This window comes from Nasonia vitripennis, chromosome 4 (assembly GCF_009193385.2).
Source record: "Nasonia vitripennis strain AsymCx chromosome 4, Nvit_psr_1.1, whole genome shotgun sequence".
NCBI classification, from domain to species: Eukaryota; Metazoa; Arthropoda; class Insecta; order Hymenoptera; family Pteromalidae; genus Nasonia; species Nasonia vitripennis.
Window position 1 is genome coordinate 16877918 of NC_045760.1, and position 540480 is coordinate 17418397.

Sequence of the window (540480 nt, forward strand, 5' to 3'; positions counted from 1 at the left end):
CAGTGGCCAACGGAAGCATTCCTATATAATTTCGCTGCCTACATTGTTTAGCACCTACACTGCTGCTGGCAGGATATTAGTTTGAAAAATAATAAAAATAAAAATAAACGAGACGCGGACTTGCGTAATTTACCATGCCCTTTTATCTCACAACGGGACATAGTACTTATAGGGAGAGGACGAAAGTCGAGTGTTATCGCGCGCCGGTCCCAATGTTTCTTTATCTCTGTACAGTGAGCCGCCCTATCGAGCCGAGCGATCAATACGCATTTGTCTTCGCAGGACGCAAACACGGGAAATTCTAAAGGAACGAGACGGCGAGATTCGAAAGTCGGGCGGAAAAAGAATGCGTGTCCATACTCCCACAGTTATTAAGGGACAGGTCCGGCCGTCGCTTTTCCAAGGCGTTTGCGGTCACCTGTCAATTATATTATCTCTGTTTGGGCTTGTCGTGTCCCGATGGGCTCGCGCTAACAGATCGTTATTCCTCCCTGCAGCCGCATCGGGACACTAGGGGCCCGTATTAATTTAAACGCGTATCTCGTTCGCCGACACGAATCTTGTGCTTCAGCGAAGAAGTATTCCGACGGTGGCTCACACGAGCTGGGGGTTGGCACGTATATTACGGCTTAACGGCCGACTTTTTTCGCCGTAAAACCGTCTGCGCGGCTGGAACCGCGCCGAGTCAGCGAGTATGTCGCGAGGCCAGCGAATTCCTGCTCCGCGCAGTGCATGCCAAGACGCCACGAATCGGAGGAAAGCCCGGTTTAATTTGATCCACGCCCGGATAAGGACGGGTATGATTGCTTTCGGCTCGAAGAAACGATCGCGAGCTTCGTTAAATGTAATTGCTGACGCGGCGGTATACGCTTCCAAATCGCATCTCAGCGCTCTATGGTATTAGTGTAAGCTTAATCGGTATATGTAAATACTGGAGTTATAGAACGTGGAACTCGGTGATTATCGCTCACTTTCACGGTACTGTAAACGGGCAACGACAAAAACTTAATCAATAGTCTGCGTCGCTTATTCGCGCCATTTACGGCGAGAGCGAAACCGGACAGCGAAACCGGTCGGCTTAACTCATTGTTAGGAAAAAAATCGACAAATCGCACTGCATTAATCAAGCCCTGATTTTCGAATGACTCCCGAGACTAATTGTAACTTCGGCAATGAAAATTCCGGGGGGGGGGGGGGGGCAAAGAAGCTCCGAATTCCATCGCATCCGTCGATTACCGTTCTTCTTCGATTTGCTGGCCCGCGACGCATAAACGCCTCTCGCGTCACACGTGACTGCGTTGCCCAAAACTCGCGCTCCCGGGAAGAAAGGAATCTTTGCATTCGGCCTCTGTCGCGCTGTACAGAGTCCGTATTTTTCGAATTTCGTTGTACCATATACTAGGATGATATTAGGATTGCCTATACTCGGAGTCGAAAACACGATTGCATATAAACGTCGCCCGTCGGAACATGCGCTCGTGTGTTCGAATAACCACGAAGCACAGAGCGCAGCAGCTGAAGATAGTTGAATGGACGGGAGGAGGTCCGGTCTCGCGATCCCGAGTGCAACTACTGCCGGCGTCGCGACAATCCGCCGCGCTAGCGGAAAAAGTTCGCGGACGAACGCCGTCATAAACAATGTCCCGGCAGTACAGCAACAGCAACGGCAGCTCGTTTCTGCAGCGTCGCTCCGACGGCGGCGGTCGAGATGCCCATATTACGATACTGCTGTAGCGCGCCTTCTCTTTCTGGCTCTGATTTACGGCTTTGGCGGGAAAACGTATGTACGAGCGGGCGAGTCGCAAAAAAAGGAGGGAATAGGGAGACGCGATACATCGAGTATTTTTCGAGCCGAGCGCGCGGAAGGAAATTAATTGCTTATTTTGAGAGGTTAAGCTGCGCGGCGAGATGCGGGGAAAAAACGAGAAGCCAGGAGAACACATTACGAAAATGTTGCGCCGCGCTGCCGCGGAACAGCGCGGGACAAATATTTCTGTATTTATATGCGTGTTATTAATGGTCGCTGTTTACGGCAAGATTATGCACAGCGCGCGCGGTATACATGATTCAAATTAAAAAGCCTTATACGTTTCTCCGCTTTTTTTCACCAGCTTATTACTTTTCAGTCGCATAGATTCCTCGTCGCGAAAAACGATGATCGCCCTCGTCGTCGTCGCCGTTGGGAGAGGGGCAAGGACGCGATTATTTTTAATGAAATATGAGGAGAGAGAAAAGAGATCGATACGAGGAAACAGTATACGCGAGATAACGCGCACAGGCAATAAGAAGCAGTCGGTTGGGTTCGCAAGAAATTCCTGCAATTTAATGACATTCTCTGATTGGTACTTGATGCCAGTCACCTCTCCCGCTCCCTATATCGGTATTCGATACACGCGCTAGCTGCACCGACGACGCTTATGCGAAGAGGCATACCCATGCTTTTCGAAGCGCTTTCAACAATCGCAACAAAATTCGATTCCGGAATTAAATTCAAATTTTTACGCTCCAGCGAAGAGAGGGAGAGAGAGCAGAAGAGCAGAGTGTGCGCGGAGTCGCCGAAGAAAAAACGGCCTTTCATTACAAGCGGATCGCATTTCTAACTCGACAAGCGCAAAAATCAGGATGCGTCGCAAGAAAAAGCTTCTCCCGACTACATTATACGCGCGCACGCGGCTCGCCGGCAAAAAGTAAATCGCGGATAATCGAGGAACGAGCGTAAAATGAATATCCTCCGCGTGCGATCTCCCGTGCAGTCTGCTGCCCCTTAAAAGCCTTTTTCGAGCTTTCTGCGCTTGCTTTTGCTTTTTCCTCCCTCCGTTCCGCATAATATGACGTGACGATCCGGGATTAAAGCGGCCAACGGAGAAGAATAAAAGTCTCTCGCATCGTCGATGCAGCCACACCGCTGTACATTCCGAGGCGCAGCGTCATGCTCGGGTCGCGAAAAACCGCGATCGACTTGCTCGGACACCCCACGGCGTTAAATGCTTTGCAGCCCCGCGATGAAGATTGCGCGGCACAATAGGCTGTAATTTGACCGTTCGTCAGGCCCTTTTAATGTATTAATCCGCGTGTATCGGGTTCGCGTAGGCCGACAAGTGGATCATGACTTTCGTGAATTTCGACCGATGCCGCTACTGTCACCAACGCCCCCGCGCTGCCGAACGCCTTGAAACACAGTAGAGGAGCCAAAACAAAAAGAGCCGCAGATTGCTCCAGGTTATGCCGCCCGGGGCCCGAGAGCTAATCGGCGTACGAAGCCGCGAGCACGCCTCCTTCTCCTCCTCCTCCCTCCCCTCTGTCTGTCTCTCGGCTGACCGTGAAGCGCGCGCGTCGGCTGTAATTTAAAAAATTATGATTTAGGGGAAAACGCCGCAGACGCGTGCAGCCCGCTGCAGGGCTGCGCGAAAACCTTATTAAGGGCGAGAGCGCGCGCGGTCGTAAAATTGCGGGAATGCCAAGTGCGCGCCGGGCTTTCTCTCTTTCTCCCGCGGCTCGATGTTAATAACGGCGTTTATGCGCGTTGAGGACCGAGAGATAATGCCTGCCGATGTCAATGGTCGCGTGACGACGGCACATTATTATATCGACATAATATTATACACTGCGGCGTCGTCGTTTCATTACGCGCCGTCTGCCGAGCTGCTTGTTTGTTTTGCCGAGTTCGCGGGACTTTTGCGAATCGAGACCTCGGCTCGCTTTGAGCATCTGCTCGTGCATCATCCGTTCATCTGGCTTGATTGCGCTGAGCGCGAAGAGAACCGTTTGGGGTCGAGATTGAGTCGGCACAGAACTGCTTACAACACCTGTGATGCGCCTAAACTGCGGCGATTTTCGTGTGCAGAGTACGCACCTGACGCCGTTCGCGCACGAGCGCATCGAATCGCAACAAAGCTTTATAATAGTCCGCGAGCGGTTCGCAATTCAGAAGTGAGAAACTCGAAAGCAATAATTGGCCGCTAACGGCACTGATGTCGTTACACAGCCGAGTCCCCGAGTCGCTATTAATCTCGCATTCACGCGAGCTTAAAAGCGATTATTACCATCCATCCGCAGCGGCCGTGTTGTGCAATAATGAGAGCTAAGCAGTTATATGGTCTGGAAATGATCATCACTCGGCTCTGTCAAGGATCTCAATCACGATTACGTTTTTCGCGAGGATCGGCGCGAGGCCTGCCACGCTCCTCCGTGGCGGTGGCGTCGATCGCGGCCGCAAGAAAGAGTTGGAAAAACGCCGTGCGCGACGAATCGCTTCATTAGGGGGGCGGGCGGCAGAAAGAAGCGGCAGCTCGCTAACTCGACGAATAAGAAAGGCGGTTCTGGGTCTCCGCGCGCCGCAATTATACGCGACTATAGAACGAAGCTATATAGCTGCCGTCTGCATCGCGGTAGGAACGGGGGCGTGAGACGACGCTAACTGAGCCGTTATGATATTACGTATCATTTTCTTTGTCCGCGCGTGGATTTCGTACGCTCGGCGCTTTTTGCGCTGCGCCCGTCTTGCGCGGATTCACCTGGATGCACCTGTTTCGCGTCGCAGACCCTCGGCTTTTTGCGGTCCCTCTATACTAGTGCGCTTTTTTCTGCTGCTGCCGGCGCGACTACGACGTAAGTGCCGCCGCACAAGATTTCAGGGAGCTGGAATCGCTTTCGTATTTCGAGATTACGATACTTGTCAGGTCATTACCTAATGACCGGCTGAATGGGTGTAATGTCCAGGGGCGAATAATCAGAGCTGAAAGACACGAGATTAATTTGACGGAAAGCAGCAAAAAACAAACAGAATGATAGCCGGCTATTTAAATCGTCGAGCGAGCGCTTGAACCGACGACATGAAATCATATTAGTCAACGCCTAATGAAAATTATATGGCTCGAGTATATGATTTTCTAGAAAAAAAGTGTTTGCTTCGGCCATTAGGCATAGAAAAAAACCGAGAGCGGTGCGCAGTCACGTGGCAATTAACTTCTCTAAAGACTCGTCTCGCCCGTCTCGTGTAGGCTGTTTCAAAATGACGGCCGGAGCATTCATCGGTCGCGCGACTTATTTCCGCGGTTATCGTGAAAAGAAATTTTACGAATACAGGCATGAAAATGTATGATAGTCTCGTGTTTCAGAAACGGCCTGGATAGAGGAAACGAGACCAGAGAGTAATGGCTTTTTCTCGACTAATGAAAAAGTCGCGGCGGAAAAAACGGCGTCGCTACCATTACGGCAGCCGTGTTCTCACCGCACCTAATCCTCGGCAAAAAGCAGGCGCGGATATACGGCGCAGCCAATATAGGCAAGCCGAGAAAAATCCGATTCATTACAAGAAACGCCCCGGCAGAAGTATCAATCAAGGCGAAATCGTCCGCGCAATGTGGCGTATCGCGCTCTGACAATGTGCTCATTTTGCCCGCTACACTCGCCGTGAGTATTATACAGCGTGTACCACGTGCAGGTATACATGTCGCGCGTTTGCACGGCACGGACTCGTTTTCATGCTAATGGCGCGTAGTTAAAAATGATTTTACCTGCGCAAGAAGCCGGGGAACAGCGCGGCGGCTGGCAATTGTTCTGTCAATTAATATTTCGTCACGCTAAAGAGGAGAGTCCGCTGCGCTATGAGGGCCGAAACCTGCGCTTGATGACGCGAAACTGCGAAACGCGACGAATGACGGGAAAATCAGTCTCATCGCTCCCCCGCCCTTCTGATGTACGTAGAAAGCCATTTCATTGCACGCATTCTTTGCAAATGAACGGGGAAAGGAGGCCGCGCCAACTAAATTGTGTATCCGATCGGACCACACAAGAGGAAACGAGAGATGATGGGGTATCTGGCTCCCAGAAAAATGCAAGCTTGCGCCCAAGGTAGCACTCTTGAGAAAAATCAGTCGTTACGGCACTTGAGAAACACACGAAGCAGTACACATCAGAGCGGTTAGTAGTCATCAGGCACTGAGCAGCAGGCTGGCAAACAGAACGATCGGAAAAAAGAATCCGTGAGATGCTTAGAGAGGGCTTAGGCTTAAGAAGCGTGCATAGAAATTGACAGTTGCCGCGGCGTGATACAGTTTCATTTTGCAACGACTGCATGACTTCAAGGTGAGAGGTAAACGTATCCATGAATGCAAGTACATGCGCACAGTGGTTAAGTATTTTATATACGCGGTAATTCTAACATTTACGTTGACCATTATAGGTGAAGGACAATGCGTGCGATTCTCACGGTAGGCACATGGAAGTTGATTTTCCGCCGGTAATCGAAGGTCGATCGTACCTTCTAATCCTTGTACGAGAATGCGGCGATTAAACGAGTGCTCGGCCGAGGCGCTTCTGCGTTATGTGTGTTTGTGCTCGTCGGGATGAATATATGATAAAAATGACGGAGCAGCGAGAAGAATTTTCAGTGCCGGCAGTGTGCGTTTATTTTCGTTTCTCAACTGCTGTGAAAGGAAGCGATGCGTCAAGTGGGAGCGCGGGGCCACTTGCATACTGAGTTATCCGACAACGGCGCGCCGAGTGAAATTTAGCTCTTCAGCGGGTTAAAGGTAACTTGGTTTGTCGGGCTTCTTCAAAATTTCTTTGTGTTTGTGCTTTTAAAATGGTTGATGATTGCCCGACCCCCTCAGCCCGATATCTACGCGCATAGGCTTCTAATCGCGCAAGGCAATTTGCGAGCTATTTTGAATGATTGCTTCAAATCCGCGGAGATAGCGTACAACTGATAACGTTGGCTATTTACAGCAAATCACGGCTGATGGATACGGATTTACGATTCAACTTGCACATACGTAAATGTCGTTTCAATTATCCGCCGGTGTAATTGCGCGCGTATATCTCAACTTTACATTGAAGAAAAAGAGTCGCTGCATTAGCCAAGCTTTCGAAATAGAAAAATAGTCTCGGAATCGGGTGAAAAAGGAGAAAAAAGCACGGGCGAAATGAAATTCCCCTGCGTACGCGTATCATCCTGCATCCTCCGCGGAGGGGTCGAGTTATCACTTACGAACGCATATATAATATGCTTTTAATTACAAGCAGAGACACGCGCACAGAGACAGGGCGCGCATACATGCACGATCTTATGGCTTAGTCAGTGGCACACGTACACATCCGCGTATACTCCTACGACCTATACGGGTTTACGTCCGCGTTCACGTCGACGGTTTCTCAATTACGGCAGCAGACACTCAAGGCCACCTTCGGCTGCTACTATACATATCCACTGCTGCGGGTAATATAGCTGCAGCCGCCGCGAAGATACTTTATTCGCCGACTCTAATTCCCATTCCTCCGCCTCAATCTGGCATGCGCGCGCGCGTATGCACACGCACACGGCGCACACACCGACAGTCGACACGTACGGACGCAGGGGCGCCTATCCAAGTCTCCATCGCATCAGGGCTCCCTTGCCTTCTCTCTCGCGCTCGCGCTCTCTCTCTTCGCTGCTTTGTGCTCGAGAGCCATACCTGCAGAAAATGTGCACACGCACGAAGCCAATAAACGCCAAGAGAGTATAGCTGCAGCAACCGTCGCGGCCTTTCGAAATTACCGAGGATTTTCGAATATATGCGAACGGCAGCGGCAGCAGCGCAGCTCTGTGGTTAGAATAATTGTGCGCTTGGCCCCGGTAGCGCAGTAGCAGTGCAGCAGTAGCGGCGCAACTCGCTGATGCTCGGATGTATACACAATCGTTATTTGTTCCGCGAGAAGAGAAAATCTTATCGTTTCGCGGCCGGCCGGGGCTCTCAGCCTCGCTCTATCCCTCCGGAGTAGCTTCTTCGCTCTCGCGCTAGCGCGGCCGAGCCTAATATCACGTATGCCGCGGGAGCAACCGACGAGGATCGCGTGAACTTTGCGCGAGTTTCCGTAATTACTCGCGCGCGTGCGCATGGAAAAATATCCGCGAGACTTCGAGCTACTGCGATGACTTGAATTTCGAGCTTGTTTTCCCTCGGCTTTTTTCTCCCCTCCCCAGTTACATAAGGATCGACAATTATGCTCTCCGCTGCTCACATACTCCCGTGCTAATGAAAACTGATTTTCTTTCCCGGCGGTTCAGTCAGCCACGGCAATCGCCGAGAGGCTGATTTCGCAATACTCTTATCTGTTATTCTAAAACGCGCGCGCTTTATTAGTTTAAGAGATCTTGCACAAATACGCGCACGCACGCACCTGTGTCGCAACCGCTCGGACGCGAAAATTTCCATATCCGATCATCGAGCTGCAGACGAAGAGGCCGTTAAATCATCGCAATCCCAGCATCCCAAAGAAAGCGACGTATCCGCACCCTTCGCGCGCGTCATGAAAGCCCCATAAAAGCGCCTCAAAATACGACCTAAATGAACCTGAAAAAGGAAAGAGCAGAGCACGCGAGCGGGACTACTATGCTGGTAGATGTACCAACCGAAGCCCCCTTCATCACGAGAGCCTCGCGCGTTCGCTCTCTCCCTGGAGGCTCGAGGATAAAAAGGGCGAGTAAGCGCGGTAGCAGCTACTTGTTCAGATCTCGCCCCGGGCTAGCCTACATCGTATACGTATAGGAACGGTATAGCTGAGCGCCGCTTTTCTGGCGCGACGGCGTCGTCTTCGTCGCGCGGCGGTGTTCCACTCCTGAATCAAAGAGCCAACGGAGGTCTCAACGACAGCGACGACTGCTGCACTGCCACGGGCGTCGTGTGAGAGAACGTGATAGACGGACGCCTGCGCTAGCGCGGGAAAGTGCGTATACGGCGAGTGAGAGAGAGCCCCTTCCCAGGCCGGCGTGCACTGTAAGCTTTTATGAATGCAGTGCGCGCGACGCGTTTTATGCGTTATGTGTGCTACAGCTGTTATTGCTGCTGCTGCTGCTACTACTGCGGAGGTTCGCCCGAGGCGCTTATAAATATATAAAGGACAGGGAGAGAGATTTCGATTCGATTTATTCACCGTTGTTTCATGTCGCATGCGTGAGTGCGGTCCGTGCGTCACTGTTCATTGTTACATGGAAAGTAATCGCTGTCATTTTTACGATGGCGCGCCATCGCAGAATCCTATACTCATATAATTCGCCGGCAAAATTTATTTAATTTATGAAAATGGCCCGCGTCTGAATTTGATCGGAGGTAGAAACGCGATATCTCTGCAAAAAGGCGCGGACGCGGGAATCGATGATTGTTGCTATGCGTTGCATCGGAGCTCGAGGATCGGCTGTGTGTATAATGCAGCACTGAAAGTGTATCATCGATGAATCGAATAATATAATAACCGGCGAGACGCGTTTGCATAAATTATATGCAGCTTTTGATCAAAACTGCGAGATAACACGTTCGCGGTTTAAAGCCTGGCAAACTAGAAAGGTAAGTTTGATCCGCATTTCAGTCTCACGAGAATGGAGGAATTCGACGATTTTCCCATGCGTCTGAAATAAGATAACGTACGAGAATGTCGTTTTTGTAAATTAACATTTTCCAACGCTTAATTCACCCACCGCCGATTCGAAGCAGATCGCAGGACCTTTTACCTATAGCGGACTAATTCATTGAAAAGTCCGGCGAGAAGAACAATTATTCAGATAGAGAAGACTGATTGAAAGAAACGCGTGCGGGGAGGTGTGAAAGAATGCAACATGCCAGATATAAATCCCTGCGCTACTGCGCATAATATTCAAAGAAGGAGAGGCTGGACTCGAGAGAGAGAGAGAGAGAGAGAGAGAGAGAGAGAGAGAGAGAGAGAGAGGGAAAGAGAGAGAGAGAGAGAGAGAGAGAGAGAGAGAGAAGGCATGTGTGTACGAGCGCGAATTCAATTATTCTACGTTTACAGACCTACTGTAGTGCGCTCTCTGGTCAACGAACAATCCTAGGCGCCGTTTCTCCTTCCCTTCTCCCCCTGGAGCTGCAGCGCTGCACAGTATAGTGCGTGCGTAGGTGTTTACGCGCCGCTTCTAGATTTTATTATGCCATTCGATTTCCCCTCTTCTACGTGCTGTTTGGCTTACTCTTTGCCTCGACTACGTAGGTGCAGTTTGACTCTTTTTTTTCTAATTTAGAGCAGCCTCGAAAACTGCGAGAATGTCACAATGGACTGCAGTGCAATATGGAAAGTGCGAGAAAAAGTCGTATTCCCACGGATAGCTGGCACCTAAAATTCGAGCTGAAACGCGTCGAACTCTCTCCGCCGCGGGGACGCTTTTAGTGGCACTGACTCGTTTACGGCGTAAACCTACGCCCATCTCGCTGGAGATCGTCGACGCCTGCGAGTGAGTTGCCGCGGCTCTATCCGAGGTGTCCGTTTCGTCGATAAATTCACCGAAGACCATGCATTTACGATCCCGCAGGAATAATATTATCAGCGTTTGACGTCGTCTCCGTTAATTCGCGGGGGCCCGAGTGCAGTCGCGCGCTGCGCGGAAGCGAGTAGAAAGAAGAAGAGTCGAAATCCTGCGTCCCGACTACAGGTCGGAATGCACCGCGCGAGCGCGCATTAGAGTGCCAGGGGCGTCGCGTCTCATCCGCGCCAGCGTCACCGGGACACGCGCGCGTCTCTTTTTGCGCGTCGCATTTCTATTCTATTCTATTCTATTCTATTCTATTCTCTCTTTCTCAGCAGCCGGGAGCGATAAGAGGACGCGCGGATGCATCCGATTAGCTGCGCGACGGTGCAGCGCGCGCTCAGCCGCGCTCCCACGCCTACGCGACGACCGAGTATAGCGAGCGGCAAAGTTCGCCTCTGTGTGTGCAGTATATGTATACGTATAGCTCGGCGAAAGTTCCTCTCGAGGAGAGCAGTCGAGTCGCGCGAGCGCGCTTTTACTTTTCAGAGAGCCGCGCGCGCGCGTGTGTGTGCGAGTCTACGCTGCGCACAAAGCGTACGTGTGCGCGCAGCTCTCGAAAGTGTGAGCATGGGAATTTTTGCAATAATGGGCTGGATAAGCGGGCGCTTTTTGTTCGCATTAAGGCATCGTGTTTTGCGTGGCTACCTCTGCCACTGCGCTTTCTTGGGTCAACCGCGCTGCGCGCGCGCGTTTTAGGGACTTTTAATAAACGAATTATTTTCTCATTTATCGGTTACGAGTTTTTTTTGCAGCGATGCATGCATTTACCGGCGGACTTAAAGGCTTGGGAAAGTTTGTTTTTATAGATCGTACACGCGATCACGGTTATTATTCGTCATTATTGCTATTACGTGGATGCAACATCGGTCGTCTCGCGCTAATACCGCGGCGACAATGTTCAAACGTCGGGCCCAAAATCGTTCCCGTGGACTCGTCAAAGCTAGCTCAACTCGGGCCTCGGAATTGAAAAGTCAAGAGTCGTCCGAATCCGGCTCTCACTTTCGAGCGCGCGCAGGTATGAACGCGAGAGCGCGTTTATGCCGCCTCTCTCGCTCTCTCGAAGCGCTTAATCTATGACGAATCGATCGGTCGCGAGATAATGCATCCTTCGCGACGCGCGCGCGCGCGCTCTCTCCCTCTGTCTCTCCACGAACTAATCTGCGGGCACTCGCGAAACGAAGTCAGGTTCCGGGCCTATTTTCGAGGGAGATCGAGAGACCCGCAGACGGCGCGCGCGCATGTGTGTGAGAACTTGTCCGTGTATGTAGGAGCCGGCGCGCATAGGGGGGAAAAGGAACCCGCAGGCGTAATTTGCTATTTCCACCTTGCGTAATAGGTATTATAGCGTGGTGCTCGGCCGTGCGATTTGGAGAGAAAGTTTAAGATGATGCTATAGCCGATGCACTACACGACGAAGCGAAAATTCCCCGGCGATGCGGCCGGTAGATACATGCATAATAAAATAAATATTTGATCAATCCTCGTGGTCGCCGCTGCTGCTGGATGTCGAGGAGAAATCCGCGAGATTACCAATTGGAAACATCTCCATGCGAGCGCGATCTTTCGTTGATGAAAGTGAAGGTGAGCGCGAGCGAGTAGGTGAACGCCGTGCATGCGAGGGTTCGCAACGGGTTCTTTTTACTAGCGTTTTTCCGGCGGTCCTTTGTCGTCCAACGCGTTCATCAGTTGCCGATTCGGCGAAACAATCGATCGATTCGCGCTTCTCCCAATCGTGTATAGACTGTAACTCGCGTACGCGATGTTTTGATGCCTAACGCGTAAACTAATAAAGATGTGGAGATAATCATTGTGATTATAGGACGATTGAATGCGCGTAATTCACAGCAGTCGAGGGTAGAGTTAAGAGCAGAAATTGACTGCCATTATTTCCTACGAGAAAGCGCGCGGGGTCAGCGCGAGGCGAAAAAGAAGCAGGGAGAGATGCAAGTTCGTGCAGCGCGAAATAATGTAATGCAGTTCTCGGTAACACTTACAACTTCAGGGATACTTTCGAGTATGTAACGAACGTTTATCAAGAGATAATCCAAGCGCGCCGGCGTGTACAGAGCGCGCGAGAGCTCCTCTCTTCGTGCATGGCTGCCCCCCCCCCCCCTTTCTCTACCTTTCCTTGCATTTCTCCCGCCGATGCGCTTAATCTCGTATACCTTATACTCTGCCTCTCATATCTTCCTTTCCGCTTTCGTTTTATCTCTGCTGCTTTGCCCGCGAGCTGGGCCACCCTTTGCTCGACGTCGCCGTCGCCGCTCCCCGGGTTAATACGAAATCTGCTCGAAAGCGATTCCTCTGCAGCGCGCGACCGTAAAAGGAATCAGTCATTCCGCATTTTTCGCTTATCTCTGTCGTTGCCACGCAGCTTCTTTTTCATTCGCCTCGGACTTTTTCGCTGCGCACGTATTATACTCGTATCGCATTTCCTTTTAGCTTCATCGGTTTCCGAAATCAATTCGCTACTCGGTCGCATTTGGGAGGACGGGAAACTTCCTACAATTTGCCTGTCAAGGGTAGGCTTAAGAAGGCTATACTTTGAAAATCGTTTCCGAGAATCAGCAAAACGCAAAAACAGATGAGCTGCTTGTTCGGGCGCACCACTGTTCCCAACGGCAGCGTTGTACGGACAGTGACGAGCCTGCTTAACTCCTTTATCTCCCGGCGCGCGAATTATCCGCTTTGCTTAACATCTCCGCGCGGCTCGTCCTATTTTTCCCGACCGGCCGCCGCTGCAATCTTTCCGCGTCGATCTTCCTGCCGGCCAAGCCCGAAGGTCAGCCTCGCGGAACTCGGAGCCGCGGCTCAAAGGGCATTGCTGCTGCTGCTGCTGCTGCAACTTTGGAACGGAGAAAGCGAGTGGAGACCGCCATTACGCGCGAGAATAAGGCTGATCGACAAAGAAACGAATCATCGACGAGTCACGAATCCTTATACTCGAGGCCCGAAGAATGTAAGGTGACGACTGCCCCCTTATTTTGGCGAAGTATATAGAGGAAGAACGGAAGGACAGGCGAATTTGCGTGAAACTATTAGCGCTGCGAGAGAAACGGAGCGACAGAGAGTGACCGACGGATTTCTTTGAGGCCGATGCAGTCAAAAGACCTTGCGCGAAGCAAGAATGAGTTGGCGGTGCAACGTTTAACGCGTGGGAGCTTTTTAATCCGGCCCGAGATGCTTATAAAGAGCAGCGCGCCATCGTTTCGTTTTGCTTTTACGGCCGCTGAATGAAATGTATCGGAGCGCGGCATTGTGTCCTATCCCGCGCGCAGCTTAATTACAAATTTCCGCGGCAGCGCTTTGGCCGGCTCTTTTCGACTGATAATGACGCTGCGGATCGTGGGATTCGCGTCAGAGGGAGTGCGAGAGAGCGCGCGCAAGTGCAACGAGCGGCGAGTTATTCGCAAAAATAACGTCGGCTGATTGCGAGGTTCGCTACCGGACGATGATTTTCGTGAGAGCCGAGTCACTGAAAATACGTTCAAAGCCCGAGATCGGAAATCCTAATTTTCTCCGCATATAAAAACATTGTTTACCTTCTCCTCGGCTTTACTGCCGCGCTCTGCGTGGTAAACAACGCGGCGGGCGCTCGAAATAACGGCGGCTCTCCAAAAAAAGGGGTGTTCCACGGGAGGATTCGAAATAAAGGTGTACATAATGCTGCAGCGCGCGAGCGCACAGAAAAAAAGAGAGAGAGAGAGAGAGAGAGAGAGAGAGAGAGAGAGAAGAGAGGCGCGAGCTGGCGGCAAGGTAACTTCTGGAGGCGCGGGCTCGGGGCCCCTCCTGAGGGGGCAGCCTTGAGCCAGTGAGACTGGTTTCTGTTTTTGCCTCCATGGTTCCATCCTTCGAGACTCTTCGGTAGTACATCCTTCTCTCTTGCTCGCGGCTCCTTATCCCTCGTTCTTGCTCGTCTGTTTCCCCTCCCTCCCCCTCCCACCGCCCTTCCCCTCTCCTGCCCCTCTCCCGGGCCTGCGAGCGCTTCTATCTTACTTCCACCAAAGCGAAAACCATATCTCAACATCGCTGCTTCGCTGCAGCGCCTGTCTCTCTTCGTCCGCCTCTCTTCTTTCTCCTTTTCGCCTATCTCTTAACTCCTGCAGCCCTCCGCGCGAATCTTCTTATTTTTAGACCGCCGCGCTCTTGTTCTATATATCCCTCGTCTTGTCCTCTTCAAATCCTTCTCTATTGTCCTTGGCGTCGTGTTCGTTTTAATTTCTCACGAAATCATCGCGACAATTTTACGCTCTTTCACGAGAAAGTCGACGCGCGCAGGTGTTTTGACGGTATACGGTATACGGCAGCTTCACAGCTCCGCGCGCGCCCGGCTATACGACTCACGCGTTCGGGCTTAATATTTTTTACGACGCTTTTTGCACAAAACCGATCCCTCCTCGACCGCAGCAGCCCTCACGGTCGTACATTACCGATGAGCCGAAGCCAGAAGCACGGCGGAGTTGCGGACCGGCAAAAAATATTTCAATGTACCGATTTGCTTGTACGTAGTTTCGGAGCAACGAGCCCGGATCATCCGGCCATTAGGCTTCACGCTCGTCTCGAATTTTATTAACTTGTGAGCACCCGAGGCTCTAGGCGAAATTTCGCGCGCGCACTCTTGCTTCACCCCCGGGTGCTGGCTGGAAGCCAGCGCATATACACGTCACGGCAGTAGAGTCGCGCATTATAGCGCTAAACAGTTCGCGAGCTCATTTTGCCGGCTGGGAAAAATGAAAATCGCGCGATTCGAACGAGCCACATGAGCGAGTGAAAGTGGCTTTTCCTACGGCATCCGCTGCATCAGCTCCGCCGGATGATTTCACACGCGCCAGCGGGCAGCGCAGGGGGCAGACACACACGCGGGAGAACCGGAATCGAGCAAGGCGCATACATATACATATACACGGGTAGCTACATCTGTATGCAGTCGCGGGCTTGTAACACTGTTGCTTTTAATACTGTTAGACCTGTTATACCGGGAACGCCGGTCAATTAACAAATGCTCTAATTGAATAAGCATTCTATCTTAATTAGTTCTGTGTACTGCGACGAAAGGTGCGTAGTAATGAGCTCGACTTTTTCCCCGGACAAATTAAAACTTTTATCCTTCCCCCCGTGTTTACATCGTACTTTTATTTAGAAATCCATTCTTTTTGCTGCTGCGCGATACAGTCCATAACGATCTTGATAGATGTGCTTAGTACGAAATGGGAGTCGCAACGTGGCCGAAGGATGCAGACGAAGGAGGCAGACTCGCGATGGTAACAGGTCCGAATGCATGCAGCACATGCATACAAACACATCGTCTATGCACGTATAACGCGCGGCATCGGCATCAGCCGTCGGTCCTGAGTTGACTCTCGCGGCCGAGCCTCGAGAGCTCCTCGCTGCTGCTTCAGTCCCTCGAGATAACGGAAATGCCTCGAGCGAGTCAACGAAATCCCTCTCTCTCTCTCTCTCTCTCTCTCTCTCTCTCTCTCTCTCTCTCTCTCTCTCCTCTCTCGCTCTCCCTCTGCCTCGTTTAATTAAGGCTCAGCAAAGGAGCTCTCTCGCAAGAAACAAAGCGACGCGAAGGGGAGATATGGGACGACGGACGACGAGTGCGACGAGGAGTTGAGAGGAGGAGGAGGAGGCGCACACGCGAGCTGCAAAGCGAATCTCGCAAGAAGAGCCAGAGAAAGGAAGACGCTGGTGAAAGAGGACCGAGGCGAAAATAAATTCCGCCTGCATATAATGAACGAGGACGTGATATTCCCTTAATTATGTACTAATGCATAGTAATGAGCTTATCGCGCCGCGAGATTCAACGTTCTGTTGCTGCTGCTGCTGCTCGGCTTCTTTGTGTCCTTTTTTCGGAGTGCATATGTGCTGAGCAGGGCTGCGTTTCTCCGTCTGCGGCGGCGCCCACGGACCCGCAGAGAGATGCCTCGCGGCCTCGGCGCGTGAAATATTTATCACGCGAGCGAGTAAGTATGCGCGTGCAACGCGCGAGAGAGAGGGAACATCAGGTTGGGCGGTTTTTCAAGTGCGATTTAATGCGTGTACTCTCGCAGCCCGAGAGCAGAGGATCGCTATGCGAATTAAGTCACTCCGCCAGCGCGTAATTTGCTTGATAAACTTTCGAGGATTTGTTGACAACGACGCTGGAATTCATGGTGATTAGCTTCGCCCTTGATGTGCACGCGGTTGAATTTTTGATACCACGACCGATAAACCGAGATGTTTCTATACCTGCTGTGTGGCTCCACATAATTGAATGGCAATTAGATCTGCAGGTACACTTCCGGAGTGTAAAAATGTATGATTGGCTCCTCCATTCGACTGCCCGCTGCAGATGGATTTAGCTGTAATTTGTAAGGTCGAAGATTCCTATCGAATCCTAAATCCGTCGATGCACTTTCCGAGCAAAACAAAACGAAAAGGATTCACCTTGTGCCGTCGTCGAGCGGAGGACATTAAAGCAATGCGCCGCGTAAGTTTGGTGATTAATCGCCGCGGCATATAGGACCGCCGCCGGAGCGGAGCGGAAACAGCGTTGCTACTTTCGTTAATTTTAATTGTATTAGGCTGTTATGCGGCAGAGTCGAAAATCGAGCTAAAAAAGCGCCAGCCGCCCATACATAAAAATACCTGAGCGAAGAAATACTCCCTCTTCTCCCGAGAAAACCGCCCCGAAAAGACGCATCGGCTGGGCAGAATGCAAAAAAGCAAGTCGCCAGGAGGCCAGGGGGAAGGGTCTCCGCACTAACTAAGGAGACTGAAATCGCATCGGCCGAGAGTCGTCGGAAGGATTGACTCCGAAAATTCCAGGCGTTCTCGCGGCCGCCGCTGAACGCTCGTGGGTATATGGTTTCGGACCCCATAAAAATCTCTTCGGCCGCGAACGGCCAAGACTGTCCCCGCCGCGTAAGTCATTCCGCCGTCTCTAGTTCTCTCTCTCATCGCATTATACTCTCAGTGTGCTATATACCCTTTTCTCCGCGTGTGTGTAACAGAGTTACGGCAACGCGGATCAAATTAATTTTTATGGTTGCGTCGCAGCTCACACGAGTAGTTACTCATACCTATATTATGTACTTATACCGACGCGCGCGTATAAGAGTGCGCGACGACGCGGGGAAAAGCCAAAGAAGAGGAGTAGACCGTTTATGCCTGCGCCCCGACTGCGCTGGTAATTGTCCGAGCGACCTTCGGGAGAGCACCAGCAGCAGCAGCAGCACAGAGGCACTTTCTACTAGTCGAAAACGGCCTCCGACACACGTCGTCGCGAGAGCTCTCGTTAATTGGTCGGGCAGGAGCCAAAATAACTGCCGCTCGCGCAAACTCACCGGCAGTGGACCGACTAGTCAGTAGTAAATAATTGCTCACCGCGAGATGCTCTAATCCGAAATTTCGAAAGAGACGCCGCTGGTACGCGCGTGCGTAATCTCACACGAGATCACGTCTGACTGCGACTGTCTCTCTTTCTTAATAACCGTTAAAAAATTCTTCTTTACGCGTGCATGGATTGTACTCGCTGCATAGAAATTACCACTTACTTTCGAGAAAATAATGCTCGCGTAACTCGCCTGCAAAGCAGTTATCGGTAAATGGAAATTAAAAAAGTCGCATCTTCTTTCCCATCATCGGGTTCAAAGCTATTCGTCGTCGCGCGAAAACAAGCCCGTTCAGCTTTGGCTTCAGTTCGCTTTCTCGCGCCACCAGTCAATTTGCATGAGAAAACACGCCATTATAGGTACACACACACGTGTGCAATGTATATCCGTTTGACGGATGTCGCGAAAAAACGATGGTGCGCGGCCGTCGCATATTCAAATTACATTTTCTGCAGAAACCACCTTTCTTCTCGTTAATGTTCATCCGGTTCCGAGCAGATGAGCTAAAAGCTCGTTTTCTCGCAAGAGGCACACCCAGAAGCAACAAAGTGCTATATCCCCACGCGCATGTCTGTGCTCGCGCGTTACAACAGCTTGCGAGTCTCAAAGTTTTCCCAAACATAAAAGACGAAGTAGTTGGATTTCATTCGCGGCGGGTCACGGTACTAACGCCGCGAGTAGTTGCGCGCACAGATGAATTAAAGTAAAAGCGAGTTTTACGACCCTGAAATTGGAGAAAATTTCTTTCGCCGCTGCTCTTGCTGCTACTTGCTCCGCTCTCGGTGTGCTGTTAATCCTCGGCGAATATTTATATTTAAGCATTTACCTTGCTGCTCATTTGAAAAATAAAGGAAAAAAAAGAAAGGGAAAGAAAAACTAGTTTCGAGCATTTCGTAACGCCGAGCGTTTCTCAAGATCGCGGTGTAGCAGCTTAGGCCGCGAGCTAACCGGAGAGAACAATCCTTAATCTTTTTAGTTACAGAGCGTGGAACTGCTAACACGAGAAAAAAGTTTTTGATTACGGTTAGCGAATAACTCGACGATAGGAATGTTGCGAAACGAAACTTTGCATTATTATTTCTCGTGTATAACTATATACCTGTACACAGCGGCTTTCTATCCCAAGAAAGGTCAACCAGAGGAAAGACAATCGATTCGATCACCCGCCCGGCTTAACTCCAAATAATTTAGGCGTGTCCACGACACGATACGTCAGAATGATTCGCGTGATTCGCTAATAAGTCAGAGACTAGCATCCGACTTTTTTCGCATTTCACATTCAGCTCCGTAAAGCAAGCCAATGCAGCCACGGCATAACGTCTTGTATATGCATACACTTACCTACTTGCAGCTTACGTATGTACGTGCTCGCCTCCGTAATAAACCGCTAAAACTGCGAGGATGCTTCGTTATTGCCCTTTTGCAGAAGTACAGCCAATAAAAATTCACGCACATAAAGAAGCAGAGGCGGCGGAGGCTCACTGCATAACAGCGCAACGAATGACGGTCATTTATAACGTAAACCTCAATTAATTAGGATTCCTCGAGATTTTTGTTCTCGGGTAACTCAGGCGCGACTTTAAGGAGATTCTTGAAATTAGCGAGGACTTATCGTGAGACTTGGTACCGAGGCGAGCGTGATCTCGGAGGGGAATAGTGCTCCGCGGATACCTCGGAAAAAGTCTCCAGGGAAGTCGAGATTTGCCGAGGCACACACACATACACTAATACGCTCACTCGTGCTAACGACTTCATTTCTCTCGTAGAACACGCGTAAGTTAACGCTTTCGTCTGCGAGATTTACGGGTGCACCGATACGATAGTACGAATATAGTAATATAATAATATGCGCAGGTAAACTTGTCGTTTTAAAGAAATAACAAAGAAATTGAACATGTTTAAAGAGCTAGTAAATTATAGCGCAAGTTTAAAATACACGCTATGCGAATCATATGCTGAATTTATGAGCTTCTCAAATGAATCTGAGCCCCCCAAAAATTCATTACCGCACTCATGGGTATACGTATGTGCCAAATAAATTGGATTGACACCATTACTCTTGCAGCGCTCATGGGAATACCTGCAGTTTATTGGTATCACTATTTGTTTTTTTATTACTGTTGTGAGCTTAAAAGATGTACGGTGGGAATCATTTGCCAAATGTATGGGTTTCCTAATGAAACTGGGCCCCCCAAAATGCGTTGCCATGTATGGTAAACAGGATTGGTAAAATCTCTTACAATGCCTGGCTTCGCGTTTCCTAAGCGGGTATTTATTGTTCATTAGTTTAGCAATCGGGTTTGGGCTTCCTGAAACATTATAGTCACGTGTAGTTCACTTATCAAGACAACAAGGTTCTCTAAGAGATCTCTTAGTTTATTTGGTATGGTATAAAAATTAGGTTCGGGCCCTCCCAAAACATTTTTATCGATATCGTTGACCTATAGATCGTTTCCAAAAACTATTGAGCAACAGCTCTCACAAAATAATTAAGTTTGGGACCCTCTATCTGAATTCATAAGTTTCGGAGGCCCTTGGTTCGCTGTACAAATATTGTATGGCCCCCCTTCTCCCAAATTTTCTATCACCCTGTCCTTGAAATTATGTGTTTGTTTGTACAATATATTGTAAGGTGCTGAAATTTATGAATACATTTCAGATTATTTAATGATTATTCTTGACTAATTCAGATTGCTGTTGCTATACGTTAAAATTATAAATAATGTTATTTTCATACCTTCGTCTTCCAGATAAACAAAAGTTAAAAACATAAAACCGACATTAAACCCGGGCACATGTAATGTACAATGAAAGAGTAAAAAAATTGCGGAACGCCAAGATTTAAAGCAAGAAATTTATAACAAGGAGAGGGGGAGACAGAAGTTGCCGTGTGTATGCTGCGAGTCGGTATATACATGTCGGACAGGTTGCTGCGGAGCTCCTATACGTGCGCTAGATCGGTCTGACATTCCACTTGGCTTCCTCGTGTGAGCCAACAGGAAACACAAAGAAGATGAGGAGAACGAAGCAGGGAGAAGAAGGAGTCTAAGAAGAAGAAGAAGAAGAAGTAAAAGAAGGGATCTTCGTATGTGTGTGTGTGTGTGTGTGTGTGTTGAGCACAGGATTCAGGTGAACGTGATGATGAGCAAAGAAGAAAATGAGGTATAACGTGGAGATGAGGGGGAGAGGGAAAATTGACCGCAAATTGTTACAAGAAATGTTATACATGGCAAAATAATTGGGTAATCATTTCAGGGACAATAAATCGGTGCCCAACCCATAACCGATCATTGTACTGGCTATGATTTTCATTATATTCATTCAATAAAGACGTTTAATTGTTTGCTTCGTCACCGCGTAAGGAAGGCTTGCAAAAAATGAGTAGAATTCGTGATTTTTTTTTAAAGCAGCTGGTTTTAACATCATTTTGGGAGTTTCAAGCGACAATTAAAAACAAAAACAACAAAATCAGAACGTGAAGAATTAATGCATAATGTTGCAGACAAATTATTGACCAAATATCCCCGAACGCGATCACATAAAATTAGATCAATAGGCTCCGCGGCATTAACATTAATATAACACTTCTCAGCTCCGTACTATCACAGCCGCATTATCACTCCAGGCAAGCTTTCAACCGGTCGCGGCGCGCTTCACCTGTTTATATACGCGATTGCGCGCTCATAATCTAATGCACCGTATATGAGCGCGTTCCTCCTCACTCTGTCTCTGTCTCTGTCTCTGTCTCTCTCTCTCTCTGTCTCTCTCTCTCTCTCTCTCTCTCTCTCTCTCTCTCTCTCTCTTCCATTCTCTCCCGCGATGCATGTATACTATGCGCACGTACTACTACTACTGATGCCGCTGCCGTATAGGCTCTCGAACGTGTATAGACCGCAGTTCGTACACACCCGTCGCGTGCTCTTTATAAATCGAGCGCGCGGGAGACAGGTGAAACGCCCGGAGAAGGGATAGGAAGAGAGGAAGCAAACATCCTCCCCGCGAGAGACAGAGATTTCGTGTGGCCGAGCAATGAAAGCTAGAGAGAATGAGGAGGCCGTGTTGTGAATATACGCGGTTCGTGCGGCGCATACTGCATATTGTGCGCGCACGCTATATACCTATACATCCTTTCGGAGCGAGACTATGTATACGGGGATTGCCCACGCTGATACAATGGTTATTTACTGGCCGAATATTGCCCGAGCAGTAGAACTCTTCGGACGAGCCTGCGCACGCGAGTGCAATGTACAATAGCCTCGATAATTGCTCAATCATTATTTTCGGAAATTCCGTACTACTTGGCGACGGCGTTTCGGGTTGAAAGGAGAGTACGCGAGTCCAACCGGAAGGAAAATCAATAAAACTATCCGCGCTGTACATTACACGAGAGCCGTGCATCGCAGGGAAGAAGAAGCGCATGCGCATGCACGGGAGAGAAACGCGAACTCGAACGCGATCGAGTGATTAATGCTCGAGAAGGGGTTGGAAGTTCCGCCTTTTCCTCTCCCGCGAAAGGATTCCGGCCGATGCGACCTTTGATTAACTTCCCAAGGGCCGAGAGGATTGTTAATGAAGCCACCATTCTTTTTTTCCCTTCATTTGCTGCATAACGATTGTTCCTTTCTCTTTCGCTCCGCGCGCCGCTCTAACCGATCTAATTGATTCGCCGCAGAGCTGGACGCTTCTTCCTTTTGATATGTGATCGAGTGCGAGCACTGGCTCTCTGTCCCACGAATTGCATTCGAGATATGCGCGCTCTATGACTCCAGCATGATAGCCAGCTAACTAGTACCAAGAGCGCAGATGAATCTCTTTTATCCCCGACGACTTGCAACATCGCGGCATTGAAGCGCGCCAAGTAAATAATCGCACGAGTTCCGAGTGGAGTACCTCAACTTTTTTCCAACTCTCAAATAATTTTACTGCGTACTTGGAGGCAAGAAGCTAACAATTGCTAAAAGCAGGCCTTTCTCCTCCCGAGTGCCGCATAGCGCGAAGTCACTTACGCACGAGTCTGATGCAGGAAGTCGAAAGGCGTACGATAAATTGAAAAGGCAGAAGTAAACGTGTTGTTGGAGAAAAAAACAATGAAAAGAATAGGCCTTCGAGACTACACAACTGGCAGAACTCAATAGGCGCGGACAAAAGTGCGTATGTTACTGTATCCTCGCGGAGCGAATCGGCGAAATAAGGCGAGACAAAAAACTGTGTATACGCGCGTCCATACACGTCTGCCCGAAAACCCGACTCGGCGCCCGGCGAGAGTTCGGCTATTGAAAAAGACGCCGTACGCGAAGCGTATTGTTGCCGCGCGTAGACGTATATACATACACGCGGCATTCGAGAGAGAGAGAGAGAGAGAGAGGGAGAGAAAAAATCCGGTCGCCGCCGACGGGAGCTCATTTCTTATGCGAGTAGGCGCTGACACATCCCACAGTGCTCGACGACAAAAGAGCGTCTCAATCGAAAATTTACATGTGAACGCTCCCGCTGATGCCGATGTTCCTCTTTCTCATTCTCCCGCTCTCTCTCTCTCTCTCTCTCTCTCTCTCTCTCTCTCTCTCTCTCTCTCTCTCTCTCTCTCTCTCTCTCTCTCGTGTCAACGACTGTATCCCACAGTAGCGCAAGAGACGCAAACATGGTTTCTTGATCCCGACCTTGGGATATAAGGAAATAAAGGAGGAGAGAACGAGCGCGTTTGAATATTAATGCGCGAACGTGCCTCCTTCGATTCATATGCAGAGAGAGCGGGGGACGAGTTTACGGGGAGAAAATGGAGGGGGGATCTCGTCATCCGAGATGCATTTCGTGCACGGCTGTGGCTAATCGAGGCTGCAGTCATGAATTTGATATAGGCTTCGGGTAATTTCGCTTGGCAAAAAATGACGAATTAGTCCTAGCTAAACACTTGCGGATGATACGCGTAATTTACGAGCCTACTGGGGATAAATAACTATTTAGGAGGTAATTAAAAAGCCATCTTTATGTTATGACACAATTTAGAACCTCATTCATCGATGATAATAAATTCGTAATGCCCCATACTGTGTGCCATTAATTTTTCCCAACAAATGTGTGGCTCCATCATAATAATGAGGGGATCCGTACGATGAATCGTCGTTTGAAAGGTAAACACTATCTTTCGGAGTCCGACACCGGCAGTCGGTTTTCAAACCAGGATACGACGGCCTAGCAGTGCGTTTCTATGCAAAATTAAAAAGCGCCGTTCCCAGAGAATCGAACTGTGAAACTTCCAATGCGTGCAGCTTATGACAAAAACGCATACCAATCGGGCGATCCTCGGAAATCCCGGATAATTTTTCTAGGAGAAGTTAACGAGGTGTCGACCAAATGAATGGCTTTTTTGTTAGCGCCGACGCGAGCGCGGAACGATGACTTTTTCCCGACTGGACACGTTCGAGAGAAGAAGATACAACGTAATTATGTACGGATGTATAAATAAAAACGAGAATATTAAACGCAAATATATCTTACGGTACTGCGCTCCCGACTCCGCTGAGAAGGACCGTAGAACTCATTTTTTCTTTTTGGTCGAGCCGCCGCACTTTTCTTTATAAGCCGATGCGGCTTTTTTTTATGTGGTGAGTATCATTCCACATATCGTTTGATATGTGTCTGTGAACCCGAGACTGGATTCGGACACGAGCGTCTCTAATGCGTGAACCGTACAAATCAATCTCTTTTAATGTTTTTAATGTCGTGAAATATCATCCTCGGAGCGGTTTTGGAACCGAATTTGGAAAACCACATTTTTCTTGTAGCTGTATAAATGTTTAGCCGACTCGGAGCGTGTTGACTACGTTAACTTTTTTAACAGATTCATGCCGATGATTCAGACTTTATGGATAAATCGATGTGTACAGATGATGGATTCGCAAGAATATCAGCGCCTAAGCCATCAATAATGCTGCTGATGGAAGGAATGCATGTACCAGTGGCATTTGCGAGAGCAAGAAATCCGAGGCTTAAAGAGCATTACACACTGCTTAAATCAATATACCAGACACATGTAGGAATTGCCGTAAAAATCTAAAAGTCAAAAGGATTCGCAAACACGCGCATCGCATATGCAGCGACGCGACGCTCTCGAGACCCGAGCGTCAAAGTTCGCGGAAATCAAATCGAGCGTTAAAGAAATATCGACGCGCTTATAGAATATACGTGTCCGACGTGTATGATCGGGAGGCGAAAAAAGCTGCAGCGGTAGCAGGAGCCAAGCTTATACGAGCACTTGCACGCAGACTTGGCAGCACGCGAAAACACACTCGAGAAAGGACGACGCCGCCGAGTCCCGAAGGCTGCTGCTCTTTTACGACGACGCGAGCGCCCGTAAAAAAGGGACAAACTCGTTTCGAGCCCGCATGCATCATCGAGAGGAAGAGAGAAAGAGAGGAAGAGAGAGAGAGAGAGAGAGAGAGAGAGAGAGAGAGAGAGAGAGAGAGAGAAGGGCAACGACGTTCCTCTTCGTGCGCCACGAGCAGATATATTCAATGGCCTTTTCATTGCGCGCCTATTCGCTCTCCTCGTATACCTAAGTATACACGTACATTCATACCTATGTAGGCGCATGTCCCCCTTGACGCTGCACCGTTGCACCGGACACGCACATGCCGATCGCGAGAAAATTTGCGCTTTGTTATTGTTTGAGTGGGAGAGAAAGAGAGGCCGCCGCGCGACGACGTCAGGCCTGCACGCTCAGATCCGTACGCGAGATAAGGAGTTGCATCGGACTGCCGGCGCGCAGGACTGAAAATTGTGAGAACGAAAACGTCGATTTATCGCGACGGCTCGATTTATTGGGATAAGTAACGCGTGGTTCGAGCTCTCGATTTACAAATGCTCCAACTTTTCGCCAAAGTTCTCACAGCGAGGCAAAGAAGTGTGTGTGTGTGTCTCTATATATATATATATATATATATATATATATATATAACGGCACTGCTCGGCGAGGCGGTGCGCAAAATAACAGGATCAATACGCTCTCGGCTGTACCGGCACACGCAGCAGCGATCCGAGAGATGCGAAAGTATACCTCTCCACAGCAGCGGGAGCTGTATACACACGGAGCGGAAAGAATCGCGAGCCGGCTTGCGAAAGCAGCGCGTCTGATATCGCGCTGCACCTTGCGATACAGGCGGCGGATGGTGAAGAAAGAAATCGCTCGACACCGCTTGCGCGGTAGATGCTCGCGGGGAAGTAAACGCCGGCTACACAACAGCCGGGCGAGATTTCGTCTGCTCGCAGGACGAGTTGTGCAACTGCAGGGCACCTCCCATTTTTCGCGGCGCGTGCATTTGGGCGATGTGTTTGATTCGCGTCGGATAGCGTGCGGGATTTTTCATGCAAATGAGCCGCAGGATGCAGCAATATGAGGGCTGCGAGCTGAATTAGTCTGCGATTGCGAGACTGCGACGTCGTTACGCAAGGGGCTCGGGATGCGAAAATTTCACTCTCATTTTTACTCTCGTACGTCTACCAGACGTGATCAATGGTAATAATCGCATTAACGAATGATTAGAGACTTTTTCATGCACTGTTTTACTCTATGGCTGCGACGCATAATGGTAGCCGATTCGTTCTAACGATGTTTGCGCTTTCGCTGTGTGAGTGTGCGCGAGCTTGGCCTAACGAGTGTGACTCGCAAACTATAACGAGGTCGGCTCGTCGATTATTGGCTTTTCACATTATACAAGAAATACCCTCCGGTATTTAATGGCCGGTGCTATTATCGGGCCATTCGAGGCCCGTCTACGCGGAGAGAAAATCCGCTAACGCAGATGTGTAGGACGCCTCGACTACTGCCGCGCGACGGTACGTGGCTGAGCAGCATTTTTGCGACAAAGTACACGAGACACTCATAGAACTGGAATCGAGGAAAATGCCAACCGTGACGTCGTTCTACGCGCAGCAGTTCTAGTTAATTAAGTCGTTTGCTTACGTGAAACCGCTTCATCAACTTTGTTGTTTATACACATCTTAGAGCGTGTACTACCTACGCGGCGGCGTGGAGAGAAATGATCGTTTTTTAGAGTGAAAGCTACGATTTCATGGGGAGGCCATTACAATGTCTGCACTGGATAGAGAATTTCGGAAAAAGCCAAGGCCGGTACGCGCGCACACACTAGCTGGCACGCACGCGCGCTTCTTCGAAAATGGCGTTTTTATCAGAATACAAAAAAATCCGGCAGTCGAAGAAAGCGGCCAAAAAGAAGCAGTTAGCCGTTCCTCGGCAGCTCCCTTACAATCGAAAATCCGAGCCATCTACCGCGGGCTTCGGGAGTCCATCCGTTCGTGGAATCCCTTTTCACCGTCTAATTAGACGGCCAAGATAATCGCGCGCCGTGTCGGCAGCAGACTGCTGGATTTCGTCTCTCTTTTTCTCTCTGCGCCTCTCTTTTCACAGCATTAATTAAGTTATTTTTACTGATCGCTCGGTCGGCTCCGAGCGGGAAAAAGGACAAAACGCGCGCGGATGACGCGCGTCTCGCGGCGCACGCAATTAGCGCTTGTGGGAGCTGCTCCGCGTAATCTCCGTGGTAATGCGAGACTCGGAGCATCCTTATATTCTCCGTGGCAATGTTTGAAACTCGCCGATTGGCCGGGACCGACGCGTTGAGATAAGCCCGCGAGAGCGAGCGAGGAAATAAAAGAGGACTCGGGCGCGCGCGCAAATGCGAGATAGCGCCCGCACTTGCGAGGAAGGCAGCAGCGGCAGAAGGCCTACTTAAACTAAGTATTTTATAGCCGGTCAGAAGCAGCAGCAGCGGCGGCATTTCTCGTCCTTTCGGCCAACACGCGCTGATCGAATCTTTGTGTCGAGCCGATTTCGCCCGGTCGTCTGCATCGGCTGCCGAATGATATGATAATTATACCGTTATTTGCATAAAAAGAACGAGGAGCGAGGCTTCTTCGCGGCACGGTGGCTTTAACGATTTCTCGAATACGCTTTGGCCGGGATCTGTACAAAATTTTTATGAATGGAGCTATGACGAGGGTACGCTCGTTCTCCTTTTGTCAGGGAAATGGACTCCGCGAAGCACTTTGTGCTCCCAGCTATTTTGGAGCTTACGACACTACCGCGAAAATCGTTAAAATTTTACGAAAAATCCCCCAATACGCGTGAGAGTCTCATCCGATTCAGGAGCTGATCGCTACTATCGACTGATCTGCGAACAGTAAGCCCGATAAGCATTCAGCGGCGAGCTCGGTATCGCGCGAGAGACGAGGCGTACTAATCAGCGCAGCGCAGTTGTAAGTAATGCGGCTCTCTGGGTATCGATAAAGCACCGCGAGAACCCGTTCGGCACTCGGGAACAACGATTAATTAACCGGGGAGCTCGATATGCCGAAAACGAAGCAGAGAGCGAATCGGGCCAGCGCGAGAGTAGGCTACAATCTAATCACGCCAACGTGTCGCGGAGTGCTTTTCCTCATCAGCGGATACAAGTGCAGCGCAGAGGAGTGATAGCGAGTGCGGGCCCGATAACCGCGACACGTCCGAGGGTGCATGCGCGAGAGCGAAGCAGCCAGCCGGCTCATTAGGAAAGACGCGCGAGATCCGCCTTCGTGTTAAGCTGTTAATTTTCTCGACACCTGCTGCGAGCGCGCGTTGCTGCTCCTGCATGCTCCTCGACGGATGGACAGCGAGAGATATGCCCCCGGAAGGGAAGCTGCTGCTCTTGCGCTGAGAAAGCAGCGAGTCGCGAAAACCGAGCTGGCCGACTTGTAACGCCTGGAAAAGGTCGGAGTCTGTAACGGAAAAGACGCTGGAAGCTGGGGGCGAGTTCGGAAAGGAAAACGAGCTAGTCGACCGGTCACGTTCCCTAATTGCCGGGCAGTAACGATAATTCCAAGTCGTCCCCTCTTCCCTGCGCAAGCGTGTACCCGGCACACACACACACACACACGTATGCTCGGGTGAAATATCGTTCGGCTCGCGCAATTAGATTGAATTATATCCACCCTTTTGTGACCTGTGCGCCTCGTTGCTCAACGCTGGCTAATACAGTGAAGTACCGATCTCGGCGCGCGCGTTCTTTTTCACGTCTCACGCTGGAATTTTTCTCCTCCGCTGGACAAGCGCGGCTCTGATACGGCCCGCTGCTGACTCACAATATCATTTCGATGCGCGCGCGCTCGACTATTTTTTAAAGACCTTTTTATCCGTGTCCTTTCTACCGAGAGCGACGACGAAGGACTCTCTCTCTCTCTCTCTCTCTCTCTCTCTCTCTCTCTCTCTCTCTCTCTCTCTCTATTGCTCGCGGCTTCGTTATAGGTACACACGCGTACCCTTTCTCTCGTCGCGAGAGCGCGCGCGCGCTCTTAATTATGCTTTTTATCGCGCGCTGTCATCCGCTAGCGCACGGCTGACATACTTTTTTGGATATTTATGACCTGGCCCTTGCGTTACGATACCAAAGTATCTTCGTGAGAAAGATTTTCCAGAGTTAAACTCGATAAGCGTGCTCGCGCGGTGTAGTAGGAAAAACGTACTGACCTCTTGCGGATAAGAGCCGAGTGATCTAAAGAGCGACTAATCGATCATGAAAGTCGTAAAACAGTTTTCATATTAAGGATGCAATAATAATTCCATTTTCAACCAATTTAAGATGAACACGAGAGTACAATTTTCGACCGGATTTTCCACGCATGAGAAGCTTTATCCGCCGCATGTACCGGGAGACAAACCATGGACTCGCGTTTACTATTATATATACAAATCATTCCTCCCGGTGGAACACTATCATCGTCCACTCATTCGAGTCTACTCTCAATCCGCCTCCAATCTCTGCGCACTGATATTTCTCGCTCTCCGTCTTTGTCCCGCACATACTTGTGCGCGTCTCTTTGTCTCTGTCGTGAAACGTGGAATTCTAGCAGAGCGAATACCTACCTGCAGCTCTTCTGTGCGCAGTTTAGTCACGCTCGGCAATGAGCCGCTATAAGCAAGTAGTCTCTCTCCCTCGCTGCCCCACTCCCGCCTCGGCCACTTGTTTCACTCTTTATTTCTCGCGCGCCTCGAAGAAGAAAGAGCGCGAGCGAGTTCGCTATTACGTGTCGTTATTGGGCCTTAATAGGGCTCAGTCGAGAGAGAAAGGGGGAGACTCCTCCTTGGACATACCGATTATCGGGTTACCTGTGCGCGCTGCTGCTGCTGCTCTTTCTCTCTGGCACGTTATTGCAGTTGTGTCTGTGTGCATGTGCAACACCGTACTCGCGGCCGTGGAGACTGGCTCGCTCTTGTGTTTACTCGGATTACCTACGTATACGTATACTAGTGCAGATACCCGCTTTCGAGGTGCTCGCGCGAAAACACGCAGAACCGTTGTGCGCGCGCGAGAGAGAGAGAGAGAGAGAGAGAGATCCTTCGGCTATAGGCGCGCAGATTCTAGATTGCGCCGAGACAATAAATTACAATTAGACGGAATTTGCTTTTGCTAATGTATACACGTGCTTCGACTGTTACAATGCCACTACCCTAAGCGGGTTTTGGGCGTTGTCGTCCAGATCGGACGGGTGGGTGCCTATCACCACTACACAGCGCGTCCTTAGGTTGCGGATAGAGGAACAGCCCCTGAGAAAGAGGTTAGCTGCGAATAAATTGAATAAGCAGCCGCGGACAGCCGATAGGAACAGGCGTGGGTGTGATGAGCCCACACTGTCGAACGCATTCATCTAGAAACACTACGCAAGCACCACAACAACAAAAATACTTCACATTATCTCTTATCTCTCAATCTATCTCTTTCATCACACATTACAAAAATGGGCAAAAATCCTGCTGCCGAGGAGAATGCGGGAGCGATGACAACTGCCCCGAAAGGGGATGTGTAGAATGATTCGTCACCTGTTCTTACGCGGTAACGATGCCAGCGAAGGCGCGCTGCCTTGCAGGGGGGCGTTAGGATGCGAGAATGAAACCGTAGTGTGTCTGACGACGAATTGACACTGTCCTCGTCAAAGTCGGAAAGCTCTCATACTTAGTTCTAGAGAGGTATGGGGGTTATCACCTCTAGAACGGTGGACTCACCTGCGATCGGAACAGGATCCGAAGCGCGCGGGTTTAACATAACATCATGGCTCAAAAAAATCAAATCCGAACCAAAAGGGACTTAAGGGTCGGAACTTGGAATGTTCGCAGTCTATACAGAGCAGGTGCGTTTAAAGAACTCGTAAAGGAAGCTCTTATAATCAAAACTACGTGTTTTAAGCACAAGAACATACACAAGGCAACGTGGACATCGCCAGACGGGGCCACACAGAACCAAATTGATCATTTCCTCATTGAAAAAAGACGTCATACTAATGTTCTTGACGTAAGCGCTTACAGAGGAGCAGATAGCGACTAGGACCACTTCCTAGTAGTAGCAAAATTAAGAGCTAGACTAGTAGCGAATCAAAATAGTAAGCGAGCAAACAAGGTAGAAAGCTTCGATATTGAGAAACTACGAGATAGAACAGAGCGAATTAGGTACCAGATAGAAATTAATAACAGGTTTCAGGCACTTGAAGAAGCAAACACATCGCCGGAGGGGAATGACGAACCGAATAGCTTGGGGGGGGGGGGGGGGGGGGGGACATCGAAAAAACGGTAAGTGCTCCCCGCCATTTGCATGGACATGAGTTTTTTAATGGCAAACGCGCAAAATCGCGAAGGCCTCCGGACAAAGAAGTGTGCGCAAAGAAGAACGCGTCAAATCACGAATGGATGCTTCCCCGCGCTCCGACCGTTCAAATTCCCAAAAATCCATCGTTGTACGACGTTTACGCAAGCGCATTGCTGATTAAACAAAAATGGAAACATTACGATTTCAGTGGATACAGCCGAGCACGGCGAGACTCGCCACGTCAAGAGCATTAGCATTTTCAGATGCACGCTGCGAACGTGTTCCGTTTCCACGAGTGCACTCGGGGCCTCGGCGTGCTCCGATGACGTCACTCACGTGCTGCAAACCGCCGGGTTGTTGCGCACAGATTAAAGCGCGCGCATGCGAGACTCGCTTGCGAATGTCATGAAAAAACTCGCGGCGAAGGCGAATCGGAAGGCCCCACCATATTTGGCGCTTAGTGCTCGGGGCCGCGGTCCGCGACGCGGGGTTGCCGACGTGTAGGTCCCGTGTGTAAGTCGCGCGCGGGAGCGCCGTGTTCGATCGAGTTGAACTCGCGGCCGTAACGAGCGCTTGTAGATCCCGAGGAGACAAATTCTGCGCTTTCGGCGGAAAATCGCTGCCGGATTTATGGCTCGCCGCGACGGTTCTCCGCCGATAAAATGCAAATGAGGCATACCCCGCAAAGAGCGCGCGCAGCTTTCGCGTTGCAAATGACATAAAATAAAACCACTAAACTTCGCGATGCGTATCGCGCACAAAGGGTGGGAGGCGGCCGTAAAAAACTAAGGTCATCAGCAACAACAAACGGCAAGAACGAGGAAGACGAACCGCCGCGACGTCGGGTTCAGCCGGCCAAGCTCGGATTATTTCCGCCTCGTAGTCGTCGTCGTCCTCAACATCCGCGTACAGCTTGTACACATTCGTTTCCGTCCGGGCGCACAATGTAGTCGCTGCGGCATTCAATTCATACATAGCCGGTCTTCCTCGTCGCGGGCGCTCCCTTTTAGCGCTGGCGAGTGTACACGGCGCGGCGGTCACATTAAAATTAGACTCGCGCCTCCGAGAGAGGGACGGAGTCGCGGTGAGATCCTCGCGGGCCGATAATAGCCGCAGCCGGCCTATGTGTGTGTGCGCGCAGTTAGCGAGTCTGTGGGTGCAGCGCGAGAGATGCAAACACACGCGCCGAACGCAGTGAGAGAGAGAGAGGGAGGATTACCAGAGAGAAAGAGCCAAAGAGAAAGATCGCCGCGATAAAATTGCTCTGTCGCCGCCGCCGCCGCCGCCGCCGCCGGGAGAGAGGGAGAGAGAGAGAGACAACTACCGCGTGCTCTTTGCGACACAGAGTGCACGTGTATGCGCGCGATGCGTGCATAGATAATGCGAACGAGAGGAAACGAAAGCCAGCAGAGACGAGGGAAGAGTTACGGAGATCGCCGGCTTGTATACGTTGCGGTATTTGGATTAATTACGGACTTTTTCCGCGTCGCCGCATTGAAATTTATGAAACGCGATGAATCTCTAATATGCTGCTCTGGCTTTGAGAAATGGACGCATTTACGTGGTTGTTGGCGCTGCGCGTCGGATTCATCATCTCGCGCGAGATCGCAGTCTATGTGCACGATGAAAAAACGGGCTCCGTAAGCATCGCCGAAAGAACAAAGCTACTGCTGAAAAAATAAGGAGCGAGAGAGCGAGATCTCGCGCGCAGATGCGTGCCGTGAATTGGTGACTGTGCAACAGAGCCTGAGCCCCTCGGGGGGCGAGCACCTGTGCTGCTCGTAGCGTGAATGGATATGCCGCGTGGGGGCGTGATGCGCCGCGGGGGTTATTGCTGCTACTCCTGCTAAACGCTTTAAAGGGTACTTCACGCGGGCGCAACTGTCGCGAGCCCAGTCAGCAGCAGCCTTTCAGAGCGAATTGCCCCCTCGAATGTAGGAATGAAATTAAATAGCTCCGCCGGCTGTTCCGGAGTGCTTGATTTCCCTTATCGCTGGCTGGATAGTTTACGCTCGCATTAGACGGGGGCTTATTAAATTATACCACGAGATCGAGAACACCGTTAGTCGCCGAGCCTTTGACACGTTTGTACACGAGAAAACAGGGTGGTGAAAATGATTTTTATCGTTTAAATTAAAAGTTAAGAAACACGATGAAGTTGTATCGGGAGTTGCCTGACGATTTAAAACGTTGCTCCCAATGGTTGTAAATATTAATTGGTTTCCACAAAAATAAAAAGTTTGTACGCAGATTTGTTCCTTTGGCAGTTTCACAAATAAATATCCCTATACGCTCAGTTTGAAATCTCTCATCGGATACTAACACGTTAACCTTTCAAGTCCCCGCCTTTGGGATGCCAAACGTCACGCCGCCTCATTCGAAATTCGACCGTCATCTCGACCACGCATCTGCATAGGGCCCTATCATTACTCTCTAGTTTATTGCACCCTCTCATCGCGCGAGCCGCTTTTCGTAAAAGCAAATTCATCACGCGCCCATTGTACGCATTTAACGCATCATGTGTGTATAACTGGATACGGCTGCACACGTTCGCAACCTTTCGAAAAACGCCGGCGCTGTGCCAGAAGAAGGGCATATCCAGCGCACCACGTGGCCAAGGTTTTCGAGGGGGATCATTCGCACACTCGGAGCTCCGTCTCTCGTAATCCGAGCCGGGCCGGTGCATACCTTTTTGTCTCCAGGCCTCCGATCCTCCCCTTTCGGCCGGCGGGGCTGCGCCCCGCGCACAGTCTCGAATTTCCCTCGGTAAACGATACACGTCACGCGAGCGGGCGCGCGCCGCTCCTTCGGCCCTTTCGACGCGTAAATCGCAGCGGAAGTCACTTTCGACACGGTACCTGCTGATGTCTTTCGATTTTTATTCCTTTCGCTGCCGCTGCTTCCTTCTGCTGCCCGGATTCTTTTATTGCTTGAATGGGGTTCCTCGCGCGTTGGTTTTGAGAAGCGAAACCCCGTATACGGTGATCCCCTCCCCCTCCCCCAAGGAGATTTTATTGCGCTTTCTCTACGCGCGTAGAACGGAAAATTATACGCGGGAAAAGGAGCTATTTTTGCTTTTAACTTGATTGGGATCCTTGTCGCGTCGAATAAAGATTACGATTTAGGTGAAATAACAAGGCGTTGAGTACATCGTTGCAAAAGAGGGAGGCGAAAAAAAAACAATCCACGAATGGATAGTACTGGACTGGAGCCAGACAAGAGGAAGCTAAACCAAACAACAGATGGAAATCTAAAATTGTTGGGGGCGACGGCGAACCCCCGTTTTTTATACCCCCGAATGGCTTACGGTGCTTTTCCAGATGATACACGTAGATTGCGCGAGTAGCAGCGGGCTCTTTCACGCTACACCGAGTGCGCAATAGAGAACATTGTATACGCGAGCACACTTGTCTTCTCGCGTGTCACGGACGGGATTCTTTAAAGGCCTCGCTTTACCATAACAACGGCGCGATACCCCTCGAGTATCATCATCCGAGAGGGCAGATTGCGATCGATAATCGACCACTCGACGAAAAAATGCACATCCGCGTCGCTCGTAAAAGTATCGGGTTGTCGCTTTTTTCTGTCGCGTGTCCGCGTTCGGCCGTGCAAAAGCGAGCGAATAGAATCCACGTACACGAAGAAGAACAGTTGCATTACATCAAATATGTGCAGAGTCTATCATGAATCGCACGCGGCTACTACAAGAGCAAGTTATGGGGGTAATAATGGATCTTGTCCGAGGATAGAACAGTGTATCTCGACGAACACTGGCGGAGCAGAAGAAATATCCGATCGAGCGCGCAGACTTAGCTCTGTGTTTATTATTTCCGCGCGTTGCTGCACGCGCTCCTCCATACACATCGCAGCACTCGCGATGTAGATTTCGAAAAACAAGATGTTTCTCACAAATCAACAGCGTACAGACCTGAAACAAAGAGCACCGAGAGCAGGCGGGATAGAGCGAGCCAGAAGACGCGAGAGCTTCCGCAGTTCTGCAGCCCGCGAAGCGTGACACCGTGGAATCGACGCGGTATAGTCGGACGTCGGCGAGCAGCCGCTGGCGGAAAATCGAAGGAGGATCGATGGCTCCGCGGAGCCTTGAGTGTAGACTCGATCGTGGCCGGTTGTACGTAACGACGCGTGAACCCGGAAAGCGCGCGGATCGCCGTAACGGATGATTCCGGAGCGAGCCGATCGCGGCGGAGCGCGGGCACAATCGTTAATTCTTCGGGCCGTGCTCCCGGGCGCTGGCACGTGTGCCTCTGAATTTTCCAGGAGGGTCTCATTTTCCGTGGCCTGATAAGCAGCTCCCTCTCCGCGAAAACGCTCACTTGATGGATTTGTTTATTCGGATTTTCACACCACTCAGGCCTGTCACTGAGAAATGTTTTGCAACTTCGAGAGATTAATATCCTCTAATCTGGCCGTAATACGAGCGCCGATGCCGGCAGATTTTCGCGGCGCGCAAGCTCAATTTGTCCGTTTCTTATATAAATGCACGTTTTATTACTTAATTTGCCACGCGTTATATTTCATCAGAAGTAAGTGCGCGAACGTAATCCACGCGCATCCCATACACCCTCGGACGTTTTCAAAATCGAGCAATCTCGAATACCGTACAACGAAATAATCGCGGAGGCATCTCCGCAGGACACGCGGACGGATAAAACAAAGCACACGGCAGACATTTCGATGTTCAGCTACACGGCACTAGCGCCCACCGCACTTTTACGGGAACGGCTGCACTATTAATACTGGCCGCGCTATCGGGCTCGCATCGACACGTGGGAACGAGCGCTGCAAAAGGAAGCTTGAAAACGCATCTTTTCGCGTAATGTACCCGCGCAAAAAGAAGCAGTCCGAAAAAAGCGGCAAGATAACCAGCGAAGCGTAGAATTACGCGTTCCACTCGCGCGCGCGCCTGTCAAAAGCGCCGGGATGCGGCGCGCGTAATCGCTCTCCCTCTCTCCTTCGGCGAGAAATGCCGGCACGGGAGGCTACACGGACGCACAGCGCAGGAAATATGATCGCGGCGGCGTCGATATCGAGACCGCGGCAATAATTAATTGTTGTTATCTCATCGCGCGCAGAGCACACACGATGCACACAGGGCTATTACTCGCGCCTCTTCCTGCCGCCGCCAAGCCTCTGCCTGCGCACAAGTACGCGTCGGGAGAGCTAACCGCACAAAGAGCCGAAAGTGTATAGGTGCCTCTTATTAAAGATTAATGGAAAGGAGCTGCGCCGCTCGTATATCGAAAGCTGTGTGCCTTTTTAAGCATTCACCTCGTCCGAGTCCCGAGGGCACGCGATGGCTACCGCTGCAGCAGCTTTGCGATCACGCTCCGCGCCGACTTCCTGTTTCGAGTCCGCTGCGGCGTACACGCGCGGATCATAGGAGCAGAAAAGCATCATGCACGGCTGGATTTTTTTCCTCATTTTCGCGGGGGGCTGTCTCTTTCTTCTGCCGCGCGGCCGCCAAGTCCGAGTCAGCCGCGCGCGCGATTGATTTACGGTAGCTCGAGCTACTGCGGCCGTGCGCGCACGGTTATTGCCCCCCCCTCCCCCACCTTCTATTCCGCGTGATGCGGCTCCAACGTCGATACATCACTCGGCACTTTATTTTGTAATAAGCTCTGCGCGCCGTACGAGCTCGCGGACTCTATTTTCTTTCGAATCAAGGATAATTGATACGTACGCGCGAGCGGCCGGTTGCTGGGGGACTTATCTCGGTTTGTGTAGGCTTAATCGTCGCCGACGGATGGATGATGATGAGCGATGTTTATCGGGGAGAAGAGCGATGCGCGTGGAACGACGCTCGGAAAAATGTGAGGCGGATGGAAATAGTGCGTTTTATTGGGGATGACAGCGCCGAGCCATTGAAAACAAAATTCTAATTGTGCGTATAAAAGCTCACGTTAATTAGCACGCAAGTAAGCTAGGCCGACTCGATGGCTGCGGCCCATTCGTTTATACAATGCCGTGTCACCCGGTCACATTAAAAAGCTCGAAAAACCTACACTATAGTGATAAAAGATCCGCGCGCTCGCGGCGTTTACGCCCCGGCATAACTCGGCAGCAGTGCAGCGCGTCAAACGCCGAAGATGAGCCGCTCGTAGTAAAATGTCTTTTTATTCCCTATTCTCTCTTCTGGCCCACGTCGCATAACGTTAAAATCGCTCACTTCATTCGAATGTTATTTTCGCCGAGCAGTGAGGAGAGAATTTTATTGCCACGACCGCCATAAACGCCCCGTATCTTTATTCGGACTCCAAGGCGAGTAAGTGAGTCCGCGAGATGCGGAGGCGGAAAAAGGACAGAAGACGGAATAAGGACTCTGACATGTCCTGGGGAATAATAATGAGCATTTGATGCTCGGCAATGAGAGGGCGGATGAGCATCGAATCGCAGCAATTCTCGCGGTTCTTCATTAACGCTAAAAGCACATCAATTACGAACGACTTTTTTATAGTCATCTTTTTGGTTTTAGATAAAGGTGGGAATGTAAAAGATGTAGGTGAAACAGTAATAGTAGACGTGGCGAAATTATTTCTAAATGATGAATCTACGAGAGACTATACTTTTGTTGAACAAGAAGAAAGAATTGGGAGCAGATTTCTTGGAGGATTTTCAAGACAAAATTTATTAAAGTCTCGTAGATATAGTACGTGCTTATTACGTTTACGGAACAAAACGAGCTCTTTGCCCAGGGAAAATGCAGTGAGATAATCGAGAATAGAGAGTGCTTCGATTTGACTGAATTGGTAAATAACCAAAGTAGTTCAGTAAAAATAAAACTGTTTCTCTTCGATACCACTTTTCAAAACCTACTCAAGATCCCCTTTTAAAGCTATGTGGGCATGATTGTACCAAGGACTATATTATAGTTAATTTATAGAGAATCGCGGAATTGACCCGAAAATGCTTGTTAGGGGAGACACGGCAAGAACCAGCTTTTTAAGCGCGTTATTGAGGATTTTGTCGTGTCCGCGTTGTTTTTTTGCCCACTCGAAACCGAGATTCTGCTCTTGGAGTTTTGTTTTTAGACGAGCCGAGAAGCTGTGATTGGCATTGAGTTATAAATCTTCATTAAATCCTACGATTCCGCCAAAGCTAATATTGGTAGGTTTTTGAAGTCGAGGTGAGCATTTTTAATGCCGTTAATTAGACAGGTTTTGAATGCGAGAGACGACTCGTATAGGCGCAGAGTTCATTAAGGTTTTTAGCGAAAGGCTTACGCTCGTCGTCGTCGTTTTCCTTTTTTTTTGGATCGAACGCACATATATAGCGCTTAATTGAATGCCATTTCCAATATTAGATTATCCGGATTTGATTTGAGAAATGCGGCAATCAATTACGCTTGTCGGCAGATGTAATCAGTCGATGAGCCCAATAAATCGAGAGCAGCTCTCGCCGGATTTGAATGAAAAGATTTGCAGCGCGACTTGGCCAGCAAAAAGGCGGTTGTAAAAAACAATCATCGTCAGGATCGGTCATTTGAGGAAGCCAGCCGCGGCGATGGCAGACGCCTTGAGAAAAATTCAAATTCGATCCTTGAGTATCGTAAAACAATTAAAATTCGAAGGCAAATAATTAATTTGACATTGCGACGACGAAGTCGAAAACCTGCCCGGTTCCTCTTTGTTCAGGGGGAGCAGCAGCAGCATCGCGCAGTGTGCCGAAAAAAAGAGCGAGAGAAAACATTGGACTCGAGTCCATTTGCCCTCGTGTGCGCGCTCGCGAGAGAGAGAGAGAAAGAGAGAGAGAGAGAGAGAGAGAGAGAGAGAGAGAGAGAGGGAGAGAGAGAGAGCTGACCCACGTCAGCACGCGCGACAGAGGACCGTCGTCAAGCTGAAAGACACAGAAGAGCTGAGAGAGCGCGCGGCTCTCGCGAAATAATCAGTTCACAGAAGACTCGAGGGACGAGAAGAGAGGGGGGTGGGGTGGAAGACGCGGATACAGAGACACAAATACTCGCTCACACACACGGCCGAGCGCGTCCAGTTAAGCACGCGCTGTGAATCGCGCGGAGATATTAATCGGCATCGACATTTAGAAGTCGTTAAATTAGCGACGGAGCCAGCAGCGGCCAAGCGGAGCAGCTCCTCTTCCGAGGAAGGGTTTTGTCTCTCGGGATGCCTTACGAGGGAGCAATTAAGCTCCTGCGCCTCCCGCCGCGAGGCTCATGCTGCTCCTGCTCGCTGCGGTTCACCGCATGTCCAACACGCCAGGACCGAGCCCCGCCAGCCGTCATTACTCGCAGCCGCCACCGCCAGGCTTTTCTCGATCAGCCGTGACGCGCGCAAGCTGCAACGCAAACATAACGTTGCGAGAGAAATTTCCGGCTGCCCATCGCGCTTTTTATCCTCCCCCGGGATGCGTGCCACGAATAAGGATTGCGCCGTCGTACATCCGCAGGAGCGGTTGGGCCACTTTCGAGAGTTTAGCTGCAATAATTGCGTTTTCGATTTCGCGAAAAATCCCGCAGCTGTGCACGAGGCTCTCAGGCCCATTATGCAGCGGAGGCTATTTTTTTACTCGTTAACTACATCATTTTTCGCGTACTCTACTTACGCGTAATGACCTTCGTACATGAAGCCGGAGCACAGAGCAGCAAGATCTTTAGCCCCTTGCCACAAGTTCTTTTTACGCGTCGAACAGGACTAAGCCGGCAAGTATACAACTAGACGTTATTACACAGAGTGTGCATGGCGCGGAGTAAAAAGCAGAGTGTGTGTTTACTCACACGCTTTCCGTAATTAGCCCCGCGGAGTGTCTCGATTTTTCATCAGGCTATAAAAGAGTAAAAAATTGGAAATGCACGAGTCGATCGAGCGACTGCATATCTCGATAGCCATCGCGATCCCTGCAAAACCGTTTCGCGTATTCGCGCCCCGCATATGCGTTAACCGCGCTCCCCTTCTCTGATGCGCAATTTGCTCGACGTATGCAAATACCGCCCGAAGCTCATACGGCCGGCGATATCATATCATCATATCATCATCGAATGGGAGTATCCGGCATGCTAAATCGCGTGCATAAGCGCAGGAGGCTCGAAGAACCGAGCGATCTAAATTGATTCCTTCCTGACCGCGAGAGAGCCCGCGGTACACGCACATACATACTTCATTAGCCCGGGCATGTTGAAATACCTTGCTCGCATGCCAAAAGGAGGCCCGAGCTAATTATCAGCAGCGCTGCCGACGACGCGCACGGAAGACGAGTAAAAAGTTCCCTCTCTCTTTCTCTCCGTGTGTACGAGTAATAGCAGCCGTTACGCGTAACACATGCTATTGATTACAGAGGCGGACTGTATTAAGTGGCAGTAAAGTTATAAAGTAACATTAAAGTAATGGCGCACACGGCCGGTCGCGCAAAAGCGCCAATCGTTTTTGTAACGGGCCGCTGTTTATCGATTATTTATAGCGTTTTGTCCACCGACTCCCGTGTGCGCGGCGTCCCGCGCGCTTACTATTCATTCATAAAGGTAACAATTTTTCCGGGCCATAACATTCGCGTACGAGCCAACTTTATGTCGTTAATGAAGTATACGCGGCCTTTAACGAGCTGCCCCGCTGCTACACGCTTCCATCGCTTCGTTTTTGCCGATAACTACTTCTGAATCGTTAAAACGCTATTTGCCTTTGCATCAGTAAAAAAGTTACCGGTCGCACGGCGAATTATTAAACGAGCCGTAAAAAATGCTGAATTATGTTTACATGGACCGGCTGAACTTTCAATCGTAAGCGTCCTCACTTTTGCTCTCGAGACGAAGTAAATATTTACAAACCGAGGTGGCTCACGGTTAAATTTTTACTTGAAAGAAGTAATCGCCGCATTAGACACGCTCCTCGTACAGATACGCGCGAGAATGACGGAAAGCGAGGAAGAGTATGGAGATGATTCAACAGTCCATTGAGCGCATAAACACAGTGAGAATGCGTCATTCATAGGATTAACCGCTTCTTTCTTTTCAATAATTTTCTTTGATGCCTGTTGGAGCACCGAGAGAAAGAGAGAGAGAGAGAGAGAGAGAGAGAGAGAGAGAGAGAGGCAGCTAGAGCTTCCATTCTAGCTATTGAATTTTTTCAACGCTGGTCTCGCCTTACATAAGGCTACCTTCGCTAGGAGTCTCACGTCTCACACCCGCCGTAAGTGGTGTGCCTCTTTGTTATCGCGACGCCCGCGCGCGCGCGCGTCAAAGGCATAACTATAGAAAGTAGCTATCTGCCGGGTCATACGGCGCGTTAACTAAATCTGATCGCACGCCAACTGATTTTGATGATTTGACTTACATTAACAATAAATTAATCGCCGGAGTGGCGCAAATCTAATAGAGCACACGCGGGTTGTTTCCGTTAATCGCATTTAACGCCTCGGCAATGCCAGAGAAATACTAGGTATCCCGCACCAAATTTTTTGCAGTGACGCGAGGTCGTTACACTTGAAATTCCCGTGTGTATGCTATAGATTCTTTCTTCCAAGCCTTCCATACGAACTCTGTTCTTTCGCCGCGTGTAAGTTCGCTTTGATTTTATTGCTATCCCAGAATCAAAGAGTTCATTGTTGAATACCTCGGTTCGTCGCGCAAAAAGAAACTGCCGACGTGCAACAACAGGACAGCATAAACACAATGTGCCGTCAACGACGACGAAGCGAGTAGCGGACGCCGGCGGCCGTACTCGCAAAAAAAAGATCGACTGGGTGAGGCGTCGATTCGAACGACGCGACTCCTTATACGATCTGGCTCGCACTCGTTTCTTTTCCGCTTTTTTACAAGCACCGCTTGATTTCATCAGTTAATCTGATTTATTGGCCTTTTGACAACCTCTCATTGTGTCGAACAATGACAGTTGCGGTTGCCTTCCGAACTTTACCACAAATCGTTTTCAACTTTCATGGGGACCGTTAAGGAAGGGGGGGGGGGCATTTGATATAAAATATTAAATTATAAAAGTGTAAAAAAATACAACATAAATATCATGAATCATAAATATATAGACAAGCATAAAAATATCAAACAAATAAAAGTAAATATAAAAAAATGAAATATAAATCATGAATATATAGAAGAAAATAGAAATATTAAATAAATAACAAAATATTTGTTTCGCACTTACTTTTGAAGTAAATAAGTTTTCTTTATGCTATGTGAAAATAAAATAAAGCTTTCTTCCTTACTTTAATGTATAATCTCTACAAGGGCAAGCTGAAAACCGGATATCACGAGGATTTCTACGCCAGACCGATTTTTAAAAGCATTCTCGTTCTTAGAATTTTCAAATCGTTTAAAGGGTGATGCATATTCTCCATAAGGGTAAGCTGAAAACCGAAAACCACGAAGATTCCTATGCCAAATCGATTTTTTAAGCCATTATAGTTCTCGAAATGTTTAAATAGTTTAAACGGCGCGGTAGAAATGTAAACATAGCCACGTTAATAGCGTTTGAAGTGCAGGCAGCCTTGGCCATCAGTACCGATCGGTGCTCACCTAATTGGGATACATCGACGACGAGTGTCTGAGCTCTAGGGTCCCAGCGTAACCCCGCGTTCGCGCCGCTTTGTACTGCTGCGCGTGACAGCCGCGGGCCGTGGCATCGGGAGAGTTACGAGCTGACAAGTGACAACTGCGTCGTCGCATGAGTTCCTCCTGTGTCATTCTAACTGTGCTTGGTTCTCAGCCTCTGCTCGAGCCGCAAGAATCTCGACTCGGCGGCCTTAATACACCGAGGAAGAGCTTAATATGCTTTTTTCAGAGGCTTACTATATAGTTGAGGAACGCCTATTTTACGGTCGGTTAATTTTGTTTTCGTTCTGATTATGAGCGTTCGACAGGATTTTTAAATTTATAATGATTTTACTATTTTACTATTCCGAGACTCCGCGAGTCAAGAAAAATGATGAACGTTTTTTGTAAGAAATTATGAAAAAAAAAAGAAAGAAAAAAAACTTACATGTGTCAACATGATGATGACATTTGATCAAAGTTTAGACTTTCTTCAATACGTACGTATTTGAAGAGCCTGCAGTAAAAATCATTAGTTAGTTTTCTATGTAATTTAAATTTGCTATATACTTTAACCCGACAAGAACAATTAAAAGCAATCAGTTTTGTCGTGTTTCAATATACATAACATGAAATAAAAAATTAACGACCATAATATGGCACAATATACAATAACAATAGTGAGTATTCTATTGAATCAGTTCCTCTCGTGTTATACAATACACGTGTGAGTCGAGTACGATATTTTCTTGCAGTTTCAATTCATACGGTGCAAATGTTACATTATGTTCTGTAATTGTTAAGTTTTACAATATTTTAATCATTCTATTTAAAGTGACCGTAAAAAGCAGAGGTTTAGGAAACAAAAAATTTCTGATGCTTTATATGAATATGATTTGTAAATTACATTATTGCATTATGACATTTTTCATATTTTTAAAAATATATTACTGCCACGTAAGTTGGAATTGTGAAAATATTAATAATGATATGTATAAGTATATCTCCACCAAAACTTTTAGACTTATCTGAATGCAAGAGTTGAAGACATAATGATTGACTTTGTAAACTATACTTATTTCGATGAAGATACTTTTGATATTGCCATGAATTATCAGAGTGAATCACAAAATGTTGTGTCTATGAGAATAGATATTATTCAAGATTTACCACAAAATATACACGTAAGTATAAAGATTTGTATTTTAGCAGTCCGAATCATAATTAGTTAACAATTCATTCAATTGTGTTTCGCGGCTTTTTGATGCGCAGTTGAAATGCGTTCTCTGGGGATACGCTTCAGGTCAGTATAATGTTCCAACCGGAATAGAGATGGATTTGGATGTATGCGACAATCAATTTAAAGATTATTTTTTCAATGTTATATTAACAAAAATGAATTTGGACAAAGAGTGCCCGGCCAAAAAGGTAATAGACTACCAGTGTGTTCATTACTTTCTTTTGATCCAAGTATAATTTTGTTTACTTTTCTACGTATCATTGCACAGGGAACATACGAGAATGAAGGTTTTGATCCCGAGATTAGTGGCTTTCCGATGTACCTGCCATCAGGCTTTCGTTTACTTCTCCAAGCTAGTATATATTCTGGAAATATAAGTTTGATAAAAACCAAAGCTTATTTGGTAGTGGTTTAGGCCATTTGTTCAAATCTGCGTAAACTTTGTAACTTAATACATTTTAATGATTAACGTAGTATAATACATGGTTGAATTTCGTAAATAAGTTGCATCACTCGTTATGCCATTTTACTATTATTGTCCTGTCCATAATGATAGTTGATTAAACAACGTATTGTAACAGTTTTACGATACCCATTAAAAGCAGACAAGAGCTGATAGTAAATTCAAAATCAAATATTCCTTTCTTTGCGAATTCGTGCAATACCCGACTACCGCCTAAACAGATCCATCGTAAAGAGGAATATTTTGAAAAATTTTAAAAACGTCAAGTTGCTAGCGACAAATTAATTATTCCTTAATTATAAATATGACCCTTTTGACACATGTTTCTATTGTATTGTTTTTAATTTGCTTTGAAAAGTGTCAGTGTGACGTAAGTAAAATAAATTTGATTCAGTTATTTTATTTAAAAATAGCAGCATGACACACCATGTTTATGTTTATACTGTTATAAGGATTATCTTAAAGTCAAAATAGAAGATATTGAGGTGGATTTCGTTAACTTACTATGATGCGAACACATTCGACATGTCAGTGATATACATGCCCGATTCGAAGAATCACCTGCGAGTGTACATCGACGTGATAGGAGATTTACCGAGTGAATTATACGTAGGATCCTCTCTTAAAAAAATGATGGCCTTTGTTGTGAAGCATTTAATACGTGATTCTGATTGGTTGCCTAGGCAACGAGATCAGAACCGCGCTTTAAATTCATAACCCTCAAAACAGTCATAACTCATAACCCTGGTAGAAATGATTAAGGTGTTTAAAATGAAATATGAAAACCTTGATAACAGATAAAATATATGTAATATAACAGCAAGAAATTTTAGTAAAAATTAATCATTACCAAGAGTGTGTAGTATTATCCCTAACCCTATTTGAAGTAGTAATAAAGTGTGTGAATATTATTTTGTTTTTTTTTAATGTCAGTGAGAAGTTCAATTAAAAGAATAAAGAGTTTGAAGATATACTGTGTCTCTGTGCCCAAAGTCGTCCCGGTGAGGTTTGAGAGGTGAATTTAAAGAAAAGTTCAGTATCCGAGTCAGTAAGTTTAAGTCTATCATTATACAATTCTCTTTGAATTTTAAAAAGGCTACTAGACAACTAAAATATGACACTGCCACTTCCTACGTTACCTAGAAATATGTAACCTAGATGATTCTGATTTTTAAACTGTTTTTGTTGATATTTTCACATCCAGGCTCATGCGAATTTTTTAATTGAGCAGGTCAAATTTTACTTATAGCCAGTTACGCAGAAACTACTATCTCTAGCACATTGTATTTCTGGTTTCTACCATATTTTTACATAGAGAAAGTGATAAATGTTTTGGCTTTTTAGTCAAGGTTTTAGGTCATTAGAATTTTGACTTTTAATAGTTGTGAGAGATTTTGAGACCGATATCTGTTTTTTCATTTTTGCATTTATTCTTATTCAAAAACTAACAGGTCTAGAGAGCTCATATTTTGCATATAGATTACTTTTGTGATTGTGGAAAGATATTTAAAGTTGAATCAACGTTAACTGAAATACTTTTGTGTTCGACTACAGCACCCATGATAATTATTTAGTCGTATAGCATGAGTTTTCCATTCATATCAGTGTTGTAGTCGAACACAAAAGTATTTCAGTTAACGTTGATTCAACTTTAAATATCTTTCCACAATCACAAAAGAAATCTACATGCAAAATATGAGCTTTCTAGACCTGTTAGTTTTCGAATGAGAAAAAATGCAAAAATGGAGTAACAGGTATCGGTCTCAAAATCTCTCACAACTGTTAAAAGTCAAAATTCTAATTAATGCCTTGACAAAAAAGCTAAACTACTTATCACTTTTTTCATGTAAAAATACTGGAAATCAGAAATACAATGTGCTAGAGATGATAGTTTATGTGTAACTGTCTACAAGAAAAATTTGATACGCTAAATTAAAAAATTCATATGGGCCTCGATGTGAAAATATGAATGAAAACAGTTAAATCATAATCATGTAGGTTACATGTTTTCTAGGTAGCATAGTAAGTATCTGTGTAAAATTTCAGTTGTATAGCTTTTTTATAATGCAAATAAATGGCATTGTAACGATAGACAAACCCACTGACTCTTATACTGAACTTTTCTTCAAATTCACTTTTCTAACCAATGATGACGACATTGAGCATTATTAATATATTTATTGAAAAATAGTTTTGAGAGATTTATTAACATGTTACATGCTTATAAAATATTAGCAGACGTTAGTGTGCCGCACAACACTTATAATAGATTTTCTACCAGTGTTATTAGACAGAGATAGAATCAAGAGCGCGCGAAGCGCGCCTTCATTCCTAGTATGAATAATAATACCCACTTTGAGCAAAAATGAAACTGTTACTCGCACACATCACTTAATCTGTAATTTGTAGGTCAAGGTGAAATTATGGGGTCGTAGCTTTGGACAATACAACATTCCAACTGGTGTTTCCATCGACATGAATATATGTAACAACAAATTAAACTATCTTTTCAACGTGGTATTTTCCAAGATGAATTGGAATACAGAATGCCCACCTAAAAAGATATGATATAGATTATTATGTACGCCAAGTTTCAGTTGCACTAACGCCTATGTTTTTAGGGCACGTATGCGAACGAAGATTTTGACCCTGAACTTGGCGGATTCCCAGTGCACTTTCTACCAGGTTTAATACGTGGCCAAATAATTCAGCTTGATGACAAGAGATTTGTTCACAAAACAGTAAATTACATGTTTTCACGCTTGATCCTCTCACGCGCGCATACCCTCGTACATACGCACCTAATCCGCGGAATGCGCGTACAAAGTATACAAAAAGAAAATAATCCGTGGTAAATGAAGATGTAAACGAAAATCCGCGCGGTCTGCGTGTAAGCCCGTTAATTTATCAAGATTTCAAGCATCAGCAGTTCGAACTCCTTGCGCGCACATATTTATATCCGCGGCGTGAGGCGTATTTAAATGCGCGGTATTCCAGTTGAATAGCGCGGCGTAAAAGTATAATGTTTTACAGTTACGGTTAGCCGCGGCGTAAAATAAAGTTCTATTAGGCGTTGCCCAGAGTCAGGTCCCGATGCTTTTATATCCCCCCTCTGCGTATTGCTCCGTCGGCGTCGGCTTCTCTGTCAATTAATTCGCCGCGTAACGGTCATTAGCACATTTGGGAAAACGGGTTTTACGACTCACGCCAGCGGCGGCTTCTCCTCTCGCCGACGAGACGATCGGTCGCCTACATTGGACTCGTGTACGAGTGTGTGCGCGAGTACGCACACACACACGTACAGCGCGCTCTCGGTGCCGGCATGCTCCGCTGGTATTTTTATCTTCGGCTTTATTCATCCGAAGTCCGGGGGATCCTGTTAGAGATCCTGCGAGTATGAGAAATCGTGACCAGCAGCCGCAGTCGACGAACGGGAGGCGCTTCTGTGCTCGTTCCCTGGGGACCCGAGGACGAAAGGATGAAATAGAAAGGTATGCGGGAGGTCGAATCGCATCTAGTTATGGGGAGCGTATTTTTGTCGGCTCGGATAGTCGATACTTTGAATTAGAAATCCGCGAAGGATGATGGATGCAACTCGCGAAAAGAATAGAGAAAGAGAGAGAGAGCAAAGGTTCACGGACAACGAATGATTCATGATGACTATGGACGCGCTTCTCGAACGTTATCTAGAAAAACCGGACATCAGATATTCCGAGCATCAGAGGAAGGGAAACTATAGTGGCGTGTTTTGCGGAAGCAAAGTTGCGCTTTAGAGTGCCCGGAGATATTGCTAATTGGCTTTGTTGTTCCCTATCTACAGCGATAAAACGAGTCTATTGCTGGCTAGCAAACATTTTATTCAGCAAGACTAAGGTCATAAGAACAGATGCGCGATTCAGTCGGATACATTTGTTTATCGCGTGAAAACGACAAGAGGAATGCTGTGCACTCTCGGGAATACGAGCCTAATTGAATGTAAATGAAAGTCAATAAGAGCAATTAAAAAGATAAAAACTCCGAGGGATGCATGGCCGGATAATTTTTTCGTTCGGGCCTTTTATTGTGCTTAATTAAAAAAAGGTAAGAAGAGGGGCGATGCAAATGAGCCAACTTAATCAAGGATTGTAATGATTAAGAAAGAACGATAAGGAGCGGAAACTCAATTTACTTAATTGCTTCAAAGAGAAAAGCAGCAGCGAAGAGGACTCGAGGCATTACGCAACTATAACTTTTAGCTACAATCTGCCGGAGGGATTGCGTTAGCGCGAACCGAAGCCCCCAAATACAACAGTCAGGCTGCCGGAAACGGCGCCGTGTTTTCTCGAAAAGAAAAAAGGCGCGCGCGGAGCCAGGCAGGAAAAGAAGAAGAAGGAGAAGGAGAGCCAATAGCACAGCAGCAGCAGCAACAGCAAAGAAGAGCAATCTGCGGGAGCAGTATAGGCTCGTTACAAACGACCTTCTCACGAACCCAACGGTACAGTAACGAGCGATCTTTAAGTACCTGACAAAAATCAGGCATCGCGCGCAGCGGCCAGCGCCAGGTGGATATAATGCGCTCCGCACGCGCGTTAGCAACTCGATCATAGCTGGCTGCGCGCGGCCATTTCGACTCGCTCGCATCCTTGCTCTCTCCCGTGTACTCGTCCGGACGCGCGAGTGCACTATCGCCTCTCTATCACGTGGCTCGATCGCCGCGCGGCTTTTAATTGCGTCGATTTCGCAATCTCGTATATCAATCGCCAAATTGCTATTTCGCCTGGCTGATCGCTTCTGTTGCGTACACGACGTTTCCGAGCATTCTGCGATGCAAAACGCCGACTCCTATTACGAGAGCAATGGATCCTAGCTGTTAGTTAGTGCAACTCGATTCGCGATGACTCGGACGGAGAAATTTCAGCACTACCCTCGCACGCGTATCTGTATGAACCCCTATCGCCCGCAGATGATCGGCCGATTGCATATGCACGCCCGCGGCCCTCAGAGGCTTATCGGCAGTGTGGCAGGGCACGTTATCGCCGGCGCGCGAGGTGTGCTACCGGCCACCGGGGCTGGATCTAGATAATCCGTGATTAATTAGATATTATAAGCGTTATTGATGAGAAGCAGCAGCGGCCGAAGGGTGGGGGGGAGTTGTAGCTAAGCATCACGGACGAACGGACGGACGGACGGTCGAAGGATGGAGCCGAGCGACGGACGGACACGCTCGCGCGCGTTGCCAGAGATCTGATCGAGCGAACCGTAGGTGGTCCATCGGATGCCCCCTCGCTTGCTCTCGGGGCGAGATAGGAAGGAGCGACAAGGAGGCAGCTCCAGCATCTCCTCGGCTCCTGCGCTTCCCTGTCACTCTCTCTCTCTCTCTCTCTCTCTCTCTCTCTCTCTCTCTCTCTCTCTCTCTCTCTCTCTCTCTCTCTCTCTCTCTCTCTCTCTCTCTCTCTCTCTCGCTCATTTTCTTTCGCTCGGCCCTTGCTAACACTGCGCAGCCTTCTTTCAGTTTCGTTACCCACGCCAGGTCGATGCGCAGCAGCGGTCCGATTCTCGCCCGATGTTTCATAAAGTCGAGGGGGGCAGATCGGCGCGCGGAGCTGCGGGAGACGCAGTTAACCCTGCATATCGGACGCGGGGACGAGCTTTCTTTCGAAACGGCCCCGCGAGAGAGCCTCGTCGAAGAGAAATACGGCCGCGCAGCCTCCTCGTTGCGAAATGACAGTCGGCGCAATTGCTGCCGCTGCTGCTGTTGCTGCTTCGCGAGAATGCACCTCGTTAATTTGGGACGCGCGCATTGTTTCCTGCGCTCGGATTGAAATATCGGCGTCGCTGGAATTTTTCGGGATTTTACGATCAGCGCCGCCTGCTCTAGACAACAATGAGCCTGCTTTCGGTAACGCTGTACTCATCCCGCGGCCTCGCTTCGCGTCGTCTTCTTTGTTTTGCCACTAAAGACGGAGCGTCGAATATTTGCATTCGCGCGGCCTTGCAATAATTTGCCCTTAATCCCCTCCCCCCCCTTTCCCGGGGATAAGTACGCAAATTAAAGCGCGCTCTCCTGGCGTGGGTGCGGTGATTTTACATGCCTTCCTATTTAAAAAAAAATATAATATAATCGAGCATCTGAATGCAAAAATAAAAGAAAAAACAATCATATTTCATTGCAAAGCAAATAAAGACCGCGCTCTCCCACGGTCGAGGCAAGGAAAAAATCAATATTGTCGCAGAGCGTTTAGCGTAATTGCAATCAACGGAGCAGAATAACCGAGAGTAATTACGTGATTTCGTGCGGCGGAACAGGCTGAGTCGCAGTCTCGCAATGCGCCAAGCGTTTACTGCACTTTGGAACGGAGCGAGCCGAGCGCGACGCAGATACGCCGACGCTGTTATACAGTCAGGAAAAGGAAAAAAGTCGCTAAGAAAACGAAGACGAGTCGGCGTCTATCGCGATCACGGAGCAAAAATATCGCCGGTTGTTGCCGTCGTTACCGCGCAAGAAAAATAGATCGTCAATTTTCCCGCAGCGTTACCTCGACCTGCTTCACACTTTGCGTTTCTTCGACTCTGTAACAACGTCTTTCTTCTATCCTTACACCAGAGATAATTTTGTGCTACGTTTAAATCTATCTGGCGATGCAACTTGCAATACGATTTAATCGGTTTTAGTTGATTCTTTCCACTTGTTGTGAATACCAATTATGAGACAAGCATTAATGACGTAATTTAAATGATCCATACAAATAAGCAGATCCGATAAACAAATCATTTCATCAACTCACTTTCATACTCTAGTCAGCTTCGTAAAGTCGGTTAGATATTATCCACTTATGTACTGATATACTTGCACTGATTAAAGTGGTTTCCTCCACTTGGCAAAATTCAAATTTGGAAGGGGGACGAAGACCAGATGAGACCGAAAAAATATAGTTACACCCCCATAAACTTCATTGTGAGAAAGAAAACGAGATTTTCAACAGTGCACTACAGCCAATCCAAGTCATCTTCCAGAAAACGCAAGTGAAAGTCTTTCTCGACAAATTCAGTTGGATAGAGAATTGGGCAAGAGTGGAGAGCTTGTTCAATAAAAAACAGAATCTAATACACATGAAAGCCGCGCGTGTGTAAGTTTCCCGCACGCATTGGTCTGTACATGAAAAGGCCGCTTCATAAAGGTATCCTAAAATTCCCAAATTAGTCGTAAAAGCTGTCGAGCACCAGAGATTTTTATTCGTGGTTTACTGCTTCTGAATAAGTTTCTTACAATAGTCTTCGACGGCCCACGTAGACCACAGTGAAAATTCAAGTCGCGCATGCGCTCGGAATTGTTTTTGCGCAACATCTCTAATCAATCAGGGAATTTGAAGACGAGGAAAAATTTATCATGCTCCCGTTATCTCGTTAGGCAGCCGGCGATACGTACACACGCGTACATCTCTCTACAAATATGATAAATAAAGTGTTTGAAAATTCTTTTGCGAGGCGAGAGCCGACTCGCGCACGCTTCACACACGACAGTCCCGTTATCTTTCGTCCTCCCTCTTTCTCGTTCGCAGTGCGCGCTGTGCCCGAGTCTCTCTCTCTCTCTCTCTCACTCTCCTGCTCGCGAGACAGGTGCGACAGGAATTATCATAAATGCCCGTATGAACGTTCACCTTTAAAGCTACGGGCTGCTTCCGATGCGTATAAGAAGCACAAAGAGCCTTCATAAAGAGTAATGGCTTAGAATAATATTTACGTATACGCGCGAGCGAGCGATGGACGAAAAATAATGACGCGAGCATTTTTCACATGAAATTTATCACGAGTGTCAATATTGACAAACATAAGGAGGGAGCAGGCGCATGAAATATTCTTCCAATTAAAATTCATCAATTTCGAAAATGTTTTTCAAGCCTCGTTCGCGTCAGGCCGTTGAAGCTCGGTAAATGGCATCGTATGCGCTTATGATATAGTTATTCAGAAAATGCTCGGGACCGTTAGATGCAAAATCATCCCACGGGATACTCTTGTCGCTGTTTGTTTTCCGAGAAGAGCGCGTCGCGTGGCGACTTTTTTGCATTTCGACTTTTCGTGCGTCAAAGCAAAGCTCGTGAATTATTTATGAGCGATCGTCTCGCATATTCGCGCGTGTCCATCGATAAAAGCTCGCGGCGCGTTAAATTGGTACGTCAAAGCGAAAGAAGAACACGCGGTCGTGGCGCTGATCATTAAAGCAGATGAAATTAAAAATACTCGGTAATCCCGTAATCGGCGACCCTTCGAGCCGACTTCCAAAACAAAGCCCCCCGAAGACACAGAGACAAAGTGACAAAGCAAGAAGCTCGAATAATGTGCATCGCGCTCTTAATAAGTATCAACGTCAACGAGCCACGCGGTCAGCGCGCTCCCCTCTTTAGCGTTTTTTGTGCGCGTAGGAAATTCCACGACGTCTACGCATTCGCCGCAGTCGCATCATGCCGGCTCTCTCACACAGTCTCACACACACACATGGGCGCGAGCCAAGGTGTCAGGGTGGCTCCACAATGCACGCACCCGCGCTCACACAGACGCGACCGCCAGACACGTGAGAATCATAATTACGAAATTACACACGCGAGTTCCACGCGCGCGCAACAGTCATTGTTCGTGGGACCGCGTCGCTCGATTCCTAATGATCGTTTCTACGTGATCGCCACAATAGATCGGCCACGTCGTCCGTCTTACATCCCCCGAGCCTTATAATTTCGTTCTAACGATATTATAGGCGATATAAGATAGGCGCGCGAGTAATGCCGGCCGCGGCTGGGAATGAAGTGGAGAGAGAAAGAGAGGGAGGCGGACAAAGAGATCGAAGCCTGAATTCTATATTATTTTATTCATTACGAAAGCAGTGAATCACGCTCTCCGCCGCGCTGCAAGCACATACTGCCCAACTACAAGCGGGAAGGATAATTCTCGTTTTTTAATTTTGCTCTCGTTAGGGCGACATCAAAGATCCCGAGCGAGCTGCAGATGAGAAACTCATATTCACGTGCGTCCGACGCGTTCGCAGGACTCCGGGAGTAACATTCAATTTCGAATGTTTAACGTGTCAAACAATTTAATCAGACAAGTTTTCGGGGTATTTTAATTAAAGCGAAAACGAACGTCGAGACGTCGGGCTGAGACCGCAGTGTCGAGGCCACAACATTATTAAAAAGCCTCTAGAATAAATAAAAAGCTTCGCGTTTAAATTCGAGGGCATAATTGCGAGTTGACAGTTAAAAGTCCCGAAAAACTAAAGCCCCGTGTCATTACCGTCTGGCAAGCTGCCGCTGCCGCGCGAGAGAGAAGATATCACTATAATCAGGAGAGTCGAGCTCAGGACCGGAATTAATAATCCCGGCCGGCCGGGGCGAGAGGGCGCAAAATTAAAAGCGATCTTTTACTCCGTCCCACAGCGTCGTCGCAGAATTACGAGGACGACACGGCGGTCGAGAGCTGGCTGCGGGAAGGGGGGTATCTCCGCGGTAGGTGTTACGGTTAGTGCTTAAGGAGCGGAATCGGAGGACACGAGAGGGATATCGCTCGTCAGAGTAGTCGAGGCAAAAAAGAGGAACGCGGTGATGAGAGAGGGACAGAGTAGGGACAAAAAGGAGGTCAGCGGCGGAGAGGAGGAAAACAGTGGTCGCGAGAGCCGGAGCCAGCCTGTGTAACAAAGTGGAGGTGTGGGGTCACGCCTGTTGGCGCTCGAGCCTCGGTCACAGCTTCTTCACGCAGGATTTGTGATTATCCGCCGTGCCGATCGTCGGGCGACTCGTGCGCGCTCTTTTTTTCCTCCTCCGCGCCCGCGTCACTTCTTCCATCTCCGTGGAATTCTTTATCTTCGATTTATAGCTTCCATCGTTCGCCTTTGTTTCTCGCTCCGCTCTGTAGTTTTTGCCAGTCGATTTCCGAACGGCCGCTGAAAACGAGCTGCGAGCGCACTTCGTCAACGATCGATTAGTTTAAATAGTTTTTTTTTCAACGTAACGCTGGCTACCACACCGCGTACCAGTGTTGCGTTTCTGATGAAAACATTAATTATGGTCAAAGCGCCGGCCATTCCGAATAATGGCCCAATAAATTCCGCATCGCCGTGCATCGCGCTCCTCGCGTAATACGCTCTTTTCGCCAGGCGGTTTTGCGCGAGCAATCCCACCACTCATTTTCTCGCCTCCGTCCGAACGCTTTTTCCGCGTGCGGCTGCCGAGATTTCCCCCTCATTCTTCCGCGCAATGCGGCCGCGGCGACAATTCCGAATAGCGCGCGCGTCGGCTTTTCTTTTCGTCGCGAGCGGACCGTGTCGCGCGCGCGCTCCCGAGTTTCTTCTTTCCTCCCGGTCCCGGCGTTTTTCCCGCACAAGAGCGAGCGCGAGCTCTATTATGTGCACGACGAGTGCGTTGAACTTGGAGCGCAGCCCCGAAAGAAGATCTTATACAGCCGCGGCGCGAGTTATGAGTTCTGCGAGGCTCGTCTATCCTATACGCGGAGCCGGTGCGGCGCAGCTGCGGGGCGAAACCTACTGCACGCGACGGCTTTTCATTTCCCTGCGCGCTGCTGGGAAACTTTTCTTAACGCCGCAATATATGGGTGCTGTATAGGTGACACTCGATCAATACGCAGCGCGCACTTCTTGACTCCGATAAGATGCAGCAACTCATATGTATGTATATTCATGCTAATGAGACGATGTCGAACGCGAAATGTTTCCGGAATTTTTCGAGTTCGGGGAACGAGAAGATAGGCGCAAAGAATATATTTGAATATTCCGTCAAATCCGCTAACGTCCGATCGCTGTATTTCGTGATTTAATTAGAATTTAACGCGAAATTTATATCGCAACACAAGCGCGGCAGCGTCTTTTTTCGGCTCGTATAATGAATATGTATAGCCCTCCGCACACGTCGACGCAGCGACGTCTATGTCATCTGCTGAAATCCACTCTGTCAGGCCGAAAACTCCGCTGAGTGATAACGATCGAATTTCGTGGCTTTGAGAGAGAAAAAAGCAAGAGAGGAAAGGATCCTGCGTTAACGCAACTACCCGGCGCGCGGGGAGAGCCGAGCGCCCACCCAAAACTCGTTTTAATTAAATAGCCGTTCCGAGTGAAGGAAACGAATCGGTAGTCGCGCGCGAACCTCGGAACTTGTTATTATTATTCCGGCCGATCGGAAAGGAAGCGATACGTCGCAATCGTCGCTTTCGATCGCGAGCCGGAATAGCTGAAGAATACGTCAGCTTGTGTATGCCTATGCTATGTCGCGGGGATCGGATCTCACCGCGCATAAATATTCCCGCCGCCGACGATAATTAGGGAGTCACCGGCTCTACGGAAGTTCTGTCGAATACCGCGCGACATCCGGAAATCCCGCGTGCGCCGAGCGAGCGAGGGAGAACCACTGCGGGATTTCGCGTTCCGAAAGTCGAGGGGACGGGAACTCGCGCGTCCGCCGCGTCGGACGGACATATTATATCGTTAATGAGGCGCGGAGGTCAGATCGGCTAGATCCGAAGGATATATACGTGTGCCTGCTTCAACATCGGACGGATCTCACTCCCCCCATCTGCAGCGGCAGCAGCAGCTCGAGTGAGCGAGAGAACGAACTACTCAGCGCAGGAGAATTCGAGACGAACTGCTGCTCCCGCCGCTCCGCACACCGACACACGGACACTCGCGCGACGATCGTTAATCAGCCAAAGATTAGATCAGTGAGATCCGCAGGGCTTCGGCTGCCACACCAGCAGCAGCAGCGTCGAGGCTTATTCGAAGAGCTGCTCTCACTTTGGTGGGAGAAAGACAGAGCGAATTCGTTTTTGCGATCCTTTCGAATTCGAAGATACACCGCGCGCGCTGCAGCGTTGGGGAACCACACGGCCGAAACGGAAAACCAGTTTTGGTGCAGCCGCAGTGCACTCGTGCGCGATACACACATGCACGCAGCCTCTCAAACGAACGTATTTATTTCGCAATCACTCGACGTCAACTTATCGCCGATTTTTCGGCTCGCAGGGCCGGGCGTCGATTAATACAACTGCCGGATATACGTTAAACTTTTTATCGTAGGAATGAGTTCAGCGGACGCTGATTGCGCGCGCCCGAGAGCGACGAGTGTTATTCGGGGAGAATTAAAGGTCCTACTCGCGACGGACGGCCAGCTTGCCTCTGATCGGCTGCGGCGAAAGAGAGAAATGGTCCTTAAAGAAAGATTTGAAGAGTCCCCACTCGCCTCTTGGCTCTTAATTAGTGTAACGGGAACGAGCGGGACAAGAATGCACCGCAGGTGAGCAGCCCGCGGGAAGAGAGTGCGTATATTACTCGTCGGGCCGCCGGGGATAAATTTAAATTGGTAATTAAAAATAATTGTGCGGATAAACGAAATTCCGCCCTGCTCGCGCGGCGATTACAATTAGGCAGCGGCGGCGGCTATAACTCCGATGAAATTCAATCGCGCGAGTTATTCCCAATGCACGCACGAGCGCCGTTTGCGATTATTGGTGATAATTTCGAAATTCGGTCCTTAATGAAGCAACGTTTCGCGATAATTGTTTTATTTTAAATTTACCGATCAAGACGCAGCGAGCCTCGCGTTCGAATTACGCAAATGTGCCTGTATCGCGATGATGAGAGTCTCGAATTTCCGTATAAAACGACGCCGATCTCTGCGTACTGATACGGGGAAAATCTGATGGGCTCGAGGCCATCATCTTTATTACGAAACGTCGTAATTAGTTCGGTAATAAATTGCTTACTTTTTACTAAATTGTTCTTCAAGCCGCGATGACGTGCACGCTGATAGAAAAATTCCTCTCAAACGAAGATATTTCTTTCTTAACAAGGCAAAGTTCCAATCGATCCTCATTAGGGACGAGAGACAACTACATATACACAGCTCGACGTGTATATCTACGTTGTTTTGTCTGAATAATTCATCCGCGCCGGAAGTGCCGTGACCGCTGCGCAATACACAACACGTGTTAATTGATAAGCTCACTTGTTCAACAACAACAAAAAATACTGGATAGATTTCCTTAATGGCATACACTATATAATTATCTTCAAACAAAATTACCTAATCTTTTCAGCTCATGCGATACAACTGACGCTCCGGGTCGGCAAGATAAAATCAAAGGTTAAACGGATTCCGAGTAACACTTACAAGTTTGAAGTTAATTCATTTCCGCGAAACGATTTTGCTTATCTTCAAACCGCGCATGCGTTCAATTTTAGCCAACTTCAGCGCATTTCAAAGATGTATCAAAAAATAATCTGTTTGTGCGTTACTTTAAAAGCTCAACCACACTGTGCCCGCAGTAATAATTGCTTTTTGCACGTTGTAATTTCATTGTGCGCGATAATGAAACCGCCACTTACGCACGTGCTCCGGCAGTAATAAGCCCTTCGACATCCTCATCTTGACAACTTTTTTCACCGTAAAATTCAATACCGTTTCATTGGCGCCCTTCCTTTCGATACCGCGCGCGCGCGTGCGCGATGGAAACCGGTGCACAAGGCGCACCGAAAGCTCTCTGCCTGTCAACGCCGCAAGGTCAGCTGAATTTCTGGCGTTCTCCGCGTTCACAGCCCTCGAGACTGCATATATAGTTTCGAGAGTCTGGCTTTTACGAGTCGCGCGCGCGCGAGAGTTGCAGATCAGCCCCCAATTATCGAGAGGTCCGACAAGGCACTGCTTGCTCTTGGCTTTATGGCGGGCCGTATTCCATTCGAGCCTCCGTTGGCTCAACTGGCGCCAACACAGGTGCGCGCGCGCTTTGCCCCGTGAGTATACAACTTTTACAAAACACACTCGCCGACTCTAGAGATAAGAAGGAGGCGCTGCAGAAGAAGCGCGGGGAATGAGTCGTAAACTACGGCTTTATCTCGGCGCTGGCTTCGTCAACAGTTACACACGATACTTTTCGGATGTGCGCACGCGGGAAATAGCCTCGTAAAGCGGCCGTTTCGGAGATTGGAAATCGATTATCGCCGGGACGAGGAGGGCTGCGCGGAAGCCGCCAGCGGGAAATCAAAGGCTCTGGATTCGCGCGCGCGCCTCTCGATCGAGGAATTCTACTGTGTTGCATGCATTTTTCATCGACGGCGGTGGTGCGTTATCACCTCCTCGACGATGTGGTCATTTAAATACTCGGCCAAAGAGAGAGAGAGAGAGAGAGAGAGAGAGAGAGAGAGAGAGAGAGAGAGAGAACACTGGTTTTAGTTTTTTCTCGAACTGCGCGCATCCGTGTGTGCGTTCCGTTATTGACTACATTGTATACGCCGAAACGGAGCCTCCATGTAATGTTCCCGTGGCTTATCGAGGCTTTCGAAGATGACTTTATACGTGCTCATTGAGGAATTCTTTACAGTCTCGTATTTAGAGAAAACGAGTTTTCGACGTAGTAAAGGAGCCGACTTACTTTTTGACCATGAGTTCCTGCGCGTTCCGTGCATTCCGTTGAAGGTGGCACAACAAGTGAGCTTGCACAGTTGCATACTACGAATAGAAGATACGAATTTATCTCCTCTGTGCCCTGAACCCGCTTGAGATAAGTATTCTGCTCGGTGCTTTGCCTTCGGCTAATGTATAAAAACCAGGCTGTATGAGAACGCTGAATCGCGCGTCTGCCCAGTGCGAGCACTAACTACTGACGATTCACCGCTCTCTATACGCATACTTACATAGATACTTTGCAGCATTAACTAGATAGACCTTGTGAAAACAAGCAATAAGCTAAGAATTTTCCCGGCTCGGAGGTAATTGATGCAACAAACTGGCGAGTCAATCACGGGGAGGAAAAAACACGAGAAATCACTCGCTCTAATCAGCAGCTTATCTGAATACAATTAGTCAGCGGCGACAACGATCTGGCGCTTGCGCAACGCTTCCCCGCAGGCGCGCGGACTCGATTTATCTCGAAGCCTCGTGAAAGAAAAATTGATCCTGTAATAAAGCGCGTAGAGAGAAAGAAGGCAACGGGAGAAGAAGAGAGCGCTCGTCAATTTGCCATAGGATGTAACCCCTCCCTGCGGTTTATCCGCGATCTCGGTGACTCAGAAGCCGCTATTTATTATGACGCCGACGATGCAATCGCGCCTCTCGGCTATTATACTCCGGTCCAATTGGAGATCCTCCGCCGCCGCCTATGCGAGACTATAGAGAAAGAAAAGCGCGCGGGAAAACGCTCGCGTTTCGCCGAGGAGCTCATATACCTTCTTTCTCGAGGCTAACGGCAGGTTTCCCAGCCTTCGGGCACGGAGCATCATCTCTGCAGGCGTAGAGACGCGAGCGTGCGCGCGAGGACGCTGCTGGCGCGCCGGCGCTCTTGCGCATCGCCGCGAGGGTAATTGGTGTATCGTAAAAGACGTGCAAAGTGCTGTAAAGCTGCTTACGAAACGAGAGAGAGAGAGAGAGGGAGAGAGAGAGAGAGAGAGAGACGCACGTGATTCCTCGTAAGTGAATCTCGCAAGTTGCTCATATATGAGAGAGAAAGAGAGTCGGTTCCCAAGCGCACATTCCGTACGCCTCTGCGTTAAGCTCGTCCATATTACCCACCCTTCTCCCTGGCTCGCCTAACGAAGATACGTCGCTCGCTCTCGCGCGCACCGCGTGTGCGTACGACGCAGGCGTTTAGTTAAGTGCAGCGCGTTATCTCGGCCGATCTACAGCGCGCTAGCAGGTACTTTTATTAGTCGCCAGTCGTGTTAGGTATTTCGAATTTTCGAGTCATTCGTTTTTGCGAGCGAGTTTTAGAGGAGGGTGATTAATTGACCGCCGTTCTCGAACCTTCCGCCTGGTGCGGATCGTTCTTTTTGTACTTTTGGTAACGCAGATTTATTGGGTTACATAATTGTGCGTAATCGCTTAATTGCGTAAACAAAAATAACGGCAAGACCATTTACAAGCCACGCAAGCAGGCTGAGAGTAATAACAATTCTTCTCTTTATATTTTTAGTGCACAAGGATTTGCAGCCATATTAGTTGCTGTTTTTCCCGCCGCATGTCAAACGGTCAGCGCGAGGCGAGGTATAAAAATAGAGTCGACAAGGGCGACGCTACCTTATAAATATTGAGAAAGTAAAGCGGTAAATTATTAGAGCGCGAGAGCAATAAACCTCCTTTTATCAGCCATACCATCTTTACACAACAGAGTTTTATACCGTCGTCGCTCGCTCTTTATCCGAAGCTCTTTTATGACCTCCGCTCATCCGACTTCATCGCTCATTTGCCGTATTTCTCGTTCTCTCTCTCTCTCTCTCTCTCTCTCTCTCGTGCGCGCTCTCCGCTAATTAAAAAATATGCGCTAGCTTATTTTCATACGACGCCCGTTGCCCGAAAAAAAACACGCACGCACGCTTTGCCGCGTTGAACCGCCGCTGCCGGCTTCCAAATGAAAAAAGAGAGAAGCGCGTAATAAAGACCGAGCGCGAGAGAAAGAGAGAGAGAGAGCGAGGCTAATGCGCGCCGTCGTCACACGTGCGGCAAAGGAGTAGGCCTTTTATTACACAGCCGGAGCAGTCGAAAACGCGAGATCTCTGACCCTGGCCGAATCCCGAGACCAGGAGTCCCCGAGATCCGGATAATTAAGAGCTAACTCTCGGCCCGTTGGCGACATCATCGCGTAACGAGCATGCTCTCGCGAGATGGAACCGGTAAAAGAAGGGGATCTCCGCGCCGACCACGTCGTCACTGAACGCCGAAGATGCAGCAATAGGTTTACGTTAGTTGAAAGCAGCAGCGAGTCACGATCAAAGGGTAGGGAAGCTGTCGAATGGTTATAATACCGATGCATAATAGTAGGCCGGGAGAGGTGATAGACGCGACGCAACAATGGGGAGATAAAAACAAGTAGAAACAAAGATGCTGGCAGATAGCGGCAGGCGATGACGCGGCGGGATTTTGTGCGTCGTCTGCTACGAAGAGTAAAGAGGCATCGGAGTTACAAGAGAGAAATCATGGGTGCGCATCGCTTCCGACTGCCGTGAGCTCTGCTGCGCGGCGAAAGAATTAATTCTTATAAACTCTCTCTATCGACAGACGTGATTGAGGATCTATCATAGTTCACTTGAAGGATGCGCGCTGCTCACAACGTTACAGGCCTTATTTATGAATCCCACGGTGGTTGAGAAAAAATTTTTCTTTCAGACGAGGAATAAAGCGCCTTGACGGTCGTCGAATTACAACGTCTTGCGAAAGGCGAAGCCGAAAATACAAGCAATTAGTCAAATTATCGTATAACGTTGATTTGTATCGCCCATGAATTTGTGTATCGCGTTTAAAAATCTTTGAGATAAAATGCCCACTTGATGCGTTTAAAAAAGGACATTTAATTAAACAAAGTACCAACTTGTAACGTTTGAAGTAATATAATACTGGTTATAAAATAAGACTTTACGAGCAGAGTAATTGGCGAACCGTATGCATATGAATCCGCGAAAAATCATCTAATAAAAGACTGCCAACTAAATTTGGCAAGCGGGGATATGATACTTGACAATTTTATAAATCGCACGCAGCGAGCAGTCGACAAATTAAAACGAGCCTCGATGGTCCGATGCGATTCCGATACTGAGTAGTGTATCGACAAGTGAAAGGAAGGAAGAAGGGAAAGGGATCATTTTTGTCTCTCGCTTCCTGCCTCATTGCTCACCCTACAGAAATTCCGCTGCAGTCTATTTCTTGTTTCCTCCTTCATATCTTGCCCTCGACCTCGCGTTCATTCGCTTCTATTTCTTTTTCTCCGCAGTCACTCCTCCTCTAGCGCTATTCTCTCGAATTCTCCGCGTGCGCTATATTTAGAGGATACCCCGTGTGTGTGTACTACCTGTCTGTCCCTGAAGTCGATGCTGCACACTCGGCTGCAGTCGTTTCTATCTATACTAGTATCGTAAAGGCAGATTTTACGAGCAGTCCCGAGAAATTAATACACGTGTCTCTCGAATTCGGCCTCTCCGCGCTTCTCGAGCTTTGAGTCCTCAATTTACCTCGCTTATAATGCACGAATGTCGACGTCGCGGCTCGAGCTCTGCTAATTGATCGGTGTAATTCGAAATACGAGCTGCGCTCATTACCGTAATAACGAACAATAAAATGTGCTCCTGCAGCAGCAGCGGCGACAGCGACGTAATGAACCCGCGTATTACGAGCTCTCAGGAGGACTTAATGCGCCACGTGGTGTGTCTGCTGATTTCGAGCTTGTCGTCTTTTTCTCGCAGCCGCTCTTTCTCTCCGGTCCTTTCTCTCGGAATTCTGCTGCGCCGAGGGGAAACGCGAGGTAATGTATACAACGCACGAGTGAATTATTTTTATAGGGCTTCTGACGCGACGCATCTGTTAATCTTTTCCTGTCTTTTAAGACTTTCTTCATTACTTGAAATTTGGCGGGTTTGTTTTTTTATTTACGCCGCAACGTGGCCTTATCTCTCCGTAACAACGCTATTCAGCTGTATTTTTCGGATTAACCGGAATGAACGCTAATTAGTGTGTTAATTCTACTCTAAAAGACGTGTACTTGATCATTGATTTTATGCTTTTATTGGCTGTACGTTTTCGCTCTCGATCTGTATGGATTGCTCAATTCCTAACCTAAGCTAAAATGGTAAAAATTGATGAATTATGATAACCAAGGAAGTATCTCGTTATTGCTGCGATATTCACGAACTTGAAATAAATGTTATCGCGACATATCAAAACCAAGTACTTGCTGACTATCTCTTCCTTGTGTTCCTCCATCCCACCGCTTGAACTTAAACAAAAGCTTGCGACATTATATTTAATCGAATACTATTCAGGGCAATCAAATTAATCATACGACCAATTTTGTAGCAATGAGCCGCTAAGCAGCCCAGAAGAAAAAGATTCCTATTGCGATATCTACAGCGGCAGATTAAAAGGTATACGAAACTTTTTTACCAAAAAACCAAAAGAGTAAGACCTCGATAGTAGCTCAGATCTGAGAATGTCGCAACTGACGAAATTTCCTCGCCTCGTAAACAATGGAATAACGAAGCACCGTTGAAATGAGAAGAAGCGGAGGATAGTTCGAGGAGAAGATTATACGAGTGATTTCGCAAAAATGATTGCATTTTGTTAAAACGCGAAGACGTAATAAACGGATACGAATTCGTGCGTTGTAAATAACTGTCAAAGTTTTCGCCGACCTAGCTTAGCGCACTTGTTGGACTGATCTTAACAGGATCACGATTTCGTTACTTCGAATTTCTTCACGACGAACAAAACGCAGCAATTCAACATTCTTATTTTACTGATACTAGACGTGGCGCAGTGCGCTGCGCGCACTGTAGTAGACTATAATTTCATTAATTTATTAAATGGAATATAAATACTTGATTGATATTTTTAATATTTGTTTTCTATCACGGAAATATATCAAACTTTACAATATATGATTCATTTCGCGCTCATATAAATTTCAAAATAGCCGCGGTTTCGTCGCCAACTTCCTTTTAAAATTTTAAAGTTATGTCTCGAGAGTAGAATATTATAAATACACAAATTATAATTTGATATGTATTATAGTATTATATTACATTTTTAATATTAGAATCAATTTTAGAAATCAAAAACAAATCAAAAAATTCTAACGATACTTTTGACGCATGCGCACTACATGAGCCAATCATATATTAACGCATTCTTGGCTTCACTTCATCCGGTCATGACTTTTTTATATAGGGAAAAAAACGTTAACGCTTTAGAAAGATATAAAAATATTGCGGTAACTTTGGAGTATGGCATAATCATATAAAATTCACAAACATGATATTTACGTATTCAAAATGAACAAAAATAAAAACTTTTAAATATTTTGTTGGATTTATTTTTGTGTATAATTTTTTTTTCTATCATAAAACAACGCGTTTTCTTAACAAATAACGAAGCCCCTCTTCAATGAATTCAAATTTACGAATAAGAGGCGTTAGTGGCCACCGCGATCGGGACAGAATCCGAAGCTCGATTAGCGCGCTGGCTCTGATGCGCGCGAGGCCCTTATCTACCCCCCGCAAGGAACAGAGCCGGGCCCGCAAACGGTACGACTGTCAGAGAGCGACGGGACCCCAGGATGAAAAATGCGCGCGAACGCGGCTCTGCGTGATTGCAGTCACGCGAGATTCGACGGCCACGCGTTGGCCCCGGGACAAGTGGAGTTTCGCCCGCGCGGAAGTGGAGAAAGAGCGAGAGAAAGAGGGAAATATGGCCGCAAGCGGTATATACGTGCGTGTACACATGTGCGTAGCATTATGATGCATCGCTATTGAATGGGCAATTCATCGATGTTATTATGGGAGATTGAATCGCGAAGGCAGAGTTGCGGTCGGGATCGGAGACGACGCATTATTCCGATTCGCGTATCCCCCTATGGGCGCCCGTCTTCGTGTGCGGGAGCAAAAAAGAGTTATGTACTGTTAGCTCGTAAACGCCAGAGCTCGCTGTACTGAGTATTCGGGGGAAACAATATCGCAGGTTGGGTCTTCATTATCTTCGATTGATTACGCCTTTTTTGGATTTGTAATCAAACGGTGGTTGACATGGTTCTGTGAAAAAGAAAACGATCGCTAACGCGTTCTAAAGAAGCTCGGAGAAAATCACCGAGCGGGAGCTTATCCTCGGATCGTTAAAGAATCATGGTCGAATGAATATATTCAAGAAGTTTAATTTTCATGTGTAGCACTGCGCGCGCAGCTTATTCGCTCAATGATAAATTAGCGAAGCGAGCGCGCGCTCTCAGCGGGCCCTTATCAACTCGCGCAAAACATTTGCCTGCATTATAAAGCAATTCGGGCTCGCAGTCGAGCTTAAAATTAAATTCCGATCGTAAAAAATGAGCATAAAAATAACAGGCCCTTATCTGCCCCCTCCGCATCGGCTCCGAGACCGGAGAGCAAACGCACCGCGCGCGAGGCCACGAGCAAAGAAAAACAAAAGCCGCGGCGAAGGAGAAATAACAGCTGCACACGCTCGCACACATACACACGCGCGCGCACGAACGAAGAAATCTCGCGTGTAAAAGCCATTAACAGACTGCGCGCCGGATTTTCGGCTCTGCGCACACACACACACGTGTACGTACAATCGCGTCGTCGTCGTCCGGTGCATCGAGTCGAGGGAATCGCGAACGCGCGATACCAATAAGTAGACGCGGCCTCGTAATGACGAGCCGGTCCTGCGGCTGCGATCTCAGCTCTGCTGTACATCCTTACGCGTACGCGTATACACACGTGCATTCGGCGCGGGGAGATATACACAGCCGGAGATTATTATCTCGGCTGCGGGGCCTCCCGCAGTTTCGCATGATGCATCGTTCCTCGGCCGCTGTATGCAGGAGGGATAGAGGAGAGAAAGAGCAGTCGCGGGCCAATAAGTCCAGCGCGAGGCCGCCGAGAGAGCAGCCGTCAAAAGCCACGCCACGCGGTTACGGTTGATCGATCTCCAGCGAGCCTGTATAGTCAAGAAGCCGAGCGGGAATCCTTCCGTGGAGCTCAGACCGCCGGACGTGATGTCTAACACAAGGAAGACCAGAGGCGCCCGAATCGCAATTTTTCGATTGAGAGTTCCTCGTCCCGTCCGCCTGATCGGATTGCGCCATGTATGAGGATTAGAAGAGCCTAAACGATCGCTCGGTATACCCGCCAAGGCTTTCATGTCACTCTTTTGGTTTGATGCTATCTGCGCGAGACTCGAATAGTATAGCCGCACGACGGCTGTGTAACGAAATAATTTCGGCTGTCATGTTGGACGGCTTTTATTAATTTCCTCGGCACCTCCGCTATTATTCGACCGATAATTGGGAAATTGAACGGCGAGATCACCTTTTTACTCGTTCCTTTTCTCCTAGCGCGCATTTTAATTTATGAATGCTCGTAGCCGGCCGCGGCATTCGAGAGCTCGTGACCGAGAAAATCTCTGCGTAGTACAAGCAGTTGTGAAAATTGGCAATTAATTGTTCAAGCTTGATCGCTTAAAGCCAGAAAAGCTCGGTCTGAATACTAGCACGGTGGATTTACATGCATAACGATTGGTCTCGCTCGTAATTTGACAAAGATAAACTCAGCTTTGTACGAATGCCCCGTAACTTTCGCAGCGAAGCATCGGCATCAACTTATCCTTTATCTACTTATAAGCCGAGTTAGCATCTCCCGGGAGCTTCCCATGTTCAGCGAAGCAAAACACGCAATATTTCAATGAAAAAATCTTTCCCTCCTCCGTAACAATTTCCGGCCAGCAGTCCCTGTGTGTGTATACACGCGTAAGTGCATTGCAACAACGAGTCCGTGGCCGGCACCGCAACGGTTCGCGCGAAACACCGAAAAAACGAGGGAGCGGCGGCTCGGCGCGCGGTAGTCGATATTCCCACAGGTCGAATTCGAAAAAGCAAAGCAAAAAGCTGATGATCCGAATTGTTCGTCTATATAACAGCGGCGCGCTGTATACCTGTATGTGTGTGTGTGTGTGTGTGTGCGCGCGTGGTGCACTGCAGAGCTGCGCGTGAAACTGGAGAGCGATCGGTTGCCCGACTCGATACTTCACGCACGGTCGGGCCCGTTAATGGGCCGCTAATAGCCTCGTTTCTCCTAGTTTTAATTTATTGCCAGACGAAGCGTCGCAGGCAGCGAAGGCTCCGATTATTACGTCGCGCGCACTCGCTCACTTGCTTACAATATAATACGCCTCCGAGTCTTTATCGTCCTCCCGGGCGGCGGGCAATATAGGTTCGACATAGGAGTCGCAAGATTGCGAGGGAGAAAAGTATTTGCGAGCTGGTATTATATTGTCACCGCAAAGAAATAAATTGAAAGGGCGACGACAAAAATAATGTAAAATTCACAACTCATGTACACAACTAAAATGTTTGAATCAATAATAAAAATAGCTCTTACTGTTACTCGTCGTCTCGGAGAATCGGCGGAAGCTGGATGAGTAGGAGTGGCAGAGTCGATGGTGAGAATGACGATGAAAGATGTTGCGGGTAGTAGTGGTTCATACGATGGCACTACAACAGTAGCAGCAGATCATGCCTCTTTTCAGCACGTTTATACTATTTCAGAGATCCCTTCGAACCCACTCAAAGAGCGAGTGATAACCGAAGACTGATATAGCCAAAACGTACGGGAAAAATCAGAACCTCTTTCATCCTTTAATCTCTATCTGCTTGGTTTGTCGTTACGAGGTCAAAACAAACAGATAAAGATACCAGGACTATTACCGTCATTCGTGCGAATAGGTACCAGAGGACCTTCATCTGTAAAAAAAAATAGCGATGAGATAAAAATTGTATTGACATTTTCTGTATCGCGCATATGTATATGTATGCATGCATTAAACATGAGTACTACTATAAATAGTCGCGGCTATTAGAAGAAACGCTTAAATCAAAAACATGGCTGCACAATTATGGAAGGAACAAAACGAATGGACCGTCTTTCACGGCAACATCTAAATGCGTAATGGAAAAGTCCAGCGCGCTTTTAAACACAAAAGAAAAACGTTCAGGACCTCGCGTGAATATACTGCGTGCATGCGACGTGTCAACGTCCAATACCCTTTTCCACCCACTGCACGGCTATATGGGCGCGCGCCTGACGGCCGGTGGTCGAATGCACGTGACTCGGCGTGATTCGATGAATTTGTCACGCGCCCGAGTCACGCCGATCGTTTCTGGACCCGCGTGCAAGAGTAGCCTCCAAACAATCTTTTATCTCTTTTCTTTCATTTTACTCGCCCCTCATGCCTCCAATGCAGCCTGTCCCTTTCCACATCGCAATGTCGCTATGTAGCGGTAATAAATTCTCGAAATGAAAAGCCGGCTGAAGCGCTTAGGCGCATAGTCTCGGCCGTTCGCACAGAGGGGAAATAAAGGGAGGAAGAGAGACGGAGGCTGCGCCTCGAGAATCGGTCTATTGTGTTGTACAATCACGTCGCCGAGACTCGATGCGAATCTGACGTTCCCCAACCATGCGCATGTACAAGAAGCCAAAAGGTGAACATGAGAGAAAGGAAGAGAAGAGAGGGCGAAAGGATTTTAAGGAAGCCGGAATTGCACTTGCAGGGTTTTACTTTCGCATTGGTCGCACGGCGACCCAAATGCTGTTCTCTCGCGTGAAGTATTGATTGTGCCCAGATTTTTTTTCGACCAAATTATCAGCAATAAACAACGTTAGTCATAATATGGCTACAACCACATTAATTGTTAATAAACAGAAAAACATGGTTCAAATCGGAATCGTACATACTAAAGTTTTCTAGAGTTAAGTCTTTATTACAAACGCGTTGATATATTGCTTTGTAAGAAGAGGAGAGCCAGTCCTAGCCTTTAGTAAGTGTAGGTAGTATTGAGGTGTCCGGATTCCCGACAACGTCGACCTTCTATTGATCTACACTTAAGGAATGCAAACCAGGCGCGTTATCAGTAAGCTTGTAATTAAATTACAGAAATAACATCCGTACCAGATACTCTAACCTATAACAGTTAAAAAATTTGCAGAAAAGAGAAACCTCAATTTACGTAAAACAGTAACAACAATAATAAAGAGCCAGTAGAGAAATAAGATACAGTAACGCCGGATCGATCGACAGGTCGATGGGTTATTGGCAATTTATTGGATGAAACGATTGAATCCCGTGATCGCTGTGACAATTAGAAACAGTAATTCAAGATAATAGAGCTATTGAGCTATGACCAATCAGGCCGACAAGTGAATCCGCGGCGAAGCGTGTATACACGCGAAAGAGAGGGACAGAGAGAAAGAGGCGAGAATAGCAGCTGGAGTCAAGAAGCGCGGCGACGGGGAAACAGCCGTCTTCAGCATTGTTGCGGGGACCCGAGCACAATCGGCTGTACGCGATCGAGGAGACTATAGTCCGCGAAAGGGACGCAGGAGATGAGGAATCGTCGACAACAAAAGCAGAATCATCAGTCGCGCGGGCGCGCGCGGCGAACACACGCTCATACACACAGACGGAGGCATCAGAGGCATGCGCGAAGCCGCGTCTAATCACTAGTTTTACGCTTTTTATTTCGGCGACTAGTCGACTCTTTTTTCGCCACTCTACTCATCTCTTCGTTCCCCTTTCCTCTCCTTCTGTTGCATGATGCTTCTCTCGGGCTCTTCTCGCTCGCTCGCTACTCACTCTCCTTCGCTCGTCTTTTTTTCGACGTCCGCGGCTGGATCATTTTCCCACAGCCGCCAGCAATGCGCCGCGCGCCGGGCCTCTCGTGCACGCCTCTCTCTTTCTCTCTCTCTCTCTCTCTCTCTCTCTCTCTCTCTCTCTCTCACTCTCTCACTCTCTCACTCTCTCCCTCTCCCTCTGCCTCTCTCGCTTTCGTGCACAGCCTCCTTCGATCCTTGCCGTCCGTCTCGTCCTCGCCTCTCAGCTCGCACTCGAGGCTCCAAGCGCCTCGGAGCCATGGCCTGGGGAGATCTTGTTCCACTTTTCGCGATTTCGCACGAAATCGACGGAGTAAGAGAGGAGAAGGGAGGCGGCGAGCGAGAGAGATGCAAGACCGCGCCTGCAATACGGTAACTTCACCTTTGCGCGTTTGCTCCCCCCCCCCCTCCCCTCTCTTTCTCTCTCGACAATTACTGATTATCGACGATTCCTATCGTACGCCCAGTAGATCGAATTTACTGCACGCAGCCCCGTGCGCTCTTGGCGGTCATGAGACCGCGCGCGGCTCGGTTCAAGTACTGTTTGGCCGTTTTTCTGCGCTCTTTTTATCTTTTCGCGTGCCTCTTTTTTTCCGCCTCTGCCTGCTCGCGCTACTAGCTGGAACCGGGCACAAGGTCGGCCAACTGCGTACGGTCAATTTCACGAAAAAGCCATAATAATGCACTGGTATAACAGATTCGCATGAATCGTCATTTTCGCGAAATTGTACAGCATCAGCAACGTAAACAGTGTTGCCCCCATTCCGAAGATCACGATCGTGGATTTCATGAGAACTTTTTTTAGATTCACGGTCTCGCGCGACGAATAGGCTATCGTTCTATCTCGGGGGGAAAACTTTTGTTACAGCCGGGAGATTTTATGTAATAGAGTGTCGACGGAGTGCATCTCGATGCTGGGACTGTACTTCTGATGCGAAGTGTCGCGTAATGCTTGTTCGCACAGAGCGTTGATACCGCGATTTCCTGTATCGATTGCCTGCTTCGTGAAAAAGAAGCATTATTCGTTTTCGCGCAGGAATACATTCGCGAGAGAAACATCCAGCCACTCTTTTTCACGGTGTAGGACGTGCAGTAATATCGGATACTTTCCCGCATTATCTCGCCTTTCCTTTCCAAATACTGCAGCTAATCGTAAAATCAGAGGAGCCAAATAAATACAGAAGAGCAGTTATGCTCAGAAAAGTTAATAATAGAAAGTTCGAGCAATTTGAAATAATAGTTGAATGTTATTAGAAATTCCAATTATTATTCGTCAGAATAAGTAGAAACACAAATTGTAGTGCGGCCGCGGCGCTTGTGCGACTTTTTTCAATTTGTACTTTCACGTTACATCGCGAGGCGTATGGAAATTTCTACAGCGGACATACCGCGCCAGATGATGTAAAACCGAACGAATCTCGCCGATAGCTTTGGAGTCTTGCCATATCACACACAGACGAGTGCAGTTAATTCAAAATTCCTCGATAGACGTTTCCCTTCGCGAAGCTCATGAGCTGCATATTCACGGCGGTGCGCAAGCGCCGAAAGCTCGTTAAATCTAAAAAAGCTTCGCCGCGTCTCATTACGAACAAACGAGTTTTCGCTTGTGAAATATGCGCAGGAAAGTTGGGACTGTGTGCGCGCGGGCGCGCACTCACGGGGCGATATTGAAACAGCGCTGAATTACGCACGGCTCGTAGCATAAACCAAAAACCGCAAGGATCCTGCGGCGCGCGCCCGCGTGCACCGCGGCAGCTCGCGCGATTAGGCCTCCCCCCGCGCGCTGCACTCCGTCTTCCTTACTCATGTGAAAATCAAACAAAAACCCGCGCGCGCGGGCTTGCTCGATTCCGCAGTTCCCGCCTCCGTGCAAATTTATACGTTATTAGGGCCGCCGCGGATCGTACGATGCTGCAGCGTATAGCGCCGCCGCTCTTGTATCGCGCGCGCCTGTGCGAAAGTCGTCGCGGGCCACCGAGTCGGTAAATACGTTATAGGAGCTGCCTATACATGCCTCTCTTTCTCTCTCCCGCACTGGCTTGCGCGCTTCCTTCCTTCCTTTTTATTTTCCATCTCTCCGCCGCAGCCTCTCGCTTTTTGCGACGACTGCGCCGGCAGCAGCAGTGCAAGGGTTGCGCGCGCACATAAAACGGGCGCATAAACGCGATGCTATCACAGGGTTGGAGCAGGTTCCGCGTAATCTATCCAATTATCGTTTCGATCGAGAGGGCCCCGGTGGGCTCTCTCTCTCTCTCTCTCTCTCTCTCTCTCTCTCTCTCTCTCTCTCGCCAGCGGGGGTTACGCTTACGCCCGACTAGCAAACGCCCCGCGCTCCGAGTCACACGTATACGCAGCGCCGATGAATTATCCTCGCGCGCGTTTATTTTCCGAATTTTAATGCCGGCTCTTCCTCGTTCTTCCAGCGCCTCTTCAGCTTTTATAGTTCAATTATTTGCTCGAGCGAATTTATTATTATTCGAAACGCGACGCTCCTAATTGAACTGTTAAGCTTTTTCGCGGTAGAAGTCTGCGCAGCTTTAATTAATTTCGCGCGCATGTTTACTCGCGGGTCAAATTTAATTTGTAAACGCGCGTAAAAAGAAAGGCAGAAATAAAGGACGATCACTGTATACGAGTCTCTCCGAGAAATTTCAGTAAAACGTCTATCGAAGCGGTGTAACCCAGAGCCAGGAGCACCAAAACACGAGGAGCATCGCGGGTGAAGGATCCCTCTCGCGTGCCATGAAGATCGCTCCAGGGCCCGTAGACCATTTCGCGGGGCCCTTCGCCTGCTCGGGGTGGGGTCGCACGCCTCTTTGCAGCCGGTATAATCGTAGCCCTCGCGGGCAGCAACGGCACTGGCTGCTGCGTACCTCGAGGCGAGGCGCAGTGTACTGAACTTTTAATGGAACCTAATGGGAAGGGAAGAGCTCGCTTACGTCGCTGCTTTTACAATGTAGTATTTGCGGAGTTCCGATTTGTTAAAAGTTCCGAAGCTTCGTATCCGCGACAAACAAATTACCCATATGAGCAGCGCAAAAAGAGCTGCGTGTATCCTGAAAGTTCACCGCGGTCGCCGAGGGCATACGGCCGGTAGGCAATTATCGTCTCATTCAAATTACACTTCCGAAAAAAAAGACGCGGTAGCCTTCAGAAGCGAGTCAAAGCGTTCAACGCCGACAAAGAGAGAGGGAGAGAAAAAAGGAGACGAGCCTCGACTGCACGCGACCTCGCGTCAGGCCGTGGCGCTCATCAACCTGTCGAACGCTCTCTCCCTCGAATATAACCTGTGTGCGCGGATCGTGCGCGCGAGTCGCTCGCGAGGGGGCAGAAGCGAGCAGCCTCTGGCCAGAGCGCACAAGCGGCAATATCCGCGGATGTAGCCGGCGGACCTTTCACTGCGGCTCACGTAGGTACCCATACATACACATACAGCACATCGGGCTGGCTGCGGGCTGCGGGTCGCGACCTCGCCGCCGGAGAGCGGCTCCTCCTCGCCTGCAACCCGCGTCCACTCCCTCTTATGCGCGAGAGCCACCTTCCACCTCTTCCTTCTTCTTCATATCGCGTGTTCCTCTTCTCTTCTTCTGTGCTCGCTTCTGGATTTTTCTACGCCGCGGACGAGAAGAGGCTTCTCGGCTCTCCTCTGCACTGATGATGATGATGATGATGATGACGATGATGATGATGATGATGATTCTTCTTTGCTCTGTTTTCTTCTTCTCGTGCGCTTGATGATCTTTTGCGGGCCTTCTCAATCTACACCGGCGCTCGCGTGCGTTCCCTTCTACACTGCAGCACATGGGTTATTCGTGGTTGTCGGATCGTTATTGCCTCGCTTCGATTGGCGAGCTCGCGTGCACTTTTCTTTTGTCCGCTGCTCGGACTCGCGATATAAATTAGAGCGCTCCCCAAGTATATCAAGTGACAAACAGACTTGGTCTAACGAGGGTCATTGCTGATCCTTGTTTTCGTAGAAAACTCCCGCGCGGAGTAATCCGCGGTCGCTACAATGCGAACACCCATACTTTTGCTATCGAATGATACATCTCTGATAGCAATTTGAACAATTATATCTTTCCCGATATGCGGTCTCGGCGAGTCCGAACTCCTGGGAGCCGAGCAGCAGATTCTACCGTTGCCGCGATACTTATTTTCACTCAATCTACTTTGCAGAACTCACGATCCTCGTTATATACGAGCATATCGCTTTACTTTCTCCTGAAGCCTCGCTCTCTTTTCACATCAAACGAGCGGCAAACTCAATTCAGACATCAAAATAAACTAGAAATTCCTATATAACGCGAATTTTTCCCCTATGCCTCCATGACTGCAAGAAGTAGCAGCTTTGGGCGTGAAGCGAACTAAAGCCAATTGTCTTCTCTCCCTCGGCAATCGACTCGAGGATCATCAGGAAAACGAAGAAAAAGAATTCACATTCATCTATGTGTGCGGAGCACGAGAGGAAACAACGCGTTTCCTATAAGTAGTAATCAACAAAACGATGTAGCGTTGCTCGACCGCATGATTCAGATACGCGCAGCATCTGAATCAGGCGTAATGCACGAAGCAATCAGGCCTTTGCGCACGCTCTTCGCACAGCCCTCTCTCATATTCCGCACGGCGCGAGTTGCGTATTTGTCGGGAGACCGCGACACGAGATACGTTCCCGTGAGTTTGCAGGCGTATCGCAGTTATACGTATGCACAGTATGGATTTCCATATGAGCTGACATACCGTGGCGCGGCGCGGCGCCGCTTCCGTGAACCGATTGGAAATACCCGGTACGAAATAAAGAGCGGCGTCGACGGGGACGGACGCCGGAGCGTCATTACCTCGTTAAACGGAGCTCGCGAGCTCTATCCTCTACGTAGATCGACGGGGGACCCGATTTCGCTCTCACTCTCCTGCTCCGAGGATATCTCTTTTTATCTCGTGGGCATTGTTAGCTTCGAAGATTTTATCGGGCGTATAATAAAACCGTTGAGGGACTATCTTCAGAGCTCTTTATTGGAAGGCACGGGAGAGAGCGTCTCAATTTTATGACAACTGTTAGCGTAAATTATTGGCCGAACCTGATGAGATCTTTTTTTATTGAAGAGCTGCACGCGAGTCCGTGCGATTTTAGAGCGCATGACTGAAATTTCGTGACTTCAATAGTAGCACTTGGATTTGGTCTGTCAACTGCTCGAGAGACGGCCGAGAACAATCCAACACGTTTCGCTCTATACCGACTCTCACGATGAAAAATCGAAGACGCGCGAACAAAAGGAAATCCAGATCACTTACAGTGAATAAACGATCGAATGCAACGAGCGACCGCGCCATGAAAGGCTACGCCGAAATTCGATCAATGTCCTTCCGTGTAGTTTCATTAATTAATATCAACCAACAAACAAAAATCATTCATTCGGCTGTCTGCGTGTATGCAGCAGCGAAAGCGACACGTCGCCGTTGTCGGACGAGCGCGAGTAGCAATTATAACGCACGCAGAACGTTTTCTGCCGCGGCTCTCGGCGCATCGAACCCGAGAGCTGCAGACGCGCTCTCGGCAGCCTCAGAAGCGTGTGACGTATAAATTTTAACAAGCGATTCACCGCGCGGCTCGCCGCAAAGTGCGTCAATATCGAGATCACGCGCGCCTCAGGAGGGCGCAGTTTACAAATCGACGCGCACGTGGGCAGTCCATTTGTGATGCGCACGTCAAGAACAGCTCGCCCTCCCTGCGGCCCAACAAATTGGGACTGCACACTCGGTGATGTTTTACAAATTTCGGCTATCGCTGCGGGAGGCCACGGATACGCTTTAATTACATCCAAGCTGCAAAAGAGCAGAGTGCGTGCGAGCAGAGAAGTTGATCTGCCTTGCTTTCTTGCAATGGTACGCTCGCTTTACTTTCCTCATTGTGTCTGGAATGACTAATTATTTGTTGCTTTTCGTTCTCAGTGTGGAGTAACTAACATCTGACTCCTCTTTGATCTACACAACATTTGATTCTTGATTTAATTTCTGATAATCTTCTTGATAATAATTTAGTTCTTTCTCGAAACCATACATACACAAGTAAATCGAGTTTTTATAAACACTTTTTCTAGAGCAAAGTACCCGGACAGCGTTTAATATTGCTACAGTAGAATTCTTCCATAGCAAAAGCTGCTGGAGAATAAACACGATTCTCAACATCTGAGAAAGTAACTTAAGAGAACCTTGTATTAAATGCTACCTAGACACGTCGCGCCTTTTATTCCAACTTCTTACAACTTTCACAAGTACCTACTTTTCTACTTCTATGCAAAAGTTATGACCACACTGACAATTATTTCTTCTCATATTTCAAGCACGATAAACATCTCTGTTTTTATAGCTGCATTAATTTTTTTATTAATGTTTTAACCCATATAGGGCGTACTGCGATAAATTAACATTTTTTTGACGTGCAATTGACGCTATTAGTGCAGACGGATTCGTTGATTTCGATGTTAATTCAGTATTCTTGCGCGTACGTAGATAACAAATCGGCTTTATGTTAATCGTGTTGCGCGAGCATTTCTTAGGCTGCATCTCATTCATTATAGCCAGTGATCTTAGCCACTCAAAACGGTGTGTACGTATAGAAAAAGTTGAACAGTCTCCAAGAAAACTAACACCGGGGATCCCAATTGATTGGTTTCTAATCCTATATCCTTTGGTCCTCCAAGTCTTTCTTACTCTTCCTCCTCTTTTTCTTTTTAAATGTAAAATAACGAGTTCCAAAGTATTTCAGCGATCCCTCTTTAACTACCACAAGCAGGTGTTCCTCTCATTCTTGAGTCTGCATTCATTTCTCTCCTCGCCGAGGCACAGGTCTATTGCCGCTTCATATCCACAGATATTCGCGTAAGCGGCTCCGCAAGGCCCCCTCATGATAGAAAGCACTGCAGCTGCGACACACGCTCCTACCGCAGGCTTCTTCTCGAGGCAAAAGTACACAAGAAGAAGTGTGATCAACTGAAACAGATAGTAAAAATACATTACGGCCAGAAAATTTGAATACATATGGCAAGAATACGCTGAAGGTTGCATGCCAAAGTAATTTGTAATTGTTTGAAAATTATAATAGGTACTTAGAGAAAAAATGTCGATCAAGACAAAGTATTCTTCATTCCAAACACATGTGACATTTGCCGTAGAAGTCATCTGAAAATCTCTCGACATACTTTCCGTATAACAGAAATCACGTGCACATGCAAGCAAACATCCAAGTCACTCGAACAATTTCCGAGAGGAAATCAGCGTCGAGGCCGGTGCAGAACAGCATTTTCCAATGCGCCCGCAGGCGTAAAGAGCGAGCGAGAAGCGAATAGATTCTCCGACATCAGGCTCGCGCGGCCGGCAACAGAAGAAGAGTACCGCTAGCGCCCTTTGACCCGGCTCTTGCCGAGCGAGAGAGCCACGGTGTGCAGTCGTATATAGCCTCGAGGAGAGGCCTCCTTCCTAGCGGCTGTGCAGCAGACTGCCTCAGGGCACCGGTAATTTTGCCCGCAGCTTCCTGGTGCAGCGCCGGCTATTCCAGATCTAGATCATCGCTTTATAGACCATCGACTTTGCCATCCCCCCTTTTGTCTTTATGCCTCACTTATATATAGCTAGACCACTGGCTATATACACCGGCGTTTCTCCTCCGCTGCAGTTACGTGCGACCGTGTATATCTGCGCATCGTTACGGATTTGCTCGTCCGCTTTCGTTTTCGCGCGATGACTCTCTTGCGCCCGCGAGCGACCCATGCATCAGCGGCAAACGGTAAAACCATGACAGGACCGTATTCAAATTCGCAATTTTTCCATCACGTCGATACATAATTCATCAAGCAGTAAACCGCGACATTTCTCGCTAAAACCTATCCTCTTCGTCTGAGAATCGGGTGAGTTGTCAGCTAGACTAATACACGGGTGCACGAGAGTCTTGCCTCCCTTCACAAGAATAGAAAATCAACAAACGCGGCTTATCTGAATCTGTGCAGCTTTCCAAAACCTGCTATCTTCGAAATCCAGCCAAAGCAGCTTATCGGCACCCAAAACAGTCTCTGCGCTTTAGTGATTCACCAGAAAACGTCAGGATAAAATCGAGCTCTATCTGTTTTTATACACCTATTAAAAAAAAACGACAATTTTCTGCGATAGAGCCGCAAATCGATCGTCACGTACAGGGGCCAAAGTTCGGCTCTTTCTCGCAGCCAATAAGCGCGCTTCGGAAAATCAACAGGCCGCAGTCGTTCGTCAGTTCGCGCCTGACGTATTGCGCAATAAATAATGCCGAGGGCAGCTAGTTCGCTGCTTCTCGAGAGGGGCTCTTCACGCGTTTTCAATATCGCGCAGTAAGTCGAGATTTTCCTTTTGCAGTATTGTATCGCTATGCACTCGCAAAGGGAAAACGCCGAGACAACCGTTAGCGGGAACATGGCCGAAATGAAAATGAAGCGCGCGCACAATTAGGCAAAATTGTCTTTGACCGTAATGATTCTAGGCCGGGGGTCAAGGGCTCTTGAATGAAAAGCATATTACACATTCCACCTTGCCCTGTGTTCCCTTGGCAATTCGCCCACTCTTTTTCTCGCTCGGCTCGTCCCTTTCTCGAGTGTTTCGCGGGCGCGCGGGGAGACGTTTAGGATCGGGGCTGTTAAAGGCCCCCTCTGCTCGTGCGCGAGCCCAGCGCATAGCGATGCATATCTGCGCCGGCGTAATACGAGCCGGCTTTCGTAAAACGGCCGATGGCTATTTATCTTCTGAGAGGAGCTGCTTGCGAGGAGCGGGAGAAAGAGAGGGAGAGAGAGAGAGAGAGAGAGAGTACGGAGGCGCGAGCGAGAGCATACACATGCACACACCACCAGTTGAGCAGGGATTTTCTAGGTTGCGCGCACACACAAGCCTCTCTCTCTCTCTCTCTCTCTCTCTCTCTCCTTAATGGCGAGCGAGTCTCGTTAGCGCCTTGGACGTATAATATGTGCGCGCCGCGGGATGTTATTGTTGCATCAAGTGCGTCAACGGCAGATAAAGGAAAGTGATAAGGAAGCGGGAGGAGGAGCAGCGCAGCGCAGCAGCGGGAGCCTATTCCGAGTCGGGGAATGGGACACTGTAAATTACGATTTTACGAGAAAGAAAGAGAGAGAAGGACTATTCGGCTCTGCACCGAATACACACGTACAATAATTCGTCGCCGCTCGCGAGCTAGTGCTGGGAAAGAGGTGAGCTTGATGGGCGGCGGAGATTGATGAGCAAGAGCCGTTGTTTATGAGTCTAGAGTGCGCGACTTCAAATGGCCGATTAGATTTCGAAAACTCTGATATTAGCTGTTATACAAAATTCCCGTATGAACGTTTCTAAGTACTGTGTAGCAGTCTCGTTAGTTTCTTTTTGGAAACTCGATCAGACATGGACCTGGATTAATTCATCTTGTCGCTCAAAAAATCCCGACAATGCGGCCCCACAACGAAAAGTATTCGCGTGAAAACCAAACCAGAATGCATATGCCTCTGCGGTGTATAAGGATGTACCGTTAGGGGAAAAAATAATTTATGGACGTGATATCAATGGAACAATGGCATCAGCAAAACCGATCGTTTCGCGAAAACAAACATTACGGAGGTAAGCATTTTGACACAGTCCTCTGTATTTTGGAAACGATTTCCTGGTGCGCGGTGCACCATAAAGCGCAACACGTGTAATTGCGGCAAAATCCGTGAAAATTGCGGTTAATAAGAGATCGCATCCGCCGCATTAATCTGAATCACCGATGCACACACCGCGCGGGCGCGCTTTAATGTCTGGTGCTGAACGCAGACACGTCGGAGACCCGCAAAAATCGCGTCAAAGAGCGATCGTTAATAATTATTCGGTGCATAACAGCGGGGATCATAATGCGCAACGGCAACACAACGCCGAGATGGCTCTCACTGTACAGACGCAGAACCCGGCCGAGCGCATGCCTATAAATCTGCCGAAATCCTTTCACTCGCTTCTTGCGATCCTTTCGCCGAATTTATTTGCGATTCGCGTGGATGCTTGCGCACCAACACTCGTGCAAGACGCTTTTCGTCTTGAGAATTCAATCCGGCGATTTATTCGTATTTTAATTTCGAAATGACTTGAAAAAGTGTAGCAGATTATGAAATTGCAGATTTCGACTAACGAAAAGAGCGACTCATTTTTTTATTCTCTCTCTACCTCTCTTTTTCAACTCGGTAATTCCGAATAATTATAATGAGCGTACGCGGAAAAAAACATTGGTAAGGCGCAGACATTAATAATTTATGAATTTGTTTACGTGTACGGTTATCGTTATTGGGACATCCGCTGATTTTTCGCAGCTTAATTTTCTAATCCACGTACGACAGTTCGAGTGAGCGAAAAGTGACAATTAAAAGTTGTTATCAAGAAATGATCCGATCTGTTTGCTTGCATACTTGAGTGAATGCCCACATATTACAATATTACATCGATTTATTTGACGAGCGTACAAAAACCTTGGACATATTTTGTTTTACTCTAGAAAGATTTTTACTCCTGCACATCACCTTACTTTTCAATAGAAAAACGCTCTGAACAATCCTTCTTCCACGACTGCGTAACGCTATTCCGAAACAGGAAATCGCAAATTCTGCGGCGCAAAAAATCTGCATGCTGTTATACTCACTTGCACTCGCTCATTCTGCCCTAGAGTCTCTATGAAAATTTTTCGCTATACATATAGTTATATACAGGCGCGTACATCGACTCTTGCATAATGCCTAGAAAATTTCGTTAAAATTCCAGATTCCACGCTCGGAAGCAGCTCAGCGTAACGAGTTACCGCAGTCCCTTCTGCAGCGAGCAGAGCGAGACGCACGCGGATTCTTCCTATGCACACCGAGGAGAATTATTCAAATTGACGATGGACGAGCCGTAGTTGAGAGAAGAAAACGGCTCACTTGCACCGTATAGCAGAAGAAAGAGAAAGAGCCAGAGGAACTTCATGGCACAAATGCCACAAATCAAGTGTCGTTTTACCTTGCAAATTTTCCCATACTGCCAATGCCTGCGCATCTCTAGCTGCTTCGCAAGGCTCGACTGCCACAGCGAATTTTACGGCAATTCAATTTGCAATAAAGAAAACGAGTTTTTCCGCCCTGACACTGGCTTTGTTGTTATTAGAGGCTAGAACGACGGAATGTTTACGGAAATTCTTCAATAGCTGCTGAGGAACGTTTCTACTAAGAATGAAGCCATTACCGTACAAATTTTTAAAAAATGTTCGCTTGTCCATTTTAACGCAATCAGATCAAGTAACTTTCTCATAATTTGATAACTTCTGAATTTATTATAAATTATCAAGTTTATAATTAAATTACTTGTTCTACACGATGACGTAATGAATACTGCACGATCGTCAGATAAATGCATTCGGTAAGACTGGTATATGCACGGTGATTAAGTATCAAATATTTGGCATGTGCACATTCTTGTATTTTAATCGTATTTAAAAAGAAAACCTTTAACAATTTAGATGTTTGGCGTGACTTTTTTGAAAGGAGGAAGTGAAGTAAGAAGATGGAACGATCGCCAACAAAACGCACTGGCTAATTTGCTACCTTGGTGTTATTTTAATTACTTCAGACTGTTACTAGCCGCAGATATTCGTAATGCGCGACCAGACGAACGGTCGGGTGGATACAGAACCTAAATGGGAATTATCATACATCGTGGACAAATGAAATCGTTACCGGAGACTATGTAAACTTTTACATGATATAAGAACTCACATGTCGGCTGGCTATCTGCAGACATCAAAAAGATCTTAATTTCTCTGGCCGAGACTGCAGCGCCGGCGTCTCTTTCGAAGTATACGCGTAATTGAATCCAGCCACAGCAACCAATCTCCAGGCGCAGCGCTCGCTCGCGCGCTCTCTTCGTTAATACAAATTTCGTTCTTACGTGAAGAAATATTCTCCGAATAGCGTAGCGGTGCCGCATTCCAGGTGCAAGGGAGTCGCTGATGCTACTAAGCAGACAACTGTGGAAGAAAGTGAGAATAAGAAATTTGATGAATTAACGAGCGTCAAACGGAAAACACAGTTGTGAGAATATACTGTATTGAGAAGCAGGGATTTCTCTTGAGGAAGTGAGTTTAGTCCACCTGGGGTTCACAGATGAACCGAGATTGAAAATGAGTGTGCGACATGCGCACGGAACATTTTCATTTAGGTCAAGACTCAAGAGTATTTAATTGTCGCTAACAAAATATATATAGAGAAAATTACACGCTGTATGCTCAGTTTTCTATGATAAATCTTTCTCCACGTGAATAAATATTAGTGTATTGCGATATTGAAGTTTTTCGGATGGAATTTATACGTCGAATCTATCACGAAATGAAGAAAAAAGATGAATTGAATTGGTAAGAAAATAATGGAGAAAACTATCAAGCTAATTTAAGTTGTGATAGTTGAGTGTAATTGAATCTTTTTGACGACGATCAAAAAATTAACCAGTTTGTTAAAATTTAATGTCATACTTCGATGATCAGTATATCACTTAATATTGCAATGCCTACAACATCTTTCACCTATAACAGTTGCGGAAACACCTACCTATTAAATCAATTAAAACTAGTTGTAAAGAACCATGCAAGACAAATCATTTATTTATACAAGATTGTAAATTAGACAAACGACGTTCGAAGAGGCCGAAGAGAAGGTAGTGACTGGGTACTTTATCCGCTAGATGAAGCCTTACACGATCCTAACGGTTATTCATATCCTACAATAATAAAGAAATAATCTAACAAGACATAGAGATCAGGCAAGATTGCTCTGGTCTTTGGCGAAACTATATGGGAAAGCCAAGAAGCAAACCGTGTGGGCAACGTTCTATGCAACGCGTACATAATATATCATCGAGAGATGAGTCTTGGCGGCGGTACTGCCGCGTGAGTGTATGTACCTACCGGAAATAGCTTCCGCAGATAAAGCTGCTTTCGCTAGAAATTCACAAGAGAAGCACACGCTCTGCCCAAGATGCAATCTCTTAAGATTGAGCTTAATTACTTGGCGATTGGCTTGCGCTCTCTACTCGAGTCACGCGCGATTATACTGCCAACGTCAAGATGCACAGCCGAAGCTAATGCATGTATATGCATCGATACTCGATCATCATACGCGCTATCTATTTTTCGCTCGCCTTTTCATCCTCAGTAATTATTATTTCCCTTAAAAAGATACCGCTATATTTGACTTTGTTATCTGATATTATTTTTTGTTTGATTAACTAACACAAGCTAATGAATTATTGCTCTTTAATAACTATCGTATAAATGCGGTCGATTTCTATAGATTTTTTTAAATTAATTTATCTTGTAGCTTGATATAATCTCCTGTCACCTGACATCAATAGATAATTATCTAGATTAATTCATTTATCTATTTATTGTATACAATAGAGATAGCTTTATGTAAATAACGTATACATTTGATAATTGAAGATTTCATAATAATAATGTACGTTTTTCATTCATAAAACAAACTGAATTTCGAATCAAGCTAAATATTTAATTTTGTTGCACTAACCTATACATAATCACGAAAAAGTTGGATAGTAAAATTAAATCATCTATAAAGCTCTCAATTCGCCTGCCAGCTTTGATTCGGAATATCCCACCTCAAGAAGATCTCGCAGATAAGCGCTTCGTTTTCTAAATTTAGTGATTGGACAGCTCACTTGATCACTCACCAATTGACAACTTTTTATCTTTTCTCGTTGCAGTAAATATTCAAATCGTGAAACCGGATAAACTTTTCAAAATTATTTCGCGTGAATCAATTAGCAATTATAACGCAACTCGAAGTTTTTTATCTGCTAATGAACTGCTATTTACGAATTAAGAATAGAACGATAGAGAGAGAGAGAGAGATTAGATTAGATTAATTGCTCTTTATTTTTGTACATTTTGTTGTACATATAACAAATATAGTGTATTATGATAAAGGAATAAATAAAATTTGTGTAAGGGTATATAGTATAAGGTGTGTGTGATGTTGAGAGATGACATGAGATGAAAGAGAATGTATGTATGTTTGTGCGATGTTTATGTATTTTCCAAATTAAAGAAATAATTTTTGGCTGCTTGTTTGAAGTGTGATATGGATAGTGTGTCGCGAAGTTGAGATGGAAGGCTGTTCCAGAGGTAGGAGGCACTGATGAAAAATGAATTCCTCAGCGTCTCCGTCTTGAAGGACGGGATGTCCAGTGGAGTCACCTCGCCCCTGACAGGCCTGAGTGCAACGTGGAAGTCAAAATAGGCTAGTAGATAAGCTGGTATTGAGGTGTTGAAAATTTTTCTAAGAAAACAGGCCATGAAGTACTTCCTACGTCCGGCGGTGGTGAGCCATTGCAACTCACGCCTGTAAGGGGAGATGTGCTCGTCCCTCTTTACACCATAGATGTATCGGATTCCCGTATTGACAAGCCTCTGCAGTTTTAAGTCAAGCTCTTGAGTCAGGTCGCAGTAAACAAGTGAGCAGTAGTCGATGAGGGGAAATAGGAGTGCTTGCACCAAATGTTGGCGCAACCTGAGGCTAGTGCTCTTCCGAAAGAAATATAGCCGATACATTAAAGAGTGAGCACGTTTACAAGTTTGTGTAACGTGCTCTTTCCACGTAAGTTTTGAGTCAAGCACCAGCCCCAGGTTGCGCACAGATGATTCAAAGTTGACCTGGGCCCCCCCTATATTTATATAGGTGTTAGCAGTAGAAGGTAGAGCATTGATATAGTAGGGTGAGCCCAGGACGATCGCCTTAGTCATACTAACATTCAGCTTAAGTCTGTTTAGTGCTGCCCAGCCCATTATCCTCTCGGCGTTAGCACTCATCTTGTCAGAACAGGAATCGAGCTCCTCAAGGGGGCATTGACAGTAGATTTGCAGATCATCCGCGTAGACTAGATGGGATACATCTGAGTCAAGGCAGAGGCCAATGTCATTGATGTATAACGCGAACAATAAGGGGCCCAAGACTGACCCCTGTGGGACACCGGTGTTTAGTGGTAGGAATGTAGAGAGTTCGTTGTTGTCACCAATGACGGCCTGTTCTCTACCAGAAAGGTAAGATGCAAGCCAGCGGATAACCTGCTTGGAGAAGCCGAAGGAGGGTAGCTTTCTGAGTAGCCTGACGTGACACACTGTATCAAACGCCTTGCTAAAATCAAAAAGAAGCAGAAGGGTGACCTTCTTCCTGTCCATTCCAAGCCTGACATCATCAGTCAGCTTAATCAAGCCGGACTGCGTGCTGTGGCCAGTGCGAAAACCAGTTTGGAAACTATCAAGATAGAGTCTAGTTTCAAGGTATTCAGAGATTTGATTGTGCACCAGCCACTCCAGCGCCTTGGATAGAAAGCAAAGTAGGGAAATCGGTCGGTAGTCAGTTACAGCTGTAGGAGAGTTGATCTTGTTTAATGCTCTTACGAGCGATGATTTCCAGGCAGAGGGAAAGCATGCCTCACTCAAAGACAGAGAGAGAGAGAGAGAGAGAGAGAGAGAGAGAGAGAGAGAGAGAGAGAGAGAGAGAGAGAGAGAGAGAGAGAGAGAGAGAGAGAGAGAGAGAGAGAGAGAGAGAGAGAGAGAGAGAGAGAGAGAGTTAAAAATAAAGAGCCGGCAAACAAAATAAATGTTCGAAATTTTGAAACTCAGGCTCTTGGGACATCCTATAGTTTGACGATAATGTGTTATGGGAGCGCGTTACATACTGTTTATCCTGTGCATACTTTGCTTGTAGCGTCGGAAGACGTCTCTTCTTTCGCATACGAACGCAAACACAACACACAGAGAAGCAGTGAAAGAGCGACCGAAAAGCAGCGAGAAGGCAAGGGGAGGCGGGTACAGGGAGTCCCAATGTAGGGATCGTTTCGTTTTAATCGCTAATCACCAATTAACCACAGAGACCTTGCGTCCGAAACCTCCAGAAGCATTTTAACGAGCCGCCGTGTCGCTTGCCTCGGAATTTTACTTTGGTCGCCTTGGTTACTGCTACTCCTGCCCCTGCTGTTGATGCTGATACTACTCCTGCAGACTTCCCCCTCTTCAGCTCTTCAGCATCGTCTTCTACTCGTTGTTATTTCTTTGTCTGTTGCTTCTCATCTTCAATTCCATCGCTATCTCTTTCTCTTTCCCTCCTTTCCATTTCAGACTGTCCATTTCGAGCATACCCGTCTCCTTCTCTTTCTTTCTCTGTCTCCCTGTCTTCCAGCGATGTATGCGTGTGCGCCCGCACCAATTAGTGCATACTTCAGCGCGGTGTTGGAAGAGCTAAGGCGGAACCACCCGGAGAGCCACGGACGAGGTGAGCGCGTCTCGATTTGCAGGAAGTTCATACTTTCCATACAGAGATACAGAGGGAAAAATATTATTTTATGGAATATTAATTAAAATAGTTGATACTTAAGTATTGAAGAACGAAATACATCAATTGCTACTTACAATAAATGGAAAAAAGTAGATCTAAAGAGTCGTGAATCTAGATATTCAAGTCGCCGTTATGCGACTCAAAGCAGATAATGCTATGCTATTTATCAACAATTTTAACTTTATCAACTACAATATTGTCAATTATAAGTATTTTAATATAATAGGTAATATTTTTGCAGGATTGAAATCACCATAATCCGATTTAGGTAGTCCCACATTTAAAGACCATGGTTTGGCTTACGCGATACCGAAATTCACACCTTCTTATACTCTTTCTATAAGGCTGAGGCAAAGAACGAGAGAAGGAAGAAGCTTCGGAGAAAGAGGAGCCGATTTTCGCGTGCGCGTTATATACGTAACGGTACAAAAATCAATACGGTTTTACAGAAGCGAAGGAGACTCACAGCAAAACCAGTACGGGAATAAACAGACATGAAAAACGTGGAATCGATGTTTTCGTTGCAGATACTTGCCGGGCTGACAGTATTTTTACTAAATAAATAAACAAAATGGATATCACCCCTCCCCTGTCACTCTATTTTTCTATATTGTTTTTTGACAGATGAGATGAAGAGATCAAACGGTATCTAGGCTAATTGACATAAATAATACTAAGTACTAGTGAAAAATTCCAGCTTTTTTAAATTACAATATTATAATTATAAAATTCTTTTCTAAATAAGCTAAGTACTTTAACGTAAAATTTAATATAATATTAATATATTAATAAACACATTAAAAAAAATGAGTTAATTATGCTGTGTATATACGTACGTGGGCTGTCGATAAGCCGAGGCGATGAACGAAGGCGCATACGATCGATAGGATCTTTGTTACGGTCGTCAGAGTCAGGGTTGAGTCGCTGCAGTTAGAATCTCAGCGAGCGCTCTTCTTTCCTCTCTGGACATGCTCGTGATCGATCTTCAGGCGGAATATACGAACACCGGACAACAGCCGACGCTTCTATTTCGATCTCCACAGGACATGACACATCTTTACCTGAAAGAGTTACAACCTTATCTCAATCTAACGAAAGCTATAATTTCGTCGGCTGCAAGACGAGGACGATTCGAGGATCGGGTCATTCGAATATTTCTCGCATTACTTACACTGTCGCAGTGCGTTCCGCTATATATGTTGTACGTTCGTAGGTGGAATTCTTCGAGTCGGAAAGCGCTATTTCAGGATCATTGACGATAGCGTTGCTCTCATGCCTTGTGTCACGTGGGAGAAAATAATAAAGAGAGCATCTCGACTGACGCGCGAGAAAAAACACGAATTCCAGTATCTCAGCAATGAACTTGGCCGCGATTCTTCTAATTATGGCTGCCACATAATCGCGCAAATCGTCATCGAGCTGTCGACACACCTTTTTGGCATTGTGATCACTCGAATAAATTATGTAGCTAGAAAGCAAAATTCCAAATTAATGAAGCGTTATATACCTAAGAAATTCTAATGGGAAATTTCTCAATGTCAAAGATTTCTGTAAGTCATTAATTAACCTCTAATTTTTTAAAGTGACTATTTCAACTTTTTAATGTATTTTGCATCAAGTAAGAAAAAACTATATAAATATTGTACTTTACTTATGCTAATCACGATTTTCTTAATTTTACGCGATAATGATAAAAGCAAGGTTAAAAAAACAGAAAGTGAACAATAGACGCAGACCGATCGTGATGACATGTCGTGCTTCGGTGGCAGAGACGAACAGATCTACCTGGTCGAGCTAACCGTGGAGCGCCTGAGGCTCACGGCGAACAAGTACCGCGAGGACTTTGCCGATTGTCCGCCGGTGGTCAAGCTCAAGTTCATCGACTTTCCGGTCTTCGTGATATCCCGTCGCGACCAAGATTCCAGCTCCTCCTCGACGGAGCCGCCAGCGTCTGTGCCACCGTACGACGAGGCCGAGGGTCTGCTCTACGCCTGCGGAAAATCCTGTCTGTTCGTAAGGAAACCGAGGGATCTCGTGGTAGCGATGCAGTCACAGCCACTAAGGATTGGCATTTTTCGGGCTGATGAGACTTACCCGATCGCGGAAGCATCAGTGCCACTCTCAGGATGTCTCTGTGATCAGATGGCGATGGCCGGCAATGATTCAGATCATAGGCCTAAACCTTACGAGCTTGCCGGGAATTACAACGTTGCTGATCCTGGAAAAAATCATGCAGGTTTATCTTTTTTTTTCTATATTGCTATACTTTCACTATAATTAAGATGAATCGATATATTTTATCCAAAAATTATTTTTTATTTCAGGATCTATCAAAATCTGTTTTCGTTTAACATTTTTCGGCACCTATATTATATCTCATTATCAACTGTATGAGGACAGTTTTATTTTTAATAATGATTACGATGGCGAATTACGAGTAACAAAAGTCAATACTCAAGAAAATACGGAAGAAAATAGAGACACGTTAAAAATCGACGAAGGTACAGTGTTAGCAGCAATACGAAGTGAAAGAACCATCAGCAATAAAGATGAAAATACAAATTAACAAATAATCTCTGAGGATAATGAATAATATAAAAATAAAATTACCTTTATTCTACTTTTGTATTTGTTTACTATTGTATTTGCATTAAAAATTTGAGAACCTACTTTTGCATTTCATCAACATTACTATAGCAACATAAATAACAAACAATGTCGGTAGTTTGAAATTAAAAATTGTCGAGTAAGAGCTTCTTAGCTTACCCTCCATTTCTTTTATAAATTTTTAATGAATTAGTTGCATAATAAGTTTTAAGACCACAGAAGATCAAAATTTACAAGCAATCAAATGAACAAAATTAACGAAAACAATTTCGCTAATGAAAAAAAGGAAAAACTGAAACAGTCTCAAAAAACTAGGTTATCGCGCAACCAGCCATCAACGCATTCCGAACAGTTTTCCATAATTTTGAAAGCTCCTACAAGGCTCCCTAGAATTGCCATGGCTTCGTCGGACTTTGAGCGCCAGCTTACGAGCGCGCAAAAGCTCAACGATCACAATTATCGAGGCCTAGTCTATCGTGCCTATCCGAATGAACCGACTTGCGCGTGTCCACAGATTGCATCTGGCAAGAAGACTACGAAGAAGAAGCAGCAGCAGCAGCACTCAAGCTTCTCGGGCTGTCGTTCCGGCTGCACGAGCCGCTGCTGCTCGAGCGTGCGGCAACGAAAAGACGCTAACGACTCCGGGACGAGCCCCGCGCACTTTATGCCCATCCATTGTGCGCCGAGCACGAAAAATGACGAGGTTTACAGCGGAGTAGCCTGCAACAGCAAAGAGCAAAGAATCAGAATGAGGGGTGGCGGAAGCGGCGAGCAGCTTGGCTTTTTCAACGGCGGCTCGGACTTTACGTGGTACAACGGCGGATTCATGCCTGCGCTACGTCTTGAAGGCGGAGGCGGAGGAGAAACTTACCCAGCTGCAGGCTGTGGGAAAGCCAAGGTCAGGGTAAATGCTTTTCATTTGATGTGATTAGAAAAACTATGAGTTATATGCTCAAACTTCATTTCTTCTCGTCTATTAACGAACTCAAGTACCTTCGAATTTGCTTTCTATAATGTATCATTTTTCATAATATATATAGTAATACAGATAATAACAAATGAGATCAGTGTGATAAATCTATTTGACTTTTTTTTCATTTATTAAGTTTAACTTTTATTTATCATAGGGTATGCAAAGATTCAACACTTTTGAAAACAACCAAGATTTCTTCCAATGGGACCGCATAAATCCAGGATTTATGGCAGCAAATAAATGTCAACTCAGAAATAATGAAGATAAATCTAATAAACCTTTGTGCTCTTGTCCTGACAAAAGTCACTTAGAAGCAGTGTTGAAAAAGAAAGGTCACGGAGTTTGCATTAAAAAACCTTGCCTAGGAACAGATTGTCTAATCAAGGCTTTTCAAGATGCACAAGACTTTGTGGACTCCATAGGAAAAGTACCTGGATTAGCTGGTCTAGGTATAATTGAAAGTCCTTATTTTGGCCAATCTAAGGAAGTAAAGGAAGTGAAAAAAGCAGAATCTAAATTAGGACCTACCAACAAACATGCTGAAACGACAAGCAATCTATGCAACACTCAAAATCTTGAAAATTTGAAAATGCTAAATTACAATAAATCATTAGCAGCGCATACCCCTAATCTACCAAAAAAATCTGGGGTTGTTCAAGAAGGAATTGTTGCTATTCCAGATCCATTAGTTCATGCATCGCTGAAACCTAAAAAGAAAGATGAAAAAATTGAAAAGCCAAAAGAAACAGAAAGTAGCACCTCTCCTATTCAAAATTTTGAAGATACGCCTTGTGGGGAACCAAAATGTAAGTCAAAGCCAAAAAAAGTTGTTGCCGAAGAAGCAAATTCAGATTCTGCTGAAAAAATTGACGCTATACGAGACAAAGTTTCTGCTCCACAAAAAGCAGATAAAAAGCATTCACCAAAAATGAGATCACATTCAGGTCTGAGTGGTGATCGCACTAGGAACTCTAAATCTACTCCACGATTATCCAAATCAGCCAAGGCAAATCAGTTTATTTATTCATTTGGCAACTCTTACCCAACTTCTGTATATGGACATAAAAACTGCAGTCTTCTTCGAACTCGAGTTCCAGCACACATGGGTTGGATGTGGAATCAAACTGATACAGTAGGCAAACTCAAGCTTCGGGCTGGATGGAGACCTGGTGCAATCAGTGTACATCTTCGTGATATTTTGAGGGAGGCTAAAGAAGGTTTCTTAAAAGAAACACGAAGACCAAGATCAGCACCATCTAAAAGCAGAAAAGGAAAAGCTCAGAAAACTATGAGTTATACTTCCATAAAAAAAACTCTTATTGCTAATGAGGAGGAAACTGAAGAAGAAGACAATTTTCCACCAACACTACATATACATAGAAAAGATGGCGTGTATTATGTTACTATGTATCCGATCCGACCAGAAGCTTCGGAAGTGCCACGAATAGATGAGCCTGTCAATCCTCTTCAATTCAAAATTGTCAAGAGTAAAGATTCTCTTGCATCCAGCTCCACCGCATCAGATATGGAGATAGAATTTACTCCTCCAGCTGCTGTTAATCGCCTAAAGAAAAAACCAAACGTTATCCACATAGAAACGCAAGTAAAACAACAAGAAATTTTAGATGCCTTTAAAAAGACTGCGGATTTCAAAAAGAAAAATAAAGATAGCAAAACTAAAAAGGATAAAGTAAAAAAGAAATAGATCATAATAATTGTAAGGCGAATATTGGTGTAAATGCAATTATGTGAAACGATTGAATTAATTGTAAAACTAGCATATATTTGCATAGATTGCTGTGTAAAAAATTCTTCTACATTTGCATTAGGTATTAAATTAATATGTATCGATCAATTGAATTTTAAAAGACTAATAAATATTTCTTAACAAATTACATCACCCTAAAAAAATGTCTAGCACTTGTTTTATTTCAGCAAAGTACTTAATATATATGATAAAGCCCTACGCCCCGCTTTTCAGCAACCTTCAAAGCTACACAAACAAAGCAATAGGAAATTCATCCTTCCTTCAAAAAGTTCACGAAGTTATAATTATGTATGCACATACTAAATTAATGTCGTCCACGGCACTATGAACAAAAAAACTATGCTTTTATTACCGATAGCAGCTCAAAATTATTACCTACCTTGCAGATGCTTCGCGTATACTCATATTCGCGGATTCCGATCGATTCGTTTTTTTCGTTTCGACCGTTACAAGAAACGAGTTTTCAGCGATCAGAATGCAACGTAAAAAATATTCGTTGATCTCCTAACTCAGTTATGCGTAATAATTATGTTAGTTATTCAAACAAAAGACTAACAATAGATGCACTGTTTGAGAAAAAAGCCATTAAAGTATGCGAACGCGCGTTTTGAGTATGCGGCAGCCGGCAGGGGAGAAGAACCGGAACTATATCGGAGACGGGAGAAGCCGGCGAAAATGACGGAAGCCTTCGCCTATATATAGCCATACCCCACTATAGGTGGCGCTAGTGTCGCTCTGTGTAAAAATCCTCGCGCCGGATTTCTTGGAATCGGAAGTGAACTGGTGGAGGGGAGAGAGGGGTAGATGAAAAGCGCCAAAACGTAGAAAATGACTAAGGGAAGGATTTTTTCCCGGTTTTTCGTAATGTATGATTAATGATATAGGTATGAGAGGATGATATGACACCTCGCGCATCGATCACCTTCTTCAAGGAGAGGATGGTGTGAGTGGCGGGATACAAATCGACGAGCTACTTTGACTTTCTGTCATTAGTTTGGACCAGATCCCCCCCCCACCCCTCCTCCCACTTCACTTGCATAAAAGCTAACAATTATTATTGCATACCTACCTGTCAACATTCGGAAGAAGCATCGCGAGTCGAGAAATCCAAAAAATTCGTTGAGTCCGAGGGGCGGGGCCGATTCGTCGCTATGTCGTTTAGAGGGCGCCAAAGTAGCATTCTAGAAGATTCTCGCGCCCTTCGAGCTCGCGCGTGTTTTTCTCATTCGGAAAAAACGCATTCACTTGTCAAGGTCTGAATGAACGAGCTGGTGTTCGGCACGGGAGACATCCGAGCACGGATGGATATCAGTCCAAGAAATTCTACCGGAAAACCGCAAATCTCCTCTGAGAAGTCTCCACGACGTTGGCGCGCAAAACTACTTGGGTTTTTTCTCACGGCCCACCTAGCCGCCGCGTCACTACTCGCCCGCCGATCGACGAGGATGACTAACTACGCTGCCGTCCTGAGAACTCTACTGATGGGCACATCTGAGATCATTGCTAAAATGTGAGAGGTAAGAGCTAACCGTGATCATTAAATTTTTGACATTTTGCTTGCCTTTACCGCGCTCTCCCGTGTCTCGTAAAATCACTTCGATGAAATGTAACGGTTTTTTTGTTCGATCGTTGACGTTGAACGCGTTTTCTCCTTGCAAAAGTGCATAGCGTTTAGTATGCATTTATTTGGCTTTTGCATATCGACGCTTGAGCGGATCTAATGGAAATGACAGTGAACGCGTTTTCTCGTTCAAAATTTAACGGTCCTCTGTTCGACGCCATTTTGGATTCCGAATTTCGTTTGACTTACGTATGTTTTGATAAGTAGGACTTATACAATATAACATGTTTGATGATTAATATTACTTTTTTGCAATGGATATTGTGGATTCGCATTATACGTTTTATATACGTATAACATGTATACTATGGAATTCGAAAAGTTTAACGGTCTTCATGTTCGATAATTCGCATTTGCAGCGGGAATAACCATCATCAGAAAAAAAGTAGACTCATGATTCAGTGTTAACAGGTATACTCGAAAACTTGAAGTCCTGGAAAACGCCTGAAAATATGCAGCCATCACGCCAGCACCGATGGTTTTACTCTCGCGCAGCTCCATAGTCCCGCCACTTTATAGCGCTGATGCTCCGCTACCCGATGCCTGTGATATATAGATAACTTCTCACTTTGGAAGGTTCCTTTGTAAAAAGTACAAAGGAAAGGTAAACAAATTTCTGAAAATCTTAATTTTTTGAGAATATAATAATGAGTGTGTCTCCGCGGCCGATATCGCGTACGCGAAATGTAATTTAGCGTCCGCGAAAACTTTGTAGCGTGTGCGAAATCAACTAACAAATTTTCCGGGAAAATTTCGCGTGCGCTAAATCTGTCGCGCACGCTAGATCTTTCGCGCACGCTAGATATAAACTTTTCGGGCACGTTAGTATTTTTAAGAGCAATTCTTTCGCGTACGCTAAAGTGCTCCAAATTTTCTTATAAGAAGCAAACGGAGTACTTATACATAGAGATGTTCCATTCATCCTTCATAAGTCACTCCTGTTGCTTCTTTTATATATAGGAAATGTAGAGCACTTTAGCGTACGCGAAAGAATTGCCTAAACAAGAAAAACTCTAGCGTATGCGAAAATCTCTCGCTCCATCTCTCATACAAGTACTCCGTTCGCTTCTTACAAGAAAATTTGGAGCACTTTAGCGCACGCGAAAGAATTGCTAAAAAAAAAAAAAGTTCATTTATACCACTCTAACCTCAAAATATGCTAACTTTAATTGGAATTTTCGGCTCCCGTGATATAATATATACTATTCTAGCGTACGCGAAAAGTTGATTTTCTAGCGTGCGCGACAGATTTAGAGCACGCGAAATGTTGATTAGTAGCGTGCGCGAAACATTTTCCGGAAAATTGTCTATGGTTTTCGCGTACACTACATTTTCTTTCGCTTACGCGATATCGGCCGCGGAGACACACTCTATAATAATTTTCATACCATCCATTATATTCTTTATATTACTATATATCGATATATACTATATACCCACGCTCTTAATATTAATATATATCAATTTTACGTATATTGGACATTTCAATCAAAATTATGTCTACATGTTTTTAAGTATGCGAACCCTGTCAAATTTTGATGCGTTCATCTCTTAAACTCTACTCGTATAAAAAAGCTAGATCATGATTTGTTAATTAATTCAACATTTTTCCATGTGTTCAAGAATATACCTATAAGTAAAATAATAATACCATTTCACAAAATCATTAGCATCTAAAGTACTGCATACATGCGCAAACATGAATTTAAAAATCTTAAGCAAATAACGCCTTTTTTAAATTTTCGCGGCAATTCGCGCATCGTCTCATTTATAACCTCCAAACGTTAATAACGAATTGACGTTTGTCAACCGTATAAGATCAAATCATTACAATCTGTCGGCAAGTCTATTTAGGAAAAACATAATTCAATCTCCAACATGTGAATGTGGCTATGAATCTGAAAACATTGACCATATACTATGGGATTGTCCCAGATTTTCAAATCAAAGATACTCACTTATCAACAAACTCAACCACTACCACTCAAAAAAAAAGAAGAATACACCAAAAGATACAACATCACTGCTAAAAAATCCAAATGAAAAACCAGCAAGAATAATTACTGAATACTTGAAACGCTGCAATCTACAAATTTGAACTCTAACTTGAATTTAAATTCAAACCAATAAGTTTATGCAAGACAATCCAAACCTACATTACCATCAGTCAAACATGCAAGGTGGCACATCGGAGTCGCAGTCCGCTCTTGGACAGCAATCCACAGCCAATAACAAGAAGAAGAAGAAGAGTTGACGTTTGAGATTTGATAAGTGCGATAGCGTTCATAGCGTTCATTCTGAACACGTGAATAGTAATAGTTTTTTTGTGTCTTTGACATTGATCAAAGTTAACTAGTCGATATAGTATTATTCTTTGCAAAATGTCAAATGCAGCACTTGAGGAGAAAAATAAAAAGATTCGTGAGCGTATGCTCAATTTGAGTGAAGTTGTTATCGGTCCTTTTCCTCTTGATTCACCATGGCTTCGACCAGTGCGAATGAATTTTATACAAGATGGGAAACCAAAAGCTTGGGATTTGATGAGAGCACATGAAAGTGTAAGCATAATTATATTCAACATCAGTCGGAAAAAGCTTGTTTTTGTCCGACAATTCCGACCAGCTGCATATTTTGCTTGCCTACCAGAGAAAGAGGCAGTGATCGATTTAGAAAAATATCCCCCAACACTTGGTCTTACAATTGAACTTTGTGCTGGTATCGTTGACAAAGATAAACCTTTAGTTGAAATTGCTCAGGATGAACTTAGAGAAGAATGTGGGTATGAAGCACCTGTTTCAGCTTTTCAGAAAATTATAACTTATAGGTAGCTATATTTTGAGAATACAACTATTAACACAGTCATGTGTACTTGAATCATTGGTTTATTGAAAATATTTCAGATTTGTTTCATCTTCAGCGACCAAGCAAACGTTGTTTTATGTTGAAGTAACGGACGAGATGAACATACATCCAGGTACAAAGTGAACTCTCTTTTATCATTAGTCTCTGTATAATGTGATTTATTATAAAGATGATGTCTCTATGCAGGAGGAGGAGCTGAGCATGAAGGAGAATTAATTGAAATTATAGAAATGAGTATTGATGAAGTTAAAAATTATGTCAATTCTGAAGAAGTTTCCAGTCCTCCATGCTTTCTCAATGGTGTTGCATGGTTTTTGAACAATAAGAAAGATAGATACGCATAATCAAAATTGATAATTTGATTAAAAGTGTATAAGTTTTGGACAATCTATCGTTAGTGAATTTCAAAATAATTTATCATTAGTTTAAATTTATTTACAAAGAGTATATGTACATTGTATAGCCGTCTTGGCAGAGTCATGATAACACATTCGTGGTAGTTGGCTTGAGATCAGTTTGATTTAATGTTGAACATTGTTCAGCCTCATCTTTTGTAAACTGAGAGCTGACCCATGCAAGTCCCCACTTTAAGTTTGTCAGCAGAAATTTTAAGGCCTTGGTCCACTGTTCCTCGGAATTAAATTGGATTCTGAAACATTGTAAATATTTCTGTCATACTTGTACTTATTTTTAAATGCTGTAATTATAGCAATCAAATATTCCAAACATATTTTCATAAGGTAATAAACGTATTTAGAATAAAGATTTCATTTGTCTTACAAAATTAGCCAAAATATATAAAACAAACACCAATATCTTACTTGATTGAATATGAGTTTCCAGTTGCAGAATCTTCAATTTTTCCTCGTTCCATTCTGTATGGAAGGCAAAATCCACTGTCACCTTTTTCTACCTGTTCCTTAAATTGTTGTAAACAGTCAAGAAAGGCAACCATAGCAGCATCAAATTTTGTATCCCATAAAAACTTGAATCCACCACTGCCGTATAAAGGCAGCTCTTTGTGTTGATCAAGGACTTCAATGTAACTGTGATTACCAAATGGTACTAATCGAAATCTTTGAAATGTTAAATTCATTTTCCGAGCCAAAGCAGTTAAAAGTAAAGTTGTTTGTCCCCATGCTGCATTAATTTCGCTCCAGTCAACAGGTGCACTTGGTAACCTGCCTAATCTGAAGGAATTTATAGTGCCAAAATGACCAGAGTGCCAGATGTGGAAGGTGGCATTAAAAACATTGGTCTTTTTCAGTCTTTCAAGTTGTGATGCTGCATAGGCCAGCTGACATTCCAAACTGAAAATATTTTACACATTAGTACAACTTTTTAATGTACAAAAATATTTTAGTGATAGATACAGCAAAAAGAAATTTTTGATAATCAACTTGTAAATTTGATTTATATCCAGAGTAATTATTTTGTAGTAGTTTTATACTCTGATGGTAATCACAATGCTATTTTCAATCTATATAATGTATATGGTGTATACAATTATGAGACATTAAATAATGTTACCTGCGACATTCATCTTCTGCTAAAATAAGATCTCTCCTATGACGTGAAAATTCTCTCCAATATCTTTCTTCCTCGCTTTGCAGCCTTTCTCTCTCTCTTTCTTGTTCAGCGATGGCATTTTTCGTAGCTGCCTCTTCTTTCCTCAATGCTTCTAGCTCCCTAATCATTCTTTCTTCTTCTGCTTTGACATCTTGCAGTTCTTTTTCCAAAGCCTCTATTTCAGTTTCTTCATTGCCTTGTTGTAACTGCTCGGCTTCTAATTTTTTGAGGTATTCGTTGTAATCAGACCATTCACCTTCTGTAAGCCTAAGTTGTTGATCCATTAGCATCAATAGGCTATCAGTACATTCATCACATAATGGATGATCAGCCGAACTACTACTACTGAGCACATCGAACAACGTTGCTCGCACCTATGCATGAACCAATATTTGTATTAGCTAGTGTCAATAAATTATTTCTTAATTATATATTTATTTAAAGTATTGTTCATTATTTTATACCCTCAAATGATGACTTAGGCCTTCTGTTTCTCCTGAGTCACCCACTAACATAAAGCCATTTGTTCCATTTGCAGATTCTGTGAGGCGAAATGGTGGTACTAAATGCTCTAAGCTGCCACTTTGTTGTTCTACCTCTCTGACAACATGATGTTGAATAGGTACTGAACATATATCCAAAAAATTGATTTAGTTACTTTGTTTTTTAATGAAAAAGATATTTGAGTATGCTCGCTCATTAACATTTTAATTTTGCATTGATATCTGTTTTAAAATTATTTAGTATCAAATAAAGGATGTAAATATAGTTAAGAAAAAAAAAATTACAAATAATAAACAGATTAAGGTGGTTATAATATACTCTTAAGGCAGGCAAAGCAAGGCTCAACATTTTAAATCAAAATAACTATGACAGGTCAATGTTTTGGTGAGAAAAATAACAATTTACCGACATGATAGTTCAGCTATTGTATGTTCTCCTAGATGATTGAAACTTGGATCTAATCTTAAAGGTTGTAGACATCGCTGACACGCGAAATTCACATTAGATTTCATGTCCACCATTCTTGTCGTTTATCTGTCAAACGACAAGACGCTACGACGCAACGATGCAACACAACCTGCAGGATAAAACTCTTATTTATATATACGCAATCGAACTAACGCCTCAGAAACAGAAACACTAAACAGGGTCAGCTGACAATTGTTCGTAACCGCGCCGCAAGAGGCGCTGACAGACTCAAAACATTTTGCTATCGCGGTATAAAACATTTAATTTATCTAAGTTAAAACTGAATTACAAGATTTTTTAATTTGTAATAACAAATTATATCGCGATTGCAAATAATGGATGAAATATGTCTGGAGTATAACAAATGATACCTACTCCATTTATTCAGAAAAATTAATTTGTTAAATGCTTATATCCAAGTAATATTTTTTACGCTTTAATATATGCCAGAGCTCGTAAGAATAACAGTCAGGTATTCAATATTCATGTATTGTTCAAGAACTATCTTCGCCCTGTTTAAAAACAACTAACGACATCTATACATAAACCGAAAAACTGAAGTTATCCCACTGTCATATTGTATTATCATTTGTCGATAAAATACTAATATATTTTCATAAAAATTTTTCGCAATTACTTACAAAGTTGTTGAATATCTAAAAATTTAGTTGCTTGATTAGTTTTTTAACGTACAAAATTCATTTTGCATTTTTTTAATACGGCTTTTATGTTTCAGGTCTATGACGCTTAGAGAGGTAGATTCTACTTTACCAGCCGTGAAACTTGTGGACTACATACTTATCACTTATGAAACTACATAGTACGACTTTCAAAGAAAGCCACTAGGTGATCTCGCGAGTCAAAAACGCATAAGGAAGTGCTGCTATCTGCTGTAAGTTGCTTCACATGCTTTACACATTAAAATATGTTTTATCTTATATTATTTCCGTACATTTTAATCATTAGAAGTTTGAATTCTCATTATAACTTATATTGTTGATTAGAATTTCTACGTATCTACGTACAAGCCAAAAGCAAGCAAATGTTTATTTTAATCAATTTATCGATTGTGGTGAATTAAAGACCAATCGTATTATATTCAAAAATTTATAACGTTTCGAGCAGAAGTAGAAAGTTAACGCCCCTATAGTTAATTCGAATTCTTTAAAGTACTCATGTATGCACAATCGCGCTTCCCTAAAAACGTTAGTTTCTAAATTAAATCGAAGCTGAAAGAATCCCACTTAGAATTCGTCAAAAACGTGCGACCAATATGTACGATACACTTTTTCCCCGAGCTTTAGTCGAATACATTACCGCGAAATTTGTGGGCTGAAAATAGGTTGGATCATCGGAAGCCCCCATAACTCCGGGTAGGCTGTCCGCGCTGGCGAGTCCTGACTAACTCGCTTTTCCTTCCTCCCCCCCCCCCAACCCCCATGTAAAACAGCGAGCTGTAGTCGAAAAGCCCCCGAGGGTGATTGATACGATTCTCACAGCCATGTCCCCTCTCTCCTTTCTCCTTCATCGCATTAGGAATTAGCTTCGGCGAGATTCATGGGAGCTGCATTTGACGAACGCGTTAGTTTGTGGGTATCTTTAGCACAGTTCCGTATCAGGCAGAGAAACGGTCTTGAAAAGCGCTTTCAAAATTTCTCTTTTTGACTGGAGGAAAAGGGCTTCTTAAAACGAATCGACATTATCTTACAGCTTTTATGGTATTTTTTTTATTTCCATGCAAACTATACATAATTGTCTATAAGTATTTCTGTTAGATAATCAAAAAAAAATATGAGAAACTAGCTTGTGGTTTACCGGAATCTAAAAAATAAAATTTCTAACGAATGAGATTACTGACACGACGCGGAGAAGAGAGAAATCGAACTTTTCTTGCCTGAAGAGATGAGACAGATAGGTTTATAGTCGGCCGTGTTGAATTTATGCTAATTTTGCTCCCAGCATATTTGAGGAATATCTTACAGCTTACGTAAGACGTTCGACTGCCTATTCAACAGGTGGCGCTCAGCTTCTTCGCAGATTTTGTGCATACCTACTTAAGTGTAATATCTGAGAATTTTCATCAACTATCTCACCATATGACTCCGAGATTAACAGTTCTTGAAAGTTGCACAGATGTAAAATAAACTAAAAGAGATACCGCGGACACGTAGCTCGTCAAGATGAAATTTTAATTTTGACACAATAGATGACCTATCACTTGTAGAAGCTATAGAATAAACGTTAAATGAGGAAAGTTGTTCGTATAATGAAGGACGTCTTTAACAAAATAATGGTATCAATGATGGGTGTCAGTAAGTTGAAATGCGATATTCAGTATGAGAACTTGATAAGTACATTACTTTCAGAGAGCTAATGTTTAAAAAACATTTCACTTTTGTTTCTATCATCCACATGGAGATCTCATACTATGCATATAGCTATAGAACGTGCGCGCCTTCGAATTGTATGATTACCCATGTACCGAAATACAAGGAAAGTTTAGCAGATGTCAAATGTCCGCATAACGATCAAAGGGGGGCAGGGGCATGCATTTTGACACTCAAATGCTATTCCACTTGTCAGAGCGCCGGCGGAAAACCAGTTTGGCGACGCCTTTCGTCTGCACATAATACAGAAAGATAAGTGAGTAAAGTATATTCAAATTCGCGCTTGCACATCACTCTCAAATGCATAGAAAATCGTACGCTTATAGGAGACGCATCATGCACTCCCATTGTACGAAGGTTTCGCATTATATGTTAGGCGTAAATATACGAAACTAAACAGTATCGCTCGTGCGTTTTCGGGAAGCGAAAAGTCTGTGCATATAGGAGATACAACATTTTCAATCGAATTCGACATGTAAACTGAACGTATATAGATATCCGTTATGAATACGTCGCGCGTGATTTTAGTTATGCATGCATAATGTTGAACGGACGTATATAGATAGAAGTTGGAATGGTAGAAAATGAAAACGCCACCCAGAATAGACAAATCGCTCTTGCTATAGTAAATCCAACTTATTTTTTAAGATTGCCAGCTGTCATTTATACGCATGTTTTGGGTACAGGTCTAAATTTATCTGTATGAAGAAAGAACGCTTCACCGAATTGAGAGACTGCTGAGCTCTTTTTTCGCCAACATCAGAAAAAAAGTCAAAGTCAGTTTAAGATTCCGATACAGTTTATTCTTGAAAGACTATACGTATATTACCGCCGAAATCATGCATACATAAAACTCCGGGACCTCTATCCCCCCTAGAACAAAAGAGAGAGAGAGAGAGAGAGAGAGAGAGAGAGAGAGAGAGAGAGAGAGAGAGAGAGGGAGCAAGATTCTATGAAACGCAAGCGCAGCCTCGATAAGCATCTCGCATCGTTCGAAATCGACTCTCACCCCCCCCCCTCTCTCTCTGCCTTCAGGTCCGTGCCGCAGAAACAGAAATCGGCAAAGCCAGTCGCGATCGTGCTGTAGAAGCCTGCAACGTTGACTCACACACTAAGACAGTCTGGCTTTTGGCTTCTGTGAAGAGTTTCGATGAAAGTTGAGTTCACATGTGTGGGTGTGGGCGGCGACGACGGGAGTGACGGAAGGAGGGCCGGCATGCCGCTATAGCACGTAAGAGAAAGAGCGAGAGAGAGAGAGAGAGAGAGAGAGAGAGAGAGAGAGAGAGAGAGAGTGAACGCGAAACGTTCTTCTGCCGTTGCACCGTGAGTGAAGCGCGGGCGTCACACGCGAGGACGTCGTCGCGGCTCTCCGCCAATCCGTCCCTCAGCGGCCATGTTTGCTCTCTCTCGTGGGGCGGAGCGCTCACCTCTCTATAGTTGTGCTCTTCTTCTTCTACCTCTTCTTCGTCGTCGTTCTCTGTCCCTTTTCCGTCTTCGCTGTGTCTTGGCGCGAACTGCTGCTTGTCTCTATACACCTGCAGACCAGCGAGGCCAGTGACGTAAGGCGCCAAGCTGAACGTCGTTGTTTTCGATCTGCAGCATGCACATGTGCATATTCAAAGGTTCCAGGCGACAGATGTATAATTTGATGCGTTCTGACACTGCTGCTATAGCATTGGGCCGCAGTAGAGATGAGTAATCTATCTATACTCATCTCTGGCCGTAGTAAAGTTGATTTCCGCTTGTGCATTTGCATTCAGCTAAAAGTTTCGAAGAACACGATACAGATCTCGAGGTTTGGCAGTAGTCGAGCCGCTTGGATCGAAAAATATCGTTTAGCGTTGTGCAGCTGCGTCTAGCGATGCGATTGTTTTTAATTTCATCTTCTTCGAATAAGCGTTAAACATCTTGAATTGCATTTGGATTTTAAAAAAGAGCAGGTTATTATTCCACTGGAGTTTAAATGAAGTAGAAGTTTTATGATAACTCAAGCCAGTTTGAGTTATTATAAGCAACATTGTAGTTTGTCCGCAGTAGTTACTTGACATGATAATAATGTAGCTTACAATTTGCACTTTCTTGCATTAAAATTTATACTTCCGGACATTTGACAGTTGTGTTTCTTACATTTAAATTTATGTTTCCATACGTGAAATTGAGTATCGCAGAAAATACTTCAGCCTTTCGCGTGTATGAAAATTGATTTTTTCAAAACGTCATTCAACTAGTGTCCCAGAGAATAATTATTTTTTAAAATCCACCTTCAGTTGCCATGGGTTTATTTGAAACAGAATAAAAATGCAACATTAAACATGTACCAAGAGGTTCAAACACACTTTAAAGGCTGCAATTTCATACCAAGAAATGTGTACTTGGAAAGCAGTAAACAAGTAACGTTCGCTGTTAACTCCACAAGGTGTAATTTTCACCGATCGCAATAAAAAGTCAAAGTAATCCTTAGCTTACGCAACAGCGCGTGCGCATACGCATGATTTACGCATTTTAAAATATCATACGCAAGAACGGCTTGCATTTTTCAGAATCGACAGCAAGAAAAGTCCCAGGCTAAGAATGAGCCAGGAGAGAAAAATGAAGACGAGATATTCGCAGCTAAAAGCGAAGACGAAAATCGGCATGCGCGCCTGTATACCGAAATATCAATTGCAGTTCTCCTCTCGCTTGGTCGGCTAGCGCATTTACGGGCATCCGTTCTGTGTCCCGGGGCGCTTGATTTACGACGAGTTACTGCCGCCGCGACCGACGAAGAGAACCTAGAAGACTTGAAACGCCTCGCGGTTAACTTTGAGTTTTACGATTACGGGAATCGCGCGTAATTGCAGCTTGTCCTGATTTGCGAGCGTATTTCATTATGTAACCCAGGAACGGTCGCGCACGACCGCGTCAATTGTACGCTTCTTCGCCGCCGCCACCCTGCGATCTTTTTGCGCGTGCCACACGTTTAACCATATGTTCGATGATCGCGCGTAGAGCCTCTTGTAATTATAATACTCGACCTGACGGTGGCGAAATTACACGCGTGGAGGGACCAGCCATTCTTTTTTTTTATGCATGCGGCGCAAGTTCGAATTTGTGACGAGCCGCAGTAAGTGGCCTTAAATTCACCAATAAGGATTAAAATATAAATGTATAAATTCATAGCGTGATACGAAAACATAAATTATTCATCGTTGTGATTTCGTATGTAACTTTTAGTGAATGGGTGCCTTTGAAACTTCTTATTTTCCGGTTACGCGTATAGCAAAAATAAAATATTCCGCGATAATTCACGTCAACTTCCTCTTGCACGTGTGCTGTTCGTTTATTTATTTGTTGAAAGCCGAATAAAATCAATTTGTTAAGTGATTTGTCCCGATGACAAGAGCGATAAAAGTATGTTAAAAAAGGTGTCGTTCGCAGACTTTGCAAAAAGGTGCTTACACGGTATACGAGAACGTGCGAACGTGGAGCTGCGAAAGAGGCTATGGGAGTAGCCGCAGCGCGGCCGCCTAATTAGTCTTCCGGCTAATTTGTCAGTCGGGCGCGAACTGTACAGCTAGGTTTACCTTCAGCGGATTCGTTCGACGCGGTCGTGCGAGTGGAGAAATAAATCTGGTGCCTCGATCCCGCGACTCCGGCTCGTAGCGCAGGCTGCGTGTTACACTAATGTAACCGCTATTTCAGCAAATAGGTACACGCATATATCTTCCATCGTAACTGCAGCGTGAGCGCCGGATGATTTATCTGTATGCAAGCCACGCCGGCGCAGCTTGTCCTCGGAATTAAGATTTCTAGATAATTTTAGCTCTTTTGCTCGCTTTTCCCTTGTTATCTGCGCAGTTCGCATTTTCGTATAATGTTCTTGCGCGTGTTTCCTTCTTAATGCGATGATATAGTTTTTCAGCTCGTGCAGGCAATGAGTTGAGCCGGTTGGCACGTACGCGATGCCGTTCCCGCAACTTGTTTATTTTTTTTTTTTTTATTCTCTGGGAATTAATCGCGTTTTTGAAGGGATAAAATGTCTGCGCAAGCATGAGTTATTTAACGTCAAGTGTATTAAAATTCCAGAGCTTGATTTGCGTTTGATAGGCATGTCTAAATATTATATCCATACATCAGTCTCCTCAAATTTTTAACAAAAATACGACGGCGATATTAACAAGATATTCATTCGTTCACATAGCTGTTAGAACTCGATTTCAGCGAGAGATAGAAAACATTGTTACCAATGAATTCTTATTCTCATCATACAGCAGAAGGAGATACAATCAAAAGTAGAATCCTTATGCACCAAAGCTCAGTTTTTCCGAGTACACCTCGTTAAACACAAAGAACTTTGTGTTCGTATCTTATCTCTGTTCAAACTCGGATGTTAAAAATTAGATATAAATTATAACGTAAGTGCATACAATCGCTTCTTTGTTAGTTGCTCGCTGACTTACCTGCGATGTGCGCAATGCATTTCAAACATTCGTATGGAAAAACATTAATCTTAAGACACTAAAGATGGGCGCCTTATGAAATGCTTCTCACGATGATAAGTTCTTGGAAAATCAAATAGTTAAAAGTGGTCGAGTTTCGGAAGTAGGAATGCACGCTTGGAATCTAAATACAGCGTGGCACCACCCAAGCGAGACAAAAATAACCGAATGGCCATATTCGCGAACACATATAGAGGTAATGAAAATTTTCGCGTTGTACACAGAAGCGAATCGCCACGTGCTCTATGAATGTAAGCAAGTCGAGTTTATTTTTCGAAATGGATTTACAGCAGAAACGAACCAATCTGGGCCGTGGGTCTTCTCGCATACATACACATAGCGAACTCAGAACTCACATTCGTTCATCTCTCTCTCTCTCTCTCTCTCTCTCTCTCTCTCTCTCTCTCTCTCTCTCTCTCTCTCTCTCTCTCTCTCTCTCTATCTATCTATCTATCTATCTATCTCGCGCTATTCCACGCGCATTCGCGTTCCGTCTGTCCGTATGTTTACTCCAAAGCTATATTTACGGATCGCGATCCGCCCACGGGACTCAGATCGTTCGCATGCACCGTTCTGGATTCGCTGAAATTCTCTCCTGCCCACCTTGGCCATAACGCACATTATGCCGCGCGTGCATCGTATAGCTTTTCTAGTTTTCGCGCAAGCCCCACAGATGAGGTGAGGTTTATCATAATATTCAGAGGCGCGTGAGAGGGCCCGGATCGCATTCGCATGACGCCATTAGCGACCTTGAATCCAAACCTCCGCGTTTCGCGTTTCTCTTTTTCGCTCTTTTCGTCCGGCTCGCTCTCATTCGTTCGTCGAAAATGAAAGGCATCATCGATGGGGGATTTATGTCGCGCTGGTTCGAGAGGTTACCCTCCTCCTCGAGAGTGAGAAAGAGAACCGAGTGAGCTCTCGGCGATGATGGAATTTTCGAAGATGCTCTCAAAATTGTCTGTGTCGTAAATCAACTGTCTATGCAAACCATTATATAGTTTCGTTTTCAATGTGTTTTCTTATGTCGACCTCTTGGATGGTCAGTTTTTTTATAGGAAGCTGATAATTTTACAGCTTATTAAAAATCTTGATGTAAAATGTATGTAAAATCGAGAGCAATTTCAGAGTAAAATTCCAGTATATTTGTTCTGCTAAAACAGTTTGCGTCAGAGCGTGTTTAATCGTTTACAAAATTTTCACGTCTACAATTATCGTTGATATTTTCCGCTCGCAATAAGGCGATTTGGCAAAATAAGGCTGCTTATCAAACAGAAAGAGGCTAATGGATATAATTACGAACGTCATGAGTGTCAGAGCAAATATGACATTAATAACTTGTACTATTTTTCAAAATAAATGCGGGGAGCTATGTAGGATAATACAGATATAAATTCATAGAAGCTTCTAACGCTTTATAAACTGCGACATTCAAAATACTTGTTTAGGTTTACACAATACAGGATGTTTACCGGCAGGGTTTTCTTATTTAAATAATTCATTGGTTCGAAATCTTTCGTTTTCATTATAATTATACGTTAAATATAATCAGTCTTGCGTTCAACCCACGCTTGCACGCTCGAGCTCACGCTTCACGGGTTCTTTATTTTTTATCTGCAGAGTAAAAGTCGAAAAGCAACAAGTTACAAATAAAAGTAGAAAAAAATCCATCCTCGGCAACTCCAGACACCATTAAGGATGCACGCGTGATGGGCGACTGGTGCGCGCAGTTTAACGATATTATACGTAAAAGAGCTCGCCCGTTGGCTCGTCGACGGGCACCTATATACAATATACATATACGAGCTGCTTCGACTCCGCGGGGGTCTCCACATATATAACTATGTATATAGCTGCGCCGGATAGTTATTTATGATCGAAAAAAATCTTCTATCATAATAAGCGCCAAGATACGATATGTGCTGGCACCAGAAGCGAGCGAGCGAGCGAGCTATGGAGTCCTAGCAAATGAGCCTACCAGATGTATCTTCCCCTGTAGGTTCAACACACGGGTCACGATTATCCATTTCGTTAATGTCGTCTACTCGACGCTGCTGTATATTGCGAGTACGACTGCATGCAAGTGGTTAATACTAAACTTTCTGTGCTATAATTGGCTACTATGGTATTTTTTTTATTCCTTGTGAGATAAGATGAGAAAATGGTGTGATTCCTCAGACCGTTGATTGAATGATGAGGATTTGACATCTTCTTTGGAGGAAATCCTGGAATACAAATTAGAGGTGTAACTTAATTTGAATAAATGAATATAAATTTGGAATCGGATTGCAAAAAAATGAACGATTCTATTTCGGTTTTCGATGTTATATCCTGCGCGTTGAGTACTTTGAAACTTTACATAAACAATAACGACAGTTTAACAACTAAAAAATAAAAGCAATCAAACGTAGAAAATACTTTGATTATAAGATTTTGATTCGTTTTGGAGTTTTTAAAACTTGTGAATAATTGTATTTGTAATCGTACAATTGTATGGATTTAAATTGTTAATTAATCTCAAATGTTTTCATTTCAGATAAGCTGCAAACTCTAAGTTCAATAGTGATGTGCATTGATCCTATAACAGCGACAATCCTGATTCTTGTCTGCCTGCTTTGTATATTTCAGTCTTCGATTACGATTCACTTACTTCGGTGGGTGGGTTCGAAGGGATCTCTGAAGTATTAAATCAGGTAGAAAAAAAAGAAGGCTAGTAATTATGATGACTGAATTTTTTTGAGTACTGAAGTTTTCAAGTGTTCAAAAAAAAAATACAGAAATCATTGCGCTGTCTTTCAACGGCGGATCAGAATTTTAATAACATGTAAGTAGATCCATAAACTCTTTATTTTCTGTATGCGCATATAAGACGTAAAATACTTATAACGAACGAAGCAATGTAACCTATTTTGTTAATCTATCTTTATCTCCTTTACGTGTGTACATTATACGATTGCGCTTCTCTTAAAAATTATTCCCAAAGGTTGCCCGTCTTTTTCAAGTCGTTAATTATCTCGATGCACTGCCGCGATCTCATGATTTATAAAGACTTCACTATGCCGTAACTTTTCTTAAAGGGGGTTGTCCACGCAATTATAATACATTAGAGCTGATGTTTTTGGGTCATTCTATATTTAGAAAGTTTCGAATATTTATAATTTATATCACATTATACTAGTTTTCGTATATGCTTATCATCTACCGTAAATGTGGAGATTTAATAAGCTTAAAACTGTGCGTGTTAACGCATTCGTTTAAATTGATATTTTGATTTATACCGGTGTGATAGTTCGTCTTTTCTAATAACAGTTTGGATTCAGTTGGATGATTACTTAAGATATATGTATACACTTTCAGGACATTTTACAACTGACCATAACTTTAGCTAGACCGCTTTTTAGTTTAAAAATAATTTAACAGTTATTATCTGAAAACTAACTTGTTCTGACCATTGTAAATAATATATTATCCTCATTAATATCGTATAACAATCAACTAGTGAACCATAGTTTATCTCTGCGTATAAACGGTTTGTACTTGTCAATGTCAATGTGATACTGTAAGCTCTAGTGCATTAATTTTCACATAAGTCGAAATTATTACTTATTCGTGTCTTGTTATTCATAAAGAAATAATGATCAATTATATCTCTCCAGAAAGATTCAAAATTTTGTCGCCTGATGCTGAGCACTAAGTATGATGCGTTTTCAGGTTTTGTAATAAAATTTGTGTTTCTGATTCGCGTTTCTAAATTCTTGTGCCAAGCGACCAATCATCAATTAAATGCTTCACAACAAAGCCCATCACTTTTTTAAGAGAGGATTCGAAATGTGCCTATCATAAAAAACTATCCAAACTATGTTTCGGATTCTTTTCGATTTTTAATTCGAAATAGAGCCGTCTTTGAGTAAGTGCTGCTGTGGAGAAACGCACAGAATACGATGACATGGCCCTTTGAACTGATCGCCGGCAACCGTGTATCGATCATTAATCATCGATGAGCGTGTAAGCGATTCCCTTGTCCGACGCCACTTACCGTTTTTCGACATCGACACGCGCGTTGTTTGGTCCGCTGTCAATTCGATTTTGTGACAGCATGCTCGTCATCTTTGAATGCTGTAATTTTTAATGAGATACAAATGTTTGAAGTGCCATTTTTACTTGTTTCTGCGATTCTACATTGGCGTTCGTGGGATTTAAGATTGATAATATTTTTTACAACTGATTTACAGTTGCTTTAATTAATTATATACGTTAAGTTTAACTAATAACAGAAGTTTATTCCGTCTCCTTGAATTTATTCCAAGTTGATTGAAGTAATCAACACGCTTCTGGTGACATAAATATCAATGAAAAAAATCCATTTATTTATCCCGCCTTAATACTCAACAGACGGAAAAGCGTTGAAATTCGCCATTATTTTGTGAGAAATGCCAAAACATTTTGGAGGGTACACAATTTTATTTTGTTGCTCTTTGGTCTTTACAAAGTCTTTTACAAAAGCGGATTGAAAGAACAATAGGGCCGCAACTAGCGACTCTCGGCTGCGCGATCGGTCGAATCCCTCTCGAATTAGTGGAAAAACTTGGTTAAGAGAGCAGCGCCGGCAGCCTGCAGGTGAAGCGCGTGCGTCTTCTCCGCCCATATTTGACGGCTGCGGGTTTGGCTTTGGCCACCTTTAGAAGCGAAAAGCGCATGGGCACTGACCTCCATCTAGACTCTCGCTCTTTTTCAGCCGCCTCCCGTCACTTTCTTTTCTTCAGCCAGCTGACAGCTCAAAAAGTGAGTAGCAGCGTGCACTCGGCAAGGGATGGACTAGCGTTTTGCCGGTGCATTGTTCGGGTCCGCGGGTGTTCCCTACGGACAAACACAACCCCCTGAGTCGGCGGCCCACGAAGAGCTTTCTCTTGCTTTCTGCGCGCACTTTTCCTCTCCCTCTCTGTCGTTTCGCTCGATTTTTCGCATTTCCAAATCCGCAGAACCTACCGACTCTTTTCGGAAATCTCTAGATCTAGATCCTCTATTCCGTACGCATGGTGGCGCCGGTACAAGATTGGCCTATTAACAGACTGTATACGATTACGTTGCATTATTCAACGCCTTTTTTGACTGCTTGATCAGCGTAAGTAATAATCGCCCTTCGGTCATACTTTAGACTTGCGAATCTCTCGCAGGAATTCCGTGTCTGCCAATGTTCGTTCTCTTTCGAAGTATGTCTAAATTTTATAGTCGACAAAGTGTCGGAGAGCCTTGGGCAAGGTGGATGATGAAAAAATAAGACACGGCTAGATTCGTAAATCAAGACATGCATATAGGTATCGCGCGGAGGTCTCTGGGCCGCGTTCCGCCGATATTAATTTGAATTTAAATGGAACTAGCCCGAAAAATTAAGAGACACACATGCTGGAATCTCAATTGAATAATGGCTCTTTTCTCTTCTCCCGCGCGCTATATACACATATACGGAGTTGCTGCGTGAGTGTGCGTATAGCTATAACGAGCCGAAGAAGAGCTAAAAATCTGTGCGCAAGCGGACGAAACGAGTTCCCGTCACGCCTTTTGTGTAATGGGATAAATCCGAGGATCCTCGGCCTCCTTGACCCTAAAATTTTCCTGTGGTTCTTCGAGAAGAAGAAAGAAAAAAATATGAAAGAGGCGAAGAACTGCCCTGTATAATTATCGATTATCGCGCGCGAGTACCAAAGAAACTTTATAATTTTTCCGACGTGCGGGGGTCGCTGCACCGCTCGCAGGACACCTGTTGAAGATGTTGCCCGGATAAATCTTAAAGGCGTATCTTGACTAGCGTGATCAACGCGCCTTTCCTCTTTTTGTTCTCCGTGACGAATTACATCTGTGCGTTGGGAAATTGGGAATTAAGAAATTATTTGAATCCTCGGGAGACTAATCTTTGGCCGCAAGTAAATATTATAATACTTTTATCAACCAATCTCTGGAGATCAATGTTTGGAACAACTATACTTCATTTAGTCACACTTAAGAATCGTTAAGGACTCCAACCCAATCAATAAACGTTCTAATATATTATCGGAACTTATGCGATAATTAATTCAAATATCGTCACGCTGCACAAAATTGCTGAACGCATAATGCACTCTCTTTAAAATCCTGAATTCAAACAATTTCACGCCCCGCACGCAGCCTCTCTTCCCGAGATGATTTAGCACAGGCTGTTGACAAACAGCAAAAATCCATTCATCGAACGGGTGCGCAGATGTGATCTATACCGTTGGCGCGACAAAACGCGCACATAATTTCAACTCCGAAATGACAAATATTATTCAACAGATGCATTACGTCAACGAGATAGGGACACGTTATATACCCCGCGCCTGTAAAGCAGTCCCGCACACGCGGTTTACCGGCGGCGGCGGCGGGCGGCCCGGAATAGGCTGATCCGCGCGTGATTAATGAAAGTGCCCGCCGCGCGGGGAAATGCGTTATCGCACGAGTCGCAGGCGCTAGCTGCTCTCTCTCGGAAATATGCGAACGCGCGCATCGCGCGACGCTTCTCTTTTTCCGCGCCGCGCGCAAACAAAACGCCGTGTAGGCTGCGCGCGTCTATGAATAATCGACGTTTCCCCTTTGCGCAGACGCGTCTCTCGGCTTTTTTGCTCTATTAGCGCTCTGTTGTAGGCTACCACCCACCCTTTTTATACATTCACTGGATCCGATGCTTTTTTTCGATGAGTCGCTGCCGGCCTTGTCTCCGCCTTTTTCTTCGTTCGCCGCCGTGTTTAATCCCGCATGAATATGTATATAGAGAGCTGGTCCGTACGGAATAGCCTGCGTTTCGCCAGATATCGCCAATCGTTTTTAAACTTCGCCCACGTTCTTCTTCGAATGCGCGCGCGTACGTTCCATTATCGTTTATGGATTTTTCTGACTTTATGTCATTGATTCCTGTCATATTTAAATGCGATTTCCGAGAAGATCGCCGATCTGCAGCGCCTCCCTGTTTCGCTCTTCCAAAAACGAGAAATGAGGATGAATAAAGGAAGAAAATGCTTATACCAGCGCGTTAAGATACTTCATTGCTTGCAAGCTAAATTGAATTTTCGCCTTCGGTATAACGCCTTGTGGATTTTCTTTTAGCAATTCGAAAACAGTAGTATACACGTACAATGACACGGGCTTATAACAGGTTAAATCGATCTAAACACCGATGTTTTCTTTGTATACGAGGTAAAAAATGAACGACGCGATTCACGTCATCAAATCCCCGCTCAAACGTATAAAGCGTTTCTCGAACGCGTCTTATAAACTTCTCCGCTGTACCAACATCCAAATATTTATGCAGCTATAAATTTTGAATATCCTCTTTCTTTCGCCCCACTCGCGGAGCTCCTGAAAAGGCTCGTGCCCTCTAGCATTTCCATCATAAAAAATACTCGGCGGAGAGCCTGTGTCACGCGCGAGCGGCACGGCCCATTAACGTGCAGGAAAATCCTGGAAAGGCTCGTAGATTACGGGCTTGAACTCAAGTTTGCGCGGCACAAAAGAGAGGAGAAGAGCGGCTCTGCATGAGTGCGGTTGTAAGAATCGTCGTTCGGCTTCCTAAAAGTCCTCGTAATATTCGCACCCGTAACCGCTGTGTACGACCACGGCGGAAAAACAAGGAAGCTCTCGCTCTACTCGTCCCGTTAAGCGTTTAGCTCGGACGCGCAAAACTGTTCGTCGCCGGGGTCCGTCGACTCCGCCGGAGAGCTAAAATAAGAAAGAGATATAAAATGAGTAGAAACGAGCGGAGCGACTCGTCATAAAAGGGCCGTATTTTACTCTGAAACGAGGAAATGACGCTGCGCTGCTCACATTCGGTAAAAGAGTTAACTCGCTTGCACGGCGGGCTCTGTGCAGCGTTGCAGGTGTAACTTTGTATATAACGGCCCTATAACAATTAGCCTCGAACTCGGAACAAGGAGGTTTCTAATCTCCCGCTTTTTTCACCTACTTATATAGATGGTTTCTTGCTTTCGCCGCTACCGCAGCGTCATAAACGTCGGGAAATTCGTGTGAAGAACGAAACGAAACAAAAGATGTCTATCATTGTGTATTGTACTTGAAGTGGGACACGAGAACAGAAGTGTATCTTCCACTCGAAGACAGCTGATTTTATTGTCGAGGGACTTTGTAGGATTACGTCTCAACTCGGCCTTTACGATACACGTCCCATCAGGCAAACGAAACGGCCGGTTTTCGGTTCATCGAGGGCCCGGCGCCGACTTTTAGCGCCTGTAGAACGATACTCTGTACATAACACCAACCGTGAAAGAGGAAGAAAATAGACAAGCGGAATGGTACGGAGAGAGAAAGGGATGCTCCGAGTGAGACTGGAGAATGCGAGTGGAGGCCGAGCTGAGGTAGTTAAGTTTTATTACGCTTACCTACACGCAGCTCAAGAGGGGAGAGAGGAAGAAAGAATATCTTCGTGGGGTCGCTCGCAATCCTGCCAATAACGACGACGACGAGGAGGAGGACGAGGACGAGGACGAGCGAGAGTCAGGTACCGTTTTTACCGAATCGCTCAAGCTCCTACAATGTTTGCATACACGATTTGTCACGAACGTTACGACGTCATAAATTATCGCGCGAGCTGCGCGCCTTATATTATACGCGCTGCGCGCAGCCAGCTCGGTCCACTCGAGGCAGAATGAATGAGAGAAAGAAGGAGAGGCTCCTCGACCTACAAATCACATTAAAACCTCGTTACACGGAATTGGAGAACACGAAAGAGAGCAAAAAGAGAAGCGGACGCATCACGCGGCGCAAGCTCGTCGTCGGATATTTATCGCGGCGAGTCTCTGCGATCGCATACAAGCTGCTGCGTTTTGCGCGGTCGCACGAGTTTGACGATTTTTTCATTCGCTCTTTTACCTTTAGTACCTGTCCTTTAGCAGAAAAAGTGACTCGAAAATCGTATGGATAATTCGTAATATTGTGGAAGGAATTCTGGTGGAAGAAACAATCATCGTCATCCCTCGAAACGAAGCTCCCCCAAGACTCCAATAACATCCAGAGACTTGCGTGGCTCGCGCATTATAGCGCTCACAACAATGTGTCTCTGCTGCGTAGAAATATTCGAGCCGGTGCTGGGACGAATCGCGCAGTCAAGAGAGCAAGCATTCCGAAGTCGAGGACGACAGCCTAGCTGCGAGCTCAACCGAGTCGCATGCTGCAGAGGTACTGATTTCGGGCCCCCGAAGTCTACATACCGGCCCCTCTCTCGCGCATTCCGCAGCCTCGGCTGCGAGGGGATGGTGTTCCAACTCGCTGTCTCTCTTCCCTGCGCGTCATCAGGGGGTCACTTTTTTGTGTGTGTGTGCGTGTGTGTGTTGTGTGTGTCTGCAGAACGTTGGGGGGAGAGTCGCGTATACCGTACATACACGAGCTCCGCTCTGTGGATGTATTTTTTTTTCCTCGATGCCGAGGCTGCATTTTGGGGTTGCGCGTGGTCCTTGAGCGTGGCTCTCTGGAATTCCGGTGATGCGAGAGACGGCAGAAAAAATATTTAGATGAGATGGAGTAGCCCTGCGATGCCGAAGGGAGAATCTATGGGTCGAGCCATGCGTGTTTGCTTTCGAGGATTTTGATTAAGGGGCTGATGATGCCGAGAGTTGGCGGAATCACGTTTCTCAAGAGGTGACAGTAATGCGGCGAAACCGATACATTATTCAATTCCCGAATTGAATTGCACACAAGTCGTGTGCGGCAACCTGCCGGGACGAGTTTGTCAAAACGATACGGTCATGTTATAGAGAACAGACGTATCATTTGTAAAACGGGTGTTGGGCTGATTGTCTTCGCCGGTTGTAGCTGACGTGAGAAATCAAAAATCTGACGGGCCGACTTTTTTCTCCCCAACAGATGCATGCATCCTGGCGTGAAATAGGTCAAAAGCTAAACACGGAATACTTATGCCCGAAAATCCTGGTATTCGTGTTTTGACGAGAGGCAAGAGGGAGAGCGAAAGTGAAGCTGCGCTGAGATAGAAAGAAGGAGCGTGGAGAAAGTCGAAAGAGGGCGGCCTGATGGCATCTGCACCGTCCAAAGCGCTGCGCGCGTATGCACGGATCATGGATCGCTGCATATAGAAGTTTCGGATGCCACTGGGATACTGTGGGATCGCTATACACGCATGAGTCGAGCCCAGCGGGTGGCGGATACACACGCGCGCGCTTCGCCTTTTGTACCTTTTTTCGTCTCTCTCTCTCTCTCTCTCTCTCTCTCTCTCTCTCTCTCTCTCTCTCTCTCTCTCTCTCTCTCTCTCTCTCTCTCCCTCTCACTCCTGGAAAGTTGAATTTGTCGGGCATATTCCGGCGTTCCACTTCATTCCCGTGAATCCTGTACACAACTATTATCGAGTAAATAAGAAAAGAGCGGCGATCGCTCGATTGATCGGCCAAGATCCGCGCGTGTCGATGGGTATCTGCAAGAGAGACGCGCGAGAAAGAGGAGAGCTGGTGGGGACAAAAATCGAGGAGCAAAGACGGGGAAAAAAGTCGGTGCGGACACGCGTGACAAAGGCGGGCAGGCGCGATGCGACGCGACGCAAAGGTGGCAGGGGAAGACGACGAGGACAAACATAATTCAGAATTATCCGGCTCTCTCTCTCTCTCTCTCTCTCTCTCTCATATATCACTCCGTGAAGGGGGTTGTCCGTAGGGTAGGAACGAAAAAGCTAAAGCGCTCTCTGCGTTTCATTCTTCTTTCGCTTTTTTCATCCGCGTGACTGTGTACATATCCAGCAGGCACTTGCACAAATAACAGTCGAGCTCGATCGAGACCCGTGGAGCTGCAGTCACGGAGTCGATGTGTGAAACGGTCCTCCACCCTCGCACACACACACACACACTCTCAGCGGTGGAGAGCCGCCGAGAGTGGGTGTGGATTGTAAATCCTAGCAGGTGTCACCTGCACCTGTCATCTCGGCGCGATCCTTATCCATGTGTGTCTATGATACTCGACGATGCCTCCTGCGCTCTCTTATTCTCAGCCGCTCGATCCTGCGTATATGTACACGATACACGGGGCTCGTTCATTTTCGACTCGGTTAATTTTGTCGCCACGCTATGCACATCCGTTTTGACATTCCTGGATGACTCGCGCTTACTGCGATCGTTAGCCATTGAACGGATCGCCGCTTTATTAATCATCGGCCGCGACAACTTTCACGTTGCGCTTTGTGCAACGCTCGAAATTTTCAACTTTACGACTGGGTGAAAGTAGAAATCGTCAATTCGATGCACGTTGCGCTTTGTATCTTATCGCCCGCGAACAATGCATAAATAAAGCCTAGTCTCGTCGGCGGGTATGTGAAGTAACGCAGCTTGCCAACTTTCAGAACGAGAATAGATTTATTATCGAGACATTGATGAAGACGTTATGCAAATGCCGCACAGCATTGATCAGAGTACACTTGACATTATTAGCCGTGCAGCTTTCAATGAGCAACGCGCGTACGAAGTGTGTGTGTATATATATATATATATATATATATATATATATATATATATATATATATATATATATCGCCGGCGACTTGGCGAGGCAGATACAATAATTTCCTCCTCGGCGCATCGATCAGTATTCGCTCGCGGCAAGAAACAAAATGATAACATCAATGGGAGGCAGGAATCTAGGTATACGCGCGTACCGCAAGTCGAGTGCGCCCACGCCTGGAAAAACGCAGCTGCGCGCGTTATATCGTATGCGCGCTCGCGCAGGCATAAACCGCGCACCTACATAATGTACAATATAACAAGGAGCCGCTCGGCGCTGCGCGAGCAAACGCGATACCTGCGCGTATACTCGGCTGTATCTCGAACGGCTTAATTATGCTTTTACGGGCGAACGGCTCGTATTATCATATTATCACGAGGCGTAACGAAGACGAGATCCGCCCGTGCGCGCAGCCCGTAAGTCGATGCGCCGGCTTATAAAACATTCCGCTCGCCTTGCTGCAGTGTTTGCGCGCAGGCTCGACGCGGCTTTAAATACGCCGGGGCTTCACGCGACAGTTTTACCGCGCGCTGTAAAACAAACCTAATCTCCCGGCGTCGCTACCGTTGCCGCCGAGCCAGCGCTATCTGCGTATGCGCGCCGCCACCGCGTGAGCTTATTTGCACGTAGGTGGATGCGCGCGCGCGAGCAAGCGAAGGCTTTGCAGAGAGAAAGAGAGAGAGAGAGAGAGAGAGAGAGAGAAGTCGAGTAATTATTTTTCTTTGCCTTTATTTTTCGGCCTTTTTCCCAGCCCTGCGCGGTCCGCGTGTGTCCCTTGCGAGCCGGCTATACACTCGCTTATTCTTGTTTGTCCCTTTCGGGCTGTATACTCTATACACATACCTACGTGTACACGCTGCGCGCCTTCTTTTCGCGCGAGCCGGCCGTAAGCCGCGTATCTCGGTACTTAACGTGGCTGGCTGCGCTTCAAATGGATGGCGCGGGCTATAAATGCGGAGGGCGTCGAGGGAATTTTTCTTTTGTAATTGTATAGCTGTTTAAGAGAATTCGAGCGGCACTTTTTCTGTCGCCGGCTCTTGAGCTTCGTTGCATACACAGAGGATCCGTTTCACGAAGTAGCACAGAGAGAGAGAGAGAGAGAGAGAGAGAGAGAGAGAGAGAGAGAGGGGGGGAGACGTCCGAGCGAAACGCCGTCTCGTTAACATCATTTGCGCATTATATATCGAACGTGAAATTTTGCAAATGATATTCATTATTGCGAGAACTCGAATTGTTTCGCCGCCGCGCCGACTGCGCGCTCTCTCGAGGACTTTCAATTTCACGGCAATCTCCCTGAGCCGCCGCCGCTTCGCGAATCTCCCCTAATACATTCATACGTCACTCCATTTTCCATCTCTCGGCAATTTCTCTCTCTCTCTCTCTCTCTCTCTCTCTCTCTCTCTCTCTCTCTTCCTCTTTCTCCGGCGTATGGCTTTCCGTAAATCCTGCCCTCTCGCTGCGCCGCGCCGCTGCCGCGTTCTCATGATAGGGCCACTCCCATTGTTTTCGCAGCCTGGCCTAATGGAAATTTATGCGGTGGCAATCGCATCGCGAGAAGCAAGATGGAGGCATTTAACGAGTGACGTGCCGTGAAAGGGCACTGCTCACGCTTGAGAAGGACCGAGGACGTACACGGAGGAAGCCGAACAAAAAATCTCGGCGATGGATAAAGTGAAGCGAGCTCGCCATTGGCAGAGCTGCCGACGGTGCGGTTTCCCGCGTGCGAGTATCCGCGAACGTTCGGATTCAGTATTATAACGGCTGAAACCTTGCGATTTTAATATCATACGAGCGACGGAGCCAATGCGCCGGTTCCGTCAAAAACTCATTCCGATAATAACGATTCGAATTTCGCTTCTATTCATCCCGAAGCATATCGATGAAAAATGGCCTCCTCCTCTCTCGAAATCCAACGGAGTATATCGAATCGCATTAAGACTCTCGCAGTTATCGTGAAATAATGATATTGCGTTTGAGGAAAAAAGCCGAAGAGACGTCGGTATACGATGCATAAAGCAGACGAACGAGCCCCTAATAGTAGCCGTCGAAAATCCGCGATGTTTATTAGCCGCAGAATATAAACAGTCGACACTGCGGAGCGAGTGAGAGAGAAAGAGAGAGAGGGAGAGAGAGAGAGAGAGAGAGAGAGAGAAAGAGAGAGAGAGGGAGAGAGAGAGAGAGAGAGAGAGAGAAAAGGTAAAGAAAAAAGCAGCTCCGCGAGGAAGCGAATAGCAAGGATATTACAAGCTTCTGCGTATCGTCGTAAATCGCGACCTTCGTGCCACTCCTCCTCGTCGTTTTTTTTTCTCCTTCATCTTTTAATTCGAATTCAATTCGGTCGGCTTTGATCCTTTGTCACAGCGCCGCCGACTTCTCATTGCGCCGCAAACAGTGGCTGCGAGCATACGCTCCCTCTCATTGTTTGTTTTCAGTCTCGAGTGCCGCGCAGGCAGCCTGCGTTGCATATACCTTTCCCGAGCAATCCGAGCACGTCGACAATAAATAAACGCAATAAACATATCGGCCTTAAACCCGCTCGCGTGGTCCCTCCCTCCTTTTGTCGACCCAATATGCTCGCGCACGGGCCAAATGCCTTTATGTAATTAGTCCATCTTTATCCATCTTGAGTATCTTAATCAGGGATGCTGCGTAAGCCTTTTCAATTCGTAGCTGCGCATCACGATCAATTGGCCAACTGAAAGGCTGTAATACCGCCGCTCGAATCATCGCGTTTACGACGGATATTTTAAACTTTATAGAGTCGCCAAACCGATTCCGCGCGGCCGCGAGCGTTGCACAATAATTTCAGTAGCGCGGCTTCGTCTGGTTAACAACATTTTTTAACGTTCGCAGGTTTCCAGGCCCGATCACGTTGATTTTCGTATGCTGAAAACGAAGCTTCGGAAAAATAAAAGGAGAAGCAGGAATATTATATAGACATGAACATTAATAGACTGATAACCTTCGACGACGCTGCGAGTCCGCCGCCGCTGCGCAGCACGCGCGATTAGCATTCGCATTTGCATATTGACGGGTTTTTCTAAAAGTTATGAATATTTTACGCCCCTCGTATAACCTCCAGGTCTCTATTTCTATCTCACTCTCGCGGCTAGAAATGAAAGACCCATTTGTCTATTTATACCAATGTGCTCAATGAGCACGCAACGTCATAACGAATTCGAGATTGAAATTTTGCTCTTTTTCGTTCCATCGCTGGTCATGGATTGAGTCTGCGCGATTAGCGCGTCCATCATAATTAGAGAATCGTTCCTAGCTCGGATGAAAATATCGACGTGCTAATTCCGCAATCCTATAAATTTATTAAAATGTCACTTTACAGTTTACTTTACGCTTCGATAATTATTAATTAACCGGCGAGCTCCTATATATTATATGCATGCATAATTACCGTTAGCACATGTAATTATGAAACAGGAATGCTTATGAAATTACCGCAGACGTGTTCCTAACTTTAACGTGTCTCTTTCAATGTTAATATACATACTGGCGTTATAAATCATCGATCGGAATAGTGCCATTTATTATGCTCAATAACATATAACGCGGAATTTATTTACCCGTTCGAACAGTTTAACCAAAAGTTGTGACTAGCGTGATTTATCATCGCGAGTTCCAATTTTGTCATCGAAATTGTGAAACGTTATCGATACATCGCTTCGATAAGTAGTTTACTTGTCAAACAAAGGTTCTCGCATTCAAAGTACTCGGTCAATTTGTTTAAATGCGATCAATACTAAATCCGTCTTCCGAAGCTCAAGTACCTGTCGAGTCCTTTCCTCGACTCTCTGGCTCGCTCACAGATGGCGACACCGGAAACTTTTCAGTGCCTTGCAATGTTTGCAAGCCGAAACACTGACTGCGCGTATCAATTTGTTACTGTGAATAGGTACCGACCTCTTTGCAGTCAACCCCCATTACACAATCGTCGTTAATTATGCAGAATTAATTAAAAGCTCGTGCCGATCGCATTCGCCGGGAGATAAGTGACATCAGATCAGATTGAATAAAAAAGTAATTCGTGTCAGCGCGCGTATCGCATAAGGCAAAAAAAAAATTATGTTGAAATTACCCGCGGTCGTAAAGAAAAGCGGAGAGCGAGTGCGTTGCCATCGCTTGGGCGGCGTGAAATAAACGCAAGGCGGGCATACGCGTACGGGCAATTAAACGCGTGTACATTATTGTTATCGCTCGTAACTCGCGACGCTGTAATAGCCACGTACGTTCACAACAAAGTCTCCGCAATATTCCGCGCTTTTCTCTCGTTGTGAAACGTTTTACCCTCGCGGTATAATAATAGGTCATTTTATTTATTTTCCATCATTATGCGCGTAAATCTTTTCCGCCGCAAAAATCCAGCTTTTGCTACCGCTCGTACGATCGATCCTGATTCATGCCGTATAGACACTAACCTCGTGATGATTGTTTCAGGCTACATCGACCCCGCTGTCTGCGAAAGGGGCGAAATTCAAAGTCATCCCGGCGTCAGCGGGGACTGTGCACCAGCTCGTCAAAAGTGAGTATTCTCAATCGATATCTATAGCTACTAGTATAGGACCCACCTTGCAAGGTCAGGTGTCCCGCGCGCACATAAATCTGATGTTCTTTCGGGCAAGCTTTATCTGCTATTAAAAGTCATTCAATTTTCCCCGGCGACGGCCATAATTCTTGCGATCCATTTTTTCCTCTCTCGCTCGGCGACTCCTCCGCCGCCGAGACACACTTTATTTCCGCGTCTCAGCACCTTCTTAAAACGCGAGAGCGGTTCGCCGGGGAGCGATTTGGGCCAGTTCAAAACAAGCGATTTATCTTTTCTGCGCCGCTGGCTGAATTGGCATTGGAGCAAGCAGCTGAAAAAGAAAAGCGCCCGAGAAGATATAGCCGCGGCTGTCGGGGCTCCGACCAGAAAATAGAGAAAAGGGGGTGTGACGCCTCACCGAAAGGGAGAATAAGAGAAAGCGCCGCGCGAGGGACACGGAGAGGAAGAGAGGGAAATCGCGGCCGACGCCAGCGCGGAAGAAATGCAGCCGTGCACTGCTGCCAACTGCCGGTGGCTTTGCTCACTAATGCACGCCACTTATGCTCTTCTTTTTACCCTCCTCCCGCGACTCGATGCCGGGGTATCGAAAAAGTTTAAGCGCCCTCGCACGGTTTTGTGCGTTGCGCGCGTGAATCTCAATAACCCGCTGGAGCATTCCATTCGTCTCCGCATCAGTGTGCAACAAATTGACTTAGCGGTTTGCGTTGTAAATAAAACGGCTGTGTAAATCGGAAATTACAACGACGATGTACGCGATATAAATGCGAAATTTCACATCGCAGCAGCGAATGCACGCGCGAGAGGAAGGTTTTATCGAACCGGAGAGAAAGGAAAAAAGCCAATCCCTTCACGCTGAATTTCGTATCATTAGTCCTTTTTCTCTCTCTCTCTCTCTCTCTCTCTCTCTCTCTCTCTCTCGTACGTAGCGGCTCGTCCTTTTGCTTTCTCTCCGGCTCTCCGCAGCGCTGATATGCGGCTCCGCAGGCCTTTTATTCCCATGTGCGCGTGTGCACGGGCTCGCTGCGGAATTGCGTACATGAATCGCCAGTCCTCGACCTTTGACGGCGCGTTTCTTGCACTCTGCTTCTCTTTCTGCGCGCGCGGAACGACGACGTAGAAACAGACGTTAATCCGACGCGATGCAAATCGCGTCTCGAAGACATAACCGGTCGCGTGACGAACCAGAAAAATCGCCGCGCGCCGGCTCTCGCTTCGGCTTCGGCGAAGACGAGAAGGGCAGCGCGACGCACACACGCGCAGCTTCTCGCGGATGGAATTTCTGATTTGCGTGCGCGCGCAAGCGAGGGCAACGAAGAATGCATACGCAGGCTGCCAGGCAAGTGAGAGAGAGAGAGAGAGAGAGAGAGAGAGAGAGAGAGAAAGAGAGAGAATTGAAAACGTTGCGGACGCACACTCCTGGGAGCTTATAAATATTATCCCGAATCCGTATCTCATAACCCTAAACCTCTGAATCTCGCGGCCGCAGCGGTGTATGATTTAGGGCGAGTATGCGCCAGCTTCTTTCGCGCTGTTTTACAAGTGTAAACGAAAAAGTTCGTCGCCTCTCTCGGCTCTGAGGAAAGGGCAACTCTTTCTACCGCAGTATGAATAATGCGCGAGGCGGAGGATCCAGCCCGCTGCAGTTATGATGCCGCTGCGCACGTGGATTTTCGAATTCTTAATGAGCTTCGTTCGCCTCTCGTTGCAGCGTTCGTTATTTGTTGCGCCTCTTCCTTCTCAAGGCGCATCGATCGATGTGCGAGAGCCGTCGCAGAGATTCGGCATTAATTCGCGATAAAATACAAGGATACACAAGTCGTAAATTCGTCGGGGGGAGATGCCAGAATCCAGGGTGAGACGCGGGCCACAACACACTGAGCTCTCTTTCTGCCCCCTTCTCTCTGACTTGCGACAGACGTCGACGAGTCTCGATTATATTCACGGCCCGGGAATCTCTCCGCGCGCAGGTATACGCATCTATAGAAAAAAGAAAGAGCAGAGAAAAAGAAACGAAAGGGAGATACGCGCGCGCGCACACACACACATACGAGCATATAGAGAAAGAGATCGACTGCTGCCGCTGCATCTCTCCGGCTCCCTTTTCCATTCTTCCTCTCTTTCGGTAAGGTCCTCCCCCACCCGGCCGGCCGATGCGGCGAATGCGAGGCGGAGCAGTGTCCATCTACCTGAGCGCGTAGAGTGTAGTCCGCAGAGGCGCATTCTAATAATAATCTATGGGAACCGCGCGCTGCTCCGCCGCCCGATGTCCGTCTCCCTCTCCGGCTCTCTCCTTTCTCTCCTGCTTGGCGAGAGACGCAGCCCGACCAAAGAGCGGGAGGCAGAAAAATAGAGGGTCGAGGAATTAGAGGCTTAGCTCGCTGAAGCCTATTATGGGCGCAGCGGGTGTAGAGAGAGGGTGTAGAGGCTCCGTGCGTATATACGTATGCTACACGGATTCGAGGGAATTCCGATTTCCGAGCAGTGCAGCGCAGCGCCCTCGGCGACGCTGCAGCGGCCGCCGTTGAAAGGCGGCCGCCTGTCGATATTTAATGCGATAATGTCGAACCGCGTGTGACCGCGCGTCCCGGGCGATTGACTGACTGACTGACGAGGACGAGCTGACGCGCGGCGTGCTGCTCAGCTACCGGAGCCTGCGTCCCGCGTTTTTTGTGCAGCCTGTGTGTTTGCAGGTACGACGACTCTGTTTCCGCTCTGCTTTCTTCGGACGTTTGAATCCTCATTTGAGCGCGACCTCGGAGGGGGCGTGCTGCTCTGTTAACGCGGATGTAAACTAGCGAGATCCGTATACTCTTTTGAAGCGTCCGATGTCCAAGCGAGCGCATCCACCTGATGCGTGCGGGCTTAACGACAATGTTTCCTAGAGCTATATAATTGCTTTAGTGCGGCAGTAAAGGCTGAAACGAATGCGCAACTCCGAACTCTTGAGCGTGTGTACACACGCGCGTTAAAGCCGAAATTGCTCGTCGCGCATATTCTATTCAGCCAGGCTGCGCAATTAATCTACTTTTCTCATGGCCCCCGTGCCTTCGCTACGCATTAAAACGTATCCAAAAGCTAGCCTCGACCGACAGCGCCGTAGACGCGTGCGCGCATAAAAAGAAACATCTCCGCGCTCGCACTTAAAGCCAAAAAAGCAAATTTATAACCCTAAAGCCTACGCAGGCTTGCATATACAAATAATCTTGACCCGGCCATCGGCTGAAAATCGAATCCCGATGATTAATCATCTCATAAAAAGCGAGAAGCTCGGAGGAGGGGTATAGGCTCGCACGCCGTAAAAGACAATAGCCATAAAGCCGCGAAAAAACTTTGTTACTCGGGCCCGAACGACGATACAGACCTATGGCAGCGCGTTAATATACACAAGCCGCAGCGGAACGTCCTCTCTAGCAACACCGGCGGCTGCGGCTGCAAAAATAGCGGCGGCGGCAGCCCTGCATACGCAGCGCCATAATTCACCATCCGCATAATTACGGGGTGTATATGTATAGAGAGAGAGAGAGAGAGAGAGAGAGAGAGAGAGAGAGAGAGAGAGAGAGAGAGAGAGAGAGACTCGGTGCGCATATCGGATCGCGCACTCTCGGCACTCTCTCCCGAGCCGCCCCTGGCGTTTATAGCTACGAAGCGCTGCGGTCGTTTAGGAGGCGCTTGTCACCTGTCTCGAGACATCTCGTAAATAACCGAAATAACATCTCAAGTCCCCTGGCCACGCGCGAGCTAAATGCCGATATTGCCGATGCGTTTATGCATTATGCGGATGTAATGAGACCATCGAACATTGTCACCGACACTTTTATATTTTAATTCGAACGATCTCGTAATCATCCTCGCGGGACGTTCTTCGAGGCACAGATGTTTTCCCTCTATACGGCACATGACTGTACGCGGATCGGTGGCATCAATCTCGTCACACACCGTCGGAGACTCGCGCGAAACAGCAGCGTCACTCCTTGGGATTCCTCCCGTGGCCGCAGTTGCTTGAAAACCTTGAAAACGAGCCCTTTTTATTCTCGTTGGCTCCGCCTCGCGTGCGCGCGCGCGCGTTTGCGTTGATCGCGAATTCCTGGCGTGAATTCGGGATATTTCGCTCCGTCGACGTCCCTCTCCAGTCTCCGTATACCTATGTATAACCTACACCCATACATATATAGCGCTCTCGGTTTGGAGCGAGCGCGCGCTATAAGCCGTTAGCTCGCGGCCTGGTAATTTTTACGTTCCGGATGAGTTATGCCTCGGCTCGAACGATCTATTAGCGGCTAGCGTTATACACAGAGAGATAATATGGAGAAGAAACACCGAAGCGATGAAGAATTAAAATAGTTCGGACTGCGCGCTTTATATGCTTCTGCAATTATCCTCTTCATTGTCTCGGCTCGCGGGGCTTTGAGATCGCGTGGAGAATTTTTTCTCCTCGATACCAATCTCGCTCGCATTCCGGCAGATCGTTAAGCCCGCCGCGGAAACTCGCGCAGTGGAATAAAGTTGTCTGCGCAGGAGATCGAATCGTCGTGTCGTTATTAATGACCTTATTCGGCGCTAGGTTTCACACAAGCCGATTGATTAAGCAACCTCACGGAACAGCTAACCAAACAGATAAATGGAGCCGTAGAGAATTTCACCGACCATGAGCGTTCATTTTTCATTCACCTGCGCTCGAGAGGCAAGAGTCGGTCGCGCTGCATGCGGAGATACAGCCCGAAGGTGTGCGACCATTGTCAAGAAGGAGCACGCATTAAAGGCCCGCGCAATGCCGAGGAACATAATCAATAACCTCGCATAACGAGCCGATCGTTTAGGCCTGCGAGATATCGAATCGGGGAGCGGGAAAAAGAAGAGGAATGACCGAGCGGAGAAAGCCACAGCGCGAGCAAACGAGGAAACGAAGACAAAAAGAGCTCTATGGGAGAGGGGAGGTGCGCTGCACATCTTGCGCCTCTTCACCTACGGCAACGAGGGCCACTATAAGGATGATTCCGCATCTTCTGTGGAGCTCGCGCGAAGCGTTAGCGCTAAGTGGCGGCCAAGAGCTGGAGAATCGCCCATCGCTAAAAGGTACATCTCCGCGCGCGAACGATCGGATTACCGCGGAGGAGAAAACCGATCGACGCGAAGAGCTGCAGTCGGGCGCGCTCGCTTCTCCTTTCTTCTCGAAAAGCCCTCGATTAGGCGACTCGTATTCGTTCACGCATACGCGCTCGTGAGTTTGCTGCCGGTAACGAGGTCGCGAGCGAGGAGTCTCAAATTCCTCCGTAATGATGCGCCCGTATGATCTTCATGGGGCAATCCTTTAATTATATAGGAGACTGGAGGTGGACGTTGCGCTGACGTCCGACGTCGTACGTGTGTCGCGCGCGCGAGCTCTGATACCTATCTCTTTCCCGATTCTCTCAGCCGAGTGGGTTACTCAAGCTGTTTTTTGTAAGCGAGACAGGGACGAAGACACATTTTTTACGCTCGCCGAGTTAATGGGGATCATGAATACGTAATGTATCGAAGTGTCGCCATATATGACGTTATGTTTTAATGAAAGATGTACCGCTCGTTTTATGAAAAATGTGTTTACTAGGAAATACGGGATTCCGTTACGTAGGCATGATTTTCTTGTGGAAACTTGATAATTCAAGAGAAAACAGTGAAGTATGATGGATGGGGGAATTCATAAACCGCGATCAGAACTTTTTCGGAAAATTGAATCGACAACGTTGCAGTATATAATTGCTAATGTCATTTATCATCGTCAATGGGCACCTCGTACTTATCGCAAATAATTAATCCATCGATAATTCATACCTGTTTACGCGGACTTTCTGCAGCGTGATTGCACATGTTCAATTCATTCGGTGTTTTCAACAAATTTTAATAATGCAGCGAGATCATCGGCTAGCCTTGGTCGTCCAAAGCTTCCGCGCGTACATTTTCATGGATATATTAGTGTCTAATGGGTGATCTTAAAAACACGCCACGCGCATTATTTACTAATTACATGAATATTTATAACACGCTCGTTCGTTCGGCCCGCCGAGAGAGGCGAGAGAAAAAGAGAGGGGACACTGCTCATGTGCAAATTCGCGCGCGGCCGCGTAATTAAAAGAGCTCCACGCTAAAGCAAAGCACGTGCCAACGCGAAATTTGCTATGATAATTGCATCAAGCAGTCGCGAGCGCAATAACTAGGCTAACCGTATCTTTAGAAGTAGTTGCGGGGATCACGTGGGAGATCCTATCAGCCCCTTTCCTCGTATACTTCATGTAACGTAAGGTTCGAAAGAATGTTCCGTCAGGCTCGTGCGAAAAATCCTGCCACGAGTCTCGCGATGTAAGACGCGTCGAGCGTTTAGAGACGCGCATACCTGACACGCGGCGTAATTCAATCAGCGCCACGCGACAGTAATTTCCAGCAACTTTTGAAATCAGCGGAGTGTGTTTATATCGGGCTTCCCCTGTTTTCTTTCCCAGGCGTAATTCTCGCAAGGTTCATAAGAAAGGGCGATGGAGAGAGTGCAAGAAAGAATGAGGAAAACGCGCGGCGGAGAGCAGTCAAGTGGGCAGGTAATTCGGGCGTTTTGGAGAATGTATGGCTCGATCTTACACGAAATGCATCTAAGCAGGCCTGGAGGCTCGACTCCTGGAGAGATAAAGTAGCTCGGGGTTACTTTTTTCCCCTGCTCTTTGCCGCTGCGCCTCTCCTTCGCCCACTGTTCCCGTCTTCTCCGCAAGGAAATAAAAACACACTTTAGTGCATTCATTAGGAACAAATAGTCGTAAGTTGTCGAACGTTATGATGAATATATGATAACGTTGAATTTTATTCGCAGCGTTGCCGAGCCGGGGAACGTTTCGAAATCCCGATAAATTCGAGGAAAAAGAGCGAAGAAAAAACGGAGCAAAGTAGATGGCGAGATAGAATACGGAATTAGGAGCCTACCAAAAGTTTCTCAAGATAAATCCAACGGCGAAGTGTGTTGAACACGGTCAGTGGCTGTTAATACTTTTAAGAGGGCACCGCTTCTCGATGCATCATCTCTCTCGGACTTTAAGTCTCATCGCGATCAAGGATAAGGCGCGAGAGAAGGATTGAGAGAGAGAGAGAGAGAGAGAGAGAGAGAGAGAGAGAGAGAGAGAGAGAGAGAGAGAGAGAGAGAGAGAGAGATGGAGTGAGATCTCAGCGATACCCTCGCGACCCGAGCCATCGTTTTCATCCCATGTGTAAGCGGCCTGTCAGTCACTAAAAAGTTTAGTCACTGGAATTTCTTCGGGGACTTGTCTAACTGAGCGAGCGCGCGATTACCAACGAGATGAATTTTAAGCAAGTGAAAAAGATTCGCACAAATATTTCTTACCGCGCGCGCTCGCGCGAGGAATTTTGGGCCACTACTTTTTTCTTACCGCCGACGGAAATTGGGTGAATTCTGACAGCCGGGCAAAAAATATTTTTTTCGGAATTTGATACATTTCTATTTAAGCTCTTGGATCGCACCAGCAAATGCTTCTTCTAGTTATCGGCCCAGCAGCTGACTTTTTCCACTAATCCTTGTGCACATCGAATAATGCATTTTTTCTATACTGATCGCATTAACGGTTCTAGAATCTCTTGCTACTGTTGTATCGTATATGGATGGGCGTTTTTCATTGTTGCCTGGATTTGGGCATTAGTTCGCTTCTGTTCTTTGGGGGGTGAGCGCGAACGTATATTGCTGCAACGAGCGAGGGATACGCCTTGTATTCGTCATCGAAAATGATGATCGATTACGGGTTATCCCGAGCCAGTCTGCTTTCACGCAACTCCTGACTTCAGGCCTCGCGTTAATGCTCGCGCATACGTAACTTTCCTGTGAGCATTCGTGTTGACGTGAGTTTTCTAGCATCGTGTAACACAAGCGTATACGCTCCGAATGTCCTCGATTAGAAAACTGTAAACTGCGGAGAAATGAATATGCAAACGATCGAGTGTACAGTTAGTGAAATATAATCGGCTTATTATCCGCATCGTTGGTCAGCATCCTCAACGTAAACGCGCGAAGTGTTGTCCGATTTACATAAAACTCGATTTGCCGCTATCAATGACAAAACTCCTTACTCCTCGACCACATCCACATTACGCACTCGCTGGTGTGCAGGCAAATCAAACAAAGTTCCGCATTGTGTTCCGGCGTGTAGAAAAGAAAGAGTCGAAGACGATTCATCATTCGCGGCCCTCTCTCTCTCTTTCGTGAAGCCTTAATAATATTTTCGTAACATCTATTATGAGTATCGACATGTCTAACGGGCCATGCCCACCTTTGATCGGCCAATGTTTTGATTATTAATCAACCGCGAGGAGAGACAGCAGCGGCCTTTTCTACCGCCATTGCCCGACACTCGCGCGCCTTGTACTCGGCCTTCGTGTGCGAGTGTATCCCTGAGCGCGCGGCTGTGTATATTGGAGAAGTGAGAAAGAGTCCTCGCAGACTGAATTCATAAACAGCAGGCCTTCGCGCGCGGGAGGAAGCTAACGACGAGACTCCCAGCGCCGCAGACGGGGACAGTATACACATGTCTGGCATACAGAGATTATCTTTGTTGCAAAAATTTACGTCGGTGTTATTGTTTAGAAGTTGTGCGAGGATCTAATACGAGCGTCTCAATGAACTTTTCTTTGCACACAAGAAGCGAATCGAGCGACGGTTTTTGTATCCATCTGCATTCCTGAAATAAAGAACAGCATACAGCCGGCGCGCTCGGTAAAGTTTGTACTCGACTGCCGCGGACTACGACACGAGGACACGCGGAGCTGGACAGGAAAAGGAGCCTAGCGCGAGCCCCGAGTATTCGCCGGGTAATTTGACTCGCCTAATCGGATCGGTGTTGCGTTTCAGCGTGCATGCAGCGCGCCCGCAGGACTATGTGTAATAGCTTATGTGTATAGCCGGTCGTTGGCGTGCTGTGTGTGCATGTACATGCACGCAGGCTCGCGCGCAGGCGTTGTATGCGCTCGCGAAATCGGAAAGGATCGGAATCGGAACCGCTCTCATGTCTGGCTCGAATAAAACGTGAGAAAATGCGCGCGCTTTCTTTTTTCCTTATTTTGTCATCGGTCTGCGGCGCTCGCTGCCGTACATGAATATGCATTAGATTTCGTCTGATTATCGAAATCGGAAGGCCCGATAAGCTGCGGGAATGTATGTACGTCGCCTGACTCTTTTTGCGGGCTTGTGTGTTCAGCGTGTTATCGACGAAGATTCAGCGATAATTGAGATACTGTCGGGCGTGTAATGCGATATAAAATATTGCATGCTTTATTCGCAGCGACACGATGCCATGTAGAGCGACTCTTTATCGAAAATGTATGCAAATTTCTCGATAAGTTTTCGCCGCTGTATTTTAATAATTAGAGAGGTTCCGAGAAATTTGATATTTTCGCATAGCAAGTTCTTCTGAAATGGTATATTCAAAGTGTACGTGGAAATTATAGATTTTTTTTTAACGGTGCTGAACGCTCACTTTCACGTATAATCATCCGTTCCAATGTATGACAGCCAAAAAATTATTCCGAGCTAATCGAGTTTTCTAGTAGCGATTGGCTAATGCATGCGTGTATCACGATTGTAAAGGGGTTGACAACGAGAGACGTTTCGGGAAAGCACAAGGCGAGAATGAAATTCACCTCCTGCAGGGCTATAGGCTTAACGATATGTTAGTCGGCATTGTTAAACCGTCTTTGTAATAACGGATAAATCAGTTGGGGCGTTTCATAGAATTGTGTCCAAAGTGGGAGAACGGGTTAGGTCCTCAGCACAATACGCGCATCATGTAGCGGTCTCTCGTATACGCGTGTATACACTGTACATTCATACAAGTGCGCGGTCTGTTATTTTTTCTCTAACCCTTTGCCATGATTTGCATCGTCAAAAAGGCCAGGTATCACTCGCCATATCTTATTAAGAGAATACAAGTCGATTTATAAATTCGTCATTCAATAAATAATGCGTCAGTGTTCGAGTATATGAATCCAACTATTGTCAGTGCGCTCGTGCAACGAATTCGTTTGACAACTGCTAATTCATAAACAACTACTTGGTAATGAACATGAATCATGAGAGTGATGGCTGATTCAAAGAGTGGAAAAAAACTTTCAGCATATTTAAAAAATCAGTCCGCAAAGAATGCAGACCGTTTCCGGCTGTCTCTTTGGCTTGGCGGCCGAGAAAAAAGAGGAGATCCACGCTGTGCGTAGCGAAAGCTTGCGCAACTGTCCGTCGGCCACAGCTATACGCTTATACTTCGGCATTATGTTTTCCCCGTGTTCTATAGGCTCTAAAAGTCAAGCCGAGTGTGCACTGTCGGTTGGTGCAGTGTTATGACAAACTCAGAAGAGTGCAGAACACTTTTTCCCTACAGTCAGGGGGGTGCAGTGAAATCTTGCTCCCCTATGCGAGTCCATGAGAGCATCAATGGTCACGAGAGAGGAGAGTGAGAGAGAGAGAAAAGCCGACGGCTCGTTGCAACGCCGGCGGAGCTCTCGGTGATTTATTGCGAAACAACTGGGTTAGAATACCGGGCTTTAAGGTAAGGCTCGTGCTAAGTGGACGACAATGCACCGCGGACACTTACGAATTAACTCTCACAGTGCAGTGCAGCCAACGAGAGCGACTAACGCTAAGAGCTAATTTTTGAGTACTGTTAAATTTAATGGAATTAGTTTTTATGGACGCGCGCCGCTCTCTTTACCTGTCGCAACTTCGCCTCTACTGTTATCATACGCATGGCTCGAATGTGTGCAAGGATTTGCGACCGGACCCGCAGTCGGTTCCCTTCCCCAACTTTGATTGCCCTGCTACACTGAGAGAACGATAACATTGCCGTACATATGTACACACGTTAGGAGCAATGATTGCTAATATATTCGTGTACATCTTACAAATATTCTATACAAAACAAAAACAGTTTGTATGTATACTATAGATTCCTATAGTATACATACAAAATATTGCGGGAAATATCTGTATGTTAATAGTTAACATATGAATTTCATGGCTATCGCGCGTAGTGTTGCGTGCAGATGGCGTTTCTCTCGTACCGCCTAACCTCAAAATCCGTTATCCTCTTTCAAACAAAAAATATTCTTGAGGGTTTATTTATCATGAATAATCGATAAATCATTAATAATAGAACGAAAGCAACTGTATATACCTAAGCATGCAAAGTGCCTTTGGAATGATGTAATGTCAAAATTCAAAATTTTGTCTTTCATCTGCCTTTTGGATCTAAATACCAGATCTGAGATTGTAGAGATAAAATAATGAGTGTGGTTCCAACTGATTCAGCAGCCTCTGGCATTTCCAAAATGGTATATATCAACTAGTTTATCACTATTAGTTCAAAAGTTATTGGAAAAATTCAGTAGTGTGTTAAACATCATATCGTAATCATTCATTTTTCAGATTTGAATTTTTCCATTAATTTTTAATAGTGATAAACTAGTTGATATATGCCATTTTGGAAATGCCAGAGGCTGCTGAATCAGTTGGAACCACACTCATTATTTTATCTCTAGAACTCTCAGATCTGGTATTTTAGACCCAAAAAGCCGATGAAAGACATTATATCACTGTAAAGTTACTCAGCATTAATAAAATTCATACAAGTGTGTTTTCTAATAATTTTATCGGATTACTTCATAAAGTCTATGAAAAATCGTAAAGGGCAGCCATATGTTAACTATTAACACACAGCTATTTGACATACAACATAGCTACATTAACTATTACCATACGTATTATTGGCTCAAATCGAACATGCCTATGTTAACAGTTAACACATATGTTTGTTGCAATGTTATTTTTCTCTCAGTGTATATATAACTGTCTCGATACGACTTGAGCTCCGATTAATGTGCGTCACATTTTCAGTGCAATCATGCCGAGGCGTCTCTCCAAGCAAATGAATTTCGCAGAACCATTTGATTTTTTCGGCGATTTTCCCTACCGAATTCCGAATATTAATTCATACTCCGGAGCAGCAAGGCCACGTCGACCTTGAGCCCAAGTTTCCTTGCCAAAACTCTCGAGCTGCCGGGCGTTATGTACGGAAGCGACGGCAGCTCGTTTTCCCTTTTCTCGAGAGCGGCATCGAGGTTTCGGACGCGAGTCATAAAATCAGGCGCGAGCTCGAGAGCTAAGTGATGTCGGTGACAGCCGCCGCTGCCTCCCCCGTGCCGGTCCGTCGGCTCGGGCGCGCGGCTATTACTCACCCAGAGCAGCCAACCCCCCGCGCTGAATACCATTCAAAGTTCGAAGCCGCGCGCGCGCTCGCGACCTAATTCCTCTGCGATGCCGAGAGCAGAGCGTGCACGCACACGTACACTCAGACACGTACACCACACAGGCTGCGGACCTTCGGGCTTCGACCAGTTGTTCGCCCGCGTATACCTTCGTCACTCTTATTGTTTACAGTCCTCTGTTTCTTTCTCGCTTTCTGCGCGAGTGCCGTTTGGCCGTCGCTGCTTTTTTCTTGAGCTGTGCGAGCCGCTCGCACATACCACTAATTACTGTACATACATATATGTACTTAGAATTTCAAAGCTCGAAAATGTTCAACCAAAATGTACTAAAGTAAAGTATTTTCATTCGCAGATAAGTTTGCCGTCGCACGACACAGCGCAGCCTGCAGAGTAGACTCGATGCTTCGAAACTCGCGCAGCCCAGGAGCGCAGAGGACGAGCGATATAGCGAGCGAGAAAGAGAGAGACGACGGTTGCAGGCAGGAGGAAAACACGTGTGTGCCTCGGCGAGCAGCGCGGAGCATCGAGCCACGGATACGTTGCCGCCGCCGCCGCCGCAGCTCCAGAATAATGCGGCTCTGCCCCGCGCGACGGAGAGGGAGAAGCCGAGAGGAAGCGAGACGAAGCTACTTCGAGGGAGTAGGCGATATCAGCCGATGCACGAGAGAAACAGAGACGAGAGAACGCCCCGGCAGAGCGAGAGCGCAAGCTTTCCGACAGCACCGATAGACGGCCCCAGCTGTACCTCCTTCGCCTCTAGCTGCGCATGCTGCATCTCTCTCGGCCAACACGGACAGCCAGGAAGAGCAAGAGAGACACAGCGCCCCTGGCGTCGTGCCTAGCGATGGCGGAGCACATTGATTCGTCGCACGGCCACCGCGGCGCCAGAGTCGGAAGGCGGGTCGTGACGGCATTGGCCGGAGCCACCGAGGCGTGGCGGGCGCGCCTCCCACTCCCGAGCGCTGTAGCTCGCGCTGATTGACAGTTAGCGAACGACTGCGGACGGCGCAGGATCTTTAAACCGCTCGCTCGCAAAGAGAAAACGCACGGCCCGCTCGTGTGTGCCTGTGCGATTGCTTCTTGTATAGTCTTTTCTTGTATACTATCTATCCGGTCTCTTATCGTCGTCGCAGTCGTCGCCGCCGTGAGCTTCTTTTGCCGTCACAAGGAAAAGTCAAGCCAGTCTATTTCCTGGCTTCTCCTCAGCTCAACGACTAGTGTTGTCTCTGACTGACTGCGGCCGCATCACGTGTCTAACCCAAGTCAGAAAGTGAGTGAGAGAGAGAGAGAGAGAGAGAGAGAGAGAGAGAGAGAGAGAGAGAGAGAGAGAGAGAGAGAGAGGTTTGTAAGGCACGCCACGGGGTTACTCGGCAGGTTTGTGCAGTCAGTATCCGCCCTCTCTCTCTCGTGCGCGTGTGTCCTTCGGAGCATCAGGACGCCATCGGAGTTACTGTGAATTTGCAGCTGCAGTGGCGTCGAGTACAAACTACGTATACGATCGTCAAACAAGTCGAGCCAGAGATTACCCGTGTGGACGGAAATGATAAGTAGAACCGGCTGATTCTTCGTCTTCGTGAAAAGCTTAAGAAGAGGACAAGTTCGTCGCGTGTCCTTGTATATAGCAAAGGCTTTATTCAAGAAGAAGAACAAGAAGGCACGTGGGCGCTGTTGATATGCAAGTCGACTACTGAGCACAAGAGCGTGACAGATTCGCGCTCTTTTTTCACTCTCAACCAGCCTCCGCTAGTGTTTCATCGTCGAGGTTCATCCTCGAGCAGAAAAAGGATGACGAGGAGACAAGAGTCATCGTCGTGGTCTTGGCGAGCAGCTGCTTCTCTTTACTGACGCCGATTGGACAACTCTAAGCAGTTAGCCCAGCTCAAGGAATACCCACTAATCAATCTCTGATTTTCAACGAATTAGACCTAGAGTGCTGTAGTTGTCCGTCGGAATCATAGACGTTGCGACTATCTGCCGACGAGAGATAGCTTGTATCACCGATACAAGCATTATCGAGCGCGTTTTTGAACCGAGTTTACCGACGGTACGCGGATAACGCGAGTGTTGACAGTGACATAAAATAATCGAAAATAGCTAAATTGGTGAATTGAAGCAAGAAGAGGAGTGCGAGAAAGGAGTGTTTTTAAGTGAGAAGAGAAGAGGCTCTTGTCATTTTTCCCGGGGAAAATATAGCCGCTACGGTGGCTCAGCACGCAGAGTATCCGGGCGCAGCCAGGGCATTCATGGCGCAGCCGCCCAGGGGGGTAGGTGTCTTTTTATATCATACTTACAACTCGAGCTTCTTATCTCTGCTTTGTCTCGGTCATTATAAAACACACTTCCTGGGTTTCATTTATGGCCAAATGCAATCGAAATTCTGTAGAAAGCGTCAGTATTTTAAGAAGCCAAGCGACGGTCGTTTGCCGTCGGATCGATGAGACATAGGGAGTGCACATTTCTGTCCATTATTTTCTTATTACTATAAACTTTATGTGTTTGTCATTATTTTAGTGCGTCAAAGCAACTTTTTATGAGTTTGTCTATACCCGGTTCGTTCAGTGTTCATAAGTGAGGTCTATATTGAAAAAAATTTTGAGGTTATTCCTTACTAGTGGATTGAGTAAAGCTGTTTTACTTACTTAATTTCGACAATAATAATTGATTTTAGTAAATTTCTACATCCGCCAAAACTATTTTCATTTGCATCATCTGTACTTTAGAATATACTTTTTAGACCCTCATAAAGTTAGTAATTGTTGTTTAAAGTATAAGGTTAGTTGTGCAGAAACACAATTAAAGCTTCTGTTATACTTACGTTCTCGAAAAACTTTACTAATTCAAAATTCTGCATTCGTACGAAAAAGTTCACTCGATTTCTAATTTTCTTCTAATCAATTCTTTTCGAGCGAATTCGCAAGTTTCATTGAACTCTATACTCTCGAGTGTCAGGAGATAAACGCTATCGTAGGACGGCTGATTCTACGCACGAGTCCAGAGTCTCGCCATGTGTTTACGTCGGGCTGACGATTGGCTACAGAGTATGTTGAAAAAAAAAACAACAAAAACAAAACTTTCTTCGTGTATAATACAAACACTTCAGGTCACAGAATCGTCGTTCTTCAGCAAACCGCAACCATGAAAGGTCCTCTCGACATGTATATTACGCGTTTCTCTGCTACTCGACTTAGTCATGAACTTATCAGTGGAATTCAATGCCCCGATTAGCCTTCGTCAAAGTGTCGTCGACCTTGCCAACTGGTGCTCGTGAAGCTATAGCGTCAAAAATATTAATTTCCTCTTTAAGAAAGTCGCGCGCGAGTTAGGCGAGAAGAGCAAACAAACGATCTTTCAGAATAATGCAGAATGCATTATAACCGCATTGCTGAAACGCGAAAATCACGACAAAAGAACGAGAGCGTGAAATTGCAGGGCCTTACGGGAGTCTGGTGTGAATTTTAATGGGCGCTTTTGCCTCTCATTCTGGAAAAAAAGCGTCCATCTAAATAAATCCTTCCTTTCGGAAATGCAGGCAGCAATGGCGGCACTACATGCGGCGACCGAGATAAATGTTCGAAAGAGAAAGAGAGACGACCGTTCGTGGAACTGATCCCGATGTCTCACGCGATGTGCGAGTGACAAGAATTTCAAGAATCATTTAAGGTTGCCGCGCGGCCGCTTCGACTGGGGCCGCGCAAAACTAGTCATTTCTCTGGCTTCGGTGCGCGTATCCGAGGAGGTATAAGGAGCGAGACGTCCCGGGATAAACGGCTGCTCGACGCGCGGGAAGACCGAGAGCCGAGAAGTGGCGATTCGTGATTTGTTCCGCGACGTGGAATGCCTCGTTCCGCGAACGAGCGGAATTAACGATTTGAAATCTTTTTCGAGTGCTGCGAGGCGCACGGCGCGTCGCGGAAAAAGAAAGAACGTGTACGCAGCCACGTTCCTTACAAGTCGTTTACCGAGAATCTGCTTCTGCCGCTGTTCCTGCCTACCGGTGCAGAGCGCCTGACGATTCTATTTTTGATGTGTAGCCGTCGTTGTCGCGAGAGAGAGAGAGAGAGAGAGAGAGAGAGAGAAACGGCTCTCCTTCCTTCTGTGTTTTTTCTCTCCACACGGCTCGTTGCAAGCGTAATTGACGGGAATTCAGTTTCTTTAAATTGAGTCCTTCGACGCCTGCTTGTCGCGTGTGCGCTCACGCTCGCGAGACTTTCGTTAGAAATTATTAAGGACGAGGAAGACCCCGCAACTCTTTTACCTGTCAGAAGTTCGTTTTCTTTGCGTTCCCCCTGTAGGTCAGGTCGGAGTTTGTTGCTTCCTATCTTGCTAATTTCGAATTAAATCTTAAAGAATCAGCTAAACCTTTTGGTAGTAAAATGTCAATCAGAAGTGGTTTAATAAAACTCTTTCTACTCTACTCAAAGCAATCTGTAGAAGGTATACAAAGTTGGTGACTGTATTTTATGTACGAAGGAAATTCTTTATTGGCCAATAAATTATGGCCACTGGAACTCAATAATTCATATCCGATAAATAAGAATTCTCTTTCTTTTTCTCTCTGTCTCATTCTTTCATGTGTACAAATCATGAAATTGATAGGTTGAATATTAAGGTGCGAATTACCAACCAGTGAACGTGACGTTTTTAAGGTGCTTGTAAAAAATCTCTTGATGATGTTACTGTGCGCGTGTAAATTGTTGAAACTAAAACCAATAACCAAAAAACCAATTATACGTATATTAAATACGTTCGTTTCCAGTATTGCGATCGAACCACGTTTTGGTTCGAATATAAACGAATGAAAAAGTGCTATGAGATGTCGATGTGTCGCGAGTGTAATGAGCCGTCACCGATAAAAAGGAATTTAAAAACTTAACTTATTGTGATCGATGATAAAATCACCAGGGCTTTTTTTCCTGTTAAAAATGCTAGTTTTGATCCTGCATACATCTAACTGCTATTTTTGAACATTTGTTCGTATTTGACTTTTTAAGAAACTATATGTTGAACGCAAGTGTCAAAAAAGCTAATATTTAAATTGGTTATCTTTCGATTACGAGTATTCCAAGAAAAAATTTATGTTTAAAAATATCTTTTATCGAAGCCTATAAAATCATGCAATTGGAATAAGATAACTCAATTATCTGAAAACAATTATTATCTTAAAGGGCATCTTAAGAAAGCATCCCTCAAATACCATAGTGTCTCAATTCGAAAGCACATTTCACCTCGTCGTGACACATACATACATCCGGCTTGACCTTTCAATTGCGCTGAGTAGACTTTCCGATGTGTTCAATTTTTCTTTTTTTTTCTCTCTCGAAATTGTCGAATAACCGCATAACCGTACGTGCGTGCACTGCTTTTGAGAAATTCACGATATGCCCGAGTTCGCGTGCCGCCGGCTGCAGTGACTGCCCCTGCTCTCTCTCTCTTTCTCTCTCTCTCTCTCTCTCTCTCTCTCTCTCTCTATCTCTCTCTCTCGCTCGACGTCGCTATACTGCCGCCATCGACGTGCATCGACTGGAGAGAGCAGCGGGAACTCGAACCGGGCGACTACATAATATTCACTCGCTCTTTCTTTCTCGCTGGCCCCGTGTGCGGAGTGCGTCTCTCGATAACTCGCCCCGTCGCATCGCGGAGCAGTACAGCGACGAGGCAAGGTCGACGATCTCCCGCGCGCGCGTGCGGTTACCACTACAGGGCTGGCACTGTCGATTGCTCTTTTCCAAGCCCAGCTGCCCGTGTCAAAACGAGAGCGGCTTTATATACGTATTTCTAAAGTCGCATCTCTTTCGCTTGACACCGATTTTTTTTTCAAACTGAATTGTAATTTGGCATCGATAAGAACGGCACCGGAGTATTCTGGTTTAATTATGAATGAACAAATACGACACGACTCGACCAATGACCTGATATTGATTCCTTAATAATATCAGTATGGTATCAGCTGAAATTTTTGATAAAAATCTATTAGCATGTTCGTAAATTTACACGTATTTAAATGTACTTCTGACAAAGAAATTAAAAAATAAGTCTGTTACTGCCCGAAATATTTTTTGCATAAAATTTAGATATTTAAATTATCGCAGATAAGGGTTGCTCAAGCAGAATATTCTCAGTATTCCCGAAATATTGTTTACCATGAGAAATAAGTTCTCTTGATTTGGCAGACAAACTATCTTTATTCAACTGGAAGACTGTCAAACGTGTGCGCTCTCATTTACTTAAATTTCATATTAGTTACACTGCGAACAAACATCGGCCTGATATCGCGTGTGGCGTCTTTTATTGTTTCATCTGGCTTTTTCCTTCGTGCATTCGCGAAAAAATAGGACGCGAGCTCGGAAAAATCCGATCGTTACCTACTTTTTACGTTCTTTATTCATTTTTCTGGCAAATCGGAAAAGTTTTCTCTCAGCTATTATCTAAAGATATATATATAATGCAGAACAATTCTAATCGTTTCAATTTTTCGATTCGAGTAAAAAAAAAGAGAGAAACAGGAGACCTCACCGTCGCAGTAGTGTAAAATAATTATAGCAACAGGCGCTTTCTGCTTGTATCTGTCGAAGTGTATACACAGCTTTGGCATATATCTTTGTCATCTGCTTAATCAATTATACAAGCCTGTTAAATTATTCGAACGGTCGTGGGTGATTTCGATTACAATACGGTCGCTCTTTATTCTGGCACTCTTCGTTTCCAGATACTCCGAAAACATTTGAAATCCCAAATATCACGCATAAATCACGCAGTGAAAATACAGTCATTCGCATCTAAGTAGCTTAATGATCGATAAAATGATCATTTATATCGCCGTTGCAAGAATTCCTTGGACACACAGCTGCTGCCGTCGCACTGCGCAAATGAGAAAAAGATCGAACGACGTTTATTGCACCGATAAATTCAATGTGCGCGACTCTTTTTGCAACAATTTTCTAACTAACGCGATCTGAGATTGTGGCATCAGAGTAAATCACCAGTTGCTCTGCCCCCCCCCCTCCATTCTTTATCTTTCCGATCATTCTTTCACTATATGCGAAATTGAAAACGCAACTCTTGTTAAAATCGACCAATGAAGGTACAGTTTTTTTTATCCCCCAGAGTGATCCTAGAGAAAAGCTGAGAGTAAAAGGTTCACGCGCGCACTCGTATACGACGATAAATCGAGATAGTCGATGCTTCCCCACAAATTAGCCGCTCGCTGTAATTAGCGATTGTAAGTAGGTGCTCGAGTATCTCTGGCTCCTCGTAGTAGCTGGGAGTGATATCTTCATAATATAGAGAGAGGAAAGTGGGTGCGTGCGACTACAACAGCAAAGTAGCACCAACATCTCGTGATTCGTTATATGTATCGCGCAGCAGCTTTTTCAGTTGCCCGCGCGCGCATGTATTCGCGAAAGGAAGAAGCAAGAGAGCGCGATCGATCACAGGGGCCCTCGGTTATACGCAGACACGAATGTGTGTCTGCACGTGTGCGTACGTACGTATGGATGGGCGGCGCGACGGGTTCATCAACATCCGCGACACGCCGCCGATGCCCGGAGAAATGGGTTATGTGAGAATCGCGACATATAGATGCCTTTGCAGAGGGAAGAACGGTCTAGCCTTTAATTTGTTTTTCTTATAAAGACTCTCTTCTGTATGGGCCGCCGTTTAATGAGTGGCTTTTCTACAAACTCGCGCGACCTGTTTAGAATTCAGCGTTCCATCGTAGAGGACGGGCCTCTTTTCCTCTTTCTTCTGATCTCGAGTGCCGTCGCCGCCGCCGCGTAACGATTTAGAAGAGACTGCATCGCGGTTTTTGTCGGGGCATGTGTGACGAACGGCCGTTTAATTGGATATAAGTACTCCGAAGATCATCATAATCACTCTTGGGCGAGATTCTCGCATCTAAAGTATTGCTTACTTTAGTGAGATAAAATGTTCAACGTTTCGCGCGATACACAACTTCTCGTAATGGGAGAAATTAAAATTGTCGTAATAACAGGTTGTACCTGAAAGAACATCATTTTTGTATAGCTGTCCATTTGTATTACGAAATCACCTGTCGACCGTAAAAATTAGCTCTAGCCGAGCTGCCAGACAAGCCGATTAAAAATGTTTGCTACAGTATTGCCGCGTACACTCGTCATTGTTGCGTCTACCTGCGTATTTATGCGGTAACCACCGCGTGTATGTACCCTATAACTATTACAGATAGTCGCTCGACGAAGCAATGAATAATTTTATCGCGCGCGCGCGTACTTGTTTTCACAATATAATTATCGGTCGAAAGCCCACGAGGCACATGTGTTGCAGGTTCCTCTTCTTGTTCATTCGCATTCACTGCCGTGCATTCAGCATGAATAATCAAAAGTGACTTGCCAAGTACGCGAATTTCGCCCAGCTTTTTAAAGAGGACTTCGAGCAATGCGCGCGGTCATTTTCATGCGTATAATACTTGCAATTTTCTTTTCGTCCTCGCAGCGTTGCTTGCCGCGCAAAGCCGCGATAAACGAAAACGAGGTAGACTTTGAAGTACCTTTACTGTCACAAAAAATTAGCGTAAACACTCGCGAAAGCACAGAGTATTATATTTTACCTTCGTTTTTATTCAAAATAAATGTTATGGGTCCGACGCGAAATGATTGCCAGGTGAAAAGCGTAATATGCACGACGAGCACATGTAAGAAGGATCGGGGGAGCCGCCAAGTCCGAAGTTGGCTGGCTCGTCTGGCAAGTTGGCGGAGGCGTTCGCGAACGAGCGTTGTCTGGACGGCATAAACTTGAACTCTCCCGCTCTCGGCGCGCACGAGGCAATAAGGATATCGACTGCAGCGCTATAGCGTTCTAGAGCATCCGGCAATTCCTGGTGTCATTACCATCACCAGCTGTGGCTTCGCGCGCTCGCCCAGCCGAACTTTGCCCCCGGTCTCGCCCACTCTTCCTCTCCGTATACATGCGTAAACGCTGCTTGAATGGCCGCGTTAGCTCTGTATATGCTGTATGGTTGTATACGTATAGCCTCGATGTACTTTGGTCGAAACTGTCGTGTAATAAGGACGGTATCGTCTATGCATATGCGCATTGCGCACTTCACGGATTTTGCTCCGCATTTTTTTTAACTCTCAAAAGCTTGTTACTCGTTTTATCGTTTCCAGCCATTCCAGTGTATTTTCCCTCGCAATTTTCACTTATCTTTGTTGCCTCGTTAAAACAATTTTCTGCTTGCGAAAATATTATTTCGGATGTAAAAACGCTCGGGACGGTATACTGGCTAATAAATTATCTTTTTTATTGGCGGTACTTGAAATTTCCTCGTGTGTTTGAGATAGCGACGCGCATGTGTGGATTACGCTACGTCGTTACGCATTTAATACATATACTAATATTTTTTTTCTATTTGCAGTACGAAGATGGCATGCACGGGGGCTACCTCGAAGGCGGCGGTGGTGCCGGCATGTACGATCCACACGGGAGCGCCCGCAGTGTGCCGGGTCTCCACCACAGTCCGCACCTGGGAGCCATGGGCCCAGGACACCCTCAGTACCCGCCGCCCCCGCCACAGCCACAGCATGTACTAGCAGCGGCAGCAGCCGCGGCAGCCGTACCCGAAGCCCACGTGAAACGTGACAAAGACGCCATTTACGGGTAAGTGCATCATACATGACTAAAGCGTATCCAAAAAGTATACGAGCCTACTGCATTCAGCCTGCAAAGATATACAATTACCGAAAGTTCGCACGCGGAAATTCTCTCTCAAAGACATTTCAATTATGCCGGATACGCGCGTTCACGCTTGATTTAGGCTTGCTCGCGCGAAATCGCCGTGAATGGGTGCTTTTAGTGTGCGCGCGCAGTGCGTATAGCAGCAGCAGCAGCTCTACGCGACCGGTCAACGCTTCGGTGATTTATCGTCGCGAATGCGCACGAGATGCCTCGATTTCTGGTATCCCGGGAACAGGAGCTTATTATTTCGCGGCCTACCCTGTAATTTGTCCACTCGTCGTGTGGCCGGGCGGAGACTCGGAACTTTCCTGGAACGCCCGGATATTTAGGCGGTCCTTGTTTCTACCTCCGCTCTGTCGCGTGGTCGCTTGCAGCTATCGTCCTTGCGCGAGCTTTACTGTTGCGATCGGCCGTGCATTTTGCACATCTCCCTCAGCATCAATCGGTTCAGGCCGAGACGCCGTTTCGTAATCTCGAGAAATACAAATTGTTGACAATTTATGGCTTCTACTCTTTTCTCAATTATGCTTGATTCGCGAACAATGCTTTTTTACTATTCGACTCGTGTGCACCTGCATGCGCAAGGGACTGACAATTTTACGATCATCCTTTGCCGGCGCGTAGCAGAGAACCATTTTACGTAAGACGCGGCGTTGGGACGCGACGATGTGCACGCTGCTTACGCAAGCGAGCCGCGGCCATTGCAAATCACTGTCATATGCCACCGTCGCCGCCAGAGATACGAGGAATAATCCTTATACGGGGACCTTGAGCAGAGGGACTCCTATTGCCATTTGAAAACAAACGCGCGCTCGCGCGTTTCCTTTTGGTTCTGGATTTCCACACTCCTATAAGGATGCAAATGGCAATCGCAGCTCGTCGATCTATACGAAAGCAGGCGATGACGTGAGCGGACGGCGAGTATGTCACGCGCTTTTTTATTTTTCACTTTTAATTGATTGTCTCCTACATTGAAAATATTTGTAATCAATCGTGTAATTTTACGGCAGAATTTTTCGTCGTTGTCGTCAGAGCTGAAGCGAGATAAAAATAATGCTTATATGCAGCAGTAGTGGTAGTCCGAAAGCAAAAGTGAAATGAAATCGAGTTTTCCACTCTCCCCTGGCGTCACACGTATCATTCGGCGCCTGATGCGGCTGCTGTTGCTGTGCCCAAGCTGGTTCTTTCTAGAGATAACTGATAAGCGTCGGGACTGCCGCCGCGGCGGTTGCACTACTGCCACTAGCCGCGACGTCGTCGGTTAATCTATGCCCGTGGCGCCAAGATTGGACCGGCTTACCTTTCTTTTTACTTTTACCTTCTCCCCGGGAGGAAAGAGCTCTTTCTTGTCTTTTGCCCGCGTGCTTTTCGACGCCGAGAGATTTCTTAAAAAACCATACATAGTCTCGTGCCGATTAAAACTTTTCACTGCATAGATGGCGCAGCGGGAGCGCAATTCGACACTGCAGCAAAGATAACGTTGTTTCAATACTATTATTTTACTTCTGAAGAAGTTGACTTGAAAAAGTTTCAAATACCTATACGCAGCGATAGGCTAGCAACGGCGGTAGTGTCGGCGGTCGGATGGAAACCGCAAAACCGCAGATCGCCCGAACAATGTTGAACGGGTACGGGGCAATCGTATATCATATCATTACCTTTAGCAGTCGCGCCCGACACGCCCGACACCTAGGTCGTTCACCACTCATTTGTCAACCTCTCGCGGCGCTCTCCGTCTTCCACGTCGTATACACTTTCCGCGTGCCTCTGTGTATAGAAATACCGGTATGGAATTCGCGGTATCTGTCCAGACGGAGATCGCGTGTAAGGGAATCGGTCCAAAGCTCGTCGCGCGTATTAATTTTCGTCGTGCTAGCAGTAATGGCCTAAGGAGATCCGATCAGAGCGCGAGAGAGAGAAAAGGTGGAGTGAGGAGCGCATTGAAAGGAAGCGCTGTCTTCTTGAATTTCTGGTTTTGGGTTGTTTGGACCACTGGGCTGGCTCTCCTAATGGAGCGAGATTTGTGGACGGGCGGCGGCGGAGTGATATTTCTCGTTTGCGTCTTTTATTGTACCTTCTTGCTTTTTGTGCGCCCGGTTTTTCTCTACTCGTTCGGAATCAATTTTACACACGCTGAGACATACGAGCACAGACGTGAAAGTCGAATATTTGATTACCATCTGTCAGGCGTGCAAAGTGCCATTCGTTCTTAAGGTAACGAGGGAACATCGTCATTTTTTTGCAATAAAAAGACCAGAGCAATAAAGGCATTCAAATTGATTGATTCGTTGATTAGGTTGTGACGGATGAGTTTACGACGAGCTGTTTAGCAGTTGAATGTAGGGCCTGTAAAATCACGTCGTTATAATGTCATAGGTATTAAAATCATCGCCGCTAACTTCCGCGCTTCGTTTTGCATTTTTGTTCAATTTTTATTCTCAACACTTGTAACTTTGAACATAAAATGCCATTGGCAAAGGCAAAAGAAGTATCAAGTCAACCTGCTGCTTTGGAATAGCGTATACACTATGTATAGTCTCGCAGAGAAGAGAGGAATGGCTCTGGCTGCTACGAAGCGAAGATAGCGCGAGAATCAACTTAACGCGTAAATAAGCTCGAAGCGACGGCAACAACAGCAGCGAGGAGAAAATAAAGCATAAAAACAGAAAAGAGAAGCGCAGCTTCTCTGCGGTGTGCGAGAGAAGGGGGATCGTGTCCGGGCCTAAGGTGCCGCTGAGCGCAAACGTAAAGAGATCGAGAGGAGCTTTTTTGCGCGGCACAAGAGTGAGAGAGACAACGCTGCTGCTGCTGCAGCTACGTCAATTTGTCCAAATTCGTTCCGAATCGTTTTATGTCCGGCACGCTGCGAGCCTCCGTGCGCACACACAGGGCTTTCAAATAACAACAATGGCAGCGGCCGAGAGTCCCTTCATCAGCTCTCGGTTCATACGTACTACTATACACCATGCGAACACCTTCGACCTCCGTTTCTTCTTCGGCTACCGGGCGAACTCGTTCGACCTCCTACTACTCTCTCTCTCTCACTCTTTCTCTCTCTCTCTCTCTCTCTCTCTCTCTCTCTCTCTCTCTCTCTCTTCACTGCTGCTCGCGTGATGAGTCTCTCATTTGCGAAGCAGGCTATATACACGCTCGGTCGCCGTTCCGTGTTGGCCGCGGCTCTGCTGCTGTATATATAGAGGCAAATCTGCCTGACCCTTCCGAATTTTTGACGAAAATTTATGTGCCGTTATACGTGCAATGCCCCGTCCACAGACTCTGCATACGTTGTATAGCCCGGCTTTTTCGTCGCTCGTGAAATTTCATATACGCGCTAGCGGCGGCAGCAGTCGCCGTGATTTATGCACGTATTTGATAAGTGCTCCGAGTAATATCTGGAAGCTCGGAATTCCCAAAATGCGTGCATGGCAGCCTTCCTTTTTTCAACGGCATCTGCAAACTTTTACGATTTATTGTTCAATAACAGCGCCTAATATTTCTTCTTGGATAGTCAGCGTTCGCGAATGCAATTTTTATTCGATATTATTTCGTTGTCATTGCTATAATACCTCTATTTTGTATGTGACAACATTAAAAGTTACATAAGAGTGAGAATGCCACAGAAGAGGTTGCATCGCTGCGGGCTAATCCTATCTTATCCCTTGACCCTTTTAATACTCTCCATTGCCATAGTTATAACTGTATAGAAGCGTTAGGCACAGCATTACAAGTTTCCAGCCTGCATTCTCTTAAATTAAATATGCCTCATTAAATTACACCTAACTGTATACTATTACAAAAAGTCTATTAGTTTCTTCAGCATATTCCGAATAATGATTCCTAAAATATTCATCAGATTCTGACGGTGTTTTTATAAAGAACTGCATGTACTCGAAATTCCGAATTTGGATCTAGGCAGCTGGAAAGAGCGGGAACGTGGCAGTCAGTCAGGTAGGTTGGGTCTGGGGGCTGCCGGTCAGCAGCAGCAGCAGGCTCAACGACCTATCGCCAGCCGTCGGATCGAGCCGCTCCTCTTCCCAGTCCTTTCGCGAGCTCACGGTGTAAGAACCCTTTTTCGCCGTTCGAGCCGCTACTGCCGCTCTGCTGCTTTTCGTTTCGACGCTACACGCCGATTTACGTTTTTGCTGCCTTTGCAGTTGTCTTCTTCCCTAATTGCGTTCTCGTACGCACTAAATGGGGGCGCGGTAAACGAAAAAATCAGTCGACAGGGTCCTTAAAATGCAAATTCTCGCGCTCGGCCATGTAAAGTAAAAAGTTTATGTCAGATGCTCGGACACGCCCACACGTAGAAAAGTTCACTGTATTTATATAATGTAAAATAATGTCGAAAATTCATGAAAACTAGCATTAATACAAACATTCTTTTTTCAGACATCCCTTGTTCCCGCTGCTCGCGCTAATTTTCGAAAAGTGCGAGCTGGCAACGTGCACACCTCGCGAGCCTGGCGTCGCAGGTGGCGACGTTTGCTCGTCCGAAAGTTTCAACGAGGACATCGCCGTCTTCTCCAAACAGGTGAGGATGCAAAAGCAAGCATTTTTATCGGGCTCCTACTGAGATCGTGCCTAACCCGTACTTGGTGTATTTTTTTTGGAATATTTTATTAACTGTCACCGGGCAGAATTGCGTCAAAAGCTGAAATAATAGACAACGATTCGTCACGAGTAGCGTGCTGCACATTCAGCTTAGGCATTTGGACGTAATGCGCACTATAGCAAACACCTTATCGTTGCGCTGCAATGCGCATGCATAAAATACGACGGCTTAACAATGCGCCGAGTGTATTCCTGGTGTGCTTGAAATACGGAGAGAACGCGCGTTTTTTCAGGCCCATTCGCGTGCTGCGCAACAAAACTCGCGCGGCAATCTCAACGAGCCGGCAATATAAAATCAATATAGTATACACAGTGAGGCTGTGGCGAGACTCCAGTCTTAAAAATGCACATTTACGTAAGTCCAAAATTATAGAGAAGACCGGAATGTGATACAAACAGGTTACTTCGTCGTTGAGAAAATCTTCAATTCTCGCTCGTTCTTGAGAAATAGATTGTATAAATAGAATACTCGACAATGAAGTAACGATAATACTATCTCTTCTAACTGCTTCGATCGCGTATCGGTCGCTATACCATCCGAACTTGACTCTTAATTTCGTTAGACAACCGCATTAAATCCGCGATTCACTATTTGGCCAGCGCATTCCTAGTCTCCTGTCATGCGCCGCTTCTGTCTGCCTTCCGTGCAAGAATGCGTCAGCGCAGATCTCTTCTGGAATTTGACGCCAGTATGCGGCGTGATTATGACGCGCTCGTGAAAGTCTTGTATTAATTTTCTACGAGATACGCGTTCGTTACGAAATTGGAAAAACTGTATCCTTTTTTACGCAGTTCATTTTGTGGCTTGGAGTCGACGTTTTACCGAGCCATTGAGCAAATGCGGCCGTGCGGGCTGATTATAATTGAGGCGACGTGCACTCTGTGGGAATGAGGGGACAAAAAAGAAACATAAAATGACTGGGTATATAAGTTGTAAAATCGTAAACGTCGCTTTAATGATACTCCGGGAATCACAATCTAATAAAACTTAAATGGTCATTCCAAAGACTGCTATCCTTCTTTTTAGTGTTGTTTTGTACAAGAAAACGAACGGGCATTAAATGTCATATACATATATGATTCGCATGGTATTTAATCAAAATCTAAAATCAAATATCGTCGTCGACAGGATAACGAGAGATGCAAAACACACATCTATATAAATAATCAATATTTCCTCAATGTTGACGACCACAATTTTTGTTATGATTCGAAGAAAAACAAACTTGACGAAAGGTATGCCAGATTTTGAATGATCGAAAGAGCGAAAAAAGAGAAAACGCTATCTTGGGTAAATTTCAGAAGTGTATTAAGCGACCGCGTGAGCGAGCAAAGAAAGTCCGTAAAGAATCGGCTCTGCGAGAGAGCCGCTGCTGCGGCCTTGTGTGCCCAACGAGGCAGAAGACTCGTGCGCAGCCGTGCTGTTCTCGTTTTCGGATCCCGGACCCAAGCTGAGAGCTGACCAAGGGTATACAACACGGTTTTGCGCGCGATTCGCCGAGTAGAGGTCCCAAGGACACGAAGGTAACTTGAGAGCCGGCGTGCCCCCATGCCGCGCGCAAAACGATTTGGGACCTTTTAAAAACGCACCATTTCGCCGCGTCGTCATCCTGGGCGCATTTCTACGGGTTTGCATGTGCACGCACGCCGCCGCCATGTGAGCTGCATATGTCTAAAGCGGTCCCGAAAGAAAGCTTTCCGATATACACGCGGGGCGAAAGTAAATACGCGCTCGGATGACGAGAACGTGACTTTTACAGCCGTATCGCTAATCGATCTTTCCTCACTTCTTGTTGCCCACTACATAGGCTTTTTGAAAAAGGCAAGCTCTTTTATACGTTTACGCCCTTGTATATGGTTACAGTTTCCTTTGTAAAAGTAATCTTCCTAAGATGACATGTTCAAAAACGGTCTCGCAATCGCGGCTAATATTTTTTTCGCTAATCTGCCTTGGGTTTTACCTGATCGAAGTTAAGCAAACGAATTAGAAGGCGTGTACAGCGTGTAAGTACAACACCTTGATATTTATATTTAATTTTTTGTTTCGCATGCGCGCGCGCTTCAGCAGCTCCATGTATGATATTTAATCTAAAAAGATAATAGTGTTAATAAAGCGCACTTTTTACGACTTGTCTGCCACGGGTGCTGCTGTTGGCTGCTGCCGCGCAGGTTTTAGTATAGAATTTTAAGAGGCACGGCGATAAAGTGTCTAAATTTCTTCTCCTCGCAGGAATTGTGAAAGCCGGTCTTTAAAATAAGCTCTAGTTTACTTCTTTGCAACATGAAAACGGTTCCTCCGACTTGTTATAATATGCAGGGAAAGTTGAGAAACGCAGGATCTGAATATGAAAAAAGGGAAAGAAATACGATTCATGAAAATTTTACCGGCTGCGGCTACACATTTCTTTCAACCGATCCAAGTAATGACGAGCGCGATTTTTCCTATTTTAATATTCCTTTATACCCGTGAAAGTTTTCATTGCTGTATTATTTTTTTATTCCCCGTTACTTGTCCGATTCAGTAGACAGAAGAAGAAAAACATCTGTACACATTTCTGTCGGTGATGTCAGTTGGCAGTATCGCGAATTCGATAACGTGAAAGCGCAAAACTGGAATAACCCTGCATTCCATTTTGCTATTTCGTTAAGCTTGGTGATGGTATATCGCAAGTATCCTCTCTGCTCCATGCATATTCATTTCTCTATTGTCGAGCCTCGGTTGTAGGAAAAGAAAACTTTCTAATTTTCCGATCGCTAACAGCAAGCGCAAATAAAATTATACTGAAAATTGTCTCTGAAAATTGCCGTACAGCACTCAGATAAATGTCGTTCACGAAAAAAATATAGGTTGAGCCAGAAGCCAAACATTTCTGTGTAAATTTATTCTATGCCACGCCGATAACTTAATTACGCACGTGCGCGCACTACTGCATGGACAAGACAAACAGATAGCGAGACTTTTAACGCATCTTCCTATCGTCTATTAATCGGGTGAGGAATTTGCCCATGTCTGCGCGTAACACGCGTGTCCTTATCCCGCGCTCGTCTGCTCTCGTGTTAGCGCTTGCATATATACGCGCACACGCCCCTGGTAGAAAATTAACGAGTGAAAACCGTTAAAAAGTTAAGTTTAATAATTGACCATTATTATCAAATTTGAAAGTGAAAAAATAAAGCAACGTGTTGCTAATATTTTAGTGATGCGTGTCTATTATACCAACACAGTATTATTTTTAAGTTAAAAATTGTTTTTTCCTTTTTTTCTTGCATTAAAACGTTTGCATGTTTTATTACAAATATTTGGATTTTTCACGATTGCAAGATAGTTTTCTATAATTTCTGGATTGTAACAGTCATTTGACAAATTTTAAGCAAATGTTCTGTTTTATCTTGAGTTAATGTGTATATCTATGCATTTATAATGTTTAAACTCTTATTTATTTAAATTGTTAACCACAACTTAGCTAAGTGGCCCAAAACTTAACTTATTAACGGTTAACGTTTCTACCAGGGACGTAGCTCTCGCTCGGGAGACGATTGCGAGATGCAATCAAGTCGCGCGGGTACACAAAATCTCGCTGCTGCTGCGGGGCCTCTATCGCATTATAAACAGACGACGACGTCGGCGACGGTGGCGCGGAGCCTCGGAAAAATTTTTTACGCTGCAAGTCAAACACAATTACAGTGAGGAATGCCGTACAGAGGTATACGAGAACGCGAGAGGTAACACGGGTAGCAGTGCACGAGTAGCGCTACCTCGAAGATAGCGATAAGAGTTAAGCCCTTGCCGCGTTGAGAATTGGATAAGACGAGCATTCGCCTCTTGGCTCTGTGTATGTTAACTTATACCTCGCGTTGGACTTGGTAGGCAAATCAAAATTTCTTACTAATTCTGACGGAGATCTAAGAATTAACCAGTCTCCGAAACATAAGACGATGATAGCGCTAATAGAGAGATAAAAGTATGAGGAAGTCTAATTTCGATAACAAATTTATAAATCGACAGAGATAACGTGATTAACGGTTCCGCGGGCAAGAACAATACCAATTCATCGCAACAATGTAGCAAATTGTATTGTAGCACCGACTTTCTGAAGTATATTCACAAGTTGCAAATAAGTCAGCAAAGTACTTAATAATTGCAGGTTTTTAAAATTAACATATAGCTCTTGAGTCATTAAATAATACTTAATCGTTGTAACGAGCGCGAAGAGAAAAAAGAATGTAATTTCAACATTTTTTAAATTTAAATCATATTTTGTTGATTCTCACGTTAGATTCATTTAGTCAAAGCTGCTGAATTAAGAGCAGCGAGTTATCAGCGCGCTTCATGTATGAACAATGAGCCTGTTTCGTGATTTAAGTACATAGCTGTATAAACATCAGAAATTTTTAGCCTCGCAAAATACTATGTGTATACGCTCTCCGCGTTTTTGGCATTATCGGCGATTTTGCAGTCGCGCGACGTACTGTTTACCTTGCAGATGGGTACGATAAGTCTCGGTCGCAGAGATCAGTCTGTTTTGTCGCGGATTCACCTGCCGGCTCCAAGTCGGATGCATATCGAAATAATACACGCATAATATTCCAGTGTACGGAGCGGGTTATGTCATCGATGCTACTTTTTACACCATCGTGTCCCGCGAATGAGATCTGCTGTTTCGCTCGAATTCACTTTTTATCGTCACTTTTGATTGATTAGGTGCGGCTGTTTCAACGAGCAAAATGCAAATGTTTTCCGGCGTATCGGCAAGTGTCTTCGGCAAGTTTCTTAAAAAGGCAATATCATCCTTGATCGAATTTGTTATTATACCGAGAAGCCGAAAGCATCGTCATTACGCTCTTTTCCTCGGCAGCCACACTCGGAAGAGAACCGACGAGCTATGCATAAAGGGTGCTGTGTTAGAATTTGGTTAAGCAGGTGACAATCCTCTTGCGGACGTTTTAGAGGCGCTAAGCTGCTCGATAGCGGCGGCGAGATAGGGCCCCCAGCGCAACAAAGGGGGCCTCACGCTGGGCGCAGCTCCGTGCCGGATTATTCCACATTATTTCGCATTGTATGACTGCGCATGCGTGCTCGCGCGCGCGCGCGTTTCCATTGAGCATGCACGAGCATCATGTGCACTTACAGCCCGTGCCTGTGCGCACTTACACGCGGCGACAAAACAAAAAGCCCGCGTTTTCGTCGGGACAATGCTCCCTCGATCGACTGTTGCATCAGTATTTTGGCAGTTTATCATTCTTTTTTTAAAAGTCTCTATATTTTTTCATCAGAGCAGTCTATTGGAGCACCGGTCGATTCATCATCGAAGACGCAACACGCCGGAGAGCGTTAATATAGATTCTTCGCGAGTACTACGAGCGCGGCGTGGAGTGGAACACACACGTGGATGTTGGACAAAAAGGAGTCGGATGCTGCGAGAAGGAAAAGGCTCAACTATTATATCTATCTGGCGCGCAGCCTCGTGTACCGATGAGCAGCGTGCGTGCTTCTCTCGACTCGGTCTCACTCGCCTATATAGCGCGGCGTGCGAGCCGAGCAAAAACGACTGCTCATTTCTACCCATTGTAAATTGATCTATTCAGCGGGTCAACCATATTATCCCCGGCGCTCTCCTCTCGACTATAAACGCGCGCACGTATGCCAGTGTTCCGCAGTGTGTGCGTGCGCAGACATCAGCGGGAGAGCAGCAGCAGCAGCGAGTTTACGGGAGGGAGAGAGAGAGAAAGAGAGGAGGCAGCGACCGCTACACGGCGGCACACACGTGGTGCCCCGCTGCGCGTACTCTGGTGCTGGGCGCGCATTGTTGCGCCCTTTTTTACCCACACATACCTACCTTTCTCTCTCACTCGCACAGCGCGCTCCCTTCCCTGGGCCCCGAATATACAAGTAAGAGGCCGAGGCGAACTCGCCCCACTTACGTACTCTCCTTCCCGCTGCGAGAGAGCACAGCCACGACGTCGACGGCGCAACGGTGCAATCGAACAATGACGGCCTTCAACTGGCAAAAGAGCGCTGTCGAAAAAAGAGCGAGCGCAGGGGCCACGCGTTTCGTATTCACGCCGTGCACACGCTGCTTTTTTCGGCGCGCGGAGATCTCGCGATGCTTGTGTGCGCTAATACGTCGCGATGAAAATTCAAACGACTTGGTCGAATCAATCTGCTCGGGCGCACTCATAAAATCCATCCTCACATAAATTCGCAAAACGAGACAAAGCCGTTTATCCTCGTGGCAAAATTGCTGCTCCAAAAACGAGCCAATAGACTCATCAATAAAGCATCTCCCCCCGAGCGCGAGCGAAACGCTCACTTATCGCTCCGCGCCCGAATCGAGATAATCCTTATCAGGCGTGCATCGCTTTCGCTAAACTCGCTTATCTGCAGTGTGCGATCTGACTTGTGCGCGCGTAGGTAGCTTTGAAATTCTGCAAATGCGCGCGGGCGGCGCACGCGATCCATCAGAGATAAAGCGGCGTCAGGAAAAAAGGGCCTCCGCGCGCTCTAGCGAGAGGGATAGAGGGTAAGAGAGAGAGAGAGAGAGAGAGAGAGAGAGAGAGAGAGAAAGAGAGAGAGAGAGTGAGAGAGAGAGAGAAAGAGAGAGAGAGAGAGAGAGAGAGAGAGAGAGAGAGAGAGAGAGAGAGTGAGAGAGAGAGAGAGAGAGAGAGAGAGAGAGCTAACTTTCTGACGGATGAAGTGTCCGCTGCGACGGGGTAACTTTAGCGCTTGATTATTCCGGAAACGTCGTGGGTGTGTGTGAAGCAGCGCTGCATATTTCCGTCGCCTCGGTCTGTCCCGACAGCAGTAGAGCATCTCCCGCCTCGCTCTCAGTCTCTCTTTCTCTCTAGTACAGTTCACGATGGCCCGTTGGGATTTATTGGCGCAATTAGAATGCACCTCGGGGGCATTAAACCCTCGTAAAACGTTGGACCGCACTGACGGCCTGACTAATGTTCACGACAGCGACCAGCCGAGCGAGAGGGAGAGAGTAGGTATACACATATATGTGCGCGCGTGCTACCTGCTCTTTCTCTGCGGCCTCCGATGCTCAGCTCGAGAGCCCCGGTGCGCATAACGTGCTTCTATATACTCCACCTCGCGGCCGCAGTCGTTTCTAACCCGCCTTTACTCGCCTTTCCCCGATTATAGAGTCCCGGGATGCTCGCCGGCCCTTTTTCTTCTCTCTTCTTGCTCCGTTGCGGCCGCCGCAGCCTCTTCGCCGAGGTTACGACTGCGCTCTCCGGAGCGTCGATTTATTATCTCGCGCAAATAAAGCCCTGTTGCAGCCGCAGGAGCTGTACGCGCCTTCGACGCATTGATAAATCGATAAGTCACGAGCCGCGAAAAAAGTCGGCGTTTCATTAATCAAAATATCGTTCCAGTTCGGCCAAGCAACGTATCTCGCTGAGTACACACGCATAAACAGCATAATTATTCCAAACGAGCCACGAATTCCGCGAGGAAAACGAAGCGATTAATTAACGTCATAAAGTAGCTCCATTATGCTTCATTTGAATATTTCCCTCGCCTCGACTCGCTGTTCCGGAATTTTTTCTCCTCTTTTTTTCGAGAAGAAAAAATTCTCGCGGCCAAAGAAAAGGAAGCAAAGAGGTTCTTAGCGGGGCCACTATGTGTGTGTACTTTTTGGACGATCCGACCGGCCGATAAGCGGCAGGATTTACAAAGCAAGTGGAAGGATAAAGAGCGCGCGGCTCACGGCTGGCGCGGAGAGGAGAAAGACGCACCCGAATGGGAACGAGCGTCGAGCGTAAACAAGCGCAAAGCCGGATTATTATAATCGAGATAACGCGTTCGTGAGTCGAGAATGTCGCTTTTGTCGGTTCGATCGGCGTCGTACGTGCTCGTCGTCTTATCTATTTATTGCCCGTGAATGAAAGTCGATAGAGAGCTGTAAAAATATTCGATACTCCGTCGCCATAATCTTACGCAACGGAAGAGGAATCTTTTCGTGCGTCATAGCGGCTCGTCGTCGTGCCTCTCGATGCCACTTTTTGAGGAAATCGCGCATGTAACGAGGTCAGCGAGAATATTCGAGAAATCGCCGCATACGGTAAAGAAATCGAGCGATTAGGGCACGCCCTCCTGGCAATTATACCGCATGCGCTCCGTAGTCCAATGCTCCAATTAAATTGCGCCTCGCCGCTGAGAATTCAGCCCGTGAACCCACATAGTCAGCTCACGGAAGCGACACCTCCTCGACTAGACGTCGGCAGCACCGGATGCATCGAGGGCCTCCCTTCCTCCTCCAATTACGATTCAAAGTCGATTAGCAGTCGAATCGCGTAGGCGAGCGCGTCCGAGAGGGGGTCAGCGGCAGCTCGACAAAGCTCCGCGCGATAGACGGACACTGAGAGCCGAAGGTTTAATCGCGATGCGGAAACTTATAATGCGATTCTAGACCGGTTCCGTCTGTCGAGCCAAGGCTGACCGCGCGTCAGTGTCATCCCGGCCACGCTGAGATGTCTCGGCTATATGCTGCGCGAGAGAGCGACGATGCTCGGCCAGCGCTCCATGCACGGCGACTGCAAATAGAAGATTACGACGTGCGATGTACGCGAATCGCGCGGCAATCAGCTGGCTCCTTTCCCTTTCCTCTCTATCCGCATCTTATGCTGCATACGGTCGAAGCTAAACAAAGCGCGCATGCCGCGCAAGTAGTTTGCGTACGAGTTTTTCTTTTCGATCGGTTGTCATTTCGCCAGACTGATTGATTTAATCAGCCATTGACGCTCGATTTAGCAGCATAGGCTTCACCTCGACAGCCAAAAAAGTGCGCGGTCTCGGCTGACTGAATGTCTCTCGCTGGCTGCAAAAAGTCTCGGCGAACAGAAAATACTTCACCGAAAATAATTCACTGACGCCGACCGACCAACGATATTTTCCTCGCGTGATGTGTCTTCAGGTATATTAGGGGGAAATGGGTACGCAGTCTGTAAATCACGAAACATGCGATGGAAATCTGCGAGACTGTCCTCCGCCGCTGCCAGGCCACTCTGTGATTTTTCAGTCGAGGACGGTCGAGGAGGCGCGAACTGACCCATCGCCTTCGGCCGAGTGGGGAAAGTCAAGCTGCTGCCGGTTTATGACGCCTCGGGAATATCGCTCTCTGCAGCCGGCCGATAAAGGTATTGTTTTACAGCCCGAGTCGCACAATGCTCGGGGAAAGCGTCCCTCGCACTTTTGCATCGAGCCTTTGGAGAGAGGAGGCGCTAGGCAGGACCGTATAGTTATGGGCACTTTACGAGTGCAATAATTTTAATTTTCTCAAGCCTAATAGCTGCCGGGGATTTTGGGTAAATATTGCTGCGCTCAGCATCATTAGGGCGGCGCAGTAAAAGACCGGCGCGGCGTGGCGTTGACAGTCTGAGGGATTTCCCTCGAAAGAGTTGAAGATCAGAAGAACCATCGACCGGCATCTACAGTGCAGAGCGCGGGATCTCAAAGATCTCGGCTCCGCTTTTTTTCGCTCTCCAGGCGGAGACATCTACGTGAGAGCTTTACGATCGGGCGCTCGCTCCCAGTGTAAACAAGCAGAAAAAACGCGACAAAGCTTCCTTGTCCTCGGCCGTAGCACCTCTGTCCCGAAAACCTCCACAAAAGACGCAGGCTCGAGCACGAGAGCGGCGGGCAGCGACAAAAAATCGATCTCGCCGAGAGACACGCGCGGTGGGAGTACGATTCTTACAAATTGTAATCCGCTCTGCCCGCGAGCGCGCGTATGCCATCTGATAGAGGAGGATCGGAAAAGAGAGGAAACGACGAAAGGGGAGAAAAAAGACCGGCAAAGGCGCACGAGAAGTGCGCGACGCGCGCAAGAAACTAGCCTGACAGTATTTTTGTTAGGGCCGTCTTAGCCGAGACACCTTCATTACTATACGCTCATGGCGATGTGCCGGCAGCACACCGGGAACAGGAACTCCCATTCAGAATTCTGCAGGCTCATGAATAACGCACGCAGCGCGCGCAGTCCGTCTTGGGCTCGCGCACGTCGACATTCCGCGGCGAAAAGACTCTTTTCCAGATATCCGCTGCTCCTCTTCTTCGTCTGCGCAGTATAGTGTGTAGCGGCCGGCGCGCACATGCGAGGTGGATATAGCGGGCCACGAGGAGTTAACGTTCCGCGAACGCCGCGAGAGAAATAAAGTCTGATGCGCTCGAGGGATAAAACGAAAGACGGAAATTAATTAGCGGCGGAAGCCGAGTGCTCGCATTCTTGCGGGAGTCGAAAACGAGAGTCATAATTTTGATTGCGGCCTCCACACTCGCAATTACGCCGCGTGAGATTTCCTTTTCTCCTTTTGCAAATGAGAGAAATTTTCGATACCGCGCTGTAAGTTGTGCAGCGCATGCGTTTGTGTGTGTGTCTGTGTGTTTGTGTGCGCGCGTGAATAAGTAGTATATAGAGTAGGCAACGCTCCGCCAATTAAGGAAGCGGCGGACTAATCGCTTAGGAAGAGCCTCGCGAGAGATACGGATCGCCTTCTCGTATAGGCAGCGGCGGCTCACCTATATTCTTGCGTGCATGCGCGACTGAACCGTCTTTAATACTCGCTCAATTACCTATGTGCCAGGCTCTAATTATTAAAGTACTTCTCGTTTCTCTCTGTTGCAGATCAGACAAGAGAAGCCTTACTACATCGCCGACCCGGAGGTGGACTCGCTGGTGAGTATATTTCCTTATTTGTGTGTTCAAAGTGGCCGGCCAGCCGGCGGGCGCAGGTTACGTACATAATACTGCAGCGCAACGCTATACGTACACATGTATACATTGTACACACGAGGCCTTGCCGATCCTCTAACGAGTGTCCAGGCACGATTAAGCATGAGCGCGCGCACCGACAGCGCATAATGGGACCGTGAGAGCTGTGGCCCCGAAAATACGAAGAGTACGGGGGCCCGCAAAGTCGGTAGGGAACTTCTTTAGAAGCGCGCGAGCCGTTGCTATTTCGAAACTCTTTTTTCTTGTAGAACAATTTTGCATTCGATGCGCGCGCCACTGGCCTTCGTAATTAGAGTCGGCAAATATTTTTCCTACTGACGCGCAAACGTTTGAATGGTGACTAGAAAATGTAGGTAACGATCGTCGCGTTAGCAGCGTTGTTGTGTTAGCATGCGCGCATTTTCCCCCAGTTACTCCACATTGCCACACTCGCAAGTGGCGCGTGTTTTAACAACTGCATTCTGGAAAATAATTTCAATTTTTCACGCATCTACGTACGCATACTGCTCGTACAAGGTTTTCAGTTATCGCGAATAATAAAAAAAAGTATCTCTCAACGCTTTAACGACCTCGCGTAGGCGGTAGAAGAAGAGGTTAGATCGCGTGATGTCTTTAAAATTATTCCAGACTGCGTTCTCTATTCGAAATGTAAAAAATACTTTTTAAAAATTTCTCGCCGTTAAAGCCGTCGCTCTCGCATAAATCAAGCCCCTAGTCGCTTATACAGCCTTCCCACGTGGAGTTTTCGTATCCCACAATCCGCGCCGCTAATTTCAAACGCGTCTCATTACACGCATAGACACCGATTCCCGTGGCATTCATTCACTCCTGTGAGGGAAAAGTCGCGTTTGGCATAATTTTAGCCGTCGAAAAAAACGTAATTGAATTGTATTCTTTAAAGACTTTTGCGATTGTGTATTAAAAAGCCATTCAGGCGTCGACGAAGAAGAAGAAAGCACTTACATGTGCGAGCGAAACTTCCGGTGCGCAAACGCAAGGTAGCTGCGCGGCAATAAGCCAAGGCAAGTGCGAGACAAACGTCGAGAGAACAAGAGAGAAAGAAAGGTAGTAGCAGCAGCAGCAGCAGCAGCAGCACCGCTGCACCGTAGCTTCATTAAGTCCGTGGCTAATCGCAATCTACGAGCATTGAGCTTCTATCGTAAAGGAGACGGGGCACGTAACGCGTTTGCAGTTTTTGCCGCGTCTTGTGTCTCCTTCTCCGCCGCACATGGCTCTTCTCTCAGGCTCTCTCCGCGCGCGGAGAAAAAGAGTGAGTTGGTCATCCCTCTGGCCGCTCCTTTGTTCCCGCGTGCCGGTCGGTTGCTGCTCTCTTCCCCTGCTACTGCAGCGCGCACGACCGATCGGCCCTCGGCTTTTTGTCGACAATTTTTCAGAACGGAAAAGTCCTCGGAGCGGAATTGCCTCGGCGCGATGTACATGGACGCGTGTGTACCTATACAGTAGAAGCCACGGCGCGGAAGAGGATGAGCCTAAAAACAGCTGGATGCCTTTATGATATGTTACTTCATTTGCCGTCCCGCGTTTCTTCTCCCTTCGAATGAAAAGCATTTGTTTCTAGCCGAGCTTACTCACTATAGCCTGGGAAGAATCCTCAATCTCGATGTAATGAGCGACGGCTCGGTCTAATCGTTGCACTCTCGTACACGACGACGGCTTTGGAATGGAGAAAATAATAAATCGACGATGCGAGTGTTCGCGTGATCGCCCCTGAAAAAGACTCGAAACGGTCGGCTCTCTGCGCAACGACTCGAGATCGTTCGATCAAAACCTCGAGAACTTTTGTACGTCGACATCTGCCTTTTGATTTTTCCAGCACTGCATAGTAGTTGTAAGCTGCGGTGCACCGGATTTCGCTCGATTTGGAATTTCACAACTGCGGCGCTTTCATCAGGGTAGCTTTCGTCACGCTCGACTGATTCGTACAGTACATAGAGCGCTAGAAAATACCGCGGCCGCATCAGCTGCGCCCCATTCGAGTCTCATTGCATCGAGGACCCCCTCCGTCGGGAATTCGTATAACGAACCCTCTGCTTGATTTCCTGTTCCTAGAAAAATCATAGCTTGCAGACATTTGTCTAAAATAACCGGCGGTGTTTGCCAAACCGGTGGCAGGTTTGCTCAATAAAGAAGCGACTGCGTAGAGTCTCCAGCGCACTGCAAATAAAAAGGTGTGCCTTCGCGCGTGTGTGCGCGGGGGGCACTTGACGGTGAAGGGCACTCGAGACGACACTAGGTGGGCGGATATTCGAGGAGCAGCCTCACTGCTGCTGCCGCTGCTGCTTCTGCCTCTGCTGTCGAAGAGAGCAAAGCAAGTACAGGCGAGCCGTGAAAAGTCCTCGAGTGCGTACGCGCGGGGTATACAGTATATAATAATATAAGAAAGGAGGGCAGGTCGCGCGGCAGCCGGCCGTTTTAAATAATATTCGCATTAGCATACGGGCGAAATGAGCCAATGAGGTGGTAATTGATGAGCTCGCGTTCCGCGGTATGACGCGACTTCAAAGAGCTTAGCACGAGCCGGCCCGTTCGCTGCGTGCTTTCTTGAGGCCACTGCCGCTCTTGTCTCTTATTTCTGTGTGCACGCGCTCGGTCTTCTTCTTTTTAGCTTCTTATTACCGCGAGGGAACTGCGCGGACAGAGGAGAGGCCTGTTCTACATTTCTTTGCGGCCCCGCGGCGAGTAAAGGGTGATGAGATTTCCGTATGTGCCAGTAACTTGGCCCTATTTTTCCGCATTATCGTCGACGAATTTCACGCTTCGGAATCATAATTACGTCCGTTCTGTAATATGATATGTCTGCGAGTATGAATATAAGCAACGCATCTCGCCAGTCGATGTTCGCGTCAGTAACGGTATATCCTGAGAGAGCAAGGATACTCGGCGCATAGGCGTGCGCGCAGTAGAAAAAGACGCATAAGGATCGGATGAAGCTGCTGCGACCCTGCAGCAATGCGGAGGCTCGCGTGGAAGCGCGTGTCATCCGTCTCCGTTCGCACGCGATCCCTGGCCGTTGACTTGCGGCGCAGCAGCAGCCGAGCTGTTATATGTAAAACAGTCGTCGGCTTCGACTTGTACTCGTCGGGTATACTCCGCTACTCGAAAGATTGACATTTGACTCGAAACTCGCGTCAGACAGGACGAGCTCCTCTCGCAGAGCCTGAAATGCAGCAGCGTCGGGAATGCGCGGTTAAAATAGGATATTCAAAAAAACCACTGCGGGTCGAACACTTTTTTCGAAGCGATCCCCGCGCGGTAACGCTATATTCCCGCATCTTTCTCTCTCGGCGTTTATTTTTATACCTCGGTTTTGCCGAATTAGAAAGCAGAAGCGGAGAGCCAGGGGGAGAGATAGGACCGCGTAATAAAAGCACGGGCAAATGCACGACTGCTCGGGTGGTCCCCGATTTGCAAGCGCAGAGAGGGCACAGACGCGAGACGAGGTATGAAATTGCGTTATTAGCAAGCTGACACGACGGAACAAATTTCTTTTCTTGCGCGCGGTATATTTACCTCGAATTTCGCGTTTTACGTTCCTCGCTTTGTCAATTTTATACGAGACCGGCGCACTACAAAGTTTTAACGAATTGCAATTTTGGCCCGACTAAACGCGAATCTCGAATCAGCTGATCAGGTTATGTGCAGGCTATCACGCGCATCTCGCTGGCTGTGTATGCTGTAATTTCACCCCAAAAGAACGAGGCAAGACCAGAAGCTGGAAGCATAGGTTTTTTCAGTATAGGGCGCGCGTGCATACGCTGAAAGTTTATGTCTCCGCGAGGCGGGGAGTGGGTAAAAAATTGAAAAAGAAGGAGGCTCGCCGTCGCTCCTCCTTTTGGGCTTGTTACGGAGGCTCGTTAAAGACGTTAATGCCCCCCGAAATATTCGCAAAAATGCAGGTGCGCGCAGTAAAGACGGCGGCCGCGACCACACACCCTTTCTCCTCTTCCTTTATTACTATTTTTATTGCTTTCCTTGTTTACACTTTACTGCCGTCGTCATCGTCGCGGCTCCTCGTCCCTCGCTTTATAACAATGAGCTGGATTTCTCTCCGTATGCTTTAGTGCACTGACATGCAGTACAGCAGGGCCGTAAAAAATGCGCAATTTCACAGGGCTGATATAGTTAACGCCGCGGAGACGCACGAACGAGGACAGCTTCATGCGCGCGACGTCACGGCTGCGGGTCGAATAAATGACACAGCCAACGAACAAATGAAGGATCGCGTGCCCGACCCTATAAAAATAGCGCTGCTCTGGCACCTCGCTCTGTCTTTCTTTCTCGGGCCATTATACTCGCCGTCGCCGCCGCTGCTTCAAAGGCTTCTCGCGCGACTCCTTGTATACGTTTACAGCAAGCTTTGGAGTACATGCTTTCAGAGATACACGCGTACGGGGGCTTCCCGTCCACCATAAATCTCGGGCCATTAAGGCGCCGGACCGCGAGGGCGAGGTTTGATGGCCCGTGTCGCAGAGTGCGCTATCGCGTCTTAATATTGCACGCTTCTTCCTCGACTCGCGCAAATGTGCGTGATTGTATTCCGAAGACGAGAATCTCCCGAATTAAATGTTAATAAGGCGAGGCGCAGGAGCTCGGCGTGGAAAAGTATCGGGGGGAGTACGGCGCGCTTAACAATATTTAAATATTGTCGTCGGCGTGTCGATGGGCTCGAGGCGCCGGAGGGTCCAAAATAAACCGCCAGCCCGCTCGCTACAGCTCACACAGCCCTTTCAGCGTGCGCGAGCGGATTTCGAGAGTTAAATCCCTATTTCCACTTCACTCTCTCTCTCTCTCTCTCTCTCTCTCTCTCTCTCTCTCTCTTTCTCTCTTCGTCGGCAGTCGCGCGACACTGCAGGGGCGCTGCTCGGAGATAAAGAAATTTTCACGATACCATCTGATTTATCGCCGTGCATGAGCCCGTAACTCTTCGGGCTGTCGTTTTTTTCAGCCCCGGTGTTTAGGAGGCGGGCTGGTTTGTTTATTCAGATCCGCGCGGGATTTATGAATTTCGTATCGCACAGCTGACGAACGGAACGTGCGCGTGTAATTATCATTGTTTCGGGAGCGCGGCTTTGATCGGAATCTACACACACACACACACACACAGCTCATTTGCACTTTGATTGCTATTGTAGTACAAGCAGAGTAGTGTGCTCGCTCCAAGAGCGAGTTCCCGTAAAAAAGGCCGACTTCAGCATCCTTCCGGGTCGCGGGCACCGTCGGACAGATGTGCCTTGTGTTTTACTGCCGCGGCGGCGCAACGGGAAAAGGCTCTCGAGTCGAGGAATATTATCCGCGATGCGACACTCCAAAGTGGAGTATCATAATACCATACGATTTTCGCGGGGAGAAAGAGTGCTCGGCTATATATACGACGTCGTAAATCACGCAGGACTCTCCGCCGCATGCTGCGGCTGCGGCGCTAAATAGAAATAAGGATAATGCCCCGCGGAAGAGTTTCAGGGAGTGAAGAATAGGAGTCCGGAGTCCCGCTATATTCATACGCGTGCAGGTGCGAGTCGCGATTTATCATCCGAGCGGTGGACAAAAAAAATAGGTCGATTCGAAAATTAGAATATCCGTGTAATAACGATCGCTCGCGCTGATAAGCGTATCGCAATTTGGCCGATACGCGCGATGACTCCATTATATCCGGCCGGCGGCTCGCGACGCACAGCTCGCTCGTTAGTTATGCATTGCACGCGCCTTTGTCATTGATGAGCCATGCGAAAGAAGTGCCGATTAGCGGGCTTCGCACGGGAGCGCGCGTTTTCAAAAATCGCCCTCAGCATTGCGGCGATTAATAGGAAAGGAATTTACATTTCAATTATCGGCGAGCCGCAACCGGCGGGTCGAAGAAAGCGCGTCGGCCGCGGCCAAGTGCAAAAACGCGCAGATGACAGAAGCCGACGATCGAGAAGAAGCGGCGGCGTCGATAGCGAAAACGCCCGCAGACGATGTTAATCTCGTTCGACGTGAGGTCCCTCGTGTTAAATGCAATCTCGCACATGCATCGCATATAAGTCGCGCCGCCTTATAAACACAACACCATCTCCACGCTTTCTTCCGCGCTTTTTCCCTCGTTCTGGCCCTCCCCGTGCGGTGTCGACCTCTTTTTCTCGCGGGCTCCTTCCGCGGCGCGGCGCACTTGTTCCCTTTTGTAGCCTCGCTCGCTCGCACTCTCTGATGCCGACGACGCGCTTAATTAATATCACGCGCGCTCGTATGAACGGACGCGCGAAAAGTATGAGAGCTGCTTTACACACGCGCGCTCGTAGGCGCGCCGCGCTCTGACTGATGTAGAGCAGCCCGAGTGTGAAGAGAGCGCTGGACTGCCGCCGCACAGAGAAGACATTGTGCTGGCCCTCTCCGCTGATCCGTGTGTGTGTGCGAGCAGGGCCTCTTCTCCGCTGCGCGGCTCGCACCCGATCTGCCACGGATAAGCGCCTTCCTTTTTTCGGTGCCCTATTTCTCGCGGGTGTTCCTGCACGCCGCGCGCGTCGGTTCTGCATTTCACGCTCTCGTCTACTTCCGAGCTTCTTTTTTTCTCCAGCCAAGAGAGTCCCGCGTATTTTGATACTCGTGCGCACTTTAATTAAGTCGCTTCATTCTCAGCGTTTTTTTCCGCGCGCCGTCGCCTTCTTGCGAGCGAGCGACCGATAGGATCTTTGTCGGATTTGGATCCTTCGTCGCTCAGCATAATGTGATCGACTGTTCGGCTGGCCACTTGATGCGAAAGCCGCGAGCCACTTGAAACGAACTGATGCTTGCGGACTCTCCTCTCTCGCTTTCACCTTTCCCCGAACGCGCTGGCGCTCGTATCGAGTATTAACCCCGCCGAATCGTAGTGGAAACGCAGTAGGGTTAATTGCCGCAATTAAGATTGCCGTTCCGCGGCTAATTGAATCGGCACTCCGCGTCGGGGGCGAGTAGAGAGAGAGAGAGAGAGAGAGAGAGAGAGAGAGAGAGAGAGAGAGAGAGAGAGAGAGAGAGAGAGAGCTACGCCGAGGAATCGCAAAAATATGCGTTGATATCGCGCGCCGCATTAAAAACGTCCTGCGATAATTATTGTAATTGCCCGGCTCGTCTGGCCCCGGCGCGGAATCATTCTCCGGCGAATTAAGATTGCCGACTTATCTGCCGGACTCGAAACACTTTGTAATTATATGCACGTCGCTCGTTCATGTACGGATAATGCGCTAATGCGAGAGAGCCAATTAATGGATCTCCATCGTGATGACTCGCTGCGCGTCGGAAAAATCAGGTAACGTACACGGAAAAAAATGATTGGTAATAGTAAAAAACCGCTTGGCAAAATACGCACCAACTATTTTTTTGGTTAATCTTATCGAGTACTTGATAAGTGTAATAAATAATTGGTAAGTTACCTGCTTTTTTGGTAACATTTGTCAAGTTATTGGTGAGGTTAACCAAAAAAATAGTTGGTGCGTATTTTGCCAAGCGGTTTGTTACTATTACCAACCATTTTTTTTCGTGTAGACTACGAGCGCGGAAATAAACGACGCCGCGTCCGCGTGGAGCAGGATACACTGATCAAAGGCGGGGATTGTTTGGCGTAAAAGAGTTGTCGCGGCCGGCTCTTTCCCGGCTTTTTCTCGCTTAATTAATCGCGCGCGCGACAGACGTGGATGCGCATTAAACGGCGTCGATGTGTCACTTGACACACGCGGAAGAAACTCGCGCGCTCGCGTCAGTTTGCCTCATTAATTAAAATAATGACGATCCTCGTTTACGGCGCTCGCCACGCGGAGCACAGTACACGCGCGTCCTGTGTACGCGAGTGTCGGCGGCGACTTTGTGAAAGCTTGGTCGGCGCGAAATGACGAGTGCCGATGTCACGCGAGATTTATGCGACACTTGCCGCGCGATAGCGAGCCGCGCGCGTTTTACTTTATCTCGTAATAATGCTCCTTTCGACCAGAGAGTCGCTCGCTCGTGACCGCGCGCAAAACTCTCCTGCACAATCTGCGCCTTTATGACTTTTTTATACCCATAACGCAATGTGACTAATCCAAATTTTCTCTCTTCGTGTTTCAGATGGTTCAAGCGATCCAAGTACTCCGGTTTCACCTCCTAGAGCTTGAAAAGGTGAGAACCATCGCAGCAGTCGCATGTGTGCGACGACGGAGAAACTCCTTCCTCGTCGCTGCATACTCGCCGATAATCGCGCGAGCCGACTGCAGAGTAATTCACGCGTTCGCTGGGGGATGGATGAGGGAATTTTACACCTGGAAAACAACTGTTATGACTGAGGAGCAATTTTCCGTAATTGTAGTGAAAGCTCGGCTGGCTCTGTGTCCCCTTCTTTTTGAGAGCCGAGCCTGTAATAGTTGGTCCGCGCTCGCGCCTTCTAAGTGGAGTGATTTAGCTGTCCGATGGGCGGTAAAGAAGCACGGAAATTGCCTCGCGTTTTCTATAGCGTTTGTGACTCGTCGCGCTCTTTCTCTTTCTCGGATTTTTCTCATCCGGCTCTACGCACGCGCCGGCGTCGAGAAATGAAAGTTGCAAACGTCCGCGGGTGTCTTTGTTGTTTTTTTCTCTTCTTCGCCGAGTGAAATCGCCCGGCCGACTACTTTGGCTCAGCTCTTTTTTTATCGAAAGCGTTTTTCTCTGGCGTATTAAAAAAATTATTCCAAAGATTGCGCGCGAGGCAGACTAAAGGAGCGGATGAATTTGGTATGTATAGCCCTGGGGCTGGCGTTTTTGCCGTGATATTTCATCGTGCAAAATAGCGGACATCCATCGCATTTCCATCGAAATGGCAGCTGACGTGGCGGCCAATGGCGAAGCGCGAGCCGAAGAAGCCTCTCGGCCTCAACGTCTTTTTCCTCCTTCCGTCGCTGATGCGCATGTATGTTCGCTGCACCGTTCCGCCCGGTTTATCGCGCGCAATTTTATAGCAATTTTCCTCATTTATGGGCGATTACCGCTCGATATTCGCTCGGGAGATTCCCGGGCTAGAATTCAACTATTTACAACTGCCCCGCGGTCGGCTCCTCCGAAGCAGCGCACGACTATTCGGGACGATATTTCGAGTAGCGCGGCCATCTTTTCTATTCCCGACTCTGTGACCGAGTCGATAATAGAAGCAGCACGAGCTCCACTGACCCTAAAATGCGCCGCGTTCCACCTCGCGGAGAGTTATGCTGATTCGTCATCGAGACTGAGACGCAAGTAGCAGACGCGCACGCAGTCGTGTATAGCATCTAGCTGCCCAGTTCGATTCGCAGCTCTCGGGGCACGATTTATCGCTCAAATTCATCTACCTATACCGTCTCGCGCATTTTCGTGCGGGTATCAATTCCGCTTTAAACGCCGAGCCCGCGATCGAACGCATGGATTTTTGCAAAGAGGAACGTCGGAGTAGCAGTCCCCATTTTTCCTCGTTACCGGCCAAATTGATGACGGCGTGTATGCAAAGTGCGCCCGAGCGGCTGAGAAAGACTTTCTCGTGCACGAGCGCGCGGTATAATAACAGCGGAGCTCGATCGGCGCGGTAATGAAGATGAAAAGCGCGGCTCGTCCGAGGAAGATTCCGTGGAATCCCGCAGGCCAGCAGCCATTGGCCGCAGCGCCAAACGTACGCGATGTAGCTGCAGGCGGTGGTTGCGCCGATCGCGCTCGCGCGCATTAGCATAATTACGCGCTGCAGCTCTCGGCGAAACTCGGCGTCGTCCTCTCGGTCGCCCCGTCGCTGTTTTATAGGGAAGGGTGAGTTCGGCTGGTTGGTCGGGAGATGCTGCGCGTCACTAGCTGCCGAGCGGTAAATTTCTTGCCGCGTGTTATGGCGGCATAGCCAAGCGCATGCCAACGCGCTGCGCTGCGATCTATATGCCCTCTTTTCTTCACTGCAACAAACTGGTTCCCTCGCGGTCTAAGCGCTCGGGCCAATCTCCTCGTTTTTCTCTCGCTCGAGTTCCCGGCTCTGGCTCTTTTTCCGCGCCGATCTGGTTGTTGTTGCATCCACTTCTCGCGCGCGCTTTTGCAAAACGCGCACGCGCTCTGCTCTCTCTTTCTCTCTCTCTCTCTCTCTCTCTTCCTCGATGCCGGACACAGTCCTTTTACGATTGGCGCGACGTGATGTCTTGATCGCGCCCGGTTAATTGTGCAGCGCATACAATGCAGCTGGATACGAACAAATTCAATTACGGGCCCCAATATTCCGGAGCGCAAACGCTTTCCATTGGATCGACAGCCGGCGTGGCTTTGCGGGAATCGTTTTGAAAGGAGAGCGTAAGCGAATAACGCAATAGGGGAAAATCGCTTAGGTGCGCGCGCGCGAGTCTTACACACGGATACCCTCATTACTTCTGGCTTGAAAAGAGAGGCCCATTGTCCCGTGTACGAAATGGGGTGTCCTGTTCTTTTTTTCTTCCTCGAATTCCCGAGGAACGCGGCCGGCATCAACTCGAAAAGTTCTCGTGCTGCAAGCGGCGGGAAGGGAGAGCCGAGAGACTGGGAGTAGGGAACGTTTACCGGCTCTCTGCTCCTGCGAAAATGTTGGGTCAATTTCGGGGATCCCGCGCACAATGTCTTCGCTCGCTGCGGTGCAAGTGGAAAACTTCCCTTCCCGATTCTCGCCGGTGTGAAAGGACGAAATTGCCGCCGCGAAGGCGTCCTTTTCAAAAGCGAAACTCCTCCTCGCGTCGTCTGCTCTGCTAAACTGCGTGCCATTCTCGGAACCCCCGCAGATGACGCGAACTTTTCTGTCGGGCGGTAGGTGGAGGAATCCGATAGGCATTTCGGGATTTTCTTTTTGGAATTTTCTCCCGTTATACGTGTGAGCAAGCACTTGGCCCGGCTTTCAAGGACGTTATACGTCGCGCGTACCCCTCTTGCTTGTTAAATCGGCTATAAAATGGAAATAATCTCGAGTTACACGCGCGACACACTGCGCAACTCAGGAAGTGTGTGTCCCAGCGCCCCTTTCTTTTTAATCTCCTGGAAAGCGTCTTTTCATGCCGGCGAATTCAAAGAAGTGCTCCGGCGTTTAACGAGCCGCAGCCCGGCAGCGCCATGCGCGCACTCGCGCGTTCGCGGAATTTCTTCTTTTATTCAGGGGACACAATCTCCCGAATTGCTTCCACAAAATTGCAGAAGTAAAGCGAGTTTATGCCCCGATAAATTCCGACGAGTGCGTCACATCGATCGCTCGATTTTCATTTATTAATTGCGTCCCTGCAGGTGCACACGCCGCCACTGCGTTTGTCTCCCGAGCACATCGTGAGCATCGATGCTCGCCCAACAAAAGTCAATCCGGCGAGTCTTGCGCATGCAGCCATTGAGATTCGGCGTCGGCCTCGCGACCTTGAAGGATTTTCGCTCGTCCTCGCCCGATATCCAGTGACACGCCCGGCGATGCTTCCGATCCTTCTTTTTCGTTCATCCTGTGTACGGTATGTCTCGAAGCGCACAAAGCGACGCGATCATAAATCCCCCTTTCTTCCGATCGGCAGCGCGTTTTTTGCCGCTCTTCTCTCGCCCCGCATCCACTTCCTCGCACGCGCATCGCGCGATCCAGGTCAACGAGGCATGGCCGCGAGGGTCACGACGGCGGCTGCACGCGCTCGTCGCCGAGCATACATACGGCGATCCGGATCACGTGTCGGAGAGGATGAGGCTGCGCGAGGGAGGAGATGCGAAGGAGGTGTTGAATGACGCGCCGTATAAATTCGGAGCTCCGTCATGCGGGTCTATGATCCTTCGGCTCGCTCCTCTCCCTCCGACGTGAAGTCTTCATTTCTCCACTCTCTCTTTCTCTTCTGCGATTTGCCGTAAAATGATTTTTGAGGGGGTCGCCGCCATTTTCTGCAACGCGAGCTTGCTCAGCGGAACGTGATACGGCTCCGGGCTAAAAAGTCGATCGAATTCCCGGAAGCGAAACCGATCCCCCGGGATCCTGCGCGCGCTTTTGATCAATGACTTCCTCCCGCGCGCGCTCGGGTTCGTGGATAATATTCAACCCCTCTCCGCGACGCGTGTTCCCTGCGCAGAGCCGCTGATTTGTTCTCCTCCTCGGTGAGTCTACTTACTTTCCAATTCCTGCTGTTTAGAGATCACTGGCTGATCGAAGAAAAAAAATCGGTCAGCTAGGGATCGATCGTCGAATCGATGTCCTGTTGCTCTCGGAGCTCTCGGCTCTCTTGTTTTGCATCGCTCGGCTCGGATCAGATTCTAACCAGTCGTCCTTCGGCTCTCCTATTGCTCGCTCCTTCGACGACGCACAAGAGTCTAGATATTCTCGCTGCATTGTGTTACCGCGCGTCGGCGGCGACGGGGAAATCTCTCGCGGTTCCTTTCTGCTGCTGCCCGCCGCGGCTAAAGGCCGCCCGGAAAAAAGGCACAAAAAGACTGCTCGCACGCTCGAGCGGAGGTAACGAGCGTGTCCAATCGGAGGGACATTTAAATGTCGCCGAATTCCTCTCCTCGCCGCGACTAACGACATCGCGATTGCACCTCACTCGTAAATTCCGTTATCAGCGGACCGCTGCGGCGCAGGTATTCTAACTCGCTTGCATTCTTAATTCCCCTCGCTTTCTTTTCTGCGCGCAGAGCTTCGTCAATCTTTGAGTTTGCATTCGTCGCTGCGTGATTGTCTTCCGAGGCCGTTAGATGGATACTTCATTGCAGGTGAAATGAGCGCGCGCAAAAAGCCGCGCACAATGCAAGGCAGCGAGAGCGCGTGAGATGTTTATCCGCGGAGAGAGAGGGACTCGGCGTCCCTCCCGTATACTGCAGACACGCGCGGTGAGGCAAGTGCGGACTCTGAATTCTTCTCGGGCGATGCGAGCGCATGATCTGGTCCTGCGACAAGCGCAATTATTCTCCCTCGCGGCGCTGTGCAATATTTTTCGAAGGGGACAACAGAAGACGGGGCAAGATCGACGTTATTGGCTCGCGAGCGAGACGGCTCGGTTTCCCTATTGCATGTAAATATCTAATGGGGATAGGCGCACAAAGCCGGGTTCGCGGTCATAATAACATTTACATATAACAAGATAACGATTTTTGTTTGCTCTCGCGCGCGATATATTTTTCTAAACCGATCGCGCGTGTGAGCGAGAAAGTCAAGAGCGAAGCGTCGGGAAGAGAGAAGAGAGAGGCAGCGAAGGAAAGAACTGGTCTATAAGGGAAGGGCGCGGGCCATCCTATAGGCCTGTCAGCCCTCATTTGCATACATAACATTCTGGTCGGCCGGACACCGGTCAGACCTCCTCTCCTCTCTTCTCTCTCGGCTCCTCGCGGCAGCTACAGCTACAGCAGCAGCTCTCCGCTTCTTTTTTCCGGCTCTCTCGCTCCTCCGGATTTTTTGTGTCGAATCGCTCGCAGCAGCCGACTCGTCCTACCGTATCGATGGACGACTACGCCCCGGTCTAAAAAGCGAACGACAATCGCGAGAGCGCAGGAACAAGAAGTCAGCGGCCGGGGGGAGGAGGCGGCAAAAAGCGTCCCTCGCTCGTAAAAATTCCGCAGGCTGTATGCGTGTACCTGCGCGCGATAAAAGAAACGTAGCCGCTGCGGCGACGATTCGATCCGACTTATATGCGTATACGCGGACACGCCGGAATATACTCGTTACAAGTCGAGCGTCGCGCTCGAATAAAAAAATCCTGGCAATTCATTCGCACTGCGCGCGACTAGCTGACTGTGGAGTAACGAATGGCCCCATAAATATTGATCCTCGTTGCGCGCGGCTCATAAAACTTTCATGCGCCGGCCGCGAAACGTCTCTTTTTCGGACGGCTTTTTAATATGTCTCGCGTTTGCGCATTTCAGGTTCACGAGCTCTGCGACAACTTCTGCCACCGGTACATCAGCTGCCTGAAGGGCAAGATGCCGATCGACCTGGTGATCGACGACCGGGAGAGCACGAAGCCCCCGGAACTTGGCAACGGCCTCGACGGCGGCGGTCCCCGCAGCACCGCCGACAGCGCCAGTCACACCGATGGAGCCAGCACGCCGGACGTCGTGAGTACCTCGCCCACCTCATCGTCTTATTATCCGCACGACGCGATAACTCCCCACCACCACCACCACCACAACCACCACCACCAAAATCACCATCACGCCGCTCTCGGCAGTACCGCAAGCCCCTTGCAACTGAACAACCAAAGCCAAAGTCAAACGCCCAGCCAGGCGCAGGCAGCACAACAGCAACAGACCAGCAATGGCCAGAGCAACAATAATAATAATAACAACACCACCACCACCGTTACGACCCCGAGTAGCGCCGCCACAACTCCCAACTCCCTAAAGCGTACGCACCAGCAGATGATGATGGCAGCCGCGATGGCGAGCACGCCGCACGCGGTCGCCGCGTCCGCGCCCCCTGCGCACGCGCACGCCGCCCTCGCCGCCTATCACTCGGCCATCTATCCGTGCTCGTAATCGCGTTCACTCGCCGACTCTTACTGCCGTGTCGCCGATCTTGGCAGCGCGCATCTTCCTTCTTCTACTTCTTCTTCTTCTTTCTATCTAACTACTACCACTACTTCTTCTTCTTCTTCTTCTTCTCCTCCTTCTTCATCTTCATCGACGCGGATCGAGAGAAAGAGAGCGCATCAAGACGACAACATTTTCTAGTCTCTGTTTCCTTTCATACACTGTACTCTACTCGATTCAGTGGCACACGCGACGCGAACCGATTCGTGCGGCATTTTGTTTTTCATTCCTGTTACTGTAAATTTTTGTATACTGCTCGATGTGTTGCACTTTTGCCGCAGAACCTCCAGACTGACACTACTTGTCGCTGTTTACTCTCTAATACTTAACCTTTTTACTTGTACAACATTTCCACTGCTTCATGTCTCTTTTATCTCAATTATATCTTATTGTTGACGTCTTATCGCTCTCCTCTATCCCTGTCTGCACGCTTTTCTCTACATAGACGATCCTTCTTCGTTCACCCGAACGCGCATGCGTGTGATACCTGACGCTTTTTAGCTACTTCTCAAGGTCACGCGCTCAAGATCTATACATAGATTCATTTTTTTTCTTTTTTGTTTTCTAGAGAAAAATCTGCAAATTTTTCCTGTGAAATTAGAGTAAACGAACAGAGGCCCAAAACTTCATGATATCAAGCTGGCCTCGTTATCGATTTTGCATGAATTTTCTGTTTTATTATTTTTTTTTCTTGAGAGAAGATGTTTCTGTCGCGTGACCTTGGAGAAAAAGGAAGAGTAAAGCAAATGCAACGGAAACGAAGAAGGAAGAGAACGTCTGTCGTGGATCGGTATCGAACTTTTTATTTCATTTTTATCTTTCTCATGAAGAGGGCATTACGTGGGCGTGCGTTTGTATTCTATTAATTTAGGGAATTCAGTATAGGACAGAGTTTAGGCAGGATTAGGCCGTTCTTCTTACGTTTTCCGGAGGCAACTTTTACAGCTGCTTGTCGAGCTATTCGTTTGTACAATGTACAAAGTAGCTAATGAGTGAGTTTCATTCTATACGCTACACTGCCAAGTTTTAGTATTAGCGACGAAAGCTGCCTCTGGAAGACGCAAGATTATCGTGGAAGTATCGAGTATACGTCGGATCTCAACGTTCCTCACGTTTGTTTTTTGTTCGATTCCCGCATGGAACCGTTATTTTGGGCGCAAGAGTCTTGATCGATTATTTTTCGTTCTCGAAACTCTTAACGACAATTCTACAGAGTCGCGACGCGATTTCAAGTCTCGCTCCTTCGAGACGATCGCATACGCGCACTCGCGAACGCTACGCACCCGTGCGTTTGTGACATCTTAATCGTGATCAAAAATATACGTAATTAATTGATAAGTCTAACGTCACAAATAAATTTGTGTCTATTTTTAAATGGATATATATTATATATGCAAGAAAAAAGGCGTGATAAGAATTTTCGTGCGAGAATCAGAGGTGATCGCGTGCGCGAGATACTTTAGACTTTTGTAGTTTTTAAATTATTAGTGATTAGGTTACCATAATCGTAAATAAATAAAATTGAGAGAAGATATGTTATAGATACGCAGCCGCATCGTGAGTACTAGATGCGTTGTTGTTTTTTTTTATTTTCATGTATAACGATGTACGTGTTCGTGTGTTTCGTCTAAATACTCTAATGCAGGTCGGTTCGACGCGCGATTAGCTAGAGAAGAAAGAGCGAGCATATGTTATCTAAGGGAATTGTGTGCGGTCTGCCGCGTATTACGCTTGTATTCTTCATTGAACACACGCTAGGGTAACACGAGTTTCAATTCTCAAAGTGATGAAAAGAGTTCTAGAGAAAAGTATAACGTGCTGGTATGCGCGACATGCGTTCTGTATCGAAATCGTTTTAAATCAAATTGCGTACAATGAGAGAAATGACTAACATGTATAAGAGAGAGAGAGAACTGCCAAATTACATAAGTAAATCCCATTATTTTCTTTGTAAAATTGTACAAAAAATTGCTGAAAATAAAAAAACCTTAATTCAGACTAGGTTTCGGTACTCGTAACTAGGGAGTTGTGTGAGGTACAAAGTCCTGGCCGGCAGGGCGCGCGAGGTCCACCCCCAAATCCCCGTACTTACCCCATTTAATATAAAAAAAAGCATCAATAAATCAATACTGGTTGCTTCCGAATGAAAGTAAGAACCGAAACAGGCTACATTATGTTTCATGACGAAGCAACAAACTCGGATGCCAAGCAAAGTGCTCTGCCTCCTTTGGGGCGCTCGCCTGCGTGCTGATCCAGTGTGAAAGTCAGCCAGACTTCCCCTCTTTCGCCAGAGACTCCGATGTGTACACGTACATACGCATCACACACCCTTCCCGATAAATCAAAACGCACCTTGACGCAACACACGCACACACGCACACGACACTATACTGACACGTACACAGACGCAAAGCTACGCGCAGGCAGATCGCAATCGTCGATTCCAGGGCGAATCGTCGATGTGGGAACTGCGTGTGCTGAGCCACACATCGCCAAAGGGTGAGAGGCCGTGTCGAAAAAAGAGAGCCTCGCAGTGAGCCCGATCGCGCTGGAGCCCGTACAACAGGTACAGGCGAGACAAAGTAGTACGTTTTGATGAAAATAAAAAAGAGGAGCGAGATTCGGAGCGGTGAAAAAGGGGTGTCTGCGCTGGCAAGCACTCGCAGGACACGCACACCAAAGGAGGCTGTGCAAGACTGCACGGCCGATAGAACGGTGGCATCCGAGCTATAGAGCAAAGGCGTTTTTCGCCTTGGCATTTAATGAACTTTCAAGACTTGAATGTGGATAAGTACGGAATTTGGTGGGTGGATACTCGGCACCTGCTGGTCGGAACCCTAGTTACGAGTGCCGAACCTAGGGCCGAGAGACCTCGAGTCTCTCGGCTTCACGTTGTACACTAGACAGCTTGACCCTGAAATAAAACACGTCTGGCGGTACGAGTCAGATTAACAAGGCTGCGGTTGAACATGAAAAAGCGATGCGGAAATTAGTGATGTGCATTGTTTTGACTCGAAGCGAGTGGCGCTTAAGCATACTTTTTTATTACCTATTTTATTAAGGAAAATTGTTTGTTCAGATGAGATGATCGAGGTGTTTGGTTAAGAGTTATAGAACGAGACTTATTGCATACGTGGATATTTTTGTTTTCTTTTTCTTTCTCCTTTTTTTTTAATGCGAGATAAAAAAAGTCGAGCGCGATCGATTGGTTTTTTTGCATATGTAGATTTCAATGGTTAAGTTTGAATTTGCGAGAAGTTTCTTTTATAAATGTAGCGCGGCGAGTCTCGAAGGACGCGTGTATGTGTGGGAGGAAAACGGTCCTCTAGGTTTATTTTTCGAGGACTCGTGCGAGTTGCATTCCCCGATGCGGCGACGCGGCTGTAGGCCCGAACGAGACTCATTCATTTTTTCATTCTTCTTTTTTGCGCACGTAACTTCTTCTTTTCCTTTTCGTACGTAATATGCATAAATAAATGCTCTCCACGTTTTCGAGCCGCGAGATGGACGAATATATTAGTGTAATCACGTGAATACTTAGTGCCATAGCGTTTGCAGCGGGCGCATCGGCGCGCAAAGACTGTACTTAATTAATTAAAAGTTGTAAATCGAGGTTAGTTTAAATTGACACGCCATGCTCAGCATCCGAGGAGTCGATTGTGCTTCTTTTTTACGTTATATATATAGAAATATATTATTTGTCCTGTTTGTCCGTTCGTTCGTCTCGTCGCGCGCACTGTGCTTACACTTTTATTCTTCATTTGACTTTTGTAATACCGGACGAACGAGTTGGTTCGCGTACATAGATATACGCGTGTGTGTATATATATATATATATATATATATATATATATATATATATATATATATATATATATATATATATATATATATATATATATATATATATATATATATATATAATATATATATATATATATATATATATATATATATATATATATATATATATATATATATATATATATATATATTATATATATATATATATATATATATATATATATATATATATATATATATATATATATATATATATATATATATATATATATATATATATATATATAGATTACAAGGAGAACATCGCGTATACGAGAACTATAAATATTAAATATATTATATACACGTCGAATCGCGAGATTATTATACATGTATTTCGATAATCGAGTAGAGTTAAGCAGAACCCCGTCGGATGATGCATTTGTTGATGTCGTGTTGAATTTATTATTATAAAGCATTAGGTAATTCCTTGAATATGTTTCCTTGTTTATAATCTCTAGTAATTGTTTGTTTGCATTTGTTAAAACTTGGTGCACATACACAGACACACGAGCAGGAGACGCCGACTCTGCTTCTCTCCTTGTCGCGATTCTTATAATTACACACAATTTTTAATTATTGCTGTACAGTGATCAGGTCGACGGATTTTACATATATTGTATATATGTGTATGTACATAATAGCAGACGCGGGCGAACGAGGCGCGAGCACTCGCGGGTTAGCGTTTTTCATTGTTTTTTTTCGTTTTTTATTCCAATCTCTCCGCACTCACGTTAGTGCGAGTGTTAGGTACATAGTATAATAGAGCAATCGAAATGATATCGATTCGCGCGAGTACTCACGCCTGTTCAGCCGGGGTCTGCCGCTGCAGCGAACATTTTATTGCGAAAGTTCAGGACATTCGGTGTACGTATAAGATGCGTGTATATGTACACTCTATATAAAATGATAAACGAGTCTTCTTACCGACAAGCATCGTTAATGTATGTGTGTTAATATACATCAAAAGATTAAAAAAGAAAAAAGAGGAGAAAAATGTGGATATTGATAGACGAGAAGAAAAAAGATTAATTAAATTTTTTCGACGTAGACTTAAGGCTGGAGATCGGAGGATAATAAGAAAAAAAACAACACACCCGCACATTGTATACGACTAGCATTATAGCGATATAATATATTACCGATAATGAATACTGTTCAAACTATTGTCTCAATCAACGTATTTTCATTATAAATAAATGTTAGCCTTGTTGAGTTAAAACGAAATTGACTGACTACTTATTTATTTGATGCGTTCTCACTCTCTTATACATACCGTTTTATGAAATTTACATCCTTCAATCCCGTTTACACAAAAAAGCACGTTATCCTTTTCTCGAATCTCTTGAAACTCATGGCGAGTATATTGAAATGGCATAAGGCGAGGTGGTGGATCATCGTGAATCATCGGAGGAATCATTATGCAGCGGTTGCAGCAGCAGCAGAGACAGGAGCACGCAGCGTGGTTGTTTGGTTTGACGGTAAAGTGGGTCCCCCCTTTGTCTCTCGATTTTCCTCATACATGCGCGTGTGTTTGTCGATGTCATCGAGATATAAAGAGTCGAGCGACGTATACACGAGGTTTGTATGTATACAATAACACTAGCCGCGCTGGCCGCTCGCGCGTACGCCAAGTTTTCGCAAAGACGAAAAGCACGCGAGAGAGTTGGCGAACGTCGGAGAGAAGAGAGCGAAAGAGAGAGAGAGAGAGAGAGAGAGCGCCGGGAGAGGGGAAAGAGAAGGTAAGTCGCGGTTGTTGCCATAAATCTCGGTTAACCCCTCCGCTAATAAATATTTAACCCTTTAAATTTGCAACAGTCCTTAACGTGTAGCCATTTGCATAAGGCTTCTATTTCATTTACACATCGCATAATTGAATATTTAAATTCAATTGCGCGCTCCCCCCTTCTTTCTCTCTCTTACTCCGTCTGCTCTCGCAGCAGCGGCGAGCGAGCCAGTCCCGCGAGCCGCAAAACTGCAGTAAAACTTGTAACGGGGCCACTTTCCTTCCACGAATAAGCCACCCTCGTTTTCGCAGTCGGCGTACACTATACACAGAGACACTCTCCGACATCTTTCACCCCTCGTGCGGAGCTTTCGCCGCACGTCGATGCTCGCTCGAAGATGTCGGCTAGCGTTGCTTACATAGTCGCAAGAGCGCGCAAGTATAAATAATTCTAATACCAAAATATTGCCCGCTCCGAGAGTTCCTCGGTGACCGACGAGCAAATTCCGCACATCGTTCGGCTATACAAATAGACGAGCGCGTGGAAAACAGATTAATTAGTTACTTCGAGCCGTCAATCGCAAACAACAAGTTTATATAAATACAGTTTATATACGGCGCACGAGAATAACTCACGGTGGCTAATTATAAATTCCCTCGCGTGAAAAAGAAGCGGCCGTAGCGATGCGATCCAAGAGAGAGGCGCGCTTCCAATTCGATTCGTCTCGCACAGCTTCTCGAGGCGTTTTCAGAATTCGTCGAAAAGTATCCCACGCAGAATCAAAGCGACAGCTCTCGGGGGCGAGGCACTCGCTCCTCTCGCTCGTTCCGCGCCTTTGCTCTCGAGCGTGTCGCTGGTTGTGCGTCGCAAAATATTTTTAGAAACATCCGCGGCTCGCATCTTCCCGCTCATCGCCTACGCGCACACTCGCGCGATTCCGACCGCTCTCGCCTCTTGCTTTCAAAACTGTACCGGATCGTGTATAGGACAGCAAGAGGCGAACAATGAAAAAGACACGAGAGTCGCGTTATAGCCTCTCGAAATGAAGCAAAATTAACTGAAAGTGGCGATCCGGCGTCTCGGAGCGCATACTCGCGCGCACGCACACAAGCGCACGAGTACTGCGATAAGTGTAACGACACCCTCGGCCAATTGGAGCCGAGTGCGGTATTCCTCGGCCGACGGTATACCCGCCCATTTGTGTATCGAAGTCCTCTTTCTCTCTCGCTCGCGTCACGCTCTGTACACACCGGCGCGGCGGCGATTATTACCGCGCGCTTCTCGCTCTCTTACTTATACTCTTTCGCCGCCTGTTCGTGTGTTTGCCGGCGCGAGCGCGTGTCGGTGCGCTGCGCGTGTTGTCGAGGTAACCCGCGAGTCCGTGACGTGGCAGGCGTAGTAGGAACACACAGAGTCTACTCGGAAAAATTATTTCGTTGTGGAAAATTACGCGTCTTTTTATTTCTGCACTCTTTGTCTCTCTCGCTCGCTGTGGCGCGCCGTCGCTCCGCACACCGAAATAGACGTCGCGTATACCCCGCTCTTCATCCGAAATCTCTCTCTCTCTCTCTCTCTCTCTCTCTCTCTCTCTCTCTCTCTCTCTCTCTCTCTCTCTCTCTCTCTGCTCGAGGACGAATATAGCGCTTATAAATACAATGTCTTCGGTAGACGCATCAGCGCGCTTTTCTTTTTTCTCTCCTTCACGCTTCCAGCTGCGTAAAATACGCTCGCAAACGTAAGGCCGGCCGTCGGCGCACGCGAGGTGGAAAAACTGAATATTTCATCCGCCGAGTCCATCTGCCGGATAATTAAAATTAATCTTCTGGATTTGCAAATCGCGCATTAGTCATTCGGGCTCGGCGAAACAGCCGTGCAGCACGTGCCAGGAATCATCTAAGTGGCGCTCTTCCTCGCGCCGCTCGGGAAAAAAACAAATAACAATAATCCAGCGCGGAGAGCGTTTACTTAATAAATAGTCGGGGCCGATCGCCGGCGTATTGACATTGCGGCGGCGACTGCAAGCGAGGAGGATGAGCCGCCTGCGGTACGAGAGACAGAGCGATCAAGTGCGGGGAGGCGCAAGCGAGATTACTACCTGCAGCGCGCGATAACTTCCTCCGCTGTTATTACCGCGGGAGCGTCAGCTGGCCCGGCGATGCACGCCCCATATTATCAATGCATTATTACGGAAACTCGTGCGCGCGGCGTTCTCTGAATCGGCTATACTGCTTTTTTCCCCTCGTCATCGCGAGCGCTTCCTTTTCGCGACGGCGGTGTTGTGGAAAAGGCCGATGGAAATGAGTTTTCCGCTATGGTGCAGCGGCAGTAATCGACGCTAGGTCCGGGGAAAAGAATCGGCGCAGCTCGCGTGCAAGCGACGAAACAACAACAACAACAACACGTCGCCTGCGGTAGAGATACGGGAAATCATTGACGGAGCATCTTTTGTTTCACCCCGCACACACGGAGACACGCGGAACACGAGAGCGAGAAGAAGAAGCGTGAAGAGAGTCGGCTGAAGGGCAGCAGAAGCGTGGAGGGTGTTTTGCTGATAATTGGTGCCAATTTAATCCTGCCCTTCGCTCTCTCCGAGACTTCTCTCGCTCTTGCGTTCTGTCGCGCGGGGGAAGACAGTGCAACACGCGTCTGCAGTGTGTGTGTCGCGAGGGGCGAGCGCGTGTGCGTGTGCGACCCTTCCCACGCGCGCGCTCTCTCGTGTATACAGGCGTCTGCGGCCGCACGTGTGTACCTATGCAACCCCTCGAGAGAGAGAGAGAGAGAGAGAAACGGCCTCGCGCTCTCGCTGCGAAAATATAATTAACGGTAATAGCTCGCGTATATGGCTCGGATTAACTCTAGGGAGCCGCCGCCGCCGGTAGCCCATCCCGTCAAATTCTTCGAGGTCACTCGTCCATCGATGCCTGCGGAGAGGGAGAAGGGATAAGTGCGTGCCGAGTTTCGCCCTACTGCTCCTCGCATTGATCGGCCCGCGGTCCCTATTCCATAGGTTTAGTGGGCGTTCCCCGATTGTCTTTTTAATTTACCCCGGTCGGGCCGCTAAGTAGATGGACGCTCGATTATGATTTAGGAAGTGCCTGCCAATGGAAAAAGTTAATTATATCGGAAATCAATTGCGCGCCCTGATCGATTCTGCTCGCACTCCTCCAGTCCGAATCACGCTCCGGCAGTTGGACAAACTTTCGGCTGATCGTTCGAAATCAATGCGGGGATACGTAGCTGTCGCGAGGGCTCCCGAGGGTCCTCTTTGCGTATGCGAATTTTCGAGTTTCACTCTCAGGCCGCGGGCCCTTATTCGCTTTAAGAGCCTCGACTTCTGCGCGCTGCCATTGTTCCTGGGGGAGAGGAGAGCGCTTCTCGCTTTGTTCCTCCCGCGTAGGAAACACCTCTGAGACTCGAATTGTTGGCGTTTCTAAAAAAGTTGAGAGAGACAGGAAAGGAATGACGATAAGACGCATTAAGACATGGGCGCGCAGGTCGATAATGGTGAAGTGCACGGCATTATGCGCATGCAGAAAGCTGGCGAAAGAGGAACAGCGAACGAGACGAAGACGAGGGGGAGGAGCGCGAGCGAGCGAGATGCCGGGAGATCTTGTATGCAAATTCTCTGGGTGCACCTCCGTGGGATCCTGCCGAGATCCGCGGAGGATTAACGGGCCGGCTCGCATGAAAGGCACACACACACGCGCGCGCGTTCGGGAGAAGGAGAGTCGCTTTTCAGGAGTACCCCGCAGCCCTCGGAGGGACGGACTATGCGAGTCCTCCTCCTTTTTTCCTCTTTCGCTCTCGCGGTCGCAGCTTCCTTTTTTTCGCATCCAAGTCTCGCTGGTTTCGAGAGAGTCGAGCCAAGTGTCGATGCTGCTTGTTTATTTTTCCCTCTCGACTCCTCCGCGTGTGTGCGACGAGGCATTCCGCGACAATCGAACTATCGCATTTTTGCGCCGATGAAAAAAAGCACTAGTCCGTTCGAAACTTCAAGTAGGGTATTTCTTGTCGAGCGGGCGGGAAGAAAGATCATTCGCACTCAGCAGCGCGAGGTGTGAAGAGGACTATTCGACGGGCATTTTTGCGAGGCTCCCACAGTATACATACCTCTCTGACGGCGGACCGCTCAGATGTGCGATCGCGTAAAAAGTGACGCTACGTGAGTCGCCTGCAGAGATGAATCTCGAGCCTCGCGACTTTATCGTTACTGCCGTAACAAGTATGCCGCGCTTGGGGGGCCGGAAAAAAGTTCTTCCGTATATGCTCCCCGTTGTTGGGCTAGATTCGGCGCTGTTCATAAAATACCGAATTCAGAGCACTGTTTTTAGCCGGCCAACTCGCAGTCGCTCTCTCATTTTCTCGGGGTAAATATCGCAACTGTCTCTGGTGGTTCCCGCGCAATAATCGCTAATCCGCCGCTGCTTAATATCCGCAAGCAAGGGAGCGGAAATTGCCGCCGGTGTGTATAAATGGCCGGGGCGCGTCGGTGCGCGCGTTACTTGACTGAAGGTAATTGAGCCAGCGCTTATAAATCCCATTAGAGGATTACACGGGGCCATGGCTGATGCCGTTTTTGCGAGCTCCGCGGAGCCAGCCTCTGTGTGTGCACGCGCGAACGCGCCGATCCTTAGCAACTCGTGTGTGAATACGCGATCCGGAATGCGCATTGCGCGCGTCTCGATACACCGGATTGTAATGCATATTCGAGGAGACGGAGAACGCGAAAATCGCGGCCGCCTCAACTGCCTATCTACGGCCGAATGAATGAATTTCGGCGAACCGAACGGGAACCCGAAATTTCTACGACTTCCGGGACTGCTGCGTCGGGGATCTCTAGTGCTCGATTTCCGGGTGTAGTAAAACGCGCGACAACTTTCTTCCCCGGCACTTTCTCCCGACCGTATCTCGGGTAGTAAAGCGACGCTGCATCGTTCGCAATTTGCGCAAATCGTCCTCTCAATTTTTCAGTTTGAAAATAGAAAATTTGTTTCCAGCGCGTTTATTTCTTATTAGCGGGGAGCGCCGTCTCGGATTGGACTTGTGAGATTTTACGAGGCACCCCGAGAGAGAACTGCGCCGTCTTTTTTTGCGTCTCTCACTTTCTCGTTCCTTCCCGTTCGCGCGTCGTGTCTCTCTTTCTCTCTCTTGCGCCCGCGTGTGCACGAGAACGAGCGAGCGCACCTTTTCCAAGCGCGGCCATCTAAATTTAACGACCGCTGCGAACGTACGCGGGCTAACCCGTTAATTTCGGACAGCCTTTACGTCGAGCGATGTGTCTCATAAGAGCGCCGAGAGCGCGACGGAGGCGTCGTCGAAAACAATCGGCGGCGGCCGTTGCACTCCTGGCGAGAGATTCAATTTCCGAGCGTGTTTTGAAAAAGACGCGATGCAGCCGCGCGAAATCTCGGCGTCGCTCGCTTGCTCGCTGCGAAGCGCCAGCGCTCCGCTCTAATTATAACCGGGCGCATTATCTCCGGAGCCCTCTTAGCTCGGCGGCCGAAGTAAAAGGTAGATTGTCGACGCGAAATTAGCGCTGATCAGCGCGCGCGGTGACGCAACGAGTTTGCAGGCGTGACAAGGTGTACGCTCCCGCGCTGACGACGCCGAGCCTTGGAAAGAAGAGTTTTCTTCGTTCGTCGTCTGCAAGGCGCGGCGACGATGACGCAGGCTCTCAACACCCGCTGCCGGCGGCGAGGAGAGACCGATAGCGAAAAAAGACGGCGCCGCGCAGCAGCAGTTGAAAGGTAGACGGATCCTGCGCGACTGGGCCTGTCTGCGGCGGGAGATGAGCTCTCTCTCTCTCTCTCTCTCTCTCTCTCTCTCTCTCTCTCTCGGTGTGTGCCGGGGAGCTGCATTTGTCATGCGGAGATAGCGCCTGGGTGGTCATCGTCGTGCGCCTTCTCTTCCTCTCTTATCTGCGCGATGACAATGCCGGGATCTGCCGCTCGCGAGAGACGCGACGAAATCTTACCGCTCTCCGCACTTTGCTCCATTAGACGAGACCCGCCACGCCATATACAGAGCTGCTGATTCTATCCAATGATCGCAACCGATGCCCGTCGATCGACTCCGATTTTCCACGATTACGGATTAGCACGACCGACCGACTGTATTACAGTATAGCTGCAGCGGTGAAAAACCAGATCCGCGGATACCCTCACCTCCTCGTGCCATTTACTCGTAGATATAGCCAGGTTGGCAGGTGTGCCAACCCGCGCAGAGCGCCCGAGTAACGACACGTCCCTGTCTCCGGTCTCTCGGCGCCTCTCGCCTCGTCATATATATTGCTGCGCCGCAGCCGATCACAGCGCGCGAGAGAGAGACAGACGGGGAATGCGAAATAAAAAGAGAAAACGAGCAACGCACGAACCTCGTGTTCGCGACAACGTGATTCAGCGGTATCGCTGTCTCCTTTTTCCATCCTATGTTTCTCTCTCGGGCACGTCTTGTTCCCGCTCACTCTCCGCAGTGCTAGCAGCTAGTGCAAAGGGCGACTCTGCGTCGCCCGAGGTGAACGTTTCTATAGTTGTAAATTTGACTTATCCCTCTCCTCTGGCTGTTGCGTCGCCAGCGGGGCATTTACATGCAAACGTCTTTTTCTCTGCGCGGGATTTAATTGTTTGGCAGGTCTGGCCCGATTCACACGCTAGCCTCGATTCAACGACAACCGGTCCGGCTGGCTCGAAAAATTACGGGTCCATTAGGTCACACGTTGTCCGTCTAAACAATTCAAATGTGCCTCCGTTAGAGGCGACGCGCGTGGAATACAAAAAGGTCCGCACTTCTTTTCACTCGAGTGTACCTCGAAGGATATGGAAAACGTCGCGACGGCGGCGACGGCCGGTGTAGCCCGGTCGCACGTGAACCTGTTCCTTATCGCGTCGATCTTGAATATTTTCCGCATCGGCCATTCTTGGCGTCTCCGGTGCGTACGGAGACGACCGCGACGACGACTGCACGGAGTTATTGATTTTGCATGTCGACGGCTATACGGCACGACGGCTACAGGACGTCTCATTGTGCGCATTTAAATTATCGCGGTGGCATACTACTACTCCTTATTCGCTCGCTTCTGACTATGATAATGACCCCGATTCGCCGCTGGCTCTCTCTCTCTCTCTCTCTCTCTCTCTCTCTCTCTCTCGCTGGGACAAAATTTATGAAGTGCACGTTTCGTCGCCCACGTGCTTCTGTGACAAACATACTGCTGCGATGTAATTTCTTGAAATTTTCTAACCCACATCGGACGCATTGAATCTCACCGTCACTGGCTCATAGAGAATCGATGCTCGCAAGTCTGACCCTGGACTCGTCTCTGTTGAGACAAACAGCATCGCCGGTGATGCTGTATTGTAAGCTAGGTTTAAACCGGCGCACACACGCGCAGAGTCGCAACAACGCGCGGCTTTGGCAATTAGCTCGAGTCCTGTATACGTATACGCGATGTTCCATCGCGTCAATGTGACAAAATTGTCTTTTGATACGCTCTCGTTTTTCGACGCCGCCGCGATACAGACTCTTGGCTCGGTCGACGCTTCTTGATTATATATACAGCGGGCTCTCTTTTATTCGCGGCGTCTTTTCGCATTCTGCTCTCTCTCTCTCTCTCTCTCTCTCTCTCTCTCTCTCTCTCTCTCTCTCTCTCTCTCTTACACACACACACTTGGGTGACGAATAGTTGGACTCTGTTAGCGGCATTTTTCATCTCGCGAACACGTGTCAAAAAGCAGTTGGCAAGGAGAAAAAAAAGTAACGCAGAACTCGGTGCAATTTGCCAGTTCTGTCGATGCTCCGGCTTTTGGACAGGTTATCGGTTAGTGGAAGCCAAGCACGAGGTCTATATGGAAAGTGTGACATCTTGACGGTTATTCCTGGCCTGGGCTCTCGCTCGGAAAGCTCTCGCTCTTTGCGAAAGGGGCAAGTGCGAGCGCAGACCATGACGACGACGACGAAGAAGAAGAAGAAGAAGAAGAAGAAGAACCGACTCCACGCTCGTCAGAAATAGTGGCACTTCCCTGTCTCCGCGCCAGCCAGCGCCGATATCTATTCCGGCACTGCAAAACAACATCTATTCCACCTCGTAAGCCGACTCTCGGCAGAGGCTTCGCTTCTTTTGCTCCGACTCGATTCTCCGCTCCGAGCCGTTCATTCATGAAAATCCGGACTTGGAAATTTTAATTCCCCACTTAATATTAACGAGATCGTGTGCGAGCGGCTCTCTGTATAGACGTGGTCGCGCAAAAGTCGCGTCGGGTGGCCGCGGCGTTACGAGGCTCGGGGTTTTACTGGCGTAGCGAACGATTCGCACATGATGCGAGACGAGAGAAAGAGAGAGAGGTACGCTGTTACGGTTGTGTGTACAGGCATCGTCGCTCCACTTTGACGTAAAAATATCTCCCGGCCCTCTCTCGGCTCTCTCGACGAGTGTCATCATCCTCCGTTCACCAAGCGGCGTTATATACCGGGTGACGCGAGAGTGAGACATCAGGACATCAATCGTAGGCTCGGCCGTTCGAAATCTTCGAAATCAGAATCGCGGATAGGTTTCGAGCCGGTCTAGCGCTACCAAGGTCGAGGTCCCGCAGATCCGCGCAGAGCAATAGAGAGTAATGTGGCTCGCGCGCTGTCTGGCCTCTGCACAGATATAGAAGGCGAGAGAGAGAGAGAGAGAGAGAGAACCGCGCGAAACAATGTCGAAGGAGGCTGCTGTGGGCGACCGGCCGAAGGTTAGGAGCGCTGTAAATCACGGCGAACGAGCATCGATGCGCCGTAAAGTCATCGGGACGCGCGAGCAGAGCACACGATCATTCCTACTACACGCCGAGCGGGAGATCTCGCTTTAAAATCCGGAGCGCGACGCCGCGTACATTGTGTCTGCTCGCTCTGCAGAGGAGAGCCACTCTTAATTTGGCTCATTTGCCGGCGCTCTCTATCTCTTTCTCGCGCTCCGCGCCACCGCCGCTCTCTATCTGATTTATTGGGGGAGATTCCGTTTAGTGTCCGATTAATCGAGTTGCTGACATTTATTTGCCGCTCGGAATCGCTCATACGCTTCGCGTCCGTCACTTGTGTACATGCGTACGCAGTTCCGTCCCGATTACCCAAATTTCACGTCCACTGATATCACGGTAGCTTAATTAAAATTCCGACTTTGAAAATAAAGTGTGCTTTCTGACGCGAGTCGTTCGAAGAGATCCGTTTAATTTTATCGCGAACTCGACCAGATCCGCCGCGAGAATCGCATAGAGCAGAGTAGAGAGAGAGAGAGAGAGAGAGAGAGAGAGAGAGAGAGAGAGAGAGAGATTTTAGATTTATTAGATTTATTTGACGTACAATATGTTGTACGATAAATTGTATACAGCAGCAATAGTAGTACAGCAAAAATGTGTATTGTGATAGTATGATAATGTGAAGATGGGTCAAGCGAGGGTGTGTGAGTGTGTGCGTTTGCGTGAATGTGTACAAGCGTGTGTGTGTGTGTGAGAGAGAGAGAGAGAGAGAGAGAGAGAGAGAGAGGAAGAGAGTTCGCACAAGATTTGGTATGTTAATGACTCTTAGGTGACGAGCCTTAGATCTAGACGTCTCAAAAGACGAAAGTCGCTCGAGAGAGCTCGGCACCGTTGGATGTTCGCGGGAGCGCGCTTTCGAGCTTCTTGCCAGCAAATAGTTTAGCATCAATCCCCGACGTCTTATTATAACGTTATTAAAATAACCGCGCGCCGACTGGGCCCTTCCTTTCTCTCTCAGCATCTCTCGCTCGCTCTCGCTCTTTCGCCGTTCACGCGCATGAGACGACCGATCCGAAAACGTTTACGGCCACGCGCTAGCAGCGAGTTTATTATCTTTGCCAACAATTTTAGGCCGATATACGAATATGTTAGAGTCGCCTCCCGCTCGCGTGACTCACGATCTTTCTGGAGCACGCCGCGACTTTGTCGTCTCTTTTATTGCTCCGGGCGTTATTTCGGTGCCGCGCGGCTATTATTATTATTATCACTTCGAAAGTCGAAAATCATCGCAGCGAGATGCACGCAGCGAAACTTTAATTCAATACGACGCGCGGACGTTGATTCGATTATCGAATCTATACTGCAGCCTGCGGAGCCTTCGAAAAACAAAGAAATAAAAATCCGATCGCTCTTAATGAAGATACGTTATCGGCCACGGGCCGAGAACTCGCGCGCGCGCGTCCAGCTCCTCTCCATCCCGCGACTGCGCGTCGACGAGGAGCCGATCGGCGCAAATCAATTCAATCTGCTCATGCAGTATTAAAAGGCGCGGCTATCTCACTCTCGTGTACACGATGCGAGTCGCTACCCGACCGATATATGCGCGCAGCTCGGCCAAAGCCGTCGCGGCGACATAATCCGACGCATCACTGCCGATAAAGAATGTATTTTCATTTCAAAACACACACACACTTTGCGCGCCAGCGAGCGAGAGAGTTTGTCTGGAAGCCGGCGGCGGCGGGACAACGAAAATATTTTATTAGGCGTCTGAATATTTAAGGCGGGCTTGTCGCTCGGAGGGTTCGGGAATTCGGCGCTTACTCCTTATTCTTCTTCTTCTCCTTCTGTCCCCAAGGCCTCGCAATGTATCTTTCTCGCGAAGAGAGGCAGAGAGAGAGAGAGAGAGAGAGAGAGAGAGAGAGAGAGAGAGAGAGAGAGAGAGAGAGAGGGAGAGAGTGAGCTTTCCTTATAACTTTTAAAGCGGGAGCGATTTATACTTCTCAGACTCTCGCACTGCGAGTATGGAATTATTTTTTAACGCGCGTTTCGCATCCCGAATTTTGTATTCATCCTGCGTGTCATGTTTATTAAAACTTTGGGAAAATAATGAAACGTTTCGAGAGCCGATCGCCCGTACACGAAGTAAGAATCGTGTAAGACGGAGTAAAAGTGGCAACGTCGCAGCGAGTCCCAACACAACGACAGTCCGAAAAAGGTCGGGGCATTTGTCGGTGCGGCATTGTGAAGTCGAGGGATGCAGAGAAAGAGAGCGAGACAGCGAGAGAAAGAACGAGGCTGCTCCAGTTGTACCTGCGCGCGCCGCCGGCACATCCCTTTCCACGCGAGAGCAGAAGCGATATTGCTGCGCGGGGAGGGAGAGGAACATTCGAATTATACCGGCCGATTTTATTTTCGAATTTCCCTTTGATGTGTTCTGCTTTTCTCGCTCTCGCCTCGGGCTGCGGGTCGCCGCGAGAGGCGGCAACGATGATTATCTCGAGGCAGCCGGAGTCGATTATCTTGATTTAGAAGGGTCTAGCGCCGCGCGCATTCTTGGATAATTAGGCCCCGACCTATAGAGTTTTCCGGAAAATATGCTGTTTTTTCTGAAAGCCGTTTCCCTCTGCCCACCCTCGAGTGCAAGCTAGACCGCTATTAGGAACCGGGTGGAACAACGGTATGGAATCGAGCGAGAATTTTTTTTCTCACTTTCATACACAAACGCCTGCGACGGAACTGGAAGTGATGCCCGTAAACGTCATTTCCGTGAAAACAAATCTGTTGGCGGCCGTAAAGCAGGCCCTGTAAAAAGTACAATCGCTCGATAACGGGCCCCGAGCCTACCCGGGATAAACATCCTCGGAGCCTCGAGATAGAGAAATTCCCCCAGACAATCGCGTGGCCCACGTAGTACACTTTCCGAGTACCTGTACAGTGTACACTCCCTTTCCGCGGGCTGGGAGTATGCACCGCCACGTCTTATCGGCCGGACATGCCGCGAATGCTGTGTTGCGCAACGACGAACGCCGGCATCGTCCCGCTCGCAGGGATGTTTTTATTATTTATTGGGAGCGAGAACTAAAGTCCCGAGTTTCATCCGATCGAACAGTAGCTTTTCCGAGGCCTGAATAATCCTGTTAGGCTCGACAATAAACAGCTGAAAATGAAACTGGCTGCCCGGCGCACACGTACACAATGCACATCAGATCGGGTTATAATCGGAACATAAGGATGCGGAATAGCCGTAATAATAAGGCCGCAGGCTGAAAAACTCGAATGAAATCGAGCGCGGCGTTTGTCCTTGTCTGCGTAGTGCACGCAGCGCTCGAGCCGTTGTGCGCGCCCTTCTCCCCCTCACGCTCGCATTGAAATCATAACCGCCCCCGCCCGGGAAAGATTGGCATAAGGCAACTCGAACGGACCGCTCCCTCATTGTCGTGGCCTCGTCGCATTATAATACAATTTTCAGCGGCGGAGAGTCCACAGGTAGAGAGTAAGAGCGCTGCTGTTGCTGCGATGCTTCGAAAGAGACCGAGAGAGCCGAGCAGAAGTATAAAGTGAACCGGTGGCTGCGAGCACAATGCGAGGTATCAAACAAAGCTGCTCTCTCTCTCTCTCTCTCTCTCTCTTTCTCTCTCTCTCTCTCTCTCTCTCTCTCTCTCTCTCTCTGTCTCTCTCGCTCGCAGCCGCGCTTCATAGAAGTGTGTGTGGGTGGGTGTACGCGAGGTGTAGTATTACTCATTCAAATGATTCTCTCTCTCTCTCTCTCTCTCTCTCTCTCTCTCTCTCTCTCTCTCTGCCTTTCCCCTCATTTTTTCCTCTATACCACTCGCGATCCCCCTTTCGCTTTCTGCCGTTGCGCGCGCTTTTAATCCGTCTCCCGGCATTCAGATCTTCTCTTTCTCTCAGCGCGCGGATACTCCAGTTTAAATAAAGAATCGACCGCTCCGCTCTGCGGTTTCCTCTCCCGGGGCCATCCGCGCCCTGCGCGCTGTCCCATACAGCAGCCCTCGGCGCACTTTAGCGCCCTGTGTGCGCACTGTAGGATCCATAATGAAACGTTGAAATTTCTCGCTACGATTCCGTTTTTTTTTCATCCCCTGCAAAGGTCAAACGCGCCTCTCGAGAGGGCGAACGATCGATTCGGTGTAATTAAATCCTCGAGCGGATCTTTCGGGCGCTATAAATCAGAGCGACTCTCGGAGCTCGAGCGCGTCCTGTTTGTGTGTGATGCCAGTGGGCCTTTGAGTCGCAGTGTCACAACATGCATTTTCCAAAGTCTGCAGCGACCTACTGCACCAGTCCCGTTTCTCTCTTTTCCGGCCTCTTTCACCGTGCTCCCTCCTTCAACTTTTGACTGTGTGCGCTGCATCCCGACGAGGCTGAGCTCCGGCATTTCTCCCTCTTTCTCCCGGCTCTAAAGCGATTTTCGAAAACGCTAATGCCCGGCTGAATGGGAGAGAGCCGCTCGGGCCCGAGCCGCTCTCGAAGTCGCATGGCTTTCTTGTGCGCTGGCCCTCCCCCGGCATTGTGCGCCGCATGCGAGAGAGCGCGGGAAAAGGAAAATTCCTGGAAGGATTTTCCAGAAACGGCGCGACCCCCGCTGTTCGCGCCATTGTCGTAATCCGCATACTCTCAGCGGGCATATCCCCACACCCATCGACGGGGCTCGGTTTTCTGCCGATTTTTCACGACCATGTGCAGCGGCTCGTATACCGAGAAGAACGAGTGCAGCCTCGAGGCGAAGCCGCGTTCTCATGTGTGCGCGATACACTTGCGCGTTTAATTAATTGGATTATTTAGCTCACTTGTGCTTTCAGGGGAGGATTGGATTTGCGCGCCGTTTATTCCGAACCGATGATTGTAGTGCGCGGTTAGGGCGGTATGAATATGGAGATTTCCATTCACGTGCGGGATTTGAATTTGAGGAAGAGCCTGTTGTTTTTTTTTTATTTTGCGGCCAAACGAGTTAACGCGCCCTTGTGGCTTTATTTGCATGCAACACGGACTCGCTTTCACAGCGGATGGATTCGAACTTTCGGACGATGAGCTGCGGAATCGGAGTGCACGAAGAGAACCACTCCATCTGCGTTAAAAAGCAATCTTCCCGCGGAGCATTACGAATTTCGGAAAGCAATTAGAAACAGAGTTCGATCAATCACCCCTCAGATACACGGTGCGTAATGGAAAGCGGTACAGCAACTGTGTACACTTTTCACGCGCGTCGGCAGCGCTCCCGCTAGACACTGCACGCGGCGGGCAATAGTTGCCGGGAAAGCGTGTGAAAGTGGAGTAGCGTTCGCACTCCACTCCGCACAATTTCTATTATTGACCCTGAGCGCGGGCGGCGGGCGCGCAGAGAGCGATTAAGCCGCTGCATGCGCAGGGGGCGGGGGTATGTAAGCATTGTCGAGCCAGAAATTACGGAAACGCAAATTGGCCGGTGTGAGCGTGACGGGTCCAGACATTCGCCACGTGCTGCCGTACACTGCTGCATGAAGCCGCGCCGTCGACTACTGTACTGCGTCCTCTCTCTCTCTCTCTCTCTCTCTCTCTCTCTCTCTCTCTCTCTCTCTCTCTCTCTCTCTCTCTGCGGTTGTGTAATCAGTATTACCAGTATTTAGAGGGTTGAAAGAGCCCGGGAGAGATGGAAAGGGGTGGCGACGCGGCCATTGAAAGATCGCTCTATGCGAGCACCCAACAAGCAGCGCGCTCGTGTGTGCGTGTGTATCGCTCGGGGCGATCGTCGCCGATTATTTGTTGTTTTTTCCCGCTGGGTAAATTTGATTTCTTTATTTTTATTCAAACGGCTGCACGCGGCTGACCGGATTTCGTCGAACCGGCTTTGTTCGATTATGCGCGAGAGAGCCCGATGGGTTTAATAGCCTTTCAAAGGCTCTTCATGCGTTCCTCCCTCGCGATGCGCTCTCTGCGATCTAGATCCGCGATGACGGGCTCGTCAATTGCTAGTCCAGCGTTTCGTTTCCAGCGTCGCATCAAAATTCAACTGGCTGCTCGAACGAAGCAAATTGATAATCTCCTCCCGAGCTGGAATTGCGTGAAAACGGATGCGAATGACCGAATACAAAGTCCCCCTCTCTCTCGCGCGCGTGCGCATCGTTTATAACGCAATCTTCGAGGCAGCACTCTCCGAGTTCCAGCCTGTCCAAACAATATTTACAAAAGTCACCACCAGATGACGAAGCAGTAGCAGCAGCGAGGCCAGGAACGCGCGCGCTGCTCGCATTCTCACAGGGTGGTTTTTCCATTGTGCAGCGCCGCGCGATCTTCTCCCCCCCCCCCCCCGGCACTTTGCGACCCCAAAATCCGAACCCAGAGCCGAGCGAGAGGGAGAGAGAGAGAGAGAGAGAGAGAGAGAGAGAGAGAGAGAGAGAGAGAGAGAGAGAGAGAGAAATGCAGCTTCTCTCCCCCCGAACGTACAAGTATAACACAGCGAGAAAGAGAGAGCCGAAGCGACGCCGAGAGAAGAGAGACCCTCCTGTGTTTGCCGAGCCACCGGTAATGGCTGTCGTAGATCGCATTAGCCGAAACACGCTATGAATTCGAAAACAGCCGCTCTCCGTATTGCCACCAGGATCGAAAACTATACACGCTACCGTGGGTGCGCATGCAGCCGATGCGTTATGAGAGGTCCTCTCTCGCGAGACGCGACGACAAATTCATTTCGCGTCTTTGAATCATCCTTCCTTCGCCGGAATTTATGGCAAAACGAGCAGTGCAGCAGCAGCCTCATTCCTTCCTCTCGCACTATCAGCTTTCGAAACACGTAAACAAACGCCCGTCTTCGTTGCGTCTGTTCCGTTTCGTGATTTACAGACGGCGTTGCCTAGCCGGACTCTTAATTTTCTCATTTTTCGAACAAAGCGCGGAACGGCGTAGCCGTCGTTATCGTTTCGAAGAATTACACGATTGCGGAGATTAGAGGAGCTCACACACGCGGATGTTTACGTGCAATTGTCGATCTCGAAATAGCGTTCGATCTTCGATCGTTATCCGCGGCTCCGGCGACAAGCTTAAACACGTGTGTTTCATCAATGATAAGAGCTCCAGTAGGCTTTGGTTCCTGAGCGATGCATATTCTTAACTCGGCTCTTACTCGACGTTCGTCTTTTGTCTGCGCTGCAGGCACGAGTACACCGCACCACGGCGCGATAGTTGGAAAATGTTGTAACAATCGCAGAAAAAAAGATTCCCGCGAACAAAGCCCATCAATATCGTTCGCGATAAAGCGAACGCGGTGAATTAATAGTTGGCTCGACTGCTGCTGCTGCTATCAGCTCGTATAACGTTACGAAACAGCTCGTCGAATCGGCTCGTAAAAAAGGCAGAGCGTACAGCGAACGGAAAAAATCTGCGGGAGATATGGCTCGCCCGTCTCATTAATGCGCGGCTAATGACCACGCTCTCTCTCTCTCTCTCTCTCTCTCTCTCTCTCTCTCCTCATATATTCGCAAATTGCCTCCGCGACAATGTTTTCCCATAATGCGATTGTGCGCCGCATCGTGACTTTCGATCTTGAGTACGTTATAATAGCAATCTGCATGCACACTGACGTTCGCATTATGTTCGATCGTCGCGAGTATAGAGTGCCGCACGCGCGTTACGCGAAGGACCGAGAGCAAGGGACAGCGGGAGAAGGAGAGCAAGAGAGAGAGAGAGAGAGAGAGAGAGAGAGAGAGAGAGAGAGAGAGAGAGAGAGAGAGAGAAGCATGCGCGCGTGTGTGTCGGCAACATGAAAGCCCGTCCGTGAAATGCGCGCGGCGATTGTATTCCCTCTCTCCTCTCTTCGCTTTTGCTCGGCCAACGGGGTGAGGGGGAGGCTGCTGCTGCCGCTGCCGTTTTGCGCATGTGTGCATTTCTCCGCTGCTCTATCTCGCGCTCTCTCTCTCTCTCTCTCTCTCTCTCTCTCTCTCTCTCTCTCTCTCTCTCTCTCTCTCTCTCTCTCTCTTTCGCTTGCTTTCGCTACCGCGTGCCAATAAACGCCGACCGACAGCCTATACTCGAGCCCTACTTGCATAAAGTGTGTGGCTGCAGCGCGGGCCTCTATTGTGTCCGGCTTGATATTTCGCGTTTAGAAATATACATATATTCAATAGGTGCTGGAATAAATTAGCCCCGCGCACTTTCGCTCTTTCTCTCGCTCGATTCCCTCGCCTGCGTGCGCAACAATCGCTTTCATTGTTTCTCGATACACCGACCGAAAAACAAATAAGCCGTGGCGGTTGCCGCGGCGACGAGGCGGCAGAGGAAGCCGGCGACTGTTATGACGCGTAATCTTTGTACCTTGATTTTTAATTAAAGAATATAATATCGTATAGCTGAGCGCCGAAGCAAGATTTATCACTTGTATTTGCGCCGCCGGCACGCCGCCAGGCCATAAAGACGGGAATTTCGCCGGGTACACACAGCACACACACACGCTTTCTGCACTGCCACCGCTCTCGCGCGCAGGCTCTCATCAGTGCTCTTCAAGCGAGAAATTAATTTTTTCGTAATTAGCCACTCTCGGCAGCTCGCTCTCTTTTTATTATCGGCCAGCTCCTCTGCTGCCCCTTCGTTTACGTCTTTGTCATTTCGTTCGCTCGCTCGCTGTACACAAGCCGGACAGATTATGCCAACGCGTACTTATCTTTATTGAATATTAATTATACTTTTATCGCGCTGGATTCGATAAGGAGCTGGAGAGCAATTCATTGAATTCAAGCCATTGGGCCTTTTCCGCTCGTTCGCGCGCGCGTGTGTGCGTGTATCTTTTGATTTTTTCTCAATTCTAAATCGGTGCGCCGCAGATGAACAAATGTGTGTCGCGTCGCTCGGCCAGCCGAGTTAGCGGCTTGTAACTGTATCAAGTTGGCCGAGACACGAGCGCGCATAAATCACTCGGGCGGCCCCGCCGCGACCTGCTGCGACTGCAGCGCGCTAAGGTGCAACATCAAAGTGTAGCTCGGCCTGCGATCACGAAACACTCCTTCGCCGCGACCGATAGCCATCATCGTCGTCGGCCCGATAAGCCGGACTTTGATTCGATGCTGCCTTCCTTTTATCGTGCCGATTGCTTCCGCGATAAGGGGATGGCGCGTTTGCCGGATTCTTGCACGATTAGAACAATAATAAAAAATATACCGTCTGCTGCCGAGACGACACCGTATACGCGCGGAGGAGTAATACAATTTCATTAGACTATTAGATCGATCGGTCCGTTCCTGTAACCCGGAGCATCGGGTGATCAATCAGCGGCTCGCAGTGGCAGAGAGCAGCGTGGGAGAGAAAGAGAGGGAAAAAAGTTCGGAGGAGAGAAAATGCGCCGCCGCGCGATCGAATTACCGTCGCCCGCGGAAGAGAATCGCCGCATTGTATCCTACTGCGAGCGAGGAGGTAAAAAACGAAATTTCCGAGGGCGGGCATGTAAGTGGATGACGAGCGCAGCTGATTCAATCATGATAATTCGCTGGAATGAAATTTACCGCGAGCTTCGGGGGCGGCTGCCAGACAGACGCAAGGGCTCTCCGTTCGTGTGTGTCCTCCTTTTTCTCGGGGGTGCGAATCTAATAATATCAATTGACTCCGAATGCTCGATTTGCGGTTCGGCAGCGCCAGGATTTCACTCTCGTCGTTTCGATAAGGCCGATCGATAAAATTTCCCGACGGCCCGCCGTTTCAATTGCCCGTTAGTCGAATCACACTGTGAGGAGTCGTTTGTAAACTCGCCGCGGGAAAGCATCGTGCTCTGAAGACGTGGTTCGTGAATTAGGCAAATTTATCGACTGGAGCAGAGAGGCCGGCACGAGTTATCGCGACAACTATGAAATTTATGAAGCTCGATTTGTTAACAAAGGAGATCCATCTCGGCTGCGGTGATGAAATTTATTCCCGACTCGAGCTCATCGATCATAACTAATTACTCGAAGACGCCGTATACCAGAGACGCGCGATAATTTTGTCGACCGAATGAGAAAAAAGCAGCCGATTCTAATATACTCGCGGCGATTCATCATTCTAATTGCGTAACGCGCGCAATAAATTCAGCGCGCCGATCGCGTCCAGCTCTTCTTCCGGACTGGCTGAATAATTCAGCGCCGTCACGACGATCGGCAGTTGCGTTTACTTCGCTGCTCTCGTCGGAAAAATTTCGACTCCGCGACCTTGCATCGAGCGGCGATAAATCTCGCCACTAACTCGCAAGCCGTGCATCTTTGGACCCGGGCTTGTCGCTCTCGAAAATTCCCGCGTCGCTCGCGCTTCTGCGTGCGAAATTTACGAGGCCGAAACATAGCCAGAGCGCGTGTGCCACACTGAATCACCGCGCCGAGTCGTGGTGGTTCCTCCTTTTTTCCCCGCGCTGACGACGTCTCTCACAGCTCGCGCAAGTTGATCGCGGTCCAAGTAAAATATCTCCGACTTGATCGCGCCGGCCGCGAGCTTTCCCACGTATACGCGCTCGTTAACAAAGCTACGGGTCCGCGAGGGAGGCGGGCTTTCTGATGACTGATCGCCGCGAGGCAGGACCACGCGCTACACGGGCTTCTTGTCATTAGCGTTATTCACGCCTGTCCTTTGAGCGGCTCGCTTTAAACGCGCCGATTCGACGCGCTAATGAATGCATCGGATTTTTGATAGCCCCGCGCGCGCGTGCCGTGATTGATCGCCGCGCGGCTAACTTTCGGGGCGTGGTTCTATGAATTTATCGAGGATAATACTCGATCGGATTTTCAATTTGCTTTTCGAGTTACTGGCCCGATGATGCGTTGCATTTTCCCGGGCATCAAAAGTCGCTTATAACGACGCCGGCGTCCCACAGGCCCGGGAGCGCCATTCGAATCCAATTAAAACAGCGCGAATTCGCACTCTCCTCTGATTAATAAAATCTGCGCCGGTCCCCCGGGAGATTCCCCCGAGGAGACCGCGCCGGAGCACTCTTAACACCAGACGCATCACTCGGTCCGCCCCGGCAAACGATTCGTTTACTGTACGTGTGTGTATGTGTGTGTGTGTGTGACTGCAGCGTGTCCCCGACTACGGACGGTATACATATAGCGGCCACGGCGGCAGGGATTTGAAAGTTAATTTTCAGGGGAAGCCCGTCAGTCATCTCTCGCGCGCTTTTCTCACCCCAGGCTCCGCAGCGACGCGCACACACCCCTGCTGGCTTCTGCGCCTCGACATGTTGCGCGCATTGTCGAGGACAGTGGGAGAAAGAGAAAGAGAGCGCGAGGACGTTGTAACGCGCCACGCATGGTCGGATCGACCGAGTGCCAGATGGGTGACTGATGCGACCGGCAGCAATTCTCTTATGCGTGTGCGACGATACCTTATTCCGTCGAGTCTGTTTTTGTACGCGTCTACGTACCCGCCCATGCTGTCGCCACCGCTTCGGATATCTCGTCTACCCGATAGGCATACGTAGTACTAGCCTAGCTGTGTTTGCGCCGCTCATTGACTCTCTTCATCGCTTCTGATGCTCCAAAGTCACGGCCATAACGGCTCCATTTGAATCCAATAAAGTCGGTTACCGGCAACTTTATCCTCCTGTACAAGCGATTCCTTCTCGAGAGACTGCGCGAAACACGAATGAAGCGATTCGTTGCGAGTCTCCGCAGAGAGCACGAGAGCGGAACAACAGGGGAAGCATCCGAGCGTCGCTGAAAAAAAGGCGAATCGAACCCCCGGCTCGACGACACCTTGGCCCCGTGCTCTCGAGCACCACAAAGACGCGCATAGGTACCCCGGGGCGTACGCGAATAATGACGTAACAATGGCCGAGCGAAAGCACAGCAGCAGCAGCAGCTGATTGTGGGGTGTTTCGGGTACGCGTACACTGTACTGTCCGTATATAGGGCCTAATGTGATTACACGCGCGGCAGCGGCAAACATCCGCTCGGCTGACAGTCATCTGCGGTAACGATGTTTTCAAAAACAATATCCACGTGCTGCTGCCAAGGGGGTACGGACGACGATTGCCGCCGCCCGCGGTTTATTGTGAGCACTTGCCGCTGCTGGCCGCGCACACCCCAGCGCGCACTCGATGCGCACTTTTGTTTTCGTTCGCGCCCGCTTTGCCGCCTCTGCCAGCGCGGCTTGATTAGATCGTTGCCCGCCGCCGCCGCTGATAAGAAGATTACCAGTGAGTTAATTAGGAGATTTCGTGGAAATTCGCGCGGCGGTTGACACACAAAGACGGGCGGGTATATCGTATTTAACGGATTAGTCCCCGTCAGTCGGCGGGCCAATTAGCGGGAGGCTGAAAAAACAGCAGCGGGGACCCTTTAAAAAAGAGCGGCTTCTCTCTCATATTAGCGCGCGAAATTCGATTCTCTGTTCCGACCACGACGACGAGTCTTCCTCTGCATTACGAATGGACCGCCCGACTATAAATTCCAGGGCACTCGACTGCGCGAGGAGCTGCGCGCAGCAGCTCAGAAAATCTCGCTTCATTCCCGTCCCCCGAGCTCTCTCTCTCTCTCTCTCTCTCTCTCTCTCTCTCTCTCTCTCTCTCTCTCTCTCTCTCTGCATATGCATGCGTGCCATGCCTTATTGGTATTTACGAACGATTATATTCACGAGAGTCGCGTGTGTGCGTTTCTCTCGGGCGATAGCGAACAGGTACCCGAGCGCGGTCTCCGAGGAGCCTGTGAGCGCATTGTGTGCGTGAGCGCTCACAGAGCTCGAGAGAGAAGAACCGCACAAGCACTTGTTTCACGCCCTATCTAATCGCGCTCGCCAGCCAAACTCTCGTACACACGCGTATACACGCGGGGATAATCAAACAATCAGCGCGCCGACCGAAGTACTTCCGGCCATTGTCGTTGAGAGGGCTCGCTCCTCAGAAGGCGGCCTCGCAGCGCACAGCCGAAAATCGCTGCGTCGAGATTTTTTTCTGGGAAGCGCGCAATAACGTCAGTGCGCGAACCAAGCTCGTATTATTCGATATACGCAAGGCCCGCTCTCCGGCTGCCGTGCGCTACTACGCGAGCGGCGAGTCTTCGCCAGTTAATTTTAAACGGAGACGTCTAATCGATTTGGCTCCGGTGCCTTCAGCCGTATGGGAGCTCTAATAATATCCGCGCGCTCGCTCGCGGCAGCTCACGCGGCCGCAGCTGATAGAAGGATGAGAGCCGAGGGAAGCGAGGTGCAGGCCAGAAGCAGAGCCCTTTTCGCTCGGCTCTCGCCGCCACACACGACGCGAGACCCGCGTGTCGCCCGGCGAGCAGCACTCGAGCTCGCTGACGGACTGCAGACGTGCAGAGATCGCTAGGAATTTCCCTCGGACGTAGCCGTTGAGTTTCAGCGAAAAATGAGCGAGGAGAGTTGCAGAACAAACAAATTTCTCGTCGGTCCATAAAGGTGAATCCATGTCCTATTTTCCGGTTCTCAAGCCGTGGGGAGATGATTCGCGCGATCGTACGCAACAATAGACACAGCCGAGTCTGTAGAATGCATACTATCGTCGAATTTCTTTATCGGGCTATAATAATGCCGGCTTAATTCGGCGAAGGCAGCACACGCGGCTCGCATAATCCTCGGGGAGACTCCCCGCGGGGGTCATCGCGGCTTGAATTTCACTTTCCGGCCGCCCGTTTTATTCGCTCGCTCACCCATGCGCGCGTGTACGCGTCCAACCTCTCGCGGGGATAAAAGAAACGCTATACCCGTACTTTTCAATTAGCATTGCATTCATACTCGGCCGCAGTGTGCGTGTAGCTGGCATTTAATCGAAGCCGCGCAGGCGGTTGGCCGTGTCCTTTGTGATACAAAGTCGCGTGGCTCTCGCCTCTCGCGGCGTATGAATAATCGGCCCCGAAAATCCCATATTCTCGCGCAGCCCGCGATGGGATATCGGCGTGCGAGCGCACGAATCTGTCACCGGGCAGTCGCGGCAGCGGATCAACCGCCACCGCGTTTACACGGCCAATTTGTTTCGCTGCGGCCTGGCCGCGTCCCCGCGGCGAACTTTGAGGTCGGGCGTTAAAAAATCGGCCCTTGGGCGAATTTATTGCCGCTGCGGCGACAGACATCGAATCGCCAACGCTTTTAATTTCGACGAGGAATCGTACGAGCTTCGCTCGCTTTTTTACAAACGGAGCCGATCCTTTGTGCGAGATGATCTCGAGTCAGCTGCGGAAAAAGCCGGTAAGAAAAGGAGCGCACGGTCCCGCGTGAGTCTACAGCAGTTCGAATCGATTCAGCTCTCCCTTGCACTTCTTTCCATCTCGTCGCGATCATGCGCGTTTACACTCGGCACGGCCGGGCGAATGTTTACTCGCGCTAGGAAACGCGTGTGTGTACATCGAGCGAGTGCGCGCTGCGTCGATCTAAAGTTGGCGGCGCTCGAGTGCCGCTTTTTCAAACAAAAAGCCGCGAAGCGAAAGAGAGGGATAATAACTGTGTATAGGCATGTATTTCGGGGCGAGGGGCTGCCGCTTGCGCAAACAGCGCGCGCGCGAGATCCGTCCTTCTGGTTACTCTCCTCCATCGGCTAACGCCACTATCGCCAAAGATGTTTAATGTTTGAGCATAATATTTACTCGAGAGCGCGGCGCAGTCGGCCGTGGCTGCGCTGATGCAGCTTCCGAGCCCCGCGAGAGCGAGAGAGAATGAGAGTGTGTGTGTGTGAGAGAGAGAGAGAGAGAGAGAGAGAGAGAGAGAGAGAGAGAGAGACTGATGCAGAAGCCGTACCAACGTCTTCGCCGAGTGGCGTGTTTAACGGAACTCGTTTTATATTTTAATCGTTTTTTTTATCCCGCAGTGTATACGGCCTCTTTATTCCCGCCAGCAGCTCTTTACGCACACTTGCCGCACTCGGCGTTTACGACACGACGACTTGTACGCCGACGAGTTGCCGAATCGGTGCTTTGCCTCCAAGCTGGCCAGTCATTTATTTTTTCCTATCGTGCACGAGGCCTACGCTGTTTCGTAACGCGAGACGTGATATTTCGCGCTCTCTTCGAATTCGTCGAAGCAAACGAAAAAAAGAAAGACTTTTCACGAGCGCGGCGGTACTCTTAGGCAAGATTCTATCGCTCGATATTGCGTTTAATGAAATGCATTAGGCAGTAGATCGGAACGGAGTATAAGGTGCTCGCGCCTCGATAAGAGCGCTTCACTCGATTCCAGGCCGCTCTGGTAAAAGCAAACACGCGTGCAGCGCGGTGTAGACCAGGTGGGGTCGCCGCCGGCCAACCCGTCGAAATTGTGACATCATCCTACGGCTCCTCTCTCGCCATAGGAACACCAATTTTTTCCCTCCCCGCTGCACGTGTGTGTAGGCAAAAGGACAATTACTCGGCATGACTTGCAGGGCACACCCCATAGGCAGCTCCCTTCCGCAGCCTTTCTTCCATGAATATACGCGCGCGGTATGCTTATTTCTCGTTTTTTATCGTCGATTTTTCGGCCTCGAAGCTCGCGCCGCTCTTTTTTCCGCTTATCAGTCGGAATCGTTTGCGCGTTGCAGATACACGCGCCCGATCTTCCGGTCAATAGTTCCAACGAGCTCATCGATCGGCGCGATGTGCTGCCGGTTAAAAATACGCACCGCGGCCGGTCCAATATCTTATGGTCGAGTGAATCGAGTGCATACACTATGAGAGGTTATGCCGCTTCTGAGAAACGCACCACGAGCTTACAAAGTACATCGGCAAACGGTCAGCGATAATTGTCCTGTTAAATCTATCCGGACGATAAAACGCGGTGTTATACGCTCAGCCTTATATAAGTGTAATTTTAATCGCGGCAATTTGTCTGACTAAATATAGCTGGAAGAATCCAATCTCTCGGCCGACTTGTGAAATATTTAACAGTCGACCGCGGCATTAAAAGATACACAATTAATAATTTGTCCCTGCAGCGCTCGGGCGCGCAAGTGTAAACAATCGATACTCGGATCTCGAGATCGCGGAAACGAGCCGAATAACGCGTTGAAAAAGGAGCGGCAGGCGAGAGAGATGCCTCGCGCTCGGATCGAGAAAACGAGCCATCGTAAAGTTTATCGCTGACGCGAGAGCCTCTCCGCGCTCTCCGCTCTCTCTCTCTCTCTCTCTCTCTCTCTCTCTCTCTCTCTCTCTCTCTCTCTCTCGGACTCGCGCGAGAGCGGACTGTCAGGGATTGTCAAAATAGCAGATCTTTATGTCGCTTTTATAGCCGAGCAAACTCGTTGCACGCGGCCGCCTGCATTATATTACGAGCTCGGCCCTCTCTCGATGCTTTTTTTCTTCTCTCTCTCTCTCTCTCTCTCTCTCTCTCTCTCTCTCTCTCTCTCCCGTGTTTCCGAGCTTTACTCTTTTGCTCCGCTCCCCTCTCCCTACTACCTCCCCGCGCAGGATCGGAGGACCTTGTTTTTTCCGGCCCAAGGCGCGCGTAGCATCTGTCGAGCCGATAGACGAGCGGGGAAAGTATTTCGAAAATTCTTTTCCGGCATGACACACACATGGCGCGCAAATGCTCGGACGCGGAGAAAGACTTTTACCCTCCGGCTCGCAGGAAGCGGTCCGAGAGGCCACGTGCGCGCTTGTTACGTGTCGAGTTACGCGAAAGATTTTCACCGGCGAACCGAAATAATCGCCACGCGCGCTAACGACCCACACGAGACGGGCATATAGGAGTGAAGATCGCTCGATAGCCTCGGCAAATGTGCGCTCGCACGTGTATGCACAGCAGTCCGCGGAGACAAAATGTAAGTCGCTCGTTAAACTTAGATCGAAATCAAAGCCGCTGCGGCAGAACGGGAATAGCCGCGCGACGAGGCTCGGCCAGCTATATTATATACCTCTCGTCATTAATGGGCCCACACGTGACTTCGCTCTTCTTTTTCTACGGGGGAGAAGCACCTCAAGCGCCGCGCAAACTGCACGCTGACGCGCGATTCAAAGTGAATTCCCGGCCCGCGGAAACCCGATTAGAGAGACAGAGATTCGTCGTAAAGGGGATTAGCGGCGGTCCGCGGTAAAGTTAATTAGCCCCTCGGTTCGCCCGCTCGAGTCTCGAGCGATTGCGCCCGAGGAATGCGTACACACGCGTGCGTACAAACGCCCGTTGTTTGTCTGCGGCGGATTATTTAATGCACTTTATCCGCTCGATTAAGCCAGCCTTAATTCCACGCGTGCGCAAGTCGCGGCGGGATTATGCTCGAATTATTACGTATTATTTCTGCTTATTCGCGGGCGTGTGTACCGATGCGAAAAGGAGCGCCAGCTATAGGTGCCGCGGGGCAGCACCAGCAGTGAAGTGTATGGACGTTTGCAGCTTTATGCCGCGTGCAGGCCATATTTTTAGCTTAGAATATGAATCAGTGGGGTGAAATCAGGTCGGATTCGCGGAAAACACCTGCGTTATTGCTCGCGGCTTTCCCGAAGGAGCCGCGCGCGAGTTTGTTACGTCGATCGCGCTATCTCGCGGGCAGGTGGTCGAGACTTTCATTAAAATCTCGTTAAGCGATCCTTCTCCGTAATGCCGGCGGTGCAGTTGCTACCGACGCGTATAACTGTATAACGTCTCTCTTAACTCTGTCGACGCGTTTACCCCCTTTTTAACGGTTAAACCCATCGAGAGAAATGTGACGGTAAGGTCTCTCTCTCTCTCTCTCTCTCTCTCTCTCTCTCTCTCTCTCTCTCTCTGCTCGCGGCTAATTCCAGCGATGAATTTGTCGATCGATGCGAGAGTGTACATAAGTAACGAGTTTCGCGATCTGGCTTTAACTGCCTGGCTGAGGGCACTCGCGCCCGCTTGCGCACTCATCCATTGCTTCTTTCGCAGTAAAGTTTAAGTTGCGCGCGAGCGATAGACGCTGCGGCTATATATTTTCCTGCTGCTTTTAACGAAGATTATCTGCGGGCCGTAAAAAAACACGGACGCGACGTTACTTCGACAAATTCCTCGGAGTAAAAAAATCGTGTATTAATTCTTCAACGAGACGAGAGTTATGGCTGTGCGAACGAAGGAAGCAGTAGAGGTATTTACACTGGTCGAGCAACGACGGCTCCTTCATCCTCTCAAACGAAAGCAGAGTTTTGACAAGAGCGAGAATGGCGCTGTACAATGCATCGTCGTCGTAAAAAAGTTTCGGAAAAAAGCGCCAGGCGGGAATCCAAGTTGCGGTCTCCGAGCGCTCTCATGCTAATGCGACAAATCAATTTGAGTTTACAGCGCGCTGTAAACGTTTACAAGCCGGACAGGTGTATGAGGGATTTCGTGCACGTGCCACTCGTAAACGTGGACGGCGAGCCCCGGCTCCTCGTTCTCTCTTTTATATACAACCCGAGCTACCAGTGCGGATCGCTGCTGTTACTGCTTCTGCGAGGAATGTGGTTTTTTCGGCTTTCGCTGCTGCTGCCGCTGTGCATGTGTACAATCTTACTCGTTTGCTCTATTGTTCAGTTTTCTTCTCATCCTCGCGACGACGCCGGTGAATCATTGGGTCGGAATCGAAGCCGCGATGTTTTTTCAGAGTAGGGGATTAGAGGAGCTGCCTCGATGACGCGCGCTGTTTAAGAAGCGACGCCGTGTCTCGATAACGTCGCTCTAGGTTTTCAACGTTAATTGCGAGCCGGCGCGCGCGTGTATACGCGTATCATGCGAGGTGCCGGGGACGAGACGAGCAAGATCCCGCGCGTATTTTTCTCCAGATAAATAAGTTGCTGTTTAATGCCTCTTCTAGCGCGCAGCCATTAACTGTTTGCACGCCGGAGCGCACATATTGTTTTGTGTGTGTGTGTGTGTGTGTGTGTGTGTGTCCGTGGATTACGAGCTGTTGCAACCGTATTTACGGCGAGGATTGCTCTCTGCGCCGTCCCCTCTCTTCGTACACACGTCGCGGGCGAAAGATAAGGAGCATTATGTTGCGCAAGGCGGACTCGAGCCGTTGCTTCAGCCGACGCAGTAGCTCGCGTGAGGTGAACCGGTGATCATGCACAATTCGCTGGGGAGTCGTCTCGATTTTTAAAACTCGACAGCAGCGTTGCGAGTGCAGTTTGCCGATTTTCAGATCTCGAGGGTGCGTTGCAACGGGAACTCAAACATCCTGCCGCGCGAGATATAAAAATGTGCAAATAAGCCGCGCGCGGCGGTAGGAAGTTTATAAAGCACGCAGAATCCGCTCGTACACGCGGGGACGAGGAGGAAAAATAGAAATCTCGCGCGTGGAAGCAGTCTTTTATTTCGCAGGGATTGTTAGCGTCTGCGCGCGGTGGACTCGATATTCAGCGAAAAAGCGAGTCAGGCCGTAAACGTTATGTAAATTCGAGGAGATCGTGACGGCGTTAATTGATTTTCGATATCGATCGCGCGCTCGTGCCTGCGTGATTAGTTGCGCATAAATCCCGATGACATCAGTGATTTAAGCTCGTGGAAAAACACGATGCCTATGCAGATAGGAAAAAGAAAGAACACTGCGCGCGAAAGTATCATTGGAGCGACTTTAAAAATAAACTCGTACGTTATGCAATACCGGAGAGTACGCTTTTTCCGCATAAGCTCTATTGATAGACGGCGGACAAAGTCGGCGCTGGAACTAGCTAATACGTCCATAATTCACAGAGCGACTGCGGAGAGAAGCGCGTGTACAAACGCGTGGAAGCGCGAAGTGCGGTAATGGGAAAATAGTACGTTGCCTCGCAGAAGTATTAAGTGGCAATGAGCAACGGTTCGTTAGGTCCTGAAAAGTTTGTCGGCGGGGTTCGGCCTGAATGAAGGGAGAGAGCCGCACGAAAAAAAGGAGGAGAGCTTTTTCGACGTAGCGGCAGCTGCGCGGAGCAGCCATTGCGGAGAGGGAGAATCCAAAGACGCGCTCGCGCACAAAGCGAAGTTCTCCGGAAATGTGGAATCGCTGCACGAGGCCTTCTCGCGTACGCAGGCTGCCGACACCGGAAAAAACTTTCCGAAAGCACCTCGAGATTCGCTAGCCAGCTCATTAAACAAACGAGCCTCCGATGCCTACGTACAACGCGAACGCACGCGCCCTTTGCATAACGCACTTTATACGTGCTCGGAAACCTTGCCGATGTTGTTGTTTAATGGCGCCGCGATTAGCCTCGTGGAAGTAGATGCGCCGCGTATGCTAATGGCTATACCTGATGGCGATGCTGCTGTCGCGCGCTTTTTGCGCCGCGTCTGAGCAGCTGAGAAATTACATAGATGCCTCCGTTTTGCCTGGACTACCGCAGCTCGGAACCTTCGCGCGTACTCAGCGTAAAGGTTGTGAACACAATTGACCCGAGTGTATAATGCTATATGCATGAATTTTAATCGAGCTGCAAAAAGCTGGACAAATTAGGAAGCTTTATCGAAGGAAAGGCGCTTCCGCGTCTCTCTCGCTGCGTTGCGTGCGCGCACCTCACATCGGGCTCGTTTTCCACGAGCGGTTTTACACGCGCGGCAATTACAATAATAACAGGCTCCCGGTTAAAGCGGTGGCGCTCCGTCCTTCCCTCCCGATACTGCCTGCTGCCTATATAATACAACCAACCCACTCGCGCGCTGCTGCTTCTTCCGAGGCGTTTTCTGAAATTGATTTAACATATTCATTAGACTATGCAAATCGCCAGCTCTCGGCTGCAGTCGATATGCAACTGCAACACGCTCGTCTCTCTCTTTCTCTCTCTCTCTCTCTCTCTCTCTCTCTCTCTCTCTCGCTCTTGCGCGCGTGGGAGTCGAAAGGAGGCCCGCATATCTCGAGTGTTCAATTGGCTCGCTATCTGTAATGCTCGTGCTCGAAGAGTAATAAATGCTTTTACGCCGGCTGCATGCGGAATCAATCGGCGTCGCCCCCCTTGCGCCCGTCTTCGTTTATTACGTGCCGGGAAAAAATCTTCTCTGGTTAGTTTTTGCGTTAACATTGCGCGTAAACAGGCGGTATATTTTGTACGATAGTTAAAAGCCCCAATAAACGCCAGTTGTCAGCGAGGCAGCGTTGAAAACGCATTGTCCAATTGCGGGGTAGAAAAGCGGCACACGCGAGTCCGCGTATACCGGAAGTGAGCTGTTACGGTTTGATAGAAACGCAAACAACGCGGAATAAAGAGTCGAGGGCAAGGGGAGAGAGCGGAGTAATGATCGTGCGGTGGAGCGCCGTATGCCTGCCCCCGCGTGTCACTCGCGACGCGGCATAGGAAGAAACCAACTATACCTGCTCGGAGCAACCCTTGTACTTCCGCCGCTCCACCATTCGGCAGTCAATATATTTTCGATATAGTAATTTGTTCAAAATTGTTTTGAACAAACCACAGAGATGACTAGCGAAAACTCGAGTATGCAGATCGCGCGAATATTTGCTCCCGATACGGTTGTGCTCTTTCGCGCGCCGTCTGCGGCGAATTACACGTACTTGCGCAACTCACGCGCGAGAGAGCTCGTCGCGTTCGTACGGTCTAACACGATTTTAAATTGAACGACATCGCCGTATCGACGTGAGACGAATCCGTATAAATAAAGGCGATGCCTCCTGCGTGGGCGACTCTATACGCCGTTCAGCGCTCGTGTTTTCATTGTAGCTTCGCACTCACTTACTTGCTCGCTTTCACGCGAAATCGAGGCGTATCAAAGTCGAGTATGCAGCTCGTTTTTCTTGCTCCGGCTGAGATTGATTTATGTGCGCAAGCGCGATGAAAATTCATAAGGTACCGGGAGAGCGCGCGAAAATTCTCCTCTACTTTTGCCCGCGTTAGCTGTCTCGGGGGCAATAGTGTGATCAGGAGCAGTTCGTCTCTAATTAAATTAACAGCAACTATGCAAGCAACGCTAAGTGCGCCCCTCGAAGCGGTTCAAGAGCGACTCGCGAGCCCGTAGCGGAGCCTTTTTTGCGAGCCGTCTGGTTCCGTGCGTGCCCTCGAGCTCTCCGAGAAACTATCCAGTTATTCGAGAGAGAATCCGGCGTATATATATGCTATATACTCCTTCGCACACGCGCATTTCCGCGGAAGGAAACAATGTTTGCGTTCGCGTACAAAAATACCGCGAGCGGCGCCGCGATTATCGCGCGCCGTATCTGTACGATGCCGGCAATTATAAAACCATTGAGCGGCTGAGCCGTGCGTGCCGCGAAACAGTTAGAAGCGCGTGGCACTATGTACGTAAACTCGAGCGAGTCGCACCGCGACGTCTCTCGCTCTTGAGGAATTTTGTTTGGCGAGCATCAACGTTTAATTATGCTTAATCCGGGCTGAGAATACCAGCAGCTGATAATCGATATACGACACTTTTAGCCGCTTCTTCCAGTAGCAGTTCGGTGAAAGTGATCGAGGCGGTGTGGAAAGGTATAAGATTCTTTCTTCAAATACAGTTTCTCTGGTTCTACCTCGTTACTCACCTGAGCTGTGCGCACACTATCTGGGCCCTCTCTCCCTCTCCGACTGCGCGGACGTAATCATAATATTGGCGTAACACGCGAGTGCGCCCCCGAGCTGGCGTCTGTGAACGTGCTTTCTAAAAACGGGCGTTGGGGATGAGAGGTTGCGGTCATCGGCGTGGGTATATAAGTAGTGTTGATGTCGGTGGCGTGTTGGGGGCCTAATGCTTTTAATTAGATCCTCACACGCGCTCGGACACGCACGTTGTATTTCGTTCGGCTCGTCATTTTTCGTGGGCTGTACGTAGGTGTTGGCGGCCTGGAAGCTCGATCAATAACTCGGGCTCTGTTTTTCGGATTCCGAGAGACAGAGAAGACGCTGCTGTATATTCAAATGTCCGTCCGGCGTCAGGCGAGTCGAGGCCGAGAGTTCAGCGCATGGAGTTGCGGCGGAGCAGATGTCGCGAGCGCTGCTCGCAGCCTTATTTAATCAGGATCTCCGAAAAGCGTCAAGGCTACGATCGCCTGCTCTCCCCGAGTCCCAGGTGCCGGCGCGCCTCGGGACTTCGTTCTGCGGCGCAGTTCCTCCGCCGATGCTGCATTATCCGTCAATGTGTGCGCAGTGCATCGGTGTGCGAGCGCTGGCCTCGCGCTATACTGCGTAGCCTTCAGACGCGACGTTCAATAACCGGAAGCGCTATCACTCGACACATCCGCCCAACCGTCTGCAGCCTCGCGTCCCCTAATATTCCGTCTCGCTCATTGGCGCGCGCTCTCGTTTCGTATAAGTATGCATGTATGTGCGACGCAAGCTGCGGAGAGACTGCGGCTCGCTGCTGACATCGGGTCACTGGGTTATTCTTGGATATCGTCGGAAAAAGCTCGTCCCATCCTTTTCGTTTCGAAATCGAATGCGAGATAGTCGAGCGATACAGTAAAAGGCGAGGCGTTTCGCTGCATCGTAAAACGGCGAGAACGAGATTCAAACGAAATCTGCAAACAGCTCGGATAAAGCTCACGCGCGGCCGGAGTCCGTTAAAGCGTCGATGTCCCCGTCGTCTCTATAAAATCCGCATCTGTTCTAGCTCCGCGGAAACGAACTCCGATACTTGCAGTCACTCAATTTACGGCGCAATTTTAAGGCCTCAGCCTCGTAAAGCCTCCTCCGCTCTTGCTTTTCAGTTCTGTATCGCATCTTTGCGAGAGAGGAATCAATTTCCTGTGTACGCGAGCGCTCCTCGCTCTTATCGGGGCGATTTTCAGCAGTAGATTTTCGCGAAGGAAAGGTCGACGTCTCTTCGAGTACCGACGGAGCGATTCGGACTCCAGTTTCGTTACGTACGTACGTGGAAGTCTATCGCCGGTGACGATCTCGCTGATATTGTCCCAATATTATCTTATTTGCCGTAGTGACAGCCGAGAACGCTTCTGGGAATTCGCGTGCTTTCGTACTTACGCGCCGAGATTTCCTCGACACTTTTGACGGAAGAAACTCGTCGGCTCTGTACATTCCAATTAACACGAGTGCGTCCGAGGCGGCGAGCAAATGGCGTTGATAATAAAAGAATGATAATGCCGGAGCTCGTGCTCGGGTTAATGGTGAAAACGAACTGGCTCGACGATGAATCTCGCTCTAATTGGAGTATAAAATTTACACGAGCCGTGCGCGCGCGAGAAGCAGCCTTTCCACTTGGCGAAATTCAAGGCTCGATAAAAATGGCTTTAGTGCGCGCGCTGCACTCCAAATCTCTCGAATCCCGCAAACCGAAATCGCGCAACTGTACTTCCCGCGTTCGCCGCACAGTCTCGTGCGGTTCTAATTGGGTCCGCCGCGCGGCGCTATAAACATAATCGCCGCATGACAATTACGCATCTGCGGCTGTGCCGTGCGCCGCGCAAAACTGCAGTTGGAGTCGTAGAGTTCGGTTTGGAAAAACTGGATCGCAAAGTTTTCGAGCAGTACGATGATGATGCGGTCGCGCGCGGCGGGGATAATATTAGCGCGCGGCATGCGAGCCTCGCAGCGCGTTGCGTGTTTAGAATGACAGACGCGCGTGGACAGGAGGCAAGCGGGCGAACACGGCCGCCTCCTTCTTACCTGTTTTATTTTCACCCTCTGCCTGCCCCTCGGCCGCTCATCGCGCGACGTAACATCGTTGTATTTCTGCCAAGACCTCCACTCTCTCTCTCCCTATCGATTTTTCGAGCCGCGCTCCTGCTGCTCGCCTTGCCTTCATTTTTCTCCGCCGACGCCGCTGCGCGAAAATTAATTGAGCGTCTCGCGGGGCGCAAAGCGCGCGTTAAGCAGTTAATTTGAAGGCTCTCGAGTTTCGCGCTGCAGCCTGCGCAGCAGCGATGATTCCGTGTTTCGGGCTTCGTCTCCGCGCGCGGACCGGGGAGCGCCATCGTTAATCATCGCGGCCGCCGCCGCCGCCGCCGCCGCCGCCGCCGCTGCACATGGCAAATGACGAAAATAGTTGTTGCATCGGTGCAGCTCGAGCTGCTCGCGGTGCTCGCGAGTCGGCGATAATACGTGACCATTCATTCAGAAGGTAGGGAGACGAGGTAACTCGTGTGCAAATGAGACCGGAAGAGGAAAGGCAACGAGTGAAATGTTGAAGAAAAATGAGAGGAGGGCTCAGCGAGACGCGAGCGTAACTGCGCTGCGGAGACGACGACGCTTCCGAGAATCGAGGAGCATTTGTATTCACTTAAGAAATTTCGCGGCTTTTGTGCCTCGGGCTCTTACGAAAATGATACACGAGCCGTCCGTCTATGAGGCCGCGCGCGAGCTTGCGAAATCGCCGATTGTATTCGCTAGTTCTACGGAAAAGTTCATCGTGCTGTTTTACCGAGAAGTAAGTGTCGGTTGCGCAACGATTCGCCAGAATTTTAACGATTATCCTTATCAATGATCGAAGGCTCGAGCAAATTTTAATTTCCTTTGGATTTCGAATCAAATTCTTTCATAATCTAATCTCCCCTCTGCGCGGCTTGATTTCCTCGAAAACAGATTAATAGCGACGCGCACGACCGCGTCTCCGCTGCGAGTGTGTGCAGAGCCGATAGAAAAATAGCACGCATAGCGAGAAAGCAAAGATAAACCGCCTGCTGAGAAACAGTCAAAATGAAGAACGCGGAAAAATGGGAGCGAGAAGGGGAGAACGGTCGCGAGATAGCGCGGCGTACACTCGCACAGCCGTTCCCCGAAGTTGAAGGGGATGAGCGGAAAAGGGGGATCGGATCGGGTGTTGGGCCGCCGCGAGAAGCACTCGATTATACGTGTTATTATTAGCGGCCGATGCCCAGTCCATTTCCATACCTCATTACGCGTTTCGCGCGGGTGATAAGGAGCAGCAGCAGCGAGTGTCAGTCGATATCTCGAGACACGGCGTACCCGCGCTAATTACGACGTATTCGCGTATCTCGCGGTGCCTGACGCCCGAGAACGAGAGGGAGAGAGAGATCGAGAAAACGAATCTTTCTATGACGTCAGAGCTCAGTCGCCTCGTCTAGACAATCGGCTCGAAAACGGGGGCAAAGTCGCGAGGTTAACTTTTCATCTTGTCGTTTGCTATTCTTATTTTTCTCTCTGCTGTTAAAAGTTTGTATCCATAATTGTTTTCTCGATTTAAATATGCTAACGCTAAGATAGCGAAACAGTTTTGTTTCTAGCCTGCTCATGTTTAACAATAAAGTTGCAGTTGAACTACATACCCGACGGAAAGACGCGAAGAAGTCGAAATAACTTTCCTTGAGAGTCTAAGAACCCCAAAACTGGTTCTCTCTCAATTTTCCATTGTAGTTTCTGCTTACCGTTTTCATGTATATAGGTATATATTCTATTCACTCGGCTGTTATCGAAGGTCGTCGAAGAGCAACCAATTCCTGATGAATTACTCATGTGTATGCATTTGCCCATGGACTTCAGACGCGAGACGTCAACAACATTTACGGAACTTCAATCTGCTGATTCTCGAGGAAACTTTACTGTCGGACTACATAATACATTTACCTGCATAGAAGCGAAACGCGCGGAGAAACTCTCTAATTTAATTAAAATTTCCCGACAGTCAGGCTGTTACACGGGGAAGGCGAGCCAGAGGCGCTGAAGAGTGTGGCGTAGTAGCACTTACCGAAAATTGTTTATCGCGCCCTCGCGACACGTCTCCGCATAGACGCAAGATAGAAGGAGAATCGGCAAAGAGAAGAAGGCGCCGCGGACGGGGGCGCGCGGAAGAGTAGGGTCGAGACTGCCACGCGAATTTCCCCGAGCTTATATGCATAGAGCGCGTAGCGAAAAAAGTGGTATATTTTTTATCACGCGTGGGACGTCGCACGCGCATATTCCCATATCGCGCCCGCGCTACTAGCTACGATGGTGGCACACACGACTAAGCTTTCATAACAATTTGCATCGAGGCCGCGGCTCTCGCCCATTAAATATGAATGTCGCGGCGCGGCGCACCCTCTCTGTGCCCTCGAAAAAGCGGGAGAAAAAACGTGGAAGCTAGTGCGCTAGCTATCTCGCGAAAGGGGATTCCCCGAGGACTCCGCCAAGGTGATGATCCTCGATCGAGCCCGCGCGCGACTCGCGCGCTGCGTTACACCGCCGAGCTTTTATTCTTAAAGCTGATGTACGCGGTTAGCTGCGTATAGGGAAATCAATTTTACGACACGCGGAGAAATAAATGATATATTCCTAATTAAGGGGTCCCGAACGGTCCCGTATGCAGGATCATCGAACCAGGCCTATACTTATAGACCCGGTCTCGTATACATGGGGAATCTCGTATAATGCATTAGGTGCATGCCGTTGAACAATGGCTATTTTTCGACGAATTTGAAGGGCCTAGAAAACAGTGTCACAAGGCACTTTTTCGATGTTGGAACGTGGTTTTGCATGGTTCTAAACATGTACAATAAGAAAAAAAAAGTTGCGGGAGTGTGCCCCAACATTTGTTTTTTTCGGTTTTCCAACCAGAAAATGGCATTTTTCCCGTAGAATTCCCCACATATACAGGTATGCTCGATCTACCAGGGCGACGAGAAACGACGAGTTACATAAACTCGGCCGTGCGCGTCGCCTATATGCTCTCCTAACGATTCCGTCAACGTCGGGGACCTTATAACTAGGCAGCCGAGAGGAGCAGAGGTAAGGCAGCTGCCCCTCTCTCTGCGACTGTTGTTTTAACGACTGGCGTTTCCATCCTTATTTTTATTCTCCTTCCTTTCGTCGGCGTTCGTCTGTAATGGTGAGCAGCAGCAGCATCGGGCATCGCTCTCTCTCTCTCTCTCTCTCTCTCTCTCTCTCTCTCGCATATAACGACCGAACCTTCCACGAAGGCCTCGATTATTTTTTCGCTAATGAAACCACGCGGCGCTGGGGCGTCACTGTCCGCTAATGCGATTGCAGTTCACGATAAGATGTTGCCTCTTGGCAATCGTTAGCGTCGTTTTACCGCGCGCGCGCGAGCCTTTTCTCTCTCTCTCCTCCTGCTCCCGTATAATGGCCTAACACTCCACGTACGCGCGCGGCTGGCTCTAAAACGCACACATGCACGTCGCAGACTCGCAATATCGGCTGTATTAAAAGGTCGACCGGTTGTGTCGCCGTTATTATTATATTGCGCTGTTCGACACGTAAAAAAGAAACCAGCTTGGCCAGATTACACATCGCTCGATTTTTATCTGCGAGCCATAAATTCAGCGCGCCGATAGAAGAGTCGTAAAACTCGCTGTTTTCGGCGCATTATTGTCTCGTATTCGTATGATCCGCTGGCGATTCGTGAATTCGTCAAAAGCCAGCAAAAATAAGGCTCGAATCACGCCGCTCGCGGACGTGTCATCGCACGCGGATGTATGATGATGCGGCCGTAATGGACACGCGGCGGGCGACTGCGAGAATCTCGGGGTAGGCGCCTTATCCCGAGGGAGCGAGCGAGCCAACATGGGAAACCAATTAGCCGGAGAACGCCGCGCCACCGTGCCAGCCGCAGATATGAGTCCTTCGCGCAGCGGCGCATATACGCTCTTATCGCCGCCGCCGCCGCTGCTGCTGCAAAAAAGCTCACGTGGGTGTGTGTGTATATGCGCCAATATGCAAGCGGGGTACTATCTACTCTTCGTCGCCGAGCCGGCGCGGGGAGGCACACGCAATATCGACTCCGAGCGGGCTAATACTCCTGAACTTTTTTTGGATACGTGCACGGGGAGGCTGAATCGAAGGCGGTAATAATCGTTTATTCATAACGCGGAGATAGGGCGCGGGTCGGGCTTTCTGCTCGGCGAGGATTTCTTTCGAAGCACGAGTCATAATTAGCTTTCAAAGTCATAATTATTTCTCTTTAATTAACTCCCGATAGCGCCTAAAAGCGTGTCGACGTATTTATGCGCGCGGTAGCCGCGCGGCCGCCGACTAGGACTCTCGCGTTGTATACGTTTTAGAATCAAGGGGCTCTCTCGTAAATCAATTACTGCAAACTCTCGAGACGAAAGTTGACCGCGTTCAATTTGACGCGGAGAATGAATCGAGCGAAGTTGCATACGTGAGCATACAGGGCGATCGCTAATGCACCGCTACATTTATGCAGGCTCGCGCAGAGGCGCGCTCTTACAGGTGATAACGAGAGAGAGAGAGAGAGAGAGAGAGAGAGAGAGAGAGAGAGAGAGAGAGAGAGAGAGAGAGGGAGAGAGAGGGACGTTAATGCGGGTGGCGAGGCGCGATAGGTAATTCATCATTTTTTTTCGTGCTCGGCTCCGATATGCGCGCTATCGCATCACGTGTGAAAGCCTCCGACGACGAGGACGAGCCTGCTCTCTCCGCATCGATATTTGCAAGCGGCCGCGTGGCAGCTTAGTTTCGAATTTCCGTTTGGCCTCAGACTTCCAACGCATTTGGGAGTCTGATTCGCAATGTACCGACCGCAAGTATTCGGCGCAAGAAGCTCGAGAAGCCGCAGGGGGAAATCAAGATGGAAAGTGCGCGTATGAAAAAGGTGAGCAAAAAGGCTAGGCGAAGAGAAGAGACGAGACGCGGGGTGATTAGGGAGGAATGTTGATTAGATCCATCAGCTGGCCCGAACCTTCTCCGCTGCTCGTCCGCTCTTTCTCTTTCGAGCCGAGGCCCTCTCCTCCTCCTCCGCCTTCTCCTCTTCTTTCTGCTGCTCTGAAAATCCACTCGGGCCTCTGACCTTCGAGTCAATTCTCGACCTACTCACATGCTGCTGCTCTCTCTCGCTCTCCTCTGTACTGATGGGGAGAGCGTGACTGCGTCACACTCATACATGCTTTCTCCCCGAGACGCCCGCAGCATCTCGCGCGTATTTTTTCGAGAACTCGTCGAAATAGATTAGTCGAATTTTCGTTCAAACGTCCCGACGCGTTATTGCAGCGGGAAACGCGACTCGTTGTTTTTCCGCGGCAGAGGAGAACAAGAAGAGTAATCATTCCCGAAATTAAGAAGAATGGCTGTGGACGGAAAGCAGCACATTCGATGCCGCAAGCAATAGCTCACTCGGTTCCGCTGCGCCGGACGCCCGCGCGCGGGAAAATATGAAAAATAACGCGTCCGCGCTGCACTGAAAAAAGGCGCGGAAATAACACGCAGCAAGAGTCGGGAATCACGCACATAGTGCGTCGACTGTCAATACGTAATTGCCCGGCATTTATCACCCGGCCGCGGTATGCTTTTGTCCCGCGCGCGCGCAATGCCGTGCGGCTCTGCCGCTAATATCGGCGAGCACGCGCGCATTTCGCGGCGGCAGCATCTCACGCGTCGTCGAATCTTTCGGAAAACGCGCGATTCGCATTCTCCAAATTGGTCGTTTATAATTCCCGCGGCCGGGCGGCGCTTTGATTTATGTCGCTCGCTGGTTTTAACGCAGCTCTCGCTTCCTGCGCACCGGCTCCCTCCCATCCCCGTGATTTGTTTTTGTTTATCAGCGCTTTCGTGCTCTCACGGAGCCCCTTTTTATCGCAAGCGAGGATGTTTTCCGCATTATATTTCGAAATGCGCGCTCCGCATTGACAAAAATATTGGCCGGTGTGATTAATCGGTCTAGACAGAGCGCGAGCGCGCGCGCGAGAGAGAGAGAGAGAGAGAGAGAGAGAGAGAGAGAGAGAGAGAGAGAGAGAGAGAGAGAGAGAGAGAGAGAGAGCAATTGTTATGACTCTTTTCGCGCTTGTTTTCCTATACACCGCGATGATCTCGCCTGCCTGCGAAAATTTTTTCCATCGCTGAATCATTAATGCCACTTGCCCGAGAGATCGATCACTTGAATTCGTGTTTCGCTGGAAATGATCGTCGGATCGCGTAAATAAATTATGCCTAGGGAAGAGTGTCGGCAGCCGCCGCAACGGCATAGCTCTTAACGAGCGGATTCCTTTTTTTCCCTCGCTCGGCACAAAATGATGAATGGTGCGAAGTAATATACGCGCATTAACGTCGAATCAAAACGGAGTCAACAATTAAATGCTAGACGCTGCAGATATCGTTGTCATCGCGTTGTAATAATTGCCGGCGACTGCTGCTGCTGTTATTTATTACGGTCTCGCGTTTCAGGTTCTCGAACCGGAGTCGCTCGCGCGAATCCCAAATGGACAGAGCGACAGAAGGCGATCGCGACCGATCGGGGGATTCTCCGGATCGCGCGAAGAAAATGCTAATGCAATGCCGCCGAGCTGATATAACGGTGAGATATAATCCGTCTGGAGCGGAGCTGTATACGCGATTCTCGCGCGGCGAGAGCCCAGTCGCTGCTCGCGTGCATCAGCGATTCAAGGCCGCGCGCAGCCTTTCCCCATTCCGGCCTTTCTTCTATTCTCGCTCTCCGCGCGATATTTGCGTGTTAGATCTCATCTCTAAAAATAGATCGACTCGTAGCGCGTCTCGGAAAAAAGCCAACCGATTTTCAGAGTGCAACTTGAAAGACCAAAATTCGTTGTTCGTTTATCTTCCATATCGTCGCGGCGTGTCACTCGCCCTTGTTCCTCTTGTTTTCCTCTCGCATTCCTCGCGCGATACCCGCACTCGTGTCCTTGTCTCTTTTCCCGCTTATCGCATCTCGGTGATACACCTCCTTCTCGACGATCAGTGAAGAAGCGAGAACCGACAAGACGAGCGCGCAAAAAGCGGAGCAATGGAAACGGGCGAGTCCGAGCGGTGGTATAAGAAAACGCGGATAGCCTCTCCCTCGTGATGGAACCGCGGACGTGTTTACAATGTAATTATCTCTCTCTCTCTCTCTCTCTCTCTCTCTCTCTCTCTCTCTCTCTCTCTCTCTCTTTCTCTCTCCCGGCACCTTTTCGCGCGACTGGCGTGCCGAGTCACGCGCCTCGTCGTGCGCTCATGTGCCGCAGCGACGGCAAGGCCGCGGAGACTCGTCGAACCAATAAATTAATTGCAGAGATTTACGTATCTCAGCCATAAACCAGTCAGCGACGCGCTAATGTCCGACCGCTAATTACGTAATTATATGGCATTATGTTACGAGAGGCAGCTGGTTAATAAATACACGACTGCGTGACGACGCGCGTTTCCATACGCGAGGCGTTTTTCGCGGGTTGATGCACGTTTTCATTTTCTTTCTCTCTATCTCTCTCACGCGAGTTCAGCGGAGGAGGTTCGTTTGCGCCATTGGGTCATTCGAAATGATATTGTTACTCCGAGCGATGGGATCGCGCGCTCGAGGAAGCTGCGCGCATCGACGTTCCTTAATTAATTCTTCGCCAAGAACAAAATCATTCTGCAGCCCGAGCTGGCCTCCTTCGACGGCGGATTTTCGCTTCATCATACCCCTCAAGAACTCCTTTTTTGCCGCCTCTCATATTCCGCGGTTACTCGCGCGCTCTCGCACACACACGCACACACTCACAGCGCGTTCCCATTCAGCAGCGATCTTTGCATCTGAGGCGCGGCTGGCGGAGCGCGATCCGTTTTATCCGATCGTTATACTCTCAGCAGCGAGCGAACAGAGAGCCACGACGGCGCTCGTAGGCGATCTCGAGAGATTTATAAATTATTGTTCTCCTTGGCCGCGCCGACAGCGAGCGCGCGCCAGTGCTTCCATCTTTCCTCATCGCTCCGTGCGTTGATGAACAGGAGAAACTTTGACACCGAAAGTGAATCCGTTATCGCAGGCGTGGGAGGAGGGGGGGGGGGGTCGACTGGAGATATCGACTCATTCCGTCACTTTTTAATTACTCGCGAACATATAGCTCGCGAGTTCGTTCTCCTGCTGCAGCCGCAGATAAGCCGTATGTTTGTTCAATCGGCGCTCGGCTCTGTTTATTTTTTCTCCGCTGGAAAGAGAAAGAGAGCGAGCGGGCAGTAGTATGAAGGCGCGGCGTCGAGCGAGTGCGAAAAAAGAGAATTAGCCGCTCACTCTCTCGTCGGGCCGACTTTTAGGGGGGAAAGCGAAACACGAGATGCGGGCACTGATTTGTTTAAGGAGCGAGCCAGACATCCGCTTTGTCAAATTGCGTTCGCTCGGGGCGCGAGCAGCACACATTGCCCGACCAATTTGGCGTTATGATAATTTTCGAGCCTGTCACATTTTCGTCACTTGCCGCCGAGTAAATAAAAAGCCTTTTACTCCAATCAGGCCTAATATCCTCATAACGCCTGCCTCCATCTCGTGCCCACGACTATCGCGTTCGCACTTTTGGCATTCCTCCTCGCCGTGATTCATCCGTGCAACACTTGCGGCCGAATTTGTCAACGCTCGCGCTGATGCAACTTATCGTGTTTTCGACCACTTGAAAAAAGAGATCGCCAATAAATACCGGCGAAATTCTTCCATCTCGGCGGCGGCGGTCATGCCCACTCTCGGCTCTATAAAAAAAGGAGAGACAGGCTTGCCAGGCCTCGTTTAGTAGGAAGTGACGTCAGTGCAGGCCGTCTGTAAACAGGGTTCGCGCGTCTATCTTTCTCTCTTCGCGTGGGACACCTAAGCTGCTGCTGCTCCCTCCGCGCGGAGAGAGGGACGGGGAAAGAGAAAACGTCCAAGGCGGCGCGGCTGCGGTTAGAGCAATCGCGGCGATAGGAAGCCACTCGCCGGGATGCATTATTGATGGCCAGCCGCCGCGTCCAGTGCGTTGCGGCATCATCCGCGAGTAGTTCTCTCAGATCTGCGCGCCGATTGCGTGACTCGCAAAAAGCGCGAGAGCTATTTGTTTTGCCGTGTGCGGTCAAATCATTATGGGAGCATCCCCGCAGTGTAGAACCAGCGGTGAGACCGTTGCCCCTTTTATTTCGCGACTCCGCGGCGAAAGCGATTAGTCGCCGGTTGAGCCGCTTTGGCAGATTTGGCAGATTCAGCAAGTATGCAGGACGAGCATCCGCGGCTCGTGCAGAGAGCTATGATTAAGAAATTAAGATCACTCCGGGCGATGTTTATCGCCTGCTTATTTCTACGAGGCCGGGCGGGACCGAATGAATGGAATAAAAATAACAGTAAAGAGTAAAGAGTGTATAATAGAGGCGCAGGAGGCGGAGAGAAGGCACATGAGCTCTTTAACGAATCTCTAATCTCAATCGCGTAACGATTTCAAGTGGATAGGCGAGAATGAGACGAAACAATTGCCGGCTGACAGTTCTCATGACAGCGTGTGGGAGTCGCTGTCAGTCATTGTTGCCCGGCGCTGCTTGGTCGCGCGCGCGCGTTGCTCTACACTCGTCCCTCTCTCACACCACGTAGCCCGTATACGCAGCTGTCTGCGCTGCATCAGCGCTGAAAGTGCCCGCGCGTGCACGATGCGTTCCTCCGCCGCCGCCGTCTGCGATACGCTCCGGCGGAATTCGTTATCGTCGGTTCAGAGGTCGCACGCTCGCACCTTCCTTATCTCTCTCTCTCTCTCTCTCTCTCTCTCTCTCTCTCTCTCTCTCTCTCTCTCTCTCTCTCTCTAGCTGATACGACTGCTGCGGCCGAGGCTCTTTCGTATCTGCGTGAAAAAAATTTCGCTCTCATTTGCGAGAGCAGTTAATTGAATAAGCGATATTTCTGGCGATGTCGTCTACTACGATACTATACTGTACCCCCCGATCGCGTCGTGCCTGGATAAATGCGGAAAGCTCTGATATCGGTTTGCGCGATTTTTCGCAGATGACTAATGTTGTATTTCATCGATTTTCTTTTTACAGAGGCCACCCTCCTCGTCACTCTCGTACCCCGGACCTGGCGGTAACGACGACGCACGCAGCCCCGGCAGCGGGGGCACACCTGGACCCCTCAGTCAACAAGCCCCCTCAAGTCTGGACTCATCGGATCCTGGTAAGTAGCAACTGATGTGCAAAAGCTCAGTTTGTTGGAAATTCACGCTGATCGAGCGGCGGATAGTTTCTTATAAATATCGACCCGGCGGCCGATCAATCGCTTCTTTATTAGAATGCAGAGTGCGCGCGAGGTCGAGCGGCGACAGCAGGCCATTTTTTACACTCTCTCGTTTAGCGATCATTGCAAGTATACGTGCGGGCCAATGCCCCGGCCCACACGATATGCGCACAGAGAGCAGCGCGAGATTCAAGCTGGGGGAGGGGAATTTAAAAAGCGACGGCCTTGGCCGGATCGATGGAGCTCGCAGCGACGAGACAATGAGTGCGTGTCGAACCGACTCGCGCTAATGACAATATCACGCGACGATCAGCCGGCGATGACGATCAAGATGCGCGCCGGACTCGTAGTGGACCTTCAACACACCCTTCAAATTTAACGCGCGCGTGTGTGCACGCTCACATATGCACGGACGCCGAGGCAGCCAGCCCCTTTGCCGATGTCCCGCATAATGAGCGAACTGCTCCACATTGGCGTAGAGAGAGAGAGAGAGAGAGAGAGAGAGAGAGAGAGAGAGAGAGAGAGAGAGAGAGAGAAATACGCTCAAACGGAAAGTGTTGATAGCAAAAAATAAATTGAGCGCAATCGATGCACTGCCCAGAGCCCAAACATCCATTCAACTTCGGATCTAGAAATAATGGTAATGTAAAAGCCGAGCTGAAAGTAGGCGAAGCGAAATGTTTAGATAAAAACTGCGCCGAATGAAAGTAGTGGCGTGCCAAGAGCGCGGAGAGCGAAAATGGAAGCGCGCCAATGGGTATACGGCAGTGGACGGGCTCGCAGTCAGTCACCGGAGGGAATACAAGTTCACGACACCATCCCATAAAGATTCATTAAGGTCCGCCGTCTATATTCGCTGTGTCGTGCCAACATTATAAAAACGTTGGGCGTCGCGCTCCCCCCTCGCTCTCTCTCTTTCTCTGTCTCTCTCTCTCTCTCTCTCTCTCTCTCTCTCTCTCTCTCTCTCTCTCTCTCTCTCACTCGCTCTATCTCCCTCGCGCGCGCACGCTCACGGACATGTGCGCAGCGACAGACAAAATGCCTGATCAATAACAATCAGGGCTCGCGCGCGGCGTTGCTCCGCCGGGAGACAAATGAGCCTGATGCGCTCCAAAGCAGAAAATCGTTTGCATCTCTCGAGATTCGCGAGATTATCCTAGAAATAAAATATACGCGCGCACCGTCATGAGCATTTCCGTTGCGTTTGTCGTTACGAGTCACGCTGGATTATTATTATTGTCGAAGAGGATCTTCTCCCGCGAATAAATCGACTGCATTACGGGTAAGAAAAGAACGCATTGAAATACGCGGATCAAATTATCCGTGTTCTAGAGCTCTCTGCATAATTAACGCCGTCATAGCTGAATAATAAATGCAGTTACTTCCTCTCTGCAGCGCGAGCTAGGAGTTCTGTTTTCATACGCTCATCGATCTAACAGCCATCGACACTCGCCCTAACTGATTTATTTACTTTATTATTTACTTTATTATACAAATCGCTTTCAATTATTCCGACGACAGCGTTTTTTGCATCGGCTCCCGCTCGCTGGCTGCGTACTTTTCACTTCCTCGGCTAATTGACTCGCTCAATTGGAGTGTCTTCATAAGCTGTCACAGCAGCTCTCGCGCGGCATTTATTGCGAAGGCAATGAATAATTATGCGCAGCTCTTTCGAAACGTCAGGAATAGAATTACCAGCTGATACTGCGCGTGTACGGGAAATCCGAAAACTATTTCATTAGCGACCGGATAAGCACCGTCCGGTAAGTGTGATTAACGTTCTAGCTTCCCCGAGCTAAAAACGTCGAGCGCTGAACCGGCTAAAGAGCCCTAAACATTATCGGGCTCTCGGCGTCGTGCCGAGTCGAAAATCAGTACAGCGCATCGATTGGCGCGCGCGCGCGAGTACTCGCGTCAACATGCCATCCTCTCGTCAATTCTCAATTACGCCGCGCTGTTATTTGTATTTTAAACGACGTCGGCGCTCCGTCCCGCGCGGTCTCTCCTCCACCTCCTCCTCTGCACCTGCTCCCGAGCTCGTGCCGTGCGTCAACGCGTCGTATAGTCGCAGGTTGTGCTTACCCTAATGTCGAGCGATGCTATCTCCGCCCGCCGCAGCCGCTGTCACTCGCCAACGAGCCATTTGCTACTCGTTTCATTATGCTCGCGCCTTGCCTTTATTTTTCTTCGTTTTTTAGCGCTTTTGTGCAGCTCTCTTTCGCCTCTCCGCTCCTCCGTCCTCTCCGCTCCTTTCACTCTCCTCGCGTTCGCTTCCTTCGCTCCGATCAGACCGAATTGCCCTATATTTCCATGCAATTATATCAATAATCCGTTTTCCAACTCGGAAGCTGAATAATCGATCACGCTCGCGCCTCTCCCTCTCGCTCTCTCTCTCTCTCTCTCTCTCTCTCTCTCTCTTTCTTTCTTTCTCTCTCTCTCTCTCTCTCTCTCTCTCTCTCTCTCTCTTTCTCTCTCTCTCTCGCGTCGGCAAAATGTATTCAGGGAAGAAAAATCCACCTGTTATATTTAACATTTATAACAGTAAACGTACACTCGACTTCCGCTCAAGCGGGGGACACGCGGCCCGTATCCGAGCGCAGCCGATCCCCGATCCTGCGACGATAGCATCGGAAAACGGCTTTTCCCGCGCGCACTCGACCCAGTTCCATACGATTGTCCACGCGCGCCGGAAATTTATCGGGCGGACCTCGTAAACCGTCGCCGGCGATCTCATCGGAGATATCGCGGAGCAGATTTTAATTATGCGTTCTCCTTTTCGAGCTCTCCGGACTCTTTTCATTACGAATATTTTATGAGCCTTGATGGCTCTCGTTAATGCCGCACGACGCCTCCTGCAAGCTGTGTACTCTTGTATATAATTACGGGCCTTTGTTCCAATGAATTGTTCGTTCAACGCGCGACACGTGATCGGGCCGACAGGTGCGCATCGTTGTCACGTATAGGCATACGTATATACTGGTGGGTATATCAATTGCAGGTCAAGCCAACCAGCTCTCTCGCGTGTATAATACACACACACACACGCACACACACAGAGCGAGTAACATTAACAGATTAGTCGGCGTCGTAAGAAACGCGTAAAGATAAGTTACATGGCGGCCGCAAGTACCATGTAAAAAGGCCGTTTCTCGCAAGCCGCGTACGGGAGAACTAGCTCTTCTCTCTCCGCACATTGATTGTAATCGCTCGGCTGTAAGGGCCGCGTAAAAGTTTCATACCGGCAGTAGTATAGCGGAGCAGCGCGTCTCGGCAGATCGACACGCAATCATCATTGAAATATAAAATCGCGCGCCGGTAAAGACTCGTCAAACATTCAATAGGTCTCGGCAGCGGTCCTAAAAGAAGCCGAAGAGCCTCATCTCATTTCGCGGCTCTACGACGGCAATTCGTCGTGGGGGCGCGAGTTTCCTTTTTATCGGGGGCATATAAGGAAAGGCCGTTCGTCGACTTTTACCATCCTCCCGGCGATGTCTTCGTGAGGTTTCCTGGAAATCGTGGGAGTGCGACTCAAAAGCTGCGACTTTTTTTTTCTCGCGCGGCGAGAAAGAGATACGAGTAATGAGGCTGATTCCGTGTTTTCAGTGTTTTTCAGACGCGACGCTATCGGCCGGTTATCGACCGTCTTTTCTCAAATCGGCCGTCTCGGCTCGTGCAGCCGAGCATAATGAGGCCTTCATGTCGTGAACCCCCGGCACCCACTGCTTCTTTTTCTACTGCTCTGCTCCCGGCTCTCCTTTTATTCCGTTCATCTTTCGTCGCGGCTCCTTTATTGCCAATTTGGAAGAGGAGGAATTCCCGCTCTCGTTCCGCATATTTAGGGACACACCGCGGGCTGATGTTTGTAACGAGCTGCTTATCGCCGAGTTCTTATCTCTTACACAGGCCGAAGGAAATCTGCGGCCCGCTCCTTTCGGCCCGGCGATATCTGCCCCCCGACTTTCTCGCTCTCTTGTCTTCCTTTTTTCGCTCTCCCTCTCTCTCTCTTTGCACGCACTTTGCTCGGCCGCTCGCGAGAAGAGTCTACACGCGCTATTATTAACTTATCGAGTTTGCGCGCGCGAGCTAGGTTCGATGAACTGCACGACTGCGGCGCGGATAGGAGCGGATTTGCGTAATGCACGAGGCTTTTTTCTTCTCTCGCGGCGATCGAGCGCGGGTGTCAATGGCTTCTTCCTCCAGGGGGGTGTTGCATCCACCGCCGGGGCACTGGCTCTTCTACGAAACTGTTATAATTTTTCACGATGATTTATTGCCGCGCGGAGCGCGATTGCGACTAATCTCGGCTCGTTCAATTGATCGGCTAATTCGAGCGAATTTTCGAAACGCGGAGCCGAGCTGCGCGCGTTGCTCGTTATTATTAGACCATTAAGATTAAATTTTTAAGAGTCTCGCGCTGCCGGGATTGATTACCCGCGCTCGGACGAGACATCGAAGTTAATTGACGTGTTAATGGATAATAAATTTGTATCTCTGTCGCACGTCGATCTCGTTAATAAACCCCCGAGTGTTTACTACGTGTCTCCTATCTGAGAGCCAGCATTTTTTCGCGCCCACCTCTCGTCTTCCAGATAGTACTATTTCCGCATTTCATTGATGATATCCGAATGCCTCAGACTCATTGTGAGCCGCGTTCGTCGATCGATTCGTGGAAGCGGCGAGCGCGATTAATCACGCGTTTCGATAATGCCCCCTAGTTATCGTCGCTGATGCAGTGGCAGTATGCGTTGAAGTATCTTCTACTTGGCTATGCTCTTTTGTGTGCAGCGGAGCCGTCGATTAATGCGAACGTGCGAACGCGAGTGCGGCCTGCGAATCGAGGAAAAAATCAACGATCCTGCGTCGGCGCGTGAATTACTGACGCAATTACGGGCACTATTGCGAAACCTATAGTTCGGATATCGTTAACTGCATTATATCGCCGGTATCGTCGGCCCACGCGCCGGCTGTATCACTCTGCGACTACGCGATTTAATTGCAATACTAATCGGGTCGCGCATAGATGCCGGCCGCGCGATTAACCGGCGCCGATTAAAACGCGTCCCGGTCGACGCTGTGTAACTCGGTCGTTCGACGCCGATTCTTCCGCGATCGCGCCTGCTGCGTGGAGGGATCCGATATTCATATAACGGCCAAGCGTGCCCGAGTACCGGGAGGCGTAAATTGAATCGCGTAAAACAGGATTCCCGCGGCAGAGAGGCTGAAAATTTGAATTCACGAAAAAAGAACGGTCAGGCCATTTGCATGCGGGACTTTTTATGTGGAAGCTAAAGGGCTCGATTTCGTATGGTTTCACGCATCTCGGATGTTTATGTTGATTGCGAACACGGCGTTTTCTCTCTCCCCAGCGCCGGCAATTCCGATAAATTTTTCGCACACAAATTTCGAATATCGACGCCGAGGAGTCGCGCGGCGCTGCACACGAGTCGGGAGGCAAAAAAGTAGCGAGAAATCTTCTTCGCGGGGCCGACGCGCTCCTCTCTCTCTCTCTCTCCCTCGTATGCATACAATTATGAACGCGCGAAGAGGCATCGCAGCGCATCGCCGATCGCCCTTGCTCGCTTCTTCTTTCTTCATGTCTCCCCGACGCACCCGATGCCCCTTCGCGCGAATGACGCGCGCGCGCGCTCTTTCTCCTCGCTCGTGCGTCGATACAAGTGCCCATATCGGCATGCACACTCCGCAACGACCATATCCCTCTCCGCGAGCTCTTCGGTTACGTGACCCTTGACCGACCGCGAGTCTGTCATTGCACCGTTCTTAGAGACAAAAGTAACCGCGGTTACGGTTATCAATATTGTTTGAAAAAGAGAGTTGAACAAATTTCCGTTGCAGACGCGCGCTCGATAGAGAGCCCCGTGTTATTGCATGCAGATAAAAAACATCGCGAGAGCGAGCGCACAGCAGAGCTAGGGACAAGGAAGCGGCAGAGCACGACGACGTCTTGGGCTCGGCTCATCGCATGCAGTAAATTTCCCCCGGCGCGGCCGAGGTTTTAGCAGTGCAGCGCGCAGAGCCGATCACGCGATCCGGATTCCTGGCCGAGGTGAAGCGTGAACCTGACCGAGAGAGAAGGAGACGCGAGCCCAGGGAAAATGCTAATGCGGCGACGGGGAAAAAGAGGAGCGGATAGCTGTCTATAGTACGCGTCGAAAATAAAAACGGGAGCGAAGAACGCGTGTAAGGCCGTGGACGCGTGTGTTTGTGTGCTTAGAGCGCGGAAAGAATCATATGCCTTACATTATTCAGCGACTTATTATTTATCCATTTTTTATCCGCCGCTGAGTCGTTTCGTCACGCGAGACTCGACCTCCCGCGCACTGTGTACAATGCCCTTCGATCCGTCGTCTTCCGTTTACTCATAAATATGACGAATAACGCAGCGATACCTACGTTGATTCTACTCTCGAGTCAGCGTCGCCGATGCCGGGATGAGAACCGCTGATCGACAGCTGCTCGAAAGACGCGAAATAACCTAAACGTCGATGTGTAACGTGTCGTGTGTGTGCGTGCTGTATCGCGAGAGGAGCTCGTTTACGCTGGTTTTTTTCGTCCCTCTCGTCGCTCCCTTGTGCGCGCGTGCGCGCGACCATATGCACAAATAGTCTGCTGCTCCGCTGCCTTTGATTGTCTTCTCGGAAACACTGGGATTTTTCTCCGCTCCGTCCGGCGCAGCGCGGCCTGTAAGTAGACAAATAGAGAATTACCGCGAAGCCTGCGCGCCGCCTCGATCTCGGAATAATAAAGCGCACGCAGGCGCGCGCGCGAGGCTATCTTCTTCCGTCACTCCGAGGCTCTCTTCGCGGAGCTATACGCTTCGAATTGATAACGGAAAGCACTGCACAGTCCGCCGTCGCACGCGCGGGCTGAATTCCCCGCGGAGCGTGAAATTTTCAAGCCGTATTAATCATCCGCGAGAGTTTGAAGCTGATAAGTTAATCAAAGAGTGCTCGCTCCATCCTACCCTAGCCTCTCGCGCGAACGTCGGAGTTTCTGGGAATTAACTCGAATAAGCGAATAGCTCGCGTCAAATCTCGCAACATTATTCAAATCGTTCACGGCTCGGCTGCCTCTCGTTTCTTCCCGCAAGGTTCGCGCGACGAATTACGGCGCTCCGTCTCTCGAGCCAAAGAACAACCCCTTTTCGCGCTCGCGCGAGGGGGTTGCGAGTCTACTTGCTGCCGGCCTATCTATCCTTCCATCTTCTCTCCTTCTCGCATTCCTTGGGGTATTGCTTGGAGTGGCTCGCCAGTCCTCATCTCGCTTCCTATTTCTTCGAGTCGGCGCCTAGTGTATGCGCGCACTATTGCGTTAACGTAGGGAACCAGAATCATGCTTGAAAATGCCGCAGCCAATCGCGGACGCGAAAACTGTGCTTTCAAGCGTCAGAGAGAAAATATCGAAAATACGGAGAAGCCAGAGAGCATGCGTATATCTATAGACGGGTCGAGAGTGGAAGGCGAAATCCCGTTGCGCCAACGGGAACAGCGCAAACCCATTACGGATTCATCCTGCACCATTAGCTAATTCTTCCCTCGCAGGAGCGACGTCTTCTTCTTGCTCTTCTCTGCCCACTCTCTACGCTCTCGCCGCAGCGAGCGAGCGAGCGAGCGAGAGAGAGAGAGAGAGAGAGAGAGAGAGAGAGAGAGAGAGAGAGAAATCGTCTTCTCGCGAAGAGAGCTTAGGGAGCGCCTCTTACAGAAGGCCTATTTTCTGGAAGAGTTGCTTCACTGAGTACACTCGGTGATTTTAGTCGCAGCAGTGGTAGTGTGTAGCGACGTTGCCGCCCCCCGCCTACATGCTCTTTGCCGGATCCCAATTTCCCCTTGAATTATTATACACGTTTCCTTGGAGTTTTTCGCATTTTTGTTTCCTCATACGTCGTCGCGCCGTCTGAGTCACGTTGCTCGGAATAGAAAAAACACATTTGCAATGCCATCAACGTGGAGCTGTTCTTTCGTTACGAGCTTTCAGCGCGCCGATCTTCACGGCGATTATTTCGCCGAGTGACTCGTCAATTTGTCATCGAAGTGCATTATACGCGATGTCGTGTAGTCGTGTCTCCTACACGATTTTGCCACTGGTTTCTCTCGAAACTTTCGCGTTGAGTCACACGGGCGCATTTTAGCATGGCGTTTTTTTTTATATCACCGGGTGTAAAAAATCATCGCAGGAGACAACGCTGTTCAAAATTCAGCTCGGCAGCAGTTTCTGAAGCGCGAAAACTCGTCTCTCGTTCGCACATCCCGGATCTCCGATTCCCGCGCTGTAAATCCCCCGGAACGCGACGCGTCGGCCGGCTATAGACGAATTCGATGTTCCTGCCGAGGAATCCGTTCGATTCGAGGCTCTGCGCGGCGAAGTGGCTGGGAAATAAGGGAAAATGAGATAAGAGAAAAAGAGTCGGCGCGGAGGGGACAGCCAGCGAAATTGCTCCGCGGTCTGCCGCGGCTGTTGCGAGGGGGGCGGAAAGTGCAGTCAGCCGGAATAAACGAGGAGGAGGGCCAAAGTTGCTGGTTGAAGTTCAGGGCCTGAGCCGAGTTGAGCCCGAGAACGCGCGGCGGAGGGGGCGGAATGAGTTTGCGTCGCGCCGCTGATGAAACTTTTCCGTGACGAGAGCAAGAGTGATGAAACGGGGCTGGGCTTGTCACACGCCGTTTCGCCCTCGCGTTTCTCTTTCTCGCTCGTCTTGGATACGCGGGGTTTTCCCGCTGGCGGTATAGCGAGTGTTTTTCGCTTCTCGATTCGCGCAGCCTTTATGGCCGGAAAATGCCGCGACCCGTACAGCGTAGAGACTCCCGTAAAAATAGGAAAAGGGGCTCCGGTGCGGACCACACAGTTCGCCACGTGGACGCTCGGGAGGCTCGCGTGCGCGTCATCTTCTGCTCCTTGTCGTGCTCGTCTCGCTGCTGTTATTTTCGCGTTCGCTCGCGCGCGCGCGATGTATAAAAGACGGATGCGCGATGTATTTTTACGTGCCCGCCTCTATTAATAGTGCCTGCCTCATGTGGATATTCGACTGGCTCTCGTCGCTCGCTCAGCCTGTACGCGTTCGCGCGTATGTACGGATACGCGCACGCGCGGGGAAGGGCCGAAATATACACGCCGTAAAGTGGAAGGATCGACACCACTCTTCCTCTCCGATATTTTTATTTTCCTCCGCATGGAGTGTCGGATTTCTCAATCCGCGCATTAATCCGAGGCGCGGAATTTTTTCCTTCGCTTTTCGCGGCGCGCTCTCTCGCTCTCCGATCCGGCTATTTTCGTCCATAATTGTTTTTTTCTCTCACTCCGCGCGCGCGGCGTCTCCCGCCGGCGAAAATTATGATCGCTCGAATATTAAATTCCACGTCGCTAATGATATTTACTGCCTCGTATAAACATGCGATTATGGATCGAGAGTCGTCGTAAAAAAGAATCATCCTCGCCCGACGAATTCGAATCTGCGGGATGATGCTACGCGGGAACCGGTTCGCCATGCCGAAAAAAACCTCTCAATCGCTCTCTCGCGAAGAATAACGAGGAACAAACGAGAGAAGAGGAGACGCGCGAGCGTAAAATCGAGACTTTCGTATATATTCCGCCGTTCCTCTGCTGCCAATGCGAGCAGACTTCATTCTTGGTTTACAAGCATGCGGTCTACAAAGAGCTTGCCACGCTGTTAAAATAACCGTGCACGCGCCGACGCACGTGTCTGCCGCTGCGTCCCCTTTTGTACATAATCGCGTGCTGGCTTTATATACCAACACGCGGACGCGCGCGCTTCTGCTGCTGTCCATTTTTCCAGCGGTACGAGCAGGCGTTCCTTCACCGCGAATGGACGCCAAAAACAAGTGCGTACGGCACAAAACGCTGGACGAGGTAATAGAGCCGATCGATTCCCATCGGCGGTCTCTATTTCCGAGAGCGAAGATCGGGGAGCGGCGCAAGAAACTTTTCCAAAACCGCAAACTACCGCTCGTAATATATATAATATAATAGCCGTGTGCGGCGGCATCGGCTCTCGCGCGCATGTGTATACGCCAGGCGCTAAGTCTGCTCGCTCTCAGCTCAAGGATTTTTTTCTTCTTCAGCTGCGCGCGGCTGTGCGTGCCGTGGCGCGCACATGCAGCGACTTGACTTTTATTGCGTGTATCGCGTAAATGCGCCCTTAAACTTTATCGCCGTGGCCGTAGAGCCAAGTACCCTAATGATCGCGGGCAGCCGCGATCTAATAAAAAATTCACTACGTAACGTCGCTCTCGTGTAACGAGCAAATAGTGGCACTTTGTATGCGCACCGCCGCGCGTGTTTGTATATCGAGATCGATGCTAATATTTGGACATAGGGGCGTGCATTATGTAGTCGAGTCAATAATTGATGCGAATATAGCCGCGATGCAGTGATCGCGCTCGTGCAAATCGGCATAATGCATACATTGCCATCGAGTTTTAAGCTCGAAAAGTAAAAGACGACGCAGTCGATCGCGAAAATATATACATACGCATACGCGTACACTATATATCTTGCGTGCAGCGCAAATAAGCGAGATGACTCGCGATAGGAGACCAAGCACAAAAAATCCTCGGCACGAAAATAGCTCTACGATTTAATATCCAGGGTGCAGAGAGCGAAAGAGCGAGCGGACGCGAGGGAGATCGAGCGGCCTGATAAACCGCGAGGAAAATCAATGGACGCTAATGCAGGGTGACGCGCGCGCGATTCAGAATTTTTTTCTCCGCAGTAGTGTACGTAAGGTACACACCGGTTCACATTTTGTCGTCGTCGCTGACAAGCCACTCGACGCTGCTGTTGCTGCTGAAAAAAGCGGCATCCACCTCGTGTTTCTCGCTCGAGTGTTATTATCGCGTTTAAATATACGTATACGCATCATCGGCTGTATATCGGCACGTGTTGTATACCGACACGAAAGACCCGAGAGATCCTTGACCTCGAATATTCGGCCGCGCGGCCTTCCGGAAATATCCCTTCGTATTTTCGTTTTTCACGTTGCACGCGATAAATTGAAAGCTTCGGCGCTGATGTAATCTCTCGCTCTCATACCGGGAATTATGGATTTAACGAAACGCTGTCGATGCCGATGAAATTGAGATTTGAAATCTGCAGAAGCAGCTCCGCACCGGCGTCCTGATCGAGCGGGAGAATCAATAAAACTGACGTTAAGCGTCGCACACGCGCGTACGTTAAGGTATGTTTAATTGCTTTTTATATAGCTTTAAACTCGCAAAGTGAGAAACGACTTTTTTTACCGACTTCGTCGTCACAAAGTAGTATCTTATCGGGCCTCCGAGGCGCAGATGAAATCGCCTTTAAATTCGGTAATAACGAAATCCGGCGACGTGTATGATCGAAAACGCGGCGACGGCGGCGGAATGCGTAACCGGGCACAGCAGGCCTGCGGTTCCAGCAGCGGCGCGCGGGATCCCGTGTTGAAACTACGCGGCCGGCATATCATTACCCGGAAATTTGACTGGGCCGTAAAAGGACATGCGAGCGCAGCGCAATACATACTAATTAATTTCGGGCTGCGATTCGACGGCTCGCGACGAATATCAAAATCCTCACAGCTCTCCGAGCTGCCGAGAGACGAGTAGTCCCCGCGAGACGTTATCTTGAGAAATCGCCAATTTAGCCGATTACTCGGCTTAATCGCCTCGGAAACAACTTTGTCGCGACGACTGACTGATCGACTCACTGCTTTGATATATATACATATATGGAAAAGGCTGTCGACTGACGCGAAAGGTGAATAATTTATGGGAATTTTTTTATCCGTACCAGCGCAGTCGATATAGTGCGCCCTGCATTTCCGCGGCATCAGCATCGGATGCACGTTTAATAACGCCGTGTGCGAACTCGTAGTACTGCAGCGCCGGATAATGTGACGTAAGGCGTCTAATTGCACGTGGTGGCAGCGGCTCGCGCCGTATACGAAGCTGTTAGAGGTTATGTAACGATCTGGGCGCGATAAGTAATTGCCAATTGGACCACGTAAGAGGCTTATCTGCCTGTGCCGATCAGCCTGCCCGAGAGATAGAGCTCTCTCCTCTCCTCGCTTCGGCCCCTGCACGTGTACGCTTGCTCGTCTCTCTCCTCGACCCGCTCGGCCTCGAACAATCCGAGATAACCGAATGTTTAATTGAAAATCTACCGTCTCCACCCCGACTTGCTGGAGCCTCTGCGGCGGCCTTCGGTGCGACGTGTTTTTGCACTGCGTCTCTATCGACGACGCGTATGAATATTCATCTCTTGCTCGGGCTTTCCGTTCGAGTTAACAACGCATCTGAAGCGAATCTTCCGATAGTTTGTTTTCGGCGTCACGTGAAATTTATTCGTGTTCCCCCGACGTCATTCGTTCCAGCGCGTGTACGGGTCGAATAAGAGGCACCCCTGCGCCCGTGCAACCGAAAAGTCAGAGGCCAATAATGAAACGAGCGCAAGATCCCCGCGGCGCGGCGGCGACAATTGATTCAGCGCGCAAAGAAAGAGAAACCGACTCTTGACGGAAGTGTCCGCGTCCAGGCTCGCTCGTCCTCGATTCGGCTCATGCAAATATCCATTTCCACGCGGGTCCATAGAAATGCGGCTCCGCACACACACACATGGGCTCCGCAAGCGGGAAGGGAGGCCGCATCACGCATCAGTGCGCCTTTTAAAGCGAGCCGTTCTCGTCTCTTTTTCAGCCCCTGTGTATGCGCGCGTGGGTATACACGGCGAGGCATCGGTCTCGCGTCCGTCAATGGAGCAGCCGAAGGAAGAGGCCAGCAAGGGGGATGATCAGCGAGCTAGGGTGTGTGTGCGCGCATTGTGTCACTTCTTCATTCAAACGCTGATTTTGCGGTCGGCTTGCGTAGCGAATGCGTACAAAGCGTACGCACATACACAGAGAGAGAGAGAGAGCCCGCTTTCTCTTTCTCTCTTCCTACTTCGAGAGTACGCGGCGTGCTTTTGTGACGCTATTCTCATTTTCGCGCTCTCTTTCACCGCGGGACGAGGCTGCGTGGCTTTTCCTTGGAAAAATGAAATCGCCGCGCGCACCGAGCATAAACACGAACAATACGCGAGAGTGACAGCAGCAGCCACTCGGTGCGCGGAGAGGCCGATAACGACCGTAACTCGCCGAGTTACGACCAATTAACGGGAGTGCGGGAATTCCGAGGTGAGCCTACATAGGTAATTAAAATAATCGCGCCCGATGAGAATTATTGAGGCACGAACAAATCACCCGGCAGCTGTCTCCCTCTCCTTTTTTGCGCAACGTGGAATTAAGCCTCGATTTACGGCTCCCGGGGCTGCATCTTAATTAACGTTGCTGGCTTTGCATTTCGCGAGCCGAGACGGGAGCGTTTTTCGCCGATTCCGCCGGGAGGAAAAATTCCTCTCGTCGAATTTATGTCTCTCGGCGCATGGAAGAAGCGCACTTCAATGAAACAAATTCACGAGGGGTAGAGCCAACAGTTCAATTCGACAAAACGAGCGCGACCCAATTCACATGCAGTTGAATTTCGAAAGCGTATGCGTATAACACACGCGGCGCGCAGGGCATCGACACAATAAATATACGAATCCTTAAGAGCAATTTAGCCGGTCGCCGCGTGCGCATATTGACACAATGACACGAGTCGCGTCCACAATGCTGGCAAATGTTTTCATCCGAGCCGTAAAATTTCCATTCATACGTTCGCGTGCACACGAGCGAATCACGATGCCCCTCGTATATGCTGGAGAGCGACGGAGAGGATTTACTACGAATCGCCGCGCGGCGCGATAAAATCTGCCCGTCGTCGTCGCGGCGGCATCGCCCATTATGCAATGATCGCGCGACTCTGCATCTATCCGATCCGCCGCTCTCGTTGTGTGTGCACAGTGGCTTCCACACATACCTTCTCATCTCCCCCTATGGGTCCGGTTGCATGCATGAGTGTTTGTTGTCACGCCGGAGCCTCGAGTGCCGGGTATTCGCTCTCGGTGACTTTGAAAAAACAAACCGAATCCCGGGACCTGCAGCGGAGGAAAGAAAGCAAAGGGGACACGGTATACCGGGTCGTCCTCCTCCTCGACGCGAGCGAGCGAGAGAGAGAGAGAGACCCTTGCCGCCGCTTCTTCTTGCTCGTGTGTGATTGCTTTCTATTGAGCCTCTCGAAAGCGAGACGGAGAGAGGAGGCGAGCGCGATTCAGATCGTGGGAGAGAATCCCCGGAACTCTCTCTCTCTCTCTCTCTCTCTCTCTCTCTCTCTCTCCCTTCTCTTCCAATCCTCTCGACGAGATTTTTCGAAAGAAGGGCCACGACGATCTCGCTGCTGCTGCGATCCTGTAGCATGGCGGGAGCCAACTCCGATGCCTTTTCTTAACCGCGCACGGCTCTATATGTAGACTGATCGATTGAAAGGCTCCAGCAAACTGGACTCCTTCCGAAGTATCTCCTTTCAACTTTTTCGAATCTTGTCCTAACGCTCGTCTCTCTTTGTTCTAGGTAAGTCGAACTTTTATCAGCCGCCGTCGACCCGCTCGCTGCGGCTTCCACGTGAGTAGCATCGAACAAAAACACTCAGCTGTAATACTAATTTTCCGTTGCGCGTCAACAGGGGTGGGAGAGCTATCTCCCTCTCTGCCGCGCACTTCCGGGCAAATTGCGGGCGAATTCGAGGACTTTCCCTCGATTTCGCCTCGCGCAGCGCGCTACAAGACGACCCCGTTCCAGCCCTTATTTCTCCTCATTGCGTAGATAAGAATGAAAACGGCCGAGCGCACAATGAAGGCGTCGTTGCAGGAAATTATACAGCAGTTAGAAGGAGCTTCGTCGCTCCGCGGCTGGGCTGAGCAATTGTCTCTCGGCTCGGCATTGTCTTTCCGTTTCTCCCGCACCCTTATCTCTCCTTCCAGCCGCGCGTCTCCGCTCTTCTTCTGGCTTTTATTTTCAGTTTAACCCGCTCGCTCGTCGCTATCTGGCCCCGTGTACACGGGGATTTTTCTTGCATCTACCGCTACTACATCTATCTGGCAATTTTTTCTCGATCGCGCTCCCTCGCTCTTTCCTTGATTTCGATGGGAATCGTCGTGCAAATTGCGACGCAGCTTCTGTCGCTATCGCGGAAAGGAGCGAGTTGCGCAACTAATCGCCGTCTATTATTTTCCTATCGCTTGCCACGGGCCTTGGAGCATACGAGTGTGTATAGATCTCCGTGTCCCTCTGGATCCCCTCCCCTGCGCGCGACGAAGAGCGCTTGTCTGACACCGGCGCGGCACAATGAGAGAGATCTAATCGCGGGTAAAGTACTTAATATCTTAAGGTCGAGCGAGGCGTAATAGGAAGGCCTTGTAGACTCGCTCGCTCCTCGCGGACTCGACGAGAGAGAGAGAAAGAGAGAGAGAGAGAGAGAGAGAGAGAGAGAGAGAGAGAGAGAGAGAGAGAGAAGGAAAGAGGGTGGAAGGGCAAGGGTGCGCGCAGCGAGCGAAGCCAGCAGCGGATCCCGAGCGTCTCGGTATCTGATGAAGAGGCGCCCCCGGTGACAGCTACTAGCGTCAAGGACTTAGGAGCTTTGAATATACATAAATGTATGACAGAGAGCAGGCATTTAGCCGAGGCGATGACAGAAGACGACGACGCCGCGGAATTTGCGTTAAATGCGTGGGTCGCGAGTCTCGCCGGAGAATCTGCCGGCCCGGCTGACGGCTGATGAACAAGTTTCGTAATTGGACCCTACCTTTCGCGGCTTTGTTTTCGCTTTACGCCGGATTACTGCGGCTCCTCCCTCGGCAGCGAAGCTTTGCATATTAATTCGTCGCGATCAATTGCCTGAAAAAAAGATTTGCTCGTGTTTGGATAGATTTCCATTGTGCGAATTCAACTCGAGGAGTTGTATCGACTCGTTGATTCATTGTGCGCCACGCGATCACCTTGTGCATCGCTATTCGCTTTCCAAATTCTGCAAATGAAATTTTTCAATCAAAACACGTTAACCGCTTTTCGCGTTCCTCAAAAGTCCACTGCAGTACGTCGAGTCAAGAGGGAGAAGCGCGCGCGGAGGAGAAAAGAGGCACGAACGACGAGCTGCAGCCCACATGCGCGACAGCGAAGCATCGGCGGCCGGCGGTGGTTGGACGTGAGCGCTCGTCCTCGTATGCGAAATTCTGACTGGTTTTTGGCTGTCTCTCTCTCCATCCTCTCCCCGCCATTTGCAATTCAACGCGTATGCAAAGAGGCAGCGCGAGAGCATACATGCCTTCATAATATAAGTCTGCACATAAATATATGCGCGCCGCACGCGCTGCACGTATTATACGAGCTCGGGCCGAACGTATTTATACGGGCACACGCACGCCCGTCGCCGCGACGTACGTGTGCGCGCTGCTGGAGTAATCACGTACGTTGAACTTTGCAAATTGATACATACTTGGCTTGTAGATGAGGTATCTGTTCTCTTGATTTTGGAAAATTCGAAAACGCCGTCGCTCGAGAGCTGGATCCTTCTGGCCCGCCGGGGGAAGACTCGCCGACGAAAATAGCGAGAGAAGCCGCATAATGAATAATAATCGCGTGCAATGCGCGAGCGGGCCCTCTTGAAAAAGCCGGCGAAGGCGGAATACCGGGAGAGAGAGAGAGAGAGAGAGAGAGAGAGAGAGAGAGAGAGAGAGAGAGAGCGAGAAAAAACACCCAATCTCGAGCGGGCGCCGTCGTCGTTCCATTATGCGTCGAATATCGGGGCAGCCCCGCGCGCTTCCTAGTAATTCCTTTCACCTACCCCCCATCGGCTCCCTTTTTAATATGGTGCTTTCCTTCGCGGAAGATGACGACGCGTCGCGACGATATGAAATTGAGGCTTGAATATTCCATGCTCCGACGACGAGGTGAGGCGTAGTTGTTGAATGTTGCCTCGCGCGCGCATGTAATATTTCTCCTAGAGACTTTGTTGCAGTGTCCGCCGTGCGAACGTGGGAAAACTTGGCCAACTGGTAGCTCTTTAACATAAATGAAGCATCAATACTTGTCTTGGAAATTACACTGAATGTTTAATATCCAGAGAAATTGAGCGGTCGATAACGTATTATTTTGTGCTACTTGCCGATGCCGAGTTTGCATACCTAATGAAGATTAATATCGCGCTGATGAAAGATATATAGAACGAATGTGTGCGCTACAGCGTGTTTACTGCTTCGTCTGCCTCGCGGTGAAAATTGCTCGCGTAGGTGTAAGTACACGATGTCGCGCGATAAGCTCGGCGTCGAATGATTGATATTTAAAAGTAACAATGGTCAATGCATACTGATCCTTCCGAGGCTCGAATAATAATGGGCCGCGCTTTGAAAAATCGCCGGTACACCGCCGATGTGTCGCGCGATCAACATCGATATTGATTTTCGATTTTCATTCGGCGACAATGGCTCATCATTGCGAATCGAATTTTAATGCCTACTCTGTTGTGTACCGGAGAGACCGTCTCGTCGATGTTTAATTTTATGCATTGTCTGACTGGCACGGACCGAATCTACTCGGCAAAAACATCCGGCGCGTAATGAAGTATACACGAAACAAAAGCTTCGGAGGGAAAAAGGAGCACAGAAGTAGTAGCAGTAAGTGCAGGAGGAGGAGGAGGAGGAGGAGAAAAGGCCGCGGATAAAGGAATTATTTCGCGCTCTCCTTGGGAATTCATTGAGTCTGTTTACACGCCGGCGTCCTTAGTAATTTCTTTATTTTTCCTCTCACGGGAGATCCCGACTCTCTCGCTCTCTTATATACGTTTCTCGCGGTGCCATTTGTTTTTATCAGCGTGTCACAAGGGGACGACGACGCAGACGACAACGTCGCGCGCCGCGAAGCTTTCGGGCTTCTATATCCGTGGCACACACAGCGGCGGAGCATCAGCAGCGACGATGATCCTCCGGGACTGGAGAAAAAAGCCGTGGGAGGAGGTTCGCGGGCGGGAGAGCCCTATGATTGCGTTACTTTGCGCCGCCGCACGACTCGCATTTATTATTTAGGCGCGCGGCGCGAGAAAATGCTTTACGGGATGTGAAATTTCGAAATTTCCACTCTGCGGGCTCGGATGGAGCATTTTCATCAATACGCGATGAGACGCACAGTTGTTTCGGAGCGCGCTCAGATCGGTATTCGTGAGAGCAATATAAATCGAATTACGCGCAGAGCGCAAAGTGTAGCATCACGCGCGAACAATCGCAGTCGAGTAGCCGGCGTTTACTTTTCCGCTCTTGTATATCCTTCGCGAGGCTCCTCCTCTGAAATTACGATATTCAAAGAGTAGCCGATTCATTCGCGTCTCTGTGCACGTATTTAGCGCGCGCTTCTTTTTACAACAACTCCGCTCCCCCCTATAGGATCCGGCGTTCAATATACATCGCAGCATAAAACAGCTCGTTCTCGCAGCGTCACGCAGATAAGCGACAAAGCGGCGGCGACGATGACTTTCCCTTTCGGCCGGCGGGCTCCGTTCGAAATCCCTCCTCGCAATCCCCGTATAACGAAGCTTTTTCATGTAATGCTCGCCGCCGCCGCCACGTTAATAAGAGCGGCTCGTGTGCTCCCGCATTGTTCGGCGCCGTCTGCTTCGCGTGTTGCCGCGCTGCACCACGTGGACTCGCCGCACACGCGTGTAATCCAGCCTGGCTTTTCCATTCTCGCCGCCTTTTTTCTCCCCGACGCGAGGCCTGCTGTGTGTTTTTAAAGTTTTTTAAAACGCTCGCGCTATTACGAGAGGAAGCCAAAGAGGTGAGTTTTTTCGTCGCCATCAGAGAACCTGGAATGCATAACCGCGAACGCAACAGCTGTCTTCGCTCCGACGATTCAATTCTGCCGTGCGTGATACACAGGAGTGTACATTGTTTGACCGCGGCGGTGGCTCGTTTAATTTGAAGGATGCACGCGTTCGCCATATGGATTCCGAGGTGGTTGCAGCCGAAAAGTAGGCATTTATACCTACGCGCGCCGCAGCTGTTTTTCAGCCTTTTTCGATGCGGCCACCCTCTCACGGGCGAATTAGAGAACGATTTCACTGTGTCGGCGTTTTATCTTTAATTCCATTCAATTCGCACCCTTCTTTATTCACGGGCTATATCGAAATTAGGCGAGCAGAGGGGCCGGGAGATAACGCGCGAAAAAATCGAAGCCCTCGTCAAGCTCGTCCGAGTAAGAAGCTGGGGCTGATTTGCCGAAGCTTCATCGGGGCGTAATTGACTTTTCCTCGATTTTAAAGCACTCGTGCGCGCGGCAGCGGCTTTCCCAAACGCCGGGATGCCGAGACGCAGGCTAAATTGTTTCTGACGCCCGAGCAATTTATTTTTCGCGAGAGCTTCCCAAGAATTTTTCAAGAGTAAGCCAAACCGCCGAGGCCGTCGCCGTAGTCGCCTGCTGCCAGGGACCCTTATCGGCAGAGAAGTCGAATTATCCCCGAGACCGTTGGCTGGAAATTAAAATCTCTCGAAGTCGCTCTCGCCGAGGGAGGATGGGGGCCAGGGCAAGGGATGCACGCGCGCCCGCTGGAGGGAGCGCTGCCAGAAGAAGCCAAGTCCATTAGGAGGCCCCGAGGGTCTTTCTCTCTCTCTCTCTCTCTCTCGGGCTCTGCCACCGACGACGAGAGCCAGAGAAAGAGAGAAGAGGAAGGGAAATGAGAGCTCTCTCTATCTCGAAAAATGTCACCGATGATGAATAGTTGGCATGAACAAAAAGAAACGCTAACCGACCTCCAGCCCCGCGAGCGCCGGCTCCGATTCCGCCTGTTTCTTATTCAGGCTTAACCTTCTCGGCGGCGCGCGAGGAGCTTTTCCTATCGAAAATGAGAGTCTCAATTTATGAAATCGATCGAGCTGCGAGCGCTGCCAAGCGCCTTCCATTATAATGGCCTATTACTCCATTTTTATTTCGAAATCCTGCGCCCGGCATCCGTCATCGTCTTTTTTTAAATGCGATTCTTCCCTTCTAACGAGCTGGTCGAACATACACACGTTATAATGTCCGACAGCATCTTAATTAAAACTTGCCGATTCATTTCATGCCAAGCTTCTGCCCTCAACCCCCGCGCGGCTTACTCCCTTTTGTCTTAGGACGTGGCGTGGCTGGAAAAAGATAGCGCCGGCAGACGCGCAAACGTCCGAGATAATAAAAAGTTTGTGTCACCGAGGAAATTAAGGGCGCGCCATAGCTATGGGCTGGTGGAGGGAGCGAGATATCCGTCTCGGCGACGAGTGTGTTTTTAAACGAGGGGGACGTGCTGCTGCTGGCGCTGCTCGCTAAAAAATCATCTCGTTATGGAAATGACGACGCGGAATTGCTTCGTTATACGCCGCGCGGGGCTGCGCATCGGCCAATTTATTTGTCCTTCTTTTTTACGCTCCGCGAGCGCGTTATTCTTCTCCGCGTTCTGAATTATTCAATTTTATCGCGAATTTCTCTCTTGATATCCGCTGCTCGCTCCTTCCCGGAAAACCTGCGCCGATGACGACTGCTCGTTCGTGGCGTTCTTCCTGCTTAATGAGACACGACTAATGCGTTCAGCGCTGAACGCTAATTACTCTGCTGATTGCCGAATGTAATGCTCGATCGAGCAGCCGATCGAACATAATCCGGCATTAAAATGTAGACTAGGCAGTTTTTTCCAGTCGACGTGTTCACGAGATTTCTCAATCGCGAACGACTCCATTCGCGTACACCTAAGCTCATTCCAGAGGGGATCACGATAAGTGCGCGTACAGTTATCATTGCCATTATTTGGTAAGCGTAAATCCTGGGCCGGAAAAATGTTTCCAAATGGAAATGGTAATCGAACGGCGTGCCTCGAGCCACATTCTAGCCGAGCTCCGTTGCAGTAAATTATCCCCGCGGCGGGCATTTTCCCGCGCGCGCAGGTTCCGCTCGATTTTCTTGCGAGCCCCTCCTCCCACGACTCGTGTCCTTGCTCAGCCCTTTGCTTCCTGCAGTTATACCTGGTCCAATTACGAATTTTTAACGGAGCGGCGGTAGCGGCGTTGGTGCGCCGCCGTGGGCAACCTTGCGCCAGCCAGCGTCGTAATTTACTTCCCAATTTGTATAAAATATCTCGCGGCTAATGAAGCAATTTAAGGCTGTCTCCGCCGGTAATGTATGGAGTCGGTGCAGTGTGTTCGCGGCGGAAAAGCCCCCACCGACGCTTGTAATAGCGCCAGACTTTGCTGCTAGCTGCAGCGCCGGAAACTATACGACTACGCCGCATTATTACAGCGAGAGGGCGATGAAAATCGCCCGTGCGGTTAAGAGCCGCCGGGATGCTGGGCCGCTACGCTAATACGCGACTAACTTCCTGCGCGCAAGTTTTTCGACGCGTTGCGCTGGTGGCCTCTTGGCCCCGAGTTCTCGCTTCGGGGGTGCGCGCACGGTTCGTTACGATTTTTAAGTACACACTCGAGTGGCTTATATTGTTACATTTACATAGTACGGTGAGAACGACAGGTGTATAATAACGCTGCTCGCTGAAACGAATTTTTTTCTGCATGCGTCATTTTTAAAAAGTGAATTATATTTAATCATCAGTTCGCACGTCCAGAAAGAGGAAATTACGGAAGTGTCAAAGCGTCCGAGCGTTAATGCCACGCGCAAAAGTGAGCTTTCGATATAATAGTCGACTCTTTATGCGAAAAACAAACGCGAAGCGACGTATAATATGAACTGCGAGCGAGCGGCGACGGCATCGGAAATAAATTTTAATTGAAACGTCAGCGCAAGGGCCTCATAACGGCCGCAGCCGTAATTACGCTTCTCTCTCTCTCTCTCTCTCTCTCTCTCTCTCTCTCTCTCTCTCTCTCTCTCCGTCGAATCGATTGCGCGCTTTTCGCGTATTTACTGCAGGCGGGCGTCGCGCCAGGTGCGGTGATACAAATTTTTATTTATACTTCCTCGCGTTAGCGTCTCGCGCGAGTAAGAGCCTCTTCTCCCCAGGTGCGTCGAAGGGCGCTTCGTAAGCCAGTAATTCACGGAGGGAATATGCAGATAGCCGCGCGCGCTGCGGTGCACCGAGCTGTGTACTGCCAGACGCTGCTTATTGGCGATATATGCGCGGGCCAGTTAATTGAGCAAGCGGATATCGGAGCTGCTGCGAATTAATTTATGCCGAGGACGGTTCTCATGATCCTTGGCACTTCCGCGTTGAATTTGTACTTCACCCGCGCCCGACAAGACGGCGCAGCGTTCCGTTTACTGCGTGACCGCGTTAAGTCTGCCAACATAATGTGTTTGTTCTGCGAGACCCGCGGACGATCGAGTCGGGGAAGAAGCGCGTGAAAGAAAGAAGCCAAGAAGAGCCTGTACGCCGATGCTGCATCAGCCTCGAGATACAGTACCAGGACGTCAGCACGCGGCCGCTCGTAAAAGCTGATCCCTGTATAATTTTCAATCGCCCTCGGATTTGACGACCTCGTCACGGGCTCTTGCCCTCGTTCCTCTTCCTTCCTTCCTTCCTTCCTCGCGCGCGGGCGCTGTACAGGCTATAGGTGCGCAGTGCGAGAGCGGCTGCTCGAAGATAAGGCTGGAATGACGAGGTCGCAACGAGCGGTGAAAAGACGATTCCTGACCGGATAAACGGACGCGCGAGAGGATAGACAAATAGAAAAGCGTCAGGAGGGAGAGGACTGAGACGGAAAATGAGCGAGGGATCGAAGGAGGCAGGGAGATAAGGGGGAGCCGCGGGAGAAGTGTGTCTGCGCGAGCCGTAAAAAGACAATGTGGCCCGTTTTCATACCGCCAAGTGCGCACTCCTTATACACAGCACGTGGAGGAGCGCGCACCCTTTTTCGTATTTCTGTCTCCCCTTCAACGCTCGCGCGCCTGCTTATTTCTTTCTTTCTTCTTTCCTTCGGCAGTCACGGGAAACCGCGACGTATACACGATGGCTTTTCTTCTGCAGCTGGGATCTCTCCCCCCTGGTTCCGCCGTGCGAATCGAATTGAATTTTACAGCCGCTGGAGGTTACGCCTTCTATTAGCTTCTTTAATGGATTGTCTGATGTGCTCGGGCGATAGTTATTTGATTTTATTCGACGTTTTTTAGGCGCGACGGCGATACGGGAGGGGTAGGATACCTCGTCGCGCGATTTTCCACGTCGTTCTATTTCTAATCCAATGCATCTTTTTTCAAATTGTTTTTCTATTCACTGTTTAAGGTAAGTTTTCCTGCGAGCTAGTCGAATGTACCGCAAGATCCACTGGTAAAATTCGTGAGTATTAAATACACAGACACAGTCGAAAATACTGCCTCGAATCGAGTGTGAAAGTAAATTAGAGGGGGTTCAAGGCCTGTTTGATCGCAGCCTATACTGATTTCATTAGGCGATATCCCAAATCTCGGCCTGCAGAGGCTCGAGCTCAAAGTTCAGCTAGAGAGGGTGTGTTAAATTACACGCGCTCAGCGCGGGGGGTCTTTATATATACACTGTCGTGCGGCTGCGGCAGAAAAGTCAGGGCTGACGGCAAGAATGAGAGAAACGCGCAAGATGCGTTTGCATTAACGACGACGAGACGCTCGCGTAATGACGCCGAGCCAGATAAAAAAGACATTACTCACCCGGGCCGCACCGCTGCTGCCGGGCGATAATTACATCGGAGACAAGCGGTGTGAGATTACACTGTTCTCCGGCGAAGCCGCCCCCGAGAGTCGATACGGATGACGCGGGAAAGTGAGGGGGAGCGGCGAGCGCGCGAGGTGTTTCGATTACTCGAGTCATTACCCTCGCGAATGCCAATTTATGGATTCATCGCATCGACATGCAGATCGGGATGTATCAATGATGAGACGAAGACCGCGGCACATATCGAATTTAGGTACACAGCTGCTTCGACACGTTCGTTCGTTAAAAGGAGCAGCTCGACCTGCTGCGTGAAAAGTTGATGAGCCGCTCGCGCTGCATCCGGCGCCGAAACAGCCGCTCGAATTAAAGCAAGGAACGCCGGCTGGGAGCAACAAGTCGCGATTCTCCTGAATTCGCAATGGCCAGCACGCGCTCAAGAATATTTCCGCGTTTGGCGGCCAGAGTCAACGGCCATCGCTGCCGGTGTCCCTTTGCCGCGCGCCGCCGCTCATTATCGTCGCGATCCGCCGTTTAATTAGGTTAAAATATATCGGGAAGGCTAATTAATCGGAGTGTCGTATACGCGGGCCACTGCACGAGGAAGGAAGTTCATTTGGTGGCTGCGCGGCCCGATAATCAGCTAATTATCCTTCGCTTTTTATTCGTCTCTATGCCCCGCGCTCGTCGATGCACCGATTTCGCCGATTTCAGCTCCGATTGTCCGGCCTTGCTCTTTAGATGCCCTCTGTTCTCGTTATAACAGTGGAAAATCGCCTCTGATGCAGGTTACAGCGCTAACTGCGTGTCAGAGAATCCGCGTATATCTCATTAGTCGCTCTTGACTCCGCGAGCGCAAAACGAATTTCACCTCCGTCGTCAGTAGCGCGGCTAAGCCGAGCAGTTACTTAACGTCGGATCGATCTTAATCCGAGAACAGTGCTGTTACTCCGGTATCGGGGATTAGATATACTCTCGGCGTATAGCGCCTGCGCGGCCGCGAGATCGGCACAATAACGGCCATCAGCTGGAGAAAAGAAAGGCGCACACGCACTCGGGGGTGCGGAGCAGCACTTGGCGGAGGCACATACATCAGGCTGTGCGGCTAATCTGATTCCCCTAACAATGCGCACGCGTCGGAATCTTCTTACACGCTCTGGACCTCGCGCCAGCGCACCGCCGCGCACACACCACACACAGTCCGTCTTGCCGGTCGCGATTGTATGGATTTTGGATTTGCCGAGAACCCACGCGTAATCTCTCGCTAATAACCGCGATTTATCGTTCGCCCCTCTAGTCTTTTTCCCCGGTGCTTTATGAGGGGGAGACGCGGACGCTGCTGGTTATATGGCTTCCTTGCAGCGATCCAGTTTCGCGATTAGGAGTGTTTGCGCGGCCTCGCTCCTGGCTCTCGTTAAGAGAGGACATTTTTTAGTTTCGCGATAGCGAGAGATACAAAAATCGTGATTCATTAATTCTCTCCTGCGCCCTCCCGATGAGACGAATGGGAAAGCGTGGCTGTGTCCATCGCGCGAGCTCGAAGCTGCCCCCCCCCCCCTCCCCCCCGAAAGACTGATAGAGCGTCTTGTGCACTCAAGAGTCAAACAGCTATAGTCGCTCAGATTAGACTGTATTCGAGGAGGCGAAGGAGAGACACGCACTGCCACGGTCTCCCGCACACAGCGAGATAAGCCGAGGATTTTTCGTGAAAGAGCGCCTTTCATTGCGCTGGACGTCGACACTCGAGGCGAGCGGTGAATCAACCTGCCCGGGCAAGTGCAGCCCGATCGTCAAACATTGCGTCAGGCGGCGAGCGAGCTGGATATTACAAACGGATACTGTACTCGCCTTTCTCACGCTTGTGCGTGCATGGCTTAATTTCGTTTTTTGGGAAACTCCGCTTTACATTTTTGAGCTGATACGGGAGAGCCGAGCTCTGGATTCGTGTTATCGCGAGCGCGCGCTCGCTGCCTGGAATGTGGCCGGAGATTCGAGGTGTACAGGAAGTGGATAATACTTCCTCCGCGCGTCGTTCTCGCTTATCGCGCCTCGGCGCCGTGGGAACATTTACTCAATGGAGAATAAGTCGTATGAAATTAGTCTGGAAATTCCTCTACGGAAGCTGGCTCTGTTTACAATGTAAACTCGCCTGCGGAGCGAGCGAGGGAGGTTGTGCAATAAATTTCGAGTGGCGACGACGCTCCGCGACCTTTTGAAATGCTCTCATTCATTTGTTATTAGAGAAACAAACACATTCTTACAACAAAGATAATCCCCCGCTCGCCCCGCTGGATTTACGATACTCGCCGCTGCGGCAGGTTCAGGCTTATCTATCCGCGCGGTGATGTGTGTAACATGCGCGCTGCCCAGCTTCCAGCACCGCAAGCGGGCGATTAAGGAAAAACGGAATATCCCCCGCGGATGTTTGCTCAGGCTCGCGGCTCTACCGTTAGGCGTTTGTGTTCCCCCGAAACGGCAGCGAGCGAAAACGACGCGGTCGTTATCGGTGAGCGCGACGCGCAGGTTCATGCCGACCGACAGTTAAGGACTGCTCTACTCGCGGGGCTGCGGCCGGCGCAATAAATTCGGTAAAGAGAGAAGCGAGCGCGCGAGAAAAGCGAGAACGATCTAATCGGTTAACAGGGAGGTGTGCCGGAACCGGCCCACCTTTTAACGCTTCCACTCCGAAGGATCTCGCGAGAGAGCTCTCGCACGCATGCGGCGGTCATTATACAGCTTTTCTCCGGTCGCCCGATAATCGCTTTCACAGCTTCGTGCCTTGCGGGCGCGATCGACGCCGAGCGATCATTGCCGCTCGTCACGCCAACCCGAGGTCGTCGTCATCCCCCAGACTCCGACGCGTATATTTATGCGTGCGCGTTATATAGTCTTGTTTCGTTGCTTGCTCGGCGGTGGCCGCGCGCGCAAAAATACGAGCGCTGATGAACGTTCGAAGATTCCGATCGATTAGATGCGCTTGCGTGCGTATTTAAAGCGCTCTCTGTCCCTCTCTCTCTCTCTCCCGATCCGATCGATTCATGAATAAATATTAGCGAATTTCTCATTCCGAAAAAAAAACGCGCCAGACTCGAACGCATGACACTCGCGTGCAAAAAGCGGATTATCGGCGCTGATTTAGTTAACGCCGCTGCGAGATAATCGCGCGAGATTTTTGGTCGCTCGTTTTTCTTCAATCCCGCGCAGTTCGCACACGTGCGGCTTATCAGAGATCTTATCGTGAGGCCGCCACGATGCGCATATAGCAAGGAGGAAGAAAAGAGTCTCGAAGGTGTGTGCAACCGCGGCAGCAGCAGAGGCCACGCCCCAATTAGGTCGAACGACTCATTCCCGTTGTCTGGCTCAGGCCAGCCGCTCTCGGGCTGTTTTACGATGAGAATGTCCGCACCTGCGCTGACACCGCGGTGCAACTTACACCCCCTCGCACTGCTCAACGCTCGGGTGTTTTATGGCGGCCAGATAGTCTAGCACGCACGAGCTCGCGGCCTCGGAGCCGTGATGTACGAGTGAGAGTAGTCGCCGCGAGTGCACCGCAGCATCGAGGGTTTGCTGAACGAGGTGCCGCTCTTAACGGCGAGGCTTTCCGCGTTTTCGATTCTCGCTTTCTCGCGCGTGCAGCCAATTTATGATTTCGCACCCGAGCCTGAAAGCGCGAGATAAACGAGCCCGATATACGCACAATGCGCTGTTATCGAATGTGCGATTCAGTGTTTCTTCCTCCTTCTCGCCGCGCGCGAGGAAATAAATCAGAAGTATCCACGGACTCGACGATAGAGGCGCCTGCGATTCCGCACTGCCTCCGGAATTTCCGAGTTTTCACAAGACAGTCATTATTGGCCCTCGTGTAGACACAGGTTTGAGCGCAGGTGGGTCGCGGTTAATGTATCGCTATTGCCGCGAAGACAAAGTACAAGAAGTTTCCCACTGTCGAACGAAGGCGGCTGTCTGTCGCGCCTGTCAGCCGACGCGTCAGCAGAAGACGCCTACTTATGAAACCGACTTGACAAGGTGTTGCTTTGAGAATATACATTAGAGAGCTTAGGCTTTCGACAGTTACCTTTCACGCGATGCAAGCGCCATCGAGCGAACTCTCGGTTTCACGGATTTCGGAGAAGCGCTTTCACACCTTTCCGCGCATGCAAGTATTGTCGATTGTTCATCCGATGGACTGCGAGAAACACAACTCGCACATGAGTCAACTCTGCAGTACACATGCATTTTAATAATCGTACACGCCTACTTTGCGCGATTAGCTCGAACAGCCGTCACGCGATGCGCGCAATATACAATAATCGATCGATTGGAGGCCGCCTGACTTATCGATGATCTAAGGAGCAAGGATCTCGCCGTGACGCACTCGCGTATGGGTCGTGTTCGCTGATATAGCTTTCGGAAAATTTCCCACGTCGCGTGCGAATCGCTCTCTCTCGCTCTCGCGCTGTCTCTGCGCTGTTTTATGTATCATTTTGCTCCTCGAGCGGCGCGCCAACTCATTTGCATTGAAATGTTTCCTTGCGGCGAAGCGTGCAGCGCTGCTCTTGTTGTCACAGCGCACGGCCTGACCGCCGCGCTGGCACGATATACGCGCGTATACCTGCAAAATATTGCCACAATAACTTAATACCACTGTGCATTATTGTGCGCGCGAACCTTGGGAATTCGCACTGTTTGCACTGTCGGCTACATTCTTCTCTTTCCGCGGAGTAACGTGTATATTGTTTTCTTTATTGTGTCTTGGATCAGCGCGTTCGTGTGACGGCCATCCGACCAGAGCCCGGCGTTTTCCACTTGAGCTATGAATCGTAAAGTTGCGTCGCACCTTCAAGTTGTCGTCGAGAAAACCAAAGGGCGGAGAGAGCTTTCGCTAGTTTTCCCCTCGAAGCTCGCGGCTCGATTCGAGAGCGCACATCAGGAGCAGGCGGAAGATTCCCCCCACGCCCAGGCTGTCTCTCCATTTCCGCTATAGCTGTGCGGTGGTGTCGTTCGCGCTTTAATCGCGTTCGGATGCAATGTTGCAGAAAATTTCATTTGAGCGAGACGCGCGCTGTACAGAGAGAGAGAGAGAGAGAGAGAGAGAGAGAGAGAGAGAGAGAGAGAGAGAGAGAGAGAGAGGGAGAGAGAGAGAGAGAGAGAGCTGAGGGCCAAAGCGAGGGCGTCCCGCTGCGACTTTGTCTCCGAGCGAGCGAGCGAGCGAGCGAAAGAACGAACCCCCCGCCGACGAGTCGACTCGACATTTGCATATCCATTCGGCGCGTTTGCGCTCGCCCGCGAATTTATGCGCGCGCGTGCAGCCTGACTCGCACTTATGCGGGACCTTAATGCACTGCGCGCACGCCGCGGGAATTGCTCTTTAACGAATTCGCTCTTGCTCTCCGCAGGCGTTATGAGCTCTCTCCTCGAGTGCGGCCCTCGACGCAGCTGATTTTAACGATGCCGGAATTAATTAACAACAATTTTAATCGCCCGATTGGCAAATTATTTACCCTTGTAATTGTCGCGGTACTTGTCGACGGAGTGAGAGGGAGAGAGAAAATTGGATACCCATTTTTCGCGTAAAAAATTGCCCCGCACTCGAGTGTAAATTTTACTCCGCGTGCACAACGGCGTCGCTTTACGCGCGAGGAAAGCACCAGTGAAGAGAAGCCGATTTCTTGCTAGGTTTTATCGCTACTGTTAGCTGCTAGGTTTTACAGCGCGATTTCTCGCGAGGTTTCAGCGCGCTATCGCATAATGCAAGAGCTGCTCAGCTGATTTGCGAACTGTTCAATTATTGTTGCGACTTGCTTCATTGGAATTCGTAAACTAGCCGTTTCATTCCCCCCCCCCCTCGCAATGCAGCCAATCGATGCACATAGCGTCTCGCGTTAAAAGTTTCTATGCAACTGCACAGAAGCTGTAAAATTCGCGGGCATCGTACATTCGCTACTTTATCGAGCGTGCAGCGCATTACAATACTCGCAGCATTGCGTCTGCTTGCGGATGTGCTTCGAAATCCAGTGTTTCGTATTCGAAAGAATTAATCAGCATCCCCCTAACCTCGTGAAGATTGTTGCCGTTCTGGTATTCTTTGTACCAGTTTGGGCCACGAAACCAACGATCTTCCACCAATCTTCTAATTGCCGCAATTCATGCCGCTTATAAGCCGAGTGTTTGCTCAGCCTGGAAACTTACAGCCTACAGTGTACTCGCGCGCACGTGCTCGAACGCCAGGCAATTTGCAGGGCGTGGCAGCAGCAGCAGCAGATCGGCGACCGCGCAATATACCTGTCTAACTCCGTGTAAATTAAGCCGCCGGCGAGCTAAGCGTCGTTCGACTCGCCTCGTTCGCGCCCGGTATGCAGGCTTTTCCGCGCACTACGCGATGCTGCCCTCGTGTCGCTGACGATCTTTACGAGCCTACGTGAACGCGACACTCTTGGGCGCCGATCGACAACGACGCTCGTTTCTCGATTCAGGTTGTTTCCAGAGCGATTCCGTCGGGCCGATGATTTATTCATCGGCTCCCGAAGCTGCCCGGCTATTTTTAAACCGCGATGCCATTCGAAATTATCACCGAGTGTACACGAGCTTGCGATCGCTGGCCGCGGCGAGAAATTTAACGAAGATCTAGATACAGTCGTCGAGGCGTTAGCGACCGCGCGCGCGCATACTGCATACGTATACACACACGGGGAGATGCGCGCCGCGGGAGAAATAACAAACGACGTGCTATCCTAATTAACTGTCCGCTCGGCTAATTACCCCCGCGAGCGGTTCGCATAGTTGTGTATGATTATCTTTTTGACCTTCGCACATCGCCTCAATGAGGTCAGCCCTTCTCGCAGGAGATCAAAGGTGCTCGCTTGTTAACCCTCCGCGCGCGGGTTTATAAGGATCGGTACCTCGTCACGACTCAAGTGCTGCAGCGCACGCGAGGCGCGGCAGTGCAGTGTGCATGTGCACGTATGATTGGCCGGCAGATGTCACTCGTTATGTAAATGCCCGAGTGTTTACGAGGAGACACCTCCCGGGTAACTAGCCTTGAGAGAGCGAGAACGGGAGAAAGAGAGCGGCGGATGCGACACCGTATAATGATACGCTAGAAATATTCCTCCGGTCCCGAGCCTTCCTCCTTCCCGCTTATTTCTCCAGTTCTTCTTCGCTTTTTGTGCGAGCGATCCTGCATTTATTCCCGATGCAGGCTATTTTCGTTCCCTCGCTCGAGAAAGTCGATTTTTACGTTGTCATTCGACGTTACTTTGTGCGAGTTATGGCTCGCGACGGGTCCCATAAAACTCGAACGTCTTGTTTAATTCAAAAGCGCCGGGACGGCGAATAATTAATTTCATAACCGCGATAACATTGGCGGACGGCATTTTTCAGGCCGAAGCAGCTACACGCGCGAAATAAACTCGTCACGACGCCGTTATAGCTGCGCAAAAGAAAGCAGGGAGTGTCGATGGATCTTATCCAGAGGACGAACGAGCCCATTCCGCCGACAAATTACGCGGCGAGTCGCATCCGCCGAGTATACACATAAGATCGCTTTGTCACTCTCTCTCTCTCTCTCTCTCACGAGCAAAAGCTGCTGCGCGGCTATCTCGTCCACGTACGCCGGCGCTCGCGGAGCCCAGCCTCTAATTGCGTTAGATAGCGCCTGGCTTATTAATAACCCCAGCAGCACGCCACTTTCGATCTCCTTTTGCCTTTTTGATTCTCCATTGGCTTCGATTTTTTTGCATTCCCGCCTCGCTCCTTGTTTTCTCTCATACCGCGCGCGGGCAAGCGGTCACAGGATCGCGTGCGCGCGCGCGATATCTTCTTTACTTTATATCGGCACAAGCTGCGACCTGCCGCGCGAGCCTTGCCTTTTTCTGCAATTTGCTCCGAGAACGAGAGAGGAGGGAAGAGCGAGGGCTTATTTCGTCGGATTGTAAAGAAGCTAGTTTTACGAGTTCGTTTTAGGGCGTTATCGGGAGAGCGCAGATATAGGCTCGGGCGAATATACGCGCTTGTTTGTCAATATTTTCTCCCGCGACTCCTCGAACCAAGTGGTTCTGTTATTACGTCAGAGATACACACGCGCTTATTTATAAACCTCGCGGTAAAAAAAGTTGGCCGCCGCCGCCGCGAGAGAGAAAGAGAGAGCGAGAGAGAGAGAGAGAGAGAGAGAGAGCGAACGGAAAGCAATGAGAGCTACTCCTTGGATTATCCTTGTTCCATATGCCGTATCGCAGCCGCGGTCCCACATCCTCGGGCCTCGGCTGATGCAGGGACGAAGAGAGGAGTGAGTGCAGGGGGATAGCGGACAAGGCATTTCACTTAATGATAACCTGACTTCTCAGGACGTTATCGTTCTCGTCTCTTTCTCTCTCTCTACACTCGTCGTTGTCGTCGTCCTCTCATATGTGCGCTCCTCTTCTTTTTGCTCGGCGGCTTATCGGCCGGACCAATCTCTCCCTCTCGCGCGGCTGAGGCATCGAGAGCTCCGATTCCTGATGCGGCGCACTGCCAGCTTGTTTCGCGAAAACTCGTCGCGCGCGCAAGATGCAGATAAAGGGGCAGCACTGTGCTTTGAATGAAGTCCGGAGAGCCTGCTCGGCTCTTATCACCGCTGATCCTCGGCCTTGGGGCGCCAACCAATTGTCCTTGGCGACGCTCGGCGCGACACGTTCTCTTCTCTGTGGGAAAAAATTTCGACGAGATTATTGAGCGCTCTCGATCTCCTCTCCTAATCCTGCGTCTCCTCCTTATCTCGCTCCCATGGCTATCGAGAGGAGTATGGGCCCTTTTTCACCCTGTATAGCCTCTCGCCGTCCATTTATTCCTCTCGTCCACTCTCGATCGTCGGCTAATAAATAAATCATGAGAGCGCGAATAAATTAACCTCCTTCCTCACCTTCGCCGCGCATGCAAGAGAAACTCGTTCCAGCCGCCTTTCGGCTGAATTTCCTGAATTTCATCGCGGAAAAAGGAGCTTTTCCAGAGAACTGCGCTTCCAATCGTCCTCGATCAGAGCCGCGATTTTTCCCACTTTCGACGTAGTGCGAGAAGAGCCGCGCGCGAACTTATGCCTGCGCACGAGCAGCCTTGCAAAAACTGCCACCGCTTCTGCGTACGCAAGAGCCGCGCGGCTCGCTTTTCACCCGCTCGCACTCGGTAACGTCTTTTGCCTGTTACGATAGCCCTCAGCTCTTCTCTGAAATATCGCCGTATGCCAATGTCAGCCGTGTAGCACGAGCTGAAAAATAATCAGGACAAACGTGCATTTTTTACGCGAGAAATATTCGTTTCCGCTTGTAATTAAGTCGTCAGGAGTAAATAGTCGTCGTCGATGGCTCTTTAATTTAACGCACTCGCATTCCTATAAACATTTAGCTAAATGACGTCAATTTATTTTTCGGCACATCTTGCAGCTGTGCGCGCGCTCAGCTCTCAAGCGAGAAGCATCGCCGCAAAGCAAGCTAAATCCCCTTCTCTCTCACGCGGACATTCAATTATCATATTTTCCATTTACAAGCTCCGTCTCTCTGGCTCTCTCCCTTTTCATTACCGACGTCCTAATTTTTCCATCCTCGCTCGGTTTGGCCGGCTCGGCGCGTTTCGATCTCTCCGCGCGCAGCCGTCGATGCAACATTGACAAAGTAGCTATGCAAATGTCGGCCGCGTGTACTCGCGGGACTTAACGACCGGCGATCAAAACTCATGTAATGACGCAGTGGGGGGACAAGGGGTTTACTCTCTCTTTCTCTCTCACTCTCTCTCTCTCTCTCTCTCTCTCTCTCTCTCTCTCTCTCGCTGTGTAGTCGTGCTGCATGTGGCGGTCCGAGCGAGTGTACAGCGCCCAAGAGAGGACATTATAATCTCGATGAGGACGACGATATAACGGGCCAGTTGCCTATTGAAAGAATGATTCATCCTTCCCCCTTGATTTTGAATTTCAAGTAAACGTGCAATGACAGCCTTGACTGGCAAAAAGGTCTTCGCTGGCGGCACCTGTGTACTCTATGCTCGGCTCTTCTTCAAGCAGCGCCGATAGAATGTCAGGGACTTTTTCCCGCTCCCGAGATAATAGTCACACCTGTACGTATTTAAGCTTTCCGCGAACAATCAAGCAGTAAGTTTTCCCCGCGCCGCTGCGAAAACCGGCAAAAAGCATCCGGCAGCTCGCGCACGTGCCCACCGCTGCGTCGGTGATAAATGCCGTCAAAGGCCGTTCTCTTATGCTTCTCCGGCTTTGGGCCTTAATCGTTGTTTACCTGCGAAGGTGCGAGGAGAAGAGAGACGAAAGCTCTCGCGGGGATGCCGTCGCGCGTGTGGCATTCCGCCGACACTCTGTCGACTGCTTTTCGCGAGCGATTTTACACTCGCTGCTAGTTTTCTTGGACGCGCGCGCGCAAGAACCATTAAGGCGTCGCAGCTGACTGTATATGGCGTTGCTCGGACAAGCCCCAGTGTAAGCGATCTTTTTGCCGCGGAATTTGTAAAACTGCGCTTTAAACCGCTGGTTCAACAATGCTCTCCCGAGATCATTATACCGCGGTAAAAGAGCGGAGATTTTCATTTTCTTCGCTTTTGCGCAAATTCGCGCAAAAGTCTGTTGGTATTGCCGCTCGAGTTCGGGATCAGCTGCCCTACCGCCTTACACCTCTCGGCCCGCGCCATTCGACAGGTGTAATTATAAAGCAGCCATATAATACATAAGTCGAGGGGATCGTAAAGGGCCCTCTCGATGAAAGATATGGAATTATCTAAATTTGATTAAGCACCGCTCGGCGTCATCGCCGAGTTAATGCGCCCGTAATAATAATCGTTGGGAAAAATAATTATACGAGTTCTCCCCTCCCCTCTCACTCTCTCTTTCTCTTCCGAGTTTTAATTTCATAATTGAAAGTTATCATGCTGTATTTCACATTAAATTGACGTTAATTCAGTTAGAGCGGCAGCGATCGATGCCGCCGCATCGCTTCGGTGCCCGCAATGGAATGTGTCAAAGCCTCCTCGGACCTGCTGAATAATCAAGGCGTCATTAGCTCTTACAAATAATCCGACCGGTACTTTTTCCCGCGAGCGTTAAGGCCATCTTTGTTTTCGTCGGCGCCCCGCTGCCTGCACACGCGCACGCGCAGCGAGTTGCATATTTTAAATTCTGCTGACGTTCGCGCGCGCGTGACAGCGTCGCGGCAAAAAAACGTCGGCGGCAGCGGCATCGGCGGGTCACATAGTCGTCCTGCGCAGCGTTTTTGCCCGCGAGCAATTCGCTGTCGGCCATGCCGGTATGTGTATAACGACGCGAGAGCCGTGCGGAGACGCCGCCGAGGGCGCGACAACTTTTCGGCTCCTAGCGCTAGAAATTAGTTCTAGCCTTTTTGCGGCTGTGCGCTCTAGACGCTGCTCCAATTTTTGACGATTTTTTGTCGGATGAAAGGAGCTTCTTTGTTTTCTCTATACGTAACATGTTCGGTTGCGCCGTGAAACGCAATTGCTGTTGCTCGGTGCAGAAGGAGAATTAAAAGCACCAATCTGCATTGCAAACGAGCGAAGCTCTGAATGAACTGACAAAGTGCGATTTCGGAGTTTGTCATCCGACACCTGGAGAGTGACGGCCGAGAAGTGGACAGCAGGTGTTCGCAATAAACGCGTATACCACTTGCGAAGCGGCTATTGTTGCAGTGCCTTTTATATAAGAAACGCAGCAGAATATTCTGGAATATTGCAGAGAGTTATTAAATGAAAAACTCGCGCGGAGAATTTTGCATTCCGCGTGTATTCTTTTGTCTCCGGTGACTGCAGCATTCGCTATCTCGCCTCGACGCTTTTGCATATTTTATTTAATATCAGAGAAAAGGAACGCATCTGGAATATTGAACATGCGACGCGCCTCTCTGACAGCCATGTTCCACCTTCGTGCCAAACGACTCGCTCTTATTGCATCTCTGCGCGTTCGGCGGTTCTCAACCCGTTTCTATGTTTATCACTGGACAATATGCCGGTGCGCGTGTGCGAAATTGAAAAATTCGCCGACTGAATCATACCTAATTAACTCGCGTTTTAATCCCAAGGTCTCGCTTCCGAGACGCGAATTATACAGAATTATGATTTGGAGTAGCGCGCAGTCCGTGAATGATCCCGCGCGGCGACTCGCGAATGACGTGCAAGCAAACCAGATGCAAGAACTCGTTGTGCAGGATCGCTCGCGCGCTGCAGCTCTCGCACAGTCGACGAGCAACGCGATTGTACTTTTGATTGTAACATGCGCTTACAACAACGGCGCGGAGCGAGCGATAATTCAGAAGTCGCGTTAAGACGTTTTCTCTTCTGTTGCGCTAAATCCATCGACTGACGCGCCGCTAATCTCTTTAGGAGCGAAATCGTCGCCGCGCGTACACGTGTTTGGAGAAAACGGGCAAAAAAGGCGGATATCGACAATGCGACTTGTAAATTCCATTAATCCGGCTATAATGCGGGGAGAAAAAAGCAGCGCTTCACAGTCCATTGGCTCGCGTCGCGTCTACGCGTCTCTCTGTTCTTTCTTCTTGTTTTACATATAAATTTTCGAGTCGAGAAACCGGTATGCGTCTGTGTGTGTGCGTGCGTGCGTCTGCGTCGGTATCTCGAGGAGATGCTCGTCCGCTTCGTCAGTTAAAAACATGTAAAATTCATTCACAGCTAAGTGCATTTAAATGTCGAAACCGCGGCTCCATAATTGTAGCACACGGCTGGAGACGAAGAAAAGAAGCGACGAGGAACCGACTCGTAAAAACGGATTAATCAATCGTGACTCGCGTGCGAATTTCCAAAATCCCCTATGACGAGAGCAGCGAACACATACGAGTATATATAGAGAGCCACTGTCGAAGACGTGTCGTACACGCGCGCAGACAGCGGCGGCGGCGTTCCTGTGTGAGAAAGACGAGCCGGGGACAGTGTCGCCACGGGCAAAAACACTATTGAGTTAATCAACTAATTTATAATTAAAATTCCTCGATGACCATACAGCAGCGGCGAGTGCGTCTCTTCTTCTGGTTCACCGTTCGTTCCCCCATCGAGTCCCCCCTTCTTTTCTCGGCGAGCGCGCCGGTCGTCTGTCTGTCTGATGACCGCGGCGCAAGAAGCGCAGGCTGGCAGGCGTGCGCGCGCGCCGCTGTCTGGCCCCGATTCCTTTTCGCGGTAAGCCCTGTCAAATTCATAGAACGCCAATTAACCGGCTCATCGACGCGCCGATCTTCCCCTCTCCGCGCGCTTTTTCCCTCGTGCGTTCTCTCTTAATAGCGCGCGCCACTTTCTTAATGGGGAACCCGTTACGTCCTCTGTTCCCGCGCGATATACCGATGCTCTATTTCGGGTGTACGCACCTGGATTTGGAATGTCGCTCGTTATATAACTGGAATAACAAATTTTCCGCGCCTCAAATAAATATGCATATCCCGATGTTTGTGCGTGCAGTGTACACTGCACGGAGCGAGAGCCGCGCGTCGTCGGCAAAGTGCATGCATTTCAATATCAAAGGAGAGCTACTTGGCAAACTGCCCCGTTTCTTTTTACGGCTGCGCAGCAGGCGTGGATCATATTTATCCGCGGTGTGCATTAACAATTATAATATATATTGTACACGTGTAATTGCGAGCCCTTAAAGGATGAATCATTTATCCGAATGTGCCCGTTTATCAGTATGCAGCCCTGCGCGCAACATCTGCGTGCCGACGTCATAACTGTTTTCACTTTCAATTGAATTCGCAGGTGACGCCGTAATTAAATTAGCGAGAAAAAGTCGGCATTCGCAAGGAATTTCAATGGGCTCGAGTTCTTTCTTTTTGCGTCGGGCCCAGCCGCGCGAATAAAAAGCCTATAAACGGGATGATTCGCATAAATATTGTAAATATTGCACTCGTATGTATGAATGCCTAGATCTAGATCTAAATAAATCGTTCGTTCCCGTTACGCTTCGCGCCGAATGCATAAGGGTAGAGAAAAGCCCAACGATGGGGGAAAGACGGAACACGTACACTGGCTCAAAAATACTGTTCCGATCGTTGATAAATCGCTCGCAATAAATGCTTCGACTGGCCATTGAGCCTCTCGCGCGCGAATTTCAACACGATGCGCTAGAGAGCTGCTGCAGTCTATTTGGCGTGTCCGTTTGGGCACGACCTCCCCCCCCCCCCCCCGCCCCTCTACCTCGGAATTCGCGATCGCTGTTTATTTTCGAAGATTACGAGGCGCGACAGTTTATTTTGGACGTATAGGCGCGCTTGCGAGAGAGTGAACAGAGCGCAGCCAACACGAAATTCTCCAGCCCCGTGCGAGGCGCCGATGCGTTAGGCATGAGTGAAGCCTTAGTCCGTCCAACTTCGCTTGCTCTCGCGTTGAAGTTAGCGAAGTATAAACACTCGTCTTGCTCGGTGCTCTCTATTAATAGATACCAGCTTGGCTGGCTCTAGCTCGAGGAATGTGCAAAAATTAAGACGCGATCGAAGTCTGAAGATCCGAGCGTAATTGTCTTCGCTGAAGTAGGCGCAGCAGCGATGCTGCGAAAATGCTTGAATGCGAAAATTCTTTATTATTAGGAATTGCACACCGAACCGGGTATTAGGATAAAAACACGCACGACGTGTGGCTAGACGAAAGTGGGAACTACACTGCGAATACGACAAATAAGTAGAAAGAGTCCAACACACGTCTGACGTGAGCGAGATGACTAGATAGATAGAAGGAGCATTCACGTGCAGGGGCCGTGCTTGGATCGCATTAATTACGCGTGTTAGACTCGCACACTTCCAGCATGGATCATCGCACCACCCACACGTATGCGCAACGTCTTTTTCCGTGCGCAGCCGACGTAACGGGCAGACAGCTGACAGACGGACGACAGGAAGGAGGCACGCGATTTTTCCGCGGATAAGAATCTCTCTGGCGCGACGTTTCTCCGGAATCGTGCATCAGCGATGACGATAAAACGTCCATATCCTCCTGCGGCCCACGCGGCTTTATTACAAGAGACGGCGGGCGGATCGTCGGAGATCGATGAGAATTTCACGCTGGTTGTGATTGCATATGATGAGGTTTACGCGACGCCAATTTAGCGGACATGAGAAAATTTGTTTTCTATCGATTCTGACTCATGCGGTTTTAATAGCTATAAATGTCGACACCAGCAAAGATAATTGAAAACGTTTGTTTAACTCGAAAATTGATGCTTGAAAAATTTGTCGGCGTACCTGATCGTCATTCTCGAACTGTTTGTAACAAATAACGCAGTTTGGCAGTAGATGGTTTTTTCTCTCTCCCTAGACCTCATTTGCTAATTTCGCCTCAATTATGGTAATTTATTAGCCTGAACTTCTTGTCCGAAAATTTCTAAATAACTGAATAGCAGCATGAAGCGGGCGCGCACAGCGAGAGGCCAAAGTAGAGCAGCAAAGTATAATAAATATCTGCCGAAAGTAATTAGTTTTTGTGCAACGGCGCGCGAAATGCAGCAAAAATTATCAATGCATCGAGTCATCGCGACGGGGTACCTCTCTCCTTCGCCTCGTCTTTGCAGCGTTCTAATGCCGAGGCGTTGGAGCCCATGGCAACTTTTTGTCCCCGCGTCGAAATTTGTTAAGCGGAATGCAGAGGGATTCGTACGTTTTATCGGGCCTCACTCCTCTTCCTCTTTCTTCTCTCTCTCTCTCTCTCTCTCTCTCTCTCTCTCTCTCTCTCTCTCTCTCTCGCTCTGTCTGTCTCTTGCTCTCTCTCTTTCTGCGCCTCCACTTGGGAGCGAAAGACGAGACGCAATCGCGCTTATACGCGCCACGTCAAATTCCCGAAACGCGCGAGTCTAATTTAGCGCTTCTTAAATGGTAATCCAAGGGCGATGCCTTTTTTGCGCGACAATCGCGACTGCTATGCCGGCTATTCAGTCTGCACAGCTCCGCGCGTTTTTGTAGAGGTCGGCAGCTGGATTTTTGAATGAAGGTATCATTCCCGCTCTGAATGGTACCCATATACTTTGAGTAAACTTTGCGATAGATTACAATAGTCGAATAGCTTGGACCGGAGTGCGAGCGAATTTTCGGGATGACTCGGTCCGAGATCCTCCTTTAATTTGTAGCACTTTCTTGCCTCGCTCGAGCCCCCCGACGCGCCTTGCTTTCTTGCGGGCCATTTTTGTCACTAAAACACGCTCCCTGATTAATCTCGAGCACACACTGCGCGCTCCGCGAGACCGACGACGACGACGACGACGACGACGAACCGAGAGAGGGAAAGGGAGAGACGGCATCGGTGACGACGACGCGGGGCCCCGGAATCCGGGGAATCGGCGGCGGCCGACCGGCTCGCAAAAAAAGGATCCGCGTGGGTATATAACACCAGAGCTCGCTCTCGCCTGGTTTATAAGCCGAGCACCGAGCCCAAGACCTAATGGGGATTTGTGTCGATTATCGTCGACGAAGAGCCGCTCGACTTTTGCTTATTTAGATGAAACCGTCGCCCACTTAACGTCTCACTTGTAATATGTACATGTTTCGCGGACTCGAGGCTCGCTGAGAACTGAGAGAGCGAGCGGCTACAGGCGGCGGAGGAGTTTATCGTGCGGACGGCTCTCAGCTGTCAGGTTGACATTCCGTGTATAGATTCTGGGATTATCTCTCGATGAGCATATTAGCGCTATCAAAGGATTAGAACGGCCCGCTAGAGAAAGAAGGACACTAGCCTCGGATCATTTACATGCGCATAATCAGCTCATAACGAGATGCAGGCCGAGTTGATAATCCGAGAATAATTCGTATCTCAGTCATGCCTCATCAGTTTTTTCTGCTCAGATCTTTCGTAAGTTTCGTCCAGCTTTTGATCCGACCTCCCGATTGCTCCAGTTGCGTTGCAGTCTATGCAACATACTTACGCGCATACATCTCGAGCGAGTAACGAACCCAAATATTTTCTCTCTCTCTCTCGTCGAAGAGAGCCAACCTCATATCCCACGTGCGAGCGGGACGTAAATTTTCCACTTTTCTACGAGGATATAAATTTAAATTTGACCATTCGTCGTACATCCGGCTGAATAATTTATCGCGCGTGCGATTCGAATTCCTTGAAATCGTACGGCAATCAATTATGCCCGCCGTCATTCTTCTTTCGTCAAGGCGCGATACCGCGATCGGTAGCGATATCGATATTCATCTCTCTCTCTCTCTCTCTCTCTCTCTCTCTCTCTCTCTCTCTCTCTCTCTCTCTCTCTCTCTCTCTCTTTCTCTCTCGCGCGCGCGCACTCGGCGATTCTCCGAAAGCAAATTCATTAAGCTCCCGAGATATATAATCCCGTCCGCCAGTGCTCCACCCCGGCGTTTCTGGGCGAAAGTCGGCGCAGCTGCGAGTACGTGATTTCGCGCTAATCCGCGCAGAGTCTGCCTTAACAATCCGGACAAAAAAGGCGCTCTGGCTGTACTGGAACATTCTATCCGCGGAATCCTAGCGCAGGCCAATAAATTCCAGACGTCAATCGGCTTCCAAGCAGCAGTTCTCTAATGGCCGATGGACTCCCTGCCTCTTGTCAGCTCTCCGCAAAGAGCGAAAAAGTCAACACGCGTCTGCACACCGAGCGTACAAGCGTTCGAGCGCCGGGAATAATAAATAGAGATAGACGAGCCGAGATATCCGAGCGAAAGAAAGAGTCTCGAGACAGCGCGCACTGTCGCGGATTATCGCGCGCGGAATTACACGCTTGATTCGCTAGTCAACGCGAGCGAGCTTCGTTATTTCTCCTCCAGCTCGAATTCGCCGAAGCGTTTTTTCCTCCCTTTACATGTTCGCAACGCATGCAGAGTTTCCGGGCCCCTCGACGCCAGGTTAAAGCCTGTTGAGGGCCGAGCTGAGTTGACTGCATCGAAAAGGGGCGAATAGAGACATAAATTTGCGGCAATAATACGCGATTTACGCCCGAGTCCAGCAGCGAATTGAACGATGAGTCAATCGTCGGGCTTTTCCGCGAAAGCGGCTTTGCGTAAATTCACGCAAATATGCGCATCAGGCTCAATCTAACCGATCTCCCGTTTCCCTTCTGTTTCAGATGCCATGGGTAAGTGGAATAATCGGCCTTACTCCGGCTCGCCGGCAGCAGCAGCATCAGCAGCAGCGGCGGCGGCGGCGGCGGCGGCTATGTACTCGCCAAGTGAGGGTAAGCGCCAATCGCGATCGTTTTCATGAGCTGCAGAGAGCTGCAGCAGCGACGAGAGGAAATCAGCGCAGGATCGCGGGCACGGCCTAGCGCGAGGACGTTAATGATCGCAATTAACCGAGCCGATCGTTGCGCCGCGTCTCGCTCGTTGTACGTCTGCTCCCTCCCTTTCTCTTGCCGGCTCTATCTCTCGCGTAATAAAGACTCGAGACAGCTTTTGCCGCTCGGCGGCTCCCATATCGGCGACGATTTAATCGAGCGAGCCGCGCGCGGTGCTTAATAGCTTACACGCGACGCGCGACATTCGTTTTGACGCTTTGTCCTCCTCTCTTCTGCCGCCTCTCGATGCTCTCGTTTACTACTTTTACTTTTACTTTTCTCTGGCCTCGTATGCGCCGAACATCGAGGCCGCTTGACATGCTCCTTTTGCGGCGCTCCTTGCGAAATGTTCCTCGAGATCGTTGCTTTGAACGGTTTCCGGCCAGCTGCTTCGCGCGCAGGGATTGATGCTTCCTTCTCATCCGAGGGCTATTAGAATTTACATTTTACAAGTTTATCCGATTTGACAGAGTAATTGATACCGGCGGACCGTCCGGCTAGCCGCACGAATTTTTGTGCCCAGGCCGAAAAACAACCGAGATCGCCAATTACAAAACTTATCAAACAATTTCCCCGTGACTTGGCAAAAGTGTCACGACCGTACACGGCACACTCATACGGTCTTGCACACAAGCATGCGCGCGATCGTTAACGCGCGTCGGTAATTAATATATAAGCGGCAGCAGGAGAGAACTCCAGGCAGCGTCCTCCCCATAAATATGTATGCACTGTGTTACCCGCTCGGCTGCTGCAGTGTGTGGGTAGACGTATACGTGTATATAGGCTCGTATCCGTGCGCGAATCACGGTAGCCTATAGAGCGCGCGGCCACGACTTAAGGATTTTTTCCACACGAGCGAACCGGTCCCCGCCGCTGTGCATACACGTGTACATCGAAAGCATTAAATTTCGCGTTGATTATCCCGGGCATTCTTCGCAGCTGATTTCGAGGTCCATCATCGCAGACGTATGAGGTGTATATCGAATTGGGACGAGGAAAAAATCGACTGCTGCGCCCGCACACCTAATCTCGAGATAGTTTCGCTCCGCACAATTGAATATGCATTCGTTCGGAGCAATGCAATTACGCTCCCTCTGTACTCTCGTAAGCATTAAACGCCACCGCAGAGACGACCCTCAGACTCGCTCGCGCGCTCATCTCCGAGTGCGCGCAACTACTACAACCCCCCGTTGAATTTGGCGCCGCGGTCGTCCGACAAATAGATTACGTGCCGCTATAGGGTTTCCTCTCTCCTGTTTCTTTCTCTTTCTGTCATTCTCCCCGTGCGACGCCTACTCTCTGCGGCCGCTCGCACATGCCACTCACGTAGTCGCATCTCGCTCGCGCGCGCGCGCGCGCGCGCGCGAGAGAGAGAGAGACAGAGAGGGAAAGCACCCTTCCTTGTGCTCCTGCCGGCGCTACCGCCTCTCGAGGAAAAATTGTAACGCGTTAGTAGTCCCGAATCCACTAACCATTCCATTATTAAATCGACGCCGGCTCCGAGGCTGCGGGTACATTGTGTATGCGGGCCTCGTGTGTGCCTCTGCGTGCGCTATGACGAGTCGGCGTCAAAACGGGATGGACCGCGCGACGATTGGATTGCCCTTGCCCCCCGAATTTCCCGATTATTACACGCGCGTCCAGTAAAAAGAGCGAAGCGATCGAATTGCGGATGCAAATTTTATCGGCCAACGCGCGGAAAAACGACGCTGCGCGATCTCGTCTCGGCGGCACTCGGATTTAACTTTTAAATGCGCGCGCATACGTGCAAGATTTTAATTCGCGATGCCGAGCTGGCAAGAGCCGGGCTCCTCTAATTCGCGGCCGTGGGCTTTAATGATTCTGCGCGGGGAATAATCAGAGAGACGCGAGGATGAGGTCGCCCGCCCAATTATCATTTCAGCTCTGGGAAAATCCTGCTCTTACAATCGCGTCTGCACCGTACCCGCGGTTTTTTACCGGCCGAGCTGCACCAACGGGCTCATTTCGAACTTTGAACGAAGAAAAAGTGGGATAGTCGGCGTGGAATGAAGCGATGCATCAGCAGCTGGAGACAAGGAGGAAGACCGCGCTGATGGAAAGAAGCGGACTATCGCGCGAAAAAGCAGCCGCGGGATGCGCGAGGGGGAGCAACTCGCGGCGCGCGCGATACATACTTCCGAAAAGTCGAATGGCACAGAAGTGACGATCGTCCGCGAAAGTTATGCGCCGAGAGATAGAGCCGAGATGAAAGATAAGGCGAGGAGAGCGCGCGGCGAAGAAAAGCGTGAGAGAATCGGCGCGTGCAAAAAGGATCGACTCGCAAATACGTGCGACTATGCTCTCTCCCCTCAAATATGCCCAATTAGCCCGGGCTGACATAATAAGTAGATAAACAACCTCAAAATCCCGGCTCGCCGCGGTGAGATCAGAGGCGCGAACTTTTTCTGCCGCCCGAGACCGGCGCAAGAAGCGGCCGCGAGCCGCCAGACGAGGGGGGCATATTATATAGAGCACGAGAGACAGAGTGAGTGAGAGAGAGAGAGAGAGAGAGAGAGAGAGAGAGAGAGAGAACTGAGGGACACGGTGAGCGATCGCATTTTAAGGACAATTTAGTCACTCGTCCGTCACGACTCCGCGCGCTGCCGACGAGCGAGCGCATCTTTTCGTCGCCAGCGCGAGCAAGAAGCAACGCGCGCTCGCTTTGCGTCAGGAGCGATTAAAACGACGCGAGACGATAGCGGCCAGTGCGCGTGACAAAGGCCCAACTCGACTCGGCGCGTTGTAATCTTAAAATATCCATTTTCGGGCGATCGAATCGGTCATTTTGGCGAAATGCAAAGGGGACTATCCTACGCATTATGTCGCGCAGAGGGAGAGAGCCCGGCGGGCAAAAACGAGAAGCGGCCGGAAAAGGCCGGGATACATATATGAAGCCCGCGTGTGCGTGTGCATATGCATGTCGTGCATTCTCGAGGCGGTGCTGTTTATTAGCGTGATTTATGGAGACGCCATCCCCCCGTTCCGTCCGTCGTCTCTCTCTTATACTTCGCCACTCGGCTCCTATGTGTTCCGCGCTTGCGTTCATACGAGTCCTTTTCGTTTCGTACATTCTCGGATTTCTTTTTTGCCTCAACCCTCGGCTCAGCTCTGTCCCACATTTCTCCGTCCGTTTGCCGCTCTTTTCCCGGCCCACCGTCGGCTTATGACGATCTGACGATGCTAATCTTGGCTGGCGATTCGATTCGCAGTCGATCGCGAGTGGATCGATCGAATAAAACGAATGGATTTTAGTGCGTTTTACGCGCTCCTCGTTGCCTACCTCTACTCGCAGGTGCCCCCGGCACGGTCTCTCCCTCCTCCTCCAAGGGCTCAGCCCGTCAATCTCGCGGCAGCACTCCACTCGCGTATACACACAGGCGCGTGCGAAGGAGAAGGTTTGTTGGTGTATGTAGCGCCTACACGTCTCTCTCTCTCTCTCTCTCTCTCTCTCCCTGTACGTAGGCGCGCATTGAACGAGGCCGCGGTCTTTGATAGTGCATAAAACGAAACGGACTTTGATTCGGCGCCCTTTGTAATCCAACGCGCCGTCTTATTGGGTTACTGCTCGCCGCCGCGCGCAGGAAACGCCGCTTCGTCTTGAGTGCGTATGTAAACGTGCGCCGCCGTCGCAGACGGCTTGGAGGACTTTGAGGGCCTCCGGAGTGAGCGATATGCGCGGTTCCCGTTCGCGGGATTCGCTTCCTACTCTTCGCGTATACCTTATAGTTCTGAAGTTGACGTGTGCGGGGGTGAGAGAGGCTACATTTCCGGTTCCGCTCGCAGTGTGCGCGATTCCCGTATTGGAGGTCCCGTAACAATTACGTCTGGAATGTAGTCTCCCGATAATCTGCATACATTGCACGAAGCGCGATTCTCGCTTGTCTAATCTCCCGCCCGCTCGTGCGCACTTATTAAGTCCTACCGTGAGCTGAGAGCGCCACCGATCTACAGCTGTGCCGATAGGCCGGCGAAAAATCGTCCGGATAAGTCGCGAATTCCCGATACACCGCGGGAGATGCAATAAATACGCGTCGCCGCGATTACGCTCGCCGTGGAAGTTAAAAACCGGTCGCGCGTCAGGCCTCGCTAATTGTGCGATAAATCCTCCTTTGGCCAGCGCTCGTGTGTATGATGCATGTGTGTGCGGCTGCGGCTCTGTCGCGACTGTATCTAACCTTTTTTCCGCAAACTATATCGGGCGACTTTTTCCGCTTTATTGCCGGCCGGTACGTGTCGCGCGAGCGGCAATTTTATTCATTAGAGATGTTACCCGCGCGTTACCTTCTTTGATGCTTCCATTAGGAGGAAATTTTATTTATGTGACTTTTATTGGGTGTGATCAATTATATCGCGCACTATTACACTCTCCTATAAGTATAGTCCGTCGTGCGGATAGAGCTCGGCGTTGTGACGTACCGACAAGTTAAAATGCACTAACGCGTCGCGAACACAACTTCTAGTGTCACGTAGTGCCGGGCGGCTTGCACTAGTGACGGATTGGGCGTGGCTGTGAGTAGGTAAGGCGGTCGGATTCGTGGTCGAGCACCTATGCAGGTGTATGAGAAAAGTATATTAATAAATAATAATTAAATGGCTTACCTTTAGAAGTGTGATTCCTTGGATATTTAATATATTTGATTATAGTGGTTGGGTAGAACAGCGATAAATAACTGCTTGTAAGATATTGTATACTGCACTTTAAATATTTATTGATTATATTTCACACTTAAGATACATTCTTAGAATTACTATGACTACGATGTTAAAAAATAGTGTTTCGCCTTTGGTTAATTATACTTATGCGCGTGTATTAGGCACAGCGCTACTTAATATATATTTAATACTTAGATGTCGTTAGTGCAACTGAAACTGACGAACTGCGAGTCGTCCGGCTAAATGGTTCTCCGCGCAGGACACCGATCCCTTTTTATGATTTTAGCCGGTTCCATATTCAGAATATCAAACAATAAACTAGATAATGTTTTTGGCAGTTCGAGGAATATGTCTAGAGATCGTTCGACGGCTCAGGTCATAAACTCGATAACGCTGCCGCGGAGCTGGCGATCGGTCGCGCAACGCCTTATCCTAAACTATTAAAAGGTCAAAGTTCTCTAACCGAAAATTGAATTTGTACGAGTGACGTAGTGTATGTAGGACACACGTGTCGGTAATTTCTGTACGCGTTTGTAGGGGGGATCGGCGCGAACGGCATAATTAAGGAGTAGTGATTTTATGCATACAGGTGTTGTATGTAATTGTTACAAGTAGAATTTTTTTTTTAAATTTCGCGGGATATTACAGCGTGTTGCGCAACGACTTTTGAAAGGTCGCGCGAGCGAGCTGCCCAGCTACGGTCTTATCTCCGTGAGGCGGAATTTCTTTTCATAAATATGCAAGCGCGCGATAAAAAGGCACAAAGGACAATTTGCCGCGTTCTCGTATTCCCGCGCAGCCGTAAACTGCTCTTCTCGGATGCGTGCGTGTAAGTATATCCGCAAAGTGAGTGCCGGACGCGCGCACGTCTCGGGGTCAGAGGCTCCTTGCGCGCGAAAGTGCCGAGCGGTCAGTGCCGAATACGAAATGATGCGCTCTCCACTGCCCCTTTTCGAGCACTGATGCTGCTGTGCGGCGTGCCATACATAAGGTATGACCGCGGGCCAAATAAAGGAATACGCGCCGTTTTCGGACGTTTGCCGCATCGCAGCTCCCTGTGTGCCCCACGCAAATATAAGTATCAATTTCGCTCGTCCATTCGCGCCTCCGAAGATTTTTAATCGTCGGCAAATATTGGCCCTGCTCAAAGTATCCCCTCGCGAAAGCGATTAGCCGCTGAATTTTCAACCGCGTTTCCGACGATTACAGCTCGCGAGGCCCGTATCTTCCTTTTTTCATGCAAGCTCTCCACGATGTACATCACGTACGCGCGCGTGGGCTAAGCTCTGGCGAGCGAGCTCCGCCTAAGGGTGTAGGCGCGAGGGTGCGGTATTAAATCAATATATAGCAACGCTCCGCAAGCCCTCGCGGGACCGGGATGGACGATTTTCTCCGGGGCTGATCAAAGGGAGCGAGCGTCCGCGCTAATATTTCATGAGCAGGGATATCGGCGGCTAAACTGGCAACGGTTTAGACCAACACCTCGCGCTCGTCGGCTTTCCAATTTCCCGAGATGTACAATCGTATACGACGAGAAATTTTAATCAGAGAGGGCATTTATTATTTAGCCGGACTAAGTGGTCGCGGCGCGATAAATTATGCAGCGAAAAGTTTTTTTTCTCCCCGAGATTGACAGAAAAATTGTTGCGTTTAACAAGTCCCATAGGCGGCGGGGGAGGCAAGTCGGTGTGTACGAAGATGACGAGATAAGTGGAAAAATTATATTGATCACCGCTATTGCTCGAGATAATACGGTGAGCTCGTTATTGCTACGGGCAGCTAACGTCGATCATACCTTTTTTCCTTATTTTGCAGAGAGCTAGGGCAACGCAACATTACGATTCCGACGGGCAAAGTCGCTCGACGCGCAAGATACCGCGAGCGAGATAAGTTGATCGGGCGCATTGTCAACTCGATTTGAATGTAAATCTTGCGTTTCCCCGGCGGACAGGGACACACGACGTCAAAGAGAAAAAACCGGTGCTAGCTAAATTGAATTAATTGCCGCGTATGCTGCACGAGGAGTTGCATTATGCATCGGAGTGCATTGTGGCTTTTTTAAGCGAAACGCCAAAAAAACGAGGAGTAGCCTGGGCGTGGAATTATAATCCGAGAAAGAGAGAGCGGTTCGGCGCGGCGGAGCAAGTGCGCGCAGCGTACAGGGGTATAGACCAAGCCCCGTAATTAATTCCGATTGCTCCGCGATCTCTAGTCGATGTAATCGAACGGCCGCTTTAATGTAAATGTTCGCTGCCAACCTGTCGTACATACAATGGCCAATACTTTAACTCGCGCGCACTGTGTACACAAGTGCCCGCCTTTGAAGCCTGCTCTCTCCCTGCACATATAGGTTGTTGACGCGCGGAGCAGCAGGTACTGCGACCGTTTTGTGCGATGTTTTGCGCGCAATGTAGCTCAATGAAAACGCCGTTAATCGTCGGAAAAATTCCTTCACCCTCGTTACCGACTTCGCGCGGCAAAAGGTATCGCTGAGCTCTCCGTTTGCGTATTCCGCGAGTGGATCCCCTGTGTTGTACACGCATTCCGACCATGCCAGGCGACGGAGTTCTGAAAAAACTTGAATTTTTGGTACACGAGCTGCCCGCGCAGGGAGACGAGTCGTTGGGCCTTTTTGCGTTCTCGCGGATTATCATACTAATTTGAATCCAGAGTCGAGTACTTTAATTTAGCGCCGATTTTCATGAATTTTAACAAGTTCATTCTTCCACGCGAAAGTATCGGAGCGATTCTGAATCATCAAATCAACAAACAAAAATAATCTGTGTCACAGACGCACACGTCTGCAACGCGAGCAGCGAAGACGAGTCAGCGATAAGAGTCCGCCGAGCCGTACTACGATGCATAGCGTCCGAATGCATCGTAGACGTTAGCTTAGTGGTTAGAGCACAGGCCTCTGGCTCTCGGGTCCGCGAGTTCGAGTCCCGTCGTCTACTTTTTCGCTTTCGACTCTGTCTCCTCTCCGTTTGTAACATCTGCAAACGCCAACGCGCTTCGTTGATAAAATTAGGACGAAGACGAGCCGCCGCGCTCCTCTGAATTTAAAGCACACGCCGAATTTCCGCCGAGTACGGCACACATACACGAAATTGTAATTAAAATTACGAAACGAGTCCGGGGCTTTAGATTGGCTCGACGCACGCACACAGGCACACGCGGCTACCGCCGCCGCCGGGCGCTGGCTCAATTATTACTTTTTCTGGGCGCAGGGGTGGGGACTTCATTAAAATTCATGAATCTCGTCTGGAAGTTAGGCCGCGGCCGCGCGCATGCACACGCGCGCTATATGCATGCATTGTATCCTCGGGAAATGCTGGAGAGAGAGATTTTGCCCGAACGCTTTAGAATTCACGTAGCGGCATGCGCCTGACCGGCGCGGCTCCTTCTTCCTCTCCACTCGCCTATCGGTCGCGTATCTCTCTCTCTCTCTCTCTCTCTCTCTCTCTCTCTCTCTCTCTCTCTCTCTCCTCGTCTTTTTTCCTTCCCCGGGTCAGGCATCTTCCTCGCGAGCTACCGCCCGGACATTTCGAGCCATCCGTGCTCCGAATCCGCGAATGCGCGCGACTCGCGACTCGCATGCGCAGTTTCACTGACGGACGCGTATTTGTATACGCGCGCGGTACCTTTGTTCCTCTCGAGCTTCATCGAGTTTTATCGACACTTTTAGCAGTTCTTTTCATAATGAGAAATGCCCCTCGGCTCTATTCGCGCAGCGAATTTCACTTTCCTCATCGCGCGCGCGTCATTATAAGACACGGGCTGCGGGAATCCGGGCGAGATTTATTGAATATGTATTAAGTAAGCACACACGTCAAAGGTACGCAGCCGAGTAGGCGTTACGAAAGCAGCGATATTTCCGAGAATCGTCGGCAGACCGGAGCAAGTCTTTTGACGCTCTCGCGCCTGTCTGCGGGATTTTGATATTATTATAAACCGCTCGATCGGGACGCGCGTCGGCGCAGGTATACAAGACGCGCGCGTACGTGAGAGCAAGAGTTCGTAAATCCAACACCGTCGGAGGCATAGTTCGCATAATTCTTCAAGGCCTACCAGTTTTGACAGAGCAGCCAGCCGAGCGCGCGAACCGAGCGCTCGCGGATGGAGACCGAGAGTCCGGACCGTATCTTGGCACAATCTGACTTCCATTCTATCTTTCAATATGTGTGCTAGCTTTAGCTTTTATTACGCCGGCTCGTTCCGCCGGAGATTTACAGCGCAAGCGGCATTATATTTCGGTAATTTGGACGGGCTGAGCGAGTAAACGACGGAGTTTACCGGAAAAATAGGAGCTCGTGTTTCGCCTACGAATGACCCTTCTATGAGCATTGACTGATGGACGGGCGTCTATGCAAATCGCGGCGACATAGTTTTTCATTCCTTCTGAATTGTGGGAATATTTTTGACGACGTGTTTTTTGATCATTCTCTCTCTCTCTCTCTCTCTCTCTCTCTCTCTCTCTCTCTCTCTCTCTTGGGCCTTATTCCATATGCTTCTCGTGAGGCGTCCACAGCCCGCTGGTTAGCCCATTCCCTGCGTATACAAAACAACGCTGTACAGCCTCTAGACGCTGCGGCGCATTCGATATCAAGGAATTAACGAGAAAGAGAGAGAGGGAGACACGTCGTTATCTCTTTCCCTGGCACTGTAGTCCGCTTCTTTTCTCACACCTCGAGGAATCGGACTCAAATGACGAGAATAAAGTAACGGTCGTGCCTGCGCCCGCCGTCTGCATTTTACTTTCACCGCGCGACTGCGGTGCAAGCCAGTTCTTCTGATGTACACATTCGCCGTGCACATGTTCTCGCCGTCGCTGCTGCTTTTGCCGTTGTCGACGACGCTGCCATGCTGCATCTCCGCACGCCATTATACCTCGAAATCGAAAAATTACGCTGCTGGGGTGTAGGTGTTTTTTGGTGCAATATATGACATTTCATCGGGATCTTCTGCGCCTTTATGGAGAGTAAACTGCCGAGTATCACAACGTTTACACGATTCCTCCGGTACTTGTGCATTGTGCGAACAACTGAATATCGGCGCATTCAGTGAAGAGAAAAACAACGGCGTGCATCTAGTGAGTAAGAGAGAGAAAAACGCGGCAAAAATGTCAAGGAGCAATTTGTAAAAGTTGTCTCTCTTACTCTCTCGCTCTCCGTCGATGCGGGCTTTGATTTACTGTATTAGAACCAGTTATTATTTAATATCTTGCATCAGGATTCGCGCGCGACACAATAAAAAAGCGAGAGGAAGAAAAAAGCCGGACTGCGCCGCGGAGATGCCGGGCGAGACATAATTTTCACGCGCGCGGCTGTGCCGGCGACGGCTAATTGATAATTTATTGAGCATCAGCGCGCAGGCGCGTGCGTTCGCCCGTAGGTGTTATTATAAAATATTTTACAGCTCTCATTAGAAAGATTAACGATAGGCGCGTGAGTCGCTGTCCGACTCAATAAACTTTACTGTCGGCTGACACTTAACACATTTTACGCGTGCGAAAACGCGGGAATATCGTTTTGCAATATCTTTACAAGCGTATAAAATCCAGCGTGCCGCGGCGCTGCTCCCCGCCCCCTTTCGGCGCACACGCACGTCTGATCAACGCGACCGCGCGTGTACGAGTCTGCGAGATGCGTACGTAGCACGACGGCGTAAATCATCGCTCGCTCGCGGGAAAAAGATCGGCCCGTGACCGACCGAGCAGTGCGCGCGAGAACTCGACTGACGTCACCCGCATGCGCGAGAGCGTAGTGCCCATATGGGCGCTGTGTGGCAAGCGAATTCCTGCAGGATTTTGATAGCGTCATTTTTCCAAGAAACGTTGAAGCTCTGCGCCCTTCGATCAACTGCTCCGTCTAGTCGCCGCCAACAAGTTCCATTCGCCGGCGTATAAAGTCTGTCGATTGATTTATCAGTCCGAGTCGCTATCTGTTTGCGAATAATCCGCGAGCGCGCTCATGCATATAAGCAATGGCGCTACTTGTAATCATTGTTGCGCGCAATGCTCATCCGCGCTCGCGGCTGAATGCATATGTAACACGGCGGATTGAAGCTCTCCCGCGTAACGCACAAAGACGTCGAATCCTGCTGATGCGCGAGCGAGAACAAGCGGCGCTCGGCTAGATATGTACTGTTGTACATGTGTGCCAAAGATCGAAGGTCAGTACGATTCCGCTGATGGCTGTGCGTGTGTATCCAGCAGTACAGCTGTTATTCGCCTTACCCGAAGCGAGGAAGATCATTCACGCGGCGGGAGGAAGAAAAAGAGCCGGACAAGTGGCATGACGCAGCGCATGCAGCGACTCTCGGCACACGCTCACATAATGAATGCACAATTAAAGATCGAGCCGCATCGGCCTGCTGCTCGCTTATCGCGAGGTGAGATATGCAAAGCAGCGCTGACGGCGAATGCCAGCGGAAAAAATAGGACGTTGAGAAATAACGCGACCCTCTTTGGGATCTCCTTCCTTTTACTTCAGCCACGCGGCTCTCTCTAGCTGCGAAAATGCAAAGGCGAGTCGTCGAGAGCTAAGTGCGCGTAGCTTAATATAGCAGCGCGCGCACACGAGTTGCGTAAATTAGGAGCGCCTTTTCAGAAATCTAGGACTCGTTTGCAATTCGCCGCGCCGCTCGCGCGTTTATTATAGAAAGACGAAGTTAAGCGCTAAGTTCTCCCGCTGCGAGATAAGTCGAAAGTTATTATAAAGCCCGAGTGGAGCAGGATGTATATTTAATGCGAGTTAAAAGGCGATAGCTGGTTTATTATCATCTTTCGTTCTTTCCGTCCAGGATCCGTGGATTAGCTAATGAGCTGAAGGGACTCGCGCGCGAGTGTACCGTTGCGTTTTTCGAATCGAACAGTTTTCAACCGATTCGATTATTCCCATTGTGCAAAGCTTTCCAAACTATAACGCGCGCGCACAGCGCCGGAGAGTGCAGCGCGTGCGGCTGGGCTATAATTAATTTCCGCGTAATTAGCAGACGCTTTCTCGGTGTTGGCTATCTCAAGTGGACGACCGTACTTAACTCAGCTGGCGCTGCAGAGTCCGCGGAACCGAGGCTGCTCTAGCTGTTATTGCGGTCAATTAATTAGTAATTGCAATCTTAGCGCACGAGCGCTCTGCCGCCCGCTGCGACGTTAAAAATGCATTGAAATCTTGGCCGTTCGCAGTGGTGTTATTGAAAGTACAGTGCTAGGCCAATAGTGCCGCGCGACTCGCTCCTCGATTCCCACGGATTGAATTTTTCAATGCAAACCTGCGGATCCTAATTTAGTGCGCTCCGCGCCGTTAAAATACAAGCTGTTCGTTTTCGTATTTAGCTGCGACATAAAATGCATGGAATCGCAAAACGGGAGACGGTTTTTTCTCTGCGAGTCATCCGAAGAAATGCCGCGTTTAATAGAGTCGGCTCTCTCGAGCGAAGTGCGCACACGAGTTTTCGTATTACAGCCAATTAATAAAATTCTCACGCAATCACTGATAATTCAATCAATCGCAAAGACATAAACACCGAACGCCATCGAGGAGACTCTTGCAAATCTCGGCTCCGCATCGTTTTTTTGAACACGCCGCTCGCGTAAGACCTCGTAAATTGCGAGCCTTCAATGACGATGCGTCGCACTTGTGTCTCGGGACGGTGAACGATAGCATCGCGACTGTTGTTGCGTAAAAAATGCCGACAAGTGTTTAGTTCTTTACGTTCCTCGTGCAAGATTTAGAAGCGATATTAACGCGAGCTGTAAAACTACAGAAGTTTGTAAGAGCTACCAGTGCGCGGTGAATTATCATACTGATGCGCGATTTGAATCCGAGTATAACGTTAACGAGACTTTCGAATGCTGTTCACAGTCCGGGAGCAATCGCCTTTAAGGCTCGTGTTTTACGATTGCGAGCAAGGTGTAATTCATACGCGGGCTCATTATGAGACTACCGTTTCGTGGCGCAGCGTCTCGAAAGTTTTCGTCGATATCCTTACGCAACGATGCGCGGACGAGATCACGGCACGAATGAAGTTAAAAATCAGATAGGCCGAAAACGAGGCGATCTCCATCTCCCGCCCTCTGCAGCCTGCTCGCATCATCGTCGTATAAAAAGCCATCTCGAATGGCGTCGCATTTTGCACTTCCTTTTTTCCTCGCCCCATAATGAAGAAGAAGAAGGAACAGCAGCAACAGCAGCCTCCACCCATTACATAGCCTACCGTGTGCATACCAGCAGCGCAACGTGTGCCAAGGTCCACGCGGAGGCGCATACAACGCGGGCTCTTTTTCTCGAGGAGCGATCCTTGCGGATAACAGTTATTAGAGGAGAGGGGGACGCTCTTGCCTTTTTTTCATAATATGCGCGTGTTTCGCGCGCCCCTTGCAAGCCGATACGCTCTGTATGTGTGTGTGTGTGTGTGTGTGTGTGTATGCGCGCGCGGGACACTCCCCGAGACACTTGATTATATATAATTATCGGCATTTTAATAACTAATCATTTTGGGACCGCTGCTGCTGCCGTTACCGCTTCCGAGATGCGATACGAGCGCTACCGTATGCAGAGAGAGAGAGAGAGAGAGAGAGAGAGAGAGAGAGAGAGAGAGAGAGAGAGAGCCTGTCGTGCCTCGTTCTTCTTTTCGGCATTCCGCACGGAAATTCTTTCGCATCGTTCGTCTTTTTTTGCGCTGCTTGTCGTAAGAGGAGGCGTGTTTATTATTAAGATTGATAGATTTTGATATTTTCATACGGGGCCCTCTCATTTTTTACTCTCGCCGAGTCTGATGCTTTAACTCTCGAGCGATCCAGGCGAGGAAAAGCGTAAAAGGTCCATGAAATAGGGAGCCGCAATGAAAATCGCCGAGGGAAAAGAGGAAAAGAAGGACGGGAGGAGTTGAAATAACGATCGCGACCCGGCCCTCGGCTCGCTCGGCTAGCGTATATAGGGGCGGCAAAGTTCGGAAAAAGAAGGAATTCCGAGTCGGCCGCCGTAAATTCCGCGACGCAATTAAAGACCATCGATTTGTCGTAAGCTGCGTAATTGCAAGAGTTACTACGCGCTTAGAATAAGCGCTCGTCGCCTTGCCGCCGTACCGGCAATTTCTATGGCTTTAAGCCAGTGGTGCGCGAGCGCGGGGGAACTTTTACATCGCTCGCGTACGATTCAGTGCGCGCGTGATATTAAAAAAAGTAACTCGTAGCTCATAACTATTCCGCGATTTTTTACGAATCGTTTTTAATTAAACTTTTTCCCGCCTCGACTCGGTTTTTATCGACCGAGCGCGATCGCGTGGCCGTATATTTATCGCTCTCGCGCACACTATCGCGCGCTGCAGCTTTTCTAGGAAAGTTTTTCATTGCTTTTTATAGATTGTTGCCGCCGGCCGACGCGCCGATGAGTCATGGGCTTCGCCGCGGCGCGTAATAATAATTGTGCAAATATTCAGTGACTTTGTTAAACGCATTAATGTCATCGGTGCCGCCGAAGCGTGGGGAGTATATAAGGTATTCATAGATAACAGAATATTTACATATTATCGCCGGCGAGTGCGCGGGGCGTCCCTTCTGCAAATCCAAGGAGGGGAGATTCGAAGAGGCGTTTCACCGAAACGGCAAAGCCGCTTTAATGCTGAAAAGAACGATGTTATAATTCCTCTATTTCAACAGATTTATATTACGCGCGTCTGGATTTACACCCGCGCCGTGATCACCGAATAATCGCCAGGATAGCGTGTCCAATTAGCTGATTATACTGCGTACATTGTATACGAGTAAGAGTATCAGACATTGTGTACGCAAGCGTTGCTCATTGTGTTTGTTGTATCGCCGTTTAATTATAACGCTACAAGGGAAAAAAATTCATCCGCGGTGCATTTTTCCGCAGGCGCCTTACCCGAAGAGAAATATAAACGTGAATTATGGCGCGGTGTATCATACTCGTGGCACGTCCGATGAAATCGTTCTTGCTCTCACATGCGTTTTTGTCCGTTCACGCCTCGGAAAGTGCAGCATTAAACTGTTTGAGATATTTCGCGCCGATTAGACGCGAGCGAGGGTAGAAAAACCGCGCAGTCGTACAATCCGCGCACACGCGAATGGTTTTATACCCGCAGCTCGAGGAACGAAAAGAATATCAAACGCAGAAGATACATCCCGCCGAGTTGGCGAAAGTGTGAAACGACGGCATAATAACGCACGCGATAGTGGTGAAGTATCTGTTTCTCAATCTAATTATTTCCACATCCGCTTTAAGCTTGACGCGTTCTAGACTCACTCTCTAACACCCATCAGGCCGGCTCGAATATATTCATATAGGAGATTATTTTCACCAATTACGCCGAATTATACGCCGGTCTCGTTAATGGAGTCCAAGCTCCTACTCGTGGCCGTTGACAAACGTTGACCTCGTTTCCCTGCGTGCGATATTTACCTTTCGGCCGATGCGGCGACGATGACCCCTTAAACGGCTGACGAGCAGAACGATAACAGGCTCAATTGCTCGCGTTGCGCGAAAGAAGTGAGAGAGAAGCAAAAGTCGAGTGTAAACGAGCAATTACGTGCTTGCGCTCGCGCAGCTCGCATGGCCGAGTGAGAGACAAATGCCGAGGTCATCCTAAAACGCTGGAAGAAAATAAATGAGTCACATCCCCGCGCGCATAGGCCGATTAAACTCACCTCCTTCCTCCACCCGGTACGTCGTCTTTTATTGTCCCCGCTCGTGTTTTCGTGCCTCGTATACCTATTACACACTGCCGAAAGCGAGAGCGGCTCGCTCCGACGCGCGAGATAAATTTTTAATAAATCGCTAAAACAGTCCTTACGGGAATTGATGTCGGCGTTTGCTCGGATAAGAACTTAAGAAGTGCCAAAAAGAAGGACTGCGCTGTAAATAAGATAGGAGCTGCCTCGATACTGTGCTCGAAACTCGTGGTTCTCTTTCATTCCCGGAAAAAAGAAAGATTGAAATTCCTCGCGCAACGGCGGCTGAAATTGAAACTTTGCAAATCAGCGGTTGGAGTGAGGGAGAGAGCAAAGCTAAAATATGCTAATATCGCTGTAAGTATTTGCGCGGCGGGTAATCTTTGGAGGACAGCAATTGCAAATCGGCGCATCGCTACAGTTTCGCGGAGTTGCGCGGGGAGCGCGTGTATTTGTCAATTCGGTAATTTCTGCATTGCAAAAGGCCGGCGGCCGGCAATAAATTACGGGCTAAAAATTATCGCCGCTGCCGCCGCCGTGCTCCACCGATTGTTTACATTATCCCGCTATAGGCGAGAGAGCCATGCACATGCAGCAGCGGCAGCAACGAACACTGCCGCTTTGATATTCAAATTCGCTAAATATTCCGCGAGTCCAGTAGGCAGTGGCTTTTAGGGACAAGGCCGGCTCTCGGGCCGCGTACCTACACACGTACACGTACACGTACACGGGCTCGCGGGCGGAAACTACCCACGAGCTAGTCAGGTCCCTCGTTGTTTTTGCACAAACACAGGCTTGCGCGTACACACTCTGCATAATGAGGGACGCGGCCGCACCGTCGCGGTGAATTTCAGCTGTATACCGTATGCTGCGGCAGCCGGGAAAAATAGCCCGCTCGCGTGACGCCGGCCAATCATGCGCGCGCGAGAGAGAGAGAGAGAGAGAGAGAGAGAGAGAGAGAGAGAGAGAGCAAGAGCGAAAGATTTCCGAGCTCCGGATAAGAAAAAAGAGAGCGTTGCTCTCTCTCTCACTGTGTATTGTGGCGGCATTTTTGCATATAATACGCAAGCGCGCGCTATCTTGGCCGGGCGTCTGCGCGCGGCGAGCTTGGCTTTTCGAGAGTAAACGTTGGCAATTAGGCGCTGCTGGCGTATGTTTTTTTACTTCGCCCGCTGCGTTCGGCTGGCTACAGCTCGCGTGACACGAGCGTTAATTGCCCCCCACCTCCGAAAACGTTAATAGACCGCTCAACACACGCTCGGGCGAGAAAGAGAGGAGGATGCGGCTATTGTTGCTGCTGTTATTTGTTTCCAGTCAGCCCTCGCCGTCGCGTTCCGTGGAACGTACGTTCGCGAATGACAGCAGTTTTCGATTGACGTCTGAATCGAAAGTTTCCTGGGCTCTGCGAATTATTTATTTTTTCTGCGTTCGATGCATTATGCATAATCTCGAGAGTTACATTGTAGCACGAACGTATGCTAATCTTCCCAAATTCGGAATAACGCGCTCGTTTTGTTTTTAGAGCGGAATGATCGAGAGGCAATAATAAATAGCCAGCGGCTCGAGAAATGAAGCGCCGCACTTCTCCACGCTCCGGTTATTTTTCTCGAACCGGCAGAAAAGGGGCAATTTCGAGGGCAGAAGATTCGGGCGGTCGAGTTTTATGAAGCAGCACGCAGTAAGCGATCGTCTCTCGGAAGCACGCTCCGAGCTTTAACGGTGGCCCAATCTCTACACGACGACGGCTGCGACGACGACGAGGGTGGCTCTCGCTCTTCGAAACTTCCTGCGGGAATATAGGAACGCCAATACCCCGCACTTCCTCCATCGCCAAGGATGCATAAATCCTGGATCCGGCAGGGCGCGAGACTCCGCGGGACGTCCCCGTCGAGACTCGGATATTACCTAATGGCTCGGCTATTCGTCCGCTATCTCCGCATCTCGCTATTCCGTATCAGCCGCGAATTCGACGCATCTCGACTTTTGAAACGCGATCGCGGATCGACCGTCGGCTGCTGAAGAACCGTACAAGCAGTCAATCGATAGGCACACGAATGCCAGCTCGCAAGATGGATCGCGTTAGAGGCGATTACCATTTCCCCTCCTCGCCGCAGCAGCCAAGCTCGGGGGCTAATGTCTGATAATCTGACGAAATGTAATCAGGACAGCTGCATCGAGGAGGCGATTTACCGGCGAGAGTCGCACGAAGCCCGCAGCCGCTCACCTGAGGGTCGAGGGTGGCTTCTTCTGTTGCGTGGGTCGGTCGGTAAAGCAGGGATTACCCCCGGGGCTTCGCGCCTCATCGTCTGGAAAATGGCTTACTGCTTACATTTGCCTTGGTCGTCGTCGTCGAAACCCCGCGGATGAATTCCTCCCTCCTCTGTTATACCTATACTCGCTCTATCCTATATCTACTCCGAGTACGTGAGACGACACGAGCGCAAGCACGCTTTGCATATGTATGTATCGGGGAAGGAGTGGAGCGAGCTGTCGCCGCCGCCGCCGCCGAGGCCGATGGTGCATGGGCGTGTGGCCGAGTCGACGAAAAACAGGCATAAACAGCCACTTAACTCGCGTAGCCGCTTCTTATTCTTCTTTGTCAGGTTTTTTTCTAGTGGCTTGTTTTGTCGACGTGTACGCTGAATACGCAAAGATACCTGATGGACGAAATTCCCGAAATGTTTGCGGGCCGTCGCTTATTTTTTTGCTTTGCTCGAGAAATACTGCATCGCAGCCGCGGCTGAATTATGCACGCGCTGATACGCGCAACTTTGTGAAGCGAATTGTCTTCTTTCTGGATTATGTGTATTATTCAGAGCAAACTTTAGCTCGATAAATTCTTCATTACGTATATTCAATTTTTATGTGCTTTCCCCGTTGCGCTCGAAAAGTCTACGACGTGGGAGTTTACGCGCACATCTTCTCGCCGCATTTAATGTAAATAAATGTTTTATTCACGCTCGCACCAAAGCTATAGTCTTCGCAATAATAAAGTTATTTTCTATAGACCATATAGAAAACACTTGGCACACGTGTGCCGTGTGAAATATTAAAAGCCGAATGATATAGATGTCGACTTTGCAAACAGAGTCTAGCCACGTCGTCCGTCGCCACTTGTCTCACACTCCGTATAGTGCGCGTGTATTACATTTCTTTGGATATAATACAATCCAGATGCGCTGCGCTGGCTCGGCGCGACAACGACGAGCCTTTGGCCATTAGTCTAATTTAAACAGGCGTTATATTCAGCCATCGAGAGAGCATTGCCATGTAATTAGCGCAGCCGTAATCCAGCGCGTGACGGCGCAACGCGCTGCTATTAGCACCGCAGACGGCGACGACGACGACGGTGACCGGGCCGTAGCGGTCGCGAGGGCCCGATTTCGCCATCCTACTCGGCACTGCTCACGCCTACGTCATGCCGGTGTACACGGCTCTGCAGCGACTGCAGCCGGGAGATAAAGCTGACGGGGCCTGCGAGCGCGCGGTCCGATTGTCACCGACTGCGGACCGACTCTGCGCAGGCCATTGTTTTTGAGGAGGGCTTTCTTGATTTCTTTGTTATTGATTTACCCCGACACTTGTTTCTACTTCTTTGTCTCTTTCGCTGCAAAATCGCTCGGCGCGCAGGAAAATGACCTAGGAGTGAAGCACCGCTCTCCGCGGGCGATAAAATCAGAACAGCTGATAATTTTACGATGGAAATTCAAACGACTGAGGGGTCAGCCTCTGCGTGTTTCTCAACGCGCAGCCAGTATTGGCTGTGCAGAGCAAAACTCCCACGCGTCTCGTGGGATTTCGCGGCTCGCGGCGAAGACCCTGCAGGCTGTTTTTCATGAGGGCTGTGTGCCTATTATTCGCGCTCGCACGCGCCAGCTAAACAGATTTTAATGAGTGGAGGGCCGTTTAAACTGCGCGTTATGACGCGAAATTTCGAGGGCGCCCCTCTTTTTTCTGCCTGCTGCGAGCTTTTATTCGGCGAGAGGGCGCTCGGGATTTCGGCGCGGGAGTACAGTAGTTGCCAGAGTTTAATCGGGACGGAAGCGCGAAATGTTTTTCGCTGCAGAAGATTAGGCCGGGGCATGCTGAATTCGAATCGGGGGTGAGCGATAAACTTATGACAATAACTAGCTTAATTGATTACCTATTCAACTTGTATAACTAATGTCCGTTTCTCCTTTGTATGTTTCAGGTAAGTCCAGCTCGATTGCTCTCGAGACACGATTCGTACGACAGCAAGCTCGGCGTCTCGTAAGTCAGAGAAATGCATTGATCAATTAATAAAATGGCCTATAAAGTAGTTCGTACGTCATCCCTGCTGCTCTATGCAACGATAAGTTCGCAACAATATTGCACGGCTAGTAGATAAATCGAGCCGGCAAAGTGGGTCGTCGACCAGATGTCGTGCTAGACAATCGTCGAGGAGCGGTCAGTGCGTCTCGCGAACTATTTTTTCGTCTGGATCGCGACTACACAAAAACGCACGCGTCTCGCGATCAAATCCCACTTCGCGAATGTATTGTACGTTTCGCTTGGGTCATTAATTAAGGATTTTGAGCAAAAAGTATTGCGGAGGTGACCACTCTGCTCTCATTTCATCGAAAGAGGGGAGAAGGTGCTCGAGTTGCTTCGCCATTACACGCTGCTTAACCGGCACAGGTCCGCATGCACGAGGTTTCATTATTTTTACGACTCCGCCAAAGCCAAGTGCTCGAGAGCCCTTCGAACCGATTCCCCCGGCTTCTCGAATTGCTGTTCGCTATTCGCATCGCTTCCATCGCGCACGCTACTTACGATATTACGCTCCCTAATTGACAGTTTCGAAATAACCTACGGAGCCGGGACACGCCGTCAGACGCGCGATTGATATTTACAGGAGAAATCACAATGATTCCCGTTTCTCCGCCCGCAATGACTGCCGGAAGACCAAGTCACGCGACGCCGTATTCCCCGCGCACGACAATGATCGCACAAAAAGCGTCGTCGTCATTGCAGCGTAAAATTCGATGTAGACGAACGTGTCATTCGTCATTATACGCAGCCAGCAGAGACAGTGGAGCACAGTGCGCGCAACCCCCGAGACATTCATGACTGTAATTAATCAAGTGAAAGGGGGCTGCGATTCGTCAGTGTCTCGTCGGGCCGCGCCGATATGCAGCCGGATGCATTTTTCGTGCGATGCGCTCGCGCGAGGGGAACGCACGCACCCGCGCAGAGAAGTGCCGCGAAACGTTGAGCCGGAAGGAAGATCGTCGCGAGGGGTGACGCCTCGGCAGACGAATGCGATTCGAACGAGCCCGAGAGCTCCGCCGCGAAAGTCACCCGAGTTTGCGCGCGAGGGCATTAGCATCGGGAAGTGCCAGAAGTTAACGCAGCGTGTCATTTCAATGTCTCTTTAAGCGCTTCGGCTAATTCGAGTGCGAGGCAAACCGCGCGGAAACTCCGACGGGTATCTGCTCTCGAAGACAGCGCGCTTCATGCTCCGCGCCTAAGCTGGACCGACCGAACGAGCTTTTTTCACTCGAGCCGCAAGCCAGCGCGCCGGCTCACAGCGCCGCGTGCATAACTTCCCGCCCAAGTTGAACAGTAGCAGCGGCGGGAGTGCGGCTACGCGGGCAACCCCCTCCAGCGAATATTGCGATTATACCTCGGCAATTAGAGCATAAATCAGAAAGTCTTGGCGTCGTCAGCGCGCGGTTCACCTCCCTCTCCGCACAGCGCGGCTCTCCCAAGGAGGCAATTCCAGAGAGCGAAACTTATCCCCGGCGCGCGCATAGGTATACAGGCGGGACCGCGAAAGTGCACATCGTGGGGATGAGGGGGAGGCTGCCGCTCGCGTCTGGCTCCATATAGGTGAATCGCGGCGGTGGCGGAATTCCGAAATGGCAGTGAGCGTGCGGGTGTACGTAGTGTGCCGCCGCCGGCTGCAATGACGTAGAGAGGAGAGAGAGAGAGGCGTTGGTGGCGCTGGCGCTGGCGTGTATCGATTCCCGAGAGCAAGCCGAGAGAGCCAAGGCGAAAGGCGAAGCAACCCTCTCCTCCGGCCGCTTCCGCGGCTGCAGAAACGCCCCCGCTGTCTCTCTCTCTCTCTCTCTCTCTCTCTCTCTCTCTCTCTCTCTCTCTCTCTCCATATCTGTCCCTCTCACTCTCGCTTTCTCTCCCCTCGCGCAGTCTTTCTCGCTCGCGCTCTTCCCTCCCGGCCGCCCTCTGCCCACATCGTCAGGCCAACTTTCCAGATATGAATTAACAGAGTTACGGAGCCCTCCTGCTGCCGCTGCAGCCGCGAGTTATGCAGCTTACCAACTTGAAAATGTTTCGGAGTTGTTGCCTGTCTACGCGTGCATCCCCCGTCTCGCGTCTCTCTTTTCATCCGTTGATTGGTCGGTTTCGACGCCGACACTGAGGGAGCTAGAAGAAAAGCTTCTGGGGGTGGTTCTCTTGTCGGAGCTTCTCTTCTCTATACGACTATTAAAATGCACCGATTACGCAAACGCCGCTATTGTTTCGCGCGGTCAGAGGTTCGTGTTACATGCAGGCTGAATTGATATCGCTTCGAGTTCCGCTGTGTGTACAGTATACACCTCGCATAGTTTGTTATTACGGGCATTGGTTATTCATCGGGGCTCTACGTTCTTCGCCGGTGTACAAGGCCGGGGGCAATCAGAGCCTACAGCGTGCACTCTACGGAGAATCAGCTCTAGACGGCGTCGTTTTACGCTTTGAACGTCTAATCGCGCATCGATTACCGCGCGATTCCACGATTCTTCAGACAGACACTCCGTTTTCGCCGCTGTGCATAGGGAGTCCGGAGTGTTATAGCTCCGCTGTGCAAGAGAGCGCGAGTTCAGGGTCGAGGCATACAGGTGGTCCATAACATAACAGTCACTGCGTTTTATCCGGTAGTAAACCGGCGGCGGCAGCGGCGGTGGCGCTCGGCTCTATGATTTAATACCCCATGCCCTTCCCTCTCGCGAGCGTCAGCCCCATTTCCCTCCCCCGCTCGTTTCCTCTCTTACGCCGCGCAGCGGTAGTTGTCCGCCTCCCCTCCCGCCGCCCGTGCGGCCGCGGTAGACACACAACGCGACGATGCACCCAGACGCGTGCCTGCACTAACCTACTGAGAGCGCGAGTCGTCATTGCCTTTTGTTTATGGGGCGGTTGCTACTACTGCGGAAATTCTTGGAGCTGCCACGTTATGGGGCGCCGAGTTTATGGCAAGACTATCGGATGCTACAGGGAGCAGATTTCCGGTTTATCATCCGGCGGGATGAAATTGGCTCCGAATGATTCCTCGCGCTTTAACACTCGCACTCGTGAATAATTTGCAGTAATGTTCGGCTGACATTTTTCAAGCAATGTGCTTTGAACACACGTGCGCATCTTCATTGCCGCATTGAGTATGCGGCAATGAAGATCCTCTCTTCCTCCACCTTCTCCTGCCGCCGCATTCGCCGTGAGCGCCATATAATGCAGCTGCAGCGCTCTCGCTCTCAGTTTGGCTAGGAGGCGCCTTATCTTATCCAGCAGTCCATTCGAAACGTTAATACAATAAAGACATCCGCGCTGCGAATTCGTTCGAAACGGACCGACAAATGCGCCTTGGATGGAGATGCAGCTTTATCCGCGATCGCGGGTTGCTCGTATACGTAAGTGCACACCTGCATACGCTTTGCTCCCACGATCTTATGCGGTAAATTCAAGTACACCGTCGATGCGCAGAATGTTTTCTCGTCCAAGCCGCAGCTTAAACGGCATTTCGTGTCAGCGCGGCATCGAGCTCGGCTGCAGCCATAATTTTGACGGGTAAGAAGTTGCGGAGGCTCAACAGTAATTGCAAGCCGCGGCCGGCTCAGCTCGTGCGCTTGCGCGCTTATCACGCGGCGGCCCAATGGAGGCACGTAAAGCCGCACTAGTCGCCACCGCGATTATTATTCATCTTATCTCGCTGCGCGATTTGCATTATATTTAAATTTAAACACTGCACGCCGCTGCGATTCCCCTCTGGTCGCGCCCCCTCCTCGACTGGCGAGCTGACCTGCGCGCGCAGCTCCTCCTCGTCTCGTCGGCGGTAAAAACTTTATCGACTCCGACTCGAAGAGTGTTTTTTCAATTTTCGCGCGCCGTATCGATGCGTTTACTGAAATCATGTTAACGAGCGTGGACGCCGGATGACGAACCGTCGCACGAGAGAGACGAAGACGAGTCGGTGGTAGGGCGCCATTGATGAGCCTCTCAGCGGTTGATCGACGGAGTGTTAAGGGGTTGCCTCGCAGCAGCGATACTTCCCCGAAAGCGTAAAAGGGTCACGCGCACACTCGAGGAGTTATTTACGAGGCGGCTTTGCTCTCGGGCTTCGGCGCTGTGTGTATACATTGAGGCAGGTCGTCGCAATAAGGAGGTCCTTGGCCTAGTGCTTTTATATACATCTCCACGTGCAGCCCGGACATGTTTATGACGGGCCCGGCGCTCGAGTCGCGCAGCCAGCCGTGTAGCCTGCAGTCGAGAAGTGGGCTTGATGTTGATAAAGGCGCCTGCCGACGGATCGGAAAACGAGAGCTGCTCCCCCTCCCGGAGGCTCTTCCGGAAATGGGGAGCTTTACAGCGTTTATTTTTATATCTCGCGATAAACCGTACTGCCGCTCTTATGCTCGTTTCGTCCTTTACGATCTTTTTTTACAATATCGTATTTTTTCCTCACGCTGGCCTACAGCCGTTGACGTCGCTAATCACGCTCGTCCATCCGCCAGTTGAATGGCGTTTGCTTTCGAGGAATAGAACTCGGCGTGAAAAAGCCTTGGAAGAAAGTGGTCGGCTCGGCGGGTCTCGCTTTCTCTTGCTCCTCTCCCGCGCCGGAGTCGTCGATCGAGCCCGGCTCGGAGGGCGTCGGGCGGCGATATAAAGGTGACGTAGGGCGTCGCGACGTCCGTCAAGCCGGTTGGTCGCCGGCGGCGGCGACGGCGCGCAGCCTCCAGTCCTGAAGCGCCGAGATCCAGGGTCAAGGAACCGCGCAGACGCGGCGGCGGCGGCAAGAGCTGCTGCGTCGTCCCTCTGACGCAGATTCCCTGCAACAGCCAAGAGAGAGAGAGAGAGAGAGAGAGAGAGAGAGAGAGAAGGAGAGAGCGAGAGAGAGAGAGAGAGAGAACGAGCGAGCGAGAGAACAACCCCTCTGTGTAAATGGCGACCCGTACAAACCAATCGTATTCCCGTTTCCATCCCTCTTTCCTGCTCTGCTCGCGCACTCCTCGCTATACGTCCAGTACCTCTCCTCTGCCGCCGCCGCCGCCGCCGCTGGCTTCTTCCTCCTTTCTTTCCATCCCCTGTCGCTGCTTTTTGTCTTTTATTTTTGCAGCGATTCTCTTTCTCTCGTTCTCTCGAGCTTTTTGCTCGTTTTGCCCAGCTCTATCGCGCGGGCTTTCCTTCTTCGCGTTTCTCTTTCTTCTTTTTTCCTGCATGTACTTTTTTGATCCTCCTGCCTTTGTCGTAATTTTCTCTTTATTAAATTTTTTGAACGCCCCAGCTTTTCATCAGATTTTATTGTTAAACTCCGTCATTGTCGGTTCGAGATTTTTCAGAATACAGACCAATGCTACACTGGCAACAGCTCGTCGACTAAATTAAAGCTGAGGGACCACTTGCTCCGAGTTTCCAAACTTGCTTTTGTCGTTGATTTTCAATGTGAGATACTACTTACTACACAGTGTATCGACGAGCTGTGCTCTCGCAACGCTTATCGTCGCAGCGTATAGCCTATAACGGTTGCATTGCCTATAGAACGCGCATAGGAAACTTCTAAATGACATGCTAATGCATAGTTTATGCCGGTAATCATGGTACGCCTTTGTACTCGCCCGCGGCAAAGGAAACATATTGGAAAACAGAGTCACACACGCGAGTGCGATTTTCCCAGATGAGTGCCACGCCGACGCGCGCAGCTGTACGGCAACGACAAGACGACGAAGCCTTGTCGATCCTAGTCTCGCACCGTTAGCATAATAATATTATCGGCCAAGACATTTGCGCTTTTTCCTCGCCCTCGATTCCTCGCGCCTACTGCAGGTTATTTCCATAAGTGCTGTGCCTGTATAAATCACCCGTCTCGCGCTGCTCGAGCGCGAAGCAGAGACTGGCTGGCACTTCGAGCTCAGGCTTTCCGTCATACCTGACCGCAATGAAATCATTTCAATTGTTCCGCTGCGATGTTTATGTACTCTGCACTTCTACTTCAGCAATAAACAATGCACTCCCGTCACTCGCAAGTTTTTTTACGGCTGCGGATCACGCGATCAACCTCGATTGTTTACCGGAGTCGCGAAATGAAATGTTGCGTTTGCTTTCGGAAATTTCGTACTCGAAAGTTGGTTCTGATCTCGATATTTTGATCGTACATCACGCGGAGCGCTTCCAAGCATTTTGAGAATTCAAAAGAGAGATAATTCACCGAGAGCCAGATAAAATCGATAGAGAGTTCTCTGTGCACCAGTCCGAGGAAATTGAAGTCTCGCGAGATGAAGCCTTTAAAATCGAGGCTTTTAGGGGAAAATTCCGATTTTTCAAAGTGCTTTTAAATTTGGAAAAACATTTTCGCTGCTTAGGCTTTGAAGCCTGTCAAAATCGCATTGCTTCTCGCTGGCAACGCGCGCTCGATAAAAAAGGACGTGACTTTATTTTATTACTTTGCGAGACTCTCACACTCGCGAACCATTTACTGCATGCAATTTCAATCGATATTTTCTACGCCGCAATAATCGTAAGATACGCGTATTATCGATCTTTTTTTTGTCAACTGGCAGCAATAATTTTATCGTTTTTACGATTTCGTCAAACACTCGCGTTTAATAACTTACAGGGTAAAGTAGTTTATTGAAACACGCTATTAAGTCGCCACAAAAACGGCAAACAAAAACTGTAACCAGAAAAAAAAAACTGAAAAAACTTAGTGGAATTGCAATATTCAAGATTTCATTGAGAACATAAAATCATCGTAAAGTTTAATTTTTTACCCTCTCCAGCATTGATTTTCCATAAGCGACACTCGAGTTATGCTTCTTTTTCTAAACCGCGCGCGCGCGCGCGCAGGGGCTTTAATTAATTCTGACCGTTTAGCGATTCCGTGAAACAGGCGTGTAAAAATAAGTTACGAGAGCAAAACTTTGAAAAAGGCCAGCGTAGAATCATAAGGACGCATGAGAGCAAAGAAAACGCCTCGGTGGTAGTGCGCGCGACAGACAGGCCCGAGTCGCGCATGCGCCAGACGATTCGCGGAGGTCAGCCAGATTAGTCGATTTATGGTGGCTCGACGACGAGCAGAGTATAAATATAGAGCGAAAGAGCGAGGGGAAAAGAGGCCATTTCGAAGATTGCGCTGTGTTTCTTTTGTTTTTCTAGACGATGAAAAAACTCGCTTAAAAAGCACACTGAGACCTAAATTCGCAATGAGAGAAAAAAAATGCGCACTTTATAGATCGGTATTGAGCGTCGCTATCGAGTCAACGGCGGCAGCAGCCACAATGCGTAACGAATCCGTGCTTGGTGGTGGTCATGACGACGTTAGTCGCGTGTGTGATTGCGAGTCGGTCGGCGGGCCTTTGAGTGTCGCGTTTTAACAGCCTTCGTTGCATAAATTAATCCAGAAGCCCGATATCGTTTGATTCGCCGCCGTGCGGCCGAGACTGTGTATGTATGCATGCTTTCCTACTCGCTCTCTCCCTCATCTCCGCTTCTCTCGGCTTCTCCTTCTTTTCTTCCCACGTCATTAGACACGCTCCCCCCCCCCTCCAGCAGCACCACCGCTTCTCTCTTTTTCTCGTATCATGCACTTTAAACGCATTTTATAGGCGCAGCGCAGTGAGCGAACGAGAGGGCCCGGCTCCGATGGTATGGCGCACTTTTCACGGCTCGATAGCTGCTGCTAATTTCTTCTGACGAGCTGACGGACGCGCGCCGGGACTCGATAAGAAGTATAAGCAATTTTTAACCCTGCGCTGTTCGAGCAACGGTTGATCTCTATTTATGCTCGACGATTCTCGTGCGATTCAAAGCAGCTGACTCTGTATAATACTTTCGCGAGAGCCGGCATAAAAAGCCGTGAGTCAACGCTTGCCCTCCGCACAGAGAAACTTCATTTTTCCCAAAGTCGAGAAAATCTTTTAATTTCGCCCCTGTATTTTGCGCCCGTTCGTTCTCGTTTCTCTCGCTTCAGCCCTATCTCATCCCTCCGACCCTCCCTCCCATATATCTAGCGCGCGTTCTTTTCCTCCCTCTGTCGACTCTTTCTTTTCCTCTTCTTTTTGCCTTTGTCCTCGGTCTGCAAGAGGTAGCGCGCGCGGCGTGGCTTCGCTCTCCTTTTCCCATCCCATCGCATCGCGGATCAATACGCGCCGCTTACGGGCACCAGCAGCAGAAGCAGCGACAGCGGCACACGGCATACAGCCGAAGCAACGACGCGGCCCGTAAATGTGATTGTTGTTCGATTTCTTGCGTCTTAATTGCTCTCGCGGCGCTTAACGACGTAATTACCGAATAAAAACCGGCGCCGCGCCGCCACTTTCTTTCTTCTTTCCTCCCTCTCGTCCTCCCTCCTCTCACTCTCGCTCTCTCCTCTTCGTTCCGCGCCGCTGCCGCTGCTGTAGTCCTCTGCACCTTCCACCTCCACCTCTTCTTCCCTTATGCCATGGCGGGACTTTCGCGCTGGTGTGTGCGCACCGTGTATATGTGTATCGCATGCGCATCGCTGTACGTGTCCGCAGAGAAAGAGAGAGAGAGAGAGAGAGAGAGAGAGAGAGAGAGAGAGAGAGAGACGGAGAATCGCGTGTTGCGCTCGGGAGGAGCGAAAGGGGAGCTGCAGCCGTATGCGTTGTGTATATACATGTGTGCACCTTCACGCGTGTAAGTGCGCGCGAGGAGGGAAGGGCCGGTTTTGCTGCACACTGTAGAGCTGTGAGAGAGTGAGATGGAGAGAATTGCCGACGTAGTTCGAGCGTAGCTCGCGGCGCGTCGCTACAGAGAGGCGCCCGATACTCCCGTTTTTGCCGACAGTTGGCAGCACTGGCAGGGCTAGATGGCTCGTTAGCACTTTCACGCTGGACCTCGGTATTACGCAAATTGTTCACTCGTTTATTCTGGACGTGTTGCGTATATAATTCACCGTGCATAAATTTAATTGTTCTGTTTTTGTGGAACGCATGAATGAAATCCGCACAGCCTCCACGCGTCGTCGAGTTGTGTAGCGTTTGTTTACATTGATCTACGAGTTCTCCCGCGGGGGGGGGGGGAGAACTCGTAGGTTAAGCCGATCGAAAGCCAGCAATCGAATAACAAAAGCGCAGCAGAAAAAGAAAGAGCCAGCAGCGCCGGTTCCAAATCGAATTCAATATCGACGACTATACGGTATAGGATTGAATCTGCGGCGGCTCTCGGATCCCCTGCGCTCCCGCCGCGCCGCATGCACACAAAAATCTAATTAACGAAGCGCGAGCTCGCTTTATACATTTTTATGACCAATTTGTAATCGAATCTCCCGAAGCACGGCTCGCAGTCCGAACTTGTCTGCCTCTCCCCCTCTCTCTCTCTTACCGTCGAACGCGCGCGTTTTATCTGCGCGGCAGCGGTGCGACTCGCCGATTGGTCGACGCTGCAGCTCGCCCTCGGGGAATATATAAACACCGGGCATTTGCATGTTTTCCCGATTTAATTAGTTCCAATGCGATTATTAATTGCCGCTGGTGAGAGCTCGAGCCGGATAAAGATGCAGTTTTAGCAGATAAGGGACGTCAAAAATTTATTGCGTTTGATGAATTTTGAAAAGGTTTCGAACTGATATATTCCGCGCAGCCGTCGTCTCACGAACAGTTTTCGAAATTTCATAATTGTCCCGCGGGGCCAAGAATGCTCGGAATGCTAGGCTTCGAAGCCGCTCGCCGTTGACCTTTTTTCTCCCTCTCGTGTTCGAAAGAATATAATTCAAAGCGCCCGTGGGTCAGTCTACGCGCGGCCGTCGCCCATGGGGCCGTCGAGATAGTTTATCATCATTTAGTCCCCCGCCCGACCTGCCGCAACCTTTTAAATCTCCCTCTGGCCGCAGCTCTTCGCGCGCGCTCGCTTATAACACATGGTTAGCCCAGCACTCTCTCTCTCTTTCTCTCTCTCTCTCTCTCTCTCTCTCTCTCTCTCTCTCTCTCTGTCTCTCTCTCTCTCTCTTTCTATCCTGATGGCATAAACGCGCTCGTCAGTCGCCCTCCCCGAGAGAAAATACTTTCGTAACAATTACAGAAATAGTCTATTATTAAGTTCATTAATAATTAATACCTGCTGGGATGCGAGAGCTCGTAAATAAAAGTCTAAATAGGCATGTTGTTTTGCAACTTCTTTTTCGAGCCGACATCAAGATGAGCACGATGCACGGCGGATACGGTACACTTAAAAATGTAAAAAGTAGACGAAATCTTTTTCTTCGCCCCGGGTGTCGCGGTGAGGATATTTCAGAAGGTGTCGCGCGAGAATATATCGCCCAAGCGTTTCATCCGGGGGGCTCAAGCGACTTAAGAGATTCAAAAGATTTGAAGGATAAAAGGCCTCGTCTCGCGCTGCATCGAAAACTTGGGATTCGCCCAACCTCCTTGAATGTCACAGTTGAATCTCTGATATCGCGCTGCATGCACATATATTACGCAGTCGCGCGGCGCACAAAATTAAGTCGCGTAACCTAGAAAGCGAGCGATCAATTGCGGCGAGTCGCGAAGTGGATGGCGAAGGAGAAGCGTCGCGGAGGCAAAAGGCCGAATCGAGCGCTCTAAAACGACGTGCCGGCGCTCCTGATGCGGTGAAAGCGTCGGAGGAAGAATCGGCCTGCGCTCGCGAAATTTCTCCCTTCCCCGCCGCGGCCGTCGGTGATTCGGGGACGCATTGTATGACTAATTAAACCGTGAACGCTCTCGTCACGAGAGTCACGACACATTGACGTCACTTTCGTAATTTCTAGTCGCAATGGAGTCTATTTTGTACACGCTGATGCATTTCGTAACCTGTGTTCGATCCGATCCGACTTGTGTCGTCGCGGCGCACGAAATTTCGCGTGTCTGCGATGCATATTCAGCGGCGCACACAAACTCGAGCGTTCTTTCTTTGCAGCGCGTTAAAAATACTCTGCAGTGGCGGCGGTCAATTGACGATAGACGGACTCGATAAACAAACGTTAACAAACGAAGGCGCGAATTTGAATTTTAATCAAGCTGCCGCGGAGGATAGCTTCTCTCCCGGCTCGCGCGCATACGCGTCAGAAATTAATGCCGCGCGCAGAGCAAACAGCCAGGGGGTTTCGCGAGTACGCGAAGCACGCGAGCGTTGAAATTTGTAATTCTATGAGGTGTTTGTAAAGTGTTGATCGTTGAATTTGCCTTTTATGCCGGAAGTTCGGTTTCTCTCTTTCTCAGCTGTCGCGCGGAGAGCAGCGACTCGCGTAAAATCGCACGGGCCGATCCTTATCCGTGCGAGGCGGCTTCTTCGTTTCCGTTCAGCGGAAGCAGCAGCAGCCAATGTGTGCGCGCGAAGTCTAATCTAATCCAAGCGGCGCTCGTAACGTGCCGGCCGCGCTTTGTAGCGACTCAATGAATACAAAGGTGTTCTCACACGCGAATGAAGTGGGACTTTGTTTTCCAGGATACTGCGCGCGAATTTTTAGCGTTCTCGCCTACGTTCTCGGAGCGATCTTATCCCATTGTACACTTTGATGATTAGCGAGAGAGAAAAATGCACGATGATATAAGCGTGGTCAACAGTGTGTCATGTCCGTCCATATTTGTCTTTTGTATTAGGTAGTCGTCGTGGCTGTGCGCTGACTCGAAGCTATAGAACACGCGCTGCGTTATAGGCAAAGGCCGGTGGCGTGCCCTCAACTATAATACAACGATACAGAGCGGTGGCGGCAGCATGTGTAAGACGAGAATATCGCGCATCCCCGCTGCTCATAATTAATTACTATGCCACGCTCAGTGAGTCGTCCGTCTGGCCGACAGGTAGGCAGTTGCTGCTACCAGCGCCAGTAGTGTGCGCTCGTACAAACTACATCACGTGTTCGCATCAAAATCTCGAGCATAATCTAGACGTGCCGTATTACTAATTACAATCGAACATATTCGCTCTCTCTCTCTCTCTCTCTCTCTCTCTCTCTCTCTCTCTCTCTATTTTGCTCAGTGGCACTGGCATCGCCCCTACTACCGTACGCACGCAGTCAGGTTCATGGTTTATTGCTGGTTCCGACAGAATTAAACTGACAGAGGTCATATCGCGCAGTGTGTGCGTTGTTGCTGCGTGTATGAGCCATTCGCGCGCTTGTGTGTGACCGAGGACGCCGATCGCGTGAATCGGAGCTGGCGAATAGTTATGGAGAGCTCCGTAAACAGAGTCGAAAACTATTAAGCTCCGCGACTAAGCTCGCTGGGAGAAGTTTGATACAAAGACTTTTACGCAGTGAAAATCTTGAACGAATGTCTCCATTATCATCGCATCCATCCTCGTTTCCGCCGCGCATGTACGATTTCGCAAGGGACCGTCGTGAATTGCGCAATCAAGAAAATCGGCCTGCATGGCGCACGTGGGAGCAAGAGGGAGAGGGACGCGGACAGGGGAGAAGGATCGGCCAACAACAGGACGCATCATCGCTCGCCACGCCGCCGCCAGTCGCACACTCGCCTCGCCGGGTCAAAAAGTGGAACCGAGCCGCCGCGGAGAGAATCATATCCGCATCAGCCCGCGCAGCTTCGAGAGAAAGAGAGCCGGTGCACGGTATAGCTCCGATCCGAGGATTATCATCGCGTCGGGGAAAGCAAAGGGGGAAGCAGCCTAGAGAAGATAAGTAGAGCGAGTGGGGCCTGCGGAAGGAGAGCAGGTGCAAACTTGGCCTGTCAGGAAGTCGCTTACAGCTCGAGGACAAAAGCCTCCCCTGGGAGTCGTGTGTGTGTGCGCGCGGGCGCCGAGAAGCGTGAGATAGATATAGATAGCGAACGATGGAAGATGAGTGCGCCGGAGGAGGATGAGCACGAGGACGAGGGGTGGAACGAGCCTAACTGTAAAATAACAGGGTAGTCTGTGTATAGCCGCCTTTCCGAGAGATGAGCCTCATACGTCACTGCGCGCGCCGAGAGAGGGCTGTGTACAGCTTCTGCAAGAGTAGGGTGCCGGGCTATATATTGATTTATTTATACCGGAGCGAGGGAAGAGCGAGAGAGGCACTCTCTGATGGGGTTATTGGGAAAATAAGCGCTCTGCTGCGTCGCCCACTTTGTCTCTTCGGCGGAGGTGGCACATGCTAGCGAGCAGCTGCCTATTTCCTCCTTCACGCTGCTCTTTTCGAGACGGGGAAAACACCCGCGGAAGATGCTGCGTTGCTCGCGAGCAAAGTGCTGAGTCTCGGGGAATTTCCCACTCTTGCCGAGAGATGAATCCGCGCGGAAATAAGAGCCAGCCGAGTGCGAACGGTTTCGCTATCGCTGCAATCATGATCATCTCGCGCCGCTTCCTAATCAACGACGCCGCACGAAAATAAAATTCCTGAGTCGATGAAAATACACGCCGCGGGGACGCGCTCTCATCGGCAGCTCTTCCGCGGCTCGGCGGAACTAAGTTTGGCGTACGCGCACGCGTGGGCTCGCTCGCTCTCGCGTGCCGTGCGACCATCGAATCACGTTTCAATTTATAACTGTCACGCGGGCATCGCCGCGGGCGTAAAAATAAACTACTGCGAGGAGCCCTGGCGGCGCTACGCGCCAACGATCGTGACGTGTGCCGCCCCGTTGCGCGGCTCTCCTCGACGCCGCCCGCTGTATCTTTTGCTCGCGTGTATTATACGACGTACTCTGCCGCGCAGCCTCCCGTCATCCTCGGCATGACTCGTCGCTCGCTCGCGGAGAATCAACTTAAGCGACGTTACGCTCGGGAGCTGATTCTCCCGTGTTCGCGTCACCCGATCTTTTGGGCTCGCCGTCCGCCTGTGCGTATATGGTGTCACTCTCCGCTCCGCTCGTCGCCGGCTTTCCCGGAAGGCTACTTGAACGCTCTGGTTTCGGAGGCGCGATTAGCTGAAAAGCCGATTTTTGACATTCCCACGGTAAATCAGAGTTACAGGGTTGATCGGGTGATGCGTAGGATTGCCCAGTGTCTCCGAGCGGCCATAAATCTCTCGTTCTCGATCCTCCTCCTGCCGCGAAAACGGCGCGTCAGGTATAGAGCTCGGAGCTATCGTCTTCGTCCGCGTTATACGTATGCCCATTTCGGCGCAGCGGACAACATAACTATAACGTTAAATTCGCAATGCGCTGCTAAGCGGAATCCCGCGACGCGGCTGGCAGCGCATATAATTAATTCAAGCCGAGCGCAGAACTTTCCGTTTCTGTTCCTTTGGAACTGCAGCAGCGTAGAGTTGAATTTTAAAACACGCACGCTTCTGCGGAGTTCTACACAGTCCGGCTCGCTCATTATTCATGCGGGAAACTCGTGTCGTCGTTGATTGCACAGTGCGGGGCGAGCGTGTCGCACAACAGTGGAATAACGTCGTAATAATGCGGCGGCCTCGACGTAATAATACACGTATAAGACGGAAGGGCGAGCCAGGTGTGCTGGAGGCAATTACGTGCGCAGTGAGCCTCGCACCGGAATCACGGCAATCGTTTAATAAAACCTAAACTGGCCGATAAACGCGGCAGTGAATTTTGGGGAAAGAAGAGACTGTGTGCGGCCGGCCCGGAATTGACCAGTCATTCGCTGCTGGGTGCGCGCGATTTCGGTCGATACCCCTGCATTAAAGCACTCGTCACCGCTCGGGGCCCGGCAGCCTGCGCCCACTCTCTCTTTCACTCGCGCTTGACTGCTACAAACTATTGCCATTAGTATAATTACGGTGATCCCCGCGGAGTTGGAGGTATACTATATCGGGAGGGAGAGCGAGTCCGGGCTCCTTTCATTATTTCCGAATTGCTGAGTATAACGCCGAGCGCACGCGAGCACGCTTGTCTTTTGAGCTTTGGGGGCTACCAAATTGCCGGTCCGAACGAAGGTGTGGCCGGCCTCCGCTCCTCCTCGCTAATCGCTCTTTGGTAAACGCTAAACGCGACAGAGATGCTTTACCTTTTTTACCTTGTTTCAAGCCGACTCCTATAAGCGAGAGATTATCGCCCGAATCGTTTGATTAAATTCGTCGCTGAACGACGAAGCGGTACAAGTCGTGGAGTCGAGAAACGCTCGACTACGAGAGAGAGAGAGAGAGAGAGAGAGAGAGAGAGAGAGAGGAGAGAGAGAGAGAGAGAATTAAAAATGAATGAGAAAGGCCGAATAACGCGCGCGGCAGGAGGGGGAGTGTAGGCAGTCTGTATATATAGAGACCGAGAGAGACGGCGGCGCGGAAGTGTAATTTCGCGGCTGATTTTTACGGTCCTCGATAGGGCGCGAAATTCCCGAATTCGTCGAAGGGAAGCAATTTTCTGCTTTTCGAGAATATAATTTTCGCGTCGGAGGGGCATCTCCCGCTCGCGCGCGCTCTCACTCTCCGCGCTCTCTTCGCATTCCCCGAGATAAGACTGCGCCGCGGTCCTGGGCTGCCTCCCTCGTCGCTGCAGCTCTCGCACGTATACACACAGTCGGCATCCCGTGTGAAATTACTTCGCCGCGCGGCTTACCCCCGCCCGCCCGTTCTACCGTGTATTCTCATTCAGCCGGGATCTGCCTGGAAATAAAGTAGATACCTCTCCTATTTTCACATCTGGGAAATTGCTGCGCAGGCTCTATAGGTATACGGCCGTCTTCGATTGCTTTTCGACTGGGACGCGTGTTTTTCCTCTGCGTGTGTCTCGTCGTCGAATTCTGCGATTATACCTGTGTTTTCCGTCGGCCCACCATCTTGGCCGTTACTACTCGCCCCGGTCACGCAATGATAGTTCCGAAGTAGTCGCCCAATCACGACCGGCTTGCACGAGGAGTACATGTTTGGGAAAGATATTATATATACAACTATACTCGAGGTTAGGTGTATCGAAAATGCCGAGCCTATTTTTAGTATGACACAGCGCGTAATAGCGAGCACGATTCCTCTACTTATTGGATCGCGCACATAATTAATGATTCAATTCGTTGCCCGAGCCGCGGCTTGAAACAGCTACAGTCCAGAAATACACAGTTGGCGAATCGGATTAAGCGATTATTCTCCGAGTATCGTTGGAAAAATTCGCGATACATAGCAGCTTATCTTTATCGGATTCTTCCGCGCATAAGCTACTCGTATCTGTGTGCGTGCATTTATATATGTGACGCACGCCGGGTGATCGGATAGCGTACCCCGAAGTATACAGCTGCCGCACGGCACTCATCCAATTAATGTAATTGCGCGATTTAATTGTCTGGCGAGATTGCACGCGTTGCAATCCGCAAAGAAATGTAGCAAGAGGGAGAACGTCACGCGATAAAATCACCCATGTCGCGCTGACAATTAAGAACTTATTTGCTTCACGCTTATTTTCGCTCTCCTTCTCGCCATGCAGCGAGTCTCGTCTTCCTCGTGCGCGAGATCGGCGCGGCTTTTTTGCCGAAACTGCAGTCGCTTCCACTTTCAAAGGTCGCTCATTTTATCGAGCAAACGTGTAATTTGACGACGAGTGCGCGCCGGCTCGTCGTCGTTTTTGTTGTTGTTCGCGAGATCTGTTTCGATCGGCCGCTGTGGATAATCGCTCGTGATCACGCTTTTGTCTCGCACGAGTCCTGGCTTGATCGGCACTTTATTAGCCGGCGTGGAATTTTCGATCGCCGCTGTACGTCGTACGAAAAGGGAGCGGGTATGAAAGCAAATTAAAGCAATCACTCGAGGCTGAATCCTGTTAGCCGCACTACGCCGAGATAATCCAGCGCGGAAAAACTAGAGTGGACGTAAAGTAAAAACGACGGCTGCATCAAAGTGTCCTGTGTAAATAAACATAATTCATCTACCACGCGGCCGGTATAACGGCGAATAAAATTCTAGATGCTCCGCGTACTCCGGCCTGCGCCTTATACACATCTCGTTTGCGCCGCGCAGGAGAAGTTTCCAGCCGACGCTGCTGCCGTAGGCCGGAAAAACATAACGCGTGTCATAACTTCCGTTATAGGTTTTTAAGCGCGGCCCGACTTTCTGTATCTCGCTATACACTCACACTCGCGCACACGCACGGCCGGTTCATGGGAATTTGATTTACTGGCTGGCACCTTTACGATCGAGCCGCTGCACATATTCGCGGTTAGTGTGCCTCGGCGACGGCGGCGCCTCTGTACAGGCTCTCGACGTGTTTGTGTGTGTGTGTGTGTGTGTGTGTCCGCGCGTGTGTATACCCTACACGTGACCGGCCTAACCAAAGGACCTGACTTTATCTTTCTCGCCGGCTCCCCGTTACACACTTCGATACAACATTATTTCTACATTAAACACATAAAAAATCGCGATAAATCTTTTTTATTATTTTCCGTATACCGTGACCTTTTCTCCGCTCGAGCGCAGCCGCGGTATTGGGAAGTCGCTGCAATTTTATTGCGCGAAGGAAATTGTCAGTATCCGCGTTTCTTTTTGTTTGCTTGATTTTTTTTCATCGCGAGAACGCAGGGAGAAAGATTGATGCATTCTCCGACGTTTTCAATGAAGCACCCGCGAGCAGCGACAAGAAGAAGCTGCTTTGTGGTCGAGGGCTCGCTGTATAAAAGGCATTTTTTTTTGCAGGTAAATGGTGTCAACGTCCAAGAGACTGGAGCTCGCCGCCAGACGCGCAAAGAGCGGCGAGCGATGCCGCGCGACGCGGCGTCCTCTACTCCTCCGTCTTCCTCGGCAGTCCCGGTAAGTCAATCTTCATTTCTGCAAAAATGCCTTCCTGGAAAATCATTAATACCAGTTTCTTGCCTCAAATTATATCATTTCGCTCGCACGAGCACGTTCAACGTGCCACGAGCGATCGCTCGTATCTGCAGCGAGAGAAAATACAATGAAATATCACCGTTAATTGCGATAAGAGTGCAATCCCCGAGATAAAGAGCACAGAAGAAGCGAGAAAGATAATCAGACGTGGTTAGAACAGTGTATGCAGCCGTGCCGCGGCAATCACTCGCGCCTAGCGTGCGTATTTGCACTCGCTGCTGCCGTTCGGCCGCAGAGAGGCGGTGGGTGGAGCGAGAACCGCGGTTTTACGGCATAAACACGCGCGCACGTATATCTCCGTGAGCCAACACAGCCGCGTGCGCGAGCATTAGCCGCATTGAATAAATATTGATGCCCGCCAGCGCGTGGTGCGCGACGACCAATCGCGGCTCCTGATACGTATACGTCGCGCACCTCTGCTCTCGTCGACGATGACGTCGTTTATTTTAGTGCTTTTCGAAGGTTGCACTATTCGCGCGTGTCGAATGGCAAAAGCTACCGCGGAATATCGGTTGGAGTCTAACATGTAACACAACGCGATGGGACCTGAAACTAACAGCATTTTATATGAATTTTGCATTACTGGCAAGAAGTTTTCTGTACAGCCGATCGAGAGCGTATCACGTCGAATCAACTGGTTATTTTCAGTTGTTGTTGCGCGCGTCTTACTACTTACGAATGCGTAGCTACTCGCAGCACTTGCACATCGGACGCTTGCAGCAAGTAGTTCGCGTTCGCTCGCTCCTTTCCTCCTCTCCGCTCCACAGCCCGCTCCCTCTCTTTCGGACGACGGCGGGGCGCTGCTGCGAAAGGTTAGCGCGACTGCGGTTTCCATGGCAACGAAGCGAGGCGGGAATGCGACGGTAACCATGGCAGCCGGCCGCCGCGCGTCGCTCCGTCCTTGTCTCGCGCTCGCTCGCTCGGTCGAGCGCGCTCAACTTGTCTATCCTCTTTTTCGGTCTCGTTCTCTGCTCCTCGCATTTGCTGGACCTCTTCCTTCCGCCCAGCCTCGCTCTCTGGCAGACGAGGCCCTGCTGCAGCGGTGCTGCATGCCGAGAGGGTGGCGAGGATGATGCCTTCGACGTCGGGCAGCTCGACCTTGAGATCCGAGCCAATCGATAAGCGACTCGCCTTTTTCCTCCGGCTAAGAGATGACTGATTGCCCCCCGACGTTTTTCATGCGCGGTCGGTGCGACGATAGCGATTCCTCGTGCGTATCGCTCGTTATAAGCATGGGCGTGCGGGTCGTCTCCGACGATTCGAGATCGACTCGGAGTCTTTTTCAACTGGCGCCTAATTGTGTACTCGCGTGATCGATGGCGCCGATTTCGCTCGGAAGTCAGACGGGGTAAATAAGCAAGGACCGAGAGGCCCGCTCGGCCAAATATAACCGGCGCCGCCTGGTGAAACTGTAAAAGCCAATATTATTTATTGACGCGGTAATGGCATTCCCTATCACGCAACGGAGAGAGACACGTACACAAGCTAGCTACTAACCGAGTTATTTTTATGAATTTTTCATGCAGCGCCGGCAGGAATTCTCGGCGGCCAGCGAAGTGGCGTCTCGAGCGCGTCGCGTTCTATTATTTATCTCGGACTGCGCGAGCGCGCTTTCATTTCTGCCGAAAATTACGAAAAGCTAGAAACAATTTGCGGTCCGGCCTCGGACACGCGTCGACCCTCGCCTGCACACGGTACTTTTGAATGTTTGATACGGAAAAAGATGAGAGCCGGCCTTCCGCGCATGTTGTGTGCGTATGCGCCGCCGGCAGCCCTGCTCTCTCTCTCTCTCTCTCTCTCTCTCTCTCTCTCTCTCTCTCTCTCTGTATGTCTGTCTGTCTCTCTCTCTCTCTCTCTCTCTCTCTGTATGTCTGTCTGTCTGTCTCTCTCTCTCTCTCTCTCTCTCTCTCTCTCTCTCTCTCTCTCTCTCTCTCTCTCTCTCTCTCTCTCTTTGTGAGTAGGGTTGCGAAACGAATTACGACGTGACCGCATACAAATTCACGGAAATTTCGACGAAAAGCTGCAGCAGTTGTGCTTCGAGAGGGGGGGAGGGGGGTTGTGTGCCATATCGCGCGCGAATGGCCCGCGGAAAATCCGCTGGGGTTAAAATCGCCTTAAGAGTGTATCGCGCGGGCAAACCGCACACGGGGACATGCCACCCCATTGGCTCGTATAATTAACGTCAAACGGTGAAAATTGCGAGTAGATTCGAATTTTAACTTTGCAAACGCTGTCTTCACCTATCGCTCCAACCCCCGCAGGTCGACATTGAGGTCTGCCTTTAATGTAAGGGTTGCTCGGTTTCGGCGTAGGGGCGAAAGAGTTTACGTGTATGCGCGTTCGTCTGTATACTATACACTCTGTATATAGGCGCGGTAGACGACGATCAGAGCGAGAGAGAGAGAGAGAGTGGGTTTAAAACCCCACGGGGCTTGAGGTCTGGGCCGGTTAGATTTATTGGATGTTTTGGTTGGCGGCCATTGTTAGTTATTCCCTTTCGTCTCTCTCTCTCTCTCTCTCTCTCTCTCTCTCTCTATATATATATATATATATATATATATATATATATATATATATATATATATATATCTTTCCCCGCGTATTCGCGTCGGCTGCTCTGCGCGCTTCGTTTTCCGCCGCATGTCTTTCGCTTTTCCCTCTGAAGTGCGGCAGCGCTCGCTTTCAAAACAGCGCGGCGCAGCTCACTTGCCAAAGAATTATGTGGCAGGAGCGGCAAAAATCTACCGTGTATGTATAGGGCTTTTCAACACCGGCAAACCGACGGCTCTTTCTGCGTTCTTAATCGCTCGAGTTGATCTCGGGCCAGTAGATGCAGCCGAGTGCGGCGAGACGAGGAAAAATCATCGGGGAATTCCGAGCAGCTCCGGCGGGCGAAACTCGGCTAACGAAGTCAAGTCCTCGTCGTCCGGTCGACGCCGGGGGCTAGAATATCGGCGATCAATCAATCGCCGAGTTTTCCGTTCGTCGATGCAGATTTGGCCGGCGGTAACGGCGGAAAACGGAAGTTTGGCGTCGAACCGCCGGCTCTGCCGCCGCGCCACCGCAGCAGCACGGCCGCGGCCTCCCGATAGATTTATTAGCATTGTTTGGGAAGGACTCTTTCCCTGCGAGCGACCGAGAGATCTCACTCGCTCTCGCTCCCTCCTGCAGCCGCTTTGAGAGATGTTCTCCCCGTCCTCCTCCGGACCGAAACCGCAAGTTTCGCGGGCTCAAAGTTATACCTGAGCTGCGGAGGCAGAGAGATACTACCGCGGTTTCGGCCCTGTCTCTGCCGATTTCGCAGCCCGACGCTGTGGCTGCCTTTTACTACGATTGCTTGCGCTCTCGCGTATATCCAAGATGTTTTCCGAGCTTGCAGTCTATAGCTTGTCGATTCGGACCTCGCAGCATACGCAGTCTCTTTTATGCAAAGCGATTTTTTCGCGGTCGCTTAAGCGACGGAAAAAAAGTTCGACGAGCATAGTAGGATTCTTTAATACCGTACGTAAAAGGCCATCATAGGTCTTCATTGATCGAGGCTCGAACGATCAACTGCCAGCTGCCTGTACGCTAATTGCATGAATAATTAATAAGTATTATAATCGCGCGCGTTTACCGGCACTTTTTCTCTCACGCCCAAAGCAACGCGTCATCGCAATCATCCCATCGCGCAGCAGTTTTCCTGAGTGCCCGCGCACACCTGTTATGCGTGTGTAATGGCAGCGCTCCAAGCGGAATAATTGCGCCGATCTGTCCGAGATAATATCGATTCTCAGTGGCGAGCGGCGAAAAAACAGGCGAATAACAGCCGGTGGCAGTGATTCGATGCGCGTGTACATGTACGAGCCTCTCGCGTCCACCGAAATCCCCGAGGCCACGGGCTCGTTACGAGAAGCGAGCACCAGCGAGCTCGCGAGCTTTTATCGGCATTAGCGTGACGGCTGCGTTGATGACTGAAGCAAAAAATGCGCGCGCCGAGTTACGCAAGAGACGCCAGAGAATCTCTCGCGCATGTTAATACGCGGCAGAGTCGCGCTTGCGTTGTTCGATTAGCGGAGAGGAGCGATCCGACCATGACCTCTTCTCCCTCTCTCTCTCTCTCTTTCTCCTCTCCTCGCTCTTTATCTGTGCCGCGGAGTCTAAGGTAGGCACAGCACACGCACACGCCGGCTCGTTCTCTCCGTGCTCCATCTTGCGGCACTGATTGGACGATCCATCACCGCGGGCCTCTACTCTCTCGCTCGCACGGCCTCTCTTCTCCTCCTCGTCGTCGTCTTCGCTTCTTCTCCTTCCGCTGCAGCTTCTTTGACCGCGCGGCTGCGCTGTGCACGCGAGAGGTGGACACACGCGTGCTTCTCACGCGTCCAGCTGCGATTTTTTCCGTATTCCTCCAAATGCCGCTCGCGTCCGCGATTTTATCGGGCCTCGAACACTGTCGTCGAGAGAAATAGAGAGAGAGGGATGCTTTCATTATCTGCGCTCAAAGAAAATCGACGAGGTATACGCATATGCGAGAGAGCCGATTCCTCGCGCGAAATAAAGCCGTCATTCTCGCTGCGCGCGGAGAGAAGAGGAAGCGAATGCGCCATGAGCGAGAGCAGCAGCAGAGGGGAGGGGCGAGGAGAAAGAGAAGCGTTGTCGCGCGCGGTCCAGGGATATTCATTAGTTCCTTATTCAAAGGCCGGGGGAATAGTTCCGGAATCGCCGCGCTCGCACAAAGCACAAAGCTCTACTCCGTCGTAGAACAATGAAAGCCGCAGATTTCATGAAGCCCGCGAGATAGGCACAATGCTTTGGCCAATGTACGCCGCACACGTGAGCCGCGCGGCAATTCCCCTTCTTCTCTCCTTTTTCCATTCTCTCTTTTCCTCTCGCGCGCGCACACGCACGCGCACACGTACACGCTGCACGCGGCGTAATATTCATACGCGTTGAATATATTAATGCGCCGAGAGATATGTAAAGCGTACACGCGACTAGGAGAGTGAATATGAGTCTCTTTGTCTCACTCGCTCTTTCCCCCTTTCTCGCGCACTTCTGCTGTAATATTAGTGAAATGTGTCTCCGAGCTGTACCCACGTGCGGCTCTGATATTAAACAGCCAGCAGCCGTCGACGGTGCATCTGCGTTTCGAATTCTACTGCCTCTCGCTCTCTACTCGCTCCATTCTTTTCCATATAACCTTTCTCGTGTATGCGCTGTTGTTTTACTCGCTGCTGTAATTTACGCTCCTACCTGAAATTGAAAACGCCTCGCCGCTGAAAAGTCCGACCGTAATTACGTGCATTATCGTGCAATATCACTCGCGATATGAGATTCTCACCGGCGCGTAGTCCGTCATGCTGCATGCGTCCCGCGCGTGTGTGGCAGCTGCGCGTAATGGCGTTGCGAAGATACAGCGAGTCATTTCTTCTCCCGTAAAATTCAATCGCGATAATAAAGTCGAAAGCGCGGAAGCTCACAGTGGAATAGCGAGGCGAGTTCAAATTTCGCTCAGTCTTCAATCGGCGCTGCTGCAGGGGGGGGGGGGTGAATTCGCGGACGTAACGCCCGGCGACGCTCTTCAATTTTTATGGGACTACAGGCGCGCATTGTTCCGTCGCGTTTCATCGTCCGCCGTCCCTCTTTGTATCTCCTCCCTCGCTTACAATCATAGAGAGCCGGCAGCCGCGTGGAAACGGCGAACGCGCACAGGGCTGCTGGCGAACGGAAAAAAGCGAGCGCCTCTGTGGAATAATTAAAATGTGGTATTTACGAAGGGGTTGTCTGTGGGTGGCTGTGCGTCTGTGTCTGCCGTCCTCCCGCCGAGTGCATTTATACGAACGATAGTATTGGGAGAGAAAAAGCGCGCGGGCGAATAGGAGAAAAAGGAATAACACGACAAAAAGTGGACGCGGAGGGAGCTAGCTCTGGATGTGTGTACAGTGTACACGCTATACGACTGCATCGGTCGCAGATTTTTTTCAAGCAATGCTTAATCTGAAATTATTTCGGTACACGGAATAATTTAATCGCGCACACGCAGCGAGACGAGGCGCTTCTGCATTATCAATTCCATTTTCAATCTCGTTCTCATTTTCTCCCTCATCGAGCAATAAGAGCGTAATCAAATGCTCGCCGAGCGGATCCCGGCGGCGGCAGGCGCAAAGAATAAAAAAGGACGAAAATAATTGCATCCGCGAGCGGAGCGATTAAAGCCGAGGGTGGTATCCTCGGCCACCCCTTCCCGCTCGTGTACCAGAAGAAAGGGAAAGGAGAGATCGCGGATGAAGCTCTCCTTTCGCTCGCGGAACTTCAGTCACGGATATACCAGAGCAGCCGAAAACGCGCGCGCACGCACTCGCATAGCAAGAGAGAGAGAGAGAGAGAGAGAGAGAGAGAGAGAGAGAGAGAGAGAGAGAGAGAGAGAGAGAGAGAGAGAGAGAGAGAGAGAAAGAGAAAGCGAGGATACGCCAGGGCAGCGGCAGCGGCATTCTCTTCATTTCCAGGCTGTCACGAGCAGAAGAAGATTCTGGCTGCGTTTGACAGCTGCAGGGTCTGGGTTGTTGGGCGAGAAAGAGCGAGCGAGTAGGTTTCGAAACTCCGTGGAGAGAGAGAGAGAGAGAAAAGCGAGGCGTAGAGGGTGGCATTCGCCACCGCCGCTCCGCGTGACTGCCCTATATATGCTATTTACGGACTGGTGTACATGCGCGCATGCTCTCTCTCTCTCTCTCTCTCTCTCTTTCTCTCTCTCTCTCTCTCTCTCTCTCTCTCTCCACCAGTCGAGAAAACTACCCTTCGCCTCGCCACTCGACTCTTCTCCCTTTTTTCGACTAACGCGTTCGAGCCACGCCGCTTGTTTTTTCCGTTTTGTTTCGGCCGCCTCTCGTTTGTTTGTTTTTCTGGGGGTGTGCGACTCGACTTGGTTTTTTTTTTCGGGGTTTTTTTAAGCGCCGGCTTTGATGTCCAAGCTATTCGGTCCGAATTTTTCCCCGTCGCTCGCTCGCGCGCTCTGTATCTTTCAGTTGCGGCGTCGCGGAAAAATGTTCCACCTGTACTCTCGTACTCATCTGCTGGAGAAGGGTTTTTTCTTAACACGTGCATGAAAAAGACCCATTTCCATGCCTCTAAAGTGAATGACAAGCTGCTCATGTCAAGCGTGCAGGAGGGAATCATTCCCTCCCGCTGCAGCGGGAGAGAATGGCTATTCCCTCTCGCTACTCATAAACACTCAAAAACACTCAAAAATAATCAAATTTTTGAAAAATATTTTTTGAAAGAGAGTGGTTTACAACTCAAAATGCACAACTTACCATTCACTCTATAAGCATGAAAACGGGTCTTTACAGGCACTTGTCACAAAAAGTACAGTATGCAACAAGGGGGGAGGGAAATTTCTACCTTGGGTGAAATTTGAGCACTCGTCTCCGTCTCGTGCGCTTTCGATGCCCTCGACTCCAACTCGTGCGCAAATCTCACCCTCGTTAGAAATCGCCCTTCCCCCCCTAGTTGCACAATATACTATTTCATCAAATCGCGGAATCGTGTATTTCATAGCCGAAGGTTGTGACGCAAAGTTAAAGGCCGAAGTAATTTTCAAAATAAGATAGACTCGCGCGATGAGCCGGAGAATAAGAAAGAATCTCGCCGGCGCGGCTTAATCGCATTCGCCGGCGTTGTTCGCATGGCCTTCGCGAGCCTCAACATACGGCCGTGCACCTCTCGGAGAAAAAGAAAAAGAGAAAAAGCGGCGGGCAAAGGCAGAGAGCGCCGAGCGCTGCATGCATTGTACGTGTCCACACGTACGTACACTCGTACGCGCGCCAACGGTGAGAGAGAGAGACAGAGAGAGAGAGAGAGAGAGAGAGAGAGAGAGAGAGAGAGAGAGCCGCGTCGTTAAGGATGCATTTAAATATATGTGTGTATGCGCCGGCGCAGGGCGATTACGAGGCATTTTTGCTCGGCGCACGCGATCATTAGAGCAATTATTATTGTGTCGGTGTACAATGAGGGCCCCGGCTCGGACAACAGCGAGAAAGACCGCGGCGGCTTCGAGGGTTGAAGAGAGAGAGAGGCGCGCTTCGAGAAAGGAAAACACTATATAGCGCGGCGCCCGCTTGACATTCAACGTGCGCTGTAATTGCGCTCGCGAGCGGCGACTTTCGAAAAGCTCTGTCTCTTTTCTCCCGAACCGTCGGTGTAGGCGTACGCCGGGTTTCGATTATTGTCGCGCATAAATAGATATGTTGGATTCGAGTTTCATTATGCTCGTCGCGGTGGCTCGCCGGGATAACTTTGCATGACAATTGAATGCAGTCTTTGTGTCGTCGAGTAATGTTACTCTGCGCAGATAAAAATTTCCAGCGGATTTTTATCCTCCGCTCTCCATTCAATTCAATTAATAGAGACTGTCAGTCGCCGCGGGTACCATGCGATTTTCCTTCTCACGACGCGAATGGAAGTAAAATTTAATGACTGCACGAAAACACACTGACGCTCACGGAAAATCCATAAAGCCCGTCCCAGGTGCCCAATATACTTTTCCTGACGCAGACTTTCGGTCGAGCCGCGGCAGTATTTGCATTTTCTCGCATATATCAGAGTCACGCAGGCTTTATTCTTATTACAGCGTTGTACATACGCGAATTCTCGAGGTGCGCCCTTTCCGACTCTTGTGCGAGAGCGACTCCCACGACGGATTCGCAGCTCTCGTGTCCACTGTTCGGCCTTGCTGGAAGCCTCCTCGTTTTTCATCTGCAGGCCCACGCAGGAGCGGGCCTGCTGCAGCGGGAGAGAAAGAGCGACCTCGCGCGGTTTATAAACGGCGCGAATCTCTCCCGCGGCTCGTTAAAATTAAAAGTTATGCGAGGACTCTCAGCCGTTTTATACAGTCGTGACATTACTAGAGAACGACCGCAGTTTAGCGATATCGACCGTCATTTTTCTGCTAGCACGCGTACAATGTTTGAATACTCGATCTTCGGCCTCATAATAGAGACGTCGCGCTGCAGGTGAAAGAATCGGAGAGAAGAGGCCCGGCGCGCATCCGAAACAAATTATCGCGCGTCGGGGCCCGAGCTCTCGCTTATCTGGCGGTCGGCTTGTTTCTCGCTCCGCTTATTAGTTCCAGTGTGTCCCGAGCGGTGACATCCTCTCTCCTCCTCGCGCGCGCGAGAGAGCGCACATCCTTTTTCCAGGCCTGAAAGACCGATGAGAGAGCGGCCGCCGCTATGCCGCGTGAAATACTGCGACTTGATTTCAACACCTTCGTGCTCGTTAATTAGCGGCAACACGAGCCACGCTTTTATGCCCGCCTCTCTCTTTCCCTCTTTTTCTGGGCTGCTGCTGCTGCTGCCGTTGCCGCTTCATGATCAGCGCAGCACACGATGCGTCGGCAGAAAATGCAGTGAAACGGAGATTTTTTAAAGGTCGGAGGAGCGCTTATCTCCGCGAGTTTCGCTCGTTACTCCGATTGGCCGGGGTCGTTTAATTGTCGCGCGAATGTTTTAATAACCCCTCGCGTCTCGTCTCTTTTTCCGGGAACATAACTGTACGCACGAGAGTTTAACGGGGTCATCAAAGGCGCGATATGACAAGCGACAAGAGCCGGTTAAACCGCTGCTTCCGGCCGGGCCCGAGAACAAAGCGAGCGAGCGGAGCAATTTTTCCGCCTGGTTGAAAATCGCACTCACAGCCGGGCGCTGTCTAGGTCAATAGGCGACTAATTGACGAAGCCATCCGCACAAGAGAGCCGCAAGCGCGTGCGCCGGCGAAGAAAAGAATCGAGAGGGTGGTCGACGAGGAGACCGAGCTCCGGTGCTCGAGATGCGTACATATAGGCGAGGGTTAGCTGCGACGCAGGAGAGAGCGAGAGAGAGAGAGAGAAGCACTCGACTCGAGGGCCCACAACAGATTGCCGAGATCGGAGAGAAAACAATGCCGGATCTGCGGAATGCACCGCACGCAATAAGCGACGCCCCGCGCGCTGCTCCCCAGCGCGTGTACTCTCTTTCTCTCTCTCTCCGCTCGGCTCGAGTAGATCTCCCCCGAGATGCAGCTTGCGTGTTTGACGACAAACACAGTCTCAAAAGTCGGCCCTTCAACGCATTCCTCGCTCGCCATTGTGTGTCGCGTGCTCGTCTGTTTGTTGTGTGTGGAGTTAATGGCTCGTAATTTTTCGAGTCGGAAGCGTCGTCGTTTTTTTCGAATTTCTAATTGATTCCTCGCCGGCTTATTTAGAACGGCAGTCGACTGCATCGATCACGGTTATCAATTATTCGAGTTCGCTCGCTGAATATTGCTCTCGCGCGCATCCATACGCGCGCTCCAAGATGCATCGTTAATTGGCGCAGCCGGCTTGAAATATACGCCCTGCCTCCGCGCGCCTCTGCACATCGCGGGCGAGCCGGGTAATATGCGAAGAGCATCGATATTACGTATTTATTACACTGCCGAATAGTGCTCGGCTCTCGCCGTCGTCGGCGTCGCCGTTGCAGGATTCGCGGATCGGCCGAGGCGTAAGAGGCTTGGCTGCGGCCCCTGAGACTCCGCTACGCGCGTGCAGCCCGAGTGAGAAAGTGGATACAAGGTGGGAAGGGCTAATCAATTTATCACTGCAGGTGCCCCGGAACATTTACATACTCAATGACGCTACCGTGGGCGTGTATCCTGTGCATGCGTATAGCAAATTACGACGGCTGCTCTCGACTCGCATTGTTGTTGTCGGCGCTGGCACAGACGAGCCAATTACTTGCTCCTTCGTACCACTATTGTTTATTGTTTTTGACTCGAACTAAACACCGAATAGTCCTTCTTTAATTGCTCGCCTTGTGGCGGCGTCAATTTTTAGCAGCCACAGCGTGACCCTCGAGAAAACAGGCTCGTTCGACGCTGCCTGCCTGTTGCCTGTCTCGTATCTCGCTAAGTGCATCGTAAAACGGGTGCTAATATGGCGCAATCTAAGCGGCCGTGATTTACGAGGTCATCACCTCGTCCACGCGCCGCAGCCGCCGCCGTCACCACTTCGGTGGTCCTGCAGCAGCAGCAGCAGCAGCGCGATATCCACTCTCATTCCTCCATACGCACAACGCAGTGCAGTCTTACTTCCGGCCGGTCGCCGAGCACGCGGAAAAACAGATGCTTCGTACCGCGCGCGGAGAGAACGGTCCTCGGGGACTCGTAAAATTTCTTCGCGAGACCGGGAGAAAGAGAGAAGAAGTTAATCGTTTTTTAGCCTGCCGCCGCGCGCGCTACTGCTCGAGAGAAAGAGAGAGAGAGAGAGAGAGAGAGATTCGAGTGATTTACGGTGTTCCGCGTCGCGCGCGTTATACGCATGTACGCACTCGTTTATGTTTATATACAGGGTTGTCGCGTGCAGTCAAAGATTTTCACTGCTGACGGCTGAGGCTCGTCTGTTTATTCCTCTTCTCTTTATGACCGCGATGTTTTCGTAGTACACTTTTCGCGCCTGAGTTTGCATATTAGAGTTCGCCTAAACCGAATCGCAGCGATTCGCCTATAGAACAGTGTGTGTGTGTGTAGAGCTATACGATGAAAAACGAAGAGCGCGAAAGCGAGACACACGACGTCGACAACACGGCCACGTAAAGTGCATGAGTGGAATTGAAACGTTGAAGGAGAGACGGCCTCGCGACAACGACGACGAAGAGGAGAAAATTCGTCGTCTCGGTCTTGGCGACGCGGTTGTCGTCGTCGAAGCGCAGCTGCTGCCGGTGCTGTTTTGTCTGCGCAGCCTGAACTTCTCCGCGGCGCGAAGCGTATGTTTTTTTTTCTTCGAGGCCTCGAGGGACGAGTTTTTCTTTTTCCCCTCGTGGGCCTCGAGAGCAGCACGCTATTTTCGTTGCGTTAAAAATGCATCCATCGAGCTGCCTTACGTGTGTGTATGTGTGTGAGCGTCGCGGCGGTGGCCCTTCGCTGCTGTGGCTGCTGCACGCGTCGTCGACCTTAACCGCTTCATCCCATTCTTTTCTGACGCGCACGTACGTCGACGTGCTAGTCGCGCTAGCCCCTTTAATAATAAAAGGCGCGAGGACAATACATATACGAGGATCTTATGCTCTACCCGCAGACAAGGGAACGGCCCGGCGACTATTTTAAATCTTCATTCGACGCGCGAGACGTGACTTTTCTGAATTCGAGAGGAGCTCTCGAGTGGGCTATTTCGGTGAGTGTTTTGTTGCAATGTTGACGTAACGGCGCCTGTGAAACTGCTTCGATCGTATCATCCTCGATAAAAGGCCGAATCGGAGCGGCGCTGCGGAGGGAAAATTTCCTGTAGAGCCGCGGAGAATTTAGATTATTCGTTCTCGCCTCGTGCGTCCCGATTTCGTCCGCTGTGTGTGTGTGTGTGTGCGTGTGTGTGTATATTAAAAAGAGGCAAAAAGAAGCACCAGCGAGCGAGAGAGAGAGAGAGAGAGAGAGAGAGAGAGAGAGAGAGAGAGAGAAAACGAAGGAGCCGAGAGCGCAGAGAAAAAATGAGCGCGCGCGAGAGAGAATCAAAGCGAAGAGAGGCATAGCCGGGGGATAGGCGCATATATATATATATATATATATATATATATATATATATATATATATATATATATATATATATATATATATATATATGCAAGATGAAGGCTGGTTTGATGGAATGTTGCCTTCAGAGAGGAGCCCATCGGATCCCTTGCCGCCGCGGCTGCTGCTGCTGGCGCTCTTTTTCTCTCTGCTGCAGAGCTCATACGCCGCCGCTGCATACCGGTATACATAAGTATCGACGCGCTCCAAGCGCTGTGTGTAGCGTAGATATTATACACAGACGGAGATATATATATATATATATATATATATATATATATATATATATATATATATATATATATATATATATATATAGAGAGAGAGAGAGAGAGAGAGAGAGAGAGAGGAGCCGTGCGGTGAGCGGGACACGTGCGCGCCATGTAAGACACCCCGGCTACTCTTTGTGTCTGCATATCTTTTTCTCTCCGCCCGACTCTTCTATAAACTTATGCTTTCGATGGATGCCGCCATATTTGGCGAACAGCGTCGTCGCTCTTCCCACAGGGAGATAATAATCGTCCTCTCTTTCTCTCTCTTGAGAAGAAGAAGAAGGAAAAGAGGAGAACGGGGCGATTAGGCGAGCTCCGTTCTTTATTCTATGCAGAGAGACGAAGCATCGCAGGCGCGCGAAACGTTTGTCGGCAAGAGATACCCGCTGTGGATGTTTATTGTATGCGCGGTGCCGTTTGTATCCACGCGTGCAGGCGAGGGACATATTTTTCCGCGCTGAATATTTATCGCGTTTTAAAGACTGTAATAAATCGCGGCGTCGCCTATTCCTTTGCACATTCGCGAAGATGGCCCGACACAGTTTTCGACGCCGACGTAAAACGCGAGAGGAATGCAATACAAAATAATATTCCCGACACCAGGCGTTGGCAGCGCGAGCTCGATATATGAAATTTCATCTGGTGTCCGCATGATGAGATCGGGAAGCGGAAGCATCCTTGTCCCTCGCCGTTCGGCATATCTGCCATGGAAGACCGCAGGCCGGGCCACGGCAATGTGTATTATAGCACGCGCGAAACCACACGCACAGAGAGAGAGAGAGAGAGAGAGAGAGAGAGAGAGCGCTGTTCTCCACACGCAGACGGCTGGTTGGTTTTGATCGTGATTGCCGGCGCGCCGAATTTGTCGCCACGTGTTTTATTGTGCAGTCTCGGAAAATCGCGCGAGGGTCGCGCGACTATATCGGTATGGCACACATCGCAATATAAAACGATCGCGTTAAGCTTGTCACTCAACGCCACCCATCAGAGTTGCGGCTGTTTGCACCGGGAGCCGCAACTTTTCTTTCTTCCCTGGATTATTCGCCCGCGTTAGATTTTTTTAGCTGCAGAGCCTTCTATTTATCGATACGCGTCGCGGGTGGACAAAGAGAGCTGGAAAATGTAACGCTGTCGAAAGCCACGAACTGCAGTGTGTTTTACGTCCGTCAGCCAAAACAATCCCAGAGCGATCGTCTCGAAGCAGTCGCTATCGAGGTTAGAACCGATGTTCTCGAGCGCTTGCGTTGCACCGCCGCGGCGCGGGATGATTCAACGCTACGCTGACGCGGGGGATGCGGGCCGCATGACTAATGGCGACTCATTATTCTTCGGCTCGGATTTATCAGCTCTCGGAGCCGCGCGGCAGTGCGCGATAACGCGCGCTTTTCGTTCCCTTCGCCCGCGCGCGCGCGCGGGAGATGCGCCACCCAGATAGCGGCCGGGCGCGCTTTCTTGCGTGCGGTTTGCCGGGCTTTTGTGTTTACCAACGCGAGATGACGGTGCCGATGGATGACTGGGAATTTAGATGGCCGAAGAGCTATACGGTCTTCATTCGCAATCGATCTCGCTTTCGTAACTCTGATGGGGTCCAGCGAGCGAGAGGGCTCGGGGAATCTTAATGTCGACTCGAGCCGCTCGGGTCGACGCTAACAAGACTGCGCTCTCCCGAAAGAAGGGCCCCGCGCTCTCTGCGTGAATTATGGGACCGCGTGGACAAACTGCACGCGCGCGCGCGAGCCGCATGTGCGAGTCGAAGAAGAAACAGCCGGGCCATCTCATAGCTCCGAGCACAGCGAGCTGTCGGCAGTTTTCTGGCTCATTACTGGCTGCCGGCGCCATTCCTCTTTCCTCCGACTCCGCCGCTCCCCCTCTCGGTGGCGATTATGCGTACTTTTCGCTTTTCCGAATTTTTTTACAGCTCGACTCGGCCGCGTGCACTGTGTCATCGCGGAGAGAGAGAGAGAGAGAGAGAGAGAGAGAGAGAGAGAGAGAGAGAGCTGCTTTGACGAGTCGTAATTGCAATCGTATATTTACGAGGCCGTTTCTAAGACTCGTCTTGAAGCAGGGGAGATAATTATAGGAAATGTAGAGAGAGAGGGTGCAAGAGAGGGATTCACGTTCCGTGACAGGCTTTTCTTGTTTCATCTCCTACTCTGCCGCTTGATAAATCGTGGACATTAAGCCGCGCGTGCGAGCTTATACTATAACGGCTAGTGCACGACGACAACGACGACGGGACTGACTCGACTTGCCTCCGCTGCAAGTGTATATATATACGCATGACCATTAACCTCGAATCATGCGCGGCGGCGCTTTGGCTGATTCGATGCTGCTGCTGTGAATTAGGATTATTCTCGCCGGCTGCGCGGGAATCCGCGATTTTCTATTTCGCTGCGCGCAGCTACACTATTGTCTTGATTTATGCGCCCGGTTATTTACGAGCGCGTGAATTTTTGCCTCGTCCCGATACCGCCGCCGTCAGTGTGTATTTTGGAAATTCTGTCTCGGTAATGTGCCGAGGCGCGTAATTAAGAGCGTAAAAAGTCTCTGTTATGAAGTTGTCGTTTTAACGGCGACATTTTTCATCTCGCTCAAACGATCGCGTCTGAGCTGTGCTGTGGGAGAGAGAGAGAGAGAGAGAGGGAGAGAAAGAGCCTCGATATAAACTACACAGCGCGTCCGCGAGATTTATGAGAAAGCGATAATCGATAGCATTAAGAGAATTAAAGTAATTTTCACGCTCGCGTGGAGTTGTGATTCGGAGACGCATCCGGTAATCCAAACAGACCCATGCGTCACTTGCCTAACCGCGGCACAAGAGTCTCTGGAAGCATACACGCCTCTCTCTAACGAAGACCGCGACACGTGCTCGTCACATGTCCTCGCATTTGCTTCCTATCATCTCATCTCGGGCTTTTCATCTTTCTCTTCTCGCGTATTTTTATCCCTCCCTACTCTCTTGGCCATCTATTTTTTCTCTTTACCCCCGCCCCCTTTCTCCTAAATTTATTCCTTGTTTTCAAATCTGATTCACTCTTTTTTTCCTCCTCGTGTCGCTTACCCCTCGGTTCCCGCGCCCTGGTAAAATAACATAGCGTCGCGACGCCCGGCGATTCCATTAACGCTTTTATTTCGACACTTACGACTTGGCGTAGCCGCGGCGCGCAGGTCGAACGAGCAATTTTACTGGCGGCGTTAGCGTCCCGCCGAAGGAGCTCTTGAGTTTATACAAATACGTTCCACGAGAGCGAGAGAGGGAATGCCAGCGAATCATCCCGCGGTCGACGCGCTCCACCGAAGGCGACACCTACACGACTTATACGACTCTCGCGCGTCGCGAGCCTCGAATTATTTATCGTTCGCTGATTGAAAGGCCGCCGCGTTCGAGATATTTCTCTCGTTTCATTTTTTCGAGAACTGAATGCGATTATATATCTAAGGGTATCCGAGGGCAATAACGATCAATCGACCCTCGAAATCGAATTTCCCGCGTGCGTTCAATCGCGGCAATTGAAATACTAATCCAATCGGCGAATAAAGCCCGAGCCCCGCCGAGGAATCCTCGAGAGCTCGACTTACGGATTATCTGGGCCGTGCCGAAGATATCGCGCGCGCCTCGCTCCGGCACGTAGCGGGAGATTGCGCTAATTAATGCGCCCGATATCCCGAGCGAGCGGGAGAGAGCTGATGTGTCGCGCCGTTTCTATGATAATTACCGAGAGCCGGGCCGGCGCGTGAGACTCCGTCTTAATTAGCGCTGTGCACTGTTTTGCCGGGAGAGCAGCGTTTTCTCGCAGGTAATCGACGAGTTTCATCCGCGTGGCTCAAAGCCCCCTTGCTTTTTTTTTATTCATTCGAAAAACTTTTCAAGTGCATCCGAGCGATGCGAGAGCAATTTGTGCGGCGGTGAAATAGAGCAGTAGCTATGCGCGCGCACGAGTGTCAGCGAGCGAGCCTAGGCAAATAATAGCGCAGACCTTCCGCGCGGATAAAGCGGCCATTTATCACGCACAGGCGAGTGGCGCATCCTCGCGGAACGACGCGTTTTCGCGCATGTGTCGTCGTCGGCCTCCGTCGCGTCGGATGCGATGCGCAGTACACCACTCGGCGAGAGAAATGGATAGCCGCTTTTAAAAAGTGCGCGAGCCTCGCGAGGACCCGTCCGAGTCCATATGCAGCCGATAATGGCCCGAAGAGCCGAGATATACGAGGCTTTTCCATTTCCCGCCGCGAGCCGTATTTTCGCGCGAGATTCAGAAGTGATAGTCGCAAGAAAGCGCAAGGAGAGCCGCGAAAAAATGCGCAAACCCCCGTTGATTTGTCTTTCTGATCATCGCGGGGCAGAACGTATGCGAACACAGGCCGCGCGTGTAATTGATACACAAGTACCCAGAACCGCGGTGCGCGTGCGCCTATGATCCCCGCGATGCCTCTTCTCGGGGGCCGGTCGCCTACTCCTCCCGGTTTCTCTCTGTCTCGGCTGGTTCTCCGCGTGTGCTGCCGGCACTCGGCAGTGGCGATCGATCTGTATTCATAGGTCGTACGGCATAAAATACACTCGGCATGTCCATGAATCAGATAACTGTCAGGGCCGCTCGCAAGAGCGATGTCTCAATCGTCGGGGGCTTTAACCCTGGTAGAAATCGCAACCAATTTATCCCAAAAATAAGCTTATAAGTGTGTCGAATTAGTTTATCTAAGCCAAGAATATTGGGTTATAATTGGCTAACAGCGACATCGTTTTAACGCAAGAATAAGGTTATTTTTGCCCATATTGTTTTTAAAGAAGAGATACGTAACCTCAAATGTAAATAATAATGCAGCAAAGCAAAAAACGCGGTAAATATTGATGAGAGAAAGTACAGTTTTGTTACTAGGGGGTTTTTGGGGTCCCTGAACACGAATATCGCGCCGGCAATACTCTCAGAAGTACCTGCTGCCCAGGGTAGACAGTATTAATGTCGTCTCCTAGAGTTTTGTTAGAATTTGAAACATAATTAGTCGCAACTCGTTACTCGGGGGTTTTCGAGGTCGCTGAACACGGATATAGTGACGGCAACGCTCCTTGAGGTACCCGGTGCCCAGGGTTGGCAGTATCAACGTCGTCTCCTGGAGTTTCACGGAAAATAACGACATATTTCGTCGAGACTCATTGATTTGGGGGTTTTGAGGTCACTGAATACGAGTAAAATGACAATAATGGCTTTCTAGGTACCTGGTGTCCAGGGTAGACAGTATCAACATCGTCTCCTGGGATTATCTTAAGTATAGCACCATATCCATGCTTAGTGGCCCCAGAAATCCGTGAGTAACGTATTTCACTTAATTACTATTAAATTCCCACAAAACTCCTGAAGATGACGTTCATACTATTCACCTTGGGCACTAGATACCTCAAGGAGCATTGATGTCACGATATTCGTGTTCTGCGATCGCAAAAACTCCCGAGTAACAAGTTTTGGCTGATTATGTTTCAATATCTCTCAAAACTCCAGAAGATGACGTGATACTGTCCACCCTGGGCACCAGGTACCTCAGGGAGCGTTGCCATCGCGATATTCCTGTTCTGCGACCGCAAAAACCCCCGAGTAGCAAAACTGGACTTATTTCCATAAATATTTATGGAGTTCTTATTTATTGTCTCTTTCGCTGCACTTTATATAGGTTATGATCGCATTCAACGCACATATTAACTCATTATAAGCTTCAAATTGGTTAAAAATTGGGTTATTTGTAACGAAAGAAATAAGGTTATTCTTACTAAGCAAGCCAACGTCCAGGCTAATTCTTCTACCAGGGAAGCTCTTTCTCTTTCTCTCCTTGTACTACTCGCTACTTACGGCCAGCTATATACAGTCGACGAGACGGGCTTCTTCGCTTCGCTCTCTCGCAGACTAATACTCGCGCGTGCGCGATTATATTATATATACCTCGTCAGCGTATATTGCAAATGACTTTACTCCTCGCCGTCGCTTTTTTCTCTCCCGAGAATGCCTCACCCGGAATAAATCGTTGGCGCTACCGCTTCTTCGCTCCTCTGACTGAGCGAGGCAAAAATGCGCCGTTTGGGAATAATATGATTTCTTGCTCTTGCCGTGCTTTTCGACGGGTTCAACCGCATGAATTATGCAGTGCCACTCGATAGCGTTATGCTATCTTGATGGCGTTGACAAAAAACCGAGATTGTGCTATTTTACGCGTGCATCGCTAATCCTAGCCTCGAAGAAACGGGTTACCGTTTGTTTCGCTATATCGCGAGACGCGTCCACCAATTTCTTCGCAGCTCCTCTCCGCCCAGATTATCCCAATCGAAATTTTTCAGTGGAGATATTTACACCAACGAATCGTCAGCGGTCACTAACCTGTACTCGCATGCACAGCAGGCTCTCGAGAAACTCGTTCTTTCGACGCGCTCAGAGTTGTATTTTCATCGTTCACGCGCAAAGATGTTATTCAAATCACAAAGCGGCTTCTGTAAATACACGAATCTATTTATATAGACGCGAGCTGACTGCTCTTGCGCGGCCCGTTCGCCCGATGATCGAGCATGGGCTGCCACGTAACGGTTCGATCGACGATGCATTCCTGAAAATCTCCTCCGCTCTTTCTCCCGCCATAACAATGGTGAAAGCTCGGGCCCCGCGGCAGATAAAGCAAGATGGAACGGCTACATGTCGTACGGAGTATGTGTATAGCTGCTCCGGTGGGGTATAGGATTCCCTCCGCTAATCCGCATAACTTTCATGGCTCGGAGTTTCGTCGTCCCTTCGGATATTCTCTCGCTGTGCTCCTTGTCCGCCGGAATTAGAAATTTCCGACTCCTTCGTGGTCGCAGCGCGCGTCATCGGGATTAGGATAATTCACCGTCTGCTCTTCTCCGCGGCTCACTCGCTACACAATTTTCTTTGATATCTACTGCTTTATTGAAGCGAGTGTGACGTTACAGATTAATCGAGCTCTTAAAGCGTACGGGCATATAAATCGCACTGGATATTTAACCAGTCGCTAATTCGCGGCTCGTAAAGCATTCATTACTCCGCTGCGCCGTACTCCGGCAGCCAATATCTCCGACGAGTCTATTTATACAAAGAAATCGAGGATGATGGATATAATCATCGGAGAGCGCCTTGCGCGAAATTCCTCGTCAAACTATCCATCACGACACACTCGTATGGCGCGGCGTCGGTCCAGTATTACTATAACTGCCCCGTACGATATCATCGCTTCAAAGCCTCGTCGCTCTCGAGCTCTTTACCTACACTGTATCAACAAAGCCATTAAACGCGATTTTTCAGAGCGCGCCGACTACTGCACACCTTTTGATGTTCGGGAACAAGTGCAGCAACGCGCCAATCGATATTTGTCGTCGCGGACACTCCGCCGCGGCCGAGCGTGTACGCCGTGTAGAGAGCGCATAAACGACTGGCTGCCGATATTTACTATCCATCGAGTGCAGCTCTCTCACTCGCCGAGCTAATAACTAAAGCGTAACTAGCCACCCACGCTCCGTCATCCGCCGCAGCGCGCCGTCGTGTACACTAAATCATTCGCGTCGCGCGGCTCATTTGTAAGACAAACTTTGCGCTCTCTGCAACTCGCTCTCGTACACGCGCGTCTGTGTGCGCAGCTCTCGCCGTGGCACCATCTATGATCATCTCTTGTTCTCTCGCTCGTTATCTTCTTCTTGCTTTCTTTTGGGACGACTTTTTCTCCCTTTTGGAGTTTCGCCTGTGTCGAGCAGGGTAAACATTGTCGTCGACGCACGGGCGCAACAAAAATTTCAAACTGCGCGCGCGAAATATAAATCTGCTGCGGGCGCGAGTCACACAGACAGCTACGCTATAAATCAGTCTTCTTTTCTCTTTTATTCGAGTGTCATCCAGCTTTTCCGTCTCTATTTTCTGTCTCGTTCGCCGCGCAAGCATTTAGTATACGGCGCAGTGGAGAGCGGCCACGCGGCTAGCGAGTGTAAAAACCAACTTTGCGGCCCATCTCCCGCGACTACAATCTTCGATTAATCTTGTGCCTAAGTGACGCTCGCGCTCCTTTGACTGCTCTGCTCGAGTTCGCCTGAGAAAGTCACTCGTACTGCGGGCCGCGTCATTATGCTTTCCACGACGAGGAAAAAATTCTTAGCTCCGATTCGGAAAATTTGTTCTCTCTTTTTTGTTCGATAGTCCCGTCAGCTTTCGGCAAAAAATGTGCCTGCAGCTTCGAGTTTTATATTTAGTGGCGCGTTCGACAACTTGTTGACCTTTGGGAGAAAATTCAGAGCCGCTATCGCACACCGCCGTCTGGGCGCGGCTGAGCGAGAGTGTTTTGGTGCAATGACCCTCTCTCGATTTGGAGTATGCGAAAACATTACAGCTCTCTCTCTCTCTCTCTCTCTCTCTCTCTCTCTCTCTCTCTCTCTCTCTCTCTGTCTCTGAAGGCGCAGTGCGTATTCGTATTGCCAGTGCATTTGCGCCCCGGCACACCGCTGTGCCACTCGCACTTAATTCCGACGGGTGCGCTTAGCTGCTGCTGCAGCTAGAGGAATGCGGACGGCCTCTTTCTTCCGGATCTCCGCGAGCTCTGGATTCTCTTCTCTATATTTTCCTCCTCACGCCAGAGTTGCTCGCAAAAATTGCCGCCTCTCTGTTTTCCGCTGGCGCGAGCGTAGCCTTGAAAAGCAAATCCACAAGAGAGTGCAGTGTTTTTCAAAGAAATTTTTCGCGCGCTTTCGAGCTGCACATCGGACTCCGGCTGCCATCAGTTGCAGCAGCTTCGCTGGCTCCCCGGGAAAACTCTTGCATTTCAGCTCTCGTAACAGCTGCAGCCCCAAATCTTCGGAATATCGCAAGCATAGCTGCGCAGAAAAGGTCTCGGGGTCTGGCACCTCGACGCGAGCGGCGGGACTCGATCTTTGGGCGGCGATCTTTCGCGCGGCGCCATTCCCGTGAAAATAGCCGAGAAAGTAGCGCGGCTGCGGGAATATGTCCCGCCGCCGCGTCTAACCCCAAAAAAAGAGCATGTGCATATTTTCGCCCGAGGGGTTTGCGCAGGAGGGCAAAGAACGAATCGGCCAGGGTATTAAGGCGAGCTCCGCAGAAAACCAGGCGCGTCGCGCACCCGCGGCAATATCCATAAAGATTCTGCAGCGCGCATATACATATATATACCAACTCGCTTTCGGTCGTCGATTTTTTCCGCCTCTCGTTTTTGCCTGAATTTCGCCGCGAGCGCGCGCGCTAGATGTGAAATACGCGTCGTCTCTCTCCTTTCTCGGACGGAATTCAATGCCGTCACAAAGTAACGAGGCTTTATTGCGCGAGCGCGGGAACGAAAAATTTCGCGTAGCGCAGGATTTGCCGAGCACTTGCGTACCACCGAAGTCGAATTCAATGCGCCACGGCTCGATTCGATATTTAAATTCACCCCGAGCAACGGTATGACTGAATCGCGACGCCGCACGGTTCGTTGCTTATTTTCTCTAGGTGTCATTGCCCAGCCTCCCGCCGATCGAGTATTAATTCCCCGGGTTTATTCTTCGAAGAGTTTTGTGTAGCGGCGGCTCAAATTGAATCGAGTTATTTTATATGCAAAGTGGAATAATGCAGAGCTGCGAAGTATTGCTCGCGATTCAATTAGTATGCTTTAATTAAATGTTGCCCTTTACATGGCTTTGATTAAAATTTTAAGGGAAGGCAATCACGAGCTCTCGCTGCATTTTTATCCACGGACGCGAGACGACGGATGGAAAAAGAAAAGCGAGTTTAATAAATATTGCGGCGAGGGAGGCCGGCGGGACGAGGGGAGGGGGTATCCACGAGCGGCAGAAAGAACGTGTGGCCATGAAACGCGATATCCAAAGAGGCGTAGATATTTCTGCTGTTCTTCTTCCCCTTTGCTGCTTCTTCTTCTTCTCTTCGTCTTCTTTTCTCGTATTTTTCTTGACTCTCGTCTTTTTGCTCCTCGTTTTTATCCCTTGCTCGTTCGCATGGCGCAGCGTATAGCGTGGCAGCGAATAAATGTCTCGGTATCCGGTGTATACGCAGCTCGCTCCCCCAAATATCTCACTCTTTTTACTCCTTTTCGCATTCTATAAGTACTTTTTTCCATTCCATTTCCGTAGCTAATCTGCAGCTTTCCGATTCTTCGCCCCGCAAACTTTTCGTGCGTTTGCTCTACACTACTGAAGTTTGAGTGTTTTTTTTTAATACTTTTTCGTGGCTCGGAGAACGCGTTATCGCAAAAGCCGAACGTCGCTATTCGTCAGGATCGCATAGGATTTCGGGAGCCAACAATGAAAAATGACATATCGTCGGGAATCCAGCTCAGGGCTGCAACGCTGTACACTTCCCGTGCGCGCGCACGAGAGAGAGAGAGAGAGAGAGAGAGAGAGAGCTTATTTAAAACTCTCAGCTCGAGCGTCGGCGTGTAATCGGAAAGTCGAAGCGAAGCGAGGGGCAATAAATTCAGTCGATGATTTTTTAACTACGGAAATAAATCCTCTCGAGGCAAACAAAGAATTAACTGACGAAGATATTACACTCAATCTCTCGACGGGCGATTCGTCAAGTATCCGGTATAAATCTTGACGTCGTAGCCGAGAGAGAGAGAGAGAGAGAGCGAGAGAGAGAGAGAGAGCGAGAGAGAGAGAGAGAGCGAGAGAGAGAGAGAGAGATATAGAGAGAGAGAGAGAGAGAGAGAGCGAGAGAGAGAGAGGGAGATATATATATATATATAGAGAGAGAGAGGGGGGGGGAGAGAGAGAGAGAGAGAGAGAGAGAGAGAGTGGAGCCCGTTAACACCGGGGTGGCTTCCTGCATCAGCTCTCCAGCTCTCTATTTCTCTTTCTCGCTCCGCGGTGTCTCGCGGGTGTACCGAAGCGAAGTAGTGCTGTAGGGCTACAGCGGCTTCGACGAGATGGGAATTAGGTGGTTTATTTTCGTCGACCATATGCGAGGTTATTTCGACAGCGGTGGCGGCAGCAGCAACGCATACGAGTGAAAAAGAGGGCAAGAGTTTCGAAGTTAGGACCGTAAATAGAGCCTAGAAGCAGCGCTATCTCTCTTGCTCTATCCGAAGGAAGATGTCTCGCTCGCGCTGCGCGTGCTGGCGAGACGAAACAACCCACGAGCTCTTTTCGGCTTCGGGCGTTTCTCTCTCCTTTCTTTTCGTCGCTTTTCCAATCCGAGAACGGTTGCTGCAGTCGCGACCGCGCGAATTTACGATATTTACTCTTCGCTCCTCGCGGCCGCTGACGCGAGGGAGATGAGAGGGAGATGAGCCGTGCGGCGGAGAGATGACACACCGCATTGCGGTATCGTAAAGTTCCGAGGCCAATTGTAAATTGTACTCCGGCGAGTGTTACGCGCGCGCGCGCGTCTCTAAATTTAGGTGGCAGAGGGAAAGGAGGCTGCTCTTGATACACACGTGTAGGCATTTTCTCCTGGTGGGAAAGCTTGGGCGCAGAAGGAGCGAGCAAAAGAGAGAGAAATATGCGAAAGAATGGGAGAGAGAGAGAGAGAGAGAGAGAGAGAGAGAGAGAGAGAAGACGGGAAGAGAAAAACGCCTCGGCCGCTCGAGCGCAACCTATAGAGGGACGCATAAACGTGTAATTGACTGCACTTAAATCTCTATAACGCAGCAGTAAAAATGCACGAGCCGCTGCGTAAATCAACACGAGGACGATGTGGCGCTCTCTCGCGCGACCACCCCGCCAACTCTCTTTTCACCCTCTTTCGGTTTTTATTCCTCACCAGGGCTATATCGCGATACAGCTCCTTTTTCTCGAACGCATTGCGCGCGTCGTTAATTCATCGTCCGAATATTCCAATCAAGCCCGCGCTGGGTTATGGATTTTAATTATTCATCGACTACTCACGTTCCAAACGCTTCGATATTCTTTTTGTCCGTTGCTCGTCGCGAAAAAATAAAGGAATCCGGTGAGGGCAACTGCAAATCGGCAGAAGCACCGCATCTCGGACGGAGTCTCATCTGATAGAGAGCGGGATTATAAATGACCGAATCTTATCGTACGGTCCGCTTCCCAAGGTTCTATATCGCGCCGGAGAAATCGCCAAGAGAGAAGGAGCGAGTTCCTTTGTCTCTTTCTCTACTCCCTCTTCTCTCTCTCTCTCTCTCTCTACAGCATGTTTTCTTCGCTGTTCCTCACATTCACTCTGCCGATCCCGCTCCCTCTCTATCGCTCTCTCTCTCTCTCTCTCTCTCTCTCTCTCTCTCTCCGGATATTCACGATGACAACACCCTTCCTTCACATGCCAAGCAGTCTCGCATTCGAGATTAACTTTGAACTCGACGACGCGGGAGAAAAATACTACGGCCGAGATCGCGCCCGAAAATATTCGGATTATTCCTCTCGATTCTTTTTTCCTTTATTCGATCTCACGCGCGCGCGTGCTGTCGTCGTCTCCCGTCGCTGGAATTTCTTCTTTTATATCAAGAGAACAACTTTTTCGCGGAAAATAAACAGATCGTTAAAAGATTTCTCGAGTCTTCGTTTACTTTCGAAATATTTTCTCTGCAATGCGAACGCGAATTCCCGGAATTCGAATACAAAGCTCGAATCTAAATATGCAGTTGAACAAATGTTTAGCCTCGCTAAACCAATAGCGCCGCGTTCCAGTTCCTGTGGCAAATTCAAATCGCTGAAGCGTGAGCTCCGCTCCGTTCCCGTCCTAGCTTCGTAATTCTCAGTTTTTATCGAATGAAGGAAGCGAGAGAGAGAGAGAGAGAGAGAGAGAGAGAGAGAGAGGGGTATACTTCGGAGCTGGCTCCTCGACCAAGCGCAAGACCGTTATGGAGGTGAGAGTGCGCCTCGCGCATCTTGGACATTGGACAAAAAACTGCCCAAGACGGGAGAGAGAGAGCACACCTCGCGCTTTATCCTCGGAGAGACGCTAGACGAGCTCCTCGGTAATGGCGCTCGGAGTCGGAGAATGAACGGATAGAGCAGTCGGCCGCAATATACGCTCGACGGCAAAATGGTCACAAAGACCGGGTGCGGGCGGGAGAGGAAGAAATAGAGCTCTCGCTCTTTCTCGCTCTCGCCGATTGCGGTTAATTTGCTGGGCGAATCGGGTTAATGTAGCGAGCGGAGGACTATGGTCGCCGCGCAGTACTGCGACGCGCCGATGCCCAATCTTGATGCGACTTTCACGTTATTACGTCGATTTGCATCGTCACGCTGATAGAACAGACCCTCGGTGGCTTTTTTGCTGCACGGTCGCGCTTTAATCGCGCTTCTTGTTCGATTGTTGCGACTTGACTTCCGGTGCTGATTGCACGACGACGGCAATGCGAGAAGGGTGGTTTTTGAATTTGAAAATTATCTGAATAAAATGCACATTCGCATCGTCTAACGTCAAACCTCACTCTTACTGTTTCAGGCGACGCGAGTAACGCGAGTATCGGCAGCGGCGAAGGAACGGGCGAGGAAGACGACGATTCGTCGGGTAAGAAGAACCAAAAGAAGAGGGGCATCTTTCCCAAGGTCGCGACCAACATCCTCAGGGCGTGGCTCTTTCAACACCTCACGGTAAGCGAGCTTCTCTCTCTTCCTCTTTTATTAATAATCTAGCTCTCGATTCTCCAAAACAACGTCCCCCTACACTGTGTTATGCGTATCTGCTGGACTTTTTCTGTCGACGCTTCCTGTCCCCTCTCTCTCTCTCTCTCTCCCTCCGGTACATTCGACGATTTTCAAGTTCGCGCGTGCGTAGTACACACCGAGAGACAGACACCCGGAGGAGGACGGAACGAGAAAAAGAACTAGCACGACCGAGAGGGACGCACTTCGTGGAAGTGGTTTTTATATACGGCGAAGACGACGGCGACGCTATGCGTTTCGCAAAGGCTGCGCTGCTCGCGACGCGCAAAATAAAACGAAACGCGAATAAGAGCGAAATGATGTACAAAAAGAAAAGGGGCCATCAGCCGGGGGGGGGGGGGGGGGGGGGGCGACGCGAGAGAGTCGACGACGCGCCGATGGCTTGTTCGAAATCAGCGTTCCGCGAAGCGTCGCGTTCTCGTCGAAAGCTGCTGCTGCACGTTCCCTTCGGCCGTGTGAAATTCCAGCGTTCAGCTGGTAAAAAAGCGCGATAGCAGCGCGTGAAATTGTTGCTTCTTGTTTGAAATCGCGCGTCTCTCTCCCTCTCTTTTCTCGCGCGCGCTTTAATTAAACGGCCTCTCACTTCTCTTTGAATTAAGAGGAATGCCCTGGAGTACTGAGAAACACTCGACGGACGATTCGATAATTGGCGTTTAATTAGCCTCGAATACTTTCGACTTTGAGAAAATTACATTATATATCACACTGTACTGGTTGAGCAAACTATCGACAAAGATCGAGTGCGCAGCCAGCAGTCGCCGGCTGACGTCCCGTCGGATAATCTCCCAATCTTCTAATGCAGAGATAAGGAAAGTTACCCCTGCGCGCGGTCCTCGCTCGCAACCCCCGGCTCCACATTCACCAGTAGTAATCCGAGCCGCAAAAAGCACAACGCGATTTAACAGGCGCGCCGTATTAACTTGCCCTGTGTGTGTGCGTCTGGTACATCAGGGCCGTGCTACTAGCGCGAAATTTCATTACAACGGCCCACATGTCAGCGGTCTCTCCTGCCAAGTGAAACAAAGAGAAGTTGTGCGCGGCGAGAGAATTTAGTTTCGATGTAAAGATAAATATGGATTTTAATTAATCTGGCGCGTATTATGCGATGCGCGCAGAATGACGGACAAAGCCTGGAGCTGTGCGCGCAGAGAGAAAGCGAACCGCCTCGTGGATTTCGGCTACGATCGGTTACCTTGGTGAGCTGTAGAGGGTATAGATTGTAGAGTATATAGCGAGGGATATGCAGCGGAGGGGCGTGCGCGCGTGAACGCGGGTAATCATATTGCAGCGTCGGTTAATGCCATTATTGCCCAATCGGGGGTGGCGCTGAGGGCTTCGAGAGACTCTGCCTCCCTCAATCTCCCGCTCGCAGACTGGGCTGCTCCGGCGCAAGCCGCCGCTGGCTGTATTGGATATGACGTCGGCAACATGGTTGGGTTCTTGGCTTTAATGCATGTGCAGCGCGCACGCGTTCACGGCTCTGGGTTAACTATCGGGGATCGATCGGCGGCGGCGGCGGTGGCGCAAAGAGCGGGAGAGACGGAGCCTGTCCGCCGGTAATCGAATCGGGCTTACGTACTGGGCTGGGGGGTCGACCACGAGGAGAAAGAGAGACTCCGAGAACGGCGTTGGCTCATGGTCCTCATAATAATGATGATAATTCCGAAATTTGAGAATACACTATTGCGTTGTACTGTACAGCCACACTGCTGTGGATTAAATCGATGTGTCTTGATAAATATTTTATGCAATGTACACACGCTCGTGACTCGCCCCCGAACCTCTGCATGCAGTGTTGAAATGACCAGGGAACCGCGGGGTGAAAACTTCCGGACGAGGCGCTACGGTGGGGGACGCGGTGTCGGGGTTCGCATCTGTGCAACGAGGAGAATCATGAAAAAATCCTGATCTTTGATGACAAAAATTTTGTCAACGCAAATGCCTCAAGGTACAATGCCGTTTATATGGAGCGAGCGAGAGAACGAAGGCAGCCTTGGACAGCTAGATGTATGAATTAAATTAATTCGATGCATCTGGAACCCCGGCTTCCTCTTTCTCTTCCCTCTTTTCGCTCCCGCTCGTCGGCGCGCATTTGCACTGACCGCGTGCTCACGTATGCGTCTCGTTTCTAGCTGGTTTGATTAAATTTCGTTCCTGTTACTCGGATTGCGCGCGCGGCCAGCGAAATATGCGCGTTATACCATTCTGCGCAGGCGCGGAAATTTCTACGCGAGTTTTTCGCCCTCATTCCCATATACGTCTCGTTACAATGCGCCAATAAAAAGGGACGATTGCTCAAGCGATAAATTGATGAAACGCGGCGCGCGGGCGCTCGCTCACGACAACCGCGATGACGAATGATTTTGGAAAATTAAAAATTTTCCCGCCAAGAGCAGCCCGCTGCCGCGGATTATTTACGGCTTTGTTTTCCATACTCTGTTAAATTTGATCGCCTCGTCCGCGAATCGTGCACACTCTCTCGTTATACTCCAGATCGGCTTTTCCAATTTCACGGGAGTTTCGAGTTTTGCGGGAGCGTGCAGGGTTGGAAACGTTCGCCTAAAATTAGCAGCCGCACAATGGAGTATCCAGCTACGTAGATTTTTCAAGTGCCCCGCGCGAACAAAGAGCTCGCTGCAGAGTGCATTGAAAGTTTCGCGCACTTTTCGACGGCAGGCGCGAAGCGCTTTCAAAATTAGAAGAAAGAAGCGTTCATTCTGGAGCGAGGTCAGGCGTTGCGTCAGGCTTGTCATTTTGAGAGCTCGCAGCAACGCGCATCATATAGCACAGCAGCAGCAGCAGCTCCGACAACTCGTTCCGCGGAGTTTAATTAGACAGAAGAGCGCGCTCGTCTGTGTGTACGTACACATCACGCGGGCGGCTTGTATCTCCCATATACTGGCACCTTCTTCTCTTTCTCTCTCGCTCTCGGGCCAAGTTCATATTTTCCACCTATGTGCCTTAATTTCAGCGGCCCGTCACTCTTCTGTCCCCCGTTTAGTGTAACTCTCGAGAGCCGCTGAAAAGTTCCGCCGGCCCGACGAGTTTAATGGAAAAGTTTAATTATCAGGCGCGATTCTTCTCCACTTCACTCTGGAAATGCTAATATCAGCTTCGCATTTAATCTCGACTTGTTTATTCTCGTTGAGTCTCTAAAATCCTGATGGTTTTCACTTATTCGAAAAATCCACTTTTGTCCATCTCCAAGCGTCGCACGGAACAGCCGAGATATATACTCCCGGAGCAGCACGATTCTTCAGCGGCTAAGTGAAAGATTCAATTTCTGGGCGTCCGTGCTTTTACAACGCGCCGCGCGCGGAAACGTAACGATCGCAATGATTTATTCGGTGCGCGCGAATTTCGGCGATTCTTGAAATTGCCTGCGATCGCCTCGCTCTCTCCACAATCGCGACCACATATCGCGGGATTAGCTTGCCAGCGGGGGAGCTGGAAGATTTCTCTCTGAGGAAATTTATAATCCATTTTAATTTACTCGCCGCGCGCAGCTACAGCGATCGAGAGATATATCCGTTTTGGCTTGCAGCGAAGAGACCATCCCTTTATCATAGCTCTTCCGCTTTTCTTAAATCAATGAAAATGCTCCTAGGAATTACAGTCGGTGCATCGACGGCTGTGCTGCGTGTGTATGGCTTTCGATTATGTACGAACTTGACATTCCGAAAATTGGAATGCCTGTATCGCCGGAACAAGCCCATGGTAATTTAAAATCTACGCCGCGCGCACTACTTTCTCTATGCGCTCGCGGGATCGGGAGGAGTCGCGACGGCGGCGGCGGCAGCGCATGGATAATGTAATACGAGATATTGCGCGACGAATTCGCAGGGATGAAATCGATCAACTATGCTGATTGTAAGAAGATCCGGGGGAGAATTTAAAGTGCAGCAACCGCGCTACGAGTTTATAGACATGAAGAGCAACGGGAGCTCGTGCGCCGGATATCTTAAACAATTTGCATGAGCAATCATAGCGGCAGTTTTTTCGTCCATAAAGGGGCTGCTATACCGCTGCCGTCGTCTTTCCTCTCGCGTCTCCCGACTGGCGCGCACGCCGAGCGTTTTATGCCGCCATAACCGTAGCCCGGCATGGCCTACTTAGATCTCGTATCGCGAGGCGCGCTGCCGGTGCGCGGCCCGGAAACCTGACATCTATTGTCCCCGCGAGAGCTCCGAACTCGCTCGAAATACGAAGTTGCGCACGGACGGGGACAATACTTGCGCGGCTCTCGCGCGACACGCTCGTTGTCACCCTATCGGCACTAAAGGACGTTGAGGAGACGTTTGCATACATCGACCGGCAGTTTTCCGCCCGAACAAATCCTCGAGGGCTCCGCGCAAAGTCAATGCACCCCGGACTGGCTTTCTTTCCGCGCTCGTGTTTACGCGGGCTGCTTTTCCCCGCTCTCTCTCTCTCTCTCTCTCTCTCTCTCTCTCTCTCTCTCTCTCTCTCTCTCTCTCTCAGATTTTTCTCGCGCTTCGCCTATTCTCTGCCGGAATCCACGACGGTATTCGAAACGTCCGCGCCCACGCGCGAGGGAGTTATTTTTCTCGTAGCTGCAGCCACCGCTGCTGTACCTTAAATGCACTGTCTACCGCGGGGTCGTCGCGAATGAAATTTTCTGCGCCCTCAGAAACGAATTTGACTTACGTCCCTGCGTCTTGTTGAAATTTTACGTTTCCCTGATGAAATTCACAATAGCGAAAAAATCGCTCCGCGTGGTGCGGCGCATCAACAGAATAGAGCACAGACAATGCAGTCGTTGAAAATAAAATCGACGCGTCGCGTATAAATCAGGCTCGAATAAGACAAGCGCGCTGAGGGCTAAAAATCGGCGCGCGTCCAAGGCCCGCCGTCAGGCCGACACACGCACGCGGCTCCGTAGAAGGGTATACGTGCGTACGCGTTTTTTCGCGCGACGTGGGCCGGCACGCGGAGCTGTGCAGCGGCCGTTGTTGTTCCCCCGCGGGCATCGAGGCCGGCGCACAACAATGGTTGTACGCATCAACATAATTACAGTCTCGCGCTCTATCCGAATGAGTCAGAGGGGAGGGTGCAGCGCTCGCGCGGCCAAGAGGAACGTGTGCGTGACGACGGCCCAGCGCTTGCATTATATTCAAATGTAAGGCGGCGCCAGCGCGCAGGAGAGACCGGGAGAGAGAGAGATAGAAAGCGAGGAGGCCTATACTCCTCACCCGCGGCCGCCCGGGGGCTGGACGAACCTTCCGTCACTGCCGCTATAGCTCCCGATACTATGATGACGGAGAGTTGAACGGCCAGACAAAAACTGCGGCAGCACACGCGTACAACGGTGAAAATACGCCGAGCACAAGTTCGGCAATCTCACTGCGGAATTTTACTTCTCTTACGAAATAATCGCGTAATCCGTAGCTCGGAGCCATGGCGCGACTGGCTCCCGGGATAAAAGAGGGAAAGAAAGAGCATCAGCTACTAGCTCGCAGTGTCCCGCGCGAGTTGCTCGCAGATAATTGCAAAAAACTGTACTTCCTGAAAACGATCCTGGTACCACCATCATCCCGCGCGCTGCCGAGGACTTCTTTCTTTTCAGCGGCAGCAACGACGACGACAGTGCGCGCTAGCTCGGATTAGAGCGTTTTCCTCCCGCGACAGCTTAAGCCTCCATTTTTGCGAAATTTATCGCCTTTAATCCCTCAAGCTCTCCTGCCAACGAGCTTTTTATCTTTCTTTTTCTCTTTCCGTATACCCCCAACCCTGACCCTTCGCTCTTAGCTCAGGTCAGCTCGCCAGCTATATATTCGCCTGCTTCTTCTCTATCGGTTTGTCACTGAGAACTTCGATAATTTGAGGGCCCTCCCATTATCTCGAATGTCCATTCGTGGAAATTTCGCGAAAACAGACTTCGCCATGATAAAAGCCGGATCTTTACTCGATTCTTTCTCTAATCTGCCTTGTAATCTTCGAGCAATACGCATATGCAGTTTTGCGTACAAACACATTGTGGCGGTCTATTAGCTCTAATGATCGAAGAGCCTCTCTATTTTCAAACGATTCAAGTGAAACTTATTCACGCGTCGCTGACGATTCTCATTCCAGGAATCGGAATGACTAAGTGCGCTGTCGCATTATTCCCGCAGGAAGCCGTGGGCAGACTCATTTCTCTTCGAGCTGTCAGGAACCCGTTTATACGTTCGTAATTCTCAGTGCCGGCGCTTCGCGCGTGAGAAGCGGCGGCAGAAAGAATGGCAGGGCGCGAAAGGGGCAGCAACGCTACTGCCTGGCAATATCCTTTAAATTAATCCAATTATGCATGCCGAATACGTATGCGCGCGCGCGGGACTACATTAGCACCCTGCTCGGACCTCGCAGCAGCGACCTTGGGTAATGGACGCGAAACACACTTGCAGCCACGACCAGAGTCCATCCATATGCAAAGGCTCGTGCGCTCCGAGGATTAGTTGCCGCGATTTCGTGGACCTCGATCGTTTGGAAAATGCCGCGACGCTTATAAAGCCGTTGCCTCGGCACTAAAGCCTTCGTCCAGTCGCGTTGACTTTACTGACTTAACTGCGGCAGTCGTTTCACGTCGAAATACTAAGAGGCTGACGAAAAATCATCCTCGTTCCGCATAAACACCCTTGAAGGGCTTTAATGCACTTGGCGATGACCTTTCTTGGCATCGAATCCGACCGAAAGGGTAAAAGGAAGTCCAACGCGCGATCTCGCGGTTCGCGATAGCATCGTTACTCCCTCAACTTTTTTTCTTTGCTCTAATGCACACGCGACAGCTGCAACACTTGTGCGATCACATAGTCCGTGTATGCAGCGGTGCATACCTGCTCTCAATGTTACATGTATACACTTGACGCAAGACTGTCACCAGCATGGGACGGCTTAGCTATTTTCTCTGTCTCCCCCACCCGGCGCGTCGCTCGATAATGCGAAGTCCACCGCGCGGCCTCGAACCCCGGTCGCCGCGTCGTGGGGTGACTCGCGGATTATATTATTCACAATACATTAAGCACTTTCACGCAGCGGCCCTGGGAAACAGACTCTCTCCTCTGGGGTGGACTTTTGGCCGGCCTCCCTGCATGCCCGATAACCCATGCGCCCATCGAGTCATCGGCTGCCCTTGCTGATGGGATTCGGAGAGAAAGACAGATCGGGCGCAGCTCCTCGGCTCTCCAGCGTAATCGATAGCGCGCTACTGCAGCGCAAATGGCTCGCGCGATGGCTTTTATGAAGTTTTAATGACTCGTACACGCGGTATACAGGAGACGGAAACATCCGATAATTTCGAAGGGCAGAGCGCGCGAGCACTCGTTTTTGCTGTTAATCTTCCGCTGAGCCACTGTATTCGCGGAGTACAACCCGCGAGCGAGATGGTATCGTCCGAGTGTAAATTGCGTTCGCGAAGAAGCCTATTTGATTTGCGAACAGATTGAGGAAATGCGCGCGTTACTCGCGACTGGCTGACTGGCCGTCGATCGATACATTGCGAGCAAATGCATTTCGCGATCCCTTTGTTGTTCCCTCGGCCTTCTCTCCCTTCGCGCCGAATGCCCTCCATATCAGCGAGGCTCTGCGGGCGTTAACATATACACTTCCCGCTTCCTTCGCTGCGCTAGCAATGCTTTGGAATATTAGAAGAATATCACTTTCCTGAAGTGCATTAGGAGAGAGTGTCTATACTTCGTTGACGATGACAAATTCAAGGGGAAAAGCCGAAGGGTCTGAATAATGAAGGCGGCCGAGCTTATCGCCGCAGTATCCGCCGTTGAAAATTCCATGTGATCCTGTACGTCCGAGAGAATATGATATAAAATTCAGGCAGCAAACGCGTCGCCGGGAGCCCAAGGAAAGCTGCAGCGGCGGCAGATTCGAGCCGGCCACATGTGTGTATAGAGTCTGCGGCATTCGTATCTTCTCGCCCAGGATTACTTGACCAGCGAATCTCCGGTGAACGTTTAATGGTCCCATGGGGGGTAGCGTCCCTCGTAAATACTGATACCAGTCTTATAGAAAGCTCGCCTGCTCTCCGGGACTCTTATGTGGGATAGCCGACACGTCGATGGCCGCACGAACACTAATTCGCCGCCTCGTCGATGTCCGCGCGGAGCATTAATACTGCGCTTCTCCCGTATGGGTATACACGTATACATCAGGTGCTCGCTTGCGACTCGCGCTGAATAATTCATGCCGCGAACGGCTAGATGTTTCAAATCGTGTGCCCCTTCGCTGGTCATGTCTTTTTTAAAAACGCGCATTTATATTTCACGTTGTGCGAATGACTCCTTTTCCGTAGGTGCACTTTTGATGCGTTGGATCTATGATTCAGCGGCCGTACATGACAGCGTACCTTATCATTGAGTCATGTGCGAACGTCGAAAACTCATTTTTCCGTATCCGAGTGTAGTCCGAGTGCGGCGCTTATTTCTCGCTTTTAATTCGCCTCGCACAAATCGAAATAAACGCACGATTATCTAATAACTTCAGAAGCACGATCCGAATAAACAGGCGGCTGCAGCAGTAGTCGCCCCGGCGCACGGCTTTATCCTGCATAATAAAATCCAGAGTTCATTCGCGTTGGGAAAATCAGCTCTGTCTCGATTAAACCGTGCGCGAGCGATCGAACTCGCGCATTGCAGAACGCGCTCGCGTTGTACAAACGCTGCAGACAGGGGGGCAGCTGAATTTTCATAGAACTTATCCGGCTGACATAAATCGCGCTCGGCCGCGAAACGAGCGCCGGCGAAAGAGAGCCGACGAAAGAGAGGGAGGAGGCTACGCGCGTGCCCGTCCGATTGGTCCGTGCCGATTGTTTTTAAGCGGCCGATCGAATTTATGGAACGGCCTCCACGCGCACTGCACGGGAATCGCGCCGTTAATTATTTCGCTCGATAAAAATACCCGCAACGGATTTCGCGTTCTCTCGCCGCGGCGAAATATGAACGCTATGCTCTCTCGCGTGCCCCGGCCATTTTAATTCTGAATTAACGCGCCGCGAGGATGTGTCTGTGTGCGTGTTTGTGCGTGTCTCTGTGGTAGCGGCTCGGGGCTGTGGAAGTAGCTGCTGCGAGCACGCATGTCACGAGCTCTACTTTGTGATTAATGTATTATTAATTATAATTATGAATGCACACTCGCTCGTTAATTGATCACATCGCGCTGCCAAGTTTGAATTCTATGAATTATAAAATACTTGACTGGCGCAATATCAGTGGCGATCGCGTCAGCGATGGTATGATCACGTTCACTGCTCTCGCTTTGTTCAAACTGCGTGAGTATTTTTAAAGCCTTATTCGCGCGTTATGTATGCCGTTATCGTTGCAATAGGTATATCTGATGCAGTATTACAACTGGGATCAGTCGAGTTTTATAATAAGTCCTTTGAATTCAACGTCATCGGCTTGATTCGAATTCCCGCCGATATAACGCGATGCGTTTTTATTTTTACGAGAGCTTCGCGGCCATCGAGACCGATCGAGATTCCACCCGATAAAAAAAGGCGCAGCATGGAATATCGGAGCGTACGTTTTAATCCTCGCCGGCGATTATTTATGCACCGGAGGTGGAATTTCAATCCGCTAAGAGTCCGCCGCCGGTGCAGAAAAGAGAGCAGCCGCGGATCATCGGCTCGCGACGTCCGTGTCGAAAGGCCGCGAGACGAGTTGATACAGGGAGGGAGGGAGGGAGGGAGAGAGTAAGCCCCGTTAAGTAGCGCAAAAATCGAACCCGACGCGTTCGCGGCATTCGCGACGGCTGCTTGCGCGAGAAGAAACGTTGGATCAAAGGCGTGCAGAAGCGATTAGGTGACTGGCTACGCGCGGGAGCGGCGAGACAAAGAACTCCGGAATGCTGCTTATTTTCGACCATCGGGCTCCTAACGATGTTAATGGATTCGGGATGCAATTTTCTTTTCAAAGTCTATCAGCGCCGTTTCGATGCCTCCGACTCGACTTTTTCTCCTTAATCACGCGATGCTTTTCTCGCAGCTCGCTCGACGATAAATAAATAACGCGGCAATATCTCGCTCGGCTAATTTTCTCGAGCGATCGAAACCTTGACGAATCCTCCGACAAACATTTTCCCTCTTTTTCTCTCACTGTTCACAGAGCATTGCCTTTCCGCCGTATCTAGCTCGACTCTCTCGCTAACTATACACATCTCACTGGTGGGGCGACCCGACCATCCTTTAATTCAGCCTGACAGGTGAACCTCCTCCCCCGCCCCCAAGCTGCTAGCTATCCCTCGGGGTAAGATAGATCCGTTCTCGGGATTTCCTACGGGATCCGCCGGATCTTATATCACGAGCGGCCATCTCTATATAAGGAATCCCATCTCTCACTTCCCGGCTGCCGCTTCTGCTGCTGCTGCTGCTCTCCTACTGCTGCCACGGCTCGCGACTTCCGATGCGCTGATCAGACCTTATGGTCCTCGGGAACGTTCACTGGAATGCGACGTACTTCGGCTCGATCGACTTCGCTGCTGCTGTTTACTCCAATTTCCCCCGCACATTTTTATTCCCAGCGAGTCGCTGCTGCCTTGCTGCGCCAATACGTCGAGATTTATCCTCGAAGCATATCGAGAATTAGAAAAAAGAACGATATTGTCGTCGGATTAGGTAGGTATACACATCAGAGCCAGTTATAACACAGTAATAGTTCGGCCGCGGAGAGGACAAATGAACGATGCACATTATACATACGAATGTATTAAAGTGCATTATCTGGCGCCAGACCCGATTTTGCGCGGCGTCGCTCGTCGCGCGGGTGCATTCTGGATTTGTCTTGACAGTTAAACTCGTGGACGAGCGCGAGATGCGCGCATGAATTATGCGCAAGCGCCTTCCATTCATTAAGAGCTTTTGCGGCAACGGGCATCTCGAGCTTTATGGAATTAATGATTCGCCGCAAGCTACGAATAAATTAAGAGGCCGACGTCAATGGCCACGTGTATAACACACTGACTTTTCATTTATACGGAATTGCCGATACGCCGAGTTTTTAAATTTGCGCCGATGTCGATTCGAGATTTGCCTGCACTGCATTACATTCATTGTAGACAAACATCGACTCCAACTGGCTTCCAGCACCGCGACGTGTTTCGCCCGTATTCCAGGCCGCCGCTGTTAACTAAATTTACCAACTGTTATCGAATCCCTCTCGTATGCTGCTGGACTAGAAGCAATGTTCCACGTGAGCGTACTGCGACACCATCGTTGCATGGCAAGTTTCGACGTCGCATTACGACGAGCGCAGCGTGTCGGCTTACCGCGTAGTTTTGAGCCCCTAATGCTTACACGGCCTCGCCTGGCAGTAAGCTTCGGCAGAACAACAACTATCTCCTCTCCCGGGGCCATCTCGCCTCGCGCTCCGTCTTCAGCATATAGTTACGTATAACTATACACTCGGAGGGCGAGAGCGAGTTTTTGCGGGCGCATAGTGATAGGCCGCATTCCGCGAGCGTCCAGTAGAGGGGGGGGGGGAGCAGGTGAGAATGAGCTCGCCCCGGCTGCATGTGCCTCCGAGGCTTCTGCGGGAGCAGCGCGCAGCAGCGGCGTATGCGAGCAGAACTCGTGGCGCCCCATCGAAATTCCGATCTGCGCGAAAAATCCTGAGACCGCCCGACGAGCGAGCCGCCGCGGCGTTTTCTTGCTGCGAGATTCCTCCAGATTGCCTCGGAACATAACGACGACGAAAGAATGATTTATGGGGAGGCCGTTATATTTGGGGGATCGCCGGCGTGCGCTTCTTCTGTATTGTATTCTCGAGATTCGAGCTCGCAGTAGAATCAACATTCCGCAAGCGTGTTTGCATTACTAAAATCTCGCCGGGGGAATTTCGTCTAATTATATCAAGAGCTGCTTTTACGTTAAGCGCGCTGAATTAAGGATCCGGAAGTGCAGCTCTCGGTGTAAATCCTCGCGAATCAAATGGAATCAGCACAACGAGATCGGCTCGCGTATCTAAACGAGCGCAGTTTTACTCTGCACGGAGATAGCAGGAAAAAGCCGGCTTAAAGCATTGAGAAAAAGCAGTAGCTAAAGCGGTCATGCATCTCCGGGCGAGCGCGTGCGCGTAGATAACGCATAAAACGCCGCGACGCGAATTAAAGTCTCTTTCTCTGGGTAGTTTCGCGCTGATGCTGTACACGCGAAGGCGATGCGCTCGCACAGCTGGTAAAGGTAATTGCGCCACGTGACTCCGTGTGCACGTACAGCCTCTGCTCTTTCGTTCTCTCTCGCTCTCTCTCTCTCTCTCTCTCTCTCTCTCTCTCTCTCTCTCTCTCTCTCTCTCTCTCTCTCTCTCTCTCTCTCTCTCTCTCTCTCTCTCTCTCTCTCTCTCTCTCTCTCTCTGTCCCTGCCGCGCGCTTTTCTCCGGCGAGCTGCGCCCGGCGCGGTTCCCACCCCCGCCGCCGCCTTCCTCCCGTGGAAACGAGCAACGAGCAATTTCATTACTGCTTAACGCCTGTCATAAATCTCCGCGGGCGCCCTCTTGCCCCTCTGCCTCAGCTGCGTACATTCTCTTTTGCCGTCTCTCTTTCTCTCGACCTTTTCCGCAGCTGCGGCTGCTGCTGCCGCCGCCGCCGTAGTCTCTGGAACTTCTTTTACTCGCTTGTTTGATGTTTTCACCTTTCTCTCTTGTTCTCCTCATTGTTTCATTTCGCTCCAAAAAGCGTATTTATTCAGCCGGCTGTCACTGATGCGCGTCTAATCTCACCCGTACCCCTACTACTCGCGTCACTCGTTTACTACTGGATCAATTACGTGGCAGGTTGGAGGTACTTTGGCCCTCGACAAACACCGCATTTTTCCGCAATCACGAACAAGGGATCCGAGGAACAAAACAGCTACAGTCAAAGACCGTGGCGGTCGTATATGCGGGGGACAAGAAAACCCTCTTGCGAACAGCTACCCTCCGGATATCGAAGACTAGCTGCGGACCGGCAGCGGGTATAAGGAAACGCGGGGATCGGGGACTGGACGCGGAGCGCGGAAAAAATTCACCGAGCCAAACGAAATATCAGTATACGTATCCGCATCCGACCGCAAGCTTCCATTTCCGGTCGCATGACCACGAGCAAGACGACGGGGGGCTCGCTATATTTCCGGAACATTTATCCCGGTTTATCCCGACGGCGCGGAGCGACTTGCTCGCAAGAAATGAGGCGAGCTACCCAGCGTTCCAAGATCTATGGGAACAGAGGAAAAAAAGCTGAATGTAATAAGAGACATGAACGCTGGATTTGACAATGCAGAATAAACTTGTTATATTGCATCGGTGCACTTCGCGAATAGTTTATTTCGAGATCTTAACTTATTTCCAATTTTCGGCGAACGACTGCGAACTCCGAGTAAATAGAAAGAAGATCTCTCTAGAAGGCGTATAAGAGCGCAGTTCGGCAAGCGGCCAATCAAATCGGATCGTCCCAAAGTCCTCGCCGCGGATGTAGGGATGACGTCGATCGACAGTCGCGGGCTGATAGCCTTCGCTCTATATATCTCTCACTCTCGATATTTTGTCCTCCTCCTCATAATTATTCAAGATGGTGCGCCTTTAATGGCCGCGCATAAATGAAATTATAATCGCCATTCTGGAACTCGTCAAAGAAAATTACCCTCTCCGAGACTAGCGCGAGCAAAAAACGAGACCGAAGGACTGACGCGCGCGCCCAGAAAAAGTCCATTATTCGCTATATATTTTTAATAAACAGCTCCAATCAATCGAAATGGAGTTTTGCATAAATTAGCAGGCCATTAATATGCTAATGAGCCTATGATAGCCTCGGCGACTATTGATCGTTATGTAACGGTTCGAGAGCGATCTTTTTGCCATTGGCGTTAATTTATGTAGCCAAGACGGGTATCGTTGCATAAAAGGAGTACAAAAAGTATTAGGTGCAGGATACAAATTCAGAAAACAGCATTTTTTTACGGATGCAAAATACTCACAAAGATATGCCGAGGCTCGCCGACGGTCGGGTAACGCGTGCTAATCTGTCCCAGCCTCGGCGTCTGGCGTGGAAAAAGCGGGAATGGTAGAAATGCTATATCCGCGCGATTTTAAAGCGCTTAACGAGAAGCACAGCAGCAGCGGCGGCGGCAGCAGTCCTCTCGGTCTTTTTCTTTTCATAAGTCTCGCCTCTGCCCGCCTTCCCCTTTTCGCATGTATGCCGCCTCTGTAGAGTTGCAGAAAAAAGACGAAGGGTATACGCGCTTCTTTTTTTGACGTCTACTGTCTGCGCTTAATCTCTAATTAAAACTCGTTAAGGGAAAGCTAAAAAGCTCCGCGAGCTTTCAACGCGCGAGTCGTATCTCAACAAACACTCGTGACCGCCTTTTTTACGCTGTGAAACGAAATGAAAATTATAAAGAAACTTGCTGGCAGGGACAATTCATGCATCTCGGCGGCTTTTTAACTTGTCTCCTGAAATCGTCGACCATTAGATACTAATCCGCCGCTGCGTCTCCCAGATCGATCCGAGAGATAGCATAGAAATCTCGGAGAAGAATCGACCACCGCACTTGTCTCTCTGTGAAGGTGCGACAATTACGGGACGTCTGAAAGATGTATCAGAAAAAGCGAGCGCGTCGCTAAGAGGAACAAAAGGCTCGCAGGAGGCGAAGTTTCGAAGAGTCTCCCGGACGCTCGTGAATAAATTAGAATTCGAGTATCCGCGTGATGTATAATGTAATGGATACCCCGAGGCGCTCTCTCGCGCGCGCAGCGAAGAAAAGGAGAGCCGCGGAGCGAGAGCGAAAGATAGAAGAAGCCAGCGGCGACTGTGAGATCGGGGCTTGATTAATTATTTCACTAACAACCGTCGCGCTGGACCGCGTGGACGACACTTCTCGGAACAGAAGGACTCTTTCGATATTTGACGCTCTGATCAGACAGTGCCCGATAGAGCGCCTTCGTCTTTTCGTCTATTCATCCGTCTCGACTCTTCTCGCGCCCCTCTCTCTCTCTCTCTCTCTCTCTCTCTCTCTCTCTCTCTCTCTCTCCTCCTTTTTCTCTTTTCAGCCTTCTCCCGCGTGCGTCTGATTCCTATCTTATCTCTTCGTCTCACCGGTCTCGAAGTCGAGTGTCAATGGGAGAGGACGTTAAATCAATCTGCTGACAATACCTCAAACGCCGTGATTAGCTCGTTGTGATGGCGCTGGGCCTCTTAATGACGTTTGCTCAGCCGTGGGAGAGAACATGTGATTCTCTCGCTGACTTGTCGGTATTTTTCAGAGCCGTAATGCTTTGAAAGTTCGTTCGCACCCAGTCATCGCCGCGGTCGAGCGTTGCTGCGTGTAGCTCTGCCGAAAGGATTTTCCGCACACGCTCTATGGTGGCGCTCGATGGACGCGTTGACGAGATTACGGATCCTCTCTTTACCGCACAGGCCCGTGTCTCCGAGTGACGATAAAAATCGGAGATTTCTGTCGTACACGCAAACAAGAGTCTGCTCCCACCACCCTTTCTTCCACTCGCTCTTTCTCTCTCGGAAATTTCGTCTCCCCATGCATAGCCCTGCTGGCGGATTTTTCTCTCTTTTTCCCCCGAAAGAAAGAGCGGCGGCTCCTCTCTTCCCCGGGCTTTCTCAAGGGATCCTACACCGGCTTCTCTATATACCGGGCCTTCCGATATTTATGGCAACTCGATCAAGTTTAGGATATCCCTGTGCGCGAGCTCTGACGCTGTCCTGTCGCCCGTATGGACCTCTGCAGCCGTTTTCTTCTCTCTCTTTGCTCGTTCGTTTCTCTTCCTATTTTTTACTCGTGTGTGAATGCGATGCTTCTTCCACGCTGTTTTTTTTCTTTCGTTGTTTCTCGGTCTTCTTTTAATTCGACTTCCTTCGGCCCGGGTTTCATTTGTGCTGCTCGGGGTCTTTTGAGAAGAATTCCGCTCGATAAGAAAGGGACGTGTTCTGCTCTTTGTGATTGAATAAAAAACTTTTGACTTTCGAGAAATCGCGCGACCGCTGATTTAGCGTAAACGATATCGCGGACCTTTAGAGAAACCACGAAATGACTTCAGGCTCGTTCCTCGAACCACTGACAATTCGTTTGTCCCGAGAACCTTGAAATTTGCAGTAGCAATAAAATTGAAGAAAAGCGAAAATGAAATAATTTGAAAATCACACGCGCAGCTCGTCCGATGAACCCGTCTCACCGCCGCGCGTTCGAGAACGTTTGAGAATCAGACATCTCATATCTCACCGCTGCTGTACGGCGTGAATCCGAAAGGATTTTTCGCTCGCGCGCATAACACACGGCGTGCGTGTGGGTATTACAGGTATAAAGCCCGTTTCGATTCCGCGCATCGATTCTCACGGATAGAGAGGTGTAATGCCAGTTCTCCTGAGAGACATATGGCGAACACCCGTTGAAAGAATAAGACGCGTGGAAGCGTGACGCCTTTCCTCCCTGCGGGCTCTCGCTCTCTTCCTCGGCGCGCGGCGAGCCAAGCTCCCGGCGAGGAATTTATTCGTCTCGGAAGTGCGACTGCGCCGCAAGGAAATAAATCGTGCGAGCCTTAGCTCGCTAGAGGTAGATCAGTCGAGAGAGAGAGAGAGAGAGAGAGAGAGAGAGAGCCGAGAAAGAGAAGGACGACGAGATGGATCGCGTCGATATACGCGCTGGTCGAAGCGGCCGGCCGCCATGTGGTCAGCGGACGAAATATGAAAACTCGCGGCTGTCGGCGTTCATTCGGAATTTCAATGTCGGCCGTTCTCCGCTTGTACACTTTCACCTTATATTCTAGGATCGCTGATATAGCTACTGCTGCTGCTACCGCCGCGGAGTTCGGGGCTTTCTTTTTTAATATGGGCGCAGTCGCAGTGCGGTAGCGCGCGACACGTATATCCTGTACGGCGATGGCTGCGCATAATCGTTGCATTAGAATTTCATGCTTTTCCGCGGGGCAGTGATGCATTGTTTGTCGAAAGGCGTGCTGGAAATATCGCGAAATTATACGGCGCTTATACGCATCAGCTGGAAACGGAATTATTTCGCTTTGGTTTGCTTCGTTCGAAACAGCTTCGACAAAGGGAATACCAAACGGATATGGTTATTGGCCTGCATATCCGCGGAGAAGATGTAAAAATCTGATAAAATACATATTTCGCGGCCGCGCTCGAATGGCTTTTTCTGCGCTCGACACGACTTAAAGAAGCGGGATCGCAAGCGAGAGCGCGCAGGCAATCCAAAAGACGAACCGAAATAAAAGGGCTAAAGAAGACGCGGGCAAGAGACTCCGCCGAGGAGAATGAGATAGAAAACGAGCCGCGAGCGCGCGCGCGGAGATCATCTGCCGCTATAACAGGCTGTCAGCTGGCAAAAAAGTCAAACGCAAGAAAAGAGAGAGAGAGAGAGAGAGAGAGAGAGAGAGAGAGAGAGAGAGAGAGAGAGAGAGGCTCCCTCGCTCCTCTTTCCCGGCCACGGTGATGCTATGTTGATGGTGTGTCGCTGCTTATTTTCAACCCGGTGTGCCTGCATACCTGCAGTTAGATCCGAGAGAGGGATCTCTTCCTCTCCCGCTCTCTCGCACTTTCATGCCGCTATCTCTCTGTCTCGTTCTGGAACGCTCTTGGCCCCGATCCGAAATCATATAATACGTTCCTTCGCGCATTCACGAGTCTCAACTCTTCTCTCTCACCCCTTCTTACCTTTGTCCGTGTCTTGGACTCGGTCCGTCCTCGGCCACGGCCGGGAAGCACGTGTATTGCAATCAACGAATTTTCGTGAAGATTATACAATAATAAACAAAAAAGATCTTCTACTACCAAATTCCGACTCATTATACCAGTCGCGAGTCGGCACTAGCAGTGCAAAAGGGCTGCGCGCGCGCAATTTCATGCCTCGAAATTCTAACTCGCCCGGCCGTAGCCGTATAGTCTTATCGCGCTCCGAGCTCTCTACTCTTCTTCGTCTTCCTCCTCCTCCTCCTCCCCGAGGCTCTCCTATATAGCGCGCCGCTCCCGGTCTCGAGAAGAAAAAGTAGCGAAAGCAATAGCAAAACGCGCCCGCGAGGAGGACGAACTTTCGTGTGCAGCCAACGAAAACCCCGGCCCTCTCAGCCGGCCTCTAGCCCCGCGTCCCCGTGCTCTCGTGTGTACGCGCAGTATATACATACACCGGAGAGCGGCACGAGAGAGAGAGAGAGAGAGAGAGAGAGAGAGAGAGAGAGAGAGAGAGAGAGAGAGAGAGAAGGGGTGTCGCGATAACGTCACGCTCTGACAGAGTGCCGCTGCTATCGCACGGCCACACGCCGGCAGAGAAACAAAATGGAACCGACCCGACGCGCGACCCCCTGCTCGGCAGCCGCCCCGATGTGGCCGTACACACCGCCACCACCTCTTCCTCCGGCTTTGCTGCTTGGCCCTCCGTCTGCGTGTGTATGTGTGTATGCGGGGGCCATACCGTGGCTCTCAGCACTGCGCTCGCTCGCGATGACTGCTGATCGCGAATACCGGCTATGCTCGCCTGCCGAAAGCTCTGCTCCGAGTATGCGATCGCTGTACACGAGGCCGCCGAAATTTCGGCAGAAATAAAACGTTTATCAAGAGTCGCATGATCGCCAGGTAAACTGACCGAGGGCATAAGCCATCGCGGTGGAGTAAAATACGCCGGCCAGATGCCGCAACGCCAAATCATCGGCTGCACTTTTTCGCGACAGTCCGAAAACGCATCTCTGTGCAGCGGCGTCTGACACACGTATACATGCATTATGTCCGAGCTTAAAAACGTGCGAAATGCGCGGAAAATGTGCCACACGCACGGATCCCTCCGCGCAATAAAAGCTCTCTCTCCGGCCAGTGCGCGCAATATTTTCGATTCATGAAAAAAATATACACGCGCGAGCTTACACAAAAAGCGCGTCGCGCGCACAGCGTTTATTTAAAACAGAAATGAACGAACGCGAGTGAAAAAAAGCTCGGCCGCGCGCTGTACCCGGAGTCTCATTTTTTGTTCGGTGTGTGTTATATGCGCGCGCGGCGCGCGATAACGCGAATGGCGTGTATATTGGACATGACGCGCGAGGCGTTACGACGTAACGGCGTGTTTCGGGCTTCGAGCCCCCCCCCCCCCCCCCCCTCCTGCTCCTCTCCGCATCGCACGCTCCGAAATGACCGACGAGCGTGTGCGTGCGTCGATGTTTGGCAAAGTCAACGAGGTGTGGAGAGAGAAAGAGAGAGAGAGAGAGAGAGAGAGAGAGAGAGAGAGAGAGTCGGTGCGACGAGGGGGAGTGCAGGTCGATATGATCGTCGGCGATGCATACGCGCTGCAGCCCAGCGCACGTCCTGCTCAAATGTGCACTTGCTGCACACACAAGGTCACACGGCTGCGCGCACACGCGGATGTCCGAACGGGATGCGCGGCTCGCGGCTCCCAGTCGTTCGCCAAACGCCCAAATTTCCCGGTCCTCTGAACTCCCGTCGCTCGCTGCGCATATAGCTCGAATTTCGCTCGCCAGGATTTTTCCGTGTTGATTTTCTGCACCGCCGATGACAGTCGTGATTTTTTCTTTTTTCCCGCCAATTCATACTTACGTCGTCGCGAGATGAATTATCGCGTGAAAAACTGCTGGCTCTGGGTGCGTGCGTGCGCAAATACCGTGTACGAGGTCGGCGCGTGAAACACGCAGTATACGCTGTGGCGATAAGATAAAAACGCAATTGCCAACGCTCGAGCTGCAGCGGCTCACGCACTCGTCCTCCTCTCGCAATCAGATTTTCCCCGCGTGCACACATCAAGACGCCATTACTCGCCCCGTGGGCGCATTCTCCTCTTGATTTTCCGCGCGCACTCCACTCTCATTTTTCAAAATTATCATCGATGAGTTCTGAGGGGGCAACGCCGCGCTTGGATCAACTCTCGATATCGATTTTTTCCGCGTCCCGTATTATGTGATTGTCGCTTATCTGCTGAGACTGTAGGTGTATTTCATAATATATATTCATACTATTAAGTATCATGCGCATACCATTGGCTCTCTTGACGACTCGATGCGGGTATTTTTACACGCCGCGCAATAGACGCATAAAACCGCGCACACTCGTAAAATGAATCTCATACTTTTTATCACAGCGCGAGTGTGCATTTATGCGCGCCCTCCGCAAATAAGCGCAAAAAGACAAAGTATGCTCGCGTCATTAATTCTCGGCCAAATCCGCGCGCGGGACGACGACTGTAGGAAAAAATGGAGCAGAAGAAGAACGTATCTTTCATAAGCCACACGGAAATAGCGACACAGCGCCGCGCACACGGATCTCCGAAAAGTTTACGTTCCGATCCGGCCGCGCAGCTATATAGTATAAGGCGCGTTGTGAAATCGCGACCGCTCGCGCAGGATCGTTTCGCGTTTTGTAGTTCCGTGAATTTCAATGTCTCGGTCCTTCTTTTTTCCCCGCGCGTGCAGCTCGCTCGTAAAAGTACAACTTTGTCCCGTCGTTAAAAAAGTTAGTTTCGCGGCCGTTAAATACAAAGAAGTCGTGCGAAAAAGACGAGGCGCGGGCAGACACGAGATAATCGCGTAGAGCGCGAGAGAGGCGAAATAAGACAGACAAGCCGCGCGCGAGCGTGTGTGTGTGTAATGTACACACACGTATGACGCGGCAGACCCCGTTCGAACGCTCGTAAATACGGGCCCGCGGGATTTGAGGGACTAAAATGATTTATAGAAAGCCAAGCTTGTGTGCCTTTTTTTCGAACTGCTGCCGCTTCGGGGTCCCCTCTGGCTCCATTCTTATGTTTCCCCGCACATTCCTTCGTTTTCGCCTCTTTTGTGCCCGCAACTCTTTTCTCTATCTCGTCTCTAATACTGTGTATTACTTTTTTGCTGCGCTCGAGACTGCTTCCTTCTTCTTCTTCTTCTGCTGCTGCTTCCTCCTCCTCCGCTCTGCAGAAGAGTCCGTTTAGTCGCGGAGTTATTAGGGTCTCGGCCACGGGATCCGTGCAAAATACTTTTTTCTTCAGGATTTCCTGCTATACGAGCTCGAGCCACAAAGAAAGGCTTTGCGAAATATTTATACTGTCCCTCGCCAGTTTCAAAACTATGTTGCATAAATTCGGCCCGGACATAAATCTTGTTTTAAAGCCCGGCCGATACTCGCTTATTCATATGCCTCCTAATTAGTCAACGTGATTTTTGCCAACTGGAACGAATCGACTGATATTTCTTTTAGCTGCTACTCGTGCCCTAATACATCCGCGGCATTATACCCAATTCGTATTCTTAAAAATACTTCTTAATCTCTTTTAAGCTCCGTGAGAAAGTTTATCTGACTAGTAATTTCAAGTTTAAATTTACAGCCATTTCAAACCATCTCAATCAGATACGAATCTAGAATGCTTCACTTTTCGAGTGCATCACTTTTTTAAAGAAAGAGAATCGATAAAATCAGGACAGCTAACCTTTTTCCTCTTGCCTTCATTTCCTAGCCATGTGCACCCGCGGAGTTTCCCTTCCTCCTTCTCCGAAGCGGGAGGAATCGTGGATCCATGTAATTGCCGACTCCCCATCTCTTTTTCTCTCGCAGCCGCGGAGCAATTATGAAGCGCGAGGTAAGCACAGTGTGCGCGTGGCTGCACAAGCCTCTCCTTTTGGAGAGGTTATATTGCCTATACCGAGGCTTGTAATTAAATACCCCCATTGAAAAAAGTCCTACAGCCAATTGCACGTGATAGTCCTTATTTATTTCAAACTTTGATCACATTCAAATATGTATTCAGAACTAAAAGCATGGAAGTTGCTTGCACTGCGGGTCCACGAAGGAAAAGGGTATAGTAGGAAAAGGCTATAGTACGGCCATGTTTGCGAGGTGGCCAATGGCGGGTTGAGCACCTGCCGCCTCTCCGAGTCGCCGTGCAGATCGCGTGTTAGCAGTCGTCGACTATACGTGTGCGACCGTGTATGCCTGTGTGCAGGAGCGCCTCCACCCGTGGGCGTACGTTTTCATCGCGGTCTCTCAGGGCTGTGCACTATGGCAAGTCGAAATGCCAAGACAAAAGCTACCGTCTCCTCTGATTGATTTCGCAAAAGTATCGTCATCTAGCAAAGCGGTCGAAACAACACTATGCGAGAGGTTAGTTTGCGTTGTCATTTGGAGCTCGAAAAATTAGCACTCGTCCTTTCATCTCGCTCGCGTGGTTGCTGCCGCGAAATGAAAACGTGGCCTCGATAAATTTTCGAAGTAAAAGAAAAAGAAAAAATGGAAAAGGTGGAGAGAAGCAACGGAAAAAGCTACTGCTGCTACATTCTGAACGAAATGAAAGACAGAGCGTAGAAGCATAACAGCGGCGGCGACGGCGGCAGAAGAAGAAGACGACGAAGAAAGTAAAAAGGACTCGCGCGGCTGGAGCAACGTGGGTACCAGTTAAAATCTTCATTGCGGTCGGCCATTCTTCTCCGCGCGGTTCTCTCTCTCTCTCTCTCTCTCTCTCTCTCTCTCTCTCTCTCTCTCTCTCTCTCTCTCTCCCTCTTAGCATCATCGGCGTTCCTCTCGATGGTTAGCCTCCTCTCTTCGTTACCACCTAAGGGCAGCGATGCGTGCACGTGAAGGTCGAGCATCTTTCTCTATCTCTCTCTCTCTTGCTTTCAAGTGCGTTCCTGCTCGAGGAGCGAGAGAGCGCAGCGAACGAAAGAACGGCCGGGCAATGCAGCGTCGGCGTGAGTCCGCGCGCAGAAATGCGCTCAAGTCCCGGGCATAAGCATATAAGTGCGCCAAGCGAGTACTTAAGTACATGCGGACGATAATAGTGAGGCCGCCGCCGCTGCAGTAACGCGCGCGCGCGCCTCGCTTCTTCCTCGCGAATTTCCCACGTTGGCGAAATTGCCCCCCTAGACCCGCTCCATTCGAATCGGCGATTTATGAAGAGAAAAATTGCTTCGCGTGCTTTCCTTCCGCTAGCTTTCGGTTATTATTTTAATAATTATAATTAATGCTCAGACGACAAATGATAATTGCTATACGTTCAAATTTTCTCATGATTTGTTTCATTTTTGTTGCAGGTAAGTTTCCACTGTCTCGACCGGATGGCTCCTTGATGTTGTTACTGCGTGAGTAAGACGGCGGTTATCGACTTTTTTTCTACCTTAAAGGATTGATCAGAATGCACGTTGCGCATACGTATAACAGTATGAGAGCCATTCCGAGTCATCAGGCCTGTCGCGCTATACTTTAGCTCGCAGATATACGATTTTTACGATACCGCAAACGTTATTTGCATTCTATCGCGGAGAAAAATTGAACGTATCAAAGCGGCTTTCTTCAGAGGGGCACCGCGCGCCGCGACGAGTTTTACGGCGCAATTACACGGCGTACAATCAAACGTTCATAAACTATTTATTGAGATCTTCACGCTCGTCACTTCCTCGCGGTACAACGACTTTATTTAATGCCTTTGGATAATGAAAATTCCCGCAGACTCCCTCCTCCGGCGGCACATGAATATATCTTCCGTTGCATTGAGGGGGGCAGCTTCTCTTTTCTGCCCTGGCGCGCGTTTCCGTCCGCCATAATAATTCCAGCGAGCCGGAGTGAGAGAGAGAGAGAGAGAGAGAGAGAGAGAGAGAGAAAACGAGAGATGGATTTTTGTTTGGTCTCGTTTCATTGCCGTGGATGGCCTATGGGCAGCCGGCATGCTCTGTTATTAGCGTCTGCTGCTCGACGTTATTGCCGGGGCTATATGTGGATCTCTTTCTTGCCATCTCGTTCTCTCTTTTGCACGCGAGTGGCTCTCGTCGTCTCTCTCTCTCTCTCTCTCTCTCTCTCTCTCTCTCTCACGGCTCTGCAGTGCTGCAGCGCCGCAGAGGGAAGAAGAGACGGCCGCAAGAAGAGAGATTGGCCGAATGAGAGAGACGGCTGACGCGAAACGAGTCCCTCTCTCTCTCTCTCTCTCTCTCTCTCTCTCTCGCGAGCAAAAGGAACGCGCGCCATGCTCGCAGCTCTTCTTCCTCTTTCTCTCCGCGGCGAACGATCTTTCATCGAAAAGTTTCCGAAGAATTTTTCGCCGAAGTGTTTTCCCCCGGATTTTTCGATCCTCACTTTTGAACTTTTTGCGACGCTTTTAATCGGCGAGTTTTTGCGCGCGAGAGTAAACTCTTGGTCGCGCTTGCAGACGTTGAAAAAAGAACGAGGACATTTAAAACGTCGACTCGACATAAGCGCACTTCACAGACTTCCCGACAGCGTGCTTCATTTAATTCCATGCTAACGATCGCTCGCACGGCTTTATCGGTCGAAAAAAAGCAAAATGCGCGCAGACACGCGCGACTATCGTGTAGACACGGATAATTTAGTCGCCGGACATTTACGTTGGCAAAACGCGAAAAAAAAGCAGCGCGACAGCAGCGGGGCTTCCCTCCGCTGCGCGCGAGCATTTCCCAATATCAGCAAGGAACGCGATACGCGCGCGCACGCGGCCCGCTCTCAAGAGTGACAGATCGGCTTTTGTTTTACGGCGCCGTTAAATCGCGATTTAGGTTTTAATTAAAGTCTTATAAACCGTACAGGCTGCTGCTGCGGCTGTTGAGGGCGAGGAGGAGGAGGAGGAGGCGGCTGAGGGCTGTGTTCTCGCGAGAGATACTGCCTCGAGCGCGACGATAAAACACGGCCGTGCGCTGGGCGCATTGACGGAGAGCGAAATGGCGTCGACTGGCCATCATGGGGAAGCCCGAGAGAGGAAGGGAGAGACATATGCATAAAAAGGATCGAGACTGGGTAAACAAGGCCCGGGCAGCTCGTAAAAGACGCGCGGCGTGGGCCGACGGGAGAGTTACGGCCCTCGCGAGGGGGAGGAGGGACGCGCTGATTGATGTCGGCGAATTGAGCGATCATTCGTCGTCAATATGTCGCGTCGCGCCTCCGAGTCACGTTTCTTCATTCGGAGTCGGCTGTGAGAAGAGGCTAAATGGCGATTGTCCGCAAGCAGCTCCGGAAATGCTTTCAATTAACCGGCGCGCGGAGAAGAAGTTGGTTTAATCTTGCCGGGCAATAAAGTATGAATGCAATCCCGCGAGAGAGAACCGCAAGCTCCTCTCAGCGCTCTCTCTCTCTCTCTCTCTCTCTCTCTCTCTCATTCGGCTCCAAAACTTTTAATTACGATCGTGCACGAGCGGCGTTGCAGAAAAATGCAAACCTCCTCCAGCGCCCTGCGAGTCAGCCTTGCACGCTGCGCACACCAACCGCAATCCGCAGCCAAGATTTCGTCCATCGCCACTTGGTCCGAAAGTCATGAGTGCAGCGCGTCGTGCAGTAGTCTCCCTCTCCATTAGAGAGGCGAGTATTAGGGCTAGCGCGGCATATGACGTGTGCGGATAATTGCGGCAGTCGTACAGCGCTCGCTCGCCGGCAGCAGCCGCGATGACTGCCGCACGACTGGTTGCCACGCTCTTGGGGTTGCGGTGCAGCGCGCGTACACTGCTGCAAGCCCAGCCAAAGGGTGTCACCGCCGCCTACCACTAATCAAATTCAAATGCATATACCTACGTGTGTACCACTCGCCGAGGAGGAAGAGGGAGGCGAGGGCAGCGCCAGTGGCGGCGGCGCTGCGGCCGAGCCGTCGTTAATGAAATTATGGCCGAGCCTCGATCTATCTCGCTCTGGGTATGTGTTCGCCCGACCGTCGGTGCGGAGTCGCGCGATGACGCTACGCAGTGGGACGGGCACAACTACGTGACTGTGTGCTTTGACTTGTCGCGCATTTCTGCCCTTATGACTTAATCGTCTTATGTAGCGCCGACTGGCAATCGTCGCTCGACGTTGTGAACGCCGATTATCCCGTCGGTCCAAGGCCGACGCACAACGATCATTGTCGCTCTGCAGCGTTTATTCGAATCAATCGTCGACGCGGAGACTGATAACTTTTGCTTGCCCAATACCCTCTGTATACAAAGCAGCGTTCTGCGGACAAAGAGTCACGCAGCGGCATAAGATAGTTCCTTATATAGATTTCAGGTCTAGAGCGACCTTCTCCGGCCGCGAAAGTCGATTGGATCGGCAGATTCGAGGCTCGTTCCGCCACGATGCAGTGATGCACATAATGGGCGGGATGTGCACTTGCCGCAGGCAGGAGCCAATTATTCGATACGCCGTCCGCTCTCGCTACGTGCCGCCACTATCTCGGCTGCGCATCTGCTGTATACGTGTGTCTACGTGTACGCGCGCGAGGGGCTGGCAGAGCGCCGCCAGAGAGGAGTATAGAGAACCCTTTCCTCGTTTCGTCTCCTCCGCAGCTCGCTCCGAGATCGTTCGCGCTGCTCTCGTCTCTCTGCTCTTGTCTTGTAGTTCCTTCTCTTCTGCGCTTCCGAAAAAACCGCCGCTGAAATAGTGCGCTATGAAGAATTTTCAAGTCGTTTCCTGCAGAATTCATCTCAAATTTAATTTCGATGTATACTGCGTGGCATATAGTAGCGGCAAAACGATCAACAAAGGATAATAACATCGATTGATTCTCGCTCGACGCGCGCTGCACTACCGTTAATTATTAACAACAAAAAGTTATTTCCGACAGAATCGAAATGGAATTTACAATAAAATTACTGCAGCGCGCGATCTGTTTAAAATAATCCAAATTCAGGAATACGAGAATTATTGGATCCAGAGGTTACCGCGCTGTCCCTCTCTCTCTCTCTCTCTCTCTCTCTCTCTCTCTCTCTCTCTCTCTTTGGCATCCATGTAAAATTTGCATTTATTTCGAATGAGTTCGCGCGGCAACGGGGCGAACGGGTTGCCGTATTAATTCCGAATGCGCTGCAAAATAATACAGTATAAATGATTTTAAGAATTTATTTGCGGCCGATCCGCTCGGTTGAATAAATTCATTTCCCGCTTCGATACATTCCGCGCGATACATCGTTTTAATGTTACGTTATTACCGCGCCCGAGCTCGCGCCGCGAAACGAGCTCGAATGCATTTATAAATCTATAAAAATACAACGCTTCGACCGCTCTTGCATTATTACTTGGAAATTGCGAAAACATTGATTTTCCACGACAATTCCATTATTATCGCGTTACACACGCAAACAAAGGCCTGCGCAAAATTTCGTAAATGTTGCGAGCGTATGCGAGCGTCGAATTTATTGCGCATACCCTTTTTACGCACGTGTTCATTCGGTTCTTAAAATTCATTACTGGACAACTATATATTTTTATTTCGAACATGCAGGCGCTTTGTTGAACAAAATCGACTTTCACGTCTCTCTTTCATGATATAGGTATACATATATAAGTTAGATACAAATAAGGGAATAAAGTTATTTGCGAGTGATCGTCGCGTGCGGCAGGACAGCTGAGCCGAGAAGGGGGTCCGCGGCGTCCATTTCTCCGCGACTTGTTTTTCAAAAATGCATGGTCCGTAATTGTCCCGATGTGTCCTGCAGGAGCCGGCCTCACCTCCCTCGGGATGCCGCGGGACTCTTGCGCCGATCGTTTTCTAAGAGCCGGTTATGCAATTTTTATGCTCTCGCTGCTCCCGCAATTCCCGATTCGCCTCGCTCCCTATAGATGCGTCCTTTCTCTCGGTTTCGACGTCCCGGAAAAGTTCGACAATTTTTCTCGCGGTGTACCTTTTTTTGTTGTTGTTGATTACGTAACGATTAATCGAGAAACGCCCTCCGGTCGTAATTTATATCTCTAATCGTCGATGAAAATCCTCGATAAAAAGTATGAGGGAATATAAGGTAATATGCGAAGCGGACGGGATAAATTTTCATAAGTCCTCGAAAAATTGTGTATGCATGAGTTTCAGAGATGCATTAGATACGTATACGCGCATATATGACAGCGCGTAAACATCATTATGCATAATTGCATGTACATAGACGAGGCATTTGTATATTTTAATCCTCAAGATTACGATCGTTCGCATTTCCGAGAGATACGAAAGTGTACACAGGGTACATACAAGCCGGCGGGCATTACCCTGCACTGTAATATGTAGACTACTCGTAAGTACAGCAGCAGCAGTCCCTGATTATATGTACATTTCGTGTATACGTCCCGGAAGCGAACGCGTGCTCTGTCGCGTATAATGCATGCAGCGTACAGGCGCACGCGCACGTCGGGCAATCCATACACCTACGTGTAGCTTATGTATACGTAATACGCACATACACGGGAGAGGACAACGACGACGACGAATCAAAAGGTCCTTACACAGCCAAGGGTAATGCCAGCGCACATATGTGTGCGAGCATCTGCAGCAGCAGGAATGGGCGCGACGTGCGTGAAAATGCGCTCGTATCTATTCGCGGCATTTCCAATCATTGTAAAACCCCAACAGAAATATAAAACCATAAACCGATCGGGCGAACGATATGAATTCATATATAATGCAGCGGCGGTGGAGCGGAGCGCTACTGGCTGCTGCCGAGAGAGAGGGAGAAAGAGTCGTGCCGCCTCCTCGCTCGCACACACGCGCTGTACATTATTATTATTATGCGCGTATGTGTATGCGTGCGGCTGCGTATAGAGAGATGCGTTATCTGAAAATGATTTTACAAGGGCGACATCCCTTGGTGTAACATAAACTTAGCATAGCGGAACATCGGCACACGCGAAAGAGAAAGCGGAGAGAAGCGACAGTAGCAGCAACGCGGCTGTGCGAGATGAGACGCTCGAGATAGAGAGAGAGAGAGAGAGAGAGAGAGAGAGAAGGATACGGGATAGCGAGGACAAAAGGGAAAAGGGGCTGGGCCACTGCGCCGGTAATAATGCAAAATCCTGAAATAACCTTTTCCTCGTATTTCTCTCTTGTCTCTATCTCGCCCCTTCTCGCCTTCGGTGTATACACACTGCGGGTCCGCATGCGCGCGTCTGGTGAGTCTAGGCGCTTTCTACTTGCTCCGCGCTTCGGGGAGCTCCGCCTGTAATCCACGGAGCGGACAATCGGTCCTCGAGGACGCGTAAAACTCGCGCGGATCGTTCTACGCGGACGGAGAAATCGCTTATAGCGCGCGAATTTCGATTACGGATGCACCGAAAATTGCCGCAGAAATTTACTGGCGCTCCGCTGTGCTTCCTTGCCAACGTGTGTTTTATGATTTTTCATTACAATGCAAATCTTTTCGCCGCCGCGAGTCGGAGATCGTCCGTCTTCGATATGACTTTTGCTCGAAGAGTGGATTACACCAATCGTAGCGGCACATCTACGGGATACGAAAGCAGCAGAATGATCTCTGCGCGTCGCGTCGCAGTCATCCGCTTCCTTCGTTTCGCTTCCTGCGAATGAATAAGCCGGGGTCACACCCTCCGGCTGCGCGAGACACCCTTTGCAAAAGCGAGTACACAGAGCCGGCGGCTGCGGAGTCGTTGACTGTTTCTCTCTCTCACTCTCTTTTTTACTCTCGTGGGCGTCGTCTCTGCTGCGAGCTGCGCAGCACCGGAAAGCCCGACGAAGTCTCCGGAATACTGGATGTCTGCGTGCGCGCCAGCGCTTTCTCGCGCTCGCTTGATTTACGGAGCGAAAAGGAGGGAAAAAAGCGAGCGCCCGCCCGCGGCCTCTTGTTTGCCTTTTTTGCGCAAAAATAAATAGTGTACACGAGTGTAGCTACACGAGACTCTTGTCATAAAGATATATGCTGCTGCTTCCCTTGTATGAGTTTGAGCGTCGCGCCGTAAGAATAGATGAGGGATGTCGCGCGCGGCGCAGCGGAAAAGCGAGCTCGAAGATCATACTCGCTTCCAAATCGTAATTGTGCACGATTGACAATTTTCATTTTTCTGTGTTACAGGTAAGTCAGTCAACCGAGCATCGAGGCTTATCCTGCGTACGGGAGATTTGTGAGTACACCGCGTGGCGTAATAAAACTCGCGGATCGATTTTTTTGCGTTTCGCACCCTTCAAACGACGGGAAAAGAAAAAGTATGGTCATAAAACTCGCGGAGGAATCTCAACTTGATTTTGCGAGCCTACGCCACAGCGACTTGCAATCCAAAAGGCATTTCTGCGGTGTGTCCTGCACGCTCCCTCGCGGAGGCGCGCATTATGGAATAAAATGGAGGAAAAAACGGGACGCGAAGCAGGCGGAAAAGAGTAGGCCTGGGAGGCCCATAACCCCATCAGGGCTGGTCCCGCGGGTCGCATTAGACGCGCGCGAAAGAGGCCTTTTTTCCCGTCTCCCTTCCCGTCGTTTTCCTCGCAGTTGCGGTCTCGCTATGCTCTGAAAAGGCCTCTTCTTTTGCCTTATTCTGTTGAGAATCGACGTCTCTCTCGCCTCGCGCGGGGCGGGAGAGCTGTGTACGGCGACGGGGGATTGAAAAAGGGGCCGAGAGCTGTAGTTACCCGCTTGGGAACTGGCGCGGCGTTGGCCCAGTGCATAAAATGAAATTATCTTGTCGTGACAGCACGCGAACGTTCGTTATTAACTCGTTTGCGCGATTTCGGCGGCCGGCTGCACTTATGTGCGCGATTTTTCTCGCGTTTTATTGCCGGGCAACGCGGGATAGTTGTTTATGTTATTTGAAAATGATTTTGCCGCGTTATCCTAATAAAAATTGAGCCTCTCTCTTTCTCGATACGAGCTCAGGTATTGCGCACATCCGCGAATTATTGGTCCGCGAATCGTTTAAATTAGTAGCGGACCAAATTGCAACGCGTTCGCTTTTGATACGAATTCGGATTTACAGGGTTTCAAGGCAGCTCGTGTAAATAGCTGCCATAATAGCGCGTAAATTTCACGATTCTTTGTCCCCGGCATGCGCGGCAGAATAACGCAGGATCGTAAACAATACCCGAGACGCAGCGGCCGCAGCCTCTGATTAAAGCTAAAAATCAGGGGAGAAAGTTCGTTCGCGATAAAGTCTCGCGCGTAATTCAGAAAATTCCTGCAACACGCGCGCTCGCGGGATTCACTCGCTCGGCTCTCCGGGTCTTAATTTTGCCCGTGCAAGAGTCGGCGGATTCTTGTTTCCGCGCTCGCGCGCCTGCGAGGCTTTATCTCGAAATCCCATCGCTGGAAAATGATACCGACTCCGAGAGACGTATACGAAGGGAATTAAAATAATTTCATAAAGTGTAAAGTTTAAATGGCTCGTGTTATTGGCTCGTAAGGCCTTTAGAGTCGGTTTTATCGGCTCGGCGCGCTGCGCCCGGCGACGACGTTACTTTTTCACCATCTTTATGTATGCGCGCGAAAGAGAAAAGAAGCGGGTGGGGGCACCGGGACAGGCAGGAGTCCAAGGCGAGCATAATCTCTAGAAACGAGCGCACGGCAATCCCGGAAGTACGGGAGGAGAGTGAGAGAGATAACTTCGACCGCCGCAGATAAAGACGCCAGAGGAGTACCTGACCTCCACTTTTCTCTCATAATATCCACCATATGCCTGCTTTTTATGCCGGCGGATCTCTTTTCTCTCTTTTCCGTTTCATATATCTCTTCGTTAAGTCTCTCGCATTATATGTGGAGTCCGGTTATTGCACGAAGGCTCGCGGCTGCGTTGGATAAGCTGTGCGCGCACTGAAATAAAAGCGAAAAAAAGAAGGAGTTTTCTCTTTTAGCGTTTTTCCAAGTCTTCCTCTATCTCTATTTTTTGTTTCCCCCGACATTTTTATTCGTCTCCTCACGGGCTCCTCGTCGGGCAAGCGCCGCAGCCGAACCTCGCCGATAATGGAGGCTGCTAATAAATTCACCCGTTAATATAAAATAATCGTTAAATGCACTTAGGACACACTTACGGAGCCGCTTGGCACCGCGGCGCGCCATCATTTTTTATTGGAACCACTTCTCCCCGTCTCGATGTTCTCTCCCGCTCTCTCTCTCTCTCTCTCTCTCTCTCTCTCTCTCTCTCTCTCTCTCTCTCTCTCTCTCTCTCCTCTGTCTCTTTCTCCGCACATCGTTTCGTCGCGGGCGTCTGGAGGATTTAGCTCGCCTCCGAATCGCTAATATAAAAGTTGTAAATTTTTAAGGAAACCTCTTTATTGATGCTCGAGCAGTATTTGTTGACGATTCCGCCGACACGTTCGCTGCTTCAGCTCGCCGTCTTATCGCCGCTTACGATTATTGACCCGTAACAGACAGCGTTTAAGTCGTCGCTTGTTTTTACTGCTCTCACGCATCGCACTGGCTTATATTTTGATTTTCAAGTTTCCGTTATTAGCCGATTTTTAAGAGCGCGACTGAAGCGCCGCCAGCTCTCGCTCCGATCGCGGAAGACTCAATTAGCGACGGGAGTTGGAATTCCTACTGGCCAAGCCGCACAAAAGGAGCTAGCGTGTCCCTCTCTAGAGCGATAACCCTCGTTTACCGAGAAAACTCGCACAGCCCGGGAAAGAATCGCGCGTCGCCGACATGATTAGCGGCCGTGTAAACTGAAATGTTAAAACATGACACGAGGGGCGGCCGCGAGAGTGACTCCAGTCGCAATGTATCAAGTCGCGTTACACGCGCGAAACGTAAGCCCCGTCGTTTCCGCTTTTCGGCCTGCCTCTCTGCCTGGGCTTCTATTTACCTTGGAGCGCGCACACAGCGGCGTCTTTTTGCTCGAGGACGAGCTTTTCGCGTCGGAGAGATGTGGAGAGAGATCCCCCGCCTCCTCGTCGTTTTCGCGTACGAGAGCGCGCTTTCCCCGGGCCGCCTCGTAAATTTATGGCAATTACGGGGGATTTTTGTCGGAAGAGATTTTAATTACCCGCTGGGCGGAAAGAGGGACTGGCGGCTGTCATTTTCGCGGCCGGGAATCGCCCCCTCCGGCGCTCCTTTCCGTGCAGCGGCGGCGCACAGCTCTCCTCCGTCTTCGCTCGCTAATTTCGCGATGCGTGCTCTCCACGCAGCCGCGCCTCGAAATACTTTGCTTTTTGAAATTTCTCGAGCGGCCGAAGGCCAAGAATTTTAATATAATTTAACTCACCTTTGACTCTCTCGCTCTCTGTTTCTACCTGCGGATCTCGATCGCGAAGCGAAGCTCGGCGATAAGAGCAACAGCGACAACAACAACAACAACGAGCTGACATAAGGCCGCGATAAATCGCGTATGAATGCAAGTCGCGAGCTTTCCGAAATTAGAATACGCGCCGCGTGTGCGCATTTCTAAAGATATCCAGCTCGATCCGGCCTGTCATCTGTAATCTCAGTCGGAGCCATTGAAACCTTAGCATGAATGGGGAAGAACAATATCGCAACTATTTCAGCTCTCGGCTCTCGCTGCGCGGCGAACAAACGCGCAGCGGCGCAGACATAAATCAATCGCGTCGTCGCGTCGCTGCGCTTAAACGTACGCGAACGAGAGAGAGAGAGAGAGAGAGAGAGAGAGAGAGAGAGAGAGAGAGAGAGAGAGAGACCAAATCCGCATCGGGATCCGATTTTCCTCTGCGAGGGAGAGAGAGAGAGAGAGAGAGAGAGAGAGAGAGAGAGAGAGAGAGAGCTCCGAACGCGCGCTAGAGCTAGTGAGCGAGAGAATGTAAGCGCCCGGTCTGACTTATCGCACATACGAGCTTTCGACGCTCTCTCGCCATTCACACAGGCGCGCTGCGGTTCTGCTCGTTCTCCGCCGGTGCGCGCTGTGTGCGCCGCTCTCGACTCACAATGTTATCCGGCGCCTGCTCGCCGCGCGAATCCGGCTTTCAACGCCCTTCCTCCCGACGCCCGCCGCCGCGACTCGTCATGCTCCTGCGGATAACGTCGAACGCTCCTACATTGTGCTTATCTGCGCGAGCCGACTGGACGACTGCATGTCGGATCTGAAGTTTATCTGGGGACATGTAGACCGACTGCCTGCCTACCTCTGCGAGAGCTCGGAGAAAGAGCTGTTTAGCCCCCTTACACGCCCCCTTACAAGCGTATTCCGAGCGCTACTAACTCTCTCTCTCTCTCTCTCTCTCTCTCTCTCTCTCTCTCTCTCGAACAAGAAAGAAGTGCTAAGGCACTTCGATTCATCCGCGCCCTTCATGCGGCGAGTCCATTAACTAATGCGAGGGAAATATCAGGCGCTTGGCCTCGCGGTATATTGCCTAATGAATCGATTATACCGTGCGCCGCGGAATGCGTTACATTTACATTCATACGCGCGCGGGCATTCGGATTAATCTCGGATCTCCGCAGGCTCCTTTTACCCATCAGAGCCGCGCTCGCGGATCCGTACAATGGCCGCCGCCTCGCTCTCACGAGGGAGATATGGAAGCCCGAACCGAACAATTTCCCGAGGAGGCTGACGTCGGATAATGCCGCCGAGGACCTGTCGATATACCTGCCGCTGCTGCTCGTGTAATGCCCATGCCCAATGAGCGAGGGGAGTAGTGGGACGAGCTGAAAGCGGCCTTCGTTTGCGCTGGAATATATATGCTTCCTTGCCACGGGGGCTGCGCTCGCACTCGATCTTCTTCTCTCCCTCTCTCTCGCGCACGCTTTCTCGTTCGGGAGAGGCTCTCCGCGCGCGCATAATAATTTAGAGCAACTTTGTTCGCTCGTCGTTCAATAACGCCGCGAGCAGCGACGGCGTGCGCGCGAGCGAGCAATTTCCTCGGCGCGAAAAAGCCGCAGCCAGTCAAGTTCGCTGCGCGGCGAACAAGAAGAAAAGTCCATTCTCCGCCGCTGCTGCAGCTCGCGCGGAGGAACGGATAGAGAGGCGGAGGCCGCGCGGACCTTCTTTATTCCCCGAGTCGTAAACTTATAGACTACAGCCAATTATCCGGCTGACTTGAAAATCTTCTTTAAGCGTGAAGCACATCGAATGTGTCGCGTCGGCCCGAGGGATGAGTTATCGGTCGCCGCTGACTCTCCGTATGAATAGCCAGCCTGCTCTTTTTGCAGTCGGGCTCCGATGGGAAAAAAAATTAAGCCTCCGATCGATTTCGCACGCCGTCAAGCGCGCGAATTTCACACTGCGACGCGAATTCGCGCGGGAGTCGAAATTCGGAACATAACTCTTGGCATAATGCAAGCGCGCACTCGGCTACGCTCGCCGCGCTAAATATCACCTCGGCAAAAATGCATCTGTAAATTTCAGCGATTACACTTTTTCGAAGCTCGGCGATAAGAACTCAAAAGCGCGCACTCTCGCGCGGATTCATAAAGCAGTCGCCGCGCGAGCGAGCAAAAAGAGAACCGTGCCGCGCGCGTCATATTTCCAAGGCTCGTATCGTAGTCTTGTACTCGGCGGGATATTCTCGCGGGCACGCCTAACGAAGCCGACGTCCACTTAGGACCGCGGCTCTCTCAGGATATCCCCGTAACGAGTATCCTCTGGCTCGCTGCTTTTTTCTCTTTCTCTCTCGCTCTCTCTGGCCGGCCTCTTCCTCGGAGCTATAATGCACGTGCATAAGCCCGATATATATTACGGGTGACCCAATATTTTAACAAAGCGTGACCACCACTGCTATAGTATGCGTAACTAACCGGGTGTATGTGTATGCATGTGTAGTCGACAACGACGACGACTGGAAAAGAGAGAGGTAGGGGGCTGCGGCGTCGCCATAGCTTGATGTACGGGCAATCAGCCGCATTAATGCACAGCGTGTTGCACGAGCCGCTGCTGTCCCCATATAAACCGTATTTATAACACTTCGTCCCCGGGTTATGCATGGCGGGGACCAAAAGCTGGACTCCTCGCGAATCCGTCAAAATCCATGCTATCTTCATTCTAACGATCGTGAGAAAAACGTGAACGATCGGTTGATTTTTCAAATATTTACGCAGAAGCGCTGCTCCTCTACAATCCACCGCAAAAGTGGGGAGAAAGTTCACAAAATTTATAAACGCAATTACGCGTACGAGCCCTCGGCAAAATTCAAAAATCTCCCTCTCCCAGCTTGCGCGCGGTACACACGACGCGAATCGCGTGATCGAGAAACCGCTGGCGGCCGTCGAAAGCGGCCGATCATCGGCGGTATCAAAAATCCCAAATAAAAAAGCGGCCAACAACGCGCGCGACCGCAGCGAAAAGAGCCGGAGGACAGCCGGCCGAGTTAAAACTCTGGCTCCCGCGAGGGATCGGCCGCGATTATGGCGAGATTATGCCTATACGTGCGCGCGCTGGGTGGGGGCAGCAGCGGCAGCAGCAGCAACCTATCGTTACAGATAGCGCTAATCAGAGCGAATCGCGGCTCGGCCGTGTATCGCGCACCTCGCCATTACATCACCGGGCGCGCTCTCATAACGCGTCGGCGGTGACGGTGGTTTGCGGCCCTGGTGGCGATGAGCCTGCGCTGCTGCGGCGGCCAGGCGATACCGCTCGCACCGGCCATTATTATTCATATATTCCGTATCACGTCTGTTCGCGTAGCTATAGCCGCTGCAGCAGCGGAGGGGGAGGCCCCGAGCCGCGACACCCCACGTGTGCGCGCGGTCCTGTAACCACTGCTGCAAGCTCGTCGGGCCGAGGCTGCTGCAGCGACGGCTATTGTAAATATCTGCGGTCGGCGCACCGACCGAGCCGTTGCACACCCGGCGATCTTCGCGCAGTGCGCCGAGTAATTTTTTAGCTCGCATGCCTATCTTGACTGCTGACTCGAATCTCGCGAGTAACGATTTTGTTCTCTACATGCTCTTCGATGTACCTGCGCCGCGCAGCTCGTTGTCGGCGGAAGCCAATTTTAAAAAGTACAATCTAGCGAAGCGATATCCCTGCCCGGCGAGCGCTGCAAGTCCGAATCGAGTGGCTGCCGGAGAGCCAGAGGGTAATGGAACGAGCGAAATGCATTTGTCGTCCGGGTGCTGTGGAGAGAGTAGCCAGTGCGGGGCTATCGGTAATTGCCGCGCGGAGAGACTGTAGTCGGTCTCCCTCTCGCTTTCCACTGCCGGCTTGTTCTCCGTAGACTCCACCTAATTACGGCTCGTCCGGCCTGGATGACTTCGAAATGCTGTCAAAATTACGCTTCGACGAGCTTGCACATGTATTATCTCCGACGTACTCACACTCTTGGCAGTCATTGGCCAGTATCAGGGCTTTTCGTTATTGCGATTTTAATCGCGCGTGTAAAAACGAAAAATCGGAACACGCTCCACTGATTCACAGCGAATGTAGAAGAACGCGATCCATCGCAGCAATGAAAAAAGCTCGCAATTAAAGCATAAATAAAGCACGATCCAACAGCTCGTAGGCATTCCGCGCTCGGATTTTCCAAAAAAAGCTCGTATACCTCGCGCCCGTCGGCCGAAACTACGCGCGAATTCAAAAATGCATAAGTCACTCGCGCGTCCTAATGCATTTACAAACAGCCGCGCCAACGCGGCCGGGGCGCAGTGTACGTACGCGCTCTCGCGTACGTTCATCGACAAACACGCGCATGTCATTCCGTCCGTCGAGCATCTGTAAACGAATATGCAGATTTTCGTTAAAATCCTCGCTAGCACGCGCGGGCCTGGGGTACACAGAGTGAGCGAGAGGCGGCGGCGCAATTTATAGCGCTGCTCGCTCGGTACACAGAGCGCGGAACTCGCGAGCGAGCGAGCGAGAAAGAGAGAGAGAGAGAGTAGCTTGCTCTACATAGAAGGGGTAGCATGTGAAATTCATATTCCGCGCGGCGCGTGACGTCAGCGTGGGCGCCGCAGCCATAAAACAGCGAACGGATTATCGGACGCGGGGCTTCGCACAAAAATATCCGCCTGTCAATCTGCTTCTGCTGCTGCTGCCGCTGCAGCGCCGCCTCGGCACAGTGGCGGTGCCCGCTATTGATATTGCCTTCTTGTTTTCTCGCTGCGCTTTTTTTACTTTATTCCGTTATATTTTTTTCGTCCGACTGCTGCAGCGCATTAGTTTTTTGCCCGTACAGTCTCGAGTGTAAAGTGATCGTCGGGACAATCTTGATAAGGGCTCGGAGATTTCTGGAATTCTTGGACGCAGGCACATCGAGGGTCAGCTCATTTTCTTATTCTATCTGTCAAGGGCTGCGCTGCGGTTCATCTCGTGCGACCGATGGAGACGTGCGCGCGTTTCATCGTTACTAAAAACCTGCACGGTTCTCCGCAAAAAATCAATTCTATCTTCTGTGATACGCAACATTTGTTTTATCAGTCTCGCGTTGCGGTCGCGGCGCTTTTCTCACGTTTTTCAAGCGTCTAATTATGACTTCTCCCGTCCGCCCCTGCATAGCGGTGCTAAATGAAGCCGATAAAGAAGGCGAGAGAGGCGACTCGCGCGGAGCGAAGAATGAGAAGAAGCCGCATACCGGTAGTCAATAACTTTTGTTCCGCGCCTTTGCAGCAGCTCTCGCTCGGCGCGGCCTATTAGTATCTGGGCGAGACGCGGCGCGACGCGAGGACTCGCGATCCGGCACGATGATAATTAACCCATTCCATTCGCCTGCGTGAACGATCGTGTCGCGCGCTCCCACTCGTGCGTGTGTATATATAAACCCGCGAGCGCGCACACGCGTTAACGTTGCTGAAGAAGCGTGTGCACGCGCGAATAGAGTGAGGAAACATAAATATTCTAGTAGAAGCCTGCACGCAGCTACTTGAAATTGTAATTGTCTCTGCAGCGCTCCCTGTCTTATTCGGATAATTTCGTAACGAACGACGTACCTCTGACTATACTTCATGTGGATGTGGTTGTCAATAAATGTGCGTCCACGAATTGATTTCCCTCTATTTTCGATGCACTTTTCGATTTTGAGTGGCACCATTTATGCTGCGAAATTAAATATAAGTATGTATGCGGCTTATATTATTCATTCGCCAACCTGTCAAACGTCATGCTGCGATCGCTGTCGATTAAATCTTAGTTCGAACTTTTCAAACGCTTCTACAGAATTCTGCGCTTGCTAAATATGAAAGCGTGTAAACGATTTTGAGCGCAGGTCATAATTCTCTGTGTAGGTAATAATTAATGAACTGCGATTTTCGCATAGCGTCAATGCTACTCCATTTCCAAGGGAATAATCGCAAGAAGCTCGCTTGGACAGCATCCACCCCGATGTGGAGAATAACAGAATAACAGCACGGCATAAACAAGACTCTCGAGTCGGCACTAGAGCGCGCTAATGACGGGATATTAAACAACGATAACGATCCGGCCGAAGTCGTTTTTTGCCGCTATCGAGTAGCCGTAAAGCAGGCCGTCTTATATTATACGTATAACCGTTGAATTACACTGACTTAATTGACCGAGACAACGGACTCGGCGGCAAAAGCCGCTGTATATACACACACGAAGGAGAGCTGGATCACCGCCACAATCGGGACTTCCTTTCGCGGTGAATGAGAATTCCACTTCTTGCGCTGCACGCACACGTCGGCACGACTTGCTCGCGGCATCTCTCTCTCTTGTTGCTGCGCCGCCGACAATGCACTTGCAGCTCGCTCGAGCGGCGCCTATAAACACTCGCTCGCGCACACGTGAGCTGACCGGAGGGAGAGTCGCGAAAAACAACGATTCCAAGCGCGCGCCGCTCGACTTGTAATTTATATTGTTTAGCGTGTAGAGCGGATATTCGCGGATCTTCGACTTTGCCTTTCGTTTTTCTTCGTTCAGGCCTCCCTGCGCTGCTGAGAAAATTTCTTCAGCTCCAACGATGCACCTCGCAATCATGATCTCGAGGAGCGTGTAGTCTTGTTGTCCGTCGTTGACGAGGGATCAAGTGTGCATGATGGAGAAAATTCGTATGATTTCATGCTAGTACCAGATATAAGCTGAATGTCCATTTGCGAAAAAGGAAAAATAGAAAAAATAGCAGCGAAGCCTTCCCTGGCGATAAAAATAGAATAGTTGCACTTTATTGAGCGGTCCGCTGATCCGCAGCCAGGCGCGTATATTAATCACGCTTTTATTATTTTCCTGAGCGCGGGAAAGCACGGCGCGCCAGATACAGCGAATTAAGTTCATTAGTCAAAAAATATTTATTGGCACGTAAACGGCGCATAAATCGGAAAAGTGCATTTGTAATCTCCCAGTGCGCGCTGCTGCTGAGCGGCGGCGTTGGCTCTGTGCACCGCGCGAAATTGCTATGATAAAAGCGTGCATCCCCCCGTCCACTCGGGTCACGCCGGGGGCCTCCGATACGCCGTGCATGTGAAACGTGTGCGCGCGTATCCCGGCATCGGAAACATCGATAGGCAGCGCATTATTACAGCGATGAAAATCACGGAGCGTCGGGCAGCGTTTCCCCGGGCTTTTAAAATCCGATGACGCGTCATTTTTTCGGATGCGCGAAATCGATTTAACGCGGCATTATCTGCCGAGGCAGCAGCAACGGCGTTTAACCGATAGCGACGTGCGGGTGAGCAGATACTTTTTACACGCGCACGAATGTGCTCCGCGAGAAGCTTTTTTATTTCATTTCGACATTATTCGTGTAGCGACTCGTGGGCGCTTTAATTTCGGATGAATTTTTCAAGAGAGCGCTGCGCGTAAAGGGTTGAGCATATCGGCAATTCCTGGGCAAACATTTCAGTAATGCCTCATAAATGGTCTCCGAAGCGGTGGTCGTCCGACTCATAGGGCGCCGCACGAGTACTAGGCCGTAGGCACTGACAGTCACCTGTCCGCCTGTCTAGCAGTTATATTCCGGCGCTAACCCGGAGATCGCGCGTGCGGATGAACAGGTGCGCTCCTGGCGCGCTCTACGCTCGCCGGTCTGACAGATCAATTGTTCGGAGCAGAGGCCCACGGGGATCGCGCCGCAGGAATATAACAGGCGTTGGATAACCATAGACTATTGCCCGTATCTCTTTGACTACTCAGAAGTGCTAAATTTTCCAGGAAAAAATAGTGGTCGTCGACGAGTCTTGGGATGTTCGAAATTTCAATTACAGCTGTTCCGTAACGGATGTAGAGCAATGACTCCGGTGCGGCGAACCAATATGATTCCGGCGACTGGAGCAGCAGCTGTTGCATTCTATGCAGGCGCTCGCGCTCGCGCTTGCGTCAATCACTCAAACTCTTTCGCATACAATAACGCTCAGGCCGGATATCGGCATCCCGCGACTCAGCTGATTGACGTGCTCATTACGAATATTGTATTTTATTATCGCTATCCGCTGATACCACGCCCGTTCAACGCGCAGTTATATTGCCTGCGGCGACTCCACCGCGCGCCGCCACTGATTTTTTTGCCATGTCCCCATCTCCCTCGTTTCTTCATTACAGTCAGCGTGATACTCGTTGTTCGAACATCAGGAGTTGAAGCTTTCGCGAGAATTGTTACGATCGCGAGCTTTTATTATCCGGAGGATGTTTTCACGCGTGCGGTCATAATAATTCTCAGCTGTTCGAGGAAAAGTTCGGCTGATTTTGAAAAATTGGCAGCGGCTGCGCGCTTATCGGCGGAAACGGGAAATAGACTCGGAGATAAGATTGCGCATTAGCTTAAAAGTCGCCTCGTGTACACGCTTGTCTCAACGCAGACACAATATTGATACAGCAGGAATCTTAATGGATCGTTTCAGTAATTTCTCGCCTAATAAATCAAGTTTAGCCGATCGATAATTAAAGGCTCTTTTACAAACTATTAATTCCGTGGCTGCGCGGCTATTATTGATTCGGTCCAAAATATTCAGAGCAAGAGATTTACATTATTCATTCGCGATTGAAATGTGTCGCGCACAACACGAGCGACGTATAAATCAGTAGTAGCAGACAGTTATATGCAATATTTAAGTGGAAAAATCCAAGCAAATTTGTGAAAAAATAAAAATCACTTGGAACGAAGGAACTTGGGGAGCAAAAAGCAAGAAGCAGAAAGAGGAAAGAAAGTTTGCCTGCTCTCGACCAGGCTCGCTCGCGCTTACGTCCAATAACGTGCCGGATCCAAATTGCTCGTCGCAAACGGGCACGCCTCGCTCTCGGGATATCCCCCTTGTAACTCGCGCATATAGAGCCCATTTCGGGCCGGCAGCGGCAGCGGCTTATGACCGCGCCACCTAAAGCCTCTCTTCTCTCTCTCTCTCTCTCTCTCTCTCTCTCTCTCTCTCTCTCTCTCTCTCTTTCTCTTTCTCTCTGTCTCGCTCTGCCCCCGGGCCGCGCACCGAGAGGAAAGCGCCGCCGAGTGGGTTACAAGACGAAATAAATACAATATTATGCAAACGGCCGGGAGAGAGAGAGAGAGAGAGAGAGAGAGAGAGAGAGTGGGCTGATCGCGCAAAGCCACGGGAATCTCGGGAATCCCGAATAAATTGACACTAAACGGGTTTTCGTATATGGGGGACCGCTACAGTCTCCCGGGCACGCATGATTGCGGAGAAAAGGGGGGAAAAATTGGCTGACTGCAAGGGAAGAGCCCGACACGCCGTAGCCAATATCCGACTAACAGCCATCTCCTACGTATATGAAGCTCGCGGCCCAGTTTGAAGCGCCTGATTTCAAAAATCTGTATGCATAAGACGGAGCCGTCGCGATCGTCTCCCCATTTTCGGAAACGAATTTGCGGCAGCCGGCCTCGACACTCCCACGCTTTCGCACATTTTGGTGTCTTGGGCCCGGGACCAGTGTGCAGCGCGAACGGGATAGAGAAATAAAGAGCGCCGCAACCCGCGGCGAAAGTTAGAGGCGGTCAAGCAGCGATCGGCGCAGAAAATTATACGCTTTAAATGGATAATTAAATAGCAACAGGAACTGACTGAAAGACTGACTGGGGATGATTGCCGGGTTCCGGCGCGTGAGAGCACGTGAGCGGCCCGCGCTGGAAGGGGGGCCTCAGCCATCGGGCAGAACGGCGAATCGACGCTCGGCGAGCAGCGTGCAGCTCGAGGCTGCTATGCACCGAGAAAGAGAGCCGGCGCGCGTGCACGAGCCGGGGAGGTGGAAGCGGAGGGGGTTTGCCCATCCGCCCCGTATCTAAATGCACGAACGTTATAATTATCCCCGCTGTGTGTGCCGAGTAGAGTGGCTGTTTCCCTCGGGCTCTCGTGCGGCAGCCCCGAATTTCAGCGAGAGATGCTGCGCAGCCGCGGCCGACGATCACGGAAAATCGTGACGATGCTCGATGATTACTCGCCGTGCATGATGCGCGCGCGGCCATCTTTAACGAGCGAGGCTCTCTCGCGGGAGATGGTGTTTTATCAGCTGCTTCAATTTTCGAAAGTGGACGCGCCGGGTTGTTGTACTCTGTTTTTAAAATTTATACTCGCATCGGCCTTTAACTCCGACGTAGGATTGCGAGCAAAGACGAATTCGCGCGATATTGCGGTGGAACGGCCAGCCTCGGCGGCGGGAGGTGCGGCCTCGAGAACTAATCAAAGCCTTCGTTCTACTGCTCGTCGCGTCCAGCGCGCACGAACGAGCGAACGAGCGTTTTATCTTGTCGTCGTCGTCGTCGTCGTCCTTCTGCGCAGCAGCGATGCTCTCCAATTTCTATCTCGTACACAGAAGTGGCCGAGGATTAGGCTCGCGCGCGTAACCTTTAGTCGTTTCATTAGTGCGGCGCACAATCAGTCGCGTGCGCATCGGGAGGGAAGGGGTTCTCTTTCTGGCCCCGATAAGCCCGAGCTAGTGATCTAATCAATGAAATTGGCAGACAAAGGCAGATCCAAGCCGAGGATAGAGGGTACGCGAAACAGATGGAAAGAGATAGGCGAGCAGACAAAGCGAGCCAGCACGTAAGTGCACGACTCCGCGCGCGCGCGCGAGCGCCCGAGGTCAGCGCTCGTGCAAGTCCGACGGAGACAGAGGCAGCAGCGAGTCCGAGGTGTAGATTGAACCTTGGCATTATTGGACGAAGGGAGAGACGGTGTATAGAGGATGAGGTCGAGTGGATTGGTCTCTCCAGGACGTTGTCCTCGGCCGTGTCCGGAAACAATGAGGGAGGTGTGGCTCTCACACGGCTGCTCTCGTCGCCGGGGCGCGCGAGAAATGTGACGAGGAGATGTCCTCGTGTAACGCTCCCGCGCTGCTGGTTGCGCCGACGACGCCGGCGCCGACCAGGCAATTCGGCTATTTACGAGCCCGGCCGTAGGCGCTCGCGTGATAATGACAGGCCTTCGCGCCGAGACGTGATCGAGGTGCCGCTATACGTGCACGCCGGCTCGTGTCACCGTAGGACCGGCCACGCCCGCTCGCAGCGCCCTTAGAATTGCCGATATTCTCCGATAGTCCTTGCGGGTGTTATCGCGTCGGCCCCCGCTCAATTTTCGACGGCCAAGTTGCGCGCCACCAGTGGGGCGCTCTAACGAGGCTTGTGACTTCGCCGCCCCGAAGATTCGTGCGGCGATTAATTCCCGACGTCATATTAGGATCATCGGCGCGTTCCGAATTGAATCGTCGGAATCGTCGAAAAGCGCGCGGCTTCGTCGTATAATATCGATCGGATACGCCTCTCCTCCCGCATTGAAAAATGTCCGTTATGCTCTCTCGTCGCTTCAATGGAACGCGCATAACCAAACAGTCCGTCATTCACGAGCCGCCGCGCTATCTGCCTTGGGAATAAAGCGATCTCTCTTGTTTATCCCGAGTACATTGCGCCCGCAAGATCTGCATCTCGCCAGTCAAGTGCGTCAGGGGGGTGAGAGAGGCACATGGATTCCGGAGGAACCGGGGCCGCGTTTGGCTGGCCCGCGATGATGACTGGGCAAAACCCGCGAGATGATGCGTAATCTCGACGTATAGTCCGAGGTTCCTCGGACGACTCAGCATACCTCGCCGTGAACTATCGGCTTATCGCGGGCTATCTCTTGTGTATCGAAAGAGCTCTCGCGAGGCGCTCACGTACATATAATCTGCGCTGGGCGCGCGTGCCTCCAGGCATTCCATTGTGCTTTTCCGCGTAATTACACGGGCCGCGCGCGCGCGTCTTTTTTTAATCCTCTCTCCGGGCCAACCGTGAGAAACAAGCGCGCGAGAGTTTAGCTATTGATTTGTCTCTTGCGCAAAGCGTATCTCCATATGACGAGATGGAATTTATTACACGTTCACACAGTCGCGTCGGGGAGCACAAGCGCCGCCGCTATATTGTCTTATCGTGGAAGGCTCGATACGCCGAAAAATTTTTACGATGTAAATAAATGGCTTCTAGTCGAGCGGGCTTCGCGCGGCCGTTAATATTTCCCCGTCGGTGACGCTGCTGCTTTCTTTAAAGATCAAGTGCTGCCAGCTGAAAGAAGGAGTTTTCAACAGTAGCGGCCATTATCGTCCCGACGACGACGACGACGCGTTGGCGTCTGGCAATAACGGCACATTAGAGGATTTTAACGCCGAAATTGAATAACCCCCGAGGCGGAGAGAGGTAACGAGTTTATGCCCTCTTCGCGAAAATACCTGCACCTAATATCCCGCAAAGGGGGCGAGAGTAGCGGCAGACGAAATGAAGACATTGAGTCTAACTGACGCGCCGACGTTTCTGGTTATATATAATCTCTCTCTCTCTCTCTCTCTCTCTCTCTCTCTCTCTCTCTCTCTCTCTCTCTCTCTCTTTTATAGCTCCCCAGCTGCTATAAAAATATTCAACCAAGCGTATCATAAGCGGCTAACACCGCAAAGTTTTTACTCCTATTAGATTAACGATGCCCATTAGCAGCATCGGGTTCAGTTTCATCCATCGAAGCATCAAAAATAAATCGAATCCGGCACGTAGTGGTAGCAGCAAAACTGTCCGCGTTAGCGTTAACTCGTTCTCCCCGACGTCCAAAGCGTCACGCAGCGGCGGCGACGGCTGCGGCGCTCCTCCACCTCCGAGAATCCCGGTGATGACGAGGCGCGATCTCCGCTCGATCCCACGCCTCGCTCGTTAGCCGGAGTCAGCAGTCAGGTCGTCATCGACGTGTCATTCGGGAAGAGCACATGCAGTCGGAGAAAGACAGAGAGCGAGATAGAGCGAGCGAGTCGCCTTCGAAAATGGCAGGATCACGTCTGGGGAGACACTGGCACCACCACGCCCCCGTCAAAGTACACAGAGAGAGAGAGAGAGAGAGAGAGAGAGAGAGAGAGAGAGAGAGAGAGAGAGGCGGTCCCGCGGCTCGACCTGACGCAGCAGCCGCGGCACACGCGACGCAAATTGTCGCCCGAGGTCGATGTAATGACATAGCGTTCGCTTTTCTCGATGTCGAATCCCATTTGAATGGAAATGCTTATTTCCGCGAGATTGACGCGCGGGGGCGGGAACAGCTCGATCTTCCTAATGGAGTCTTTTTCGAGATTTCGCTGAGAGCGCTTATGAACGATTGCCTTTTTCCTTCTCGACCGATTGTTGAGTCGACGATCGGTCGTCGAACCTGGAATTTTTCACATGCGGCGGCTGGGTGTTACGTTGTGAAAACAATTACAGCTCGTTTCCGAGCCGCTCTTCGTCCCCCCTCGCCTCATCCCACTATCTCGAAGCTCGGCGAAGAAAGGCAAAAGGCCCAAATGGTTTTCATATTGTCTTTTAGTGTTCATTCTCATTTTATCGCTTGTTTGGCCGAGAACGAGTGAGTGAGAGAGAGAGAGAGAGAGAGAGAGAGAGAGAGAGAGAGAGAGAGAGAGAGAGAGAGAGCGTATAGAGATCCCGATCCCGATCCCGACCCTTCGAATGGGTTAATTCAGTTACGGCGAAGGCAACCCTCGAGTCTTTCTCTAACCGAGTCATCTGCCGGGAACGACGTCGATCCATAAAGAACGAATAAAGTTTGGTCGGAATTGAATCTTACTCTGCCTAACGCACGCCGAACCGAATGTGAAACTTCGTTAGAGCTTCTACCCGGGTAATCGTTTCCCGGAAAACATTGAATCAGTATATAGGATGCTTTATTTATATCCTCGCCTACTTAGCTGCAAGCGGTTCGTTGAAACGAAATTTCTCTGTATACTGTTAGCCGAAGTAGCGCGTTGGAAAACGAAAAAGAATAGGTTACTCTGCTTTATTAGTATCACCTGGAGCCGCAGCGCTGTCCTCTAATCGCAATCCCCAAGCAAGCACTACCCTGCGCGACTGAACAAAGAGCGAAGCAACTCGTGCGCGATGATTTTGCGCACTTCCAGCACATCGGCGTGGTCCACTGTCGGAAGAGCAAGAGAGTCAGAGAGAGGGAGGGAGAAGTAGAGGACAGTCGTCGCGCGAGCCGAGTCCCACCCTCCGCGGAAAACCATCAGCGAGAAAGTCTAGGGCGGCCGGGCGCGAGGGTAGTCCAGAGCGGGCCGCCGTCGCCGCTGGCAGCACTTAAGACTATTGTTTTCAATGTAATTGGATAGCTCGTGCTACTGCTGCTCTCGCCCTTCGTCTTGCACGTGCGGGGCGAGAGCCTCGGATGCAGTGGAAGGGTGGCCTGCTCGAGTCCCCAGGAAGCTTCGACAATTATCTTGATTGTTTTATGCATATACCAACGCTCGGCGGCCTGGAGAAGCGCCGAGGAGCTTCGAGAGAATGATAGACGATATTCTCCGTTCTGTAATTCACTGCGTTCCTCTCTTGTACAGCTGGTGAGCCTGGGACAACCAACTCTGCTATCTCCGCTAATTCGGCCGCATTGCGTCTGCGTTGTTTCGCGCACCTGCTGCTTCTGATTTATATACCGTCTTCCTCGCCTGCTTATTTTCAATCATCCGTTCTAGACGTTCGATTTTCAAAAACGGGCGAGACCGAGCGGCTCCTTCTTCCGTCGCGTAAACGAGAGGTGTATCGCTGACGCCGTCGTCGTCGGTTTGATAAGGATAAGAATTTCCTATCCACCGGTCCTGTGTACACACCTACGCGACACAGGTATACGCACACAACACCGCGCGTAAAAGCCCAATGACGCTCGGTGCTTTTTCCCTCCTTTCCCGCGCGCATCTCTCTCTCCCCGTCGTGGCTCGCCTCCAAGAAACATGATATACCGATCGAGGGGAGGAGAAGCGCGAGAGTCGCGGTTTCCGAAAATACCGCACGAGCCTACTCTCTCAACTTGCACACACTGCGCGCTGCACAAAAAGTTTTCGCGGCAACGTAATACCGCGATCGCCGCGTGCTAATTATGCAAAAATATGACGCGGTTCGAGCATACACGCAGCAGCGGCGGGGCTTTTATGTACGAGCCGAGAGTAGGTGCATATAGGTAGCTAGCATACAGCCACTGCAGTGCGTCCGCCAGCGAGGCTCGTTTTTTGTACACTTTATTTACGCTCGGTGCCGCCGCGTTGCCATTGTGCGCGCGAAATTCTTTCTTTCTCCTGCAACTACCGCGCATTTTTCAAAAGCTGCGCCGCGTATTTTTTCGCCGCCGCTTTTGTCGCTGATGCGTTGCTTTTTTTCATTTTTAATAATAAACAGAAGGCATGCGCGCCGCCGTTGCGTTACTTTGTCGTCGGCAGACGTTTTCTCTTGTTTCGTTATGTGCCGTAAGCCGAAGGAATTTCCGTTCTGAAATTCCAATGCGGCCTTTGTTGGGCTCGAGGGGCCGAATCACGGTGTATCGAATCAGTTCTCAATGCGGGGAATTGTTCTAGGAAAAAGGCGAAAACCCGAATTTTTCGTCGTGCAAGAGGCACGCCGTATCATTGACGAACAGGATGAAAAGTCTGACCCCGAAAGGAGTCCATACAGCGGGTTGCTCGAACCGCTGTATAGCGCACTGCCAAGGACTCGCGCAGCAGCGCATTTGCGCAGATGCGAACGCTGATAAAACGCGGCGTCGCGCACCCGCCGAACACACATCCAACCTATCTCGCCTGCCTCCTCTTCTTTTTTCCGCCCGCTCCAGCGTATACGGCTCCCTCCCCTTTTTTTCTGCACTCGAGCAATAAATAATATTTCGCAGGTGCGCTCGGGCTACGCGTAATGCTCTCTTCGCCAAAGAGGAGAACTAGCTGCGGCACGCGGCGCATAGTGCGCCGCCGTCGCTGCTATATACACACGGCAGCGCATATCGAATTATTCGCGCGCGGCGCAAAATAACGAGAGAGCTCTGCCGTTATTATTTTCAACTACAGTTACGCGAATTTATGAGGCTGCGTTTTAATTGTCGTATTCTCTGCTTTTTTCCAGCATCCGTACCCATCGGAAGACCAGAAGAAACAGTTGGCGCAGGACACGGGGTTAACGATTCTTCAAGTCAACAACTGGTGAGTTTCCCCTCGCATGCCCACGTTATTACCTTGTTCTCCCGTGAAAAATTGCCATCCCATATTACGCGCGCGATCGGCCCTGCAATATAGCGGGGAGAAGTAATAACAATACTAAGCATGCGGAGTATTGAAAAAGTACGTCATGCGAGGTGTCAGCAGTATAAATAAGAAGTTGGTCGACCGGTGGGTGGGCGTATGTACGCGAGGCCAGACGGCTCGAGAGACGATACCGTACTGCGTATAGGTATATCCGTACGCGTGTAGGCTCGACAGCGTGTAAACGTAACCATTGCGTTTTACGCACCTAATCTCGGCGAGGATAAGTGCCTCTCGGATTCTGGCTCTCGGGAGCGAGCGCGCCGCGGTAGCCGTTACGTCTGCGGTTTTACGATTTTCGTATCTGGGCCGACGACTTTGTCGACAGCCGCTCCCTAGTTTCTCTCCCGGTCGATTGCTTTACGAACCGAAAAACGCGTGTTATCGTTACTTTGTCGCTGTAAATCCGAGGAACACGCCACTGCTGCCCGCGGCGAGCGAGCTGCGCACGACGGGAGACGCGAATACCCTTGATAAACTCACCTTTGCGCAAGCTTCCGCTGCGCGGCGGCTGCTTTTCTTCTCCACAGTTTCGCTGAAAGTACATACGCGATTCGTTCGAGATTTTGAAACGAGAACGCGTATCGATTATTCGCGTTTACCGAATGTTACGCACGAAATGATTAAACTTTTAATTGAAATCACGATTATGCTAAATGACGGTTTTATTCCAATCGTAAATATTCGAGTATTTTCACGACGATGACGGTCATTTGGTCAATACATATATTTTGCGGACCGGCGATTGCCAATTAAACGCGAAAAACATTTCATCCGTGACATGTTAATTACGTTTGCGTTTTCGTTGTACGAGGTGAGTCGACTTGATGCGAAGTTTAAAATTAATCCTGGTCACGCGTTCGGCTTTTTCGACCGCCGAGGAATCAACGGAGTTTTAAGAGCCTTGTTAGGCAGTCTTTTTTCTTCTCCGAAGCTCGAACGTGTCAAGAGCGTTGTTCGGGCCACTTGGTAATCCGGAACCCATACCCCGTCGTTAATCCTCTCCTGATCGAGAAAGGGTTAAGACCGTGGAAAGCGTCTTTGCGAGGTTAATCCCCTCTCGGTGTCGAGGGTCGAAATTCTCCTCTCTCCCTCCCTGCGTCTGTTCCTCGCCTCAAAGCCGATCCTACAATCTTATCTCATCTTGATGAATGTTTTCTCGTAACACCTGCGCCCGGTACACCCGAATTTCCCCCATCTCTTGCGTTTTTCCTCCATTGCATACTTAATCTCCCCCGTCGATTCCGACTCGAATCTCTCATCGTAAAATTTCCTCGCGCTCTCGATGAGGCCGCCAGCACATCGCGAGGTTTGCCCTACTAAACAAACCGAGATTTCGCATTCGAAAGCACGCGTAATCCTCCGCCGGCTAACTTTAAGCTGCGCGCATCGGAGAGATCGAAATAATCCGCAACGCCTGAATCAGCGACGGATGCGTGCACCGCGCAGAGACGGAAAGAATATAATGCCAGCGCCACGCTCGCGCCGGGTTATAAAACGCCGAATGAATTGCCGGATCCACCTCTTGCCTTTCTCTCCTTGTCGTTCTCTTCTTTTCGCTCGGACGCGCCACGAGAGAAGAAGCCCGAAACCTCTCGAGAGTCCCCCTGCGCATACGAGCTTTAACGACGGCGACTACTCGCGAAACGCGGGTGGCGGAGAGCCGCGTGTATAAATAAAATCGTCGCGACGCCGCCGTCGACGACGAATAGGGAGAGAGAGAGGGGGGACGGCTTTAAAATAAAGAGAGCGCGAGGGTAGGAAGCGAGAGCGAACTGACGCACGGTAATTGAGCACAAATCAACTTTAAGGAGGACCGGAGTCAACATCCTCCTTCTATGCCTCTCTCTCTCTCTCTCTTATCTCCTTCTCCGCGGGCTGCATGGGCAGCCGCTGCGGATTTGCGTTCCGCTCGCGCCTTTATCTCTTTAACATCGTGTCGCTTTGTGCCAAGATCGTGTTTGAGCGTAGGACGTGTATTTTCTCCTTCATCTCCCTTTTTCGAGCGCGCGTGCGAGTCTCTATCTCGAAGATGCGATCAAAGCTGTGTATATATTTTTTCGACTTGTTTATGGTGTATATACGTTTACTCGTGCTCACCTCTTTATACATATACGTTTTCATTTTTTTCCCGACGAGCTCCGCGCAAACACACAACGTCGCTTGATGTATATACAGGCTTGTTATGTGCCCGCGTTTTCGTGTCGGCAAAGAAGTACATCTCGTCTTTTTCTTGATCACACCGTAACGCCGGGCCTTTGATCCAAATCCGTCGTCATTGTTTTCGAAAAGTTATTCAAACGTGTTGTGACTTCCGAGTTCTCCGCCCGCTCGAAATACTCCCGATCAAAAGAAACCTCGCGTGGCGGTTCATTATATACGCGAGCATGTAAATTTCCCCGTAGATCGTGCCGGTACCCCGCACGCGCGCAAAAAAAAAACAGCATGCTGCACCTTACGCTCGCGCGTTCCCGGCGCTGCGCTAGGAGCCACTCTAGAGTAAATCATGCATAAACGCGCGAACTTTCGAAATTTTTCCGAGCGTAATAACAAAGGCGCTGACGCAATGAAAGCGGCTTAAAGGCGCGCGCGTACAGTGTACACGCGTATGCACAGAATGTGTGCAGAGAGGAGAGGCGCGGGAAGGCACTAAAAAGAGCTTAATGCTGTTGTCCGCTGGAATCGTTTACGCGCCGGCATACTCGGGCGCAATTTTCGTCCGTGTACGTATTTCTCGTGCGTAACGTATCCCTTACCCGCCAGCGCGCACCGAGCGGCGAGCAAGAGAGAAGAGAAAGAGAGAATAGAACTCATGTTTCCGTAATGCAATTAGATCTGTCTCTCCCTCTCTATCTATCCCGGCGGTTGCTCTTGCTCGTTTTCGCTTCTCTTCTCGTTGTCTCTTTGTCCACGCGTCCTTTGGCCCACGCTCGACTAAGCGCCGAGACGGCTTAGAAATAGCCGCTCTAATTAGAATACCGCGCGCGCACTGCGCTGCTGTCGCCGATGCCCTCGCACAGGTCTGCAGCAGCCGAACGCTTAGAGCGAAGACAAATGAAATAATTCGCGAATAAACAAGGCTCGAAGCTCCCGCGCCGCCGTCGCTAATGCTTTGAATAATAAACGTGCGACGAAGGTGGGCCGGCGTTCTAATTTTACATTGCTGCCTTTGAAAGCACGCGTCGGGCAGGTTTTTCGACTTAGTTGCAAGCTCGCTGTCTGTACGCGATCTCGCGGAACCCTCAGTCGTAATTTTCCGTCGCATACATCTCAGGGGAGGGCCCGGGACACTAGTTAGAATTGCTGCCAGCTTGTTAACGCAAGTAGATAGGGCTGCATCGCGGAAAATCGCCGACGAGCTCGCAGCAGCAGCGCGCGATCTGCATGTGAGATATGCTTCGCGGCGGCCCTTGTCGCAGTCTCTCTCCCGCAGTGTTATACTTTGTCCGCTGCGTCGAGCGTCGCTTTCTTCGATTTCTCCGCGGCGCTATAGCTCGTTTGGTTCCTTGAAAAATCGTCGATGCTTATCGCGCGAGCAGACCTCGCTGAGGCATGCGTTGTCGTCGTCTGGGCGAAATTTGTGTTGCCAATTTTCTCGCGGACTTTGCATACGCGCTCTGCGACAATTTGAGCGAAGGAAACAAGGGATACTCCTACGAGCGTTTGAAGCTGGGATCGACGCGACAATGCATTAGGAGCGCTTACAGAACTGGACGCACTTATACCCTCGCTAATTTAACCACTTTCGCTCTTCTGCAGCGCTTCTGCCTTGTCCCGCATACCGCGCTAATAAACCAGAGGTTATTTATCGACTCCGCGACTCGCTCTCGCTTTTTAGCCCTCTCGCGCGCAGCACTCGGCGCCGTTTATTTCGGCGAGTGCTCCCGGCGCACGACGAAGAGTCATGCGCGCTCAGTGGACTCTTCCTCCCCCTTCCCCTCCTCCTCCTCCTCGCTTATCTCGCTCACTTCATCTTCGTATCTCTTTATCTCCACTCGCGGGCAAACCGCCGCTGAAACTTTGGAATAGACGAAGCCGCTTAGTGGGACTAGTGGACGCGTTTATCGTTTAAAGAGAGAGAGAGAGAGAGAGAGAGAGAGAGAGAGAGAGAGAGAGAGAGAAAGAGAGAGAGAGATAAACAGATTTATTAACGCCGTGACCAAAAGGCCGTAGGGCGAGGTGCAAATAATACAGCATAGCAGGAATAGAAATACAAATAAAGATGGCAACTTATAACAAATTTTTCGATGGCACAGCAGTGGCTAATATTTGGCATACAATAATAGACTTAAGCTAATGTATTACAAAATAAAGAGTTGCAAATCGTAAACAAAATAATGGAAAAACAAAATAATAATATCTCTCTTAACCAGTAGTAAACAGCTCATCAATTAAAGGCAGCAAAGAAAACTGAGTAGTAAGCTCGCAGTAACATCTTATAACCTAATCAAATATTAATAATGCACATAACATTGCTGTAGACTTAATAAATAGACATATAGGCGCTGTTTGAATGCGCCCAAGGATTTGCTTAGCCTAATAGTTGTAGAGATAGAATCCCAGAAATGCAAACCTTTCACGGTAAATGAATTGCGAAACATCTCGGTCCTAGCAGTCGGTATCACAAACGCAAACGGATTATTTCTGACCGAGCGTCGTAAGTCCTCATTAGGTAGCGCAAATAAATCAGCAAGATAAACAGGCCGCTTATGAACGAAAATCTTATACAACGTAATACCTAAATAATAATTGCGCCGATGGTTAAGTGATAGCCAGCCCAATTTGGCATAGTAGGGGCCAAGCTCAGCGTCTTTCCTAAGGAAAAAGATAAAGCGTACCGCAGAATTACACAGCCTTTGTAATTTGATCGCAAGGTAATCCGGAAGGTCCATATAAACAAGACAAGCGTAGTCAATATACGGTAGAACTAGAGCGTTGACTAGTTGAGTTTTTAAGCTAGTAGGAAGACAATAACCCTTAAACCTAAGGCGATAAAGAGCAAAATGCGCATTAGAGTAGGTGCGAGATACATGAGCATTCCAAGAGAGAGTTTTAGAAAGGATTACGCCCAGGTTTTTCACGGAATCGTCAAAAGGAATCGGTACTCCGTCCACGACAATGGGTTCAATTTGCTGCAGATCAAGACGCATGTGGTGCTGGGTTGATCCAACAATTATAGCCTTCGTTTTGGCAACCTTCAAGAGGAGACCATTATTCTGAGACCATTTAAGTATACAGCTGGCATCCTCATTAAGGAATGCAACAGCTCGGCCAATATCGCCAGGCGCGCACTGTATATATATATATATATATATATATATATATATATATATATATATATATACATAAACAGCATACACGACTTACTACAGTGTCGAAGTATTGAGACAATCTCATTAATATAGATGAGAAAGATCACAGGTCCTGGAGAGGATCCTTGAGGTACACCTGACGTATTAGGAAGAAAATCAGAAAGGGTGCCATCGAGGCCAACAACTGCCTGTGAACGCCCAGTCAGATACGAGTGGAACTATAGTATTGCGTCAAGCAAAGTAGCATGGTCAATTGAGTCGAAAGCACGCCTGAAATCAAATAAAAGAAGCAGGGTCAACAGACCCATATCCGCACCTCGCCTGATATCTTCCGTGAGATTCAGAAGCGCTGTTTGCGTGCTGTAGTTACTACGAAACCCAGATTGGTACGACGAAATAAGATTATTATCTTCGAGGTATGCGATAACTTGGTCAGTAATTATTTTATCGAAAACCTTGACAAAGTGCGGAATATTCGCAACTGGACGAGTATCGCCCGGGGAGCTGGGTGTCGAGCATTTACTAAGCGGCACAATGACCGACTTTTTCCAGATAGATGGATAGACACCGCTTGAAATCGACAGGTTAAAAACTTCCGTGAAAAATGGGGCAATCTGAGGTATAACTTGCTCAAAATATGATAGGGATAACTCATCGCAACTCCGACCTTTGGCCTTGGAAAGGCAATCTCGCATAAACTGCGCAACCTCAACGCAATCCAAATTTCTAAACCTAAATTCAAACGCGGAACCTAAACTATTATACTGCCCATCAAGGATAGCACGTAAAGAATCGGACGAGCATACTAGATGGGCACAAGTGACAGAAGAATAATACTTCGCAAGGGTATCTTTATCGAAAAAATGAAGAGGTGATTTACTTTTGGCTGAAACTAAGCCATTACGACGTAGAAAGCCCCAGCACTTCGTTCTCACGGAGCAGCCATGTAGTAAATACTCCTCGCGTGCACTTCGAATGGCACGTTTTACCTCAATGCGAGCTGTTTTGTAGCGAATAATAGCAGTCCGCTTTCTAGAAAGCTTTGCTGCACTATACAGCCGATCGCGGGCTTTACATCGGCGTTTAAGGTCCGGTGTAAACCACGGGGTAGCGTTACGATTAGGCTTTCTAGCGGTAAACGGTGCATGGATGTCTAGAGTCCTGCACGCAACTTGCTGAAAACCAACCAGCTTATCGTTAACAGAAGCCAACGGATCAGAGAAAGCCGGCAAGGAGAGATCGGGCAGAAGGTCAGCCAGAAAAGCAGCTGACGAGAACCTTCGAAAATCACGCGATATTATCAGCAACTCTTAGAGAGAGAGAGAGAGAGAGAGAGAGAGAGAGAGAGAGAGAGAGAGAGAGAGAGAGAGAGAGAGAGAGAGAGAGAGAGAGACAGTGCAGATCTTGATGCGGACAGCGGAGAGTTATTTCGCGTAAGCTGGGAGAGCGCGCCGGTTAATCAAGGATAAAATTTATCGATCCTCAAGATGGGAGGAGACACGCGTACTTCCGGCTTTACAGCGCCGTGATGCAGAGGCGTGAAATATTTCGGCGTTAATTCGCGTCTGACAGATACACTGCTTGCATTATATTATGCCATTGCTCCGCGGCGTAACGAGCTTCGCCGATGATGATGCCCAATCTTCAGCTGCGCCTAACGCGTGTCACGGGTGTTTGGTCGAGGGTGAAATAATCGTTCGGGTGATTCAGTGGCCAGCGCGGGCTAAGTGACTTTCGCAATTAAAATGCCTTTTCTATTCGGCGGGAGCTGCGCGCGGCGGCCGATATTTACGAGCAGCCCGAGTTATTAGTTTGAAATTCAAACCAGTAAATCCACGTTTATCCGCTCGAACAACTTTATACGCAAAACAGCGTTTCCTCATTAGGCTCGCAAAACATTTACCGCCGCTGAGAACGCGGCTTATAAGGCAAGGAAAAGTTCGCTCCTCTCTCGGTGCGCTGCAGCTACACGTACTCGAGACTCATACACGGCGCACAAAGAGAGCAGCACGAGATCCGGATGAGAGCGTGTACAGCGCGAGAGCCGAGAAAAACACTCCTTAATGACGGCTTGTTTTTGCAATTAGCCGGCAAAAAGAAGCCCCGAGATAATAAAAATTATGATTCGTATAAAGGCGTCGCGCATACGAGAGAACGAGAGGGAGAGCCCCGCGGGAGAGAGGCAAATGGAAATACCGATTCCTCATAACGCGTCTACATCGGCCGTATCTGTGCCGTACGTATTATACGCAGTGTATACGGCGCATTGATTCTGCGACTCGTCGCGAGAGTAGCTGAGCGTCGTAATTCTTCTGCCCTCCTCTCATTTTGCGCAGGCTGATCCCGAGGATACAGCGTCTCCGTCTCGACGACTACCGTGTGTGTCCGGGCTCGTTGAAACGTCGAGCGTTACAAGATCGTTAAGATCCGCGGCTGCCGCGCGCAGCGTCGCGCGGACGTAATTTAGACCGTTGTAAAGCGCTAACGAGACATTTCGTTTTACAAAATCGGCCCGCCGCTCGACGCGCGTATATTCGCGGCCGTAAATTCTCGAGCGGCGCTGCCGGCAGCGACCGGATGTTAATACTCCCCCCGCGTATACGCGCGCGTTTTGTGCAGCCGATGTCGCGCGTGTATAGGGAGTACTGGCGAGAGCGAGAGTATATAGCGTTCGGTAGTCGTTACACATGTGTCACGCGTGTATATACGAGAGCGTATAACACTCGCGGAAGATCACACGCTCGCGCATGCTGAATTTTACGCGAGCGCGCGAGTGTTAAAATTATTTATGGAATCTCGGAAACGCAGCCGCTCGCGAGGGCCTCGTTTTTGACGAAAAATACAGCGGGCAGCCGCGCGCGTTGTTCCTCGTGCCAAGTTCCTATTTACTCGCGCGCATGCAGTTGACTCCGCGAGCGAGCGAGCGAGCAGCGCTGGCACAAGCGATCGGCCGATTTTTCCCTCGTAAAGTTCGCAAGATATACGGCAGGCGCGCGGTGGCCGAAATTTTTATCTCTCGAAATTTAGGGTCGCGGAGCCGGGCTGCCGAACGATTTATCGCTATTAAAAGATTATCGCGCGGTCCGTCACGGGCGTAGACAGTGACGGAGCGCCGGTGCGGCCGGCCGGCTGGCTCGCGAGCGTAACCGAATATCTTCGCGGACTCATCTAAAATCGTAAATCGCGCGCGCGCAGCAGCCACGTAAGTCTCTGACGTAACGAGGTGAGAGGCCATTCGTGATCTCAGCTCGGCCGTTCGGACTCCGTCTTAATTTAAATCCACTCCACCGGACTAGTTCTTCGTACCTGCGGGAAGACGCAATCGCAGGGAGTATAAATCGGCCGCGGAGAATAATTTTTCTCATCGCCGAGTCACGCTATAGTAGATTCGGACGTTTCAGCTCTGCTCGTTGGTGATGACCAACTCCATCGTATGTTCCTGTGTGTCCTGTGGGCGAAACAGCTGATTTTCAATAACGGAAAACGGGCAGCGATAAATCGGGTCCGCCGCAACACGAGTCCTCTCCCCTCGGCCAACTAAATCAAAACCGTCATTACTTCCTTATGAGTAGCGGGATTGCGTTAACGAGCCCGCTGCAAGCGTGTGTGCGTGCAGGTGCGTGGCAGGCCGTATCGAAGAAGAAACACAGGCGAGAGAGAGGTACTAATATTGGATAGCCCCGTCAAACAATCTCATTTAGCGAACTGCGCTTTTGCCCTTAGCACCACTTGCACCCGTACTCCCGCTCATTCATTTGTGCGCGCTCTCCTGCAAAGCCCTATTCTCAAAGTCCCAGCGGCAAGAGAGCGAATGAGAACTTCTGGGGCCGAGACGCTGCGAGTCGGATATCTAATTAGCGGGGGCTGATCGGTAATTACTACGATTAATCAATCCGTTTTCCATTTGTGCGCCGAGCGAGAGCGAATGAGAGCACAGCTTCAGACTCGGAGCGGGAGCGAGAGAGACGCGCAGACTCCTGTAAGTTGCGGAGTAATATCGAGAAGGAGCTGTGTATAGTATATAGAGAGAAAGGGCCGTGGCGCCCAGGAGCGTTATTGCGCAAAAGGCGCAGGCAGCGCCATTGTTGCTCATCTCCGGGCTATATTGCTCCTCATTTCGTCCACGGGATCGAGGTGTTCGCGATGGATCGTTCTCGTTATTTCGAAATTCACGAGCCGAGAGAAAAAGAACAGCGGTCCAAGGCCTGCCTCATAAGAGCCGAGCAATACGAATTGAATTTCGCGCGTTATAAAATCGAATTAAGCTCGTTCCGGCTTCAGCACGCGCCGATGCCTCTCCTACGTGTGTGGGTGCGGGAGAAGCGAGAATAAGCTCGTGTCGGCGGCGTATAGTGGCATTACAAGATTGACAGGGTCAATATGCATAAGTTTGCCAACCCACTCGAGAACAAAACTCTTATTACATTGGGCTCGTGTGCACACGTGCATCTGTCTCTCCGAGCGCGAGCGTACATTGGGCTTGACTCACTTTAAGCTCGTTATCTCGTCGGCATCGCTCTTCATTGGCGCGCGCACGCGCGATGGCTTGAATCATGCAGAAGTTCCCTCTTGAATTCCCATCATGCTCGGAAATTATCATTCGAAACGATTCATTTTTTCGCGATCGCGAACGGTAATAATCCGGCTGCGGCTCGAGTCTGAAGAGTACACACGCAGCGAGAGCAGCTGAGGGGGTAGCAAGCTGATGCCGAAATCTCTTGATGCCATTAGCCTCGACTTTGTAAATAGTTTTCGCCCGAAGAATAACAATCGGCTTGCTCGACACGCCGTGCCGAGGGGTTCAAGTCCCCCCTTTTCTCCTCATTTTCATCCGTCCTCCTCCCGCGTTTCCGTGTCGCTCTCTGCAACGAGATATCGCCGATCGATCATTCCGGGGCGCGAGCCGCTGCGGGAAAGGGTTTGTTTTCCGAGAGAGAGAGAGAGAGAGAGAGAGAGAGAGAGAGAGAGAGAGAGTCTCGTTTGCTCAGCGGCGACGGCGGCGGCGGCAGGGAGAAAGCTGGATTAGCACGCGTTATTGCGCGAGTCAAGGGTCGTGGAGCAGGGCTCGTCGGGAAGGCGGTCAAGGGTCCAGCAGCGAAAGGGTTGGCCACTCTCGCTTGCTCCGACGTATTATGTGTGCGCGCGCGCGTGTAAGCCAGACGCTCGAATGACGCGACGAGGGAAAAGGGACGCGCTGGAGAGATCCTTGGAATTACGATAGCGCGATTGGTTTGCCCACTCGCGCACATGTGTACTCACACGCCCCTTTCGCGCTAGACAGCAAGATAATGACGAAGAGCTGTTCTTACGCTTCCACTTTGCTGCATAGAGTCTGCGCGCTCCGTTTGCTTGATTTGCGATCCGAATCGGAGCTCCTCTCCGCTGTCGAAGGCTCTCGGTATCGTGTTCCGATGATAAAGACGCAGCCCCTGCGGAGATTTCGCAGTTTCAAACAAAACCGCTGCTGATCAGCGTCTCCCTCTCTCCGAAATTCTCTCGGTAAAGCGACGAGCCAAAGGATTCGATGCGCAGGATAGAATCCCGAAAGTCAAACACTCTTTTCTTTCTTGTTTTTCATAAAATCTCTTTCTGCGAGGCAGCGCGTTCTTTCATCCCGCGCGGAAATTGCGCCCATCCCTCGCTACGTTTTTCATTTTCACTTCCGACAAAGCGCGCGCCGCTCTGCTCTCCCAGTCTCCCGTGATCTTGGACTCGGCGCTGCGGCGCACTAACAACGCACAGAGGAGCCGCGCACAGATGCAGGGAGGAAGAAATTGAACCCGCAAAAGAGACCGGGAAGCGGGAAGAAGCAGCTAGCAGCGGTAGCAGCGAGGACGAAAAATAAGTAAGAGTCACGAAGGGGAGAGAAAAAGGCCGTACACACGGGAGAGAGGAAGAGGGAAAGAGGGAAGGGGCTCGCTTGAACGGGGACAATGTTTTCATCATTGCCGCGTGCTCTTTCTTTTATTCTGCCCCTGCGGAGCTGGACCGCCCGATTCTCCTTTCTTTTATGCTTTTTAGCCGCAAAGGATCCATTGTCGACGGCTGTACGTGCGAGCGTGCCGTTGGCTATCACTGTCTCTCCTACTGGGCTGCCGTGCGCGAAAAAGAAGCCCGCGTTGCTCTTCTCCTTCGCTCTTTTTTGAGGGCTCGAAATTTTGATTGCCCCACCGCGTCTCGAAAGAGGGAGAAAACAAGCTTCTTCTGATTAAGCAATTCTAGTTCTCGCAAATAATAATAACAACAACAACAACGGCGACCACCAACAAATCTTTATCTCCCAGGTAAGCATCTCGAAACACGTCGCGCTCGTATAACGAAAATCCCAGGGCTTTCTCGAGTCACGTCCCTCCCGCCATACACGCGCACGCTTGCTCCCGGATGAAGATATCACGGAAATATTACCGGGCGATCGCCGGATGATTGTCGCGCGCGGCAAGCCCCGCGGGAGCTGGGCAGATGTTTCGCGGCGACCTAATCAGCCGGGAGAAAGAGACTGGAGAGCCGCTGCGCCCCACGCGCGAAAATCAAGCATCAAACAATCCGCGCGAGGCCACCCCCCACAAAGCGCTGCTCTTTCATCGTGTGAGCGCGTGTGTGCACGTCGGGCGAGCATATGCCTTCGTGGGCGGATTGATTACGGTGAGCGCAATGAAAACAAGCTCGAGGGCTTTCTTTGTAAGCCGCCTGTACTCTGACGTAGAGAGTTGTTTCCTCTCGAGTTATACGTATAATTACATTCTCATTTCTCGCGTTGTAATTCCTTCTTCGTTGGACTCGATAAAGTTGACAAAAAAATGCCAGTTTTCGGACCCGCGCGCATTAGCCATTAAAGCTCGCAAGCTCGCCGCGCTAGTTCGAATACGCTTTCGAGTCAAAACAGCGTTTTATGCTCAAAGTTTTCATTGTCCCCGGTGGCTCATTCCTTCTGGCAACTCCCGCCTACACTTCTTATCAGGCACTTCATAATTAAATCACAAAATAATTCCAGCGTGACTCTCGAACTTCCCTTGAGAAACTCGCGTACACTTGCCGCCGGAACCATCCCTCTCTCGCTCTCGGCCCGAGACTACGCGGAGGAGAAAAGCGGGCGCTGGAGGTATATCTCCGGTATCTCTCTCGCGCTACGAGCAGTTGTAGCAATGTAGTCGCCAGCGCCATACACAAAGGAAGGAAGGAAGGAAAGCGAGCGAGAGGTAGAGCTCTGTGTTGTACGGGAAGTCCAAAGTCCTCGCGGTATACGCCATTCGGAAGCTCGTTTGATAGCCCGTGGATCCATTATTGTCTCACTCTCCATCTATGCAGAGCAAAGGGAGAGGGAAGCTCCTTCGGACTCTTGACCGCGCGGAGATCCGGAAACGAGGCGGACACGGGCTGGTGGGAAAATTGTTAAAACCCGAATCTTCCGAATCGCCTTTTACGGCCTTGTAGCTTTCTTTTATTTCGCGCTGCCATAAGGCTTAAGGCTGTGCGAGGGTATAGTTCAGCTTCAACGAGTTGCAGCAGTGGGCAAGAGAGAGAAGGCAGTAACTAAGTTTTTATTGAGCAGTATATTAAGCGCGCCGTGGCAGCGGCGATGGCTTCCGTCTCGGCGGCGTCTAAGTCGAGCGGATAACCATATATTTTCGCGGCGGGATCAACTTGGTCCGCCGCACCTGCACCTTTAATACACCGGGGAGGTGGAAAACTTTTCTTGCTCGTCCCTTTTATACCGCCCCGAGGCTCGTCTGCGCTTTCAAACTTACTTCGCTCGGATGAATATGAATGATGATTATTGAATGGGGAGAAATCAATGTACACTGCGCACGCGTTTGCAAAAAGCGACAAAAAGTTTTAGCTGCTTCCATGGGTCTTCTATATCACACGTGCGCTGAAAACCAAGAATGATCGCGGCGAAATCGTAGCAATTTTTTTTTTGAACGATCAGACAGTTTACTCTGCTCATTACGACGGGCGGCTTAATTGCGCGCTCCGCTCACCCCTTCTAAATTTCCAGTATCCCTCGCGTCAAGCCCTCGAAAGCGCACTGCGGACGCGCTCGAGTAGGCATTTATAATTCACGAGCTCCGGGAGTTGGACGACCAGAAAGAGATTGCTCGGTGCGCGGGCTTACTCCCTCTGCTCGCGAAGTAAGGTATCTTGCGCGACCGTCACACCATTGAACTTTGCACGTAATACCGCTGCGACACACTCGACCGACTTTCCGAAAAGTCAAAGCCCGGCTTTCAAAATTCAAGCGGATTCTTCTTCTTTTCATGCGAGAATTTGAGAAAAGGAACCAAAGCGTACAATCCCTTTAACGCGTTAATGACGCTCGCGCGTATTTTATTCGGGATATATTTATGCAAAGTAGATTGGAGCGCTCGGGCTACACGTTTCTGTTTTCGCCAGATGTTCCCACGGGAGCGCATGGGAAGGAATTCTCGAATCTGAAAATATTCATATGCAAAGTCGCTCCGCGAAAATATAAGAGATGAGAAAATGGGAAGCGAGCGCGCCGCGCTGCCTCTAGAGCGGAAGCCCGTTTATAATAAAACACAATATCCGAGGATTTTCTTAAGTTGCATATTCAATGATTTCCTCGGAGACTTCGAGAGTAAGTGCTTGCCTCGCTTGCGGAAAAAGGAGTCTACGCGCTGCGCGAGCAAGGGGCGCTCCACAGCTCCGCCGCACCCCGCCGAGAAAGAAAGAAAAAGACGCGCGCGAGGATGCGCCCTGCGCCGAAAATTGAATTACCTAAGCTTTTCGATTATTGCTCCGCGGGAAATTCATTTCTCCAAACTCGATGCTCGTAATTGCGTCTGAAAGCGTGTGATGTGTTCACGAGTAGCGGGGCATGTAATTGGAATCGCGCGAACATTTAATACGAGCGTATGAATGATTCATATTTTTATATTCAATTTATTTCTCGAAGATTGTATCGTTGCGCTGCTCTTCGCGCCACTCCCCCGATTCATTAAAAAATAATCATTATCAGACTGCGAGAAAGCTGCAACGTTGTTTAACGCATTTATTTCGTTTTCTTTTTCAGGTGAGTACGCTACAGAGCCTCATGAGCGCGCCAATTAAAGCCGTGACACGGGTGAGTATATAATACTGCGAACTGCACGCTCCCTGGCCCCTATCTTCCTGCTTAATAAAAGGAAATATAAAAAAGTCAGCTAATCCCTGCGATAAGATGGAGAGAGGGAGTGCGCAGCAAAAGGAACAATGAAGCTTATGAGCTGCCGACCGCCCGCTACAAACTCTCCAGTCGTAAACAACAAAGTTCCGCATTAATCTGCCTCTCGAATCTTTGTCGCGCGTGCGCTATACTGTATGACATCCGCACCGAGTCGAGCAAGTGTTATAGCAGCTTGCACCACCGCAGCGCCGCAACGTTTTGGATACTGTTTGGCCGAGTGGCCAAGGCTGCCTTCCGAGTGATGTCTGTCTTGCGACTCGCGTCATCTCCCGCTCGTCAACTCGACGACTGATGCGACGACGACGTTCGCAGCGCTGTGGGCGACACATCCGAATATTCGCTCGACTCTTCGTCTTCCTCGCCGTAATCGTCGCGGGTGTTAGCGGGCGGCGCTATTCTCGACGTGGCTGCAGCGCGATGACGAGACGACGACAAACGCGGAGCTGCACAAAGGGGGACTAGACGGAGGTGCGCTGAATCGTCTCGCGCGTATTGTCTTTTTTTGCGCGCGGTGAGATTCAAGGAAGTACGTACGACCGCGAGCGTAAAGAGCCGCGCGACAACGACGGACGCTGGCTGGCTGCGAGATTTGTTCGCTTTGATAGGCGTTGATGTGGCGAAAGCCTTTGTTTTCGGTTCACCCCTTCTTGCAGTTATCGTTTGGTATAGTCGCAGTTAATTTGTTCTGTTTCCGCAATGCTTATTCGTGAAAATTCATAACGCGAAGCGATAACTTATGAATTATTCAAAGTGTTTCCAGCAGCTTTATCAAATTTTCAACACATTTTCGAAGCGGGCCATTATAGCTCCACGTCGTAATACGATACTATCCGAGACTCAATATTCTCAAATCTAAACTCGCGGCAAAGTAGAATTCGATAAGGTTCACGGATGATTTAAGGGTTCACCCGTTGACTGAAAATGGGAAAACAGTTGCCGGGCGCCAATGTACACACCCGCCTCTATACATACACATCCGCAGCCATCGAAGGGAGCTATTGCGAAAAAAACCTTTCCCCTCCATTATCTGGAGCGAACGCGCGCGCAGGGGATATACACGGCGCCGCCAGTGGAAAGTGGAAGACCTATGAAAAATGATGACGAGGCTCGCTCGGGAGAGGAATGAAATCGGCTCGCTTGGAAAAATGCTGCTGCGAGGGGTCGACGCCGTTATACTTGCGCGCCCTGAAAATTGGGAGGTTGTATAGGTAAAAGAGGGTTCGAATCCTGTGTAGAGGCCCCCGCTAATTTTGGGGAAGCGAGGAACCACTACGCGTGCATGCCCGGGCTTTCTCCCGAGAATAAAGACAATTAATCAAAACGTGCCGCTACTGCCACGCATAGTCCGTTTTTTTGCCGTTTCGTCTCGCTTTCCTTGTGTTTTTTTTCTCCGCCTCAAGATCGCACGATAGAGTCTTTGAGGCGCGCGACGAATTTTCATATCTGTTCGTTTGGCAGTTCCCAAAGGGACGATGAGCCTCTTATCCGCTCGCCTCCTATTTTCTCCCGTAAATGCAAGCATCTGTTTATGAGTTGGACTGTATAATTTCATCGTTACCATACTGCCTGGAGATACGAGAAAATCCTTTTCATGTACGAGATACATTTGAAAATGATAATGCTCGCCGTTTGAACGTAACCGTTAATTTCGATCGATAGCGATCTCTGCAGGCAATTTTTGAAACAGTCTCGAATCACTTTGCATCTGAATTTAAAAGCGCAATTTCTTGCAACGAATACCGCACGTGTTAGCCTCGTCTTTAATGTATAGCCAAGCCAAAGATAGGAGAGAGGGGAAAGGGGGATAGAGAAAGATGTGTACGGCGGTGCCGACCTTGGGAGAAAGAGAAGTCATGCACCAGCGAACAGTAAGCGGCCTTTGCGGACTCGTAAACACCGCGGGTTACAGCCATAATCCCGCTCACCCCCGTGCTACAGCTGACCAGAAACTAGAAAGCGAAGACGCAGCTCGTCGCGTCCCTTAATGGGTCAGGCGAAGATAGCGCGCGGCTTTCGATTCTCACGAGGGTAGTTTCGACTCCTTCGTCGCTTCCTTACTGCTGTGTGCTGCGGCGGCTCTCGACGACGAGGTTGCTGCCTTCGTAATGGCACCGGGAGACTCGCTAAATTTTCTTTCGGCCTTTCCGTCGGATTAAAAATGTTCCTTCCTTTTCCCATACGGAAGAATCGGCGAATTGATTCCTCGCCAATAACTCGGTGGAAAAAACTTTTGCGCACGCTGGTTGCGAACATTCGAAATCACAATGCACTCTTGATTCCACCTTTTTAGAAATGGACCGGGGAAGTAAGCCTCTAAAGTGCAGAACTCGCAAAATTCCTCTTCCTCTCTCCGCGCTTTCACTCGTAATCGCACTTAGCATAACAATGTGCTAGAAGGCGAAGATAGCGCGCGCAAAGACGGGAGAGAGATAGAGAGGCGCGCGACGATGAGTTTTGACAAATCGCCCCGTACCTCCTACTCTCGCTGCCGTTGTGCTTCTTTCGGGGCGCGCGTGCGCCTCCTGTTTTTCGCCTTGCCGTTCCCCTCGTGTACGGGCTGCAAAACGCAGTTCCTCCTCCGTCTAATTCCCCGGAATGTTTTCGGATGGTGTCTCGCTGGGATCGCGCAGCTTGCCTCCTTCCTCATTGGTCTTGCATGCCGCTCGTCTCGTATTATCTCGCTGCTGCCTTGTTTTTTTCTCGTGTACTTTTTCGCTCTTCCCGAGTACACGAGAGAGCAAGCACGAATATATGGCCAAAAAAAATTGCAACTTTTTCTGGTCGGATTCGTTGTTGTTGTGACAGCGACGGTCGTCGAAAGCGCGCGTCGTTTTTTCCGCAAATTCCGAAAACTGGGATAGGTCTGCGATTATCTGAAGCAGCGAAAACCCGGAGAAGGAAGTCGTTCGCGCGCAGTGCGAGAAAAGCGATTCGTCTTGTTGAGCGCGTATCTTAACTGGCTGTAAGAAGAAGACGTCGGATAGAGAGTCCGTGATGTCGCCCGGTGCCGGGCGGGCTACAGTCCACCATCCCATTTTCATTTCCCGCGGCAATAGTTCATTAAAAAGGTGTTTCGGAGGCAATTCCGTGAGCTATTAGATGGCCTCTATCACCCCTTCGGGGGCCATTTCCCGCGAGCCCCCAGCCTCCCGCTCTCCCTCGCACCCCTCGGTCCATTCCTTTTTCCCCCTCGCGCCTCCCCCTCTCTCTCTCTCTCTCTCTCTCTCTCTCTCTCTGTCTTACCTCGCGCGCTCCAGTCGGATTTGCCCCGGATAGCGGGTCGCAGGGGCGGCGATCGTCGATAAAATGCGACGCTTCTTCTCCGGCTCTCTTTTTTCGCCCTCTCTCTCTCTCTCTCTCTCTCTCTCCCGGCGATGACAAAAAAGAGAGCGTAATTTTTCATTAGGGCGGGAGCGAGCCAGAGGCGCGTCGGGGAAAACCGAGCTGCTGCTGCTGCTGCCGCCGCTGGAAGCGCACGAAAAAGCGCACTCCAAGTAGTAAAAATGATTGAATCTTAAATAAAGAGCATTACGCGAGAGCGGGGAGAGAAGGTCGATGGAGTGGTATCTTTTTTCCGGGCTGAGATAGCGCGCGACGGGCATACTTGCGTGCGGGGATCTATCTGTCAAAGCAGATATTTCAGGGTGGAACGCTGAGCATTTGGTCCGAGACTCGTTCGGAATAGTAAAATATACTTGTCATGCCTCTGATGATTTGTTTTATTGATATAGCTGTTTTTTTCTAGCGCGCGGACGGGAGGGATAAGTAGACATAAGCGGGCACTTGCAAACGAGGACCTATGCGCCCGCGTGACGGCTATTACGACCAACGATTTCGCTCGCGATAACAACATCTGTATCGTCGTAAAAATAGCTCACATTTTAATAAAATCAGGAAGACGTACGAGCTCTTAGGAGATTCCGAGAAATTAGGTATTCAGGAAAGGCGACATAAGCTGCTCAAGAATTGCGGGAATAAAACTGCCGAAACGCCACTGTAGGACAAAAAAAGCAGAGAAACCATTCGCAGCCAAACGAAAAGAAAAAAAAACAGGCTCTTGATCCTTAATGCTCGAGACACGCAGCAGGAGAGGGAAAGCGGGAGTCGGCCTATATAACACGAGACCCGAGGCTCGAGTTGATAAGGGCTTTCCTCGTACATGTGTGGGCTGAGAGAGCGAGGGATGAAACAGAGCGATTTATCAAAGCGCCGCGCATAGCCGCTCCTGGGCAGCAGGTGGAGAAAAATCCGCGACTGAGAAACGATGAAGCTGCCGCGCGTGCACGGATGGGGGCGGCCGGGAAAAAACGCTTCGAGCTCCATTTGCCCCTGTCGAAGTGAATCGTTCGCGGGGCCGACTCCTCACGTGAGCGCAGAACAACTCAATTATAGACGAGGCGAGCAGAAGCGTCCCGAGGAGTGGGAGGCGTCTGTTTGTAAAATCAGCAACTTCTCCGCCGATCGCTCGGCCAATAACAGTGCGCAATTAAAAAAGGTATATATTCAATCGCCTAAATAAGTATGACATAAGGCACACGTACGCTCGTAAAAGCCGGCAAAAATGCTCGGAGCGCAAAGCGGAGAAAAAGTGGGCTTAATATTGCTTTAATGCGACGTCTTTCACGACACTTTTGAAATACGATCGGGCGCGCGTTCATCAGGTGTTTCCTCGAAACCGAGGCCCGGAAGCTGGTTTTACGAGAGGCCTAAAAAAAGAGGAGCCCGTAAAAGACGTGAGCGCGCGCGCGTGCGAGAGTGAGGGAACGAGGTAATGAAGTATTATATTTACGGAATTCAGGCGTTTTAGGGTCAAAAATAGGGAGCCCGCGGAATCGCTGGCGTCGCTAACCGCTAGCCGCCACCGGAGGCCCGAAACGCGCGCAGGCGTAATTATACGGTAGCTCGCGCGCGGCCATCCTCATCTTTGGAACCGTAAACTTGTCGAGAGCGAGCGAACCGCGCTACTGGTCTTCCATTTATAATAACGTGGCCTTATCCTGCGTCGTAACGTAATAATGGAACGAGCGAAGCCCCGTCGGTCTGAACGAGCTGCCATAACCGAGACCTGCCGCTGTTGCTGCTGCTGCTTTGCCGAACGGGCAATTAGCCAAACGTTACACGCACGTGTATGACGAACTTTCGGACGTCGACCTCCTCGTGCTTATTCTCGGTTCATCAGCTCTCTATGTGTGTCGTCAGAAGGATAAATTGAACATTTGCTTATTTTTCCTCTCGCGCTCGACGACAATGATTTCACTGTTTACTCGTGCTTTTAAGTTTCACCTTTCTATCCGCGAGTGCTCGCATGAAAAGGAACGAGAAGCGGTTTCCAAACATGCAGCCAGCTTGTCGGCTATAATTTAGGGCTTTCAGCTTTCATGACCTTTTACTCAATTTTTCCAAGGCGAGTTGCCAAGATGACTCCCGCTTGGTCACGCGTGTCAATCGGTTCCTCGGCGAAAGGGCTCGAATTGCAGCCATACGTTTTCTAGCTGCATTGTTACGTGCACTATTTTAAGAGCTTTGCGCAGTAACAGCAGCTGCGCGATCCATCACCGACAATGATTTAGTGATAGCTGAAAGAACGGTACTCATTTCAGAATAGTTGCCGCTCTTCTGATCTCTGAAGTCGAATTCAATGTCGCCAGCTCTTGCGTAGATTTTTTGAGTCTGCAAGAGTCCCAGCGCGCGCAGCAACACCTCTTCGAAATCCAGGTCTCAAAGGAGCAAAAATACCCACGTAGTTTTTTCTGGCATTTTATTGTGGTACGATTTCGATAGAATCGATATTATCCATACCTATATATCCTCGAATGTATTCGAAACGTATGTAGACAATAGATTCGACAGCCGCAAGCTATACTCCGACACAATGTTTTAAGGTCATAGTTTTATCGGTCACTGATTCGTTTATGATCAGAAGCAGGATCCGTCCGCGTATTATTATTATCCATCTCTCTATACGGCTTGGGTGCCATATAAGCCAGATAGTACAGCTTATATCTCTTGGTCAAATGTCGCACGCGTCTATTTCGTCTTTACGACTCTTTTACGATTCGAGGTAGAAGCGCGAAAGAGACTTACAAGTTTACGCGTACATTCGAGACTAGGCTATATATGCGATTTTACAAATGGAATAAAATCCTCTGGAAAATAGTAAATACCTCTGTAAAACACAAAATTAGCGCTAATTACAAGTGCCGTAAATCATTCACGTACAGACTTGAACAAAAACTCGAAGATTCATTTAAAAACGGCTGTTTTAAAACTTTTCCGCGAATTCCTCTTTCGTTGGTCCAGTCGTCGCATCGGTGGCCGCGGTTGAACAAGAACGGAGCGGTTTGCTCTCCCGCGGCTTCTGACTGTATTAGTTTTTACGAGAATAATACACAACGTTTAAAGGGATATGGGATTAAACGCGGGGCGAGCACCTGGACGCCGGCACCGCCACCCTCACCTTGTACATCTTCGGGGGTTAGGTGCTCGCATGTGGAAGGGTCGGGGACGGTAAATAACACCCACGGCTAGAGCTAAGAGACGCAGATGAACGCGAGCTTTTTTCTCGTTTTGCGCGAGGGCTGCACACCCCCGACGCGCGTTACTCTTGCGGCTGCAAATATTTAGTCGACTTTTAACGCGCGCGCACGCGTCTCTCTATTCCGTCGCTGATCCCTCATTGCGCATTTTTCGCACGATCTTCGACGTCGATTCTCACTGTTGATTATCATTCATTTGCGCAAGATGGAGTAAGGTGACGAAAGTGTAAATCATCCATTCATCGTAAAAAAGAAAAGTAAAAAGTCAAGAGGTGTGGGGTGGCCTACTATAACCTTTCCATACGACGCGATCAAGTTCGTCGAAAGCCGCAGGGTCGCTCTGGGATTGCGAGAGCATCATAAATAACAACGCCTCTCCGTCTCGCGCGGATATCAACTCAACCTTTACGCGAATTCTGCTCTCTCTCTCTCTCTCTCTCTCTCTCTCTCTCTCTCTCTTTCTCTCCTTCTTTCCGTCTCTTTCTCTCGAATTCTCATTCTCTCCGCTCCCCAAATCCTCCAGCGGATATCTCTGTATACACACTGCAGGCGCGCGTAGCCTGGCGTCGCGAAATATGAGTAAAAACTGCGAATATAAGAGGGTTGGCCGACGCGGCCATAAATAACGACGCGCGTGCGCTCTGTATATACAGTACGTACGTATGTGCAGGCGCGTTTGTGTGCTCAGCGCGCGGCATTGCGTTTTTTCGAAAAACCGATGTCGCGTACAGCTATATGCGACACACTAGTCTCGCGAGAGGAAAAGCGATGGGCGCGCCGGCCGCGAGCGTTTATACAGTTCACGGGCGTTCTTGCTGCAAGCGCTGATTAATTTTGATCGAGATCTCCGTCTCTATATTCAGCACGAGCGTTATAATATTGAATCAGGAAATTAGAAAATCAATGTCAATTGAGCTCAACGCGGGGACGTTTCATTTCGTCAAAAGCCTTTTCGACTAGAGTTAGGACTGGGCGAGCGATTCGAGTGGCAAATTCGATACCCGCGTAAAGTCGGAAACGCTGTAAATTCCCCGAGCGAGCTCGCCCTCCGCAAACACTGCACAGCCGGAGCATATATTTCACCGAGAAAATAATATATGCAGCTGGCGCTAATGCACAGACGTATACGTGCACACAGGCAAGGTGGATGGGGCTCGGTATACCTCGTGTCTCTGCGCTGAGTGCATACTGCAATATTTACCCCTGCGCGCGTACGAAACAACATCCGCCCCCTGCAACCCCCAGTCTGAACGAAGACCAAACGTCACGTACGCGCCAGTAGCGTTGGGATATCTCAAAAGCGCTTCGCCCGTTAAAGTCTCGCAATGATATAGTGGCCGTTGATGTCTTCATGCAAGTTGCGGCCATTCGGAAGAATCTCCATACAAAACTAGGAAAATTTCGAGGCGCGTTGCAGTAACAATCTTCATTAGAGACTCCATACCGGCAGCCGATCGCTGCAGCCAAGAATGTAAATGGGCATCGCCGCATACTCAGCTCGGTGTACTGCCCTGTAAGACAATGGATGATTATCTATCCGACGCTACCTTTTAAGGGACCCCGGGGCCTTGTACGAGTGCCGCTTAAAGACGGTGGTGGCGGTGCAGTACTTATACCCGGATATTTTCCGAATCGTGTGCACCGACTGCAACAGCGCTCGTTGACGTTCGTAACTTAGTGCTTGTCATAATGACCCTTCACGCGAGGCTAGTTCGATGCTCGGCTGCAAAGTTTTCGACTTCTCGATCACGTTTCACGCGAAAAACGTCCAAATTATCAATGAACTACGCCTGTCCCCACTTTTATCCTCATCAAATCAGCTTTCTATACAATCCCTCGAAGTTCTTCGACCTACTTGTAACACGTCCTCGCTTTAATTCGATTGTCCGCCGACAGGAGACACATTGTAAATGTTCAACGAGCCAATCTGTCATCGAGCCCGGAGGCCTGAAAGTCGCTTGAACCGAATTCGTACAGTCGATTCGAAAAAGCGAAACAAAGGAAAGCTGCTCGATAGGAACGGGGTGCGCGCGAATAGAAGTGTGCGTGCGTATACTCGCATACGCCCTGCAGTGGCAACAGCAGCTTCTACTCGGCTGGCTTTCTTTGTCGGCCTTTTGTCATTCCGTGAATTAGATCGCGTAATCTTGTTTGTATTCGAAATGACACCGTCGCCTCGGAGTTGACATTTAGGCGGCGGCGGCTCGCGAGCTGTGTGTATACCGGCCCATTGTGAGTCGGTAATTGACTCTGATTGGATGATTGGATTTGGATCGCGAGCTTCGTCGAGTTCGTTTCCGCGAAGTACCGAGGGCCTCGAGACACTTCGTTGGCTCAATTACTTCGTGTCTCGCACTTTCGAATGCCGACTACCCATTAGACATCCGTTCGCGCGAATGGATTTATTTCTTATATACTAAGCATAGCAAAGCCGAATTAAGTCTTTCAAATATATGAAGAAAAAAAAAATCATCGAGCAAAATTTTAAAGTTGTCTCGACTCTCGGCACGTCGGGCTAATTAAAATCCCTGGGCAGCTTCATCCTATTTCAATTAATTTGTCGTCTCGCTGCGCAGCGGCAGAATAAGAGAGCACTGCGCGGATAACGAGGACGCAACGCGGCCTCTCGACTATCCGCCGACGCTCAAGTTGCAGATTTTTCGCGAGGATCCTCGTGTCCTCTCGTCTCTCTCTCTCTCTCTCTCTCTCTCTCTCTCTCTCTCTCTCTCTCTCTCTCTCTCTCTCTCTCTCTCGTCTTTATGACTCGGCGCAAGCTCGGCTTTCCGGCGTGATTACAGCACGCGACGAGAGCCATAATAATCTTCGGTTAGTCCTCGACTGTTTAACAACACCTGTAACGCGAGACAGCCAGCTTCCTTGTCTCTTTGTCGCGCGTACAGCGACTATCGGCGCGTTATTCGCCGTTGCGGTCGCACTTAACGAAGGCTAATAAAGTGCCTTGTTGCCGGAGACGAACCGCATGCATTTTCCTCGTCTCTTTGTTGCGCTAGTACTTTTTTCTTCCTCGATTATGACTCGCGCGTTTTGCGGGGACAGCGCGAAAGACGATAGACGAACGCAGTCGAGACAGGGGGCCCAACTCGCCGGGCTGCAACCGCAAGCGAGCCGCCTGTGTATACGTCGCGCACTAGCGTAATGACGGCGTTTACGACCTTACGAAACGCGCGATTGTGGCGGCGTCTATGTGTTCTCCGCGCGCAAACACTGAGGCAGGTAGTAAGGCCGAGATCGTTCCAGCTCACAATCATTGTCTAATGTTAATCGCGCTTTCGCAATAAAAACAGAATTTTTTTCTGTCCAAGTGTGACGAATCCACCATACACCAAAGGGTCGCCGTAATCTCGGACTATTAGCCGTCATCGTTCATCGGCCCATTCCGCATAACATCTTGAAATCCCTCTTCCTCTATAGCCACCCGATAAAACAGAAAGATAAAAAAAGTTCATCCGTAAAAGATGAGCTCCCATTCAAATTCAAATAAATATGGGCGAGATCCTACCTCTCTCTCTCTCTCTCACACTCGGACCGCACTGGTCTTTCCATTTGGGGTCGGCGTAAAAGTATGCAAAAACGGGCGATGATCATCGCGGCGGCGGCGGATTAAAATAACAGACATGTAAATGGCTGTTTCGCGCTAGTCTGCCTGTGCCCCCATGGTGAATCAAATATATTATATCTGTACGCGTATACGACGGGGGGCCACGTAGCTATATATCGCCTTATACACTCGCGAAGCCTCGCTTTCCCAAAGCGGGTACACACGGATGAGTCGAAAGTGAAAGGCCGACTTAGTGTACGGGGGCGCGAGAGTAAGGAGACTCATCAATAACCATTAGGTGCGCGTGCAATTATAACCGCATTCGTTAGCGGCTTCTCGCGTTGAAGGCAAGCGACAACGAAAATAGTCATAAGTGAGCGCTGCAGTAAGAGCAATCGGCGAGTAAATAATAAGGGGACGGGAGGCGGAGCGTTTACTTCTCCGACAACACCACTGAGCGAAGAGAAATAAGCCGTGGAAACGATTTGCACGTGTCTTCTTGCGGCTCTCTGCACGCGCTTCTGTTATATATTCGCTCGATTTCCGCTCCTCGTTTCGTATCGGTGCGAGAACAGCGAACCACGTCGACTTTAATTATTGTCTCGCGTTAATCCTCGGTGCGTATGAAAAATTGCAGAAACGCGAAATTCGGAAAAAGAAGCGCTTCCACAATTTACCGCTTAATTAACGCAGCGTCGGGAACTTGACTGCGCATACGAGTATAATACGCCGCGCGATAAATAACCCATAAACACGATCTTAACGAGCGACGAGGAAAAAGGAAAGTTTCTTTTTAATAAACAGCCATAATCCAACATACCGATATGGATCAAAGGTGAAATAAAAACACGAATGGCCGTATTAACTTTCGATTTTAATATAAGTAGCCTCAGGGGCTACACACAAATTGTGGTAGCTTATCGGCTCGAGTCTATCGCGCAATCTAAACGTGCATTTTACACACACGAAAATATAACAGTCGCTGCTCGCAGCTACGTTATTTTCCCTGCCATACGGGAATTAACGTTGTGCAGCATGCAACGCTTTGCGAATACAATGCTAGTGCCTTTATCGCCTGGTATACCCGCTTTTTTCTCTGCTAACATACATTCGAGATTTTCCCGCCTCGGAGAATTTTATCGTTTCACGCAAACTTTAGAATATTCGTCAAAACTTTTGATGATGTAGTCGTAAGGGCCACCACTACCACGCGGTTTAATACAGAGGCAAACGAAAATATCTTTGACTCTGTCGATAGATTTGAATTCTAGGAAAAACAGCACGCTCTCCCATCGTTGTCGGCCCGTGAAACCCGAGATTCTTATCGCGTGAGTATCATGAGATTGTAACAAGTACTATATTACAGTCGCGTGTTTCTTCTTTTTTTTTTGGCGCGCAAAACTCCGTTGCAGCAAGAGCTCCGGCAAGAAATGTGCTCTCCACCGTAGCCGCGACAGCTCCTCGTTATTCGATATTAATAACAAGAGTCAGCCTCAGAGATTCTGCGGCGAATGTCTGGATAAATAGAGAAAGAGACGGAGAATATAACGCGGAATTAAAAAAAAAGCGCGACTGGTAATGGAGGTAGATAAAGATCGGCATTATTTCGACAAAAATGTACCGTTATTTTTAGCGCTCGTTCGATCGCGCGCTTGATACTACCTTTCGATGTAGACTTAGATTTGATTCGTTCTGCGCGCATTGGGCAATCAATTCGAGAGAAATAATGCATCGATTGCGCTACATAGCGTATGCATATTTCGCAACACGAAAAGCCGCTCGCGTAGAATGAAAAATTCAATAGTTTGTTTCTCGATGTGATTCAAAATGATATCGCGTGTTCCCAGCGAATTGACGTTGCACATACATGTTAATTTTTAACACATCGGCCTGAGTCAATAAAAAGCCAATAGCGGCATCAATTTTTTGCCTCATAAAGACATTGTAGATGCGGGATACCGAGCCAGCCGCGCATTCCTCATGCTCTCTGATGGCCATCTCTCTCCCATTTCGTATACTTCTAATCAAGCCCTCCCCCTCCTCCTCCTCTCTTTCTCTCCGCCGTCTTTCCTCCTCTCTCGTTTCGAGTTATAAATGACCCCGCGCTCGTCCTCACTCTTATTCTGCGCTCTCAACAAGGGCGCAGAGTGGCTGCTGTCGTCTATCAATTTTTTCCGGTAATAACAACAACGACGAGTCGGCGACAACGAGAGGGCAATAACGCTAATAACGATATACGTCGAGAATGAGCAATCGCGGGCCCACCTGAAAAAGCGGGAGAGGAAGCGTCGCCGCGGCCAACTGGAGTATCGCCTTGTGTATACACGTTACACGCGCGGCCGGTCGGACCCTTGGTGGAACGAGATTTCTCTCTTCCTCTCCCCCCCCCCCCCGCACCCTTCCTATCATCACCATTTGATTGGAAATGAGGTATGCAGTCCAACGTTTATAACCAGTTTTCTTTTCCGCGCTGAAAGGATTGACGAACTCTATGTGATTGTGCGTGTACGCATGCGCGAGTATGTACGCGGCGTCGTCGTCTCGCGTTGCGCCTAATTGGGGTCGGCTGGCTTTTGTGTCGATCTTCTCGCGTCGCGACTTTTTGCCTGCGGCCCTCTGGAGACTTTATTTGCTTCTCCGCCGTCTTCTTCAGCCTCGCGCGTACACACACCACGGACCCGAAAAAAGCGCGCGGCAACGAAAGCTAGAGGTGCAGCAGCTGTTATGCTCTTTTCCGATTTAATTTTATCGCTCGGCATTGGTCAGTTTGCGCGAATAGGCACATTCATCCGCCGGGAATTACGCCGCTTTAATTTACGAGCTGCCTGTCGGTTTTTCGCTTTTTCCTCGACTGCGAATGCTGCGCGGCGTTGCAGTGTAATTGTACGGGAACTTGATTACAAAAATTGCAATTACAGTTTCGCGATTGCGAATGACGCCGAATTTGGTAAGTTTTGGTAAACGGCAACTGACCTCTGCAGGGCGCGACGAGATATTCAATTCGGCGATTCAGCCACATCCCGGCCACGAAGAAGGATGATCGGCAATCGGTTCCTCGCCCCAAGCAGACGCGCATTCGACGCCATCGGAGTAAAAAATGCGTATTTCCAGATGGCACACTATAACGAGACCAGCGCCACGGGGCCTTTTCCACGATCTTTCGTGAATCACCGTTCGGCTCTCGCGCTTATCCTCGCGCGACGGTGAAGCGGAATGATGCAGCCCTTCTCTCCTCGCCGCCTCGAGAGCGTGTCGATCCACACGCGTGCATAACGCGCGCGCGCGAGGGGGGCGGTGCACGGGTCACATTCCAGCGAGCATTATTTCCTTGCTCACTTCGCGGGGTCCAACAAAAGAGCAGCCAGCTTCTCTCGAAAGAAGAGAGAACGCAACAACTCTTGCCTTTCTTCTTCTCTTCGTCCCCCTCTCCCGCTCACTCTCCGTATGTTTCGCGCTTATTCTCGTCTCGGGGCTCTCACTCCCTTTCTCCTGGACGAGTCTCATTAATGGTATTCAAAGATTCCTCGGCTTGATCGTGTCCAGCAGTAGACCGCGGACTGTTGGCTTCCTTTTTGTGTGCCCTCTTCTTTTTTCTCCTTCTCTCTTCCTCCCGTATACACCGATCTTTGGCTCTTGGCCTTCCTTTTCTTCTTCGGAGCGCGCGAGCGTGTTCTCGGGCGTCCCGCTATATAGAGAAGTGCTTAGCTGGACGATATGTAGATTCTCGCGGGGATTAACGCTACGAACGATGTCTTCTCTTATTCGGTATCTTTGATGCGCTCTGAGGCTTATACGCCGAACCCTCCGACCGATGATTCATACGACTTTTTTCTATGCGCATCGGAAATTCCTTCTCCGTATGGTTATGACTATAATGACTTCGGCTGCGACAGCGAGACATCATTGATCAGCTGGCTTTGGTGCAGCACGGCCTGCGCATTTTTGCTGCAGTTTTCGCGCGTACACTTCCGCCCCAGTTCGTCCGTAGGATGGCCTCCTCGCGGGCATTCGATGCACGCATAAAGGTACACCCACATCGGGCACCTCTGGTTTCTTCTTCTGCTGAGTTGCTGCCGGTGCCGATGCTGCTGCTGCCGCGACGGCGGCGTCGATGGCGGCGGGTATTCGCAGAGCGAGCGACGGGTGGTCGCGTGATTTGTGGCTGCCCCGAGAAGTCACACAGCACAGAGCGGCTGATATATTTTATGGGCGGTCTTCGTCTCGCTCGTGCTCTCTCTCTCTCTCTCTCTCTCTCTCTCTCTCTCTCTCTCTCTTTCTCTCTCCTGCACCTTCGCGAAGGAGCGAGCGAGAGAGGCACCACCTCCGCGCGCCTCTCCAGCGTCCTCCTCCACCTCTTCGGCTCTGTTATCCGCCATACGTCGACTTTAAAGATACGTCCTATGAGAGACGGCGGCGTGGCCGCGCTCTGGGTGGGGGATCGCCGCCGCCGCTCTCGGCTCTGTGTAAACATTGTGCTCCTTCGCCCCCGTGCGCCTGTATAGCTATGTGCGTGTATGCGCGAGCGACTAGAGCCGGTCAGCCGCGCGCTTTACACGCGGCTACATCGTATTTACATGAGAAAGGAGTCGCACCGCCGCGTGTCTCCCTCTTGCTCGCACTCCTATTCTGCGATCCCGTCGACCTCCGCCTGGTACTTTTCGTGCACGAGGATGAGAGTGAGAGAGGAGAGGAGGAGAGGCGCTCCTGGAAGGATCAGCCTCAGTGTAAACACGCTTCATCATTATCATAGGGGGATCCTATAATTCAACCGAGTGATCTCACTCCCTCTCCCTTGCGCGAGCCGAGAGGATCCTTTATACTTCTCGTCTCATCCTGCTGTTCCTCCTCTGCTCCGTCTTCTGACTGCTGTTGCGTTCTTGCGTGTATGCAGCCGAGAGTCATTGTCGCGAGCAGTGTGCGAATACGCGCGGATCCGCAAGAGAGGAGGACAATTTTTGCTTGATTAGACAACAATGATGCCCGTGCGTGACTAAGTCCTCTACGGATGGCTTATGCTCCGTGAAAGCATGCAGCCATTCTCCGCGTGGAGAATGAAGAATTATGCCTGAATTGTTCGCGTATGAATCAAAATACACCGAGAACTGATCTTTGACCCCTACGGTATCCGGGGTTACCGCTAGAAAAAAGAACTCATGTCTATAGACGCCAAAAGCTTTGGTCTACGAGCGTGCATTGCCGCGGCTGGGTTATCGTTATCGGGGGGCAGGAGACCCGGCTCGTCGTCGGCACGTAGAAAAATTTAAGCGCCCCCGAGAGGATTATCGGGTATTCCTATCCGCGTCCGCAGATAGCGCGCGCGGACGACGGTGTCGGAAAGACAAGTTGGTCGCCGCAGGGGTCTAACGCGGGCTCGCGCGGTGCACACAGTGTGCATGTGTCCTCCCATGCGGCGGGGACGCGACGGAGAGGAGAATATAACGAGACTGCGCCGATAGAAAATATTTTCGAGAGCGGGATGCGAGTTTCTGTTTTCGTTTCGGAAATCGGGTTAATTTCAGCGTTTCGGGAACTTATTCTTTACGAGTCGGCATCGTTTATAGTCGCTCTTTAACATACCCTACTTATGATTGTGCGCATAATGACTGCGGTGCAAGCGTCTCTTTGGTTTATTAATATTGAAGCAGCCGATAAAAGTGGAAATAAAAAGCCGATATTTCAAAGTAATATCTTAATGCACGCCGCGATTTCCTGCCAAAGCCATTAAAGCAAATTAATTATAATCTACGGCGAGTAGAAGTCCCGCAACGCGTGCGCACCGCTCGCTCATATAATACCTTCGTGCAAGGACACGTCGGGCAATATCGGCGATACAGCGCGAGAAAATAATCTCCTGCCAAGCACAATAAGTAATAACGGCTAAGATACCGTGCCGCCGCGTGTAAAAGCCTTCGCTGAAGAAGAGCGCGCGCGTCCTTGATTTCGTTATTAAGTCTGTACCGAGTATATCCAGATTTTCAGCCCGAGCTTTACTCGGGACACATAAAGAGCCGTGCAGGAACGCGCACTAAATAATGACATACACAAACGAACGCCACGAGCAAAAAAAAAGAAAAAAACGGCACGAAAGAACCGCACGAACGAAATCTCGGCAACTTGCGCTGCGGGGTTTCGTTTACCAATACCAGCTGCTTTTAGCCCGGTGCACGCGCTGTGTACAGCGCGTATAACCTAACTAAAGTTTCGAGAGGGGGGAGAAGGAGTTGCCTCCTTTTTTTCCTCGAGCGAGCGCAGCGACGCGTTGCATTTTTATTTTCCCTCCGCCGTTTTTTCCGCCTCTTTGCCGCCGCAGCGAGCCGATGCTTTCATGCCCACCGCGAGGAGCTATCGGGGATCTCGCGTCGTAAGTCTGGAACTTTATGTTCGCGCGGCTAAAACCCTCTCTCGCTTTCGCTCCCTAACTTACGATTGCCTCGCATGTTCCCTCTCTCGCTCTCTCTGCCTTCTCCTCTACTCTTTATATACACTCTTTCTCGGCCGCTCTTGCTTGAGACGTCCACGTCTGCTCGGCGCGAGCTCCATTCCGAAGCGGATATATCTGCGCGCGTCTCTATGTGCGGCTCTCGCACACGGCGCACATAAAGAGCGAGTGACCCGCAGCTCTCGTGCACTGCTTATCAACAGCCGTCGGTCAGTTTTCAGGGCTCGAAATTTCCTGAGCGCACGCCGCCTAGAGTATAAATTCAGCAGCAGTGCGAGCGTGTACGCGAATAAAGTTCGGATCTTATGAATTTCCTCGTGTCCGAGCGATTGTAGATTCCGGCGAGCCGACTCACGTCTCTTTCCTCCTGAATCATTGCGGCTTCATTTTTCGTTTGCTCTTTATTTCTTTTTTTGTTTACTTCCCTTGCGATCTCTCGCCGGGCACATGTATGCGCCGGTCGCTTGCCGGGATCTCGTCCGCATCGCAGCTACTTTTTTGGGGGCCTTTTTGCTCGTCCGCTGCTCGTTCGGAAGGAAAATAATGAGAGGTACATTTCTGCGTTATCAGGGAGAATTAATTGGGACGAGTGGGTCGAGCGGGCTGAGTTATTCGGAATCTCGGCCGCAGCGCGCGAATACTTGCAGCTTGCGCGGGAAAAATGAAATCGTCAAGCTGCCCGCAAGCAACGGAGTAATTTCGCTACCGCGGCGCACGGAGGGAAAAAATTTCTGCGAAATATACACGTTTTGTGATAAAAGATCCAGAGCGTTTTCGAATAAAGCCCCCGATGCACTGCACAGGCAAAGAAAGGAGCCGAGATAAAACGCATGGACGCGCGATTCGCGATACATCATAAGCATTCGGGCCGTGCGGGGAGCGTGAAAAATTGTCGCGCCTTTGTGCGACGCTATATAACGTGCCCCGCTTCGCTCTCGATTCCTTCCTCTCTCGCTGTCTGCCTGTGTGTATTATATTCTCGAGGATCGGCCGGTAGAGTAAGAGGCGCGCGAGAGATACACGATACCCAAGAGCTAATGCATCGCACAATAGATCAATTACATGCATTAGCGGCCTCGGAAATCATCCGTGCGTCGCCGCGATTCTCTTTCTCTCCCGCCTGGAAAGATATTGATATCGCCGCCGCCGCTGCCGAGGGAAGAAGCATTGAGAAGGAGAGAAGAAGAAGCGCTGGCGTGCGTGTCTGTGTATAAATGCATGCGTGCTATAACCGGGCGAGCGAGTTCTCTCTCTCTCTCTCTCTCTCTCTCTCTCTCTCTCTCCGATGAATGGGGAATCCTATAAATTATTGCCGCGATCGCTCTTCTCGAGCAGAAGGAGCGAGAGAATGAGAGAAGCCGAAAGTCTTGACCTAGGCACGCCGAGCTAAGCTGCCAGGCCCATATATTCACGCGCGAACGTATCTGAGGCATTGGGACAAACGTTAGAACTTCTGCGCGCGCCGTATAACTTCTCCAACGATTTCCCGCCGGAATCGAAGCTATTTTCACTCGATTCAAATTCACGCGTATGCTTATTTATCCATGGGTTGTGTGATGTTCAATTAGTCATACGTAGATAAACAGCTGTTTTTATTCGATAATTAATCAAGCCCGCCGTTTTCTGTAAAAATGCACTGAGCATAAATAATAGATTAGAAGGCATCGTGCAGTCAGTCGTTTGATATCGCGTTGCGTAACGCACAAGGCCACGCAGTGCGCACAACGACTTCTCGCGCAGTGCGCACAATGACTTCTCGCGCTGCGCGCAGTCATATCGCAAGGCCCTTACTTGCAAATCCTGAAAAAACGATTATCCCTAATACCCTCGATGTATGCGGCTCTCTTTCTCTTCGTTGCGTTATTCCCACAAGTGATAACTTAGCATCATAATAAAGAAGCGAACAAATGCTACACATATAATATAACCGCGCGATAAATAACGTATTAACATTTTGCGCAATCAGACTAACTCCTTCTTTGTCCTCTGAATCATCACCTTAATCTCTCGACTAAGTGTATTTATAAATACATTATATACGAACATCTCTCGAAAGCGATTTCTACCTATGCGCGCAGGGCACGAACACGATATCGTTTTCCAGAACAAGTGCAAGCGAGCCACTACTTATACAGCCGCGGCCTCTTTCCTTTTCGGCCGTTTAAACCTGGCGCGTCGCATTACGTTGCCGCCTTGTCGACACGTCAGCTCGCATGACTCGGAGCAACCCTTCGTCGCAGGCAAAGAGAAGGAACGGAAAAAATAACGACCCGTGGAATTGTCCAGCGGTTTACCGCAGAGTCGGCCATCGACACACTTATAGGCTGCATGTGTATTCCGTTTCGTTGGTTCTCTGCGGTTTCGGTGCTCCGACGATTATTTGCGGTGCAAAGGACTGTGTGTGCTTAAAGCCGAGCTTTAACAATCGAACGTGATGAATTATTTCGCGAGCGATTAGTATAGATATTACTGAAATTAGTCAACCGCATAAACCTTCTAAGACGTTTAAGTAGTAAAAGTTCTTCTAGACGGACGCGTTCTTCCATAACATGTTTGTTTTTGGTCGAACCGTCTATCTCTTCGATAATTCAACTCACCAGTCCGCGAAGCTTGAACCGTGAAGGTTCGCTCGCAGCGTTCAACAATGGGAAGATCGGAAATTTCCGGAGAGCTCGCGTGTAATTGCACCCAACCAAAAGAATGTAAAATAAAGCAACCGGTTCGAAAAACCGCAAAGGACGCGTTTCCGTCGAAAATCACTCGATTCGCAGCCGAGCTGCGCAATGCTGGCGATATCCCGATAATCCGCCGGTAAATTGCGCTCGGCGGCGACGGCGCAGGAAACGCGCCTCGGCGAATCCGCGCCGGCTTTCACGGAAACACACGAGCAGAGGGAAGAAGAGAGGAGGCCCCGGCGGGTCGGGGGCCGCAGCGTATACCCCGCCGTGTGACTAATTGACCTCGTGCTGGGGGCCCCGAGAATTTCCTAATTATTCCCCCGATCTCTCTCTCTCTCTCTCTCTCTCTCTCTCTCTCTCTTCTCTCTCTCTCTGTCTCTCTCCCTCTCTCTGCAGCGAGTTCTCCGCACTCTTTCTCCGAGAGCGCTATCGAAACTGATTTTCGCCGCGATTGCTTGCACGTGAATTTCGCCGGGCCGCGTTCGTATTTTTGGCCGGTGAATATATCCGCATCTATTATTCGGCAGCTCGTGTTGATTCGCCAGTCTACTTCGGTCGGTTTGGTTAAAAAAACGCGGGCGAAGAAAACACATACACGGGCTCGTCAATGATGCAGTATACGAAATCGCACAGCCGTTCCCCTCCGCTTATCTAACTCGGCGATGCAGATGCACGCGGATTCGACATCGCAGCGCATGCAGAGGCACTCTCCCGCGCTGATTATGATTGCATGTCTGCGAAATTGCACCTTGCTCGCGCACGGAAGCGCGCGCGCGCATTTTCTCGATGCAGAGCTCGCATGACTTGGCGAGTTTCCGAACAATCGTAACTAGCTTTTGGTATAGATCGACTCGGTTTCCTGTGCTGCAGCGCGCTGCCGCGTGGATCCACGTGTACAGTAGCGCCAGCAGTGTGTCTTCCCACGTCAGAGTGACAGACAGGCCGAGGCAGCTGGACGGACAGCCAGACGAGACGAGTTGAGACTCTCTCTCTCTCTCTCTCTCTCTCTCTCTATATATATATATATATATATATATATATATATATATATATATATATATATATATATATATATATATATATATATTTCCCTGTCTCTCTCTCGCTCGCGCCCGCGCGCTCCGGTAGCTTCGTATTTTATTCAGATACGACGACCGAGCAATTACCGACGAAGCTAACCTAACCCCCGTGCTCTGTTTCTCCGGTTCTCTCTCTTTTTTTCACCGGCCAACGAAACTGCCATACATACGTGCGCAGCGCCGCATCAGGATGTTCTAGAGGTCGGAGATAATTCGATCGTAATGGATAATTACCCTCCAATTGGCTTGGTTATACCCATACACAGTGCACACGCATACACACTCCGATGACGGCCGCAGGAGGGAAGGAACGGATTGCGCGAGCAGCGGTGCGTATCCGACTTGACTTCCGCAATCTTATTTCAATCTGCGCGCACAGCTACGCGCTCGATGCTCGCCGCTTCTCTTTTTTCCTCTACCTCAACGTCACCCACTCGACGTCTTCGCGTAATTATTTATCGCGCTAATAGCACTCGTGCGCGCTGGACTTGAGTTCGTTTTTTTCCGCTACAGCTCGGAGCGTGTAACGATTGCGGTGGGAAAAAAGTTTCGACGATTCGCGCGGGAAATTCATTAGCAGCGCGCGCGGAGAAACCGCGGGAAGTATCGTTTATAATTTTGTTTCCTCGACTCGCGCGAACGCCCCTTATCTCGTTGCTACTTTGTAAGTAGAAATTTCCTCGAATAAACTTTTTTCACGCTAATCCTTTTGCAAAGATAGCACGCAGGCGCGCTTTGAGTTACGTCACGCAATGTTTTCTTTTCTTAATGGAAGAAACTTGTAAAAACATGGGAAAATAATAATTATTGCCTCTCGATATCGCATAGTATCAGTAGATGCAGCCGAGAGGAACAGACGGCCGCGCTAGTGCAAGAATATGCGAAGAACTGCAAACGCTATTGCCGAGTGATGCACAACGTTGAATTTGTTGTAAATAATCCACTCTCACACTCGCTCTTGTACTTTCGAACGCTAGTCTTCGAGCAAGCGCCTCCTGCAGCAGAATGCCTCGACGACAGCCGCCCTCGCAGAGAATAATCGAACAATGGCTGCCTTTCATTACTTTTCGGCAGCACGTGAGAAATTAATTCCAGCGACACGTCGTGTCGGCTAGTTTTCGTTATGCACATAATGACACCGATAGGCACGATAAGCTCACGCACGAAAAACGTCCCCTCTCTTCTCTATTACCTTTGTAATTCCCCCTCTCACTAGTCGAGGCCGCGCGGTAGTGCAAGCCATCTCGCGAGCACGCCGGTTCACCGCTCGTTGCCGCATCGCATCGCCGCATTCTTCTATTTCATTGTCGAGAAAACCAATTTCCTGGTACCTAAATTACGCGCGCTCGCCGACGAAAAAGCTCCGGCGCTGCCGCCGGTAATATCACAAGTTTGCTCACTGCCTCTACCCGACGGAAAAACACCGGAGCCGGAACGAGAGGGAGAGGGGGATGAGAGAAAGAGAGAGAGAGAGAGAGAGAGAGAGAGAGAGAGAGAGAAAGAGAGAGAGACGAGAAAAGCTATGCGAGGAAACGCGTTGCAGCTCGACGAGTCGAAGCGACGTCGAAAGCGAGAGAGGGCAAAAACGTTAATTTGAAAGCGTCACAGTTTAATTTAAAATTACGTAAGTAGGGGTTGCACTCGGGGCTCTCTTATATACTCTGTCGTTTTTTTCATCAATTTTTCATTCCTTTTTTCTCTACGTGTTTAACCTGATACACGCGCGCGCGGTTATCGGCATCGTGTTCGACTAATCTAGTCGAGCGCAGCTGGGTGTATTTTTTAACGAAGCACGCGGGGTTAGAATAAATAATTCTGAATGCACCAGATAATTGCAAAGGACGATGGTCCTTGACCCGTGGATCTCTCTCGAATATGTTTATGCGCAGCGCTCGGCGAGATGGACCGATTACACTGGCTGCTCGTATCGCGCGAGATACGGGCACGCGGCGGTACGCACGCACATGCTATTCATTTATCATACAAGTTTATTTTATTTAATCTTCAAAATACACCTTTAAATTCTGCTCTATCTGATCAAGCCCACGCGAATGTCTCGCCCGTATAGGTGTATACCGCAGTCTCGGCGGAAAATTAATTAAACCAGCATTTACTCGCTGTAATATTATTATAAGCGTTCGATAGTCTCCGCGAATGCGAAGCTCTGACCTCCAAAGTAAACAACTTCTCGCTAATAAAAGCAAAAGCCTTCCACCCTCGCCTCCGCCATAAACATAAATAAGTGCGCGCGCACGCACCTTGAAGCGCGAGATCATACTCCGCGCGTCCTCAGCATGTGTGTACAGGTATACACGCCCATGCAGGACGGCCCGGAGCAGCGGGGGGAGCATAGAACTCGAGAAGATCTCATCTCTCTCTCTCTCTCTCTCTCTCTCTCTCTCGCTGGAACCGGCAAACCAGTTTTCATATTTTTCACGAGCCGCGATAAATTTGCAACGAAATATGCGAAAGGTACACGAGAGAAAGAACCGGGCGATGGCGCGAAAAAGCAGTATCGTATAAGCTCGCGCAAATAGCGAAGCTGCGAGGATGATGCGGATAGATTACGGAGAGGCGATTCGAACCCGCGGAGACAATAAACAAGCTGCAGCTTCCGTTGCCTCCAGCGGGGGCAATTTTCTTTTTTAATGGCTAATTATAAGTTTAAGACAAAATCCTATGTTTTCTTTGTTTGCCAAACTAATTCTTTATGTTTCTTTCTGTTACAGGTGAGTGATGTGACGATACGACAATAATCTATATTCGTAGACGACTTGGCGGTGAGTTTGTTCCAATTTCTTGCGCAGAGATATAGCGAGATGAAAGATCGTAGCGAAAAAGCTCCGCGAGAAACGATGGTGTTTTCGAGCGAGAAGCGCAAACAACGTTAGCTCTGAAGAAAAATATCATAACACGTGTAAGATCATTCGCCGAGTGTGTTATAGCTGTATACGCATACCCAGTTTTGGGCAAACATGTGAATAGATATGAGAGAGAGAGAGAGAGAGAGAGAGAGAGAGCACAATGAAAATACAAGAGGGGGCGCTCGGGCATTCTTGTTCAATCGGGGGCGGTTTTCCGTCGGAAGCGAAAGCTCCGTCGACGAGCAGTAGCAACGACGTCTGCGGCGGTAGCGACCCTCGCTCTGTATTTCGTCACGCTGGGGAGAGTTTCGTAACGATAGCGCGTCGTTCTCCGAGCCGCTGTTCCTTCCTTCCGAAAATGAAACGCTTGGTAATTACGCTATGACGAAAAACATTTTCTTCCTTCGACTCATTCGCCATTCATTGTTATGACGTGGCACTACAAAACTCTGCAACCTTCTCTTAATTCTTCTGATGGATCTCTCTCGGAGATGAATCGTGAAAAAAAATCGCTCGGGCACTTTTGACCCATCGGGGATCCAACAGCGATTTTCAAAGCTGCGTTTATCTTGTCAGCTGGGGAAAAGCCAGAACTGTCGAGTGAACAAAGCGAGGGAAGCTGGCCGCATGCGCGTCCTTGATCAAACCTGGCAGATTTTTAATTCGATTTTACGGATGCGTCGCATTTACTTCGGAAATCGCAGGTAGCAGGAGGTCAACAATACGCCTGCGTAGGCACGCATTCCGATGCTGCTATCTCTCGAAATCGCGCGGCTGCGGCGATCATTTAATCAGTCGTGCATCAAACAATCGTTGCGCGCTCGCCTCTCTAGCTTGCTCTCGCCTCCGATGTGTGCGCAGTATACGAGCGCAACGAAATATCGGCCCGCGACCAACGTCCGCTCGTCTTCCGTAGAGACAAATAGCGCGCCACGGCCCGATGAGCATTTGATTGTCCGTGCTATTATAAGTGACGTTTTCGCAATGCCCGCGCTCGTGAGTCTTTCTCTCTCTCTCTCGCTCCCACGTCTGCCTTTTCTCTCCACCTCTCTGCCCCTCTATTGCTTTGTCCCTCTCGCTCGCTCTATGCGTTCCCATTCCTTTTGTTGGTCATTCGACCATCGGAATTCGGCGACATCTAACTCTCTCTCTCTCTCTCTCTCTCTCTCTCTCTCTCTCTCTCTCGCTCTGTCCCGCTATTCTAATAGGAATTCCGCTTGCGTTATCAAAGGTTATAGTCATTTTTGTTTCTATGGCAAAGTGTTTCCATTTCGATTGAATATCGGATTTCGATCGAAAGCCTTTTCGAATTTGAATTTCTGCCGTCGCTCTGATTGATTGCTTCGCCGTGATGAGCTTGCTCTTTAATCCTTGCTCAATGAAAACCATCCAAATAATTTTCTCTGCGGAATTCCGCGACATGAAACATCTCGGGATCCGCGTAGAATCGTTCTTTCTGCGTGGATGTCCAAAGGTGACCTCACGAGGCTCGACGATAAGTTACGAGGAAGAATGCCCCATATACGCGAGGGCACAGCGAATACACTCACGATGATTCAGAGATATTTACGGGGCGCAGTGAAGTCGCAGTGCCAGCAAAGTCGAGTAGAATTACACGATGTCGGTGGCGATATGACGTGTTGTGTTTCCCCCTCTTTTTCGCCGGCTGCTGTTGCGTATTAGCGAAAGATAACGAGCAACAGTTCCGCTTGCAAGCAAGCTAATCGTTCCGCGATTTCGCACTCGAGAATTCTTCCCAGAATCGACGAGAACCGAACGTGTTCAATTAATTTCCTGCTTATTCTACCGGGATTTTCTCGGGTCCGCGTTCGTATAAACCATTACCAACAAAATTATGAAAATTGCGTTTACCCCGCGTATAAATTCAATATTCCGCGTCTCAAGCCTCCGCCGCCTCTCCCGAGCCATTAGCGGCTTCCTTTCCTTCTTCATCTTCTGCGTTCTTGGGCTGAGCGGGAGGAAGAGAGACGCTCTCTCGAGCCGACTACGACGATGAGCGAATGAGCGATCGCGCAAAGGGAGAGTGCGCGCGGGTGAGATAGGACTTCCTTTATCGACATTTTGATACAAAATGGCTGCTCGCGACAGGGAGTCCCGCGTAATCTCTCCCGATTCAAATTAACACACGCAGCGCCCGGCGGGGGGCTCCCTTGCCTTGCGCACGGCTGTATCAAGCAACGTGTTACACATACACATACACGTACAGGCGCGAGCGTGATTGTGCGCACGCGTGTGCGGATATCGATGTGTGTATACGCGCACACGACTTATAAGAGATAATATCGCCCGTATACCTGTTTACCCTTTTTCCTCTTTTGTCTCGCGCGCTGTCTCTCTTTCAGCTGATCCTCGTCCACCCCGCTTCGTTTTTCTCGCGTAGAACTCGCGCGCGCGAGCTTTCTTTTTGGCGCTATACTCGCTCGTCCGTTTTCTCGTATCATGGAAATCGATGCGCGAGCGCGAGTTCGAAAGCCGCTCTCCGATACAAATTGACAGTGTACACTCGAGACTCTTTTTGCTGCGTTCGGTTGCTTCATTAGTCTCTTCGCAGCAGAGTCGCATTTGGAATATTCAGCATTGCGTCGACTATGCCGAGTAGACAGAAAACGAGTTTTAATTATCGCGATAAATCTTCTTGGCTGCTTTCGTTTTGAACCCTATTCGCGGAAACGTCCAGCGTTCGATGCAAAGTTTCAGCGTTTTCCTCACACGTACGCGTGGATACAAGCCGAGATAAAAAATAGAGCGATCACTCTTGACAAGGACACGTGTACGGCAAGGGTCGAAACACACACGGCCTGCTCTCGCGCACATCCGGCCAAGCTGCTGCGAAGCGCAGGATAAAGACTCGCGCTCTCAAGAATGACTCGGCTCATTTATGCATCCCGCGCGCTCGCCCTTGACGCTCGCTCGAAAGATGGACAAATTGATATTGCGCAGCGCGTGGAGCTCCGGCCGCCTCCGCGATCGAGTTATCAGAGCGCAAGACGTTATCGCCCAGAGACATCCGAGGCTACGTTACTCACTCGCCCGTACACACGTATACGCAGCGCCGCCGAGCGCATGGCATGTTCAATTTGATTCTGTTTGAAAATAGAAAATAGAGACGTATAATCTAACCTCGTTCCTTCGACGGATGCGGAACATATGCCTCTCTCGTATATACATTACAGTATGTAGGAAAAGGGAAACAGACGGAGAGCCTCTCGGGTAGAGCAGTAGTAGTGGAAAAGGCGAATCTCTGTTTCGCATTAGCGGCCGGAGACGCGATATCTGTTTAATTATCTAAATTGTATTGTTTCGCGTGCGGCGCTGTTGCATAGCGTATAACACAGAACTCGTAGCGGCGATAGCGCGAGCGGTGCGCGTGCGCGACGAGGCCGCGGTGTACACAAGGTGCCGCTCTTGCAGCAACAGCGGCAGCATCCGACCCGATTGGCCCGCGGCTCCTCGCAAAAGGTGCAGAAGGAGCAACACGCGAGCGCAGAAAGAGATGGAGAGAGTAACCAGACTTTGCGCGCTATGTCGCCTTCGAATCTCATCTTTCTCGTGGGCTTTTATCTCTTTTCTTCTCTCTCTCTCTCTCTCTCTCTCTCTCTCTCTCTCTCTCTCTCTCTCTCTCTCTCTCTCTCTCTCTCTCTCTCTGCCTCTTGTGCCTCGCTCTTTTTCCCTCTGCTCCTTTTCTTACTCTCGGCTAGACGCTCTTATCTGCTTTCTTTACGTCTGTTTTTCCGCTACTCTTTCTTTTTCCGCCGTTTATTGTGCGCGCGTTCTCGATATATCCTTAAATTGCGCTCGTCGCGTCCCCCGATTTTCGCTTATTTCGCGTTTCTTGCTCGCTCGTGTCTCTCAGCGCCAGTAGCGCGCCGGTCTCTCCGCGCGATTTCTCTCGCCTCCGCGCCAGATTCTATTCCCGAGCATTTCCTATATACCTTCTCGCGTGCAGTGCGCCGCGGAGACAGACGCAAAAAATGAAAAAGAGCGAGAGGAGCCGCGGCGAGAACGAAGGAAGCACGAACGGATATAGCGCGGCGACGCGACGACGATGATACGGGAGCGAACCGGGCGCTATGTCTGCCAGCGGGGAATGAGAGGAATTTGCAATAACATCGAGCGTGTATAAAGCTGTCAATAAGCTCGCTGACCCCAAACGTTATTTCAGCTCTCTCTTACTCGGCGGGGTGGGCACGCGCTCGAGAGATATATAGACGAGCGAAGCGGGGAGGGAGAGAGGTGCGGGAAAACTAAGGCATGTGGATATGAGGCTTATAGCAAGGTGGATGCCTGTGTATACATACGCGTACGTGTGAGCGCGCCGGGCGCTCGCAGTGATTCAGCGGAGTCGGCTGCAGAGAGAGAAAAAAAGGAAGCGGAGATATCCCGGACTGACGTGTCGGACGAGTTAACCATGTAAATGTTTGTCTAACCGTGGGGAGCGTGCGAACGCTCTGTTGATCTAGGCTTTAATTAGCGATTACGCGTCGATACTTGAATCAATCATATAAGCCGCGCAGCTTGTTGGCGGATTCACGAGTGCATAAACGTCAGCTCACTTCATATGCGCATCACGCCTGCGCGATGAAAGCGCCCAACGAGCCGAATCGGTATGATTGGTTGTAATCTTGGCGAGCGCCAACAAAAAAACTCGCATCATAATTCTCGCTTGTATTTTCAGGCTCTTTCACTAGTATTTCGCACTGTTTCGAGGAGCAGTTCGTCATCCACGCGTGCTTTTTAGGAATATGGCGCTGGTAAAATAGAGGAGAAAGCCGCTATAGGCGAGTGCGCGGACGCGACTGTGACGGTATAGCACGGCGGTGTTTGCAGATCCTCTATGGGCCCTCCTTCCCCCGCCGCTTTTCCTTCCAGCCGATCCAGCCCACCCCCCGCGCACACTTCGCCCTCGGAGTCTGTGTGTGCGTGCGCCGGGACAGGGATGGGGTTCGCTACGAGAGAGGCAGGCGGCGCGAGGCAGATAAGAGAATTGCACTGTCAAGCCGGAATGATATATTTGACCAACATTTCCATACAGCCCCCGCTACGGGCGCTAGCTCTTTGCGCATCACTCGCCGGGGCGCGTTCTCGCTCTCCACTAACCCCCTGCTCGCAGGAATAAGGAATCTTCGGAGGAAGACTTTTTCGCCTCTTCCTCCAGAATATGAGCTTTTCCTCTCTCTTTCCACGCGCTGTGTCGCTCTTATGCGCTGTATATTTCCGCGGAGTTTTTTGTTGTACTACTTATGGTGTTTTTCTTTTGCACCATAATAGTTATCATGTTCGCGCGTGAAACCGATGCCGTTGCTTTTACTTTGATGAGAACGTCAAATCAAGTGTTAACACGCGCTAACTGATTCTACTTGCTCGGTCGAAGAATGACAAGGGCAACGGGCTCATCGGAATAAACATGAAATACGACTGATTCATCCACGACGGCAGCTGTATACATACATACAGAGACTTTCCTCCTGTCTGTCTCCGCTCACTTCGACATTCATTATTCCGACAATTTGTACGGATCTTCATTCATCACCGGACAACGCGTGCGGGATCGCTTATTTCGTTCCCCCGGATTCCTCCTCAATGACTATTTATCATTAGTACGCGCAGCCAGCAAAAATCGAAAAAAAAACACGCATATAAAAATTCATTGGCTCTATACACTATGGAGAAACACCAGCGCGTTTACCCGTGAATTCACACGTGCTCGCGTCAGCCTGCGCTCTCCTTTATCGCCCCTGGATGGCATTTCCAATAAGCGTGTCGTCTTGCAGCCAGCATATCCTGTAGCCCTAAAAAAGCAGCCTGATGCCGCCGCGCGGGGTGGCAATGACGACGACTACGACGTAATCCCTCATACTGCGAAAGCCGCTCAGCGGCTCTCCCATTTTCCGGGAGTTTCGGGGGTGAGCGCTTCTCCCCCGCTCCGACTATGCGACGCGATGGGGGGAGAGAGGGAAGCAATTGAGAAGGCGCCCGTACATCCATCAAGCGAGCCTAGGTCGAATCTGCTATAACGGCGATTGGCCGAGGGTCGCGTTGCCTACTCGCTCTGTACACATACAGCCTAGCCCGTATTATATCCACGCGCGCGCGCGGCGGCGGCGGCGGCGGACTTGCGTCGATAATTGATCCCGGGGAATTTTCAGTGGCGAGCGACGTCGCCACCGCTGCTTCGAAATCACGTTTGGGAAATCTTGTAGCAAGCTTTCGTGCTCGGGGTAGATCGAGCCGTATGTAAATATACGAATTTCCGTCCAAAAGCTTCATAGACGCGCGTGAACGTTCTCAAGATTTCTTCAGCCACGCGTCTACCAGTGAATAGTATATAATGTTCGAGAGAACTCTTGAAAAGAAGAGTACGTTATTTACAATTCGATTCGCCGATAAATCAGAAAAGCAATCGCGAGCCTGGCTCGCGTAAGACTTGCCTTTTCAATTTGCGCAATTTTTTCTCGGCAATACAACGCAGACAACCTTCGAAATAGACTATGGCAGCCTCGTTACCTTCACTCTGCTGCATAGTGCTAATAAATGTGCCTGTTATTGCTGAGACGAACCCAGCTACGCCACCTGACTCAACCGGCAGCGAGAACAGACGCGAAATTCGAGCCAAGAATAGAAAACGAGTCGAGTTGCCGCCGCGAGAGTTGGCAAAACTTTTCATCGACATGACTCATTGATTTTTCCGCTCTCTCGCCGTGTTTTACGCCCAGAAATATGGCTGTCGATAAAACTCTTCATGCTCCTCGTTAAAATAAAATTTCCCTGTAATAATTAAAATCGTGCATCATTTATTATTTTCGCTGCCCTGCGCGCAACGTTTCAGAAGGATTTCAGCTTTACGATACAGTAAAAATTTTACCGGATAACCCGGCGGAATTAATTATTACTTTTCATCGCAACGGTGTTTAACGTAATCACCACGCGTTTTTGCGTTTGATGTCGTTCGGTAAATTATCGCTTCTGCAGCGTGGAATATAAAAGAGAAAATTCTAGCATTGTATGTTTAACAAATTCCGCTCTCTTCGCTTCCTTATTTTTCCTCTTCCGGCCAAGCGAAACTTTCGCCTCCTCTACAAACGAAGGCAAGAAACAAGAAGACACTGTGGAAGGCGATCAGTTTCCCTTATCGTCCGTCTCGTATCTTCCTGCTTGCACGGACTGCTCTATAATTGCTTCTTTTAACTAAGATTCCAGGATTTAGCTCGCGCCTGCGTTTTTGCCTCTCTTTCTTTGTGCGCCCTCTCTTATTTCTGTATATACAATTATACATCGAGGCGCGAAGAATTTACTCTCCGCTCACCGCGAGGGCGCCCCGTTCTCTTACTGCTATTTTTTAAATTGGTTCTTATAACTTTAAACGTGAGCTCGCGGCGCGCCGTCGTCCCCTCGCACTTGCCGGCGTCTCCTTCTTCTCTCCGTTTCTCCCTTAATTTCTTTGTTTATCAGTCGCTACGCGCGAATTTCTTTCATTTATTCTTCGCGCAAATCTCCCATCTCCGAGACTCCTCCTTTCTCTCTTTGTCTCCCACCCTCTATCTTATTTATTTCTTTAATCCTACTTTTTTCGCCGACGCTCTCGTTCGCCGTGGCGGCTTTACTTTCAGGAAACCAGATCAGAGCAGTTTAAAAATTTCTCGGCGTTCCCTCATCTTCCCTCTGCTCTATACAGCCCGTTTTCACGCTCGGTCGAAACGTTCTCGTCCGGCGGATACTGATTTTCTTCTGTCCCTTTGCTCCGTCTCTTTTCTTTTGCCGGCGACGACGACGACGACAACGCCGCCAAAGTCGACTCTTTTTGTCCCCAGGATCCTTAAATTCTTTGCCGGGTGGCAGCGGCGTCCCGATCGTTGAGCCGCTCGCTCAGAACTCGCCCCAAGGTATGCGAACGTGGACGGCCAAGACTATTTCTTTCCTTGCTTAATACCGGTCAGGGAAGAAAAGCCATTTTTCATTTTTATTGGCCCCAGGGAGCACTTTATTGTAGTTTCTATAAGCTACAACAGCGGAAACCTTGGATTTCTCATCTCTGCATTCCTTCATTGTTGACTCTGCTGAATCTCGGCGACCGTCTCTCTGATTCATATTGAAATTTGTAAAAAGTGCGCCAAAGTTCGCAAAGCTGAATCTTTCACACCGTGCTCGCGACTACATCGAAACTAAGTCAACAACCACATCAAGCACTGCCGAATCGACGCTGCACGGCAACTTTAACGCGATGGATTTGGAATCGCACGCGGCGAACTCGCTCCTCTGCAGCTGCCGCGCGGAGATCCTCTGGAGCGAGTTGCTCGGGAAATTAGATCGTTCGAAATTGCCTGGCAGCAGAGAACAGCGAAAGGCAATTCCAGCATAAGTTTGGCTGGTTGGTCGTCGCTATCGAGACGAATCGCTCTCGCTATACCGGCCTCGTGTGCAATTAAAAGGTTGCATCAGCCGGTATACCGGAGGCATGGTAATTTCGCGTTTGCAGAGAGAAAGCGAAAGAGAGAGAGAGAGAGAGAGAGAGAGAGAGAGAGAGAGAGAGAGAGAGAGAGAGAGAGAGAAACCGAGCGAAGCGTGACGAAGCCTTGCAGAGCTGTGCAGCAGAGACGAGCCCGACGCGCGCCGAGGCAATTATTTTGCATCGAGTATATTTTAACGTAAAACCCTCGTCTCGGATTCCTGGAGCCGTCCTATCGATTTCGGCCCCTCTGTGTGTGCGCGCTTGCACGGGCGAAGCGAGCTTCCAGCGCGGCGGAGCTTTTTCTGGCCGATGCAATCTTTGAAAGGAGAGCCGCGTCATTACGCCGTGGCGGTGGTTCACGGGCCATTGCCTCAGCCTCTCTCCCATAGCAAGATCCTACTAGCGCTGCTGCTTTCTCCACCGGCGGCGTCCCCCGTAAGCGCGCAGTAGTCGGGCTGTGCGCTACGTCAGGCAGCGACGGGGACACGCTAGCCGCGTGCGCAGGCAGTAGCGTATAGCACTCCGGATTGAGAGCGAGCCAATGACACATGACTCGACGCGCGACAAGCCCATGCATCACTTTTCGCTGCCTTGAGCAGCAGCAGCAGCAGCAAGGGAGAAAGTAGAGTCGACTCTGATCCGCTGCAGATCCGCGAGGGGGGACGAGGCATTCCCTTTTAAATACCCCGCGTTTGGGCTTTACGAGATTCGGCAGAAATATGAGCTCGTGATTGCGTTTGAAAACAGGCATTGTTGTCATGCGCGTGTCGAGGACTAGATTTGCAAACCGTTGCTTGCGAAGCATAGACCACCTGTAAACAGGAATTTGACGACTATCATCAAAGTCAAATGAACAAGAGTAATAGTAATTCAGCGAGCAACGCGCGCGCGAAGCCCGATCGAAATCAGCCCCGACAGAGATGAAACGCGTTCTAAAATCGTCACTGGAGCACGCACACGCGCGCGCGTGCCCATACATATAGTGCTGCACGCACTAGGTCAAGGTCAGAGTCGTAAAAGTCTCAAGCGTACGGCCAACGAGCCATAGAGCGAGTGATCGGCGCGTTTCGCGGTGTTCGCTCGAGCTGGAGGATCGATGAGGCCGCGGGGGTATGCAGAGGCCGCTGCGTCAATGGGGCCGCCCTAAACTCCGCGAGCTCGTAAACGCCGGCGTCGCTGCTGCCAGTGCTGCACGGGGCTGCGAGCAGAGAGCCAGCCGGGCTTTATTATCAGGGCCAGGCTCCCAATTAAGCGGCAGCAGCTGTGAAAATTAATGGAGCACGCTTTTAAGATGTAATTGGGCACATTCATAACTGAGTGGGTGAGAATGGGGCGGCATCGCGCCACAGACTACGTATATACCTCGAGCCGGCTGCGCTCGCATTTTTCCTTCGTAGGCAAGTTTACCAACTGATTTGACTGAAAAGTTTGGGTAACGAACTTTTCGCGATATCCTTTCCTTTAATACTCTCAGTGAAAAAGAGCTACAGATATCACATTAGTGTTAGTCAATTTAAGATGCGCGACCACGAGCGTCTACCCAAGCCGCGTCCTCGACCTTTACCAGGCGGCGGTGTCTTCATCGCCCCGGAGTAATAACGACGAAGAACGACGAGGCAGTGGCATTGTGCAGGCGGAGGGTGCTTCGGAGAGACATCGACTACTGCGGCAGTAGGAGGCCGAGCGCGGCGTAGTCGTGGCCCGCGTATAGACGGCGATCGTAAACATTTCGTAAATTTGCTCCACAGGTGTGCCATCCGCACGCTAGCCTATTTACTCCGTATACGCCTCGAGCCGACAACGTCTTGTGTAACGCGTATACACGCGGCGCAGAGAGACAACGACGACGACGAGACTTGCAGATACGAGGCGAATTCGTGCTTCCGGGATTTTAGGATCACCGCTTCGCCGGAGCTCCGAGTACCTAGTTGAGCCGTAGTGTTAGCTCGGGGGGTAATCTTTAATGACCGCGACTGAGGGTCTTTGGGTTTTTACTCGGGATGACTTTAGACTTCGGTCTACGTGGCTGTTACGAGAGCTTCGCTCACCGTTAGACTCGGCTTTTACGCAGTTTCTATTGGCCGTTCCGCTCCTGGTTGTAAAGCAATTCTGATGTTGAAGACGCATATATAGGCTTTCTTCGATCAAGAAGAGTAATTCGAGGGGTCGAAATCAGAGTTAATATAAATTAATTATAAATAAACAAGGGCCACTACGCTGATTGCGCGGAAGGCTCGAGCAAAGAGAAAACGAGTACAGAGAGAGGGCAAAGCGGTGAGGTAGCGTCTATGCCAATAAAGGGCGTCGACGGCAGAATGAATCGCCGGCTTCCCATCTCCGGGGCTGCGCTGTAATTGTCCGGGTAATCATTAACTGGGATTATCTCACCCCGGTACCGCGCTTTGCTACTCACTAGTCTCTCTCTCTCTCTCTCTCTCTCTCTCTCTCTCTCGCTCGCTTCTCTCCTCGCTCCTTCCCTCGCCGGGGATTGGCTACAAAGTCCGCAAGCTCGGGAGCTCTGGGAAAGCTTTTGGCCGTGCGGAGAGAAAGCTGCTCTCGCTGTTCTCTTTCCGCTGCTGCACGAGAAAAAAACAAAGCGGTAAATAATGGCATGGGGGATACAGAGGGATTCCTTAAAAAGAATTCTGGAAAAATACAGGCTTTGGCTTTCGTGTTGTTGAAATTGCAGAGCGCGTTCGTTAGCTGTAAATAGTGTACGTCTGTTTTGTTCGGTTAGTGATCGTAATTTGTTGTGCGCTGACGTTCATTGTCAGTGCGTATTCGACGTTTGCTTTTGAAACGTTAAAAGTACACTGTCATTCATGATGTATTATTTTACAATGATCGAATAGCGATGATGAATAAAAAGAGGTGAAAAATTGGACCACGTACGCAACTGGAGGTACAAGCTGGAGCGAACAGTAGCACGTAGCTTGGCGCAAGACAAGTGATGAAGGAGCCTCGGTGTAGCTTCCAAGCGAGCCCGGACCCCACACTGCTTTCCGGTTTGCTTCTTCCACAATAATCTCCCGATCGGGCGTTCCACCTGCGTCACTCGCTTTCAGAGTGCCGGCGCACCGAGGAGAAATGTGTCGGCACAGACTCGTGCATGCATTCGCCAAGGGCTCGCACATGTGCCGCCCAAATTACAATCAATATTTCATCAAGAGTTCTCCGCCCCCCCCCCCCCCCCCTCGGCAAGCCTTTTTCATCTCCGCGCGAGTACGAGCAACGACGTACACAGTCGCTCCGAATCCTGCAGTACGACGCGTGTTGGTAGTAGAAGATTAATTTGTTTGCAGAAAGTTAAAGCAAAAAGCGAGGGCTTTAAAATCCATCGTCATGAGAAAATAATGCAGTCGGGTCGGACGAATTGGCCCCCCTCGTCCACGCGAGAGATCGCGAAAGAAGAGCCCGGGCGAAATAGTCGCGCGTCATCCGTATGTTATTGCAACATTTCGGCCATTACCCGACCCTAAGCGCGTCACAGTATCGCGCAACAGCGTTTATACCACATAAAGCCGTAGCTCGCAAGCCCATCCGGCCGCGCTTTCTCCGCGTTCCCTCTCGCTTCGGCTCTATTAGCAAAGTGTGATGGAGTTTTGCGAGCGCGATTACACCCGAATGAGTATTACCCCCTCGCACTCTCTGGAGAGCGAGGGAGGGAGCGAGCGCGGATCAACCCTTTCGCTCCCCCTTTTTGTAGCGGCGTCGAGAGCTCGGAAAGACTGCACGCGTCACGCGTGTCTATGTCTACTACTCTGTATAATGTGTGTGTATCCCTAAACGACCGCTTTCGCACAATAGAAATATTACGTGTGTATTAATTCGTCGTCTTTCTTGTTTGTCATCGTGACTGGGCGACGACATGCAAGCTGACGTCATATGCGCGCGGACGTGTCGCACGCGCGCTTTTCCCCGCTTAATGTGGGCCATTGTTTTGTTGTTGCGATTTGCTCCGCTTTCGTTGCCGCGCGCGTGCAGCGGCCTGTCGTGCGCTGTATTATGCGCACCGAAGAGGCGCCAGGAATTGTTGTAACAATGCAATAATGGTGAAGCTTGCGGAAGGTATCAATTGACACGGGGATCGCGCTCGCTAATTAATGAATTTCGCAGACGTTGCGTAATTGGTGGCTGTCATTTACTTCGTTTTTATAACAAGCCGCGAGCTTTCATAATTGGCTGCAGTATATAAAGCCGCAGTATAGATATAACTGCGCAGCTGACTTCCCGCTGCATGCGGCCGAGTCGGAGAGCAGAAAGCGATTTACGCGTCGCGCACAAATTATTCACTGTCCGGTCTCGGTGAGCGTGACAAGCAGGCCTCCCCGCGCAATCACCATAATCTCATCGAACATTTAGGCAGCGCGAAAGAGCAACAATTTCGCTCTCCGAGCTTGTCCCTCCGCATCTCTGGAGCTTCGCAGGCAGAGCGCTCTCTATCCGAAATAAATCCGTAGCAATTTTATAGACGGCTCTCGGACATTACCATTATAATTATCATTGTTAGTATTGCCCACGGAGAAAGCGCTCGTAAATCTCGGGGGACGCTAGAGTCGCCCGAGTCTCCAAGGCTCATCCACCGCGGTGTGCTTTCCTCGGGAGGCCGCTCAACCTATAAATTCTTGCTCTCTCAGAAGTATTCGAGCGCGTGGACACGCCGGCTCGCGCCTACGGCGCCTTATTTAAACGACAGTGTGTCGCGCATAGAAACTGTCCTAAAGTAGCCAATGAACGCCGCCGTTAAGAGGCGTGCGCGCGTGGACCCTCGCTCGTGCGCAGCTGTATAGAGCCTGGCCAATTTCGTCAGATTTCGGGAAACGCCAGTGCGTTATGGCTGTGCCGCTCCCGTTTGTGCGCCTGATATACTGTAACGTATAATATGAGAAAGGACGTATTATCGACAGGGATCGAAAGTGGAGTTGGCAAGCGACTCGGCCTCTTCAACTTTTTCTTCTTCTTTTCCTTCTTCGGCTTCTTGTTCGGCCGCTTTGGAACACGCATACATTTTTTCGGCTAATATTATTTTTCCCGAAACTCATAGGCGAAGTTTCTTCGGAAGTTTGCTAGAAGTGTATAGCCAAGAGTTTTTTCCACCGAACTGTTGCTATGGAATCGAGTAGAGTATTGTAACTGTCGAAATGGAGGCTTATGTAGGGCAAATTGCCCCGATCCGCAATATCGCGCTACAAATGCTCATACGGCCATTTGGATGCTACCTGAAGCGAAGATTGACCCTCCGAAAATGGGATGGAGATCCAGAGACTATATAGCGGCAGTCTCTCTCTCTCTCCCTTGACTTTCGACGTGCGATGGCACCCCCCATACTGGAGCTCCCACTATACGTGCGCCGGCAGTTAAATGTCTTTATTAACGTCGAGATAATGAAAATTACAAATAGCCGAACGTGCGCCTCACCTTATTTTTTCTCCAATATTGGCGAGCAATACTGCGGTGACGAGACTGAAGGCAATCCCAAGGAGATTGCGAACATTAGTCGCCGATACGAACGGATCGCAACGGGCGATAACTTGATCCCGAAGTTCTCGATTTATTGCCACAGACGTCCGATGAGTTCGATTGTATACGGCGTGTGATTGGAATATTAGTCGATGCATTCACCGTTTTCGCTATAGTTTTGGTGTGCGCAACGATTAATTTTATTCGAGCTTGTGTTCGCGCTCTGAAAAGCCATAACTTGAATTTTCAACACACGCGTAGACTGCAGGTAGTGCATCACGGGAATATTTTCAATTAAAACTCATCAGCAAAGCCCGACCGCGAGGGAATCGGGTCAATTTTTAATTAAAAGCACTTGAACAAGAACATCGAAATCCAATATATAATTCTGGAAGCCCGGCTAAATCTGCAGCCTTTTCTTCTCGGTGCGGCTCTTTCTCTCTTCTCTCCTATCTATCCGCGTGCATCCTCCCGTTCGATGCGGGCGGCGGTGGCGGCCGACACAATGCTCTTTCATTTCCCCTATTTAAAGCCTCCGGCAAGAGCCACGACTACAACGGCAACAACAACAACAACAACAACACAACAACGACGACTACGACGAAGAGCAGAAGCAGCAGCAGCGTGGCGCCAGCTCTCGCGAAATTAGTTTTCCAGATAATCATCTCACGGTATTGTGTTGTTCTACCTCATTGGGTGCGCGCGCGCGTTCGGGCTCTTTCTCTCGCTCTCGCGCGCTCAAAGGGTCGTACACAATCGCGCGCGGGGCTATATCTGCGTGAGCGCGAGAGCTGCTCTCGCTGTTTCAAGCTTTAAAGTATGTATGAGCACAGATTAATCCGGAGCTGCGAGGAACTACCCGCTGCTGGCTTGATAAGGAAGGTAATTTTCGCTCTCTCGCGCGCTCTCTCTCCTACCGATGATGGACGAGCCTCTCGATGCGACGCCATCTCTCGCCCTCCCGAGTCTGATCTCTATACTGTGCGGATCCTTCCACGGAACTGGAAATTTCCGTTCCTCCCCTTCCATATCCAAGCACTAAATAACGCCAACTCTGGCCTTTTCGATCTTTATTTTCGTTACTGCAAACCTTGGCTACGATACAGCGTTTAGCATACGCTCCTTTTATTGCATTCGATTTATGACTAAATAATATCCAATCGTCGCTCAATTTGTACGGCCATCGCGACGGTACATAATTCAAAGGGATTCTTTTGATCGGCAGTAAAAGAGCCACATAGCTGCCCGCCGCAGTGGCAGCGAACCCCAAGAAAACGTCAATTATTGAAGCCTACAGCCAGCATCCACGGATTTCTCCATCTCGGTCTCAGCCGTCAAAGGGAATAAATTTAAAAAATGGCCAGCAGCAGCAGAAGCGCCGGCGCGCGACAGCGTGTCTGCGTGCACGTCCGTCCCCGGCTACGCGCAGTGGCGGTGATTAATGTTGCCGAACAAATTGTCTAGAAAAACATGTCGTGCATGGTGTACAACCCCTACGGCTTCCCCCGCTCCCCTTTCTCCCTCTGCACCCTTTATCTCTCTTCCAGGCCTTCTTCTGCACACACACACACACACAAACACACACGCGCACACCGTCTCCCCCGCCGCCACGGGGTGGCTTCGCCGTCGAAAATCCCCTTCTGATGCCCGTGTACGGGATCCAAGCGCGCTTTGCGGGAGTACGCGCGACTGAGCGAGTACATACATTACGCAGATGATATCCGCGTAATCGGATTTACTTCGACTTCGCTATCAACGTTCGAGCCTCGCGCAGCCGGAGTCGGGGGTAATTAGAGGAGAGCCACCCCACGAGAGCTAGCTCAGCACACTGCGAGGTGTCGCCGCTCTCGCATGACTTTCGCTGGCTTTTGAGCGACTGTGCCGCCCGCGTCCGATGATTAGGCGACTCGTCCTTGATCGGGGACGCGCGCGCTGCGGAAAGTCGATGTCGGCACTTTCCAAGCCGCTTTGTTTTCTTCATGCCGATCGCCCGCGTGAGATTTATGACTTAATTTTCTCTTGGCTCGCGCGTCAGGAAAAGAATGTATGACGCACGGTGCAACGGCTTAAGAATCTAAACCTAATTGACAAGATATTCCCAAGACTAGCAGTGGGTGCGCTTAAAAGAAATTCGAGTTCCCATGATCGCAGATGCCCGAGCAGAAAACGAAGGCGCGAAGAGGCGTCGGCAGAACACACCGCGATCGTCGCATTCCTCCGGTACTTGTACTTCCTTTCGGGACAGGCGCATACTTGCTAATGCGCGCGAGAAGCGTCGCACAAAGCCGGCATTTTATTGCAGGCGGATTCAAATTCCGCGGACGGCGTTGCAGCGCAGGAAAAAAGGAGCGCAAACAAAGCAAAACGAAGGGTCGGAGGAAACTGGCGAAAAAAGAGAACGGGAGGAGCGAGCCACGGAGTGGACGGGAAAAAAGCGAGCCACTGCAGACGAAACAAAAGAGGCGAGGGACTTAGCGCCGCTCTCGCGCAAATATAAAAAGACATGCGCGCGCGTTTTAGTTCATAAACCAATGTGTATTCTATTTCGCCAGCTAGTTCGCATGAAAATCTCGATTTTTTTCTTCCATGCTCCATAGTCGACCTTAAATCTTCCGCAGCGGCAACGACGACGACGAGGCAAAAGGAAAAGGCTGTCGCGAGCTTTCCGCGGCTTTATTGCAAAAGAGAGAGATGGCCGGAGGGGAGTGCGGGCCAGAAGAAAGGCAAAATGAAAAAGACGTCTCTCTCCGCTGCTTTCTGCCTGAACGGCTTGCGCGACTCGCGTGGAAGAATAATCGCGCGTATGTGGAGGAAAAAGTTCAGCGTTCGTGCTTCGGGAATCGCCTTTTGTTTGTAAGTTGTATAATACGATAATTGTCTTAGTAATCGGCTGTTTTACAGTCATAGAAGATGGTATCGCCCGCAGCCGAGGAAGATGCAAGTGAAAGCAAAGGACTCGTTCTGGTATAGCAGCAGTGCTAGAAACACGAACAGCCTCTCGAGATGCCAGTAAAAGATTCGAGCGAATCACCGCGAGATGGTAAACGATGCCCTTTATGGCCATCCAGGTCGGCTTCCTACACACTCGACTCTCCGGCAATGGTCAATCTAAACGACCTCTTATCTCACGCCACGTGTCCCTAACGCGCTTTTCCGCTCACAGACCTAAATAAAAAGCGGAGCAGGAGAGAGAGGGAGGGAGGGCACCTCTGGAATTCGGAATCTGCTGTTTGACGAATTACCGGGCTGCGCGGGGAAAAAGATGAAATTGTCGGTGAGGATTAAGGAGGCCGTATAATGGCCGTTAGGCGGCAGCGCGAAACGCGATTTTCGAGAAAGCGGCGATTGTCGGGCCGGATTATCACGTGTGCATGGGGGACTATTTTCGAAAGTGGGAAGGGTGGAGAGTGCAGGGAGTGTTCTTTTCCGCCTCGAAACGGGCTTTTCGAGAGTCATTGCGTCTCGTGAGAATTGCGTTCCAGCGTTGTTATAGGGGGGATCTTATATGGATGCTCATGTCTCTATTTCCTCAAACAAACGGAACGCTGCGATGCATAAAACACAACAATTTTCTCAACAATGACGCAGTAGTGCGTAAGAGAGCGCAGCTCCAGTGTCATAATTCACGACCGAGCCAACAGTTACTCCATAAAACTATAGCGAGGATAACAACAGCTGCAGGAGCGGGTCGCTATTTGACGCTCTCGCTCTCGCTCTCCCCGAGCACGGCAACAGCTCGTATACAGCCAGTGCAGTTCGGAGCCGCCCCGTCCACTATACGACGTAGTGTCGTCATCGGCCCCGTCGACGTCATAGTCGCGTGGAGAACGGCTGTACACAATGCGTCTCTATCCGCGCCAGAAGCAGCAACAGCAGCCAGCGTAGGTCCTGCGAAGGGGCAAGCGAGTATAGTGGGGCATATACAGGGCGATGGCTACGACGACGACGACGGCAGCAGTTTATAACTGCGTCAGCAGTTGCTACACATAGAGTCCGCTGGAGCCCCCGAGAGTGAGAGAGAGCCCGAAGTTTAAGAGACTGTTGCAAGCTGACGCTATCCAGGCTATCGCCGTCCCAACACCGTCGAGATGAGCCCCGAGCCGAGAAACGCCGTGACAATCGACTTAGTCGAGAGTGAGAGAGAGTGTTTGGCGACAGCTGCGAGGCCAATAACTTGCTCGAAACGAAGCAGCCTGCAGACCCTGCCGCCGCGCGCGCGTGACGACGTCCTTTAGCGCCGCCGAGAGGTGTATTATATACGCGGGCAAGCGGTGCCTGGCCTTAACCTGTCCGCCGAAGCCGGCTGCAGGGTGTGTGCTGCCCGGATATCTATGACGCCGGTCGGTGCTGCCGGCTAGTGCCCGCGCTCGCGCTTTGCAGCCCTGGCGATAATACCTACCTCCCCAACTTGCCGGGGATAGTTCGGTTTATTAGATTTGCCGGGCTACCGTCGCTAGAGGAGGCGAGCGAGATGTATCGAGGTCATGCGGGACGCGCGGATATTGTCGTCCGTATACAGAATCGCGACGACGGCGCCGGCACTCGATCAATCATTTCGGCTTAATTGTCCGCATGCAAATGGTAATTGATGATCCGAGGGAGGATCGGACGGAATCGTTGTCGCGCATTTGATTGTCTCTTGCCGTAAGAAAAAGAGAGACGATGATAATTAAAAAGAAGGGAGCTCTTTTATCGCGTTTACACAATGAGGCGCAGGCGGGAAGTTTATTAATAACCAGCGACGTCGGCGGCGACTGCGCGCGTTGATTAAAACAGATGACACGAGTCGGGATGGTGCGCGTTAACAGAAATGTTATACCTACGCATGAGCTTCAACGGCGAAATCCATCATCATACGCGTAATAAGAAAGATTTCATCGAGCACGTAACTCGTCGCCCGAAATTGGCCCAATCTCTATAATTCACTGCTACAGTAACAGCTCGCTCGCTGCTCATCTGGCGAGCGATAGGAGCGATGTTATGACTTCACGGATTGCGTTTATACGATCGGTTTTGGGGGTAAGAGGGCATGTGTGCGCGGCAGCATCAGCGACGCCGCTGCCGAGAAGGTCGATACGCGCAGATGCGCGATGCATGAAGTATATATTCGCGCAGCGCGGCTCGGAGAGAGAGAGAGAGAGAGAGAGAGAGAGAGAGAGAGAGAGAGAGAGAGAGAGAGGGGCGGCTGCTGCAGCAGCAGAGCAGTGTCCACCGATCACAATTTCGCCGGGGCAGCCATTCATCACGTGACATGTGCTCCGCTGCCTGGTTATGCACGTGTTATCCTAATTGCACTGATTAACCAGCGCGAGCTGGCTGCACGGCGAGGCGGCGGCGGCGCAACACGAGGAACCCCGAGAGTGTGCGTGTGCGCGATGACGAAAACGAACCATTCTGCAGCTTGTATATTACCGCGCGCATACGCCTGCACAGCTTCGCAAAGTCGACGTTAATTGTGATTAGGGGCTCGGCTGCATGGAGGCTCTGCCGCCGCCGCTGTTGCCCTCGGAGAGCTTTTAACTGACTGTTTGGAAAAACATTCCCGAATATGTTTACACGAGCGATTCGATCCGTTCTTTTTCTCGTCGCGCTCTGCAAAATAACCGGTGAAATTGCTAAGCCACTGTACGACCAGCGAGCGCACGAAAACAGCGCGACGGACGCGGCAATATCGATCCTGGATTTTTGTTTCCGACAGCCCTTCTCCCGCGACTCATGTCGTTTTATTGGCGGATTCGACGAAGTGCGCCCATCAACATCAACGCTCCCTCTCGCTTCCTCTTTTTCCTCCTCTCTCTTTCGAGGCTGGCAGACCCGCGGAAAATTTACTGGCGACCCCGGCAAAACAATTATATAAATTCCGGGGCGAATTTTCCGAAAAAGCGTTTGCCAGCCATAGATTAAATGCAGAGTCACCGAGTTGACGCGCTGGCTGCTCTCGGTTAGCCGCCGACGCAACGTTTGGCCGGGAAAGCCAGTGAGCTTTTCCCGCGAACGCCGTCGAGGAAGCGATATATACGTATGAGATAGGAGAAGCAGAATTTATTAAAAGAACGGAAAAATTCGTGCCAAGGACTCGAGGAAGAAAAGACTAACTTGTTACGCGCGTATAACGCAGGGCTTTTGCTTTGATTATACATTCTATATTACAAACTTCTGATGCTCCCTCAAACGTGTCGATATTTTTTTATTTGAAAATACGAAGCTTCAATATGCATCGACTGTGTGACAAGGGATTTTCAGTTCGAATGAAAAAAGACAATTGTATAACACGAGTGCGCGAACGTGAACTTTCAGGATGGAACACACAATAAAAGTTCAGCGTCAATACCGAGCTCGTGCGTGTTTTAACGGACATCGGTATGATTAAACGCGCCCTCCGCGAAAGTTTTTTAATTAAATTATAAACATTTTTCCATTGTTCGAGGCGAACGGCTCGCGGACTTTTCTATCGACGCCTCGAATAACGGCAGTTGCCCGCGAACTCTCGCAATATTGACAAATCCGAAGCGAATAAAAAAGTTTTAATTAAATATTGATACATTCAGCGACGCAATTTCTGCGAGGAAAAAGGGGGTTAAAAAACAAGCCGCGTCAGGCAACTCTCTTGGCCGAATACAAAATCAGACTCGTCAAACACGGCGCGGAGCATTGTCTCTCGCAAACAGCGAGAGCCATCAATTTCGCGGACGCTGCAACGCGTGGCAAAAGTCGCTCATGCCTCGCTCTCGCGTCGATTGAAAACCGCGGAGCAAAGGGAGAAGCCGAGAGTATTGGTCGTATACATGGAGATATCGGTGACGCGTCGCGGCCGCGCGTTAAATCGCCTCGCTGACACGCGGCCTGTATACGCGTATATCCTATTCGCGCAATCGTGCGGATCGAGTCGCGCGATCGTCGGCACGAGTCCAAGATGCGCTTTTGGAAAATCGTAAATCGTAAATCATCGCAGCTGCGGATCTACGCTTGGCTTCGAGCGCGACGAGTCTGTTATACGTGTGCTATATGCGCTGCGGTTATGCATCGCCACGCGGAGGTTGAGATATTTTAGCAGATATCGAATTGAACCAAGTTCCGAGGCGGGTGACGCCTGCAGCGAGTAATTTTTTTTTCCATTCAAAACAGTACACGTATCTGAGACACACAGCAGTGCTAAGCCCCGAGAACATTAACAAAATTTTCCGCGCACGCCCCGAATGGTGTACAATCGCGACGCAGGAGAAAATGCTTGCGATAATACAGCCGCGCGCGCTTCTGCGTCGCATTATGTAGCAGAGAGTAAAACGAAATTAGAAAAGGCATTACGCGCGGGTCACACACTGCCAAGTTTCTTCGGCCGATCGACCCCCTCTCGCGCACGCTCGCGGGAGAGCATTAGCGACCTCGTTCGAAACAGGGGCCTACGCCGCCGCTGCGCGGCCTGCTGAAATTGATTACTAATAGTACTTCGGGCGTACTCGCTCTCACCCTTTCTCTGGCGCACTTTCCTGCACTCCCGCTTGCAAGCTCTCTCCAGCCTGCGATAATGATGTTTTGATGCTAGGCCGAGAGAAGTACATTACACACACTGCTCTGCTCGCTCTCTCGAAATCCACGCGCGCGCGTGGACGCGCAGAGTTAACTAATGGAAGCTCCTCGATAATTGCAAATGGACTACCTCCATCGCGCTTGCTCGTCGGCTGCTCGGCCTGCAGATATATATGCCGCCGCCTGTATAGTGCGCCAGCTCTCGTCGCAATCAGCCCCTCCTCGAGCACGCTGATTTGATGTGACGAAATTTGAACGTTGCACGCAAGGTAAAACAGTGTTCCACAATGGAACATGGAAAATTGACACATTACTGGTCGTCGACGGGCTCTCACCGATACATATGCGACACCAGCCGCATGGGCGCAGATATATAATACAGACGCGCGTGTACAAAAACGCCGGCTCGGGCGCAATCTATGTATATTATTCATATATGCGCACGGAATGCACTAAATTTAGTCACGGTGCGAGGGAGAAGGTCGTGCGGGGGACACTGCGACCCCCACACACTCCGTAACGCTGAGTTTTATGCCCTTTTTACGGAGAAGCGTCATATGCTCACCTCGTCTCGGTTGTCCATAAAAATCTAGCCGGCGCTTCTTGGCTCGTATACCTCGGGAATTAAAGCCGCACGGCAGCGTTGTGAACGTTGTTTTGAAATTTCTCAAAGCTCTCGTAAACGAAGGTGTGCTATTTGTTTCAATCCCCACAGAACAGCGTTTCTCAATAACGCAAAACGAAGGATCAATAACGCCGTATGAAGCAGAATCGCGCGGCGCGCTTTGACGTAATCAAAATTGCATCAAAAGGCTGGAAGCCCGAATAGCCGATAAAGTGCGGAGAGAAAAGTATATACACGGAAAAAAATGGTTAGTTGTGGTAACCAAGTGATAATTGGTTAATCAAAAATTGGTTATGAGAACTAAGTGCTTGGTTAATTTAACCAAGCCGATTTTTTTACAATGAAAAAGTCGGTTTTTTACAATGAAAAAAATTTTTTTCAGATATATTAATTGTATTATAAAATTGTAAACATGTAAATTAAATGTAAAAAATAATAGCACACTTGAAACGGGTCTATAAAATAAATCTGCATGTATAAATAAGTAACAATAATTAATAATAAACTAGGAATGAAGGCGCGCTTCGCGCGCTCTTGATTCTATCTCTGTCTAATAACACTGGTAGAAAATCTATTATAAGTGTTGGGCGGCACACTAACGTCTGCTAATATTTTATAAGCGTGTAACATGTTACTAAATCCCTCACAACTATTTTTTAATATATATATTAATAATGCTAAATGTCGTCATCATATATCAGTATAAGAGTCAGTGGGTTTGTCTATCATTACAATGCCATTTATTTGCATTATAAAAAAGCTATACAACTGAAATTTTACACAGATACTTACTAATGCTACCTCGAAAACATGTAACCTACATGATTATGATTTAACTGTTTTCATTCATACTTTCACATCGAGGCCCATATGAATTTTTTAATTTAGCGTATCAAATTTTGCTTGTAGACAGTTACACAGAAACTACCATCTCTAGCACATAGTATTTCTGGTTTCCAGTGTATTTTTACATGAAGAAAGTGATAAGTATTTTAGCTTTTTTGTCAAGGCATTAATTAGAATTTTGACTTTTAACAGTTGCGAGAGATTTTAAGACCGTTACCTGTTTCTCCATTTTTGCATTTTTTCTCATTCCAAACTAACAGGTCTAGAAAGCTCATATTTTGCATATAGATTTCTTTTGTGATTGTGGAAAGATATTTAAAGTTGAATCGACCTTAACTGAAAAACTTCTGATTTCGACTCCGATACTGATGTGAATGCAAACTCATGCTATACGACTAAATAATTATCATGGGTGTTGTAGTAAATTTTGTTCTTCATCGTTCTGGAAACAAAATAGTGTTTGTCGCCTCCCGACTACACAAAATACAACCATAAAGTTAGTTATGGTTACCAATTTTTCTTAACTAAGTCCACTTGGTTAATGATACCAACAAAATAGTTGGTGCGTATTTTCACAAGCAATTTGGTTATCCCAACCAAGTACTTGGTTATCACAACTAACCATTTTTTTCCGTGTAGGTACGCAGAGAGCAGGGCTGAAAAGTGTTTTGTCACCGCGCGCTCGCGGCTCGTTTCGCATCCATCGGCGCCCGCGCAATATGCCACCCATTACTCGACGATAACCGGCGAGCGCGATATACCGTTATCGCCCCGGATCCTCAGATGGTACGAAAAAAATATCGCCCGACGATAAACTTCGCGCGTCGCTCGCTCGCTCTTTTTGTTTCGCTGCCTGCAACGAGGATGTGCCTTTATTGGCTAATATCCGTGAAATATGTGCTCATTAACCGTCCATAACCGTCGAAAATATTCTTACAGCGCTCTGGTTTTCACACGGCGTTGACTCTTTCGAACGTCAATGGTGCGCATGACACACTTGAAGCCCAACTTGAAACTGCAACCGAACTTCTAAAACCTCAGCCTAGATTATATTTCGCTCCTCGCCTAAAATGCCGCGCCAACTTGGCCTCTTCTCAATTCCGTAAAGTGTATAATCTCTCAAAATTTGACAGCCGACAACTCGAGCGTAATAATAACAATCCTCTCGGAGCGCGCGCTTGCTTTCCGGGAAGAAAGTTGAGAAACTGGAGCTCCTTCCCTCTCGTCGCGGCAGGCGAATCGAAGCAGCGTAAGAACAACGCCCGCGTCGAGTTATTTCGACTGTAAAATTTTAAGGCCGCGTTCGCGTTCCTAAGAGTTTTCCGGCTTTCCTGCTCGCTAGCACGCTGGAACAGGAGGATATTTTCGCCGCGGCGCTCCCTTTCTCTACGGCCGTAGCTGTAGTCTTGTAGTGCAGCACCGACGGTGCGGTGGGTGCCATTGTTCGAGCGATATTTCAGCGTGTCGGGGTGCAGGCCGCCGCGCGCGCCGGGGGAGTCAGCTGGCTCTGACGTGCCTACGCGCGCGCTGCGAGCTCTCACTGGCGAAGGACGGCCAACTGCGGCTGCCTGAGAGCCCCGGAGAGGGAGGGAGGAGATTGGAAAAACGTTTTTCAAGGCTCTCTTTGAGGCTCGCCGGATCAGGCGCGGAGGGCCCGCTGATAATCAGCGCGATATTCCGCGGAAGAATCGCGATCACTTTAATTGACGCGTCAGATTGAGCCTGAGCGATCTCCCCCCGTTTTTCCGATGGAATTATAATAACGTTGTCTATAAGCAAAGCGCTCGTCGAGCAAAAATGCCGGACAGGAAGAAGACGCGAGACGGCCTCTCGCGCCGTCAATTTTCCAGCAATACGCGCCCATTGTGCGGCCGTGTTGTCGGACAGGCCGCTGCCTTCCTCTCCGGCGCATTAACGTGATAATAGAAGGCATCGGTACGCCCAGCTGGCTCTCTATGAAGGTGAATTCAATAATTATTATTCATAACCCGGCCGCCCCCGCTTCGCTCCATCCAGCCGAACGAGCAAGCATTTCTGCGCGCGGGCTGCAGGACGAGCGAGAGAGAAAGAGAGAAAGCATCAGCCGCGCGTGAGTCGTACAGGCGTGAGGAAATCGGGCAAGATAAGAGTCTACGCCGCAAAACAAGCGCGAGCGCCCACTGCTCCTCTGCCGGGCAATCTCCTCTCTCGTTCTGCCCGTTCGTATAGATATATCTCGCCACAGCTGAGAGCGAGAAAGAACCAGCGCGCGTATACAGATATACGGAGAATGGAGAGAGAGAGAGAGAGAGAGAGAGAGAGAGAGAGAGAGAGAGAGAGAGAGAGAGAGAGAGAGAGAGAGAGAGAGAGAGAGAAAGAGACTCTCTGTTCGAGTCAGTCGAGCGGAAACCCAATCACTTCCGGCGTCTGCGCCCATTAGGGCGCCGCGACGCTGACGTCGGCTGACGTGCAGAGGAGCTTCTCCGCCACCCCGCGATATAGCTACCGACTCGATCTCCTCGTCTTCCTCGCTTCTTTTCGTCTGCGCGCACGAGCACGACGCTATTGTTCGTTTTGTCCCAACAGTGCCGCTCTACGCCCCGCTGTATATCTATACAGATGCGCGGGGACTAATGATGTATCGCGCGGAAGGAGCTTCTTTATTAGAGGGCGTTATTATCCTACGGCGCTGGCTGAGGAGAGGTCACTGCCGAGAGGCGAACGAGAGCAGCTCTGCTCCCGTGCGAGGTAACGAGGATAGCAATGGCCATTGTCATTTTTAATGAAAAATTCTCGATGGTTTGTGGTTCGCCGACGCAGGACGTTTTTTCACTACGTTGTCCAACTCCTGCCATTGTGCACTTGCAAGGCCCTATACCCTGCATTGTATCGTATAAAAATAGATTAATAAGATGTGGAATCGACGTATTTTCAACTATTTAATCGTTTAATCGTCTGCTTTCAGGTTCATCAACGCGAGGCGCAGAATCGTCCAGCCAATGATCGACCAGAGCAATCGAGCCGGTAAGTCGAGCCCAGTAATGCCAAAATCAATTCTTACACTTACACTCACATAACCTGACATCAAGCGATAAGTTCTCATTCGTATAAGGCAGCCTAATCACAGACGATCTGGAACGAGCCAAGACGTCTGACGCGCATTGACTGTTACTACTTACTGTTCTACTCAGAATACTTACATCTCAGAATAAACCACAGTCGGGTCAGTCTTGGTGTCATCGAAAATCGAATTCCAGTGATTCATCAACCCACAGCTCCGGCTCTTGAAACCCATTCGGCTGTAGTTAAAACAGTTATGCAAAACTTCTCGCTCTGCATACGAAATGCAAGTTTCAGAAGAGCCATTGCGATTTGCGAATCTCATTTAAGTATCGTGCTCTGCAGCCGAGCGGAAAATGCAAGATCGGAAGCAGCCAACGACTCATGCGTGTGTAATCCGCGGAAAGGGCGCGTTTTTACGAGGCGGGAATCACTTCGTTTGCCGTAAAAAGAAAGCGAAGAAAAAGAGAAGGGCGGTCTGAGCAGTGCCCCTCGCGTTCGGTCCGAGGAAAGGGCGAAAGTATAGAGAGACGGTGAAGATACTCGTCGCGCGGAGGAGGGGATAACGCGACGGATAACGGCGGGATAATTGCCAGCGGTGATCAGAGTTTTACGATCCGGCAACATGCGGCAGCGGCATCAAAGCACACTGCTGCTCCGTTGTTTCGCCTCTTTTACCTTCTCTCGCGAGTAGGATATCCTGCGTAATTCACTCGTTGCCTCTTTGTCTCTAGCAGGAGAGGCCGCTTTCTTAACAGAGATTTCTTTCTCTTTCTCTCGGCACCAGCGGCAAGGAGAGGCAAAAGTACGGATCTCTTACCGCTGGACCCTCGAAGTAACGGCCGAGACATAGGGCGATCCGCGTACTTTTACGACTGCTGGCTGTGCCGGCTGCTCTGCCCTGCCCTGCATGCTGCTTCTCCTCCCACCCTCTTCGCGATCTCATAAACACTCACTGAGTTACGGGTTGTTTGCCTTGCCGAAACTGGGCTTTAGGGGCGTTTTACAGAGAGCACATCATATTCCGGCCGGTTTTATTCTAGCTATAGCACTCTTTGCGTGGGAGGAGGATACAGTCACCGCCTGATGGATTCCTTTATTTTATGACCGAAATCTGGCGCTTCCTGGCGCTGAATTACGCTCTCGACGATGCGCGAGAATCGATTATGCGGGGAGGGCGAGTTTATTGCTTCATGAAAGAAGGATTTTCTTTACTATTATTTACTTTAACCAATGCGTTAGGGGTTGCCGTCTGCTTCAGTCTTATTGTAAAATAAATAGCTTCGTATAACATCGAGAACATTCTCAGAAGCGCGAATTAATGATGATCTCGACCGCTTTCAAGAACAGCATCAAATGGAATAGGGTGTATAGAAAAAAAACTAGGTGGGAGTTGGTCGGAGGACTCCGCCCGTGCCTGATGTCGAGAGCGACTCGGAGTGGAAACTCGTGTTCGTCAGATTATTATCCCGAAGTCAATCCTCATCACGGTCATTTCCCCTCTCTCTCTCTCTCTCTCTCTCTCTCTCTCTCTCTCTCTCTTTCGTCCATACCGCTATATATTTTGCCCAGCCTTTTGCCCCTTTTTTGCCTTGAATCCAGCGTGCACTTACTCGCCTCGTCGTTGCCTCGATAAGTAATATTGCGCCAAAATGGATGGATTATAATAGCTTTGAATCGTAGTCGCGAGACGGTACATAGTAATTGGTTAAAGTCACGAAAATTATAAGAGCTTCTACTTAATACTGTGAAACTTTAAAGCTGTCGTGTGCCGAACTAAAAGCTCTATTCTCGCGTTTCGCAGCTTTAGAATAAATTGATAAGAGTGATACGTATAGAAATGGTTTTTATTTCCGGCCTATCAAATAAAAGTTTTACTTGCGGAATAACAGACTGCGATGATTTTTTTCACGTCAGTTCGTTGTTTTTTTTTCGCTTTTTTTTGTTAACTTCCATTCATTGCGAAGCTCGAAATATATCCCTCGTCGGACACGTCAACTCCATTCGATACAGTTTCACGATACCTTAATAACCGAAATATCGCCCCTAGGGCAGATTTTGTTGTCTGCCGGAAACCATAAATGATAAATGTGCTTTTCGCTGTCCCGAGGTTCCCCGGGGAATGCAAGCTTCGACCACTTAACCCGCGCTTTATCTTCCGAACGGACATCTCAAGCTTTTTGCTGCAAAGCTATATATACATATACGTCTCCACTGTATATTTAACTTCGTTTCGCGTTGTCGCGATAAAAGATTCATATTTTGAAAGCTGCATTATTTACTGCAGAGAACGCGTTTGAACTTGAGAGCATATATAGATGGTCAGCTGTTTTTGCACTTAAAATATTGTATCATCAATGCCGGATTACTTAATTACTTTGATTCCTGGGAAAAAGAGTTTTATTATCGGATACATATATAGAATAGCAAAAACTGAAATTCCTCAGAGACCTCCCAAGAAAGAAGTCAAGCACGCGAGACTGGCAAAGCAGTCCCTTGATCAAGATACATCACATTTATATTATATACGAAAGTCCCGCAATCGTCTCCCTCCCTCCTCACACAATGCATTAAGAAATTTTCAATTTCGCCGCGCTGATGCTCGCTCGCGGAGCCGATTAAATTATCGTCCGCGGCGTTTGTCGACGGGCGCACTCACGCAGTCCTCGCCTTAGCTCCTCTCCCTCTCCGTCTGTCTCGCAGCGCCCCGCACAGAGCAGATTGCGCACCGGATAATAATGCGCGCATGTAATATACCGACGAGAGAGGAAGAGGGAGACGGATAGAGAATGAGCACCGGGAGAGGGAGAGAGAGAGAGAGCGAGCGAGAACGGTAATGATCGGGCCCGGTCTCCTCGCGCCTGCACCATCAATCATACTTTCATTACGAGGATTGGCCGCGGCCAGCATTTACTCTCTGCACAAGCCAGGTGCCCGCGGGACATTGTTATTACCGGTGTATTGCGCCTCTCTCGCCACCCCTCTCCTCGACGTCCTTGTAGTTGCATCACGGACAATGCACGTCGACGCGTCTTCTCCCTCTCCTGTCTGGCGCAACCTGCACCTCTCTGTACATAATACGTCGTCGTCGTCGTCGTCTTGGCGCTGTAACGAAATCATGCCCGGAGGCACCGAACTTCGATAAGCGAGCGACTGCCACAGCGCTGTGGGTAATCATTACCGCCGCGCGTATGTGTGTGTGCTTCACATTGCTCGCTTGGCCGCAGCTGGTCGGCTCGTAAAACGCTCTCTCTCTCTCTTTCTCTCTCTCTCTCTCTCTCTCTCTCTCTCTCTTTCTCTCTCTCTCTCTCTCTCTCTCTCTCTCTCTCATGCGGACGGCATCTCTTTTTCGCCGTTGTTTGCTCGCCGAGTCGGACGTGTTTCAGGTATTGCTATTTATTTCTCTGTTATTGCGGCAGTGCGCGCTGCGAGAGATAAGGATATTGTATACACATAGTCCGGAGAGAGACGGGCTTTTTATGGGGATCGTTAATTTTACGATTTTCGAATGGCGATGCGCGTCGGCGCAAAGCGTCGGATCGAAAGTAATAAAATAGGCAAATTAAAATTGTTCGCTATCTCCCCTCCTTATTCAAAGATTACTTAGGCGCTAATGAAAATTTCGCATTCGTTTAATAGACGCGCGTTTCATTTATCGTCCGTGCGCTCCTGCACCACGTATCGACTGAGATGAATCACGCGCCTGTAGCATGGGAAAGCAATGATCGGAACGCGCACGGCATGAAACTCGAAGCGCACATCCGATCCGGAATTTCCTCGATTCTCGAAAAAGCTTTCACGGGCCCCGACCACCCAACTCGCGGCAAGTGTCGTATTCGGAAAATTAGCGTAAAATTAGCAGAAAGCCAGTTCTTGCGCGCTGCCGCACTGTCGGCAAATGAGCAGACCGCCCGGCAGTAAACGCCGTTGCGGATTTAACGCAGCGGCGGCGGCGGCCCCCGCGCGCGTTCCTAATACCGCTCATAAAACGCGTGCGAGCGCGATCCCTTTTAAATCCCGCCCGCGCGCCTCGATCGCGGGGGCGAACGCAGTAGCAGCCCGCGAACCAGTTCTACTATAAACTATAAAGCCGCGCAGTGTATCATTTTACGATGTACAAGCTGCTGCCGCTACGCGCCTATTCGCGAGATTCTATTAGGTTTATGTAGGCCCCCGGTTCGCCGCCGAGGACTTCTCGCCCGTACGCGGTATATGTATACGCGTAGCGGCTTACACCGCGCAGCACACGCCTCGGCTTCATGTGCAATATCTCCACGAGGCCGTAAAAATTTCGGTTCTTTTTTCTTCACAAGATCGTTAAACGCCTTATATTGCGCACACAGTCTTTGTAATGATAATCAACGCAGCTATTATGTATAAATAATCGCGCATCTGCACAGGAAAACATCGGCCTCGTCTATTCTTCACGTGATAAAATCTGTATTTGCTCCCGCGCGTCGAAAAAGCTATTACGATTCGAGGTTTAGTGCAGCAAGTGTAGCGGCGAGTCTGCGCCCGGTATATCCTGAGAAACACCGGTTGAATCGCCCTCCGTATTTCCGGACAGCTCTCGCTCTCTCGCAGGGGCTCTCGGACGACGAGGTTGTAAAAATGTAACGCCGCCCCGAAGTACCGTAAAGCTGTGACCGTAAGGTGCATTTTGCGAGGCTGCCGGCGATAAAGGAACTGTCTTTAAGTACGGACGAAGAGCGAGCGAGAGGGGGGAGACGAAATGCCGGCCGCGAGAAAAGTCGAGGCAATTCGATAGAATCTACAACGGCCCGTGTAGATTCTTTAGATTCTTTGCTTAAGCTAAACTTTTGACCCAGTAAACGGCCCTTTTATGGCGCCTTAAAACGCTAGACTTTCGTATACTCCTCTCGTTATTTCGATCGTGTTTACGTCTATTACACTAACAATTATTAACATTGTTGAGTGCACTTTCCTCGGCAGCGTTTACGATCTGCAGTCCATACCGTTGATACCGTTACTCCTCAATTATTCATACGGAGTGTACAAAAGTACATTGAACTTTCGACGTATCCCAGACGACGAGACCTGAAATAGTAACTACGCCGCGCACCTGATGTGAGAAGAAGACGATGCTATTTGCAGTTGACGTTTTTGCGATAAAGTTTTTTTCGACCGGGGCTGTGAAATTTTAAAATCGTCAAAAATGAAGAGATTTCAATTTTACTCGCACCTTTGTAATCTCATCAGTTCTCGACGTCTTCACTTTTTTCGTCAATCACCTTTCGTTGCAAAAAGCATCAGAATCATCGCCGCGCTCAATTACTCTTCCGAGTATATCGCGGCGTGCGACTTTGAAGCTCCGGCTCGCGCATAGGCAATAAAAGACTTTCCGCCAATCTCCCTCCTCTCCCCTCTCGTCTTCGCATGCAGTTCCCGAACTATAATCTCAATAAACATCGCTCATCCTCGCCTCGGTATACATACAGTACCTCGCGCGCGAGGGGTTTCACCTCTGCCCTTTTGTCAGGCGTTTACGAGAAAGCTCGCGTCCTTCGTCAAGGCGGCGGCGGCGGTTCTCTTCTCCCCTCTCTCTCTCTCTCTCTCTCTCTCTCTCTCTCTCTCTCTCTCTCGCGTCAATCTACGGCTGGATGTCATAATTGCCGGGCTTTTACTTATTATGAGCATTCCACGGTAGCAGCGCCGGCAGCAGGGTTAGGCCGTACGTCACTCGACGCCGCTGCATACAGAGAAAGAGAGAGAGAGAGAGAGAGAGAGAGAGAGAGAGAGAGAGAGAGAGAGACGGCTGATTGTCGTTTACGACCCGCAGTTCATTTCCTTGGACGAGCGCGCTGCCGCGGCTTTTTTCCCTCCTTGAGCTGAGAGGCTTTTGTCGGCACGGGCGGCAGGAGGGACGCAGAAAAATACTTTACTGCTGGGGACCTACACCCCCTCGGAGTCTCGAAAGTCTGCGTGTGTGGTACCGCGCGGTCGCCTTTGTCGATTATTTTGCTCGATGCTCGGTTCGTTTATGTATGCTTGATTTAGGTACAATCGATTTCCATTGTGTCGCGGCGAGTTTTCGCCGAAAACGGTAGCTAAAAGATAGCGGATCACCCGAGTTAATTTGTGCGCGCGGCGCGGGTATATTCGGATGCAGGAGAGACTCTCGGGGATTACTTGACTTGCAGAACGCGCGTTATATGACGGATGCACGCGGCACGAGAGATGTATCTCCCAAACACTGCGATTTGCAATTCTAATCTGCCCGCGTCATTTTTAATTCCGTTTATCAGCTCGCGCGCGCATGCCATCGCAGAGTCGGCCGGGAAGGAAAGAAAAAACGGATTACGCGATCTCTATAGCTTGCAGCCAATGAAGTTCCCTCCTCTCATTTCCCAAAAAGATTGCAGTCGGGTCACTCGGCGCTCGGCCCTACCCCCGGCGTCGCAGCGCAGCTCTCTACCCTGACGAATTCGAAAAAGGGTCGTTTCCATCGAATATTCCGAGTAGTCTCGGCGCGTAGCTGGACCCCATCGAATCTAGACGCGGACCATTCGTCACGCACTCGCTGAGAGGTTCACCTCGATAACGCCGGCGCTCTCTCCCCCTGCACATCCCATGCGGCGCTGAGCTCGCCCTTTCGCAGATACGCGCCGCCGCCGGCTTTTGCGGGTATAGCGCGCTCGCGATATCTGCCGGCGCCCCTCTTTCTTCCTTCCTCCTTCTTTCTCCCTCCCTCTCTCTTTCTCTCTCTCTCTCTCTCTCTCTCTCTCTCTCTCTCTCTCTCTCTCTCTCTCTCTCGCTTCGCTTTTCCCGAGCGCCGGACCTAGTGGACTCGAGCCTGTGCGGAGCTTCCTCGCGCTCGCTCTCTCACTCTCTCTTTCTCTCTACCCTTATTTTGGATCCGCCAGCGCCGCGCCATCCCTTTGGCCGGCGGTCCGCCATCAATCAAGCTTGTCAATTTGTAATGGCGATTCTCTGTGTCCATCTCGCGGGGCCGAGCGGCTCTATCTCCCTCTCTCCCCAGCTCTCCCCTGCGCTAGAGGGCTACTGTTCCTTTCTCTTTTTTTATCTTGCTCCGCGTGCTATTTTTCCGGCCGTTCTTTAGTTTCCTCTCTCCTGGCCATTCTCTGCCCGGCGCCCCTACCCCCTACCACACGCCAGTCCTTTTCACTCTCATTTTCTCCGTCTCCCGCCGGTGGCCGGCTCCCTTTCGGCCGCTCGTTTTTCTCCTTTTACTCTTTGACTCGGCTGCGCGATCGTCTCGCTCCGATGGGATATGCTTGTGTGTGTCTCGCCACGGCGCGACTAAATAAAATGGATGTCTCAGGGTCAGAAATTGGAAGGAATTGCGACAGTCTTGCTCCGAGTTATTTGGAGCGACGAGAAGAAGGCGAAAGTCTGCGCGCTATGCGAGTTCCCCTGTCCCAGGGCCTTCCAACTTGGCAAGATTGATCCTTGGCCGGCTAGCTCGCAACTCCCGCTCGAAACTTCTCTCTCGGGCTGCGCGCACTCGAGTCTCCTGGGGCCGCGTCGCGGTGAGCTTGCCTTTTTACTTCGCCGGCACTTTCGTTTCATCGCCTTTTTTTCAAACGCCCGCTAGAAAACGATGCTCGCTCACTCATTCAATTAGGGAAATCCGGACGATTAAAATCCAAAGCGTCGATCCAGCATCTCGACTCGGGTTTCGCATCGTCAGCGACTCAGACCACGTTATACTTCCGCGCGCGGTCCTTTTTTTTCTCCCTATACACACCGCCGCCGCGGAGAAGGACGACGGACGGACTCGCTCGCTCGCGTCACGTAGACGTGATACAGAGTTACTTAGAGAGCGCTGGCGGCGGCGATCCCCCGCGCTCGCATTACTATATAGCTCCCGCGCGGCGTCGCGCGACGTTTGAAAGGTGGCCGGGTCGGGTCCTTATACGACATAGATCATACGTTAATTGAAATGGGGCGCCCGCGCGGCAGTCGTCGAATACAAACGACCGACTTATAGAAACGTTATTATTTGCCGCGCGCGCGCGCGTGTATCTATATATGGACCGCGATCGCTCGAGGCTTAGCGTCGGGAAATTGCCCCTGACATCGCATTAACATTTTTTCTCCGTCGTCCTCGACTTCCTTTCTCTTGCCGCTGCCGGGATTTTTTCCTTTTTATCACCGCGGGAATTGGCACGTAATTTGTTACGGCCACTCGCGGGAAACGTGTTAATTTTCTGGCTTGAAGCTTTTCCGAGAGAGCAGTAATATCGAGCCGAAGCGGTTATGCGCGCAATATCGAGCGAGCGCCTGTTACGCGCGCAGCGTATCTCCATCCGTCGTTTCGCCGAGTCATAGCTCTCTCGGCTCTTTTTGCGCGTGGTGCGAGAACTCGGTCGCAAACACGCCATTCGATTCGGCCCATCCATGTAAACAAGCGAGCGAACCATCTCGTTAGAAGCGTATAAATTGGCCTCGTCTCCGGGCTTCTCCGCTCCTCGGACGCGGAAATGGAGTTTCTCGCCGGCTACACTGGTCGGATCGCTATGAAGAGATAAGGCCGCCGCTGAACGCGCTCCCGCTCCTATCTTCCCAGCAGCATTGCATTACCCAACTAGATTTTTCACGTCTCGGATCGCGTCCGGTGTATCAAGGCGAGCGAGCCTTGTACACCCCCGAAGAGTCCAAGGAGGGTGGTGTGGACCTATCTTATCGGGGCCGGGCATAATGGCCTGTTCTATCTCATCTCGAGCTTGACCGCCGCCGCCGCTGGCCCCTTCGGGCTTGCAAGCGCGATAGCGCGCTTCGAGACGGTTTTCGCCCTAGCTCTGGGGGAGAGGGTATAAGCGAGCACCATCTCGCTCTCTCTACGTCCCTCTACGATGTGCTTTCGCGATGTTTTTACTCGTTTCGGGAGGAGATCGCCTTGAAGATAAGCAAATGCCGCTGCGAACCCGTCCTTTTTCTTGCCGCACACGGAGCTATAAGCCGCTCGCTCGGAAAATGCCCCCGGGGGACACGGACGTGCGCACTTGGCCGCGAGTTCCCATTGAAATTCTTGGAGCGGAAAATATTTTTGTTTTCGTCGATGCTCTCTATTGTTTGCCTTCGCGATTTTATCGAACAGTTTTTCGCCCGAAAGTTCGGATTTTGAGTCCGCAAACAGCCCCATGAGCCCGCTCCTCTTATCAGCACAGCTTTAACCGAGAAGCCGTGCGAAACTCGCGTCTCCCGTGTATATAATTCACATTCAATTTTCGGCCCCGCGAAAGAAGTCGGATAGGATCCCAGCTGCAGACATAAATATCGCGTTTCGTAATTCATCGCAGCTGTGGTCGCGAAAATCTCAAGTCCCAATGAAAAATCAATTAATCACGAAAGAAACACGTATCGACGGGCGCAAAGAAGAGCCCGTGACCATCGGAGGGAAGAGAGTAGATATGTACAAGAGTATGGTACAGTCGAGCCGCGCAACGTAAATAAATCAAGAATGTTATTATTCCCATCCATATTTTTAGAATAAAGTTTTTGGACGGACAAAAGTGGTGGGATAACCCTGGTTTCTCAAAAAAGTTATTTTCTTTAACTCAAATTATATAAATAAACGGCTATTATGGTGATATTATTTATTTAATTATTATGGCTTGAAGAGGTCCCCACAAGGGACGAAACGTTGCCGTTTATTTATATAATTTGAGTTAAAGAACAAATTTTTTTTGAGAAACCAGGGTTATCCCACCACTTTTGTCCGTCCAAAAACTTTATTCTGTAAATAAATCATCATCACTCGTCTCTCACAGTCGGACTCGCGACTCCGCGTCGTATACGAGCTAACGAGCCGCGCGAAACCCGCTCCGGCAAAACCATCAGCGGTAGCCGCATAGAGAGATAAGCTCGCGATGACGCATGATCGCGGAGAGTGCCCGTTAATTATAATAATTTATAGCCGATCGGCTAATTAAAATATCCAAATAGCCCACGAGCCGTTTATAAGAGAGCACTGTCCACCAACTCTCTCACGCGGTATAAACACGCGTGTGTACACCTTATAAATATTAAGTGGCTTATGAACCGCGCGCTTCTGCGTCATTAATTATGTATCGCGACGACGTTGCACACTAGAGGAGCCGCGGCTTCCTTCTCCTCCTCCTACTACACGCTGTATACTTGCGCTTGCTCGTCTTCTTCCTCCTCCTTTCCACTCGGATTTTATCGAATTGCGTGCGTGATTTAGAAGTGTCTGTTATCGCACTCGTTTTTCACTCGTAACTAATTTTCTTCCACGCTCACGAGAAGTGATCTCGGATTCCCGAGATTCCTTCGCGACATCATTCAGCGGCTTATTAATGCCCGAGAATCACAAACGCGCGAACAGCATAGAATATTCGCAGCTAATGGCAAGACAAATGCCAACGACGACGCTTGAATTCTTCAAAATAATCAACGGAAACGCAGGCTACTGGCAGTTTCGAAAGACGGTCGAAAATAATTACACGCGCGATCTCTGATGAATCACGATTGCTGAATGCCTGCGCTCTCGCGACGGACGCCAAAATAACGTGGCTGCGTTCATTCTTCGAGCCAGATTGTCCGCGCGTTTCGGCTATCAATTACTCCTGGTACATCGGTCATTGGGCTTATAAAGCTCCTCTTCTCGTATCCGTCCGTTTCGCCAGTGTCTTATTCTCTTTCTCTCTCCGTCGCTTCCCCAAAATTTATGCGACACTCTAAGAAGTGGGTTAAAATATGCCACGGGGCGTCCTCTCTCTCTCTCTCTCTCTCTCTCTCTCTCTCTCTCTCTCTCTCTCTTTCTGTCTCTCCTCCTGTCGCGTGGTAGGAGGGAAATTAATTTTCGACTTGTCAGCAAGATCGCATCCATAAATGCAACGGCTTCTTATTGCCACGTGCGAAGTGAAACGCCGAGCGAGCGTCGCGCCGTATAGCAGTCTGCCGGACTATCGAATTTTGGAATCTTGCCCACTATATTATACTCGCTACTGTCCTGCTCCCGCGGCATCTTGGGATTCGCTTAGAATTAATCGGCTTGTTTTGACGGCCTTAACTTTGCGCTGCGAGCGATATCGGTTAATTATAAACTCTTAATTGCTCCCGAAATCCATCTCGCCCGCGCTCAACGGATTTACTCGGCGAAAAAAATCTCAAAGCTGTGCTTGCACAGTCAAATAGTTGCTAACCGGAAACACGCGATCCAGCTAAATTTCGAATTCTTCACCGTTCAAGTGCGAGTCCGCGCGGTAGGAGCAAGTTTTTCCATTAGCATGCGTTTTTTGCGTTTCCGCAAATTTGTTACGAATGCGCGCACCGCGGAAAGCATCGGCCTTTGAAAGTACGCTGGAAGAATTGGCTTTCGCGCGGGATTTTCGCGCAGCAAGTGAGACCTGAGCGGGAGAGAAGGAGGTGAAAGGGACGACGGGGTTGAGAAGGAGAGAAAGAGCGAGAGTAAGCAGCAGTGGTAGCGCGAGAGAGCTCGGACGCTATGGGAAGGGTAGTTGCTTGCTGGAGACAGCGGAAGAAAAATAGCGGAAGTCATCGACCTCCAAGGGGCTATATATCACGCGCTTGCAATGGGCGGAGTCTGCTGGTATACACGTACACGTGTGCGTATGCGTGTGTGTTTGGGAAAAAGAGGGCGAGAACCTGTGTGTACACACGCACGTGTGTCTTTTCTGCCGGAGTTAGAGGAGGGACTTTTCCGCACTCGTGTGCGTTTAAGCGGAGTATACGGGTGTGTGTGGAAAAGGTGGAAAGAGTAAAATGAAAAGGAAAGAAGGGCGGCAGAACGACTGTAGCGAGAGCGTGCTCGTGTAGCCGCGAGAATCAAAAGTGTAGGTGGCGCGAAAATCGATGTACAAGATACTCGCGAACCCATACAGAAGCTATCAGCAATGTCGAGTGTGCTGACTCTACTACTATATATTATGTGATTATTCGCTGAAACGATGCCGACCGAAAACAGCGCACGCGAGTCAATTTTTCCGTCATGCACACGATACACCGGGGTAATGCGTCGCAGAGTCGCGTATAATAATTGCACAAAGGCAGCGATCGCGCAACAAAAAGTCGTCGCAGTCGCGGAACGGAAAAAAGGAGGTTATGCGCGCGCGGAGAGCGAGTGAGCTAAATAGAGAGACTTGACAGGCGAGACGCAGCACAGGCGGGCGGATGAGTTATTAGATCCGGCGCATCCGGCCCCACGTCGGGGATGACCAATAGTTTCATCGAGGGATTGTTGAAGCTTCCGGAGCACATTTCCGGCTTCCGCCCGGGGCCTCCAAATCCCGCTCCCCCGAATTCCATCCCTCGCTTTCTCCGTCTCTTTCTCGCCCTCGCATTACTCCCGAGTCCAAAGACGCGCGGCGACGAGATCAGCGGGGATGGCAAACGGCTCAATATTAACCGCAGATAGCTACTTCTGGCTCACCTCCTAGGTACAGAATCTTATTAAAAAAACTTGAACTTTTTGCCACATCGCAAGCACAAAAGCTCTCTTATCTCTTTTCAATTTCCGATGCCGCCCCTTTGTCTTGATCGCTCGCGCACTCGCGGTCTGCATCGGAGAAGCTCTCCGAAGTCTCTGAAGGAAACTGCCGCCTAAATAGCAGCACTCGCTCTCGTATCTGCATGCGCGCATAGAGGCAACGCAGCGCGGAGAACTTGGTCAGAAACTCGAGGGCGGCGGTGGGAACACTCGCCGTGTCGCCGCCAACTAAGTTCTCCGCTCGACGCGAGAGCGTGCCAGTGTGCGGCGCAACACAGCCAGGATGTTTCGGAGGATATTCTCGCCGCTCTGTAGCAGCCCGCCTCTGCGCGACCTCGAGCTGCTCTTCGCAAGAGAGCTGCAGCTCCGCGACGGCATCCAGCCAGGCCGCAGCTATAAGTTACTCGACTAATGTCGTTCTCGTGTAACGCGAGCAGAGTCTCCTCCTACGGTTCGCGCGACCGCGGCAGCCGGTGGGATTTCCAGTTCTCTCTCTCTCTCTCTCTCTCTCTCTCTCTCTCTCTCTCTCTCTCTCTCTCTCTCTCTCTCTACTTCTCCGCGCGGCTGTCGCTTTTTCTTCGGGGAACACGCGCTCGCGCCCGCAAAAATCTAATTACGCGCTCTCTTTAAGGAATTGTGTGTCGCACGCGCTGTGTTCTTCGATTTCTGTGGGGGATCGTATGCGCTTGCTTTTTCGCTCACTCTCTCCCTCGAGAGGCGCGTCCGATGTTTTCTCGGACTTTGCAAATGAGAGGAGCTTGTTAAACGCCGCCGCGGGACGTGTTTTTCGATATGCCGCGCGTGATTATAAAAATGGCAGGAGCGTTCCGATAACGGAAAATCGTTTTCTCGCCTCTCCGACCGTGAATAGTCTTTGCTCCTTTTTTCCTCCTGCATCCCGCTGTGCGAAATTGCGTAAACTCTATCGAGAAACGATCGAGCTCGGCCCTTAAACTCTAATCCCAGCCTTTCTGTCACTGTCGACTAGTCTCACGGCGGCGTCATCGCTCCTCTCGTTCTCCCGATTAATAAAATCCCGAATAAGTCTTGGTGCGCGCGCGGCGCAATACGTCAAGATGCGAGGTAAAATCTAATATCCCGCTCCCGCCTCCTCCGCGCGACTCGAAAATGAAGTCCTGCCCGGCATCAAGGGCGTTCGTTAGGCGCATTTTAATATAGAATGACTGATGCGGTATTTACACAAGAAATAAACCGTAATTGAGGAAAGGACTTATGCCGCTTGGGGGGAGGCCGGCGCGTCTCGCTTCTTTCTCGCGTAAGTGCCGTGAAGCCAGCCGGCGGCGCGGCAGCCCTCCTTATACTCCGTATCAACGGAATACTTTCTCGCAGCTTAACGCGCGCGCGGCAATTAACGGGGCCCCGGCTCATTTCCCCCACTCGCACGCGCGTCTCTAAATAAATTACACACGAGAGGGGGTGTCTCCCGCGCGGCGAACAGGATTTACGCGGCTCCAAACACACCGGTGCTTTATTGCATTATCCCGGCCACCGTTTTTCCCTCGACTTCTCGCCAATGAGCTTTTCTCCTCCCGCAGCTTCGGCGAGCTTTCGACAGGCTGTAGGCGAGCGAGGACGCCGACCTTTCGAATTCGACCGCACGCGCTTACGCTGATTTCGTTATCCGCTTTTGTCGTTCTTCCCGCATTTCAGATGAGATAACGTTTATTTCTACTGGACCGCTTTAATGAATCCGTCACAATTGCCCGCGCGTACACGCATCGCGCACGTTTTATACAGCAAGATTCAACGTCCGATTGCAAATGTCGCCTCCGTTATCCAGCGTATCAATAATTTGTTCTCCCCCGTTTAAACGCGAGTAATTCTGTCCAACCGCGCGAAGGAACACATTCTTCGCTGCGCGCCGTAACTAATGTAAATCGCCGCGCGATCGCAATAACCTCGCGAAGAATCTAAAAGTCCGTCGCGATGCGATTTGTACGTGCGCATAAATAGCGCACACCGGCCTCGCATTACAGCTGCGCATCGTAACGAGGGAGAATTGCGTTCTGCGGCTGCGCAGCGAAAACTTTTCTTCCTCCGCTAATCCAGCCGTCGTTCGTCTTGATTTTCTACCCGCAGCTTCTCCCTCTCCGCTATTATATTGCTTGTGTGTATATGCTCGAAATTGCCGGACGTTCGCTTTAATCTCGAATTTTTCCCAGCGCAAATCCGGCTTCAGCCTCGCGGTCGCGCACAAAAGTCTTCTAACTATAAGCGCTGAAACGTCTGCGAGACGAGAGCTGCATATGTATTCTCGAACTGTATAATACGAGAGCGCGCACAAAGACGCTTCTAATTATTACCGAATGCATAAATATCGTATGTCAAGCGGGACACACGTGCATCCAGCGCGAGACTCTCCTCTTTCCTCCTCGACTTTATCCCCGACGACGGAGGTTCTCATCTCGCGCGCGCTGGCGATTCCTTAATTTCCCATATTGTGGCCTGGCCGCTCGCGCGCGGGGCTCCCCGCTGCGTTATAGCGCGGTTTAATCACACTACAGGCGCATCCCTCGTTAGTGGGATATCGCTCGAGAGGGAGCGAGAGAGCGGCTATAATATGAGACTACATTCCAGCGCGCGAGACCCGACACTGCGCGCGCCTTATACCCTTATGTGTGTGTGTGCGCGCGAGCCTTTCTCCGCGGCTACCACGGTGCGCTCAGATGCAGAGTCGCCAGCTCTGCTGTCGGTATCCGTAATAATCTTGCGCGAGTTGTTGCGCTCGGGGACCCGTAAGATATACCCAGCCGGCTTTGCTGCGCGCGAACGCCGCGAGAAGGAGAGAGTAAGAGAGAGAGAGAGAGAGAGAGAGAGAGAGAGAGAGATAGAGCGAGCCAGAGATAATGAAAAGGAGAAGAAAAACTGCAGCGTGAGACGAAAAACACTTTTCAAAGGCAAGACACCGAGCGAGAGGAAGAGGGAATATACCGTTCTTAATGATTGTGATTTACGGTCAGCCGCTCTCGCGCTTATAATGTGCTGTACTGCGATTATTCTCTTATTTTTGTAATTTATGCGTTGCGGCCGCGGGCTGCACTTATAAATAGAATTCAATTTTTCCGAATGTCACGTGCGCATTGATATACGCGTCGATTGCGTAAAGGAAGCTTAGTTTTTCCGGTAAACCAGCGAGGTCGCAGGAGAGACTCGAGGAATCCCGCATTTTTCCCATTCTGTCATCGCCGCTGGTGTAACGAAGCCACCCCTAGTTTTAATGCCGGTATCTTAATGTATATTGCCTCGATAAATCAGCGGCACTGATTCCGCGCGCCAGACAGCGTCGCGCAACCGACACCCCCCGACGAGAGCTGAGTCCGCAAGGACGAAATCTCGAATGCTGCCCCCATTGTATACACGCGTTGGCTCTCAAGCCTTTCTCATGCTAAATCCCCGGAACCCTCGATGCACGGACGTTTGAAATTTCGTTAGAATAAATATCTCTCGAGAAACTTGTCGCTTGATGCACACAGAGCTCACACGTATTATACACACACGACAGGCACAAAGCCCGTCACTCCACTGCAAGCGTATGCACTTGCGTATCTCGCGCGATGCACAAAGTCATCAGAGGAAAAGTTGCGCGAAACTCGCAAGTCTAGCTGCGGGAGTGACGAGCTCGACCATTGCGGCCTTGCCGAGGATAGAACAGAGATCTAACCGTAGTAACGCGTAGTGTTTCCGACATTGTCCGCAGGTCCAAGCGGTGCTTACAGTCCGGACGCGACGATGGGCTACATGATGGACGGACAAGCGGCCAGCATGATGCACCGGCCGCCCACCGACTCGACCTTCCACAACCAGTACCATTATCCACCAGAGTACTACGGGCACCACTTATAAAGGTATGCGATTATTACAATTAATTTTTTTTTTCATCAAGTACGAAAAGGCGATGAGTAAACACGCGCGTAATACGTGTGTCCGACTCTTGTTGCAGCTGGATGCAGGCGTAGGCGGATGAACGACGATGATCGCACATCGTAGCGAAGAGATAGCAGCAGCAACAGATGAAGCATGACTGTCCTAGCGCGCAACCCGGAACCACGCGAAGTCGCCTGCAAGGCGCGACGATCGCATGGATGAAGAGCCACCGTGAGAGAGAGAGAGAGAGAGAGAGAGAGAGAGAGAGAGAAAGCGTCGAATAAACAAAAAAGTAATAATTAACAAAGAATTACCTACGTGCAGAGCCGACGATTCTTGCCCCGCTGATCTGCATGCTCATCTCGCTGGAACGTTCGTGCGCGCTTTTCCCGATCGAGCCCGAGACCCGCGCGAGAGAAAGCGCGACTCCCCTCGAACGCGATCCGATTGTCCGTACAGATCGGCACGCGAGAGCGAGGGGCAGCTTGCAGCCGATCGGAGGAACCGCGGAGCCACGCGGTTACCCGCCGAACGCGGTTCTACACGGTGTCCCTCGCCGCGCAAGTGCCACGGACGAGCCACGAGCACGGAAGGGTCCGAGGTGACGCGGATGAGAAGTGAACGCGCACGAGCATCGAGGAGAGAATAAAGCTGAAGATTCATAAGATTTCGAGGAAAGGCAACAAGCAAACACACGGCGGTGCAGACGGTCGCGAGATGAAAAAATTCATGTGATTGTTCTTTGTACAAAATATTTGCGGTGTAATATTGTAGTGATTGAAGATATTAAATGTTAAATTTTAATACGATCGCAATTGAGAGACTATATATGTAATGAACATAGTTATATAGGCAATTTTTAGCGGGCATGTACATTACAATGGAATTCTCGCGCTGCGAGCTAAATCCACACGCACACACACACACGTATAACACATACAGACACACACACACACGCGTGTACTCGTAGGAGTCGTAGGCCGAATGCGAAGGACACGAGCTGCACGCTTGAGAGAGGGAGAGGTTGACGAGATGGAAAATGTCCCGATCGAATCGAGATGGGAAGGTGCTCTCACAATAATCCACCTCGGAGGAGAGGATTGAAAAAGAAACGAAAGCGGCTCATTCGACGGCGTTGCGCATATATCGATTCTCTCTCGCGCGCACGAAGCGACGGACAGCTATTGCAGCGCGCGGACATACGGGAGTGTGACGCGCAAGCCGAGAAATACTACTTATAGAGAAGTGTGGTCACTCGCTAAAGCGTCGACGGATTTTCTCGACACGCAATAGGAACATTGAATCTGTACAGTTCTTAATTATAAATATAAATTTACTAACTAAACAGAAGTAAACTATATAAATATATAAATAAATAAATCATTATAAAAAAAGGAGAAGATAACAAGAAGAGGAAGAAAAAGAGCACAGAGCAGCGCGCCCCGCTCCGCATTGTAATATAGACGGGAGGGAGAAGGCTATTGTGGCATTGGAGAAAATGTTGGAAGAACGATCTGACTTCGCAAGTTTGACGAGGAAAAGAGGAGGACGAGGGAAACGACGTGAAGGTGGATACGGAAGCGCGGTCAAAGGGGGCACAGGCACCGAGGAGGTTCGCCGATGAAGGTCGACCAGAAGTAGCCGAAGCGACGACGAACCGCTCGAAAAAAACCTAGGGATTAATTTAGAGAGTTAACGATTACGATTTACTATAATATATTGTGTATAAATAGTTAATTCAATTGCGTGAGTGAGGATCAGCACAAATGGAACAAGTTGCAAAAATGAGTGGCAAGAGGCGAGTGCGATTGTTGTTCTTTGTTTAAACTATTTTTTTTCTTCTTTTTTTTCGTGAGCGCGAACTATATGGTATGACTGCGTTATAGATTGGCAACGAGAGACAGGGCAGCGATGTATTATAGTATATACATATTATATATATAGTATGCGAGTAGCAGGTATTTAGGGTTCGAATGTATACACACACACACACACACACACACAAGACCACGTTCGGTTCGTCTGTATTTTTCCTTTATCTTTTCGCTACTGTTGCTCTGGCTCCTACTCCCATCACGAGAGATCTTAGAGTTCTCTCGACTCGTAGTGATACCTACGAGGATTTTCGTACAGCCTGCAGCAGCAGAGTGTGGATCGGCAGCGTTTGCGATGTACCGAGAAAATCTACGAGGAAAAGACAAAGAAAAATTAAGATCTCGATTTTATGCCATTTGTATCTCCTCGCCCCGAAGTTCTTGTTTTGTTAACGGTGTGCTCGCTCTTGATTGACGAGATTCGTCAAGGTCAGTGTGTTTTTCTTGCCTTTTAATTTATTCTCAGCAGCACATCGGCACGTACGATTTTAACTTTTACTTTGCTCGAGAAGAATAAACAAAACGGACGTCAAACTTTCAACGTCCATTTCAAACGAGTGAATGCGAGTGAAAGAGCGAGAGAACGCATTCGAAGTCCATTCTTTATCTCTAGATACTAAATGTCCTTGATATACGTAAGAGTGCAAGACGGAAAGTGAATATGAGGAAAGAGAGAAAGACAACAACACACACAAACAAAGCTTATTATGATGAGGCTCCTGGTGATGGCAACGTTTAGCATCATTTCAATTTCGAAGCGACACGACGAGCAATGGTGGTTTGAAAAAAGAAGATGGCATTTTAACTCACAAGAATGATCATATTGAATGTAAATCGAAATTCCAAATATTTTAAATATGCTCAATTTACACGCCAGAGATTATTGAAAAATCATTATAAATTTTGAATCTCTTATAACATTTTAGTCGTTTTGTGGCCAGAGCTAAAAAACTTACGACATCTTGCGGAATAGCAATTGTTTCACGTTGAATGTTCAAACTTGACGGAACGTAGTATCAATTAATCCAATCCTACTCATGATTGCTGACTACATCGATATACGATCGTCAATTTTACACAGTGAGCATTTATTTTTCAGTTCAACGTACGAGACGACGTTTTAGTATACTAAGAACAACAAAAAATGGAAACTCATGTATACCAAAAGTCTCAGGTGGTTAAAAATTGTCATATGATTGATTGATTGGAGAAAGAAGCGCCAAGGAATAGATACTTTTAATCATTACTCAATTATATCGCGTTAGAAGAATCGAATTTTTCTCCAATGAATCACGAAAAGAAATGCCTTCAATGGTAGCCGAAACTCCTGCCGATACAATGTATAAGCCTCTCTCTGATACTTATATCTTTTAAAAATCTCGAGCATGCCGGTCGAAAATTGCCGACATTCTCAACGAGGAGCAATCAATTTTAATTCAATGAAAAGACGACTCGATCGAAGCAGACAATCAACTACTGGACGCGTACATCAATAATGTTAGCATATTTTAACAGGCTTTTTCTCGAGCTCTTGGCCTCGCGTCTACTAATTCACGCCGTGGACAGCGTTTTTTTCTTACTTCTCTCGACGCACTGTATTTGTTAACGGCGTGGATCCTTCAATTTTGTTGAGTGTCCACGGCGTGATTCAGCGTGACGTCAGCAGTTCTTCCCGAAACGCCAGGAGTTTCGGCTTTTTATCGTACGTTTGTTTAATCAACGTAAACGTATCAGGCGAAATCGGCTTAAGTAACTAAACTGCTCTGCTCGATGAATCGCTTGATCGCTCGACCGAGGCTTGAAGCGTTAGTAGTATTACCATATTGATTTGACTATGTTTTTTTCATAGTGCAATTTTCTTAATTGTTGAACTAATTGCTATTTTATAAGTATGATAATTCTAGTAAATGTAAGTGTTGTAGTTTTTATTTATTGACGAGACAAAACTGACGTTAATCATTCATGTTAACTTCAAGCCTCAGAAGCGTCGAGTGGGAAGTTCGTCAAGGGCAAACGATATCTATAAGGGTATTCGGCGAATCGATTGCTGAAAGACTACTGCCGCTGCCTTTTGTTACAGGGTTCAATATAGAAATACAAGCACGATCATCATACTAATAATCGGTCAGGTTCCGATCCGACGATGAATCATGATTCGCATATAGCTCCAAAGCTTTCAGCGTCGGCATCGCCGGATTCCCGATTTTAAAGTGCGTATACGATTTAACAATAATGTTTGCTATTGCTCAAATAAGGGATATACGATGTAAAATTTGACGACAAAAAAATTTAATGAAAATTCAAGATACGATGCGATCCGACAGTTTGGCTGGTCGTTTGAAAATGAGTTCATTCGATTGAATCATCGCCTTAAAAATGTATACGAAGTAACAGTTAAGCTATCTAAGTAATATACACGTTAGAAGGTATAAAAAAAGAGAGAGTACACAGAGTTTTTATCAACAGCAGCATCCAGCGACTCGAGCGAGAGCGTAAAGCACGAAGTAACGAGAAAAAATATTGAAAAGATGTGCGTGTATTGTTATGTGCGTGCAGGAGCATGTGAGCGATGGATTGCACGAATCGGTACAAGAAAAAAAGCTTGAGTGCATGAGTTTTGATGAGCGTGTGAACGAAGAGATTATGAAGAAATTCGTAAAAAAGAAAAACACACTGTATAATTATTATATTGTGTATAATTATGATTACCGAATGCCGATCTTCGCCTGGTCGACGATCGAGACTGAGACGAAGGTCGGGGTAACGAAAAAATTGTTGCGATCACTATTGTAAACGATAATGATAAAGATGATGTATAAATAAGATAACATTCATTATATCGGTATGAAATCTGACTTTTTCACTGGTTATTTATTTGCGCATTGTTCAAAACCTTTACTACTTTTTAAAACAGCTTGACTCGAGAAGAGATCGCAATGACAAAGTGAATCCGAACAAGTTAGTAAGTAACAGTACATACAATACAATCCACGTGTAAATCAAATGTTTCTTCTTTATTGATTAACTCGCGATTGTGATAAGAGTGTATACCCCGCGGAGTACAATACATATTTAGCAACGGATCTTTCCGCGTTTTCATAAATATACTCTTGTATACGAATGAACACCGACACTTCTCAAGTAATACACACACACACATATATATATATATATATATATATATATATATATATATATATATATAACGCGTTCGATCACTTCATTGTAACTTTTCTTTACTGTGTTTTCAGATGGCACGTTATATTGATCACATAGACGACTTAGATGATATGTATACAGGGGCCCGTGACGTAGAGAAGAGAAATCGCAAACGTTAAAATTTGCAGTATAGTAACGACGAAACGCACGTTAGCTTAAAGTATTAGATTGCGATTTTGTTACGTCGGTAAAAACGTCACTGTAATGAAACAATGTAACGACGAATCGAACGATGCAGCATATAAATATTAACGCGTGACGCGGCAGACGAACTATTAAAGTAAATGTTAAAAATAGCCGTTTAAGATATGAAAAAACACACTTGCCAGTGTTCTTTCGCTAGCTAGATGATTCGCGAGCTAGACCGACTGAGTAGCGTCGCTCGTTTTCAGCGTCACGCGGGTCACACGAACACATACACATATACATATACATATAATTTCTACGAGATCGAAGAGAAAAATTAAAGGATGACGATGTCACGGTGGTCTATGTTAGAAGAGTGTCCATTGTATAGTGTTTTTTGAAACGTGAGCATTAAATGCTACATCTTGTGTACATACGCTGTTTTGCAATTATTTCATTCTTCCCACCTCCTGTGATCCCACTTATTGTTTTCTCCCTTTTATTTATTTTGCTTTAAGTTTTTTCGTTTTCAATACTTATATTTTTTTACTACAGACTTTGGAGAGTATTTCAAGTTTTTAATTCGTTTTTTTTCTTTATTTACAGATTTTTTTTATTCTTCGATTCGAAGCTCGTCCTAGATATAGTCATAAACATAAGAATAGTCATCTATGAATGTAGTTGTACGTAAGACAAATAGCATTTAAATTTATCGACTACGACAGCCGTGCACGCATCTGCGACAACTCGCAAACAAGGTAGGTGGCGCATTTTTGTTCGAATGATTGCGTACGAGTAGTCGCTCTGATATAATTTGGCAATCGATATCGCCTCCTTAACGACAAGGCCAACAAAGCCTGCGAGTATAAGTTCCACGCACAGCTTCCTCTCGGACCCGAAAATTGTACAAAGTGTGGGCGTGATGGTTTGTTAGCGAGCCGTCAATGATTCGGGGCTTCGTTATTATCCGACCGCCGCCGCAGAAATCCGCGCGTGCAAAAAAGGGTGGTGCCTGTCGCTCTCTCCCTCTCTCTCTCGCTCGTTCTCATTGTATGTATAAACCGGCATTTGCGAGTCGAACGCAGGAGCGCGTCGGCGACGGCACAGCATCCCCTGACCGTTCGTGAAATATGATAGCGGAGGGGCGGGAGGATCGCGCCGTGCCAATTACCGCTGATGGCTATTCCATGGAAATGGACCTTATTATGTGCTCTCCCTGTGCGAGGATCGAAAAAGATGCCAATTATCATCTGATACGGCGGTTAATATATAAAGAAAGACGTGCCGGGTACTTTTGATATACTGTACCGCATTCAATCGCGATTCGAAATTGGAGAAAAAAATGATCAAATAAAAAAAGCTTATTCGTTCTTCTACCGCGAAAACGCTGCTTCTGCAAGCTGTCGCACGTTTCTCCGTATCCACAGATTCCCGATCGGTTCTTTTCTCTGATCCGCAAGAGACTGTGCTCGCGCGGCAGTAATAGAGCTCGTCGCCCTCGCCGACGGGAGTACAGGCGCCATAAAGCATCACCAGCAGGAAGCCTCCGAGCAAACAATCTCGTAATGGCAGAACGGCTGACTGGTGGCGCGGTAATGAGATATTAGAGGCGCTGCTCAAGGGAGTGGCTGCTGCTACTGCTGCTGCTGTTGTCGTCCACCGTACGTCTGTATAGCTGCGCGCGTGTATGCGCGTATGTGTGTGCGTAATGCGGCGCGTGCGAGGGAGGGCGTTACGGAATACACCGCTAAGGGTGCTATCGCTTACCCTCCTGGGACGCGATTACTGCCCTGGCGCTCCGCGCGCCTATATATACACGGTCGCATCAAGCTCATATAGAGAGATTCGCCGGCTGCTCTTTGACTCTCGGCTCACGCTGCGCAGAGCTCTCTCGGTTTATTCACTTTTCGCCGCGATTCCAAGCTGTGCATGCCGCGCCGATAGTCCGGGTTAATCCGCTCGATGTATGCGCGCGCGCCGAGAGCTCGCGTCGTGTGATTCTAGCTTTTTTTGACCGATTCTCCCTGTGTAGGCTCTCTGATTTTCGCTCGCAGGACGAAGGAGAAAAATAGATAGGGCGCCGAGGGTTTTCGAGCTCGGCCGGCTAAACTGTTTTTTATGTACCCTTTGTCGAACGTGATCCCGTTATAAATTGCTCCGCGGACAGATTGGAGACTCTTGTGGGGTTGATCGTAGGCCGCGATATTGTTTTGTTTGCCGCGGAGATCGTCATGCCCGGAACATTTTTTCCAACATAAACTTCGCGATTCGTCCTTTTCCGAGCAGTGCGGAGACGGCGCACAGCCGTGCACTGCGCAGCCATATCTCATTTGTTAACGGCTCGGCGGAGCGAAACGGGCGTTCGCTTGCAGGGCCACAGAACCGTGCCGCATTTACCATCGTCGGGCGTAGGTGCCACTGCAAAAGTGGCCTAGAACTAGGGAGTCCGAGCCGCGCGCAGGTACATACATGCGGAATAGCTCTGTACATTAGACCGTCTTTTTGGTTCGTTACGCCGGCTGGCTTGTTTAGCGCACGTCTAGCCCGCATGTCTGTTCCGCTGAGAAATTCGCGATGTTTTAGGGGTGATGCAGTGTGCGCTGTTGAGAGCTCGTGCACGAAATTCGAATTTCATACACCTTCGATTCGGCTGCTCGTAAAAAAGTCCACTAAAAGTCCATTCCCGTCATTTGTCAGCTCCTCTGCTCCAGTCTACACCCTTCGCCCCATCATCTCCTTTTCTTCATTACCCAGCTATTCTCGGGGACCTTCCCCGCACGTTCCTCATCTCTCCGGCCGCGGCGGCTGCAGCACTCTTTCTATTCCGTTCATACCTGCAGTATTTAACTCATCCCTTTTGTCGAAAATTTTCAAATTCTCTTGGCCGCTCTCTCGGCGCTTTCCTCCCTCTTACCCTCTTTCCGCCAGCAGCGAGCCATGGACAAATGGGTGTCCCTGCATATGTAAAAGCGCCGCTGTGTTCGTTCCGGCTCACCCCTCTGCCCGGCCATTTGTCAATGTCAAGGCGCGAGCGCTGTAGTCATGGAAACACCCCCGGCGTACGCTGCACCCCTCTCTCTCACTCTCTCTCTCTCTCTCTCTCTCTCTCTCTCTCTCTCTCTCTCTCTCTCTCTCTCTCTCTCTCTCTCTCTCTTTCCCTCTCGCTCGGCGCGCACGCGAGCGAAAGAGAAGGCAATCCACCCTTCGAGCCTCTCTCGCTCGCGGCAGCCCTCTCTCCGCGTTTCTCTCCGGCACACACACGCGCGCGCGCGCGCGAACCCCCTCTCTACCGCTGGCAGTCGTCGCGCAGGCGAGCCCCGACGGCGCTTAACCCGGCCCCCACCACCCTGTTGCTTTTCTGCGCAAGCGCGGATTTTCCTCGTCGGCGACGCGAGCACATCGGAGTTTCGCGAATCGTACGTTCGGCTGAGCGAGGGCGCTTCCGAACGCTCGGGCATTTTTCGACTCGGCACTCTCTCCGAGGGGTGCAGCTTTTATGTTTGTTTTATTTTATTGGTTCTTGAAATGGTTATGCGGTGATTTTGATTTTGTGTCTGTGATTTCGCGGAGCGTATAGGCTGGGAGATGCTGGTGCGAATGAATCGTCTGACTTTTAGGATGCGGTGAATGATGAATTGACCGTCGGAGCAGGAGTCAATGACACTTGAATTTTCGATACGCACACTACTATGTTGAGAGATATTGCCGTGATAGAAGGTTATCGGCTGCAGGTGAATTACGCGATTCTTCTCGTGAATTAATTTCAATGATTATTCAATGATTTTAAAAAAAGGCCGACGTACGGGAATGACTGGATATCATTAACTGAAATCACGCGGATCAATGTCACGCTACTTGATATTTTATTATACCCACGAGCGACGTTTAGTCGATTGTCATCATCCAATTATTTCATCTTCTCATTTTTCATTGGAGTCATCAAACCGTGATGGACAAGTCTGACGGTAATTAACATTCAAACGGACGTCGAGCTCGCTACACAATGTAAAGGTGTTCAGTTTCATCTCAAAAGCGGCAACTCTGCGAGCGCGGAGAACAAAGAAAAGTTGGTCAAAAGAGACAAGTAGCGCCAAGACAAAGGGAGCTAGAAAGAGCTGGGCGAGCAATGGCCGAAAAAGGCAGACGGCGCGGGCTTTAAAGTCCGCAGGAAAGCTCGAAACGGTGCGCGGCGCGTGTAGGCGGAAGTGGCGGTGCTATGTACACGTCAGGCTGTAGGTGTATAGGTGCAGAGCTAGGTGTACGGCGAGGAGAGGGCGAGACAGAGAGCCGGCGAAGGGGTGTAACTACTGCAGGGCAAGACAGCTCGCTTAAATATGCAGGATGGGCGGCGGCGTCGGCAATGCCGGTCAAAGCATTGTAGCGTGCTTGTAGCGCGAGAAGCAAAGGGTGCACTAACTGAGGGAAAGCCAAGCGCCAGAGGCCGGTCGGTCGGCCGGTGTAAGCGACGGTAACCTAGCGAGCCAGGAGGCAAACTGTGGAAGAGCCAGAGAGGGAGACCGGGGAAAAATAGAAAGAGAGAGAGAAAGAGGCGACAGAGGGCGAAAGAAGGAGAGAGAAAGAGATGAAAAGAGCGAGGGAGGGAGTGCGCCCAGGCGCCTGCGCGGCATGTAATGATTGACTGGCTCGCTGGCAGCCAACAGACAGACGTTCACCCGCCCGCGCCCACCCTCGTCGCTCGGCTGCTCGCTCCCACCTTCGCGTGAATGCGCGCGAGAGAACAGCGCCGAAAGCTCTCCTCTCGCTCGCTCCCTCGCTATACAGCGCCTTCTCGCCGCGTTCCTCGTACCTATACCTATATGCAAGTGGTGCTACTGATGCACTCGCCGAAAGCTCGGGCGAACGTGTGTGTGAGCGAGATAGAGAGAGAGAGAGAGAGAGAGAGAGAGAGAGAGAGAAAGACGCGTAGACCTTCTGCATTTGAATGCAGCGTTACCTGCGAGGGCTGCAGCAGCGGAGTTTTGCGGGCGAAAGTAGATATTCGGATGAAACAGGAGAAGAAGTGTCTGGGTTCTAAAATCCGTATTAACCATTAGGAAATTTCATTTTCTGTTATCGCTGTCGAGCTGCTCGGCGCGAGCACGGGTCATTGTTGCTCACGTGCACAACGCCAGCCTTTACTTTCTCGGGGGAAAAATGCACAATGCCACGGTCTCTTCTTTCATCTCCTCGCGTATTATTCTTTTGCTCGTACATCATAGAGAGCGTTCAGGTGGTCTTTTTGCGATACACCTGCTCGCGCGAGTAGCACAAAGGGATCACCGCCAGATACCAGGATCGAGCGCCACTGAATGTTCGTAAATGTCAAACGAGAACGATTTCCGACGCAGTATATACAGAGTATAGCGCGCGAGCTTGTGACGTGTATCGATTCGTAACACGCGCGCGCCTACTCCGATGAATACACCATCCTTGGACGACGAATCGATCGAGCCTCAGGGCCGAAGCATATGATGCTGTTGAAGAGAGCAAACTTGAGTGGGAGCGTTAGTCTGTTTACCTGTTCGAGCGTCGCGTTACCTCTAATGCATTAAATGTAAATTTGCATTGTAATATCGGATTATTACGGATGCTGTCAGTCGAAACGAGCAATCAATGCGGTTTTCAAAACTCCTCGTAAAAGTTCGTCAAACACGCTAACATCCGGCATTATTGACCCCCTCAAAAAGCTCTTGAAGAAAATCGTCATGTCGATGGCGCGCACGACCACGCGATTAACCGATAAAATCTTCACTTCGAAACTAAAACCCGTCGTTCGCATCAACCCACAAAGCTGTACACACACGTGCGGAGAGAGAGTCGAGGCTCTCCGCGTGACTGTGTAAAGCTATATATAGGTGTGTATATATATGGATATGCGCGCGCAGTCCATCAAAAGAGAAAAGCATGACGCAGCCAGTATTTTCGCGGGCTCTTATGCACACACGTTCACATTCAGCGGGTAGCGCAATTTTTCTTTGTTTTTTTTTCCTCGTTTCGCTCGTCCCGTTTTTTTCGAAACTCTCCCTCTCACTCTTCGGCCGGGGCGTTTAATCCAGCAGCCGCGGCGGCGTCAGCCTGGCGTCCATCAAGCCTCGGTTACGAATGTTTTGTCCCGTCGCCGCTGGATCCCCCGTAAATACGCGGAGCGCGTGCATGTTCGTCGCGTCGCATAAAGCGTAAAACCAACGTGAATTACGGTAGTATCGCGTTACAGCGAGCCGCGATGCACCGCTGCCACTGCTGCTACCCTTTAGCAGGAATTTCGTAACGTAGGCCGATCTTCTCGCTCGCGCCGCACGGCGACGAGAGACATCGGAGACTGAAGCGCGGACCGAGCGGGTTCCCGACGTTTTGTTTGATTTCCCCGCGCGAATCTCTTCATCGGGCATAAATTATTGACCGAGAGAGCGAGCGTTCATTCGGGGAATTCGTTTTTGCCGCTTCGTCGCTCGGGGGTACTTCATTGCGGAATGTGGCGGTGTTCAATCTTGCGCGTCTCGTTGCTCACTTATCAATGTATCCACAATGTCGTACTTAAAGATTTTTCTACTCAAACGTTTTTATTGCAAAATTGATCAGCGATATAAATGCAGTGGGATACACATAGTGAATGCGATCCTCGCGCTTATTTATTGGCACTCCAGCTCAGCTCGATCATTCTTCCGATCAGCTTTTTGAGAGCGTAGGCTCGCGAGTCCTCGACATATTTTCGATTCACGATCGAGCCAGCGAGATCTCTTACTAATTGCCTTAGCGATCGTCGATAGGATGAGGCCGGAGGCGCAAGCGCGCGCAAAGGAGGCAAAAAAGCCCCGAGGGCCCGAAGAAAACGCGATTGCTAGAGCGGTCGACTATAGCCGCGCGAGAAAAAGAGTAAGAGCCCTCGAGCACGCGAGATCCCCTCGCTCGAGCGCGACTACAGGGACCGCGTGAAATGAAGAGGGGATTTTATAGGAGCGCATATAGGGCCCTGCGAACGACACGACAAGTGTGTGTGTGTGTGTGTGTCTGCCCGAGCGGACGACACTTGAGCCTCCTCGGGGGACCCCCTCGGTATAAATCCTGTCGCGTTCGGTCGCGGAATTTAAGTGCAAACAAATTTGTATTCGCGCGCTTACACGGCACCGTGCGGCTTACCCTAAATGGCCCTACAACTTCCCCTTTCTCCCAGCAACACTCTCCTTCGCTCTCTTCTTACATTGAGTACTCCTTCTCGGATGTGACCTCTCTGCAGAGCGCGCACGCAGCATGCAAGTGCGCTGGCTCAAGCAGCTATAGGGGGAGGGATATAGCGGCATCGGCTCGACCGATAATTAATTGCCGGTATTACGTGCAAATGAACTTCCCGCGGGTCGTCGATGCAGCCGAGACCTCTGAAAACAGGCTTGAATACGTGGACGCCATCGCGATTTTGGTTGTAACATGCTCTTTACACTTTTGCAACTTCTATCATGCAAATGGGGCGTTGATTTATTTATGGATACATTGCCGCGCTCTGGTCGGCGATAAAAATCTTCAGCTATTACAGCTATACGCCAAATGAAAATGGCTCAACTATGTATACGCAAGCAGAGGCGTGGAAGTCCTTCGTATGAATTAGTCCAATTAAAGGAGGATAAAGCCCAACGACTTGAAGAACATTCACGCGCATTCAGCGGCTGGCTCTCCTCTTATTCGGCGACACGGCTATCAATGAGAGAGACAGCTGAACCCGCAAGGAAAGGGGCGGAAGGCCGCTGCTCGCTCGTAAACTCACCCCCTTTATCGAGCGCACTTTCTAAGCCATCCACCTCATCAAGCTTTAATCTTTCGTTCGCCTTCGCTCTGCAGATAAACATATTCAATTTCGCTGACGATCTGACGAGGATAGAATGTGATGGCAATCGCGATTTAACGATTTATTGTTGTAACCTGCTTTTCAAAAGTCATCAAAGGTTTCATGTGAAGAAACAGCCTTTTTGTTATCGCTTTCTGAGCGTTATCAAATACTAGCAGTTTGATTCCAAAACTCTTCAAAGTGAGAATAGACCGTTCGAAAAGAGAAAAAAAAACATCGCGAGTCCAATTTTAATTACTTCGTATCCGTAGATCCGCGTTTGCCAGGCTAGCAGCGCATTTTCTTTTTCCTCATCTCTATATCTGTCCTCTCCAGCTCCGCAACCTTTCCCTTTGTCGTTGTCGTTGTTGTGTTTTTTCTCTTTTAAAAGCAATACCGCTAAGCCTGCGCGAAAGTCGTCCCTAGCAAGGAGAAAGGGAGTGGCTCGGGGGCAGGCGCGGCGAGAGGAAAGTAGTGGCGCTCACTCTCAGGGGATGGAAGTAGCGAAAAACTCTCGCCAACTCGCATCTGTTTCAATTTATGCTGCCGACGCGTAACACACCGGGCAAAAGCGAAAATACTTGCGCGTCGACCGAAAGAAGTGGAGAGTGAGAGAGGAAGAGGGGGAGTGAGAGGAAGGATAAAGCTCGGCCCGAGTTTTCCCTTTCTCCATACTTCTTCTTACTCTTCTTATCCCGGAGGCACAACGTCGTGGCCCGCGCCGTTATTTATTGTTAACGAAAGTTTTATGCGCACAAGTAATTATTGATTCTAACCGTCTGGATGGTATAATGAGCTCGGGAGATGTGAATTGCTTCATTGCTATCTTATCGATTTTTGTGTTCGGAAGGAAAGAAGGGTTTCGAGAATAGAAGAGAAGAATTTAATTTTGAATTTTGAACAAAGCAATAATTTTAAAACCACGGCTAATAGAATGTCTACATCGGGTGCATTCTGTGTTATTATTAGCGAAATAACGATTACAGTATAATTTTAGTAATTATATGAAAACATCCATTTATGTCAAAGCACTTTTGAATTCGATACGCCACTGCCCGATGATTATCTGAATTTCTCATTAAAATTTCAATTCCAGTTATTCCAATAGCGTATGAAAATCGCGTACGAGTTTATTATCCGAGCGTGTATAGTATTAATTAACTCAACATAATGCACGCGCGTTCGATACATCATAAGGATATTCTTAGTCGTATCAATGTTTGATGCATTTATAAATTTAAAATTAGTAATACACAGCAACATTGTGTTATAATTTATAGTAAGGGTGGACTACATTGGCATATTATTGTAAAGCAAGCTCGGCCGAATCCTTAAATATTTCGAGAATATAATTAGAAAATCGAACTCGCTTCGTGCGCTTATTGGTGTTATTTGGTATAGATTTTTCATTACTTAAAAACTTCTACAAGTATTTTACAATCTTAATTCTTCTTTTTTGCGTAATATTCATCTTTAAGAACTATATGTTTATCTAAAACAACGCAAATCACGTATGTATTACTAATAATAAATTATTAGTAGTAATGCATGCTATTATTTAAGAGATTGTTAATGTTCGTATCCAAAGTAAACTCAACGATTATTTTGCTGATAGATTCCAATCGTGACAGTAAAGTTATTGTCCAAACATTTTACAGCTGACAAACAATAAGCGATCGCTTCTGTCTTATTTTCCAAAAACGGCATCTGAAAATAGGAACCTAACTCTTAGTCGTAAGAAAATCGTTAGTTATTATATCGGCAAAAAAGTCGCTCTCTCGCGGATCTTTTATCCGGAGAAAAGCTCTCTCTCTCTCTCTCTCTCTCTCTCTCTGTCTTTCTCCTTCTCTCTCGAAGCGTAGAGATCGCTCGCACTCTCGTGGGCAGGCGCACGCTCGGTGATTAATGGAGGCCGAGTAGCAAGCCTCCTTCTCTAGCGCACTGCCTCAAGCGGCCCTAGCCAGCGGCGCGGTAGCGATTCAAGTGAGCGAGGGAGAGAGAGAGAGGGAACTGGCGGCAATCGTAAACTGGAAACTGGGGAATCATGGCGCTAGCGCCATATCCACGGAGCAAGCACGATTGGGCGCAGATGGTACGCGCCGTCATTAAGCCTTTCGAGCCTTAAAGCTGAGTGCACACGGCTTGCCGGAGAAGAGCGGCGGGAGAAGCCCTCTCTCTCTCTCTCTCCCTCTCTGGCGGCGCATAGCAGCCGCGCGGGTAAATAATTTAAAACAACTCTTCTCCTTTTTTCCTCCCAGCTCCCAGAGCGCGGCCAAAGATTTATTGCGCGGCACCTGCAGAGCCGCTCGCGCGCCCGGATGCCTGATCGATTATTGATTTTCCGCGAGGCCGGGCGACTTTTCTGCTGCAGCCTTGTATCGGCTCTTCCCCAGAGTTTGCACATTGATAAAAGATGGCTTCGTCGAGAAGTACTGTGTACACCCCGCGCTTGCTGGGAAAATGAAAATGCTTGAGGTACCGTAGCATTTTGAGAGCTAAATGTAACTCCGAGTAGTAACAGTCGGACTCGCTCAGACCCGCCCGCGTTCGAAATGAAGAGGATAAATTTTCCAAGGCCGAAAAAGCCGCTCGTTCGCATATCAGTTTGTTTTGCGCGGAACGCAGTAAATCGCGCTCTCTCAGAAAATAGCAAAGAAAAAACTGCCACGCACGTGGTAGCCCCGTAACTCCGACAATTACAAAGGCGGCCGCTCTCGGTTACACGCTCGCAAATTTTCGGAGTTTCTCTCTCTCTCTCTCTCTCTCTCTCTCTCTCTCTCTCTCTCTCTCTCTCTCTCTGTCCCTCCCTCCAATCTAGTATCAAATATATTAACCACACAACTCGCGAGGGTCCAGTCGAGTCGAGTCGCGCAGCACCTGCGCGTCGCCCGGGCACAACTCACAATTTCGCGCTCTCGGCCAAGCTGTCGCTGTAGCACTTTACTCTTTGTATAGAGCGCTCCTCTCCTGTCTTCCCGTCCTTCCGCGCGTGTATACCCGTCCGGCGCAAAAATTACTTCGAAGCTTAAGTCATCCTTTTGTCGGATTAAGACTCCAAAGAGAGATTTAAAAGCGCGCCGCTTCTTTTTTTCTCTCTCGTTCGCCTTGGTCCCCGGCTGCTCTCGCACTGCATACGTACTGCTTATATTCGGGGGACGGGCGGTTCCGATGTTTACACGAGCGCGTATACGCCGCCAGTCGCTCGCAAGTCCACGGCCGCAGCGCAAATTAATGGACGAGTGTGCAGTGCCGGCAACAGAGTATAGCTCTCGCGGCGTAATCCTACATAGGACAGTAAACAACGCGGGGCCCTTCCGCATTCTTATACTGCCATAAATTATGACGCGAGCGAGTAAGCGAGCGAAGCCCGTCGTCCTGCCCCGGGGATTTCCGTTGCCCCGTGGATTAGCGCCGGAGCTGCGCGATGCACATATAAGCCGCGAGCTCACCAACGAGATTATATTATACCTATCTATGATCGCTCGACGCGCGTCCGCGCCTTTGATGATTTTTTAACCGCTTGTCCGTTCCTTCGGCAAAATAGCGGTGCTTTCCACAACGTATGGCGGGGCAAACATAATTAGTATTGAAAAATAAAATCCCGTATGATCGAAGAACATGAACATACATTGCTCGCGCTGAATGTACGCATGAAACGATTGAGGAGCTCGAAAAAATTTGTTCGACCCATCAGTTATTTTTTCTGGCAACTTATAATCAATCCTGACATTCGCTGACCTCTCGTACACACGCACGAAGTATCGGTTATAAAAAAAGAGAAGCAGAGACGAAAAAACCGAGCTGTCAAAGAGGAAGAAGAAGAAGAAGCGAGAAAGAATGGTATTAGGCTTCGGTGGATCATTACACGCGATATCGATCTCACACGCTCGGATATCGTTGCCGTGGAATACAAGAGCATTACGCCCGAACGATTATGTCACTTCGGTAACGAGAATGGAAGGAGGTCCCCGTCAGAGGAGTCATTTGTAACGTGACTCGGCAGAAATCACGAACTACGAGCGAAAAGGATGAGAGGCGAGCAGAGCCAGATCTCTCTGTCCTGCGCTCTCTCTCTCTCTCTCTCTCTCTCTCTCTCTCTCTCTCTCTCTCTCGCTCGCTCGCTCTTTCTATACACTATTATACATACACGCGCGCGTACCAGAGCCGAGGGCGGCTGCGTTATGGGCTAATGGCATTAGTGTCTTTACCGTCAGCTGATTCCCGGTGTATAGAGTAAATATGTATATATTGGCTCCCGCAGCAGGAGACATCAAATGCACAGGGGGTGGACACGGCCCTCATGCTCTTTGCGTCTGGCGTAATGGCGATGCGCAGTCGGGAAATACATCACTGTATTCATCGACTTTTCGGACGGAGGAAAAAACCACCCCGAAACCTTGGAGCGTACGTCGAGTCGATGTGTCAGGACTGCGACGAGTGTAGGATTGAAAAGCAAATGATTTCGTGAGCCCGCTAGAGCCGCCGAGAGGGTGAACATCGGTGCGTCTTCATTTAGCAAAAAGCAAAACCATTAAAAATTAAAACTCATTGTTCCTTTCTCTCGGATGACAAATACTACTCTCGCGCTGCACGAATTTCCAGCCGGCGAAACAAAGGGACGAAGATGACGACGACTACGACGACGAGGAGGAGGACTGCGAGGAAGGTGCCCCAGCAGTGGCGGCGAGACGTCAAGCAGGAATTTGCATAGTGGAAGACAGAAGTGGATGCGCGAGAGAGAGAGAGAGAGAGAGAGAGAGAGAGAGAGAGACTCGCGAGCTCTCGGGGGTTGGCGCAATCAGAAATTCCTCGAAGGTGGTGTGGCGGCGGCTGCTCCTGAGCTAGTTCGTTGCGCTGTAGCGGTGCTCGGCGGTCGCAGCCGCTGCCGCACATTAACTCGAGGCAGCATCGTTAGCAGCATACCTTATCGTTTCATTCGCTCTGCAGCGCAAAGCTAACCTTTGGCTGCGAAGACGAAATTCCGAGTGTGCCGGAGTCTTATAGGTATACCTATACGGAAAGGGTCTGCTGCGCTATGCCGGAATGATCTAGGATGTGTCCGAATTCGAAACGCGTGTGATTTTTTTCGCAAGCTTTTGAAAGGCCGAAATTATTTCATTATACGGGAATCATCGAGTATCCGAAAGATCATCTCGCAGCGTGCAAAAGAGGTAATTAAAAAGCATATTTTATTCAGCGCAAACGAGGTGAATCCTTTCGTCACTCTAATTCCTCCATCAAAGAGGCTGCAGAAATTCAGCGAAGTCAGGGGCCGCGGCAGCAGACTCGCGCAAGCTCGAATAATCGAAAGCTTGCGAAAGTTGCGCTCGCGCTACAGCGGGAGCAAAGAAAAAAGGCAGCGACGCACACAATCTCGCGAAAGCGCTTCGAAAAGAAGAAGAAAGAGAGTGAAAATGAGATGGAACGTTATACGGAGTCGAGAGAAAAGGGGTTTTCCCCGAGTGCCGCTACTGCCTCTGGCTTCGTCGGCGGCGGCAGCAGCGAGAGAATAGTGCGCTATACGCGAGCGCACACACACACACCATCGTGCGCGCTCTCGCGAATTCCGTCCTGTCATTTGTAACTGTCGGGCTGCTCATTACAATTCCCCATTCCTCGCGCCGAAACCTTCCTCTCCGCCTCGCTCGCTCGCTTCTCGTTGCGCCAGCGCGCGCTCCCATGGCGAAACTCGCCCCTGTCGACAAGCGCAGCGCAGCCCGACCGATCCACCCCCCTAACCTCCTTTAGCTCTCTGCTGCGCGTTCCGACGAACTGAGAGCGAGAGAGAGAAAGAGAGAGAGAGAGAGAGAGAGAGAGAGAGAGAGAGGGGGGATGGAGCAGGAGAAGTAGTGCGCGTTCTAGCGCGCGAGTTTCATTTGCGCTCTTCGGCGCATGCAAAGCATTTTCAACTCCCCCATCCCCAACCCCCTCGGATACGACTTTACGCGCATTTTCGTTTGGGAGCTTGCGAGATTGTTTTTCCAGCTTGACTCTGCTGGGGGAGCTGCGTTAAAGAGCCACTTCACACAATTCCTCGACGGAATTTTCATTTCGATTCGAGAGTCGAAAAAGTTAATAGGTGCGCTTTTCGTTAATCATCGATGCAAAGCAGTGAGCTCCAAAGTACAAGCTCGTTCGTTCGGAAGATGCGGAGCGAGTCGACATTGCTGATACGCTTCGATTCGAAATCGGCCGAGGCATTACGGGAAACGAGATACCGCTATTAACGACTTTTCCGGTCCAGAACAGAAAAACGAAAGGGAAAGATTTCTTTACTTTGTGTCTTCTTGAGCCTGGGGATCTAGAGATTCGGACTAAGAAGCTGGAGCCAGGCATCGATTCCCCACTCGCCGCCGCCGCCGCCACCACCAGACCTTTTCCATTCGACCATTTTCTTTATTACATTCCTTATTTCCTATCCACTATTCTCTGCAACTGTAATACAAATTCCTATTGTGATTTATGTCGGTATCAATGGCGTGGGTAGCGCCACCAACACCACCCTACTCGCCTCATCTCGTCGTCCAGGCTCCCCCATAACACTGTCTATACACACACACAAGCATAAAAGTACCGTCGTTGCTGTATTGGCTGGAGCCGAGAGGCTGTCTGGGGTCTCCGTTTCGGGCCCGCAGATATTATGCTCTATTGAATCAGCGATGTCGCGCCGTCATTGTTGGCTTTTTCTCATATGATATTCTTTCGTCGCGCACCCTCGCTGTTTTTCTTGACTTCCTGTTGTTTGGCTTCATTCCCTGTACATTTTTCGTGTTCGCGACATCAAGATTCTGGCAGAGTTGGGACATTTCGAAAAACGCGGGATGAAAAAATTGACCTGAGAGGGGTATAAAAATCATCCGCACACGAGTCCACAGACGTCGATCGCTACAGGCGCGCGAAACCGATATCCCCATTAACCGCAATCGGCGTTCAGCGCGGGCACGTGCCTTTACACGAAGTGCAACAGTGACTTGCGACACGGGGGCCGCTATAAACATGATTAATGGAGCCGCGAGTCGCTCGCCATGCAGATATACTCTCTCGCACTCTCCCGCCGCAGCCGGAATAACAAAGTGCCTACTCGCGCGTCCTTTCGCTCTCGGCGTCGTGTGTGCGCGATCACACCCCAGAAGGTGAAGGTGAGGCCCAGCGAACGCCTGCAACTCGCCGAGCGATCAAAATATCTCCGAAAAATCTTAAATATGTGTGTTATCAAAAGTCTATTTTCACGGAAATCGCGAAACTATCTGGGAGAGAAACACGAAATTGAACGGAGTGCAAGATCCGTTTTGTGTATAGGGAAGCGGAGAAATAAAAGCGCTTCGTGATGCAGTAAGGCTTGAAAAGAGGTGAACAGACCGTGATATCCCAGGGGAATGAGAATGTCGTCATGCGAGAGGATTCTAGATTCGATACGGAATAAACAACCCAAGGATCTCGGGGAGAATTGCAGAAGAAAATAAACGAGGGTGAACGAGCCAACTTCGCGTTTCGTTGTTTTTGTTCCGATTATAAAATGGGTCTACAAGCTCCTTACTTGCATTACAAAACTACTATACATAAACTGTTGACAACTTCAATGTTCGAACGAAAAACTCGAACTAAGACCCGACGTATAACTATATGTATACCATATCTGGCTTACTCTACATAAATATCCCCGACGATACACGAGCGTCGGGGAAAAATAAGAAACACTCCCAAGCCCGACACTTTAATATGTTATGATTGCCATCCGAGTCGTCCGGGCGTATCAGTTAGCAAAGCTCGAGCTGCGTAATCTCTTTAAAAATGTAAGTCGACGTGAGCTTGAAGATCCTTATATTCGCTCCCGCGAGTAGCAGTCGAGCAGCGGCAGCAAAAGTTTCGGTCGATTAAAATTTTTGTCTCGCCGCTCTCGCTCGCAATATCGAGAACGGAAAAAGGAAGGACGAAGCAGCTTTAAGATCCGCATCAGGGTTCGGTCTCTCGCTCGCGCAGCCGCGAGTAGATATACGTCGAATGAAGAAGAGGCAGCGGCGGCGAGGCAAGGACGGGATTGGTACAGTGCAATATACCGGAGACTTAGCCGTGATAAATCCTTATATATGAGGCTACACTGTGGCGAGCGCCTCTATATGAAACCTCCGTGTGCCAGGCAGCCTCGGGGCGAGAGAGAGGGAGAGCAGCCCACGGGATTACCTCGTTGTGTATATACTTCACGTATAGTCCCGGACATGGAAAAGAAACGAAAGAAGAAAGGTGGGCGGCGGTGGCGGCTTGGAAGGAAAGTCTTTGCGCTACTGTTGTTCCTCCTGCGGAAAGTGGAGGACGAAAATTGCGAAATAAGAAAAGCAGGATGTATATAATGTATCGCGGAATATCCGTAACAAGCTGGAGTTTGCGAACGTCTCGCAGGAAATTGAAATTCGTTCGCCCTTTATTTTCTTGTTCGTCGTTTCACTGAGATTATGCAAAGTTGAAATACGCTGCGTATTCGAGTTCTGCATCAGTATGTATCACGCAAAGCTCCGGGGCGCATTCCGCCTGGCGTTTGACGTTACGTAGATCGGTATCGGCGACAGTAGCGATTATCCATTATGGAGGCATAATCGTTACGTCGTTAACTCTTAACGGGCGCATAAGCCGCTCCGCTCGTCGTCGTCAATGTTCGCTCTCGAACTAACAGAGAGAGAGAGAGAGAGAGAGAGAGAGAGAGAGAGAGAGAGAGAGAGAGAGAGAGAGAGAGAGAGAGAGAGGAAGAGAGAGAGAGAGAGAGAGAGCGTTTTATCGCGCCATCCTCTTGGCACTTACATCCGCAGAATCGTGGAGGAAAGAGAGAGAGACGGAGAGGAGATCTTCATTGCTGATAGGCCTAGGTATATGCCGGACTATAGCGAATGGATCTGCGATAATTAGAATAATGAGAAGCTATCGCTGTTCATTTTTAGACACGACCTCGAAATCTGTGGCTTAATCTGCTACGAATACTAATAGTAAACGATTTTCTGTTCGTCTATCGCGGAACTTGTTGTTTATGATTCAGTAGTGTACTAATTTGATCTACACTTTTGGCCGTTGCATTTAATATTATCAGTTTAACAAAACAAGACATAATTTTTGACGTTCATCATGCAGAATAAAAGCTCGCGTTCGAATACTCATTCCCAAAACGTTCTCTCTCCTCCGATGGCCGAAAAGAGAATTTTCCCATATCCCCCGTCGCATATACCAGAGTCCAATCGATACAACCGAGACATTATTAATAACTTAATAAATTCAACTACCTTTCCGCGTTCGTGCGCGCCTACACAGCAACGCTCGTAACGAGCATCCACGAGCGAATGCATTTTTCGACCCCGACCGCCGCAACGAAATGCAAAGCCCAGCCGCACGAAGCGGCCGGGCGCGGTAAAAAAGGGAACGAGAGCGCCGAGCGGCGGAAAGAGAACGAGGGAAAGATAAACGAACGACAATAATTATCGTGAATACGGAATATCCCGAGTCCGGCTGTCGGGCGGCTGCCACTGCTGCGTATATATAGCAGAAGAGAAAACGCCGCGCCCGTGTGCGGAGGGCGGGGGTGTATGTATAGGAGGAAGCGACCGGATGCCATTCCCGCTCGCGCCGGCCGGCCAGCCGCCATTGTGTTCGTTATAATTAAAAACGCGAATCGCAATTGCAAATTGGAAAATGGGCGCCGCCCGCGAGTCTGCCTTCATGTGCGCCTGTGTCTGCTCATAGGTATATATCTATATGCACGCGTGCAACGGCGTACAGCCTGCAGAAGCAGCGAGAGGCGGAGAGAAAGAGCGAGAGAGAAAGAGAGAGGGAGAGAGAGAGAGAGAGAGAGAGAGAGAGAGAGAGAGAGAGAGAGAGAGAGACGCGAAAGCGCGTTGTTTATGGGCCGTTCATTGATTTTTACGCGCCGCGCGGGAATTAATGACCGTTCCATACCGATTTCGGACCTGGCATATAATCGACGCTATGGTCTGGGTATTATACGTACACGTGTATACATGTGTATACGCGCGACACTATATAGGTACTCGCGGAACATCAGGTATTGCGTCGATTGGCCGATGGGCTTTTTCCCTTTTTTTCTGCGCAGCTGTGCACACGCCGCTGTGCCGTGCATGCAACTATGTGAAAATATAGGGAGAAAATTACAAGAGCATTATTCAAAAGCGAGCGCTTGTTTTATACCACAGGGTGCACTATTATCACTACGCATTCGTAAATAAGTTAAAGCTCTCCCGAGCAAATTTAACGAGGATCGCGATTAAGCAGGATACGGGCCAGAGGGCCTGCAGGATAGCGCCAAGTGGGAGCGAAAAGTCGACGCGTTTCAGCTTTGCGGCCGCGCGGAATTAGTATTTTCAGGAAGAGTCACGCGCGGTCTTGTATCTGCTCTCCGCAGGAAAGCGGGAGAGAGTGAGAGGGAGAGAGAGAGAGAGAGAGAGAGAGAGAGAGAGAGAGAGAGAGAGAGAGAGAATTCGTATAAAATCGGGGAAAATCAAGGAAAGAGGCGAGCACACGCTGGTGGCCGGGGAAAAGCGCAGCTTCGCGCGCCGACCATTAGCTACGGCGCGTCCCGCGGTAATGCGATCGGCCCGGCTAATGGCTCGCCGCCGCCGCTCTGCTCTGCCCGTAAGCGATAGCTTCTAAATAACTCGCAAACTGCGCACGTACGATTGTACATACGTGCCGATCCGGAACGAGCTTGCAGAGAGTCCGTGCAGCAGCAGCAACAGCGGCGGCGGGATATATCGAGGACTCGCTCTTCCTTCTTCTTCGTGCTCGTTTTGTGCAGCCCAGCGCCATCCGTAAATTAGCAAAACATTCGCGTTTTCCCGTGTGTACGCCGCGGCGAACATAAATTATTCATACGGCGGAGCATTAAGCCGGACTGCACGCACATCAGATTGCACGCTGATTTTTGGTTTAATACCAACTGCGGGACTCGCGCGAGAGAGATTCTCTGGAAAATTTTCTGCCAAGCCGCGAGATTATTGTTGTGTCCCTACATGTAAAGCGCTATGCTTTAATCTCACGCAGACGCTCATTATGACGCACTTTATAGTATACCGGGCTAGGTAGCATAAAGTTTAACCGCCATTTGTGTTTTCCCAACCGTTATTTCTAGGTATCATAAAATATCTCCGTCGCTGGGATTTTTCCGACCCTAATAAAAAGATCAGCGCCATTATCCATAGCAGTACGGGAATTTTGTACCCAATAACAACTCCGAACTACTCCGTCTACCTGAACCCATCTACGGTTCATACTCTCAAAAAACTCCATACCTGGTCTAATCCTCTCGCTGACGAAAAGGCACGTTTCTCCGCCACCATCCCCTCTTTTACCTATTCCAACTACAGCATTGCTATTCCTCAGCAGCATCTACCCGACAGATCCAGAACAGAAATATTGTAACCTCTGAACACTCAAGACCTCTCGGTCTTCGCGACACTATGTACATACTATAGAATTTGTTAGAATAAATTTAAGTGTTAAACATCATCCATATACGTTTCAACTCATTCACATATCAGTTGTTCGCCGTTAATTTAGCGTTCAACGTGGGTATTCCAGAAAGATCTACTTTCATCAAAAAATAACTTTTACCCACGCGTCAACAATTATCTTTGAAGGAATCGGCATCATTGTCGCACTCATCCTCGTCTGCTCACAGAGGCTAAGGGTAATTATGAGTGAACTTAAAAAGGTAATGGCACGCTTGATGCAAAGGCGAGAAAAGAGTCCGAGAGAAGACAGGCGCACGAGGCTCGACGCCGTCGCACCATCAAGTCAGATGATATCGCGCTCAGGGTGGGCTTTCGCGAGGCCCATAACCGGGGGTTAAAGTGCACTAGCGATTTCTTAAGTAAGTATAAATCTGGCGTGATGCGCTCGTAAAAGCCGGCCATCCGCGCTCGGATCTCTTTCACTTGCTCTCTCTCTCTCTCTCTCTCTCTCTCTCTCTCTCTCTCTCTCTCTCTCTCTCTCTCTCTCGCTCCCTACCGACCGAGCGAGCAAGAGCGCGAGAAAAGATGCGCGAGCCAGCCTTATCCCCGCACGAGATTACTCGCGAGGGTCGTCGAGCAAAGGCTCTTGCGTGTGGTTCTCGCGATGCTTCGCGCGCACACTGACCGAGCGCCGGCTTATTCGCTCCAGATGGTCGACTTTTACGAGAGACAGAGACTGAGGCTGCCGCGCGCGTACTCGTCTTCGTCTCGTTTCTAACCCATAATGCTCCTTCCGAGAAGGACACGCTCCCTCGTCTCTCCGACACGTCGTCGTATGGCCGACCGAGCGGAGAAAGCGACGAGCTGCGCTCGCGCCAGTGCAGAAAATGACTTGTTTTATCGCGTATCGTAACTCCGGCTACGAGCCTCTCATTGAAAAGAGATTTGCCCGCGTGGGTGGATTCACTACTCGCTTTTTGCGGCCTCGATGATATTTTCTCCAGATTATTACACCGCACTCGTATCAATTCTCCGCTTTGTGGATTCTGCCAGCAGCGAATAAAGAATAAATTTTACGACCCTGGATCCCGCGCGCTGCGTGTGCACCTACTTTTTTCAAACGGCGACGATCGCGGAGAAAACAAATTTGTCAACTCCCGCTCGAGCAAAACGTTCGAATAACTTTGGAAAGCGACGGAAGTGCAAAAGATCCGAAAAGAGTCTGCGGCTGAGTAGACGGTGCTTCGCAGTGGCAAATGTCCTGTGACGGAGAGCGGCCACCGAAATGATGTCCACCTCTAAGCAAATGTATGTGCGCCTTCGCCAAGCGGGCGATACACTTATTTTACGCACTCGGAAAAAAAGTCGCAGCAATTAATCGCTGTTAATGCATACACCAATGGATTAGTCGAACGAAATAAATTTGTGAAATTGCGGACGGAAAAAATTCATGCCATTAGTCGATCGGCAGAGGACCAAGTTACCTCTCTCTCGGGGATTTCGATTCGATCTCGAGTGTCATCGCGCCGGGAATGCCAAGATTTACTGTTTGGCATGCGCGCGCACGGTAACGCTATCCTCGTGAGATACAATCCTTTTATTTTTTCATTCCAGGCGATTCGTTCTACTGATGCACTCGTATAGAACGTCTTCATGGCCCCGTATAGGGTTTCGAGCGATGTATCAAATTATTTCGGGTTAGCCGCCTCTTATACGACTGTCCAGTTTCTAATTTGCCGATTTCGGTGTCGCGGCGATCAGCGGGTCAACGCCCTTTCACCGGCGAGCCAGCTATACCTTCGAGATCGATCCTTATAATTCGTGTTGAGAGTGTAATTATGACACGAGTGCGGCGTTTCAACGACGCCATCACGATAGATCGAGGCCTCAACAGCTCACAACTTGTCGGCTCGATTTTTCTTTCAGCTGCAGAATAGCATCGGCTGAACTTTGTCGCCTCGAAGGGCGCGTCCGAGAAATAAATGACGCGGAACCGAAAGAGAAGAATCTTCGATTCACAGGCCAGTATACTGCAAGCTCATCGGCGGCGTCAGGTGAAACCGGTATATTATGCGAGCAATATACCCCCCCCCCCCCCCGGGACACGGCTTATTTGTCAAGGGCCCCGATCGGTGACCTCTTCGGCCGACTTAATAATATTCTCACATTTGGAGGGATACGTCGGGGCGCGCTCCGTAGAAACATATAGAGCGACGCGGCGCGCGGCGAAGGATGCCCCATCGGGAGGCCGGGAAAGAAAGAAGAGGTGAGATGCGTATCGACGATTTATATATATATATATATATATATATATATATATATATATATATATATATATATATATATATATATATATATATATATATATATATATATATATATATATATATATATATATATATATAAAACGCCGGACTCGCAGCCGCCGCGCGGGGGAGCGGGGGCACAGCGGCGCGAGATATTCATCGCGGATGGACACCCGCCGAGAGGTAAAGGGAGACTGACAAAACGTTCCGCTGGAGTATGCTCCATTCTTTTATTCTTTCGCTCGCGCACGACGTTGTTGTTATTGCCGCGCTCCGCAGTGGTCCTGCCGTTGGAGCTGCGCGTCGCGAGTCCGATGAACCGTTATCGATGGCTGCCAGGCTTATACGCATACCTGTTTGGTATTTCAATTTGTCCAAGTCGGCTTTGGGGAAAGGCAGCTCGTTAGCCCCATGATTACCGCGGAGTATGCCCGACTGCGAACGCATTCGAGTGTGCTGACTCTTTGAGAAAAATATTTTCACGAATAATGGTACATCTAATGTAAGAATTGCAGCTATCGCGCGAAAACAATCGAGAGAGATAGGGAAGTGCATTCGATCGAGTTAAGCTCAATCAAAAGTCTCGAAAAAAGGAAGAACGCGGGTGCAGAAATTGCATTCGCCGAAGATCAAAGGTTCGGGACTGCCGCTCGCCTCCATCGGAACGGACGAGAGAGCATAGCATGCAGAGAAACAACCCGAACGAGCGTGTAATACCAACAAAGTCGATCGTCCAAAAGTGGTCAGACTCGTGTGTAACGTTGGGACAAGTCAATTTTTTTCCTGTTCGTCCGGCTCTATCTTCTGCGCGCCTATCCACGGCCGGGCGCGCAGTTGAAGTGCTGCATCCCGAATGCAAGAGTCGTCTTTGACGTCGAGCCGCTCACCGCAAAGATCCGGCCTAACGGACGTGGTAATTACAGTCTGTCTATGCTTCTGTTTCTAAAAGGGGCAAAAAGAGCGCGCTCTTCTATTCTCCGCCGTGTTCGCATCGACGCGACTGTCGAGGGGCAGCGACGAATCTATTGCTTTTACTTATATACTCTTTCGGATGCTTCGCCCGAGCAGTTAGTTTCCTTTGATTGACTCGCAACTCGATAACAGAGTGTCCGAATGGTCGATACATCTATATTCCATCTAGTATGGAAAACAAAGCTCGAGATGATTCTCCAATCTCGGTGCCCAGTCCATCGGTTCACGCGTCGATTAGCGTCTATTTACAGCAATTTGACGCGAGACACTCTCTGCGCAGATAAGGGATCGTCCTTGCCGTCCAGCGCGCATTTCCAATGGGGCAGCGGCAGAAAATTTTGCGGATTCGCATCAGGCGGCTACCGGGAAGACTAGCCGCTGCTGCCTGTGCCGACGCGGCTCGCATGGCCAATAGCGCGCGTCAATCAACCTCGACGACGCGACGTCATCGCGTGAGACGCTCATAGGCGATTCCGTATGCGGATGGCTGATTGTCTGCGCGGGCTTCACGAGGGCATCAGACTCGATCTTCCGTGCTGGATGATTGATCGGTCAATGAGTTCCCCCGCGATTAAGGACTATTCCGATATCCAACGCCGTTTTGATCCGTTTTTTATGCAATTTTAAATTGTGGACTTACTTGAGCTTGTAAATTGCTCGTAAAAGGAACCAGCACAAAGGGCCCCTTTGTCTCGTTCGTAATCTCGTAATCTCGCGACCGCGTGTGTCAATACGCAAAATATAACCGTGAATTCTGACGCGCGAAACCCATATCCCGGAGCAGAAAGAGCGCGCGACGACATGTACTAAAAGCTATATAAACGAAAGGCTGCGCTGCGGTAGTCGATCGTCGCCGATGCATTTTTCTCGGCGATGACGTCGAGCGCTGCTCAGCAACTCGCACAAACGCACGGTAGCTAGAGATCGCCGCCACTTCAAAGGGGGGCCGGCTACAGCAGCAACAACATGCCCTTCACGGCTCAGCCGCGCTCCAATAATAATATTCCCTTTGTCCGCGGCGTTTCCCGGGCTCGCTCTTTCCTTCTTTCTCTCCGATGAGCGGATTCTCTCTCGCCCGGCCTCATCCCGCTCTCTATCTCTGATTCCGCGAGCACGTGTGTGCGTGGGCATGTGCAGATGCTATCGGGTTGCGGCCGAACGGAACGTTGTTACATTCAAATTAGACTGGACGACGGTATGCGTGCGCTTCTGCCGGCTATACGCGTGTGCGGGAGAAAAAGAGGAAGAGGAGGTAAAAAGGCGGAGGCAGAAATACGTTTAAAAGAGACGGCGGAAAAAGGAGCAGCGAGGAGAGTTGGACCAGAGAGATGAGAGAGCAGACAGAGATGGGCAATTAAAAGCGGTATAAAAATTGGATGGAGTAGAAAGTTTCTTTTTAGCGTCAGTGTGCGCTTTGTATCTATATTCGCGCTCTTCCGTGAAAATTTTAATCTCCCTCCTGTTTTGATTCTCGTAACTGACGAAGAGCGAACGCTGATAAAATTTTGAAAATCTCACGGCTACCGCAGAACCTCAGGCAGTTTTATCGTGGCTCCACGCGCAATGCGTAACCGCGTGTTGTATAGCTATATCATATTCTTGAAAATGCACATACGCACGAGGTACGAATGAGACGGGCTGGGATCGTATTCAAAACAGCGGGAGGCAGCAGCTATTTCTCCTTTTTTACCCTTTCGTTCTCGCACTCCTCCATAGGACGCCTTATAGCAGGAAGATTCCGTCGCGGCTGTCATGCGATCTTGCACACTCCTCCGCGCGCATGTTCAACCCGTGAATATCGACGTAATGGAAGCCGAGAAACAGCTTTTATATAGAAGTTTGCCGTTTTCTTCTAAACGCACGCGCGCACCTATATGAAATTACACTCTCGCTCGTTTTTCGATTCGTCATACATAATGAGCCGTAATCATTGATCCACGCACCCCGCGATCGACACTCCGCACGTTCGACGCATCCGGTAGAAAGGTCTCTCAGACGTTACGAGAACGGAAACCACGCAGACAGCGGACGTTATGCTAACTCTCGGTGCATCGCGACCAACTTCTGCTATAGTCTATACAATAGGTGTTGTCTGCACTTTGATACGCGAGAGCTGGCTACTCGACCTTGTTGTCGCGATCGCGGGGCATGCAGAGCGCGTCTCTCCCTTCGCGGAAAACTCGCTGGCACGAGACTCTTGATCCGCTGCCTCTCCTCGTCGGCGTCTGGTGCAGCCAACGGCTAATTGTCGCTCGTCGACGCGCTGGGAATCGACAATGATTTACGCGTATGATCGTTGCAAATATGCACCGCCTCTCGACCTCGTCTATTTTAATATGTAGTTTTCGTCGTCGCGAGTCCACTTTGTATTCGACGGACGGTCGAGTATACGTACGTACTGGCTCGACTATCGAGTCGATAGACCCATTAGATCATTGGCTTTTCTAGAATATTGTGTCCGACGTTAAACTGATTAGAATTTGGTTTTTGTAGCATAAGAAATTAAGCGATTTATCATTTTTTAACCAGCTGAATTAAATCAAGAACGCATTTCAACTGCGGTAAATAAAACTCGTGTATTTAATTAAATCAGTTATTGTAGTTTCTCGTAGCTTACAAATGTCCCCTGCTTTACGATCGCATAATGTAGCGCGCGGGGAGGAAAAAATCGTAAATTGTATTATTAGCACCTTATTTTCGTGTCTTGCATCCCTGAGTACACATTGATTGGCCCACCAGGGGATTTGCACTAACACGTGCCGAATCCTCTCTCCCTCTCGTCTTCTCCCCCGCTCGGACTTTCGTCGTCTGTCCCCTTCGACGAAATTCGCGACACGTGTGTGCTGCCATAAGTTTTGATTATTACGTTCGACCATTCGCTGCAGCTCTCCTGCTTCCGTGTGTGGCTGTAAGCTTCGCAGCCGCCAACCAGCCATCTCTTCTAATTTTATCAATTTGTGTAATGAAAAATATTAAATGGATTAATTCTGGCTACGTCGGACGAATGCGAGCAGTGAGTATCGTATATTTCAGTGCGAGAATCTTTTTGAAATCGCGAGACAAATAAGTCAGTGTGATTAGTTTGGGTTCTGTAAATTAGAATATTCTTATCTTTATATCTTGCAAAATAAACTTACTTTTTTGTGAGCCCCTGTACTTTATCAGTTCGCAAGAAGCGAGTCATTTATGGACCGGCACGTACGAAAATCCTCGAGTAACGGAGAAACGCCCACAAAAAAAAGGTATAAAGAATCGGAACTAGGAATGGTGTGGAGGAGCGACTCCCTTCTATGCGGGTAAATTATCGCTCTGTTTACCCGCGGCTAATGGCCGCTAGATCAGCCGCGCCGTCCGGCAACTGTGTGTGAGCTTGCACGTATGTGCGACGAACAATCGATAAAAATACCTTATTAGCCCGAGTCGATTCGCCTAGTATAAATGTCGGAAAAAGAATTTTTTTACCATAGAAAAACCGTTTTACAAACGTTACATTTTTCGATAAAGCCACTGTTTTCTCGTCTCATGCCGGAAATTTTTATCTCGATCGTCGTCGAAAAAAATAAGCGAATGCATCACGATCCTCGGCACGACTCGCTTGTTTTTCATTCGTGACGACAATGTCTCTCGATCGTGGCTTTTAAATTGAGATTGACGCCGATATGAAGATGTCTCTGTTTCGCCGAGCGGAAGGAGATCTGCATACATTGTCTCCGGCATCTCCGACAGTCACCTTCGACCTCACGAGTTTACATATCTCCACGCGAGCGCGCGCCGCGTGCTACGAGCGTGTGGGCCAATGTCGAAGCGAAAACATATTATACGAGAGAGCTGCACGGACAGATCTTGCAGATTGTAAATAAACGGCTTTCAGCCAGACGATAACGAGAAGCAACAGTTGCCGTAACTCATATCTGATATGAGTCATTCTACGAAAAGTCGGACACTTTACGGTAGAAAAATCGAGCTATATAGCTTACTATATGTAAAAAACATTGGTTCCACCTCCAAACCATATGCCCGCAAAAAGTTACAGGCCAATCGCTAATTACCGAAAAGTAGTGTCACAGACGCACACGTCTGCAACGCGAGCTGCGAGACGAGTCAGCGATAAGAGTCCGCAGAGCCGTACTACGATGCATAGCATGCGCTTGTATCGTAGACGTTAGCTCAGTGGTTAGAGCTCCCGCTTGTTAATCTCGGGGTCCGCGGTTCAAGCCCGCGTCTACTCTTTTTCGCTTTCCGACTCGTCTCCTCTCCGTCCGTTACAGTAGCCTATATTGCGCCCCGAGTAATTTATTACCCGGCCGAACTAGCATTATTTCTATCGACATTAATAGACAGCTGAGCCCGAGATCTTGAATTTAAAAAAAAATTGTCAAAAATGTCCGTCCCTATCAAAAGTTGAAAATGCGAAAATCTGAGAAAAAAGTGAGAATTCTGGCTTTTTCAACTTTTGATAACGACGGTCATTTTCAACGACTTTTTTTTAATTGAAGATCACAGCTGTCCATTGATCCCGGAAAAAAAAATGTTCGCGGTAATTACTAATTGGCCCGTAACTTGCTTTTTACATATTTGTATATTATCCAATAACGCATGTAAAAAACTTATTCTGCCAAGTGTTCTCTCAAAATTGCAAGAGCTCGATTTTTGACCGTAAAGTGCCCGACTTTTTGTAGAATGACTCATATGTCCGATGTATCCCGAAACTTGAATAAAATATCTTAATCGATACAATCGGTATAGCAAATGAACATCCTTGTAGATACTTTTACGCACCGAGATGAAGGAAACGAAATGCCTGAAAGATATAGAACCATTGCATGACTCATAAGCATTCGTGTCCGGCATGCCACATCGGAGCATCGAGGCTGGCGCTTCCCCGGCAAATCTTTTCACGCACACGCAGCACAGTAGCCATCAGTTTCTCCAGGTCGGACCCACTTCTCGATGGACAGTTGACGTGCCTGATAGATGCCTAGGCCCCGATAAGCCGCGTCTCGATACGTTGTCTCATTGTCGTTAATCAGCGATCGGCATCGCATCGAGCACGCGGCTCGCGGGCCATCCGAAACGTGCGTACCTTAATACACGTGCATCAGCTCGGTGGCGTCCAAGAAAGCATTAAATCAGCTGCTGCACGTTTATGCGTGGGCGCGCCGATGAGGGGGCGATTCGCACCTCTCCGTAAAGCTGCTATGCGCGCGATGGGCGTGGGACAGGCGAAAACGAAGACGCGAGGGTGGTCCCCGTGCGCGAGTAAGTATCCCGACGCGACGTCTCAAAAGCTGCGCGGCTTTGTTTTCTTCCCGCGGTCTCGGACAATCGGCCGGGACGTTTGATTAATTGGATGTCCCGACGCATACGAGATTTCCGTATTTTAATGAGGCTTGACGAAATGGCCAGGTTTTTATTCGAGGCGCATGGATATTCGGTGATTCGATGCCAAGCTGCGGTTTTGAGAAAAATCTTGTGCTCTAGACAAATTCGCGATCGAGTCTCGGCAGAGGTTCCTTAACGCGCAGCGATCGCTTCATAAGTCAACGCCAATCAGCCCGAGCTCCATCTCTGCCTCTTCCCCGCTTCTCCCACAGCATCAGTAGCTCCGATCGATGGGAATCGAGAGAGAACCAGGTGACGCGCGCTCTCGAGCAACTTTTATTTCCGCAAAAAAGCCGCGGGAGACGACAGAAAGGGAGAGAAGTGCAGTAGCAGCGGCATCGGGTACGCGGGCGTATAATGGCACAAAGCCCTCTTTGAACCAGCGCGGACGCGCCGCTCTTCTTCTCCTTCTCTCTTTTTCTCTCTCGCAGAGCCCTATCGACGATCTTCTCTCGGCGGCTCCTGCACATCCTATGCAAATCCCTGCCTTCTTATAAATACATCAGACTCTTCGACGATCTCGGCGCAGCAGCGGCGACTCCTAGAGCGCGGACACTGTCGTTTCCTCTATACAACTCGTCCACCGCTCGACGCGCCGACTGTGTATCTCGCGGCTGCCATCTTCGCTTTTCTCTTCTTTCAGCCTCGGTGTCCTTCACTGCTCTCTCCTGCTGTTTACCCGATGCTCGCACGCGCGTACAAGGTAAAAATGTATCGCGCTGCCGCGCAATGCGTGCGCGCATGTGTTATGTACGCAGACTGATGCGCCTTTCGTGATAACGAGGGAGAAAACGCACAGGATGAGAGAATTTGAGATCCGTATGCGACCACTGTCGAACCTGTCGCGTACAGCCTTTGCCTTTGCGCTATCTATTCGAGCTATCGTCGCGCGTTCTCTTTCGTTCGAGTGCCGGATTCGAGGCATTACATACCCCCTTTGAGGAAAATAAATGCCACGTATATTAGCACTACGTGACGAACGGCCACTTTGATTCGAGAGAGTTGCGCGAAAATGCTCGGAACCGAGAGCCCAAGATCCGAGCAGCTGGAGCTCGTTAAAAAGTCGCTGGAATATATCTGCTTAGCATAGTCGAACAAAAGCGTCCGACAAGAATCAAAGCCATTTCGCGGTTCGGCAGCAGCGTTCTTTTTCGGCACCGCGGGCAGCTCCAGCGATTAAGAACGAGCTAATTAATGGATAATTAACGAGTGACACTATACGAGAAGGAGACGTTCCACGCTCGGACCTCCTCCACTGAGCGTATAGCACACGCGCTGTCCTGCATAAGTACTCTCGCAGAGAGCACACACATGCAAACGCGCGTCGGCGTTCTCCGTTTCATTCTGGATAATCTGGGGACTGCGGCAGTCCCGTGTTCTGGCCTTTTTCCTTCTTTAGTACGGGCTCTGCTGCTCCCGAGGGACGAGAACGACGCGACGCGATCTCGCCGACTCTTTTCTCTCTTTGGGCCATGGGAGGGAGAGCGAGCGGCATTGTTAATTGTTTGATCGACAAGATTACGGGCCGTCTTACATGTCCCGCGTCTCCTTAAAGGCCTCCTTTTCGCCTCGCGAGCTGCAGTGGCTGTATAGTCTTCCCTCGCAGGAGTTTCGCTTTCTTATGGCGGCGGCGGGCCTTTTTGCCCGCAGGTGACATTATTGAAGGACAATCCTCGCGCGAGCCCCTGTGTGTACTGCATCAACGAGTCTTCTGATTTTAATGATTTGCTCTTCTCGTGTAGGCCTCCTTCGCTCTCCTTGGACACATACACTCGCGCCTTTTTTACCTGACTTTTAATTAAGGGTTAAAGTTTTTTCTTCTTGCATTGCTCTGATACGCTGCGAGATAAGTTTCTTTCCATACGGGTTTCAGACTAGCCGACTTTGTACGCTACTCAGAAGATTACAGCTATATGATCAATGCGAATTCGTTTTTTTTTAAACTGCAGATAATTAACTGTTTCGACGCGAGCTCATGAATATATTCATTCCAATCGTGTAGGTCGATATTCGATTCTTCCAAAGCAACAATGCCCCATACCTTTCGAGACTTTACGGATCCTTTGGTGGCCCGGATCATTGGATATGCGGGAAGGAAAAATGACGAGCTCGTGATTATCCTGATGCCCGAGGCTGTATGCACGCATGTCGAAACCTGAAAAATCGGCAGTTACCTCATCGGAGCTGTACACTCCTGCGTCTGTGTGGTATCTTTGCCTAAGTGCACTGCACCAATAGAACTTCGAAAGCATAACAGCGAGCGGCGGCCGAGAATACAAGTAGTAGATCGAGGGAGGCGACGGCGAGGACTGCTCCGATTCCTCTCATTAAGATATTCGAGAAGCGAATAAGAGAGGAGCGAGTCCGCAGTCGCCGTTCTCTTCTTATCTGCCGAGTGACAGCGTTCACTCAAGAATCAGAGCTGCTTTGGTGGCGGCGTCGCTGTCAATCACGCAAAGCTATCCCCGTCTCCCCCGAGCGTATACCCCTTTCTTCGTTCCCGGCGCCCGCTGTCTCCACCTCGCTAAAGAGAGAGAAAGATATGTGCGTCTCGACTCTCTTTCTCCGCGCAGACTTCGATTGGCAACTGACGCATGTACGCGAGTCAGCGGGACCCCCGTATCTTCGTTCATCTAATCGCTGAGTAATTGATACGGATGAAGATATCTTCTTTCCGCTCCGATCAGTCGTCGGCGGTAAAGCTCTGAGAGATCTGAGACACTTGATTCGCTTGTCGCGCGCCTCGTGCGCATCAACAATCCTCTGCTTCTGTCGCGTTGACGCGGTAGCGAGGAATCGGAACTTTTGTCACGGAGAGGAAAAAATCGGCGAAAGAAGCGCCTGATTGTTTATGTACACTTCTGCTCGACTTGTTTCAGCGCCAACTGTATAATATGCGTATTTACATCAACGGCGGAAAAATCGAATGCTCGCGTACTCTGGTCTTTCAAAATTATAAAGTTAAGCCTCTGCACGTATAAATCAAGCCCGAAAAATTTAATAATTATGCAGGCGCTCGAAAAATTTAATCATATAACTGGTGTATTATAAGCGGCTCTCGAGTCTCACCCCAACAACCCCTGTCAAGAAAGCCGGTTTTAATTACTTGGAATTTAATTGCGCTTCCGTACACCCTTCGCTGCTCAGAAGCTCGAGTATGCGCGAAACCGTAAAGTCAGGAGAAAGCAAGTTGGGCGCGCACTCGTCAGATTAGCGTTGTTCCCTAAACAAATACTATGCTATTACGCAATCATCGTTTTCGCGTTCAATCGCGAATCGTCGATCATCGATATTTTACCTCCACTCACTGTGCAGCAACAACGAAGCGCGTAAAATCTTCACCCCCGCACCTGAAAATCCCCAAGCTCGTCCTTAATTTTCACCGCATACGCCCTCGGCCGCGCCACTATAGCTTGCGGAGCCAATATATTTTCATTCTTCATTTTCTATTTTCCCGAGCGTTCTCTCTTCGCCTCCGGTAGACTTTGCCTCAGCGCTTTCTTCCCCCCATCCCCATCCCATCCAGCGCTCCCTCTCTCTCCCTCGCTCCATCTTCGGAGCCGCTCTCGCCGGTTCTTTTCCCCGGCTTGCATCAGCTCGCTACTCCAGGAGCAGCAGCGGTATAGTAGTGGTAGTAGGCGAGTAAAACTTTGCGCAAACTTGCGATCCGTGCGCGTCAGCCCGGAAGACTCATCAAATTCCGCAGCAGCAGCGTGCGCGCCCGCGTATAATAGTCGCGACGGAGCAAAGTAGAGACGCGCGAGGCAACTTCCTCCCGGCGGCGCGTAGGCGCGCGAGTATACGTATATAGAGGGTTTCCGCCCAAGATTTAGCAAGAGCCAAAGTGGCTGCTTTACTACTATACTGCAACACCTGAGTCTCTCTTTTGCCTCTGCGAGGCAGACGCGAGAGCGAGAGAGGGAGCGACTCTCTCGGACACGACGCGTTTAATGCCTGAGGCTGAGAGAGAGCGCGAGGGTCTCTCGCGAGTGAAGTTGTGGAAAGTAGTGGTGGCAGCGGTAAGGAGGCGCTGAGGAGGCGCCTGCGTTGTGTGGGATGAGAGCCCCAACTTGTCGGTAACTCGCTGGTTACTGATAGGTCCGCGAATTCCCGAGGCCGATCGCACACGTGTTATTTAAATTAAAGGGTTGCCACGATATGCCATACAGAAAAGCTTCGCGCTAGACCTTTATATTTTCGGAAATTCAGAAGTTCCGATGCAAGCGCCGAACGCGATACGGCTGAGAGTGCGTCACTGGGAGCCCTTGTAATACACGCCGCACATCTAGCTTCTCGCGTCACAGGCGCGCGCCCACCGTTTTCGATCTCCTGTCTTATCTCGTCATATTTATTCGGCCGAGCGGACCGTCACTCGTGCGTGACCGAGAATACGTTATATGTAGAGCTGGGCAGCCGAAGCGTGGACTTTGCCGGAAAGGACGAGGTCAAAATTTATATCGTGCGGGATGTATGCACGTCTGGCGTTTATCGATTCAGAAGGCCGTTTCGACTGACGCGACAATGTTTGCCGCTACAGCGGGGTGGGATTTAATCTTGTCGATGATATAAATATACTGTTTTCAGTACTGGTCGTGCATCTTATCATTTGACTTTTTTTTCTACAGAAAATCAGTCATGCGGACACGTCGAAGCAGATGAAGGACGAACACGGCAAGGTAAGACTAAAAACAAAATTTATATTCATAGAGACGAGAAAACAATAGTCAGGTGGCTGTGGTGATACCACGCCGAGCCACCCTTGCGTCAACACCCGTAGAGCTCTGTCGTGCGCACCAGCCACTATATACACCCCCAGGTGCATGGAGCCGAAAAACAGCGGGCTCAATGCCCCGCGGCACGCAATCTTATAACATCCTCTCGGCGCACGAACGTCATATGTACCCCCACAGCAGAAGAGAACTGCTCATAGCACCGCGCGGTTAGGCCATTATGGTATATGAAAATTGCACGACGTAAGGGGGCGTACACGCTGCTGCTCCTCTGCCGACTTCATTCTGTAATCGCTTCTTACGTATATAATTCAGCGTGTAATGAAAGCCCTTTGAGCGCGCTAGCGCCTTTAATAAAGCGACAGGGACATGCGAGCCTCACGAGTCCTCACGCCCCCGAAGAATCACTTAAGAGGTTCTTTTTCCGTTCCTTTTTTTCGGTGTCCTTCAAGTTCGCGCGGGTGGGCTTTACGCTCGCTACATCGTCCCGTTCAATTACGAAAATTAAACGAACTCGGTTGCGCTGAATTAGAGCTACCATCTTATACGCTCCGTTGATCCTCGTAAATTTGATAACCGCAGTGTTCTTCAAATCTCGGATATACTGTTAATAGAATATTCTACTTCAATAACGCACACGGCTTCCCAACACTCGAGCGTCACGCAGTCCCGGGAAATTTTCCGTAGCTATACAACCCACTGCCGGTATGCGCAAGAAAACTAACGAGTACCACGAGCTCTTGCAATAATGAAGCGAGAGAGGGAGAAAGCCTCGACCGCAGAATAATATCCCCGGCTCGCTGGCGGGCGGGCTGCGCAAGAAGCCGCAAACGCGATCATTCGGCTTCCAGCGAGAGACGAAGCGTAGCAGGAATCTACTCGAAGCCTATGAATTTGAGAAGCAGCAGCAGTCAGGTGGATCCTGCTGGCAGAGTCTTCTTCTCGCTCGCGCTTATACACAGCTATATAGGCACCAGGCTCGGGCGTACTAGGTCTGACTATGCGAAGCGCACGCGACGGGGCCGCCCCGTAAATTCTCCCCGAAATGAGAGTGTCACCGCTCGGCTCTTTCCCTGCAGCGCGCGCTCGAGTCTCATCCCTTATTCCCTCCTTCTCCGGCACGGCCTTGGCTTTTCGCACGCTGCATCCACTGCTATAGCTGCGCGGGAGCTCGATTCCGCGCGCACCAGCGAGATATGCGCTACATAGTTATTCTTTTTGCAGCGCGCACGTACCGTTCCGCATGAATCTACAATGAGCGAGCATTTTTTTCGTAACTCGCTGCGCGCGACGCTTTTGTTTTATGAGCGGAGGAAAATGTTTTCACGTCTTGTCGGATCTGCATTTTTCTACTTGCGCGTCGCGACCGAATGAATGTGCTCCTTTCTTCGAATTATTCCGCGTTGCCGTATTGTATTATACAAGTACTAAAGTTATACTTTTGTAAATTACGATTTGCTACGGTGGGTGCGTTGATCGAGAAGTCAAACGCATCGATCAGTCGATGAAGACACATCAATGGATGGAAAAGAACGCACGTTTTCTCCTGGCACATCTACTTATACGCGATCCACGTCGCGTCTCCGCAAGCGTTGGTCAATTCATTATGCTAACAATTTCAAAACTGCAAATAAAGCAAGAAAACCTACGAGCCTCGCATTCGGAACAAACGCTGCACGCCGCGCATTGTTTTTCCCAAGGAGTAGCCTCCCGCCACTCGCTGTCTTTCTTTTTTCCCTCACCCCTCCCGGCCATCTCACCTTCGCCGGCTAACTCTCCCCCTCTTTTCGCGTATAATGCACGTCCTCAGCTTCGATCTCGTCTCTCAAGCCAGATCAACGCACACTCGCACGCACCGAGAGAAAAGAAAGAAGAACGCGCAGCAGAAGGAGCGAGCGAGCGAGCGAGAGAGAGAGAGAGAGAGAGAGAGAGAGAGAGAGAGAGAGAGAGAGAGAGAGAGAGAGAGAAGGAGACCGTGGGACGTCGCGGCCATGCAAATATTCCCTGCGAACGTCTCGGCGATTTACATACGCAACTTTGCGTCTCAACGGTCGGCTCTTTCAGCGGCGGCGGCAGCGGCGTCGCGATTCCCCTCGATCCCCATCCATTCTGCATTCATCGACGCATTCTCGTTTCCACGGGTGTTCCTTCGCCGAGTCGCGGTAGCTGCGGCTGCCGTCGCACACTCCCGCGCGCTGACGAATTTATTGCATCTGCACGCGAGCGCGGACCGGAGATTTAACTCGCTTCAGTCGCTTGCTTTCTCTTTCGCTCTCGCTCCTCTCCTCCAGCGGCTACTGTCGCTCTCGGCACAATGGCAGAGCCAGAGAGTAGCCAAGAGAGAGAGAGAGAGAGAGAGAGAGAGAGAGAGAGAGAGAGAACAAGACGAATAATAAAGTAATTGATGTTATGCCGAGGTTAAACTCGAGAGAAGAGGCATAAAAAATGCGATTTCGTCGTTGATTTTATTCTTCATCCGACTCGCCGGGAATTTCAATGAGCCGCTGCGGGAGCCAGTCATTCTCGATTTGCTTTGTTTACGTTATGCGAAGCGCCTCTATTATACCTACGTTTCAAGACATAGTCGCGCATCGGACCGCGAACTGGATTTTTTACCAGAGCAATAATTTTCTTCGACGACGTGCAGTTTCTCCCGCGGATTGTACACACTTTTTGTTCCATCATCGCTCCGCCTTACACCAAGCAAAGGTTTCCGACGCGGAGGTTGTATACCTACACAACACACGTCCCCTTTACAATTTCGGCGGCAATTTCGTATTCTCGGCGCAGTCAGAGAGACCATAGCCGAGAGAAAGCGAGCAAACAAGTTATCCGAGACTATTTCCCTAACTCTTGCCTCTCGGAGGAGCCATGGATCACCCAGTCGCCCGGCACGTGGTGCAGACCGGAGAGAGAACGCGCTCGTCGTGTCACGTTCGCGCCTCGCCCTGGTTCCGGGCTACTGCTGCTGCTTCTTCTTCTTCTTCCTCCTCCTCCCGAGCGAAAGAGCACGCCGCCACGCATAATTGTGTATCAACACGCAGCGTGTGCGCGGCGCTGGAGCTTGATAACATGATGAATGCCGGGGCTGCTTTTCTCGAGCTCGAGATTTTGCGATCGGGGAAACTGGTTTTGCGAGTTCTAAACAGCGAGATGAAGATTGAGCTTCTTCTCCGGCTATTATTGTTGGCAGAGTTCGAAGATAACGTGTTTTACCCAAGCTTTCCAGTGGAGATCGTCGTGCTCAGTAGAAAAAGTCGTGACTGTTAAGACGCGAAATCGTGAAACTGAATAATCTCCAACGAGAAATAGCTACCGCTACAGTAAAAGTGTTATGAGAAATAAATATTTGAGCACACCGATTCGAGCGATATGCGTGATGGATAGTGACAAATACACAAGGCGAGGCCAAATGACCGATCTAAATCAATCGCTGTCCTGGACTTTGTTATGCTCAGATTTTGAAGTGTCAAAATACTGCCCACGCCTTTATTCCGCGTTGTACATGCGTCACTCGAGTTGAAAAACCACGAGTTATTGCTCTACGTCTAAAACAAATATATAGCTAATACAAAATAGCGCGTTGTGCTATGTATCAAGAGCTTGACAACCGCATCAGTTTAAAAGTTCTCGATCTTAGAAAAGGCACTCGAAGAAGCGAATTTGAAATTACAAGCGATGCGGAATCGTAATTCTTCCACGCACGTCATCTCATAGGCACCGAGCAAATATGCCATGCAAGAGAATAACACGAAGGACATGCGCGCGCGCGAGACTCTTGCAAGAGAGATGAGCGAGAGGGGCGCTTTTCCATCAGGCGAGAGAGGTAAAGAAAGCTAAGATAATGGCGCCAGCTCGTGCGCAGGCAAAGCAAGAGACAGAGTGAAAAAGCTAGGCGGTATAGCTCTGACTATATAGGTATATACATACGTACGAATTCGGGGAGCAAAAGACGCGGAGGCGGAGTAGAAAGAGCGCATTTCGCGAGGCTCTCTCTCTCTCTCTCTCTCTCTCTCTCTCTCTCTCTCTCTCTCTCTCTCTCACTCTGCGCGACGGTATGCGGGCCACGTTTCCCTTATTTATCGTTTCCCGATGCTTATGTTTTACTAGGCCCAGGCCTCCGCCGCGGCGTGCACGCCCGTACACGATAAGGCTGCCAAGGGTGGAATCACTGAAGGAACCAATAACGTGATGTATTATACATAATGCATGCTACATCCGCCCGCTACTGATTCTATACCTGCGCCTCTTCTCCTCTCCTCCGCCTATAGTCTAGCGAATGCCATGCGTATGTGACTGCGAGCTTGTGTACCTATATATCGAGAGGAGTGCTCGTCTGATTCACTTTTCACGGCTATGGCTTTAATAATACAGCCGGCTGCTACTCATGCTGCAGGACAAATTTGATTTGGTCGAGTCGCGCTCGGTAATGCTGCTGCTGCTGCAACGTGCGGCAGGGTAACAATAGCACTTACGCGAGACCTCAAGACCGAATTTTTTAAAACTATAAAATTGACATCTTGCAGCTCGTGTTTTTTGTTCGACCAAAAGCAGGAGAGACAATCCTCTCCGAAAAATTACATGAATATAAATATGAGATATACGAGAGATCAACAGAAAGAGGAAAAATGCGAGATAGCTTTGCATTTGAAATACTTAAACGCTGTAGGAGAAACGCATAACTCAAATCGTTCCCTAAATCATGGTTTTGCTACTGGCCCGAGCTGGTGGATGTTTCAATTTCCTTGAAACGCAATCTGATGGCCCCTCTCGCATTTCCAGAAGCAAAGAAGATGAAATGAAAAGCACAATGGAATATATAAAGGCGCGACAATTCTTTGTGCGGGGGAAAAATCAGCGTGTAAATATACTTTCAAAGCGTACTTTTACACGGCTTTTGTATGGATCATATGATACACAATTTAAAACGTTTTCTCATAAATGTCGCGATGAACCCTAATTATTGCATTTATTTATTTAAAAGCTTCAATTTGACGAAGAAACGAAGTGATGCTTTAGGTATGGAAGCAGGTGTGCGAAGCCAGGTAAAATAAAGTCACTCACAATCTCTTAAGAATATATTGTCTTTAATGAATTTGCGACTCAATTACACTATGAGTGTTAGGCGATCGTCCGAACGCTTCGGCGGTTGTCCGGGAAGAGAGAGAGAGTAAGAATTGAACGCGTTCTACCGTACCTATGATTAGACGCGTTACAACTACTCTGATCAATAGGGAATCTAAGCGGCAATTCGAAAGCTGGAATAGACAATTATATTAGTTGTTTCTACAGAATTACATCACGCTCCTCTCAACTAAATAATTGACATTTGCAGTACAATATCACAATTACTAATACTCGGACAATTACATTATAAAAATGTCTTTTCCAAGAAAAGTTCAATTGAATAAAATATACATTTATAATCTATCTTCAGTCTTGATCACTTGTTATGACCTTGAGATTTCTTCTGCTCTTGATTTGTCTTGAGTCCCACTGCACCGACAAAATCTTGAATTTTCCTGGGAGTAGCTGCCTTCGTTAGAGAATCAGCTAGCATATGAGATGAACTCACGAATCTTACCCTTATCTGTTTGGTCTGAATGCTCTCTTTTATAAAATGGTGTCTCACGTTTATATGCTTGGTACGTGGACTAAAACGAGAATTGTTGGAGAGATCGATTGCACCTTTGTTGTCACAGTAAACCAACAAAGGCTCTTCAGGCTGAATCGACAATTCTATACTGAGTCATCTCAACCACATTGCTTCTTGAGTCGCTGCAAACAGAGATAAGATTCTGCTTCTGTACTTGAAAGTGCCACAGTGGCTTGCCTTCTGCTATTCCAGCTGATCGCACCACCTTGACAGGTAAAAACATAGCCAGATGTAGATCTTGGGTCATCTGGGTCCGTAGCCCAGCTGGCATCGCAGTAGCCTATAATAATTGGATTATCTTGCTTGCTGTACCTCAATCTTATGTCCTTGGTGCCTTGGATGTATCTAAAAATCCTTTTGACCACATTCCAATGTGACTCATTAAAGTTTTGGTTGTACTTACTTATAGTGCTGACAGCGTAGGCCAGGTCTGGCCTCGTAGCTTGTGCCAGATACAGAAGCGAACCCATAGCATTCTGGTAAGGAATTTGGTTTACTGGGAGCGATTCTTCAGATAAAGTATTTCCAGCTTGAGTATGGTTGCTGTCCATGGGAGTGGTAGTTGGTCTACATTCGTCCATGCCAAAATTCTCCAGAAGTGTGGTGATGTAATCCTTTTGGTTCAACTCAATTACACCAAGGGTCCTCTCACGGTGAATATTGTTTCCAAGGCATCTACGTACAGGTCCCAAGTCCTTTATTGTGCAGATACTCTTCAATCCATCATTGAGTATTTTGAAGAAATCTGTGCTGTCTGTAAAAACTAAAATATCATCGACAAACAATGCCACTATGATGGATTCATTTACTGTTTTATATGTATAAACACATGAATCATAGTTGGATTGAACGAGGTTGAGACTTTTCAAAGCACTGTCTAGCTTCAAATTCCAGTTTCTGCTTCTTTGTTTTAGACCACACATAGCTTTCTTCAATCTGCATACCTTAGTTTTGTGTCCTCTCTTAATAAATCCCTGGGGCTGCTGAAGAAAAACCGTCTCCTCCATCTCACCGTGCAAAAAGGCTGTCTCCACGTCCAAGTGAAAGATGTCGAAGTCCCTTCTGGCTACATAGGCAAAGAGCAGTCTCAGTGATGTGTAACGCACCACTGGAGAGTAGGTCTCATCGTAGTTTATTCCTCTGACCTGGGAGAAACCTCGTGCCACAAGTCTAGCTTTATATTTTGTAGTTGCATCTGGTAACATCTTCTTCTTAAAAATCCATTTGGATCCGATCACTGGTTGTCCATGAGGTAAATCACATAATTCCCATGTAGAATTCTTTACAATTGATTGGTATTCTTCTCTCATGGCATTTATCCACTGCTCATCCTCAGGGCCATTGATTACTTGTTGATAACTATGTAGTTCTCCTGGCTCGCTAATAGCTGAATATGTCACACTCATCCAGATGTTTTGGCTTAAGCTTTCTGCGCATAGATTTGCGAATAGGTCTGATGAGAAGTCTTCGTCAGAGCTTCCTTCATCTACTGACTTGGCCTGTCTAGCAGCTGATCTGGTGTTTGGTCTTTGTGTGCTTCTGCTACACTGTTCTGCTGCGGGCTTCAAGGTTAGGATGGCACTGTCAGTCTGCTTAGTCCTCTTGATCACTGGTTCTGAGCTGTGATTTAGACCTTGCGAGTCTCTCTTTCTATTTTCTTTTTCAGGTACACATCTACTTTCCTCTAATTCTTCCACAGGCACATTCTTACATCTAATTTTATTTACAGGTTCAAGTACAGCCCATTCATCTCGGCATGGGACAGCGTTGCTGAAGGAGATCAAACTTTGCCCAAGCTACGCGAGAGAATCCTGCGTGAAGAATCCCGATTGACCAACATGGACGACGTGACCAGCGCACTTGCGACCACCAATTTCTCGAAAGACTCCGGTAAGAAGAATTCGCCGAATACCGGCAACGCAAATAAAAGCAAGAAAAATATTGTCTGTAACTATTGTAAGGTGAGCGGTCACATAGCGAGATATTGTTACGCGAGAAGAAAGAAAAACGCACGTAAATCATCTAACGAAAAGAAAGATTCTCCCGGAGACGGTAGCGATTCTGTTAACTTCAGCGCATTTGTCGTCTCGTCGAATTGCGAGCAGCCGAAAAAGGTCGAACGAGAAATTCAGTACTCGAGCAGCGACGCGAGCTGGTTCCGCGAAATGGACGACAACGAACTCTGGCTTCTCGATAGTGGCGCCTCCCGCCACTACTCATGCCGACGCGAGTGATTCTCGGAATTTACGCCTTTACGCGACGAATATGTACATCTCGGAGACGACACGCGACTAAGAGTTGAAGGATACGGGAAAGTCGAAATTTCGCGTTTAGTAAACGGCCAATGACTTGATGGCGAAATAAACAATGTATTGTACGCCCCGTCTTTAAAGAAAAATCTGCTTTCAACAGGAGTATGTACCGCTTCCGAATACACTGTTATCCTTACCGGCGACCAAGCGAATATTTTCTCGAAAGAAAATAAGCCGATTGCGCAAGGCTTGAAGCAACGCAACAATTTGATTAAAATATTCATCAAATCAAAAGTCGTTACGGTAAATCACGCGAATGTAGCTTCGACGAAACTATGGCATGAACGGCTCGGCCATGTAAACACCGGCACTCTTGAGAACATGGTTAAATGCGAGGCCGTTTCAGGAATATCTTTGAGCAAAGAAAGCGATTTTTTCTGTGTGGACTGCCCGTTGGGAAAGCAGTTTAAATTCCCGTTTAAAAAACACGAAAAGGACGCGAATGTAGCTCCAGGTGAAATAATCCACACTGACCTATGCGGACCCATGCAAACGTCATCAGTTAGCGGTGCTAGATTTTTTATCCTGTTCAAAGACGAATCGTCAGGTTTCCGAAGCGTAAACTTTCTCAAACATAAGAGCGACACGGTCGATGCTCTAAAGAATCAAATTGTACACGTGAAAAATCAATTCGGCAAAGAAGTGAAAGTCGTACGCGCTGATAACGGTACCGAGTTTACAGATAGGCGTGTGAAAGACCTCTTAGCCGCCAAAGGCATTAAACTTTTGTTTTCGGCTCCTTACACGCCGGAGCAAAACGGTCGAGCAGAACGCGAGATGCGCACTGTTGTGGAATGTACTCGAACGATGTTGCTAGCGCGCGCTTTGCCCCAACGCCTTTGGGCCGAAGCTGTAAACACTGCCGTGTACACGTTAAACCGAACAATCGGATCAAGATCGCATACAAAAACACCTTTTGAGTTGTGGTACAATAAAAAACCCGATTTGTCACATAGCGAATTTTCGGAAGCGACGCGTACGCACTAGTTCCGGATGTCTCTAGAAAGAAATGGGATGCGAAGTCTACTAGATTGACGCTTGTTGGATATGAAAAAGACTCGCAAAATTACCGTCTGTTTGACTCAAGTACCGGCCGAATTACAATTTCGCGAAACGTGTTATTCGATGAAAAATCGTGCATGAACGCGAAACAAGATACAGTCTCAATCCCGATCGAAAGTATTACCGAAGAAAAACGGATCCCTCAGGCGCCTCAGCACGCGGACGCGAAACGCGAAATACTCGACGGCAATGCAGGCGCACAAGGGAACGATGAGCCCGAAAACGGTGACGACGTAGAACCGACCAGGTATGGCTTACGGCCTCGCGAGAGTCTACGTTCGCCGGACCGACTCATTTGTCAAATAGCTTACGATAAGCTCTACGATACGCCCGATAGTTACAAAGACGCACTAAGTCGCTCGGACGCTCCGCTTTGGGAACAAGCAATCAAAAAAGAACTCGACGCTCACTCGAAAAACGGTACTGGGAGGTTGTAAAAAGACCAGAAGGAAGAAAGCTCGTTGGTCACAAGTGGGTTTTTAAAATCAAATCTACCAAAGAGGCTGATCAATGTCGCTATAAAGCGCGATTATGTGCGCAGGGTTTTTCGCAACAGGCAGGTCTGGATTATAGCGAAACCTTTTCCCCCGTAGTTCGTTTCGAGTCTGTTCGAATTTTACTGTCGATAGCCGTGGAAGAAAAGCTATGTTCCTTGCATTTTGATGTCAGCACTGCATACTTGAATAGCGATTTAAACGAAACGTTATATATGCGAGTTCCTGATGGATTAAACATAGATGGTAATAATTTCGCTTTAAAGCTTAAGAAAGCTATATACGGCTTAAAGCAATCCGGACGTTGTTGGCACCAAAGGTTCGACAAATTTATTAAGGTTTTGAATCTCGTGCAAAGTAGTGCGGATAAGTGTGTATACACTGGATTATTTAAAAAATGTAAAATTTATTTAGCGCTCTACGTAGATGACGGATTGTTGTTATGCCGCGATAGAGATATTCTTATCGATTTTGTTAACCTTCTTAAGAAAGAATTCGATATCACTGTAGCCGATTTGAATTTCTTTGTTGGTATGGAAATCGTACAGCGAAACAATTGTATATTCATAAGCCAAGAGGCGTATATCAATAAGATTCTTAAAAAATTCGAAATGTCGATGCGAATACTGTTAAAACACCAGCCGATCCAGGCGAAAAGTTAACATGCCCAACTGATAACAAACCAAATTTTCCGTACCGCGAATTAGTTGGATCTCTCTTGTATCTGTCGATAATTTCACGACCCGATATTACGTATGCAGTTGGCATAGTTAGTAGGTACCTCGACAACCACGATGAATCACATTGGCGCGCGGCTAAACGCATTCTGCGATACTTAAAGGGCACACGCTCCTTCGGATTATTGTTCTGCGAAAATCGTGCGAATAACGGACTCGAAGGGTACTCAGATGCCGACTATGCTGGAGACATTGTAACTCGTCGATCAACCAGTGGTTACGTATTTTTATTAAATGGAAATTGTGTAGCCTGGTCTTCAAAAAGACAGAGTACTGTGAGTCTTAGCACAACCGAGGCTGAGTTCATAGCAGCGAACGAAGCATCGAGAGAAGCCATTTGGCTCCGCAAATTGTTATCAGATATCGGACATAAATGTGTTGGACCAACGACTCTATTAATGGACAATCAAAGCGCTAAGTTGACCCGCAATCCGGAATTTCATTGTAGATCCAAACACATAGACGTACGTTATTAATTCATATACGAAAAAGTACGTGATGGCTTGATTGACACTATTTATGTAAACACGAACGATCAGTATGCGGATATATTCACGAAAGCTTTAAGTTTTGTAAAATTTAATCTAATGCGCACCAAAATTAATGTAACCGAGTCATAATGTTGTTGTAATGAATCAAAAAATGATAAATAAAAGAAAACAAACGACACCGAAAACACTCAAATAGTGGGGGTGTTAGGATTAAGTATATTCTCGTGTTTCGATATATATATATATATATATATATATATATATATATATATATATATATATATATATATATATATATATATAATGTATATCGATCGGTTCTACACTACCGACTGTAGACCGATCAGTCTATCAAGACTCTAGTGTAAGAGTGGGGGTAACGACACCACCGCGCATAGCACGGCGTCCCTATCGCGCTCAGGTCTGGCCTAGCGCTCAAGCGAGTAACATCTCCCTCCCTGGTAGAAATCCATTTCATTTTCTCGCCATTTACTACCAAGTGCACTCTTGTGCAAGCTATGAACAAGCCAGCGTCAGTAGTCAGTTCTTAACCCCCGATGAAACGCTTTTTAACACCTTTTTTACCCATTATTTAGGTACAGTATTCATAGATATTTCATAACTATTTCTTAGACAGTAAAGTTAGATACAGACAAACGTAAATTTAAAAAGACCATAAAAACAAGGTAGAAAATTGCTAGTTTTAATATATTAGGATAAGTGTCCAAGTAATATCTTTTTTTTGGATATTTCATTACTATGAAATGAATAGTTATTAGGCATGTTTTGGAATGGAATACGCGCTGTACATATATATATATATATATATATATATATATATATATATATATATATATATATACACACACACACACACACATACACACTGTATTTTAGTTGCAGGAGATTTGCAAGTTATATTAATCAAATTATTATGAAGTGTTAACAACACTATAATTTTGTATTTTTTGTATCAGTGAGACGAATAGTGATAGTTACTGTTAACACTTCATAATAACTTGATTAATATAACTTACAATAATAATAAATTATAATTCTTAAATTTACATAAATTATGATTCTTTATTTATCAAAACGTGGCCTAGAGGTAAGTTTTTATAAACATTATATAAAACTACAAAAGCAATGAAATTATAAATCCATACTATCAATTTGAACCTTTAAACAGTAGTACAAAATTTTACTTTTGAAATAAATAATTTTCATCAAATTCATCTTCGTAAAGTGAATCTTTGTAAATGTCTATCCCAGCAGTAGAAAAAAGAGGATCAGTATGGTCAATTCCTAGATCGACTAGTGGATTTTTCTCTTGTAAAAGACTTCGATCCACTTCAATTATCGGCGATGACTGGCCATCGTCATTCAAGGTATTATTAGGTACGTTTAATGGAAATGAGAATCGTGACCTTTTGAATGCTGGCTCGTCGTTATTTTCGGAATCTTGTGATGCTACACTGCTCTCATCATCTACTTTCTCATAAGATTTTTGATGTTTTGAGAAGACGCCACCAGTCTCATGTGATTCATGATCGGAATCAGTCAAGCTGTCACTTTCTTCATTCTCTTTTGGCATTTTATTTTTCCTAGATTTTTGTCTAGGTCTCTTTGACGAAGTACTCGAGGTATCAGATTTTCTTGATGTATACCAGCTTCCAGAATTGCTCAAAACAGCGCTCAGAGCACTTATCACGTCTTTATCTGGTGTATCCATGTTGTATATCAAACGTCGTTCTTTGATAAGGCCTGAAAAGTAAATAAATATTTAATTTAGTGTATATTGTTGTGAACGCAGTATCATTCAATATACTGAATAGTGATACCTTCAATACACTGAAAAAAAGGGGTATTTTTCATGACTTTTTTATCCTTTCTGATTTTTACGGCTACATATTGAGCAGCTACTGTCTTTGTTAAGAATAATTTTAACATATTCACAATGGATCTCGACATGACTAAAGTAGGATCCAGACCAGTTTGTAGCACAGTAGACTACACAAAAATATAAGAATTTACATATAATAATAATTATCATCAAATTTCCATCCAAAATTGTTGTCTTACCACTGCTTCGTGTAACGCTTCGTCTTGTTTCAATTTAATGTTGAAATCCTCAAATTCTTCTACAGTTTCAAACGGTATTTTGAACTTAAATTTATTACAGAGCTGCTGGATAGTTCCAACAAAATCTTTTGCACCAATTATTTTATTTTTTATCAGAGCATTTTTTAGAGTTTCAATGTCACTTTTCATTTGTTTAACATCGTTCTTCATATCTGAAATATCACTTCTTATATTTTTCAATTGATCTGAAATAATTACAATTATAATTATAATGAAGAAAAATACATAAATTTCAATAAAAACAAACAACTAATAAAGTAAGTATTACCTAGTAGCATTTGATAAAGACTAACTTTAACGTTTCTCTGGGCTGAATCAGAAGTTTGTTGAAGATTGTCAGGAATGTTCGGTGAGCCAATATTTGTTTCAGTCGATTGCTTTGATCCTCTATGCAGATCAACATTTTCTGTACGAAGGTCTTCCAATGAATCTTGTATCGGTGCAGTATTTTCATCCACCAGAGCCTCGGGTGATGATGCACTCACTTTTGATACAGAAGTACCAGATCCAGTTTCATTCGGTGAAGAAGTGTCATTATTCATCAACGGAATCCCAGTGCGAATTCCTTTATTTTGATATGTACGAGGATTTCTTTGTTCTTGAATAGCTATAATAGAAATAAGCCCATTAGTCATATAAATAGAGTCACAACTAAAATGGTGTAAAATAGTATTGTTCAGCTTACCCTTTGGTGATTCAGATGAATCAGAATGATTTTCTTTGCCTTTAGCTTTAGTGTTTGTAATTCTTGTACTGTTACTAATTCCTGTAGAAGGCTGTGTAGTTTTATTAAGAGAATGGTTACTCTTAAGGATTTTTAAAATAGGTGTTTTGTGCATTTCCAACATACTTGTAGATTGTTGGAGTTGACCTGCTAATAATACAAAATTAAAAATTTGAATGAAATTCACATGAGCAAGTTGGAGAAACAAAAATTTACTGGGCATAGTATGATGGTTATTCAATTTAATAACAGTTACCTTTCTCATTAATTTGGCTGGATGGAGGAGACTCTGACAAGGCAGACATAAATGAAAAAGCTTCTTTTCGTAGTCTATGTTGGCGTAACAGTTCTGTACCTTTCTTCTCAACTTCTGCACAACTGTCATTCGAATCCATCGTATAAGCTGTTTCTTCATCCTTCAACAAATTCAATTTTATGAAAGCTTCTTTTAGATTTCCTATAATGAAAGATAAATAATTAATTATTTATTCCTTGCTTGCGATAAAATATTAAAAGTTGGTTTATCTATATAGTGTACACATACTCGCTTTTCCTTTTAGGTGAATAGTATAAGTTTGCCATAAACTTGGAGCATCCGATAAGTGATTCAAGGCTGCGTCCAACTCATTGCGAGTAGTACTTGTGTACGGTGGTGGTGGGTACTTGACAAAAAGTTTCTTCTTTTTGTCATCAACAATGATCCACTTTGATGCCACAACATCCACATTGCGTACTTTAGGCTTCTTTCCAGGATGAATAAACTCCACAACATGATACGGGTAAAGCTCCTCCAATGATGAAGTGGCCATCGCACTATAACAATAAAACCAAATCAGGAATAAGATGTGTGTATAGTTTTTATATATTAACAAGTATAAATAAAATCTCTTTATTGACACCCATTATTTACAGCTAACCTAACCTCTAAACAACTAGACTCGAGAATTTGTATGAAAATTTAACAAAATTAACTTGTACATACACACAGAAATTGATCATAAAGTAAATTTACCTTGCCAGCAAATAAGTAAATAAAAATTTCATAGTTCATACCTGTTACAATAAACAATTTCTCTCGTCCCGATTACAGATGTCAATCTTCTTTCAAAGTCCAACAAGTTCTAATGGAAAATCATTGATAGTCATCCCATATCTATTTCTTGACCATTTTTCATGGTTTGAATTTCGCGGAAAACGATCTTTTTGTTTCCATTTTCTGTACAGAAAATAGATAACCCATATTTAGACTGCAATAAACAAAGGTAAACAAATCTTTTGTTAATAATATAACATTATTTTTTACAATAATTTTTACATAAAATTTTATAAAAAATTTATAAATTTCGATTTGATCAAAAATATACTCATTAGAATTAATTTTTTAAGGTTAAGTTTAAATGTAATTTGAAAAAGTTTTATTTTTGTTTAAAATAAGTTCAAATAAAAAAAAATAAAAATAACCAAGTAATTAAAATATTGTGTAATTACAATACTTTTATCTTTATTATTTTACTTACATTTGTTGAAAAGGTTATATGTTCTTTAGTGGAGCAGTGGTACCATAAAGCTCCGTTCTCTATCCTCTGGAGAATAATTCACTGATATCTTGACTAATTTACATAAAACTTTTTCAAGTTGTACAATTTTCAAATTAGGATGCGCAGTCTCACTTTCTATTTCACATATATTCAGCATGGAAGACTCACAAGGCTGTGTATACACTGGTTTTTTAATTCTATACTTTTTAACTGTTAGAAAAATTTTGTCCTCTTTTGAAATCATCTTCACTATTTGTACAACATCTCCATTTTCCAGTAATGCTGAATTGTCTGGATGTTTTGTACTGAAAAACTGTTGTTTATTATTCAAGCATGTAATATTTTCCTTATATTTTTTAAGAATAACTACTTCTTTCGGTAAGCACGCCACTTGATCAAGTATTTCTCTCTCCTCATGAACACGTCGACAATACTGAGCTATTGTCCTGTTGGGAGATAGTAAAATGTTTTTTATTTTACCTAATTCACTTTCATAAGGGAAAGCTGAAATGTCATTTAAATTACACTGCATGTTCTCCACGTCGTCTGCTAGGTGAGATAGATTGTGAATATTTAAAGAAACAAATGTTGGCCCATACAATGCTTTCGCATCTTCCACAAACTTTGTTAAATAGTCTCTTGATAAACGAATAAAAGACACTGCTCTCTTGCTTGATAACATACGACAAGCCACATGAAAGAGTAAGAAGTGATTATACAAATCTTGATTTAGAAGCTTCTTTAAAACAATTGGCCCGCAATACAAGACAAAAAATCTGTGTTCAACAGCTTTATATTTGTCATAATAATTGGTTGACCTCATCTTTCTAGCAAATTCTCTTGGTATATCTTCTTTTAACTTTGATGTGCGACGGTTCAATTCACTTTTTTGTGTAGCACTTAGTTTCACATTGAGATCTCCAGTCATCCAGTTCTCAAATAACCGTAACATTGCACCTAAATATAATAAATGCATTGAATCCAGAATAAACTGATCAATAAAATTTATTTCTGGTACAATGGCAAGTAGAGGAGATGCTTCATTATGATGATCCACGTCACTGAAAGCTCTGAAATCTGCATTCGTTCTTTTTTGTCCATATTCTGTATACACTGTCACACCATCAGTTTTATGAGCAACCACATCACATCTTTCACAACCGTTAAAACTTGCGTGTGACTTAGTACCTTTTACTTGTGATCTTGCAGGTGTATCACAGATCAAACTTCTTATGACGATTCTAAATTGATGTGATTTAATAGAGACTCCATTCAGCAAAAGATTATTCACCTCACGCACAAAAGGTTTAAAAAATTCAAAGTTGTTCTTAGGTTTTCCATTACCATAAAACACTGATATTGCAAAAGGCTTATAAATTTTTGGTAACGGCTTGTAATACACTTTACACAGAATAGGCCACATAGTTTTAGGGCTTGATTTTTTTATCTTCACACCATCAATATTAAAATCAAGTTCAATTATTTTATCTTCATGTAATGCAGGATTAATGCACGCTTGAAGTCCTTTTTCAACTCCTAAGTAAGAAAATTCTGCTTGCAATCCATCCGCATCCAACATTTTATTAATTTTGTATTGCGCAGCTGAAGTGAACAACAAAGTTTTTGAACACTGTGGTATTTGCGGGATAAGTCTTTTTTTCAAGATTTTTAATAACTTATCCAGATGTATTGCAGGGCATCTCGACTCGACAGCCCAGATTCGTAATTCATGAACTTCTGGAACTTCATCAATCTGTTTCCATCACATCTAGCATCTTCATTATCAGCATCAGCATCAGATTCATAATTCTCATCGTTAACAGCAGCAAAATCTTCATGATCGACTAATTCATCCCATTCATAATCACTACTCATTACGTTGTCACTTAATTCGTTGTCACTACACCTTACACTCACATCAAGATCAACATCCTCATGCAGATCATGACTGATATTGCAATCATGAAATGAATTACTAAAATCATTTGATGATACTTCTTGATTTTCTGCTGAAGTAGAGGAATGACTTGGCACATTCACAGTCACATTATCAAACAGAAAGTCTAACGAATCATCAAGATTTGCATCTAATGTTTTTTTCATTAGATGATTTAAACGATGCTTACGTACGCGCCTGGTGCTTCTACACTTACTCATTGTTAATAATATTATAAATAATCAACAAATTGTTACAGCGGTTACTCTATGTTTTGGAGCAGCCTCACGCATTTCGGAGTCGATTTGAGAGGTTATGATTCTACCTATAGTCAAGCTGATACTAGCAGACTATTTCCTGTCCACTAAATAGAGCGCGGGCTTTTTTAAATGTATATTTTTTTGTTTTACACCGTATTGTAAATAAAACCCAGTCATATAAACATTTAGTGATAACATAAACAAAATCATATAGTCATTTGATGATTTCATAAAAATATAATACTTTTTATTGTAAATAATCAAACCCCAAATCATGTAAATTGTAATAATTTACTGACTAGCTACTAGCTAAGAAATAGTACCGTACTTATATAAATTCTCTTGTTTGTCAAATCTATGAACCATCTATGAACTGACAATTTTGTGGATTATACGGCAACGTACATATCATTAAATTATGTTTCCATAATTCATAGATAAATACACGACATTTCCTGGATATGAAAAATGTACACAGTCCTATCTATTTTTCATAGCTAGTTCCTAGTTTTTTGGCCATTAAAAATATTTGGATTTCTACCAGGGCTTTACTCCTTTTTATTTCAATAAACCTATAATACTTTTCAAACACAAGCTTTTTATTTACGCGCACCCTATTCACGTTCTCTGAACAAAATCCTTTCTTGACTAGGGCACTGACTGATATCAGATTTGATGTTATGTCAGGTACGCAAAGCACATTCTCAAGACGCACTTTGGAGTATTTGTTATCATCATAATACTGTAAGACCAATTCACCCTCTGCTTTTACTGGCGCCTTAGCTTTGTTAGTTGCTGTAACTGTAGCAGTCTTTGGTTTTCGCACGTTAGACATATGCGCGTCACTGCAACACATGTGGATTGACGCGCCGGAGTCTAAAATCCATTCTGATTTGTTAGCATTACTCACTAGATCCACTACAAATAACGTCTCCACAGGTATCGTTGTTTGGGCTTCAGCATCGGCAAGAACGGTGTCGACGACGGCTGAGTGAGTATCACGCATGGTTAGCGTGGTCAAGAGCGCACACACAGTGTCCTCACATTCGCTCTAGTCAGCTGATGTAGCTACTGTGCAAGCTTCTTGGGATTTGCGATTCTGGACTGTACATCTATTCGCCAAGTGACCATACTGATTACAGTTATAACACCTTGTCTTTTGGAGTCTACACTGTAAAGTCCGCGCGTTTCGGAGTCGCTTTCACGGACGCTATTTTGGTTTTCTTCTAATAATTTGTTTTTGACCAAATCGGCCGTTATTTCTGCTCCGGAGCTTCCAAGCGCCATTATCATAGGCTGATATGATGACGGTAAATCCGACAGCAAAAGCGCACCCACTAAATCTTCTGGCAATTTTGTGCCAATTGCGCTGAGCTTTTTAGTAGCTGAAATAATATTTGATACGTACTCTTCCATAGATCTGCAATTTTCCAGTCTAGTCGTGGTAGCTGCTTGTAGAAGCGATACTTTTCTGGTCAGTCCCTTATCATCATAAGTTTTTGCCAACTCATTCCAGACCTCTTGCGGTGATGTCGTATTTTCGATGTACGCGTATACTTCGGGTTCCACTGCAAGAATTATGCGCCCACGCGTTTTCTGCATCTTCTTCGGATCTGTAGACAGGGTGCCTTCTGGTGTCCCATAGATCTTCGACTTCCAAGTAAGCCCTCATGGCTACTGCCCACTGTCTATAATTTTCACAGCCAACTAATTTGTCGATGAGTTGGTACGTACCGTTTGAACTGCGACTCGCCATTTTCAAATTCTGCACTCTAACTGTAATGTTGCGTAATTCGCTATGTTTATAGCTGGCACTGTTCGACCTCGGTTTCGCACATATCACGGCAAAGAAAACTTTTTCGGAGTTCTTTGAATGGGGCTGGGCCCATAACCTGATTGATGCTTTAGGTACGGAAGCAGGTGTGCGAAGCCAAGTAAAATAAAGTCACTCACAATCTCTTAATAATATATTGTCTTTAATGAATTTGCGACTCAATTACACTATGAGTGTTGGCGATCGTCCGAACGCTTCGGCGGTTGTCTGGGAAGAGAGAGAGAGAGAGTAAGAATTGAACGCGTTCTACCGTACCTATGATTAGACGCATTACAACTACTCTGATCAATAGAGAATCTATATTAGTTATATTTTAGTTGTTTCTACAGAATTACATCGCGAAGGTTATCCAGAGTAGCGGTATATGCGAAATCAGTTGTAGATGCAGCCTTTCTGATATCGAGCTTGCGAACATAGGTGGCGCATAAGCAGTTTCCTATTATTCCCGGCACCACTATATTCGCGTGCACATAGCAGTGCGCTAACAATGCAAAACTGCCCTCTGTTGGGCATGGCTGTTCGGACTGCTCATACTATAATTGCTTGATGTGTTGTCACGTTGCTGCATTATCCTCTGATCAAATGCTATTATTAATACTTATTTATTTTTACGTAAAGAGAGGAAGAGCGAGAAAAAGACCAGCTATACGAACAGGGTAATTATAGAAGGCCGAGGGTAGAAAAAAAGTACAAAGGGCGAAGCACAGACGACGGCCGAGAGGAAAAAGAAAGCCGCGCTGCGAGTAAGAGAGAGAGAGAGAGAGTGAGAGAGAGAGAGGGCAAGCAGGAAAAAAGTTTTCATTTCCGCTCGTCGCGTTGGGCGGCAACGACGGCGTCTGCCCATTAGCGCGGCCTTGATTACTTTTTCTCTCGCTCTTGCGTCCGCAATCTAAATAAATAAATTATCGAGATCGTCGCTGAGAGGCGATCTTGAGTAGGTGCCACCGGAGACGGATGAGAGATAACGAAGAACCGGAAATGGAAATGCTTTTATTTATTGTACAGCACTATACACATAGAGGTACGCTGAAATGATTTTGTGAGAAAATGAAGAAAGTCACGCGCGACGCTCAGTGATGTTCCTTTGGACGAGCATAATTTTACTATGTAGTCAAATGGTAATCACAAAAATCGCATAGCTATACACCATCCGCACATGAGACTTTCGGTTCTGTCAGCGTCATACATATTTATAAAAACTATATGGAAGTATAAAAAGCGGCATTAAATCATGTGCCACGTCCAAGCCGTTTGACATGCTTTTTCGCTTTCCTCCTTCATCCTTTCAAGCCCATTATCACACCAGGAAAAAATAAGGCGACCCCGTCGCCCTTTACGTATATCTCCTCTTCCCCTGTCTCTGCTTCTCTCTCTCTCTCTCTCTCTCCTTCTCTCGCTCTCTCCCATGCTCTTAAACTGCCCCGTTTTAACGAGGCAGCGGCGATCAGTGTAGACTCTTAAACACCCCGATTAGCTAGCTGTCAGGAGCAGCTCACCCCCAGCCCACCTCATTCTTTTCTTTAATTCGTTTTTTCTCCCCCTTCCACTTGCCTCCTCTTTTTTTGGCGAGCCCTGAGGTAATTAGGGTGGCATCCCTACAGTCAGCAACTCTCTTTCTTTCTTTCTCCGCCACCAGTTCGCTAGCTTCTGCGCACTCTCTCTCACTCTCTCTCCCTCTCTCTCTCTCTCTCTCTCTCACTTTGTCTCTCTTCGCTCGCTATTATATATATTTTCCGTTTCTTCGCTTCCCGGGCTCCGCACTCTTTCTTTTGTTCATCCCTTGTGTATTCCGTTTTGCCTATTTCCGTTTAGCGCAACGCGTCTCTGGCTTCTTCAATCGTAAATTCCTTTTTTTTCGACTATTTCAGCCTGGTTTACGTTCTTTTTCAAGCTCTGATGCCGCGAGGTTCCAATTCCACCTGGCTCGGTCGCATTTTCCTCGAACAATTCCTACGAAAAAAAAATGAATAAACTTTAAGCACAAAGTAGTAGGAGACCTTTTTAAAATTTTCAATCCCACGGAAGCGAAATGCCAACTAACGGCGAAATACGCGAATCTCGGACTGCATCGGCCAGGAAAACTTTCTTTAAATAACCAGACTAAGGCACAGACGAACAGAGTACCTTCGTCATTCCGCATTCGCGTATTTTCGTGCGTATACCGCAGCTCATGCCGCCGCAACGCGCACACACCGCAGAGAGACGGTACACACAGAGAAGCGTGGGATCGCTCACAGCGAGAGATCTCGAAAATCAGACTCTCAGGCTATATGTACATACGGCAAACAATACACGTTGTAGGCAAGCCGTGTCCATGCATAATTCAAACGGTCGCACAGCCGCCGCTGTCGCGCGGTATAGTGGCGGAGAGCCGCGGAACCAGTCAGCTAGCGAATTTTCTCTTCCGTTCGGCCTATAGGTATAGTATACCGTGTGTAAATACGTAATCAGTCGTAGCTAAGAGGCTACCGGAGAGTTGCTACGGCGCTGCCGCTACCGTGCGGCTGGACGCGGCTCGTATTATATACATATATATAAAACTGTATAGCTTCTTATTTTTCGTTGGACGCGGGCACGTTTTCCATTTGCGGAAATTCGTCGCTCGAGTTTTTTTCCGAAATAAATATAAAACAATGTTTGGCTTATCGAAAGCAGCACGAACTCGCGAAGAATTTTCCAGGCGCAATTTTTCCAGAGCGAATATCTCCGAGAGCCATACATTCTATCTCTCTCTCTCTCTCTTTTTCTCAGCAATATGGCATTTCGTGGGCCAAGGTGGCCCAAGAGAGCCGGGAGGCGAGGAAGGACGCAGCTCGCTCTCGGTATCAGTATGCGAGCTACGATTCGGCCACATCTCGCACTCATCCCTCGACTTATTGCGGCTTAGTCTCGGCCTCCACCTCCTGCTCCTTGCAGTCTCCACCTTTTCTCACACAGACCTCGCACTGTGTACGTGTGTACATGTGCGCGAGGCGGCTAAAGCCCCTAAATTGTTTCCATCATAAGTCCGGATACTTGGGTGCGAGCAGGCGAGGCGGCGCATATACCTTCGGATAAGCGCGCCCGCGAGCAGAGCGAGCGTGCGAGAGAGAGGCTCCTGTGGAGGCTACCTTTGCGCCAGTGAAAGGTAAGGGCCTGAAATACGCGAGAATCTCTCGGCCCATTAAGCCCTCCTTCTCCCTGCCGCCGATGATAACGCTCTCCGTTCGGAGCTGCTTCTCTGCGCTGAGAGCGCGAGGAAAGCTCATTTTCTCGCCGGAGAAGCCGTGCGAGATGAGGAGCGAGTCGAGCTCAGAGCGGGATTAGCTCGATCCGCGACGATCGGTTGAATTTTAAGAGGTTATCACGATTGATCGTTCTCCAGCGGGATAAGAGGAATGACTGAGACATTGGACTGCGATTGAATTCGGGAACGATAATTTTTACACTCGACCGTACGTTTGGAACATAATGGCTATATGGATATTCCGCGCAGCTGAACCGCCTGTCTAAGGAGCGAAACGTGTTGCCGTTACTACCAATTTGTTGACCATCCGTCATGATCGCGCATTCGACTTCTTTTCTCGCAGTCGACGCGTATCCGGTAGTCAGAGCAATAAAGCATGTTTTCATTGCGAAAGACGCAAAATTATCGCTTGTCATGAGATCTCTTGCGAGACCGACGGAGAGAAAAGTCGCGCGAGCAAATCCACTTAGCTCTGCGTGGCTGCACGGAAGACGGATTTTGATACTAGTTACCGAACAGCGAACGATTTGTTTACAGCTGGTAAATCAATTCCTTTTATTATCGAGACATATTTCACAGAGAGTAACGTTCGAAAAATGAAGGATCGATCAGGCGCAGTCGGCGATGCAAAGACGGACACACGTAGCTATCCGCGAATCCACTGTACAGTCCGGCCCCCTTAGCTCTTGCACTCTCTCGAGCAGAGACACAAAAGAGACGGGAACACGAGACGCGCGGAGCACAGAGTCGGCCGGGCTCTCGCTCGTTGTAATCAAACTTGTCGCCGGGTGCGCGCAAAGTTAGTCGGCCGCAGTTAGTCCGCACTTGCAAGCGCTGGCCTCCGCGCGCGGACTCTTCTTCGTCGCTCTCGCCGTTCTCTCTCTCTCTCTCTCTCTCTCTCTCTGTCTCTCTCTCTCTCTCTCTCTCTCTCTCTCTCTCTCTCTCTCTCTCTCTCTCTCTCTCCCAGACCCGGGGCTCTAAGCCCGGGATTTATGGCAGCGTCGCGACGTCCGTCTTCACTCGGCGTGACGCCGGCCGGCGCCCTTCTTCTCCAGCTCTCGCAAAAGTCCAGCCACGAAACCGCATCGTCTGAGTGCTGCTGCACGAGAGCTTCCACCCACTCTGACTGTGCGCTACTGCTGGACCGAGCCATTAGGAAACCAGCGTGCAAGGATAGGAGAGCGAGAGCCCATGCGACTCGCCGAAATTTAGGATGTTTGCGCCCGCGCTCTCGCTTTTTATCGCTTTTTAAGTATTTTCGACGGAAGGCGGCCCTCTGCGCAGCTTTCTCTGCAAGTTTCCCGATCGCCCTCTGTGCGCCCTTACTCCCGACTGCGGTTACGCGTCAGCGAGCGAGCAAAAGTTTCCAACAGCCGACGAGGAGTTTTCAACATCTTGATTGTCGTAAAAACATTGCTCAGTGCTTTTCATTCGGAACGGTTTGTTATTCTACCTCGCCGAAGCGTTTCAGATAAGCCTTGCCACTACGCGAGCTTAATTTTCGCATCCGAAGCTTGCTTCGTCAACAAAGTACGTTTATCGACGACGAGATTCCAAGGGGGAGTAAGAATCGACCTTGAAAATCTCAAGTCCCGGCACGGCGGCACACTCGATTCACTTATTGGAGGGATCGCGCGGGGTTGCTATCCGAAAAAATGGCAAACGTCGCTTCTCGAAGCGAAGACATCGCGAGCTTGCGCGCGCTCGACCTGTCAACGGCGTTGGATGGCACTGTAACCCGGTTCCGCGAACACAAAAGTGCCTCTGCAGCTACCGCCCGTTCGCGATACTCCCCGGATATATAGGTATACGATGCGTGCCAGTTTCCCGTGAGAGTATAGCCGCTAAAACGCTCTCGCAATTTTCACTTGCCCCTCGTGCTCGAAAAAAAGAGGAACTGTTGTGAGTGCTCTTATGCTATAGGTGTGTACAAGATAACTCGTGAGAAATGCTTTGGAGTATATCGAGAGAATAAATAGTTTCATGCACCATCTAAATAATCATAAACGCCAAACCAAGCCGACTCAAAAGTGAGCGTTGAATAAAATGAGAACCAGAAGCTACTCCATCCTCCCCTCGTATATCCGGTGCGTGCAGTGTGTAGGCACGTGGGCGCACGAGAAAATTCGATGACACGTCGTCCGGAAATATTTGGCAGCTGATACAGTGCCGCGGCGCGCCGGCCTCCGGTCGGTAATTAAAAATGTCCGCGAGCCGTCCGACATGGAATGCGTTCGTTTGCTCGCGGCGAGAGAAAGAGCGAGAGAGAGAGAGAGAGAGAGAGAGAGAGAGAGAGAGAACGGCTAATGAAAAACCTCATCCCATGCCGTCGTCGCTTTCGCGCGGCCACCCCCGCGTATATGTGACAGTGCGCGAGAACGCGATGGGGTGAGACACTGTCGTTTCAATTGAATTCAGGAAGGAATTCCGCGCGTTTCACGGCCGAAAAGGACGCGTAAGATTCGCTGTACGCAGCCTCGTGTCGGGCCGAGTAATATAAAAGAGCTTTCTTGCTAATATTTGCACGTCGCACGTGTCTACTTGATCAAGTGGCTTCCAATGTTTTTTGTCAAATACGTTTCACAGCGGCGCATCGCTAACAGCGAGTGTCAGGCAAGATCAAGAAGGCACACCCGATACACGCAGAAACATTTCTCTTGGCGACATTATAATATTATAGTCAATATATAGTCAAGCGACAGCATAAGTATTACAGGCAGTCTGCAGCAGTAACAGAACGCAGCGTCTAGCTTCGAGCTCGCAGCGCGACACGAATGATACGAAGGCGGTAGTGTGACGTCATTAGCAATTCCGATCTCGTCGGGCGGAAATTATGTCCAGTGCGCGACGACGGCGGCGGCGCTCGCTCTCAATATCCTCTCTCACTTCGCCCCTTGCCTCTCCGTCTGCCCACGTACACCCCCACAGCACCGCGGCGATGTTAGCTGCTATACGTAGGTACTGTATATGCGCGTGTGCGAGTGAGATAGAGCATGAAGGAGGGAGAGAGAGAGAGAGAGAGAGAGAGAGAGAGAGAAAGGGAGAAGGGGGAAGCGAAAAAAGTGAAAAAAGAGGGGCGTCCTACCGAACGACATTTCTTAGCTTCCGGTTTCCGGCGTGAGAGCGGCTCCGCCGTGATTGGCTCGGACTTGTGTATATAGCGACACAGCGCGCGATGCGATTGACGGCTGGCGCACGTTGCCGATAGGTACAGCCGGTATAGAAACTCGCAACGAGATTTATCGTTTGGTTTTCAAAATGCGACCCTCGAAGTTTACCTCAAAAGTGCGTTAACCCGATAAGTCGTCGTTGGCATGCACAGGTGTATACTGTATGGCATCACTGCAAACGAAAACGATACTATATCTATCTCCCACGCTTACTTATCGCAGGAAAGTCAATTTCGGTAACTGCTACCATCTACACGGAAGTCCGACCTCGTTAGCGACTCGCTGCTGCTCACCGGCGTCGCAGCAGCGCCTCTTGCGCGTAAACACTGTGGGAAAATCACGGACTAATCTAAATATTTGAGAACACACGGGAGTATCTCTCCTCGCTATCGCGCTGGATACAAGCGCCACGCGGAGCACATGTCGCCAAGATTTACAATGAACTTCCGTCGCGATCTAAAAGGAAGTTTATACTCGCGACGGTATTGCTAGGCTACTCTCCTTGACTAACGTTATCACTGACTCTGCGTACATCGCATATTATGGTCTCGAACAGACCTTCAGCTGTTAATGAGGATACTTAAGTGCAATCGTTTAATTGCGCACTAACTATTTTCTTAACACGTCTGTACGTATAGCATATTGACGTAAGAATAATAGCTTGTTGTATTTGGTCGAAAAACACTCCGTAAAATTAATTCGAAATCGTATAAAGCATTTTGAAACAGGCAGTTTATTTAATTAATTGTTTGAATGGGTTAAACAAACATGCAAGAGACATTGAGTACACACATTATACCGGTTTTGATGCTATTTCAATTTTTTTAATGTATGTGCTCGGAGACGCTATGTAATTGATTGTGTTAAATCTGTAAGCTCCGTCGAGATCGCGTGAACTCAAGAATTTGTTAAATTGAAGTTGTCCAGCATCGTAAAAACTGTAGTTACCCTGAATAAAAACAATGCTTGTCAAATTGTTATTAGAACCATGTATTTTGGAACTGATTAATGTTCAAACTCACCGGTTGTACACACTGACCAGCTTTAGTTAAATCTATTAAAAACGGCGGTAAATATTGATACAGTCGTCCATGTATGTTGCAAATTTCTATTTTAACATTAAAAGACGATCCCCTCTTATCTTGCGGACTATTATAACGAACAATCCTTGTCTCAAGCTGCGATATTAACAAATAACAGGCTAATAAGTAGAAACATTTTTCTTTTGATGAAAGATTTATTTACAAACTCACTGTAGCGTCCATTGGAAAAGATGTCAGTACTTCCCAAAAAAGAGGTAGTCTAGCATAAGTACTGTTCACATCAATAAGGCCTGCTGCATACGTATTTTTATCTATATAATTCCCATTAAGATAATCTAATTTAGCATCTGTAATTTTAAGCTGAAAGAAATTAATGAAACATCAATTATACTTTGCAATTTAAATTACATATTTTAATTAAATATTTTTGAAGTTCTTACTTCAAGTGTGGAAATATTCAGTGTTCCACAAACTATAATCAGGAATAATGTTATAAACAAAAGTTTAGGAAACATGTTTACGACCCGAAGTACGTCTGTGAACTAAACCAGTCTCGAAGTTGATAATATTTGTTAAATTCGTGTAAGGAAATAAACGGATGCATAATTATTGTAAAATTTTTCGCTTATTCTTAATATTGTTTATACTTATGCATAAATTATCGTGCCAGTTAAGGAAATACTTTTTAAATAAATATTTTTATTATTATTATTTGAACATGCGCATGTATATAATTTACTGTTGGTACTTTTTATTGCATTTTTCTCTCAAATTATTACCCATACTTAATTACGTACTCGGATGTTCAATTTGAAAATTCGCAGATCTCATATATCAGTTTTGATTTTCGTAAGAATTAGACCTATTTATTCAAAATTCAAGCATCACCAATGAAATCCTCGAAAAGATCGATGGTTGAAGAAAGACCCGATGATGCTCAGATATATGTATATAGAGAAAGTCTTTGGGTGGATAAGACTGACAGCGACGAGAACGGATGGAACGATGCGTGTCACGCGCTTGCACAGCGTATATCTTGAGGAGGTGAGGCGTCTTGCGAGCTTTTACGAGTCATAAAGTCCGCCGTGCGGCAATCGTGCTTCTCTCGCGACCTCGGCCTCCTTTTCGATGTTCCCCGTGTGGCAGCAGCAACAGCAGCTTCTTCTTCTTTCCAGCTCCTTTTGCTGCTGTTCTCCCCCTTTACGCGCGCCCGCGCGGTCTAACTGATAATAATGCCACTTTTATTGTACAATAACCCTTAAACGCAGCGATAAAACGGCCTCTTTATGGCATCAAAAATGAAATAGTCGTGTCTTGACTGTGCCGCAGAAAAGAGAGAGATGGAAAGACGCTGCTGCGATGGAGCCTTAGTGCATATGCTGTTCCGCGATCCACTCGAAACTTTTTATTACGCTCGATTCTTTATACATATACAGTTGCTCCTTCTGTTAATACAGGGGTAGACCTTGATACGACTCGCCTGCGTAAGATGATAAAACTTTTTGATTGAATTGGGGAAAACGAGATTATGAAGTTTGCGCGTTATGACCGGTCCGTATATAGCTTACAGATTTTTCATATTAATCAAATAATAATTTATACATCAATTTTCAGAATTCAATTTTTTAAATAATGTTATAACACAACGCTTTTGCTAACATTAATAATACAGGTATAGTTAACGAACCCATTATTAATTATTATTTTGTCAACATCGTATTGGTTAATCTTGACAGATATTTAATGTGCTACACGTGACAGATGACGGACATATTCATATAAGCTCGTTATACTTCTTCCAAATATGATGATGATGATATTTGCAGTTTACAAAATGCCATAATCCGCTTAAAAACATCTCTTAAAAAATTGATTAGCTATCCTAGTTATATAATGTATTAAAACTATGAACTTGAGGATCATCGCTAAAAAATTTGATTCGTCATTTGGAAACTACAAAGTGTATACAGTGTAATCAAGAGATCTTATACAGGTATAGTAACGAAATGAGAGTAGCAGCGCAAAGACATACATGCTGCTACATCTCTCGGCAACACGCGCAACTTCAAACTAACCGTTCGGGCATTTCTCCCATTACCAACCCAAGTCTTTTCTCGGCGGCGTTCTCTTGCTTTCTCTCTCCCTCGCAGTTGACGCTGTCTGCTCGTAATTTATACGATGGCTTCGTTAATACGTAATGAATATTAATTATTTGACGACGACGACGGCGACGGTGACGCAGCGTTGCGCCGCCCCGTCGCGCATGCAGTAATTTGCAATCCGTCGCTGAGCATATGTATATAGAAGCCATGCGCGTGTACCGTGAACTTATCGTCTGGTTGTACATACGTTCTATATGAGAAGCGCTAAAATAAAAAAAGAAAAGAAAAATGCTCATCTCATGGAAGTTTACGAAGAATAAAAATTTGTACCAAACGCAAGAGTGACATGCGAGAAAAATATTTCAAACAGGCCCCTGGTAGAAACGTAAAGAACTGATTCGCTATCGGTTGGCCAAATCCGAACGACTTGGCCAACGGTTTAACCAACAGTTACCCTTAAATACTGCTTATTTCGTCACATTACAAGCGGTTCGGTTGGTAAACAGATGGTTAAATTTGAAATACTCGTTTGAGGTTAAATTCGATTTAGGAAACCTACGTAGCGCGCTCCATGACTTTCGATGTGTAGATGTAAGTTCTTCTTGAAGCTGACGAACACGTTACCCGGGACTCTCGCTGACGATGGCTAGGTGTCCAGCGTGGAAAGAAAATGAAATCTAGTTGGCGCGCTCCGTGGCTTTCGATATGCAGATGTAAGTTCTGTTTGAAAATGATGAGCACGTCACTCGGGTCTCTCGTAGACGATGTCTAGGTCTTCGACGAAAGGAAAATAATATAAAATATAGGTAGCGTGCTCTGTGGAAATAATTACTATACAAGACTTCAAAAAATGTTTGAAAATATTGGAAAATTTTGGAACATTTTGAAAGTGTTTAAAATTTTCTCAATTTTATATTTCATTAATAAACTGCGATTTGTACTAGCCGCTGAGATTCTTGGAGACCTGGACATCGTCTACGAGACTCGCGGGTAACGTGTCCATCATCTTCGAGCAGAACTCACACCTACACACCGCAAACCACGAAGCGCATTACTAAGCCTAACATTTTTCCCATAATAAACACCTGGACAACATTTTTGAGAGTTCCGGGTGACCTGAACAACACTCACAGTGAAAATTCACGTAGACATCAAGAGCTTAGCATATTCTATATATTTATTATAGGTATATCACAAACCGAAATTATAAATCACTATAATAGTATTAAAATTTCATAACCTTAAATTACTACATTTTAAATTTTCCTGAACCGTTGGTTAAATGTTGGCTAATATTCATGATAAGCGTTGGCCAACATTTTTAGCCAATTCTTAATTCACAGGCCATTTTGGTTGGTTTATTTTCTACCAGGGGCGTTTTACGAACCTTCTAATTGGGATTTCGATATTTTCTCAATTTATATTAGAAATGTTCAATCTACAGAAAAAATAATGTTCAATATAATGTTTTGAATTTATTATTTCAAAGTTACGATGTGTGCAATTTAGAAATGTATCAAGACATTCGAACATTTTTGCTCTGCTATTTGCAGTGGATACACCTCGAGCTCCATATGAGAAATGATCACCTCCTTTTCCTCATCTCCTGCGATAAATTGTTGAGTATCGTAAAGCTCTGCGACGATAACGATCTCATTACGAGGACATTTATCATTCTGAACTCGCAAGTCGCAAATATTAACTCGAGTATCCGATCTCGGGAGTATGCAGGTATACGCAACTATTTCATACGCTCTTTTTTATTGGTTTCATTTAACAATTTTCTTAATAAATGATTTGTCATTTATATCCGATGTATATGTATCCACCACTCACCAGTATTCTCTTAAACGTACTCGTTAAAACCGTTCATCATCTTATCATTTGCAATGGAAAACACTTGCGTTGTTATCTTTTCTGACGTATTATAGGTATGCATTTTCACAAAAAGTCACGAATTAAGGATTGCCCACAGTAAAACGGACATATATTTTATGATTCAGGCATAATGCAACAGAAAATTTTTCAATTCAGCGTCGGTAATAGTGAACAATACCTTTATAAGGCTGTTAATTTATAAATGTAAAATCCACTAATCTTCAGCAATATCAGCATTACAACGCTACCCACTTAGCAAGCAATGCGCGAATAGGTATATGTGTGACGGTATGAATTCCGAGAGACTCTATCCCGATACTAATTATTAGAAAAAGAGAATGGAAAAGTGATCAGAAATGAAAAGGGAAGAATTCGCGGCTAATGAGAGAGAGAGAGAGAGAGAGAGAGAGAGAGAGAGAGAGAGAGAGAGAGAGAGAAGTAAATAGAGGCGGGATGGAAAAAGGATGAGCAAGAAGATATAAAACGAAACCAGGGAGAAACAGCAGCAGCAGGCCTAGCGCACGGCTGGAGGCTTAGCTGTATTTTAATTATACCGCAGCCCATACAGAGATAGGGAGAGAGAGAAGATAGTCACTTCTCTTCCTTTTTCACCTCTCTTTCGTCTCTAGCTCTTTTTCGCCTTGGCGAGCTGCGCAGCGCAGCGGCAGTTTTGCTCGCAGAAAAAGCGAAGAGATGCCCACGTAGTCGAAAAAACGGCGGGAAAAAAGCGATATAGAGCCTGAAAATAATAAGAAGAAAAAGACCTCGCGGAGAAGAACGGCCGCACGGACGTCCCACTGCTCGCCCTCTATCTCACTCGCTCGCATATACTGCGCCCTTCACCGACTATTATATTGTTCGCCATGGATCCGCCTGGCGCGTATCTCTCACTCTCTCTCTCTCTCTCTCTCTCTCTCTCTCTCTCTCTCTCTCTCTCTCTCTCTCCTTGTCTCTTTTGCTGCAGCTCCTCGCGTATACCTACAGCCCACGACCACCGCGAAACGCGTAAAATCCAAGATATGTGAGGATCTCTGGTCGCAGCACGCGCGCGCATCTATACCGAGAAAACGAAATACTTTTGGGCTCTGTTGCGGAGCATTAATAATTGACGCGATAATTCTACCGTCCGTTAAATCGATTCGGCCGCTGCTTCTTTCAGATTATGCACGGAGCTGTGTGCGCGCGCGATTTTCTTCGCTCTTATTAACTGCGAACGAGTCCTTACGCGCGCGCGAGAGGGAGATAGAGAGAGAGAGAGAGAGAGACTCATTTACATGAGACGAATAAAGTAACGGCGACCGCGTGCAGCTTGCATTTCTGCGGATAATTGTGTTTATGAGGTGCGCACGCGCTTTTTTTTGAGCGCTCCTCGCCACGAAGATTATATTCCGGAGCTTTTGAATCTCTCGCCCCGGCGAGAGCGCGAGAGGCTATTTCTGCGTGCGTCATCCGATAAATACGTGTTGCATACGAGACAAAAATGCGCACGTGAGAGGCTACCTTATGTTTGAAAATGGAAAAAAAATCCTCTTGATACTTTAGCGTTTTATCTCGTCGTCCGTATAATTTTCTGGCGATCCGTTCGCAAACCAAACATGGAAGTACACCTGCTTCCAAACTTTACAACTTTTAAATGTGCGAGTGGATTATTTCGTTTAATTGACGTTTAAGTATAGCATCGCATTGAATTATAGCAGCACGCGTTACAAAAGTTTCGATTAACTGTCACACTAGTTTCCACGAAAATTTCATAACTCGCAAACTTGCCCCGTTTAGGCGCCGAGGATGCGTCCGTTCAAATATTTTGTCGTAATCTTAAAAATGCGTCTCGTCCATAGATAAGTCTGCATTCCCAACAAACTACAACAATAGCCTGCGTGTTATTCCCACGCGATATCCTCAGCCCGCCATATACATATGCAGACTCCCAAGAAATCTTTCTCTCGTTAATTTCGCTGCATACACCTTTTTTCTTGCTCGTGCACGCGCACGCGCGAAAAGAGAAAGCAATTAATTCGCGAGGATCGTGCCGAGTAATTCCCAAGACGGAAAGCGGCGCGATGACGGAAACCTTTTTATCGCCGAAAGCATATACATATACCCGAGACTCGCGTCGCCGCTCCGCTGGATACTATCAATTACGATGCAGATGCCCGTCCTATAAATTATTTGCGGACCCTGCGAGGAGCCGCAGGGGGATGCGTCCAGATCTCTCTCTCTCTCTCTCTCTCTCTCTCTCTCTCTCTCTCTCTCTCTCGTTTTTTTCTCTCGTCTCTGACAGCGGGGAGCCGTTCCGCCGTCTTTTGATACTCTCTCGTTCTCGCTCGACAATCGGAAAGTGAAGCTTGGGCGACGCGCTAACTCTTGCGTGCTGCAGCGTTCGTCTTTCACCGGACCGGCGGAGAATGAATGAAAACAAAATGAAAGAGAAAACAATCTTTTTATCCGGCGGAAAATTTATCGCCACGGTAAAATTAAAAAAGCACGCCGGAGATATCGGAGACACACACACACACCGAGCGAGCGGACCAGTATCTTGATTTTTTATGAGCATCGCTGGGCCGCAGACTCTGACGCGATCGCGTATATGGGTGGTTTGCGTTCCGGCGATGGATAAAAATATCGGAGTCAATTAGTTTTGTACTGGCTTAAATTTCCTGGCGTGTTCGAAGTGTTTTACATATACGTTAGTTGAATAACGAATTGAACGTGAGCATATTTTTACGTGTAAAAACGTCCTCAAACTCGCGTGCTTGTTACATAAGAGGGACAAGAAAGTCGCTCGTTTTATTTCAATTTGCGAGAAACGTGATAAAAGTACCTTGCACAACTCAACAAGGAGCACTGTAACAAACCGATAAATTCTAGCGCGCGCAACGCATCATCAGTCTTCCTCGCAAGCCGAAAGTCACGGAAAAGTTATTGATAATTTGTCATGTGCGCGATTCCCGACTGCGCCAACGCGCGCCGCCATCTCTCATCTCGGCCGCAGATGAAACGTCACTTCGTTCGCTCGCTTCACGCTTGTTCGCTCATCCTGCTGCCGTAGTAACCTATCCACCTATGTTTTTCTCGCACTGATCCAAGTGATCGACGAAACATACATCATACGCGCCTCGGATGATCGATCGCGAAGATTTGAACTCGCTGAACTCTTTTGACTTTATCAGCACCTGCAGCTTCTCCTGACCGTTGAAACTGTTATTTCTTCGAAAGTGATTGCTGTCGCTGGTTTGAAGGTGCACTATACACCAAGTTACAATAATATATATTGAAAATGTAGATATTGCAACCAACTCCGTGAATCGCTTTTCGCATCAATATTAACGAAGGATCATTAGCTGATGACTGCCGAGGTGGTTGATCGTTAAATTACACTGGCAGATAACAAACTGGTTCCCAAATCTATTAACACACTTTCATAATAACCCACATACCAGCAAAACAAAAGCGAAACTTCTCAACGGGCCCGTGCGTAACGCGTGAAACGAAATAATCAAAATAAGGCAAATGGAGCTGCACCTACGGCTACATTTAACTGCGGGTCGTTCCACAGCAACACGGTAGACAATTTGTGGAAACAATTCTTCGAATAATATAAAAGAAACGAATGAGAAGAAAACGAAGAAGAAGAAGAAGGAGAAGAAGAAGAAGAAGCTGCGCCTCATCCACTAAGTCAAAAGGAACATGCGGCAGACGAGTAGAGAGCGAAAGAAATAGAGCGGACAAGGTTAGGTAACGCCCTCGAGAACGCCTCCTGTCCATCAAGCCATCATTCTCATTTCTATTTCTGTTTCCCATAGCGGGTGCGCGACGCCAGTCGTCGATTATTTTTTCCTGCGGCGATTTTCGCTTTTGTTCTCCCGCCTGCTCGCGCCTTGTGTACCTGCAGCGTATAGCCGTGGATAATTATATATCGAGGAAAAAGTGCCGAGAGACAATCGCGTGACATTAAAGGATTTCTTAGTCAACAGGGGTCACCCATCAAGAGACGCTTATAAACATTCAACTGCAATGGGCTTTCGTCGATACTCAACTATGGTCAAATACGTATAAAAATCATGTGGGCGAATAAACCATTTTTGCGCGTTTGTTTTAACTATATCAGTAACAAAGTTTTATGATATACTTAAAAGTGCCCATCAGATATACTATTCAAGAACGATAAATGATCATACAAAATATATCTTCAACAACAACGTTTTGATAAAAAAACTACTTTCAATAGCTAAAAAATACATCAATTAGTCATGCAACATCCCGTAGGATCCTGTGTTAAACGACATGAACGAAAATATTAATATCACGCTTCCTAGCTATAGGTATACCCTCTGAATCTCTGATCTAAAAAATTTAACCAAGTCATCTTGAGAGCTACAAATTTTATCGAATCTGCTTTTCAAATGATGAGTATTCCTGTTAGCAAGCAATCTTTACATATATTCAGTCAGCGCTGCACCATAATCATTATAATCATATCACTATAATTAATAACAAGACAAATAAAAAAATTAGCCTCAATATCAGAAGCTGCTTCTTTATCAAGCATAAGTTACCGACAGATAACTCGCAAGGTCATCCACATACTAACAACCAGTGCAAACTATATTTATCGATTTCATTAGAAGCTCGCATTTCCTATCGAAAGCGAGGAATTTTCCACTTTTCCTTCTGGCCAGCCGATGCATCATTATCGAACACTTTACACATAGGTATGCACTGTACGACTGACCGCGTGAAATTTTACGTCACGTCATTGTTATTATCGTTATTACACGTTCACGGTAATGCAATGGCTGCCATTTTAGACGATAGTAATTTCTTCTTCTCAAGCAGCTGCTCGCTCTCCGCTCCGCAAGCAGCTCTTCTATACCTCTCTCTCCCTCTCACTCTTTCTTTCTCGCACTCTGTTTAACCACCTTTTTAAATCCTCAGCAGAATGGTGCACGCGGCGGGCATTTTTTGTTGCACCCTTCTTCTGCCTCCGTTTTCGACTCTTTTTATACTCATACTCCATTCTTTCGCTTTCTCTCTCCCTTCTTTCTTCAATTCTTTCACTCTCTTACTTGCGCCCGCTCTTGCTTGGCCTCCTAATGGTTAGGTGTGGAAATGACTTGTGGCTTCGGCTGGTAGCGAGCTCGCGCGCGAATGGCAGGAAATTATTGCCTTTCGAAAGCGATCCCCTAAATCACGGAATCCAGACGCCGTCGTAGCGGCTGCTGCTGCTGCAGCGATTCACTGTCAGGAGCTTGAATGAGCTTTTAATTTCCCCTGTAGCTTCGAAATCCGCGAGCTCTGTGTGTATATAGGTATCGAAAACATACGCCGCCCTCGAAATTAAAACGATCATCGCATCCACGACTGCCGCGAGCGATCACGATGATAAATAAATTGTATTTGGCGCGTCGTTGTGTGCAATCAATGGAGAATACCGGCTGTGCGCTATTGGAGAAAAGAAGCGCGAGGATGACGTGGGGTATTTGATAGCATAATGCCATGCAGTCTGCGAATGTCGTGTACGGATACACGCAACAAGAACGGTATAGGTAGTTGTCGTTATTGATTGGAAGCAGATACTAGTCTTACGCGCTCCATATAGATAAGTGTAGATCGCAATAAGAAGAGGCAGAAGAAACGCTACTTTGAACGCGCGATGTGTGTATATATGAGCGGAAAGATCGTCAGCATGACGAGACGAAAGTTTGTAATGTATTGCCGCCAGAGAGTCACCTGCTCAATCACTCGATCGTAATGAAGGGGTTTTCGAATGCGTTTGCGTTACAATAAATAACGAATATCGATTGTTTATATCGCGATATCTGAGAGGATATTGCACGCAGAACAAATTGAACGAAGAAAACGTAATCGAGGAAAGCTGCTGCAGTAATGTACCGAACATTAAGAACCGCAATTAAAAGGTAAAACGAATGGTTTTAAAAGCTGTAATTATTTCGGTAAAAATTGAAAGAAAGGAACTTGTGGCTTAATTGCTATATACTTCCATATTTATACGCTTACGCAGCATAAGTGGAATACGGCATTCGCGACAGAACTTATCGATATTTTTATATCAAATTATTCGTATGCTGAATGATAACGATTAGGTTCGTATCATATGGATGGCAAAATCTTAAATACCACCTGTACGATGGTTATTAAAATGACCTTACCATATATCAAATTTTAAAGCCCCAACTAATAGTTTCAACCAATTTGGCAACAACGCTATTTTATCAGATATAAAAATCCCCAAAGAAAACACTCTGCAACATCCCACGTACAATCTCAAAATATCCCGCGTCTCCTACGCGCGGATGAGCAAGCATAGAAGCGTGTTATTTATATTGCGAAATATGCGGGCTGCCTAGAATTCTGAGGCGCGCGCTATTTCAAAAAGGCCCCAAAAGCTCGATGAAGGGGAAGAGACGACGAAGCGAGGGAAAAGCGCGCGTGGGCGGGCCGCATTATTCTTCGGCACTCGTCGCGTAGAAGCGCAAGAGAAAAACGGCGACTTTCGCGCGCGCGCGTATAGATCCATCGGCGCATGTGCACATACTTCCGCGTTCCTCGAATCTTTTCCGTGTCGCGTCTTCTCCGTTATGCGAGAGGGTGTCATTGAGCGGAGCTTTTTTCGGAAAAATTTTCTCGACGTACAAGAGAGAACACGTTCTTCTGCCTTCTCCGAAGTCGCACGCGAGTACTTGTGTGCGCGTGACACTTTGAATGCGTGACGCGCAGCATAGGGTTATGAGCGTCGTCCTTTATCGTCGCGCAAGGACTCGTCGATTCTTTCGACAGGATGCTTTCATTGTTTCGCATGTAGGTCGAGCAAAACTAATTATAAGCTTTGTTTGATCCAGTTTAGGAATTCATTGTACAGTACGCATGCAGAATAAAACGTATACGGGATTCCAGAAAATCTGCACAAAGTTATGTGACGTAAACTTGATTAAAAGGCACATAAAAAGCTTGGAGGATATCTCGCGAATGAAATTCAAAGCTGCAAAGCAAAGCCATATTGAACCCATCCCCCAATCGAAAAGTCCAAGCTCGATGAAAAAGGCAAAAATAGCGAGCTAATATAAGAGCCTGAGTGCCAGCAGCCTGCCGTATAACTTTCTGCGTCACAAGTCACCGCGCTTAGCTCGCGCGCGCAGCTCATAACATAACCCGCTGGCTGGCGCGCTTGCCGAATCCGTATGTAGAGGCTTCTTACTATTTGTCGTCTGCGTATACGCGGCGCTTAAATATGACGACGCGCGCGTACGTTACACGCGGAATAAGGACAAAGTCGATATAACGAAGCGACGAGGAGTAGTATAGTAGCTGCTTCTCATCTCGTGCAGCGTATGCGGCTGCCGCGTGTGTATCTGTGTACGGGGCACACACATAGAGCCGAGGAGAGAGAGAGAGAGACGGAGGCACGATATTATCTCCCGGATTCCCGTTGGACTCGATAAACAACCGAGGGGGGTGTCACGGTTCCCGAGGCTGGCTGGTTGGCTCGCTGCGCGCACCGGGAGCCGATGTCTCGTAAACATCCCTCTTTATTGCGGACCCTCTCATTTCCAGTCCGACTTTTATAATTTCCTTTTCGAAAAATCTTTAGCCGCCGACGCCGGCCTCCGAGCGCGCGCGCGCGCGAGAGAGAGAGAGACTTCTGTCTTTTATTTTACTACGCGCGTGCGCATATGTATATACGTGTCTATCTTTCTCGGTTTTGTTCGCCGCGTGTCTTCGACTTTTGTCTTTTTTGTCTCGCTGCTTGTTTTCTTGCTTTTCGTTCGTTCGTACGTTCGTTCGCGGGTGATGCAGAAAAGGAGCGAGATAGGGGAGCTAGCCGGTCTCGATTCGGTTCAACGTCCCCCTTTCTTATTTCCACCTCGATTCATGTTGGACTTCGGGGAAAAGGTGCAGGCTTGCAAGTTATTGTTGTTTTGGCTTATATCCTTTTCCTTTTGCCTCTTTTACTTTCGTTTCTCCGGCTTCCACTGACGCTCGACCGTGATCAGCTCAGTAGGGACCGCGCGAGAGGTGATTTCGACTCGTTTATTACTGGCTTCAATCGTTTTTATAGTCGCTCTATACGAGTTTTGAATTATAATACCGTCTGATTCGGCCAATAAAAACCAGTAGGTACGATGAGATTTGTGAATTATCTCGCAAACCTCATACGTATTGGAGTAGGAATAATTTTCACGCGGCTGACTAACCGTTCTGATACTACTTATCGAGCAAACCGTGAGAGGATGTTTCTCTCTTCCAAGCTACTCTTTGATATTTAGAAAGATCGACGTCTCGCCTCGTAAAAATCGTCAGATATTGGAGCGGCCTAATTGGCGACGGGTTTGCGAAAAAGCAACGACCCGAGCACAAATGGTCATCTCCACGCGCGTATACACGTCGTCTTGGGTTGCAAAAGGAAGAGATAAAAAGAAACGAAAGAGCCCTTCGTTTCACGGTGTGTATCGCAAGTTCGATATTTCATATTTACGACGACGTCGAGGACGCGCAGCGCGCACCATCCTCTCGTAGCGCGGCCCACTCGTAGAGGAGCTGAATATTCGGCCTTAATAACCTCGTTCCTTCCTTCGTCTACGTGTTCATGCTACACACTCGCGAGTCGCATTCTCCACGCTTCGCTCGCGGACCAAGCAGGGATTATATTCGTGGATTAACATATTGACGCTCTCTCTCTCACTCTCACTCACTCTCTCTCTCTCTCTCTCTCTCTCTCTCTCTCTCTCTCTCTCTCTCTACGTCCGCCTCTCACCTGACGCACTGCGCGCGCATACCTCTGTGCGCAGCGAGTTTTGCAAAGCAAGCGCGAGCAAGAGCGAAAAATAAGAAGCGAGTTACTAAATCACTCGCGGACTCGGCGCTGTATAACCGTCCCAAAGAGGAATTAATGCCGCCGCCGTCGCTTCAGGAGAATGGCCCGATCCGATGAGGTCCAGCCCCGAGACAGGTATATGCCTTGCTTTTGAGAGTTAATATTCCGGTGCCGTAGAGAGCGAGGGAGGATATACAACGTTTCCATGCGAGCTCATTAGGAACCTGAGCAGCGACGTCGATCGACTTATTCGCTTCGCTCTCGTGGTTGTTATATGAGCGACCAGCCGGGAATATGTGCCCGAGGGCTGCTGCCTCTGAAAATGCCTGCGAGATGCATCAGGGAGAACCGTTACATTTCGATGATGTTGACAGCGTAAATCAAAACGCGCTCGATTTATATTGCACGCGTTCTGATTTACGCAGGCTGCACCGCGAACTTTATCGATCTCGATAAACTTCGATATAGACTTGTCTTCATCTCCGTTTGGCTGTTGCGTGCAAATTTTTGTAGCTGTCTCTTCGTTTTTTTTCTCTCGTTGTACCACGATAATAATTCAACGCGAGCGTGTATACACGATAACACAACAAATTACTATCACTTTGAGCTGAGACGAAATTCGTTTCCGTGAAACCGCGCCTTCTATCGGTGCAGCCGATCTCTTCTCGTATTCCAGCTCATTCCTCATCCGCCGCAGCTGCAGAGGCAAATCCAGCTCTCCGATCTCGGGCTGCAGCGCAAGAAATTACAAATACCCGGCATAACGACACGGGAGTAAGACATTCACCTTCGAAACATAATCGTGCACTGGTATAAGTACCTACAGCAGCAGCAGCGGCCGCGGGAAAGCCGCGCGCGTATTTTATACGCGTGTACGAACACGGCGCCGCGCGCTGTATCTCGCGTATAGGCTAAACGCACGATTCATGGGCTCCTCGCGAACACGCGCCGACGATTTAATCGGCCGCGCGCAATAACTTACGCGACGGCGGTCGACTCTCTCTCTCTCTCTCTCTCTCTCTCTCTCGCGCGCGCGCGCGCGCGGCCAAACTAATTGCTTTGTCACTAAGCTGACAAGAGTCTTAGACCCGGCCACCGCCTCTCGGACTCATCGCCTCCATTAATATCGCACTCCCTCTGTACGCGCGTGGAGGCGGTGTGCCGGCCGTCGATCTGAAACTAGCTTTTGCATCGACAAGCTGTAGGGGGCGGGGGAAGGTAGTTCGAACCGATTCGATTTCATATCGCTGGCTCATAAAGCATCGCGAGAGCTCTATAATACCGGTTCGGATATTCGGCGGGATGCGAGTTCCGTTCGAATCAAGATTTGGTATAGTCGCGAATTGGGCTCGGAGGCCGAAGAGGCGTCTCGGGATCTCGGAAGCTCGACTGCAGACTCGTTCTACTGCACCGTCGTCGTTGTTTTTTGCCGCGGCTCATCGTCGTACCGAATCAGTTTCGCTTCTGACCGCGGAATAAATGATGCATCGATAGGAAAACGTGCATGTTTCAAATTTTTAAGTATTATATCTCACGAACACCGACTTCTCAGCTTATGGTTACACTCGCAGCCGCTCGTTTCTTCCGGCTCTTTATATACCATATACAGCAAACCCGAACTCCGCCGGCTGCATTAGCTCAGCTGCATGCGCGGACAATGATAAATGATAGCAGACACACACATACACGCACACAGGCCCCATCAGAAACCTCGAGCGAGTCTCTAACGTTGTGTAGAGCGCGACCCAGTGACGCACAGCTCGCAGCTTGAAGCTCCTCTCGTTGTCTCAGTCTCGCGCTCGCTCTTCCTTATTCTTTCTCTCTTTCGGCTGTGGCGTATATTAATGGACGCAGAGGTATAATCGGCGCGTCGCGCAGCGGGAGCCGCTTTCGCGCGCTCGTCAGATGAAATCCGTCCGGTCTCGCCTCCTGGACTATGTTCCGCCGCGCAGTTGCGTCCTGGCGACGGCCGATGCCAGGAAGCTATACCGCGTGTTTCAGCTTGCAACGTCCGACGGATGGCTGTACGACAGTGAATTTTCGTTACACGTTTAAGTGCTGCGCAAGTGAACTCTCGGCATCGTGCGAATCGTCACGCGCGCGAAAGTGCGGGCTCAGCCGCTGCGAAATACACGAAGCAATAAACCGCGGAATGTCGTAAAAGTGAATATAAAGATTGTGTACGATAGGAAAGAAACTAATTGCGCCTTAATCGCGCTACTGCGATCAGTGTCTGCGAGTGGAAAATTGTCTCTTATGTGTATAGAGAGCGGACGTAATTGTTTGATTTAACAAGAGCAATAAATTAGCCTGTCATAAACTTCGTATGGTTGCACTGTACTTCTCATCTCCTTTCATAAGTACGCGCAATTAAAAAAAGCATAATAACGAATGAAGTAGATCGTTATAGAGGATCGTCGCGCGGGACAATTAAAATTCTTCGCTGCTGTAGATCTCGAGCTCGAGCTCCCGTTTTTTATTCCTGCCCGTATTGCAGCTGAAAATCGCACGCGCACGCACCGCGACAGTCATATAAGTAATAGCCATCGAAAAATCAATAAAGTCGCCCATCCCTGCACTGCGTCAGTCCTGTCAATTAGAATATCAGCGAGTAGCCCGGCCACGAAGGTCTCATTAAACACCGCGCGCGGTGGCGGCGGCGGCGCTTCGTCGAGCGATAAATAATCGACGTCTTGAGTCGGCCGCTACCCTCTTGATCTAGTCGTTAAAAAGTCCGCGAGATATTGAAAGAGCCGCGGAGCAGCCTTCTTGCGTTTTCTCACTTTGACTCTCGCCGCTCGGTGCGCGCAAGGTGAAACGATCGCGCGCGTATGACGCACACAGAATGTATAGATTAGACGACGACGGGGACGACGCGAGTGCCGTCTGATTGCGCGCCGCGGTCTACACCCGCGTGTGCAGAAGGCGGCGTTGAAGCCGCCTCCGGGGTCCGCCCTCCTGGCGCATGCATGAGCGTACTGTACGTACGCCCTCCCTTCCCTCGCTGCACACCGTCGTCGTTCTTTCTCTCCGTCTCTCCCCCCGCAGCGCACCGCCGTGTATGTCTCGGTGCGGGAACCGTCACTCGCGTGCGCTACCAGCCAGCCACGTTACTCTTATGCGCGAGGCTCGCATGTATCGCTCGTATGTATCTGCTACGCGATGTCGCGTGTGTGTCTGTGTGCGCGCACTTTTGGCGCTCGTCGTTACGTAAACGTAATATGCGCGTGTGGAAAGACCCGCGCTCCTGCGACGCGAGGGACAGGCCATGTTTTTTCTCGGCTTTTCTGTTGATCTTTGATGACTTGAAATATGGCGCTGTTGTTTCCGCGCGGATAACGCAGCGCTAGAAAATTTTTTCTTTCGGAACGGCTTCGCGGCGTAGAATCAAACGCGAGCTCAGCCTCATTAAATTTTTCACTGTATAAGAATCAATCTGAGAACTCCGACATCTGCCGGAGTACATTACTCTGAAAACGTCCACAGGTACAGATTTTGCGTTTGCTCGCTTGCCGTCGCGTCGTAAACATCGAAATGATTAAATCATTGACGATTTATGATTTTATAGTTCTTAACGATTGCCATACAAGATCTGAAATCGCAGGAGGAAAATTTATAAACAGCTGCACGTGCATCGATGAAAACATTAAAAGCACTTTACGGGCCGATTAAAGCGTTCGTAAGTCATTATCGCGAAAGGCAAGTTAAGGCATTCTTACGCGAAAATTAACGACACGAAAGGAGCGCTCTCCGCGCATTAAAACGTATAAAATCGCCGCTCGACTACTACGTTCTTTCCGCGATAATTAACTCGCTCGCGACTCGCGGCCCTCGTGCGGACTCCATTTACCGCCAAAACATTTCACTTCATAATTTCTTCTCTTCTTCGATTGCTCGGCTCTCGGTACCATTACGTATTTATATTACCATCGGCGAGCGCGGTGCAACGGCAGAGAGAGAGAGAGAGAGAGAGAGAAAGAGAGAGAAAGAAAGAAAAAATAACTGCAGCCGCTAATATAACGCGCGCGCGGTGTACGAGCGCAAAAATAAGAACAAGAGCCCTTTCGAGAAAAGGCCTCCGAGTTAATTGGAAAGCCCGGCCGCGCGCAGGGGCCTTATTCTCTCTCTTGCTCTTAAATATTTTTACGCTCTTCCTTATTTTTGCCTTCTTCTCCTTCCCGGCGCGTTCAACAGCAGCAGCGGCGACGGCGGCGGCGTCTCGCTCGCCTGCCCTCGCTTTCTCTCTCGTTCCGCGGGTGCATGCGTGCACTCGCTGCGAGGAACTTTAATGGGCCCAGCTAATGACTATTGGCCGGCGAGCCTGGGCGGGACCGTAAACGCACATGCTGTTTTCTGCAGCGAGCGTACGCGCGGGGCCGGTTTCGCTGGAAGGGGGTTGTGCCGCCGCTGATGCTCTTCCTTTTTCTGTCCGTCTCCGTCTTTTGCGTGCGCTTTCTGCTCGTATGCGTCCGTCTCCTTTCCATTTGCTGTGCGGTATCCTCGCTTGCAGTCTACGTACGCGAGGGCAACCCTCGAAAGCTGCTGCGGGCGCCTGCAAAAAACTCTCGGTGCTCCAGTCTCTCCGTCGGAGAGAAAACATGAATGGCACCCGCTTAAGCCAGCGAAGAAAGCGCGAGCAAGTTACCTTTCGACAACTCGATCATTCTGTAGTTTGATTCGTCGAAGCGCGCACTCTCCGTAGTTGATCGATGAGTTGTCTTCGTTTTTAACTCAATGACTGTCGATTAATAATTCCCTGGCGCGCGATCAGTAAACTCTCGATTAATAAACATCGATCGCGCGATTTTACTTGAATATTCGCCGATGTTCCGCACAAGGCTTTCGCAACTCCAGTACGTATGTTTACGAAAACTTTATCATATCCCGCGAGTTGGCGTAGCGGAACGCGCGCAAGTATACGTATACACGTCGGCCGTCGCTTATACACGTCTCGTGCGTTGACATTAATTAGACTCGTGGAGATTTTCCAAAGATTCCTAAGGGTCGCCGCCGCCGCCGACGACGACGACTACGACGCCGTGAGTATATATTATCCTCATACAATGTCGGGCAAAAAACGCAACGTCGTAAAGGGGAAAAAAAATTGCGCGCGCTATAGGCGGATAGCAGCCCCCATCGAAAGCACAAAGGAGAAAAAGGCGCAAGAAGCGGCGGCTATTCGCCGTGCAAAAAAGGAGGGAAAGAAAGAAAGGAGAGGCCCGGTGAAATAAAGCATCAGAGGAGAGAGAGAGAGAGAGAGAGAGAGAGAGAGAGAGAGAGAGAGAGAGAGAGGGCTGCAGGAAAGGAAGAAGAGCGCGAGCGCTGAACTTGTTAGAGAGCGCGCCGCTGCCTTATCGATCGCGTACGTCAAAGATCATTAAAGATACTCGGTATAAAAGCAAGGTCTTTTTAGCGCAAGCTGTAGAGAGAAGGCGATGCCTCGGCCTGTGGAACGATCGCCAGTCTCGACCTCACAAGTGTCAGGACTTTACGAGCGCGATTTACATAGAATGGCTGCCGGTGCGCGCCGCGGACCGAGATAGAAGGAGCCGAGTAAAGAGCGTCGCTTGCCTCTGCATACGTGTGCCTGATGCATGTGTGCAGTGTACACCTACCTATATGCGCATACCTATAGAGCCGGGAGCAGTGCGTCTAGGCCTCGGTATAATGTGGAGCAGACGCGAAGCAGACGTTGAAAGTATCCATCACGCGGGCCGAATGCACCCTTATCTACCTCGCCGGATCTCGCTGTTCATAATTACACTCTCGCCAGCTCGCTGTTATAGTCTTCGCCTTCTTCTTTGCCCTCTTCTTCTTCTTCTCGGTCTTTCATTTTTTTACTTCACTTTTTCTTTTTTTTTGGCCGTTCTTATAGACTCGCCGCCGCTGCTCTTCGTTACTCCTGCGGCCGCCATGCCTTGTACATCGATTTCGATCTTGCTCTGTCTCTCTTTTGGGACCTGCGTGCGCAGAAAGAAAGCTTAAGAGAGAATTCTGCGATCCGAACAAGGGGAATGAATCTCTATTGCACAAGTGTACAGCCGCCGGAGCCCGCGTTTTCAAGCGAAACTCAAAATCTGTGTTATCCGGGTACAGAGGTATGACGGTACTCTATTTTTGAGATATTTGAACTCTCGATCCGCCAGTCGATGAGCGCGATTGACGGCGTAATGTAGATCGAAATATGTCGAATCATCGCGCCATCGACCTCCGAAATGAATTTCTCGAGAGTCATGCTGATCCTTCGCTAATTGTCGCATTGAAATTATCGACTCGTGATACTATTCGCCAGGCAAAGTTTTCTTCATAATTACAGAGCCGCAGCGAATCGCCTGGCTGCCGTTCCCTCGTCGTCAGCACACGGCGGCGGCGGCGATCGAAATTTTTCTCCACCCCGCTTATTACGGATCTCCCCAACAGGCCGTGCGCGCCGCACTGCAATTTTTCGTCCCCAGCACGCTGATGCAGCGCGGCGATCGCGGCTCGCGCTCAATCCCTCGCGATATCGCGCGCGTATAATTCGCGCTTGGCGTGATCGGCGGCCATCGGCCCCCACTCGCGCACACGTTCGCGCGAGGAAAAGA

General features: G+C 49.2%; 9 protein-coding genes and 3 long non-coding RNA genes across 30 annotated transcripts; 8 read left to right on the forward strand and 4 right to left on the reverse strand.

The window, feature by feature from the left end:
* The first annotated feature begins 43838 nt into the window (after positions 1-43838).
* LOC107981074 lies at positions 43839-44569 on the forward strand. Its single transcript, XM_031928716.1, has 3 exons — positions 43839-43994; positions 44083-44238; positions 44319-44569. Exons 1-3 carry the CDS (start codon positions 43863-43865, stop codon positions 44463-44465), a joined length of 435 nt encoding a protein of 144 aa, XP_031784576.1. The 5' UTR covers positions 43839-43862; the 3' UTR covers positions 44466-44569.
* A 22861-nt stretch (positions 44570-67430) lies between these two features.
* LOC103316057 lies at positions 67431-87400 on the reverse strand. Of its 4 annotated transcripts, XR_004227429.2 has the most exons (4): positions 87238-87374; positions 86903-87127; positions 81435-81685; positions 80978-81351 (listed from the first exon to the last, which is right to left on the reverse strand). XR_004227429.2 is itself a non-coding variant. In XM_031928717.1 (3 exons), exons 1-3 carry the CDS (start codon positions 85630-85632, stop codon positions 67684-67686), a joined length of 348 nt encoding a protein of 115 aa, XP_031784577.1. In that variant the 5' UTR covers positions 85633-85685; the 3' UTR covers positions 67431-67683. The 4 variants fall into 4 exon arrangements, 2 of the variants coding, with proteins under 2 accessions (XP_031784577.1, XP_031784578.1); XM_031928717.1 differs by lacking the exons at positions 80978-81351; positions 86903-87127; positions 87238-87374 and adding exons at positions 67431-67754; positions 85607-85685; XM_031928718.2 differs by lacking the exons at positions 86903-87127; positions 87238-87374 and adding an exon at positions 85607-85933.
* Positions 87401-87427: 27 nt separating this feature from the next.
* On the forward strand, positions 87428-88735 carry LOC103316055. 8 transcript variants are annotated; one of them, XM_008207650.4, is made up of 3 exons: positions 87428-87616; positions 87764-88302; positions 88391-88735. In XM_008207650.4, exons 2-3 carry the CDS (start codon positions 87816-87818, stop codon positions 88630-88632), a joined length of 729 nt encoding a protein of 242 aa, XP_008205872.1. In that variant the 5' UTR covers positions 87428-87616; positions 87764-87815; the 3' UTR covers positions 88633-88735. The 8 variants fall into 8 exon arrangements, with proteins under 8 accessions (XP_008205872.1, XP_008205871.1, XP_008205873.1 ...); XM_008207649.4 differs by having other exon boundaries at positions 87795-88302; XM_008207651.4 differs by having other exon boundaries at positions 87443-87684.
* Positions 88736-88739: 4 nt separating this feature from the next.
* On the forward strand, positions 88740-91541 carry LOC103316058. Of its 2 annotated transcripts, none has more exons than XM_008207657.4 (2): positions 88740-89571; positions 89801-91541. In XM_008207657.4, exons 1-2 carry the CDS (start codon positions 88918-88920, stop codon positions 91349-91351), a joined length of 2205 nt encoding a protein of 734 aa, XP_008205879.1. In that variant the 5' UTR covers positions 88740-88917; the 3' UTR covers positions 91352-91541. The 2 variants fall into 2 exon arrangements, with proteins under 2 accessions (XP_008205879.1, XP_008205878.1); XM_008207656.4 differs by having other exon boundaries at positions 88770-89577.
* A 3361-nt stretch (positions 91542-94902) lies between these two features.
* Positions 94903-97897, forward strand: LOC100117070 (uridine diphosphate glucose pyrophosphatase NUDT14). Its single transcript, XM_001601358.6, has 3 exons — positions 94903-95859; positions 95936-96009; positions 96084-97897. The coding sequence occupies exons 1-3, from the start codon at positions 95417-95419 to the stop codon at positions 96239-96241; spliced, it is 675 nt and encodes a 224-aa protein (XP_001601408.1). The 5' UTR covers positions 94903-95416; the 3' UTR covers positions 96242-97897.
* LOC100117105 (autophagy 6-like) lies at positions 96310-98946 on the reverse strand. Of its 2 annotated transcripts, none has more exons than XM_001601389.6 (5): positions 98380-98946; positions 97931-98091; positions 97428-97840; positions 96719-97207; positions 96310-96546 (listed from the first exon to the last, which is right to left on the reverse strand). In XM_001601389.6, the coding sequence occupies exons 1-5, from the start codon at positions 98489-98491 to the stop codon at positions 96375-96377; spliced, it is 1347 nt and encodes a 448-aa protein (XP_001601439.1). In that variant the 5' UTR covers positions 98492-98946; the 3' UTR covers positions 96310-96374. The 2 variants fall into 2 exon arrangements, with proteins under 2 accessions (XP_001601439.1, XP_008205880.1); XM_008207658.4 differs by having other exon boundaries at positions 96315-96546; positions 98376-98597.
* Positions 98947-134608: 35662 nt separating this feature from the next.
* On the forward strand, positions 134609-461316 carry LOC100117144 (homeobox protein homothorax). 5 transcript variants are annotated; one of them, XM_031929885.1, is made up of 14 exons: positions 134609-135921; positions 143049-143290; positions 147758-147899; positions 158611-158661; positions 166795-166845; positions 172534-172725; positions 221938-222067; positions 263738-263845; positions 301033-301146; positions 327446-327594; positions 376457-376533; positions 440153-440211; positions 456420-456567; positions 456663-461316. In XM_031929885.1, exons 1-13 carry the CDS (start codon positions 135901-135903, stop codon positions 456563-456565), a joined length of 1482 nt encoding a protein of 493 aa, XP_031785745.1. In that variant the 5' UTR covers positions 134609-135900; the 3' UTR covers positions 456566-456567; positions 456663-461316. The 5 variants fall into 5 exon arrangements, with proteins under 5 accessions (XP_031785745.1, XP_031785744.1, XP_031785748.1 ...); XM_031929884.1 differs by having other exon boundaries at positions 134611-135921; positions 456399-456567; XM_031929888.1 differs by having other exon boundaries at positions 134612-135921; positions 263738-263746.
* Positions 137015-138668, forward strand: LOC116417289. Its single transcript, XR_004227586.1, has 2 exons — positions 137015-137103; positions 137187-138668. It is a non-coding gene; the product is annotated as an uncharacterized LOC116417289 (long non-coding RNA).
* Positions 461317-506299: 44983 nt separating the features above from the next.
* On the reverse strand, positions 506300-509247 carry LOC100678523. Of its 2 annotated transcripts, none has more exons than XM_003426200.4 (8): positions 509130-509247; positions 508621-508889; positions 508333-508533; positions 508038-508223; positions 507621-507959; positions 507293-507537; positions 507052-507220; positions 506300-506974 (listed from the first exon to the last, which is right to left on the reverse strand). In XM_003426200.4, the coding sequence occupies exons 2-8, from the start codon at positions 508883-508885 to the stop codon at positions 506412-506414; spliced, it is 1968 nt and encodes a 655-aa protein (XP_003426248.2). In that variant the 5' UTR covers positions 508886-508889; positions 509130-509247; the 3' UTR covers positions 506300-506411. The 2 variants fall into 2 exon arrangements, with proteins under 2 accessions (XP_003426248.2, XP_008205886.2); XM_008207664.3 differs by having other exon boundaries at positions 508038-508226.
* Positions 509248-520750: 11503 nt separating this feature from the next.
* Positions 520751-521649, reverse strand: LOC100117399. The gene is made up of 4 exons (XM_001601602.5): positions 521524-521649; positions 521294-521443; positions 521063-521218; positions 520751-520989 (listed from the first exon to the last, which is right to left on the reverse strand). The coding sequence occupies exons 1-4, from the start codon at positions 521596-521598 to the stop codon at positions 520834-520836; spliced, it is 537 nt and encodes a 178-aa protein (XP_001601652.1). The 5' UTR covers positions 521599-521649; the 3' UTR covers positions 520751-520833.
* Positions 521650-523476: 1827 nt separating this feature from the next.
* Positions 523477-524927, forward strand: LOC103316062. 2 transcript variants are annotated; one of them, XR_512189.1, is made up of 3 exons: positions 523477-523991; positions 524130-524371; positions 524739-524927. It is a non-coding gene; the product is annotated as an uncharacterized LOC103316062 (long non-coding RNA). The 2 variants fall into 2 exon arrangements; XR_004227471.1 differs by lacking the exon at positions 524739-524927 and having other exon boundaries at positions 524130-524431.
* Positions 524928-528045: 3118 nt separating this feature from the next.
* Positions 528046-529566, forward strand: LOC116738567. The gene is made up of 3 exons (XR_004344888.1): positions 528046-528419; positions 528504-528793; positions 528867-529566. It is a non-coding gene; the product is annotated as an uncharacterized LOC116738567 (long non-coding RNA).
* The last annotated feature ends 10914 nt before the right edge of the window (positions 529567-540480 follow it).

Coding starts and splice junctions, on each gene's coding strand:
- LOC107981074 (XM_031928716.1), top strand. CDS start 43,863: ATGATTGACTTTGTAAACTATACTTATTTCGATGAAGATACTTTTGAT. Junction 43,995..44,082: donor ATTTACCACAAAATATACAC/GTAAGTATAAAG, acceptor TTTGATGCGCAG/TTGAAATGCGTTCTCTGGGG. Junction 44,239..44,318: donor AAGAGTGCCCGGCCAAAAAG/GTAATAGACTAC, acceptor ATCATTGCACAG/GGAACATACGAGAATGAAGG.
- LOC103316057 (XM_031928717.1), bottom strand. CDS start 85,632: ATGCTTCTGGAGGTTTCGGACGCAAG. Junction 81,686..85,606: donor CTGGAGGTTTCGGACGCAAG/GTCTCTGTGGTT, acceptor TTTCTTCCACAG/TTGTCTGCTTAGTAGCATCA. Junction 67,755..81,434: donor TGCAGATAGCCAGCCGACAT/GTGAGTTCTTAT, acceptor TTTTTTTTACAG/ATGAAGGTCCTCTGGTACCT.
- LOC103316055 (XM_008207649.4), top strand. CDS start 87,587: ATGGGAAATTTCTCAATGTCAAAGATTTCT. Junction 87,617..87,794: donor TCTCAATGTCAAAGATTTCT/GTAAGTCATTAA, acceptor AGTGAACAATAG/ACGCAGACCGATCGTGATGA. Junction 88,303..88,390: donor TCCTGGAAAAAATCATGCAG/GTTTATCTTTTT, acceptor TTTTTATTTCAG/GATCTATCAAAATCTGTTTT.
- LOC103316058 (XM_008207656.4), top strand. CDS start 88,918: ATGAACAAAATTAACGAAAACAATTTCGCTAATGAAAAAAAGGAAAAA. Junction 89,578..89,800: donor GTGGGAAAGCCAAGGTCAGG/GTAAATGCTTTT, acceptor TATTTATCATAG/GGTATGCAAAGATTCAACAC.
- LOC100117070 (XM_001601358.6), top strand. CDS start 95,417: ATGTCAAATGCAGCACTTGAGGAGAAAAATAAAAAGATTCGTGAGCGT. Junction 95,860..95,935: donor CAGAAAATTATAACTTATAG/GTAGCTATATTT, acceptor AAAATATTTCAG/ATTTGTTTCATCTTCAGCGA. Junction 96,010..96,083: donor CGAGATGAACATACATCCAG/GTACAAAGTGAA, acceptor GTCTCTATGCAG/GAGGAGGAGCTGAGCATGAA.
- LOC100117105 (XM_001601389.6), bottom strand. CDS start 98,491: ATGGTGGACATGAAATCTAATGTGAATTTCGCGTGTCAGCGATGTCTA. Junction 97,208..97,427: donor GCAGAAGATGAATGTCGCAG/GTAACATTATTT, acceptor AAATATTTTCAG/TTTGGAATGTCAGCTGGCCT. Junction 96,547..96,718: donor GGAAACTCATATTCAATCAA/GTAAGATATTGG, acceptor ACAATGTTTCAG/AATCCAATTTAATTCCGAGG.
- LOC100117144 (XM_031929884.1), top strand. CDS start 135,901: ATGGCGCAGCCGCCCAGGGGG. Junction 222,068..263,737: donor TCTGGACTCATCGGATCCTG/GTAAGTAGCAAC, acceptor CTTCTGTTTCAG/ATGCCATGGGTAAGTGGAAT. Junction 301,147..327,445: donor CGTCTTCCTCGGCAGTCCCG/GTAAGTCAATCT, acceptor TTACTGTTTCAG/GCGACGCGAGTAACGCGAGT.
- LOC100678523 (XM_008207664.3), bottom strand. CDS start 508,885: ATGGCCACTTCATCATTGGAGGAGCTTTACCCGTATCATGTTGTGGAG. Junction 507,538..507,620: donor TCTTTATCAAATGCTACTAG/GTAATACTTACT, acceptor TAATTATTTCAG/ATCAATTGAAAAATATAAGA. Junction 507,221..507,292: donor AAGCGTTACACGAAGCAGTG/GTAAGACAACAA, acceptor ATTTTTGTGTAG/TCTACTGTGCTACAAACTGG.
- LOC100117399 (XM_001601602.5), bottom strand. CDS start 521,598: ATGTTTCCTAAACTTTTGTTTATAACATTATTCCTGATTATAGTTTGT. Junction 521,444..521,523: donor TGAATATTTCCACACTTGAA/GTAAGAACTTCA, acceptor AATTTCTTTCAG/CTTAAAATTACAGATGCTAA. Junction 520,990..521,062: donor CTGGTCAGTGTGTACAACCG/GTGAGTTTGAAC, acceptor GTTTTTATTCAG/GGTAACTACAGTTTTTACGA.